Consider the following 576716-nt stretch of genomic DNA (forward strand, 5'->3'; position numbering starts at 1 on the left):
TACAACAGTGAAAATGAATAGCAGCTGTCAGAAAGGATACTTTTTTTTTTTTTTTTTTTTGAGATAGAGTCTTGGTTTGTCGCCCAGGCTGAAGTGCAGTGAGGTGATCTTGATTCACTGTAACCTTGGCCGCCCAGGCTCCAGCAATTCTCATGCCTCATCTACCAAGTAGCTGGGATTACAGGCATGTGCCACCATGCCCAGCTAATTTTGTGTATTTTTAGTAGAGACAGTGTTTCGCCATGTTGGCCAGGCTGGTCTTGAATTCCTGACCTCAAGCAGTCCACCCTCCTCGGCCTCCCAAACTGCTGGGATTACAGGCGTGAGTTACCATGCCCAGCTAGCACGGATAAATCTCACATAAGGTGGGATACTAAAAGCAAGTCATAAAAATACATATGATATAGTTCAATTTGTAGAACAGCTGAAAAATAAGATTCAACTATGGGATATATATTTGCTTAAAGTATAGAGAAAAACAAGGGAACGATAATCACAAAATTCAGGATATGAATGAAAAAAAGGAAAGAAGAGAAAGGGTAAAGGGAGAGATGTCTGATCTGGGAGGCACACACAAAGAGTTTCAACAGAATTGTGATTATTCCATTTCTTAAACAAGAGGGTGTGTTCATGGAGGTTTGTTATTGTATCTTTATTTTAACATCTCTGAAATCAGGATTGTTTTTAAATCACTGCCAGCAAAATGTCAATTGTATGTCACTGTCACTGCCTTAGAAATGCCCTATCCAATTTATTTCACCAATGTTTTCCTTTTTACACACACAGATTTATGACAAAATATTTAAGTCTGAAAGACATATTTCAATAGGTATGAAACAAAAATTCTAAATAACAAAATATTCAGAATATAGAAACATGGAAAATGTTTAAATGTATTAAGAAATAAAATAGTCCAAAACACTATGTACTAACATGATGTAAATTATGTGTTCATGTGGAAGTTAATCCCTAGAATTTAAAAATCACACTACATTAGAAATGTTATTGTAAATTTTAAAAACTTTCATTGTAAAAAAAATTCTTTCCATTAAAAATAAACCCTGTAAAATGAATCCATGAAAAACATTACATTATTAACATCAGATAATAAAAGTTGGATTTGAGAAAAATGATTCTGGGAGCCATGTGTGTTCAGGTAAGTCCAGGAGGGGAGCAACTTCCCAGTCTTTTGAGTCTTTGCTCATTCTCTGCAGCAGTACCTTGGAGGACAGAAGTTGAGTTTCCAGCAAAACTTAGGGACTTTCTCTGAAGACCAAACATGTGTAGTGCAGATGGAGGAGGTGAGAAGCAAGGTATTCTGGGAGGAGTAGAGGCTTGCCAGTATCAGGGGAATCCCTTCTCAGTTGCTCTGGTGGGCGGCTGGAAAAATCTCACCTTGTGACTTTCTTTTTTTTTTTTTTTTTTTGAGACGGAGTTTCGCCCTTGTTACCCACGCTGGAGTGCAATGGCGCGATCTCGGCTCACCGCAACCTCCGCCTCCTGGGGTCAGGCAATTCTCCTGCCTCAGCCTCCTGAGTAGCTGGGATTACAGGCACGCACCACCATGCCCAGCTAATTTTTTGTATTTTTGGTAGAGACGGGGTTTCACCATGTTGACCAGGATGGTCTCGATCTCTTGACCTCGTGATCCACCCGCCACGGCCTCCCAAAGTGCTGGGATTACAGGCTTGAGCCACCGCGCCCGGCACGTGACTTTCAGTAAAAACCATAGAAGCTGAGATTAAGATGTTCTGGGAGTCGACTCTTCCAATAGTGGGTATAGTTAGATATGGAGAGAGGCACACACTCAAAAGTCTGAGAGGGCCTTTGGGAAAGCCACCCAGGAGTGTGACAGGTTGGCAGGTGGGGTAAAGAAGAGAGATAAAACGGAACTCCTGTAAAAGTCTTTGGTCTGGAGTTCCAGATTTACAGCTATGCCAGAGTCTGAATTATCCTAGCTAGAAATGGCTTAATCTCATAATTGTGTAGACTATGGCTTTATCTTTTGTTTTTCTTCTAGTCTTGTTCTATGCACCCTCCCCTGTCTAAAGGGTTTCTTCAGCATGAACATAGTTTATCCACCATGCAGGGTATTAGCTGAGCAGACCTCCAATGTACATGAATGCAACTTAAGTAAAGTAGAGGTGGGGACCTGCCCACCACAGCATGCTCTGCCACATACTTTCTCTGCAATTCCTTTTCTATCTTGATACCTCATCAAGAGAAAGATGCATAAATACCTACGTATTTCAAAGCAACAGGCCTCTTCCTCAGAGGGAAATATCAATTGGGGCATCAAGCCAATACCCCTATCAGATAAACGACAGTATTTTTAACAGCAGTATTTGTCACCATGGTAGCAATTCTGCTGCTGCAAGTGTAATGAGAGAGTAGATGGCTGATTACTAACCAATGTTCCAAACTTAAAGTCTGGCATTACACACATAAGTACAAAGCTGATAGACGGATATTTTGCCAAAAGCAGTATAACATCACTCATGCAGTTGTCATATTAGGGTGGAGTCTTTCAAGCAGAGGAAACCGGTCTACTGTGAGAAGAAACAAGGTGCCTCAAAATGTTGAAGGCAGACCATCATGGCTGGCAGGGCAGGAATGTCTCTACTAAAAACACAAAAATTAGCCGGGCATGGTGGTAGGTGCCTGTAATCCCAGCTGCTCAGGAGGTTGAGGCAGAAGAATGGCTTGAGCCTGGGAAGTGGAGGTTGCAGTGAGCCAAGATCTGTCATTGCACTCCAGCCTGGGCAACAGAGTGAGACTCTGTCTCCAAAAAAAAAAGAAAAAAGAAAAGAAAAAGAAAAACATCCATGTGGGGTATACATGGTGATGCACTATCCAGACCCTCCTTCAGTGAAGGACTTGTGTCCTCAGTGGTTGAGAATGCTGCCCACGGAAAGCTTTCAGCTGGCAGTGAGTTTGGAAATTGTGCCAGCAGCAGAGGACAGACTGTGCAAGGCTTTCAGGTTAACGTATGAAAATTTGACTTCTGTCCTTAGTAATGAGAAGCCACTGAAACATTTTAAGTTGAGGAGTGACTTGGTCAGATTTGCACTTTGTAAAGGTCACTGTGGTTGCTGTGAGAAAAAATCTTTGGGAAAGTAGTTGTTAATACGTGACCTTATGTAATTCCTGTCTTTTGCTGCAAGATCTATAAAACGAGATTAGAGATGTTTTGAAAGACATGTTCCCATTAGAAATACCCATGTAATGGCCGGGTGTGGTGGCTCATGCCTGTAATCCCAGCACTTTGGGAGTCCAACGTGGCGGGATCACCTGAGGTCAGGAGTTCGAGACCAGCCTGGCCAACATGGTAAAACACTGCCTCTACTAAAAATACAAAAATTAGCCAGGCGTGGTGGTATATGTCTGTAATCCCAGCTACTGGGAGACTGAGGCAGGAGAATGGCTTGAGCCCAGGAGGTGAGGTCACAGTCAGCTGCTGCACTCCAGCCTGGGTGACATAGCAAGTCTCTGTCTCAAATAAATAAATAAATAAATAACCATGTGGGGTATACATGGTGATACACTATCCAGACCCTCCTTCAAAGAAGGACTTATGTCCTCAGCAGCTGAGAATGCTGCCCACAGAAAGCTTTCAGCTGGCAGTGAGTTTGGAAATTGTGCCAGCTGCAGAGACCTCTTTCACCCAAGGTGATGCTCTTCCCAGAGCCCACATCACGGACTGAGTGATGTAGTATGAAGATCTGGCTGTCAGCCCAATACAGACCAAGTCTGAAGGGCTATCTAGTTCCAGAGCTTCCTGAGGGGCCTGTATCAAAATTCACCTTCCTTCTCTGTGTCCTGCTACTTCCACCCCTTTCCCTTTCACAGGTGCTGGTCCTAAGGGCACTCCTTAATCAACATCCTTCCCACAAAACTCTTATCTCAAAATCTGCTTCACAGAGAACACAACTTGCAACATTACGTTAGTGTAATGTGCTGGGCTCACTTCCTTGTGACTTCACTAACCTTATAAAAAGTGTTGATGATAGCCAAGAAGAATATAACATAGAATATACAATTTTGAATGTAAATAATTGTAAAATTAGGTATATTTGCTTACTGCCAAATTTATGGGTCTATTTTAGAAAATTCCAAATACGTAGATATAAAAAAGGAAACAAATATTTTATTGGTTGCTTTGATAATTCACTTCTTTTTTTTTTTTTTTTTTTTTTTTTTGAGACGGAGTTTCGCCCTTGTTACCCAGGCTGGAGTGCAATGGCGCGATCTCGGCTCACCGCAACCTCCGCCTCCTGGGTTCAGGCAATTCTCCTGCCTCAGCCTCCTGAGTAGCTGGGATTACAGGCACGCGCCACCATGCCCAGCTAATTTTTTGTATTTTTAGTAGAGACGGGGTTTCACCTTGTTGACCAGGATGGTCTCGATCTCTCGACCTCGTGATCCACCCGCCTCGGCCTCCCAAAGTGCTGGGATTACAGGCTTGAGCCACCGCACCCGGCCGATAATTCACTTCTTAATGCTTCCAGAAAGACGGAGTAGACATGTTTTTCTCTATTTCTCCTGATCAGTACAACTAAAGATCTTGAACACTAAATATAAAACAACAGCAAAAGACTTGAATGGTGGAAAGAAAGCTAGGAACCTCAGGAACTGAGGAACAACACGGTAGTTGTTTCCCTGGGTTTTTTGTTTGTTTGGTTAAGTTCTGCCCAATATATTCCAGACCTGGAACTGAAGAAGCTGGAACCATCCCCACCAAAAAAAAAGTCCCAACAAAAATATGATCAGGGAAAAAAAAAAAAAAAAAAAAAAAAAGACGAGGAAAGGGGTAGCCAAGAAACGCAGAAAACGTTTACACAATTACAAGTCTACTTCAGCCAAACACCACAGGGGAAAAAAAAAAAAAGCTATGACCCCACCCTCACCCATGCCAGCAAAGGCTGAGTTGGAGTTGAGATTAATATCCTCATGAGGCTGTAATGAGGACTCCCATACCCCCAGTGAGTGGTATCAGAGAATGCCAAGGAAGGACTTGGACATTTACTTTCACCTTGATAGATGGTAATGAAGCCCTTCCCTCCTCTTCTCTGTGCTAGTGTTCTCCATATGGGGACCCTTACCCAGTAGTAATGGGAAGTCCACCCTGGGGGCAAAATGGGGAAACTGAACTGTTACAGAAGTAACAAGGTGGCACCTCTTCCCCATCTTCTACTGGAATAGAGTCAGAAAAAGCCTATTAAAAGTAAGTTTAAATAATATTCAGTCTCATACTGCACAAATGTTCAGACTTAAACCAAAAATCACTAGTCATACAAAGAAACAGGAAATTTCAAAATGGAATGAAAAGAGACAACCTATAGGTGACAACATCAAAATGACAGAGAAGTTAATCTCATAAAACTTTTAAAGCATCCATGAAAAGGGAGTTAGGAATGTGCTTGGAACAAATGAAAGAAACAGAAATCCTCAGCAAAGAAAAAATAAAAAAACTTCACCAAAGAAAAAGAAGACGGAAAAGAAGAACCAAATGAAAATTTTAGAACTAAAACTACAGTAGCTGAAGAAAACAGCTCAGTGGTTGGGCTGAACTGCAGAATGGAGGTGAAAAAAAAGAATCAGTGAACTAAAGAGAATAAGAGAAACTACCCAATCTAAACAACACAGAGAATAGTGACTGGAAAAAAAATAAAGCCTCAAGGCCTTGTGGGATTATAACAAAAGAACTAACATTGTGTCACTGGAGTCCCAGAAAGAGAGAAGAAGGGCCAGGTTCAATGGCTCATGCCTATAATCCCAGCACTTTGGGAGTTCAAGGCGGGTGGATCACCAGAGGTCAGGACCAGCCTGACCAACATGGTGAAACCCTGTCTCTACTAAAAATACAAAAATTAGCCCGGCGTGGTAGTGCATGCCTGCAATCTCAGCTACTCAGGAGGATGAGGCAGGAGAATTGCCTGAACCCAGGAGGCAGAGGTTGCAGTGAACCGAGATCATGCCACTGCACTCCAGCCTGAGCGAGAGCAAAAAAAAAAAAAAAAAGGTGGGGGGGTGTAATCAAAGCACAATTAAACTCTAAAAGCAAACAAACAAAAAAATCTTGCCAAGGTGGAACGATGACTTGAGTCCAGGAATTTGAGAACAGCCCGGGCAACATAGGGAGAACTCGTTTCTACAATTTTTTTTTTTTAAAAAATAGCTAGACATGGTGGTTCACACTTGTAGTCCCTGCTATTCAAGAGGCTGAGCTGAAAGGATTGCTTAAGCCTGGGAGGTTGAGGCTGCAGTGAACTGTGATCTTACCACTGCACTCCAGCCTCAGCAACAGAGCAACACCCTATCTCAAAAAAAAAAAAATTTTTTTTTAAGTATCTAAAGAAAAATGATCTAATATCTATGGTGAAAATCAGTTCCAATGACAGTGGATTTCTCAGTAGAGACCATTAGAAACAGAAGAAGTGGCACATTGTTTTTCAGGTGCTGAAAGAAAAGAGTTGAAAACCCAGAATCCCATCCCAGCAAATTAATACTTCAAGTACAATGGGAAAATCAAGACATTGTAAGTTGAAGGAAAACAAAATTTGTCATCAGTAGACCTATCCTATCAGAATGGCTAATGGAAGTTCTGTAAACAGTAAGGAAATGATTTACAAAATGTAGGGAGGGATTTTAGAAGATAAAGAAGAAAGAACATGGTAAGCAAAAATATGAGAAAAACACAATAGATTTTTCTTTTCTTGCATTTTCTAAGTTATGTTTGACAGTTTAAGCTGTCTGATGGGTTTTAAATTTTGTTGAGGAAATATCTAAGACCACTGTATTATAAATGTGGGAGAGTAAAGGGACAGAAAGGGAGATAAGGTTTCTATATCTCACTCGAACTAGCAAAAGGACATGAACAGATTGTAAAAAGTTATGTATGCATAATAGAATACATAGATAAATCATTAAAAAAGCTAAAAAGAAGTTAGACTTGGCCGGGTATGGTGGCTCAGGCCTTGTAATCCCAGCACTTTGGGAGGCCAAGGCAGACGTATCACCTGGGGTCAGGAGTTCAAAACCAGCCTGGCCAACATGGTGAAACCCTGTCTTAAAAAACAAATAAAAGAAGCTATACTCAAAAACAGTATAGACAAACCAGAATATAATTTTAAAAACTATTCAAGTAAACCACAGGAAGTCAGGAAAAATAAAATAGAAACAAAAACACAGAGAACATAAAGCAAAAAATAACATGGCATACATAAGCCCTGACATATTAATTATCACATTAAATGTATATGGTCTAAATACACTAAGTCAAAGACATTGGCAGAATAGACCAAAAAGCATGACCTAACTGTGCTGGCCACGAAAGTTCCCTACAAATATAACAATATAGGCATTTTGAAAGTAAAAGAATGAGGAAAGATATATTATGAAAACATCAATCGAAGTGAATCAGAAAGAGTTACATTAATGTAAGATAAAGTAGACTGCAGAGCAGAAAAAAGTACACAGAGAGGTATAATGATAAAAAGGATATTTAAGAGATCAAGAAGACATAGCAATTCTATTAGTTTTAACCAAATAAAAGAGCTGTAAAATATGTTTAGCAAAAATTGGTAGAAATGAAAGTAATAAACAAATCCACATTTGTAGTTGGAGACCTCCACACCCCTCTCTCAAAAATTTAAAGAACAATTAAAGAATTGGTAAGTATATAAAGATATCAATAACACTACCAACTAACAGGATTTAATCAATATTAATAGAACACTCCACTTAACAACAGCAGAATATACATTCTCATCTAGATACCACAGAACTTATACCAACATCAGGACAATATCCTGGGCCATAAAAGAAACTTCAACAACTTTACAATAATTGAAATAACACAATGTGTTATCTGACCACAGTGGAATCAAACTAGAAATCAGTAACAGAAAGGAATCAAGACAATCTCCAAACACTTATAATTGTGTTGTTAGGATCTAAGAGTTCAAAGAAGGTCAAAGAGGTAGTCTATAGGGAAATAAAAAATACATTGAATTGGCAGGGCATGGTGGCTCATGTCTATAATTCTAGCACTTTGGGAGATTGAGACAAGAGGTTTGCTTGAGCTCAGGAGTTCAAAGTAGCAGTGAGCTATGATTATGCTACTATACTCCAGCCTGGGCAACAGAGTGAGGCTCTAGAAATGAAACAGAAATAAAAATTGTATCAAAACTTGTAAGATACAGGTAAGTAAAGGAACTAGCACTGTATGTATATACTTTCTAGAAAAGACAAAGAAGTTTTTGTTTTGTTTTGTTTTGAGACAGGGCCTTGCTCTGTCGCCCAGGCTGGAGTTCAGCGGCACAATTTCGGCTCACATAAACGTCAACCTCCCAGGCTCAAGCAATCCTCCCACCTCAGCCTTCTGAGTAGCTGAGACTACAAGCATTCACCACCACACCTGGCTAATTTTTGTATTTTTAATAGAGACAGGGTTTCACTGTGTTGCTCAGGTTGGTCTGGAACTCCTGACCTCAAGTGATCTGCCTGCTCCAGCCTCCGAAACTGCTGGGATTACAGGCATGAGCCAGCACACTCAGCGTCAGATAAAGAGTCTTAAATTGGCAATACAAGCCTCTACCTCAAAAACCTAGGGAAAAAAGAGAAAAATAAACCTAAGTCAAGAAAAATAAAACCGGCCGGGCGCGGTGGCTCAAGCCTGTAATCCCAGCACTTTGGGAGGCCGAGGCGGGTGGATCACGAGGTCAAGAGATCGAGACCATCCTGGTCAACATGGTGAAACCCCGTCTCTACTAAAAATACAAAAAAAATTAGCTGGGCATGGTGGCACGTGCCTGTAATCCCAGCTACTCAGGAGGCTGAGGCAGGAGAATTGCCTGAACCCAGGAGGCGGAGGTTGCGGTGAGCCGAGATCGCGCCATTGCACTCCAGCCTGGGTAACAAGAGCGAAACTCCGTCTCAAAAAAAAAAAAAAAAAAAAAGAAAAAGAAAAAGAAAACCAAACCTCAAGAAAGAGAAAATAATAATATAAGAGCAGAAATCAATGAAATTGGAAATAAAGCAATTGAGAAAATAAATGAACAGAATTGGTTCTTTGAAAGGTCATAAAATTAATAAATCTGTAGCAAAATTAACAAAGAAAAAGTAGAGATGAAAATTATTAATGTCATAGATGAAGAACATAGATATCACTACAGACCCTGCAGACATCAAAAAAATAAGAGGCCAGGTGCTGTGGCTCATGCAGATATGACCTTTGGGAGGTCAAGGTGGACGGATCACTTGAGGCCAGGAGTTTGAGACCAACCTGGGCAATGTGGTGAAACCTCGTCTTTACCAAAAAAAAAAAAAAAAAAAATTAGCCAGGTGTGGCAAAATGCACCTGTAGTCCCAGTTACTTGGGAGGCTGAGGTGGGAGCATGGCTTGAGCCCAGGAGGTTGAGGTTGCAGTAAGCCCAGATCGTGCTACTACACTCCAGCCTGGGGGACAGAGTGAGATTCTGTCTCAAAAAAACAAAACGAAAATAATAATACGAGATACCACAACTCTACACGTCAAATTTGACAGCTTTTATTAAATGTACCAACTCCTCAAACAAAACAGACTACCACAGCTGAACCGATATGAAATAGATAATATGAATTGACCTATAACAAACTATTAAAGACACTGATACCATAATTTAAAAATTCCATGTAAAGAAATCTCTGGGCCAACATGGTTGGAGAATTCTACCAATTGTTTAAAGAAGAATTAACACCAATCTACACAAATTTTTTCAGAGGCTAGAATAGACAATATTTCCTTTTTTTTTCTTTTACTACTGGCAGGATCAACCAAGTAAGAGAACATTTCTTAATTCATTTTATGAAACTAATATTATCCTGACACCAAAACCAAAGATGATACAAAAAGCAAGTCAATATCCTTCCTGAATATAGACACACACATTTTTAACAAAATATTAGAAAATAGAATTCACCATTATATAAAAGAATTATACACAATGAAAAAGTAGAGATTATTCTAGAGATTCAAGGCTGATTCAATATTCTAAATCAGTTAATGTAATATACCATATTAAGAGGCTACAGAAGAAAAATCACATAATCATATCAACTGATACAGAAAATGTATGTGACAAAATTCAATACCTGTTCATGATTTAAAAAGAAAAAACTTCTCGGATAAATAGAAACAGAACTTCTTCAATTAGATAAAGAGAATCGACAAAACACAGAGAAAACATTAAACTTTTTTGCCCTAATAGCGATATTCCTTGCTGTTATAGCTAACATTATACTTAAAGATTGATATGGTTTGCCTGTGTCCTCACCCAAATCTCATCTTGAATTGCAGTTCCCATAGTCCCCACGTGTTGTGGGAGAAACCTAGTGGGAGATACATGAATCATGGGGCAGTTACCTCCATGCTGCAGTTCTCATGACAGTGAGTGAGTACACACAAGATCTGATGATTTTATAAGGGGTTTTCCACCCTTTTGCTTGGCACTTCTCCTTCCTGCTGCCATGTGAAAAAGGACATATTTGCTTCTCCTTCTGCAATGATTGTAAGTTTCCTGAGGCCTCCCAAGCCATGCTAAACTGTGAGTCAATTAAACCTTTTTCCTTTCTAAATTACCCAGTCTTGGATATGTCCTTATTAGCACCAAAAAAGATATTTACAATTGCTCAAAAGAGAAATAGTTATGTGTAAATCTAAAAAAGAAAATGTGTATGAGACTTCTATGGTAAAAACTATACAACACTGAGAAAATAATTTTTTTTCTTTGAGGTAGAGTCTCTCTCTGTTGCCCAGGCTAGAGTGCAGTGGTGCAATCTCTGCTAACTGCAACCTCCACCTCCTGGGTTCAAGTGATTCTCCTGCCTCAGCCTCCTGAGTAGCTGGGATTACAGGCACCCACCACGCCTGGCTAATTTTTGTATTTTTTAGTAGAGACGGGTTTTGCTGTGTTGGCCAGACTGGTCTTGAACTCCTGACCTTGGATGATCTGGCTGCCTCAGCCTCCCAAAGTGCTGGGATTACAGGCATGAGCCACCGCACCCAGCCTAGTTTTTCTTTTTTGTTTCTTTTTTTTTTTTTTTGAGGCAGAGTCTCACTCTGTTGCCCAGGCTAGAGTGCAGCAGTGTGATATTGACTCACTGCAACCTCTGCCTTCCGGGTTCAAGCAATTCTCCTGCCTCAGCCTCCCAAGTAGCTGGAACTACAGGCACACACCACTATGCCCAACTAATTTTTCTATTTTCAGTAGAGACTGGGTTTTGTCATGTTGGCCAGGCTGTTCTCAAACTCCTGACCTCAGGTGACCCACCTGCCTTGGTCTCCCAAAGAGGTGGGATCACAGGCATGAGCCACCATCCCTGACCTGAGGAAAGAAATGGAAAAAGATCTAAGTCAATGGAGAAATGTATCAGATTCATGGATTGGGCCTCTAAGCATAGTAAAAATGTCAGTTTCCCTCAAATTAATTTATAGATTTAATATGATTTCTATCAAAATCCTAGTTAAGATATTTCATAGATTTAGATGTGATTATTCTAAAATTTATATGGAATGGGAAGGAAATAAGAATAGAATAGTTGTGAAAAAGGATACAGTGGGAGGAATCAGTCTACCTAATTTTAGGACTAGTTACATAGCTATAGCAATCAAGACTGTAAGTTATGGATGGAGGGATAAAATAGATAGCTAAATGGAACTGAATAGAACACCCAGAAATAGATCTATACAAATATGGCTGATGGGTTTTTAAAAATAAAAGCGCAAGAGTAATTCAAAAGAAAAAAATAGACTTCTGAACATATGGTGCAGAGGCAATTGGACATCCATAGGCAAAAACATTAACCTTGACCTAGGCTCACACCACATTAAAAAAAAAAAAATACTTTACTTTAAAAAACAGGAAACTATAAAACTTTTAGGAAAGAAACATGGGGGCTAATATTTGGGACCTAAGACTAGGAAAAGAGTTATTAAACTCAACACCAAAAGCATAACTAATAAAAGGAAATATTGGTAAACTAGACTTCTTCAAAATTAAAAACTTTCACTCTATGAATGACCCAGGGAAAAGAATAAAGATAAGCTAAAAACTGGAGCAAATATTTGCAAACTAACTACATAGTCCATCAAGGACTAGTATGTATAATATACAACAAACTCTCAAAATTCAATATTTAAAAAAAACAAAGTCCAATTAGAAAATAGGCAAAAGATATCAAGAGAAATTTTTATCAGAGTATATACAGACAGTACATACGCACATGAAAAAACATTCAGCATCATTAGTCATTAGGGAAAGGCACATTAAAACCACAATGGTTTAATACTATCCACATATAGATAATACTATATACATACTAGAATGATTAAAATAAAAATAATGAATAAGGAACAACATCAAATTATGATGTAAAACCAGAGAAACTATATCACCCACACACTGCTAGCGGGGATCTAAAGTAAAAGTTAGTCAATGAGCCAATGAGGAAAACAGTTTGGTAGTTTCTTTTTTTCAGACAGTCTTACTCTGTTCCCCCATATCCCCATATCCTGGTTGTGATACTATACTAAAGTTTTACAAGATGTTACCATTGGGGCAAACTGGGCAAAGTGTACAAGAGATTTATCTGTATTAGTTCGTACAGTTACATGCAAATCTGTAAGTATCTCAAACTAAAAATCTTAATTTACCTACCAAGTTACATTGCGGAAATTTGACAAATTGATTCTAAGGTTTCCATGGAGAAGCAAAAGACCCAGAATAGTCAACATCATACAGAGAGAGAATCAAGTTAGAGAACTGACACTACCAGACTTCAAGACTACAAAGCTATAGAAATTGGAACAGTGTGGTATGGTGAAAGAATAGACAAATGGGTCAGTGGAAGACAATAGAGAGACTAGAAATAGACTTGCACAAATGTAGTCAACTGATCTTTGACAAAGGAGCAAAGGCAGTTCAATGATGAAAGGAGAGTCTTTTCAACCAGTGGTGCTGGACCATATAGACAATTATGTGCAAAAAACTGAATCTAGGGACAGACCTTACACTCGTCCCAAAAATTAACACAAAAATAAATCACAACCTAAATGTAGTGCAAAACTATAAAACATCTAGAAGACAACATAAGAGATAATCTAGATGACTTTGGCTTTGGCAATCGGTTTTTAGGTATAACACCAACGGAATGATCCATGACAAAAAGAATTAATAAGCTGATTTCATTAAAATCAGAAATACTGCTTGAACCGTCTCATGTTCTTCATAAAACAAAGCACAAGAGGATGAGAAGACAAGCTACAGGCTAGAAGAAAATATTTACAAAAGACACATCTGATAAAAGTCTATTGTCCAAAATATACAAATAACTCTTAAAACTCAACCATGAGAAAATGAACAACATGATTAATATATGGTCAAAAGATTTCAATAGACACCTGACCAAAGAAGATTATACAGATGGCAGATAAGCATGTGAAAAGATGTTCAAGATCATAGGCTATTAAGAAATTACAACAATGAAGCGTCTCCGGACTTCTGGCTTCAGGTGATTCTCCTGCCTCGACCTCCCTAAGTGTTGGGATTACAGGCATGAGCCACCATGCCTAGCACAATGAGATATCATGCATAACTATCAGAACCACTAACATACAAAAAAAAGCTGTTGAGGATATAGAACAACAAGAAGTCCCATTCATTGCTGATGAGAGTGCAAAATGGTACATCCATGTTGGAAGACAGTTTGGTAGTGTCTTACAAAACCAAACATACTCTCACCATGTGCTCTAACAATCCGGCTCCTCGGTATTTACACAAATGTGTCAATAACTTCGATCTAAACAAAAACTTACACATAGTTTATAGCAGTTGTATTCATAATTGTCAAAACTTGGAATCAACCAAGTCCTTCAGTAGGTGAATAAACTTTAGTAATCCCAACAATGAAAGTGTGTTAAGTAATAAAAGAAAATTAGTCAGAAAAGGCTATATATTGTATGATTTTGGATAAAATAGGCAAAATGATGGGGACAATAAAAAGTCAGCTGGGTGTATGGCTCACACCCAGCACTATAATATTGGCACTTCAGGAGGCCAAGGCAGGAGGGTCCCTTCCTTGAGCCCAGGAGTTCGAGACCATCCTAGGCAACATGGTGACACCTCATCTGTTGGGAAAAAAAAAAGCTGGACATGGTGGTGCATGCCTGCTGTGGTCCCAGCTATTCAGGAAGCTGAGGTGGGAGGATCGTCTGAGCCCGGGAGGTTGGGGCTGCAATGAGCCATGCTCACACCACCACACCTCAGCCTGGGTAACAGAGTGAGACCCTGTCTCAAAAAATAATAATAATGATTTTAAAGTTATCCATGAATGACGACGTGCACCTGTAGTCCCAGTTGCCCAGGAGAAGGAGGTGGGAGAATGCTTGAGCCCAAGAGTTTGAGGCTGCAGTGAACTATGACTGTGCCACTGCCAGGGCAACAGAGTTAGAATGTGAATCTAAAAAATGAAATAAAACAAACCAAAAAAAACACCAAACAAACAAACAAAAGATAATGATTTCCAGGGGTTTGGTGAGAGGGAGGACTAGCCAGAGTACAGGAGATTTTTAGGGCAGTGAAACTGTCGTCTATGATACTATAATGGTGAATACATGTCATTATATACTGTCAAACCCATAGAGTACAACACCAAGAGTGAATCCCAGTGTGAACTATGGATTTTAGGTACTAATGATGCGTCAATGTCAGTTCATCAAAATCAAATGTACCACTCTGGTGCAGGATGTCAATGATAGCAGAGGCTGTGAGTGTGTTGGGGAGTGGGTATATGGGAATTCTTCATACTTTCCACTCAACTTTGCTGTTAACCTAAAACTGCTATAAAAAACTGTCTATTAAAAAAGTAAAGTAGACTGGTTGGCCAGGTGCAGTGGCTCACGCCTGTAATCCCAGCCCTTTGGGAGGCTGCGGTGGGCAGATCACGAGATCAGGAGACCAAGCGCATCCTGGCCAACATGGTGCAACTCCATCTCAACTAAAAATACAAAAATTAGCTGGGCATGGTGGCACATTCCTGTACCCCAAGCTCAGGAGGCTGAGATTGCAGTGAGCCAAGATGGCACCACTGCACTCCAGCCTGGTGACAGAGCAAGACTCTGTCTCAAAATATATATATATATATATATATATAAATATAAATAAATATATATATCATAATATATAAATATATTTTTTAAATATATATTATAAATCTATAGCAAAGTATATAATATATGATATATAATATATATATTTTGGGGGTGAATGAATGTATTTATTAGAAAATACACTCATCATTAAACTTTAAAATCCTGTCTAAGAACACTACTACTCATATCCTCAGGAAAATACTTCTGGCCTTTTACAGTTGCATGAAAAACCTGTCCTCTTTAAATGGTGGTATGTTAATACTAATCCTGTCTTTAATTAAAATTGTAATATTTTGTATATCATGAGTTTTTCTCTCAATTTTTTATTTAAAATATTGCAGTATGATATTATTTATCTTGATTACTGAGTTTGTTCCCTCTTAATTTTGTACATGAGGCATGTGCCTTACACACTTCTACCTAGTCTTGATCCTGATGTGAAGCTACACTGAAAGCAGGTAGCTCACATATACACACAACATTCAGGAAATTTTTTCTTCTTTCTTTTACTTTTGTCAAATCCGTCTTTGAACAAAAATATATTCAGCATTGGCCATGTGTGAGGTAATTCCTGGGTTGGTTAAGGGGATGCCCTTAACCAACTACAGGTGCACACCCGGATAAGTCAGGAACTTAGCTACAGCCATAGAAATAAAGCAGGCACATAATTACAACTTTAGCTAGAAAAGTGCTGTAAGAAGTAAAGGAAAGAGACTTTGAGTGGGTGAGAGGTAACTTCTATTTGGACGAACTCAGAGAAACCTTTTGGAGAAGATCACATTTAAGATGGATCTTAAAGAGGGACCTTAAATGAACTGGATGGAGCCCAGATCCTTTGGGGAGCGTATAGTAAAATGTTTTTGATGGGCGAGGTGGCATGTGCCTGTAGTCCCAGCTACTTGGGAGACAGAAGTGGGAGAATTGCTTGAGTCCAGGAATTTTGGACTGTAGTTTGCTATGCCCATTGGGTGTCCGTACTAAGTTTGGCATCGATATGATGAACTACCAGGAGCGCGGGACCACCAGATTGCCTAAGGAGGGGTGAACCAGCCCAGGTTGGAAATGGAGCAGGTCAAAATTCCCGTGCTGATCAGCAGTGGGATGGCACCTGTGAATAGCCACTGCACTCCAGCCTGGGCAACATAGTGAGACCCCACCTCAAAAAACGAATTATTTTAAAAATTTTGTGGTTTTTTGTGTTTTTTTTTGAGATGGTGTCTTGATCTGTCTCCCAGGTTGTAGCACAGTGGTCCAATCTCAGGTTACTGCAACCTCCACTTCCCAGGTTCAAGCAATTCTTTGGCCTCAGCCTCCCAAGGAGCTGAGACTCCAGGTGCAATTTCTGTACTTTTAGTAGAGACAGGATTTCATCATGTTAGCCAGGATGGTCTAGATCTCCTGACCTCGTCATCCACTACCTTGGCCTCCAAAAGTGTTGGGATTACAGGCGTGAGCCACCGTGCCCAGCCTGTTTTTTGTTTTTTGTTGTTGTTTTTTGAGATGGTGTCTTGCTCTGTTGCTCAGGCTAGAGCTGGAGTGCAGTGGTGCGGTCTCAGCTCACTGCAACCTCCACCTCCTGGGTTCAAGCAATTCTCCTGCCTCAGCCTTCTGAGTAGTTGGAATTACAGGCGCACACCATCACACCTGGCTAATTTTTGTATTTTTAGTAGAGACAGTGTTTCGCCATGTTGGTCATGCTGGTCTCAAACTCCTGACCGTAGGTGATTCACCTGCCTCCTCCTCCCAAAGTGCTGGGATTACAAGTGTGAACCACTGTGCCTGGCCATAATGCATGTATTTTGTGATAATTCAAAGAACAGGTATGATGATGGGATGGCTATTTTGTTCCTCTGGTGAAATTCCATATAATGTAAATGTAGATTTTAACAATAACAGCTACAACAAATAATTCAAAAGGGCTTATCTGCCTTTTTGTAGAATTACAAATTCATTTTAAGTTCTTCAGCCTGTATGTGATAACTGACAATGTCTCTCATCAGGACCCATTACGTGAGACACAAATCTTTCTGAAGGGGAAGTTTAAACTGGGGATTATTTCCAAATGCCAGGGTTGCTGCTTCCCTCTGCTGGTAAGAAAAAAAATGTTGAAGTCAAAGCAAACCACAAGCACTCTTCCCACTGCGCACAGATCTGGACTGTTGATACTGTTAGTGATAAGGTCATTAGCACCCGTGAAGCAGCAACAACAACAACAAAACAGTCATTAGGAATTGAAACTATACTGCAGAATACAGGGGGGAAAATACATTAGCAATGACTCTCACCCAAAGTGCATCGTTAAGGACAGGTGCGGTGGCTCACGCCTGTAATCCCAACACTTTGGGAGGCCGAGGTGGGTGGATCACCTGAAGTGAGGAGTTTGGCCTGGCCAACGTGGTGAAACCTCGTTCTCTACAAAAATACAAAAACTAGCTGGGCGTGGCGGCGTGCATCTATAGTCCTACTCAGGGGGCTGAGGCAGGAGAATCACTTGAACCTGAGAGGCAGAGGCTGCAGTGAGCTCATACCGCTGCACTCCAGCCTGCGTGACAGAGTGAGACTCTGTCTCAAAAAACAGAACAGAACAAAACAAAACAAAACCATATAAAGTTTATGAGCTGCTAAAAATCACATGACAGGAAGAAGCAGGGGCTGGAGATAAAATTTTTCTTTTCTTTTTCTTTTTTTTTGAGGTGAAGTTTTGTTCTTGTTACCCAGGTTGGAATGCAATGACATGATCTAGGCTCACTGCAACCTGTCTCCCAGTTTCAAGTGATTCTCCTGCCTCAGCCTCCCGAGTAGCTGGGATTACAGGCACGTACCACCAAGCCCAGCTAATTTTGTATTTTTAGTAGAGACAGGGTTTCACTATGTTGGCCAGGCTGGTCTTGAACTCCTGACCTCAGGTGATCTGCCAGCCTTGACCTCCCACTGTGCCTGGCCCTTTATTTTTTTTAGGCAAAGTTTCATTCTGTTGCTCAGGTTGGAGTAGTGGAGTGGCGCTATCATGGCTCAAGGAATCCTCCCAGCTTAGCCTCCCAAGCAGCTGGTGCCCCAGGTGTATACCACCATGCCCAGCTTAGAGATAAAAATTTTTACTTGCTATCTTCCAATTATTCTGCCTGGGCTGATCAGTAAGCCAAAGATACAATGTAACTGATTAACAGAGGCTCAGAGATTATTGTTTATGAATCTGTTTACCAATGACAGAGGTAGTAAGGCCAACAAAACTAACAAGTTGCTATAACAATTGGACTTCCATAAGCATAAACAAATAAAAGGAATTTTGACCCTTACAGGTCATCAAATACAAAAATTAACCTCCAAAGGATCATAGACCTAAATGTAAAACTTAAAATTAGAAAATTCGTAGAAGAAAATAGGAAGAATCTTTGTGACTTTGAGTCAGGCAAAGATTCTTGGAAAGGACACAAAAACTATAAGCCATAAAATAAAATAATCAATAAACCAGATATCATCAAAATGAAAACACTCTGCTTGCTGAAAGACACTTCAGAAAATGAAATGAATAACCACAGGCAAGGAGAAAATATTTGTAAAAGACATATCTGATCAAGGACTTATATCCTGTGTGCATGTGCGTGTGTGTATGTTTGCCCTTACAATTCAATAGCAAAAAAAAAAAAAAAAAAAAAAAAAAAATGCCAATTTTAAAAATGGGTAAAAATTTTGAAGACAGTTCACTAAAGAAAAGATACATATTGCCAGTAAACACATGAAAGATACCTAATACCACAGAAATGCAAATTAAAACCACTATACAGATATTAGAATAGTGAAAAGTAAAATTAAAAGGATAATACCAACTGCAGAATGAGGGCAACTATACCTCCTCTAGATTGCTGAGAAATAAAAAATAAGCAGCCTCTTTAGAACACTGCTTGGTAGTTTCTCATATAGTTAAACATGTAATTATTATTAGGTCCAGAAATTTTATCACTGTGTTGTTATCCAAAAGAAATAAAAACAGGCCGGGTGTGGTGGCTCATGCCTGCAATCCCAGCACTTTGGGATTACAAAAGAAAAAAACAAGAAATGAAAACTTATGTCCATACAATTGACTTGCATTGGAATGTTTATAGCAGCTTTATTAATACTCACCTCAAACTGAAATAACCCAAATGTCCATGAACCAGTGAATGGATAAATGAATTATAATATATTCATATAATGGAATATTCTTCATCTGTGAAAAGGAACAAAGGATTATACATTGAACAATGCTGATGGACTTCAAAAGTATTATGCTAAGTGAAAAGAACCAGACACCAAAGACTATATACTTCCTAATTACATTTATATGACATTCTAGAAAAGGTAAAACTATGTGAACAGAAATCAGATCAGTGGTTACTAGAGGATGGAAATAAAGGGAAGGAATTGAAACAAAAAAAAGTTGTTTGGGATGATGAAATATTCTCCATTTTAATCAGGGTGGTAGTGGTTTTATGCCAGTATGTTATTTATCAAAACTCATCTAACTATTCACCCAGAGTGAATTTTATCCTATGTAAAATTACCTTAAGAAACCTAAACTTAAAAAAATTAATACGGTGGAAACGAAATATTTCTGCTTGTCATTTAGGTTCAAATGACAGCAATGTTTCTGAAAATGTGCCAAGATCCTAAGGGAAGCAAGAAGTCAGTTACCATGTATCTTTGCCCATTTCTACCCATTCATCTCCCCAACTCTCTCTCCTTTGCTCCCTAGTATGGAGAACACAGGCTCCCTTCCCGTCTTTAACTCAGAAAGATCATGGCAGTCCCAAGCTCTTTGCACGTGTTGCCTCCCAGATCTCTGCACAATTCACTCCTTCATTTCTTGTTTCCAAAGTTAACCATCTGTGAGAGGCTACCCTGATCACTCTGTGTAAAGTAGCTATCCCCTAACCCACGTCACTATCACATTAATCAGTATTATATTTTCCCTACAGCCCTTATCACTATTTTAAGTTTTTAATTGTTCGCATACTTCTTGTCTGTGTCTCTCTTGAACACATTATAAAGAGAACACTTTCTTAAAAATCCCTACCAGCTTTTATATGTCTTTTTAACCTTCTAGACCAGGGCTAGCACAACAGACACACAATGCAGATTTACTGACCAAGCATATTCCTTGTTAAGTGATAGTAGGCATCTTTAAGTAACAAGCTTTCAGTTGAGATTCTGCAAATATAGTCACACAATTAAATGCTTATCACACATTATATTGTCACTAGTCCTTCTCATGATATGGACTTCATAGCCATTATTTATTTGAAGTTTATATGAAGAAACACTAGACTGAGAGTCAAGAGTCCAAAATTCTAGCCGTGATTCTGCTACTAACTGTAAGACACTGCACATTTGGGTCCAGTAATTTTGTTTCTAGAAATTTATTTCAAAGAAAAAATTGGACCCATGCACAAACATATATGCACTGGCATGCTTATCACCCTGTGTACTTATTGGGCAAAAATTGGGAGAAAAATAATTTAACACAAGGAGGCTTTGGCTGAAGAGACTGTGGTATAGTCAACAAAGTCACACCATGAATTTATTTGAAAGTGATGATTGTATTCATTTTGTTACTTATTCAATAAATGCTCATTGAGTATTTGCCAATTTCAGGCATTGTTGTATGTAGTTTCAAAGAATATAGCAGTGAATGAAACAAAGGTCCCATGCTCATAAACCTGATATTTTTGAAGGATAAGAAAGGCAATAAAATACATAAAAATAGAATATAAGATGACTTCAGATGATGAGAGGTTCTATGAAAAAAAAGATACTACATAGTAAGGGTTTCAGGGGCATCTCCCAAGACAAAGACTGAGGATATGATATTTTGTATAGAGTAGTGTAACCCCAGAAGAACTCTTGGAGGTCACATTTGACCAGAAACCTGAATGAAATGAGGAAATGAGATGTGTGAATACCTATGGAAAGAGTTCCAGGCAAATGCATTGGCCCCAAGGCCAGACTGTACTTTTGTAAGGCCTATTATACAGGCCAGGGGGAAGATATCAGATTTTATTCTAAAAGTAATAGAAAGCCTTGGAGGATTTTGAACAGAGGAGTGATAAGACCGGTCTTACATTTTAAGACGGTGCGGTAAATAGACCAAGGAAGGACAAAAATCAAAGCTACTGCAGAAGTCCAGGTGAGAGACAACGGCAGCGTGGAATAGGGCCACAGCAGTAAGGACCGTGGTCAGTCATATTTGGAACTTTATTTACTTATTTTTATTATTTATTTATTATTTTTTTGAGATGGAATTTCACTCTTGTTGCCCAGGCTGGAGTGAAATGGCCTGATCTTGGCTCACTGCAACCTCCACCTCGCAGGTTCAAGCGATTCTCCTGCCTGAGCCTCCCGAGTAGCTGGGATTACAGTCATGAGCCACTACACCTGGCTAATTTTTTGTATTTTTAATAGAGACGGGGTTTCTCCATGTCGGTCAGGTGGGTCTCGATCTCCTGACCTCAGGTGATTCCCCTGCCTCAGCCTCCCAAACTGCTGGGATTACAGGCATGAGCCATCGCGTCCGGCCTATTTATTTATTTTTAAATGGAGTTAATGCAGAAGGCTGGTATGGTAGTTTCCGTGGAGTATGGAAGAAAGGAGAAAATGATGATTCCTTAGATTGAACATTTGCAATCGAGTGAAGTGCAACCGGGTACAGAAGTCCTGTCACCACAGGATGTGAGGGTTTGGAGTGCAGAGGAAACAGTGTTCCAGGGCCTGCATGTAATCATCTGGAGATATTCGACTGAGAAATGGTTTGAGAACTGAGTCCTGGAGCAATCCAAATAATCAAGTGTGCCAAACGCTGCTGACAGATGCAGTAACATGAGGGCTGAGAACGAACATTGGAAGTCACTGGCGCAGGACATACTGGGGTCAGTGGTGAGAAGAAAAGCTGGATTGGGGTATGCCCAATGTGCATGGATTTCTTCAACAAATAAATTGATATGCGAACGGGGTGGTGGGGGTGGTGGATTAAGATGGGAGAGGCGGGGCGCGGTGGTTCACGCCTATAATCCCAGCAGTTTGGGAGGCCAAGGCGGGCAGATCACTTGAGGTCAGGAGTTCGAGACCAGTCTGGCCAATATGGTGTAACCATGTCTCTATTGGGTGGCTCAAGTCTGTAATCCTAGCACTTTGGGAGGCCAAAGCGGGTGGATCACGAGGTCAAGAGATCGAGACCATCCTGGTCAACATGGTGAAACCCCGTCTCTACTAAAAATACAAAAAAGGTAGCTGGGCGTGGTGGTGCGTGCCTGTAATCCCAGCTACTCAGGAGGCTGAGGCAGGAGAATTGCCTGAACACAGGAGGCGGAGGTTGCGGTGAGCCAAGATTGTGCCATTGCACTCCAGCCTGGGTAACAAGAGCAAAACTCCGTCTCAAAATAAATACATAAAATAAAAATAGAATAAAATAATAAAAATAAAATTAGCTGGATGTGGTGGTATACACCCGTAATCCTAGATGCTTGGGAGGCTGAGGCACGAGACTCACTTGAACCCCGGAGACTGAGGTTGCGGTGAGCCGAAATCGCGCCCTTGCATTACAGCCTGGGCGACGGAGCAAGACTCCATCTAAAAGAAAGAAACAACAAAAAACCTGCATACCTATATTTCCGAATTTCTATGTAAGATGTCTTAAGTGTATGCGTTAAATTTAAAAAGAAGGAATAGAACTACCAGCTGCGACTAAGTCAGTAAGCTGGTGGGGGACGGGGCGGGGGGACATAACGCAGGCGCAATAGCAAGCGTTTTTTTGGAGGTCCTTTTCGTTTCATAAATTCCTAAATTCATGGACGTCTTACAAGAGCATATTACACATTAAAATATAAGACTGTTCCTGGTCAATAAGGGGTCGATGAAAAATAAAGCAATAGGGTGTCCTGTTAAATTTTATGCCTTAAATTTAAAAAGAAACGAAGAAACAAGCATACCCAGCAACTGCGACTTTTCAAACGCGTCGGGTGGGGAGGAGTAGGATACAAGCAAGCGCAGGAGCAAGCGCCCGGTCTGAGGCGGTTCTAGAATCTCGTTAAAAGACAGCTCTTGTAGCCAATCAAGAACAGAGTCGGTGGCTTCTTCCGGAACGAGGCCGGAAGTTGGTTTCGGCTGCAGAGGCGAAGGCGGCTACCAGTGTAAAGCCAGAGCTGAGGTGAGTGGGCGGCTACGGCTTGAGGCCCCCGCCTGTCTGCGTTTTTTTCTTCCGGACCCCGCGGCTTCGTATGTGCTGGGCTGGGAACTGGGAAGGTATGGCGGAGTTCTGCCTCCGAAGGCGCTCTCTCGCCTTGCTCTTCCGAGTCTCCCCGAGAGCGTGGCCTCCCCGTCACTTGTGGGGGCCTCGGGGTGGACATCCTGGAGAAGGGGGCTCTGAACGCGGCCAGCTCGGGGCTTCTTCCACGTGGGGACGCCGAGCCGGAGTGGAGGTTGAGAGACCCGGTGTCTAGTCCCCGCGCCGCTGTTTTTCTAAGCTGTGTGGACTTGGACGAGTCTTTTGCCCTCTCTGGCCCTTTGTAACATGAGAATAGCCCTCCCTGCCTTTCCTTTTTCTGGTAGCAATTGTGAAACAGCTGATACATGGGGGCAGGCGAGGGCGGTAGATCCCAAGCCTAGTCAGGGCTATCTGGAGAAGTTTTTAAAGCGGCGTTCCGGGGCCCATTCGCAGTAGACAGAATGAATCAAGTCTCTGGGGCTGAGACCCTTGAATACCTGTCGACTTCTGGTGAAGCTTCTCGCTCAGTAGAACAAACACGAAGTGGATCTTGAGTCAGAACCGGCTACGATGCTTGGCTCTGGTTTTATTAAAATAAGTGAATTTATTTGAAAAGTTCCATCTAGAGAGACAGTAGAGAAATATAATTTTTGTAATATGCAAGTTCTTATTGTGTAGATACTTCACGGCTTAGGGATATAAGAGCTTGCCCTTTGGAACTAAAGGGACCTGGGATAAGAATTCCTGTTGTATCATTTATTAACCTTTTGATCTGGGGCAACACTTCCCCTCATTGAGACTTGGGATACTCACCTCTAAAATGAAGTTGATAATAGAACTTAATTCATGGCACCGTATGGTGGCATACGCCTGTAATCCCAGCACTTAGAGAGGCCAAGGTGGGCGGATCACTTGAGGTCAGGAGTTCCAGGCCGGCGTGGCCAACACGGTGAAACTTGTCTTTACTGAGAAATACGAAAAGCTAGGCGTGATGGCGCACACTTGTAGTCTCCAGCTACTCCGGAGGCTCAGGCAAGAGAATCCCTTGAACCGGGGAGCCAGAGGTTGCCGTGAGCCTTGATCTTACCGCTGCACTACAGCATGAGAGACAGATTGAGACCCCGTCTCAAAACAAAAGCAAAAAACCACCCCAAAAAAAACCTTAATTCATGGAATTGTGAAGATTATGTTAGGCCACAAAACGTGTAGTTGGCCTAAGGAAAAGGGCAACTGAAATACAGGAATGCACGTGGTGTAGCAAAGTACAGAGCAGCGCTCCCCACCTAAAACGGTTTGAGTGGGATGAAACGTGAGCTGTCAAAAATCGTATTTTGAAGTACCAGATCAGTGTTAATTCCTTGATTTTGGTAATCGTGCTGTGGTTAGAAGAAAACATTCTTGTTAAGAGAAAACACACAAGTATTTAGGGGTAGAGGAATGAGAAACCAATAAAGCAAATGAAGATAAATGTTAACATTTGGAGAATCTGAGTGAAGAATATGAAGTGTTCTTTGTATATTCATGTACTTTTTCCGTAATCTGAATTTAGGTTAAAAGCTTTTAAATATTGGCCAGGCGTGGTGGTTGACGCCTGTAATCCTAGCACTTTGGGAGGCCAAGGCAGGCAGATCACCTGAGGTCAGGAGTTAGTGACCAGCCTGGCCAACGTGGTGAAACTCTGTCTCTACTAGAAATACAAAAATTAGCTGGGCATGGTGGTGCATTTCTGAAATCCCAGCTACTCTGGAGGCTGAGGCAGGATAATTGTTTCAACCCAGGAGTTGGAGGTTGCAGTGAGCTGAGATGGCACCACTGCAGTCCAGCCTGAACAACAGAGCAAGACTCCATCTCAAAAAAAAAAAAAACAAAAACCAAAAGTTAATGTGTCCATATAAAATTGCATAGTGAGCCTTGATCACACTGTGACAAAAAGGATATGGAACTGAATCATCATAACTTTGGATCATACCAGGTTTAGGATTTAGCAATGTTAATTTTGTCAGAGTGTGAGAGATACAAGTAAGTGTTTGCTATTAAAAATTAATCTGTAACAGAGCAAAAGTGATTATGACCTGAGATTGGGAGACAACATGTGTAGTTTGGTTACGGAGGAGTAGAGAAATGGGCCATAAGTGGTAAGGGGTGTGGAATCGAGAAGATTTTCTTTAGAGATGAAAAGATATTTTTTTTTTTAAGCTGATGAAATTATTAAGGAGAGAATGGAAAATATGCGAATGGTTGAGAATATAATGCCTATTTAGAAAAGATGGCAGACTTTCCCTATCATAAATGTTAGTTTTGGAAATCAAGGAGATCAGCTGGGTGCGGTGGCTCAAGCCTGTAATCCCAGCACTTTGGGAGGCCGAGGCGGGTGGATCATGAGGTCAAGAGATCGAGACCATCCTGGTCAACATGGTGAAACCACGTCTCTACTAAAAATACAAAAAAATTAGCTGGGCATGGTGGCGCGTGCCTGTAATCCCAGCTACTCAGGAGGCTGAGGCAGGAGAATTGCCTGAACCCAGGAGGCGGAGGTTGCGGTGAGCCGAGATCGCGCCATTGCACTCCAGCCTGGGTAACAAGAGTGAAACTCTGTCTCAAAAAAAAAAAAAAAAACAAAAAACAACGAGATCTTCTTGTCTTGGGCCCCAAACAACTGGAAGAAAAGGAAGAAAATATTCTTTCTCTAGTTACGAAATGTAACAGGTTCGTTTCTTGGCTCTACTCTAATAAATCTTTGGTCTGTGTCTGTAGGTTCTTGATAGTCCACAATGGGTGAACCACAGCAAGTGAGTGCACTCCCACCACCTCCAATGCAATATATCAAAGAATATACAGATGAAAATATTCAAGAAGGCTTAGCTCCCAAGCCTCCCCCTCCAATAAAAGACAGTTATATGATGTTTGGCAATCAGTTCCAATGTGATGATCTTATCATCCGCCCTTTGGAAAGTCAGGGCATCGAACGGCTTCATCCTATGCAGTTTGATCACAAGAAAGAACTGAGAAAACTTAATATGTCTATCCTTATTAATTTCTTGGACCTTTTAGATATATTAATAAGAAGCCCTGGGAGTATAAAACGAGAAGAGAAACTAGAAGATCTTAAGCTGCTTTTTGTACATGTGCATCATCTTATAAATGAATACCGACCCCACCAAGCAAGAGAGACCTTGAGAGTCATGATGGAGGTCCAGAAACGTCAACGGCTTGAAACAGCTGAGAGGTTTCAAAAGCACCTGGAACGAGTAATTGAAATGATTCAGAATTGCTTGGCTTCTTTGCCTGATGATTTGCCTCATTCAGAAGCAGGAATGAGAGTAAAAACTGAACCAATGGATGCTGATGATAGCAACAATTGTACTGGACAGAATGAACAAGAAAGAGAAAATTTAGGTCATAGGAGAGATCAGATTATAGAGAAAGATGCTGCCTTGTGTGTCCTAATTGATGAAATGAATGAAAGACCATGAAAGATGTTTCTCTTTTCTTTTTTACTTTTGATAAATAGCATCATATATTATTTTCTTTTGGACAGTCTTAAGAGAGGTTTCACTAAAAATGTAAACAGCTTTAATCTTGACTCCAATTTTTTCAGTTATGAGATGTCATAGGCAGTAATTTTGCTGTATAACAAGCATAGGCAAATGAGTACCCCTGCACTAAGAATAATCTCTTTAGAAAGCAAAGTGTTAGCTGCTGTTGTACAGGACATTCCTATGTTTTGGAGTTGCAGTAAAACTTTGATGATAACCTCAATAATAGCAGTTTTCATCCTTGAAAAGGGGATTTATCATTTGCTTTAAGAATGACCGATAAGTAATAGACATCAAGCTCTGTAAATGTAAAACTGAGATCTTTAGACTTAATCAATTAAAAATTTTGCTTAAGCTCCAGAAAGTAGTATAACATGTTAATAGAGAGGAACCCAGTAGAGTTATAAAACAGAAACTTTTTTTTTCCCTCATAACTGTTCCTGTAAACCCACTATCTCAGTCTTTTCTCTCTATCCTGAATGGACTCTTCCAGGGAAGTCCCATGGGTTGTTTTTTTCTCTAGTCACTCAGGTAATAAGTCCTTTGGTCGCTTTAAGTTACAGACATTAGTTTTAGTAATTAAGATGTCTTTGTTATTAGCTACACATTTTCTTTAAAGCTAAAGTCACACTTGCTTATGTCCACAATGGAATAGGGGTTTGGTGGCAGACTGCTAGGTGTCTACTAAAGATTCTTTGAAGATAAGTTGCTGAGATATAGCAACCCAGCCAGGGACATTTCCCTGCTTTCCCAGCATCTCTGTGAGAACATGTGAATAAGTTCTAGGGAGCGAAATGTGGGCATAAGAATCCAGGCTTGCCCCATAAACATTTCTTGCATGATCCTTCATTCTCTTCTATCTGCTGGTTGGATGGCCATATCCGGGATAAGTCTGGAAGCCACTGAAGATGGCAACAATTGTCAGTCTGAGTCTTTGAATGACTGTGAGGACTAAGTCCCTTTCATTAACTCCACACTACCCCTAGCTAATCAGATTTTATATGAGCACTTTCTTCTCTTCTTCCTCCCATTGCCCATCACCTCCTCCACCAAGGTATAAGTAGAGTTGACTGTGTATCTGAGGTTCTCTCCCTGCCATTTTTTTAAATGTAGGCCAATGCTTCTCAAAGTGTATGGTCCTAGACTAGCAGCATTGGTATTATCTGAAGACTTCCTAGAAATAAAAAGTTCCAGTATAATCCATAAGTTCAGAAAAATAAAAAAGTTATCTGGCTCCATCCGAGACCTTTGAACCAGAAAGTTCTAGGTGTAGGTTCCAGCAAGCTGTATTTTAAGAAGCCTATGTGATTATACATTCTCAAGATTAAGAGCCATTGAGGCCAGGCGCAGTGGCTCACGCCTGTCATCCCAATACTTTGGGAGGCCTGAGGGTGGGAGCGTGGATCACGAGGTCAGGAGTTCAAGACCAGCCTGGCCAAGCTGTTGAAACCCCATCTCTACTAAAAATACAAAAATTAGCCGGATGTAGTGGCATGCTCATGCAATCCCAGCTACTCGGGAGGTTGAGGCAGAGAATTGCTTGAACCCAGGAGGCAGAGGTTGCAGTGAGCTGATACTGCACCACTGTACTCCAGCCTGGGTGACAGAGCGAGACTGCATCTCAAAAAAAAAAATCACATAAGAGCCACAACACTACTTACGTAAGAATGTGTGTGTGTGTTAGGTAGGGTGGGGTCGGGGGGGGGTCGGCATTGAGGTATTAAAATGCCACTGGGGCCCAGGCACAGTGGCTCATGCTTGTAACCCTAGCACTTTGGGAGGCCGAGGTGGGAGGATGTCTTTAGGCCAGGAGTTTGAGACCAGCCTGGGCAACATAGTGAGACTGTGTCTCTACAACAACAACAACAACAAAATGCCACTGGGGAGGATCTGGTCTTGCAGATCTGTGAGTGGGACCTGACATAAATTCCTAAAGGGTTCTGATATGAACTGTTGCTATTAGACTGGAATGAAGAAGCTCTAGTGGTCTGATGGTTGACACAAGTTTAAAAGCATAATGTAAGGTCTTTTAATCTTGTGTTAGAATATATCTCTGCACATCTGCTTATAATGAATATTCTCAAAAGATTGATGTACTGAAGTGAAATGTCTGGAAGGATCACCTTTTAAGCAGCTTTTGAAATGACTAATGCCCAGACCCCACACTGCAGAGATTCTGATTTCATTTTTTTGAACTGTAGTGGTAGCATTAGTTTTAAGAAATCTGGCCGGGCATGATGGCTCACGCCTGTAATCCAAGCACTTTGGAGGCCAAGGTGGGCAGATCACCTGAGGTTGCGAGTTCAAGACCAGCCTGACCAACATGGTGAAACCCCGTCTTTAAAAAATAAGTAAAGAAAATAAATAAATAAATAAATAAAAGAAATCTGAAGATGATTCTCTTGTGCAGTATTTACAGAATGTTGCATTAATCAGTGCTTTGTTACTGTTGACAAAACCCTACTTGAACTAGTTTAAGCAAAAGATGAATTTATGAAAAGGATATGGGGTATGGGCCGGCTGTGGTGGCTCACACTTGTAATTCTAGCACTTTGGAAGGCCGAGGTGAGAGGATCACTTAAGCTCAGGAGTCTGAGACCAACTGGGGCAACATAGTGAGACCTCCTCTCTATTACAACTTAATTTAAAAAAGAAAGGACACAGGTATGTTAACTGAAGGATAAGTTGAATATGTAAATCATGAGGAGGACAGAAGTGTCTGGATAGAGTTTTGAGTTAGTAGACCTGGAGACCATCCTTCCTGTTAGCGTCATTCTTTTTTTTTTTTTTTTTTTGAGACGGAGTTTCGCTCTTGTTACCCAGGCTGGAGTGCAATGGCGCGATCTCGGCTCACCGCAACCTCCGCCTCCTGGGTTCAGGCAATTCTCCTGCCTCAGCCTCCTGAGTAGCTGGGATTACAGGCACGCGCCACCATGCCCAGCTAATTTTTTGTATTTTTAGTAGAGACGGGGTTTCACCATGTTGACCAGGATGGTCTCGATCTCTTGACCTCATGATCCACCCGCCTCGGCCTCCCAAAGTGCTGGGATTACAGGCTTGAGCCACCACGCCTGGCTAGCGTCATTCTTTTTTACAGATGAACTTCTTCAATGATGTAGGTAGAGGACATGGTGGCTAACAGTTCCCAAGTATTAAGTATTTCTGTGTGTACCACTATCTGGCATTTTCTTTTCTCTCAAATACAAACTTTAAAAAAAATGAGGGGAGGTTAATTAATCAGCTAGACATAAGGAATGAGGAGTTGCATACCTGATTCCAACTGGGCAAATCAACTGGGACTTGAATCCCTTAAGAATTTGACAGTCCCCACTCTGTATGTCCATGAAGAGTCAGTCTGTCTCTCAGAGGAAGGGATCATCATTAGCTGAGCTAATGATCATCAACTGTCCATTACAAATTAGGCGCATGTAAACGTTTTTTCTTTTTTGAGATGGAGTCTTACTCTGTTGCTCAGGCCGGAGTGGCTGGAGTGCTGTGGTCCAATTTTAGCTCATTGCAACCTCTGCCTCCTGGGTTCAAGCAGTTCTCCTGCCTCAGCCTCCTGAGTAGCTGGGATTACAGGCATGCATCACCACACCTGGCTAATTTTTGTATTTTTAGTAGAGATGGGGATGGGGTTTCACTATGTCAGCCAGGATGGTCTCCATCTCTTGACCTTGTGATCCACCCGCCTCGGCCTCCCAAAGTGCTGGGATTACAGGCGCGAGCCACAGCACCTGGTCACACGTGTAAACTTAATAGCAAAGATAAACATATTGTACAAATTTGTATTCCCTTATGCGAGTAGTTTTCCTCCAGCTATTCATTTATTTATGGTATTCATTTGATGAGTACTTAACTGTGGTCCTCTCCATGCCTGATACTAGTTTAAGTGTTGGATGTGTGTAAAGGGGAAGGAAAATGTAAGAAAGATAAGAAGACAAATTAATTGTTGAAGATGATAAGTTTGTATCTTAACCACTCAGCCATTACAGCACCTTCAGAAGAATCTTGCTTCCAATTTTGTTCCTATTGCCTGTTCAAAGCACCTTGTCCACATTATCTTCTCTTTTCAAGGTATGTGTATGTGTTCACATATTTTTTTTTTAGACGAAGTTTCGCTCTTGTTGTCCAAGCTGGAGTGCAATCGCACAATCTCTGCTCACCACAACCTCTGCCACTTGGGTTCAAGTGATTCTCCTGCCTCAGCCTCCCTCCCAAGTAGCTGGGATTACAGGCATGCACCAGCATGCCTGGCTAACTTTGTATTTTTAGTAAAAGATGGGGTTTCTCCATGTTGGTCAGGCTGGTCTCAAACTCCCAACCTCTGGGGATCTGCCCGCCTTGGCCTCCTAAAGTGCTGGAATTACAGGTATGAGTCACCAAATTTTTTTTTTTTTTAAGTAGAATCGAGGCCTCACTCTGTTGCCCAGATTGGTTTCAAACTCCTGAGTGCGAATAATCCTCCAGCCTCTCAAAGTGGTGGGATTACAGGCATGAACCACCATGCCTAACCTACATATTTGTTAAGAAAGGCAATTTGTTTAGAAGACAATTTTGCAGGTGTGGTGACTCATGCCTGTGATCCCACCACTGAGAGACTGAGGCAGGAGGATCACTTGGGTCCAGGAGTTCGAGACTAGCCTGGGCAACATAGGGAGATCCCTGTCTCAACAAAAAAAATTTTTTTTTTTGAGACAGAGTTTTGCTTTTGTCACCCAGGCTGGAGTGCAATGGTGCAATCTCAGCTCACTGTAACCTTCGGTTCACTGCAACCTCCACCTCCTGGGTTCAAGTGATTCTCCTGCCTCAGCCTCCTGAGTAGTTGGGATTACAGGTGCCAGCCACCATGCCCGGCTAATTTTTTGTATTTTTAGTAGACATGGGGTTTCACCGTGTTGTTAGGGCTGGTCTTGAACTTCTAATCTCAGGTAATCCACCAACATGCTGGGATTACAGGTGTGAGCCACCTCACCTGGCCCCTGCAAAAAAATTTTTTTAATTAGCTGGAAATGATGGCACACACCTGTGGTTCCAGCTATTCTAGAGGCTGAAGTAGGAGGGTCACTGTAGTCCGGGAGGTTGAGGCTGCAATGAGCTATGGTCATGCCACTGCACTCCTGCTTGGGTGACAGAGTGAGACCCTGTGTCAAAAACATAAAAGAAGGCAGCTTCAGCTCATGCATTGAGCCCTGAGGTTACTGGGAATAGCAGGTGCAAATATCTCATGAGGAGATACACAAGTTGGCATAATTTGGATGAGAAAGGCTGTTATGGTTGCAATATAGTGAGGAAGGAGGTTGGAGCTTAAGAAACAGATGGAGAACAGATGTACATGATCTAGAGTGCAAAGGGAAGGCGTTGAGTTTTTATCTGCAATCTGATGAGAAATTATGTTTGTGGTTGATTTCTCATCAGATTTTACTAAAATACGGAGAATCGGTAGGAAGGGTAGTAGCTGTCCTTTGATAGCTTTCTAAGTACCACAAATTGTGCTGAGGGCTTTGTAGCCATTCTCTTATTTTATCCTTAGAGTAATCCCATGAAGACCCTTCTAAATCTGGTCGGATTTATGGCTGCAAGTTCCTGGCAATGTTTTAATCACTTTGTTTAAATAAACTACTGAATGAAATCAGTATTCTTTTTACACTCATATTTCAAATGAGGAAGTGGAGGCTCGTTATGTATTTATTTTGAGACGGAGTTTTGCTCTTGTTACCCAGGCTGGAGTGCAATGGCACGATCTCGGCTCACCGCAACCTCCGCCTCCTGGGGTCAGGCAATTCTCCTGCCTCAGCCTCCTGAGTAGCTGGGATTACAGGCACGCGCCACCATGCCCAGCTAGTTTTTTTGTATTTTTAGTAGAGACAGGGTTTCACTATGTTGACCAGGATGGTCTCGAACTCTCGACCTTGTGATCCACCCGCCTCGGCCTCCCAAAGTGCTGGGATTACAGGCTTGAGCCACCGCGCCCGGCTGGATTTCAATTATTTTCACATGTGAAATATTCTGTGGGTTTTTTTTTTTTTTAACTATTAAGCATGTGCAATCATTCTTAGATGTGAGAGTACAAAATCAGACAACAGGCTGGATTTGGTTGGTGGGTGATTGGATTCTAAACTGGATTGTTTTCACAGAGCTACTAATAAAAATCACAGAAATAAAAATTACAGAAACTTATTTATAGGATTGTTCTAAGGATTAAACAGAATGACTACAAAGCACTTAAGCTTTATCTTATTTTTAATTGACAAATTATTTATTTATTCGTGGGGTATAATGTGATGTTTTAATATATGTATGCCCTACTGAGCCTTTTGTCTTTTGCATACCACTGGCACAGAATTATATTTGTGAGTGGGTTCCAAGTTGCATTGTAATAAGGCTACCAGTAAGTGGCACTCTTACCTCAGGTTTAAGAACTGTAGCTGGTTGGCCGGGCGCAGTGGCTCAGGCCTGTAATCCCAGCACTTTGGGAGGCCGAGACGGGTGGATCACGAGGTCAAGAGATCAAGACCATCCTGGTCAACATGGTGAAACCCCGTCTCTACTAAAAATACAAAAATTAGCTGGGCGTGGTGGTGCGTGCCTGTAGTCCCAGCTTCTCGGGAGGCTGAGGCAGGAGAATTGCCTGAACCCAGGAGGCGGAGGTTGCGGTGAGCCGAGATTGCGCCATTGCACTCCAGCCTGGGTAACAAGAGCGAAACTCCGCCTCAAAAAAAAAAAAGAGGCCGGGCACGGTGGCTCAAGCCTGTAATCCCAGCACTTTGGGAGGCCGAGGCGGGTGGATCACAAGGTCAAGAGATCGAGACCATCCTGGTCAACATGGTGAAACCCCGTCTCTACTAAAAATACAAAAAATTAGCTGGGCATGGTGGCACGTGCCTGTAATCCCAGCTACTCAGGAGGCTGAGGCAGGAGAATTGCTTGAACCCAGGATGCGGAGGTTGCGGTGAGCCGAGATCGCGCCATTGCACTCCAGCCTGGGTAACAAGAGCGAAACTCCGTCTCAAAAAAAAAAAAAAAAAAAGAACTGTAGCTGGTTGTAGAGGAGACTAAAGTGAAGAAACCCAGAGGTACTGCCCTAACTGACCCTAACTCTGGGGAGTTAGAATCAGAATTAAATTGAATCATTAGATATGTACTTTGTTCTGTTGAATTAGAGAAGTGGTTGGTGTTGGAAAACACCCTAGAATCCTAGAATGTGGGCTCTACTGTTTAATCAGCTGTGTATCTTGGTTTGGTATATTAACTTCCATAAAACCCAACTTCCTTAATTATGGTAAACATAATCCACATCTCCCCATAGCACAGGTAGCATCTAATGGTGAGAATGAAAGAGAAGACCCACCCTAATTCTTTCTGAAACTTATTTGCCTCCAAGCAACACACTCGGGGCCTACTAAACACCTGTGCAGAAGCATCTGCTCTGGAAGGGCAGCAGGAGTGCCCTAGAGGCGTAACTGGTGCTTGAGTCTGGGGCTTTGAGTCACTACTAGTTGCAGGGCAGAGTGATGAAGAAAAAAAAAAGTGGAAGGCACAAATAACAGCAGAAATGAAAGGGGGCATTATTATAGTTATTATAGTAAAAAATAAAATATGGATTTTTAAAATAAGTTAGAAAATTTAGCCAAAATGGGCAAATTCTTAGAAAATTGACAATACAGATTGAGGAACAGGAAACCAGAATAATTCTCTAACAGTTAAAATAAAATACATCAATAGTCAAAATCTTCTCACAAAGAAAACTTCAAAGTTCAAACAGCTATACTGGTGAATCTTAAGGTCGGCTGATTAGCAAAAACAAATAAGCAAACAAAAACACAAAACCAACCAAACAAAAAATAGCTTTGCTGGCAAGTGTGCCAAACATTGCCAGAAAAAATATGCAGAGAGAGAGAGAGAGAGAGAAAGAAGAAAGAGAGAGAAGGAAAGAAAAGAAAGAGAAAAAAAGGAAGAGGAAGGGAGGGAGGGAAGGAAGGAAGGAAGGAAGATTCTAAAGCCGGGCACAGTGGCTCATGCCTGTAATCCCAGCACTTTGGGAGGCTGAGGCGGGTGGATCATGAGGTCAGGAGTTCAAGACCAGCCTGGCCAACTTAGTGAAACCCCATCTCTACTAAAAATACAAAAAGATTAGCTGGGTGTGGTGGCAGGCACCTGTAACCTCAGCTATTATGGAGGCTGAGGCAGAGAATTCCTTGAACCTGGGAGGTGGAGGTTGCAGTGAGCTGAGATTGTACCACTGCACTCCAGCCTGGGTGACACAGTGAGACTCCCTCTCAAAAAAAAAAAAATTACTTAATTTTATTTATTTTATTTTAATTTTGTATTTTTTAGAGATGATGTTTCTCCGTGCTGGTCAGGCTGGTTTTGAACTCCCAACTTCAGGTGATCTGCCTGCCTCAGCCTCCCAAAGTGCTGGGCTTACAGGCATGAGCCACCATGCCTGGTCTAAGATTCTGGTCTCTCTCTCTTTTTTTTTTTTTTTTTTAAATAGAGACGGGGTTTCTCCATGTTAGCCAGGCTGGTCTCCAACTCCTGACTTCAGGTGATCCACCCGACTTGGCCACCCAAAGTGCTGGGATTACAGGTGTGAGCTACCACGCCCAGCCAGATTCTGGTCTCACACAGACTTTTTCAGAGAACAGAAAAACAGGAAATATGTCCCAGCACTTTTTATGAGGTTAGTACTAAATATTAGCAAATTGAAACCAATAATATGTAAAAATAAAAGGTAATGTATTATGGTTAATCTGTGCTTATCTCAGGAATGTAGAATAGATAAATAATAGGTCACAACAATATAAATTGAAGAAAAATCACTTGGTCATCTCAAAAGATAGGCAAAAAGCAATTATAAAATTAGCATCAGGTGGGTGTAGTGGCTCATGCCTGTAATCCCAGCGTTTTGGGGATTGAGGTGAGTGGATCACTTGAGGTCAGGAGTTCAAGACCAGCCTAGCCAACATGGTGAAACTCTGTCTCTCCTAAAAATATTTCCAAAAAAATATAATTAGCTGAGCATGGTAGCCCACAGCTGTAGTCCCAGCAACTTGGGAGGCTAAGGCAGGAGAATTGGTTCAACCAGGAAGCTGGAGGTTGCAGTGAGCTGAGATCTCACCACATACTCCAGCCTGGGAACAGAGCAAGCTCTGTCTCAAAAAAAAAAAAAAAGAAAGAAAAAATAGCATCTATTCATGAAAAAGAAACTTCAGGATATTCAAAGACTTCTGTAACGTAATAAATAGTAGCTCCTTAAAACCTATAGCATGGGCCGGGTGCAGTGGCTCACGCCTGTAATTCCAGCACTCTGGAAGACCGAGGTGGGCGAATCACCTGAGGTCAGGAGTTTGAGACCAGCCTGGCCAACATGGTGAAAGCCCATCTGTACTGAAAATATAAAAATTAGCTGGGCATGGTAGCGCATGCCTGTAATTCCTGGTACTCAGGAGATTGAGGCAGGAGAATCATTAGAACCTGAGAGGTGGAGGTCGTGCTGAGCCGAGACTGAGCCACTGCACTGTAGCCTGAGAGACATAGCAAGACTGTGTCTCAAAATAAATAAAGTAGAATGAACAAACAATTTGAGGTATATTAATTCCCAGGAAAACTGTTTAGTAAAAATACATAAACAACCTACAGGGATACAAAATAGCATGAATAGATTTCACAAATACACTGTTGAGTTAAATAAAATGCAAAAGACCATAGACAATATGATTTTATTCACATAATGTTCAAAACCCAAGAAAAACTATGCATATAATTTTGGTAAGCACACATAGCTGGTAAAGCTATAAAAAAGGCTATTACTGCAAAATTCAGGGCGATTACCTGTAGGACAGAAGGAAGATTTTTATAAATATATTTTTTTTGTAGAGATGGGATCTCACTCTGCTGTCTAGGTCTTGAACTCCTGGCCTCAAGCAATCCTCTCACTTTGGCTTCCCAAAGTGCTGAGATTACAGGTGTGAGCCATTGCACCTAGCTACTCTGTTTTGAAGAGACTGTCTTGCCATATTGCCCAGGCTGGCCTTGAACTCCTGGCTTCAAGCAATCCTCCCACCTCAGCCTCCCAGGCATGAGCCTCTGTGCCTAGCTGGGAAGAATCTGTGATCAGGAAGAAGTACATGATCTTGGCGTGGGGAACGGAAGGGACTTTTGAAGACTAGTAGTGTTTTATTTTTGTTGGAGTCCTCCTTGAGTTTTTGCTTTATAAGTATTTACAAACTATACATTTATGTTTATGTCATGCTCTATACTCTGTTATATTTTCCATTAAACAGTAGTTTGGCCTTAAAGCCATATTGTGACATCATTACATCCCCTTGATTAGGAAAAAATGAAAAAGCCTGATGGTATTTATATTGGCAGCAACATGGAACATCAGAAGAGTTCACACTGTCGGTGAGAATGTGACCTTTTGAAAGTTGCTCAACATTCCCCTGTAAGGTGGATACCTATGAGAAGAGAACAACAAGAATGGGTGGAGGGGAATAGTAAAGTGGAAAAAAGACAAGCAAGGGACCTCAAGGGACTGATGATGAGTATGTCTACGTATTAAGAGTATAATAAGCTTAGCTATCTGAACCTGGAGTAAACGGCTAATAACCAGCAAACAGAAAAAAAGGAGACAGCCAGATCAGTGGCTCATGCCTGTCATCCTAGCACTTTGAAAGGTTGAGGTGGGCAGATTACCTGAGGTCAGGAGTTTGAGACCAACCTGACCAACATGGAGAAACCCTGTTTCTACTAAAAATACAAAATTAGCCGGACATGGTAGCATAAGCCTGTAATCCCAGCTACTCGGGAAGCTGAGGCAGGAGAGTCACTTGAACCCAGGAGGCGGAGGTTGCGATGAGCCAAGATCACGCCATTGCACTCTAGACCGGGCAACAAGAGCGAAACTCTGTCTCAGACAAAAAAAAAAAAAAAAAAAAAAAAAAAAAAAAAAGGTGAGATGTCACACTGGAGAACATGCTCAGAATGAGAGACCACTCATGCTGCCCCCCAACCAGTGCACCAGTCGGGCCTCTGTAGGAGGTTGTGGTACCTCCACTTTCAAGATGAGACTGCAGAAGATAAGATTTCCCAGGGTGACTCACATAGTCCAGCTGAATTTTTTCAGTGAGGAACCCCTTTTCATTCTGTTCAGTTTTGTCACTGGGAGCCTAGCTGAGCTATTAAGGGTGTAGTGTTTCTACATCCTCTCCATTTCCTCTACTGTAAAGACATTTACTCAGGCAGGAGCAGCATCTACTTCCTCAGAAATTACTTGATGGATAAAGCTGGGTGCGGGGGCTCATGCGTGTAATCCCAGAACTTTGGGAGGCTGAGGTGGGAGGATTGCTTGAATCTTGGAGTGAAAGATCAGGTTGGGCAACAAAGGGAGACCTTTTCTCTACAAAAATAAAAATGACAAACAGGGTGTAGGTAGCTCATGCTGGTGAGGAGGCTGAATTGGGAAGATCAGTATTTCTCTTGCTCCATGCCACTTCCAGTATTAGTACCATCAGATTTTTTCATTTTGTCCAAAACAATGGATATGTAGATGCCACGATATGGCTTTAAGGTTAAACTATTGTTTAATGGAAAATTATAACAGAATAAAGAACATTATATAACAAATTTATAGTGTGTAAGTACTTAGAAACTATAAATATTGAGCTTAAGCGCTGAAGTTTGAGGCTACAGTGAGTAATGGATTGCACCACTGCACTTTAGCATGGGCAACAGAGACAGACCCTGTCTCTAAAATAACTTTTTAAAAATTACTTGCTGGATAAGTGTTGTGATAGCTCAGAATGCTGACTTGTCCTTCCTGGGCCACTGTTTTCTATATTGGAGGGGGCTCTAAGCTGGCCTTTGCTCACTTGAGTGTGACCTCAAGCTTAATCTCTCCGGCATCCATCCATGGTTACTAAATAAAAAACTCTTTATAAACACAAGAGCCCTATCTCTTCAGGGTTGTGAAGAGCATGTCCTTGTAACTTAAAAAAAAAACACTGCATTAGTAAAATGTCATTTTTAGGTAAGAAAAAGAACCATATATTCGTATCCAAGTCACAGCACCAAAAAAAAATATATAATAATAATTTAAAAAAAAAAAAAAAAAGAAGCCGGGCGCGGTGGCTCAAGCCTGTAATCCCAGCACTTTGGGAGGCCGAGGCGGGTGGATCACGAGGTCGAGAGATCGAGACCATCCTGGTCAACATGGTGAAACCCCGTCTCTACTAAAAATACAAAAAACTAGCTGGGCATGGTGGCACGTGCCTGTAATCCCAGCTACTTAGGAGGCTGAGGCAGGAGAATTGCCTGAGCCCAGGAGGCGGAGGTTGCGGTGAGCCGAGATCGCGCCATTGCACTCCAGCCTGGGTAACAAGAGCAAAACTCCGTCTCAAAAAAAAAAAAAAAAAAAAAAAAAAAAAGAACCATATATACTTGGAAGAGAAAGTTTCTTTTTCCATCTCCTGCCTCATTCCTTTTTGTATAAGGGGTCTCTAATGGATATTTGGTTTTGTTGTCCAATATCTATCTCTCCTCCTGAAAGGCACTGCAGTTTTTATGTGCAGGAATCACTCTTCTCTTACTTTCAGAACATGAAGTGTTGGGAGGTCACCCAAGCCTAAGCCTATTAATGCTTTTTGACCCTTTCGGCACAGTGATTTTTCAAGAATGGGTCTGTGGCTCAGACCCAGACTTGGGCCTCTGGAAGAGCGTAAATCCTTTGACCCACAGGGGAGTGACCCACACAGATGTGTGCTCTGTGGGTGCAAGAGAGGACACTGTGTAGAATATGAGAAAAGAGCAGCCCTGGAGGCAACTGAATGTTAACATCAGCCAGAAACTAGGTTATTGATGACCTCTCTGAGAGTCACTGAGTCAAGCCTTGCGTGAACCTGGATTTTCCCATAATTTCAGTTAATAAGTTCACTGTATAGTTGAAGCCAGCTGGAAATAGGTTTTCTGTCATTGGCAGCATAATAAAGTACTGGGTCTTTGGTAAGACAATTTTGTTGGCATATGAGCACATCAAAATCAGTAGAACACACCATAGTCATGCTGTGAGAGGCAGTCAATAGCAAAGGAGAAATTTATTTAGCTTTGTAAATATATTACCTGGGATCTTGGTGGTCTGACGTAGCCCTCTTAGTGACGGAACCTGGTGAGGGGGGCAAAAGTGTTGAAAGTTGGCTTAAGCTAGGTCCAGCGGCTCACACCTATAATCCCAGCACTTTGGGAGGCTGAGATGGGCAGATCCCTTGATCCCAGGAGTTCAAGATCAGTTTGGGCAACATAGTAAGATTCCCATCTCTACAAAAAAAATAGAAATAAATTAGCCAGGGCCAAGGATGGTGGCTCACACGTGTAATCCCAGCACTTTGGGAGGCTGAGGCCGGCAGATCACTTGAGCTCAGGAGTTTGAGACAAGATTGACTGACAACATGGTGAAACCCCATGTTTAAAAACAAACAAACAAAAAATCAGCCAGACATGATGACACGTGCCTGTAGTCCCAGCTACCCAGGAGGCTGAGGTGGGAGAACCACTTGAGCCTGGCAAGCAGAGGCTGCAGAGAGCCGTGATTGTGTCATTGCACTTCAGCCTGGGTGACAGAGTGAGACACTGTCCCAAATAAAAAAATTAAAAAGAAAAGTCAAGTTAATTTGACGCAAATGAGAGGACTTAAGACCACAAAAATAAAAGTGCTTCCATTTGAGGTATGGCCCATGAGCTGGTGGGTGATTTAATTAAGAATGTAAATAAATGTTTTGTACCTTCTCCTGGGTCCCATGTATGTTCATGATGTTCATGGTTTTCCAGGAGTGAAACCTTTTTTTCTGGTTATGTACCCATGGGATGTACTGATATTAACAAGGAGTTACATGTTTGTGTGTATGTAGGGGTATATAGAAAAACATCTGAAAGGCCAGGCACGGTGGCTGATGCCTGTAATCCCAACACTTTGGGAGGCTAAGGTGGGCGTATCACCCTAGGTCAGGAGTTTGAGATCAGCCTGACCAACATAGTGAAACCCTGTCTCTAATAAATGCAAAAAATTAGTCAGGCATGGTGGTGCATGCCTGTAATCCCAGCTACTTGGGAAGCTGAGGTAGGAGAATCACTTGAACCAGAGGTGGAGGTTGCAGTGAGCTGAGATCACACCACTGCACTGCAGCCTGTGCAACAAGAGGGAAAACTCCGTCTCAAAAAAAAAAAAAAAAAAAAAAAATCCATCTGAGAAAGGATTCCTTATGTTGAAAGTGGCTATTTCAAGGTACTGGAATTATGGCATTTGTTTTATTTATTTCTTCTTTAATTCGTAGTTTCCAAAATTTTCTACAGTTAATGTGACATACAATTTTTTAAAAAGGTTTTTAAAGTACTATACAAACACACAAGGTGACAATACTCTGCATGGGAAGTTACATGCCTAGTTACAATCTGGAAGTCAGAACAACTAGCTCACAATTGCTTAATTTAACCTCTTACTTTTTTTTTTTTTATTTTTTATTTTTAGAGACAGGGTTTCACCGTATTGTCCAGACTGGTCTCGAACTTCTGACCTCAGATGATCCACCTGCCTCGGCCTCCCAAAGTGCTGGGATTATAGGCACGAGCCACCGTGCCCAGCCAACCTCTTACTTTTAATATGCAACCTCACCTTCTTCCTTTGCAAAATTTTGAACTAATCTCAGGTCTATGTAGTGTAACCAAGATGTAATTTAACTAAGTTAATTATCAACCCAAATTAAGTACATATAGGGTCCCCTCCTTAAGTGGTTATTGTGGTTACTCCCCAATATCTACTCCACTGCACTTCCCAATTGTGTAGGGAAGATCCTATTGGCCTGAGATTTTCCAGGTACTGCCATCTAAATCACCCAGGTTTTTCTGTCTCCTGATCTGGTTCTAACTTCCACTTTATGAATTTTGTCAAGTAGCCCTTTAGTTATCTATAAAGGTGTAACTCTAATTTTGCATAATTAGAGTTACACTCTGTGCACACTGTGCCTGACCCAGTGTGTTCATCTGATGGAATCTACATAGTTGTAATAAAGAATAAGTAATAAAGAAGGCTGGGTGCAATGGCTCATGCCTGTAATCCCAGCACTTTGGGAGGCCAAGGTGGGCAGATCACCTGAGGTTGGGAATTCGAGACCAGCCTGACCAACATGGAGAAACCCTGTCTCTACTAAAAATACAAAATTAGCTAGGCGTGGTGGCTCACAGCTGTAATCCCAGATACTTGGGGGGCTGAGGCAGGAGAATGGCTTGAACCTGGGAGGCAGAGGTTGTGGTGAGCTGAGATTGCACCATTGCACTCCAGCCTGGGCAACTAGAGCGAAATTCTGTCTAAAAAAAAGAAGAAGAAGAAGAATGAGGACATTCTACGTGAGCTGAAACAAAAGATTTTAAGCGGGGTGCTGTGGCTCATGCCTGTAATCCCAGCACTTTGGGAGGCTGAGGTAGGCATATCACTTGAGGTTAGGAGTTTGAGATCAGCCTGGCCAACATGGCAAAACCCCATCTCTACTAAAAATACAAAAATCAGCAGGGCATTGTAGCTTGTGCCTGTAATTCCAGCTACTCAGGAGGCTGAGGCAGGAGAATCACTTGAATACGGGAGGCAGAGTTTGCAGTAAGCTGAGATCACACCATTGCACTCCAGTTTGGGTGACCAAGTAAGACTTTTTCTCAAAAAAAAAAAAAAGATTTAAAAAACACATTTAAAAAAGAAAGTTGCAGGCTGTGGAGCAACCAGACAATTGTAATGAAATGTGACGCACAGGGCACCAGCTGTGACTTTTTTTGCCAAAAAGTCAAACCAGGTTCCAACTAAACCTCTAGAGCAAAGTTTCATTTGCAGGAAATTCAAAGAAAAGAGGAATAATGTAAATGGCCCCGCAGGGAAACAGACAAAGCCTGAATGTGGAGCATTTCACAGGACAAAACTAGTTTGTATAACCAGTCAATGGCAAGGGGGTAAAGGGAAGACTGTCTTCCATTAAAAGAGAATTGAGAGACACAGCAATCAAATGCAATGCAAGGACTTGTTTGGGTCTAGATTTAAACAAAATGACTGAAAAAAGACATTTTTGAGATAATCAGGGAGATCTGGTTATAAACTGAAGTACTAGGTGTTGCTAAGGCATCATCACATTTTTTATGTGTAGCCAGGTGCTGTGGCTCACGCCTATAATCCCAACACTTTGAGGGGCTGACGTGAGCAGATTATCTGAGGTCAGGAGTTTGAGACCAGCCTGACCAACATGGAGTAACCCCGTCTCTACTAAAAATACAAAATTAGCCGAATGTGGTGGCATACACCTGTGATCCCAGCTACTCGGAAGGCTGAGGCAGGAGAATCGCTTGAACCTGGGAGGCGGAGGTTGCGATGAGCCAAGATACACTTCGAGCCTGGGCAACAAGAGCAACTCTGTCTCAAAAAAAAAAAAAATTGTTATGTGTGTAATGGTATTCTGATTATATAGCAGAATGTCCATTTTTGTTTGTTTTTGAGATGCAGTTTTGCTCTTACTGCCCAGGCTGGAGTGCAGTGGTGCTATCTTGGCTCAGTGCAACCTCTGCCTCCCAGGTTCAAGCCATTCTCCTGCCTCAGACTCCTGAGTAGCTGGGATTACAGGCACCCACCACCATGCCCGGCTAATTTTTGTATTTTTAGTAGAGACATGGTCTCATCATGTTGGCCAGGCTGGTCTCGAACTCCTGACCTCAGGTGGTTCATCTGCCTCTGCCTCCCAAAGTTCTGGGACTACAGGCATGAGCCACTGCACTCGGCCTCAGAATGCCCTTTTTTTTTTTTTTTTTTAAGGAAGACTGCACACTAAATAATGTAAAAGTGAAGTAACATGCTGTCTGGAATTTGTTTTAAAATATTTCAGCAGGGCCGGGTGCAGTGGCTCATGCCTAAAATTCCAGCACTTTGGGAGGCCGAGGCAGGTGGATCACAAGGTCAAGAGATCGAGACCATCCTGGTCAACATGGTGAAACCCTGTCTCTACAAAAAATACAAAAAAAAAAAAAAGAAAAAAGAAAAAAAAAATATTTCAGCAGACTGGGCATGGTGGCTCACACCTGTAATCCTAGCACTTTGGGAGGCTGAGGCAGGAGGATCCCTTGAGCCCAGGAGTTAGAGACCAGCCTGAGTAACCTAGTGAGACCCTTGTCTCTAAAAATACATTTAAAAAAAAATTTTTTTTAATTTAAAGGGCCTGGTGCCCGGCGCGGTGGCTCAAGCCTGTAATCCCAGCACTTTGGGAGGCCGAGGCGGGTGGATCACAAGGTCAAGAGATCAAGGCCATCCTGGTCAACATGGTGAAACCCCGTCTCTACTAAAAATACAAAAAATTAGCTGGGCATGGTGGCGCGTGCCTGTAGTCCCAGCTACTCAGGAGGCTGAGGCAGGAGAATTGCCTGAACCTAGGAGGCGGAGGTTGCGGTGAGCCGAGATCGCGCCATTGCACTCCAGCCTGGGAAACAAGAGTGAAACTCCATCTCAAAAAAAAAAAGAAGAAGAAGGATGAGAGGTAGAGAGGTAGGCTCACGATGGGAGTTGCAATGGTCTCTTAATGTGAGGATAAGGAACATGCCATTCACTGTCATGTTCTACCTCCTAGTCCAGTGCCTGGTGTAAAGTGGGGGCTTCATAAACATTGGTCACAGGCCTGATGGTGGAACTGATCTGAGTGAGTGAGTGCATGGATGGTGCCTCTGTAGTTTGTGTTCCCTGCTAATCAGATGAACTCATACATGCTTCATTGCAGGGCTATCTCATCTGAGATATTATGTTAGAGAGTTCTCTCTACGTGCCATGACCGAGTAGCGTTTTCTTCCTCTGAAGTATTGCTTCCTCTTTGTTGGTATCACACGACAAACATCAGAACACTTACAGGATGTGTGTAGTGCGGCACGATAGAGAACTTGGGTTTCCTTTAATGTGACTGTAGACCTGGCAGTGTTAATATAAGAATCATTAATCAGACACCCTAGACACCCTGGTGTGCTGAGCTAGCACTCAGTGGGTGCGGCCACCGCTCATGTGATTGTGGAGTAACAGTTGGAAGAAGTGCCCAGTTCATTTGGAGAGTTAAAACCGCGCCCGTTCAGCTGTATCTTTAAATTTTAAAAAAGAAAAAGAAAAAAAACCGCACCTACCAGAGCTATCCTCTGACTTTTCTTCTACAAGCCCCATGTTTTCACATCTTCCTTTTGACTGTGTCCTCCTGCTGCTGCTGCTACTTACAAGTAAGTCTGGGCATGGATATTGACAGTGAGATAATGGTGCTGTCCAGAGGACAAGGATGGCCATTGTAATGTTATTTGTAATAGCAAAGGTTTGGAAGCAACCTAAATGTCCATCAGTGAGTGAGTGGGTAAATAAATGTGATATAATGTGTTATAAACAGTGAGGCTGACTAAACACAGTGGTATAGAATGTCTCAAAGTTATAATGTTATTTAAAAAAAGAAAGGTGCAGAATAATGCATATATTAGGCTTCTATTTGTGTGTGCGCATTATTGGGGAGCAGGAACATGTGGACATTTCTTAAAGTATAGGCTCTAGGAAAAGGAACCAGGGAGTGGTAAGGAGTTGGGAGAGTGAAGCATATTTTTCTTTTTTTTTTTTTTTTTTGAGATGGAGTCTCACTCTATCACTCAGGCTGGAGTGCAGTGGCACGGTCTCGGTTCACTGCAATCTACACCTCCCAGGTTCAAGCGATTCTCCTGCCTCAGGCACCTGAGTAGCTGGGATTACAGGCACGCACCACTATGCCTTGCTAATATTTTTAATTTTTTCTTTTTTTCTTTTTTTTTGAGACGTAGTTTCGCTCTTTTTACCCAGGCTGGAGTGCAATGGCGCGATCTCGGCTCACCACAACCTCCGCCTCCTGGGTTCAAGCAATTCTCCTGCGTCAGCCTCTCGAGAAGCTGGGACTACAGGTGTGCACCACCATGCCCAGCTAATTTTTGTATTTTTAGTAGAGACAAGGTTTCACTGTGTTGACCAGATGGTCTCGATCTCTTGACCTCATGATCCACCCATCTCAGCCTCCCAAAGTGCTGGGATTATAGGCGTGAGCCACCGCGCCCAGCCTAATATTTTCAATTTTTAATAGAGATGGGGTTTTATCATGTTGGCCGGGCTGGTCTTGAACTCCTGGCCTTAAGTGATTTGCCTGTCTCAGCCTCCAAAGTGCTGGGATTACAGGCGTGACCCACCAGGCCAGGCAACTTTTTCATATACCTTTGATAGTGTTTGAATGTTTTTTTGTTTATTTTTTTTTTTGAGATGGAGTCTCACTCTGTTGCCCAAGCTGGAGTGCAGTGGTGCCAACTCAGCTCACTGCAACCTCAGCCTCCCAGGTTCAAGCAATTCTTCTGCCTCAGCCTCCTGAGTAGCTGGGATTACAGGCACCCATGACCACACCCGGCTAATTTTTTATATTTTTAGTAGAGACGGGATTTCACTATGTTAGCCAGGGTGGTCTCGATCTCTTGACCTCATGATCCAGCCGCCTTGGCCTCCCAAAGTGCTGTGATTACGGGTGTAAGCCACCGTACCCAGCGTGTTTGAATGTTTTTACTGTAGTTGAATCATATGAAAACCAAGGGGAAGGAAAAAAATCAAAAGAAAATATATAATGTATGTTTTATCATATGTAAAATATGTATATACAGTTTTTTTTTTTTAAGGAATTAACTTTGTCAATTGAGGAAAATGATAAGACAAGTCTCAATCATTTTAGAAGATTTATTTGCCAAAGTTAAGGAGGCACTTGGGAGAAAGGTCTATGCCTTTCTCAGAAGACGATTTTGAGCACTCCAAATTTAAAGGGGACAAGGTGGGATATTGAGAAGCACTCAGTTTTCACAGAAAGAAAGGGGGCAGAAGAAAAATGTGGGAAATCAGCATTTTCTATAAGATAGCATATGGCCGAGGTGACTGCACCTGTAAAGATAAGCTATCAGTTTGCACTGCACAGCTGACCAGGAATTTCCTTGTGTGCAAAATATGGGGGAGGCCTGTAGCCTTTCATCTTGCAGCCATCTTATTTAGGAATCAAAAGGAGGAGGCAGGTTTCCATGACCCCATTCCCAGCTTGACTTTTTCCTCTGGCTAAATGAGTCTGGAGTCTAGAGTACCAAAATTGAATTTCTTTTTTTTTTTTTTTGGAGATGGAATTTCACTCTTGTTACCCAGGCTGGAGTGCAATGGTGCTATCTCGGCTCACCGCAACCTCCGCCTCCCGGGTTCAGGCAATTCTCCTGCCTCAGCCTCCTGAGTAGCTAGGATTACAGGCACGTGCCACCATGCCCAGCTAATTTTTTTGTATTTTTAGTAGAGACAGGGTTTCACCATGTTGACCAGGATGGTCTCGATCTCTTGACCTCGTGATCCACCCGCCTCGGCCTCCCAAAGTGCTGGGATTACAGGCTTGAGCCACTGTGCCCGGCCAAAATTTAGTTTCTTTTCATAACTTCAAACCTTAAAGCAACTCCGTGAGTAGTTTCAAAGACACAAGATTCATATTTAACCAAGGGTTTTTATTTGCTGTGCACTTGCTGCTTAAAAAGAGATTTATGTCAGGAGAGCCTCCCTTTGTTGATGAAGTAGCCCAGATGGATGGGCCATTTCCTGGCTGACCATGACCCATTTTCTGATTGTCTATTTCCATCAGCTCTGTTTTCCTGTGCTCACAGAATTGGGCCACAGTTCTTTCCTAGGGCAGTGTTTCTGAAAGTGAAGTTCTGGGACCAGCCACTTCAAGAATACTTGAGAACTTGTTAGAAATAGAAGTTCTCAGGCTCCTCCACAGACCAGCTGAGTCAGGAACTCTAGCAGTTCAGCCCAGCAATCTGTGTTTTCACCAGGCTTCCCAGTATTCTGATGGCCTTCACGTGAATCATCCTCCAGACAGGACTGAAGTAGTGGCTTCCTCTTTATAAGGGCATTGCTTGCAGTTTTCCTGAAATTGAGTAATCTCACTGACTGCCTGAGTCTTGGCTCTCCTTCTCTCTCTATTCAGGGTCTTCGGAAGAGGAATACATAGTGGATGTGGGTCAGAATGCTTATCTGCCCTGCTTCTACACTCTGGACACTCCAGGAAACCTTGTGCCTGTCTGCTGGGGCAAAGGAGCCTGTCCTGTGTTTGAGTGTGGCAACGTGGTGCTCAGGACTGATGAAAGGGATGTGAGTTATCAGACATCCAGCAGATACTGGCTAAAGGGGGATTTCCACAAAGGAAATGTAACCCTGGCCATAGATAATGTGACTCTAGAAGACAGTGGAATCTACTGCTGCCGGATCCAATTCCCAGGCATATTGAATGATGAGAAATTTAACCTGAAGTTGGTCATCAAACCAGGTGAGTGGACCTTTGCATGCCTTCTTTATGAATAAGATTTATCTGTGGGTCATACTAAAGGTACTTCTCACCTCTGACCTCCCTAATAGCCCTGAAGGTGGGTCCCCTAAACCTAGGGTTTAACAGGCCCCATCAGTGATGCTCAGTGATATTTAACACCTTCCATCTGTTTTTTTTGTTTGTTTTTTTTTTTTTTTTTGAGACGGAGTTTCACTCTTGTTACCCAGGCTGGAGTGCAATGGCATGATCTCGGCTCACTGCAACCTCTGCCTCCTGGGTTCAGGCAATTCTCCTGCCTCAGCCTCCTGAGTAGCTGGGATTACAGGCACGTGCCACCATGCCCAGCTGATTTTTTGTATTTTTAGTAGAGACGGGGTTTCACCATGTTGACCAGGATGGTCTCGATCTCTTGACCTTGTGATCCACACGCCTCGGCCTCCCAAAGTGCTGGGATTACAGGCTTGGGCCACCGCGCCCGGCATTCCTTCCATCTCTTTTAAAACTCATGGGTGGCTGGGCGCGGTGGCCCACACCTGTAATCCCAGCACTTTGGGAGGCTGAAGCAGGCAGATCACGAGGTCAGCAGTTCAAGACCATCCTGGCCAACATGGGGAAACCCCATCTCTACTAAAAATACAAAAATTAGCTGGATGTGGTGGCATGTGCCTGTAGTCTCAGCTACTTGGGAGGGGTACATTTCACTCATGGAAATCCCCCTTTAGTAGTTCAAGGAGATTTGTTTGAACCTGGGAGGCAGAGATGGCAGTAAGCCAAGATTACGTCACTGCATTTCAGCCTGGCACAGAGTAAGACTCTTAAAACAAAAACAAAAACAAAAGTAATGGGTGCAGCTGGGCATGGTGGCTCATGCCCGTAATCCCAGAAATTTGGGAGGCCAAGGCAGGCAGTTCATGAAGTCAGAAGTTCAAGACTAGCCTGGCCAACATAGTGATACCCTGTCTTTACTAAAAATACAAAAAATTAGCTGGGTGTCATGGTGGGCACCTGTAATTCCAGCTACTCAGGAGGCTGAGGCAGGAGAATCACTTGAACCTGGGAGGCAGAGGTTGTAGTGAGCCAAGATGACGCCATTGCAGTCCAGCCAGGGTGACAAGAGTGAATCTCCATCTTAAAAAAAAAAAAAAAAGACAAAAAAGCCTCATGGGTGAAATTTTAGAAGGGAAAAAAGGCCTAGATCAGTGGTTAGAGACTGTGACTGCTCATTAGAATCACATGAAGAGTTTTTAAACAGCTATAGATGCCAGGTGTGGTGGCTCATGCCTATAATCCCAACACTTTGAAAGGCTGAAGCAGGAGGATCACTTGAGGCCAGGAGTTTGAGACCAGCCTGGCCACTATAGTGTGACTAACCCATCTCTTAAAAAGAAGAAGAATAAGAAAAAAAAGCCACTACCAAAAACCAGAGAAATCAGCATCTCTGGAGGTAGATCCTAAGCATTAGCTTTTTACAGAGTCTATCCCAGGTGATTCTACCCCATGTGCAGCCAGCATGGTGAACCACTGGGTTGTGTGTATATGCTGGGAGGGGAACAAGACTTGTGTGTTTTAAGATTTCTATATCATCTACTTTGTGCCCAGAGAGAGCTGAGTTTAAATCTAACTCTGCCTCTTACTTGTTATATAATCCTGGGTAAGTTATTGAAATGATGTGACCTCCTTCTCTGTAAAATATGGCGATAATACCTATCATGTGGGCCATTAGAAGGATTTTATGTGTTAATATTTTATGAAAAGCATTTATAGGTTGGGCATCCCAAATCTGAAAATCTAAAATCTGAAATGCTTTAAAATCCAAAACTTTTTGGACACTGACGTGACATTCAAAGGAAATACTCTGCTCGTTGCAGCACTCTGCTCATTGGAGTATAAGTATAGTGCAGATACTAAAACATCCAAAAAATGTCTGGGCGCGGTGGCCTCACACCTGTAATCCCAGCACTTTGGGAGGCCAAGGTGGATAAATCACCTTAGGTTGGGAGTTTGAGAACAGCCTAACCAACATGAAGAAACCTCATCTCTACTAAAAGTACAAAATTAACTGGGTGTGGTGGTGCACGCCTGTAAGTCCAGCTACTCGGAAGGCTGAGGCAGAATTCCTTGAACTCAGGAGGCAGAGGTTGCGGTGAGATGATATTACACCAGCCTGGGCAACAAGAGCGAAACTTCATCTCAAAAAAAAAAAAAAAAATCCAATAAAACTCAAAATCAGAATGTAACCATGATGACTGAATCTTACCTTTGTCAGACATTTGAAGTGTATGAAACATTCTCAATGTAGGTATCTAAGCAGGTTTGAAAACTGAAGTTGTATCTCTCTTTCTTCCTTGTCTTTGACATTTTTTTCCTGCTGCCCCTTTGATTCCCTGAAATAAGCTTTCTGCTCTCAGATAATTTTCATCTTTATGTCGGTTTGTAACATTAGCCAAGGTCACCCCTGCACCGACTCTGCCGAGAGACTCTACTGCAGCCTTTCCAAGGATGCTGACCACTGGGGATCATGGCCCAGGTAACTATGCATGGGGCGGAGGCGGAAATCTTTAGCTGGCTCTGAATTCAGAGGATTTTGAATGTGGGAAAAAAGATGAGAAAACAGTGTGAGAATGGAGGCAAGGATGTTTCTGTGCACCTGAAACAGTGTTTGAGAAGAGGGGAGTGGTGAAGACACCCCTGTGCTGGGAAAAAGATGCTCTGGATTAGGATTACTTAAAATTTTAATTTTAAAAAATTTTAACTTTATAGTCTTTTATTTTACTTAAATATTAACTAAATTTAATGAAATAGTCATTACAGTGTCTGCACTTTCTGATATACTCTGTGCTGGTGATGTTTCATCGTGAATTGGTGCCAGTCTGCGTTTGGGAACTGATACATTGGATTAGGTGATTTCTAGTATGCCTTCTAGCTAGAATAAAGCCCATAAGCTTCCCTGGATTTTAACTTCAGAAGGCATAGCTAAATTCTTTTTGTAATTCAGCAAGGACATACCCAGGGTGCTCCAGAAGAGAACACTGGGCAGAAAGCAGAAGTCAGGTCACAACGATCATGGAGGTTCATTTAAAGCGATTTCCCATCAGTGTCCTGGTCTCGCCTAATCTCTCTGGAGCTCCATTTTTTTTTTTAATCTCCTGTAAAATAAGGTTAATAGGTGAGTCCCACCTCATAATATCATAAATCTCATAAATCACACCTTAGGAGATTTTTATTTTTATTTTCTTTTTCTTTTTTTGAGACGGAGTTTTGTTCTTGTTACCCAGGCTGGAGTGCAATGGCGCGATCTCGGCTCACCGCAACCTCCGCCTCCTGGGTTCAGGCAATTCTCCTGCCTCAGCCTCCCGAGTAGCTGAGACTACAGGCGTGAGCCACCATGCCCAGCTAATTTTTGTACTTTTAGAGACAGGGTTTCACCATGTTGACCAAGATGGTCTCGATCTCTTGACCTCATGATCCACTGGCCTCGGCCTCCCAAAGTGCTGGGATTATAGGTGTGAGCCACTGCACCCGGCCACCTTATGAGATTTAAAAAAGAAAATGTCCAAAACATTTAGCCTAATGTCTGACCACAATGTGTGCTCAGTACATGTTAGTTGTTGTTGTTAATATCATAAGATCAGGAGGCAGAATGAGACTGTGGTTAATGTACTTCAGGGACAGATGGAATGGGGTTTTAATTTCAGCTCTTCTTGCTAGCTCTGTGACCTAAGTCAAGTTGCTCAAAATCTTTGAAGCTTAGTTTCCTCATTTCTTCAATGAGGAGAATTCCACTGCCCATGTCGTGAGGTTGTTGTAATGTACAAACAGGATAATGTATGTAAAATGCTCAGCATAGTACCTGGCCCGTAGAAAGCACTCAGATGTTTGTTATTACTATAGTTACTAGTTTTAGCTCTCCAAAGGTTCAGTCTCTAGTTATTCTTTAGTAATTGTTAGCCAACATCTCTTAGGCAATTAGAGAGAAAATTAAATACGGTGGGGACAGATGATAACCACATTGTTGACTAATCAAGTCATATCAGATACTTATTGTATACCATTATTTTATATATATATATATATTTTTTTTTTTTTTTTTTTTTTTTACTTTGAGACAGAATCTTGCTCTGTCGCCTAGGCTGGAGTGCAGTGGTGTGACCTTGGCTCACTTCAACCTCTGCCTCCTGGGTTCAAGTGAGTCTCTTGCCTCAGCCTCCTGAGTAGCTGGGACTACAGGCATCTGCCACCATACCCGGCTATTTTTTTGTATTTTTAGTAGAGACGGGGTTTCACCTTGTTAGCCAGTGTGGTCTTGAACTCATGACCTCAGGCAATCCATCTGCCTCTGCCTCCCAAAGTGCTGGGATTATAGGCATGAGCCACTGTGCCCAGCTGCCACTGTTATATTTTAAAGAATCCTACAACCATAGACCTAGAAGGGACTTCAAGGGTCATTTAATCTCACTTTCCCATCCTGTGCTTCAGTACTTTTTACATCACCACTGAGTGGGCATTTGCTGTAGAAGGAGTTCACTCCCTGTCAAGGTGATGCATTTCCTTATACTTGTCTCCACCACAGATGGATATCTTCTTCCCTTTAGTTTTTCTTTTTTGTTTGTTTGTTTGAGACAGAGTCTCACTCTGTGACTAGGCTGGAGTGCTGTGGTGTGATCTCGGCCCACTGCAACCTCCACCTTCCAGGTTCAAGCAGTTCTCCTGCCTCAGCCTCCTGAGTAGCTGAGATTACAGACTCCCGCCATCATGCCCAGCTAATTTTTGTATTTTTAGTAGAAACGGGGTTTCACCATGTTGGCCAGGCTGGTCTCAAACTTCTGACCTCAGGTGATCTGCCTGCAGGTGATCTGTTCCCAAATTGCTGGGATTATAGGCGTGAGCCACCACGCCCAGCTCTCCCTTTAGCTTTTGCTTGTTAGTTCATTCCCTCTAGGGCAACAAAAATGGGAATATAGGCACAATACCTTGAATTTCTGAGCTTCTCAAGGGCCTGAGAAAAAATATTGAAACATCCGAAAGTAGGGCAGTACTCCAAAATAGGAAAATAAAATAAAAAATCGAAATCAATGAATATTACCTGGCTTGTCTATAATATGTAACATTATGTAAATTGGCTGCTGGCAAACCAACTCTAAATGTGGGATGTGGGAGCATTTAATATAAAAATGAGGCTGGGCGCAGTGGCTCACACCTGTAATCCCAGCACAATGGGAGGCCAAAGCAGGCAGATCACTTGAGCTCAGGAGTTTGAAACCAGCCTGGGCAACGTGGCAAAACCCCATCTCTACTAAGAATACAAAAAGTTAGACGGGGCACAGTGGCTCATGCCTGTAATTCCAGCACTTTTGGAGGCCAAGGCAGGCAGATCACCTGAGGTCAGGAGTTCAAGACCAGCCTGGTCAACATGGTGAAACACAATCTTTACTAAAAGCACAAAAATTAACTGGGCATTTTGGTACATTCCTGTAATTCCAGCTACTAGGGAGGCTGAGGCAGGAGAATCATCTGAGCCTGGGGGGTGGAGGTTGTAGTGAGCCAAGATGTCACCGTTGTACTCAAGTCTGAACAACAGAGTGAGACTGTCTTAAAAAAAAAAAAAAAAGCCAGGCATGGTGGCATGTGCCTGTACTCCCAGCTACTTGGCGGGGGTCTGAGGCAGGAGGATTTCTGGAACCCAAAAGGTTGAGGATTCACTGAGCTGAGATGGTGCCACTATACTCCAAGCCTGAGCAACAGAGCAAGACTCTTTCTCAGAGGGGGGAGAAAAAATGGAGTGGAGCCTTTAAAAATAAGAGATCTAAGGGGTTGGAATTTGAACACAGAAGAGATGCGCCTTCTCTTCTACCTGAAGGAGGAAGGACTGGGTCACAAGTGAAGCCTCAGCTCTGCTGCAGACCTGCTTTAAATCCTAGCTTTCCCAATTAATAGCTGTGTGATCTTGGGTAAAGTGGCTCTCTCAGAGTCAGTATCTTCATCTGAAAAATGGGAAAAAATAGTAGTACCTACTTATTTTGGTGAGGATTAAATGAAATTCTATGTGTGCAGTGCTGAGCACCATGTCTGGCACATAATAAGTACCGAATAAATGGTAACTGCTAAATTTATTATTTTTCTTTTTTTTCTTTAATTTTGATAACTACTAAATTTATACACTGTTAAGGCTGTCACATCTCACCTCCACTGCCACCTGCCCACCCCCAACCCCCACCCCACCCAGGCAAATCTTGGGTTCTCCAGAAAGAACACTGCCACTCCCTCCAACTGTCCTATCCATCTTGGTTGGTGGCCAAATCTGTGTGAAAAAAAAAAAGCTGTAATGACACAACCATGCTTGATTTTAGTGATCATTTTCATAGCAAAATGCAGTTGAAAAAAAGTTACTTTTACCATTTTTATCAAGAAAAATAATTATAGGGAAGCTGAACCTGGATTTACATTTGAAAATCTTATGTGCAGTTCAGATTCATGTTTACTTAGCAGTTGTACTAATGTGGTTTTATTCTTTAAATTTTTTTCTGGTAATTAGGGCAAAGTAAGTGGAACATCATCTTTTTTTCTTCAATAATTTTAGGCTGAGGGTATGCCTTTATAATATTTAAATTATAGTTTGTTAAACCAGCATTTAGTCAAACCCTTTATACACAGGAAAGGGTTTAGACTTTTAGGCTTCCAGAAGGTGTCTGTGACATTTGAGGATTTTCGACATCTCTGACTCAGCCAAAAAAATGAGTAAGCATGCTTAGTTTCCTCAAAGCTGGCAATGTACTTATTTTTAGAATTCAGGGTTCATGAGGTCAGGGCCTGTGCCCCTCTTGTTCCCTGCTCTGTGCCCTGTACCTAGAGTAAGGGCGTAGTGCATATTCATAGAAAGGATGAGCAGATGAAGAAAGAAATGAACAGAAAGGCAAGATGGTGAGCAGGTGGCTGGGCAGTGTGGCCCTCTTCATGATGACAGCACTGAGGTAAAGCCTGTTGAAGGCCGTATAGTTAAGAATGTGCATTTAAAGCTATGCAGACCTCAATTGGAAGGCCATGTTGTCATTTGCTAAGTTGTGTGACCTTGGGTTAGTCACTTCACTTCCCTAATTTTAAGTTCTTCATGTGTGCGATGGGACTAATAGTCCCTACTTTAGAAGAGTGGTTTTGAATGAGATACTTTACTAAAAGAGTTTAGCACAAGGCCTGGCTCCTATTACATTGTGGCCACGGTGATTATTTTCATTTGTAGGCAACCAAATATCCTGTCTCCCTTCTAATGAGTAAATGCAAAACTTATTTAAGGAAACGGAGGCCAGGTACAGCATGGTGGCTCACGCCTGTAATCCCAGCATTTTAGGAGGCCGAGGAGGGTGGATCACTTGAGGTCAGGAGTTTGAAACCAGCTTGGCCAACATGGCAAAACCTGTCTCTACTAAAATACAAAAATTAGCTGGGTGTGGTGGTGTGCCCCTCTAGTCCCAGAAACTCGGGAGGCTGAGACAGGAGAATTGCTTGAATTCAGGAGGCAGAGGTTGCAGTGAGCTGAGATTGTGCCACAGCACTCCAGCTTGGGTGATAGAGCAAGACACCGTGTCAATAAATAAATAAATAATGCCCGAATGTTATCAATATTGCTGGATTTTGTAGAACCCAGTAGGATCTTGTAGACAAAACCAACCACATATTTAATGTAAAACTTCCTGCAGAAGTCTCTATTTCATGAAACAGTAGGTTTATTATCTAGATGAAAAAATGTGACCATCCTAATGTTGATTCCTGGGTGTTCAGTAAATTTTGTTGGTCTCCCAGTTAATTATTGTGAAGAGGATGGAGTAGAATTTGTTTCAAATAGGATCACAGGCATCTTTAAGATGAAAAAAAACCTTAGATAAAGGAAAACATTCTTAACTATTCTATTGGCTATTCTCTCTCTCTCTGTCTGTCTCTCTCTCTCTCTCTCTCTCTCTCTCTCTCTCTCTCTCTCTCTCTTTTATAGCAGAGACACAGACACTGGAGACCCTCGATGATAAAAATCTCACAGTAAGTAACTTTTTGTGAGCTATGCTGTGCTCAACTTGGAAGGGAAAAGTATGGCTTTAGGGACGGGCACAGTGGCTCACACCTATAATCCTAGCACTTTGGGAGCCCAGGTGAGTGGATTGCCTGAGGTCAGGAGTTCAAGACTAGCCTGACCAACATGGTGAAACCCTGTCTCTACCAAAAATACAAAATTAGCTGGGTGTTGAGGAGCGTGCCTGTAGTCCCACCTACTCGGGAGGCTGAGGCAGGAGAACCACTGGAACCCGGGAGGCAGAGGTTGCAGTGAGCTGAGATCACACACTGCACTCCAGCCTGAGCAGCAAGAGTAAAATTCTGTCTCAAAAAAAAAAAAAAAAAGTATGGCTTTAGACTTCCTTCATGCCCAGCCTTTTCTTGGGGTAAAAAGCCTTAAGTTCCCTTAGCTTTAGATTCCTAGGCTGTAACATGTGGATGAAGTTCTAACCTCATAGGCTTGTTGTAATGAAGGACTGAGGTGGTGCATGTAAAGTGCCTAACACACAGTAAAAGCTTGAAAACCACAAGAAGAAACATTAGCATTCTGTCCCTCTTATTCTTCAGTTTCACAGCTGTCTACCCTGTGGAAGGTTCAAAGATTCTTCATCTCCCTAGAATACCTTTCTTCTTGATTCCTTTGCAGTCCTAATGGGAAAGATTATTTAAATTTACTTCTTTATGTATGATAAGACACCAATCAGAAATATTCAAAGCCGAGAGTTTATATATTTAACTATAAATAAAGCCATACCTTAATTAATCTTAATTTTACTGTCCCTGCTACCTTATTAAAATAAAATAAAAACCGGCAGGGCACAGTGGCTCATGCCTGTAATCCCAGCACTTTGGGAGGTGGAGAAAGGTGGATCACCTGAGATCAGGAGTTTGAGACCAGCCTGGCCAACGTGGTGAAACCTCATCTCTACTAAAAATACAAAAAATTAGCCTGGTGTGGTAATGTGTGCCTGTAGTCCCAGCTATTCCAGAGGCTGAGGCAGGAGAATCAATTGAACCCAGGAGGTGGAGGCTGCAGTGAGCCAAGGCTGTGCCACTGCATGCCAGCCTGGGCAACAAGAGTGAAACTTTGTCTCAAAAAAAAAAAAAAAAGAGTAAAAGAAATACCACTAGAAAGCAAACTTATGGCAGTGACTTAAAAATTCTTTGAGGAGGCCAGGCACAGTGTCTCATGCCTGTAATCCCAGCACCTTAGGAGGCCAAGGTGGAAGGATTGCTTGAGACCAGGAATTTGAGACCAGCCTAAGTCACATAGTGACTCCCTGTCTCTACAAACAATTTTTAAAAATTGGCCAGGTGTGGTGTCACACACCTATAGTCTCAGCTACTTGGGAGGCTGAGGCAGGAGAATCGCTTGAGCCCAGGAAGTCAAGGCTACAATGAGCTGTGATCATGCCACTGCACTCCATCCTAGGTGACAAGGTGAGACCTTGTCTCAAAAAAAAAAAATTGCTTGAGAACATATCCAGGAGTCCGCATTCATTTGACTCAGCTTCTTTTTTTTATTTTAACTTTTTTCTCTTTTTTCTTTTTTTCCTGAGAATAGTTTAAGTAATGACTCAGTTTCTTGCTTGTGTATTCACAACTGAAGCTTAGCAACTTGTCTTTGCTCCGTCTCTCTTTGCAATCAAACAGTGCTTTTTAAGGACCTCTATATGCCCACAATGCTTAATGCCCAATACCTTGCATATAGGACTCCTGTTATTGCAGGAGTAATGTGTATTGAATAAATGGAAGATTTAACTTCCTTAAATCATTGTTTTAAAAATGTTTATAGTTGTGTGTGTGTGTGTGTGTGTGTGTGTGTGTGTGTGTGTGTGTGTCGTATAAATAGGGTCTCAATATGTTGCCCAGGCTGGTCCTTAACTCCTGGCCTCAAGTGATCCTCTTATCTCAGCCTCTCAACTTGCTGGGATTGCAGGCATGAGCCTGGCCTGTAATGACTGTTCATTGTTTATTTACTTATTTATTTTTGAGATGGAGTTTCCCTCTTGTCACTCAGGCTGGAATGCAGTGGTGGGCTATTTGCCAGGCTGGAGTGCTATTTGCTGCTTATATTTTCTGTCACCTAGTTTTCCTGATAACTCTACAGGATTTTTAGTGACAGAGCTGGGATTTTTTTTTTTTTTTTTTTTTTTTAAAGACAGGGTTTCACCATGTTGGTCAGGCTGGTCTTGAACTCCTGACCTCAGGTGATCCGCCCACCTTGGCCTCCAAAGTGTTTGGATTACAGGCGGGTGAGCCACCACGCCCAGCCTGGGATTTGTTTTTGTTTTGTTTTGTTCAGGCCAGCATGCAGTGGCATGATCTCAGCTCACTGCAATCTCTGCCTCCTGGGTTCAAGGGATTCTCCTGCTTACAGTCTCCCCAGTAGCTAGGATTACAGGCACATGTCACCACACCTCTCTAAGTTTCGTATTTTTAGTAGAGATGGGATTTCACCATGTTGACCAGGCTGGTCTCAAACTCCTGATGTCAAGTGATCCGCCCACCTCGTCCTCCCAAAGTGCTGGGATTACAGGTGTGAGCCACTGTGCCTGACCTCAGAGCTGGGATTTGAATTCAGGGCTGTCTGGCTATAAAGTCTTGGCTACTGAATCAGTGTCTTTTTGTGAAAATTAGGGGTTTCACAGTAAGACACCAAGTGTGGACTACTGTAAAACTCTCTGGGGAATATTAGGGGATCTTGAACCAAAAAGACTTCACACTAGGGGCAGGGAAAGGGTCTGTTTACTAAGAGCTCCTTCTCCACCCACAACACAGAAGGGCACATTTTGTTTCCTTGCTAACTCCAAAGGTTAAGCGAATCCTTTCCTTGGGTTGGCTTGAGTCTTGGCTACACGATGACAGATCAAGGGTGATTTCAAGGACGCTGTGATCCTGTGATGTTGTAAAAGGGATGGTCCAATTCACAAATCATGAGACTGAGTGCACAAGCGATTTCTGGCTATTTGCTGCTTAAATCCTGTTTGTGTTTCTATAGCAACTATCCACACTGGCCAAGGAGTTACAGGACGCTGGAGCAACCATCAGAATAGGCGTCTACATCGGAGCAGGGATCTCTGCTGGGCTGGCTCTGGCTCTTATTTTTGGCACTTTAATTTTCAAATGTAAGTCTTTTTGTTTTTCTCTCCCTCTGATAACAAATTCTTAAATGGGAGCCATTAAAAACCTAGATAGAAATGCAAATTCATGTTTATACTTAAAGACGATTAGACTAGCACCGGGCTCAAGCCTGTAATCTGGGAGGCCGAGGCAGGTGGATCATGAGGTCAAGAGATCGAGACCATCCTGGCCAACATAGTGAAACCCCGTCTCTACTAAAAATACAAAAAATTAGCTGGGCATGGTGGCGCGTGCCTGTAATCCCAGCTACTCAGGAGGCTGAGGCAGGAGAATTGCCTGAACCCAGGAGGCAGAGGTTGCGGTGAGCCGAGATCGCGCCATTGCACTCCAGCCTGGGTAACAAGAGCGAAACTCCGTCTCAAAAAAAAAAAAAAAAAAAAAAAAAAAAAGATGATTAGACTAAAAACCCTTTTGTCCATCCAAACTCTAACAATAATGGCTAATTTTTATTTACTATTTACTGTGTGTCAGGTAGGCTCTGGGTTAAATGTTTTACATACATTTTATCATCATTACTCTCTTACACGAGATAAGGAGTAGTAGCATCCCCATTTTACAGCGGAGGGAAGTCGAGCTTCTCAAGGTTCCCACATCAGTACCTGGCAGAACCGGAATTCAAATCCAGGCAGGCTGATTCCAGTACCTGTTCTCTTATTTTTGGTTAAGAAAACTAATCTCTTTAACTCATTTAATATGTCTAGGTTTGTTAGGGAACAGGGCAACAAAAAGACACTTCCTGATGTGTACTTGTCTGTTACTGGTTTCTCAGGCTTTGCTCTTTGGGAGTAGATTTCAAGTCTCTTTAACACTGGGTCATGATTGGTGTTACAGAATGTTTTCCTCCATCCTGGTACTTAGCACATAGCTTTTTTTTTTATCCTTTAAAAAAGGAAACAAAACAAAACAAAAAAACAGGCCAGGCTCAGTATCTCACGCCTGTTATCTCAGCACTTTGGGAGGCTGAGGCGGGTGGATCATTTGAGGTCAGGAGTTCGAGACCAGCTTGGCCAACATGATGAGACCCCCATTTTTACTAAAATTACAAATTAGCCAGGCATGGTGGCTCATGCCTGTAATCCCAGCTACTCCGGAGGCTGAGGCAGAAGAATCGCTTGAACCCGGGAGGTGTAGGTTGCAGTGAACCAAGATCACACCATTGTACTCCAGCCTGGGCAACAAGAGCAAAACTCGGTCTCAAAAACGAAACAAAACAACCCAACGAAAAAGACTAAAGGGTGTTCCTAAGATATTTGGGACTTCCAGGGCTAAAACTGGAACAGTCCAAGAAAAACAGGATGAGTTGATCACCCCACTAACTGTAGACTGAAGCTGCCAGGTGCTTTATGTGCATTAAATTCTCATAACTGTCCTATGAGATAGGTACTAAAATGTTTCTAATGGAGAATCAGCATGCTAAAAGGTTAAGTCACTTGTCTGCATTTATACAGTTAATTGATAGATACAGGATTTGAACCCAAGGCTCTCCTGCTCCTCACCATTATGGTTTCAGCCATTATTGTTAAATGGATTATTCAGAAAAAGAAACTACCCCACCCACACTTACCTGGATTTATTCAGAGATAGCCATGGATTTTTTTAATTGATCACATGAATGTGTGTGTGTGTGTGTGTGTGTGTGTGTGTGTGTGTGTGTATTTATTATTATTATTGAGACAGAGTCTTATTCTGTGACCCAGTTGCTGGAGTACAATGATGCAGTCTTGGCTCACTGCAGCCTCTGCCTCCTGGGTTCAAGCAATTCTTGTGCCTCAGCTCCTGAGTAACTGTGATTACAGGCATGGGCCACCACATATGGCTAGGTTTTGTTTGTTTTTTTGTTAGAGTTGGGGTTTTGCCATGTTGCCTAGGTTGGTCTCAAACTCCTGAGCTCAAGTGATCCTCCTACTTCAGCTTCCCAAAGTGCTGGAATTACAGGCATGATGAATATATACATATTTAAAAATACAGATGGGGTCTTGCCATGTTGTCCAGGCTGGCCTGGAACTCCTGGCCTCAAGAAATCCTCCCACCTCAGCCTGCCAAAATGCTGGGATTATAGGCATAAGCCATTGCGCCCAGCCTCCCATGAGTATTTTGAAAACGGCCTAGGGAATGTTAAGGGGCAGTGATAACATCCACTACTTTTTTGAGTTCTGCCAAGGCTCAAAGTAAAACTTTGAGCTTTACTATTATATATATTAGAGACCACTTTATATATATATAGTAGGGACCATGATTTATACACATTAGCAATTATTCTAATTTGGATAAAGAGTAACGGAGCATGAAGTAAATCTGATGCTTTGTACACATACATGTATGCCACTCCAAAAAACATGGTGACTGAGAAGAACAGGTAAGAAAGTCCTGTTTAGCTTCCAACCGTTTCCCTGGAAATTGCTGGAGAAAATATGAAAATCAGGGTGATAGCTTTTTAAGTCATGAACTCACAAAAACAAATCGGCACCCAATAGTGCCCCACATCTTCCATCTTTCTAGTACACTCTCTTAGATGACCATCCTTACTTCACTGCTGCTCAAACCTTCTTTGCCCCTCTCCCTAACTGAGGAAATACCAAAGGGCTGTTCTTCTCCATTGCCGAGGCCAAGGCTTCATCCTCCTTTTTATCCCTTTCTTTTGAGTCATCTCTATCCTTTCGTATTCATGTTCTAGTCCATGCATTCCTCTCCAGCTGCTCCCATGTCTCAACTCTTTATCACAGCTGTATTTTTCAAAGTAGTTGTCCCTACTTTTTATCTGTCTGCACTCCTTGACCAACCGTCATCTAGTTTCTACTCCAAAACACCATGAAAATAATCAAGGTCACACCAATGACCTTCATTTTTCTAAATTAAATATTAACAGACACTGTTATCTTTTTTTTTTTTTTTTTTTTTTTTTTTTCTTGAGATGGAGTTTCACTCTTGTTGCCTAGGCTGGAGTACAATGATGCAATCTTGGCTCACTGCAACCTTCGCCTCCCGGGTTCAAGCAATTCTGCAGCCTCAGCCTCCTAAATAGCTGAGATTATAGGCAGGCACCACCATAACTGGCTAATTTTTGTATTTTTAGTAGAAACAGTGTTTCACCATGTTCACTAGGCTGGTCTCAAACTCTTGACTTCGGGTTATCCTCCCACCTTGGCCTCCCAAAGAGCTAGGATTACAGGCATGAGCCACTGCGCCCGGCCTGATACCTTTATCTTTATTATAGTCAACCTTTTAAGTTGATCACTTATTCTAGAAAGTCTTCCTTCTGTTGGCTTCTAAGATGGCATTCTCCTATTTGTTTGGCCCTTGCTTTTCAGTGCTTCTTTTGCCTGATCCTTAGATGTTGAGATTCCTTAGGGCTGGGTATGGTGGTACACGCCTGTAGTCCCAGCTACTCAAGAGTCTGAGGCAGAAGGATCACTTGAGCCCAAGAGTTTGAGGCTGTGAACTATGATCTTGCCACTGCATTCCGGCCTGGGTGACACAGGGAGACTGTCTCAAAGAAAAACAGCAACAAAAAAGATTCCTACAGTCTTTCTCCAAAATATATCTAAAGTCTTTTCATTATTCTGCATCTCTTTTGGCCGTTATCTTACTCCAAGGCACCATTTTCTCTACTTAATTTATCTTCTCATTTCTTTATTCCTCCTTCGAATCCAATATTAAAACCCAAATCAATGTCTGGGCACAATGGCTCATGCCTATAACCCTAACACTTTGGGAGGCCAAGACAGGAGAGTCACTTGAGGTCAGGAGTTTGAGGCCAGTCTGGGCAACATACTGAGATTCTTAAAAAAAAAAAAAAAAAAAGTAAAAATAATTAAAATAATTTTTTTTTGAGACAGTCTGGGTCTGTTGCCCAGGCTGGAGTGCAGTGGTGCAATCATGGCTCACTGCAACCTCTGCCTCCCGAGTTTAAGCAGTCCTCCTGGCTCAGCCTCCAAGTAGTTGGAACCACAGGCACGTGCTACCACACCTGGCAAATTTTTGTATTTTTAGTAGAAGTGGGGTTTTGCCACATTTCCCAAGCTGGTCTTGAACTCCCAAGCTCAAGAAATTCGCCTGCCTTGGCCTCCCAAAGTGCTGGGATTACAGGCATGAGCTACTGTGTCTGGCCCAAAAAGATTTTTAAAAATTATCCAGCAGCCCAGGCTTGGTGGCTCACACCTGTAATCCCAGCACTTTGGGAGGCCAAAGTGGATGGATCTTGAGGTCAGGAGATCAAGACTATCGTGACCAACATTGGTGAAACCCAGTCTCTACTAAAAATACAAAAAAAATAGCTGGGCATGGTGGCACACACCTGTAGTCCCAACTACTTGGGAGGCTGAGGTGGGAGAATTGCTTGAACCCAGGAGGCAGAGGTTGCGGTGAGCCGAGATCATGCCACTGCACTCTAGCCTGGAGACAAAGTGAGACTCTGTCTCAAAAAAAAAAAAAAAAAAAATTATTCAGCTGTGCTGGTGTGCACCTATAATTTCTAGCTACTCAGGAAGTTGAGATGGGTAGATCCATTGAGCCCAGGAGTTCAAGGTTGCAATCAGATATGATCTTGCCACTGCATTCCAGCCTGGCCAACAGAGCAAGAACATGTCTCAAAAAAAGAAGAAAGGAAAAATTTTAAGTTTCAGATTTTTGAAACTGCATCCCCAGAAGACACCTTGAAAGACGTCATGAAAGACCTTGATCCAGAGGTACCCAGTAAGCCACACCCGGACTCCTGACCACAGCACAGAAATGATGAGATAACAAATACTGTTTTCAGCTGCTAAAAAGAAACCCCAAACCAATAAGGATCATATCTCTGCCCTTAAAGGAAATAAGATTTTCTACAGGTTCCACAATAAAATCGAAACTCCTGATTATGGCTGGCTAAAGGTCTTATTGTACCTAGCCTCAGTTTACCTTTCAGACCTAATCTTGGGTCAGTCCCTTAGTCCAGTCATGTTTTCCATTTCAGACACTCACCAAGATCTTTACCAGGGGCTGTCTCATCCTGGAATGCTCCTTCTGCTTTTTACTTGGCTAACTCATTTCAGAAATGAGCTTAAAGGTCATCTTTGGGGGTTTTTCCCTGACCAACCTCTATATTACCTGTTTCAGTATGATGTTGGTTTCCTTTATAATACATCATAATTTGAAATTATTTTTTTCTATTTACGGTTTTCTTTTTTTTTTTTTTGAGTCAGAGTCTTACTCTGGCTCCCAGGCTGGTGTGCAATGGCACGATCTCGACTCACTGCTACCTCCGCCTCCTGGCTTCAAGCGATTCTCCTGCCTCTGTCTCCTGAGTAGCTGGGATTAAAGGCATGTGTGGCAGTATACTCAGCTACATTTGCATTTTTAGTAGAGACGGGGTTTCTCCATGTTGGTTAGGCTGGTCTCAGGTCGGGAGTACTGTTTTCTTTTATTTCTTTGGTCTCCTGAGGGAGAACGCAAGTCATGAAATTAGGGCTCACAATCCACTTTTATGTTCTTGTGTTCCTGTGCCTAGCAAACTGCCAGACACATAGTAGAGGCCTCATCATATTTGTTAAATAAGAAAAATGCATTTTTATTATTATTTTCTAGCACAGTCCATGTAATTATCTAAGGCACACACTGAGAGTTTCATTTAATTCAATCTAAGGTGAGACCAGATTTCCCTAAACAATGCATGCGTCCGGTTAGCCTATTTGATTGCTTGACCCACTTATTTTATGAAGGCATTTTTATTGACTTTTCTTTCCCCGTTACCTAGGGTATTCTCATAGCAAGGCGAAGTTACAGAATTTAAGGTAAGAATAATGGAATGGAGTTGGGGAAAGGGGACAATCTTGGAGGTCCCTACTCTGATGTGTCTGATGTTTATCTGGGGAATCCTGCCCTGGGGCTTTGGGATCTGAGCTTATACTTCCTTTTTTCTCTAGATCTAATTATGAAGTGAAAATGTAATATGCTGCTGTGTTTACTTCCTGATACCTCTAGCTTCTTTAGTTCTAAAGTTAAGGTATAGAATTTGTCTCCCTAATAATACAACATGCTTATTTATCTCGATATTAATGGTTTTTTTCAGTGAACTGAACCTTCAGCGGATTGAAATCTTATTATATCCAGGGTCTAGGCTGGACTTTGGCATTACAGAAGTGAGCAGGAAACCCAGCATCTGTTCTCAGCGTTTCTGTAAACCAGCCCAGGCATTTTCAACTTAGTGGGGTTTTACCATGTTGGCCAGGCTGGCCTCAAACTCTGACCTTAGGTGATCCACCCACCACAGCCCCCCAAAGTGCTGGGATTACAGGAGTTAACCACCAGGCCTTGCCAAGAAGCGTTTCAGATGTCAGATTTTGGAATATTTTCATTATATATACTTAGGAGCTGAGCATCCCTAATTCAAAAATCCAAAATGCAAAATGCTCCAATGAGCATTTCTTTTTGGTGTCATGTCAGTACTCAGAAAGTTTCAGATTTTAGGCTGGGCGCAGTGGCTAACACGTGTAATCCAGCACTTTGGGAGAACGAGGCAGGCAGATCACAAAGTCAAGAGATGGAGACCATCTTGGCCAACATGGTGAAACCCCATCTCCATCTCTACTAAAAATACAAAAATTAGCCAGGTGTGGTGATGCATGCCTGTAATCCCAGCTACTTGGGAGGCTGAGACAGGGAATCGCTTGAACCCTGGAGGCGGAGGTTGCAGTGAGCTGAGATCTCACCACTGCACTCCAGGCACTGAAGTGTACTAATGCAGGGCCAACCCCCAGAGGAACTGAATCAGAATCTCTGGGGATGAGGCCTAAGCACAGGTATTGTTTTAAAAGCTCTCCAGGTGATTCGAGTGAAAAATCAGGGCTGAGAACTCTAGTCTATTATAGACTCCTGGCTTAACCTTAATTACTGAGTACACACACACACATCCACATACACACACACACACACACACACATCCATTTCAAATAGATATAGCTTACAGAACTTACTAGCTTTTAGACTTTTTTTTTTTTTTTTTTTTTTAATAGAGACGGGGTTTCATTATGTTGGTCAGGCTGGTCTCGAACCCCCGACCTCGTGATCTGCCCGCCTTGGCCTCCCAAAGCGCTGGGATTACAGGCGTGAGCCACCGCGCCCGGCCTAGCTTTTAGACTTTTAGTGATATTTGGCACATGAATGGAATGCAATATGTTTGGATTTAAAAAACGACTCTGGGCTAGGTGCTGTGGTTTACCCGTAATCCCAGCACTTCAGGAGGCTGAGGTGGGAGGATCACATGAGCCCAGGAGTTTGAGACCAGCATGGACAACGTGAGACCTCTCTCTCTCTCTCTCTCTCTCTCTCTCTCTCTCTCTCTCACTCTCTTTTGAGATGGAGTCTCACTCTGTAGCCCAGGCTGGAGTGCAGTGGTGGGATCTCGGCTCACTGCAACCTCCGCCTCCAGGGTTCAAGCGATTCCCTGTCTCAGCCTCCCAAGTAGCTGGGATTACAGGCATGCATCACCACACCTGGCTAATTTTTGTATTTTTAGTAGAGATGGAGATGGGGTTTCACCATGTTGGCCAGGATGGTCTCCATCTCTTGACTTTGTGATCTGCCTGCCTCGTTCTCCCAAAGTGCTGGATTACACATGTTAGCCACTGCGCCCAGCCTAAAATCTGAAACTTTCTGAGTACTGACATGACACTAAAAAGAAATGTTCATTGGAGCATTTTGCATTTTGGATTTTTGAATTAGGGATGCTCAGCTCCTAAGTATATATAATGAAAATATTCCAAAATCTGACATCTGAAACGCTTCTTGGCAAGGCCTGGTGGTTAACTCCTGTAATCCCAGCACTTTGGGGGGCTGTGGTGGGTGGATCACCTAAGGTCAGAGTTTGAGGCCAGCCTGGCCAACATGATAAAACTCTATCTCTACTAAACATACAAAAATTAACTAGGCGTGGTGGTGTGTGCCTGTAATCCCAGCTACTTGAGAGGTTGAGGCAGGATAATTGCTTGAACCGGGGAGGCAGAGGTTGCAGTAAACCGAGATGGCACCACTGCACTCCAGCCTGAGCAACAAACAGAGTGAGACTCTCTCTCAACAACAACAACAAAAAAGAAACACTTCTGGCCGTGAGCATTTCAGATAAGGAAGAATCAACTTGCACATGGAATAACAGTACTCTTCATCTTAACTCTTCATTTGACATTTTGACACTTTTGCTTTACCTATTTCTCTATATGCATAATTCTTTTCTGAACCATTTTTAAGAATGTTGGAGACTTTTTTTTTTGAGATGGCCTAGGCTGGAGTGCAGTGTCATAATCTCAGCTCACTGCAACCTCTGCCTCCTGGTCTCAAGCAATTCTTCTGCCTCAGTCTCCTGAGTAGCTGGGATTACAGGAATGTGCCACCACACCTGGCTAATTTTTTCTATCTTTAGTAGAGATGGGGTTTCATCATATTGGCCAGGCTGGTCTCAAACTCCTGACCTGTGATCTGCCTGCCTCAGCCTCCCAAAGTGCTGGGATTACAGACGTTAGTCACTATGCCCAGCCCATTTTTAAAAAATCTAAATAATGTGTACATAATTGCAGACATCTTGACACTTCACATAAACTTCAGCCTGCAAATCCTAGAAATAAAGATATTCTTTCAGATATCACAATGCTGTTACTATAACTAAGAAAATTAAAATTAATGGAAGTTTTCTCAGTTGCTTCCCCATAGTATTTTATTGCTATTTCTTGGCTTTTCCCCTTGTTCAGCATTTGATCAACGATCACACACTGTATTTAGTTGCTTTCTCTTTGGGAAAGCTTAGTCTCTTACCTCTATTCCATGTAACCTGGGAAATGTTTAACTCAACTGTGACACTTTATTTCCACAGCCTCATCACTTTGGCCAACCTCCCTCCCTCAGGGTTGGCAAATGCAGCAGCAGAGGGGATTCGCTCAGAAGAGAATATCTATACCATTGAGGAGAACGTATATGAAATGGAGGAGCCCAGTGAGTATTACTGCTCTGTCAGCAGCGGGCAGCAACCCTCACAACCTTTGGGTTGCCACTTTGCAATGCCATAGATCCAACCATTTTATTTTTGAGCTTGGTATTGCCTTTTTCAAAAACTATAAGCTGTGTCAGCTGACTGGTTTTAGAGATTCTGTCCACTGCCACGGAGCAGAGTTTTCCCATTTTCGGAAAATGACTCACATGATAATTCAACTGTGACCTACACGGAATTTAAACAGGCATGTCATTATCTCTGTATCTAAGCCAACAGAGTTACCCAACTCAGAGACTGTCCATCATGGATGTTAGAGCTCAAACAGGCTTTTATATATACTGGGAATTATTGACATGGAGTCTCTGGCGCTCCAGGAAATTCGGGCACATCATATATCCATGAAACTTCAGATAAACTAGGGAAAACTGGGTGCCGAGATGAATGCGTACCTTTTTTGGCACAGAAAGTCTAAAGGGGCTACTGATTTTCGAAGAGATCTGTGATTCTTTTTTTTGAGACAGAGTCTTGATCTGTCACCCAGGCTGGGGTGCAGTAGCATGATCTCAGCTCACTGCAGCCTCCGCCTCCTGGGTTCAACTGATTCTCCTGCCTCAGCCTCCTGAGTAGCTGGGATTACAGGTGTGCACCACCGCACCCAGCTAATATTTGTATTTTAGGTAGAAACCAGGTTCTGCCATGTCGGCCAGGCTGGTCTCGAACTGCTGACCTCGCGATCTGCCTTTTAAAACTTTTTTTTTTTTGGCCGGGCATAGTGGCTCACGCCTGTAATCCAAGCACTTTGGAGGCCAAGGTGGGCGTATCACCTGAGGTCAAGAGTTCAAGACCAGCCTGACCAACATGGTGAAACCCCATCTTAAAAAAAAATAGAAAGAAAAAAGAAGGCCGGGCGCGGTGGCTCAAGCCTGTAATCCCAGCACTTTGGGAGGCCGAGGCGGGTGGATCACGAGGTCGAAAGATCAAGACCATCCTGGTCAACATGGTGAAACCCCGTCTCTACTAAAAATACAAAAAAACTAGCTGGGCATGGTGGCGCATGCCTGTAATCCCAGCTACTTAGGAGGCTGAGGCAGGAGAATTGCCTGAGCCCAGGAGGCGGAGGTTGCGGTGAGCCGAGATCGCGCCATTGCACTCCAGCCTGGGTAACAAGAGCGAAACTCCGTCTCAAAAAAAAAAAAAAAAAAGAAAAAAAAAGAAAAAAGAAAAAAATTTTTTTTTGAGACAGAGTTTCACTCTGTTGCCCAGGCTGCAGTGCAGTGGCATGGTCTCGGCTCACTGCAACCTCTGCCTCCTGGGTTCAAGTGATTCTCCTGCCGCAGCCTCCTGAGTAGCTGGGATGGCTGGTCTCGAACTCCTGACCTTGTGATCCTCCTGCCTCGGCCTCCCAAAGCACTGAGATTACAGGCATGAGCCACCGCACCTGGCCAGGGATCCTTAAATGATGAAGAGATGACTGGACCGGGTCTGCCTTGATCTTGAGTATTCCCTCAAAATGCTGAGCTTTAGGCTTCTTTGACCATTACCTGTCCAACCGTAAGTGCCAGCACACAGCTCTCTTTTGCCTCTCTTTCGAAGACTGACCTGCGAGCCTGAGATGTGGTAGGAGCTCCCGGAGAAAAAGGAACTGCGTTCAATCCGTGCGTATTGCCACATTTTGCTTGTGGTGCACTAGAAAGAAAATATCTCTGACCAACTTCTCTCTTCATGGACCAAACTGAAGTTGTATTTTTTATAGAAGCGGCAGCAGTGACTGGGACACAAATTCTGTTTCCTGCTGGAAAGAAGACAAAGGCTTTTAGCAATCTATATTGCCAGCGTTGGATCCTTACATGGAAAGTGATCCCTAAACTTCAGTTTCGAGGTGGTGAAGACTTGGTCTGTCTTGCTTATTGTTGCCCCCAGTGCCTGGCACAACTCTGACACACAATTGAAACTTACTAAATTATTTTTTTTACCCTTTTTTTGTTTGGTTTTTGAGACAGAATCTCACTCTGTTGCCCAGGCTGCAGTGCAGTGGCCTGATCTAGGCTCACTGTGGCCTTGATGTCCCGGGCACAATTTATCCTTCCACTTCAGCCTCCCCAGCAGCTGGGACAATAGGCATGCACCACCGTGCCAGGCTAATTTGTATGTTTTTAGTCGAGGTAAGGTTTCACCATGTTGGCCAGGCTGGCCTCAAACTCCTGGATTCAAGCGATCCCCCCTGCCTTGACCTCCCAAAGTGCTGGAATTTTAGGTGTGAGCCGCCGCACCCCGCCTAAATATTTTTTGGAGCGAAAAAAATAATAAGCAGAAAGGTAGCTTCCTGGAAGACTTTCGTTACAGAGCTCAGATAAGAGTGTGACTCTGCAAGTTCACTTCTTGGAGAACTCACACATACCTGGAAGCTCCTGTATTCACTCTTATCCAGGCCAGAGTGGCCCGTATTTCTCAACGTCATTCAGCTCAGGCCTTTGTTGGTGTCTTACTCTTTTGTCTATTTCCCTCCCTTCTGAGCCATCCTCAGTGCATAGGAATAAATTAACAACAGGGACCTATCACCACCTAAAAACTGCTCCTCCCCAGGTGATGACCAAGCTGTGACAGTGCCGCATGTAGAAGATGCTGGCCAACAAGGCTGTCGGCAGCCTGTCTGTTTCTAGAAGTCTTTCTGACAGTCTTGTGTGAATGAGAGTGTTTGGGCTGCATCTAGATAGTTTTGGGAGGCACTGGCATTCTACAGGGAGGTATGTAAGGGAGATCATTTCGCAAAATTAATTATAGGCAGCAGCTCTCATACAGGCTGAAAAAATTAATCTTTTTTTTTTTTTTTTTTTTTTTTTGAGATGGAGTTTCGCTCTTGTTACCCAGGCTGGAGTGCAATGGCGCGATCTCGGCTCACCGCAACCTCCGCCTCCTGGGTTCAGGCAATTCTCCTGCCTCAGCCTCCTGAGTAGCTGGGATTACAGGCACGTGCCACCATGCCCAGCTAATTTTTTGTATTTTTAGTAGAGACAGGGTTTCACCATGTTGACCAGGATGGTCTCGATCTCTTGACCTCGTGATCCACCTGCCTCGGTGTCCCAAAGTGCTGGGATTACAGGCTTGAGCCACCATGCCCGGCTGAAAAAGTTAAGTGTCTTTTTAAAATTTTTTTGAGACAGAGTCTCACTCTGTCACCCAGGCTAGAGTGCAGTGGCTCGATCTTGGCTCACTGCAACCTCTGCCTCCTGAGTTCAAGCGATTCTCCTGTCTCAGCCTCCCAAGTAGCTATGATTACAGGTGCACATCACCACACCCAGATGTTTTTTTGTATTTTTAGTAGAGATGGGGTTTCGCCATGTTGGCCAAGCTGGTCTCAAGCTCCTGACCTCATGTGACCCACCCACCTCAGCCTTCCAAAGTGCTGGGATTACAGGCGTGAGCTACCGCACCCAGCCCATAAGTGTCTTAAAGTCATGAAATTCTAGTAAGAAGAAACTTCAGGACACATTTGAAGCAGATCAGTCGTCCTCATCAAAAGAGATTCTTATCCTACCCAAATCTTTAAACAAGGGTATATGTACAAGGCTGATCATTGCAATGGTGTTTGCAGAGATTTTTTACAATCAGTAACGGAATGGATGATTATAGTGTTATGCCAATACACGGCTGCGAGTAAAAAGAATCATGACCAAAACACCAAAAGCATTGGCACCAAAAGCCAAAACAGACCAATGGGACCTAATCAAACTCCACAGCTTCTGCAAGGCAAAAGAAGCAGTCATTAGAGTAAATCGGCAACCAAAAGAATGGGAAAAAAATTTTGCAGTTTACCCATCTGACAAAGGGCTGATATCCAGGATTTACAAAGAACTAAAACAGATTTACAAGAAAAAAACAAGCCCATTCAAAAGTGGGCGAAGGATGTGAATAGACACTTTACAAAAGAAGGCATACATGAGGCCAACAAACATATGAAAAAATGCTCATCATCACTGGCCATGAGAGAAATGCAGATTAAAACTACATTGAGATACCATCTCACGCCAGTTCGAATGGCGATCATTAAAAAATCTGGAGCCAACAGATGCTGGAGAGAATGTGGAGAAATAGGAACACTTTTACACTGTTGGTGGGAGTGTAAATTAGTTCAACCATTGTGGAAGACAGTGTGGCGATTCCTCAAGGAGCTAGAAATAGAAATTCCATTTGACCCAGCAATCCCATTACTGGGTATATATCCGAAGGATTATAAATCGTTCTACTATAAGGACACATGCACACGAATGTTCACTGCAGCACAGTTTACAATAGCAAAGACCTGGAACCAACCCAAATGCCCATCACTGATAGACTGGACAGGGAAAATGTGGCACATATACACCATGGAATATTACGCAGCCATCAAAAACGATGAGTTCGTGTCCTTTGTAGGGACATAGATGAACCTGGAAACCATTCTCAGCAGACTGACACAAGAACAGAAAATCAAACACTGCATGTTCTCACTCATAGGCGGGTGTTGAACAGTGAGAACACATGGACACAGGGAGGGGAGCACTACACACTGGGGTATGTTGGGGGGAAACGGGAGGGACAGCAGGGGTTGGGGAGTTGGGGAGAGATAGCATGGGGAGAAATGCCAGATATAGGTGAAGGGGAGGAAGGCAGCAAATCACACTGCCGTGTGTGTACCTATGCAACTATCTTGCATGTTCTTCACATGTACCCCAAAACCTAAAATGCAATAATAAAAAAAAAAAGATTTAGGCGGTTTTATCATTAAGCTTTTTTGCTAATTCAACAAATACTAATTAAGTGTTTACTGTGTGCCAGATACTTTCTTTGGTGCTGGGATCACAGAAGGGGACCAAATAGACACATCCTTGGCTCCATGGAACTCCTAGTTGATCTGACAGGAAGGAGGATTCATGTCCTTTTGTTTATTCAGTGAAAAAAAAAAGTGTGTGTGTGTGTGTGTGTGTACTTTTTCTTTTTCTTTTTTTTTTTTTTTTTTGAGACAGAGTCTTACTCTGTTGCTCAGGCTGGAGTGCAGTGGCACAGTCTTGGCTCACTGCAGCCTCTGCCTCCAGGGTTTAAGCACTTCTCCTGTCCAGATACTCACTGGAGTAGCTGGAATTACAGGTGTGCACCACCATGCCGGGCTAATTTTTGTATTTTTAACAGAGACGGTTCCACCATGTTGTTCAGGCTGGTCTTGAACTCCTGGCCTCAAGTGATCTGCCCTCCTTGGCCTCCCAAAGTGCTATGATTATAGTCATGAGCCACCATGCCCAGCCCATTCAGTGAATATTTATTGGCACCTACTTTGTGCCAAACACTATTCTAGTCTCCAGAAAGATAGCAATGAATGATGTGGTCAAAATCCTTGCTGTCATGGAGCTTACATTACTTATCAGAGGAGAATGCTATGTAGTTAAGTTCAAAGTGGGGGGAGGGGGAAGGGTTCCATAATAGTTTATACAACTGATGAATGTTTTTACCTTAAAAATATGGAAGAATATACCCAAATGAGTATGATTACTGATGGAGACAAAGGGTGAAGAAAGACTCACTTTTTCCTTTTTCATGTTTCTGCTATATTTTCTCCATTTTGTTTCGTAATAAAAAGTAAATTCAAAAAAAATTAAAAAAATAAATAAATAAATAAATAAAAAGTAAATTCAAGCATTATAGCAGTGCTCTTCTGTCTGCCCTCCACATCAAAGAAATAAATGAAGACAAGATCAAGGTCAAGATTGAGGGCAGTAGTAGAGTATGGCAGCAAGCCGGGACTGGAACCCTGGTTTTCAAGGTGCAATCTGACTCTACACCAAGTACTTGGAATGGGAAGGATGGATACAGAAAAACAAAAAAGGCAGGGAATTACTACAAAGGGCCCAGGAGATGGCAATTGGTTACTCAGAGACTTAAAAACAGTGCAGTAAGATTAAATGTGTGGTTTGCTTTTAGAAATGACTTAGGATTTTTCTTCCCAAGCTGCCCACAGAACTCCCACAGGTTCTGAAAAAGGGGAGAGTCTCTGAAATTTTTAGACTGAAAAAAGTAAGGTCTATTGTGTTTTATCTGCTCATCACTTCTAGATTTAAAATTCCCAAGGCAGAAATTCCAAGCAGTTCAGTTGCTCACTAATTGATTCAAACAACATTAACTCAATTTATATAATTGGAAATTGTTGGGCTGGGTGCAGTGGCTCAAGCCTGTAATCCCAGCACTTTGGGAGGCCGAGGCGGGTGGATCACAAGGTCAAGAGATCGAGACCATCCTGGTCAACATGGTGAAACCCCGTCTCTACTAAAAATACAAAACATTAGCTGGGCATGGTGGCACGTGCCTGTAATCCCAGCTACTCAGGAGGCTGAGGCAGGAGAATTGCCTGAACCCAGGAGGTGGAGGTTGCGGTGAGCCGAGATCGTGCCATTGCACTCCAGCCTGGGTAAGGAGTGAAACTCCGTCTCAAAAAAAAAAAAAAGAAAAGAAAATTGTTTTTTCCCTTTTTTTTTATTGTTATAAGAGAGTGTATATATGGAAATTGCTTATTGAATTTTTATTATTAACTTTTTTCATTCTTTAGTCATGTGGATAAATTTTTAAACAGGTATAATTTACATACAATAAAATGCTCTGTCTTTTTTTGTTATTTGAGACAGAGTTTCCTTCTGTCTCCCAGTCTAAGATGCAGGTGCACCATCTTACTCACTGTAACCTCTGCCTCCCAGGCTCAAGCTAATCTCATGCCTCAGGTATGAGTTTAGCTCCCAAGTAGCTGGGATTACAGGGATGCACCATCATGCCCAGCTAATTTTTGTATTTAGTATATACAGGGTTTTGCCATGTTGGCCAGGTTAGTCTCAAACTCCTGGCCTCAGGTGATCTGGCCACCTCGGCCTCCCAAAGTGCTGGGATTACAGGTGTGAGCCATCGCACCCAGCCACATTTGTGTATTTTCCAGGTATGGAGTTCTAGATACAGGATTGCTTTGTCAAAGGGTATGATCCTGATGGGAGTATTATGACTATAAAACAACAAGATATATTTTAAACCAAGATGCCGGCAAGTGTATAGCTAAATACATACCATCTGTTTCAAGTCAATCATTTTAGAAAACCATATTTTTATTCCAGCATGTTCCTTCACTAAAAATACTTTGGTTTTACTTTTTGAAATGTGACTTAAAAACCAGTTTAAGCTAAAAAATCTAGGTCAAGTAACTTTCATGAAGCTTGCTGTTTTGTAATCAGAGTTATTTTTATTTTTTGAGACAGGGTCTCTCACTCTGTCACTCATGCCGGAGTGCAGTGGCTTGATCATGGCATTGCAATCTCTGCCTTCTGGGCTCAAGCAATCCTCCAGCCTCAGCCTCCTAAGTAGTTGAGACTACAGGTGCTTGCTACTACAGCCCGCTAATTTTTGTATTTTTTGTAAAGACAGGGTTTTGCCATGACAGGGTTTTGGTTTTCTTGAACTCCTAAACTCAAGTGATCCAACTGCCTTGGCTTCCCAAAGTGCTGGGATTACAGGCTGAGCTACTGGGGCCCAACCTGTAATCAGAGTTATTTTTATCATTCATTCATCTGTTTATTCCTTTCCTCCCTTCTCTTTCCTTCCTTCCTTCCATCCATGTGTCCATGCATCCAACCAAGAAATGGCTTCCTAATGGTAGCCACCTAGTCCACTTTTGCTCTTCTGGTAGTTCATTCTCCTCACACAGTAGCCTAGGTATTTTCTCTTTCCTTTCCTTCCCTCCCTTTCTTCCTTCCTTCCTCCCTTCTTCCCTCCCTCCCTTCCTTCCTTTTTTGAGATGGAGTCTCGCTCTGTTGCCCAGGCTGGAGTGTAGCGGCACAATCTCAGCTCACTGGAACCTCTGCCTCCCAGGTTCAAGCAATTCTCCTGCCTCAGCCTCCTGTGTAGCTGGGATTACAGGCACACACCTCCATGCTCAGCTAGTTTTTCTATTTTTAGTAGAGATGGGATTTCACTGTGTTGACCAGGCTGGTCTCAAACCCCTGACCTTGTGATCCACCCACCTCACCCTCCCAAAGTGCTGGGATTACAGATGTGAGCCACCATACCTGGTTATTAACTGAATTCAATCACTCTTATTTAAAACCTTTCAATAGCTTGCATTGAAATTTTGCTGACCTCACCAACGTCTCCTTATTCTCTGTGTTTCAGCCACACTGATGTTTCTATTTCTAGAACAGCCCAACTTCTTCCTGATTCCAGCCCCTTTTCGATGCCCATTTCCTCTCTTCAGAATACTTCTCTCAGACTGTTTGTAGAACGCTTCCCCTTTCTCATCTTTTGGTTTCCAGTTTAAATTTCTTTTTTTTAATTTCTGTTTTTAATTATACTTATTTATTTTTGAGACTGAGTCTTGCTCTGTCACCCACTGGAGTGTAGTGGCGCGGTCTCAGCTCACTGCAACCTTTGCCTCTTCGGTTCAACTGATTCTCTGCCTCAGCCTCCCGAGTAGCTGGGACTACAAGCGCCTACCACCACACCCAGCTAATTTTTTGGTATTTTTTAATAGTAAGAGGATTTCACCATGTTGCCCAGGCTGGTCTCAAATTCCTTGCCTCAAGTGATCTGCCTGCCTCAGCCTCCCAAAGTGCCGGGATTACAGACATGAGCCACTGCACCCAGCTTAAATCTCATCTAAGAGCGTTCCCCCAACCACCCTATCCAAGTAACGATCTTCCCATCTCCAATTCAGTTTATTTCCTGCATAGTTTGTTCCAATCTGAAATTCTCTTGCTTGCATTTTTCTATGTGTGTGATCTATCTACCCCAACCCTCAACTAGAAAGTAAACTATCATTCATGTCTTATCCCAGGAGCCTAGTACAATGCTTGGCTTACAGTGGGTATGAAAGAAGTATTTGTAGACTGACTGGATGAATAAACATATGCCTGCAGTATTGCAAACACAAGCTGTGGCACAGGCACCACAAAAAGGTTTATGTTTTTCTTCAAGGAAGTCAGAATACAGCAAGGCAGCCTGATATTCAAGCAGATAGTTATAATAAAAGGCAATAAGCATACAGCAGACCCACACACTAGATTCTGAATGATACAGAAAAGGGTTTTTTTGTGATGTTGTTAAATAAAAATTTCTGAAAATACAAATCCTTGGCTTTAGCATTTGCTTAACTCTGTAAAACTTGAAATGAGTCTCATAGAATAAGGTTGCCTGGCACATAGCAAGTGCTCAGTAAATATAAATGGGTGAATGCATAAAGTGACACAGGTGATGTCGATTGTAACAGCAGTCCCTCAAATAAATATACAGAGTTGACTCTTGAACAATATGGGGGCTAGGGGCACTGATCCCCTGTGCAGTTGAAAATAAGCATATAACTTTTCTCTCTCTATTTTTTTTATTTTTTTTATTTTTGAGACACTCTCATTCTGTTGCTCAGGCTAAAGTGCAATGGCGTGATCACTGCTTACCAGAGACTTGACTTCTCCAGGCTCAAGCAATTTTCCCACCTCAGCCTCTTTAGAATTTGGAACTATAGGTGTGTGCCATCGTGCCTGCCTAATTTTTGTATTTTTTGTAGAGAAGAGGTTTTGGCATTTTGCCGAGGCTGGTCTTAAACACCTAGGCTCAAGTGATCCTCCTGCCTTAGCCTCCCAAAGTGCTGGGACTATAGGCATGAACCACCTTGCTTGGACTGTGTATAACTCTTCAAAAAAATTAGCCGGGCACAGTGGCTCAAGCCTGTAATCCCAGCACTTTGGGAGGCCGAGGCGGGTGGATCACGAGGTCAAGAGATCGAGACCATCCTGGTCAACATGGTGAAACCCCGTCTCTACTAAAAAAATACAAAAAATTAGCTGGGCATGGTGGTGCGTGCCTATAATCCCAGCTACTCAGGAGGCTGAGGCAGGAGAATTGCCTGAACCCAGGAGGCGGAGGTTGCGGTGAGCCGAGATCGCGCCATTGCACTCCAGCCTGGGTAACAAGAGCGAAACTCCGTCTCAAAAAAAAAAAAAAAAAAAAAATGAAGTCTATTATGTGAATGTCAAAGAACTTGCACTTATGACTGGGTGTGGTAGCTCACACCTGTAATTCCAGCACTTTGGGAGGCCAAGGCAGGAGGATTGCCTGAGCCCAGGAGTTCCAGAACAGCTTGGGCAACATAGTGGGACCTTGTCTCTACAAAATACAAAAAAAAAATTTAGCAGGGTATGGTGGCTGGTGGCATGTTCCTGTAGTTCCAGCTACTCAGGAGACTGAGGTGGGAGAACTGCTTGAGCCCAGGAGGTTGAGACTACAGTAAGCCGTGCTTGTGACACTGCACCCCAGCCTGGGGAACAGAGTAATACCCTGTCTCCCCCCCAACCAAAATAAAGTACTTTACTTTTGCAAGAATGTACAGTTTTGGGATTGTGATTTGTGTTTTGTTGTTGTTGTTAAAACACTTTGCATGCATTATTTTAACAGCATATTGGCACATTCTTGTAAAATAGTCAAATGATACATAAATATCTAGCCTCAAACTGAAAGTCCTCTTGTCTCAGCCTGCTTCCCTACCAGATAGGATCCTCTGACCTGACCTGTTTTGTAGGTTCCTTCCTGTAACTTTTCCATGTAGGCACATGTGCATACATACCAACCTATGCTGTCATTTTGTTGCAGTGTTTTTGCAAAACTGGATTCCTGTAAAATAGGTGGTGGTGGTTGTGGGTGTGTTTTAAATTGTTTTCCTCTCACCTCAGCCTCCCAAGTAGCTGGGACTACAGGCACATGCCACCATACCCCGCTAACTTTTATTTTTCATAGATGCAAGGTCTCACATGCCCAGGTTGGTCTCGGACTCCGGACTCGTGATCTTCCCACCTCAGCCTCCTAAAGTGCTGAGATTATAGGTGTGAGCCACCATGTTGTTTTTTGGATCTAATATTTCTTGTTTGTTTTTGTATTTTTTTGAGACAGGGTCTCCCTCTGTCATCCAGGCTGGAGTACAGTGGTGCAATCATGGTTCACTGAAGTCTTGACCTCTTAGGCTCAAGTGATCTTCCTGCCTTAGCCTCTCCAGTATCTGGGACTACAGACATGTGCCACCATGCCTGGCCTAATTTAATATTTCCCGGAAATATTTCTTTTCTTTTCTTTTTATTTTAAACAGAGTCTCACTCTGTCACCAAGGCTGTAGTGCAGTGATGCAATCTTGGCCCATTGCAACCTCTGTCCCCTGGGTTCAAACAATTCTTGTGCCTCAGCCTCTATAGTAACTAAGATTACAGGCATGTGTCACAACACCTGGCTATTTTTTTTTCTATTTTTTAGTAGAGTAGGAAATACGAAACTACTGGCTGGGCGCAATGGCTCACACCTGTAATTCTAGCACTTTGGGAGGCTGAGGTGGGAGAATCACCTGAGGTTAGGAGTTAGCGACTGGCCTGGGCAACATGGTAAAACCCCGCCTCTACTAAAAATACAAAAATTAGCCGGACGTAGTGGCACCTGTAATCCCAGCTACTTGGGAGGCTGAGGCAGAGAATTGCTTGAACCCAGGAGGCAGAGGTTGCAGTGAGCCAAGATTGGGCCACTCTACTCCAGCCTGGGCAGCAGAGAGACTCCAGCTCAAATAAAGTAAAAATTTTCAAGCCTGGAGTCTGACCTAATATCCAGATCTTGGCTGAATCTTTAAAAATAGCCCAGCAGAGTGCCGTGGCTCCCACCTGTAATCCCAGCACTTTGGGAGATTAAGGTGGGTGGATCACCGGAGTTCAGGAGTTAGAGACCAGCTTGGCCAACATTGTGAAAACCTGACTCTACTGAAAATATGACAATTAGCCAGGCCTGGTAGCAAGTGCCTGTAGTCCCAGCTACTCGAGAGGCTGAGGCCGGAGAATTGCTTGAACCCGGGAGGCAGAGGTTGCAATGAGACGAGATTGCGCCATTGCACTCCGATCTGGGCGACAGAAAAAAGGCAAAAAAAAAAAAAAAGGCCCAGCAGAGAACAAGTACTATTCCAGCCCACTAATAAACTCCCTGTAATCTGTTTAAATTTGTAAGTGGATCAAATCTAGCAAAAAGATCGGCCTACTGGAGAAATGTAATGTTCAAACGTGCTTCCAATTATTCTTATGTAAGGGCGTGGCAAAGAGATAAAGAATGGAATTCTGGGAGAAAGTTGTCTTTATCTACAAAGATCTTTGGAGGAGAGCTACTGACAGACTGGGAGGAGGGAAGAGAAGCTGGAAAATGGCCTCCTAACTAACTGGTAAGTGCAGTTCTCTGGAAACTTATGGCAAAAAGAAAACCAGGATATAGCTGCTTGGACTTTTGCAGTTTTATATGAGATATAAGGACAATAATGATTGAGCCAAGAAATTTAGGGGAAATTTACATAAAACAGAGTTTTTTGGATCGCCTGAGAAATTGACTTTTATTTAAATGGAATCATGGACTTCCATAGTGGCCTAATTTACTTTACCTGGGCAAGTTTAGTGTGAGAAATAGGAGGAAGAAATAAAACTGCAGAAAATTGTGTGGTACCTTTGTGTTGAGCTGTATTTATTCAGGTTGGCTTGAAACTGTGACTTTCGGCTCAACACATACTTTTGCTGAGCTTCTCCTGATCTGTAAAATGGGGATTACATAATAATGTGGAAATGTGTTGAGGGCATAACTCTGTTAGTAGTTTTATGATTTGTAAAGTAAAAATATTTGTAGCTGGGAGTGGTGGCTCATGCCTGTAATCTCAACGCTTTCGGAGGCCAAGGCAGGGGGATTGCTTGAGCCCAGGAATCGGAGTCCAGCCTAGGCAACATAGTGAGAGCCCATTTGCAAAACAATAGAAAACCTTAGCAGGTATGGTGGCACATGCTTGCAGTCCTAGTTACTGGGGAGGCTGAGGCAGGAGGATGGATTGGGCTTGGGAGGCAGAGGATAAAGTGAGTCAAAAAACTTTGTCTCAAAAAACATTATTAAAAAAAAAACTCATATAATGTTCAGTAAATCAAAAGCCTAGTGTTGGCTGCTGACTTTTGTGACCATCTTGCTCTGTCACACAGGTTGGAGTGCAGTGGCTTGATCATAGCTCACTGTAACTTTAAACTCCTGGACTCAAGAGATCCTCCCACCCCCGCCTCCTGAGTAGCTGGAACTATAGGTGTGCATCACCATGCCCGGCTAATTTTTAAAACATTTTTGTAGAGATATGGTTTCACTGTGTTGCCCAGGCTGGTCTTGAACTTCTGGACTCAAGTGATCACCTGCCTTGGCCTCCTAAGGGCCTGAACCTAGGCATGAGCCACAACCTCCACTTCCTGGGTTCAACTGAGTCTCCTGCCTCAACCTCCTGAGTAGCTGGGACTACAGGAGCTTGCCACCATATTTGGCTAATTTTTTGTATTTTTAGTAGAGACAGGGTTTCACCACGTTGGCCAGGCTGGTCTGGAATTCCTGATTTCAATGATCTGTCTGCCTCAGCCTCCAAAAGTGCTGGGATTAGAGGCGTGAGCCACCACACCTGGCTGTTTTGTTTGTTTTGAGAAAGCCTCTTACTCAACGGGGCGGTGACTCATGCCTGTAATTCCAGAACTTTGGGAGTCCTAGGCGGGTGGATCACCTGAGGTCTGGAGATTGAGACCATCCTGGCTAACACGGTGAAACCCCGTCTCGACTAAAAATACAAAAAATTATCTGGGCTTGGTGGCACCTGCCTGTAATCCCAGCTACTCAGGAGGCTGAGGCAGGAGAATCGCTTGAACCCAGGAGGTGATGGTTGCAGTGAGCCGAGATGGCACCATTGCACTCCAGATTGGGCAATAAAAGCAAAACTTCGTCTCCAAAAAAGAAAGAAAGGCTCTTGCTCTGTCGCCCCAGGCTGGAATGCAGTGGTGCAATCATGGCTCCCTGCAGCCTTGACCCAGGCTCAATTGGTCCTCCAACCTCAGCCTTCCAAATAGTTGGGACCACACACTTGTGCAACCACTCACCACTAATTTTTTTTTTTTTTTAAGACTGGGTTTCACCATGTTGGTCAGGCTGGTCTTGTACTTCTGACCTCAGGTGATTCGCCCACCTCGGCTTCCAAAGTGCTTGGATTTCAGGCGTGAGCCACCACATCCGGCCTCACTGCTAATTTTTAAATTTTTTTTTTTTTTTTTTTGTAGAGATGAGGACTCACTCCGCCCAGGCTCGGCTGCTGATTTTTGAAGTTTTGTAGTAGTCTCATGTGTCTGAAATTATCGAGCTTGCAAAGATTAATGAGTATAAGTGATTTGGTTTGTCTGGAACTTTGTGAGGCTTAGAATGATAGGGCGTGACCAGCCTGGGAAGGTGGGCAGCTTTAAGAGTTTGGACTTTGCCTTGAAGGCACTGACAAGCCATTAAATACCTCTAAAGTGGGAGGGATGTTTAGAGAAATACTTGGGAATATAATGAAGTTATCTGCAGATGTGGGTCTTCCTCGTCCCTCATAGCCTGCAGCTGCAGGTAGCTGGAAAGCGTCAACCTCGTGACCTCCTACTTCCAGTGATACGTGAGTGCTGCCAGATGGCAGAACATTGGTCCCTACTTCATTTGCTCTCCTAAAGCTCTCTTCAAATTCCTCAAGCCTCTTCCCCATCCTTACTGCTAACTTTCAACTGTTTCCTACCTCACTGAGGAAGCAATCAACCCGGAGCTTCCCCAGACACATGTGCTCGCTTAGCGTGTGCACCAATAAGATATCCCTGGTTGGGAATTGGAATCTTCTAATCGGGCAGTGGATCACACTTCTCTGTTGACCTGTTGCCCCAGCAAATTTTCCCTTTCTTCCTCTTGATTGTCTCCAGATCATACAAAGATGCTGTTATTTATTTTTTTGGAGACAGGGACACAGTCTGTCACCCAGGCTGGAGTGTAGTAGCGCTACCATATCTCACTGCAGCCTCAAACTCGGGCTCAAGTGCTTCCTCCACCTCCCAAATAGCTGGGACTACAGGCATTCATGCCCAACTAATATTTTTAAATGCAAACTCCTTTAAAGTATTTCCTGTTTTCAATTATCTTCTAATTTTCTTCCTTGTGAACTTTTTTTTACTTGTTTTTTTTTTAAAGAGATGGAGTCTTGCTACATTGCCCAGGCAGGAGTGCAGTGGCTATTCATAGGCGTGATCCCACTAATGACCAGCACAGGAGTTTTGGCCTGCTCCGTTTCTGACCTGGACCAGTTCACCCATCCTTAGGCAACCTGGTGGTCCCCCGATCCCAGGAGGTCACCATATTGATGCCAAACTTAGTGCGGACAGGCAGCATAACGCCCTACAGCCCAGAACTGGGCTCAAGCAATTCTCCCACCTCAGCCTCCCCAGTAGCTGGGACTACAGGCACGTGCCATGGCGCCCAGTTAATTTTTGTATTTTTAGTAGAGACGGGGTTTCACCATGTTGGCCAGGCTGGCCTGGAATTCCTGACCTTAAGTGACGAGCCTGCCCTGGCCTCCCAAAGTGCTGGGATTATAGGTAAGATTCAACATGCCTGGCCTTACTTTAACCTTTTAGTGCTGGAAGGTCCTCGGACCTAGTCCTTAGCATCAGACATTCCTTTGAATCGAATCCTTTGAATTCCTAAGCCATTTCTAAGCAAATAACTCGTAACTGTGTATCTTAACCCAGATCTCTCTCCTGAACTCCAGCAGTCTCCACTTGGGTCTAATACATGTCAAACTCAACATACTTAAAACCCAGAATATTTCCTCCAAAACCTGTGGTCATGCAGCTTGCTTCTTTTTCTTTTTTTTCTCTTTTTTTTTGAGAGGGAGTCTTGCTTCGTTGCCCAGTCTGGAGTGCGGTGGCACCATCTCAACTCACTGCAACCTCTGCCTCCTGGGTTCAAGTAATTCTCCTGCCTCAGCCTCCTGAGTAGCTGGGCTTATAGGCACCAACCACCATGCCCAGCTAATTTTTTTGTATTTTTAGTAGAGATGGGGTTTTGCCATGTTGGCCAGGTTGGTCTTAAACTTCTGACCTCAGGTGAGAGGGTCTTGGCCTTCCTAAGTGTTAGGATTAGAGCTGTGAGCCACTGCACCCAGCCTTTGCAGCTTTCTCTGTCTCAATTGGTTGGCACCTCCAGCTCTTCCAATAGCTCAGGCTGAAATCCTTTGAGTCATCTTAGGCCCTTTCTCCTCATATCCTATGGGAAATCCTATTTGCTCTAACTTCTCCACCTCCTGGGCTCAAGCCATCCTCCTGCCTCAGCCTCCTGAGTAGCTGGGACCACTACTACAAGTGGCATGCCACCATGCCTGGCTAATATATTTTGTAATAGAGACAGGGTCTGGTTATGCTGCCCAGGCTGGTCTGAGCCCCCGGGCTCAAGCAATCCTCCTGCCTTGGCCTCTCGAAGTCCTGGGATTACAGCTGTGAGCCATTTCTATCTGGCTACTCTAGCTTGAGTGAGGAAAGTTCATTGACCACTTGCACAGCTAATCCATCTCTTCTGGAACCTTACCATGGTCTCCTGACAGGTCTCCCTGCTTCTCAGTCTAGCAGCCACAGCGGTCCTTCTCGGAGGAAGTTATGTCCCATTACCCTATGCCCCTTCAGTGGTGCAGCTTTTCATGCGGGGTAAAAGCCTATGTCCTCAAAAAATGGCTCCTAAGCGCCATGTGTCTGTCCTCTGCCCTCACTCCTCTGTGCTCCCTGTCCCTTGCTCTGTTCCAGTCATGCTGGCCTCTCTTGCTCTGTGAACACACCAGGCATCCTCCTGCCTTAAAGGCCTTTGCCCTTCCTGTCTGTCTCCATGGAAAGCTTTTCATGTCTTGGCTAACTTCTTTGTTCTTTGTCTTAGCTCAAATAATCACCTTCTTGGTAAAAGTAGACACTATGCAAACCTGACCACCTGATTTAAAATTGCAACTCAGCACCTCCTCAACCCTTCCCAACCACCTTCACCCTGCTCTGTGTATCCTTTATGCGTTAGCATTCATCATCTCGTAATATGCTGATAAATTACATTTTTGTGATGTTTTAAAAATCTGTGCCGGGCGCGGTGGCTCAAGCCTGTAATCCCAGCACTTTGGGAGGCCGAGGCGGGTGGATCAAGAGGTCAAGAGATCGAGACCATCCTGGTCAACATGGTGAAACCCCGTCTCTACTAAAAATACAAAAAAAACTAGCTGGGCATGGTGGCACGTGCCTGTAATCCCAGCTACTCAGGAGGCTGAGGCAGGAGAATTGCCTGAACCCAGGAGGAGGAGGTTGCGGTGAGCCGAGATCGTGCCATTGCACTCCAGCCTGGGTAACAAGGCGAAACTCCGTCTCAAAAAAAAAAAAAAAAAAAAAAAAATCTGTATATTTATCTTTCAGTTAAATGTAAGTTACGTGAGGCCAGGCACGGTGGCTCATGCCTATAATCCCAGCACTTTGGGAGGCCAAGGTGGGCATCTGAGATTAGGAGTTTGTAAGCAGCCTGACCAACATGGTAAAACCCTGTCTTTACTAAAATTACAAAAATTAGCCGGGTTTGGTGGCAGGCGCCAAAATCCCAGCTACTTGGGAGGCTGAGGCAGGAGAATCACTTGAACCCAGAAGATGGAGGTTGCAATGAGCCAAGATCTTGCCATTGCACTCCAGCCTGGGCAACAAGCTCAAAACTCCATCTCCCAAAAAAAAAAAAGTAAGTTACATGAGACCAGGGGTCTTTGGTTCATTAGTACATTCCAAATGAATAGATCATTTCTAACATATTGCAGATTGTCAACAAATAATTGTTAAACGAGTACACTTCCGGTATTTTAAAATATTCTTTTTTTTTTTGAGACACAGTCTCACTTTGTCACCCAGGCTGGAGTGCAGCAGTGTGATCTCAGCTCACTACAATCTCTACTTCCCACGTTCAAGTGATTCTCTTGCCTTAGCCTCCCTAGTAGGTGGACTTGTAACCATGTGCCACCACGCCCAGCTAATTTTTGTAGTTTTAGTAGAGACAGGGTTTTATCATGTTGGCCGGGCTGGTCTTGAACTCCTGACCTCAAGTGATCCTCCTGCCTCAGCCTCCCAAAATGCTGGGATTACAGGAGTGAGCCACCATGCCTGGCCTTTTATATATTTTCTATGATAAACATAGGTACCTTGTAACTTGTATAATCTTTATAAAAGATATAAAAAACAATATTACTTGTTGTGAAATCAGAGGAGTAAAGGAAAATAACTAGCTTAAGGCAGTGGACAGGGCAGGAAGAGACGTGGAAGGTAGGAAGACAGTTTTGGAGGGAATGGCAGCAGTCTGGGTTATAGAGGCCTAATAGAAAGTGACGGGGATGAGGGAGAGATTGACAGGTACAATGACATGGAGTTGGCGAGTCCCTACTTGTGGAGGGGGACTTGCTGTGGTGAGAGCATGGGGAATATGAGCAGCTGACCTGTTTTGCAGGAGGCTGGAGCTAGAGATAAGATGTGTGCTGAGATAGCAGGGAAGTAAGTGAGTGGGGGTTGCAGGAAAGAACAATGAATTATTTTATTTTATTTTATTTTATTTATTTATTTATTTATTTATTTGAGACAGGGTCTCACTGTCTCCCAGGCTGGAGTACAGTGGTGCGATCTCGGTTTGCTATAACCTCTACCTCTTGGGTTCAAGTGATTCTCCTGCCTCAGCCTCCTGAGTAGCTGGGATTAAGGGTGTGAGCAACAGTGCCCAGCCTAGGTTCTGAATCATTTCAATTCACAGCTGTTAATTTTGCTTTACACCCATGCAGCTCCCTAGTGAGTGACTGGAAATTCAGCTTTGGTGCCCAAGGATTGTCACCTCCAGCCCCACCCGAAGGCTAACCCGCAACTGGGATGCATCCTTCAGGGGGTCATGAAGTTGGCCCTAAAGAGTATGATTCATGGAGGTTGTATAGCTCATAAAGAAAAGAGTCCCCTGTGCTATATTATCTGGGAGTCTTCAGGACACAGGCATCTCTCATGGGAGACAGTCTCGTGTCAGAAGGTTCAATCCTATGGGATTGCACAGTTATGTAGCATCTCAGAGCCTTGGCTCCACATCCCTGTCTTGGCTCTCTCTGGCCCATTATTTCCTCCACTTGAAACACTTTCCACCCATTCTTCTCAAATGTCACTTTTTTAGAAATTCTTCCCACCCCCCACACCCTGTCATCAAAACGAATGGTCTTTTCCTATGGGTTTGTGTTTCCATTTGTGTATCTATTCAATTAATCCTTTTTTTTGGAGACAGAGTCTCGCTCTGTCACCAGGCACCAGGCTGGAGTATAGTGGCGCGATCTCGGCTCACTGCAACCTCCACCTCCCAGGTTCAAGCAATTCTCCTACCTCAGCCTCCCGAATAGCTGGGACTACAGGCGCACACAACCACGCCCAGCAAATTTTTATATTTTTAGTACAGACAGGGTTTCACCATGTTGGCCAGTATGGTCTTGATCTCTTGACCTTGTGATCCACCCACCTCGGCCTCCCAAAGTGCTGGGATTACAGGCATGAGCCACCGCCCCCAGACTCAATTAATACTTTTTTTTTTTTTTTTTTTTTTTTTTTTTGAGACTAAATCTCATTCTGTGGCTGAGGCTGTAGTGCAGTGGAGTGATCTCTGCTCACTGCACCCTCCGCCTCTTGGGTTCAGGCATTTTTCCTGCCTCAGCCTCCCAAGTAGCTGGGATTACAGGCACCCATCACCATGGCTGGCTAATTTTTGCATTTTTAGTAGAGACAGGGTTTCACCATGTTGCCCTGGCTGGTCTGGAACTTCTAACCTCCAGTGATCCTCCCACCTTAGCCTCCTTTGGGAGGATTACAGGTGTGAGCCACTGTGCCTGTCCTCAATTAATACTTAAATTGCCTTTAAGGAGTTTATGGTCTGGAGTTGGGTGCTATGCAACACAATCACTATGTGTGGCAATTTAAATTTTATTTTTATTATTATTTTTTGAGATGGAATTTCGCTCTTGTTGTCCAGGCTGGAGTACAATGGTGCCATCTTGGCTCACTGCAACCTCCAGCTACCGGGTTCAAGCCATTCTCTTACCTCAGCCTCCCAAGTAGCTGGGATTACAGGCATGTACCAACACACCCAGTTAATTTTGGATTTTTAGTAGAGATGGGGTTTCTCCATGTTGGTCAGGCTGGTCTTGAACTCCGAACCTCAGGTGATCCACCTGCCTCAGCCTTCCAAAGTGCTGGGATTCCAGTCGTGAGCCACTGCGCCTTGCCTAAATTTTATTTATTTATTTGGAAGTTCTGTAATCCAGGGCTTGAGTGCAGCCATGTCATCTCAACTCCCTGAAGACTGTCTCCTGGGCTCAAGCAGTCCAAAATTTTAATTAAAATAAAATTAAATAAAAAATTTTAGGCCATGCATGGAGGCTCACACCTGTAACCCCAGCCCTTTAGGAGGTTAAGGTGGGCAGATCATTTGAGGCCAGGAGTTTGAGCCCAGCCTAGACAACATGGTGAAACCTCGTCTTTACTAAAATACAAAAATTAGCCAGGCGTGGTGGCACACGTCTGTAGTCCCAGCTACTCAGGAGACTGGGGTTAGAGAATCACTTTAACCCAGGAGACGGAGGTTGCAGTGAGCCAAGGCTGTGCCACTGTACTCCAGCTTGGGTGACAGAGTGACACTCTGTCTCAGAACAAAACAAAACAAAAAAAATTGCCTTAGTTGGCACTTGCCACATTTAAAGTACTCAATAGTCATATATGGCTAATGGCTACTGTAGTGAACAGCACTCACACAGAATAACTCCGTTACCAAAATTCTATTGGACAGCACTCTACAGGAGGGAATAGAGACAGACACCACATGTATTACACACACAGTTAAAATGGATTAAGGGAAATAAGGTAATAATAGAGAGAGGAACTGCTTGGCTACTTTAGATTGAGGGGCCAGTGAAATGTTCAGGCAGGTAACATTTAAGCCAGGATAAAAATGAAAAGGAAAAAAGTGAAAATAGTGGGATGGGGGAAGCTAGATGGAGAACACAGCCAGGAAAAAGGCCGTCGGGTTGAGGCAGATTGGAAAGAAAGTTCTCATGGCTGGGGCTGAGTGAGCAGGGGAGAGAGTGGTGGAAGAAATCTGTGGGGTAGGTCACAGCCAGATCACTAGGGCTTCAGTAATTTGAGTAAAGATTTAGGACTTTTTTTTTTTTTTTTTTTTTTTCTGAGAGAGGTATGAGAGGGTTGTAAGTGGGGAATGATGTGGTCTGATGATATATTTACCTCGTTCTGATTTCATTAGTTACTTACTTACCCATGTCCCTGCCCGATTGCACAATTCTGGACTTTTCACATCCTTAGTATATTGAGTCATGTCCCATTAGCTCAATGTATTAGTAATAAGTGGTAGAATTGGATTACATCAAATTTTTAAAAAATCTTTTTCTTTTCCCTTAAGAAACAGGGTCTTGCTCCGTCACCCAGGCTAGCATGCAGTGGCATGATCATAGCCTCCAACTTCTAGGGTGAAGCAATCCTCCTGCCTCAGCCTCCTGAGTAGTTGGGACTACAGACATGTACCACCAGGCCTGGCTAACTTTTTTGGTTTTTGCAGAGAGAGCGCCTTGCAAAACCACCAGGCCTGGCTAATTTTTCTGGTTTTTGCAGAGAGAGAGAGTTGCTGTTTTGCCCAGGCTGGTGTAAACTCCTGACCTCAGGTGATCTGCTCACCTCGGCCTCCCAGTGTTGGGATTACAGGCATGAACTGCTGTGCCCAGCAAGAAATGAATTCTTATTTTTTTGAGATGAAGTTTTACTCTTGCTTCCCAGGCTGGAGTGCAGTGGTGTGATCTCTGCTCACTGCAACCTCTGCCTCCCAGGTTCAAGCGATTCTTCTGCCTCAGCATCTCAAGGAGCTGGGATTATAGGCAACTGCTACCACACCCTGCTAATTTTTGTATTTTTAGTAGAGACAGGGTTTTGCCATGTTGGCCAGGCTGGTCTTGAACTCCTGGCCTCAGGTGATCCACCTGCCTTGGCCTCCCAAAGTGCTGGGGTTACAGGCACGAGCCAGTGCACCTGGCCAAGAAATGCATTTTTAAACGCTGCCATACAAAACACTTGCAGGCCAAATTTCGTCTGCGTCACGTTAGTAGCATCAGATATCATGTCAGAGTACAGAGGCTGCAGGAGTCAGGGGTTCCCACTCCTCGGTAGCCTGCGACCCACAGCCACAGTATGCCAAGACTATCCACTTTCCCACGAAGCCTGTCATAAGCTGCAAGATAGAGCACCACTGCCTCCTTGGAAGTTCTGAATTCTTAGACCAGAAGAGGAGTTAATGAAGTACTAGGCAAGCTTACTCATGTTTGTATGGTTTAATGATTAAGAGCAGAATTCAACAGCCAGATTTAATGCGTGTGGATCCTTGACATAGAGCCTGCTATATAATAACTTCTCGGCCGGGCGCGGTGGCTCAAGCCTGTAATCCCAGCACTTTGGGAGGCCGAGGCGGGTGGATCACGAGGTCGAGAGATCGAGACCATCCTGGTCAACATGGTGAAACCCCGTCTCTACTAAAAATACAAAAAATTAGCTGGGCATGGTGGCGTGTGCCTGTAATCCCAGCTACTCAGGAGGCTGAGGCAGGAGAATTGCCTGAACCCAGGAGGCGGAGGTTGCGGTGAGCCAAGATCGCGCCATTGCACTCCAGCCTGGGTAACAAGAGCGAAACTCCGTCTCAAAAAAAAAAAAAAAAAAAAAAAAAAATCTCCAAAATCCTTAGCTAGTGCTATTAGTGCCTATGTAGGTTTAGTTGTCGAAGTTCTTCCATGGTTGCTTTTGCTTATTATACCAATCCCTGGTGGGAGATAGAGGAAGTATTTTTAGTGCTATTTTACAACTGAGGAAATAGGGGTTTGAAGAGGTTCAGGAACTCTCAGGGTCACCCAGCACTGTGAGTGAGAGAGCCTGGATATGAACGTGTTTGCTCCAGTTTCCTGAAGCTGGTTTTCGGAAGCATTCTCTCGAAATCCCTTGGTAAGGTGCAGTCTGAATCGTTGTCCGGAGGATGAAAGGTTAGGTGCAGTGACTCACATTCACTCTTAATTCCTCTTGCTAATGGCAAACTTGGTAATGTGACTGTTAAGACTAGGGATGAGTTGTTGTGGCGACTGAGCAGGAAGAGCCCCGCATCCATCAAAGGCCCAGTTTCCTCGGAAAAGCAAGTGCATCTCTGCCACTGGAAGGCTGGCCTTAGCTCGCGTGCTGCCGTTGAGCCACACGGGTTCTCTGCTTCCAGTTTCCTTTTTGTTCCCCAATTTCCTGTATCAGGACCAGGAGTCAGTTTGGAGGCTCTAAGTGGGGAAGAAGCTGGGAAATCGGGCTGTTTCTGCGGACAGCTTTCCCTGTCCTTTGGAAGGTACAGAGTCTCAGCCACAGAAAACTAACAAACAGAGCTCTGAAGCCGTTTTGTGTGTGGTCTTGTCTCATTCCCAGCAGAGCAGGCTCATATAAATCATCCAGTTGGGTGAAAAGAGAAGTCACAATCTGAGAATTAAGACTTGAACGGATACCATCTGGTGGGGGGTACCAACCAGTCCGTCTGCTCATTTTCCTTCAGGTCAACCTCATAATGCCTCCTCAAGGGGTCGTCTTAAGCCTCATCCTACTTCTAGCAGGTAAATGAGTACACGCCCTCAGTGGGAAGAAGGGAATAAAGGGGGGTTAGAAGCCCAGAGGATGGGGTAGGAGAAGGGGAGGGGACGGTGGTGGCTGAATGTAGATGTTCTTTGGGCACCATTGGATGGCTATGAGTTAACTAGTGAGCAGGACCAGAATAGAGTTTTATGCCAAAGAAATTGCTTAACTGCTATGAATTACAACATTCATTGCTACATGAACACGGCAAGATGCAGCACAGTGTGTCACATGTGGCCATTTGTATTTAACTAAAAAAAGGAATGGCTAGATGTGTATGCATAGACACATGTATATAGGCAATGGTAACTGTGGGTACTGTGGGGTGGGGGTGGAGGATGGGAGGTGGAGGGAGAGTTTACCCTCATTGTATTCTTTGTGCCTTTTGATTTTTTTCAACTACATTCAATTCTTTCTCTCTCTCTCTTCCTCTTTCTCTTTCCTTCCTTCCTCCCTCCCTCTCTCTTTCACTTTCTTCCTCTCTTTCTTTTCTTTTTTTTTTAATGAAGATGGAGTCTCACTCTGTCTCCAGGCTGGAGTGCAGTGGCACAATCTTGGCTCACTGCAATCTCTGACTCCCTAGTTCAAGCGGTTCTCCTGCCTCAACCTCCTGAGTACCTGGGATTATAGGCACATGCCACCATGCCCAGCTAATTTTTGTATTTTTAGTAGAGACAGGGGTTTCATCATGTTGGTCAAGATGATCTGGATCTTCTGACCTCATGATCTGCCCTCCTCAGCCTCCCAAAGTGCTGGGATTACAGGTGTAAGCCACCGTGCCCGGACTTTCTTTCTCTCTTTCTTGATGAGGTCTCACTCTGCCTGGAGTGCCGTTGGGCAATCTTTCTTTCTTTTTCTTTTTTTTAAACAGGGTTTTACCATGTTGGTCAGGCTAGTCTTGAACTCCTGACCTCAGGTGATCCACCCACCTTGGCCTCCAAAGAAGTACTTGGATTACAGGCGTGAGCCCCCGCGCCCAGCTCTTTTTTTTTTTTTTTTTTTTTTTGAGACAGTCTCAAAAAAGATTGGCCCAATCTCGGCTCACTGCAACCTCCACTTCCTGGGTTCAAGCAATTCTCTGCCTCAGTCTCCCTAGTAGCTGGGATTACAGGCTCCCACCACCATGCCTGGCTAATTTTTTTATATTTTCACTATCTTGGCTAGGCTGGTCTTAAAACTCCTGACCTCATGAACCAACCACCTCAGCCTCTCAAAGGGCTGGGATTACAGGCGTGAGCCATATATTGAAACACTGTCTCTACTAAAAATACAAAAATTAGCCTCCCAGCTACTTGGGAGGCTGAGGCATAAGAATTGCTTGAACCTGGGAGGCAGAGGTTGGAGTGAGCCAAGATTGTGCCATTGCATTCCAGCCTGGGCAACAGAGTGAGACTCCGTCTCAAAATAAATAAATAAATAATAAAATGAAGTCAACTTATAGAACAAACTATATAAAGAAAAATTAAAATATACGTTAAAAAGTAAAATAAAAACAGGGTGGCAGTGGCTCATTCCTGTAAGCCTAGCACTTACAGAACAAACTATACAAAGAAAAAAGTTAAAACACAAGTTAAAAAGTAAAATAAAGGTAGGGCGGCAGTGGCTCACTCCTGTAACCCTAGCACTTTGAGAAGCCAAGGCAGGCAGATCACTTGAGGCCAAGAGTTTGAGACCAGCCTGGGCAACAAGGCAAAACTCTGTCTCTACTAAAAATAGAAAAAAATTAGCTGGGCACGGTGGTGTTTGTCTGTAATCCCAGCTACTTGGAAGGCTGATGCATGAGAATTGCTTGAACCCAGGAGACAGAGGTAGCAGTGAGCCAAGATCAGGCCACTGAATTCCAGCCTGGGTGACAGAGTGCGACTCTGTCTCAAAAAAAAAAAAATTAAAAAATGAATATATTTTTTAAAAAGTAAAACAAAAAACCTAAAATAACAAAGTAAAATAAGTAAAAAAAACTAAGATTTTTTTTTTTTTTTTTTTGCATTGGAGAACAGAGTCTTGCTCTGCCAGCCCAGGCAGGAGTGCAGTGGCATAATCTCCGTTTACTGCAACCTCCACCTCCTGAGTTCAAGCAATTCTCCCTGCCTCACCGTCCCAAGTAGCTGGGATTACAGGCACCTACCATCACACCCAGCTAATTTTTATATTTTTTAGTAGAGACCAGGTTTCACTATGTTGGCCAGGCTGCTCTTGAACTCCTGACCTCAGTTGATCCGCCCGCCTTGGCCTCCCAAAGTTCTGGGATTACAGGTATGAGCTGCGGTGCCCAGCCGAGAGGAAATATTGAGGCCTCATTCTCAGTTTGTCTTTTCTTCATTGCAGATGCTGTAATTTCTGCAAGTGTTGGTGCAGTGGCAGGTCGTTCTGTCACGCTACCCTGCAGCTACAGCGGAGCAGTCACACCCATGTGCTGGAAGAGAGGTGGATGTACTTGGCTGTGCACAAATAGCACTGTCTGGACAAATGGAACCCACGTCAACTATTGGAAAAACTCACGCTATCAGCTATTGGGGGACCTTTGAAAAAGGAATGTTTCTTTGACTATACAAAATACAGTTGTGTCTGACAGTGGCTTGTACTGTTGCCATGTTGAGCACAGGGGGATGGTTCAATGACATGAGAATCACCATATCATTGGAGATTATACCACGTAAGTTTTTCTTTGATATTTCTTGCTGGTTAATAGAATTTTCTGTTTGGTAGTAATTTTCTTTTTTCTTAATAGGGAAACAGGAGGTTCCTATAAATCCTGTTTTTTTTTTTTTTTAATTCACCTGGGTGCAGGTGGGCTAAGGCCGAAAAGGGCATTAGCCATAAATCCTGTTTTTTGTTTTTTGTTTTTTGAGACGGAGTTTCACTCTTGTTACCCAGGCTGGAGTGCAATGGCGCGATCTCGGCTCACCGCAACCTCCGCCTCCTGGGTTCAGGCAATTCTCCTGCCTCAGCCTCCTGAGTAGCTGGGATTATAGGCACGCACCACCATGCCCAGCTAATTTTTTGTATTTTTTTAGTAGAGACGGGGTTTCACCATGTTGACCAGGATGGTCTCGATCTCTCGACCGCGTGATCCACCCGCCTTGGCCTCCCAAAGTGCTGGGATTACAGGCTTGAGCCACCGTGCCCAGTCCATAAATCCTGTTTTTAAATAAACTCTTGTTCTTGGGAAATAGAATCACTTTTGTATGGATGAAATTGCAAGGCCAAGCATAACTCAAGGTCAGGCTAAAATCAGCAAACTATCTCCTAAAGCAGTACAACTGTCCCTTGACATCCATGGGAAATTGGTTCCAGGACCCCTTCGACACCAAAATCTGCAGATGCTCAAGTCCCTTATATAAAAGGGTGTAGTATTTGCATGTAAACTGCGCACATAGTCCCATATGCTTTAAATCATCTCCAGATTACTTATAACACCTAATACAATGTAAATACTATGCAATTGGTTGTTATACTGCATTATTAAGGGAATAATGACAAGCAAAAAAAAGTGTATACTTGTTCAGTACAGCAGATAACATATTCTTCTTTTTCCCCCATACATTTTCCAGCCAAAGTCTTGGTTGCATCTATGGATATGGAACCCACAAATATGGAGGACCAAATGTACTTCAAACGTAGTAGTTGGTCCATGAAATAGCATTTACTGTTCCATAGTAAAATGCAGTGAATTTTATTTATTCACCTTAAAGAACTGTCCTGGCCGGGCACAGTGGGTGGCTAACACCTGTAATCCCAGCATTTTGGGAGGCTGAGGCAGGTGGATCACCTGAGATCCAGAGTTCAAGGCCAGCCTGACCACATGGAGAAACCCCATCTCTACTAAAAAATACAAAATTAGCTATGTGTGTGATGGCGAATGCCTGTAATCCCAGCTACTCAGGAGGCTGAGACAGGAAATTGCTTGAACCCAGGAGACAGAGGTCGCAGTGAGCCAAGATCATGCTATTGTACTCCAGCCTGGACAGCAAGAGCAAAATTCCATTTCAAAAAAAAATTTAAAAAATAAGGAACTGTCTTTGTTTGTTTTCTGAGATGGAGTCTTACTCTGTTGCCCAGGCAGCAGGCTAGGCCTCCTAAAGTGCTGGGATTACAGGCGTGAACTACCATACTTGGCCTAGGAACCCTCCTTTTTTTTTTTATGAGAATAATGTTAAAATGTCCCACCCCCCCCCCTTTTTTTTTAACATTTTAAAACTATAATGGAGTTCAAACATAAAAAGTAGGAAATATAAGTTACTGCCTGTAGATACATCAACAGCTTTAACAATTGTCAGCTCAATCTTGCTGACCACATATACTGTATAAGCTTATAGTTTTATCTTCCCAATGGCCCAAACTTGGATTTTTTGAAACATGTCTCACATCATGTCACAAAAATTGCTATTCTGAAAATTAAAGTGACCTTAGATGGAACCATTTCTATTCCAACACCTGTTCACCAGTTGTTTTTAAGAAGTTCATGAAATCCAAAATCTGGGAACATTCTATTTTATCATCTTTATGTGGCCATACTATTTTTTTCTTACCATTTGAGGAAAGAAGTTGGTTCTTGAGGATTTCCTCATTTCTGGTGCTTTTTCTTTTCTTTTTTTTTTTTTTTTTGACATGGAGTTTCATTCTGTCACCCAGACTCGAGTGCAGTAATATGATCTTGACTCACTGCAACCTCCGCCTCTCGGGTTCAAGTGATTTTTCTGCTTCGACTTCTCGAGTAGCTGGGACTGCAGGCATCACCACCATGCATGCTAATTTTTGTAGTTTTAGTAGAGACAAGGTGTCACCACGTTGGCCAGGCTAGTCTCGAACTCCTGATCTGCCAGCCTCGGTCTCCCAAAGTGCTGGAATTACAGGAGTGAACCACTACACCTGGCTGTTGCTTTTTCTTAATGAATCTTCTTCTACTAAGGTCTTACAATGATAATAGAACCCAATACCTATGACCTTAATAAACTTTGTCTCTATTTTCATTTTAATTAAGAGGAACTTTAATTTGCAGTCTATTATTATTATTATTATTATTATTTTTGTCACAAGGCTACAGCCCCAGTCTCCTAGCTTTTTTGACTTGGATTGTTTCCCTTATAAGGGATAAGGGTGAGCAGGATCAGGTTGATTCTTTTTTTTTTTTTTTTTTTTTTTTTTTTAAATTGAGACAGGGTCTTACTTTATTTCCCAGGCTGGAGTGCAGTGGCCTGATCTCAACTCACTGCAACCTCCATCTCTGGGGTTCAATCAATTCTTATGCCACATCTTCCTGAGTAGCTGGGATTGCAGGCATGTGCCACCATACCTGGCTATTTTTTGTAGAGATGGGGTTTTGCTCTGTTGCCCAGGCTGGTCTCGAACTCTGAACTCCTGAGCTGAAGTAATCCACCCACCTTGGTCCCACAAAGTGCTAGGATTACATACATGAGCCACCACACCCAGCCTCTACAAAAAAAGGGTTTTTGTTTCTTTCTTTTAATTAGCCAGGTGTGCTGATGCCTGCATGTAGTCCCAGCTACGTGGAAGGCTGACGCAGGAGGATTGCTTGAACCTGGGAGTTTGAGGCAGCAGTGAGCTGCTGATCATGCCACTGCTGTCCAGTCTGGATGACAGAGTGAGACCCTGACCCAAAAAAAGTGCTCCTATGCAAATATGAGGTGTGTGTTTTTACTTGCTGAATATACACCTTTCAATACATCTGCTCTTCCTTTGGAAGGAGGGGCATGTCTCCAAAGCCCTTCCCTGTCACAGATTCTAGCTGAGCAATGACCAAGATTGAGAGTTCAGGGGAGATAATACCACCTAGGGACAGTCTGTCACTGGTGTGCTAGGGTACAGTTCCAGCCTGACACTCTTGTTTGTTGTTTGACTCACGCGCACTCTCATGTTGATTTCTCACTCCAGCCAGGGTCATGACTACTCCAATTGTCACGACTGTTTCAACTGTTAGAACGAGCACCACTGTTCCAACGACCACAAGTGTTCCAGCGACGAGTGTTCCAACAACGAGTGTTCCAACAACCATGAGCGTTCCGACGACAAGTCTCGGCCATTGCTCCTCCAATGCCATCGCCCACGCAAAACCATGAACCAGGTAAAACAGATGTGTTTGGGAGCCCAGAGGCCTTCTAATGAGGAGCTGCAGCCCATCCAGGGCACTGCATCAAGGCAGAAGGACAGTCTAGAGTGATGGGTGTACCTGGGTTTCATTCAGGGTGTCCTCAGGGTTTGTGATCCTCCTCAGCTCCCAAGTTATAAGCATCTTTTGTACCACTAAGCTTTTTTGGAGAGAGGGGACCCATAGCTTTCTTTGTTTTGTTTTGTTGGTAGAAAATGATTTATTTAGACAGCGAGAGAGAGAAACAGGAGGAGGACAGAGAAAGAAAGAGCTACCTCTCACACTGAGTGAGACAATCCAGAAAGACAGAATCCAGGAGAGGAGAGCAGCTTCCACCCTGAGTGGAAGGGAATAGAGAGAGATGGAGTTTAGGAGGAGAAGACAGGCTTCCACAAGAGAGTGTGGAAGGGGAGCTTTTTATCAGATTCTCAAAGAAATTGATTATTAACCAAAAATAGCTGGACCACTGATGTAGGACATTAATGGGGATAGTGTGGATCTGACTCACTTAGGTATGATGAAAACACAGGGAATGCCAGAGAACCGGGGTCAGATAATGAGATTCTGTCTTCGTGATGAGTTCTGAAGAGATCACTTAGTCCATTCTGAAGGCAGACCTTGATTTTGAAGAAGCTAACATTTACTATTTTCCATGTACTAGGCATCATGCTTTATGCATTTAATTCTTAGGTTAATTATATGCACTGTAGTGTGATTTATAGTTATGAGAACTGAGACAGAGTCTGAAAGTTCATTGTTGGAAGTTATGCAGATAAAGGCTAGGTGCAATGGCTCAGGCCTCTAACTCTAGCCCAGGAGTTCAAAACCAGCCTGGGCAACATAGTGGGACCTTGTCTCTACATGGCAGTGCATGCCTCTAGTCCCAGCTACTTGGGAAACTCAGGTGGAAGAATCGCTTGGGGCTGGGGGGTCAAGGCTGCAGTGAGCCATGAAGGCACCACTGCACTCTAGCCTGTGTAACAGAGTGAACAAGAAAGAAAAGAGAGAATAAAGCAATTTACACAGATAGAAAGTGGCTGGAGTCAGGTTTTGGTCTTTGTTCTCTTGAATCGTAGAGAACCTTATGAAATTAAAAACAGCTTTCAAGTCTATCTCCTTTTTCTCTTAAAAAAAAAAAAATCAGCTCAAACAAAAGCTTGATTTATACTTTTCACAGAGACATTTCCTTAGGTCGGTAAAGCTGGATCCCTGGGGCACTGTGATGGTGCTTTCAGGCAGGATGATGAACCTGCCCCTTTAAAATCACTTGTGTTTAGCAAGAGAAAAGGGCAGCATCAATGAAGGCTTTAGCCCTGATCAAAGCTGCTACAGGTCACCCACGCAGAGTCTGGTGAGGCCGGCAGAATCGGCTCCTGGAAAACAATTCACAGCATTTTGCAGAGCCCGAGAGTCACAGGCAGGCTCGGCGGCTTTTCAGGCTTTGCATGTCTGTACATGTTCCCTGAAACCCCAGGGCTGCTCATCTTTTAGTTGAGCTTCACAAATGGAGGTTTTGGAGAGAACATCAAAGTTTTCTAGCTCTGACGAAACTAGGTTAAGAAATGACTGAAATGAATAAAATGTAATGTCCTATGTGGTGATTACCAGGACAAATTGTGCTGTAGAAGTCTTGGCTCATGCAGGAGATACTCTAAAACAAAGCCCCAGTGGGACCCCCTTGGGAGGGCAGGCTCTGGGGCCTCCAGGTCTGCTGCAGGGCCTCTTCCCGTGACTCCCTCTGTGTCATCACAGGAGGGATCTCCTTGGGAAAGCGAGGCCTCCGCCCGCCACACTTACTGGAGTGGTGCTGAGGGGCTGCCAGCTCCCCGGGCCTGTCCTGTAGGGACACTGAAACTAAGGCACGTGGTCCCAGGCAGGCCTCATCCTTCCTTTGCCCACTAGCCCTCCTTGCCCTCACCCTTTGGGCTCAGGAGAGCCACTTTCTTTGTAGTTTTTCTTGCTGTCCTGTCTCCTCCCCTGTCCTTCCCCAACTCTACCCTGGAGACCTAAGGACTCCACATGGCAAAGCCCTTGGCCTGACACTTCGCATGCGAGACAGCCCTGCATGCCACACGCGTTACAGGGTCTCAAGATGCACTTGTCCATCTCCTGACAGCCTCTGGTCTCAACACCATGCCTCTGCACTCAGCCTCTGTTTACAGAAAAGTGTCAGTGAGGGGCTTCTAACTGCAGAATAAGAACGGAATCTCCAGTGCACACAGAGCAGCAGAAATTTGGAGGTGGAGACAGGCTTTTGGCTGGGTGTGGTGGCTCACGCCTGTAATCCCCGCACTTTGGGAGGCTGAGGTAGGCGGATCACAAGGTCGAGAGATCGGGACCATCCTGGCCAACATGGTGAAACCCTGTCTCTACTAAAAATACAAAAATTAGCCGAGCATATTGGTGCACACCTGTAGTCCCAGCTACTTGGGTGGGAGGCTGAGGCAGGAGAATCACTTGAATCCGGGAGGCGGAGGTTGCAGTGAGCCGAGATCATGCCACTGCACTCTAGCCTGGTGACAAAGTGAGACTCTGTCTCAAAAACAAAAAGTGGCTTTCAAGCTGTCTAGCCCATTCACTACTTGGCACATGAGGGGACTGATGGCCAGAGAAAGGCAGGGCCCTGCTGGGGCATCCCCCGTCAGCTCCGGCCAGAGCAGGGATGAAGCCTCATATGAGGGTGTGGCATCCTACAGTGCCAGGGACTTCTTTACCGAGTGGTTTTGGGCTTTAACAAAGTAGAAAAGGAAATAGTAACAAAGTTTTACTTAGCAAATGAACAAACGAGAGAAATGCTCGCCCAAAGGAGGAAGCTGCCTTGGTCCCAACGGAGCTGAGAGCAGAAAGACAGACAGCAAGGACCTCTACAGTCCCAGGGACAAGGAGCAAGCTGGGCCAAGGGAGGCCCCGTCAGGGGCCTTTCTCGCATAAGGCGATGCTTAGTTCAAGGCAGCTCCAGATGGGACACTCCTCCTTTCTGTCCCAACACAGCCCAGGCTTCCTGGAGGCGGCTACTCTTTGGCTTAGACCTCAGCAGAACAGCTGCCCTCGTGCCATAATCCAAATGAATGAAATTACCAGGAGGAGCTGCCAGGAAGGGTGGCAAGGAGGCGTCCCCGTGTGTGGCTGAAGCTGATCTCCTCTTAGCAGAAGCTGATGTGGTGGTTCTTTTACTGGTAGCGCTAGAAAAAAGAAAACTCCAGCTGATTCTGACTTTAGAGAATACAGACCTCTCTGAGGTTTACAGCAGGGCTCAGCAATTTGCCTGGAGGCAAATATTCCAATAAAAGCAAACACACGTTTAGGCCTGTACCCCAGATGCGCCCAGGATCCTGACACGTCTGGTCGTGAAGAGCCTCAGATACGTATGTCCCCTGTCCATCTCCTCAGTGCCCATGTTGACGTCAGGCCAGTTCGGTTTTATAAAGGGCCTCAGACCTCCCTTCCCTGTCTCCTGTCTGGGTCGGGCAGCTGCCATTCCCAGGGGATGTGGTCACAGGCTGCATGGCCCTCCACGTCCTGGCTGGGGCTCCCTGCCCAGGGATGGGACCCCGACTCAGCTGAATCCATAGCATGTTCCAGGTCACATGGGTTCAGGACCATGAGATGCAGATGCAGCCTGGTAGGGGGAAATGGCCCACTTGAAGTGCTGGTTGGTTGTGCGGCTGTGCCATAGAGGCTGAGAACCAGAGTGTCCATGGTAAGAGGGGCATGAGCCCCACGCGAGGTGAAGCAGAGCGGGTGAGGGAGCGGGGCCGTCTCTTCCCCTTACTGAACTCCCCCTCTGCCCAGGTTCACTTCAAGGGGTTTTCTGCCACCAAGAGAGTCCTAGCGAATCTGCCAAGGAGGCCAGTGGGAAGGCTGCCATCTAGACCCTGCACGAGTCACCTATCATGTGCCATGGCCAACAATGAGATCACATCACAGTTTTCTTTACAAAGGGATGACGTAACAGCACAGCCGAAAGCCAGGCCACAGATGGATGGTGACCTGAGCTCTGTAGTGTCTGAAGCTCCTCGGCTGGTCTCCTCCCAGTAGGGAAGAAGGGACTCTGGAAAGTCCTCTCCCTGAGGATCAGAACTTCCAGTCCACTCCACGTCTGTGGCACGGCAGGGAGTCCTCAGGACATGAGGCCTTTACTCTGGCCCCAAGCTGAGGTCCTGCTGGCAGGCGGCAGGTGCTGCTCCAGTTCCTGTGCCCAGTGCTCTCAGCCCACTGCAGCAGGCAGTGTCCCGTGCAGCGTCTGTGTCCCGCGTCCCTGTGACCCCAACTCACCTGTAGCTGGCCCGGGCCAGGTGTGCCCGAAGAGCGGACTGGATGATGACGATGGCCTCCTGTGCAGGGCTGCCGTCGGCCTGGGCGATGGAGCTCGCAACATGGGGCACGGGAAAGCCCTGTGGTGCAAGGACAGCAGGGAAGATGACCATGTGGCAGCCCCCTACTGGCTCCCAGAACTCAGCCCCCCTTGCACCCTGGGTGTCAGGGAGACAGGAAGAGCTCAGTTTCCCCTTCGGGGGCCCTGCTCCCTGGGAATTGCTGGTCAGTGAGAAACCTCCTGGCGGCAGGTTCTGAAGTTTTAAACAGTAGAGATTCTGAAACAAACACTTGTCCTCCTTACAGAGGAGGGGCCAGCATGGCCTGCGCCTGGCTTTAGTAGTTTTTAGCAACATCTTTATGGAACTACTTGACTCTCGGGCAGTTCAAGGCAATCTGGCCCTAAAGCCACACCCATCCAGGGCCAGTGAAGAGGGGCCTGTATGGCCTGCGTGGCCAGGGATGGAGTGTGGGGGATGCCTGTTGGACAGGCAGGGATGTGGAGGCTGAGCGGTGCCCTGTGCTTTCTCGGTGGATGGAGTGTGAGAGAGGCAGTGCTGGAGACAGCTGGTGGGACGGCCTACGCCCGATGTTACCTGGTCTGGGAGGCCTGGCACACTGGGCGCCTCTGAGCCACGTGCTTTGCTTGCTAAGAGCTTTGTCCGCACCAGATGTCCCCTGAAAGCTGCCTGAAGCACCACAGCCGCCTGTCAGGGAAGGAAGGAGAGAAAAGCAAGTGTGAGTGCCCAGGGCAATGGTGGGTGAGAGGGAGACGCAGAGGGAAGAGCTATGTGGCAGCAGGGAATGCGGTGCCCCTCACTGCAGCATAGCCACAGTCTCCCAAAGAGTTGTCCTCACTCCCACTCACCCCAGTCCGTGGGAAACTAACTAGCGCCCCAGGGAGCACAGGCACCGATGCCTGATACCACGTGAGCAGACTCTGGAAATGGGAAGGAGCCCGCTGCTCAGTGCAGTCCTTTCCAGCTGCTAACAGGAGCTGCTGTTTCATACACAGTTACGTTTTCATGTGGCAGAGTTTATTCTGGGTTGGAACAGTGTATTGGTTTCATCTAGTTTCCATATATATCTTCTAAATCAGGCAGGGGGCAAGAAGATCTCTAAAATGATCCTAAGAGAATTTTTTATCCTTTGAGCTTAATCTTAAGTGATTTTCTTAAGAAATGTGGTTGGGTGCAGCGGTTCATGCCTATAAGCCCAGCACTTTAGGAGGCTTAAGGCCAGGAAATTCAGACCAGCCTGGGCAACATAGCAAGACCTTGTCTGTACAAAATATTAGCTGGGTGTGGCACACACCTGTCATCCAGTGTTTTGGGAGGCTGAGGTGGGAGGATCCATTGAGCCCAGGAGTTTGAGACTAGTCTGGCCAATATGGTAAAACCCCCATCTCTATTAAAAATACAAAAATTAGCCAGGCATGGTGGTACACACCTGTAGTCCCAGCTACTCGGGAGGATGAGGCATGTGAATGGCTTGAATCTGGGAGGCAGAGGTTTCAGTGAGCCGAGATTGTGCCACTGTACTCCAGCCTGGGTGACAGAGTGAGACTCTATCTCAAAAAAAAAAAAATTGAATTAAAAAATAAATATGGGGCTGGGCACGGCGGCTCACATCTGTAATCCCAGCACTTTGGGAGGCCGAGTTGGGTGGATCACGAGGTCAAGAGATGGAGACCATCCTGGTCAACATGGTGAACCCCTGTCTCTACTAAAAATACAAAAATTAGCCAGGCACGGTGGTGCACACCTGTAGTCCCAGCTACTCGGGAGGCTGAGGCAGGAGAATCACTTGAACCCGGGAGGTGGAGGTTGCAGTGAGCCAAGATTGTGTCACTGCACTCCAGCCTGGGCCACAGAGTGAGATTCTGTCTCCAAAAAAAAAAAAAAAAACTTGATGCATCTTTAAATATCCCCTACCTACTTTATAACAAAGTACAAATCCGTTTTTTGAAAATGATGAAATAAACCTTGCTTACCTCATCCAGAACAGCCTTTTTTTTCTGAAATAAGGGAAAAAAATATGAATTACAAGATGAATGTTTCCCCACACAGGGTGTCCTTCCTGGATCCTGCCAACAGGTGTTGATCAAGCCAACAAGAGGCCTGGGTGCCCTGGCTACTCCCTCCCGTGCTGCCTTTGTAAGGAGGACCAAAGTGAGAAAGCCCTCTCATGGTGTCCTCCCTGGATAAGCCCCAGAACTTGGAGGCTGAGGCTGCCTGATGGGGATGTGACAAAGGGGACTTTGGTTCTGGGGTCTGGATCACTGGTCCCAACTTGACTGGTCATCAGAGTCACCATAGGGTATCTTGGGAAGTTTCTCAGGCTGCAGCTGACACACGCCACATCACAGTCAGGAGAGAGAATCCCTCGGAGCATGTGTTCTTATAGATGTTTTCCATAGTAATCGGAGTGCACGGCCCACATCTGTACTACTGTACAAAGGATCTGTCCCTTGGGAGATTAAGGAGGAACTGAGTACAAGGACCAACAGAATATAAAATGGAAGCAGAGAAATATTCACTGAATAAGGCTGGGCAAGGTGGCCTACACCTGTATTCCCAGCACTTTAGGAGCCTGAGGCAGGTGAATCATGAACTCAGGTGTTCAAGACCAGCCTGACTAACATGGTGAAACCTCATCTCTACTAAAAATACAAACTTAGCTGGGCATGGTGGCACATGGCTCTAATCTCAGCTACTCAGGAGGCTGAGGCAGAAGAATCGCTTGAACCCGAGAGGCGGAGGTTGCAGTGAGCCAGGATCACACCATTGCACTCCAGCCTGGGCCACAGAGCGAGACTCTGTCTCAAAAAAAAAAGAAAAAGAAATACACACTGAATAAAAGTGGCGATACAGAGTGCAGCAAAGACAGTCTCAATGAGAGGGACAGACAGTGGCCAGGCTCGGGGGTCGGGGACACTGGAGAATGCACAAAGTCCAAATATAAAGCATGAAGAAGGTGACAGTCGAAGGGAAATGGGGTGGGACTCAAGGAAGCCAGAGACACAGCAATGACGTTGCTTACAGAAATGGAGCCTGAGTCAGAGCATGCGAGACTGAGCTTACGGAGGCAGCGATGGCAAAGGTGGCTCCGGGGCCCTGAGGGCATCCCGGCCTAGTGGAGTGTAGCCCAGGTGCAGATGGCGGCCTGGGAGGGTTGCTGCCCCAGCGCCTCAGTGCCCAACCTGCGCTGCACAAGCCGGGTGGAGGGTGGGGGCGAGCCTTGCTGTGACACTTGGCACATACCTTTTTATCTTTGCCTGAGGTTTATCTTTATAATTATGCAAGGGGAAGAGGAAGTGCACAAATGGCCAGTTGCTTCTAAAAACCCAATGGCTCAAAAATGGCGAAATCCAGGTCTGGGGAGAGGAGAGCACAGGGAGGCCGCACCTTCCTGTGCCAAAAACTGAGGACGCATGCATTGGGACAGCAGCCCAGGGGCAGACCTGAGGGGCCCGGCAGCCAGGTTCTCATGATCTGAGCATTACAACCAGTAACAACTGCAGGTCATTCTAAAAGACTGAATGTGGCCCGGTACGGTGGCTCACCTGAGGTCAGGAGTTCAAGACCAGCCTGGCCAACATGGTGAAACCCTATCTCTACTAAAAATATAAAAATTAGCTGGGCATGGTGGCACATGCCTGTAATCCCGGCTACTTGGGAGGCTGAGGCAGGAGAATCACTTGAACCCAGGAGGCAGAGGTTGCAGTGAGCTTGGATCACCCCGCATGGCACTCCGGCCTGGGCAATAAGAGAGAAACTCCATCTCAAAAAAAAAAAAAAAAGAAAAGAAAGAAAGAAATCTAGGTGTGGTGGCTTACACCTGTAATCCCAGTGCTCTGGGAGGCTGAGGCAGGAGAATGGCTTTAGCTCAGGAGTTCAAGACCAGCCTGAGCAACATAGCAAGACCAGTCTCTACAAAAATTGTCAGGGTGTGGTGGTGCCTGCCTATAGTCCCGGCTACTTGGGGGACTAAGGCTGGAGGACTGCTTGAGCCGGAGAGGTCAAGGCTGCAGTGAGCTGTGATGGTACTCCACTGTACTCCAGTCTGAGTGATGGAGTAAGACCTTGTCTCTATGAAAAAAGAAAAAAAAAGGCTGGGTGTGGTGGCTCATGCCTGTAATCCTAGTGCTTTGGGAAGCCAAGGTGGGTGGATCACTTGAGGCCAGGAGTTCAAGACCAAGTGACATGGTGAAACCATGTCTCTACTAAAAATAAAAAAATTCGCTGGTTATGGTGGTGGGCACGTGTAATCACAGCTGCTTGGGAGGCTGAGGCAGGAGAATTGCTAGAACCTGGGAGGTGGAGCTTGCAGTGACCCAAGATCACACCAATGCACTCCAGCCTGGGCAGTAGAGCAAGACTCTATCTCAAACAAACAAAAATCAGCCGGGATGAAGTGTTGGTTAAAAAAAAGAAAGGAGGCCGGGCGCGGTGGCTCAAGCCTGTAATCCCAGCACTTTGGGAGGCCGAGGCGGGTGGATCATGAGGTCGAGAGATCGAGACCATCCTGGTCAACATGGTGAAACCCTGTCTCTACTAAAAATACAAAAAAATTAGCTGGGCATGGTGGCGCGTGCCTGTAATCCCAGCTACTCAGGAGGCTGAGGCAGGAGAATTGCCTGAACCCAGGAGGCGGAGGTTGCAGTGAGCCGAGATCGCGCCATTGCACTCCAGCCTGGGTAACAAGAGCGAAACTCCGCCTCAAAAAAAAAAAATAAAAAAAAAAAAAAAAGAAAGGAGATGTAACCAACCAACCCCCAGGCTCTGACGGGACATGGGTCGAACACCGCTGTGACCGGCCACTGGCAGGAAATAGACAGCTGCAGGTGGCATCTTGAACATTTGGAGAACGTGAATAGGAAGGGCCATTAGGTGAGGATATGAAACTGCTGTGACCATCCTAGGTGCGATCACAGTGCTGTGGTCAGGTAGGAGAAGACACTTTTTCTTAGAAGACACATGCTGATGTTTTGTAAAGTCTAAAACTTACTTTCGAATGGTTCTGGGAGAAAGCTATATGAAAAGCAATCTGGCTGAGATGTTCACTACTGAACAAAATGCACCCAGAACGGATGAGTCGGTATGTGAATGAGGTTTTTTATTTCAGCATGTTATGGTGCTCGGACACCTGGAGCCCCACTGGCCCTCCAGGCCTCATCATTCCTAGAGAGGGAGTGGCTTGCCTTGGAGCATGAAGACTCAGGGGGAGCAGCCCAGGTCACCTTGGGGAGCCTCACCTTGTGCTTGTACATCTTCCACTGGGCCTGCAGGACCCTGGCAGCAGCGTCTCTTCTCCCATCGGAGCACTGAGAGTGGGGCAGTAGGAGCCCCTCCTTACTGGAATCCAGCGGCCAGTCTTGCTCCAAGCGCCGGGGGCTGGGAATGGGAGCTGGGAGCTCTTGAGCCTGCAGGAAATTGAGGGAGTAAGAGGATGATAAATCCAGGGCAGGGATGATCAGTATCGGGCAGGGGGACAGGATATTAATCGGCATGGTGCGGCCGGACTTATCAGTTGAGACTGATTAATGTGGAAGAGAGATCTGTTCCACACACCCAGGTGCCACACGACGGCGGTCTCTCATACTGCCGAGAAACAGCGTCTCAGCGAGCACATAGGTGTAGGCGCGTTTCTCCTTCAACTCCCTCAACTCCGTCTGACTGCAGAGTCCCAGGAGGGAGAGAGGACGCGTCTTCACACGGCCGTTACACACTCACTACGCCCCGTCGCATTTTGTTCCTGCAAGAACTGTTTTTCTGGGGTTCTTTTTTGTTTTCTAGTTTAACACTCTAAATTATAAAAATGGGATTTCTGGGATTAAAGACAATATATTTCTAGCATGGTTTTTAAGGTAGAAGGAAGCCAAAATTGTTGTAATGACCACTGAAATAACCATAATTTCAGGCTGGGTGCAGTGGCTCACACCTGTAATCCCAACAATCTGGGGGCCCAAGCAATCTGGAGGATCCCTGCAATCCCTCCAATCTGGAGGATCACTTGAGCCCAGGAGTTCAAGACCAGTCTGGCCAATATAGAGACCCCATCTCTATGAAAAAATTTAAGAAATACCCAGGTGTGGTGGTGCGCCTCTGTGGTCTCAGCTATTCAGGAGGCTGAGGCAGGAGGATCGCTTGAACCCAGGGTCAAGACTACAGTGAGCCATGATTGTGCCACTGTAGTCTAGCCTGGGAAACAGAGCGAGACCCTGTCTCTAAAAAAAAGAAAAATTATGATTTCTAACACTGATGGCTCCAAATGTATCATCTACAGGACACTATGCAATACAGATAAAAAGGACTCTCATGTCAAGCCTGCGAGCTCAGTGCAGAGCGCACTGCTGTAGAAAGCCTTCCCCAGAGGCAGATACAAGACTGATGCAAGACGGGGGTCGGGCACAGGTGGCCTGCCACAGACTTGAACAAACACAGAACGATTGGTCTGGCTTTACGTTTTCTGTGTGTTACGATGCTTGGGCATCTGGGGCCTTGCTGCCCCTCTGGGCCTGGCCAATTCCTAGACAGTGAAGGGTTTGCCTTTCGGCACAACCTTCCTATGCAAGCAGCCAATCCAGTGTCCACACTCAGAATCACCTCCTGCGTTGGGCACCATACTCCAGACACACTACTCCTCAGCCTTAATCACCCAGGGCCTGGCGCAGGACAGCTCAGGACCACCCAGTGGCCCAGGTCCTGTTGAAATGTTTTGAGTTTCCTGCCTGCTGGAAAGATTCGAACCCACCAGCCCTAACCAGCTGGCTCACCTTGCCTTGTGTGATCCTTCCCACGATAAAGGGCCTGGCCTGGGTCTTCCATGCACCTCTGCTGCCTCCTGGCTGACTCACCACTCCTGTGTGGCCTTGCATGCCCCGCCTCTTGTTCCTAGGGACCTGGGAGCATAAACTTCCTAGGATGGTCACTTGTGTGTCTGCGCGTCTTAGCATCCCTGACAAAGACACCCCTGGGGACATTCACACAGCCAGCCATTTCCAGATTCCTGTAGCTGTGGCACCAAGTTGCCTGGCACCAGCATTCCGGCCCTGGGCTTCCATATTCCGACTCTGTGACCCTAAGGAGAGCCTCATCTTCCCTTAATCCTGACACATTTTCAGGCCTCTGTTCCGCTACAGTGAGATCATCTGTTAGTATATGGCCGTGTCAGTGTGATCAGAAAGGTAAAATCAGCTCCTCAGAAGACAAATGAACATTTACTCACACAACTACAGACAGCTAAAAAAAAAATCTACATTTTCACATGCTTATCCATTCCTCGAAGCAACTCTTAAACTGACTCTTGTCACTCCATTTAACCTACAATTAATCCTTCCCATGTGACTGCTGTGAGCTGATTCCCCTATTTGGAGCGCTGAACACTCAATTAATCCCACTCTTCCTTTTCTCTAAAATAGAAATGTTTCCTGAGAAGGAAAAAACACAAAGCTAATACATGCTTATTACAAAAAATTCAGACAATACTAAAATAAAATGAAAAAAAAAAAACAAAAAAACAAAAAAACACTTATAACCCCACCACACAGAAGAGGCTATATTACCCCACCACACAGAAGAGGCTATATTTTGGCAGTATTTTCAGACATGTGTCTTTTCTTTCTTTCTTTTCAGACATTTTTCTTTCTCTTTCTTTCTTTCTTTTAGTGAGACAGGGTCCGGCTCTGTGGCCCAGGCTGGAGTGTAGTGGTGCGATCTTGGCTCACTGAAGCCTCGACCTCCGAAACTCGAGCAATCCTCCCCTGCTGCATCCCGAGCAGCTGGGACCACAGGCGGTGGCTTCTCACTGGTTTTATCGCTCCTCTTGGAGCAAAGTGCAGCCTCAGATGGTCACACCAGGTTCCCTGCTCATGCCTGCCCTCTGAAGGATCCTACCCATTGGAAAGGGATTTGTGAGGAGGCCTTCTGCCACCAGAAGTGCAAGCGCAGGCAGCAGCAGCCGATGGCGACCAGAGTGTGGCTGTCACCCCTCCAGGGAGGCAATGGGGAGCCACAGGCACGCTAAGGGAGTGGAGGGGCAGGGAGGGCATCTGCCTAGGCTAACAGTCACTCTGCATTCAGCCAGTGCACAGCTGACTGATGGCAGGAAGGGCACAGGAGGCCAGAGGGCAGTGCCTGCTGAGGTCTTGCCAGCCTCGTGTTCTGGAACTTAAATGAGAGGAGAGGACGCACGCCCAGGTCCAGACAGGAGCCTGGCTGAGCCCTCGTCCTTTTCCCCCGCAGCCTTCCCAAGCCCCTCCTGCCTCTTGGTGACAGCTCCAGCCACATAACTATACCCTCTGAATGGCCGAGCTTTTGGGACACTCTACTCACCAGCCTTAAGACTCATATTAGTTTGAGAAGTCAATTTGCTAAGAGTCAATTAATCCAAAACTCAGGACTTCGATACATACAACATGAATTATAGGAATCAATTGTGATGATAAAAGGGAGTGGGATTTTCAGTGTATGGTCAGAAAAAACTCTGGGCAGGGCAATGGTCGGAACCATCACAACCAGCAAAAGTCTGGCCACGCCTGATGGAGATGAAACCCAACAGTCGCTGTACCTTACGAGGAACTTCCTGGCAAGCCTCCTGCTCTTCTTTCTTTTTTTGCAGTTCTTGGAGCTTGCTGGTAAGTGTCTGAATCTCCTCCCTAAGGTGAAAAGGGAAAAGATGACACCTCACCTGTCACTATGTGATGAAGGCCAGCACAAGGCGGGGTTCATCCATGCTGAGACAAGGGGACACCAGACAGCCCGTAGAGAGCTGGCGGGGTTACATCTCTGAGCCACTGGGCACCAGCTATGACCTGACTATACCAGAAACGCCAATGCAGGGTGGGGCGGGTAGTCCACGCTGAGACAGGGGGACGCCAGACAGCCAGTAGAGAGCTGGCAGGGCCACATCTGCCTAAGCCACTGAGCTCCAGCTATGATCTGACTACCAGAAACCCCAGGGCAGGGCGGGGCTTCCTGCTGTCTCCTGCTCTAGGCTGGAAGCCCCATGAGGCCAGGGCTGAGGACCCCCAGGGCCCAGCATCTCTCCTGAAACACCTAAAACCTAAAAAAAAGAATCTATTGTATGAATAATAAGTAAGTAGGAGGCTGGGCGCTGGGGCTCACCCCTTTAATCCCAGCCTTCTAGGAAGCCAAGACCAGAGAATGGCTTGAGCCCACGCATTTGAGATAAATAAGCAGGAATTGCTGGGCTTTTAGTAAACAGTATGAACGGAAAGCATTGCAATTTATATCTTCATTCCAGGTACTAAAGACAAAAAATAATAATAATAATTCATTTCTGTACATGTGCCCTTTCGGATTTACTTGAATTCTAGCCTCTGATAAAATTCAGTCAGATTTATCCTGAAAATGAAATTTTTGTTTTGTTTTTTTGAGATGGAGTTTCTTGTTGCCCAGGTTGGAGTGCAATGGCACGATCTCGGCTCACTGCAACCTCCACTTCTCAGGTCCAAAACGATTCTCCCGCCTCAGCCTCCTGCGTAGCTGAGACTACAGGCACCTGCCATCGCACCTGGCTGATTTATATAGTTTTTAATTTCACCAACTCAACCGCACTGGTCTTGAACTCCTGATCTCATGATCTACCCATCTCAGCCTCCCAAAGGGCTGAGATTACAGGTGTGAGTCACTGTGCCTGACCAATGTTTTCTTCATTCCTGTAATCTATGTCTTACTAATTATTCCAAGTGCTAAATATGTCTGCTCAGATTTCTAACCTAGTTTTTTGTGCATTTTAAAAAGACTCATCACATAAAATTCCCTATTTTACCGTGTATAATTCAGTGAATTTTCACATATTCACAATGTTGTGCACCTACCACCACTATCTAATTCTGGAACATTTGCATCACCCCAGAAAGGAACCCATGCTCGTCAGCAGTCCCCACTACCCTCCCCGGCCCCTAGCAGCAGCACTTGTCACATGGGTTGCCCGTCCTGGACGTTTCCTGCACGTGGAATCGTGTGCTACTCGACGTTTTGTGTCTGGCTTCCTTTGCTGAGCACCATGTTTTTGAGGATCCCCAGGCCAGGCCTGCTGGAGTGTCCGCCCGCTCTGCGCCTCCACATGGTCGACCTCAGGGTGTTTCTCCACCAGCAGCTGATGGGCCTGGGGGTGGGCACTACGTCCTGGCTCTCGAGAATGGCGTTACTTTGAAGCCGAGGGCGGCCTCTCTAGAGAATGCGGCCCACCCCCGGGTTGCTGTGACCAGAGGCCAGTGAGACGGCTGGTTGGGAAGGGGCAGGCAGTGGCCAGAGCAGAGGACGCCCCTGCGGGGTGGCCACGATGCCGGAGGGCAGGCCTTGTTCAGCACCAAGAGGTTTTTCCTGAGCTGGGGTGACAGAAAACCATGGAAAGACTGCAGGCAGGTGTGGCCTTTCTAAAAAGCTGGCTGGCAGTGAGGCTGAGATGCCGCGGAAGGCCGTGGTGGCGGCCGGAGCGCGGATTTGCCTGGGTCCTCTCTCCAGCTCTGACCCGGGTCACGTACCTCAAAGCCTCCTCTCGCTCTCTCCTCTCCTCCTCGCCCTCCCTGGCACACTCCAGCTCCTTCTCCAGGTCGGCCTTCGTCTGCAGGAGCTGTTTCACTTCCAAACTGCACACACAGAATGGGATGTTTGTCAGCGTTCACAAAAAAACAGAGGTTGTGACAGAGCACGAGGGCGCTTCAGAAAAGTGACAGCGCTCAACGATTCCTTAGGACAGCAGGTGGTGAGGCAGGAGGAGCCCGAAAGGGCCATTTCTAATCATATAGCACCAAGGACCAACCTCAGGGCCCTGCCTCCCCTGAACCCAGCACCTGCTGTGTGAGGGGATCAATAGGACTAAGCCATGTAACGGGGAGTTGCCCCTCCAGCCACCACGTTTCCGCATGGACCTCGCGCCGAGGGAGCTGCAGGCAGGCGCCTGGTCTGTGAATGGGGCAAGGCCGGCCCTGCCTAGACCACGGCTCTTGTCATGTCACTTGACAGCTTCATAGATAATTCCAGAAGTTATTTACCTTTCACAATGACTACCTTAAAGTTTTTTTTATTTTATTTGATGTCTATGAACTCTGTAATGACGAGCTTAACTGGAAAAGCTTGTCGTGAAATACTAATTTTTACAAAGGCATAATCAATTGGTGTAAATGTGCTCTGAGACCTCACATGGGGGGAAAGGACAGTAGTGACAGGTTGGCCTTCTGCTGTTCACAGCAGGCAGCAGCAGAGAACTTAACAGGCTGGGAGGCACTGGCCGAGTTCTCCTCAGACCCTGAGGTGCACACAAATCCCCTGTAGGGCCGGCCACGGTAGCTCACGCCTGTAATCCCAGCACTTTGGGAGGCCAAGGTGGGCAGATCACTTGAGATCAGGAGTTTGAGACTCAGCCTGGCCAACACGGCAAAACCCCATCTCAACAAAAATACAAAAATTAGCCAGGTGTGGTGGTCCATGCCTATAATCCCAGCTACTCAGGAGGCTGAGGCAGAAGAATCGCTTGAACTCGGGAGACGGAGTTTGCAGTGAGCTGAGATTGTGCCACTGCACTCCAGCCTGGAGCGTTTATGCTTTATTTGATATGTATTAATTTATCACATGCCATTAAACATATTACTGAATTAAGACCATGCTGCATAAAATCTAATTACTTTTATAGAAATCACTGAAAGTAAATTCCTCTCTAATAGACAATTTGAAGATCCCTCTGGAATTCAGGGTGGAGAGATTTAAATGTGCTCTCCCATTGTTCGCTACACTATTTTTTTGAGTTGAGGTCTCACTCAGTTGCCTAAGCTAGAGTGCAGTGACACGATCATGGCTCACTGCAGCCTTGAACTCCTGGGTTCAAGGGATCCTCCTACCTTGGCTTCCTAAGTAACTGGAAGGCATGAGCCACCACGCCCAGTTAATTTTTTAAATTTTTTGTAGAGATGGAGTCTTGCTATGTTGCTCAGGCTGGTCTGAAATTCCTGGCCTCAAGCAATCTTCCCACTCTGGCCTCCCAAAGTGCTGGGATTATAGGCATGCCTGGCCCCTCATGCTTTTAATGATGTAATATGGTCAGTTAGTGCCTTTTTTTAAATCACGAAAGCTGCCTTTATGTCACAACCAAAATGTAAGAAGTTTTAGAATCATATAAAAATTTTTTTTTTTTTTTTGAGACGGAGTTTCACTCTTGTTGCCCAGGCTGGAGTGCAATGGCGCGATCTCGGCTCACCGCAACCTCCGCCTCCTGGGTTCAAGCAATTCTCCTGCCTTAGCCTCCTGAGTAGCTGGGATTACAGGCACGTGCCACCATGCCCAGCTAATTTTTAGTATTTTTAGTAGAGATGGGGTTTCACCATGTTGTCCAGGATGGTCTCGATCTCTTGACCTCATGATCCACCCGCCTCGGCCTCCCAAAGTGCTGGGATTACAGGCTTGAGCCACCGCGCCTGGCCTCACATAAAAATATTTATGCAGCGACTATTACGAGCTGAATAGTTTCCCAAATTCACAACTGCTTAACATGGCAACAATCAGTTTCCATAGGGAGTGAGAGCTGCTTCCCTGATGAGGCTGCTGGTGGGGCCTCAGGAGGACCCCCTCTCTCTGCAGCAGCTGCATTTGTGGGGCAGCTGGCAGGGCCTCGGGAGGACTTACTCTCTCTGCAGCAGCTGCTCCTGCAGGGCGGTCCGCTCTTCCTTCAGGTCTCTCACAGCCCCTCGGAGACGCTCGTGGTCCTCGTGGCGGTCCTCTCGTGGCTGTCTGTGCAGTGCAGAGCTGGATGCAGGGCGGGCTGGCAGGTGTGATCTGACTGGCTCTGCGGCGTGTGATTCTGAGCTCTCCATCACACTTAGTTTCTGGAGGCAACACAGGCATGTGTTAGATACTAGTTCTCATTTCTACTTTCTATTTATCAAACCCAGAAATTAGACACTGAACCAGGGTGAACTGAATCTCCAGCAGGGCCACGAGAAAGCTTTGAGGGGACCCGAATTAGCTGGAGACGCCAAAGGGCATGGGGCTGCTGGAAGAGCACGCTCCCTGCTCGGCTCTCTTTAATCAGAAGCAGGGTACCTGCAGACCCCTGCCAAGGCAAGGCACGGGCAGAAGCCAGTAAAAGAGAAGAAGGCACAAGGGGAGAGAAGTCAAACAACTTTGTGATCATCTACCCTCCTGTCCCTCTAGAACTGCCGACATTTTCAACCTTCACGCTCTCCATCTCAAGAAACATTCTGGTGTTGCCAGCAAAGTGCTCCTGAGCCTGTCCCTGCCCTCCATTCCAGCCTCTCAGAGCTCGGATGTGCTGTCCACTGTGCCTCCAGGTGCTTAGACTTCCCAACAAGTTTTATATTTTAAATACTCACAATTTATAGAAACAGTTTTTTTTTTTTTTTTTTTTTTTTTTTAAGAGATAGGGTCTAGCACTGTCACCTAGGCTGAAGGGCAATCACAGCTCACTGCAGCCTTGAACTCCTGGGCTCAAGTGTTCCTCCTGCCTCAGCTTCCCAAGTAGCTGGGGCTACAGGTGTGCACCACCATGCCCAGCTAATTGTTTTTAGTTTTGTAGAGATGGGGTCTTGCAAAAACAAACAAACAAAAAGCCAAACAAATAATAAAAAAAAAAAAAAGAGAGAGATGAGGTCTTGCTATGTTGCCCAGGCTGGCTTCAAACTCCTGGGCTCAGGTGATCCTCCCAGCTCAGCCTCCTCAAGTACTGGGATTACAGGTATGTGCCATTGCGGAGGTTGTAGTGAGCTGAGATTGTACCACTGCACACCAGACTGGGTGACAGAGCAAGACGCCATCTAAAAAAAAAAAAAAAAAAAAAAAAAAAAAAAGAAAAAAAAGAAAACAAAGGTCCAATTTCAGCAGAAGCAGCCTGACTCCTACTTTGCAAAGTCATGTAGGGGATATGGGGAATTATTTATTTTCCAGAATTTCTAATTGGCCAGGTGTAAGTGAAAAGTTTTCTGTGGATTCCAACATGACTTGAGTGGTGGGAAGCAGTGCCTGGTTGTTGGCGGGCAGTGGGCAGCGCACAGCCCACAGCCTGCATGGGCAGACTGGACTGTGAGGGGCTCCGGTGCAAAGCATCTGCCTGCAGCCATACCCAGAAGCTCACAGCCCAGTGACAGGTGTGAGAGCTACCTTCAGCCTTGTCTAGACCGGAGTGAAGCCTCCTTTCGGTCAGTGTGTGGCGCTGCCTGGCAGACAGCCACTGCCATGCTCAGCGCCACCTTCCCCACCCTGTGAGCTGTCCCCACAGCACAAGGCCCGTGGTCGTCAACAACAGTGGCACTGAGATGCCTGCTCACCTTCTCCAACTCCACAATGCGCCTCAGCAGCCGGGGCTTGCTCCACTCCACGTAACCTGATGGAAGCAATGCGGTTTCAAAACGGCTGTCCTGGTGGGCACTGCCGGTAGGGCCACCCTTCTCAGGTACAGCCTGAGGCTCTTCTTCCACAGCTCGAGCAGCCTGAGGGGCCCCAGAGCCACACCAACAGGTCCTGGCCACCCGAGGGTTTCAACAGCACTGATCCAGTTTCTGTCCTCTTGGACCGTGAAGAGTTGTCTGTACTAACGGCCTCCAAGCATCTTGGGGTAATATTCTTTCCCAATTCCACCTCGCCAAGCCATTAAGATGGTTCTCATCAAGATCTCTGATGACTGTCACTCTGCCAAACTAACTGGCGGTTCTCGGCCTGTCCCTGGCCTGCACTTGCTTCCTGGTGTGCACAGCTCCTCGCTGGCTGCTCCTTCCCTCTACCTCGCTGGCTGCCCCTCACCCCCCATACACCACCAGGTTCAGTGCCTGACCCCTGCTCCTCTTACTCCAGTGACCTCACTTGTTCCACCTAAGTGCTGGTGACCTGCAGGCTCAGCTCTCCAGCCCAGGCCTCCACCCCGCACCCGCAAACAGCCACTGCCTGGTCTGCACTCTCATGCACTCAGACCTCTCGTGGCCCTTCCCCCAAACCTGCCCCTCTGCCTTCCCAATCTCAGGAAATAGCAACTCTGTCCTCTCAGATGCTGGGACAAAACGCCTTGGAGCCTGGCTCCTCCCTCTCAGATCCTACACCCTTTCCGCAGTTTCCTTAAGCTCTGGCTTCAAGATACATCCAGACCCTGACCACCTTTCACCACATCCATGGCTCCCCTCATCTGGGCCACCAGCAGCCCCACTAGACAGGTACAGAAGGCTCTGCCTGCCACCATCGCTGTCTCTGCACAGAAGCCAGGGGGCTTCGGACAGCAGCACGGCCCCCTCTACCTTCTAATGCTTTCGTGGCACCCCTAAAGCTCCCACGGCACCCTGCCCCACCCCACCGGGCCTCAGGGGCCACACTCCATGTGTCTCCCAGGCACTCAGCCCTGCCCCACCCATCCTACCCCTGCTGCCATCTTCACGGCTGCCTCGCTCCTCTGGGTCCCACTCAGCTGTCACTGTCTCGGGGGCGCCTTCCTGTCAGCCCTGCTTGCAGCTGCATGCACCACCTGCCTCACCCCAAAATGTGTCCTCCTCCCCTCCTCCATTGCTCTCCATGGCACTTACGGCCATCTGACAGGCATGTGACACCATCTGACCCAGCTCCTCCCTCCCTCCCAGGGAATTGTCTTCTCGAGGGATGTCTGCGAGCTTCTGTTCTCAGCTCCATTCCCAGAGCAGGACACCACGGGGCCTGAGGCAGGTGCTGGCACACAGAATTGGCATCGCCCAATGGTTCACATCTGCCCTCGTGGTGCCTACACTGGGTAGGGCCTACCCCATGGCCGCGCCCCACCCTTCCCTGGCCTCCCTCCTGGAGTAGCTTTTGGGAAGGTACCCTGCGTCCTGGAGATGCTGGGGGAGGTGCTCAGCACTCGGTCCAGGTCCTCCTTCAGGCTCTGGTTCTCCTCCGTGAGCTCCTGGACGCTCCGGGACAAGCTCAGGAGGGTATTGCCCACCTTTTTTTGCCTTTTGGCGCCCGTCTTCTTCTCCCCCAGGGGCCTGGAATAACCAAATCGTGGGCTGAGGTTTGCATTGCTAAGCTGGTTTCATACATGCTTGAAATGAGGGGCAGGTGAATCACAGCTTGCTCTGTTGGTCATGAGCTCAGAGTGGTTTTTGAAGGTGAGTATTTGAAACCAAACAGGAGATAACTCTGAACGCCAAGTAAGCAAAACATTAGCACCCAAAATAGAACCCCATTCTTATGCAAGGTAAACCTGTGTAACAAAACATCGTATTCAAGTATCAATATTCTATTTTCCATGCCATCACTAGAAGGGTTGTGCAAATGTATCCTGTTATACCAGGTGCCTGCAGAACAGCTTGCATTCTGCCTCTCAGCCCACGAGGTCTAAAGCACAGTCGATCCTCATTATCTGCAGATCCCATATTTGTAAATATGCTTGCTGCTAAAATGAATCCATCAGCCCAAAATCAGTACTCATGGGGGTTTTGTGGGAATTCTTGCACGTGCACAGGTGATGAAAAATGCCAGTTGCTGGCACGAATGTTCCCAGCTAGGGCTGAACCAGGTGGCGCTCAGCCTCCTTGCCTCAGCTCATGCAAAAACAAGCGTGCTGCAGCCTACTCTCACATCTCTTTGCCGTTTGCTGGTGACAGTGCTGCCTTGTGTGGCCCGGCCTGGACTGCAGTGCTGAGAGCCATCCAGTGCCTCTAAGCTCAGGAAGGCTATGGAGACGTTTACGTGTGCGCGGGAAGCCTCGTTCAGGCCAGGCGTGAGTTTGATGAGAATCCACAATCGCCATTAAACAGGCTGTCTTTAAACAGAAACACACATTCACCAGGTTATACATTGACTGGCTGATAAAAATGTTGCGACCAGGCTGAGCACAGTGGCTCATACCCGTAATCCCAGCACTTTGGGAGGCTGAGGCGGGTGGATAACCTGAGGTCAGGAGTTTGAGACCAGCCTGGCCAACATGGAGAAACCCCCTCTCTACTAAAAATACAAAAATTATCCGGGCATGGTGGCACGTGCCTGTAGTTCCAACTACTCAGGAGGCTGAGGCAGGAGAATCACTTAAACCCAGAAGGTGGAGGTTACAGTGAGCTAAGATCATGCCACTGCACTCTAGCCTGGGCAACAGAGTGAGATTCTCTCCAAAAAATAAAATTTAAAAAATGCTGTGACCAGAAGCTCCCAGGAGCCCCGTACCTCTCTAAGAGCAGTGGTTTAGTATTTACTCATTCTGTGTTCATGAGACCCTCTGTAAGGCAGATGGGATAACTACTATACTATGGAATCCTACAGGGACTTTTTAACCGTGATAATGAGAATAGACTGTAGTTAATATCTGGCCCTTTACAGTACAAATTTTCCAACCAGTTTTAAGGACTGGGGTAAAGAAACAGAAAGCAGTGCATGACGTCAGCAAGCTGCTGCAGAGACCAGTGACATGGCCAAAGCCACAGTAAAGGATCAGCCACCCAGAACCGGATGGAAGCCCGGGGTTGCATCCTTTGGGAAAGCGATATGGGAGAAAAACCTGAGGTGGCAAAGTCAACTTGTCCTTGTATGAAACATCTTCCTAAAAAGGTGGATCTGCTTTGAAACAGCACTTCCTAGCTCTAAGCTGGAAGGCAGTATATAAAATCTATAATGAACACACGCAGCATTGAACACGCATCAGCTGTCAACACGTGGTCACTATGAGGAGCATCTGTGAACACCGCAAATGGAAAGGTTATCGACTCTAACCCTGAACAGAACAGGGGCGGTGTTGGCACTGCTGCCAAGCTAAGGGCAGTATATGCTGCTCCCACGTGACAGCCACACCGCTCTCAAAGGAGCTTCCACAATGTGACAGCAACACACAAAACACGGCTCCCAAACGGTCATCGTACTTCTTTCCAGTGGTTTCAGAACTTGCCAAGAGAGTCTGGAGACGATGTATCTGTAAATACCAAATTGAAATGCATTAAAAACACAAGGCCAGCACAGACAAGACCTTCCTCTGAAAAGACCATCATCACAGTCCTGACCGCTGCCTATGGCCGGAAGCGGGAATGAAGTGGCTGCACTTCACCTTTTGGTCGGGCTGAAGCAGGAGCAGACTCCGAGAACCCAGCCCTGGGCCACCCAGGTTTGGCCTGCCACCCGGGCCAGGCCTGGTCCCCTCCTGCTCAGTGCCCGCCTTCCGCCCCACCACCCAGCACAGTGTACCTCCTCATAGTACGTCTCCATGGTGATTCGCATCTCTTCCAAGTTGGTTGTCTTCATATCGGTCTGGAGTTTGCTGAAAACCCAAGTTCAGTGTTAACAGGGCCATGCGTGTGTTCCCAGGGGACAGAGCAAGAGGAAGCGGTTCCCAGAACATTCAGAGGAGGAGAGGCTTTGGAAGAGAGCCGGGATGGGAGGGAAAAGCCTGAATGGGCCTTCACTTGGCTTGTGCCTTCAACAAGTGACTCGTTTTGAGCCTGATGGGAAAATTCCTCACACCAGAGAGCACCCTGTATAGACTAGCCGCTTTCCAAGGTGAGTAAACAGCTTCCCTAGAGATATTCTCCTCCAGGTAAGACGTTGTCTTTAAAAGACTAGATTAATGGTGAGGAAAGACCTCGGAGCTTAGAGAGGACAAGCCATCTTTGAGTGGTTAGTTTCCTAAGGAAGAGAGAATCGCCTTTTCCCGGCACTGTCGGGGCTGTCCCCTCGCTCTCAGCAGACTGTAGACTTTAGACAGAGACACTGAGAGAGAATCGAAAGCAAAGTCATGCAGGTTCTGCACTGAAGCAGAAGAACTCAGCAAACTGAAGTTACCAACATTCAGCAGGAAACGAGGGGGGAACTATCTAAGACCAGCAGACATGAGGGACAGGAGGCAATGGACACATGGCCTCTGTTTCCCTTAAAGAAATCGAAACACAGACTAGGAAGACTCCCCCTTCGCACTTGAAAGGCAGGTAAGGAAATGCAAGTAGCCCACCAAAAGCAGCACAAGGATGGTGTGGGACCAGGGCGTAAAACCTTCATCCTGGAAAGATACAGAGGTCCACATAACAAGCAGGGGAGAAAGCATTTCTTAAACACAACAAGAAGTTAAAGGGAAATATTTGGAAGGAACATAGATCATAAAAAAAAAAAAAATGAAAAAGAGGCAGCTAACCTTCACCTTCGGCTTTGGGGTGGGAGTAGGGACACAGGACGGGTGGGGGTGGAACAAAGGCTGGAGTCCGAGCAAGCAAGCAGAGCAGGGGGTCGGGAGGCAGGGGAAGGGGTGCAGCCCCAATCCCAGACCGCGGCCTGCGGCCCTGCGCCTACCTGATAGTGCCATCCTTCTCCTTGCACTGCTGCTCCAGCTTCAGGATCCTCTGCTTCAGCCCATTAATGACCTGCCCGGGGAATGCACCCATCAGGCGGGCTACCCCTGCTCTCCCCAGCTGCTGTCCCCTCCTCCCAGAGCACGTGCACACCTCACTGTCCTTCTTCCCTCCAGCGCTGTCCTCTCTTCTAGACTACGGGCCCAGGAAAAAGGGAGGGTCCCACTGCGCTGTCCTCTTGCTGGGTGAGTGGCAGGGGTGCAACGCCCACTGGAGCAGGAGGTGGCAGCTACAGTGGGCACACTGACCAACTGGCAGCCCTCCCCGAGCACGCCACACACTTGGGGGATAGAGCAGGGTATGCCCTTGGTCATGTTAAATAAAGGAAGCAGCCCCATCACCAGCTGGCCCCAACCCCCTAGGGCTGCCCAGTTTAGTCTTCATGGGGCAGTGAGTGGGGCTGGAAGATAGCATGGCCGTGGGGGGGTCCAAGGAGCTGTGCAACCCACCGTCTGAGTAAGGGAGAACAGTTCCCGCGGCCTCCCCACCTCCTTCTCTGTGAATGTCTTGCTTGCGGGAGGTAAACATCCTATATTCCTTAAAGAACATTCTTTCCTTCTGAATAAACTTTTAAATAGACATGGAGTTTCACTATGTTGCCCAGGCTGGTGTTTTACTCCTGGCTCAAGCAATCTGCCTGCCTTGGCCTCCCAAGTACTAGAATTATAGGTGTGAGCTGCAACACCAGGTTTGAATAGGCAACTTTAAAATTGAATTTTAAAGTTTTTTTTTTTTTTTTTTTTTTTGAGACGGAGTTTCGCTCTTGTTACCCAGGCTGGAGTGCAATGGCGCGATCTCGGCTCACCGCAACCTCCGCCTCCTGGGTTCAGGCAATTCTCCTGCCTCAGCCTCCTGAGTAGCTGGGATTACAGGCACGCGCCACCATGCCCAGCTAATTTTTTGTATTTTTAGTAGACACGGGGTTTCACCATGTTGACCAGGTTGGTCTCGATCTCTCAACCTTGTGATCCACCCACCTCGGCCTCCCAAAGTGCTGGGATTACAGGCTTGAGCCACCGCGCCCGGCCCGAATTTTAAAGTTTTAAATAACATTCAGTGGCTCATGCCTGTAATGCCAGCACTTTGGGAGGCTGAGGCGGGCAGATGACCTGAGGTCAGGAGTTGGAGACCAGCCTGGCCAACATGGTAAAACCCCGCCTCTACTAAAAATACGAAAATTAGTGGGTGTGGTGGTAAGTGCCTGTAGTCCTAGCTACTCAGGAGGCTGAGGCAGGAGAATCACTTGAACCGGGAAGGTGAAGGTTGTAGTGAGCCAAGATCGTACCACCACACTTTAGCCTGGGCAACAGAGGGAAATTCAAAATAAACAAACAAATAAATTACCTTAGTCATATATGAATACATTTTCTTTAAAAAAAATGAATACGTTGGGCCAGGTGCGGTAGCTCACACCTGTAATCCCAGCACTTTGGGAGACCGAGGTGGTTGGATCACCTGAGGTCAGGAGTTTGAGACCAGGCTGGCCAACATAGTGAAGCCCCCGTCTATACTAAAAATACAAAAACTATAGCTAGGTGTGGTGATGGGCACCTGTAATCCCAGCTACTTGGGAGGCTGAGGCAGGAGAATCGCTTGAACCTAGAAGGCGGAGGTTGCAGTGAGCCGAGATCGCGCCATTGCACTCTGGCCTGGGTAACAAGAGTGAAACTCCGTCTCAAAAAAGAAAAAACAAACAAAAAAAAACACCAAACAAACAAACAAACAAACAAAACTGAAGACATTGTAGAAGCTAAGATACTCTGAACTGGCCACCCCCTTCTTTAGCCAACCAAATCCTGTTTCTGCTTGCATGCCCCTTAGCACCTGGTTCTGTGTGGGTGTGCCGGGGGAGTCGGGCCATCTGTTCTCACAGAAACGGGGCTCTGCCATGCACATCCCTCTGCATCTTTTTTTAAAATTTATTATTTTTTTAAAATTAACATTCAACACACCCTCCTAGTGTTCTGTCCCTGCTGGCACCTATGAATCCACACTATTTCCCACAGCAGGAGCATCCCACAGTATCTGTGGGATGCTCTAAAATCTATCACTATAGCCTACTGACACATAGTTAAGTCGTAGCCCATTTTTGTGATTATGATCAATCCCCCAATCAAAATCCTTGGCCAGGCCTCCTCATGCACATCTGCAAATGTTTCTTCAAGGCAGGTAATGACAAGCAGAAATGGCAGACCACAGGGCACAGCCACTCCAACGACAATTTGCCATATTATAATGAATACTGCATATATCCTAGGATCTAGACTTCCTACTTTAAATCAACCTTAATTTTTAAAAAACTGGCCAGGTATGATGGCTCAGGCCTGTAATCCCAACACTTTGGGAGGCCGAGGCAGAAGGACCACATGAGCCTGGCCAACTTCACGAGACCCCCATCTCTACCAAAACTAAAAAAAAAAATTAGCTAGGTGTGGTGGCGTGCGCCTGTAGTCCCAGCTACTCAGGAGGCTGAGGTGAGAGTATCCTCTGAGCCAGGGATCGCCTGAGCTGAATGCTGCAGTGAGCCATAATCCTGCCATTGCACTCGAGCCTGGGCAACAGAGCAAGTCCCTGTCTCAAAAAAACAAAAAACAAACAACAACAACAAGAAAACCAAAAACACAGACACACACACAGCACCAGAACAACAAAAATTGAAGCCCTTTCTTTATAAAAGTATCCATTACTACAGCCCTTTGTTAAGGATTTACTTTGTGCCATCCTAGGTGCAGAAGCAGGCTTTAACCATCTACTTTAAATATGCAATAATTGTACAATCTTTCTATATTCTATATCTACAACATAGTTCAGAGGAGATGGTTTTTTTTCTTTAGAGATTTATAGTTTTTTCTATATTATAAACAGAAAACTTTGTTGTATTGATCCATAATATTCTTCCCCTTCCCCATTATAGTGATTTGGTGGCTGTCTTAGTCCCATGAGTTTTTATTATGTAACTTTTAATTTTATATTGTTGAATCCATTAATCACATCATTATTATTTTATATTTTGTGTTAAATAAACTCAAAATTGTATCCCTTCCAGTTTTCTTCCAGCATTTCCCACTTTAAAAAAGTACTTCCTTGACTCCTAGGAAGTTTATTGTGATATATCTTTCCACACCATTACCCACATAATGGCTCTGTCTTCCCTCCTTTAATTTCATTCAACGTTTTACATATTGTTACACAGTATCCGAGGGGGTCTGGATCTATCTGAAGGACTTTATCCCTGCCCTGGTTCCCTGTTTTACATCTGCCGCACTGGTTTTTTCGTAGTCTAGGCTAGAGTGCAGTGGCGTGATCTCAGCTCACTGCAACCTCCACCATCCAGGTTCGAGCGATTCTCCTGCCTCAGCCTCCCAAGTAACTGGAATTGCAGGAGTGCACTGCCACACCTGGCTTTTTTTTTTTTTTTTTGTATTTTCAGTAGAGATGGGGTTTTACCATGTTGGGCAGGCTGCTCTTGAACTCCTGACCTCAAGTGATCTGCCTGCCTTGGCCTTGAAAGGTGCTGGAAGCACTTGTTAAGCTTAATGTATTTTCTTAGGTGTGAAGCAGGAAGTCGCCCATTGTGACTGGTCCTTCCTATAGTGTCTTGCTTGGCCTCTGTGGTAAGCCTCCTGGCCCCCACCCCGTGGTGTCCCCAGGCGTCAGTGGAGAAGGGTTTGGGGGCCCGCAGCCTCCTCCCCTGCCTGCTACTCTCCACCGTGGGTGCTGCAGGGAAAGGCATCTCTACTGTGGCTGTCCATGGTAACTAGCATCTGGGGAAAGGCTTCATCCTGTGGAGACCATACTCACCCAACTGGCATCGGGCCTTTTCTCTGCCAGAGTCCGAACAAAATCTGTGCCCTGTGGTAAGCAGATTGAGACATGAAGACGGCCTTTGGTATGGCCCCCAGCAGGACTGGCTGGCAGATGCCCCAAGGCAACAGCCCCCCGTGAAGCACCAGGAGCTTACTCGGCTGGGATCCAGAAGCTGCTCTATCTGCCGGTCCTTCCTGCTGTTTTCCTCTTCCAGGCGCCGGAGCTTCGTTCTCATCAGGTCCACGTCACTTTTCTGCACGTGCAATGTCTGAAGAAAAGAAGGCCATGAACAGCCGTGCACATGCCGCTGTGCACACATCACACACATGCCACCATGCACACAGCCACGCATACAGACACACACACACCCATGCACACGCCGCCACGCACACAGCCATGCACATGCCACTGTGTATACAGCCATGCACACGCTGCCACTGTGCACACATCTATGCACACAACCATACACACGCCGCCACCAAGCACACACATGCACACGCCGCTGCACACACAGCCATGGACACACTATCATGCACACAGCCATGTGCAGAGCCATGCACACACTGCCACCACACACACAGCCATGCATACACCACCACCGTGCACACAGCCATGCACACATGCCACACAAACACCACCATGCACAGGCCCAGGGAAACACTGAGCTGGGAGACTTGGAAAGCTGCCTGGCTCCCACTCAGGGTGCTATGTGTGGTGGCTGGGGGGAGATCTGGATGTCACATGAGGGCACCAGAGGGCACGCCTGGCATTTAGTGGGTGGGGACAGGGGAGGCTGGATAGGCAGGAAACCCGCCTTCAGAGAAGAACTCTCCCATCCAAGATACCAACAGCACCCGTGCCGAGAAACCCCGTCCCACAGAATGCACCAGCAAACAAATGGCACCAACCCCAGGGCTGGACGGGTCACACCACACGCTCTCTCCCAGGACCACACGAGAAAGTCCACCGTGGTCGTATTTTAATCAACAAAACTCATCCAAGGCTAATATGCACTTCAAATGCTTATCCTCAACTACGGCTCAGGTGGAAGGCAGTGCTTCCCCATCTTTACCTATGGACAAATTCTTTACCAATTTGTGGTGACCTGAGGGGGACAAAAAAGACTGTAGTTGGGGCTGGGCGTGGCGGCTCATGCCTGTAATCCCAGCACTGTACTTTGAAATTATGTTCTTCCTACTATTTTGGACTTTGGTGGTAGATAAAATCCAGAAAAGAAACAGCGCCTAGGCTGTGCTGTGCTGCACAGAGATTTCAGAAACGAACAGAGACAGTAAGGACGGTCAGGTTACACCCAGCAACAGGCTCAACTGCAGGATGCAGAGGCCAACAGAAAGCAACTGTGAGCTCGAGAGCAGAACCATGAAGTTATCCAGTCTTCACAAGGGGAGACGGGGAAACACTGAACAGAGACCAGGGACCTGAGCAACCGGCACCGAAGAGGGCGAGGCTGAAAAAACATCTCAAGACTGGATGGCTGAAAATGTCCCAGATTTGACAAAAGACAAACCTACAGATTCAAGAGGCTGAGAAAACCCAAACGAGATAATCCCCTCAATCCACACCTGAGTTCATTCAGTGCAGATTTCCGCCCGGAATGAGGGGCCCCTCTGTAATACTCCTGACATGTAGCTGCCACCTTGCTCAACATCTCGAAGGCCAGGGCGCACACTTCCTCAGGGAGCACTGCTGCCGCCAGACAGCTCTCGCAGTTAGAGTGTCCTCACATAGCCTCAAGTCCTGAGTGTTCTCTCTGGCCAACAGAGAAGGCGCTGTCTTTTGTACAGTGGCCTATACCAGGTTCCCCAGTTTCTTCCCGGATCCCCAGGGGAAATGGCTTCCAGACCCCCTTCCAGATACCCCATGCTCTGGGGTGAGACTGCCAATGCCCTATTGCCCTCTGGTGCCCCAACTGAACGCAGTGCTTCGGACACACATCAACTGGTAGAGACAGTAGGTCTGTAAACAGACCAAAATTGTGGAAGGAAATGAACGCAGATAATTTCTCTGGGGGCAGACATTTACAGATATTGAAAGCCAGAGTGATGGTAATGGTGCTGCTGGCAATGACAGTTACAGTATAGCTCAATGCAGTTCATGCTTTCATGAATGGGAGGGGCCATGGAGTAATACAGAGTGTTGGCCTTGGGAGGCAGGTAACGTTGAATCTTGGTTCTGCTATTGGTTAACCTTGCACAGACCACTAACGTCTCTGAGTCTCAAGTTCATCAGCAGATGGTGGTTGTGACAGGTGGCCCTGCCTATCCCATAGAGCTTCTGTAGAGGGCAACTGAGATAGGGCATGCGAGCTGTCTTGATAACACGAAAGCATGACACGCATCGAAGGTTACTGATAACTATACCAGTGACCCTATCACAGCACCCAATCTCAGGACGCAATGGGACTCTGACGTAAATCTAGTCCTCATTCAGTCTCCCCATTATGCTGGAGAAGCAGAGCACATGCAGAACTTGAGCTCTGCTGCCTTTCACGTGCTGGTGCTACAGCCTTCAACCAGGAACACCCAGCTCCTAGGGCACAATGCCATGGCTCAGACTCAGGTTCGATCCTAACGCTCCCGCGCTTCCCACGTGGGCACCTCCCAGCACAGGCACTGACATCCCCATCGATTGTCACAGGAGGCTTTCACTGTTTCAAATCAATAGAGAACAAACCAAAACACTACCTTCTTTAACTCAATAATCTCATCATACATATCTTCTTTCTCCCTGTAGACAGGAGTCCCAGGGACATGACCTAGAGAAAAACAGAAATCTTTTAAAAGACTATCTAAAAAGTAGAAAGAATTCTTGGTTATACTTTAAGGAAAATCTGGAAGTTAATAACATTTCCTTTTAAACAAGAAGAAAATAAAAAAGCAAAAATAATTCCATGTTTGTTAGCCTGATCATGATACTTTCCCAAAAAGCAAGAAAACCAAAAATGGTTTTCTCTATAGAGAGACAAAGCAAAAGGTCAATAAATGAAGATGTGAAGATCAAGTTTAAAGACAGTAAAAGGATGAAAGAAGGGACTCACAGAAGGCGGAGGGACATGTTCAGATTTAAATAGCAAAACAAATGCCAAACACAAAAAATGCACATAGTGTCTCAACACCCATTCCAACATAAAGTCAGGCTTATTTTGGTTTTAATGATACCTAGTATATTAAATATCTAAATGTAAGCCTAAAAGATAACTGCTAACCAGTAAAAGCAAGAAGGTAATCAATTCATGGGGTATAGTGAGGAGGTCTTCAGTACTCCCTGGAAGCTGTTCTTCCTTAAGGAGGATAGGTGGGAAACATGTGGCTAAAGAGAGAGGCCGGGCATGGTGGCTCACACCTATAATCCCAGGACTTTGGGAGGCCAAGGTGGGGGATCACTTGAGTCCAGGAGTTTGAGACCAGCCTGGGCAACATAGCAAGACCCTGTCTCTATTAAAAAAAAAAAAAAAAAGAGAGAGAGAGAGACTAGACAGGAACATAAACACAGAAACAAGCTGACTCGCTTCAGTGCAATTCGGACTTTTTATCATTATTTATTATTATTTGTTCCTACTATCATTTATTCAATGAATAAATTTAAGTAAGCCTCTATGTTTAGGGAGGGAGGCACAAATAACACCTGGCAAGACATCCCTGCACCACGAGGAAAGCCACCTTCTGGGGCAGACGGGCTTTCGTGAGTCACTGTTACCTTGACCTCCCAAAACCTCCCACTGACGGAGCTCACATACAAAGCCAGAAATCCCACTCTGATGAAGGACACCTCCAGGCCAGAGACTGCTTTCCTTTCTGCTCTGCCTTAGCCTCGGCCTCGCCACCATTGGCATGCTCACCCTGGCTGGCAGAGCACCTGAGATGTGGCCTCTTCACTCTTAAGGCATCTGTCAGATAGTCAGAAGTGCTGCCGGGGGTGCTGGTCCACGCATGCTCCCAGGTGAGGTGCGAGTTCAGGGCTGGGGTCAGATTTCCTGGTTTGAATGTGCATGGGTTTAATATGATAGGTACAGCACATGCAGTGGGAAGTTTTGTTTCTAATCAACTTTCCTGGCTTAAAGAAAGCTTCATCGCTGGTAGATACCAGCTGTCAGTGGTGTGCTGGTAAATGGTTAACAACCAGCTCCTAAATAGAAACTAATGAAGTCCTGACTACAGTATTTGCCCGTTTCCACAGTATAAATAATTCTACCATGTCTAATTTCAGGGTGTCAGCATGACACTGGCCAGCCCACAAAACTCCTAAGACTGTAATGGTTGGCTCTGGCAGGACCGTTGCAGCCGGCTCCTGCTCACCACTCCCACGCAGAGGCCACACAAGACCAGGGAAGGCTAAGGCATCACTTGGCCAAACCACATTTGCGCATGACGTAAAACTACGATGTGTATATTCAATGTCATTGAGAACATTAAAGACAATGTAATTCAAGGAATATGAAAAACTCCATCTCAAACCACTCCTCGCTGACATTTCTCAAACTCTTCTCTGAAGCAGGAAGGGCCTCCGGTGCAGCAACCACATACCTGGTTTTGCAGTTCCTGGCCACAGCTTCTGCGGGGTCAGGGACGCTCGACCGCTCAGAGGCATGCTCCCTGTTGTCCTGAGGGACCTCCAGGAGGCCACTTTCCTCGGCTTAGAGAGGTAAGGTGACTCTAGAAAAGCCAAAGCGTGGACTCAGAGGTGCCGGACAGCAACACATGCTCAACACATGAGCTTCAGAAAGGCAGAAATGAGAAAACAAAATGTCCACAAGGGCGAGTGATTCTAGTCAAACACTGGTGAAAATGAAAAATTGTATCAATTCTCAATGTTCTCCATGGAAGGAGAGAAAGGACGTCAAATATTCAAATTGCTAGATGATGTCCTTCTAGTGTTGATATTGATTTGTAACATATAACATGCATTCTTTTCTTTGCAGGAATTTACCTTTCTAATTACGTTTTCCTTGGGCCAGTAGGAAAGTTCGTTTATATTCTGAGTGTGTCATATACATGACTCAATGTTTGAAATACATAAGTATATATAAAATAGACACACATCTAGAGATGACACGGCCAGGGAAGGCCACAGACTTTGGGGTAGCCCAGGAAGGGCAGGGTGACCAAAGCTGCCCTCCTCCCACGGAGGGTGAGGAAGAACAGAACCCTGGTAGCAAAATAAGCCCAGGGCGATCCAAAGGCGGAAAAAAAGGTGAAGTTTACACCCGTCCTGGACCAACTACACCTTCTCAGTAGCTTTGACTCTCAGGAACAAATCCCAGGTCAAAAATCCTTTCTCTCTGGCAGCATTCAGAAGAGGTAAGCACTTTGAGAAAGCAAGAAAAAGAAAACAAAAGGCCTAGAGCAGGCGTCCCCAAACTACGGCGGAATGCGGCCCCCTGAGGCCATTTATCCGGCCCCCCCGCCGCACTTCGGGAAGGGGCACCTCTTTCACTGGTGGTCAGTGAGAGAAGCACAGTATGTGGCGGCCCTCCAACGGTCTGAGGGACAGTGAACTGGCCCCCTGTGTAAAAAGTTTGGGGACGCCTGGCCTAGAGGCACTGTGGAGGGGGGAGACTGGAGGGTGGTGGTGGGAGGAAGCGCTGGTTACTCTGGCACCGGCAGGGCCTCCAGGAGCACGGTGTTCCGGAGACCCCAGCACCAACGGGGGAGACTCCAGCGTGAATGGAGCCAACTGGCTGAGGTGTCAGGTCTCAGCTACCTGAATGTGCAAAGCAAACACCCTCCATTCTCCCCGGGACACCAGGGAGTGTGGGCGTGAGAGGGAAGGCAGGCCCGGCCATACTTACTTGGCGATGTGGGTGGAGGTTTGTGGAAAGCTTTCCTTTTTGCTCTCTAAAAGACAGGAGAAACAGTATAAGCCTTGCTGAGCTTGCTGAGCTCCCACCGGGGCCCCAGTCACAAGACCCTGCCGTGTTCAGAAAGGGTCAGGGGGCGTGTAAGAGCAGAGACAAGACGTGAGCTCACAGGGACGTAAGGAGAGTCAAGGCACAGGACACACAGGGCCTGAGGCAGACCCCAGAAAAACGCACTCGCAGCAGTGCTCGGGGGCTGGGCTCTCAGAGCACAAGTTCCAGTCACAGAAAACAATCGGGCCTGGGCTCCTGACATTCAGACTGAGGATCCCACACTAATGGCGTATCTGCCCCGACCCACACCGTCTGCTCAGGCGGCTCGGGAGCCCCAGGGCACACCTGTCCACTCGGGTGGATGGGGTGAGAGGAAATTCCTGCAGATAAGTCAACTGCAAAGCCCACTAAGGAAAAAGGCCCAGTGAAGGGAGACCCTGTCTGGAAGGTGGTCTTCTGTGACAACCACGATGCCAAACACAGAACGGGGTCCAGAGCTGGTTCCACTGTTTCCTGCAGGGTGAGTGTTCCGTATCCAAAATCCTTGGGACCAAGAGTGTCTCGCATTTTGGAATATTTGCATCCACACAATGAGGTATCTTGGGGATGGGACCCAAGTCTAAACAGAATATTCATTTATGTTTCATATCTACCTTATACACATAGCCCAAAAGGAATTTTATATTGTGTTTTTAATAACTTCGTGAATGAAACAAAGCTTGTGTTAAGTACTTAAGTGTGGAATTTTCCACTTGTGGCCTCATGAGGGTGCTCAAAAAGTTTCCATTTTTGGAGCATTTTGGATTTCGGATCAGGGACACTCAGCCTGTCCTGCCATGGCCTGGGGAAGATGCTGCAATGCTTCCAACTTTAGCTTTCTCTTACCCCGCACTAGACTGAGCAGGTAGAGACCTTGCGGCCAGGGCCTCTCACTTCCCCTCCAGCAGAAAGAGCGAGCCCCAGGTTCTGCATGGGGGAATTTTCCCCAGGGGTTTTTGGATCCCTCCTCCTCTGGGGAGCATCCCCTGCCCTCTGTGACATGGAGGGAAAATCCTTAACTTTGCAGACAGAGGTCCTTGGAGGGAGACAGTGGACCTGTGAGACTCCCCCTTGAGTCCACAGAGCAAATGAAGAACCGAGATCTGCCAGTGCTGGGTTCGTGCTGCTGGCCGCGGTGTGGCTAGATTTGTGCCTGCAGTAAGAAAAGCTGCTTCTGCTGACACATGATAAGAGCAATTAGCACGCTTCCTTTTCTACCCAGCACAGCTTGCCAAACAAACCCAAAGCCCAGGTCCAGGGCCACAGTGTGCCACTCGGCCATCAGACAGTGCTCCGGCCCCTCTCCCTTCTGGTCTGGGAGCCCGGGCCAAGGCTCAGCTTGGGATCGCAGCTGCCCTCGTCTGCTTTCTCCCGTCAGGTCCTTCTGATGGCATCGGCAGGAGATCCTCTCCTCCCCTCAAGTGTCGGGATGGGGGAGGGTGGTATCGGCCAAATCAGCTGCAGGCCAGGGACCAGCAATCAGCCTCACGTGAACCCTGGTCAGGGTTCATGTCTGGATAAAGGTTATAAAGTTATCACCACAGGTATTTAAATCCAACTAAGCGATGGAGACTTTTCAAACACCAAGTAGCATTCAGAATTTGCATTCCAGCTCATCACACAGTATTGTGGAGGACGGCCTATTTCACGCATCCGCATCCGAGTGATGCCGGCAAGGGCAGCGCAACCCGCCCCGGGAGGCACCCAGCAGCACTCACCTTCTCCAAGTCAGAGTCAAAGGTGACTGCAGACAGACTGTCATCTCCCTGAAAGAAGAGATGCAAACACTGTAACTCGAAGGTACCTGCTGAGCTTCCAACAGTCACATTTACAAAAGCGAAACAGCCCATTCACAGCTGCTGAAACAGAAACTTCATAAATCCAGCTCTGAGTTCACTCGCAACACTTCCAGCTGGGCAGTGGCCAGTTCCTTCCATCTCATCAGAAGGAATGGGTGGGAGGGGGCAACAAAACAGAGGCGTGCAAATGCCTGCAAACCTAGTAACACTATTTCCCACAGAATTGTGTCTTGATTAAAAAAAAAACAGGCCGGGCGCGGTGGCTCAAGCCTGTAATCCCAGCACTTTGGGAGGCCGAGGCGGGTGGATCACAAGGTCGAGAGATCGAGACCATCCTGGTCAACATGGTGAAACCCCGTCTCTACTAAAAATACAAAAAATTAGCTGGGCAGGGTGGCACGTGCCTGTAATCCCAGCTACTCAGGAGGCTGAGGCAGGAGAATTGCCTGAACCCAGGAGGCGGAGGTTGCAGTGAGCCAAGATCGCGCCATTGCACTCCAGCCTGGGTAACAAGAGTGAAACTCTGTCTCAAAAAAAAAAAAAAAAAAAAAACAGTTATTGATGAAAGCATTTCATTTTCACATTGTTTAGATAGTCTCATTCTTATTTACCTTTATATCAAAGCACAACAAATCTACAATTGTCTCCTGGTAAGAGCTGGTCAGAGTCATCTTTAAAAAGCATACTCAGCCTGGGCAACACGGCGAGATGCTGTCTCTACAAAAAAATTTTTAACACTTAAAAAATAAGCCAGGCTGTGATTGTACACACCTATAGTCCAGCTACTTGGGAGGCTGAGGTGGAAGGATTGAGCCCAGGAGGTCGAGGATGCAGTGAGCTACGATCACACCACTGCACTCCAGTCTGGGCAACAGAGCAAGAGCCCAGCTCAAAAAAACAAAACAACAACAACAAAAAAAAACCCCAAAGCAACAAAAAACAAAACATATGCATAATAATGAGAAGGCATTTGGGCCTATAATGTTTCTTCCCTTCTTATTCCAGTGACTTTGTCCTGGCCCAAGGAATGAAGTAAAACTTGCACTGTCTGATGTCAGCACTGGGAAGGCAAGGGAAAAACACAACTTTTTGAAAACAAAAATGTTTCTGTATTAACTCACTCTCTCAAACTGAAATCCAAAAAGCATAAAGAGTTTAAGCTCCCTGGGAAGATCGTACGGCTGCTTCTAACACTGGCACTGGAAGTTGGCACCGAATGCCCCTATGATGAACCAATAGCTCTACAGCTCAGGGGTGGAGGTGATGGCATTGCTACCGCCTGTCGCTGGTACACTGAGTCTGTGTAGCATCATAATGGGATGCTGCTGAATTCTGAAAAGCAAACATATTCTCTACAAGGTTAACAGTACATGAAGCGCCAATTTTGCAGGCAGTGTGAAACTGTATTAGAAATACATGGCTGCATGGTAACGAGGATAAGGTGCAGCTGAAACGATCTGGTGCCCCTGAACACAGAGAGGCCCGGTCACAGGTGCAGTGGGACTGCATTTTCAGAGGCAAAGGGAAGAGGGAGCATTGCAAATAAATGGAATCTTAAAAAAAAATCAGCAACTGACTGACATGCTTTATATCATTAAATAGGTGACATTTTAAGGCATAAACAGCATATGACAATTATAGACAGAAGTTTTGCGGGGGATCAGAAAAGCCAAGTCAGTTTGCCCAGGGCATCACACGAATGTCCCTGTAGAGGACAGATGGGAACCTATTGAAAACTGTACAGAAAAGCAGCAGCAACCGTCTTTGCAAACATCTGTCATTATTCCTTGCTGTGAATAAAATCTTGAAGACTTTTTGAATGACCTAAAATTCAACAAAGGAATGCAATTGTATGTGTAATGAACAAAATTCAGCGACCTCATCCATGACCACTGCCCTCTCCCGTCATCGCTCCCTTCCAGCTGTGCTGCCTCCAGCCTGCCTGTCATGATGCAGGGAAGAGGTGAAACACAGTCAGGACCTGAAATCCCACAGCAGCTCCGGGATCCACACCTCCAGTCAGCAGAATACAACCATACACGGCACACACACACATGCACGCACGTACACAACGGCCAATTTGTTCCACCTCCTTCAAGCGTTATCTGAGGCTGCCTCTTATTTCCACACTAGGTTAAGTTCATTCAGCCTGTGTCAGGGTGGCTGTAAGAGAGGAAACGGGGTGGCTTCACACTGAAATTAACTGTCTCCGTTCAGGAGGCTGTTAAGTCCAGAATCAAGGTGTTGGCAGGGCCAGGCTCCTAACAGACAGAGCAGCTAAGGCAGAAGATCAACAAAGAGTCAGAGAGACTTGATCAGCAAGCACTAAAAACTTAACAGACATTTATAGAACACCCCACCCAACAACAGCAGAATACACATCCTTCTCAAGCGTACATTAACATAAACCAGAAGATAGGCCACAAAAAAGCCTCAATGAATTAAAAGAGAAAAATCAAAGTATATTCTTTGACAACAATAGAAATCAGTAATCAACAAAAGAAATGAATTCACAAATGTTTGGATTATTTTGTTTGTTTTTGAGACAGAGTCTCACTCGGTTGCCTCAGCCTCCTGGGTAGCTGGGATTACTGGCACCTGCCACCATGCCCAGCTAATTTTTGTATTTTTAGTAGAAATGAAGTTGCATTCACTATGTTGGCCAGGCTGGTCTCGAACTCCTTACCTCAGCTGATCCGCCTTACCTCAGCATCCCAAAGTGCTAGGACTACAAGTGTGAGCCACTGCGCCTGGCCTGGATAGTAAACAATAAATTCCTAAACAATCAATGGATCCAAGAAGAAATTACAAGGGAAATTTAAAAATAACTTAGATGAGTGAATTTTAAAAACCAAAATTTATGGGATGTACCTAAAGTGGGGCTCAAAGGGAAACATACAGCTGTAAATGTCTGTATTTTTAAAAGATCACATCAAATCAGTAACCTAATCTTTCACTTTAAAAAACAAAAGCAGGGTCGAGTGTGGTGGCTAATGCCTGTAATCCTAGCTCTTTGGGACTCCCAGACCAGGAATTCAAAACCAGCCTGGGCAACATGATGAAACCCTGTATACAAACACACGAACACACACACACACACACACACACACACACACACACACACACACACTACAGAAAATTAGCTGAGCATCATGGCACATGTCTGTGGTCCCAACCACATAGGAGGGTGAGGTGGGCAAATCACCTAGGCCTGGGAAGTTGAGGCTGCAAGTGAGCCATGATCACGCCACTATACTCTAGCCCCAAAGAAACAAAAGCAGGCTGAGCACCAAGGGAGGGTGAGGAAGGAGGACTGCTTGAGACTGCTTGAATGCAGAAGTTTGAGACCAGCCTGGGTGACATAGTGAGACCCAGTGTTTACAAAAAATTTAAAAATTCGCCAGGTATGGTGGCACACACCTGCAGTCCCAGCTACTTGGGAGGCCAAGGCAGGAGGATCGCTCAAGCTCAGGCATTTGAGGCAGCAGGGAGATGTGAATGTGCCACTGCTCTCCAGCATAGACAAGAGAGTGAGGTCCTGTCTCTAAAAACAAAAACAAGCAATCAGAAATACAAAAGAAGTGTTTAGAGAGCAATTTGTAGCTACAAATGCCTATATTAAAAAAGAAGAGGCCGGGCATGGTGGCTCACGGCTGTAATCCCAGCACTTTGGGAGGCCAAGGCAGGTGAAACACTTGAGGTCAGGAGTTCAAAACCAGCCTGACCAACATGGAGAAACCCCATCTCTATGGAAAATACAAAATTAGCTGGGCATGGTGCATTCCTGTAATCCCAGCTACTCGGGAGGCTGAGGCAGGAGAATTGCTTGAACCCAGGAGGTGGAGGTTGCAGTGAGCCGAGATCACACCATTGCATTCCAGCCTGGGCAACAAGAGAAAAACTCCATCTCAAGATAAATAAATAAAAATCTAAAAACAAAAAAGAAGAAAAATCGCAAGTCAATAGATTTTTCCACCTTCAGAACTAGAAAAGAGAAAACTAAACTCAAAGGAAGTAAAAGCAAGGAATAAAAATTAAAGTGAATAAATGAAATAGGGAATAGAAACAACAGAAAACGGAATGAACCCAAAAGTTGGTTCTTCGAAAACATCAACAAAACTGACAAACCTTTAGCCAAGAAAAAAAAAACCAAAGACAAGAAATTACCAAAATAGAGGGAAAAAAAAGAGAGAGAGATGGGCCTCACTACTGACCTTATAGAAATAAAGAAAAACCCAGAACCACATGGTCTAACTGGTGAATTCTATCAAACATTTAAAGATAATTAACACCAATCCTTTACAAACTCTTCTAAAAAACAGAAAAGGGAAGGCTTTGCGGTTCATTCTATGAGACCTATATTACCCTGATACCAAAAGCAGACAAAGAAATAGCACAAGAAAAGAACACTACAGACCAACACTCTTTATGAATACAGGTGTAAAAATCCTCAACAATGCTAGTAAGCATGAAAACGACTGTGTGTGTGCGTGTGTGTGTGTGTGTGTGTATCCTAATTGGTCATAGTATATATTTAGGTACACACACATATCCCCCAAGACCAAGAATGAAAAGATTGATTTAACATACAAAAGTCAGTCAATATAATATACCATATTAATAGAATGAATAACAAGAATCATGATTGTCTCAAAAGATATCGAAGGTACATTTGACAAAATCTAACATTCATGATAAAGATACTTCATAATCTATAAGAGAATTTCCTCAACCTAATAAATGGCATCTACAAAAAATCCAGTGCAACACAATATTTAATGGAGGAAGATGGAATGTTTCCCTTCTAATATCAGCAAGAAGACCAGGCTGTCCTTTCTCATCACTTCAATTCAAATGACACCTGAGTCTCTAGCCAGGAATTTAATGCAAGAAAAGTAAATAAAAAGATATTCAGACTGAAAAGGAAGAAGTAAAACTCTCTCTCTTCACAGACAAGATTTTATACCTAGAAAATCCTAATGAATCTACTAAAGAACTATTAAAAAGAATGAGTTTAGCAAGTTTGCAAGATAAGATTCATATAAAAATATTATTGTAGATACTAGCAGTAAATAAGCTGAAAATTAAGAAAATTCAATATACAATAACATCAAAAAGAATACTTAAGAATACATGTAACAAAAGCATAGGCTTTATACATTGAAAAATATAAACTATTATTGAAAGAAATTAAAGATCTACACAGGGCTGGGTGAGGGGGCTCATTCCTGTAATCACAGCACCTTGGGAGGCCAAGGCGGGCAGATTACATGAGGTCAGGAGTTAGAGACCATCCTGGCCAACATGGTGAAACCCCATCTCTACTAAAAATACAAAAATTAGCTGGGTGTAGTAGCTGATGCCTGTAGTCCCAGCTATAAGGGAGGCTGAGGCACAAGAATCGCTTGAACACAGGAGGTGGAAGTTGCAGCGATCGGAGATGGTACCACTGCACTCCAGCCTGAGTTGACAGAGCGAGACTGCATCCAAAACATCATAATAATAATGCATGCAAATTATTTTTATAATCACAATAAGCAGTTCTTAAAGATGAAGAAGCAGGCAGGCCCTCCAGATGAGACTGGACGTGGTGCCCTGGGGAACAGGCAGGCAACTTCAGCTGCTCCAAATTGGCCAGCAGCACCAAGCCCCCTGACGTGGGTACAGCTGTGCTGAGCCCCGTGGTCTTGTTAGAAGGCAAGGCGAGCACAGTTCCCTCCATGTGAAACCTTCCAAAGGTTTCCTTTGTATCTCCAATAAAATCCAAATTCCCTGTATAGCCAGCAAGGCTCCCCCTCATAATCAAGCCCATGCCCACCTTCCATTCACTCCCCTTGTCCACATCCAAAAAGGCTTTCTTTTTTTTTGAGACAGTGCCTCACTCTGTCGCCCAGGCTGCAGGGCGGTGATATGATCACAGTTCACTGCCTCCACCTCCTGGGCTCAAGCGATCCTCCCACCTCAGCCTCCTGAGTAGCTGGGACTACAGGCAGGCACCACCACATCTAGGCTAATTTCATGGATTTTTTTTTTTTTTTTTTTTTTTTTTTTTTTCTGTAGTGATAGGGTCTTGCTACGTTGCCCAGGGTGATCTGGAACTCCTGGCCTCCAGCGATCCTCCACCTCGGCTTCCCAAAGTGCGGGGACTACCGGTCTGAGCCACGGCTCCCGGCTACATGGGCCTCTTTCATTTTCTGCACAACCCCTCTCACTTTCTGACACCATCTTAATTACCTGTCTATTGCCTTGTCCCTCTACCCTCCATTGGAATGCAGCCGATTCCCGAGTCTCTAACACGCAGTAGGAATTTACCAGACAAAGTAACGAACCGAGGACCCGTGCACCCTAGCCCTGGGAAGAATATAGGGCATCACACTCCTCCAGGAAGCCTCCTTTGACCTAACTGGGTTCCCAGACCCTGGGGCTACATCCCTCCTACCCCAACGGCCTGGGGCCACGCCAGATCCGTCGATCCGGCCTCGGTTCGGGGATGCCCGGAGGCACTTATACCGTGAACTCAGATCATCCGCGGGCCGCAGACTCGCAGGGGCCCAGCGGCGAGGGCGCGGAGTCCCGGAGGGCTTCCTGGAAACGGCGGCCTTTACGAGGGCGGACGATGCTGCCGGCTGCGCGGGGCCTGCAGAGCACTCTTGTGCGGTAACAATGGCAGCTGTCACCCGGCCTTGCGCCTTGTCCTCACGCCCCGGGCTGTCCACCACGAGGGGCCCCGGGGCTGCGGGCGGCAGGGACGAACCCAGGCCTCGCGGACGCAGGCCCATCCGTCCTTACCGTCTCCGAGGCTGGCTCCCCGGTGCTCAGGAACATGGTGGCGGCGCTGCCCAGTCGCCCCTCAGCGCTGTGGGCTCGGGCGTCCGGGTCTGGGGCTCCACGGGCATCCCTGGCAGCCAGCAGCCTCGGGGGCTTCCCACGCGCCAGCCCGCGACCCCGCTGCCATGGCAACCGCGCCGCCGACCCGCGGGGTTCGGTGTGTGACCGGCGTGCCCCGGGGCAGCCATGCGCGTGCGCAGATTTCGCGGGCGCCGGCCGGCCGACCAGAAGCGCTCCCTGAGTTCCCGGGGCTGAGCGCGAGGCTGGCAGGGGAAAAAAACTCTGGGCGGTGTGGCTCACGCTTGCAGTTCTAGCACTTTGCCTGAGGCGGGAGATCCATTTGAACCCAGGAGTTTGAGACCAGCCTGGGCAATGTAGCAAGACCCCGTCTCTCTAAAAATGAAATAAAATAAAAACAAAAGCGAGGCAGTGTGGTGCACGCCTATAGTCCCAGTTCCTCGGGACGCTGAGGTGGGAGGATCGTTTGAGCCCCGGAGGGCGAGGCTGCAGAAAGCCGTGATCGCACCACTGCACTCCAGCCTCGGGAACAAAGCAAGACCCTGTCTCAGTCAAACACACACACATAGAAACTTCCGTTTGCTTTCAGGGTCTCATCCAGGGCGTTTCGCTTTCTCTGCACCCTTGGGCGTCCCAAACTTCTTGCCCTTCTCTTATTTATGGAGCCATCTACGACCTTTTATCTGTGATTCTGAATTCCACAAACTTTCGAAAGCCTTTCATAACTTATTTGAAGGCGAGACCTGTCCTAACCTCAACTCTTCGGGAGGAAAACTCTGAGCTAAGGCTATTTATAATGCTTATTTATCCCATTTGGGGTTTACATGAGTGAGTTTCACTGAATAACTATTAATACCTTTAATTATGGGGTGCTGCATCACACCCTGCTGGGATGGTAATCTCCTATTCAGTGTACATGTGCCATGTCACATTTCTAAAATCTGAACAGTTCTGAATTCTGAAAAAACATTTGTTTCCAAAAGTTTGAGATAAGAAAGTGTGGGGGCGGGGCGCGGTGGTTCATGTCTGTAATCCCAGCACTTTGGGAGGCCGAGGCGGGAGGATCACGAGGTCAGGCGTTCGAGACCAGCCTGACCAACATGGTGAAACCCCGTTTCTACTAAAAATACAAAAATTAGCCAGGGGTGGTGGGTTCTTATAGTCCCAGCCACTCAGGAGGCTGAAACAGGAGAATTGCTTGAACTTGGGAGATGGAGGTTGCAGTGAGCAAAGATCGTACCACTGCACTCCAGCCTGGGCAACAGAGTGAGACTGTGTCTCAAAAACAAAAACAAACAAACAAAAAATCGTATATTTGTACAATACAGTATTCAAATCTGGAGCCAGACTGTTTGGATTCAAATCCAAGCTGTGCCAACCCACTAGCTGTAAGACCTTAGGAGCTAGCCTCTCTGTGCCTCAGTTTCCTCATCTGATGGACTGGTAGTATTCTACATGACAGTTGGTATAGAATCATATGAGTTTACAGTAAGTGAAACACTTAGCACAGTGCTATTCTGAATTTTCTTTTCTCCGCAACTACCTAACCGGGTGGATATTAGTATCTCATTTTACAATGAGGAACCAAATTTCAGGGAAGGTAACCGTGCATTTCAAACCTTTTCACCCATGTAGTTCTAAGGGTGTTATGTGTGTGTGTGTGGCGGGGTGGGGCATGCAAGGGTCACGGAAGTTGCTTGTCCAAGGTTACCCAGCATGGCTGGGTGAGGTGGCTCACGCCTGTAATCCCGGCACTTTGGGAGGCTGAGGTAAGCATGTCAGCTGAAGTGAGGAGTTCAAGACCAGCCTGGCCAACATGGTGAAACCTCGTCTCTACTAAAAATACAAAAATTAATCGGGTGTGGTGGTGGGCGCCTGCAATCCCAGCTACTTCGGAGGCTGAGGCAGGAGAATCGCTTGAACCCAGAAGGCAGAGGTTGCAGTGACTGGAGATCACGCCATTGCACTCCAGCCTGGGCAAAAAGAGTGAAACTCCGTCTCCATAAATAAACAAAACAAGGTGACCTGGCAAAAATCAATGTTTTTAAAGTCCCATTTTAATTTTTCAACTTTTTTTTCTTACACATTGCTACAAAGACGTATCCAACCCATTTTAATTTTAATACCCATAGGAATTCTGCTTTGTTTCCTAATATACTTCTGGTGTTTGCCCCCAACATCTTGCTGTAAAACAATGCTTTAGGAACACGAACCTTCACTATCCACTGGCTTTGAGACTCTCTAGCACACAGTTGTGTTTCGATCCCAATTTTTTTTGGACCCAGTTTTTCTGCCTGCCTTTTTTTTTTTTTTTTTTTTTTTTTTTGAGACAGGGTCTCACTATGTTGCCCAGGCAGGAATGCCGTGGCAGGATCATAGCTCACTGCAGCCTTTAACTTCTAGGCTCAAGTGATCCTCCCGCCTCAGCCTCCAGAGTAGATGGGACCACAGGCATGTGCTACCACGTCTGGCTGATTTTCTTTCTTTCTTTTTTTAATTTTAAGAGATGGGGTCTCTCTTTGTTGCCTAGGCTGTTCTCAACTCCTGGCTTCAAGCAATCCTCCCAACTGGGCCTCCTAAAGGGCTGGGATCTCAGGCAGGAGCCACAGCGCTGCCACCGAGGACCTAGTTTCGGGAACCTGAAGCCAAAGGATCAACGGCTTTGGTGCACGTATCCGGACGCTTCTCGCCGGCGCGTGGTCTCCTCACTCCTTGCAGACGAGACCCGCCCCTCCGGACACAGCCACGCTCCTTCCTCAGAGAGTCCCGCCCCCGGGACGTCCCGCCCACCCACCGGATGCTCGGCATGTACCACCAGGCGCCTGGCGGGGGTGATCGGTCGGAGCGACATGCTTGGAGCCTGCCTGTCCCCAGCCCCTCTCAGTTTGACCTCCTTCCTTCAAGTCTGGCCCTTGAGGCTTCCAGAGCGGCCTCCAGGGGCGCTTAGTTCCCCACGACAGCTGTCTCTATCCTCTGCCTCCTTCAGGCCTGGCAGGTGGCACTGTCCGGGGGCGGAGCCTCGGGTGAAGGGCGGGGCTTGCGGCGGAGGAAGGAACCAAGCGGTGAGGCGCGCGTCGGCGGTGGGGTCGCGGTCGCTGTGGTGGGGCGGACGGGGGCCGAGGCCGGGCGGAGGGCGAGGGCGGGCAGGTGAGCCAAGGAGCCGACCAGCCCGAGGCGTGCGCGACCTGAAGTCGCTTCTCAGCCCGACTGAGGCCACATGGTGTGGCGTCCCTTTCTGGACGCTCGGGCCTGGCGCTCGCGGCCAAAACTGACTGAACTGTGGGGAGGGTTCCTCTTCCCGGGACGCAGCCTCCCTGGGCATGGACAGACGATGCCCCGGCCAGACAGAGCCCTTGACCACCCCACCAACCCTCCAGGCCTGACGCACCGAAGTACACCTCGGTCCAGGGAGGGACAGGCGCCCCTTCCCTTCCGCACCCCGCGCTGGCTGCAGAACGCCAAATGCAGCCACCACTGACCCTGTGAGGGACAGACACATGGATAGGCGCCCCTTCCCCTCCACACCCCCCTGCTGCCTTCAGGACGTCAAATGCAGCCGCCACTGACGCTGGGAGGGACCGACGCTTTCCAGCCCAGACTAGCCCTGGGACATGGATAGATACTCCCCCTGCACACATGGGTGACCCTGGAATTCAAAGATGCCCCTGGCTCTGTCCCACCTGCAGCCTGGGCCAGCACCACGCCGTTGCTCCGACTGCACCAAAGCCCAAGGGTGGCAGACTGAGCTCCAGAGGCCTTATGGTTTCAGCCAGACTCTTAGCTGCCCCTTCCAGCCCTGCCACCAGCGCGCAGGGCCCCACCCAGACCAAATCTTTGCATCTATCCCTGCAGTACGGACCTCTGGTGTGCCGATCATAGTTCTCCTGGCCTGAGAGGAAAGCTCTGGGGCCTCTTCCCAGGCCTGAGCAGGCATGGTGGGCTGCTGTGACTAGGGCGAGCAGGGTCTGGAGTGGGCATTGAGGTTTGGTTCTTACATTGCCTTTGCAGGGACCCCAGCCTCACCATGGACCTGGAATGCTCCCGGCTGCTCCCGGCGCTCTGTGCTGTTCTGGTAGACCCCAGGCAGCCGGTGGCAGATGACACCTGTTTAGAGAAGCTGCTGGACTGGTTTAAAACGGTCACTGAGGGAGGTGAGGAGGTGGTGCTGCTGTTTACTGTCCATCCAGAGACCAGAGGATGCACGCAGAGCCTGGGACCGGGGGCAGGGGCGGGGTGGGGGCTCCTCTGTCCCGGAGGAATGGCAGGAGTTGCCCTTCCGATGTCTTTCCTTCACTTCCAAAAGATTATCTGTGGCAGACTGGGACAAGTCAAGATGAAGCCTGAGAGAACGAGCTGGAGAGTTAGAACTTGAAATTCTTAGCCAGTTTAGCCATGATTGGGGCATCCCAAGGTTCAGTTCTGAAAGCATAAACAGACTTATTTTGTTGTTCTCTTTGTATTTAGTGTGTTTATTTTAAGACATCAGATTTGTTTTCCCTCTGATTATGAAAGTAGGGGCTGGATGCAGTGGCTCACACCTGTAACCCCAGCACTTTGGGAGGCTGAGGTAGATGGATTGCTTAAGTCCCGGAGTTTGAGACCAGCCTGGGCAACATAGCGAGAGTCCATCTCTACAAACAAAATACAAAAATTAGCTGGGCATTGTAGCACGACTGTAGTCCCAGCTGCTTTGGAGGCTGAGGTGGGAGGATCCCTTGATCCCGGGAGGTAGAGGTGGCAGTAACCTATGATTGTGCCGCTGCACTCTGACCTGGGCGATAGAGTGAAACCCTGTCTCAAAAAAAATGTAATACATGTTCTTTAAAACATGAAAAAAAGAGTAAAGAGGAAAATTAAACCATCAATCTTTTAATTTTCTCCCAGTCTTTTTCCTAACATATCATAAGGCTGTATTTTTCTGGGGGAAAAAAGGAAAAAGAGGTCAGCTGTGCGTGGTGGCTCACACCTGTAATCCTAGCACTTTGGGAGGCCAAGACGGGCAGATCACAAAGTCAGGAGTTCAAAACCAGCCTGACCAACATGGTGAAACCCCGTCTACTAAAAATGCAAAAAGTAGCCAGGTGTGGTAGTGTGCAACTGTAATCTCAGCTACTCGGGAGACTGAGGCAGGAGAATTTCTTGAACCTGGAAGGCAGAGGTTGTAGTGAGCCGAGATCTCACCACTGTACTCCAGCCTGGGAGATAGAGACTTGTCTCAAAAAAAAAGGATGAGTGGGGAGAGAACAGGTGCAGTGACTCACACCTGTAATCCCAGCACTTTGGGATGCCGAGATGGGTGGTAATGAGGTCATGAGTTTGAGACCAGCCTGACCAACGTGGTGAAACCCCATCTCTACTAAAAATATAAAAATTAAGGCCGGGCGCGGTGGCTCAAGCCTGTAATCCCAGCACTTTGGGAGGCCGAGGCAGGTGGATCACGAGGTCAAGAGATCGAGACCATCCTGGTCAGCATGGTGAAACCCCGTCTCTACTAAAAATACAAAACATTAGCTGGGCATGGTGGCGCGTGCCTGTAATCCCAGCTACTCAGGAGGCTGAGGCAGGAGAATTGCCTGAGCCCAGGAGGCAGAGGTTGCGGTGAGCCGAGATCACGCCATCGCACTCCAGCCTGGGTAACAAGAGCGAAACTCCGTCTCAAAAAAAAGAGAAAAAAAAGCCAGGTGTGGTGGCACATGCCTGTAATCCCAGCTACTCAGGAGGCTGAGGCAGAGAATTGCTTGCATCCTGGAGGTGGAGATTGCAGCGAGCTGAGATCGTGACACTGCACTCCAGCCTTAGTGACAGAACGAGACTTTGTCTCCAAAAAAAAAAAAAAAGGTCATACCATAAATACAGTTTTGATGTCTTGCTTTCTCTCTTGCCATTATAATCCATAATTCATTTAATCACTTCACTCTTACTATTAGATGCTTATGTTGCTCTCTCTCTCTTTTTTTTTTAATGTTTAAATGTTTTTTCTCATGGTTGATAATTGTGTTGGGATAGATCACATGTTGTTAATTTCTGCTGTTCTTTACTTCGTTTTTTTGTTTTACCTTGTCCTTTTACTCTTTTTAGTCTCACTAAATTGACATCGCTGTTCTTGGACATCTGCCTCTGCTTCCCAAAGTGCCTTTTACCTTCTTTTGAGCTAAATATCTCAGTCTTCCTTGCTTTCTAATATATACATTTAAGGCCAGGCTTGGTGGTTCATGCCTGTAATCCCAGCACTTTGGGAGGTTGAGACAGGCAGATCACTTGAGGTCAGGAGTTGGAGACCAGTCTGGCTAACATGGTGAAACCGTGTCTCTACTAAAAATACAAAAATTAGCCAGACGTAGTGATCCATGCCTGTAATCCCAGGTACTTGGAAGGCTGAGGCAGGAGAATCACTTGAACCCAGGAGGTGGAGGTTGCAGTGAGCTGAGATCGTGTCATTGCGCTCCAGCCTGGGCAATGGAGTGAGACTCTGTCTCAAAAAAAAAAAAATAAAAAATCTATGTATATATTTATATTTATATATTGCTATAAATTTCTCTACAAGTATGACTTTAGTTACATCTTACAAGTTTTACTATGCAGTACTTGAGTTGTAATTTAGTTCTAAATATTTCATGGTTTTCATTACGATTTTTGTTCACTCACAATTTATTTAAAAGAATATCTTTTCATTTCAAAATATGAAACTATTGGGCCGGGCGCGGTGGCTCAAGCCTGTAATCCCAGCACTTTGGGAGGCCGAGGCGGGTGGATCACGAGGTCGAGAGATCGAGACCATCCTGGTCAACATGGTGAAACCCCGTCTATACTAAAAACACAAAAAAGTAGCTGGGCATGGTGGCGCTTGCCTGTAATCCCAGCTACTCAGGAGGCTGAGGCAGGAGAATTGCCTGAACCCAGGAGGCGGAGGTTGCGGTGAGCCGAGATCGTGCCATTGCACTCCAGCCTGGGTAAGGAGCGAAACTCCATCTCAAAAAAAAAAAAAAGAAACTATTTTGATATTTTCAGTATTTTTATTATTGATTTTTAATTTATTTTGTGGAGGTTAGAAAATATAATCTATGTTTTGAATCTTTATGGCTGTTGAGACTTTTATTGAAACATAGGGCCCAGGCAAGTTTTGTTAATGTTCTAGAGATTTCACTGTAGATTTTGATGTTTTGAGGCCGGGCGCGGTGGCTCAAGCCTGTAATCCCAGCACTTTGGGAGGCCGAGGCGGGTGGATCACGAGGTCAAGAGATCGAGACCATCCTGGTCAACATGGTGAAACCCCGTCTCTACTAAAGATACAAAAAATTAGCTGGGCATGGTGGCACGTGCCTGTAATCCCAGCTACTCAGGAGGCTGAGGCAGGAGAATTGCCTGAGCCCAGGAGGCGGAGGTTGCGGTGAGCCGAGATCGCGCCATTGCACTCCAGCCTGGGTAACAAGAGCAAAACTCCGTCTCAAAAAAAAAAAAAGATTTTGATGTTTTGGTATTTAAAGACCTTCTGGACTAGTTTGTAGTCAGTTTTATTTTTCTTTACTTTTCTTTCTCTTTTTTTTTTTTTTGGAGCCAAGGTTTTTCCCTGTCACTCAGGATGGAGTGCAGTGGCATGAACACAGCTCTCTGTAGTAGTAGCCTCGATCTCCTGGGCTCAAGCAATCCTCCTGCCTCATTCTCTCAAGTTGCTGGGATCACAGGTGTGTACCCTGCCCAGCTATGTGGTTTTTTTTAACCATAGAGATGAGGTCTCACCATCTTGCCCAGGCTGGTCTGGAATTCCTGGGCTCAAGCAGTTTTCCTGCCTTGGCTTCCCAAAGTGCTGGGATCACAGAAGCCAACCACCATGCCCTGCCTGTAGTCAAATTTTAGGAAGTATTTTTCAGTAGTTTTATTGAGGTATGATTTGCATACCATGCAATTCACCCATTTAACGTGTACCAAATCCTTTTGCAAATGTGATAATTTTTTTTTTTTTTTCCAGACCAAGTATTGCTCTGTCGCCCAGGCTGGAGTGCAGTGGCACAATTTCGGCTCACTGCAGCCTCTGCCTCTCAGGTTCAAACAGTTATCTGCCTCAGCGTCCTGAGTACCTGGGATTACAGGTGCATGCCACCATACCTGGCTAATTTTTGTATTTTTAGTAGAGATAGAGTTTCACCACTTTGGCCAGGCTGGTCTCAAACTCCTGACTTCAGGTGATCTGCCCACATTGGCCTCCCAAAGTGTTGGAATTATAGGGGAAAGCCACTGCACACAGCCTAAGCATGATAATTGTGTGTTCAGGTGCTCGTGCGAGATGTGGCACCATGGAACCATGGTATGAGGTTGGCACGTGACCTGTCTGACATGAGGAAAGGACAAAATAATAAATAAATGGTACCAATTCAACAGTTCTCAGTAAATTTACATGGCTGTGAAATCATCAGCACAATCTAATTTTGTTCCCCCTAAAGAAACTGAGTCCTGATTTGCAGTGAATCTCTGTTTCCTCCTCCCTCCCAGCCTCTGTCATTTCTCCTGCCTTGTGCTTGATGGAAAGGGTGTAGTTTCCACTCTTTCAGTATTTCTGCCTGTAATCCCAGGTACTCGGGAGGCTGAGGTAGAAGAATCATTTGAACCTGGGAGGCGGAGGTTGCAGTGAGTTGAGATCGCGCCACTGCACTCCAGCCTGGGCAACAGAGCAAGACTTGGTCCCAAAAACAAAAAAATGATCATACTTACAAACTACTAAGGGATCTGGTACATGTTAAATGGGTGAATTGCATGCTATGCAAATTATGTATCAAATTTCCACACTTGTTCATTATTCAAACCTGCTATGTTAATTTGTTTGCTTGTTTCTGAGAGGTTTGTAAAAAGCTTACACCAAGATCATGGATTCAACAGTTTTTCCTTGAAATGCATACTTTTTTGGCTTTACAAATTTTTTTTTTTTTTTTTTTGAAACGGAGTCTCACTCTGTCATCCAGGTTAGAGTGCAGTGGTGTGATCTCGGCTTACTATAGCCTCGACTTCTTGAGCTCAGATGATTCTCCCATCTCAGCCTCCCTAGTAGCTGGAACTACAGGAGCCGACCCTCATGCCTGGCTAATTTTTTGTATTTTTTGTAGTGGCGGGGTTTCACTGTGTTGCCTAGGCTCGTCTCAAACTCCTGGGCTCAAGTAATCTGCCTGCCTTGGCTTCCTAAAACACTGAGATTACAGATGTGAGTCACTGTGCCTGGCATTTTTAGAAGAATTTTTGAGACAGGGTCTCATTCTGTCACCCAGGATAGGGTGCAGTGGCGTGATGACAGCTCACTTTAGCCTCAACCTCCTGGATAGCTGGGACTACAGGCACACACCACCACACCCAGGTAATTTTTTGTGTGTTTTTGTGGAGACAGGGTTTCACCATGTTGCCCAGGCTGCTTTGTATGTTTTGAAGTTAGGTTAGGCACAAATAGACGTAGGAAGGTTGTGCCTTTCTGGAGTTTCTCTCTGTGATCAGTGAAAATTTCTTTTGCATGAATACTGCTTTTTGCACTACTGTCCATTTTGTCTGATATTACTGTTGCTACACCAGCTTTTTTAAAGTTAGAATCTGCCTACTGTATCTTTTTCTCCCCTGCTCCCAGCCTTTCCCATCATGATCATTGCTTCTTAGAAACACTTATTAGAAACATTAAAATAAACACTAAAAGCATTGCCCATTTTTAGTGTTTCATTTAATCTCAGCAACTCTTTTAACAGATAAGTTTGATCTCTTTAATTTGTTGAGGCCTCTGTTAGATTTCAATTCTTTTGTATTTTTTAATTTCCTGTGCCTTATCTTTGTGCCTTTATCCTCCTTTTCTGCCTTCCATCAGATTGATCAGATTGATAAAGCTTTCCTCTTCTGGTTTTTAAGTTATACGTTCTATTTATTTATTTATTTTAGATAAGATCTCACTCTGTTGACCAGGCTGGCCTGCAATGGTGCAATCGCGGCTTATTCCAGCCTTGACCTCCTGGGCTCAGGTGATCTTCCCATCTCAGCTTCCAGTGTGGCACCACGCTCAGGGAATTTTTATAGAGATGGGATCTCCCTATGTTGCCCAGGCTGGTCTTGAACTCCTGGGCTCAAGCAATCTGCCCACCTCTCCCTCTCAAGATGTTGGGACTGCAGACTTATTTATGTTCTTTAGTGGCTACCTTTAGATTTATAACATGAGAACTAGATTTTTTTTAAGTCTGAAGTTAATTAGACTCTGTCCTCTATCCAGACAACTAAAGGATCTCAGAGCCCTTTGACTTCAAGCCATCGCAACCTTCTGTTATTGTTGTTTAGTTGCTTAGTATTTTAATTCTGTTTTGTTTCAAAACCCTTCAGCAGTGATTTTTTAGCTTCTGAACTCAATGGGGTTGTTTGTTTTTTTCCCCTGAGACAGGGTCTTGCTCTGTTGGCCAGGCCAGAGTGCAGTGGTGTCATCTCGGCTCACTGCAACCTCTGCCTCCCGGGTTCAAGTGATTCTTTGCCTCAGCCTTCCAGCTAGCTGGGATTTACAGGCATACATCACCAAGCCCAGCTAATTTTGTATTTTTTTTTTTTTTTTTGTAGCGATGGGGTTTCACTGTGTTGGTCAAGCTGGTCTTGAACTCTTGACCTCATGATCCACCCGCCTCAGCCTCCCAAAATGCTGGGATTACTGGCATGAGCCCCCATGCCCAGCCCTCTTTTTGTTTTTTTCCTTAGAGACAGGGCCTCTGTCGGTCACCTAGTCTGGAGTACAATCATAGCTCACTGCAGCCTTGAACTCCAGGGCTCAAGTGATTCTCCCATCTCTACCTCATGAAGAGCTGGGACTGCAGATGTGCGTCAGGCTTTTTTTTTTTTTTTTTTTGTAGAGATAGGGTCTTGCTATGTTACCCAGGCTGCTCTCGAACTCCTGGGCTCAAGCAATCCTCCTGCCTTGGCCTCCTAAAGTGCTAAGACGACAGGCTTGATGACTTTGCCCAGCCTGCAGTGCTTATTCAGGTAGACTCAGTGCTTTTTGGGTCCTGGCCTGGTTCTCTTTCTCTGCATGCTCCTTACTCACCTCCTTACTGAACCATATTCTTTCCACAAGGGCCTCTCACTGGGAAATTCTTCCAGCCTCTGCCTCAAAAGGTCTTTTTCTCTCACTGGTGCTTTTGAGTGATAGTATAGCTGGGTATAGAAATGTAGGATGCCAGGTCTGCAGAGGAATGCTTGTTCCATTGTACCTCCTTGCACAGAGCACTCTCTGTTTAAGAAAAAGTATTCATTTGAGAGGTGAAAATGCTTTCACTTTCTGTTTTCTTTGTTTTATTGAGATGGAGTCTTGTTCTGTTGCCCAGGCTGGAGTGTGCAATGATGTTGTCTTGGCTTACTGCAACCTCTGCCTCCCAGGTTCCAGCAATTCTCCTGCCTCAGCCTCCCAATTAGCTGGGACTGTTGGCACGAGCCACCACACCTGGCTAATATTTTGTATTTTAAGTAGAGACAAGGCTTCTGTCTCTACTTACCTCTACTCTGTTGGCCAGGCTGGTCTCGAACTCCTGAGCTCAAGCGATCCTCCCACCTTGGCCTCCTAAAGTGTTATGATTACAGATATGAGCCACCATGCTCAGCTAATGTTTTGTATTTTTAGTAGAGATGGGGTTTCACCATGTTGGCCAGGCTGGTCTCGAACTCCTGAGCTCAAGTGACCACTCATCTCAGCCTTGTAAAGTGCTGACATTACAGGCATGAGCCACCACACTTCGCTTTGTCTTTCACTGCAATTTGCATTTACTTCTCATGATCAGTGAGACAGAACATTTTTTAGCATCTTTGGGTATTTGTGTTTCCAGTTCTGCCTTTCACCTGTTGGTAAGGTGTCAGCTTTCTAGTTTTTCTGCCCTTATTGAATTAAAATTATGAGTCATTTGCCATATTTGTTGCAAATAGTTTTTCCCAGTTGGATCCCTAAATCTAACACCCTGCAAGAAAGGGGTCTGGAAATTCCTAGGAGAAGAGCGGTTGCCCAGGGGCACATGTGGTGCTGTGCCCCTGGTGACCCCTGGGCTGGGCCCGTTCCCACAGAGTCTAGTCTCCTGCTGCTGCAGGAGCACCCCTGCCTGGTGGAGCTGCTGTCTCACGTGCTGAAACTCCAGGACCTGAGTCCCGGGGTCCTCTCCTTCTCACTCCGCCTGGCGGGAATCTTCGCAGCCCAGGAAAACTGCTTCCAGTATCTTCAGGTGAGCTTGGGGCTTCCCACCTGAGTGTCCCATGGAGAGGTGGGCAGCCTTCTCCTCTCACAGCCAGGTGGGTTGTTTGTAGCCATCACCATCCCAAGTCCCAGCAGCCTGCCCTGACCCTGTGTCCTCACTAGAACTACACATTTTTTACTCTCTGACTGTAGCCCCCTTTGAAAAATTCAACCGGAGTGATGTTGGGGCTAAGGATTTGAAGTTTTCTGGAATAAGATGACTGGGATTGGCTCCTGGCTCTGACCTGCTAGCTGACCTTCCCTACGGCTGCAAGCCTCAGTTTCTTCCTAGGACCGAGACAGGAGTCATAGCTGTGCCATGGGGTTGTCGTGAGGACCAAACAAGACTGCACATTCTGCACCTCCAGCTACCCAGCCTGCAACTGAATGAATGACTAATGAGAATGTCTTTTTTTTTCTTTTGGCGGGGGTTCTCACCACTATACTAATGAGGAGAGAAAGTCTTTTTAAAAAAAAAAAAAATTAACTAATTTTATATACTTTTATTTTATCAGTATTATTATTTTGAGATGGAGTCTTGCTCTGTCACCTAGGCTGGAGTGAGTGCTATGATCTCGGCTCACTGCAACCTCTGCCTCCCAGGTTCAAACAGTTCTCCTGCCTCAGCCTCCTGAGTATCTGGGATTACAGGAATGGGCCACCATGCCCAGCTAATTTTTATATTTTTAGTAGAGACAGGGTTTTACCATATTGGCCAGGCTGGTCATGAACTTCTGACTTCAAGTGATCCATCCACCTCGGTCTCCCAAAGTGCTGGGATTACAGGTGTGAGCTACCATGTGTGGCCTTTTTTTTTTTTTTTTTTTTTTTTTTTAAATAGAGTCCTGCTTTGTCACCCAGGCTGGAGTGCAGTGTTGTGATCACAGCTCACTGCAGCCTTGACCTCCTGGGCTCAAGCAATTCTCCCGAGTAGCTGGGTCCACAGATGCATGCATCACACCCGGCTACAATTTTTATCTTTGGTAGAGATGGGTCTCACTATGTTGCCCAGGCTGGTCTCAAACAATTATGCTGCCTCAACCTCCTGAGTATCTAGGATTATAGGCATGTGCCACCATGCCCAGCTAATTTTTGTATTTTTAGTAGAGACGGGGTTTCACCACGGTGGCCAGGCTGGTCATGAACTCCTGACCTCAAGTGATCCTCCTACCTTGGCCTCCCAAAGTGCTGGAATACAGGCATGAGCCACTGCACTCAGCCAAGAATTTCTGCACAGCAGCAAGGCATGTGCAGCTCGGACAGCCCTCCAGAGTTGTGTCTTCCAGCTTTAAGAGCCCCAGACAGGCACCTCTGAGTCTGTCAAGTGATGCCTGGTGTGAGCTTCAGGGCCCTTGCCCATCTAACACGATAGCTTTTCTTGGTGCCCCACAGGCCCTTGTCAGGTTGCCCGAAGGCACATCCATTACTATTAGATTGCCATTCATGGTGCCTTCCAATTTAGCACCTACAGGCTCCCTAGCTGCCCAGCCAGGCACCATCTTGCTGCAGGACAGACTTTCCAAGACACCTAGGCCACTGCTGTCCAGTGAATCCGAGGGCCCTTGTCTGTCAGCAGCTGGTATGAAAGTGTCCTCCAGACAGGCGCAGTAGCTCATACCTGTAATCCCAGCACTTTGGGAGGCCGAGGTGGGCAGATAGCTGAGGTCAGGAATTTGAGACCAGCCTGGCTAATGTGGTGAAACCCTGTCTCTACCAAAAATGGAAAAATTAGCTGAGCGTGGTGGGTGCCTGTAATCCCAGCTACTCAGGAGGCTGAGACAGGAGAATTGCTTGAACCCGGGAGGCGGAGGTTGCAGTGAGCAGAGATCATGCCACTGCATTCCAGCCTGAGAAAAAGAGTGAGACTGTGTCTCAAAAAAAGTGTCCTCCGAAAGTGCCTCCTCCAGCCCTGGAAAACTGAAAACCCATCTCTGCTCTACTCCACATCCCCGGAAACCTGCCAGGTCTCCCCGCCTCTTTTTTTGCTTCCCAGCAGGGGGAGCTGCTACCAGAGCTCTTTGGGGAGACAGGCCCCCTTGGCCAAGCAGCCTGGGCTGTGCCCACTGTGCGCAGTGGCTGGATCCAGGGCCTGCGCTCCCTGGCACAGCATCCTAGCGCCCTGCACTTTCTGGCCGATCACGGTGAGTATGCCCACACCCTGCCCCATCTCTTGTCCTGCCTGATGCTGTGTGACCCCAGGGGAGGAGTCACTGCACCTTGCTGAACCTGGGCATCTTATGTGTGTGATGTCACAGGATTGTTGCAATGAATGCGAGTAACAGTAGGGGTTTCAGTGTCCTCTGGTTTGTAGGTCAGGCCCTAGGAGCCAGGGTGGCTTCCTTAGCCACTTACAGATCAGTCGTGAGGACTCAATCTTTGAAACTATTTGTGAGTCAGGCATAGTGGTGCACGCCTGTAGTCCCAGATACTTGAGAGGCTGAAGCAGGAGGATTGCGTGAGCTTATGGGGTCAAGGCTGCAGTGAGCAGTGATTGAGCCACTGCACTCCAGCCTAGGCAACAGAGAAAGACCGTGTCTCAAAAAACATGAAACAAAGTTGGGCATGGTGGCTCACGCCTGTAATCCCAGCACTTTGGGAGGCTAAGGTAGATGGGTCACCTGAGGTCAGGAGTTCAAGACCAGCCTGGCCAATATGGTGAAACCCTTTCGCTACAAAATTTAGCCAGGCATAATGGCAGGTGCCTATAGTCCCAGCTACTCGGGAGGCTGAGGTGGGGTGAGAGATGGGGTGGGAGAATCACTTGAACCTGGGAGGCAGAAATTGCAGTGAGTCAAGATTGTGCCATTGCAGTCCTGCCTGGGTGACTCTGTCTCAAAAAATAAATAAAATGAATTGGGAAGTATCACAAGCTGCATGTGTTTAACGCTCAGAGGGAGGAGGTGCTTGTCTCCAGGGAGCTTCGGTTCCTGTTCTCTTTTGCTTTTGGGTTCAGGGGTGTTTGGGGCCTCTTGGGGTGCCCTCTGCTGTTTGCACCTTCCCCGAGGCCCTGGACCCCTGGATTAAGGTTGTTGTCTGCCACCCCCTTTTTCCTCTCTTCCCCTGCCCCCTGCCCAGGTGCGGTCGACACCATCTTCTCCTTGCAGGGAGACTCCAGCCTGTTTGTGGCCTCGGCGGCCAGTCAGCTCCTGGTGCACATCCTGGCTTTGTCCATGCGAGGTGGAGCCGAGGAGCAGCCCTGCCTGCAGGGGGATGACTGGCCCACGTGTGCCCAGAAGATCATGGGTCACGTTGAAGAGTCCTTGTGCTCCACAGCCACCCCCAAGGTCACTCAGGCCCTGAACGTCCTGACCACAACCTTTGGGCGCTGCCAGAGCCCCTGGACAGAAGCCCTGTGGGTGCGGCTGAGTGCCCGCGTGGCCTGTCTGATCGAGAGAGACCCCATCCCCGCCGCACACTCGCTCGTGGACCTGCTTCTCTGTGTGGCTCGGTCAGGCCCCCGGGATGCAGTTGGGGGGCCTGGGTGGGCAATTGTTTTCCTCGGATGATGCCCAGACATGTCCCATTGGCAGCCAGAGACTCCCTGAGGATGTGGCCTTCAGTGAAGGGATACCCGGGTGACCCTGAAACCCTCATGGGGAAAGACCTGTGTTGGGCTGGGCACCTTCAGCCCCAGGGCCATGATAGTCTCAGCCAGGCCTCGAATGGGGTTTTGGGCGCTGGGAGAATAATTTCTCTTTCTGGGGTCTCCCTGCAGTTCTCCTGTGTTCGGTTCTTCCAACGGCAACCTGTGGGAGATGGTGGCACAGGCTCTGAGCTGCCTGGGCCCCACCCATGTGGGACCCCTGGCTCTAGGCATCCTGAAGCTCGAGCACTGGTATGGGCTGGGATGCGTTTCATGCCAAGGCGGGTGCTGGGAGCCGGGGTAGGCAGGGAGGTTGAGAGCGTGGCCCTCATGCAGGGGAGTTCCAAACACCAGGGACAGTCAGGCGGCCATGTGGGACGTTCCTGGGCTGTGAGTAGGTTATGTGTGGCAGCTGTGCAGGGCGTGACTGGGCTGTGCGTGGGTAACTTGTGGCGGCTGCTGTGCGGGACGTGACTGGGCCATGCATGAGTTATGCGTGGAGGCCATATAGGGTGTGACTGGGCTGTGTTTGGGTTGCGTGTAGCAGCAGCCGTGTGGGGCGTGACTGAGCCGTGCATGAGTTATTTGTGGCAGCTGTGCAGGCAGGTGGCTTCTGCAGGATTTTTAGTGACAGAATAATTGTTTCAGACTAAAACTTTTTGAGATCCCCAGAGGTGAGAAGGATGGTGGAGCTGCTCTGCTCAGAGCGGGATGGTCCTGCCCCTGACCTGCGCTCCTCTGCTCTCCACCACGGCCTTGGTTGGGGGTGCTGAAGCTCCCCAGCATGCACACCATTCGGATGGGCCTGGGGGGCGCTGGAACAGCAGAGCCTGGGGTCAGGACAGGTGGGAAGGCCGTGGATGACTTGCCAGGCTTCTAGGTGGGCTCACATTAGGGGTGGAAGTGACCTCAGGACCCGCTGTCCAAGGGCTCAGGGGTACAGTGAGAGCCCGGCTCTGCACTCCGGGGTCTCCAAATGCTTAGGAAAGAGTGGACTGGAGGAGGATGGAGCAGTAGGCAAGGCGCTGGCAGAATGCACTGTGTGGGCACTACCCCCACCGGGCCCAGACTCGAGGGCAGGTCCTTCCCACAGAGTGGATGCTGTACACACCTAGGGACACCTCGGAGGCTGGGGGCACCTGTCCCTGACCCCCTGAGTGGGCACTGCCCCCGCCTGGGCCCAGACCTGAGGGCAGGTCCCTCCCACAGAGTGGATGCTGTGCATACCTGGTGATGCCTGGGAAGCTGGGGGTGCCCCATCTCTGTCCCTGTGAGCAGGCACTGCCCCTCTGGGCACATGGCCAGGCCTTCCTGGAGGCCCCTTATTGTCTACTCCTAAGGACATCAGCAGTGTCAGGCCCATCTCTTTTGTCAGGCCTGTCCCCCCTTCTCCGTCCCATGGCATCTCCTGGCCAGTGGCTTGCCTAGAAACTTTCTCTGGGGTGTCCCGATCAGACACCCCTGGCTGATTTGCCCCAGGCTTGTTGGGGACGTTAGGAGCACAGCCAGCTTGCCTCATGGCCAAGGAAGCAGCACTCACCGTGTTTGTCTCCAGTCCACAGGCATTGAGAACCCAGGCCTTCCAGGTCCTCCTCCAGCCCCTGGCCTGTGTCCTGAAGGCCACGGTTCAGGCCCCGGGACCCCCAGGTATACTGCTCAGAAAGGACTGGGAGGGCAGAATCTGGGTCCCTGTGGTTGGGGGAAGGGAGATGGAGGTGGGTACCAGGCTCACCACCCTACTTTAATCACACCCAGGCCTCCTACTAAGAGCAAAGGGGACCAGAGCCGTGGCCATCACCCCTGGTGAGCTGCTGCTCTGTACTCAGGTCCTAGCCTCTGCCATGGGTGGTGATCATGGGGTGGTTGGTGATCATGGGGTGGCTGAAGTGCCCTCTCATAGAGCTCTTCCTGGCTTGGCCCCCAGGCTTGCTGGACGGGATGGCAGATGACGCCATGACAGTGGACGCTCTCCTGGCCTCCAAATCCTCCTGCGCAGGCCTCCTGTGCCGCACTCTGGCTCACCTGGAGGAGCTGCAGCCACTGGTAGGTGTGGCCTGGCCCTCATGCAGCCCAGCAGCATCCACGCCAGCAGTGGGTCTGCAGCCTTGGCTGATGCCCCCCACCCTTGAAGCCCAGCACCGCTGTGTCCACGCCAGCAGTGGGATCACAGCCTTGGCTGATGCCCCCCTCCCTCGCAGCCCCAGCGCCCCTGTGTCCATGCCAGCAGTGGGACCACAAACTTGACTGATGCCCCCCACCCCTGTCACAGCCCCGGCTGATGCCCCCCACCCCTCACAGCCCCAGCATCCCTGTGCCCATGCCAGCACTGGGACTGCAACCATGGCTGATGCCCCCCATCCCATGTGCCTTGAGGCCCCAACACCCCTGCGTCCACACTGGCAGTGGGACCGCAACCCTGGCTGATGCCTTCCTCACTCACAGCCCCAGCGCCCCTCGCCGTGGCCCCAGGTGCCCCTGCTTGGGGCTGCGGTGACTGTCCTGCGGCTCTGCGATGGCTCAGCTACTCCCGTCTCCAGTGTGGGGGGCCACCTCTGTCGGACCCTGGCAGGCTGTGTCCGGGTCCAACGAGCAGCTCTTGACTTCCTGGGGATGCTGTCACAGGGGACAAGTGAGTCTGTCCTGCACGGCTTTGGCGTTGGGTGAGCCCCGAGCCCCCAACTCTTTCTTTCTGATTGGAGACGACTGGAAACTGCCGTCTCCCTGTTTCTTCTCTGAGGTGGGGGCTGGGGGTGTAGGGGCCATGCAGGAGGTTTCAGCTGGCGGATGAGGCCTTGTCCTGCTTCTTCCCCGAGTTGACAGGGAGGGTCCTGGGATGGGGATGGGGTGGTTTAACCGCTCACCTCTGTCCCAGGCCCCCAGGAGCTGGTGATGCAGGTGCTTGCTGTCCTCCTGGAGTGCCTTGAGAGCCCTGGCTCCAGCCCCACGGTACAGTGGTGGGGATAGGGAGTGAGGAGAGGAGGGAGGCAGAGGCAGTGGGGTCCACCCCTAACTCCGCCCCGGCCCCATGGAGGCCTCTGGGGATGGGGCCCTCACACAGAGCCACAGAGTCGCTGCTCAAAGAGCTTCAGGACACAGGTGGCTGCATGTGTTGGGCCCAGGGCCTTTTGTTGGTGAAGATTCATTAGTGTGCAGTGGTGTGTGGGGCTGTGGGAGAAAGGGGCGCTGCCAGTGACCTACAGGGAATTCTGGGCAAGGGAATTGAAGTGGCACCAGGACAGCCCTGGGTGTGGGCTCCAGGCCCTCCTAAGCACCACTTATGAACATGCCCACTGCACAGCCCCTTGAGGAGCCAGGCCCTGGCAGGCACAGACCTTGTACCACCTGCTGCTGAGCAGACAGCGGGCAACTTTGGAGGAAGGGCTTGGGGCTTCTTGGGATCTTAAGGAAAAGTGCCTGGATAATTGGTCACGTTTTAATGCAGAAATCCCACTGCCTGGGTAGTAGGTCCCCTGGCGAAGGCTGCCGCCGACTCCTGCTCATACTCTGGGAAGCCAGTTCTGCAGTGGATTCTGCCTTATTAAAGTCAGCCCAGGAGGGGCACAGGGCTCACAGCTGTGATTACAGGGCTTTGGGAGGCCAAGGTGGAAGGATCAATGGAGCCCAGGAATTTGAGGCCAGCCTGGGTAACACAGCAAGATCCCATCCGTACAAAAAAATATAAAAATTAGCCCCAGGGGTATAGTTCACGAGTAGAGCATTTGATTACAAAAATTAGCCGGGCATGGTGATGTGTGCCTCAAGCCCCAGCTACTCATGAGACTGAGGCAAGAGGACTGTTTGAGCCCAGGAAGTGAAGGCTGCAGTGAGCTGTGATTGCTGCACTGTAGTCCAGCCTAGGCAACACAGTGAGACCTTGTCTCTAAGGGAAAAAAAGGAAACCCAGTGTTCCCTTCTTCATCCACCTCCTGTCCCCATCTCTGTCCCTGGAGCCGGGGTAGCACAGGCAAGGGGGACAGGCAGACAGCTTGCCCCTCTGCCTCTTGTGGCCCTACAGCCCACCCTGTCTGTTCCAGGTTCTGAAGAAGGCCTTCCAGGCCACGTTCAGGTGGCTCCTGAGCTCACCCAAGACCCCCAGCTGCTCTGGTCTTGGCCCTCACATCCCGCAGTTCCTCAGAGGTAACTCACTCCTCAAAAGGGTGAATAGAGCTGGAGTCACAGGGGTGGGAGGCAGCAGGGGCTGGATGGGAAGGCTCGGCTGGCCCCGAGGGCAGGATGAACCTGACCTTAAGGTCGTCCTGACGCGCCCCTTCCTGCTTCAGAGCTGTTCCTTGTGCTGCAGAAACGCCTATGCAGCCCCTGCTGGGAGGTGAGGGACTCCGCCCTGGAGTTCCTGACCCAGCTGAGCAGGCACTGGGGAGGTGAGTGCTGGCAGGTGGAAGGGCCGCCTTCCCTTCCTGTTGGGGATTCACCAGCCAGTTACACTGGCAGCCTCTTGCTGGCTCTAGAAACCTGGGCCACATGGGCTACCCACAGTGGGGCAGAGGCAGAGGCTGAGGCCTTAAGACTGGGCCCTCGGTCACAGCTGTGTGGGGGGCGGAGGCAGAGGCTGAGACCGAGAGGCTCAGCCCTCAGTCACAGCTGCATGGGGGGTGGAGGCTGAGGCCGAGGCCATGAGGCTGGGTCCTTGGTCACAGAAGCATGTGGCCACTTCAACCCCCAGGAGAGGCTGACTTCAGCTGCGCTCTCCTGGCTTCAGAAGTACCTGAGCTGGCCTGGCAGCTCCTCCAGGACCCTGAGAGTTACGTCCGAGCGAGTGCAGTGACCGCCACAGGGCAGCTCTCTAGCCGGGGCCTGCACGCCCCTACAAGCCCCCAGCACGCAGTGGCCCGGCAGGTAGGAAGTAGTGGGTTCCTCGGCTGGCAACCCCCACCAGCCGCTAGCATGCAGAGGCCCAGCAGGTAGGAGGCAGCGGCCAGCAGCCCCTGCCTGGCCATCATGTGTGCTTGTCTGCTTGCGGGTGGGCAAGCAGCCAGCATCCAGCGTGGGAGCAGCTGCTGCTGTGGCCAGCACCTGTGGGAGCTACTGCTGAAGCCCTGGGGCTCTGCTGGGTGTGGGGCCCTGTGTTCTTTGCCTTCTGTCTCCCCAGCACCCCTCCACTTAGACATGGTTACCTCCATTTGGCAGACAGATAAACTAAGGATTGGAGGGCAGTGTGCTCACAGCTCAGCACAGGAAGGTGCCAGGGTGGGGTGTGGCCCTAGGCTGCATGGCTGGGGCCGGCCGCCCTAATGCACCCAGGGTCCTATTGTGGAATACCCGTTCCTGCCACCCCAATGACCATCCTCCCCCACCCTCTGTCCCCCAGAGCCTACTCCGGGAGCTCCTGCGCATCCTCTCCACAGACTCCGAGGGCTTCCCACGGAGGGCAGTTATGCAGGTCTTCACCGAGTGGCTACGGGACGGCCATGCTGATGTGGCCCGGGACACAGAGCAGTTTGTGGCCACTGTGCTGCAGCTGGCGAGCCAGGACCTGGACTGGGAGGTCCGCGTCCAGGGCCTGGAGCTGGCTCTGGTGTTCCTGGGCCAGACATTGGGGCCACCGCGCACCCACTGCCCCTACGCCGTGGCCCTACCCGAGGCGGCCCCAGCCCGACCACTCACTGAGGCATTGAGGGCTCTTTGCCACGTGAGGCTCTTTGACTTTGCCTTTCGTGCCTTGTTTGACTGCGACCGCCCTGTGGCCCAGAAGTCCTGTGACCTCCTCCTCTTCCTGAGGGACAAGATTGCTTCATACAACAGCTTGGGGGAGGCCAACCCCAACACCAACTCCGTGGAGGTTTCCCCGTGGAGGCGGTGGGCAGGTGAGCAGACCCAGCCCCAAGAGGACCAGGAGCCTGAGGCTGTGCTGGCCATGCTGAGGTCCCTAGACCTGGAGGGCCTGCAGAGCACGCTGGCCGAGAGCAGTGACCACGTGGAGAAGAGCCCCCAGTCCCTCCTGCAGGACATGCTGGCCACGGGGGGCTTCCTGCAGGGGGATGAGGCCGACTGCTACTGAGCAGAGTTGGAGTCTGCCACTGGGGCCCAGGACCGAGGGAGGCGGTGCCTCATCCTTCTGTGGGACGCTGCTATCTCCAGGGCTCCAGCCGAGCCCAGCTGGCTGAGGGATCCTCCGGGGAAGCCAGGACCAGGAGAAAAGCAAGGTCGAGAAATCCCACATTTTGATGTATTAAAGAAATGAATCATTTCCTACTCAAAATAAATGGCATTGAAGTCTTTAGTCTATTTTGAGTTAATTTAATAATAATAGTCTGAGACAAGGGTCTAGTTTCATTGATTCATATGTGGATATCCAGTTTTCCCAGCACTATTGATTTTATTTTTATTTTTGTTTACTTATTAGATAGAGTCTTGCTCTGTTACCCAGGCTGAAGTGCAGTGATGCAGTCTCAGCTCACTGTAGCCTCTGCATCGCAGGCTCAAGTGATCCTCCCACCTCAGTCTCCCAAGTAGCTAGGACTACAGGCACACACCACTATGCCTGGCTACTTTTTCGGGGGTATTTTTTGTAGAGATAAAGTTTTGCCATGTTGCCCAGGCTGGTCTCAAACTCCTGAGCTCAAGTAATTTGCCTGCCTTAGCCTCCCACAGTACTGAGATGATAGGCATGAGCCACCTCGCCAAGCGGTGTTTTAGTGTTTTGGAGATGTGGCCTTGTTCTGTGGCCCAGGCTAGAGTGTAGTAGCATGATCACAGCTCACAGCTCAACTTCCTGGGCTCAAGTCATCCACCTGCTTCATCCTCCCAAGTAGCTGGGACTATAGGCACTCACCACTATACTCAACAAATTTTTTAATTTTTTGTAGAGATAGTCTCCCTGTGTTGTCCAGGCTGGTCCTCTTTTATTTATTTATTTATTTATTTATTTATTTATTTATTTATTTATTTGAGACAGAGTCTCACTCTGTTGTCCAGGCTGGAGTGCAATGGCTAAATCTCAGCTTATTGCAATCTCTGCCTCCTGGGTTCAACCAATTCTCCTGCCTCAGCATCCTGAGTAGTCTGGTCCTCTTTTATTAAAGGGACTGTCCTTTCCCCACTGTATATTCTTGGTGCCTTTGTCAAAGACTAACTGATCATATATGTAAGGGTTTATTTCTATACTCTCTTTTCTGTTCCATGGGTCTGTTTTTATGCCAGTGCCATACTGTTTTGCTTACCATAACTTTGTAGTATGCTTTGAAGTCAGGTAATGTGATGCCACCAGCTTTGTTCTTTTTCAAAATTGCTTTAGCTCTTAGGGGTCTTTTGTGGTTCCATATGAATTTTAGATATGTTTTTTCAACTTCTGTGGAAAATGCCATTGGAATTTTGATGGAAATTGCCTGAGGCTATAGAGCACTTTCAGTAGTATGGACATTTTAAAAAGATTAGTTAACTGCCGGGCGCGGTGGCTCAAGCCTGTAATCCCAGCACTTTGGGAGGCTGAGGCGGGTGGATCATGAGGTCAAGAGATCGAGACCATCCTGGTCAACATGGTGAAACCCCGTCTCTACTAAAAATACAAAAAAATTAGCTGGGCATGGTGGCACGTGCCTGTAATCCCAGCTACTCAGGAGGCTGAGGCAGGAGAATTGCCTGAACCCGGGAGGCGGAGGTTGCGGTGAGCCGAGATCGCGCCATTGCACTCCAGCCTGGGTGACAAGAGCGAAACTCCGTCTCAAAAAAAAAAAAAATTAATTATTGTCATTCTTGAACATGGGACATCCTTCCATTCATTTGTGTCCTCTTCAGTTTATTTCATCAGTGTCTTACAGTTTCAGTGTACACCTCTTTGGTTAAAGTTATTCCTGGGGGCCAGGCGCAGTGGCTCATGTCTATAATTCCAGCACTTTGGAAGGCCGAGGTAAGTGGATCACATAAGATCAGGAGTTCGATACCAGCCTGGCCTCAAGTGATACGCCCACCTCAGCCTCCCAGAGTGCTGGGATTACAGCCGTGAGCCACCACCACACCACATCCAGCCAAACAATTGTTTTGTAGTGCTTTGAAGTTTTTCAGCACATCCCAGCATCCCCTGACTTTTGTTGCTATGTTCAGGAGTTTGGCTGTCAGTCTAGCATCTGGTCTTTCAAAGTAACCTCTTTTTCCTCTGGCTGCTTTAAGATGTTTTTTGAATTGTTCTTGGTTTTCTGCAATTTTACTATTAGGTGTAGGTGAGAGTTTCGTTTTATTTATTCTTCTTGGAATTCACTGGGATTCTTGAATCTGTGGATCAGTAGTTTTCAGTTCTGGGAAATTCTTAGCCAGTATCCTTTCAAATATTCTCTCCTTTCTCCTCTCATCTTCTCTTCCCCCTTTTTTTTTTTTTTTTTTTTTTTTTTTTTTTTTTTTTTGGAGACAGAGTCTCAATGTATCACCCAGGTTAGAGTGCAGTGGTGCAATCTCAGCATCTCATCTCACTGCAACATCTGCCTCCCAGGTTCAAGTGATTCTCCTGCCTCAGCCTCCCAAGTAGCTGGGATTACAAGTGCACGCCACCATGCCAGGCTAATTTTTGTATTTTTTAGTAGAGATGGAGTTTTGCCATGTTGGTCAGCTGGCCTCAAACTCCTGACCTCAGGTAATCTGCTCATCTCAGCCTCCCAAAGTGCTAGGATTACAGGTGTGAACCACCACACCCGGCCTTCCCTTAACTAACTTCTTTGAGAGGTTATTATGAGCTAGGGATGGAGGTTACTCCTGTCATTATCACGCACATTTCATCATCTAGAATTTTAGCCGTGTGGCCCTGCCCAGCTATGAAAAATTCTGGGGAATCACTTGAACCCAGGAGGCAGAGGTTGCAGTGAGCCAAGATTGCACCACTGCACTCCAGCCTGGGCAACACAGTGAGACTCTGCCTCATGAAATAAAAAAGAGACTGCAAACTCACACCAATCATTACCTGGTAAGTGCATTTAGCTCAGGAATTACAGGTGACTATGGGGAGAAAAACATGAAGATGACGACCAGCTCAGACCCAGCCAGGGCTTGTGGCCATGCCCACCTGCTTCTGTGAGTGTCCAGGGTCTTGGGCAAGTCACCCATCCTCTCCCCCGTTTCCTGTCTGTAAGCTGGGATTAGTGACGCCGCCTTCTCAGTTGTGGGGACCTAGAAGGCAGCGATGGGCCTCTATCCCTAGGTTGCCTCCCAGGGCTGGCACATAGTAGATCTGTGTCCAGCTGCCACACACACTACCTGGTTAGTCTGGGTCCCTGGAAAGTTAACAGGACCACCTGGCCAGTGTCAGTCACAGCACACAACCATCCCAGTGTCTGGCACAGTGCGCGACCGTCCTCATGTCTGAGGCCTGTGCAGGTCACTCATGATGTCTTGTTTCCCTGTGTTCTTGGTCATCTTTAATAGCGGGCTGCTTGTTGGCTTTGAAAAATGTTGATCAAGAGATTCTTTGAGGCCTAGGATGAAGGTGGAGTCCACTAGGGAGGAGTTAAGTTGGGGCAGTACCCACTGGAGGCCACTGCAAACCAAATATACTAGCCTCCTAAAGAGCTGGGCATAGTGGCTCATGCCTGTGATCCCAGCACTTTGGGAGGCCAAGATAGGAGTACTGTTTGAGGCCAGGAGTTTGGGAATCGCCTGGACAACATAGCAAGACCCCATTCTACACTTTTTTTTTTTTTTTGAGACAGAGTTTTGCTCTTGTTGCCTAGGCTGGAGTGCAGTGGTGCAATCTCAATCTCGGCTCACTGCAACCTCCGCCTCCCAGGTTCACGTGATTCTCATGCCTCAGCCACTCCAGTAGCTGGGATTACAGGTGTGCACCACCACACCTGGCTAATTGTTGTATTTTTAGTGGAGACAAGGTCTTACCTTATTGGCCAGGCTGGTGGTCTCAAACCCCTAACCTCAGTTGATCCACCTGCCATGGCCTCCCAAAGTGCTGGGATTACAGGCATGAGCCGCTGCACCCGGCTACTCTTTTTTTCTTTTTGATTAGCTGGGCATGGTGATATGCACTTGAAGTCCCAGCTACGTGGGAAGCTGAGGTGGAAGGATTGCTTGAGCCCAGGAGTTCAAGGCTGCAGTGAGCTGTGATCACACCACTGTGCTCCAGCCTGGGTGATGGAGACCCTATGTCAAAACAAAAGAATACATCTAGTGCTTGCAGTTTTCTGTGTTTCTGGGCCTCAAATCTATGCTGGAGAAGACCGGTAGCTAACTTCTCAATAACTTTTTGCTTCTGTTAGCACCAAGGCAGTCTTTCCTGTGAGGGGAGCAGGGCTAATTCCGATTCATTCTTACCCTTAGAGTATAGCCCTTTAGGTGTTCAGGTTAGGATGGGAAGGGTTTTCTATAATGCTCCCCACTTTGGGGAGGACTGGCCACGACTTCTGCCCCCTGACCCCACAAGGCCAAAGAATGAGAACCCAAGTTTGCTGGTTTTGGCAAATGCCCTCTGACAAAAGGGCACCTCCCAGGCAGCACAGCCGTGGACTGGCTCGCCCCACCGGATGCAGCGGTGACGTCAGCCCTGCCACTGGGCACATGTCCTTTCCCGGTGACAGCAGGCAGGGTGCCTGGATCAGCCGTTTCCCTGAAGACAACGAAATATGCTGGGTGAAATAGCTTAAGGCCATCACTCCAGCAATACTGAACAGCTGACAAGATAGCAGGCAACTAACTGCGAGGCCTCGTGCTGCAGGTAAGTTGGACTCAGATACAAGGTCCTACCACGGGGGTCTGGGAAGCCTGGCTCTCAGCTCTGGTGTGGGAGAGCTCAGAGAGGGAGGGGCTCTTTGGATCAGTTGTCCCCTAGACAGTAACGCTGAACCATGGTACCTGATGAAAAGAGACTGCAGGGCTCAGCGCGGTGGCTCACTCTTGTAATCCCAGCACTTTGGGAGGCCACCGAGGTGGGTGGACGTCTTGAGCTCGGGAGTTCAAGATCAGCCTGGCCAACATGGTAAGAACCCGTCTCTACTAAAAATACAAAAGTTAGCTGGGCATGGTGGTGGGTGCCTGTAATCCTAGCTACTGGAGAGGCTGAGGCAGGAGAATCGCTTGAACCCAGGAGGCAGAGATTGCTGTGAGCCAAGATCGCACCACTGCACTCCAGCCTGGGCAAGAGTGAGACTGTCTCATTTAAAAAAAAATTGCTTATAGCCATTACAGGAGATAGTGAAAATCCAAAAAACAAAAACAAAAAAAAACCCCGCAAACACACCAATCATAACCTTGTAAGTGCAGTTAGCTCAGGAAGTACAATATTTCCCAAAAGACGACTATGGAGAGAAAAACATGAAGAAAACGACCAGCTCGGACCCAGCTGGGGCTTGTGACCATGACTACCTGCTCCTGTGTGTCCCAGGCCTTAGGCAAGTCACCCATCCTTGCCCCGTTTCCTGTTTAAGCTGGGATTAGTGACGCCGTCTTCTCAGTTGTGGGGACCTAGAAGGCAGCGATGGGCTTCTGTCCCTAGGTTGCAGCCTGAAGCTGGCACGTAGTAGGTCTATGTCCAGCTGCCACACACACTACCTTACCAGGTAGCCTCAGGAGGCAGGAAAGGGCAATGGGCCCATTTCACAGGGGGAAGAACTGAGGCAAAGAAAGGCAGTAGAGACTCGTGCTTCTGCTTTAGTAGCTCCTGCCGTGGGCTTGACATGGGAACCCCTCTCACAAGCTCTGCCTCTGCTGCCCTGGGCACTGTTAGCCTGTGGAATCCGGCTCTCCTCTCTGCCTGGTTCTCAGCAACTCTAGGAACTTTTAGAGCCTCTGGCCTATGCTGAGGTTGGGTGGCTGCTAGCCAGAGCCCTAGAGAGAGGGTGTATCAGTTAGTGCTGGGTAACAGCCCCGAATGCATGGCTTCACATTTCCTTAGTATTAAAGGGCCTATGGGCTGGCCAGGCTGTACTGCTCTCAGTGTTGGGCCTGGCATTTCCTGGCTGGGCTCACTCACACATCTGTGGGCAGCTTCCAGCTTGGCTGGGAGCTAGCTAGTCCAGGATGGCCTCAGCTCAGGTGACCCAGGCTCCATACACCCTCTTGCCTTCCTGCAAAGCAGCCCAGCTCGTCGTTCTCATGCTATAGCAGGAGTCAGAGAAAGCAGGCAGAGGCATGCATGTCCCTGGAGGCCTAAGCTTAGAGCCAGCAATGTCACTGCTGTCACCTTTTATTGGCTACAGCAAGTCATAAGACAGGCTCAGATTGAAGGATGGGGAAGTAGACTCCACCGCTAGATAAGAGTTGCGACAAAGTCACAGGGCAAAGGGCATGGTGATTCAGGGAGAAGTGGGGCATCAAGGTCACTTTTGTAATTGATCTACCACAGAGGGGAGCCCCCCTTTGAGAAGGTGAGTGGTTGGGCCTTGGTGCTTAGGGAGCCACGAACCAACCTGCTAGATGGGGCCTTCAGTGGGGTGGCCAGATGTCAGTTTAGCCTCAGGACTCACTCAGCCTCATGCAAGCCCATGTCTTGGGCAACATTGCAGCCCTAGCTGCCAGCACAGAGTGGCTCTTCCAGAAAGTTTGTTGAATGAGTGACCTAAGTCAGCTCCTGTGCCAGGCAGCCCAGAGGGACCATCCCAGAGCCTCCTTCTTGGGGTGCAAGCCCACCTGGGCTTGGGGTGGGGGGTGTCTGCACTTGTGGGAGCCTCCCCATGCCTGCTGGGAACCTGAAGACGCAGAGACCTCCTACCTCACCCCCTCCGTGGGGACCCTTTTCCCCACACTTCTTGGTTCCTGTCGGAGCCAAGATGTGTCGCCATGGAAACTGCTTGGCAAACGCTGGCAGGCAGAGGCGGCCAACAGCAGCTCTCCTGATCGAGCTCCGGGTGCCGGCTGGAGCGACATCGAGGGACAGTGGTGTGAGCAAGCACACCAGGCCGTGTGTGACACGCGTGGGGACAGAGGCCAGGTGGCTGCAGGAGGGCGTGTGGAGAGGTTGGGGCGCCCCGGCGTGCATGCTGCCACGTGTGTGCGTATGTGCATGTGCGTGTGGGTGTGTGCGTGCCTGTGCATGTACCAACAGTGCAGCCGCATTGGGGCGCGTGTGCTCTGAGTGTGATGGCCGCGTGGGCCGGTGCAGGGTGTTTGCGGGCAGGGGGGTGTCTGAGTGTTGCTGTGACCTGCAGCAGCACAGCTGCCTGGATTGAGCACCCACTGTGGGCTGGACATTGACATAGCAGGTGCTGACAGGACTGGCAGAGGTGGCTGCTGCCCTCATCCCCAGCCTGCAGTCCTGGGCGAAGGCCGACGCTGAACAGGTACGTGTAAGAGTTGCCAAAGTGCGTGCCGGGAGGGTCCTGGGAAGAGACGACTGTGGGGCCTGAAGCCTAAATGTGGGGTGAGAGGCATCCAGGCCGGCGGTCCAGGTGGAAGGCATGGCCCAGGCAAGGGCTGGGAGGCCAGGGAGGAAAGGACAGAGTCTGGAGCCCAGGAGAAGCGGCGAGGGGCCATGGCCCTGAAGGAGGATAGGGCTTAATCTGAGTGGAGGAGGCCCAGCTGGGGGTGCAGGGTGCCAGGACAGCAGGGTGCCTTCTAGGCAGAGGGACCCTGGAGGTAGGACTAGGGATGTGAGACCAGGGCAGACAGAGCCAGGGGGATGCAGCTGACAGCTGGAGCTGGTGAGATGTTGTCTTTGAAAGGCTTCCTCTTGGAGGCAAGTGGCTTGGAAAGGGGTGTGTGCAGGCCGAGGAGTCTGCAGCCGGCCTGGGATGGGGGACAGTTAAAAGCTATTTTGGAGGTTGATTAGATGCTCCTTGGTGACAGTGGCACTTGGAGGAGGAGGGTAGGGCTGGGATGATGGGGATTCCTAGGATGGGAGGTGCTGAGGGAGGTCTGGGGGTGCTTGTGGCACCCCCAGAGTTGTCTCACCAGGGGGCTGCTTCCAGAGCTCCCATAACAGGTGCTTGGCTCTCTGGGCACCTGCCTGGGTCTCCGGCCCCACAGGCTCCCTGAGCCCTGCCAAGCTGGGCGGGTGTGCAGCGCACCCAGCAGACGCTGGAGATCCTGGCTTTTGTAGGGCTTCTTTGGGCACCCCTGGGAGCCCAGACGCCCAGCAGCTTCAAGCTGTGAAGCCTCCAGAGGGGGCCAGACATGTCCTTGGCACTCCTGGCTGTTCCTTGCTGCCCAAGGTCCCCTCTGCGGCTGGGGTTGCTGGATACCTCCAAGGAGTAGGGGCTCCCTGCTCATTTTCACCCTGACCCCAGCTCTGGGGGTGTGAGAGGCAGAGGTGATGACTCAGGAAGGTCTTGGCTGTTGCAGGCTGGCTCTGGCTACTTGGGCTATGCTGCAGGGCCGGGGGTTCGGCCACTTCGTGCTGGCCACAGAGCTGGGGCCTCTCATGCATCTCGTAGGCCTGTCCGACGAGGCCCGCGCACTCACTGGGGGCTCCTTCCCTGGGTGCGCCCCCCATGGATGCTGCTGGACTCCCTGGTAACCCTACTGGCCAAGCCTGGGGTTGTTTCCCAGGTCCATGGTGTGGCCTTGGGTGAGCACCCTGGCCAAATCACCAGACACCAGGCCTTTGGGACCCCTGCATCTGCCAAAACGTTGCTGACCCACAGGCACCAGGGAGCGCAGCCTGCAGGTCAGAAACCTTTGGGGACCCTGAGTGCCGGTTGTTTGCATCCCTGCCCACGGATGCCCCCTCGTGGCCAATCCCATCCGTCTTAGAACCCCGTTTCAGAGCTGAGGATGCAGGGCTGAAGGGGGCATGGCTGAGCTAGATGAGACTCAGGCCTGAAAACCCCAAGTTGGCCTGGCCAGTGCGTGCCTGACCATGGGCACCATCAACACAGCTTCTGTTACTCTTTTTTTTTTTTTTGAGACAGGGTCTCACTCTTGCCCAGGCTGGAGTGCAGTGGTGCAATCATGGCTCACTGCAGCCTTGACATCCCCAGACTTAGGTGATCCTCCCACCTCAGCCTCCCAGAGAGCTGGGGCTACAGGCGCATGCCACCATGCCCAGATAACTTTTTATTTATTTTGTAGAGATGGGGGGTGGGTCTTGCTATATTGCCCAAGCTGCTCTTGAACTCCTGGGCTCAAGAGATCCACCTGACTTGGCCTCCTAAAGTGCTGGGATTACAGGTGTGAGCCACCTCACCCAGCCAAGCCTTTGTTATTCTTGTTGTTAGGGTCCCACTGCAGGGCTGTGGGGAGGTTTGCAGGCAACTCAGAGTCAAGACAGACCCTGACAGGAACAGAGGTTGCAGGGAGATGCCATCGGAGATACTCCCATGTGCCTGGCCCGTGTGTGTGTCTTTCCCTGTTGGAGAAGCCACATGTCAGGATTCTCCCAGGGCGCCTCACCACACACAGCACAAGAGGGTAGGAAATGGGGATGGAGGGAGGAGGGAGACGGTGACAGAGAGAGAGATCGAGAGAACAAGGGCCCCAAGACAGACAGAGAGAGATACAAACACAGAGAGACAGACAGAGAGATGGGCAGACGGCCCCTCCCCCGGCCCCCAGACTTAGCTGAGTCCACAGGGAGCCCCAACAGTGGGGGAGGGGTCCTGGGGGAGCGGGTTAAGGGCCCCAGTGTATGTGCTGGGGCTGTGACTTTGCACTGAGTGCCCCCCAGCCCCAGCCACCCTGGCTGTTCTCCGGAGGGAACAAGGGCTTTCAGAGCTGGGGACTCGGCGTGAATACTAATCCAGAAGCTCAAAGGGCGGCCTCACAAGCTGGGCACGGGGAGGCTGGGCCAGGGCCAGGGCCAGCTGAGCCTGTCTGGGAACTTGCCCTACTCGGCCCCCACCCTGCCGTGGGATGCTCCTGGTGTTGGGGGGCTCCTGGTCTCCCCTCAGGTCTGAGATGGTCCCAGCTATCCCAGGACAGGGTGCGGGGGGTACTGTAGCTCCAGCAGTCAGGGGTTTTGGTGTCCAGCACCAATGACACTGGGTGGGCCCCCAGCACACAGTCCCTTGAAGAGTGGCTGCCCGGCAGGTGTCAGGCCGATGGGAGGGTCCTTAGCTTTGCTTTGCGTTCCTACAGTGCTACAATGACAGCTCCGGGAAAGCCCGGGGAAACTGAGGCATGGGCAGGAAGCCCATGTCAGGGAGGCTTTGACTGTGCTCTGTGCAAGGACACCCCAAGTCCCACAGGCAGTGCTGGAGTCAGGCCCTGTGTGCCCTGCCTGGGCCAGAATTCATACCCCTTTGCCTCCCACCTGGACATCACCTGCTGCACCCTGGAGACCCCAGTGCCAGGCCAAGGAAACCCCTGCTATGTTTCAAGCCCCTTCACCCCCAAGCCCCTGGCCCTCAGCCACCCCGTCCCTGGAGGTGGCCTCATCTCTTCTTCAGCTTCTCTGGCGCTGCCCCACTTCCTGCACCCATCTATGCCCAGAGCCCTGCCCCATGACAGGCAGGCCTTCCTTCCACCTGGCACACCCCCATCTCTGCCCTTGACCCGGGCTCATCTTGCTGTGCAGTGAAGCCAGCCTCAGCTCCATCCTCCTCTGTCCCCACAGCGCTATCTGTCCACACCCTTGCCTGCTGGCTTTGGAGCAGGGCCGAGCTGCAGAGAGGCCAACTCCCTGTCTTGCGGCCTAGCGCCCGGCACACGCAAGGGCTCCAGTTTGCTGAGTGAGCAGCTGCAGTTTCGCAGGACTCGGTGTGCCAAGCACCCTGCAAGAGTGCTTCTCATCCTTATAAAACCTGTGCGAAGCATTTTCCTCTTTTCCAATGTGGATGAGTTTCCTGTGGCTGCTGTGACAAATGACCACAATGGCATGCCTTCAAACAGCACACATTTACTGTAAGTTCTGGAGGGCAGAGGTCCAAAGTCAAGGCTGGGGCAGGGCCAAACCTCCCCTGAGGGCTCCAGGGGAGGGTCCTTCCTGCCTCTTCTTGGAGCTTCTGGGGGCTCCAGGTGTCCTTGGCTTGTGGACACTCTCATCTCTACCTGCTTTTTTGTCTCTGTGTCTTCCACTTTCTACCTGTTTTAAAATTTTTTTGGGGGCCGGGCACGGTGGCTCAAGCCTGTAATCCCAGCACTTTGGGAGGCCGAGGCGGGTGGATCACTAGGTCAAGAGATCGAGACCATCCGGGTCAACATGGTGAAACCCCGTCTCTACTAAAAATACAAGAAATTAGCTGGGCATGGTGGCGCATGCCTGTAATTCCAGCTACTCAGGAGGTTGAGGCAGGAGAATTGCCTGAACCCAGGAGGCGGAGGTTGCGGTGAGCCGAGATCGCGCCATTGCACTCTAGCCTGGGTAACAAGAGCGAAACTCTGTCTCAAAAAAAAAAAAATTTTTTTGTAGAGATGGGGGGTCCCACTATGTTGTCCAGGCTGTTAGCCAACTCCTGGGCTCAAGTGATCCTCCTACCTTGGCCTCCCAAAGTGTTGGAGATGACAGGCCTGAGCCACCTCGCCCAGCCTCTTTCTCTCTTTTAAAAAATTGTTGGTTGGGTGTGGTGGCTTATGCCTGTAATCCCAGAACTTTGGGAGGGTGAGGCGGGTGGATCACTTGAGGTCAGGAGTTCAAGACCAGCCTGGCCAACACAGTGAAACGCCATCTCCACTAAAAATACAAAAATTAGCTGGGTGTAGTGGTATGTGCCTGTAATCTCAGCTATTTGGGAGCCTGAGGCAGGAAACTCACTTGAACCTGGAAGGCAGAGGTTGCAGTGAGCCGAAATCACGTGACTGCATTCCAGCCTGGGTGAAAGAGTGAGACTCTGTCTCAAAAAAAAAAAAACCCAAATTGTTATTATTTTTTTACATTATCTTGTTTCTCCAATGGGGAGCCTCTCTCTAACTCTTATAAAGTCACTTGCCATTGGATTTAGGGTCCCCCGACCCAGGATGATCTCTTCTTAACATCCTTACTTTAACTATATCTGCAAAAAATCGGTTTCCAAATAAGGTTCCATTCTGAGCATGCAAGTGGGCACATCTTTTGGGAGCCACTATTTCACCCAGTCTGGGGAAACTGAGGCAGGGGAGGGTGAAGCTGCTTCCCCAGGCCGTACAGCTCTCTTTTGACCCCAGGTCTGCCCTGGTCAGAGGATGGTGATGAGCATGAAGGTGGGAGCAGGCCCCTTTGTCCATCACTGAAAGGACAGGGGTCCCCATATCACTGCCTCCTTATAGAATAGACTCTGATGAGGTGGCTTTAACCAGAGAAGGGTGTGCAGTCTGCTGGCGTGGAGACCAGTGTGTCCCGGGTACAGGGTGGCTGGGCAGACAGGGTGGTGGTGGCTGCCTGAAGCCTTGGCTGGCGGGAGCCGGGTCATCAGCAGGCTGCTTCTGTGTTCCAGGGGTCCTGGCACCGGCCCTGGTACTACCCATCTTGGCCCCTAGGAGGGGCCCTGCTCATTTGGGCTTCCAGTCTCCCAGGTTGACCCAACACACAGAAGAGGAATGGTCACTCCAGGCTCAACACAATTTCTTTTCCAGTGGATCCCACTCCTGTAGCTATTCAGGGAGGGGTGTGGGGTGGATATTCCACAACTACTTTGCTATTGTTGTTGTTGTTGTTGTTGTTGTTTGAGATGAGTCTCACTCTGTCACCCAGGTTGGAGTGCAGTGGTGTGATCTCAGCTTACTACAACCTCCACCTCCCAGGTTCAGGCAATTGTCCTGCCTCAGCCTCCTGAGTAGCTGGGATTACAGGCGTGAGCCACCACGCCCGGCTAATTTTTTTGTATTTTTAGTAGAGATAGGGTTTCACCATGTTGGCCAGGCTGGCCTTGAACTTCTGACCTCAGGTGATCCAGCTGCCTTGGCCTCCCACCACTTCTTTGCAATAAGCAGTTTTAGGACAAAACATTTAGTCCAGGCTCCGTGGCTCATGCCTGTAATCACAGTAATTTGGAAGGCCAAGGTGGGCGGATCAGTTGAGATCAGCAGTTTGAGACCAGCCTGGCCAACATGGTGAAAGCCTGTCCTTCCTAAAAAATACAAAAATTAGCCAGGTATGGTGGCGGGCACCTGTAATCCCAGCTACTCAGGAGGCTGAGGCAGGAGAATCGCTTGAGTCTGGGAGGCGGAGGTTGCAGTGAGCCAAGATCATACCACCTCACTCCAGCCTGGGCAACAGAAAAAAAAAAAAAAGAACATTAATCTTTTATTAGGTTCTGGGTCCTCTGCCCCCAACAGAAATAACCTGTAAAGGCCTGGTGTGGTGGCTCGTGCCTGTAATCCCACCACTCTGGGAGGCCAAGGTGGGTGGATCACAAGGTCAGGAGTTTGAGACCAGCCTGACCAACATGGTGAAACCTCGTCTCTACTAAAAATACAAAAAAATTAGCTGGGCGTGGTGGCTCACGCCTGTAATCCCAGCTACTCAGGAGGCTGAGGCAGGACAATTGCCTGAACCTGGGAGGCGGAGGTTGTAGTGAGTCAAGATCGTGCCACTGCACTCCAGCCTGGGCGACAGAGTGAGACTTCATCTCAAAAAAAAAAAAAAGAAAGAAAAAGAAAAAAGAAATAACCTGTAAAATCCCCATGGCAGCATGTGTCAAAAAGTGCAGCTTTGTGAGCCAGAATCTGTTTGTAGGAATTTATCCTGAGCTGGGGGGGATCCACATACCTGTGCAAAGATCCGTGGAAACAAGATTATTTATCACAGTGATATATGCTAGTGAGACACCGAGAAACCAAAACGTCCCAAACCAGATGACGGAGCCATGACACGGAATCCAGCACAGATCATTGGGGTGGGGGCTGACTTCTGGCCACTGGTGGGTGTAAAGTGTTGGGGCCACCTGTAGAATGCATTATGTGGTGTGAATCCCTTAAAATACATATTCAGGCTGGGCATGGTGGCTCATACCTTTGATCTCAACATTTTGGGAGGCTGAACTGGGATGATCGTTTGAACCCAAGAGTTTGAGAACAGCCTGGGCAACATAGTGAGATCCCATCTCTATATAAAAGTTGCAAAATTAGCCAGGTGTGATGGCGTGTGCCTGTAGTCTCAGCTACTCAGGAGGTTGAGGCAGGAGAATTGCTTGAGCCTAGGAAGTCAAGGCCGCAGTGAGTTGTGTTTGCACCACTGTGTTCCAGCTTGGGCAACATAGCAAGACCCCTCAAAAGAAAATTTTAAAAATACATATTTCAATGTGGAGGAAAAGATGATCAGAAGGATGTCTGACAAGAAGGTAAGAGAGGTTACCTCTTGACAATTGGCTTATGGGGTCTTCTTTTTGTTGTTTTTCATAATTTTTGAAATTCTGTACACTGGACACCTAGTGTTGTTATTTCTTAAGGCTTAACAAGATTCCTCTGCAATGGTGTGGGACGATGGTGACGAATCCCTCAGCCATCTGCGGGGCACTGCTGAGGGCGTGAGGGCATTTCTGTACGGTGAGGCAGAGCTGGTAGGCGGCTGCCTGCCAGCCTGAGGGAAGGGTTTGCAGAGAGTAAAAGGGCAGTTTGAGAAAAAAGCCTCTGGGCTCCATCTGGAGCTCTCCTGCTGGCCTTCACGGCCAGGGCTGGGTTTGGTCATCCTCCCGCACTTTCCATCTCGGGGGCGGTTGGCACAGGGTCGGGGCTGTACTCACAGCTGGCCAGGGCAGAGCAGGGCGCCCATCCTCAGGGCTACTGACCGTGGGGTAACAAGAGGCCGCAATGAGTGCCTGGAACCTCCCTCCTTTGGGCCAGCACCTCCCACCTGCCCAACCCTTGCAGGACTACCTAGTGGGGCTGGACAGAGACCTCCTATCAGGTGGCAGCAGCAGGTGGGTGGACCCCAGGGAAGACTCCTACCTCCCGATCCCTCACCCAGCAAGGACTGATAGCGGGTTAAGGAAGCTCTGCTGGGAGACAACCCCACCCTAGCTAGAGGGGCTTTGGGTAGAGTCCCCCTTGGGTTCCTCCTGACCACCCAGGTGGCCTTGGGGACGGTGTAGGGTCCTTCATGGGCTCACTTGGTCTCCTTATTCCTAACCCGGCGACTGGTGTGCAGCTGGGACCAGTCCTGTCTGAGTTAGTGACCATCTGTCTTGGACACCAGGGTCCAAGACACGGGCTGGCCCCTCAGCAACTGCACAGCTCGCCCACCTCCCGATGATAGTGCAGGGGTGGTGATTCTTCTTTCCACTAAGTGCCTCCTGCTGGGATGTGGCGGACATGGGCACAGGACCAAACTGGGCTATGGATATGCCAGCTCACACTCCATCTCCTAGGCTCAAGCACTCCCCCCGCTTCAGCCTCCCGAAGTGCTGGGATTACAGCTGTGAGCCACCCTGCCCTGGCCCATCTATTCTTTTAAGAAACACTTGCCAGCAAGTGTTTCTTAACTCAGGCGCATCTGGTTTTGCTGTGCAGGTGGGAGGAGACCCCGACGGCCCGAGGCCCTGCCCCAGCCAAGATCCCAGCCCTGCCCTATCTCCCAGTCCTGGCAAAGAGCTGGTGCCTGCAAGCGTCTCTTAAAATAAGTGTCAGAGAAGAGACTCCAGGGCAGAGTGCTGGAGAATGGAGCCACTAGCCTTTCCACTGAGTCGGGCTTATGGCATTTGCAACCCCAAAGGGAGGGAGGGACCAGGGGCACCAGGCCTGCTGTGGCCTGGGCTTGGGGGAGGCCTGGACCCTCTGGAGGCTCTGAGGACCCTAGGAGGTGACCTGACCCCAGAAGGAACACTCCTGGCACTCAGGGCTTGTCCCACAGGAACTTGTGCCAGGACTATCCCCGGGGTCCCCTCCCCAGCTGTGCTGAAGCCCCATAGGTGACGGGGTGGGGGAGAGGCCATTCCAGGACTTACCCTCCTTCCCTCATGCCACCTCCAGCGGGGTCCCTGCAGTGTCCAGGAGGGGAGGGGCCCTGAGGCGAAGCGCAGAGCTATGCCCTAGTCAGGAAAGCCGCTCCCAGCGTCTTAACTCGGGGCGTATCTGGAGTGGGTTTGCTGTGTGGGTGGGAGGAGACCCCGACCAGTCCAGCCCCTGCCCAGCCCAGACCCCAGCCCTGCCCTGTCTCCCAGTCCTGGCACAGAGCTGGTGTTGGCAAGTGTTTCTTTTTTTTTTTTTTTTTGAGACAGAGTTTCGCTCTTGTTACCCAGGCTGGAGTGCAATGGTGCGATCTCAGCTCACCGCAACCTCCGACTCCTGGGTTCAGGCAATTCTCCTGCCTCAGCCTCCTCAGTAGCTGGGACTACAGGCACGTGCCACCATGCCCAGCTAATTTTTTGTATTTTTTTTTTTTTAGTAGAGACGAGGTTTCACCATGTTGACCAGGATGGTCTCGATCTCTTGACCTCGTGATCCACCCGCCTCAGCCTCCCAAAGTGCTGGGATTACAGGCTTGAGCCACCACGCCCAGCTGGCAAGTGTTTCTTAAAAGAATAAATGGGCCAGGGCAGGATGGCTCACACCTGTAATTCCAGCACTTTGGGAGGCTGAGGCCGGAGAATTGCTTGAGCCCAGGAGGTGGAGACCCGCCCAGGAGATGGTGACATGGTGACACCCCATCACTATCAAAAAAAAAAAAAAAAAAAAAAGAGTGCTGAAATGAATCAGTCTTGTAGGGGGTGTGAGATGAAGGGGACTTCCAGGAGGAGTGATGACAGGCCACCAGGGCACACCCCACGTTGCTGGGGTAGCCCTGATGTCAGGGCCTTACCGGGTGGCCTGGTTCACCCCTCTCACCTGGGGCCTTATCTCATAGCCTAGTTGACTCCTCTCACCTGGGGAGTCATTAACTGACCCAGGCTGACTGATATCCCTCACCTGCTTGGCTTTAGAGTCTGAGACCCCCGCCTGGGTGTTTCTGGGAGGCTGGCGTGTCCCACGTGAGCTCCACCGCGGGCGGCTGGAGGGCGTGGGGCAGGACAGTGAGCCCGGGAGGGGTGTGGCTCTCCGTTCCCGCCCGCAGTCTCACACCGACCCCAGTCCCTGCCCCATGCGCTGACGTCATCGGGACCTCCCGATCCTTCGGCCCAGCCCGAGCTGCCCACGCTGCTGCCCGGGGCGCGGTGCCCGACGAGGCCTTTGCCGGCTCCCGAGGGCGCGGGACTGCGAGGTAGGGGCGCGCGGGGAGGACTCGGGGACGCGGGGTCGGGAGGGACCCCCGTGCAGGGGCGGGTGAGCAGGGGCAGCTCCGGGTCCAGCGCGCAAGCCCCGAAGACGCCCAGGCGGCGGCGGCTACGAGCTCGCAGGGACCTCGGAGACGCGAAGGGCGCACTTGGCCGGAGCAGGGGAGCCCGGCCCTATGGAGGGTTTGCTGCTGTGCCGCGCCGGGGTCGGCACAGCCTGGGCCGGTCCCGCAGAGGGAAGGAAGGGCCAGGGAAGGGGCACGCGCCCCCTCCCCGCCATCGACTCCCAGGCCAGGGCGACCTGCGCGCTTCGCGATGGGATCAAACTGGGGCCAGGGCGGGAATCCGGAGCCAGGAACCCCGAAAGAAGGCATTTCCGGAGCGGGGCGAGCCAGGTGGGTGTGGGACGTCCCCGGGGAGCCTCCAGGGTGCAGAGAATCTCATTGCGCCCGGGCTCCCCGCAGCCTGTGTGTGTGCCGGGGAGGGAGAAGGTTCCCTCACCAAGTTGATTGAGAAAGAAGGCGCTGGATATTACCCCTGCGGGAAAGTAAGACAGGTCTCAAAACCAGAAAAGCAAGGGAGGGATGAAGTCGAAACGGCAAACTTTACTAAGGCCACCAGGGTCGGGGAGAGCAGCGAAGTGGGTCCTTTCTGCTCCCATCACGGGAGGGAGACACTTGGGAGAGGAGTCGGGTTCGCAGGTGAGGGGAGATACAGGAAGCCAAGCGCTTGGCCCGGAGGCCACTGCCTCTGTGGTCTAAGCCCTCATTTCCTCTCCTAGCGAATGGAAACCTTCTGAGAGGTATGAAAACCCGAACCCGTTGGTCTCGTTCTGCGTGGGGCTGCCTGAAGGTCTGGGCTGTCAGCTAATGAATAGCTTGATGCAGCTGCTGGGAGGTTTTTGCAAAGCGCATTCAGAATAGCGAGAATTAGAGTGGTTTCTTGCCCGAAGGCTGGGCATCTGCGTGGTCAGATGGGGGAGGAGGAGGGCCCGGAGCTGTGCGTTTTAGGGCAGCCTGACCTTGGATACCTGGTTACTGGGGCAACCTGGTGGTCCCTGTTGCTTAGAGTGGCAGACCCTTCCCAGGCGGGCGGGTGGGGGCAGGACATGGATGTGCCTTTTCTAGTCTTTGGACAAAAAAGACAGGAGGAGAAGCCGCTGAGAAGTCTACCCCACGGTATTCAGAGCAGGCAGGGGCCAGGTGCAGTGGCTCACGTCTGTAATCCCAGCACTTTGGGATCCCAGCTGAGACGGGCGGATCACCTGAGGTCTGGAGTTGGAAAGCAGCCTGCAACCTCTTGCCTTCCAGGTTCAAGCGATTTTCCTGACAAACGTGGAGAAACCCCGTCTCTACTAAAAATACAAAATTAGCTGGGTGTGGTAGTGCACACCTGTAGTTCCAGCTATTTGGGAGACTGAGGCAGGAGAATTGCTTGAACCTGGAAGGCAGAGGTTGCACTGAGCCGAGATTGCACTTCGGCCTGAGCAACAAGAGCAAAACTCTGTCTAAAAAAAAAAAAAAAAAAATAGGGCGGGAACACGGGTGCTTTGGGAGAGGAGATGTCCCACCCTCTGTGCCCCATTGGAACACCTCTGCTCCAGGAGTTAAGGAGCTGGGGTTGCAATGTGAGGCATGGCTTTGAAACCAGGCCCGACTGCCCCCCAGCTGTGTCACCACGGGCAAGTCACATAACATCCCAAGCCTCAGTTTCCCCACCTGAAACACAGCAGTGGCACCTGTGATCCATGTGTGGCTTGGAGGACGCAGACATGGCACCTGTTGGCTGCTGTCGTGACCATAATTAACAGAAGAGGGGGACAGACTGTCAGGGCCCAAAGAACAGAGAGGAACCTCAATTTGGAAGGGTCTCCTTTTTGGGGCACGGATGGGCTGGTGAGTGTCAGAGGGTGCTGGGAAGCTGACCCGCACCAACTGTAGCTCCCTCCCCGTGGGTACCCCTGGGGTTCACATGCAGCTCTGGCTCTATGTGAGGAGTGCTCTCTTGCAGAAATGACCTGGCAGGATGGAAGGACTCAGGTGGTGGCTGCCAGTGGGGACCAGGATTTTCCTGAATGACCCACAAAGACGACTGTGGCCACAAGACTTCTTTAGAGGAAATGCTGTCTGGGCAGACGTCGTGCCCCAGACACCCGAGAGCTGCACCTGTGTTGAGGGACGCAGGGACCTGTGTGTTCGTATGCCCAGCTTGGAACCTGTCACACCACTCTCTGGTCTGCATTGGGAGGTGGCTGTGTTTTCGTGTGTGTGTGTGTGTGACAGACAGGTCTTGCTCTGTCTTCCAGGCTGGAGTGCAGTGATGCAATCATAGCTCACCGCACCCTCGACCTCCAGAGCTAAAGCAGTCTTCCCATCTCAGCCTCCCTAGTAGCTGGAAACACAGACATGTACCACCATGCCCAGCTAATTTTATTTTTTTATTTTTATTTTATTTTATTTTTTTTTTTTGAGATGGAGTCTTGCTCTGTCACCCAGGCTGGAGTGTAGTGTTACTATCTCGGCTCACTGCAACCTCTGCCTCCCAGGTTCAAGCGATTCTCCTGCCTCAGCCTCCCGAGTAGCTGGGATTACAGGCACGTGCCACCACGCCCAGCTAATGTTTTTGTATTCTTAGTAGAGATGGGGTTTCACTATGTTGGTCATGCTGGTCTTGAACTTTTGACTTCGTGGTCTGCCCGCCTCAGCCTCCCAAAGTGCTGGGATTACAGGTGTGAGCCACTGTGCCTGACCTTGCCCAGCTAATTTTTAAAATGTTTTGTAGAGATGGGGTTTCACTGTGTTGTCCAGGCTGGTCTCAAACTCCTGGACTCAAGTGTGGAGTCCCAGGAGGTGGCTATTTTTAGACCTTGCCTCTCACGTCCTGTTGCTCCTCCGGCGGGGTCAGTGTGGAGCTGGCCTGACCACGCCTTCCTAGGCGGCTTAGGGTGGCTGACTCGGTGTTGCGTCTCTGGCTGAGTTTCCCGAGTAGATGCTCTGAGTTACCTGTGTGCCCAGCACGGCTTGCAGGTGTGCAAACGGCTTTCTATGGTCATGGCTCCTCTGCGTACGTGTTCTGATCCCCCGGAAAACTTGCTGCTGGGTCCCTTCCTGTTTCTACATCATTTGGTCCTCCCTGAATGACTTAGATGAGCCTCAGGTTTGCAGTTTGGGCCCAAGTCACACCTGGGACCGATGCAGTAGGGCTTGTGAACTTTTGGTGAAAAGAAGGCATTTCTCAGCCGGGTGCGGTGGCTCATCTCTATAATCCCAGTGCTTTGGGAGGCCGAGGCAGGCAGATCACTTGAGGCCAGGAGTTCGACACCAGCCTGGCCTCAACGTGTTGAAATCCTGTCTCTACTAAAAATACAAAAATTAGCCTGGTATGAGGGCATGCGTCTGTAGTCTCAGCTACTCAGGAGGCAGAGGCATGAGAATAGCTGGAACCCGGGAGAAGAAGGTTGCAGTGAGCTGAGATTGTACCACTGCACTCCAGCCTGGTGACAGGCAAAAAAAGGCATTTCTCATTTCTTGACACTTTGCCTGGGGTGGGAGGGTCTGCTGGCAGGGAAGCCCCTGACCAGGGTCTTTAGGCGGTCGGGGGTGTGGGAGCTGGCAGGAAAGCCTCCTCGAGAGTAGGGGAAAGTCCGTGCATGAGGACCAGAGTTGGAGGGGTCACTGTGTTAGAAGTCAAGATGCCAGTGAGCTGTGTTACTCTGGGCAAGTGGCTTTCCTCTCTGAGCCCCAGTCTCCTGGGCTATGACACGGGTGAATTCTAGGGTGGCCATGGAGGTTGGACAGGTGTCGCATCAGAAAGTGATTTTGGGGCTTTGCAAGGTGGCAGACACAGAAGGGGGAACGGTCCAGGTTGCCTGCAGGGACTGGTATCTGTTTTACCATCTCCTCCTCTGGAAAGCTGGGACACAGACCCTCCTGGGCATCTGGAAGGCCCTGGGCTGCTCCAGAGAAATAATGTATAGGCCCCTCTCCACAGAACAAATCGTTCGGAGCTGGCCACGGCACCAGAGGAATGATTTGGAGGTAACTGGGGGGTGACGGTGCTTGCTCCACACAGTGGCAGTGCTGGTGAGCGGGAGGTCTGGGAGCGAGGAGCCGGTGAGCAGGTTGTGTGACCAGCACCCAGAGACAAAAATAGGCTGGTGAGTCTCGTATGGTATCAGATGCTCAGGGGCTGGCTGAGCACCTCCTGCTCCCGCTTGGGACAGCCGGGCTCTGGGAGGAAGGCAGGTGGGACCATACCCATGTCACTTGGGAGGAAACTGAGGCATGGTGGAGTTAAAAGAGGACCAAGCGTGCTGGGTGCGGTGGCTCACACCTGTAGTCCCAGCACTTTGGAAGGCTGAGGCGGGCAGATCACGAGGTCAGGAGTTCGAGACCAGCTTGGCCAACATGGTGAAACCCTGTCTCTACTAAAAGTACAAAAATTAGCCAGGCGTGGTGGCAGGTACCTCCCTGCTACTCGGGAGGCTGAGGCAGGAGAATTGCTTGAAACTGGGAGGCAGAGGTTGCAATGAGCTGAGACTGAGCCATTGCACTCCAGCCTGGGTGACAGAGCAAGACTCTGTCTCAAAAAAAAAGCTCTTTAAAAAAACAAAAGGGGGCCGGGCGCGGTGGCTCAAGCCTGTAATCCCAGCACTTTGGGAGGCCGAGGCGGGTGGATCACGAGGTCGAGAGATCGAGACCATCCCGGTCAACATAGTGAAACCCTGTCTCTACTAAAAATACAAAAAATTAGCTGGGCATGGTGGCGCGTGCCTGTAATCCCAGCTACTCAGGAGGCTGAGGCAGGAGAATTGCCTGAACCCAGGAGGCGGAGGTTGCGGTGAGCCGAGATCGCGCCATTGCACTCCAGCCTGGGTAACAAGAGCGAAACTCTGTCTCAAAAAAAAAAAACAAAAACAAAAACAAAAAAACAAAAAAAACAAAAGGGGATCAAGCTCATGCCAGAGTCCCCGGGGCTGTCGAGTGCTTTCCAGCTTCAAGGGTTTCTTGGGCACCTCTTCCATGGAGTCCCTGAGGGAACTCTGAGGTCTTGCTGGGGGTGCTGCCTCCACACCCCGACACCCGGCCTGGCTAGGGCAGGAGATGGGCTTTGTGGAGCTCTGCACCCCACCCCTTGCCACAAGCTCAGCCGTGGTTCCCCACCTCACTCAGAGAAAAGGTTAAAGCTCTTCCAACAGCCTCCCGGCTCCTGCGTGACGTGGCACCATCTTCCCCAACCTCGTCCACTGTTCTTTCCCCTAATTCGTTCCAGCCACACTGGCCTCCTCTGGCTGTCCCTGGAGCCCCCAGACATACCTGCCATGGGCCTGTGCACAGCCCCCTCTGTCTGGGACAGTCTGCCCTTCCTCCCCGCTGCCTCCTTGCTCAGAGATCCCACCTCAACAGAGCCCACTCTGATCGCCCTCTCAGAAATGGGAGTGCGGGCCTGGCACACCTCCGCCCCTGCCCCGCTCTTCAGGGAGGTAGTGTTCTTGTTGTGGTTTGACACAGCGTCTTGCTGTCATCTGAGCTGGAGTACAGTGGGGCAATCACAGCTCACTGCAGCCTTGGACTCCTGGGCTGCAGAGTCCTCCCACCTCAGCCTCCCGAGTAGCTGGGACCACAGGTGTGTGCTGCCACACCAAGATACTTTTTCTTTTTGAGACAGAGTCTCACTCCGTCGCCCAGGCTGGAGTGCAGTGGTATGATTTCAGCTCACTGCAACCTCCACCTCCCAGGTTCAAGCGATTCTCTTGCCTCAGCCTCCCGAATAGCTGGGACTACAGGTGTGCACCACCACGCCCGGCTAATGTTTACTTTTTTTTTGGTAGAGACACTATGTCACCCAGGCTGGTCTTGAACTCCTGGGCTCAAGCAGTCCACCCACCTTGGCCCCCAAAAGTGCGGGGATTGTAGGCGTGAGCCACTGCAGTCGGCCAGCCTTTTCTTTTTCCAGTAGGACCTGTCACCTTGTAACCTACCATGTCACGATTTACTTAGCACTTCTGCCATCTGCCTTCCTGCTCTGGATCTAAGCTCCATGGGGCCGGGGACCTCTGTTTCGTCCACTCATGCTGGCGAAGCCCTGGCATGGGGTCCGGCACCCAGGAAGCCCTCGACAACAGATGTCACTGTCACAGATGCATCTAACGGGGCCACAGCATGCCTGATGCAACACTGTCCCTGGGCCTCTCTGTGGGGGTGCTTACGATGAGGTTAGGATTAGGACTGTGGGTTCAAAAAGTGGCCTGCCCTCACCACATGGCTGGGCATCTTCCAGTCCCTCAAGGGGTTGAATAGAACAGACGGCAGAGGGAGGAGGACTCACCCCTCATTTCCTGCCTTGCTGCTGGAGCTGGGACAGCTCATCCTCTCTTGCTCTGGGACTGGATGTCTACCATCGGCTGCCCTGGTTCTCAGGCCTTCGGACTTGAGCTGAGTTTCAGTCACACCTCGGGCTTCCCCGGGTCTCTGGTGTGTAGACAGCATGCTGCCGGCTTTCACAGCCTCCGTGGTCCTGTGAGACAGTTTTCATAATAAATCCTTATTTTATTATGTATTTATTTATTTTGAGATGGAGTCTTGTTCTGTCACCCAGGCTAGAGTGCAGTGGCATGATCTTGGCTCACTGCAACCTCCGACTCCCTGGTTCGAGCAATTCTCCTGCCTCAGCCTCCTGAGTAGCTGGGACTATAGGCACCTGCCACCATGCCCAGTTAATTTGTGTGTGTGTGTGTGTGTGTGTGTGTGTGTGTGTGTGTGTGTATATATATATATATATATATATTTTTTTTTTTTTTTTTTTGAGACGGAGTTTCGCTCTTGTTACCCAGGCTGGAGTGCAATGGCACGATCTCGGCTCACCGCAACCTCCGCCTCCTGGGTTCAGGCAATTCTCGTGCCTCAGCCTCCCGAGAAGCTGGGACTACAGGTGTGCGCCACCATGCCCAGCTAATTTTTGTATTTTTAGTAGAGACAGAGTTTCACCATGTTGACCAGGATGGTCTCGATCTCTTGACCTCATGATCCACCCGTCTCGGCCTCCCAAAGTGCTGGGATTATAAGCATGAGCCACCGCGCCCGGCGTTGTATATATTTTTTAGTAGAAACGGGATTTCACCATGTTGGCCAGGATGGTCTTGATCTTCTGATCTCAAATGATCTGCTCACCTCTGACTCCCAAAGTGTTAGGATTACAGGCGTGAGCCACTGTGCCTGGCTCTTATTTTATTTTTTATTTTATTTATTTATTTATTTATTTATTTTGAGATGGAGTTTTGCTCTTGTTACCCAGGCTGGAGTGCAATGGCGCAATCTCGGCTCACCGCAACCTCCGCCTCCTGGGTTCAGGCAATTCTCCTGCCTCAGCCTCCTGAGTAGCTGGGATTACAGGCACGCGCCACCATGCCCAGCTAATTTTTTGTATATCTAGTAGAGACAGGGTTTCACCATGTTGACCAGGATGGTCTCGATCTCTTGACCTCGTGATCCACCTGCCTCAGCCTCCCAAAGTGCTGGGATTACAGGCTTGAGCCACCGCGCCTGGCTACTTTATTTTTATAGAGTAGGGATGGGGGTCTCTCTATGTTGCCCAGGCTGGCCTTTACCTCCTGGGCTCAGGTGATCTATCTGCCTCCTGAAGTATTGGGATTACAGGCGTGAGCCACTGCACCTGGTCCTAATCTTATATATAATCTTAATATAAGATTATATAGGGCTGGGCACAGTGGCTCACATCTGTGATCCCAGCACTGAGGTGGGTGGATCACCCAAGGTTGGGAGTTTGAGACCAGCCTGACCAACATGGAGAAACCCTATCTCTACTAAAAATACAAAATTAGCCAGGCGTGGTGGTGCGTGCCTGTAATCGCAGCTGCTTGGGAGGCTGAAGCAGAAGAATCGCTTGAACCTGGGATGCGGAGGTTGTGGTGAGCCGAGATCACGCCATTGCACTCCAGCCTGGGCAACAAGAGTGAAACTCCATCTCAAAAAAGAAAAAAAAAAAAGATTTTATATGATATTTAGTGAATATATATTAATATATATTATTTATAACTTATTATTTATTTTTTTAATGTGGAGTCTCACTCTCTTGCCCAGGCTACAGTATAGTGGTGTGATCTCAGCTCACTATAACCTCTGCCATCAGCTTCAAGTGATTCTCCTGCCTTAGTCTCCTAAATAGCTGGGATTATAGGTGTGCACCACTGTGCCCAGCTAATTGTTGTATTTTTAGTAGAGACAGTGTTTTACCAAGTTGGCCAGCCTAGACTTGAACTCCTTACCTCAAGTGATCCACCTGCCTCGGCCTCCCAAAGTGCTGGGATTACAGGTGTGAGCCACCTCGCCCAGCCTACTATTTTATATATATTGGATAAATGAATGAACCCATGTGGGCCTACCCGGGTACCACCCCCCTCCACCGGCCTCTTTCAGAACCACTGATCACGCATCTCTCAACTGCTTCTGGCCGACTTGGGTCTGTTCTCATGGCTCCCCCTTGCTTACTCTCTGGCCCCCTGCGAAACTTACCCACTACGGCCCTTTCCAGGGCCACAGGATCTGGTCCTCTCCATCATCTGTGCATCCGATGACTTTTTCTTCCCCTGCGGTCCAGGAACAACAGTTCCACCCTGGTGTTAACCCACTAGGACCACCCTGTTCACTCCAGGAGTCCAGAAGCAGGAATTCCATCCCAGTATGAACTCGCCAGGACCACCCTGTGCACTCCAGGTGGCACAGGAGTGAGACCCATGCTGAACTCTGGTGGTGGGCATGGAGGTCTGGGCACAGGCTTAGTCTGTGTAGAACCCAAGTGATCCCAGCAAGGTGAGGCCTGGCTTCCCATAGTGATGGGAATCGTGGTGCTTGAAAATCTGTGTGTAGGCCGGCCGTAGTGGCTCACACCTGTAATCCTAGCACTTTGGGAGGCTGAGGTGGGTGGAACCTGAGGTCAGGAGATTGAGACCATCCTGGCCAACAGTGTTGAAACCTCATCTCTACTAAAAATACAAAAATTATCTAGGCATGATGGCACACGCCTCTAGTCCCAGCTACTTGGGAGGCTGAGGCAGGAGAATCGATTGGACCTGGGAGGCAGAGGTTGCAGTGAGTGAGATGGTGCCACTGCATTCCAGCCTGGTGACAGTGCGAGACTCCATCCAAAAAAAAAAAACAAAAAACTGTGTGTTCAGGCTGATGTGGTAACTCAGGCTTATAATCCCAGCACTTTCAGAGGCCAAGAAGGGAGGATTGCTTGAGTCTAGGAGTTCGAGGTCAGCCTGGGCAGCATGGTGAGACCCTTCTCTACAAAAAATAAATTGGCTGGGCATGTTGATGCATGCCTGTAGACTCAGCTACTCAGGAGACTAAGGCAGGAGGATTGCTTGAGCTCAGGAGTTGGAGGTTGCAGTGAGCCATGAGTGTACCACTACACATCAACCTGGCCAACAGAGGAAAATCCTGTTTTATTAAAAAAAAAAAAAAAGCCGAGTGTGGTAGCTCATGCCTATATCCCAGTGCTTTGGGAGGCCAAGGCAGGTGGATCACCTGAGGTTAGGAGTTTGAGACCAGCCTGGCTAACATGATTGAAACCCCGTTTCTCCTAAAAATACAAAATTAGCTGGGTGTGGTGGTGCATGCCTGTAATCTCAGCTACTCAGGAGGCTGAGGCAGGAGAATTGCTTGATCCTGGGAGGTGGAGTTTGCAGTGAGCCGCTTTCCTGCCATTGCAGTCCAGCCTGGGGGACACACTGAGACTCCGCCTCAAAACAAAAAAACTTTTATTATTTTGAGATACGTTCCATCAATACCTAGTTTATTGAGGGTTTTTAGTATAAAGGGCTGTTGAATTTTCTCGAAGGTCTTCTCTGCATCTATTGAGATAATCATGTGGTTTTTGCCTTTGGTTCTGTTTATGTGGTGAATTATGTTTATAGACTTGCATATGTGGAACCAGCCTTGCATCTCCGGGATGAAGCCTGCTTGATCATGGTGGATAAGCTTTTTGATGTGCTGTTGCAATTGGTTTGCCAGTATTTTATTGAAGATTTTTGCATCTGTGTTCATCATGGATACTGGCCCGAAGTTTTCTTTTCTTGAGTCTCTGCCAACTTTTGGTATCAGGATGATGTTGGTCTCATAGAAAGATTTGGGAAGGATTCCCTCTTTTTGGATTGTTTGGAATAGTTTCAGAAGGAGTGGTACCAGCTCCTCTTTGTATGTCTGGTTGAATTCAGCTGTGAATCTGTCTGGACCTGGGCTTTTTTTGGTTGGTAGGCTCTTAATTGCTGCCTCAACTTCAGCCCTTGTTATTGCTCTATTCAGGGTTTCGACTTCTTCCTGGTTTAGGCTTGGGAGGATGCAAGTGTCCAGAAATTTCTCCATTTCTTCCGGGTTTACCGGTTTATGTGCATAGAGTTGTTTGTAGTCATCTCTGATGGTGGTTTGTATTTCTGTGAAATCTGTGGTGATATCCCCTTTATCGTTTTTTATTGCGTCTATTTGATTATTTTTTCTTTTTTATTAATCTGGCTAGTGGTCTATTTTGTTGATCTTTTCAAAAAACCAGCTCCTGGATTTATTGATTTTTTTTGAAGGGTTTTTTGTGTCTTTGTCTCCTTCAGTTCTGCTCCAATCTTAGTTATTTCTTGTCTTCTGCTACTTTTGAGTGTTTTTTATCTTGCTCCTCTAGCTCTTTCAATTTTGACGATAGGGTGTCAATTTTAGATCTTTCCTTGCTTCTCATGTGGGCATTTATTGCTATATATTTCCCTCTAGACAGTGCTTTAAATGCGTCCCAGAGATTCTGGTATGCCGTGTCTTCGTTCTCATTGGTTTCGAAGAACATCTTTATTTCTGCCTTCATTTCATTGTTTATCAACATTCAAGAGCCAGTTGTTCAGTTTCCATAAAGCCGTGAGGTTCTGAGTGAGTTTCTGAATTCTGAGTTCTAACTTGATTGCACTGTGGTGTGAGAGACTGTTATGATTTCTGTCCTTTTGCATTTGCTGAGGAGTGATTTACTTCCAACTATGTGGTCAATTTTAGAATAGGTGTGATGTGGTGCTAAGAAGAATGTATATTCTGTGGATTTGGGGTGGAGAGTTCCGTAAATGAGTTCGCGTCCTTTGTAGGGACATGGATGAACCTGGAAACCATCATTCTCCGCAAACTGACACAAGAACAGAAAATCAAACACCGAATGTTCTCACTCATAGGCGGGTGTTGAACAATGAGAACATATGGACACAGGGAGGGGAGCATCACACACTGGGGTCTGTCGAGGAAATAGGGGAGGGACAGCGGGCGGTGGGGAGTTGGGGAGGGATAGCATGGGGAGGAATACCAGCTATAGGTGATGGGAGGAAGGCAGGGAATCACACTGCCATGTGTGTACCTATGGAACAGTCTTGCATGTTCTTCACATGTACCCCAGAACCTAAAATGCAATTAAAAGAAAAAAACAAAGAAAAACTTTGAGGGCTGGTGGGATTGTAAACTGGTGTGACCTTTCTGCAAAGCAATTTGCAGTACAAATCAAGATGCTTCAAACATCTGCATGCAGAATTTTCCTTTCTGGGAATCTGTCCTGAGGAGATGGAAACATAGACTTCTGTACAAAGATGTTCATCACAGTGTTTCTGTGCAGTGGTTGAAAACAGAATTTTAATTTAAAAAATTTTAAAATTTATTGTTTTTTTGCCAGGCATGGTGGCTCACATGTGAATCCCAGCACTGCGGGAGGCCAAGGCAGGTGGATCATCTGAGGTCAGGAGTTTGAGACCAGCCTGGCCAACATGGTGAAACCCTGTCTCTACTAAATGTACAAAAATTAGGCCGGGTGCGGTGGCTCAAGCCTGTAATCCCAGCACTTTGGGAGGCCGAGGCGGGTGGATCACGAGGTCGAGAGATCAAGACCATCCTGGTCAACGTGGTGAAACCCCGTCTCTACTAAAAATGCAGAAAATTAGCTGGGCATGGTGGCGCGTGCCTGTAATCCCAGCTACTCAGGAGGCTGAGGCAGGAGAATTGCCTGAACCCAGGAGGTGGAGGTTGCAGTGAGCCGAGATCGTGCCATTGCACTCCAGCCTGGGTAACAAGAGCGACACTCTGTCTCAAAAAAAAAAAAAAGTACAAAAATTAGCCGGGCTTGGTGGCAGGCACTTGTAATCCCAGCTACTTGGGAGGCAGAGGCAGGAGAATCGCTTGAACCTTGAACCTGGGAGACGGAGGCTTCAGTGAGTTGAGATTGCGTCACTGCACTGCAGCCTGGGTGACAGACGAGTCTCTGTCTCAAAAAAAAAAAAAAAAAAAAAAAAGTGTTGTTTTTTTTGAGATGGGGTCTCACTGTCTTGTCCAGGCTGGGGTGTGGTGGCACCATCCTGGCTCACTGCAGCCTTCACTTTTTGGGCTCAGGTGATCCTCCCACCTCAGTCTCCTGATTTGCTGGGGCTACAGGTACATGCCACCATGCCCAGCTAATTTTTGGTATTTTTAGTAGACATGAGATTTCACCACATTGCCTGGGCTGGCCTGAAACTCCTGGGCTCAACTGATCCACCTGCCTCAGTCTCCTAACGTGCTCAGATTACAGGCATGAGCTGCTGCAACTCGGCCAAAAATAGCATTTTTGTAGAATGTTTAAGGATTTGGAAAATGCTCATGAAATATTAAACAAAAAGATGTAAGATTATATATGCAGTTGGATCTTAGATTTGTGAAATATGTTTGGAGAAGGAAAATGTAGAAAGCTCTGGGTTGGGAATGATCGCAGTGGAAATTCAGTCCCAGCCCCTCTCCTCATCTAAGCCTGTATGTTCCTCTGGGAAAAACATACCTATGTGTACATTTGTGTGCACACATGTATATACAGTGGTGTCACATTTTCCCAGAAGAAAATGTAAAAATTACATATATAAAATTTCTCTATGAATGAGCACATATACATGTATTTTCCAGACAAATGTGTAAAATTGGAGTTAATGGGTCAGGCATGGTTGTGAGTGCCCGTGCTCCCAACTACTCAGGAGGCTACTGTGAGCCATGATTGTGCCACTGCCCTCCAGCCTGGGCAACAGAGAGAACCATTCTCTTTTTTTTTTTTAAAAAAAAAAAAAAAAAAAAAGGGCCAGGTGCAATGGCTCATGCCTGTAATCCCAGCACTTTGGGAAGCAGAGGCAGGTGGATCACTTGAGGTCAGAAATTTAAGACCAGCCTGGCCAACATGGTGAAACCCCATTTCTACTAAAAATACAAAAATTAGCCAAATGTGTTGGCAGGCATCTGTAATCCCAGCTACTTGGGAGGCTGAGGCAGGAGAATTGCTAGAACCTGGGAGGTGGAGGTTGTAGTGAGCCCAGATCACGACACTGCACTCCAGCCTGGGTGACACAGCAAGACTCCATTAAAAAAAAAAAAAAAAAAAAAAAAAAAAGTGGAGAAGGGTCTGTGTGCAGTGGCTGATGCCTGTAATCCCAGCACTTCAGGAGGTTGAGGAGAGAGGATTGCTTGAGCCTAGGAGTTTGAGACCAGCCTGGGCAACATAGTGAGACCCCATCTCTACAAAAAATAAAAAATAAGCTGGGTATGGTGGCACACATCTGTAGTCCCAACTACTTGGGAGGCTGAAGCAGGAGGATTGCTTGAGCTTAGGAATTGGAGGCTGCAGTGAGCTATGACAAAAATTAGGCAGAAATAAAGATGTTCTTCGAAACCAATGAGAACGAAGACACGGCATACCAGAATCTCTGGGACGCATTTAAAGCACTGTCTAGAGGGAAATATATAGCAATAAATGCCCACATGAGAAGCAAGGAAAGATCTAAAATTGACACCCTATCGTCAAAATTGAAAGAGCTAGAGGAGCAAGATAAAAAACACTCAAAAGTAGCAGAAGACAAGAAATAACTAAGATTGGAGCAGAACTGAAGGAGACAAAGACACAAAAAACCCTTCAAAAAAAATCAATAAATCCAGGAGCTGGTTTTTTGAAAAGATCAACAAAATAGACCACTAGCCAGATTAATAAAAAAGAAAAAATAATCAAATAGACGCAATAAAAAACGATAAAGGGGATATCACCACAGATTTCACAGAAATACAAACCACCATCAGAGATGACTACAAACAACTCTATGCACATAAACCGGTAAACCCGGAAGAAATGGAGAAATTTCTGGACACTTGCATCCTCCCAAGCCTAAACCAGGAAGAAGTCGAAACCCTGAATAGAGCAATAACAAAGGGCTGAAGTTGAGGCAGCAATTAAGAGCCTACCAACCAAAAAAAGCCCAGGTCCAGACAGATTCACAGCTGAATTCAACCAGACATACAAAGAGGAGCTGGTACCACTCCTTCTGAAACTATTCCAAACAATCCAAAAAGAGGGAATCCTTCCCAAATCTTTCTATGAGACCAACATCATCCTGATACCAAAAGTTGGCAGAGACTCAAGAAAAGAAAACTTCGGGCCAGTATCCATGATGAACACAGATGCAAAAATCTTCAATAAAATACTGGCAAACCAATTGCAACAGCACATCAAAAAGCTTATCCACCATGATCAAGCAGGCTTCATCCCGGAGATGCAAGGCTGGTTCCACATATGCAAGTCTATAAACATAATTCACCACATAAACAGAACCAAAGGCAAAAACCACATGATTATCTCAATAGATGCAGAGAAGACCTTCGAGAAAATTCAACAGCCCTTTATACTAAAAACCCTCAATAAACTAGGTATTGATGGAACGTATCTCAAAATAATAAAAGTTTTTTTGTTTTGAGGCGGAGTCTCAGTGTGTCCCCCAGGCTGGACTGCAATGGCAGGAAAGCGGCTCACTGCAAACTCCACCTCCCAGGATCAAGCAATTCTCCTGCCTCAGCCTCCTGAGTAGCTGAGATTACAGGCATGCACCACCACACCCAGCTAATTTTGTATTTTTAGGAGAAACGGGGTTTCAATCATGTTAGCCAGGCTGGTCTCAAACTCCTAACCTCAGGTGATCCACCTGCCTTGGCCTCCCAAAGCACTGGGATATAGGCATGAGCTACCACACTCGGCTTTTTTTTTTTTTTTAATAAAACAGGATTTTCCTCTGTTGGCCAGGTTGATGTGTAGTGGTACACTCATGGCTCACTGCAACCTCCAACTCCTGAGCTCAAGCAATCCTCCTGCCTTAGTCTCCTGAGTAGCTGAGTCTACAGGCATGCATCAACATGCCCAGCCAATTTATTTTTTGTAGAGAAGGGTCTCACCATGCTGCCCAGGCTGACCTCGAACTCCTAGACTCAAGCAATCCTCCCTTCTTGGCCTCTGAAAGTGCTGGGATTATAAGCCTGAGTTACCACATCAGCCTGAACACACAGTTTTTTGTTTTTTTTTTTTTTGGATGGAGTCTCGCACTGTCACCAGGCTGGAATGCAGTGGCACCATCTCACTCACTGCAACCTCTGCCTCCCAGGTCCAATCGATTCTCCTGCCTCAGCCTCCCAAGTAGCTGGGACTAGAGGCGTGTGCCATCATGCCTAGATAATTTTTGTATTTTTAGTAGAGATGAGGTTTCAACACTGTTGGCCAGGATGGTCTCAATCTCCTGACTTCAGGTTCCACCCACCTCAGCCTCCCAAAGTGCTAGGATTACAGGTGTGAGCCACTACGGCCGGCCTACACACAGATTTTCAAGCACCACGATTCCCATCACTACGGGAAGCCAGGCCTCACCTTGCTGGGATCACTTGGGTTCTACACAGACTAAGCCTGTGCCCAGACCTCCATGCCCACCACCAGAGTTCAGCATGGGTCTCACTCCTGTGCCACCTGGAGTGCACAGGGTGGTCCTGGCGAGTTCATACTGGGATGGAATTCCTGCTTCTGGACTCCTGGAGTGAACAGGGTGGTCCTAGTGGGTTAACACCAGGGTGGAACTGTTGTTCCTGGACCGCAGGGGAAGAAAAAGTCATCGGATGCACAGATGATGGAGAGGACCAGATCCTGTGGCCCTGGAAAGGGCCGTAGTGGGTAAGTTTCGCAGGGGGCCAGAGAGTAAGCAAGGGGGAGCCATGAGAACAGACCCAAGTCGGCCAGAAGCAGTTGAGAGATGCGTGATCAGTGGTTCTGAAAGAGGCCGGTGGAGGGGGGTGGTACCCGGGTAGGCCCACATGGGTTCATTCATTTATCCAATATATATAAAATAATAGGCTGGGCGAGGTGGCTCACACCTGTAATCCCAGCACTTTGGGAGGCCGAGGCAGGTGGATCACTTGAGGTAAGGAGTTCAAGTCTAGGCTGGCCAACTTGGTAAAACACTGTCTCTACTAAAAATACAACAATTAGCTGGGCACAGTGGTGCACACCTATAATCCCAGCTATTTGGGAGACTAAGGCAGGAGAATCACTTGAAGCTGATGGCAGAGGTTATAGTGAGCTGAGATCACACCACTATACTGTAGCCTGGGCAAGAGAGTGAGACTCCACATAAAAAAAATAAATAATAAGTTATAAATAATATATATTAATATATATTCACTAAATATCATATAAAATCTTTTTTTTTTTTCTTTTTTGAGATGGAGTTTCACTCTTGTTGCCCAGGCTGGAGTGCAATGGCGTGATCTCGGCTCACCACAACCTCCGCATCCCAGGTTCAAGCGATTCTCCTGCTTCAGCCTCCCAAGCAGCTGCGATTACAGGCACGCACCACCACGCCTGGCTAATTTTGTATTTTTAGTAGAGATAGGGTTTCTCCATGTTGGTCAGGCTGGTCTCAAACTCCCAACCTTGGGTGATCCACCCACCTCAGTGCTGGGATCACAGATGTGAGCCACTGTGCCCAGCCCTATATAATCTTATATTAAGATTATATATAAGATTAGGACCAGGTGCAGTGGCTCACGCCTGTAATCCCAATACTTCAGGAGGCAGATAGATCACCTGAGCCCAGGAGGTAAAGGCCAGCCTGGGCAACATAGAGAGACCCCCATCCCTACTCTATAAAAATAAAGTAGCCAGGCTCTTGAATGTTGATAAACATTCACCGGGCTCGGTGGCTCAAGCCTGTAATCCCAGCACTTTGGGAGGCCAAGGCGGGTGGATCACGAGGTCGAGAGATCGAGACCATCTTGGTCAACATAGTGAAACCCCGTCTCTACTAAAAATACAAAAAACTAGCTGGGCATGGTGGCGCGTGCCTGTAATCCCAGCTACTTAGGAGGCTGAGGCAGGAGAATTGCCTGAGCCCAGGAGGCGGAGGTTGCGGTGAGCCGAGATCGCGCCATTGCACTCCAGCCCGGGTAACGAGAGCGAAACTCCGTCTCAAAAAAAAAAAAAAAAAAAAAAAAAGTACAAAAATTAGCTGGGTGTGGTGGTGGGTGCCTGTAATCCAAGCTGCTCGGGAAGCTGAGGCAGGAGAATTGCTTGAAGCCGGGAGGTGGAGGTTGCAGTGAGCCACTCCAGCCTGGGTGACAGAGCAAGACTTCATCTTAAAAAAAAAAAAAAAAAAAAAAGAGGGGCCGGGCGCGGTGGCTCAAGCCTGTAATCCCAGCACTTTGGGAGGCCGAGGCGGGCGGATCACAAGGTCGAGAGATCGAGACCAACCTGGTCAAGATGGTGAAACCCCGTCTCTACTAAAAATACAAAAAAATTAGCTGGGCATGGTGGCGCGTGCCTGTAATCCCAGCTACTCAGGAGGCTGAGGCAGGAGAATTGCCTGAACCCAGGAGGCGGAGGTTGCGGTGAGCCGAGATCGCGCCATTGCACTCCAGCCTGGGTAACGAGCGAAACTCCGTCTCAAAAAAAAAAAAAAAAAAAGAAAGGCTGGTTTTCCAGCTAGGGCCAGTAGGTCTTGTGACTTGATGGTCTGCAGAGAAGTGGGTTTTGCAGCTCTCTAGAGGAGCCTGGTCTGCGGGCTGCTGATTCATAAGCGTATATTCGTATGTCTTTAGCTGTGGCTGCCTTGCTGCATTATTTGTGCATCTCACTTCTCCGGTTTCTGGTTCATTTCTAGCCTCCCCCGACAACTGCCACTTTGCTTTTACCTGTTCTGTGAGGCTTCCCCTACCAGGCCCGCTCCCCACCTGCCCTTGCAGGTTTCACAGGCTCAGGACTGAGACAGAAGCATTGCCCAGAGCCAAGCATGCAGTGGCAGCTCCCAGACGTGTTCCTGATGAGGACGGGGATGTGCAGCTGCTGCTCTGGGTCGGAGCCTTTGGTTTGCAGGGCTTTGTTGTGGTTCTGCCAGCTCCCCCCACCCACCGCGGGCGCCCGTTGTCTCCTCCCCACCTGGTCTGTCCTGGGCATTAAAATCTGCTCTTGCCTCTCCATCTCCCTGCTTCTAGCTGGTGGGGTTTGGCATGAACACCTGCTCTTACTGCTTTTTCTGGGCCTCAGGACCCTCATGTGTGTCCTGGGGACGTCTGGGTGCTGCTGGGGGTGCCTGGCCCCCCCAACATATGGTTCTGGGTGCACAGGGACCTGTCAGGAAAGCTTGTAATTGGGATAAGAGCTGCCGTGATGAGGGTTTCTAGGTGTTTGGGGGGGGGCCCTAGGTGATGAGGGCCCCAGATGATCACTTTGTGATCATGCCTGGGAGAGAGGCATTTGGTTTTCACCTGGAGGGGCACTTGTAGCTCTGCAGGGGCTCCACACAGAGAGGGGAAGTTATCCTTCGAAGGGCTGCTGACAGAGTTGGCTGCTGAGAGGGAATGGAAAATGGGCTTGGGGGCCTCTCCAAGTGCAAAGTACTTCCCCATACCCAGTTCTGGATAAGGGAAGCTTCTGGAAGAGACTGTGGCCGTCACCTGGGTGGTCCATGGAACCCAATCTGCTAGAGAAGAGGAAGTGGTTGGCGGGGTCCTTCCAAGCTGGCTGGGTGGCAGTGCTGTGTCCTGGAGGGCCAGGGCTCTCTCCAATGCCCTCGTTCTCTGTGGAGCTTCTCCCCAGGCCTGGGCAGAGACCGCTGCATGAGGCCTTGGAGGAGGCAGCCTCACCCCCTGCCTGGGACAGGGGGCTGTGTGTGCCCAGCAGTGAGGGGACACCTGTTCATGTTGCCCACAGAGTGCCGAGGACCCAGAAGTACCCATGCCTGAGGACGTCCAGGACCAGGCAGAGCTGGGCCTTGCGAGCCCTCGGACCAGCGTTCGTCTTCGGGAAGCCGCTGGTAGCTGCTCTGATCAGCCCCAGGGAAGATTCTGGACGAGATCGTGGCCGTCCCCGGGGTGGCCCATGGGCAGCAGCAGGGGATCCCAGGAGTGGCCAGGCCCCGCCCACCCACCATGCTGCAGTGCAGACCGGCACAAGAGTTCAGCTTTGGGCCCCGGGCCTTGAAGGACGCCCTGGTCTCCACCGACGCGGCCCTGCAGCAGCTGTACGCCTCCGTCTTCTCCCCTGTTGAGCGGCTCTTCTTGGCCGAGGCCTACAACCCGCAGAGGACACTCTTCTGCACCCTGCTTATCCGCACAGCCTTTGACTGGCTCCTGAGCCGCCCTGAGCCCCCTGAGGACTTCCAGACCTTCCACGCCTCTCTGCAGCACCGGAGGCCCAGCCTGGCTCGGAAGCACATCTACCTACAGCCAATAGGTACGGGGCACCTGCAGCCAGCAGCACGCTCCCCGGGGACCAGCCTGGATAGAGCACAAGATGGGGGCATCTGTGCATAGCCCCTGGCAGGACGCAAACGAGGGAAGAGGGCCCTGGGTGGTTGGGAGGCCAGGGTGGAGGCAGGAAGGTCCTGGCTGGGCCCAGGCTTCTTTCCTCCCCACCCCCATCATTGACACTGTGGTCAGACAGCCCAGGCTCTGGGACCAGTCTGCGTGCAGGTGTGACCTCATCCAGATGTGCACGGTCCTGGCTAGGCCTCTAGAGCCGTCCCAGGCACTGAGCCACATGCTGTATAAAGATCACTTCCAGGCCAGGCGTGGTGGCTCACGCCTGTAATCCCAGCACTTTGGGAGGCTGAGGCAGGCAGATCACCTGATTTCAGGGGTTTGAGACCAGTCTGGCCTACATGGCGAGACCCCATCTCTACTAAAAATACAAAAATTAGCTGGGTGTGGTGGCATGAACCTGTAATCCCAGCTAGTCGGCAGGCTGAGGCAGGAGAATTGCTTGAACCTGGGAGGCAGAGGTTGCAGTGAGCCGAAATCATGCCACTGCCCCTCCAGCCTGGGTGAAAGAGCGAGTCTCAAAAACAAAAAAATCACTTCCTCATTGGGTGTGCCGAAATTAGGATTAGCCTATTTCACAGGCGGGGAACCTGAGGCTAGGAGTGATCCCTTGACCTGCCTGAGTTGCAGAGCTGGTCACTGCTAGGGACTGGAACACAGGTCTATTTGACCCTGGGGCTGGGCCGCTCATCCTGATGCTGTGCTGGGAGGGGCTGGGCTAAGCAGGGTGGCCCAGAGTGGTCACTCTCCTCAGAGTCTGTGTCTGACAGAGTTTGGGGGACTCAGGGTAGACTGGGGGCAGAGACGACAGGCATCCGTGCTCAGAAGGGAACGGCACAGGCAGGTGTGGCGAGCTCGAGGAGCTGGGCCAGCCTCTGTGCCTCTCACGTGCCAAGGGCAGCCTGGCAGAGACAGCACACAGGACGGGGGCTCTCGGGCTTGGAGAGGAGAAAAGGGCTGGCATTCACATCTGAGGCCAGCACACCACGCCTTTCAGCATCTTGATGGCAATCCCGAGCAGGAACAGACGGCAGCTGGCCCCACCTCATGCAGGCTTGTCACCAGCCCTGGTGGTCCATGCAGCCCCTTTCCCGATACTCGGGACCCAAACCCTGTGGTGTCCATTGGTCTCAGCGTCCACCACCCCATAGCAGCCAATCCAGCAGCTTGGGAGCCACCCGCTTCCCCCACCTCCCTGCTAAGGGTGCAGAGCCTCATGCTTCATGCTCTGATGTGCAGATACTTGGGCATGTTTTTGAGATGTAGGGGCCGGGTCAGGAGGCCTGGGTTGGGCTGGGCTCTGCATTTCCCACTGCCTCGGGTCCCTGCAGCCACTTTCTCACAGGTCTCCTGGCTTCCACCCTTGGTCCTGTCCATCTGTCCTCCTGACATGTGATCTGGTGTGTGTATCCCTTGGGAGGCCCCCGCTGCCTCTCCAGCCTTGAACTGCACCTTGCTATGTCCTGCTCTCTGCCCCAGGCAGCCTGGCTCCGTGTGCCGCCTGCTCAGCCGCAGTGCCTGGCACTAACCCTAGAAGTCCCTGTCCCCAGGTGGGGCCCTGCCCACCCCTTCCCTGACCTTACACACGATCGTCACTGCTGTCCTTTCATCTGGGCATGAACCTTTCTTCTATGTCCCTTGGTGTTTGCCCTTTTGAAAAAGTCATGCTTTCCATCTCTGTTCCAAGCCTTATGCTCTGCTTGATGTCAGGGTAGGTCCACATGGGCCTCCTTCACCCAGCAGGCAGGTAGGTGCCTGCGGGCACTCCCAGGGGAGAGGGTCCCAGGTGGACAGGGGCACCACGGGGCTCACAGCGATGCTCTGCCCCCAGACCTGAGTGAGGAGCCGGTGGGAAGCTCCCTGCTGCACCAGCTGCGCAGCTGCACGGAGGCCTTCTTCCTAGGCCTGCACGTCAAGTGCCTGCCCTCAGTGGCGGCCACATCCATCCGCTGCTCCTCGCGCCCCAGCCGGGACTCTGACAGACTCCAGCTCCACACAGGTAAGTGAGCACGGCAGCCGAGGCTTAGGCCAAGCCAGGCCTCTCCGGAAGGAAGAGGTGGGAGGAAGGTGCCCAGGAGAGGAAAGGAAACTTTTCTTCCTTTTTGGTGGGAAACCTCCATTGCCCAGGTGTTTGGGAAGCAAGACTGAAACCGGGGGTTCCTTTTTCCCACCCAGGAGTGTCTGGGGACGTAACCATACACAGCCAGTGTCCACGGGAAAATGCCAGAGCATGCAGAGCAGGAAAAGCGAGCCCTTCTTGTTTTTTTGAGTTGGAGTCTCACTCTGTCACCCAGGCTGGAGTGCAGTGGCACAATCTCGGCTCACTGCAATATCCCAGGTTCAAGAGATTCTCCTGCCTCAGCCTCCTGAGTAGCTGGGGCTACAGGCGCGAACCACCATACCTGGCTAATTTTTTTTTTCTCGAGACTGAGTTTCACTCTTGTTGCCCAGGCTGGAGTGCAATGATGTGATCTTGGCTCACCACAACCTCTGCCGTCTGGGTTCAAGCGATTCTCCTTCAAGTTCAGCCTCCCGAGTAGCTGGGATTACAGGCATGTGCCACCATACCCGGCTAATGTTGTATTTTTAGTAGAGATGGGGTTTCTCAGGTCAGGCTTGTCTCGAACTCCCAACTTCAGGTAATTGGCCAGCATTGGGCCTCCCAAAGTGCTGGGATACAGGTGTGAGCCACCACGCCTGGCCAATTTTTGTATTTTTAGTAGAGACGGGGTCTCACCATGTTGGCCAGGCTAGTCTTGAACTCCTTATCTGCCTGCCTCAGTCTCACATAGTGCTGGGATTACAGGCGTGAGCCACTGTGACTGGCTTGAAGTGAATCCTTCTCAGTCTGCTCAGCGTCACACCAACCTTCAGTCTTTGCAAAGTACTTTCCATGTGTCTAGAATACCCCAAACCCTCAAGCCCTTGCCCCTTCCCTGTGGGTCACTGGCACCTGGAGAGTATTAGGCCGGGTTGAGAGGCAGAAACGAGGTGAGGGCTCTTAGGTGGATAGGAGACCTTGGCTCAAGTTTAGGGAGGTCCACAGGAAGGGGCCAGGGCTTGAATGACTAGACGGTCAGCTTTCATCAGTTGTGGGATACTCTCAGCAATTGCTTCTTTTGTCAAATATCACCTCTGCCCCATTCTCTTCTCTCCTGGGACTCCAACTGAATGTATATTAATCCATCTTACTCTCTTCTCTGTATCTTTTTTGATTATTCATTCTTTAGTCTGAATTTATTCTCATCCTTCAGCTTACTCTCTCTGGAGTCACATCTAAGGGACTCTTAAACCCATATATTGAGGCCAGATATGGTGGCTCACACCTGTAATCACAGTACTTTGGGAGGCTGAGGTGGGAGGACTGCTTGATGCCAGGTGTTCAAGACCAGCCTGGGCAATTAAGCCAGACCCTGTCTGTGTAACAAATATAAAAATAGCCAGCAGCGGTGGCACACACCTATAGTCCCAGCTACTTGGGAGGCTGAGGTTGGAGGATCACTTGAGGCTGAGTTTGAAAGTCAGCATGGTTTTAGATTGTTTTTTAGACATGCTGGAACTGAAGAGTTAGTATGAAAGGCCATGCAAAAAACTCCTAATTTAAACATTTTTATGTGGGATGCAGTGGCTCATACCTGTACTCCCAGCACTTTGGGAGGCAGAGGCGGGAGGATTGAGACCAGCTTGGCCAACATAGTGAGATCTTGTCTCTAAACACCTAAAACATTAGCTCTCTGTGGTGGCTCATGCCTATAGTCTCAGCTGCTCAGGAGGCTCAGGTGGGAGGATCACCTGAGCTCAGGAGGCCGAGACTGCAGTGAGCTATGATTGTACCACTGCGTTCTGGCCTGGGCGACGGAGTGAAATGTTGTCTCAAAAACACAGAAAAACCTCCTTGCCTATCTGTTCCTTTTAATGGTGGAACTCCTTGGAAAACACTTTCCTCCTCTGCATGTCTATGTGCCCTGAACCCTCTTCGCTGCCGTCAGTTTGAGACCCTCTCTGGGTTTCCTGGGACCGTGGCGGCTGCTCTGCCTCCTTCCCTCCCTAGTTTCCTGGCTTTGACATCATCGTGTCCAGGCTCAGCCCCTGGGCCTCTCCTGTATCTGCCCACACTCATGCTCCTGGGAGCCATGCTAAAAAGTTACACAACTTGCTGGCTCAAAAAACCCACTGTGATCTTAGAGCTCTGTGGGTGAGGAGTGCCCCTGGGCTAAAGTCAAGAGTCGGCAGAGCTGGTTCCTTGTGGAGGCTTCAGGGAGAATCCATTTCTTGCCCTTTCCAGCTTCTAGAGGCACCGCATCCTTGGCTCACGGCCTTTCCCCTTCCTCAGAGCCAGCCCTGCAGCGCCCTCAGGCCTCCAGCACTCACCCAGACCCTCTGCTGCCTCTAATCAGGGTGTTTTTTTTGTTTTGTTTTGTTTTTGAGATGAAGTTTTGCTCTTTTTGCCCAGGCTGGAATGCAGTGGTGCAATCTTGGCTCACTGCAACCTCCACCTCCCGGGTTCAAGCAATTCTCCTACCTCAGCCTCCTGAGTAGCTGGGATTACAGGCACACACCACCATGCCCAGCTCATTTTGTATTTTTAGTAGAGATGGGGTTTTGCCATGTTGGCCAGGCTGGTCTTGAATTCCTGACCTCAGGTGATCTGCCCACCTCTGCCTCCCGAAGTACTGGGATTATAGGTGTGAGCCACCGCGCCTGGGCTCAGGCTTACCTGGTTGATGCAGAATAACCTCCCATCCCAAGATCTTTAATCATCTGCAGTCCCATTTGCCGTGAGGACTCATAGGTCCCTGGGCTGGGACGTGGACATTGCTGGGGCCGTCACTCAGCTGCCACGGTGGCTTATCCTTCCTGGGGCTACAAGCGTGAGTCTTGTTGGCCTGGCTGCCTCTCTAGCATCCTCACTGGGCTGTCGATGGCCTTCTCAGACTTATGTCCTGATCTCCAAATGGTCCCAGCCCTCACTTCACATCATGCAGCTCTGGGCACTGTGTGCCCTCGGGTCAGACCAGAGGCTGCTGGCCTACGCCTGACTTGGGAGGGGACGGGTTCCAGGGAGAGGAAAAGAATGACAAGGTTTGCTGGCCTGGGCCTGGAAGATGGGCGTCTCCAACTGCCTCCTGACCCCATCCCCTGGCCCTCTCCTCACAGATGGCATCCTGTCCTTCTTGAAGAACAACAAGCCTGGAGACGCGCTGTGCGTGCTGGGCCTCACACTGTCTGACCTGTACCCGCATGAGGCCTGGAGCTTCACCTTCAGCAAATTCCTTCCAGGGCACGGTGAGCCAGGGCCCCCTCTGCCTGGGGGGAGCACCCTCTCTGCTCTTGCCTCAAGGACCCTGCTGGTAGAAGTGAACACCCATGCACACGAACAGGTGCCACCTTCCAGGTCTGGAGGAATGGCATAGGAGCTGTTCCTCTGCCCCAGGGCCCATCTTCACATGGACACGTGGGCAGGACAGGGCCGCCCAGGACCAGTGTGTCCTTGGACTGTAGCTGTGTTGCACGAGAGCGTAAGGTGGGTTTCATTGTGGGCCCCCTGGAGCCCAGGCTGACCCCTGAGAGTGCCCTTCTCTCCATCTCTCTCCAGAAGTGGGCGTGTGCAGCTTTGCCCGGTTCTCGGGGGAATTCTCAAAGTCGGGGCCCAGTGCCCCTGATCCGGCCCTGGGAGAGGCGGTGACAGACAGCCCGGAGGCCCCCCTGCAGGACAGAGGCTGGGCCCTGTGCTTCAGCGCCTTGGGGATGGTTCAGTGCTGCAAGGTGGGTGGAGGGGCCTGGGAAGAGGGGACGGGAGGGTGCTGGCTGAGCCTGTGTGGCCTTGCTCTGTCACATTTCCCAATCCTCACTATGAAGAGAAGCAACCCCTAACTTTACAGAATGAGGAAACCAAGGCCACAGAGCTAAAGCAGGGTAGATATTAGAGCCTAAGTCTGTCTGGCTCCCAAGCCCCCGTCCTGTGTGGCTTCCCCTGGGGCCCTGAATGTGGCCATCCTGTGCTGCCTGGGGCAAGGGGGGGGGTGCCCGGACCAACTCCTGGCGGCCAACCTCACCCAGGTCCTAGGGTGCCTGCAGGGGCCTCCTCTCAGCCCTGTTGGGGCTGCCTGGGGACCTGCCCGAGGCAGGGACAAGGCAGTGAGTTAAGGTGGTTGGTGGCCTTTCCCCCAGGTCACGTGCCATGAGCTCTGCCACCTCCTGGGCCTGGGGAACTGCCGCTGGCTTCGCTGCCTCATGCAGGGCGCGCTCAGCCTGGACGAGGCCCTGCGGCGGCCCCTGGACCTCTGTCCCATCTGCCTGCGGAAGCTGCAGCACGTCCTGGGCTTCAGGCTCATCGAGAGGTACCAGGTGAGTCGCGCAGCCCGGCTGCTGGTACCGGCACTCCGGAGGCCCGCGAGCGCCACCTGGAGACCGTGCGGGGCACAGGGACCGCGCACACGCTTTGTCAACTGCCAAGTTCCAGCCCAGCAGAGCCCGGGACCCGCGTTCCAGCTCCACCCGGTCTCACCGGCGGCAGGGCGAGTCCTGCCAGTGCCTGCGTGTGGCGAGTACTTAGGAGGATGCAGCGGGGTTGGACGGGAAGGAGGAGGGGTGGGCAAAGAGCTTTTCTCCGTCAGGAAGAGCTGGGATTGTAGCCCCAGCTGGGAGGGGCCTTCCTGGTGGGGGAGGGGTGGTGGCAGGGTCTTCTTCCCAGGGTGACTTTCTCTTCTCTTTCTCATCACCAACACTTGGGTCACTGACGCTCGAGGTGGCACAGGCCCCCTGGGAAGAGGCGGGAGCTGCCAGAGCAAGGCTGTGTTGGAGGCGGCCTCTGTTCCCAAACCCCCTCTGCTGTGGCTGTGGAGCAAAGGGCTTGTCCCTCTTCATGGGGGAAGATGTGTTTGCAAACTCAGAAGCTTTACTCTGAGTTCAGAGTGCAAAGGCAAATGGTGGCAATTTTTCTTTAAACCCAGCTTTGGATGAAAACAACTTGTAAGATGTCACTGCGCAAAAGCACAAGAGCTGTGGATTAAATGGTGCTAGGAAACCCGCGTCCTCCTCCTAGTCTTGGGCCCAGGAGCTGGTGGCAGGTGGGGGCGTGGTTTGCAGACTGAGCCTGTCAGAATCTCCTGCTGCAGGGCAGGGCAGGCCCTCCTTCCCTCTGGGGCAGAGCGAGGAGCTGCATCTTGCAGGGCTCCCAGGTGATGCTGCTCACCTAGAGACCGGGGTACTTCCAGATTACAGTGCCGCCTCACTGCAGGGACTCAGGCAGTAAAGGGAAGGCGAAGCGGGCACAGAGGCCACGGCTTTCCCAGGTGGAAGGCTGGGAGCCTGTGACTTAGGGTGGAGCCCAGGTGCAGCCGTGGCTGAGGAGAGGAATGTCTCCTGAGGGTGCAGGAAGCGTTATGGTTGATCGGCATCTGGTGATGCCTTGCAAAGGTTGCTGCTGCCAGCTGTGCCCAGTCAAGGGGCAGGTCTTAGTACCCTCGTACCGATAGTGAGGGGCAGCTTGGGCTGCAGAAACAGTTATGAGCTCTCACTTGATGCCATAACTTGGGGTCTTGTGCAACCATCTGACATGGCATAGCCTGGATCTGCCTGGAATCTGAGCTGGAGGGCACAGCTTCTCCTGCCCAGAGCTCTCCCTTCCACGAGCACCATCTCCCATGGCTGTGGAGGGAAGAGGGCTGGGGTGAAGGCACTCCAGGGTGGCCTGGCCCTCCTGGCTGTGGGAGGGAGGGTGGCGGTTCAGATGTGAGGTCACCTGCTGTCCCTGGTCAATGGGCTAGCTCCTGAGGACTCTGGCAGGTGCTGGAGAGCTTACCACAGGCCTGGCCAGAAAAGGTCACTGCTGTCCATCGAGAGCAATTGGTGAAATGCCTCTAGAAGAAAGAGCCCAACCTGTGGTCTCTGCCACTTGCTGTGGTGTAAAGTCTTGCCATGGCTGATATGAGCTCCCAACACAATGTCAGTGAGCACTGAGTCAGGAAGAGGCACTAGGTGGGACCGTGTTAAACTTCATGTCCCCTGGACAGATGCAGGAGAGCAGAGTTAAGAGTGAAATGTAGAAAATATTTAGGAAGTGAGTTTCAAGTATTCCCTTTGCTTTACATTTTCTTTTTCCCTGGGCAACTATGTTGCCCAGGCTGGTCTGGAACTCCTGGGTTCAAGTGATCCTCCTGCCTCTGCCTCCCTGTGGTGGGATTACAGGCGTGAGCCACTGTGCCCAAACCTTTGTTTTAAAATTTAAAATTAAAAAAATTTTAAATTATAAGCTTTCTGGCTGGACACAGTGGCTCACACCTGTAATCCCAGCAATTTGGGAGGCCGAGGCAGGTGGATCACCTGGGGTCAGGAGTTCGAGACCAGCCTGGCCAATATAGTGAAACCCCATTTCTAATAAAAATATAGAAATTAGCTGGGTGTGGTGGCAGGTGCATGTAATCTCAGCTACTTAGGAGGCTGAGGCAGAAGAATTGCTTGAACTTGGAAGGCGAAGGTTGCAGTGAGCCGAGAAAAAAGGATATAGAAAGCTAATTTTTTTTTTTTTTGAGACAGAGTCTCACTCTGTCACCCAGGCTGGAGTGCAATGGCGCAACCTAAGCTCACTGCAACCTCTGCCTCCCAGGTTCAAGCGATTCTCCTGCCTCAGCCTCTGAAGTAGCTGGGATTACAGGCACCCACCACCACGCCCAGCTACTTTTTGTATTTTTAGTAGATGTGGGTTTTCACTATGTTGGCCAGGCTGGTCTCAAACTCCTGATCTTGTGATCTGCCCACCTTGGCCTCCAAAAGTGCTGGGATTACAGGCGTGAACCACCGCGCCCAGCCCAGCATTCTGTTCTTTAACTTTGGACAAGTAGTTGGTGAAGTGCCTGAATGGTGAATGGTGGGCTCTTGGGGGTGGGCACCTCCCACTCTGGCACAGCCTGGACGTGAGTCCTCAAAAGGCCGCTGGTAGGAAGAGCCCTCATGTAACCAGTCTGACTCCTGCGCAACTGAGGACACTGGAGACCCCCTTAGGAGCTGGGTCTCTGGGCAGTTTCCTGTCTAGACAAGGGCTGGCCTGGAGTAAACTTAGCCTGTGTTTCTCCCTCTTAGAGACTCTACACCTGGACTCAGGCGGTAGCAGGGACGTGGCCCAGCCAGGAGGCAGGGGAGTCATCGGTGTGGGAGGACACCCCGCCTGTCAGCGCGGACTCAGGCATGTGCTGTGAGAGTGACTCAGAGCCCGGCACCAGCACGTCGGAGCCCCTCACCCCTGACGCCTGGAGTCATGCCTTATCCTCAGGGCTGGAGCCAGAGGATGGATTGAGCTCCCTGGAGGCCTCCGAGGCTCCGCTTTCACTTGGGGGCCCAGCGGAGGCCATCAAGGAGCACGAACGGTGGCTGGCCATGTGCATCCAGGCCCTGCAGCGGGAAGGGGCGGAGGAGGAGCTGGCGCAGGTGGACAGAGCTGTGGACGCCCTCGACCACTGGGAGATGTTCACTGGCCAGCTCCCGGCCACCAGGCAGGAACTTCCCTGCGGCAGGGACAGTGCAGGGCTGCGTAAGGTCCTCGGGGACAAGTTCTCCTCCCTGAGGAGGAAGCTGAGTGCCCGAAAACTCTCCAGAGCAGAGTCGGCCCCCTGCTCCTGGGACACGGAAGAGAATTAACACCGTGGGGGCCGCCCTGCCTCTCCTTACCTAGGATGCTGGCCAGCACTGTCCAGTAGCTGGGGCCACTTCCCACCTGCCAGGGATTCAGAGGAAGGGTCTAGCTGGGTAGTGGCTCAGGCCTGTCATCCCAGCACTGTGGGAGGCCAGGACTTGAAGACCATCCTGGGCAACACGGTGAGCTTCTGCCTCTACAAAAGACAAATTTTAAAATGAGCTGGATGCAGTGGTTCCTACCTGTGGTCCCAGCTACGCGGGAGGCTGAGGTGGGAGGATAGCTTGAGCCTAGGAGGTCGAGGCTGCAGTGAGCTGTCATCACGCCATTGTGCTCCAGCCTGGGTGACAGAAAAGCCACAGAACACCCGTCATCAGGCAGCTCCAACTCCTGTGTCCCAACCAGTGGTCCTCAAGGGCCTGCACACATGGAGAGGCCTCCCGGCTCCTGGGTACTTCTCGTACAGCACAAGGTGGACTGTACTGGGGGTGGGGCAAAGCCCCCTCACCCGCAGAGGCAGAAGGAAGCAGCGTGCGTCCTGTCTCCTTCCAGGCTGCAGGCCTGCCCCTCAGTTATTTATAGCCGGAAGCTGGAGAGGCCAGCTCAGATGAGTGACCCTGGGGGCAGACGGGCTCCACGTTGCAACCCAGCTTCCAAGGCTCGGTCTCCCCGCTAAAGGGGGAGCGATGGGGATTTGTTTCTTTCTCAAGTGTCAACCACACGCACAGAGAAGGGTCACTTTCTGTGGCACTAATGGCATCTGACCCTTACAGACTTCACATGGGCTCTCTGTGGAAGTTCTGGGGTTTGCCATCTCTTCTGACCAACGCTGCGAGAGCTGATGGGCACTGAGGGCAGGGGCCCCCTCATTCCTGAGGCGGCTGCCACTCACCGTGGGGAAAGCAAACTGTGGTGATGTTTTGCGGAAGTTTCTTGGCAAAGACGTCTGCACTGTCAGTGCCGAGCAGGTGGAGGTGGTGATCAGATGGTTTCTTTCCTTTTTTCTTTTGGTCTAGTTCTTTCCATTGCTGAGAGAGGGGTATGTTTTTCCATAGCCAGGGCCTAGCATTTTCTCTTTTAATTTTGCTGAATTTTGGTTCCTGCATTTTGAAGCTCTTTTATGTCCATGCACATTTGACTGTTGTGTCTTCATGATGAACTGACCCTTTCATCATCGTCAAACATTCCCCCTCAGCCTACAGTGCAGAGTCCCAGGGAGAGACACTTCCGGTTCTGAGAGTAGAATCCCTGCAGAGTGATGAGGGCGGGGTCACAGCGAGATCTCTTTCCTCTGGAAAGAGGCAAGAACAGGGCAGCTTGGACGTTTTGTGGGTGGGTGGCTAATAGGGTTTTGGAGGGCTTCTAAGAAAATCCAAAACACAACACGAAAACTAGAAGGGCTATGCAGGTGAGGAGGGCTGAGGCTTCCCTGTGAATCTGCCATTGGTGGAGCCTGACTACAGGCTCCTGGTCCTGGTCCCAGAAAATGCAAAAGGACAAGTATGTGTGGATGTCAGAGAAGCAAAGATGCAGCTCAAAGTAGCATTAGGACCTTCCTCCATCCCGTTCTCTTTTGTGTAGCTTCTAAGAGGCACGACAGTGACGTGGGAGGTAACTGATAGAATGAAGCGGGGAGAGAAGAGCCAGGCCTTTCAGAAAGTGACCTGGGTTTCCTCACAGTATGGTGGCTGCCTTCCTAAGGTGGACATTCTGAGGGTCAGATGGAAGCTCTGTGGCCTTTCATAACTCGGCCTCACATCACAGAATGTTACCTTTCCTGCACTCTACTGAGGCAGTGACAAGGACCCCACCCTGGGTTCATGGGGAGGGGATGTGGCAGGGACGTGAGACAGCAGAATATTGCTGTGACCATTCGTGAACAGCCCCACTCAGCATTCACTGTGGGGATTTGGCTGGTGCACCTGCTAGGTGACCTTACCTGTTGTCTGATTTCATCTTCTGCAAAAGGCTCACCACTGAAGTGATGTGAGACTGAACAGCGGTGATAGAACAGCCTGGCTTGGGCTGAGGGTGGGAGTGCATCGAGGTTATGACCAAAGCCTCTGCGCTGTCTCTCTGTACTGAAGTCCTTTGACCCTCAACTGCGATGCATGTCCCAAAAAAGCGCTTTGAAGTGGGAAGGAGCAAACCACTAAAAAAAAAACCAAAAAACCTTTTATCCACAGCCTTTACCAAGTTGCAGATGGGAGTGAAATTTTTTAAGACAGCTGTTGGGAGGACTGTTTTGAAATGCAGTTTTGAGGAAGAGAAATCAGGTCTCTGTCCTCTTCCTAGTGTCAGCCCCAGGTTCTGTCTGTTGCCTTCGGTGGACAGGAATTTGGGACCAGGAAGATGCTAAGGCAGAGGAGAGGTAATGAGGAAAGTCACAGCTCACGAGTCTTTCTAACCTCCTTAAGCACTGCCAAAGTTGAACTGACATGAAATTTAGAGATGATGGTTTCCAAGACACACAGGACCATGGTTCTTTCAATTTTTAAAAATGTGCAAAGCCTACCTGATTGCTTTCTTGTCTCCTTATCTGTCCGAAGCCCCTGAATTCACAAGGATGGGTCTTCTAGTGTGGCGATGACTTCTGAGAGCCTCACCTATCTGGGTAGGTCAGGTTAGCAGGGCCTCATGGAGCCAAAAATACTTTCAAGTCATGACATACGTTATCTGTATTGCTGTGTGTGCGATGAGACTGGGGAAGCTACCGTGCCTTCTGCAGTAGCTAGAATACACACTCCCACATCACAGCCACACTTTGATGAAGGGGTGAGAAGCAGTGTCCCCCTGAGAGGCAAATCTCTCTTCAGGCAGCCCCACAGTCCTCGAAACCTCATTCGTTTCCCTCTCTTCCTCTCTCCAAAGCCCAAACTCCTTGTCAGATGAGGGGAGGAGAATCATCCCCACTCCTGCCCAAGGTGTGAACTCTGAGGGCACAGGAAAGTGAGTTGAGTGCTGCTCCCACCCCCACTTCCCGAGCATGGGTAAGGAGGGAGGGGTGCCGACCTGTTAATACTGTTCTGTGGGACATCTACTTCCGACCTTTCCCTGATGAAAGAAATCCCCAAAAGCCTTGAAAAAATAAACATAAGATAGCTTAGTCAAGCACGAGTGATAAAGCTGGGGGTCCAAATTTAGATCCCACCAAGTTCAAAGGGGATGCTAGAACATTCCAGGGAGACACCCACATGTAGAGGGTCTCTGAACAGTGCCAAGGAAGTTGCTCTGCAGACCTAATGGGCAGGGACAGCCAGGGCTCGGAGGGAGGAGGGGACCCACTGCCCTGCCCAGGTCCACTTGAACAGGCACATCTTCCCTCGTCGGTCAACTCCACGTTGTATGGGGTCTCTCCAACGTAACGAATTTTTTTACAACATCATCTTTGTCTCAAAATGACGTGCAAGGCAGATGCCTGCGTCCCCACTGTATGGATGTGGCCGCCGAGATGGGACTGGGAAAGGCGGGAGCCTCAGAAGTGGCAGAGCTGAAGTTGAGGCGCAGTTTGTTCTGGTTTGAACCCCATGTTGTCCCGCTGTCCTGCAGGTTTCTCGGGAAAGCAACTTGGAGAGGTCTGAGCAGGAAGAGAGTAATAGGGTGCACCGACTTGGGAGGCCTGCACCCCGATCCCTGAGCAGCCCCCACACCCCCTTGTTTCCAACTACCAGGAGGCTTTCTGGCCATGGCAGCCCCTTCTCTCTCCAAGGAGCAGCCTGGGTGGGTGGCTGGCACTCTTACGTGAAGGTGCCAACGACAACACACCCGGGGTTGCTGGGACTTCACTGATTTGTTTATAGAAGGAGGGCGAGTCCCAGACAGGAATATTTTTATCCCCCTGAAGACGGAGAGAATCGGGGCTTTGCGACAGGGCTCACAGATCTGACCTGGGCCTGCCTGTGTGTGCTGGGAGCAAACGGCCCACCTTCTAGGCCAGGTTTGCAGGTCCTGCAAGGGTAGAGACTTGAGGGAGCCTGGCTGCCATCCTGGGAGAGGCTTGCCCCACACCCAAGGGCTCTCAGAAGCTCACCCTGCACGCAGACTGCTCTAGAGCTGAAATCTAGCTTCAATCCCTGTGGGCTCAACTGCACACAGAGGCACCCAGTTTCAAGAAAACCCAAGGAAACAGCAAATTTATGGCTCTTGGAACGCCAGGCTGTCAAAGATAAACACTGCAGAGTAATCTAGGAAACACTTCCTGCCTGACTGTAAAGAGCCTCTGCCTGAGCACCGTTAAAAACATGCAGATCGCGGGTGGAGATGCCAGACCAGCCTTCCCTCTCCTGAAATCTTACAGCAGCACCTGATGAGAACGCGGAAGAATGGAGGTTTATGTTTGAACTCAGCTTCTTGGGGTAGGGAGGCAAATGAAAACAGGCTGATGGCAGGGGTTTATTTTAAAAAGCAATTTCCAAGAAGCGTCCTGCGGTCACTATGCATTCAGTCCAACTCTTTCCGCTGCAGTGTTTCCTTGATGATCTGAGGCAATCCAAATATTCACCAGAGTCAAGCGAATGTAGTGGCCCCTGCCCCCATGGCTGCACAGGAACGGCCCTCAGAGAGGGTCAAGGGAGCGAGTCCTGTCCAACCTCCTGCCGTCTCTGAGAGGAACCCGAGCTCTTGCAAGATTAGCCAAAGACGATATCCGCCAGATTCTACCACCGAGGCCTCCCTAAATGCCTGCTCCCTAGGCCTGTTTGAGATGGAGTCTCTCTCTGTTGCCCAGGCTGGAGTGTAGTGGCTCAATCTTGGCTCACTGAAACCTCCACCTTCTGGGTTCAAGTGATTCTTCTGCCTCCACCTCCCAAGTAGCTGGGACTACAGGCGCCCGCCACCACGCCTGGCTAATTTTTGTACTTTTAGTAGACACAGAGTTTCACCATACTGGTCAGGCTGGTCTTGAGCTCCTGACCTTGTGATCCGCCTGCCTCAGCCTCCCAAAGTGCTGGGATTACAGGCCACCATGCCTGCCTTCCCTGGGCTTTTCGAGACGGAGCCTCACTCTGTCACCCATGGTGGAGTGCAGTGGCCCGATCTCAGCTCACTACAACCTCCGCCTCCCGGGTTCAAGTGATTTTCCTGCTTCAGCCTTCCAAGTAGCTGGGATTACAGGTGTGTGCCACCACATCCAGCTAATTTTTGTATTTTTAGTAGAGATGGGGGGGGTTTGCCATGTTGGTCAGGCTGGTCTTGAACTCCTGACCTCTGCTGACCCACCTGCCTCAGCCTCCCAAAGTGCTGGGATTGCAGGTGTGAGCCATGTGCCCGGCTGTCCCTGGGTTTTTAATGAACACAATTCTGTTGTTTGGAAACTGAGCGAGGTCGGGAGTCACGTGGCTCCACCCTGCCAAGAGTTCTGGCTCTCCTGCCTATGGGTCCAGTGGTCATCTTCTCTCAAAGGGTGCTCTGCCTGCCGCAGTGTGCCTGTGTTTTTGGATACAGCATGACTGAACTGTCACTTCTCAGCAAAGGCCAACATGCCTTTGTCCCCCGGCTAGTCTAAGACCATCTTCTGTTCAAAGGCCCTCACCACGCTTGTGAGTCTGCTTCATGGGCCTCCTTCGGTGGTCTGTGACCAGCAGGAATGAACGGGGACGTGTTTTGTTCAGCCCTGACTCTTGCTTGCTGATGGCGTCAGTAGGTGCCCACTCCCCTGGCACGTGGACAAAGGTGATGAGTGCGGCTGACGGCTCCTGAGGGCAGCGTGGGATCCAGTCTGAGGCTGATACCCCTCTGTGGTTAGGCTTTTGACAGCAGAAGGTGGTGGACTTTTCACCATCTCTTCCAACACTGTCTCACGTAGGAGCTCCATTTCCACTGCAGCGCCACTGCCATTCTAACAGGATGGGGCTTGTGGAGCCTGAGGGACCGCTGTAGCCAGGCTTGGTCTGGTGGTCAGGGAGCAGCGGGCAGGCCAGGGCCGAGCTGCGTCTGTCTCTCAGCGGCTTCCTTTCCCTGTGCTCTGTTCACCTGGGGTAGGCCTCTGGGAACAGGGAGTCACAGAAACCATGGGCAGAGGAGTGGGCTGGTGGAAGAGGCAGAGAGCCCTAGAGTAGAGAACGCAGTTTTCTCAGGGTTGCTGAACCCAGGCAGTGGTAAGAGGTAAGCTCTGGCCGCTTATTCCAAATGTATGAGCAGGAAGGAAAGAGATGCAGGGAAGCCACAGGAACAGGTCATTCTTTGTTTCCTTTGAAGAGAACTCAAGCTTCTACCACATTCCACCTGTGCCCCTCTGGGTTGGTGGTGGCTGTCCCCTTGGGCGCCCACTTGTGAGGGCTCGAGGCCTTTTCTGGATGGGCAGGGGGCTGCCACCCCAACTCCTTTGACAGAATGACGGCCTCCTGGGGCTTGCAGGGAGCACCTGTCAGAAAGGGGGATGTCTCCTCTTCATTCCTGCCCTCCTCCAGCTGCCTCTCCTGCCTGGAGCACTTGGAGGCAGTTATTTCAACTGGGCTCTTGATGGCATGACCTGATGTCTGTTACGGACCCCTGAGCAGGAGTGATACCTAAAGGAGGCAAAGGCGAGTGCACCTGGCAGAGCTCCCTCCTCTGCCCGGACAGCAGAGCCCAGAGCACCCCTTGGCCCAACACATCCCATGGCCCTGCAGTAGCCTCTCCGATGGGGACGACTCTGCCCTGGTTAAGTGAGCTTTAATCACCACTTGATCGTATGGCACGGTTATGTTTAAAAGTCCAGTCCAAGTGGAAATACACCTTGGGCATCTTAGTACTGCAGTGATGGATGGACTCCGATATACAAAATAAACTGTTACTGTTTTTTGATAATGCTTACATATTACATTATCAACCTCAAAATTAATAAATGTGATCAACCCCAAATTTTAAAAAGGGCTTAAAGGAAGAGGATGAAATTCTGGAAGTCTAAATGGAAAGGGGAATGTGTTGACTGAGTTTGAGAAGCAATTCCTTCCATTTGAGAATGCAAGGAGCCCACAGGACCCTCCCTACAGGACTGCCACTCACTGCTGCGGGAGCTTTCTGTGAAAGGCGCTGCTCCCCTCCGAGACTTGGCTCCTCTGCTGATGTGGACGGGTTCATCTGCTCATGTGGAAGTCAAGCCACAAAGTCACTGCGAGAGGCCTTTAAAACACCTGTCAAACAGAGTCACTTCATAAACATTCACTCCCCATTTCACATGTCCCCATGTCACAGTATTTTTCATGTGCTGTGGCAAAAAGGAATGGCTAGTGTGTGTTTTATATGGGAGGAGGGGATCATTATTTCTTTTGTTGAATTTTTATTTTATTTATTGAGACAGTCTTGCTCTATTGCCCAGGCTGGAGTGCAGTGGCATGATCTTGGCTCACCGCAACCTCTGCCTCCTGAGTTCAAGCAATTCTCCTGCCTCAGCTTCCTGAGTAGCTGGGATTACAGATGACCACTACCACACCCAGCTAATTTTTGTATTTTTAGTAGAGATGGGATTTCACCATGTTGGCCAGACTGGTCCCGAACTCCTGACCTCAAGTGACCCATCCACCTTGGCCTCCCAAAGTGCTGGGATTATAGGTGTGAGCCACCATGTCCAGCCCATTATTTCTGTTTATACGAACATCACTTACAGCATGTTTCTCATATGCCCCTGTGGGCCACCATCGCTGGCTGCCTGTGCGCGTCCCCTATGCCGATAGGTCTGTCTGGTGGTGGTGACCAGCAGCTGCAAAATGACCGACTCTCGAAGAAACACTGGGTGGCGTGGGAGGTTCCTGCTGACGCTGAGAGGAAGAACAACCCAGGAATGGCAAGGCCAGGGGAGGGTGGAGTTCAGGGGAGGAAGGACAGGGTCTAAGGCCTGAGCTGGGCTCTGTGCTGAGTGCTCACCTCCCTCTCCTGCCACATACCGCAGACACGTGGAAGATGTGAGGAGGCCTTTGCTTCCGGAAAGGTGCCTGCCCTGTGGTGGAATGCACCCCGGAAGCCTGTGGATGCGATGCACATGGCAGAATCTTCTGTTTGAAAGCGGTGGGTGGGTGCCACACTGGGGGGCCCCGTTTCTCAAAGGTGGTGAGGGAGGTAGGGACACAACAGGCCAGGAAGACAGGTGTAATTTAAGGCAAATTTTAATAGATTTATAAAGATCATATATACAAAACGTGTTAAACCACCATGGCTATACATTTTTACACTTTATCGTATCTTAACCTAGCACACTGTATTTCTAAAGTGAGTCTGGTCACAGCAGGACGGCCCGGCACAGATGGTACTGGCATGCAGTGACCGTCGGGGAGGGGCTGCGCAGAGCGCTCGGTTCCTTTCTGTATTTAAGGCCCCAGAAGGCTCAGGTGCTACAGCTAGAAGGCCACCTGACTGGTCCCTCCAGCAGTGTGTCCTCCTGCTGCGTGGGCTGGGAGCCGAGCACAGGAAAGTGGCCATGAGCCATTTTCAGGGGCCACGCACAGGCCCCGAGCTTATGACCACAGAATTTCCTATCGATGCTTGGTCAGCATACAATACTGTGCCCATCGATGTGAGCTGGTTCAAATGGAGTTAAGAAAGAGGACATTTTTGAATGTTTTAAACCAATTTGCCTGACAGGTTAAAAGGTAATTTTTGGAGATGCTAGAGACTGACAGACTCAACAAAGATTTTAAATTTTGCATAAATAGGCTTGTTAAAGAATCCAGACTGGGTGCAGTGGTTCATGCCTGTAATCCCAGCACTTCAGGGAAGCTGAGGTGGGAGGACCACTTGAGGCCAAGAGTTCAACACCAGCCTGGGCAACACAGTTGAGACTCCATCTCTATAAAAAATAGCCAGGTGTGGGTGGTGGCACATGTCTGTAGTCTCAACTACTTGGGAGGCTGAGGTGGGAGGATTGCTTGAGCCCAGGAGTTTCGAGGCTGCAATGAGCTATGATCATACTGCTGAACTCCCAGCCTGGGCCACAGAGTGAGATCCTATATTTTATTTTAGTTTTTGAGACAGAATCTCGTTCTATCACATAGACTAGAGTGCAGTGGTGCGATCTCAGCTTACTGCAACCTCCACCTCCCAGGTTCAAGTGATTCTTCTGCCTCAGCCTCCTGACTAGCTGGGATTACAGGCTTGCACCACACCCAGCTAATTTTTGTATTTTTAGTAGAGACAGGGTTTCATCATGTTGGCCAGACTGGTCTTGAACTCCTAACCTTGTGATCTGCCCACCTCAGCCTCCCAAAGTGCTGGAATTACAGGTGTGAGCCACCACATCTGGCCGAGACCCTTTAAAATAAAATAAAATAAAACAATAAAATAAAAATCAAGAAGGTTCACTCTGTAAAAAAAAAAAAAAAAAAAAAAAAGTAAATTTGAAATGTATTTGCATGGTAGTTGTATACCAGTGAGTAGTGTGGAAATTAACATGACTACATTTTATAAAAGAGGAGAAAAAAAAATCTTAACACGTGGACTCCTAACTGCAAAGTACCACAGAGCACACAGCCCACAGGGCCTGCGGGCGGCGTGGGAGCTCTGCTGCAGACACGTGTTCAGCACCTGTCACCCCCAGCTACATTTCAAGAGCTGCTGGCACCTGTTTGCAGGGGAACGTGGAAACACGCACCCGGGTTCATCCCAACAGCTCGGGTGAATGGCACAGCCACAAAGAACCCACCTCATTCATGTGATTTCCAGATACAAGTCTGGTTCAGTTCTCAACACCCAAGTTTCAAAGTCTCCTACCTGACCCAGTGTCCTTGGCCTAGTTTGTAGTCACTTTTTCTGGGGAGGACAGATGGGAAAGACATTGGTGGCGAAGACCTCCTGCATCACCCCGAGGCTGTGGGAGGTCCCTCGGGAGCCACCTGTGGGATGGAGGAGGAGGAGGGGTGCGTGCCACAGTCTCAAGGGGTTCACACTGCTAGGGGCACTGATAGCCACAGCCCGGCATGCCCCCTTGGTGCTCCCCAAGGTCTCGGGGACAATTCAGATCAGCTTTAACCACAGCTCCAGGGCAGAGGCTGAAGTTGCAGACAGCAACAATTAGGTCTGCCGGTCACACACCTCGGCTCTTCCAGCAGCCATCCTCAGAGCCTCCCTCTGCACGTGGAGCTAGTACCAGAAGGCCCCAGAGCTGGGCGTGGACATTTATATCCTCCTCATAGAGGGCCATGGCTCTCGACCGCCCCTACATCTGTCTGCGGAGATAAAATCTGACCAGAAGTCCAGACGAGGGAAAGTTTAACAGGTGAGCCACCCAGTCCAAGCCAGTTGGGGCTCACACAGTTTGCTGGGCAAGTTGAGAAGATGTGGTCCCCCAGGAAAGCTCTACCTCGATCACGAATTGCTGGGGTTACATTCATTTGGGTAAAATATATCAGCTTTTAAAATCACAGAATAGGCAGGGTGCAGTGGCTCATGCCCATAATCTCAGCACTTTGGGAGGCTGAGGTAGGCAGATCACAAGGTCGGGAGATCAAGACCATCCTGGCTAACATGGTGAAACCTCGTCTCTACTAAAAATACAAAAAATTAGCCAGGCATGCTGGTGCGCACCTGTAATTCCAGCTACTTGGGAGGCTGAGGCAGGAGAATCACTTGAACCTGTGAAGCAGAGGTTGCAGTGGGCTGAGATTGTGCCACTGCACTCCAGCCTGGGCGACAGAGCGAGACTCTGCCCTAAAAAAAAAAAAAAAAAATCACAGAATGAAGTGAATTCATTGTTAATTAAACGGTGCTGAGGTGACAGGCCTGGAACAAGAGCCCTTCATTTTCAGCAACAGGACCAGGCGAGGGAAGGGAAGCCCTTCCACCAGTCACGGCTCTTGGTGCCTCTCCATACCCTGTCTACCCCACTCACTTGAGGGCCAGGCTGTGTCTGCCCAGCAGGAAATTCAGGCTGACGTCCCCCCCGCCACGGCCTCCGGTAACAGGACCCATGTCCTGCTTTGGTTCATGTTACACACACATCCAAAAGGAAACCAACAGGAGAAAATGACTGCCTGGAACCTGCTCAAAAGAAAGCACCTGATTTTCAACACGACTCCCAGCAAATGCACCGTCAGCCAGGTGCTGAGGCTGCTGGACTCATGAGAGTGTCATCTTCCAGGAAGGATTTCCAAATGTCAGGGTTAAGTGTGGGAGCAATTCTCGTCCCCTCCACACCTGGATCTGTCAGGACAGAGAAGCCTGTGCCCAGTGGGTGGTCTGCTTTTCTGGGCAGGAGCACTATGGTCTATTTCAGAGTTCCATCCACTTCCTACCCCTCACCACACATGGACACTGGCTTCTAGCAGTGTCCGCCATGCCAGGGTATCTGGGAACTCACTCCCTTCTAGGAACCTCCTGCTTCCCCCTGCTGGGTTCTGCAAGTATGCCCTTTGAATGGGAATTTCAAATACTGAGAAAAGCTCATCTCCCAGGGACTAGTTCAGCACATGCCAAGCATGGCTGTTCTGAGCCTTTAGGTCCTCCAGGCTCACGGGCTAGAGCCATGGCCATGGCCTGTGGTCAGCAGAACCACACCACGCCGGCATCTCCTTGAAGGGGCTGCCCTGGGCCCGCAGCATCAGACAGACACAGCCACACAAGGGGAGGGGCGAAGGATGCTTCCAGTGAGTGGTGACCTGTCTGTGGTCTAAAGTCAGCTTCCACCCGGACATGGCAATACTGCAGCCCAGAAATCCGATGCATCTATTTCAAAATACTACCCTGAACACCAAAAATAACCCGCCTCCAAGTTCCACAGGGTTCTGGAGGGAAGACAGAGCAGCGAGTAAGGGACAAGGGGAGGTCTTTGTGATCTGAAGACTTTCCTACAGAACAAGTGAGACAGGCCATGAACGTGAGACCTGGAGGCAAGTGCAGCACATCCCCGCCCCATCCAGTTCCAGCTCAGTCACCACCCAAACCGCAGACTCTGTCTCTCCCTGGTAGCCTGTCACCTGCCGTTGAGGCCTGGTCAAAAGGAAGCTTCGGCTCCTTTCTTGGGAAACCTAACACTTTTCCAGGTCCAGTAACAACACCTCACAAAATGAGCATGAGATTGAAAGGCTGACGTCAGTGAACCATCCCCTTCCAGGGCGCGCAGTGCCAGACCCTCTCCTGGTGCTTCTGTATGCAGGCGTCCAGCACACCCGCTGCACTCCCCCGCCAACTCTCAGGCCTGGGCCAGCTCCCCTGAATGCCAAGGCTTCAAGGAAACAACAGGATCCCGTATTTAAGGACCATCTCTCCCTGGGGCTGCTGTGCCAATTAAGTAAGCCTTAAAGTGGTCTGTCCTCTTCAAAGCGAAGTTTCCTTAATTTCAAGCTGCTAAGCATGTGACGCACCTTACAGAGAAATGGCGCCAACAGATTGGGAAAGGCTGCACACACGTGATGAAACACTGACTAGCAAGGATTTCCTCTCTGCCCTTAAATCACAAAAGAAAACCCACCATCCCTGCACTTCTTCTCGAGGCAGGGTGCTAGCCAGTGAGAAGACCTGGTGGCGCATTATATGGTGAAATACAATCCGCACCACGCTAAACATGGATGTCCCTAAACCTGGAAGGAACCTCCCAGCTGGCCCCTTTAGTGGCTGTCAACCGTGGCTGACGTCAGAACCACCTGGGACATGGGGAAACCTGCACTTATGAGCTGGGGTCTCGGGCTTGGTGGCTCAGCACACTACCCGGGTGAGAGCGCCTCGTGATCGACTGTGTCCCCAGGGCAGAAAGCCGCTAGGCCAATCCAGCACGGAAATGTGAGGACATCCAGGCTCCCAGAGCTCAGCCCACAGTCGGAGCACACTGTGTGCTCAGGGCGGGTGTTTTTCTGGCACACTCTCTGCCTTTTCCACTTGTGGTCAGTTCAAGGCCCCACTGGCCACACACGGGCAATGGCGCTGAGCGGCATCCCCACTCCTCTTTCCAGAAAGCTGCTTGTTTGGGAAAGAGGAGATGTGTGCAGTGATGCTTAAGTGCAAGATCCAGTGGAGGCCTGGGCGTGAGAGCTCCAGTCACACCATGCCGAGGACCGGACAGTGCCTATGCTTCCCAGGAGTGGTCTTCTCACTTTCTGGCTGGAACGATAACCACAAAGGTTGCAAGGACAGAACCTCCACCTGCTATCCCCTCGGGTGCCTCTGGTCTCCAGAACACAAGGTCCTTCCCCTCCGAGCTTCCCCATCTTAGAGAGCGGGGCCTCTCACGCTCACATGCGTGTGTTCAGGTATATATGCTGCCACGTCATGCTTTAAAAATAGAGTGTTTTGAATGAAAGCCTCTGGAACACATCTTCATGTATTTTTTTTGAGACAGAGTTTCGCTCTTGTTACCCAGGCTGGAGTGCAATGGCGTGATGTCGGCTCACCGCAATGTCCGCCTCCTGGGTTCAGGCAATTCTCCTGCCTCAGCCTCCTGAGTAGCTGGGATTACAGGCACGCGCCACCATGCCCAGCTAATTTTTTTTTTTTGTATTTTTTTTTAGTAGAGACGGGGTTTCACTATGTTGACCAGGATGGTCTCGATCTCTTGACCTCGTGATCCACCCGCCTCGGCCTCCCAAAGTGCCGGGATTACAGGCTTGAGCCACCGCGCCCGGCATCTTCATGTATTTTTAAGATAGGGTCTTGCTCTCTTGCCCAGGCTAGAGTGGACAGTGTGATCACAGCTCATGTAGCCTCAAGCTCCCAGGCTCAAGCGATTCTCCTGCCTCAGCCTCCCAAGTAGCTGGCACTACAGGCACGCACCACCATGCCCAGCCAATTCTGTTTATCTGTAAAGATGGGGTCTCGCTTTGTGGCCTGGGCTGGTCTCAAACTGCTGGGCTCAAAGCATTTCCACCTTGGCCTCCCAAAGTACTGGAATTATAGGTGTGAGCCACTGCACCCAGCCCCAAATACTATTTACAGTGGTTCTCCTACATGGCAGGCTTTGTTTGGTATGTGTAAATAATAACTGTGATGAATAAATAAACCATGTTCGAATAAAATTAGGATTACAGCCGGGTGCGGTGGCTCATACCTGTAGTCCCAGCACTTCAGGAGGCTGAGGTGGGAAAATCACGAGGTCAAGAGACCAAGACCATCCTGGCCAACATGGTGAAACCCTGCCTCTACTAAAAATACAAAAAATTAGCTGGGTGTGGTAGCAGGCACCTATAGTCCCAGCTACTCGGGAGGCTGAGTTTACAACGAACTGAGATTGCGCCACTGCACTCCAGCCTGGTGACAGAGTGAGACTCCGTTTCGAAAAAAGAAAAAAAAAGGTTAGAGTGATTCGCTCTGAACTTCTGGGACTTAAAAATCAGTTTAGCATTGGTTTTGAATCCTAGCAATATTTTATATTGAGCCAAGAAAGACTAAATTTATTTTAATAAACATCCAGAGGCTAAGGGTGGCCAAATTTTCAAGCCAGACCCTCCCGCTGCTAATACTCTGTGCAAAGCTTACGCCACGAGCAACTGACCTGGACCACTACCATTCCAATGGGAGCCTCCGCCTTACAATACCAGATTAGTAGATCTCTGCTCCCAGAACCCCCAAGTTAGTTCTAACTAATCATCTAAGAGGTTTTTTTTTTTTTTTTAAATATTGGAGTTAAAATAATGACTCATTTTTAACAAAGTAGGAAAATTACAATAGGAATTCTAGAGATCTCTATAAATTACAGACCTATGACTCAAAATCTTTGAAACAATATCTCAACATACAGAAGAGTTTAAAATAGATTTCAGTAAAAACCCTACATGCATTCTTAGGTGTAAACAGTATAGCTATGAGGAACATATCTTATTTTGAGGAAGTTTATTGTTACATTTTTTGCAATAATTGTCGAGGCACAACTACCTCCTGCTTTTCCAACATCTTAATAAAAAAGACAATAAAGATTAACAGTGAAATTAAAATTAAAAAATACAAAAGCCTAATGTTCTGGAGACAAAAATGACTACAGTCTATGTGTAAAAAAGTTGTAAATGATCATAGTTTAGCCTTGCAAAGAGTTACCTTCTCCAATGACAATGAGTTACAGAATTTGGAAGGGGGTATCTTTAAAAACTTCCTAATTCACCCTGGTCATGAGGATGAGGAGGAAGTCCAGCTCAGCAAGGCCAGGGTGGTGGGGTCAGTGGCTGAGCGAGTCAAGAACCTGGGCCGGGGGTCATTCCACCGCGCTTTCTATCAAGTTAAACAGACCTCACAACATCTCCTTACTCTCATGCTTCCGGTTTGAAAGCGATTAGTAAATATGTCAGACTGTTTAAAGGAAAACAAGCACTCACTGACCAGGCTGGACTACTCAGGAAGGTGTTTCAAACAACTCCCCTGCCATGCCAATCATGGTGGTGCTGCCTCCAACAGCGCCACCAAGAGGCAGTCCAAGTTGGTGGAGGACCCGCTTGCACTTCCTCTGGGCTCTGGGTCCTGACAAACATGGGGGATAGTGAAAGCTGACCCAGGCAGCACACAAAGCTCACCACGCTGTGGACCAAGCTGCACTTCACTGCTGCAAACTGAAAATGTGACCCGAGACCATCCCGAGGGACCCACCAAGAGTTTCCTTTCTCCTTTAAAATTGTGGTCATTGGCACTAATCCCTGGTCACATCCTTTAGATCTGTGAAGAGCCAAAGGATGCAGTACAAGAACAGAAACTTCATTATCCAGCCAAATTAAGAACTGTAAGCCCAGCAAACACTGACGCACACCCTTGAGCACCACAAGAGAGAGTCCACACTGTCTCCTAATGAAAACGCTGTGCTGACAGGGTGACCCAGAGGCAGGTCCCCCTCCCTCCTCTTTCTGCTTCTGCATCTGTCCCAGGGCTTCTGTCGATTGGGTTTGCAGGAAAACAAGCCCAGAGAGAGCTGCAGAGGGGCTCGGGGTCAGGGGCAGCATGGCCTCGGGACAGGGCCCTGGGATGTGTGACTGAGCCACAGTAACATTCGGGTGCCAATTAAGAGGAAGCTTTTCATTTGCTTTTAAAGCTGATACATCCCCAAACATACTAGGCAGGATTTCTCAGTAGAGTGATACACAGAGGGGACCAGCTTGGAATGCAATGTATTTTAAACACAGTGAAAGACACATAGCAGGTAGCTGAACGAGTGAGCTGGGCCCAGGATTGGCCAGCTCGCATCAACATTCACAGGCTTCGGGTGGACTCCCCCAGGACAGCGGCATCCGAGAGTGTTTACTTGTTCTGCAAGCAGTCACAGAAGCGAGGGGCCTTGATGAGAATCAGCCTTAGGAGAGCTGAGAACAGGCGTGGTCATTCTTAATGAAACCGAAGGCACTGGTGGAGTGGCTGTGTGGAGAAACCCAGATTCCTCCAGCATTTGTGGGCTTCCTGAAAGGTCAGCTGTTAGCTCGCCAAGCAGCTAGGGCATTAACAAAAGCTCTGCTGGTCGCCTTGCCAGCTTTCTGAAGCCCCAGAAGAGGAATGTTTTTGAAAGAAGGAAGCGCTATGTGCTGCCAACTGCGTGTGAGCAGATGACTTGCTGGATGGGAAAGCCATCTGCAAGGCGACCTGGTTTCTGTCTTTGCCATCAGGTTGGGCGGGGGTGGCTAGGGGTGAAGAGCACCGCTGTGTGTGCAAGGACGAAGCAGCAGTCACCACAGGCATCCTGTCCTACTCCATGTTGTGCTGCTGGGCATCTGGCAGGGCAGGAAGGACTGAGCCCCCTGCAGGGGAGCTGAGGTGAATCCACACCTGCAGAGCCCCCCATCCTGTCCTCAGAGCTGGGAGGGGATCCTAGGCATGGCTCCTCAGCTCTATCTAAAAGGCTGGATGAGGGACTCTTAGGAAAACTGGCATGGGAGTTTGCAAAGGCAACGTGCTCCCTTTGGGAGGTGGCCTTCAGACACTGCGGCTGGGGCTGCAGGGCCGGGCTCAGGCACTGAGTTTAGCAGCATTGGCGTGCACTGGATCTCTACAAGCTACCGTTAGGCAAAGCTCTCAGGTTAGTCTGTCTCAGGAAGACCTGCGAGTTAGAAAAGCCATCTGCAAGGCCAGCTGGTTTTTGTGATTTTGTCATTAAAGACAGAGCGTGTGTGCACCCGTGCGCGCGCGCACACACACAGTCCTCAATTAAATTGTGTCAGAAAAAGAGTAAAATTTCTGTAAAGAAAAGCAAGCAGTGTTATTAGATGTTCCATATTAATAACACAATGATCCCTTGGATTTTCAGTAGTTTTACTCGTCCCCAGGATTCAGTAGCTAACATGACAGTGTCCATGTCCTTTTGCCTGGAGTTCGCTGGCTGGGCTGGGCTGACAGCATTCTGGAGCCAGGTATTTGAGGGCACGGATCCGAGAAACCCACTCAAGGACCACAGAGACGATACACACCACAGGGCCTGAGCCACAGCCTTGGAGGCTGCTGATGGACGCTGGAAACTGGGGCTCTCCCGCTCACTGCAGCATGATGTCCTTCAGGTTCTCCTGCAGGATGGTGTCTTTCACAGCATGGAACACGAAGCGGACGTTCTCGGTGTCGATGGCGGTGGTGAAGTGGTGGAACAGCGGCTTGCTGCGGTTCCGTCTCTTCCTGTCGAAGCACTGGACCAGGTAGCGCTGGACGTCCTCTAGCCGGTGCGGGTCGCCCCTGAAGTCCGGGAAGTGCTTCTTGATGCTCACGGTCTTCACCTTCTCCACCAGGAGGTCCATCTTGTTGAGGAAGAGAATGATGGAGACGTTGAAGAAGAGCTTATTGTTGACGATGGTCTCGAAGATGTTCATGGACTCCACCAGCCGGTTGGTGCGCCTGTCCTCCATGAGGACCTGGTCATACTCACTGGAGGAGACCATGAACAGGATGGACGTGATCCCATCAAAGCACTGGAACCACTTCTGGCGCTGAGACCGCTGGCCGCCCACATCCACCATCTTAAAGGGGATTTTCTTAATAACGAAGTCATGCTCCACAATCCCCTTGGTGGCTTTCCTAGCCAGCAGGATGTCTTGCTTACTAGGAAAGTAATTCTGTAAAACACAGGATGAGGCAGACATTTAGGAGGGCAAGAAGGAACACATGAAAATAAAAAGATGGCAAAAAGATAGGGTGGAAGGAAAGAGATCGACTTTTGCAAGAGGTTGAACCAAATACCAAAAGCAAATTTCATTTATAAAATTATCAACTGGCCGTGAAACAGAAAGTGGAAGAATCAAATACTTTATTTCAAAACGAAAAGAGGCTCACCAGTCTGTGGACGAATGATCAGAACACTCATGGACACGCCCCAGCTGAAAATCACATCCATTTTCTTCTCCAGAGAGAATTTACCAATTTTGTTTGTTTCCATACCAGAGATACCTTTTTATTTATCTAACTTCCAGAGTTACAGCTTCCAAAACTAATTTAGGTGAACTAAATTACTGTGAAATAATTTAGGTTTTGTAATGTGATTTAAATTTGGTCTGCAATGTATTTGTTATTCTTGGAAAATTCTTCAAGTCTTGGGCCTGGCGCGGTGGCTCACGTCTGTAATCTCAGCATTTTGGGAGGCTGAGGCAGGCAGCTCACCTGAGGTCAGGAGTTCGAGACCAGCCTGACCAACATGGTGAAACCCCATCTCTACTAAAAATACAAATATTAAAGATAGATAGCACCACTGTACCCCAGCCTGGGCGACAGAGCGAGACTTTATCTCAAAAAAAAAAAAAAAAGAAAAAAGAAAAAATCTTTAAGTCTTTAGCAACACACAGGCAACCGTAGTCACTCTTCACCCACTTGGACTTAGCACTATTAATAATCCTCCAGGCCAAGCATGGTGGCTTACACCTATAATCCTAGTGCTTTGGGAAGTGGGAGGAATAGCTTGAGCCCAGGAGTTCAAGACCAGTCTGGGAAACATAGTAAAACCCCGTATTTACAAAAAGTAAAAACATTAGCTGGGCATGGTGCCGCATGCTGTAGTTCCAGCTACTTGAGAGGCTGAGGCAGGAGGATGGCTTGAGCCTACGAGGTTGGGGCTACAGCGAGTTATGACTGCACCACTGCACTCCAGCCTGGGTGACAGAGTGAGACCCTGTCTCAAAAACAAAAACAAAAACCAAAAAACCCACCTCTTGTGATGAGTGCATGCACCACTCAGGTAGCTGTCTTGCAAAAAGAGCAACAGGGACAGGATCAAGCCTCGATCCAGAAGTCTGCCCACCACCCACGGGTTATGCAGGGGACAGAGAAACATCTTCAATAACACTACAGGGGTGGAAGGGCAAAGTCCAGATAGTAAGAAACCCTACGGGATAAATAATCCAGTTACTCCAATACATACACTGAAAGAAAAAGGACAGAGACAGACAGATGAAAACTTAAGCGATATTGACCTACTGCAACGCATGGGCCTTATTAGGTTGTTGATTCAAATTGCTAAAATAAAGCAAAATCAACAAGAAAACATTAATGAGACAAGAGGGAAAATCTCCAGACTGACTAGGCTGACATTATGGAATTACTGCTGATTTTTCAGGAGCCATACGGTATTGTGGTTAAGATTTTGAGAGTCATCTTGTAGAGGTACTCTAAAATATTATTGGTGAAACGACATGGCTGTGCATTTGCTCCTGGAGGTAGGGGCAGGGCTGCTGAAACAGGACCAGCAATCAGTGATAATGTTGCACCTGGGGTTTCATTGGACTATTCGTTTTTGTAAATGTTTGAATTTTCTGTAAGATAAACGAAGTCCTCCTTTTTTCACTCAAGAACTCCTCTGTCTGTCTCCTTTACGGTGAAAGGCATTCTCACAGGACAATTTCCTCCCCTTCCCTGCTGAGACGAAGCCCAGATCTAACAGAGAGCATAATGTTATAGTGCTAACGTAATAGAACAAGCTTGGCCTGTAAGTCCAGCTGAGCCCTCACGCTGTGGATTGCTTTGGTCTCTGGACAAACGTTTTCTAATCTTGGAGCCCAGCTTCTTCAGGTGGGGGTGCTTACTCACCAGCTGGCCAATCCGGTCCAAGTTGTCCAGGAAGTACTTCACCGACTCCCCCTGTCAGGAAGGAAGAATATTCACAGCTCAGTCTTGAGAGAGGAAACCTGATGTGGCAAATACAAGAACCTAACAGGGTAAGAGCAGTGGGATTTTGCCTCTGTGTGAACAGGAAAGAGAAGCAAAAGGGCAAAGAGTGTCTGTGTGTTTCCTAAAATAAAAAACCTCTACAATAAAGAAAATTTTTAATGCAGTTTCTTTTTCTTTTTTTTTTTTTTTTGAGATGGAGTTTCGCTGTTGTTACCCAGGCTGGAGTGCAATGGCGTGATCTCGGCTCACTGCAACCTCCGCCCCCTGGGTTCAAGCAATTCTCCTGCCTTAGCCTCCCATGTGGTTGGGATTACAGGCTCTCACCACCATGCCCAGCTAATTTTTGTATTTTTAGTAGAGACGGGGTTTCACCATGTTAACCAAGATGGTCTCGATCTCTTGACCTCGTGATTCACCCGCCTCGGCCTCCCAAAGTGCTGGGATTATAGGCGTGAGCCACCGCGCCCGGCCTTAATGCAGTTTCTTTAGCTCCAACACCCATATTTAAATTCTGGCAGTTTTTTAGTTTTCCCTGATGGGTTTTGGTACGTGGTGGGATGCCGGGCCTCCTGACAGGTGACTCTCTTTCCAGACATGAAAGCTGGCCCACTCCTGGCCGTGCTGCCATGAAGGTGAGACTAGAATAGGATTTTAGATTTCGGCTCCTGGGTCCAGGCTTGCTTCTGTCAAAGACAGCCCAACAGACCCAAGACATTGTCTTTAAAGGAATAATGGACTTTCTGGAAACTGGAAATGTTTTGCACATATGGCAAAACCTATTCCAGTTTCCAGAAGGAGTCCGTTATTCCTTCCCACATTTTTATGACTTGATTTACAGTAGCAAACACAGGGGAATCTTCCATTTGGATTGTTGTGGTGGAATGACAGCCAGTCTTCTCCTGGACCAAACATCAATGCAATTTGATAAGTGTTCCGTGGAGAGAAGGGCCCTGCGGAATCACCCAGGCCCCGTTTCAGCACTGAGCCACCAGATGCGTGGCATGCATGGGGCACGGGAGGAACTGGGAGGGCGTGCAACCCCCAACCACAAACCACACATGAACAGGTATGCACAAGATTGCCTTAAAATGCAGAATGTTAAAAACCAATTCTACCACTTTCTAAAAGATTCTACTTTGAACCCTGCTGTAAAGACAGACACCAGCAGGCGGAGTATAGCCTTCCAGGCTGCCCGGACATCAGGGCTGTGGGAAGAGCAGGCACTTTCTGTGCTCTCATGGAAGTGTACAGGGGCACGGTCATATACACGTGGCGAGCTGACACGGGAGAATTTTAAGGAGGGAAGGCCACCAGAATGGACAAGCTTGTGACATCCAAAGGGATGGAGAAAGGTGGCCAGCATCTGCTCTATCTCTTCCTCCTCTGTCTCAGATAGACTGTGAGGAGAAAGCAGAGAGGAAGCTCCTTTAGTGAGGAGCCTGCCTTCCCACTTTAGAATGAAGGCCTTGATATTTCCAAAGTGACTGAGTGGTTTGGAGGGAGAGAAACACACGTCTCCCCATCCCAGCACTGCCGGTGTAAGCCAGCACACCTCCTACTCCTCCTCTGTGGCAGGATGGGGTGAGCACCGGCACCTCGTGACCACCTGCTCTCCAGAGCCCCAGGCAGAGGCCCAGCTCTGCAGTAGAGAAGGCACCCTGAGCACCCGGCATGACTGACCTCTTGCGCTCGCTCTCGCCCTTCCTCACTAAGCCCCTGCGATGTGGGAAGCTAACGTGAGGCCTGTGTGGCACCCGCCTTTCTGCGGCTGTGGCAAGTCCCCTGCTCCTCTGCACATCTGCCTCCTCTCATACCCAGACAGGAAGCAGCTGGGAGAAGCTGCTGGAAGCACTCACACACCTGATTTATGACAAGTTCCTTCCCCAGCACCTTTCTCTCCTGTCTCCTCCTGCTCTCTTGCCCTCACCCGGGCCTCGGGCCTTGGGAGGTGCCATGCAAGCACAAGAAGCATCAAGACGCCATCCCTACCTCTCCTGTGGCTGTGGGCTCCCCCAAGGAGCTTTGAGTGACAGCAGCTCACAGCCCGGGCCACCCTTGCCTGTTCCTAGGCAGGTGGTGGCACCAGGCATGAGGGAAGCAGAGGCAGTTCTCCTGCGGGGTTCTAGCTGGGCCAGGTGTGGAGAGTCACAGTGGCGCACATGCCCCAGCTGGTGTTTTTATCACCACAGGACGCAAAGCCATGGATGTACATGCTCCACCCAGACAGTGTAGATGCAAGGGGAAAAGCGCCACAGAGGACATAATCAGAATTGCCAGATGGGAAGCAGGAAACAGGAAGGACGTTTCCCCCAGTGTGAATCTAAACATCCCTACTGAGTCTGAAATCAATCACCCAACTGCACTTTACAACACAGCCACCAATAACATTAAGGTATCTTTACTGTTGCTTTCTCTCCAATGACTCTGAATGAGGATGGCTCACTTACCACAGCAGTTTGTTTTTTACTACTTGGAATGGACATAACTTATCTGTGACTCTTGGTCATCTTGCATGGTTGGTGGAAGACAGGAGTCGGATCTAGTTTCATGCCAGGGTGGCCACATCTCGAGAAACAGCCCAGGGTGTCCCTGGGAAAGTGACCACTGAGCTGCAAGGTCCAGGGACTGTGCCACAAGCTCTCTAACAGGGGCCAGAGTGGAGGGAAGAAGGGGACACAGAGCAACCCCGTGCGATCCAGAATGCTGTCACCCATGTCTGCACTCTTTGCTGTCCCTGAGGTTTGGTGCACTGCGGTTTACCACCAGAGACTGGACAATGTACCCACTGATCTGGCACACAGCCCATGGGAAGTTCGTGTGCGACAGACTCCCTCCATTCTCACAGCACCAGCTCATTAAAAGGGCCACGTTTAAAATCCCATGCATTTTCAACCCTGGAGAATTCAGTCATTTCTTCAGAGAAAAAGCATGTGGTAGAAACTGAGATGTCCACATGAAATTAACTGCTTGGGGGGTTTATAAAGAGGCACTGTGCATGCCAAGATGAGCCCACAGTCTTCTCGAGGGCTGCTGCAGTCCTGAGATCTAGCAAACTTGAGGAGATCGAAAGTGGGCTTTCAGGACTCTCCTGGGCATGAAAAACCTACATGGCTCAAGAGTAACACAAACTTGGACTTGTGGATTAGACGAAATGAATTCACTGGGTTGGGACCAGAGGCCACTGAGCACACACCTGACAGAGGCCTGTCCTCTGCCTCAACTGTCCCAGGAACATGCCTGTCTGCTCATGAGCAGCAGAAGGGATGAACCTAAGTAGGCTGGTGGGCAGAGAAAAAGGGGTTGTTTCTTTCAAGCAGCAGCAGCAGGTTGATTTGGGGCCTCGGCACAGCTGGGCAGATGTGACGTCGTGACTTTGGGCAGGACCTGAGCCAACACACAACCATGAAGAGACCACCTTTCTGCAGAGGCCTGAAGCCTTCAGCAGTCTCTGGAAGCACCTGTCACCCACACCTCTGGTGAGAGGATGACACACACTGGGCTCGCTGCCACTCAGAGCTCCATCAGCACCGTCAGGCAGGCTCTGCGGCAGCCTCGCCCATCACCTCTGTCTCTGCACACAGCAAGCTGCCCTTCACAGACCTCTGCTGGCGGCACGCACTTCCTTCAGCTAATTTAGGACCACAAGCAAAGAGCCTCAAATCTTTCAACCCTGCACAAGACCAGCCCCTTGAGATCAGTACACGAGGGGCTGACTTTGGTTCTTTCTTGTCCTCTGCTCCCAACTGAAGCCTTTCTACACACGTGCTTAGTTCAGTTCCTGCCTCTCTGTCAATGTCACAGACTGACAGGGTATGCATGAAAGACAGCCCATGTGAATCCCATGGGGGTGTGAGAGGGAACAAAGGTAACTGTGGATTGGTCTAAGCTGTAAGGGTCAAGGTAAGGAGAGATCAAGGACCAGAGAGTGGTTACAAAGAAATGTAAACACCAACTTCCAGCTCCTCGCCAGAGGGCCTTTTAGTTTAAACCCTATCTGCCCATTCAGGAGCTGTCTCAGTTTCCCTTTTTCTTTTTTTGAGATGGAGTCTCACCCTGTCACCCAGGCTGGAGTGTAGTGGTGTGATCTTGGCTCACTGCAACCTCCTGCTCCTGGTTTCAAGCAATTCTCCTGCCTCAGCCTCCTGAGTAGCTGGGACTACAAGTGTGCACCACCACGCTGGGCTAAGTTTTGTATTTTTAGTAGAGATGGGGTTTCACCAGGTTGACTAGGCTGGTCTTGAACTCCTGACCTCAGCTGACCTGCCTGCCTCGGCCTCCCAGAGTGTGCCCCCAGCCTTGTCTTAGCTTCTGCATTTAGTGAAGTTAACTATAAAATCCTGAAATGGAGTCATTCACATTGACTGAAAACACGGCTTGTCAATGGTGAGCTAGAGGATTCCAAAATCTAGTTCACTCACTTCAACAAATTACAAAGACAAATTTTAAAATTGCTGTATATTAAAAACAACAACAAACTACTCCAAAGGCTAGGTTTCCAATTTCATTACTTAAAATTAGCATTTGATTTCCACTGAATAGAGATGCTAACCAAACAACAGAGAATCTTTCAAAATACTTTAAAAAATATTATATAGTTCCCCAAAAGAAATCCTCATTTTGAACTCAGGCTTTGCTAAGTGAATGCCTATGACATCTCACTGCAGTGGTATGAGATGAAGTGATTATCACAGCTGTGAAAGTGTTCTGGAAAAGAGAGAAAGCATCATATCAATATACATTATAAAAATGAAGCTTTTCAAGTTTTAACTTGGGTATCTATGAATTGTCTGTTGCTAATTTATAATACTAAAATGTTAGGTAAAAGGGCCAGGCGTGGTGGCTGATGGTAATCCCAGCACTTTGAGAAGCCAAGGCGATCACTTGTGGTCATAAGTTTGAGACCAGCCTGGCCAACACGGTGAAACCCCGCCTCTACTAAAAATACAAAAATTAGCCAGGTATGGTGGCATGTGCCTATAATCCCAGCTACTCAGGAGGCTGAAGAATTGCTTGAAACTGGGAGATGGAGGTTGCAGTGAGCTGAGATTGTACCACTGCACTCCAGCCTGGAAAACAGAGTAAGGAAAAAAATGAAAGAAAAAAAGGAAGGAAGGAAAAGAAAAAAAAAGATTCACTGGCAGAAAAACAAAGTGACATAGGCACAAGGCTCACTGCAGTAAATGTGCAGTAAGAGAAGCTAGTTGAATAAATTGTGATCTCCATGCAGTCGAGGGCTGTGGTCCCAGTGAAGGAGTGAGAAGAGCTCCATGGCTGTAGAGAGGTTTCCCACACCCACTGTCAAAGGAAAGGCACAAGGCACAAAACACAACGCAGAGTGTGCTTCCTTTTACGTAAGAAATTGCGGGGAGACTAAAACCCATACTCTATTCGCTTATATTTGGAAAAGGAAACGTGGATACACCAGCAGCAGATAAAAATGATGGCTTCTAGGGAGGGAGGGAATTGGGGATGGGACAGAGAGAGAAGTAGACATCTCTGAGTGTGTTTGACTTTGGAACCATGTAACATCTTTCATAATTAAAAAAAATTATATCAAAACCAACCCTCAAAATTGAACCCAACAAAAGCAAATGAACCTAACAGGATACCAAGGTTAGAGGCAGAACCTAGAATTCTGGCCTCTTTTTTTTTTTTTTTTTTTTTTTTTTTTGCCAGAATGTGAAAATGCAGAGGAGCTGGCCCCTGACTCTGGCCGCACTTTGGCCACCTTGCGCTGTGTGTGGCCTTGTGGCTGTCTCTAAGCCTGGCAAACAGCCACCCCTTGGTCACAGTAGTGAGACCCCAGGAAGGGCTGCACAGCGTCCTTAGCCCTGGAGCAGCATCTACAACTGTAAGCTCAGGCTCCGCGTGGTGTGTTCTTGGCGGGTGCAAAGGTGAAGCCATGGGAGCGCCAGCCACACTGGGTCCCTAAAGCACCAGGCCCCCCTTGCCTGGGTTCTTCCTTTAATTAGGTATGATCTACACAACATAAAACTCACCATTTAGAAGTGAACCATTCATGGCATTTACTACATTAAAAATATTATACAGCTACCACTTCTACAGCATATCAGCCGTCACTCCCACTGCCTCGGCCCAGCCCCGACAACATGAATCTGCTTTTTGTCTCCATGGATTTGCCTGTTCTGGATCTCTCACTGGAGCGCAGTCACGCAGCACGCAGCCCTTTGTGTCTGGTTCTTTCACTTGGCGCAGGATTTCTGAGGTTCACCCACGCTGTAGCACAGGCCAGTGCTTCATGCTTTTCTATGGCAAATAATGTGCCACTGTATGGACATGGGATTTGTTTTTCCATTTGTCAGTTGAGGGGCATTTTGACTTTTTCCAACTTTTGGCCATTGTGAACAGTGCTACAAACAGTTGTGCAGAAATTTTTGCTGGAATATCCGTTTTCATTTCTTTCGAGTATACACCTAGGAGTGAAATTATGGCATCCTATAGTAATTCTTTTTTTTTTTTTCTTGAGACTAAGTCTCACTCTGTTGCCCAGGCTGGAGTGCAGTAGCACGATTTCTACTCACTGTAACCTCCATCTCCTGGGTTCAAGTGAATCTCCTGCCTCAGCCTCCTGAGTAACTGGGACTACAGCTGTGTGCCATCACACCTGGCTAATTTTTGTATTTTTAGTAGAGACAGAGTTTCGCCGTGTTGGCCAGGCTGGTCTCGAACTCCTGACCTCAAATGATCCACCTGCCTTGGCCTTTCAAGTGCTGGGATTATAGGAGTGAGTCAGTATGCCCGGTCGTCCTTTGGTAAATCTGTGCTTAACTTTTTGAAGACCACCAAGCTGTTTACCACAGTGGCTGCACCAGGTTACAGGCCCATGGGCCATGTACAAAACTGCCAGTGTATCCACATCCTTGCCAACATTTGTTATTTTCTGGTCTTTGAAAACTATAGCCATCCGACTAGCTGTGAAGTGATAGCTCACTGTGATGTTTTCTGGCGATTCCTTGTGATCTTTTCTAGGTGGTTCTATTTGTATCATTATCATTATAGACTGCAGGTGTGTATGCTCCCAGAATTCCTGTGTGGAAGCCCTACCTGCAGTGTAATGGTATTTGGAGATGGGGCCTTTGGGAGGTGACTGGCATTAGATGAGGTCATGAAGGTGGGGACCTCATGATACGATAGTGCCTTTAGAAGAGATTGGAAAGCTCTCCCTCTCCCTCCCTCCTGTGTGAGGACACAGTGAGAAGCCAGCTGTCTGCAACTGAGGAAGACAGCCCTCCCTCACCAGAACCTGATGGTGCTGGCACCCTCAACCTCCAATTTCCAATCTCCAGAGCTTCGAGAAAATTAATTTCTGTTGTTTAAGCCACCCAGTCAGAGTATTTTGTTAAGGCAGCTTGAGCTGATAAATACAATTACGAATGTGTGGATTTTCATCTATCAGAGGCAAAAATGGTGAAATGTAAACACATATTAATACTGAGCAGTGGGTTTATGAGTATCTGTTGGGCTCATTCTTAAACAGTTTCGTAAGAAGTTTAATAGTTCAAATTAAAGATTCAGCCCTTAAAACTACATACTTAAATTCTTCATTGGTATCACAGGGATCATTATAGAAAAATTAGCTAGAAAGAAATGTTATAGCATGTTTTAAGACATTCCCTTGCCTCTAGATAAGAAAGCATCTAGGCTAGGTATGGTGGCGTGCACATCTGTGGTCTCAGCTACTTGGGAGGCTAAGGTGGGAGGATCACTTGAGCCCAGGAGGTTGAAGACACAGTCAGCCATGATTGCGCTACTGCACTCCCACCTGGTCAACAGAGTAAGACACTGTCTCTTAAACAAAAACCCAAAAACCTAAATAACGGTGCTGGGGGGTGGGGAGAGCTCACCCAATTTCTAGAGGCTTAAACCACAGAATCCCTAAAACCCAGCATGTGAGGGACTGGGCATGTCATAGTTGAGCTGTCTGTCACCTTTCTACTTTTAGGGAAATTCACAGCAGCATTCCAGCCTTTGTAGTGGCCAGAACACTAATTCCGAGCCTCACTGGGGCTAGGATAGAGATATGTGTGGAAAGTCGCAAGAGCAGTATAAAGCATCCATACAGTCTTTATCTAGATTCACCTGTTAACATCTTCTCTCATCTGCTTTATCCTTTGTTCATTCCCTTTCAATACACAGATGTTTGAAAATCTGTCATCATTTGAGAGCAGGTTGTTTACCCCTAACTACTTCAGTGGATATGTCCTAAGAATGAGGACACCTGCTTCTACAACCACAGCAACTTCAGGCACTGCTTCAGGAAGATGCTACTGGGATAAGAGTATTAATCTAGGATAGCTATCTAATAATTCCCATGCATTAGACATGGGAGTTATCTAATATATATAGATATGGCTATATTAGATCATTTTCCACCTCTAGCACAGAATTTAGGTTATTTACATGTAGTTGTCATGGCTCTTTAGTTTAATTTCATCTGAAACACTGAATTTTTTTTTTTTTTTTTTTTTTTTTTTTTTTTTTGAGATGGAATCTCTCTCTGTCGCCCAGGTTGGAATGTGGTAGTGCGATCTCGGCTCACTGCAACCTCCGCCTCCCAGGTTCAAGTGATTCTCCTGCCTCAGCCTCCTGAGTAGCTGGGATTACAGAAGTGCACCATCACGCCTGGCTAATTTTTCTATTTTTAGTAGAGACAGTGTTGTACCATGTTGGTCAGGCTGGTCTCGAACTTAAGTGATCTGCTTGCCTCAGCCTCCCCAAAGTGCTGGGATTACAGGTGTGAGCCACCACACCCGTCCCACACTGAGATTTCTGAAGAACAGAGCTGCCTCCCACCATCCTTGGAGTTTCTGCAATGTTTCCAGTGTTTTAACATGACAGTTTCGAGATGATTTTCCAATCAGCGCCACTCCACGCTTGATGGTCTGTGGATGACATTCACCAGTCAACAAGAGTCCCCTTCCTCTTGTTTATCTCATCGCTGTCTACAAGGACTCACAGATGCTATTGTTTTCCAGGGGCTGTAATTCACCTCTATCCTAGCTTACTTTGGTGCTCAAAGTGAAGAGAGCATTGAGTCTCGCTGGCCCTTTTCATTTCCATATTAGTTCTCAAGTCAGTTGTCAATTTCTACCCTCCCTGTCCCCCGAAAACATCTGTGGTGTTTTGATTTTGAATGAGGTCCTTAATTTCTCTTGGTAATGCTTATAAATTTTCTGCACACAAGTGTTGCACAATTTTCCTTAGACTTATTCTTAGGTATGTCATCTTTTATGGTGTTTCTTAAATGGTATCTTTAAACATTTTTCCATTTTCTTTTTTTTTTTTTGAGATAGAGTCGCACTCTGTCACCCAGGCTGGAGTGCAGTGGCGCAATCTTGGCTCACTGCAACCTCTGCCTCCCAGATTCAAGCGATTCACATGCCTCAGCCTCCCGAGTAGCTGGGACTACAGGCGTGTGCCACCATGCCCAGCTAATTTTTGTATTTTTAGTAGAGACGGGGTTTCACCATGTTGACCAGGATGGTCTCGATTTCTTGACCTCGTGATCCACCCGTCTTGGCCTCCCAAAGTGCTGGGATTATAGGCGTGAGCCACCGCGCCCCACCCATTTTTCCATTTTCTAATGTGTTGTTGCTAGTGAATAGGAATACAATTGATTTCTGCATATTGGTTTGTGCCTAATGACTCCGCTAAGCTCTGTTCTCATTCTAATAATATACCTGTAGGTTATTCTGAATTTTCCAGGTGCACAATTGCATCACCTGTGAGCCACAGGCATGGTGGCATGTGGCAACAGTAATATTGGGATGGAAAGCCTACCATCCTTTTTGCTAGGAGAACAAGAGGACAGAGAGGGGCAACCAGGACTGCCAAGGGGGTAAGGTGGGAACTCCAGGAAGAAGAGAGGCAGTGGAGGGAGACCTTGAGTTCCGTGCATCAGCTCTGCCCAAGAGCTTGGGTGACGCCTCAACCAGAGGGGTAGACTGAAAGTGGTCTCTGCTGTGATCTGAGCAATCACCAGCACAGGCATGGCCAAGCTGGTAGTTTGGGTCTCACCAAGTTAAGTGTCTGCTAAAGCAAAAATATCAACATTAGTTGGATGAACAGAACACGACTTAGAGTCTTAAAATGACATCCATAATGCCCAGGATACAATCAAATTATTCAACACATGGAAGGTGCTCATCATCAGGGGCAAAAATAATCAGAAGTTATCAACTCAGATAACCCAGATATTGGAATGACTTGACAAAGACTTTAAAGCAGCTATTATAATTAGGCTCATTAGGTTAAAAATGCTCATGATGAAAAAGATAGAAAATCTTAGCAGATGCACAGAAAACAAAGAGAATCAAATGAAAATTTTAGAACTAAAACACACAACATCTGAAATTTAAAAATTTACTGAACCTAATAACAGACTGGGGATGAGAGAGGAAAAAATTAGTGACCACCGAATTTGGATTAATACAGATGACCCAATGATCCAATATCGAAAAAAGAAGAAGAAAAAAAAGAATGAATGAGATGCAGGCATTTTTGGGGCAATTCCTAAAGGCCTCATACACAAGTAGTTGGAATCTCACAGGAGAGAACAAAGAGAGTGGGGCAGAGAATGTTTTTAGAAGCAGAAAGCTTTCCAAATTTGGTGAAAGACATACATTTACAGATTTCGAGAAGCTCCACGAATTCTAAATATGATAAATATGAAGAAACTCATAGAAAGGATACTACATAACATACTTCTGAAGAATCCACAGGTCAAAGAAGTCAGATTCTTCTGGTCTGACAAGTAAAGGGCCTGGAAGTTGTCACTCCCATCTTCACAACAGCAACAACAGCAAGAACAAACTGAAAACCAACAGCTCTGCTTAGACCCATCAGAAAGCTGAGATCACAGGACACACTACTGCCCCCAAACTGGAAAGACAGATAGGCAAATACAGAGAATCACAGTTTACCAGAAACAGAAGATGATGCTAGAGCCTGTAACTGACATGTTATGCCCAGCATATTTTTTTTTTTTTTTTTTTTTTTGAGATGGAGTTTTGCTCTGTTGCCCAGGCTGGAGGGCAATGGTGTGATCTTGGCTCACTACAACCTCCGCCTCCTGAGTTCAAGCAATTCTCCTCCCGAGTAGCTGGGATTACTGATAGGCACCATCATGCCCAGCTAATTTTGTGTTTTTAATAGAGATGGGGTTTCTCCATGTTGGTTAGGCGGGTCTCAAACTCCTGACCTCAGGTGATCCACCTGCCTTGGCCTCCCAAAGTGTTGGGATTACAGACGTGAGCCACCTTGCCTGGCCCCTGTCCAGCTTCTAAAAAAAAAAAAAAAATACTGAATTCCCCTCCTTATCCTCCGGGGACACATTAGAAGACCCTCCGTGGATGCCTGAAGCCTTGAATAATACCCAACCCCATCTATATTGTTTTTCCCTATACACATATACCTATGATAAAGTTTAACTGATAGGTAGAGTAAGATAAACAATAAAAAAAAGAATAATTATAACAATACACTGTAACAAAAGCTATGTGAATGTGGTCTCGCAAAGCATCTCACTGTACTATATTCAACTGCCTTTGGACCACAGTTGACTGTGGGTAACTGAAGCCATGGAAATGAAGCCACAGACCAGGGGGACTACTGTACCACTTGTTAACAGACACAAACACACAGTGTGAAGAGACAAAGTGAGGCCTCAGAACCAGATTCGGATACGACGAAGGTTTTAGAGTTATCAGCTTGGGAATGGAAATAACTATAATTAATTTGAGGGTGCGAATGGAAAGGTGGGCAGCTTTGCAAGGACAGATGGGAACAGAAGCAAGAGATATGCACACACCAGGAGTGCTACCCAGACATGCTAACATCAAGAATTCACAAAGTAAATCAGGAAGTATTTTGAATTTAAAGACAATGTTAAAATACTAACATTTTTATTTTGAGATGTGGCTACTGTGGCACTTATGGCAGGAATCTGTTGCTTTACAAGCTTACATTAGGGCCAGGTACAGGGGAACACGCTTGTAACTCCCAGCACTCTAGGAGGCCGAGGCAGGCAGATTGCTTGAGGCCAGGAATTTAAGACCAGCTTGGGCAATGTGGCAAAACTCTGCCTCCTCAAAAAAATCCAAAAATTAGCCGGGAATGGTGGCATGTGCCTGTAGTCCCAGCTACTTGGCCAGGGTGGGGGTTAAGGTGGGAAGATTGATTGAGCCCAGGAGGCTGAGGAATGCAGTAAGCCAAGACTGCACCACTGCAATCCAGCATGGGCAACAGAGCAAGACCCTGTTTCGAAGAAAAAAAAAAAAAAAAAAAAAGACTTAGAGAAAAGAAAAAAAAATGATCCAAAGTCATTGACCAAAGGTTCTACCTCAAAGAGCTTAATGAAGAGCTCTTTAAACCCAAGGTAAGTAGGAGAAAGAAAAGAACAAAGGTGAGATATCAATAAAATGGAAAATGAATTTTGCAATAGAAAAAATGAACAAGACCAAATGTTGGTTCTTTAAAAATGGTGACAACATTCTGCTCTCAGGCAGTAGAATGGATCTTAAAAAAAAAAAAAAAAAGTCAACAAAATTGATAATCTTCTAACTAAGGAAATTAAGAAAAAAACAAATTTCCAGTATCAGGAATGAAAAAGTTATACTACAGCTCCTTCAAACATCAAAATATATACAGAATGTTACAAACAACTTTATGCTAAGAGATTGAACATTTTAGATGATATGAACAAACTGCTTTAAGAAATTTAATTTCCCAAAACTGATACTGTATGAAATAGAAACTTTGAATAGCCCTTTAAAAAACTGAATTTGTAAAGAAAAAAAATGCAAACAAAAAGAAACAAAAAAAACCCCCTGAATTTGTTATAAAACAACAACAAAACTTCCCCAAAGGAAAACTCCAGGATGAGATGGCTTCACTGGTGAATTCTATCAAACACTTAAGACCTAACACTAACTAACTTACGCAAACTTTTTCAGAAAATCAAACAGGAAGAAATAATTTCCAACTCCTTTTATGAAGCCAGCATAATCCTGGTACCAAAAGCGACAAGATTAGCAGGAAAAAAAAAAAAGTTACAGACCAATCCCCGCTCCCCCACCCTCCCTACCCCCTCCCACCCCCCCTCCCCCACTTGAAAACAGACACAGTATCTTCAACAAAACCTTAGCAATTTAAACCTAACTACATAAAAAATGTCAGTAGGAGACAGACACTATTTTCACAAAGTTAGGAAGAAAAAATACAAATGTTTCAACAGATGCAGAAAAAAAAGCATGTCTAAAAATTCAACACATATTCAGGGCTTTAGAAAAAGACTCTCTCACCAGACTACAAATAAAAAGAAATTTCCTCAGTTTGATACAGGGCATCTATGGAAACCCTGCAACTAACATCCTAAGTCATGGTGGAATACTGAACACTTTCATCCTAACATCTGGTGTAAGGCCAGGATGCCCACTTTTACTGCTTCTGGTCAACACAGAGTTAGAACGCCTAACAGCTTAAAAAGCAAGAAACAAAACATCTGCATATCACCTAACTGTTCAAACACAAAATCCTAAGGAAGCTATAAAAAAGCTAACAACAGAATCAGTGAGTTTAGCACATTCACAACATACAAGATTAATGTACAAAAATCAAGTATATTTTTATATATTGGCAATAAACCAATGGAATATAAATATTTTCAAAGCAATTCCATTTCTAACAGTACTAAGAAACATTAAATTTTTTTTGCCATAACTTTTCATCTTCAAATCATTATAGATGAACAGGAAGTTGCAAAGATTGTATAGAGAGGTATAGGTGGATCTGTCATGCATTTTTCCCAATGGTTACATCTTTAGTACTTATAGTACAATATCGAAACCAAGGAACTGACATTGGTACAATGTGTGTGTGGTTCCATGCACTTTGTCACCTGTCTAGATATGTATAACCACCACCGTAATCAAGAGACAGAACTGTCCCACCACAACGGTCTCCCTTGTGCTTCCAATTTACAGTCACAGCCGCCTTGCGCCTTCTACCATCCCTAATGCCTTGGCAACCACAGACCGGATTTCCATCTCTAGAATGTATAGGCATTGATCTGTTTTCTGTTCCTATAGTTTTACCTTTTCTAGAGTGTAAATTGAAAGCATTTAGCATGTGGCTTTTAATTTTTATTTTTTTAACAAGATGGGGTCTCACTGTGTTGCCCAGGACGGAGTACAGTGGCATGATCATGGCTTACTGCAAACTCTCCTCCCAGGCTCAAATGATCTTCCTGCCTCAGACTCCCAAGTAGCTGGTACATGCCACCACGCTTGGCTAATTTTTTTGTAGAGAAGGGACCTTGCTATGTAGCCCAGACTGGTCTTAAACTCCTGGGATCAAGCTATCCTCCTGCCTTGGCCTCCCAAAGTGCTGGGATTACAGGTGTGAGCCCCTGAACCTGGCAGCACACGGCCTTTGGAAATTGGCTTTTTTTCACTCCCCATAATGTCCTTGGGATTTGCCCACACTGTTGCATTTGTCAGTAGCTTGTTCCTTTCCACTGCTGGTAGAATTCCATGGACTGAACGGGCCACAGTTTATTTAACCATTTACCAATCTAGAGACATTTTGGTTGTTTCTATATTTTAATAGCTTTTACAAATAAAGCTCTAGGAACATTCACGTACAGGTGTGGTATAGATTTAAGGTGCATTTCTCTAGGGTGAAATGTGTTCGACTGCCAGGATGTGTAAGTGCATGTTTAGTTTAGTTTTTTTTTTTTTCTTTAAAGAAACTGCCAAACTCTTTTCCAGAATGGGTTGTACTCTTTTACCTCCCCATCAGTGATGAATGAGAGATCCAGTTTCTCATCCTCACCAGCATTTGTTATTTTCATTTTCTTTTTTTTTGAGATGGAGTTTCACTCTTGTCTCCCAGGCTAGAGTGCAATGGCACCATCTTGTCTCACTGCAACCTCTGTCTTCTAGGTTCAAGCAATTCTCCTGCCTCAGCCTCCCAAGTAGCTGGGATTACAGGTACCTGCCACCATGCCTGGCTAATTTATTTATTTATTTTTGTATTTTTAGTAGAGACAGGGTTCACCAGGTTGGCCAAGCTGGTCTCGAACTCCAGACCTCAGTTGATCCACCCACCTTGGCCTCCCAAAGTGCTTGGGATTACAGGCATGAGCCACTGCGCCTGGCCTATTTTCACTGTTTTTTATTTTATCTGTTCTAATAGGTATGTAGTACCATATCCAGGCAGTCTGAGTTTGCATTTCCCTTCATTTGCAGTCACTCAATGGCTAGAGAGGACGGGTGTCTTCTCACGTGCTTAAGTGCCACTGGCATGTCCTCTTTGCTGAAATCACATCTTTTGCTTATTTTCTACTTGGATTGTTTTCGTACTGTTGAGTTCTGTTTTGAGAGTTCTTTATATTTTCTAGATAATGAGTCTTTTGTCAGATACGTAGTTGGCAAATATTTTTCTCCCAGTCTGCAGCTTGTCTTTTCATGCTCTTATTAAGAGGATCTGGGCAGGGCGTGGTGGCTCACACCTGTAATCACAGCACTTTGGAAGGCCAAGGCAGGAAGATCCCTTAAGCTTTAGAGTTCGAAACCAGCTTGGGCAACACAGTGAGACCTCATCTCTACTTTAAAAAAAACAAAAAACAAAAAAAAACAACTGGATATGGTGTTGCTTTCCTGTAGTCCCAGCTATTAGGGGAGGCTGAGGCAAGAGGACTGGCTTGAACCAAGGAGACCGAGGCTGAAGTGAGCTATGATCACACTACTACACTCCAGTCTGGGCAACAGAGTGAGACCTTATCTTAAAAAAAAAAAAAAAAAGATCATTTCCAATTTTGATGAAACAAAAATTTTCAAAATTTGATTTCTTTTATGGATCACTAAGGTATCATGTCTAAGAATTTTTCACCAAGTTCTAGGCCCCGGGGAGTTTCCACTGTAACCTTCTCTCAAGTGTTAGAGTTCTTCATTTTACATTTAAATCTGTAACTTGGTTTGAATTAATTTTGTGTAAGGTAAGAGATTTAGGTCAAGGTTCACTTTTTCTTCCCTAAGGAGACACAGTTACTTCAGCACCCTTGGCTGAAAGGCTCTCCTTCTTCACTGAGTTGTTTCTGCCCTTGGTTGAAATCAGTCAGGCATGTTGGTGGGGAGTGACCCAAGGGTGTGTCCCAGTGACCTCCGCATCTCTCCCTGCGCTGGCACCACACAGGCCTGAGCACTGCAGGTATACAACAAACCTTGGAATCAGGGAGAGGGCCCCTCCTACTTTATTCTTTTTCAAACATTTTTGGCCATTCCAGCGCCTTTCCAGACAAATTTTAGAATAATCACATCTATATCTACAAAAGATCTTGCTGAGATTTTAACAGGAATTGTGTCAAATCGGTATATCAATTAGGGGAGAACAGACATCTTTACAATGTTGAATTTTCCAATCCATGAACATTACATGTCTCTATTTGTGGAGATCTGATTTCTTTAGTGAGTGTTTTGTGCTTATCAAACAAGTTCTCTAAATGTTTTGTTAAATTTATACCACAGTATTTCAATTTTAAAATGACTGTTAGTGGTATTGCCTCTTAAATTTCTGTTCTCATGTGTCCATTGTTCATTGTTAGTCTACAGAAGTAAAATTTCTATTTTTTATATAGATCTTGTATCCTGTAACCTTGCTAAACTGACTCACTAGTCCAGGCGTCCCCAAACTGCGGCCCCCTGAGGCCATTTATCCGGCCCCCTGCCGCACTTCAGGAAGGGGCACCTCTTTCATTGGTGGTCAGTGAGAGGAGCACAGTATGTGGTGGCCCTCCAACGGTCTGAGGGACAGTGAACTGGCCCCCTGTGTAAAAAGTTTGGGGACGCCTGCACTAGTCTATGACTTTTCTGGCAGATTCCTTGGGATTTTCTGTGCCATCTGTCAACAGAAACAGTCGTATTTCTTCTTCTCTGATATGCCTACCTTGTATTTTCTTTTCTTGCCTTATTGCATCAGCTGAAACAGGAAATTTTTTTAAAATGTGAAAAAATCTCTTTACTGAAAACTGCAGAACACTTGGGCAAAAAAATTGAAACCTAAATAATTAGAGACTTATGTCATATTCATGAACTGGAAGATTCAAAATTGTTGCTTATGCTCCCAAAACTGCTAGATTCAACACCAATCTCAATAAAAATCCCAGCGGGCATTTTTTGGGTAGAAATTGACAAGCTCATTTTAAAATTTATCTCTTCAAAACAACACAGAGTAACAAACCATTTTATAAAAGAACAACCAAGTTTTTATAATACCTAATTTCAACTTGCCAGAAAGTGACAGAGTTTGGCACTGGCAAAACACATATAGATCAACTGAACAGAAGAGATGAGAGTCCAGAAACAGGACCCCCCACCATATGTATGTATGTATGTATGTATGTGTGTGTGTGTATATATATATATATATATATATATATATATATATATATATATGGCCAATTGATTTTTAAAAAATTGTCAAGACAACTCAAATGAGGAAAGGAAAGGTTTTCAACAAATGGTGCTGGAATAACTGGTGACCTTCCCAGAACTTAAAAAAAAAAAAAATCTCTCATTTGGAGGATCAAAAAATTAAAAAAGGACATTGACTCTAATCTTCTCCTATATAAAACTAATTCAAACTGGATCAGTAAAACTGGACTTAAAAAAACACAGGATGTCAAGTGTTGACATTCACTTGGAATACAAAGCCAAAATAAAAACAAAAACTGCCTCACCCAGCAAACCCATAGACAAAAACAAAACAAAACAAAAACCACAAAGCCTAATATTGTAAATAAAAAAATAAAAAGTCAGGTACAGTGGCTCACATTTATAATTCTAAGAGTTCGAGACCAGCCTGGGCAACATAGTGACACTTCATCTCCACAAAAAAATTTTTAAAGAATAGCCAGGTGTGGTGGCATACACCTGCAGTCCCAGCTACTCAGGAGGCTGAGGTAGGAAGATCTCTCAAGCCTGGGAGGTTGAGGCTGCAGTGAGCCATGATCGTGCCACTACACTACAGTCTCAGTGAGACCCTGTCTCAAACAAACAAAAACATATGAGAGGATCTTTGTGATCTTGAATTAGGAAAAGATTTCTGTGCTATCAGAATTCTAAGATGAGCATCAATGACACATGCCCCTGCACAATTTCTTCCCCTGGAGTGTGGAAGGGACCTGAGAATATGATGGGACATCAGTTTTGTGATTTGGTTACTTTAAGTTAGTCAACAAGGAGGTATTCTTGGGCCAGATGTGGTGGCTCATGGCAAGGTGGGAGCCCAGGAATTTGCAGTCAGTCTGAGTAACACAGTGAGACCTCATCTCTATTAAAAATTTAAAAAGTAGCTGGGTGTGGTGGCGCATGCCTGTAGTCCCAGCTACTCAGGAGGCTGAAGTGGAAGGTTCTCTTGAGCTGGGGAGTTCAAGGCTGTAGTGAGCCATGATTGTGCCAGTGGCACTCCAGTTTGGGCAACAGAGCGAGACTCCATCTCAAATGACAAAAAAAAAAAAAAAAAAAAAAAAAAGAGTTAATCTTGGCAGGCCCGATCTAATCAGGTGGGCCTTTTAAAAGAGGTGCTCTCCTGCTGACCTGGAAGAAAGCATACAGCCATGTTGTAAGAAGAGGGGCCACGTGGCAAGGAAGTAAGGGTGCCCCTAGGAGCTGCCAGAAGCCGCAGCTCGCAGCTGGCAAGAAAATGGGATGTCGGTCAAATGACCGCAAGGAAATGAATTCTGCTAGTACCAGTGAGCCTGAAAAAGAACGACAAGACTTAGATGAGAACATGGCCCAGGTACACCAGCCTTCAGCCTCCAGCCTGTGAGGTCCCAAGCAGAGCACCCAGGGAACTCAAGATGCCCAGGTTCCTGATCCACTTGCACTGGTAGATCATTACATCTGTGCTGTTTTAAGTTGCTAAGTGGTGGTAATCTTTTCATCCAGCAACAGAAAACCTTTGGCATTTTTTAGGGCAAAAAAACCATGAAGCATAAAGGAAAATGTCACCTTCCCTGCATAGTGTCAGCTCCAGGGAGCTCTTGCACTTGGTACATACTGAACACTTGTAGAGTAAATGAAGACATGTGTTTTTTCAAAGCTGACTTCTTAAATGGCAGCTTAAATTTTTTTTTTAATAGCTTAGTGATTCTCTGACTCCTGTTCACTGTTCCCACATCAGAATAGCAATAATGAGGAATGATTCTTCCCTCCCCCTACAAATGGAGCTGCCTGGTTAACACAGAACACAAGCTCCACAGACCTAATAAATGTCTGAAAAACCTCTTGCTTGGGCATGAGTCACTCTCTAACTCAAAACGAACAAGATGAGTCAGCAGCTGTTGCATCAGGCTCCTTTATGGAAAGCCCTTCTATTTTTACCACCCTATTCTTAAATAAAACAAAGACGAAAACCCAAAAACTCAATATCTCCTGAACTATCAATGTTTACCGCATTAGAAATGAAAACCCAGAGCATTTAAGAAAACAAGGCTTTAGGGCTGGGCACAGTGGCTCACACTGTAATCCTAGCACTTTAAGAAAACAAGGGTCTGCAAACACTTATCTTGTTTGCCATCTGAGTGATGACATCCTCCCTACGTCATGTGGCCTCTGAAAAGCTCTACTGTAGGCTTGCAAGTGAAAGAAGGTATCAAGGGCAGATACTATCTCAGCAGTTTTATGCTGTATTCTGTGATGTCAGGATTCTAAGATGGGCCTCAATGACACATGCCCTGTGCAATTCCTTCCCCTGCAGCAGAGAAGGGAGCTGGGAGTGTGATGGAATGTCTCTTCTGTGACTGGGCTACTTTCAGCTAAGTCAAAGGAAGGTGATCTTGGTGGGCGTGATCTAATCAAAGGAGCCTTTCAAGGAACCTGGCGGAACCTTAAAAGGGTCTGGGGGCCCCCACAGCACAATTGGAGAACCATTGACTTAAAGAGGTTGGTGCCTGTGCAGCAGCGTGCCTCTAACAGCAGGGTCACAGCCCTAGGCTGGAAGCGACAAGTGCCCGCCTCTTGTTCAGTGGATAATCAAGTGCAGTTTATACATCTAATAGAACACCAAAGAATGGACATGAGAGGGTTATCACTGCATGTATCAACATGATGGATCTCGGCCAGGCACAGTAGCTCATGCCTATAATCCCAGCACTTTGGGAGGCTGAGGTGGGTGGGTCACCTGAGGTCAGGAGTTTTTCAGACCAGCCTGGCCAACATAGTGAAACCCTGTCTTTACTAAAAATACAAAAATCAGCCAGGCGTGGTGGCACATGCCTGTAATCCCAGCTACTTGGGAGGCTGAGGCAAGAGAATCACTTGAACCCGGGAGGTGGAGGCTGCAGTAAGCCGAGATCACACCATTGCACTCCAGCCTGGGCGACAGAGCGAAAAGTCTCAAAAAACAAAAAAACCATGATGGATCAAAATAATGCTGAAGAAATAACTCGTAAAACGGTTATACTGTCCTTATTTACAAGGAAACGCAATGCTAGCTCTAAGAATTCACATACCTAGCACTTACCATGTGCCGGCCCTATTCTGAGGGCTTCCCCCATCAACTCCATTCTCACAGTAATACTTGCAGTGTGTATTACTGTTCTCTCCATCTGACAGACGCTAAGACCGAGAGAGAGTGGTTGAATATCATGCCCAAGTGGTAAGTTACTACTGTTTAGGAATATGTGGTAAAAAGACAAGGAAAGGAGTAACTGGCCAAAAATCAGAACAATGGTGATGCTGGGTGGCGGTAGTGGCGCACACAGGGTTTATGAATGACCATTGATGTTTTTCATCTGAGCGGCAGGTTCAGAGGTGTTTGTTCATTATGTTTCACACTGTGCCTGTGTTTTCAGACCCTCTTCCGTTGTCATACAGGCTAGTGGAGATATGTATATATTTCACAATTTTAAAAAGAGCAAGAGAGAGAAAAAGAGTTAAGGGCATGAAAAAAGCAGTCCTTAGGGCTGGGTGCTCCCTCCAGGCAGTTTCTGCAATGGGAGCAGATGCCATGCAATGTGATTGCCTGCCCCATCTCAGAGCCCCATGGCTGTCTGACGTCCTTCTAAAAGGGCTCTGCTCCCTGCTTTCTGCCACCTGCTCCTGCCAAGCAGGTTGTGTGGGCTGGAAGTCATCAGTGGCTTTGTCACATGACCACAAACGGATAGAAATGACAGGAACACCCAGTTTTAAAAGTATTTTTTTAAAACGTAAAAACACTAAGATGTCAAGGTTGAGGAACTAAAGGTCAAAAGCTCAAAGGCCTCTGTTGGCAATGTGTAGATTGAGTATGTGGACAAAGAGAGCCCCACCTGATGGACATGCACTCTTCCCATTGCCTGCCTCTCCCTGGGGAAGGAGCAGAGAGTGAAGACACTGCACACACGAGGTGTCCCGGAGGAGGGCACACCACAGCACAGGCCCGCCTCTGCCTAGAGAAGGAGTGAAGACATCTGCACACGCAGTGTCCCAGAGGAGGAAATGCCCCAGCATGGGCCTGCCTCTGCCTAGGGAAGGAGTGGAGAGTGAAGACACCCGCACATGCAGTGTACCGGAGGAGGAAACGCCCCAGCACGGGCTGCTCAGGCTCGCCTACCAGCAGTGCTGCCTCCTGAGGTCCACACCTGCTGTGTTCTGCACAGGTTCAATTCCACAGAATGCCTTACCAGCACCCCAGGGGGACACCAAGTCAGAGGATCTGAGCTGGCTCACTGCCAATCACCCAGGAGATCAAAGCGATCAATGTCAGAGGTCTTTCCCGGATGCAACAGGAAGCACCTGAGAAGCACATAGGCCCTCCGCCCATCACATCAACATCATGGCTTCACTTATTTCTGGGTACAGCCTACTCTTCATCCCAAAGACCTAAGATAGCTATGGCACCATGTCACATCAGGGTGTCCCTGATGGGCACTGCACAAGAGCCCGAGAAGCCTTGTCCACACACATCCCTAAAGCAGGACAGACCTGTCACTGTCCCTTTAAGCCTTCCCAACCTCCTCCTTTCAACAAATCCATCCTCCATTTCCTTCTACAGGCAGCTTGTCCAGAGCTAAGTTTAGCTACCACCATTTCTGATCTTTCCCCTAGGGACAGCGTCAAGCTCCCTACTGCTGGGACCGTCCCAGCCACATGGCTTTACCAAGTCACCAGAGGTTTGCTAGTCTGCAAGAGGCTGGTGACACAAGGAACAGAAGCTGTCACATCCTCACAGCAGTGTGGCTCCTTTGGTGGAGAGGTGCGGCTGTGGCTGGCATCTTCCCCACTCCAGCTCTTCCTGTCCTTCCCCCAGTCTTGACGAAGTTGGCTTGCTCTCAGTCCCCACATCCTTTCCCCAGTCTTGATGAAGCCAGCTTGCTCTTAGTCCCCACAGTTCATGGCTTGTTCTGGGACAGTGTGTTGTTTTAGACCCAAAACAACGAAATGTGAACAGAGTCACGAATGTAACACGTACCTTACAGAAAGCACTTCCTACACATTGGATCTCGGCTGTTGGGCTCCTCTTAAGAGTTATGCTGACAGGAGACAACAACAGACACCTCTCTGAGCCACCATGCACAACAGTGGGCACGCAAGCTCCCGGCACAGCAGCCCCCCACTCTGCTACTTCCCAGCTGTAGATGGCACAGCTCCTCTCTGGGCCTCAGTTTCCTCTTCTATGAAGTCACAGCCATAACCCCACACTTGTAGAGCTGTTTGCTGGCTGAGTACAGGGATGACATGGGGAAGGCATGCAAATGGCAGCTGTGATTTCACTGATCCAGACTTGCGTGGTACGCACACTCTCAAGGACGGCTGACTTCATGGCAGAATTTGAGATATTTCAGAAGGCTAGTAAAAATAAAGATGACAGAAACTTTTTTCTGATGCAATTCAGGTCGATTAAAAAGAGCTGAAACTGACAGCATTGCCCTCCAGAATCATCGCTACCTCATCTACTGAATTCCAAGGACAGAAACAGTTCCCGAACCCAAAGATATTTTCACATGATTTCCAATTCACAGCTACTGGTTCTTCTTTGACCAAATCCTTCAACTTGCTTAAACAATGAAGAGTTGAGAAGATGGACTACTAGAAAAGGAAAAGATCATCATCACTGCTGTAATTAAAAAGTGAAGAGGCGGGGTGCGGTGGCCCATGCCTGCAATCCCAGCACTTTGGGAGGCCAAGGTGGGTGGATCACAAGATCAGGAGTTCGAGACCAGTTGGGTCAATATGGTGAAACCCTGTCTCTACTAATAATACAAAAGTTAGCTGGGTGTGGTGGCATGCGCCTGTAGTCCCAGCTACTTGGGAGGCTGAGGCAGGAGAATCGCTCGAACTTAGGAGCCAGAGGTTGCAGTGAGCTGAAATCGCACCACTGCACTCCAGCCTGGGTGACAGAGCGAGACCCTGTCTCCAAAAAAAAAAAAAAAAAAAAAGTGAAAAAGTGAAGAGATGACCAACTAATACTGCTTTCATACTTTGGATAGTGCTGAGTACCAAACAGCTCTTTAGATAACAATTTAAAATTTATTTTCCATCTGTTGCATCCACAAAATGCCCAAATGTAAGGGGAAAATGTGGAGTGTCCAGCCGCCTACCAGTCCAGCCAGCGCCATAGCCTGACTGCACTGAGACCTCCAGCACTCACACACAAAACACTCGCAGAGATCTGAGGTTGATCCGCATTCCTTACCGTAATTACTGTCTACCTCCAGTCCCTTCAGAGAGAAGCTAAAGCAGTAACGAAACCTGTAAAAACAAGACAGGCCAAAAATATTGATTCCAAATACCAAAAGCTCTGACCCTGAGGTGGAGGTGGAGGGGGCAGCATAGGTTTCATTTCTAGAAGTTGTCAGGGCTTCGTAAGGGCTTCGCATTCTGCACTGTTATAAACACCCAAGAGACCTGACTTAGGGTAGTCACAGAAGGTGCACATGGCGGGGCCGGTGTGCACCCCCGACTCATGCCAGGTACTGCGCTAGTGCTGTTGGACAGACACAATCCCACTGAATCCAGACACAGTACGATGGTTTCCACCTTCCACACTGAGGAAACCAAAGCTGAGACATTAACTTGGCCAAAGGCAAAAACGCTACTTCACTCCAAAGTCCAGGTTCTTCTTTCTCCTTTTTTTTTGAGATGGAATTTTGCTCTTGTTGCCCAGGAGTACAACGGCACAATCTTGGCTCACTGCTATCTCTGCCTCCCGGGTTCAAGCAATTCCCTGCCTCAGCTTTCCGAGTAGCTAAGATTACAGATATGTGCCACCACGTCCAGCTAAGTTTTTTGTATTTTCAGTAGAAACAGAGTTTCTCCATGTTGGTCAGGCTGGTCTCGGAACTCCTGACCTCAGGTGATCCGCCCGCCTCTGCCTCGAAAATTGTTGGGTTTACAGGTGTGAGCCACTACACCCAGCCAGTCCAGGCTCTTAACCCACCTGTGTGCAGGGCTTGAGGCGTGAGAAGCCTGACTGTCAACTATAAAAGCGGTTCCACCAAGCTTCTGTTCTGGAGTTAAATCCAATGGCATTTCCTGAAAACTACATTTAAAAATCTGAAAAAGGACAGTAATCCCACTCCTATTAAGACCGCAATGCCACGGAGCACAGAGTGCAGGACAATGAGAGGATCAATCATTTGGAAACCACGCTGCTTGGCTGGAAGAGCACCACAGGGAAGGGGGCCCCATGTCCTCCTTCCAATGGTAAGTACACTAGGCTTGTCTTCCCCACCTAGGCTGAACAAAAGGGAGGAGGGGCACTCAGGGCGGCCTTCCATCTGCCACACACCCAGTCAGTGCAGCTCCGAAGCAGGAGAGGGCCAGCTCTGAGTCCTGCTCACGGAGCCACTGGTACTGTGGCCAGGAGAAGAAGCCACAGCCGGGGACACCCCAGACACTCCTGTGGGGCCCGTGCCAGGGTCTCCTGCTCCTCAGAAAGAGCCCTTGTGCTGCCTCTTGGCTACTGTGGTTTCCGACAGTACTGCCGGCCACAGGCCCAGGACTCAGTGCACTGTCCTTCCAGGACACAGACCAGGGCTCCCCACCAGCTTTGATGACAGACCACAAGCAGCCTCCGAAGTCATCTTCCTCTCTCTCTTCTCAGAAGCATTTCTCAAATATTCTGCTGACAAGGGGTTAGCAGGACTTCACCACACACACACACACACACACACACACACACACACACACACGGTCTCAATGTAGTTCAGAGGACATACTTGCCTCCTCACGGCCTGTGGGAGGAGTGCTGTGAGGTTTAGACACAGCCTGGCTTGCTAACGGCACAAATGCTGGTGTGCGCTCGCCACCGTGTTTGTTTCATCTGGCAGAGAAGGCAGAGTTCCAGCTCGGGGAGCCCACAGGGCAGCTCTTCCTTCAGCCCTGCCAACTGTCTGAGTAAAGGCCTTGTCTAGAAATGCTCCCCAAGCTCCCTCAAGCCTGGCAACAGTGCTGCTCTGTGGCTGAGGATGAAGCTCCGGTCCGTGTCCCAAGCGACGTCTCATTCTCATTGCCCCTACAATCTAAGGCTAGCTCGAAACAAAAAACAATTTATTTTCAGGTCTAAAATACGCCAAAAAAGCTGTAGGGAACACATTTACACCTCCCAAGGACAGAATCTAAGGAAGATCCCTGATTGTCGGCATCCCTTGTGCCTTTGTGCCATCCATTATTGATTATCACTGTTTATCACTAATTGTGCCATCATACTTCAAAATTTGGCATTTTCTCTGACTACTCAGAATTAGCCTAAAAAAAAATCCCATTAGTTAACGTCAGCCATAAAAAAATAAATTATCAAGCCGGGCGCGGTGGCTCAAGCCTGTAATCCCAGCACTTTGGGAGGCCGAGGCGGGTGGATCACGAGGTCGAGAGATCGAGACCATCCTCGTCAACATGGTGAAACCCCGTCTCTACTAAAAATACAAAAAATTAGCTGGGCATGGTGGCACGTGCCTGTAGTCCCAGCTACTCAGGAGGCTGAGGCAGGAGAATTGCCTGAACCCAGGAGGCGGAGGTTGCGGTGAGCCGAGATCGCGCCATTGCACTCCAGCCTGGGTAACAAGAGCGGAACTCCGTCTCAAAAAAAAAAAAATAAAATAAAATAAAATAAAATAAATAAATTATCTACCGAACAAATCAGGCTAAAGCAAATGGTCCTGGTTAGTCACCAAAGGAGAAAACTTGAGTCTAAGAAGAGCCCCGCATAATCACATGGGGATGTGATGGCCCAAGGCAGAAAGTGAAGGGCTCGATGAAATGACTTCTGTGAAACTGACCAAGAAATCAGAGATCAAACATCAACCAGTAACCAAGCTTCCTGATCAATTTCCTCTCTTTTTTCTGTGCATTAGAAAATGGGATGTGTAATAAATATCTGATCAGCTTTCTTCAAGAACTGGTGCCAGCCATGAAGATCTTGGAACAGGGACCTGTGTGTGCAGAATGCCACCTGCAGGCGTTGTCCCTCCTAGAACAGGCTGTGAGCACATGGACACATTTTTGGGAAGCCTCCCTAGAACAACGCTGGGGACTTGCTCAGGAACAGGCAAATCATGCGCGAGCCACGGCAGCACCAGCAGCAGGAGTCCCTCAAGCAAAGGGGACACTTGGAGGGTGCCAATAAACTGCTTCTCCTAGCAGCAGTTTGCCATCTTCTCGGAGAATTTTGCTTGGTATTTCTGAAAATTTTTACAGCTTAGTACTAAAGTGAATTTTGCTTCTGGAAGCTCAGTTCTTAGCTTGTCAGGGAAGATATAATATTTTATGCACCCTACATTAAAATCAGTAAACAAAGTTCTTTTAAAAAGAATATTCGTTGAGAAGCAAAAAGTATAAATTTTAAAAAACCCACCAAAAGCAGTTCCTGGTGACCAGCCTCAGCTGAGTCTGAAATAATGGGAAAAAGAGGAAAATCTCAACATGGTTGAGGAAACTTTACTCTGTGGTCCATTGTTCACCGACTTCATAATTCTATACCAAGTTTACCAAAAGACTCCTCTCCAAAAATGGACTTTTACTAAAATGACCATCAAGCTCATCAACATTAAAATATCTGAATTCTTAATAAAATGTTGGATATGAAGGAAAAGGAAAAAATATTACTTATTGTAAAATCATCCCCAATAGAGCAAAATTCCAGCTCTTGTCAGCACCATTAATGCATTTATCTTTCAAAAGCTGCATAAGAATGTTCACAGAAGCAATGTTTCTAAAAGTCAAAAAGTGGAAACCGACTGGGCATGGTAGCTCACAGCTGTAACCCCAGCACTTTGGGAGGCCAAGGCAGGCAGATTACTTGAGGTCAAGGGTTCAAGACCAGCCTGGCCAATATGGTGAAATCCTGTCTCTACTAAAAATACAAAAATGAGCCAGGTATGGTGGCACATGCCTGTAGTCCCAGCAACCCACGGGGCTGAGGCATGAGAACTGCTTGAATCCAGGAGGCAGAGGTTGCAGTGAGCCGAGATCATGCCACTGCACTTCAGTCTGGGCGACAGAGTAAGAGTCTTGTCTCAAAAATAAAAATTAAAATTAAAAAAAAAAGTGGAAACAACCCAAATGTCCATCACACAACTAGTGAAGAGATAAAACAAAATGTGGCTTATCCATACAACAGAACGCTATTCAGCTACAAAAGGAACAGAACCCTGACACAGGATGAATGCTCCAATGTGAGTGAGCCTCACATCCATTATGCTAAGTGAAAGGCGCCAGGCACAGAAGGCCACATACTGCACAATACCACGTATAGAAAACATCCAGAAGATCCAGCGAGACAGAGAGGAAGAGAGCTGCCAGGGCTGAGGGCAGGAGGGGCCTTCCTGGAGAATGGAGACATTTTAAACTGGTTTATGGCGATAGCTGCAAGACTTGGTAAATTTACTAAAAGTCATGGAATATTCACTTTAAAAACCCAAGTGATTTACTTAAGAATGCCCCTGTTTTGCTCCCACCGATAATTAATCATCTCCCATTTAATAACTCCTAGGTAGTTTAACACTGGGTCAGGTCTAAGATTGTATCAGATGCTCAAACGTTCCAGGATAGGTAAAGCTCCAACTATAAGGCCTGTTCCAGGGCTGTTTTCATCTTGACTAATCATCAATTTAACACAATCGCGGCAGGAAGTTGGGCGGAGCATGAATGGCAAGGGAAAGGAAACCAGAGCACAGCATCCCTCCCAGAGCCAGGGCTTCAGGGCACTTTGCTCCCCAGTAAGTGCAAAGCAGGGTGGACTGGCCCATCCAACGCTGTCAATGTAGAGGAGAAAGTGGACTCTCCTTCCTGTGCTTGCGTGAGTCTGGCCTCAGAGAGCCCCCAGGAAGGAAGGCAGAGCAGGGTCCTGGTGGGGTGTTGGTGCTTGCCTGGGCTTCCCAAAGGGCACCCAGGCACTTCTTTGCTGAGGTCAGGGAGGAAGCAAATCACCTCTCGCTGGAGGCTGACTCCATCCTGCGCTGCTGCCCACTTGGCTATGCAGCTCAGTTTAACTCATTTTTCTCAAATTTATTCACTGTCAAAATCCTTTTCATGTAAGACCAAAACTTCTTTATTCCCTCTTAAGAGTTAGAAAAAAAGCCTCTTTGCAATGAGCCCTTCTGAAGAAAAGGAGGAAAATCATGATTTTTATAATTTATTAGAACATTTGGTGTCTACTGCAAGTATATCAAGATATCCTAAAACTCTGAGGTACAGAGATGGTTAAGGATTAGGAGACATCAGTCAGAAAAACATTATAGAAGAGAGAGAAGGGGAGGAGGACAGAATAAGAGACAAGAGAAAGATGGAGAGAAGGAGAAAGAGAGGCAGAGAGAGGGATAGAGGGAGAGGGAGAAAGAGGGAGAGAAGGAAAGGGAGGGATAGGGAGAAAGGGATAGAAAGGGGGAGAAGGGGGAGAAGGGGGAGAGGGGGATGATGGGAGAGGGAAAGAGAGGGAGAAAGGGGGAGAGGGAGAGAGGGGGAGGGGAAAAGAGGGAGAAGGGGAAGGGGGTAAGAGGGGATAGAGAGGAAGGAGAGAAGAAGAAGTGGGGAGAGGGAGTGGGAGACAGAGGGAGAGAGAAGGGGGAGAGACACAGGTGGAGGGAGAAGCGGGAGAGGAAGGAAGTGGGAAGAGAAGGAGAAAAGAAGGAGGGAGAGGTGGGGGAATGGGGTAGAGGGAGGGGAAGGAAGAGGTAGGAAAAGGAGGAGAGAGGGACAGAGGAGGGAGGGAGGAGGAGAGTGGGCGCACAGGCCAAGGGAGAGGCCGCTGGAGTTCTCAGAACTACTCTGGCAACTTTTCTGTAAGTTTGAAGTATCTCAAGACAAAAAATTTAAAAAATTTGAAGAGTATAATCTGAGACAGTTTGTGTTCAGGGACATGAGTGCAAACATGGCCTGGGGAAGGTGATTAACGAGACTTCCAGAAAGGCCAAAGTTGAATGCCTGCTCAGAGTTTCTTCCATGAGATTCTCTTCCACTAGGTGAGAATGAGAAAGCCCGGGCTTGTACAGGAAACCAAAGCTTCTTCTAAATGTGCCTTCCCAACACAAACTGTCTCCACCACAGGCTCTGCTCTTTCTGTCACCTGGAACAAGAAAGCTCCCTGGGCCAGCCAGGTCGGGTCCTCTGCACCGAGACCCCCTACTCAGTAACCTCCATGACCTGAAAAGAGTGAGGGAGATGGGGAAAGAGGAGGTGAGGGGGAGGGGGGAAGAGAGGAGAGGAGGGGAGGGGAGGGGAGGGGAAGAGAGGAGAGAGAGAGAGAGAGAGAGACAGAGCGCGCACGCGAGCACATGCGTGCTCAGCTGAGCTGCTGCTTTAGTATTGGTTAAAATGCATTAGATTATGCACCCTTCTTTCCCACAGCGACACTACAGGGGCATGAGCACAGGGCTTGCCCCTAAGTATAGTAAAACGGCATGAGGCTTGCCTCTATTTTCTAGAAGTCTCCCTAAGGTTGCTGGGCTGATGTCCTCTGTCTAGTTGAGAATTTTTTATTATTTTGGTTTTGAGACAGGGTCTCACTCTGTTGCCCAGGTTGGAGGGCAGTGGCACAATCATGGCTCACTGCAGTCTTGAACTCAAGTGGGCTCATGTGATCCTCCCGCCTCAGCCTCTTGAGTAGCTGGGACGATGGGCATGTGTCACCCGCCCCCAGCTATTTTTTTTTTTTTTTTTAATACAGATGGGATCTCACTATGTTGCCCAGGCTGGTCTGACACTCCTGGGCTCAAGTGATCCTCCCATCTCAGCCTCCCAAAGTGCCAGGATTACAGGCGTCTGGGCAGTCTGGTTTATTATTCACCGAGAAGTACATCTTATAATGTGGGATTTTGCTGACCAGAGGGGAGTTGAGATTCTGTATGAAGTCTATTCATTCAATTACCTGAACCCTCCAAAACGCCCCAATTGCCCAGTTTTCACAGTGGGTGTGGTTGGGCTCACCGTTTACTTCACAATCCAGACTCGTGGGCGCTGTTTCTCACATGTGAAGGAATTATTTCCTCTGCCATGGCTTAGGGAGCTAGGGCCCGCCAGCGGGTCTAATCAGAGCTGAGGCTGCCCTCGAGGTGGGGTTCTGTGTGAATGCATCCGAGTTTTATTTCTCTCTGAACTGAAGGCAAGCTGGGAAAACCCAGTAACTTCAGCCACAGCTGGGACCTGAGGCAGCATCTGAAGTCCCTTGTGTTCTCCCAGTGTGAGCCGGCAGACCCCGAAGGGAACGCCAAGACTGACCACAGCTGGACTTGCGTCACCCATCCTCTTAGTGACTGAGATCCTCGGAGGCTAAAGCACCGTTAGTTACCCAGAATGCTTTTGTTCAGGCGAATGCACGACGCGTTGAGGTAGGTCAACTGCATTTTGTATGGTGGAAGAGTAATAACCTGGTTGCTTTCTGTATTATGAAGAAAATAAAAACCTTTCCTTAAGGAAAGGAAGCATAATTTCAGAAATCTGCATCCAAGGAATCCCAAATAACTCCCCCAAATTTTAATCTTTGACATTCATCATCACTTACATTAAAATCTAAGGAAAAAAAAAATCACAGGCTGATGGCAAGAGTCAGTATAATAGGAAGACTTTCTTAAATGAATGAGTAGGTAGGGAAGAGCGGGTGCTGTGTAAACTTGAGAGCTCCACTTCAGAATTCTGTGATGCCAACATTTAATTAAAGGTAAAGGAAACTGGCAAGACCAGGTAGGGAGTTCTCTATCCTGTTTTTGTTGTTACTGTTGTTTTGAGACAGTCCTGCTCTGTCGCCCAGGCTGGAGTGCAATAGCGTGATCTTGGCTCACTACAACCTCCGCCTCCCAAGTTTAAGTGATTCTCCTGTCTCAGCCTCCTGAGTAGCTGGGACTATAGGCGTGTAACAACACACCTAGCTAATTTTTGTATTTTCAGCAGAGACGGGGATTTCACCATGTTGGCCAGGCTGGTCTCAAACTCCTGACCTCAGGTAATTCACCCACCTCGGCCTCCCAAAGTGCTGGGATTACAGGCGTGAGCCACCGCACCCAACCTGTATCCTGTTTATCACAACATATCGTGTATGTTCTGTTCCTTATTACAACAATATAATACATATCTAGTTTTTTAAAAACTGTGGGCCGGCCACAGTGGCTCATGCCTATAATCCCAGCACTGTGGGAGGCCGAGGTGGGTGGATTACCTGAGGTCAGGAGTTCGAGACCAGCCTGGCCAACACGATGAAACCCCGTCTCTACTAAAAATACAAAAATTAGCCAGGCGTGGTGCCACATGCCTGTAATCCCAGCTACTTGGCAGGAGAATTGCTTGAGCCCAGGAGACAGAGGTTGCAGTGAATCAAGATCGTGCCACTGCATCTGAGCCTGGCCGACATAGCAAGACTCTGTCTCAAAAAAAAAGAAAAAAAAAAAAAAATTGTGGTAAAAAACATACTAACATAAAATTTACCATCTGAATCATTTAAAAATGTACAGTTCACTGGTGTTAAGCAAATTAACATTGTTGTGAAACAGATCTCCAGAACTTTTTCATCTTGCAAATCTGAAACTTTGCATTCATTAAACAACTCCCTTTTCCACCATCTCCCCAGCCCCTGGTAACCAGCATTCTACTTTTTGTTTCTATGAATTTGATTATTTAGGTTATCATATAAGCAGAATCATACTTCTGCAACTGGCTTATTTCACTTGGCATAACATCCTCAAGGTTAATCTCTGTTGCAGCTAATATGTCAGCTACAGTCGTTCCTTTTTAAGGTTGGCTAATATTCCCTTGTGTATATATATACTACATGCTGTTTACCCATTCATTCACTGATAAACATTTGGGTTGCTTCCGCCTTTTATTGTTTTCTTACAGGAGGCGGAGTCTTGCTCTGTGGTCCAGGTAGGAGTGCAATGGCATGATCTCAGCTTACTGCAACCTCTGCCTCCCAGGTTCAAGCCGTTCTTGTGCCTCAGCCTCCTGAGTAGCTAAGATTACAGGTATGTGCCACCACACCTGGCTAATTTTTGTATTTTTAGTAGAGACAAGGTTTCAACATGTTGGCCAGGCTGGTCTTGAACTCCTAACCTCAAGTGACCTACCTGTCTTGGCCTCCCAAAGTGCTGGGATTATAGGCATGAGCCACTGTGCCCGGCACCTTAGAGATATTTCCATGTGGACCTTCATTCCTTTTAACAGCCATCCGGTTATTCTTCCTAAATAGCATCACTGATAAGCATTTACGGAGTTTTAATTTCTGCTACTACCATCAACGCTGCAGAAACTATTCTCTTGCACACCGCTTCTGGGACATGTATAATTATGTCTGTAAGCTAGATATCTGTAAATAGAACTGCTGGGTCAAAGAATATTCACATTAATTTTTTTCAACAGCTCTGGCCAAATTCTCTCCCAAAAAGGTTGTACCAATTTATATCCTAATGAACAAGGGTTTAAGATACCCATTTCTTTTCTTTTTTTTTTTTTTTTTTGAGATGGAGTTTCGCTCTTGTTACCCAGGCTGGAGTGCAATGGCGCGATCTCGGCTCACGCAACCTCCGCCTCCTGGGTTCAAGCGATTCTCCTGCCTCAGCCTCCTGAGTAGCTGGGATTACAGGCACGCTCCACCATGCCCAGCTAATATTTTGTATTTTTAGTAGACACGGGGTTTCACCACGTTGACCAGGATGGTCTCGATCTCTTGACCTCGTGATCCACCCGCCTCGGCCTCCCAAAGTGCTGGGATTACAGGCTTGAGCCACCGCGCCCGGCCCCAAGATACCCATTTCTTTATACCCTTACCACACTGGATATTATCAATTGAATTTTTTTTCCCAATTTGATGCGTGAAAAGTTGTATGTCATTACATTTTAAGACTAGGTGTTTCTTTTTTTTAAATCATGGGGAGGGAGGCAAGTACTTTTCATATTTACTTTTATAAAATAAAAGATTTATAATAGAAAGTTACAATAAAATAGGCCATGGTGACATGCAGAGATAAGTCTCAATTCAAGCTACAGACTGGCTTGGTACTGTGAGAAAAATAAATTATATTCCCAACATTACTCAACTGCATAGATAGCCACAAATAAACCTACAATGCATGACTTTCCTGATGTTCACTGCCATAATATACTATAAACAGGATAACCATATGCCCCAGTTTGCCCTGGAGGGTCCCAATTTAAGTCAGTCATCTTGGCAAAATTATTTAATAGGGTCTTGTTTTATTTAAAAACATGTACCACTTGGATATTAAATTAAATCATCACACGATTTTAAATTTAGGCTCAAATTGAGGCTCAGTAGCCTCTAGAACCTATCAAGCTCTGAGTTCAATTCTGACATAGTTCAGCTAGGCTTGTGAGAGGGCAACACTGGTCCATCGAAGCTGACATTAGAAGTTAGAGTTAGCCAGGTGTGGTGGTGCACACCTGTAGTCCCAGCTACCCAGGAGGCTGAGGTGGGGGAAACTCTTGAGCCCAGGAGTTTGAGGATGCAATGAGTGAGTGAGTTACAATGAGTGTGTCTGTGAAGAGCTACTGAGCTCCAGCCTGGGCCACACAGTAAGAACCCATCTCAACAACAACAACAACAACAACAACAGTAACAACAACAAAAGAAAGAAAAATAGCAAACAAAAACAAAACAACACGGCGGCTTCACTGGGTCCCAAAGCTAATGGGATTGGGTGCTCTTTACTTTGTATCTCCATTTAGGACCATTACAAATCAGAGTTACTGAAGCTGCCCCTTCACTGTATACCATAGAAACAGTAGCATTACCTGTTTAAGGGCCAGGCCATCATGCAGGATTTTGGCAATGTTTTAAGACTGTCTAAACATGGACCTGTGGGTACTGCAATGCCAGGCTCTGATGATTCCTTGCAGAGCAAATGAACAAGGAACGGACTTAGTAAACCAAATTATTAAAATCAAAGTAAAGGCCAGGAGGAGTGGCTCACACCTGTAATCCCAGCACTTTGGGAGGCTGAGGCAGATGGATCACTTGGGGTCAGGAGTTCAAGACCAGCCTGGCCAACATGGTAAAACCATGTCTCTACTAAAAATACAAAAATTAGACAGGACTGGTGGTGCATGCCTATAATCCCAGCTACTCAGGAGGCCAAGGCAGGAGAATCACTTGAACCTGGGAGGCGGGGGTCGTAGTAAGCTGAGATGGCACAACTACTGCACTCCAGCTCAGACACTGTCTCAAACCCACCCCCCTCCACACACACACACAAAAGAGGCTGATGCACAAAGCTCAGGAACCTGATGGATGCAAATTATGTTCCTTTCAGCTTGCTAGACAAACATACAACAGCATCATCTCCTGTGCCTAAAGGTGCAAAATGACTGGCCTACCATTTAGGGCAGGTAAACTGAATTATGACAAGATGAGGACACTGTTTTATCAGGTACTGTTGCTCTCACCCTCCCTTTTCTCATCTCTTCCTAATGAAATGTCTCTGTCTTCCATGTACACATGGCTTGTCTTCCTTTTCCATAAAAGGCAAAAAAAAAAAAAAAAAAAAAAAAAAAAGTGGGGGAGTGGGGAAGAAGAAAAGGGAGGAAGAAAGGGAAGAAAGAAGAGGTATATAGATAATTAGATTCTTCCAATGGGTACCAAAAGTTCCAACTTTCGCATGATACTATCCCCTTTAAGGATAACAATTCTGTGGCTCTTGTCATATGAAGGAACTTTAATGCAAGTTGCTTGATGAAACAGCTTCAGCAGACTACTCTCACTGACTGGCACAGCCAGGCTTAAGCTTTAAAAGGACAGTATTGGTCAGTCTTCAGAGAATGCCACTACAATGTGCTATTAAACCGAGAGGTACAAACGCTTCTGTGGCCTGGCAGTCACCAGGTTCAATGGGCCTGGGGGACCCTGGGCTGTGTAAAGGGGAGATCCTCAGAACTGACAACTGTGCCTAAGGGAGATGCTTTGTTCCAGGAGCTCTTTAGAGGCTGGCTGTCCTTCCTCTCCCTCATCACCATCAAGTCACACCCCAAGGCTTGCAGGACTCAATATTTAAAACAAGACAGTAACATTCAGAGATGTCTCTTTTCAATGAGTTACCTTTATGTGGTACCAGGAAAACAGTCCATTAAAAATCTGATGCAAGAAATGCTCATAGTGAATTAAGAGCATTAAAAAACAGAAAACAAAAACAAACGATGCTTGAGTATCCAAGATGGCTGAATAGGAACAGTTCTGGATTGCAGTTCCCAGCGAAAACCCAGAGGGTGAGTGATCACTGCCTTTCCAAATGAATTTTACTGCTCACAGACCAGGAGATTCCAGGGCGGAAAAGTGCCACGAGTCTCCAGCACGGCTGTTTCAGCTGGCGCAGCGGGTCTCCGCACAAAAACCCACACAAATCCAGGTGCCATTTCAGCTGGCAACTGGAACGCCTGGGAGACAGAGTTGCCCATTCAACTGAAAAAAAAAAAAAAAAAAAGGGGGCTGAAACAGGGAGCCAGGTGATCTGGCTCGGCTGGTCCCACCCCCACAAAGACCAGCAATCTGAAATGCTCTAGATTGAGAGTTTCACAGCAAGCACAGCTGGACCCAGATGGTCCAGCTCTGTGGGGGGAAGGACAACCACCATTACGGAGGCAGTCGACCACTATTGAGGCAGTCCGCCACTACCGAGGCAGTCCGCCATTACTGAGGCAGTTCTGACTATGTGCCTATAAACAAAACTGCAAGGAAGTGCACATAGCAGCTGGGCAGAGCCCACGGCAGCTCAACAATGCCTCTTCTGGCAGACTGTGACTAGGCTACCTCCTTGCTGGGCAGGGCATCTCTGAAAAAAGACAGCAGAATGACAGGAACTTATAAACAAAGCCCCACCTTCCTGGGACAGAGCACCTGGGAAAAGAAGGCGGTTATGAGTTCCCCTGCAGCAGACTTAAATGTACCTGCCCAGCAGCTCTGAACAGAAGAATGGAGCTCACAGCTCAGCACTTGAGCTCCTGTAAGGGACAGAGTGTCTTCTCAAGCAGCTCCCCAACACCTGTATAACCAGAGACAACTCATAAAGGAGAGGTCAGGCTGACACCTGGCAGGTATCCTTCCGGGACAAAAATAACAGAAGAAGAAACTGGCAGCAACTCTTACTGTTCTGCAGCCGCAGCAGGTGATCCCCAGGCAAGCAGGGTCTGGAGTGGACCTCCAGCAGTCCTACAGCAGGAGGGCCTGACTGTGAGAAGGAAAACTAAGAAACAGAAAGAAATAACTTCATCAGCAACAAAAAGGACGTCCACTCAGATCCTATCTGAAAGTCAACAACCACAAAGACCACAGGTAGATAAATCCACAAAGATGGGAAGAAACCAGCACAAAAAGGATAAAAATACCCCAAACCAGAAGGCCTCTTCTCCTCCCAGGGATCACAACTCCTCACCAGCAAGGGAACAAGGCTAGACGGAGGATGAGTCTGATGAATTGACAGAAACAGGCTTCAGAAGGTGGGTAATAACAAACTTCTCTGAGCTAAAAGATCATGTTCTAACCCAATGCAAAGAAACCAAGAACCTTGAAAAAAAGGTTTGACGAAATGCTAATGAGAACAAACAGCTTAGAGAGGAATATAAATGAATTTATGGAGCTGAAAAACTTAACACAAGAACCTCACGAAGCATACACAAGTTTCAATAGCTGAACTGACCAAGCAGAATAAACGGTATCAGAAGTCAAAGATCAACTCAATGAAATAAAACGAGAAGGCAAGATTAGAGAAAAGAGAGTAAAAAGAAATGAACAAAGTCTCCAAGAAATATTGGATTATGTGAAAAGACCTAATCTACATTTGATAGATGTATCTGAATGTGATGGAGAGAAAGAATCCAGGCAGGAAAACACTCTTCAGGATATTATCCGGGAAAACTTCCCCAATCTAGCAAGGCAGGCCACCATCCAAGTTCAGGAAATACAGAGAACACCACAAAGATATTCCTTAAGAAGAACAACCCCAAGGCACATAATCGTCAGATTCACCAGAGTTGAAATGAAGAAAAAAAATGCTAAGGGCAGACAGAGAGAAAGGTTGGGTTACCCACAAAAAGGGAAGCCCATCAGACTCACAGCGGATCTCTCAGCAGAAACCCTACAAACCAGAAGAGAGTGGAGGCCAATACTCAACATCCTTAAATAAAAGAACTTTCAACCTAGAATTTCATATCCAGCCAAACTAAGCTTCTTAAATAAAAGAACTTTCAACCTAGAATTTCATATCCAGCCAAACTAAGCTTCATAAGCAAAGGAGAAATAAAATCCTTTATGAATAAGCAATTGCTCAGAGATTTCATCACCACCAGGCCTGCTTTACAAGAACTCCTGAAAGAAGCACTAAACATAGAAAGGAACAACCAGTACCAGCCACTCCAAAAACATACCAAATGGTAAAGAGCATCAACAATGAAGAAACTGCATCAACTAATGGGCAAATCAACCAGCTAACATCAAAATGGCAGGGTCAAATTCACACATAACAATATTAACCTTAAAATAAATGGGCTAAATGCCCCAGTCAAAAGACACAGGCAAAAAAGTCAAAACCATTGGTGTGCTGTTATCCAGGAAACCCATCTCACATGCAAGGATACACATAGGCTCAAAATAACGGGTTGGGGGAAGAAGTACAAAGCAAATGGAGAGCAAAAAAAAAAAAAAAAAAAAAAAAAGGAGTTGCAATCCTAGTCTCTGATAAAATAGACTTTTAAACCAACAAAGATCAAAAGAGACAAAGAAGGGCACTACATGATGGTAAAAGGATCAATGCAACAAGAAGAGCTAACAATCCTAAATATATACGCACCCAATAGAGGAACACCGAGATACACAAACCAAGTTCTTAATGACCTACAAAGAGACTTAGACTCCCACACGGTAATAGTGGGAGACTTTAACACTCCACTGTCAATATTAGACAGATCAATGAGACAGAAAATTAACAAGGATATCCAGGACTTGAACTCAGACCTGGACCAAGCAAACCTAATAGACATTTACATAACTCTCCACCCCAAATCCACAGAATATACATTCTTCTCAGCACCACATCACACCTACTCTAAAATTGACCACATAATTGGAAGTAAATCATTCCTCAGCAAATGCAAAAGAATGAAAATCATAACAAACAGTCTCTCAGACCACAGTGCAATCAAGTTAGAACTCAGAATTCAGAAACTAACTCAGAACCGCACAACTTCATAGAAACTGAACAACTGGCATGAATGTTGACTGGATAAAAAATGAAATGAAGGCAGAAATAAAGATGTTCTTCGAAACCAATGAGAACGAAAACAAAACGTACCAGAATCTCTGGGACATATTTAAAGCAGTGTCTAGAGGAAAATTTATAGCAATAAATATCCACATTAGAAGCAAGGAAAGATCTAAAATCAACACCCTATTGTCAAAATTGAAAGAGCTAGAGGAGCAAGATCAAAAGAACTCAAAAGCTAGCAGAAGACAAGAAATAAGTAAGATCAGAGCAGAACTGAAGAAGAAAGAGACACAAACAACCCTTCAAAAAAAATCAATATATCCAGGAGCTGGTTTTTTGAAAAGATCAACAAAACAGACCACTAGCCAGATTAAAATAAAAGAGAGAATAATCAAATAGATGCAATAAAAAACGATAAAGGGGATAACACCACAGATTCCACAGAAATACAAACCACAATCAGAGATGACTACAAACAACTCTATGCACATAAACCAGTAAACTCGGAATAAATAAATTTCTGGACACTTACACCCTCCCAAGCCTAAACCAGGAAGAAGTCGAAACCCTGAAGAGACCAATAACAAGGGCTGAAGTTGAGTCAGCAATTAATAGCCTACCAACCAAAAAAAGCCCAGGTCCAGATGGGTTCACAGCAAAATTCTACCAGACATACAAAGAGGAATTGGTACCACTCCTTCAGAAACTATTCCAAACAATCCAAAAAGAGGGAATACTCCCCAAATCTTTTTTATGAGACCAACATCATCCTGATACCAAAAGCTGGCAGAGACTCAACAAGAAAAGAAAACTTCAGGCCAATATCCATGATAAACACAGTTGCAAAAATTTTCAATAAAATACTGGTAAACTGATTGCAACAGCACATCAAAAAGCTTATCCATCATGATCAAGTTAAGCTTCATCCTGGGGATGCAAGGCTGGTTCAACATATGCAAGTCTATAAACATAATTCACCACATAAACAGAACCAAAGGCAAAAACCAAATGATTATGTCAATAGATGCAGAGAAGGCCTTTGAGAAAATTCAACAGCTCTTTATGCTAAAAACTCTCAATAAACTAGGTATCGATGGAATGTATCTCAAAATATAAAAGCTATTTATGACAAACCCACAGCCAGTATCATACTGAATGGGCAACAACTGGAAGCATTCCCTTTGAAATCTGGCACTAGACAAGGATGCCCTCTCTCACCACTCCTATTGAATAATAAAGTATTGAAAGTTCTAGACAGAGCAATCAGGCAAGAAAAAGAAATAAAGGGTATTCAATTAGGAAAGGAGGAAGTCAAACTGTCTCTATTTGCAGGCGATATAATTGTATATTTAGAAGACCTGATTGTCTCAGCCCCAAATCTCCTTAAACTGATAAGCAACTTCAGCAAAATTGCTGAAGGATACAAAATCAATGTGCAAAATCACAAGCATTCCTATACACCAATAACAGACTTAAAGAGAGCCCAAATCAAGAATGAACTGTCATTCACAACTGCTACAAAGAGAATAAAGTACCTAGGAATACAACTAACAAAGGATGTAAAGGACCTCTTCAAGGAGAACTACAAACAACTGCTCAAGGAAATAAGACACAAACAGATAAACATTCCACGCTCCTGGTTAGGAAGAATCAATATCATGAAAATGGCCATACTGCCCAAAGTAATTTATAGATTCAATGCTATCCCCATCAAGCTACCAATGACTTTCTTCACAAAACTGGAAAAAAACCACCTTAAACTTCATATGGAACCAAAGAGAGCCCACATAGCCAAGTCAATTCTAAGCAAAAAGAACAAAGCTGAAGACATCATGTTACTGGACTTCAAATCATACTACAAGGCTACAGTAATTGAAACAGCATGGTACTGGTACCAAAACAGAGATACAGACCAATGGAACAGAACAGAGGCCTCGGAGGCAATGTCACACATCTACAATCATCTGATCTTTGACAAACCTGACAAAAACAAGCAATGGGGAAAGGATTCTCTGTTTAATAAATGGTGTTGGGTAAACCGACTAGCCAAGTGCAGAAAGCAGAAACTGGACCCCTTCCTAACATCTTACGCTAAAATTAACTCCAAATGGATTAAAGACTTAAACCTAAGACCTAACACCATAAAAAACCTTAGAAGAAAACCCAGGCAAAACCATTCAGGACATAGGCATAGGCAAGGACTTCATGACTAAAATACCAAAAGCATTGGCAACAAAAGCCAATAGACAAATGAGATCTAATGAAACTCCAGAGCTTCTGCACAGCAAAAGAAACCATCATTAGAGTGAAGCAGCAACCAAAAGAATGGGAAAATATTTTTGTAATCTACCCATCTGATCAAGGACTTATATCCAAAATCTACAAAGAACACAGATTTACAAGAAAAAAAATAAGCCCATTCAAAAGTGGGCAAAGGACATGAATAGACACTTTTCAAAAGAAGACATATATGACGACAACAAACATGAAAAATGCTCATCATCACTGCTCATTAGAGAAATGCAAATCAAAACTACACTGAGATACCATCTCATGCCAGTTAGAATGGTGATCATTAAAAAATCTGGAGACAGATGCTGGGGAGGATATGGAGAAATAGGAACACTTTTACACTGTTGGTGGGAATGTAAATTAGTTCAACCATTGTGGAAGACAGTGTGGCGATTCCTCAAGGACCTAGAAACAGAAATTCCGTTTGACCCAGCAATCCCATTACTGGGTATATATCCAAAGGATTATAAATCGTTCTACTATAAGGACACATGCACACATATTTTCACTGCAGCACTGTTTACAATAGCAAAGACTTGGAACCAACCCAAATGCCCATGGTTGACAGACTGGAGAGGGAAAATGTGGCATATATACACCATGGAATACTATGCAGCCATAAAAAACAATGAGTTCGTGTCCTTTGTAGAGACATGGATGAACCTGGAAACCATCATTTTCAGCAAACTGACACAAGAACAGAAAATCAAACACTGCATGTTCTCACTCACAGGAGAGTGTTGAACAATGAGAGCACATGGACACAGGGAGGGGAGCATCACACACTGAGGTCTGTTGGGAGGACTAGTAGAGGGATAGTGTGGGGTAGGCAGTTGGGGAGGGATAACACAGGGAGAAATGCCAGATATAGGTGATGGGGATGGAGGCAGCAAACCACACTGCCATGTATGTACCCATGCAACAATCCTGCATGATCTTCACATGCACCCCAGAACCTAAAATGCAATTAAAAAAAAAAATATATATATATATAAACAAAAGAGCTTTTATATATATGACATACAAGAAACCACACACAGGCTAAATGCAGTGGCTCACACCTATAATCCCAACACTTTGTGAGGCCGGGGCAGTTGGATCATTTGAGGTCAGGAGTTCAAGACCAGCCTGGACAACATGGTGAAATCTTGTCTCTAGCGAAAATACAAAAATTAGCCAGGCGTGGTGGCAGGTGCCTGTAATCCCAGCTACTCAGGAGGCTGAGACAGAAGAATCGCTTGAACCCAGAAGGTGGAGGTTGTGGTGAGCTGAGACTGAGCCATTATACTCCACTCTGGGCAACAGAGCGAGACTCCGTCTCAAAAAAAAAAAAGGAAAGAAAATAAACCACACATAGTGAACTTGCCCAATCTGATGACTTTTGCCATATGCATACAGCTTTGAGACCATCAGGACAACCAAGTTCATGAGCAGATACCCCAATAGCTCCCACTGTTCTGTTATCAGCCTTTCTCCTCCCCTGCATTCTTCCAGGCAACTGGAGTTCTGCATGTTCCAGATTCTCATGTAAGTCAGATCTAGAGGATGCTCCCTTCTTTGTGTGACCTCCTGCACTCGGCATAATTCTTTTGAGACTCACCTGCACACTGCAGGTCACAGTTCGCTCCCTTTCCTGGCTGAACACTACCCCCATGGAAGGGTGTACCCTGGTCTGTTCATCCATCCACATGTTGATGGCCATGTTCCTCATGTTTGGTTGCCATAAACGTGTGTTCAAGTCTTTGTGTGGACAAATATGTTCACTTCTCTTTGGTAAATATCTACATGGGAAAGAGTTAGCTGATGTGCTAAGTGTATGTTTAACTTTTTTTTTGAGACAGAGTCTTGCTCTGTCACCAGGGGCCAGGCTGGTGTGCAGTGGTGCGAGCTCAGCTCACTGCAATCTCTGCCTCCAGGGTTCAAGCAATGCTCCTACTTCAGCCTCCCAAGTAGATGGGACTACAGGTGTGCACCACCACGCCCAGCTAATTTTTGTATGTGTATGTTTAACTTTTTTTTTTTTTTTTTTTTTTGAGACGGAGTTTCGCTCTCGTTACCCAGGCTGGAGTGCAATGGCGCGATCTCGGCTCACCGCAACCTCCGCCTCCTGGGCTCAGGCAATTCTCCTGCCTCAGCCTCCTAAGTAGCTGGGATTACAGGCACGCACCACCATGCCCAGCTAACTTTTTGTATTTTTAGTAGAGACGGGGTTTCACCTTGTTGACCAGGATGGTCTCGATCTCTCGACCTCGTGATCCACCCGCCTCGGCCTCCCAAAGTGCTGGGATTACAGGCTTGAGCCACCGCGCCCGGCCGTGTATGTTTAACTTTTAAGAAAGTGCCCGCTTTTCCAAAGCAGCAGTCCCATTTAACATCTCTGCCAGGGGAGTGTTCCTGAGGGCCTGAGTTCCCCAGCGCCCTCACTGTGCCATGTGTGGTTGCCTTCCAAAGGGCAGCCTCCTAGGAGAGTGTGTGGTGTCTCACCGCGGCGTTCATCTGCACATGCATCATGACTGATGACACTGACTGAGCATCTTTTCATGTGCTGCTTGCTATAGGAATCTCTTCTTTGTTCAAATCTTTTGTCCTCTTAAAAAAAATTGTTTTCTTGAGTTTTGAGAGTTCTTTACATATTCTGGATAATCTTGACAAAGGACTCATATCGAGAATTCCCAAAAAAATGACCAACAACCCAACAGGGCAGAAGATTTGCACAAACCTGTTACAGAAGAGGATATCCCACTGGCCAACAGATGTACACAAGGTGCCAAACTTTAATTAGGAGAGTTCTTACTTAGAAGTGCAAAGTAAAACATCAATGGGATACCTACCAGGAGGCTTAAAACTAGGAGGACAATGCCAAGTGTTGGCTAGAATGTGGACTAATTCCCACACTACTGAAGAGACTATAAACCAGGACGGACAGTGCGGAGAAATATTCAGCATTTCCCTACAAACCCAGCAATCCCGACTCCTAGGTATGTTCCCAAGAGAAATCAGTGCATACATCCATTAAGAGATGTGTACAAGAATATTCAAAGCAGCTTTCCTCATAATAGCCAAAAACGAGAAACAAACACCATGTCTGTGAACAGGAGAAGGAATAGTTAAATTATGGTGCATTCATTTAATGGAAGGCTATACAGAAAAAAAGAACAAAATACCAATATATGTAGCAACACAGATTAATTTCACAGTCATTACATTAACCAAGAAGCCAGATAGAAGACCACACACTAAACAATTCCATTTAAACAAACTTCAAAAACAGGCACAACACTCATCTACAGTCATGGAAGTCAAACCAGCACAATCACCAGGAGTGGTATCCATAGAGAGGCAGTGGGAGGGACTTTGTGGGATGCTGAGATGTTCTTTCTCTTGATGTGGGTGGGGGCTGTGAGTCGATACACAGGTAAATCTCATTGTGTTGTATAAACTGAGATTTGTGCATTTTGCACATGGAAATTATACTTCAATTAAAACAAACAAGGCTGGAGACAGTGACTCACACCTCTAATCCCAGCACTTTGGGAGGCCAAAGTGAGCAGATCACCTGAGATCAGCAGTTCCGGACCAGCCTGTCCAACATGGCGAAACCGCGTCTTTACTAAAAATACAAAAATTAGCTGGGTGTGGTGATGGGCGCTTGTAATCTCAGCTACTTGGGAAGGCTGAGGCAGGAGAATCGCTTGAACCCGGGAGGTGGAGCTTGCGGTGAGCCAAGATCATGCCACTGTACTCCAGCCTGGCGACAGAGCAAGACTTTCTCAAAGACAAACAAGAAAACCAGGACGAGATACTTCTACACAATCACCAGATGGCTACTTGAAAAATAGGACAAGTGTTGGTGGCGAGGTAGAGCAATGGGAACTTGTTCTCTGCTGGTGGGGCACAAATGCAACCACTTTGAAGAATCCACTGAACACAGGTACACCCGGATGCCCCAGAAATTCTACTCTGGATATACCTGTGGGAAATGTCTATATCTCTTCACCAAAAGTTCTCGAATATCTATGGTAACACTTTTGTAATGACTCTGGACTGGTGTCTACCCAGATACCCATCACAAGTGCAGGGAAATAAATTGTGGGACATTCACAAAATGGAATACATTGCAGCAACAAGGACAAAGGTGCCGCACAACAGATGATCAGCACGAAACAAAACGGCGAAGGAAAGGAGACAGTTCCACAGGAATAAATAGCATGTGATGCCACAGATTAAGAAGCAACACAAACAGCCACTCTATGCTGTTCACTGTCAGAACTCGTTACTTCTGGAGGGCAGAAGGTGATGTGCATGAAGATGAAAGGGGTTCTGGGGCTCAGGTCCTTGTTTCCTGAGCTAGCTGCAGGTCACACAATGTACTCAGTTTGTGAAAACCAATTAATATATACGTGCTGTTATTTCTATACATGTATATGTATATATACACATATGCCTGCATATATATATGGGTGTGTATATATGTATTTCTCCAATGAAAACATTTTTTAAATGAAATAGGGAAAGGTAATAGGCAGTGATGGATGGGGTTCTGACTTTAATCAAGATTGCCAGGTAAGATTTCATGAAGATAACAGCTGAGTGAAAACCTTCATGAGATTAAGGAGGAAGTACATTCCAGGCAGAAAGGACGGCAAGTGCAAGGGCCCTGATGGCACCGGGAGGCCCAGACTGTGCAAGTAGCAGCAGGAAGCCTGTGTGCCGGCAGCAGTGATGGAGAAGAAGGGGAATGGGAGATGGGCTTGCCGAGGCAAAGGGGAGTCCAGGCCACTGCTGTGTTGGATGCTTTAATGATGTCAGGGTCAAAAAAGGACAAGGTTTGAGAACCTACAATCAACACTTGTCACTGAATATTTATTCCTTTTAGACTTACAGATTTGTCTTCCTTTTTATGTAACTTCTTTCAAAGGTGAATAAAACCAAGCACATGTAAGAACAAAACTATGTATAAAGCCCAGGCTACTAGTTTTTCTGCCCTTTTAAACACTATCCTACATATTTATGCAGCTATCTGTGTGACTGAGCCACCTTCTTTCCTGGGGTTGGGTTTATTCACGCACAGTGGTTGGCACAGCAGGTAGTCAAGATATAAGAATCAGTAATAATAACATTCTAAGAGAGTATGAATTGCACAATTTACTGACATCCCTTCCAAATTTGGTGGTAACAGACTTGGCTTAAAGAGTTAAACAATTTGAACTTTTCACCATGTTATGAGTTACTTCCCCTCTATATAGATTCCTAACATTTTTAGATTAAAGTTTTTGAATAGACAATATATGCAGAAAATATAAAATTGGTAAGAAGGGAGGAGGATGCTAGAGAAACCAGTGTCTCAGCTCCCCAGTTCTCTCTGTAGGCAGCCGCTGCAGCTAGCTTCCAGGGTGTTTAGGTTTTATTTGAATAGGCTTCAGTTACCCTTTCTGTGGTGCTAGTATGCTGCTTTTTATTTTGCAACCTCATTTAGGGTTAGATACGGTCATATTAAGTTGATGGAATGAGACAGAGCCAGCCTGAATGTCCTGGGTGATGAGAATTGAAGTCATGGGGTCTAAAAAGGTTCTGGAAGATGAAGAGTGGGAAGGAAAAACAGAGTATAGAAAAATCATCTGCAAATAAAGCCTCGATTCCTGATCCCTTCTATCTTAGCCACAGAAGCTCAGGAGGACCGTCGTGCCCAGTGTCTCAAACAGGCCTGGAGCTGACACACTCTGCCAGCTGTATTCATAAACTCAGCAGTAGAACAGAGCTGCCTGGTCTATGGGCATCCGAGAAACCTGGACACTAAATGCCTGGGTCCTACCCAACAGCCTGTTCTAAAGTGGTGAATTTTCTTAGGAGAAGACAGCTGCCATCAAACTCTGCCTACAAATTAAAGTAGAGGGACCAGGCTCCAAATCATATTAGGAGTGGAAGAGACTTCAGAGGCCTGTCAGCAGCTCTCAGAATCACCTAACGAGCCTCCCACACAGAGCTGGCAGAGCCCTCGACCTCCTCCGCTCCCCCCGATCTGGGGGCTAACAATGAGTCTTTTTGATTTTTTTTTTTTTTAGAGACAAAGTTTCACTCTGTCATCCAGGTTGGACAGCTCATGGCAGCCTAGACCTCCTGGGCTTAAGTGATTCTTGCTCAGGTGGGTCTTGAATTCCTGGGCTCAAGTGATCCTCCCATCTCAGCCTCCCAAAGTGCTAGGATTATAGGTGTGAATCACGGTGCCCAGGCAACAAATGGGTTTTAAGCAGAGTGAACCCTGACTCTGGACTGGGCTTTGCTTGCCTGGGTAGAAGAGGCCAGTGCTCAGAGTGCTACAGAAAGAACAGAACAGAAGACACTGTCTGGATCTGGACACTGACCATCATTTCCTCAGATCAGGGGACACACTGTGCATCTCACGGTGTCCAACAACAGGCAGAGAGAGGTGTTCTCCTCGGAGTAAGAGTCTGACAGAGCAGTGGAATGGGAGGTTACAACCCTGCTGTCTAAGACAGGGGAGATGAAAGCATGAAGGGCTGGCCCACATTCAACATGAGTACAGCTACAAGACATCCCCACTCGACATTCCTGTTTTTTGGATCAGGGAAAGAGGGGCTGGGGAGGTTGCTGTGACTACATACTTCTTGCTGAGAGAGAAGCAAGCTGGCAAAAGGATTACCCTTTTTCTTCCTTCCTCGAATTGCCTCCGCTCGGCCACCCTGCTCCCATTTGGTGCAGTGGTCCTAGGACCAGGTCTTGCAACCCCAGTGCTGGAAGCAGACCTGGTTTCTAAGCAAGAAATCGTAACTATTTTTAAACCTTACGTTGGGGCCAGAAGAGGTGGCTTATGCCTGTAATCCTAGGACTTTGGGAGGCTGAGGTGGGAGGATCACTTGAACCTAAAAGTTCAAGGCTGCAGTGAGCCGTGATGGCGCCACTGCACTTCAGCATAAGTGACAGAAGCTCTGTCTCAATAATAAAATAATAATGAACCTTATACTGGAATTCCAAGGACCTGATGGGGATGGGTTGTGCCTTCACCCCATCTGGCAAAACTGGGGTTCACAGTGACTGCAGCTGTACTGCCTGGTGGTAAATACAGTCCCCTAGTCCTGCACCTGTGTAGCCCTGCCCTATCTGAATGGGAGTGCACTGAGGGGAGACAGTGGCTGGGTTATTGCTGCTTGCAATCCAGACCAGCAAAGTGACTGAACGTAATGCTCCTTTCAAAGCTCGGGTATAAATGAAGAGAAGGAGGACTAGTAGCAGAGGGTAAAGGAATGAATAAATGGGCCATATGAGAGAAATCCAATGGTATAGCAATACCTCAAAAGAAGTTTCAGAACAAGAGATGATACTGTCTCTTAGTTCAATTATATCAGATGCCTGAAAGGGCGAAGCTACATGTTTGGAAATGGAAATGAAGACCAAATGCATACTTCACAAAATCACAACACTTATGAATGGAATGCCTGTGTCCTCCCCAAATTCCCACGTTCCATCCCTAATCCCCAGTGGGATGGTATTTGGAGGCAGGGTCTTCGTGAGGTAACTACAATTAGAAGAGATCATGGGAGGGAGCATGACGTGATTAGTGCCCTTATAAGAAAAGGGAGAGACACCAGAGCTTCTCTTTCTCCACCACATGAGGACACAGCAGGAAGGTGGCCATTTGCAAGCCAGGAAGAAAGCCCTCCTTAGGAAGCCCACGGGCCAGCACCTTGATCTTGAGTTCCCAGTCTTTGAACTGTGAACAATAAATGTCTATTATTCAAGACACCCAGTCTGTGGAACTCTGTTATGGCCGCCCCAGCTGAGAGAGAAAACATGATAATACTATTCCTGTGGAATTTGCCCACTCAGATCTGAAAGGCTCATAATTAACAACTCAGCTTTGTTTCTAAACCTTGAACTCATAGACAAAGGAAATTTTAAAAAGATAATTAAAACTTGAGGTGTTCTGGTGATCCTAGCAAAGATGTCTTTTAATTTCAAAAGAGGAAGGCCCTTTCAATCTCTTAACTTATTTACCAAATGGCAAATCACAACTGCATTCACATCACAGGAATGTCTCAAGAGGAAATGCTCACACAAGCTACACAATGCCACCTTAGCCTGAGCTTTTCCCAAGACTCACTGGGACACATGTGTCCAATTAATACTGGTCTGCTACAAGGTTTAGTGAGAAGAGACTTAAAAAAGAAAAAAAAGCATATTTTACCACAATTTTTTTTCAAAAAAAAAAAAAAAAGAAAGAAAGTCTTAACAAGTTAATAAATTAACGATTTCATTTGGCTTAAATGCAAAATTCTCAGAAAAGCTCTCCTAAGAACAGCCAGAATAGGGTAGGCCTTGCTTTTTCACAAGAGCAGCCCGGCTTTCTAATGTCTGATCATGACCTATGGATTGTACGGCTTTCTAATGTCTGATCATGACCTATGGATTGTATCAGCCCATCTGTGCCACCTCCCCACTATCTCTTTTGAGAATTTCATCTATCTTTCAAAACGACCCAGTTCAAGTTTAATTTCCTCCATGACACTCACACCAACAGCTCCCCATTCACATGGGGTTGGAGGCTAAAATCTGATCATCTCTCCACAAGTTGCATAATACAGGCCCTCACTTCAGGAGTTCAGACCCCTGGCTCTCAGGAAGATGAATGGAAGAAAATTGCTCCTTTCTATAGCTCATAGGCACTGCTGAGCACAAAAGAAATTCTCAATCAGGGAGCCAGGTAGGTAGACAAATACTACTTGCTACACATGGTGCTAGGTATGTTCATTTCTCTCAGAGTCAATGTATAAGGAGGATAATAATACTGCCTTCTTTGCTAGATAAGGACTGAAGCTTCAATAACATGTAGTCAAAATGGTGGGAGTCCAGGGCTCTTCCCATTCACTGGGCTTTACTCAGTTCTTGTGGAAGCTGATTACATTTGTTAAAATCTGGTACAAGTGGGTGGGGAATGGGGTTGATAGTACTACCCTGTGAAACTTTCAGATGAATAGTATATTATATTTAACCAGAATTATTTCAACTATAAGCCTTTTTTCAGGAATATTACACAAACTTTACGGGTGGCCGAGGCAGGAGGACTGCTTCAGTCCAAGTCTGAGACCAGCCAGGGCAACACAGTGAGACTGTCTCTACAAAAAGTAAAAATAAATCAGCTGAGGCTGGGCATGACAGCTCTTGCCCATAATGCAAGCATTTTGGGAGGCCGAGGCAGGTGAATCACTCAAGACCAGGAGTTCAAGCCCAGCCTGGGCACCACAGTGAAACCCTGTTTCTGTACACACACACACACACAAAGCCTGGTGTGGTGGCATACATGTAGTCCCTTCCAGTCCAGAGGCTGAAGTGAGAGGATTGCTTGAGCCCAGGAGGTTGCAGTGAAACAAGATCGAGCCACTATAGTCCAGCTTGGGTGACAGAGCCAGATCTTCATAATTAAATTGGTTTCTCATAAATAGATAATTAAATTAGTTGGGCATGGTGGTGTGCACCTGTAGTTCCAGAGGCCGAGGCGGGAGAATTGCTTGAACCTGGGAGTTTGAGGCTGCAGTGAGCTAGGATCATGCTACTACACTCCAGCCTGGGAAACATAGTGAGACCCTGTCTCAAAAAAATAAATTAATTTCCTGTCAACATTAATTTTTATAGTTCACTCACAAATTGTTTTCATGGCCTTTTCTGATTACAAAAGTACTTAATTTTTTAAATTTAAAAATTTTTTTGAGACAGAGTCTTGCTCTGTCACCCAGGTTGGAATGCAGTGGTGTGATCTTGGCTCACTACAACCTCAGCCTCCTGGGTTCAAGTGATTCTCATGCCTCAGCCTACTGAGTAGCTGAATTACAGATATGTACCACCATGCCTGGCTAACTTTTGTATTTTTAGTGAGATGGAATTTTGCTGTGCTGGCCAGGCTAGTCTCGAACTCCTGGCCTCATGTGATCCACCCACAGTGTTGGGATTACAGGAGTGAGCCAGTGCGCTTGGCCAATAATACATGTTTTGACCACAATTAAAAATAAAAATAGGCCGGGCGCGGTGGCTCACGCCTGTAATCCCAGCACTTTGGGAGGCCAAGGCAGGTGGATCACAAGGTCAAGAGATCGAGACCATCCTGGTCAACATGGTGAAACCCCGTCTCTACTAAAAATACAAAAATTAGCTGGGCATGGTGGCGCGTGCCTGTAGTCCCAGCTACTCAGGAGGCTGAGGCAGGAGAATTGCCTGAACCCAGGAGGCGGAGGTTGCGGGAAGCCGAGATCGCGCCATTGCACTCCAGCCTGGGGTAACAAGAGCGAAACTCCATCTCAAAAATAAATAAATAAAAAATAAAAAATAAAAAATAAAAAAAAATAATTCAGAAAGTGAATGTTTTCATAAACATATATAAAAATACGAAAAAGAAATAGAACTGAGATAGCTCAGTGTATGTATCTACACCAGGTATTGACTTTTTATGCATTTATATTTATACACCTGTTTTTCTTTCTAAACAGAAACAGGATATATATTTTGCTATTTAACCGGCTTTTTCACTTGATGTGTCAGGGACTTCTTGCCATGTCAATGTATAGAGTTCTCTCTTAGCATTTCTAACTGCTGGACAATATTCGATCACATGGTCAGTATTCTAATTTAGTCAACCAATCCCTACTGGTGAATAATTAGGTTTCCTTTTTGTTTTCTGCTTTTATAGGCAATACAATTTTAACACCCTTACAAATAATCTTTGGATATTCATCTGATTATTTTCCCTTTAAAATTATTATTGTAAACTATAATACAGAAAAAAATGCATAAAAGATACATGCACTAAGATAAACTAGCAATCATCAAGGTCAAAAAATAGACTGCATCCAGCACCTCAGAAGTGCCCTTATCAAAACACTAACTCCTTCTTCTAGAAGCAACCACTGTCTTGGTGCTGGTGGTACCCTGTCCAGTAGTTTGATCTCCTGTGTGTGTGTTCTTCAACAATGTGGCTGAATTTTCAATGTAATCATACTATGCATGTGCTCATGTATGAATGTAAACACACTATATCTATTCTTTCGTGTCTGATGTCTTTGGTTCAACATCACAAGGTGAGATTCATCATATTGCTGAGCGCTGTCCCATGCTCATTTTTACTGCAGTGCTCAGAAATAAACACAACAATTTACTCACTCATTTTACTGCTGAGGAACATTTGGATTGTTTCCAATTGCATATAATGCTATGAACATTTACCTACATGGCTTTTCATACCTTTGAGTGGGACTGCTGAGCCACAGGGAACACTTTTGTTAACATTAGTAAATAATACCCATGTGTTTTCCAAACTGGAGAAACTTACATTCCCATCAGCACTGCAGTGTATGAGCATTCCTCTTATGCCACATCTTTGCCAATTCTTGGAACTGTCAGATGTTTTAGTTTTTGCAAATCTGTGAGTATATCGTAGTATCATTTTCTTTTCTCAGAAGTGCCCATTGAAAGCCTTAACTCATATTGAATTGCCTATTTCTTGCAGATTTGTGGAAGTTCATTAAATATTCTGGATACTCACACCTCTGTAGGTTACAGATGGCAAACAACTTCACTGTCACGGCTGGTGCCATGTTTGGATATACAGAAGTTATTTTTTGAGATGGAGTCTCACTCTGTCTGGAGTGCAGTGGCACCATCTTGGCTACTGCAACCTCTGCCTCCCGGGTTCAAGCGATTCTCCTGCCTCAGCTTCTGGAGTAGCTGGAACTATAGGCATGCATCACCATGCCTGGCTAATTTTTTTGTATTTTTTAGTAGAGATGGGGTTTCACCATGTGGGCCAGGATGGTCTCAATCTCCTGACCTTGCAATCTGCCTGCCTTGGCCTCCCAAAGTGCTGGGATTACAGGCGTGAGCCACCATGCCCAGCCCAGAAGTTCTTAATTCGATGGGAGTCAAATTAATAATCTTTTCCTCTTAGATTTGTACTTTTAGTTCCTTAATAAATTCTCTCCTATAACAAGATCATGAAGATTCTCATATATATACATATGTTAAATACGTGGTTTTGCCTTTCAAATTTGGTCTCTAATCCATTTGAAATTGTGTGTTTGTGTGTGGTCCATTTTCACTGTTCTCAGTGTGGTTTGCCCACTCTACTTATGTAATTCTACACCAATACCTCCACTGTATTGAAGTTCTTAAAAAGATAAATGTTAATATCTGATAATTAGAGAAAGGGTTAGTAAACTTTTTCAGTAAAGGGCTGAATGATAAATATTTCAGGCTTGTGGGTCTAAAGACATGTAGCTGTCTTTACTGCATATTCTTTTTTCTCAAGCCTTGAAAAATGTAAAAAAAATTCTTATTTCATGGGTGGGAACACACACAAAAAAGCTATGTGAAATTTAGCTTCCAGGCCAAAGTTTTGCTAATCTCTATGATAGAGCAAATCCCTTCCATTTTATTTTTGATCAGTAACAACTTGACATCGTCGCTCCTCAAAGGAATGCAAATTAAAACCACAATGAAGAAAAAAAAAAACAAAGCTCGAAGACTCACACTTGCCACTTTGAAAACTTACTACAAAGCTACGGTAAACAAAGTAGTGTGTTCTTGGCATAAGCATAGACAGAATTTAGAAAACAGAATTCTATTCTAACCAGGGAAAGAAGAGACATTTAACAAATTGTGCTAGAACAACTGACTGTCCACATGTAGAAGAATGGATTTGGACCCCTACCTCAAACCATATACAAAAATCAACTCAAAATGTACCAACAACCTAAATAGAAAATAACTTAAACGAAAGAAAATGTAGGTGTAAATCTTACTGACCTTGGATTTGGCAATGAATTCTTAGCTTTGACACCAAAAGTAAAAACAAAAGAAAAAAGAGATGTTAGTCTTCATATTATTTCTTATGTTTCAAATCTTCATCTGGTATCACTTTCTCCCTGTTTGAAGTATAGTTCCTATGATTCCTGTTGTGAGGATTTGCTACCCATCAACTCTCTGTTTGAAAATGTCTCTGTTCTGCCCTCAGTTTTACAAAATTCTAAACTGAGAGTTAAGCTCTCTTGAAGACAACACCTTGAGGTAATGTCCCACTCTTTGTGGCGTCTGCTGTAGCTTTTGGGAAGAAAGCTGTCAAACTTTCACTCCTTGAAAGTTCACGTCTACCTTTTTCTGTAGCTGCTTTTAACATTTTCTTCCTTGTGTTTGGTTTTCTACAGTTTTGTCTAGTTATATATATATGTGTGTGTGTGTGTGTGTGTGTGTGTACACACACACACACATTTTTAATCTTGCCTAGGATTCACTAGGTGTCTGCACTCTGTGTTTGATGTGATTTGCCAGCCACTATCACTTCAAACATGGTGCTACCCCCAGACTTTTCTTCCTGTGCACTACACCTTCTGACCCATCCTCCATCCTTCTGACCTTTCATATTCTCCTTTTTGTCTCTCAGTTCTACATTCTTGATAATTTCTTCCATTAATTCTTCTAGTTTACTAATACTTTGTTGCCTAACATAGCCATTGAGTTTTTAAATTTTAAATGCTCAATTCTAGAATGTCTAGTTTGTTCTTTTAAACATATGCCATGTCACTTTAAGTAGCGTCCAGTTTTCTAACTTTTCTCTTTAAACAGAGCAGCTGTTTGAAGATCTGTGCCTAAGTCCAGTATCTGAAGTGTGTGGGTCTGACCCCACAGCGTGCTGCAGCCTCTGATTCCAGATGCTGTGCTGTGTCCCTGGGAGTCTGGCTGTCTCTGTGATGTCCCTGCCCTTAAGAAACCATCTGTGGGGAATCTCCATGGATGCGGGTTAAAGTGGCTTTTGCTGGCTTCTACCAGGCCCTTGGGTACGTTACCTGTTTGGTGTCACTTTAAATTTGATCCACCGCACAGGGGTTGCCTGGACTGCCATGATGCTGGGTATGTGAGTGACAGGTCCCCAGGGAGCTGGCCAATGGGTGGGATTTAGTTTGTCTCTTCCCTCTCCCTGCTTTGCTTCTCTGCTGTCCCCTCTTTGTGTGTATCCTTTCCGTTCATTCTCACCCTCTGAGTTCCCTACTCATTATAGGGGAGTCTCCTATCAGATCCCCCAACTTTAACAATCTTAAGCTTCCACCTCCACCTTGAGACCCCAAAAGATCTGTCAGAAACTGCAGCTCAGGCTCTGCTTCTCCCACAAGGCTCTCTTAGCTGTTTCTCCTGGTGATGCTTTACAATCCTGTCAGTACTTAAGAGGCTTTAATACCATTGATTGATTGACTGAATGAGGCAGAGTCTTGCTCTGTCGCCCAGGCTGGAGTGCAGTGGGGCAATATCAGCTCACTGCAACCTCTGCCTTCTGGGTTCAAGCAATTCTCCTGCTTTGGCTTCCAGAGTAGTTGGGATTACAGGCACCCGCCACCATGCCTGGCTAATTTTTTTTTATTTTTAGTAGAGATGGCATATCACCACATTGGCCAGGCTGGTCTCAAACTACTGACCTTAAGCAATCCACCTTTTTCAGCCTCCCAAAGTGCTCTATGATTATAGGCGTGAGCCACCACACCTGGCCTAATAAATTTATTTTTAACATTTTATCTAGCATTTTAAATTATTTTCAGCAGTTATGTATTATTTTAGATAACTAGTCCACTATAACTAGAAGCTGGAAATAATTTTACCTTATTTTATTTTTATCTCATTAAAAACTTTAAATTTATTTTATTATTTTGAGACAGGGTCTTGCTTTGTCACTGAGGCTGAGGTGCAGTGGTGTGATCATTGCTTACTGGAGCCTCAATTTCCCAGGCTCATGGGATCCTTCCACCTCAGCTTCCTGAGTAGGTAGAACTACACACATGTATCATCACACGTGGATAATTTTTTTGTACTCTTCATAGAGAAGGGGTTTCACCCTGTTGTCCAGGCTGATCTTGAACTCTGGGCTCAAGCGATATGCTGGCCTCAGCTACCAAAGGGCTGGGATTACAACTGTGAGCCACCATTGCCAGCCAAGCTGGAAATCCTAAAATTACTGTGTTAGGATAAATTTCTGGGATGATGAATTATTGCCAAAGAATAGAATAACACTTGATGTTTTGACATACTGTGGAATTTCGTCACTGTATATTCCCACCTTTTATGTATGATAGTACCTATTTCCTGACACCCAATCAGCCCGAAGCATAATTCTTTAAAATCACTCGACCTAGCTGACAAAGTTCATTCAGCATGACTTTAATTTGCATTTCCACAATTAGTGGTATGGCTGATGACTCTATTCCTTCTTTCCTCCGCTTTCTCGCTTTCTCTTGGGGATGCATCCCTCGTGTACCGATTTGCAAGCGCTCTCTCACTCCTTTAGCATCCAGAAAACACTCTGTTGTAAGTTGCAGTTTTCTCCTAATTTGTCATTTGACTCTGAATTTTATTTATGTTGACTTTTGCCACAGAAATGTTAAAATCGTTTACGTAATGAAATTCATCATTATTTTCCTTTGGGGTTTCTGGTCTTGCTGCCACGCAAAGTGTTTCATTATTAACTCTGTTACATCACAAATTTCTACCCGGGGCTACCAATGTTAAAAAACTTCACACTTCAATTTTCTTTCCCCTAGAGGAGTAGATTTTTAGAGGTTTATAAGTATATAATACTCTTCATGATTAATGAAACGAAGGGGAAAGGCCAACATCACAGGCAGAAACACATTACGTTTCTCACCAGTGCAGGATCCAAGAATAGCAAATACCTCAGCTTCCTGCTTCTGTGTCCTCGGGCAAGAGCCACCCCAGAGGAAAAGCAAGTGTCCCACCCGCTCCAGAGCTGGGATCAGCACCCAAATAAGCATTAGACTACCCAGGCTACCCTAAGTTCTTCTCACGCCTGTCTGGGTCATTCATTAACTTTGTCACGTCAAAGTCTCAGGCCTCAAATGGTGTCAATACCAAATAGGACTTGGTAAGGGAATTTCTCAGGTCCTTCTGACTTTAATAGTTCTAAGAAAGCTCTGAATCACACTATGGAAGTTAATTTAGTGTGGAAGGTTAAAAAACTCACACATACACACATTACCAAACCAAAACTAAGAAAGTCATTTCTGATGGTTTAATATCTGAAATAACTCTATTTTCTCTAGAAATTATTCACCATTTCTGACATTGTGACTTATCTTACGAGCTAAAAAATGATGCAGTCTTCATGTTTAAGTATGTGTATTGTACCTGTGCATGTGTGTACACATATAAACATATTTTTTAGATAAACAAGCTGTGGTACCTCCATACCTGGGATCACTACTCAGAAATAAAAAGGTACACTGGCTCATGCCTGTAATCCCAGCACTCTGGGAGGCTGAGGTGCAGGATCACCTGAGGTCAGGAGTTCAAGACCAGCCTGGCCAACATGGTGAAACCCTGTCTCTACTAAAAATACCAAAAAAAAAAAAAAAAAAAAAAAAAAAAAAAAAAAAATTAGCCAGGTGTGGTGGTGGGCACCTATAATCCCAGCTACTTGGGAGGCTGAGGCAGAATTGCTTGAACACAGGAGGTGAAGGCTGCAGTGAGCTGAGACTGCACCACTGCACTCCAGCCTGGGCGACAGAGTGACACTTGGTCTAAAATGAAGGTACACTGGAAAGGGGTAGCACGAGGGAGTCCATGAGAGGTGGTTCTGTATTTCAACTGTGGTATTACATGTAATAAAGTGACACAGAACTACAAGCACTCACTCACCGATGTCAGTCTCCTGATTTTCATCCTCTGCTATAATCCTGTAGGATGTAATCACTGGGGGAGACCCGGTGATGCATACAGGGGACTATCTGTGTAACTTCCTGTGAATCAATACTTAGGTCAAAATGAAAAGTTGAAAAAAAAAAGAAAAGGGAGTTGGAAAAAATGGGCACCTATTGATAGAGTGGTATGAATCAAAAGATGCTTATTGTCAGAGAAAAAAGCAGCAAAGAATGTCAATAGCCAACTCACAAGATAATAAATGTAAATGGCCAAAAACATATGAACAGAACCAGTAAGTATGAAAAGTTTTACTTACCAAGCTGGCAAAACTTATAGAAAACTAAACATATAAACTAAACATATTATATATCTCTCTCAATCTATCTGTCTAAGACTAAACATATAGGAGTTTAAAGCCATATGGCTGGGGCATGGGGAAAATCCTCTCATACAGCTGGTAGGGGCTGGTACAATTTGCTGACTTCAGTTTTCACTAATTAAACACTAACTGAACGCTTGAGAAGATGGCTAGTCCCCGACCAGCAGAGACTGGGACTGATGCTGTCCCTGGGGTGGCTGTCTCTGAGCTGCTATAACCTCTCTCTGTTCCACTCAAGATGACGACTCTAGGCATCCCCGACCCAGCACATCCATCTTGACACCTGAAGGAATGAGAGGTGATGGCCTTCATGGGGAGACTGCGGACTATGGGTCTGAAACATGTTTCTTGGCAGAGAGCAAGGCCCCCAGGAAGGAAGACACTAGATGCCATTGTGGGTGACACCATGAGCACGGGCTTCAGCTCTGCATGCTTTGACCCTGAGGGACATGGTCTAGACACACAGAGGCAGCCTGGGCATACACACAAAGACAAGCAATGGACTCCCCAGCAAGCACCCCAAATCTACAGACAGAACACAACAATCCTGGAGCTCACTCTCCCTCAGGGCAGACGCACCAGGAACCCTGAAGCTGTGTAAGCAGTCGGCGAAGTGGCCTGCGAATCCATCCCTGTTCTAGGGTATCCAGAAACTGACCACAGATCATCGCCTCCATCACCACCACTTACATGTACTTCAAGAGTCTCCACGAGTCCCCCACTTTTATTATCAACGTGGCTGCCAAGGCAGTCCTATTTAAGTGTAAGTCAAACCACAGCATGCCTCTGGCCAATTCCTAAGTCCTTCCAGCAGCCCTCAGGGGCCCCTCCACAGGCACCGAGAGCTGTCGCCAGCCACCCACCACTCCGGCCCGCCTCCTCTCGGCCTCCCTGCTGCACTTTGGAGCACGAAGGCTGCTCCCACCTCAGAGCCTCTGCACTTGCCACTCTTCCAGCTAGAAAACTCTTCTCCCTTCTCCCACATACCCACCGCCTGAGCTTTCCGGTAAATGTCACTCTAGAAAGCTACGTTAGTGAGAGCTAAAGCCAAGACACAGAGGCTTGAACAACACAGGCGGAAGGCCACTTCTGCTTGGGTCCACTCTGCTCAGATTCTTGACACTGGCCAGCCACCGGGAAGGGGGAGAGGCTGGGGGTAAGGGTCATTTTGCCTGTAGTGCAAGATCCAGCACTTATTCCCATGGCTATGCTAAACCACAAGAAGACAGAAAATGTCATCTAGATTTGTGGTTATTGGCTCAACTCTGCTACCATGGCAGAGAGAAAAGAAATGCCAGGGCTGGGCGCGGTGACTCATGCCTGTAATCCCAGTGCTTTGGGAAGCCGAGGTAGGCAGATCACCTGAGGTCAGGAGTTCAAGACCAGCCTGGCCAATGTGGTGAAACCCCATGTCTACTAAAAATACAAAAATTAGCTGGCATGGTGGCAGGCACCTGTAATCCCAGCTGCTTGGGGGAGGCTGAGGTTGCAGTAAGTCGAGATTGTGCCACTGTACTCCAGCCTGGGCAACAGGGCAAGTCTCAAAAAAACAAAAACAAAAAAAACACACAATCAAAAAAATGAATACCAGGAGAGCCAAGAATGTGTGGAAGCTGCCTCCCATGGCCGACCCATGGATCCATCCAGGCTCCTCCAAGCTGCTTGACACCTCCTCCCAGGGACAGTTTGCTGGCTGTGAGTCCACACCGCACAGCCTGCCTTGTTGCTGTGGCCAGGTGATTGCGTTCCTGTTCAAGAGACTTCCGAGGACGTGCTGGACGGCACTTCTAGGAAGTCACTCTAAAAGGAAGAGGGGAGCTCTCCCTCCCTACCCTCCGGGGCTGGAATGCAGCCAAGAACAGGAGTGCACACCTGGACTCTGGGAGAAGTCTGGACAGAGCAAGGAAAGACACAACCTATTTTCACAACTTCATTACCACATTTAATTGACTGGCCACAATTTCAAGAGTAAGTTATGAAAAACAAAAAGTAATTCCATTTATTCAGGCAATTCTGTACCTAGTGATGTTACTGGCCTGCTCATAGGCCATGTTTAGAGGAAAGTTAGGTAGTGAGGATTACTAGTAACGAAGAAAGAAGCAAAGAGCTGTGCAGATTAGTCAGGAAGCAACCAGTTAGGGTGAACAGTGGGACATGAGGCTAAGGACCGAGACCACCTCTGCCCTCGACCATCACACTGCCTCTCTGTGGAGCCTGGGAGAGCCCAGCAGCCGGCCTCGCCCTGTCTCATCTTTCTCTCTCTCCCTTTTTTTTTGAGACAGGGTCTTGTTCTATTGCACAGGCTGGAGTGCAGTGGTGCAATCTCTGCTCACTGCAACCTCGGCCCCTGTGCTGAAGCAATTCTCCTGCCTCAGCCTCCAGAATAGCTGGGATTATAGGCACCCACCACTATGCATGGGTAATTTTCGTATTTTTAGTAGAGATGAGGTTTTGCCACGTTGGCCAGGCTGCTCTTGAACTGACCTCAGGTGATCCACCAGCCTTGGCCTCCCAAAGCACTGGGATTACAGGCGTCATCCACCGTGCCCAGTCCCTTTTACATGACTCACAGTAGTTTCGGGAAAAATAACAACTCAGATCTGTGATTGACTGCTCTGACACCTCAGTTGTGCCTCACTGTCACAGGTAAGTTTAAACTGCTTGGTGTGGTACACGTGGCTGCATAGAACGCTGTCTGTGACCTCCAAGACCCGCCTGTACCCAGTGTTCCGACTGGGTGGGAACGTCCCACTCACCACTCTAGTTAGGCGGCCCCCACTTCTCCAGCGGTGAGGACAGGGATGCAGAGTTCATCCACGCCTGAACTGACCACGTGCAGCATCTCCTGGGCCACGTGCCAGGTCCCCTCCTTGCTCCTGGTGGTGACGTGTGCCTGTGAGGCCTTATTCTGCTGCCATCATTTTGCAACCGTAGAGGAGGCCAGGCCCAAAAGGAACCAGCACAGAGAAGCCCAGGAAAGCCCAGGAAAAGGCAGAACAACAGCTCATACTGCACAGAAAGCCCCCACCTGTGTCAGTTTTTGGCTCACAAAGCCCCTTTGGTGAAGCCATTTGAGCTGGGATTTCTGCGCTTGCATACACAAGCATGCCAACTGATGTACACCCTTCTTGTCTAAAGCCTGCCCGACTCTGCAGGGCAGCCCCTGGCTGCACGAGTGTCTGCCCTGCTGGCTGCTTTCCCAGCCTCTGCCTCTCTGTCTGCTCCCTCTGCCACCTCACTCCACTCTGTCTCACTCAGCATGATCAGCCCCTGGGTCGTCCTACCTGCCTTCAGAAGTCTCCTCCAAAGCACCTCTGACCTCCACCTGCCAGGTAGAATTGTCTGCTTTTTTCCTTTATGCTTAATATAGCCTGATTATTTTTCAATTATACTTTTTTTTGGAGACAGGGTCTTGCTTTGTTGCCCAGGCTGCAATCAGTGCAGTGGCACAATCTCAGCTCACTGTAGCCTTGAACCCTGGGCTCCAGCAAACTTCCCACCTCAGCTACCAAACAATTGGGACTACAGGCACATACCACCTCGCCTGGCTTCAATTATATTTCTTATCACATTTATTACAATGATTTGCTTGTATGTCTATGTGTCCTACCTGCTATGTGAGGAAATGAAACCTGACCTCAGAACAGGGATGGCACACAGAAAGGACTCACTGAAAGAATACTCCCCACGTGGAACAGGAGGAGGACTATGACACATAAATCCAGGTCACGAGCTTCACATCAAAGACACTGATGTATCTATGTCACACCATTCTAATTAACAAGATCCTAAAATTAAATGGTACAGTAAGGCTGGGCCTGGTGGCACACACTTGTAATCCCAGCACTTTGGGAGCCCAAGGCAGGAGGATCGCTTGAGCCCAGGAGTTTGAGACCAGGCAGGGCAACATAGATATCAATGCTATGGAAAAAAAAAAAAAAAAGTAAAAATTAGCCAGGTGTGGTGGCGCACGCCTGTAGTCCCAGCTACTCAGGAGGCTGAGGTGGGTGGTTCATATAAGCCCAGGAGTTCGAGGGTGCAGTGAGCTATGGTCACACTATTGCACTCTAGCCTGGGGGACAGAGCAAGACAGCCTTGACCAAAAAAAAAAAAAAAGAAATAAAAGGTATACTTGAAAGCAGTAACTCACAGCAATACCATCCACATACTATAAGCACATTAGTTAATGTGCAAGCTATATTTAAAAATACTAAATTGTATTTTATTAAAAAGGAGGACAGACAAGAAGATAATATCGATATTAGTTACACTGATGGCCAAAGCCTTTCTGATGAGCATCCTACCGCATCTTACTTAACTGTGTTTTAGAAGATAAGGTCTAACGTGTCAAGGTCATCTTCCTTTCCTTTGAACTGAGCCACAGAAGTGATGACCATGGGGTGTCTGCTGCCTGTGACCAGCAGTGGACAGCAGTGGCCATGCATGGCAAGAGGCCAGTAGAAAAGAAGGCCAGGCTGCCTCCTCTTTGGAAAGGGAAGATTTCCACCCCCGCCTGCCCCAACCACTGCCCACCCTGCTCCTCTCAGAGAAGAAAGGGCCGTCACAAGGTAATCACCAGACACAGCCTTTTCCTCCGCTTTTTGTTTCTGTCTCTGACTGGAATGGCAAGAAAAAGCAAGACAGCAGAGGGGACAGGGAGATGCCTAGTACCTGGCCAACAGCAATTCTCAAAGCAGCTGCAGCTCTTCACAGGAGACTGTCATGGGTGTTAGCAGGGAAAGAAAAAAAGCAAAAAACAAGGCCCCTCATGTTTCTGTTTCCTTCTTTGGAAAATTCTCAATTTCTATCCAAGTTCTAAATGAACGAGAATCTTCTTTCCCAGACTCTGTGAGTTTATGGGGAAAAGGTGTAACCTCAATTTCACACTGAGATACTGACATGTATTTCCCAATTGTTTCTTATATCCCTGCTCTTTAGGAGATCAAAATTTCCTTTCTACCACAACTACATCTTTCCCTTTTCTTTGACTTTTCTTCCAAGTCAAAGAAGAGCTTTTGACACTCAGGAAAAAATTCCAAGAGAAACAAGGCTCTACTGAAGGGGTGAGGGAGGGGAGCCCTGGTAACAGTGAACTTAGTATGTGTGTTCTTTAAATTTTGCTGTAATTGTGTATTTTGACAAAAATGACTATTAGGGTCCTACTATCTAGCTATTTTAATAAAATGCTCCATTTTTCTTCTGAATAAAAAGAAGCACAAATGTATAAAATATAATAATAACAGTCATGTACCCATTACCCAATAAACAAGAATTCATCATCTTTGCATTTGGTTATCATAGACTTTACAAATGCATTAATGACTTCAACTGTATATTTTTTGTATCTTCAAAGTCTCATGGTCTGAAGCTTAAGATCAAAACAAAGAGATGACTACTGACCTACCTGTGGCCACTTTACCCTAATCATACACCAAGCTCACGTCTAGATTAAAAGCTCGCACTCTGGGGACAGGCTCATTGGTCTTCTTCACGGCTCTATTCCAGCATGTAGCACAGTGTCTCACACAGTAGGTGCTCCATGAATGCAGAATGAATGAATGAATGAATGAATGAATGAATGAGTGAACAAAGGGAGAAACAAGCAGACGACTTTCAGGCCCAAATTTCTCACCGTGATTATCAAGATGTGGCCTGAGGCACACCATAACCAGTGTGGGCTTATTTCCATGTGGTGACAATACAAGGGCTTGACTTCCTAAATTGGGAGGTCCCTTCCAGCATCGACACCCTGCATGTTAACATTAGGGGGAATTGGGGGAAAAATATAAGGAAACTGAACTGAGAGGACTATTAGCAGACTCTGTAGGACCTCTCAGATGAATGAAGAAAAATAAAAATTACTCTGCAGAACAAAGGTGGGTAAAAGATATGAATAGGGCGGGGCATGGTGCTCATGCCTGTAATTCCAGCACTTTAGAAGGCTGAAGCGGGTGGATCACTTGAGGCCAGGAGTTCAAGATCAGCCTGGCCAACATGGTGAAACCCCATCTGTACTAAAAAAGTGTTAGCCAATGTGGTAGCAGGTGCCTGTAGTCCCATCTACTCAGGAGGCTGACTGAGGTGGGAGAATCACTTGAATCCGCAGGTGGAGGGTGCAATGAACTGAGATGGCATGACTGCACTCCAGCCTGGACAAAAGAGCGAGACTCCATCTCAAAAAAAAAAAAAAAAAAAAAAAGATGTTTTCAATAGCAAAATATGAAAAACAATTAAAAGGTACCTCCATGAAAGAAGGAATGATCCCAGTATCTTTCCACAATGGAACATCAGAGGGCAGTGAAAAGGAAAGAACCACAGCTCTGTGCATCGCCTGAAGAAATTCCAACACGTTGAGTGAAAAAGGTAAGTCACAGAAGCATATATATAGTAAGAAACGATTTATAAATAGTTTAAGAATCAGTAAAACTCAAGACTGTCATGTTTACAAATAATAGTTATGGCAAAATCATAAGAAGGGCAAAGAATTAATGACTTCAACTTGCCTCTGGGTGCTCAGGGGGCAAACGGCTGTGAGAGTCAGAGGCATTTCCAGATATCCTGGGTATATATTAATTTCAGCTGTGCACATTTATGCTGGTTATAGGAAACACTGTACATTTTACTTTATGGTTAATGTTGAAAGGTAGGGAAAAACACAAAAGGCAAACAGGCAAAACCCCCCAAATTTTTTGGTTACAGATTCAGACCCTAAATGAGTCTAAATAACTGGCCTTTGTGAAGTTTTTAACCCTTAAAAAAAAAAAGGGAAGAAATGTGAAGGCAACAACTGGGCGGGGTCGGATTTGCTTCCGAGGTGCTGTTCTGAAAACGTTTGTGATTTGCCCATATCCATAGGTCCAAAGCTGGGAAGCTGTATTGAGTGGGTGTTATTTCCCACCATGAACAAAAGTCTCTAAAAAACTCAAATTCCTTGGGTTGCACCAGTCCTGACTTTTCTAAAGAGAACCCTCGATATTCTCAGAAGAAAGCTATTGATCTTGCCCAAGTGGCTCTTGCTCCCTCTTGAGCCTTTTATATAGCGTCTGCCTCCGTCCTGTGTTTTGGTTATTTATCATTACAACTTACGGTGATTTAGAGCCTGCTCGGACTGCTACACGGTTTTTAAGGAAATTCAACTAAAGGTCCAAAACAGTCGTGTAAAAAACACACCATCAGCTGCCCAGAAAGAGAGCTCATTCACTTACCAGCTGAAACTCGCTCCTCCGGCTAAAAGCCTCCCTGATGCCAGAATCCCTCCAGAGTGCGCTCAGGGCGGGGACGTACAGCTGGAAGGTGGCAGGCTCCACGGGCAGCCCCGCCTTGTTCTCGAAGGCCATCAGGAACATCCCATGCTTCTCATTTTCAGAATACTGCCAAGGAATGCCAAGCTTATCTCGTGCATCGACAAGAACCCTGGAGCCCTAAAAAATAAAAGAAATAAAAGAGGATTTAATTGCATTCCAAAGACTAAACCACAGCAGAAAACCTCAAAATGGGCATCAATTGTCATAATGCAGAAAACTCACAAGCTAGCCAATGTGCAGCCAGAGTTTGTCTCTTGGTTTGTTTGTTTTAGTGTGAAATGCCTTAACTCCTAGGAACACAGCATCACCAAGACAGATAATATGGCCGAAGGCAGTGGCTCACATTGTGATCCCAACACTTTGAGAGGCCAAGGAGGGAGGACTGATTGAGCATAGGAATTTGAGACCAGCCTGGGCAACAGAGCAAGACCCTGCCTCTACAAAAAATTCAAATTACATTAAACACTTAGCTGGGCATGGTTGTGGCTTACCTGTAGTCCCAGCTACTCAGGAGGCTTAGTGGGGAGGATTGCTTGAGCCCAGGCGGTCAAGGCTGCAGTCATCTATGATTGCAGCTCTTGCACGTGCGCTCGCGCGTTCTCTCTCTCCTCCCTCCCTCCCTCCCTCCCTCCCTCCCTCTCTCTCTCTCTCTCTCTCTCTCTCTCTCTCTATATATATATATATATATATATATATATATATATATATTTATTTATTTATTTTGAGACAGAGTTTCACTCTTGTTGCCCAGGCTGGAGTACAATGGCGAGATCTCGGCTCACCGCAACCTCCACCACCTGGGTTTAAGCAATTCTCCTGTCTCAGCCTCCTGAGTAGCTGGAATTACAGACATGCACCACTATACCAGGCTAATTTTGTATTTTTAGTAGAGATGGGGTTTCTCTTTGTTGGTCAGGCTGGTCTCAAACTCCTGACCTCAGGTGATCTGCCCACCTCAGCCTCCCAAAGTGTTGGAATGACAGGTGTGAGCCACAATGTCTGGCCTTTGCAGCACTACATTCTAGCCTGGGCAACAGAGCAAGACCATGTCTCGAAAAAAAAAGAAAGAAAGAAAGAAAAGAAAGAAAGAGAAGAGAAAGAAATAAAGAAAGAAAAGAAAACAGGTGTACATAAGCACCATAGAAAGAAGTCTGCCTTTTACTATCACTCGTTTGCAAAGTTACTGGAAAAGAGACAACTGAGGGAGGAGGTGGTAGCAATAAATTCAGAAAATTTAACTGGACAATGAAGTGTATCAGTAAAAAACAATTTTTTTTTTTTTTTTTTTTTTTTTTTTGAGATGGGAGTTTCACTCTTGTCACCCAGGCTGGAGTGCAATGGCGTTATCTGACTCACCACAACCTCTGTCTCCTGGGTTTAAGTGAATTCTCCTGCCTCAGCCTCCCAAGTAGTGGGGATTATAGGCACCTGCCACCACGCCTGGCTAATTTTTGTCTTTTTAGCTGAGATTACAAGCATCTACCACCATACACAGCTAATTTTTGTATTTTTAGTAGAGATGGGGTTTCACCATGTGGTTCAGGCTGGTCTCGAACTCCTGACCTCAGCTAATCCGCCTGCCTCAGCCTCCCCCGCAAAAAACCAACACTTTAACAACAACTATAGTAAGCCCCACCCTATATCTGGGGCATAGGTTCCAAGACCCTCAGTGGATGTTGAAACCTTGAATGGTACCAAACCCTATCTGTATTGTGTTTAAAGTTTAATTTATAAATCAGGCACAGTAAGAGATTAACAACAGCTCAAAATAAAATACAACAATTATAACAATATACTGTCATGAAAATTATGTAAATGTATCCTCTCCTTCTCTCTCAAATGTGGTACTACTGTCCTCACCTATTTTCTGTTGGTGGCTCCTGCGGATGAGGGGGATTACTGTACTGCTTTGAGTCCTACCCGTGCTACACTGTCATCATCACCGAAATCTGGCAGCTCCTCTATTCCAGAAGATACAAACAGGTGGGAAAACATACAAATCCAGGCAGTCAGCAGTCACGAGACAGGAAAAGACTAAAATACGACAAGCCAAGTAGCCTGCCCACTGAAATGGGAGCCAGGCAATCATGTTCTAGTTTTAACGCCACCATTGTTTGTGATGATGAGAAACTACTTTTCATTCTTTTGCTCATTTCCTCATTGTTAAAAATAAAGTTAATATTTTTCTTCCCTTTCTTACCTCACCGACAGGGTCAAGGGGATGAAGAAATAACCTAAACTAAAATAGTATTAGGGAATGCAGCCAGTGTTTGGAAAATATTGTCTCAGCTAAAAAAGCCCCCACAAGCAGTCAAGAGGTCTATTTTACCATTCTTAGACTAAGGCTTCGAAATCAGCAAGGCAGTGTCTATGAGAACTTCTGCGTTCTTCTGAGGGCTACGCTGCATACTTCCTTGCATGGTCCACATTGGGGTGTGTGCGGAGTGGTCAAGGGCCCTGAGAAGGCGACCAAAGGCAGGTCTGTCCATCTGGAAAAGGCTTCTCGTCTCACAGCAATCTGGGGAAATCAGGCCAGCTGAGAGCGGCACCCTGGCCTCCAGTACAGAGAGCACCAGGGTCAACTGCCCACTAGGCACTTACCTATGTTTTTTTATGTTTTGGAGACAGGGTCTTGGTCTGTTACCCAGGCTGGAGTACAGTGGCAAGAACATGGTTCACTGCAATCTGGATCTCCTGGGCTCAAGTGATACTTGCGTCTCAGCCTCTCAAGGAGCTGGGACCACAGGCATGCCTCACTATGCTCGGCTAATTTTTAAATTTTTGTAAAGTCAGGGTCTTACTATGTTGCCTAGGCTGGTCTCAAACTCCTGGACTCAAATGATCCTCTGGCCTTAGCTATCTAAAGCGCTAGGAATTATAGGTGTAAGACACTGCATCCAGCCTTTTTTTTTTTTTTTTTTTAAGTAACAGTTTTACTGTGCTAATCCATGTGTCATAGAACTCATCCATTTAAAGTATACAACTCACTTATCCTAAAAAGCTTCATTTCTTTTAGTTGGCCCTCATCCTAAAAAGCTTCATTTCTAAGGGCAGAGTAGATGAATCCATTCTGCCTCCGTCATCTCTCTGCTGCAGCATCAATTTGGTGCCTGTAACTTCCACTTCTGCCTTGAGTAACTGAGTCGGTGTAATGATGACCAAAGAGTAGTTAAATCTCTCCCCTCCAGATCCAGCTGACCAGGACAGTCTGGTTAGAGTTGTTCTTAAAATTTCTGCCTCAGGACCTCGTCTGTCTGCCATTGGAGACCGTGCTTAGTTCTACCAATTCACAAATATATGGCAAAACACTGGATCAGGCACTGTGGGGGAAACAAACTTTAAGAAGCAGTATCTGATACCCAGAAACTCAGAGTCTGGCTAGAAAGACAAATATATGGATTAAAAAATACCACCTACTCATGATTTAAAAAAAAAAAAAATCTCAGCAAACTAGGAATAGAGAAATTCTTCCACTTGATAAAGAACACTGACAAAAATCAGACAGCTAACCTCATAATTAATGGTGAAAGATTGAATGCTTTCCCGCCAACATTAGGAAAAGACAAAGACGCCTACTTCTACCACTGCTATCCAACATGGTACTGGAAGTTCTAGCCAGTGTGGTAAGGTAGAAAAATAAAAGATCATACAGCTCAGGAAAAGTAGGGGCGGGGGTAGAAATTACAGATCAGACAGAAAAAAAAAAAAAAGGAAAACGCACAACTAAACCTATTTGCAGATAAAAAGATGATATATGTAGAAAATCCCAAAGTAATCTACCAAAAAAACTCCTAGAATAAACAAATGAATCCAGCATGGTTATAGAATATAAAGTCAACACACAAAATTCAATTGTCTTTCTATTAATCAGCAATGAACATGTGGAAAGCGAAATGAAAAATGCAATACCTTTAACAATCACTAAAATAATGAAACAGGTATAAATCTAACAAAATACATACAGGACTGTGTGCCGAAAACTGCAAAATGTTGATGAAAGAAATTTTCAAAATCTAATAGATATACCATGGTCATGAATTGGAAGACTCAACACATAGCAATATCTTAGCACAATTTCCATAAAATCCCAGCCAGATCTTTTGCAGATATGTTTATTCCAAAATTGATATGAAAAAGCACTGAATTAGCCAAAGCCAGTCTGAAAAAGAAAAGTGGGAACAATCAGTCTATCTAATGTTAAGACTTACTATATCGCTATGATAATCAAGACTGGGTGGTACTGGTGAGGTGACAGACACACAGATCAATGGAACATAACAGAGAACCCAGGGATAGCCCCTGATATAGTTAGCTGACTTTTGTAAAGCTGCAAAAGCAATTAAAAAGAGGAAGACTGGTCTTCAACAAATGCTACTGGAGGAACTGAACTTCCATAGGCAAAGAAAATCAGGGAAAAAAAAAAAGAAAGAAAAAGAAAAGGACCTTGACCTGAACTTCGCAGGTTACACAAAATCAGATCAAACGGCAGAACTGTAACACAGGAGAGTATCTTCAGGATGCAGGCTGTGGTCAAAGTTCTCAGATGTGACTCCAAAGGTATGATTCAGAAGAGAAAAATATCAATAAACTGAACTTTATCAAAACTAAAATCTTTTGCTCTGCCAAAGACCCTCTTAAGTGGCTGAAAGGAAGCTATGAACTGGGAGAAAATATTTGCCAACCACACATCTGCCATATCTGACAAAGGACTCATTTAGAATATATAAAGAACATTCAAAACTCAGCAGGTAGGCCAGATGCAGTGGCTCACACCTGTAATCCTAACACTTTTGGAGGCTAAGGGGAGAGGATCACTTGGGGCCTGAAGGTCGATACCATCCTGGGCAACATAGTGAGACCTTGTCTCTAAGAATAAATAAAAAAATTAGCCAGGCATGGTGGTGCATGACGACAGTTCCAGCTATGCAGGAGGCTGAGACGGGAAGATCACTTGAGCCCAAGAGTTTGAGGTTACAGTCAGCTATGATTGTGTCACTGCACTCCAGCCTGGGTGACAGAGCAAGATCCTGACAAACATATATAAATACATACATACTCAATAGTTTAAAAAGCAAACAATCCAGTTAGAAAATGGGCAAAATTCAGCAGGTCATGGAATGAAATGAATAAAGAGAAAAAAAGAGAAATTTTAAAAAGAAAATGGGCAAAAGACATGATGTGATAGTTTACTGAGAACATACACAAATAGCAAATACCCGAGTGAAAAGATGTTCAAGATCACCAGACGTCAGGAAAAAGCAGATCGAGACTTCAGTAAGATATTGCTCTACATCTATTAAAACAGCTTAAAAACAAAACAAAAAAAACAGCGACACCACCAAATGGAGGCAAATGCAGGTGAGGACGCAGACACACCACACCTCCCATACACTGCTGGTGGGAATGTCAAATGGTACAAACCAGAAAACAGTTGGGTGGATTTATACCCAACTGTATACGGACTGTAGTTAACTATTATAAATTAGTCTTGGGATTACAGGCATGAGCCACTGTCCTGGTCTGTTGAGTTAGTTACTAAAAATGCGACTTCCAAATAGCCTAGCAGATGTACTCTGGGGTATTTATCTCAGAAATATAGAAGCTGAGTCCACATAAAAGCCTGTAATGTTCATAGCAGCTCTATTCATCATAGCTCCAAACTGGAAACAAACTGTGATACACTATACCATGGAATATCACTCAGCAATAAAAAGGAATTCACTGCTGAAATGCAGCAACCCGGATGAAGCTCTAGGACATTATGTTAAACAAAAAGTCAATCTCAAAAGATCACACATTATGTGATTCTGTTTATGTAACATTGTTGAAGTGACAAAATTATAGAGATGAACAGCAGATTCACAGTTGCCAGGGGTTAGTAATGGAAAAGACGGGGAGAAAGGGGCAGCATCTAGAACGAGATCTTTGTGGTCTTAACTGTGGTGGTAGTTACAGAAATCTACATAGGTGATGAAAAGGCGCAGAATCACAAACACACAGTTCCAAAGTCCATTTCCTGACTTCAATATCATACTGAAATTATGTGTGTCCTAACTTTGGGAAAAACTGCATATCTCTCTGCACTATCTTTGCAACCTCCTGTGAACCTATACTTATTTAAAAATAAAATGTTTTTAAAAAGTTAACTAGCAACCACGGCAATATAAGTTCCAACTATGTGATATGGGGAGGGAAGGTTAGCAGAGGCCAAAGGAAAGAGATGAGTAGGAAAAGGTGAAGCTTGCTAAAATCCTAACTGGAGATGGTCTCAAACTGAACTTTCAGAAGTGTGGGTTCATCTGACCAAGTGTCAACGGTGGACTAGAATCTCCTAGTCTCTATTTTCCCTAGAGGGAAAATGTGACTTAAATAAACTCTCCACTTTCCTTTCTCCCACTTTGATTCCTCCTGAGTCTTCCTCACCTCCCCACTTTCTTTGACTACACTACACCAAACTCTTGCCTTTCCAAAATGACAAAACCAAAAAAGGTTCAAGAACCCAAGGAAACAAAGGCAATTTCTCTTTTCCCTACTATGCACAGCAAAAACTTACCCAGCACAGGGATTTTGCAGGGAAGGAGTGGCTAAAGCAGGAGTGCGATCAAGAACCTCTAAGTGCTCTCACCCCAGCTGCTTTCTACAAGGTCTGAGGCAAAGGATCTCAGTGCCTTTGTAAAATCAGAAAAAAGGCTCTTCTCCTTCGTCCAAGCAGATGCAGCTAAGCCTGGCAATGGTGGCTTGGATGGGTTTCAGCCTCCACTGCCCTCCCAATCGGGTCACCAATCCTCCCGCTATCCGGGAAGGCCCTGCTCATCCAACCCAAATACAGAAACTGGGTCTGACTCACCAGGTATCTTCTCAGGGGCTCTTTTTACAAATTAAAAGTTTAGCTTCACAAGGAGTACAACCTTACTCAGAAGTTAAATCAAATCAATAACCCCTAGGAAGTTTCATTTTTATATGTCAAAGACAAAGTCCGGGGACCAAGGGAGACTTGGAAGGCCAAAGGTCATTTATAAAGACTGCAGCACTACGCAAACCAGGCCTTCCCCAACCATCGGGGTGAGCAAAGATAGACTTGGCTTAAAAACACACACAGGCAAAACCAGCCCACGCAACAGTAGTCTGTATTCCCACCGTACAATCTGCCCAAGCAGACTGGAGCTAGTCCAAACAAACTGCTGCACCCAACCATGAGAAAAGACTCCTTATTTCTCCTTTTCAAAACCCAAGAAAGGTGGCTAAACTGCTGATGAGCTTTGAATTACAAGAGTTAACTACAGGTCATTTTCTATATCTTTTTCCCTTCATTTGAAGGAAAAAAGGCATAAAAAGATGTCTCTCTTTTGCCCTTTTACATTTATTCTAGTCAAAAACTGCTCTCTGCCAGCTTTGTTCTGAAAATCCAAATTTGTGTACCAGGGAAGTTTTCTACTTGGGGACATCTGTTTAAATTCTGAGTCCCCCTTTTTTCCTTTTTAGAGATGTAAGCTCTCTGTGGAGTTTAACGCCTATAGCAAAAATGTATTTACCTTACTTCCGTAAAACTGACAGTTACACATTTTGCCATCATTATATAGAGTTGCTAAAGTCTTACAAGTAAAATACTAGGATAGGAGGCATATTGTAATAATAAACCTTGTAGCCTACCCTTTTCTAATAAAAGACCAATTTTCTAAAACACAAAAGCCAAGAAAATCCTAAGACTCACATACACTTAAAAAACAAACAAACAAAAAAAAAAAACCAAGAACGAAGACAACTTAAGTCTCTTTAATGGCTAAGAGAAAAATCCTCTTTCAGTAATGATGTTACTGAAGTATTAATTCTTTGAACAACCATACATTTTACTCGGTTCCCCAAATATAAACAGTTCAAGTCTCAAGCAGTTGGATGACTTCATCTCAATACAATGTCACACTTCAAACTGTTCAGAGAGCACATTTTTAAGACAACTTATAAATCCAGCAATTTAAACTACTAGTCAAAGAATAGATGCCCTGTCTGCTGGGGATGTAGATTTTTGGGGGATGGGGGGGTTCAGGTTTTTTTTTTTTTTGCTGGATGAAGACCAAAAACTGCAAATCCTGTTACCTCATTTCAAAATAGATTATGTTAATTTAGCCCCTAATCAAACTGAATCTTTTAAGATTAGTCATTCCTTAGTGAAATCTTCTCATAATAAATATCAAAGCTAGGATAGACAAAATGCTGTAAGATAATATGAGCCTTTTCTACAAGATGAAACAGTTACATTAAGACAAATGGAAGGTTTTGGATGTTCACTCAGGCAACAGCATGTAGACTTGGAAAGCTCTGTTTTTTAAAAACCCACTCAGCTGAGTTGTTTGCCTTTGGCCACCATCCAAATAAAAGAAAGGCTGCCAGAAGTGTAAACAGGATGCATTTCTTTACATTGATGAATCCAGCGAGAAAGACAAGGCCTCTTAGTTCCTCTGGAAAACTGAAGTGCAGGATACCTTTTAATGTAAAGGTCAGAGAGAAACTGAAGAAGGGAGGCAGGAAGCCGTGGAAGTAGTCATCAGAGCCTCTGCTATTCCACAGCACCGTCCTGGCCCCATCGTAACTCTGCAGGTTTGCCTTTTGGAACAAGTGCACCGTTGTTCCGGGTCAGGCACATTACTTCTCTAAGAAAGCCTACTCTTCGCTCTACCAGTGACTATACTGAGGGCTCACCTCACGCAAAGAAAAGTGCTGGGTAACAAATGCGGAAAAATTCAAAAGGTGGTAAACTTGGCTCCTCCTCTGGGAGAACTTTCGAAACAAGCACAGCAGCATGATAGGGTCCAAGCAGATAAGCGACAGCCTCAGATGCAGAGGCCAGAGGCCAGCCCCATAACCGGAAGGAGAGGACTGTCAGAGGACAGCCAGAATTGCCACTGCTGGTGAGGCCTTGTTCACAGGCTGTGGAGAGCTAAGAAATCTGGAATTTGGGCCAGGCGCGGTGCCTCACGCCTATAATCCCAGCACTCTGGGAGGCCGAGGCAGGTGGGTGACAAGGTCAGGAGATCGAGACTATCCTGGTCAACACGGTGAAACCCCATCTGTACTAAAAAAATACAAAAGTTAGCTGGGCATGGTGGCGCATGCCTGTAGTCCCAGCTACTCGGGAGGCTAAGGCAGGAGAATTGCTTGACCCCAGGAGGCGGAGGTTGCGGTGAGCCGAGATGGCACCATTGCACTCCAGCCTAGGTAACAAGAGTGAAACTCCATCTCAAAAAAAGAAAAAAAAAAAGAAATCTGGAATTTACACTGTAAGAAATAGGACAATCAAAGGCTTTGGAAAAGGAGAAAGGCAAGGTGAGAGGCTGCCTGCAGGTCCCTGGGTGGGTGGGATGGGCAGCAGGGAAGGAGCAGTTAAAGCAGGAGAGTGATCAGGAGTCCCCAAGTGCTCTCACCCCAAGTTCGCTCAACAAAAGATGGCGAGATCCCAAACCAGGAATTCACCAAACCTGCAGAACTGGGAGAGCAGTGAGGGCCCTGTCATGTAAGCGCAATTCCAGCCATTCCCCCCACAACCCTGAGTCAGGTCCACAGGAGGGAATGGCTTGGAAGGGGTGACATTTAGGTAGGTTTTCAACAAATTTAATTTTAATGGGACAGTGGGAAATCCAAGCTAAGCTTTTCAAGAAGAGATGGAACTATAGAGAAAACTCTAGGAAGGGCACAGGAGAAGCAAACTATCATCACTAGCTTTTTTCAGCTGGTTTGAAAAGGTTTTCCTCAAAGTCAATTAAAAAGAAAAAAAAAAAAGAGGAACTCCAAACCAATCCAGATTTCCCCAGATCTCCTAAACTGGAAAGTGAATCCCCAGTCCGTTTCAAAACTCAAGTGCCAATAGGCTGGAAACCTCTGAAATCACCCCCCAACCCCACCTCCCCTGGAGCCATGGCCATGGACAGACCTTCTTCCTTTCCTGTTCTTCCAGGGGTCAGGATAAACCTCAGAATCTTCTTGCACTAAAAATTTCACAGCCGGGTGTGGTGGCTCACGCCCATAATCCTAGCACTTTGGGAGGCCGATGCGGGTGGATTAAAAGGTCAAGAGGTAAGAGACCATCCTGGGCAACATGGTGAAACCCTGTCTCTACTAAAAATACAAAAACTAGCCGGGCGTTTGGCATGCGCCTATAGTCCCAGCTACTTGGGAGGCTGAGGTGGAAGAATCACTTGAATTCGGGAGGCAGAGATTGCAGTGAGCCGAGACTGTGCCACTGTGCTCCAGCTTGGCAACAGAGCAAAACTCAGTCTCAAAAAAAAAAATTTCACTACACGACAAGCACCAGCACAAGGGGAAACAAAATCATCCTGTTAAGTACAGAAAATATTAGCGAAACTTGAGAACAAACACTAAATATCATTCTAAGGCAGGGGAAGCCTGCACACACTACAAACAGGTAACAGCTTCATGTGCTAATTCAGTGTTTTCGAAACTCTAGTCAGGATCTGCACTGTGAAATAATTTAGTAGGCATTTTAAAAAGGAAAATAATATACTGGTAAATAACTAAATAGACTGCAAATAATAAAGGTTAAGTATTCCACAGAATTTGTTTTAGGTAAAATCGATGTCCATATACATGGAAAGACAGCCATATACACGACACACTCTGGGTTTGGTTCCAGTGGGCTATGGTCTGAGTGCCCCTGGGCCAGACCCTTGTAGATGAGCTTGCTACAATACTGGCTTTCCCATGTCCCACCAATTCAAAGCCAATAGGACTGGGCTGAGTGTCAAAAGTCCAAACAGTACCAAGTTGAGTTTTGTGAAGAACTGATAACAGACTGCAAAGAAGCTGTGTGAGGAGGTGTGAGAAAATGGTGAAATCTTTGTCCTTTGGGGCAGTGGCATTAGGTTGGTTTTGATTAAACATATTCTTGGCCCATTTGTTGGGGCCATCTTGGATTGCACCGTGATGTCTGGGAACCACAGAACTACCACTCAACATTTTCCACCACTAAAGAAATACATGGGCCGGGCGCGGTGGCTCAAGCCTGTAATCCCAGCACTTTGGGAGGCCGAGGCGGGTGGATCACAAGGTCAAGAGATCGATACCATCCTGGTCAACATGGTGAAACCCTGTCTCTACTAAAAAATACAAAAAAAATTAGCTGGGCATGGTGGTGCGTGCCTATAATCCCAGCTACTCAGGAGGCTGAGGCAGGAGAATTGCCTGAACCCAGGAGGCGGAGGTTGCGGTGAGCCGAGATTGTGCCATTGCACTCCAGCCTGGATAACATGAGCGAAACTCCGTCTCAAAAAAAAAAAAAAAAAAAAAAAAAAAAGAAACACATGGAAGAGGGCTGCATGTGATGGCTCACGCCTGTAATCCTAGCACTTTGGGAGGCTGAGGCAGGAGGATCCCTTGAGCCCAGGAGTTGGAGACCAGCCTGGGAAACAGAGAGACCCCATCTCTATTAAAACAAATAAATTTTAAAAAGACACTGAAGAGCATACACAGCTAATGTTCATTTTAGAAAGACTGACTTTTGAAGATCAAACATGGGATGTGTGCAGTGCATGGTGGTTGTGGCAACCCCATGCGGTATTCTTTAGAATCGTCCTCCTGATCCAACCCGATCCAGCTGGGGCCTCAGCACACTGTGATAAATAAAGGCTCAGAGCCTTTCCGCAAAGCCTTTAAATACTGACCAAGGTGCCAAATAAATGAGCAGAGGTAGACATGCGTAAAATTCATGCCAGTCTATCAACCAAAAGGCTGCTTCAGAGAAGTCATAACAATATGCATTGTTCACAGGACTAAGCGCCTGCCACATGAAGGATGCTGTGTTAAGTGCTCACTGTCCATTAGCTCATTTAGTCTTTGTAACTCTGCGAGGGACAGTATTATGCCCATTTTACAAATGAGAAAACAAAAGCTAAAAATCACACAGCTATCAAGCTTGACTGAGTTTAAGCTAGAGATTTTTTTTTTTTTTAAATAGAGACAGGGTTACACTGTATCCCCCAGGCTGGAGTGCAGTGGCGCAATCAAAGCTCACTGCAGCCTTGACCTCGTAGGCTCAAGCTAGAGATTTTTCAGCTCTGTTCTATATGCTATGAGAGCATTTGGAGAGATAAGGGAGTGGAGAAATGAGCAGCAGGCAGAAGATGTCTGGGCTGCTGCCTGCTCTCATGCAGCTTACAGCAGGCATGGAGACTAGAGCCAGAATTCAGTTGACCTCTGAGGACCCAACATTTCTGATATTCTCTAGAAGATTTTTTTTTAAAAAATAGTAATTAAAATCTGAAAGTATGGGATATGCTGCTAACCCTGGCTACATTAGAAGAAATTTTGTAAATTCAGACACAACTTGAGTCTAATCTCTCCAGACACTGAAAACATCTCACTCATCTACACTATCTCAGCAGCCCAGCAAGAGAGCATCTAATGGGGGCTCTGTCCTGGCCACAAGGGCTACTGAGCAGTGGACATGTGGCCCGGCTGCATTGAGATGTATTATAAATACATATTGGATCTCAAAGACTTAGCACGAAAAGAACATGTAAACGTCTTCTGTTTATATTGATTAAATGTTGCAATTGTAATATTTGGGATATACTGGATTAAATATATTATTAAAATCAATTTTCTTTCATTCTTTTTCCTTAATGTGGCTACTAGAAAATTTGAAGTGCAGCCGGGCACGGTGGCTCACACCTGTAATCCCAGCACTTTGGGAAGCCAAGGCAGGCGGACCACCTGAGGTCACGAGTTCGAGATCAACCTGGCTAACATGGTAAAACCCCATCTCTACTAAAAATACAAAAATTACCCAGGCATGGTGGTGCACACCTGTAATCACAGCTACTCGGGAGAATGAGGGAAGAGAATTGCTTGAACTCAGGAGGCAGAGGTCGTAGAGAGCTGAGATGGTACCACCGCAGCACTCCAGCCTGGGGGATAGATTGAGACTCTGTCTTCAAAAAAAAAAAAAGAATTTGTTTCTTTCTGATTATAAAAATGTGTATTTTTTAGTGCAGAAAAGAGACAAAGTTTAGAAATGCATAAAGAAAATTAAATCCTTAAAAATATTACTACCTAGAAATAACTTACTAACATCCAGTAATGTTATCTGTCTTATTCTTTACAGAACATTTTATACCACTTAAAAAATTTTCTAGCAATGTATCATAAACATTTTCCTATGTCATTAACTATTTCAAGATTCCAAGATCTGTAATGGCTGCATAGTAGTCCAACCTGTGGGACACACTGAGCTTAAGGTAACCCCTATGGCTGGATGTTGGAATTCTTTCCAGTGTATGGAGAATATAAACAACAATGCAAGGAACTCCTTGATATATCCCTATTTTCACATATATGGCAATTTTCTTGTGACAAATTCCTAGATGTTGAATTATAAAACTGCTATGTCAAAAAACGTATACACACATTTTTGAGGCTTTTGATAAATATTACTAAACTGTTTTCCAGAAAGGTTGTGCCAATTTACACATTTCTGTTTAGTTAATTTTTCCCAAATTGTTTTTTAGTTGATCTATTTGCTTAATGAAAATCGTTCTCCAAAAATATCTAAGCAGTCATATCCTTGAACAACAGTTCAAAGAGAAATCGTGATAACAAACAACTGAAAATGAGGCAAATTTAGTGTATGTATACAGACAACCCAAGGTTGGAAAAAAAATGGAAAATGAATAGACATTTAGCTTACTTTTTTTTTTTTTTGAGATGGAGTCTCGCTCTGTTGCACAGGCTGGAGTGCCGTGCCGTGATCTTGGCTCACTGCAACCTCCACCTCCCTGGTTCAAGCAATTCACCTGCTTCAGCATCCTGAGCAGCTGGGATTACAGGTGCATGCCACCATGTCTCACTATTTTTTGGGTATTTTTAGTAGAGACAGGGTTTCACCATGTTGGCCAGGGTAGTCTCGAACTCCTGACCTCGTGATCTGCATGCCTCAGCCTCCCAAAGTGTTGGGATTACAGGCATAAGCCACTGTACCTGGCCCAAATAAGCTTTTATACTGATTTTTATATTTATTTTCCTGTAAGTCCCATTATAATAAAGTAACGATTAGTAATAAAAATGCTTAAATTTCACAAGTATATTTGAATTTCTAGTCCTCTTGTTTCCAACAAGAAAACCAGGCTCAGTCAACACTTCGAATAAAACTTTTCATATGAAGGTATAAAGAACAATTTAAAACATTTAGCCTGAGTTCTCAGAGGTTTCAAAATCAGAAGAGCCTTGAATCTGATGGTAGATTTACTATTAATTACTGTCTATGTAAACAGAAATATCCTTGAATTAATAAGCATTAAAATAAGGTGTAAGACAGAAAAAAACAAAAAAACTAGCCAGGATAACACAGCAGCCTGCTCACTGTTTTCATCCCATGCCTCTAAAACTATCTGGAGGAAAGTTCAAACTTGGCGATAAGACCAACTGGAAAAAAGCTGAAAGTTAATTTAAGTAGTAAATTACTACCGCAGAAAATAAACTCAGTGGTAATAAACCGAACCAAAAATGCATTTGGACGGGGCAATAAATTAAACATCAGCATCAGGCAGCCTCACTAAATAAGACGCTCTTGAGTTTCAAATTAAGGGGCCAGTCTTAGGCACAAACACAACCAGAAGCGAAGCCTCTGAGCTCATGATAAATTTGTACTAGCAGAAACTGCTCTATGCCCTGTGGAGGAGCTACAATGAATTCTTAGGTGAAAGTACCAACAGCCCTACAATCATTTTGGGCACTTTCTTCACAGGACTCAGGCTGTTGCTTAATGAAGTCCTGCTCTTCAGGCACCCATCTCTTCTATGGACTGGATGGGTAACTATTTAGATAACTAAAAGGAAAATCCCAATTTATGCTTCATTTGCAATTACAGAGTTGGTCTCCGCAATTTTCAGTATCTATTTTGGGAAACTCTGAACATGTTTCCTTCTCACGCATATCCCACTCCCTCCTGTAAACAGTGACCACCACAGGCAGTGCTGACACCCACCTAAAGCAGTGCCTTCAGTGCTTATGGCCTGAGCTTGGGTTAAGCCACAGCTGGCCTACGTGGGCGCTGCTCCCATGCTGCCTGGAAAAGTTGCTTCTGTACCCTGTGCAGATCAGCAAGGGCGGGGGCCGAGCTGACTGTGGCCTTGGAGGCTGTCTGTCCCTGTGGGCTGGCCGCTGACTGTAGTAAGGGAGCGCCCAGGTGCTCTGGGTTACCCTGGACCAGGCTGTGGTCCTGAATTCAGATGGGATGGAGCGGGGCCTGGGCTGGACAGGAGGACCTCACTCCCCACAGGCTGGGAGTGCAGAAGCAGCCTGCAGCTAGGGGAGGTGCACCCTCCTGAGCTCTGTCCTGGCCTGATAGCCAATGCCGTTGCCCCACCTTCCAGAGACAGCTAGAACTTGCCTACTTCCTGCTGTTCCCATGGTTCTCACTTGGGTCCGGCCACCACCCTCTCTCACTGGATTATGGCAAGCCTTCTAATTGGTTCCTTCATGTCCACACTTGCCTATTCTCAAAACCAGGGGCCACGTCAGCCTGCTAAGCCTAGGTTAGCTCTTATTACCTGCTTTGTTCAAAACCCTACAAGGCTCCCATCTCATTCACAAAAAACAGTCCTCAGAGGCGCAGAAGCAGCCTCCTCACTTCTGCCTCGGGCCTTTGCACTTCTGGTTCCTGACAGCTGAAACCCTTTACCCAGATAGCCGCACGGCTCACTTCCTCAATGCTCAGCCAGGACTGGGGCAGGGGAGCTTCTCAGGGAGGGCTGCCCTTGGTCATCTCATTCCAAACTGCACCCCAGGCCCATTCTTCCCACACACTGTCCTTGCTTTACTTCCTTGGCGACTTTCAGCTGGCTACCCGCCTTCGGTCTACTCAGCATCTCTTGTACGCTTCGCTCCCCAGGTGTATACACCGCACGAGGACAGGACTCTGCTCTGTTCACGCCCATGTCCCCAGGGCCGGCACCCAACAGAGGCTTTCCCTGTTACAGGCAGGATGAACTAAGGGACCCCAGGCTCCTCATCTGCAAAGTAAGGGCAACAGTCCTTCTACGTCACAGGCCGCAGTGAAAAAACACTGATGTAGCAGGCATTTTAATATTAGATAATAATTAGATCTGCCTTGTACCAAAGTTGATAAAAAATATACAAATCAAACATTTCAATGTATTTTTCATTGGAAATTCCACCCTATGATGACCCATTATTGAGGTTAATACATAAATATTGGCCCATACTTTATTTGAAAAAAAAAAAAAAATTAGTTGTACAATGGGTCTGAAAATTTCTCTTAAAACTACCTCCTTTTCATATGTCAAAGACCAAATTAAAAAGCTGGCTACGCTGGGTACACTGCCTTTGGGGTAGCCCTGCTCCCTGAGGAGCAGGTAAAATAAAAATGAAAAAGCCTGTTGACAGGAAAAATCAAGCAAAAACACAACAGCTTAATTTACTGTGGCAGGTAAATTAAAACTGCAAGCAACTGACAGAGTTTAATAGAAAAGCAATTTTCACACATCTGTGTATTACTTATTTTTAATTCAGTTCAAAAATTTAATACTTTCTATGTAAATATTACTTAGCAATAAATTCATAGTAAAAATTTCTATGATTAATACAATACAGATACTCCTTTAAAAGCATTACTGAATTTGGAACAGTCTTCTAGCATCATACCTTCTCCCAGTCAACAGTTATTATCATTACAATCACCTTCTTAGAGGAAAATCATTACAAAGGGATCAACTCCAGGAGGGGAGAGGATCACTTATGAGGTACACAGCTGAATTTTTCAGGGTTTGCTGCACGTATCAGTCTGGGCTGCTATCACAAATCCTCACAGATGAGTGGCCTGAACAGCAGAGATTTCTCTTGCACAGTCCCGGAGGCTGGGAAGTCTAAGATGGAGGCCCTGGCAGATGTGGTGTCTGGTGAGGGCCCACTTTCTGGCTTCTAGATGGTGACTTCTCATTGTGTCCTCAGATGGCAGAAGGGGTACACAAGCTCAGTAAGGTCCCTTTTATAAGGACTTTAATCACATTCATGAGGGCTCTGCCCTTGTGACCTCATCACTCCCCAAAGCCCCTACCTCCTAACACCATCACCTTGGGAGTTAGGATTTCAACACAGTAATTTTGGGATGGACACAAGCATTCAGACCACAGCACTGCAAATGAGTAAAATAATAACAGTACTAGTAATACTGCTAATAACCATGCTACATCCTTTAGAAGAAACTTATTCCTTGGGTTTTGTTAATAATATTTTTAAGTTGGATTCCAAATGACAGACCCCACGGTCACTGGCAAGATAATGAGAAAAGGCTGGGCGCAGCAGCTCATGTCTGTAATCCCAGCACTTTGGAAGGCTGAGGCGGGTGGATCACCTCAGGATTTCACATGATGAAATCCTGGCCGGGCGCGGTGGCTCAAGCCTGTAATCCCAGCACTTTGGGAGGCCGAGGCGGGTGGATCACGAGGTCAAGAGATTGAGACCATCCTGGTCAACATGGTGAAACCCCGTCTCTACTAATGGTGCAAAAAATTAGCTGAGCATGGTGGCGCGTGCCTGTAATCCCAGCTACTCCGGAGGCTGAGGCAGGAGAATTGCCTGAACCCAGGAGGCGGAGGTTGCGGTGAGCCGAGATCGCGCCATTGCACTCCAGCCTGGGTAACAAGAGCAGAACTCCGTCTCAAAAAAAAAAAAAAAAAAAGAAATCCTGTCTCTACTAAAAACACAAAATTAGGCAGGTGTGGGCATGGTGGCAGGTGCCTATAATCCCAGCTACTTGGGAGGCTGCGGCTGGAGAACTGCTTGGACCCAGAGGCGACGGTTGCAGTGAGCCAAGATTACACCATTGCACTCTAGCCTGGGTGACAAGAGGAAACTCCACCTCAAAAAAGATAAGAGAAAATCTGTGGAAGGAGGCCCTGAAATGGTCTCATTCAGCAGGGATACCCAGACCTGCAGCTCAGCCTTTGGAGATGGCAAATCCCAAGAATCAGAAAAAACAGATGCTTCCTGAGTCATCAAGTGAGGGGATTTCAACTCCCAACAGCAAAAAGATCAGAATTGGAAAGAAAATACAGACTATAAGAAATCCTGGCCCAGAGCCTCCGGGCTGGGCACAGGTGGGCTCCAGGTTCAAGTCCAGGGAGGATGGCTCAGCCTAACTGCAGGTGCACAGCATCTACACCTGGCTCTCTGCGCACAACCAGAGCTCCCCGCTCCACCGTGTGCCCATAGCACAGTGACTGTGCTGCAAGCAGGGTGAGCTGGCTGATGTCACTGCAACTTGCACAGAAGACAAAGGAGCAACAAAGCTACCAGAATTCTGGTTTCTCAGCCTTGGCACAGAAAGCCCAGGACACCTAGAGTGCTCACATTTCCAGAAGTGTGGAAGAGTAAGTGTGCTGCTGCTTCTTACCCAGATAAACTTTATGTCATGACCAATTAAGTAACTTTTATCACATTTTTGTTTACTATATAGACTTTCTAAAAAATCATTTGAGAAGAGGCCTTGAAGTGAAATCCATTTACTTGAAACCACACTGCACAGATTTCATAAGGTGGCAAAGAAGTAAAGAAGGATTGCAAAACCAGAACAACTTCCACTGACAGGCTCCGTTAAACCCTAGCCACCAACGCTGCCCAAGGGATCTGCTCAGTCTGACCTGCAGCCGTGCTGGCCTCTGATGTAGCCACATTTTCCCTGCGGCACAGACGTTGCCGAAAATGGTGCTCCCTTCAGAGGGATTCTGTTGACAGCTGAAAACACAGTCCGGGCAGGCCATGTAGGAAACCAATATCCACTTCTCAAGAAAGCTCCTCCATTAAGAACCAGGTGAAAAGTCCCGTTTTGCATCCATCTTATAAAATGAAAGGAAATCTGTTTTTTCATGTACAGAGCAGCCCTTATTTGTCTCCCGAGAGAGGCAGCACCACGGCTTCCTCAGGGACAGTGGGAAGGGACTGTGAGTGCTCAACAGAAACTGAGCTTCAGGCTACTCCTCACCAAAACCCTGAAAACCAGCAAGTGAGTCCCTGTGTTACTAATCCCATGAAAAAAACTCAACAGAACCCGCGTTTCAGGCTACTCCTCACCAAAACCCTGAAAACTGGGAAAGTGAGTCCCTGTGTTACTAATTTCACAAAAAACCTCTTTACAGAATCCATTTCAGGCTACTCCTCACCGAAACCCTGAAAACTGGGCAAGTGAGTCCCTGTGTCACTAATTCCATGAAAAAACTAATTTGTTTCAAGAAAGTCCAAATTCTTCCCTTAAGGACTCTCATTTGCTTTTCCTCAGAATTATGGTAAATAACTTGGCATTTTTTCTTGGCTTGCTTTTTATTCTAAAGCTGCTAAGACACGGGCAGAGTCCTAAGGCCTTGGTGCTTTGCTAATATCAGGGGCTTGGTGGGCCGGGCATGGTGGCTCATGCCTGTAATCCCACCACTGTGGGAGACCGAGGTGGGTGGATCACCTGAGGTCAGGAGTTCAAGACCAGCCTAACATGATGAAACCCCATCTCTACTAAAAATACAAAATTAGCTGGGCATGGTGGCACGTGCCTGTAATCCCAGCTACTTGGTAAGCTAAGGTGGGACAATCACTTGAACCCAAGAGGCAGAGGTTGCAGTGAGCTGAGATTGCGCCACTGCATTCTAGCCTGGGCAACAAGGCGAAACCCCATCTCACAAATAAATAAAATCAGAGGGTTTGTGCTCCTATCGGTCACAGCCATTTTATTTTTAGACAGAGTCTCAATCTGTCGCCCAGGCTGGAGTGCAATGGCGCGATCTGGGCTCACCCAGGTTCAAGCGATTTCCCTGCTTCCGCCTCCCCTGTAATTGGGACTACAGGCATGTGCCACCACGCCCAGCTAACATATATATATTTGTATTTTTAGTACAGATGAGATGAGGTTTCCCCGTGTTAGCCAGCATGGTCTCAATCTTCTGACTTCATGATCCGCCCACCTTGGCCTCCCAAAATGCTGGGATTATAGGCATGAGCCACTGCGCCTGGCCCACATGAAGGTGCAGACGTTTATCAGACTCAGCATCTGTCTAGATGCCTAGGAAACCCTACCTCTAATGAGAAAATTGGTAAACAAAGCATATTTGGACTTTTCTGACGGGTTTAAGGATAAACACATATATAAAATCAAAATAATCCAGAGACCTTTACTTTTTAATTTTTAAAAAAATTTTATTTTTAGAGACAGAGTCTTGCTCTGTTGCCCAGGCTGGAGTGCTGTGGTGTGATCATGGCTCACTGTAGCCTCAAATTCCCAGGCTCAGCCTCCTGAGTAGCTGGGAGCTACCAGCATCCACCACCACACCTAGCTCATTTTATTTTTTGTAGAGACAGGGTCTTGCTATGTTGCCCAGGCTGGTCTTGAACTCCTGGCCTCAAGTGATCTTCCTGCCTGGCCTCCCCAAGAATCCAGCAACCTTTGAAAGGTAATTGCTTCCCCTTCTATAATAAGAGGTTACAGTTTATGTTTTCAAGCTCTAAGATGAAACAAAGTTTCCAACTGTAAACATTTTTGAGCTTTGAGGAAACTGAATGGCTTTCTCCACAGTCATGTTTTCCTTTTTTAGATTATTTTAAAAAATAGATGAATTCATGCCCATAGTAGAAGTTTCACAGGGTATTAAGGGTATCCAGGAAAGAGTCTCCTCCTACCTTCCCTTCCCCAGAGGGAACAAATGTTCCCAGTCAGTGGAGTTTGTGTAAGGGGCTATCACCGAGTGATGCCAGCACAGCACTCCTTGCAGGAAGGTACTACAATATCTGCTATACCTCCAGGGGGAGAGGCTGGGGACAAAGCGACAGTCATTTGGGAAAAAAACAAAACATGCCGGATAATGAGCAAACCAATCTGTGAAGGAAATGAAGATGGAAATGGAGGTAATCGCCCCATGTGAGCTGCCAGGGTGCAGCTGGAGAAGCAGGAAACAGCGCATATGTTACAAGATATGGAAATCTGGGGCCATGCCTCCGTCTGCCCATCTGCAAGGACCCCTTGTCCAGAAGGTGTTGGAACAGAGATTGTGATGTTAATTTCATGTTAATTTCACTTAACTGGGCCACAGTGTGCCTGATGCAACACTGTTCCTGGGCCTCTCTGTGGGGGTGCTCGTGATGAGGTTAGGATTAGGACTGTGGGTTCAAAAGGTGGCCTGCCTACCCCAAGTGGCTTGGCATCTTCCAGTCCCTCAAGGGGCTAAACAGAATGGCAGAGGGAGAAGGACTCACCCCTCATTTCCTGCCTCACTGCTGAAGCTGGGACAGCTCATCCTCTCTTGCTCTGGGACTGGATGTCTACCATCAGCTGCCCTGGTTCTCAGGCCTTCGGACTTGAGCTGAGTTTTAATCACACCTCGGGCTTCCCCGGGTCTCTGGCTTGCCACACAGATCGTGGGACTTCTCAGCCTCCAGAATCACGTGAATGAAATTCCCCATCATAAATCTCCTTTTATACATCTATATATCCTGTTGGCTGCGCTTCCTTGGAGAACCCTGACTGAGATCAAGGAGACCTGTGGCTGAGGCGCTGAACTGAGTAAGACTCACCCTGGACCCATGGCATGCAATGAGTATGTGCTCAAAATGGCAGCACTTTCAGTTTCCATCTGGTATGCTTCCCAAACTCTGCAAGTCAACATTTAAGAATTCCTATTCCAGTTAAAGACATCGGAATAAAGCCCTTCTCAAGCTCCTGCAAGCTCACAAAATCAAAGGCACAACCCAAGACTTTTAGGAAATTTATTTTGTACCCATAAAGTCTTTACTTGAAAGACTTCTCAATGCAGCCTTACCAAACCATCCTATTTAAAACTGCAACCCCCACCAAAAAATTCCTTATTTCCTTTTCCTGGTTTTTTTTTTTTTTTTTTTTTTTCCCCCGTGGCACAGAATCTCAGAACTGGAAGGAACTCTAAAAGGTTGGGCCACTAACCCTCTAGATGTGAACTCCTTGTATATAATAGCCTTCCACAGAAGTTTATCAGCCTGTCTGACACACGTCCTAGGAAGGGTTCCCGGACTGGCCCCGCACTGCTCCCAAGCACCCTTCCCGTGCTCCCAACAGCACCAGGTGTCCACCACTCCCCTCCACAGCACTGAAACAACTGCCAGGCATCCTTGCTAGGCATGGCCTGGGACACATTCTCTGTTTCATTCTAGTGGCTAAAACATAGTAGGCGCGGCTCACTCAGTGAGGCCAACAAGAAAATCATCATATCTATGTCTAGTCTTGCCCCTTCAACCCAATCCAGTCCCTCTGTCAAAGCCACCACGTGCCTGGCACTGTGGCAGGCTCCAAGAACACAACAGAGAACCAGACAGACGAGGCTGTGCCCCCGTGAGGCTTCCACGTTCACTGGGGAAGGAGCAATACAAAAAGCAAGTTGACAGGCAAATCAGCGAAGTGTCTGCAGTGCAGCACTGTGTCTGTGCTCTCAAGAAGGAAGCCAGTCAGCAGACCAACAGTAAAGGGGGTTGCTTCCGTGAGGGCTGCTGGGGAAGGCAGCTCAGGAGGTAGCATTAAGGAGGGGCCGACTGCACAGCAGGGGCAGGAGGAGCTTTCCTGGTGGAAGGAATCTCATGCTAGAAGGCCCTAAGCTTCACATTTTTGAAACACTAAAGAAAACAGGAGAGAGGCTGGAGCGTGTGGGTAAGGTGACTCTTGGCGCAGCTTGGAATGCATGACTATATTGGGGGCCCAGGCTCCACGCTGCAGGCAGCCATATGCCTCTGCCAACCACCTCGGGGCCAAGCACTGGACAACCAGGGACCACCCTGATAGCCCATAGCCTGGGGAAATTATTCAAACCAGCCAATTCTAAACCACAGATGCTGCCTTGTCCATTTCTTTTCAGAACTACAATCAAGGCTCTTGCCCACCAGTCCATTTCCCTCTGTCTCCTGACCCAGCCTGGGCCCCATCGGGCCCCGTGTGCTGTGCCTCCTGTTTCTAGGAATCTGTGAGCACTAGCTCCTTCCTCACAACAGTCACCTGATGACGTCAAATCCCAGAAACATTTCCCATTACTCCTCTGTCCCTCTCCATCTACACAGTCAATTTTTCATCCACCTGAAAATAAGGGAGATAGTTTTTGAGTTAATTTAATAGCCTTGCTAACCGAGACTTTCCATGAGAAGTAAGAGTTGACAGCCCCTGGCAAAAATGGACCTGTGTGGAACTGACCCAGAGACTCCACATCTAAGTACACATCCCGGAGAGACCCTGGCTGCCGCACATGGAGGCGTGGACATAAACACACAGTGCAGCACTGTTGGCCGCAGAGAAAATGGTAAACAACCTAAATATGCATTCGCAGGGAACGGATCAGCAGTTATGGTAAGTGATCTGACAGTGGAAAGGAGTAAACTAGATCTTCACGTACCCACATGGACAGCACACACATGTGCTGCTCAGCAAATCCATTTTTGTTTTTTTTGTTTGTTTGTTTTTTTGAGATGGAGTCTTGATCTTGCCACCTAGGCTGCAGTGGTGCAATGGCCCAGTCTCGGTCACTACAACCTCCAGTTCCCTAGTTCAAACAATTCTCCTGCCTCAGCCTCCCGAGTAGCTGGGATTACAGGTGCCTGCCACCATGCCTGGCTAATTTTCGTATTTTTTAGTAGAGACAGGGTTTCATCATGTTAGCCAGGCTGGTCTTGAACTCCTGACCTTAGGTAATCCACCAATCTTGGCCTCCCAAAGTTCTGGGATTACAAGTGTGAGCCACTGTGCCCAGCCTAGCAAATCCATTTTTTAAATGATACATTCAAAATGGTATCATTTCTTATAAATTATTAAAAACAAGTAAAATATGTATTGATTATGGACTCAAAACATTCACAGACCATGAACTGAATACATACATATCCAGCTCACGCCAGGGTTTCTTCAGCAGGAATGGCAGCAGCAGCAGTGACAGTGAGAATGATATTGAGGCTAATATTCACTGAAGACCTCCTCTGTCCAGGCACAAGTCTAGCACACATTAACTCTTTCAATTCTTAAGGCAGCCAGAAGATAAGACATGATTACTGTCCCCATTTCACAGATGAGAAAACTCAGGCTAAAGAAATGATCGAGAAAGCGCAATGCACCCCAGTACTTCTTACCATCTCCTTGGCCCCCACCGAGTCAGTCTGGTCTTTGCCACTCTCCACTGATGCCCCTGCTCTCATTTTTGCCCACTTCCACCTCCTAACCCTGAAGGAGGTCTACACTTTGGGCTACAGTCCCCACTTAGCACACAGTGGTCCTTTTAAAAACACAGTCGGGTCAGTTCACCTCTCTACTTAAACCTTCCAATGGCTTCCTATCATACTCCACTATTTTTGTTTATTTATTTATTTTTGAGATGGAGTCTTGCTCTGTTGCCCAGGCTGGAGCACAATGGTGTGACCTCGGCTCACTACAACCTCTGCCTCCCAGGTTCAAGCGATTCTCCTGCCTCAGCCTCTTGGTAGCAGGGATTATAGGTACCCACCACCATGCCCAGCTCATTTTTTGTAATTTTAATAGAGACAGGGTTTTACCATGTTGGCCAGGCTGGTCTTGAACCTGACTTCAGATGATCCGCCTGCCTCGGCCTTCCAAAGTGCTAGGATTACAGGCATGAGCCACCATACCTAGCCCATACTTCACTTTAAATGAGAAGTCCTTACACAGCCTGCAAGACTGTATATCCTCCCCTACCCTGGCCATCGCATGTCCACCTGCTCTCTCGCCCTCGCTCACTCTGCTCTGCCCACACCGGCCGCTCTACTGTCTCTGCGGATACGTTATATATTTCTTCACTTATTCATTATTTGTCCCTAACCTGACCATCACACAGACAACAAGGATCTCCGTCTGTTTTGGCCACTGCTGTTATTCTCAGTACTGAAAAGAACACCTTGGCACTCAGATGTGGAACAAATGGATGAAAGCAGCTGATCCAAGGTCACTGAGCCAGGAAGGGTGAAGTCAGGATTCCAGTCCAAGCAGTCTGGTTCCAGTATTAGGACTGGGGAGGAAAACGGAATATAGAAGAAATATCTAAAGTATGACAAATGTCCTATTCATTGTGAATAAGGAATACTTTGTTGTTAATTATCTCTTCCTTCCCACCTTTTTCCCTCCTTTCTCTCCCTCCCTTCCTTTCTTTAGTTTTATTTATTTATTTATTTCTGAGATGGAGTCTCACTCTGTCACCTAGGCTGGAGTGCAGTGGCGTGATCTGGGCTCACTGCAACCTCCGCCTCCTGGGTTCAAGGGATGCTTCTGGCTTCAGTCTCCCAAGTGGCTAGGACTACAGGCGTGCACCACCATGTCTGGCTAATTTTTTTTTTTTTTTTGTATTTTTAGTAGAGATGGGGTTTCACCATATTGGCTAGGCTGGTTTCGAACTCCTGACCTCGTGATCTGCCCACCTCAGCCTCCCAAGTGCTGGGATTACAGGTGTGAGCCACGACACCCAGCCTCTTTAGTTTTGTTTTTAAGTCTCCATACGTACACTGTACATTAATTAGTTTCAAATGTACTAGAACACCTGCTTTTGTAGTTAGGAAACTAAACTACGAAAACTAAAAAAAAAAGTACTAGAACACAGTAAGATTGCTCTTAATGTTTCAAATGGGACTATAGTTCACTATAACATATTAAAATTAATTCAATGAACACAGAATGACTCTCTACACAGCTATCATTAAGAACATCAATTATTTACATAATAGTGTAATTCTGCCGTTAAAAAACTGGCCATCTGACATAGAACAAAGCTTCTTTACCTCATCAGTACTGACCTCTGGGGCTGGGGAATTGCATCTCGTGCACTGCAGGATGGTCAGCAGCATCTCTACCCATCGATGCTGGCAGCGCCCATCAGTGTCACAACCAAACACGTCTGCAGGTGCTGCTAAAAGTCCCCCTGGGGAGCACAGTCTCTCCAGCTGAGAACCACTATTAGAGGCTAGACCAGGCGTCCCCAAACTTTTTACACAGGGGGCCAGTTCACCGTCCCTCAAACCGTTGGAGGGCCGCCACATACTGTGCTCTTTTCACTGACCACCAATGAAAGAGGTGCCCCTTCCTGAAGTGTGGTGCGGGGCCGGATAAATGGCCTCAGGGGGCCGCATACAGCCCGTGGGCCGTAGTTTGGGGACGCCTGGGCTAGACAAACTACAGCTTGTAATAAAGAAAATACAACTTATAATAAAGAAAGAACAAGAGGCCTCGCACAGTGGCTCACGCCTGTAATCCCAGCACTGTGGGAGGCCAAGGTAGGCAGATTGCCTGAGGTCAGGAGTTCGACATCAGCCTGGGCAACATGTTGAAACCCCGTCTCTACTAAAAACACAAAAATTATCTGGACATGGTGGCGCACCCCTGCAGTCCCAGCTCCTCAGGTGGCTGAGGTGTAAGAATCACTTGAACCCAGAGGTAGAGGCTGCAGTAAGCCGAGACCTCACTTGAGTGTGGGTGACAGAGACCTTGTCTCACAAAGAAAAGAAAAGGATGAGCGAATAAAAGGGAGGTGGATCAAACTGGTCTTTCCTACAGGTTTCATTTTCTGTTTCCACTTGTTCTTTCTGATCAGCCTCACAACTCTTTTGTGGTCCCCTGTAACTGGAAGGCTGTAAGGAGGGCCACAAGCCCCTGGGATGGGCAGAATTCTAAAGATGGCCCTGGGTATTCATCAGTCAGAAATCTAGGTGAAAGGCTTTTGCAGAGGTAATTAAGGTTACCAATCAGCTGACCTTAAAATGGGGAGATTCTCCTGGATTACCCCATGGGCCTGATGGAGTCACCAGTCCTTACAAGCAGACGTGGGAAGTGGAAAAGTCTGGCAGGTTCCTAGTGACCTGCTGCCAGTTCTGAGATGCAGGGGCTGCAAGCAAGATCAGAGGGAGGCCTCTAGGAGCCGAGGGAGGCCAGAAAGGAAACCAGACCTCAGTCCTACAGCTGCAAGGACCTGAACTCAGCCACAACCTGAATGACCTTGGATGCCGATGCATTCCCAGAGCCTCCAAAAAGGAACATGGTCTGGCTGGCACCTTCCTGTCAGTCTCACGACACTCAGAGCAACCAGCTGAGCCATGCTGTGCCCAGAGCAACTAGGAGCCATGCTCTGACCCAAGCAACTAGTAGCTAACAAACAAATGTTTTGAGGCCCTAAGCTTGTGGTAATTTGTTACAGCAGCAATAGAAAACCAAAACAGCTTGTGAAGGTGTTACGTGCCTCATTACTGAAAGGTGAGTTTTCAAGTGAGAAACACAATAATCAAAAGCAGTCCCCTGAAGAAATTCCCTAGTCTGCATGATAAAACACAAATGAGCTGGACGCGGTGGCTCACATCTATAATCCCAGCACTTTGGGAGGCCGAGGCAAGTGGATCACGAGGTCAGGAGATTGAGACCATCCTGGTCAACATGGTGAAACCCCGTCTCTACTAAAAATACAAAAAATTAGCTGGGCATGGTGGTGCGTGCCTGTAATCCCAGTTACTCAGGAGGCTGAGGCAGGAGAACTGCCTGAACCCAGGAGGTGGAGGTTGCAGTGAGCCGAGATCGTGCCATTGCACTCCAGCCTGGGTAACAAGAGCAAAACTCCGTCTCAAAAAAACAAAACAAAACAAAACAAAAAATACCACAAATGATCCAAATAAACAAATGGGCAAAGTATCTTTATAGCCATATCTCCAAAGAAGATATACCCATTGGTCCATAAGCCCATGAAAAGATGCTATACCTCATTAGCCATCAAGGAAATGCAAATCGAAACTAGGATGGCTGGAATCCAAAGGAGAGAGAAACACAAGCGCTGTTCGACCCCACAGACATTATTGGTGCAAACAGAAATGGTCTGGCCAATTCAGAAAACACTTGGGTAGCTTGTCAAAATGTTGAACACACAATAACCATTTGACCCAGCAATTCCACTCCTAGGTATATACTCAAGAGAAATGAAAACATGTTCGCACAAAAACTTGCACACAGATGTTTATAGCAACATCATAACAGACAAAAGACGGAAAGAACCTAGATGTCCACTGACTGAGGCGCAGATAAACAAAAGCATGGGTGAACCTTGAAGAAACTATGCTAAGTCAGTCAGTCACAAAAGACACCTTACTATATGATTCCATTTACACAAAATGTTTGGAAAAGGCAAAACACTGGCATGGAGAGTAGGCTGGTGGTCGCCTGGGGCTGGGGAAGGAAGCGAGTGGAAAAAGTGCAGTGCCTGCCAGTGGATGCAGGGTTTCTTTTTGGGGTGATGAAAATGCTTTAAAATTAACTGTGGTGATGGTTGCACAACTCTGTAAATAGACTATAATCCACTGAATTGTAGGCTTTAAATGAGTATTATGCCTTTAAAATTTTTTCACTTTAGAAACAGAATCACTCTGTCACCAGGCTGGAGTGCAGTGGTGCAATCATAGCTCTCTGCAGCCTCAAGCCATTCTCTTGCCTCAGCCTCCCACATAGCTGGGATTACAGGCGTGCACCACCATGCCCAGCTAATTTTAAAAAATTTTTAGTAGAGATGGGATCCCACTATGTTGCTCAGGCTGGTCTTCAATTGCTGGCCTCAGGAAACCTCCTGCCTTGGACACCCAAAGTGCCAGGATTACAGGCACAAGCCACCACACCCAGCCTGCATCCATGTTTTCATCGACACGGACAAAACTCCACAGGAATCACTCTCATTTTGCAAAAATGTTGTCTAGGTGAAAGATGCCAATCAATTATTCTCTGGTTAATGTTCTGCTTATTCTTGGCTTAACAATCTGTGTGATAATGCTTAGATTACAGATGTACTGCACGACAGGCTGAGAAACAGAATCATTCCAATCACTCCCACTGCATCCTAAAAGGAGACTCCCTGCTTCTTTAACAGTGGGGATGTGCTGCCTCCTGGGACAAGGTGACTGTCTTGCTGCTGACCCAGGCAGAAAGACGAGAATGAATTAACCAACCAGGGTTCCCTTCCATCATAAATAGAGATAGTGTGAGAAAATGTATGTCAGTCTGCAGCTGACCGCAGAGAAATCATACCCAGGTGTTGGCACTTACAGAGAAGAATGAATACAGAACTGCTTTAATCATCTACTCAGGAAACTCCCAAATTCTATCAATGACTCTATATAAGGAAACAAGGTTTGCAACTCCAAACTAACTCACTGGGTGGCCCCAAACAAAACAATTCACCCCAAACGGTGTCCAGTTACTCTATTTTCTCAGCTCCCTGCTCCTCGTTTCCCTCCACCTTAGCAAGACAGTGATGAACAATGCTAGGTAAGCTCCTTAGATTCCTGTGGTAAGGTAAGTCTAGCAGTGAATGGCTAATTGCCAAGAAACAGGAAGTTACACTATATGCCTGCTCAGTGGAATCCTGACCTTCATATTACTAAAACATGAAAAATATTTTGTTGACAAGAGCATCAATATTAAAATTTGGCTTTCAAGTTCTCTAAGACCTTTTTCCTGTATTTATTACAAGAATTTATTTATACATCCAACAATATTCAAGTGTCTACTATGTGCTGGTGTGGTGCCAGGCCCTAGGGACACGGGGGAGGGGGGGAACTGGACCAGGCCCCTGCATGCCCGCCTAGGCTGACATTCCAGGATGTGATGACTAGAACTATGTAAATGTGATATCCACATAAACAAGGGTGATTCAGATTAACACCAACATTTCTTAACAAATCCAGCTAAAAAATGTTAGAATGTATTTTACTCGGCCTTCCCATTCTGTCTTTTAACTTTTTACCTACATCTACAATTCTGAAGTTTCTATTGGAAGCTGTGCTTCCTTTGAGATGTTCTTCTTCACAGATTTTTCAACCATACAGCCATAGTAATTGGAATGCTATCGCTGTATGGTTGAAAAACCTATGAATCAGGTTTCACTGGGGCAATTTCTTTGGAATTCAGAGATCCACCTACTGGAACTAGTATCTGTAAACTGTCCAGTAACCAAGAGTGGTAGTTCTGAGTTATGTGGACCTGAGACCTGGCACACTCTTGCCTCCCCAATCCAAGATATATCTTATGGAAGTCTCTTTCTTAAACTCTTAAAGATTGAACGGCCAAGAACGGTGGCTCTCACTTGCAATCCCAGCACTATGGAAGGCCAAGGTGGGAGGACTGCTTTAGCTCAAGAGTGTGAGACCAGCCTCAATCAATCAATCAAAATAAAAAGAAAAAAGACGGAAAGGCCAAGGCAGGAGGATTGCATTAGCCCAGGAGTTTGAGACCAGGCTGGACAATATAGTGAGTTCCGGTTGCTCCAAAAACTTAGCTGGGCGTAGTGATATGTGCCTGTGTTCCCAGCTACTCAGGAGGCTGAATTGAGAGGATCACTTGAGCCCAGAAAGTCAAGGCTGCAGCAATCTATGATCACACCACTGCACTCCAGCTTGAGTGGCAGAGTGAGACTCTGTTTACAAAAGAAAGATTTAAAGACAATGAGTTGCAAAGGTGTCAAATGAGATAATACTCAACTTCCCCAGTCCCTGAGAGTGTCTGCTAAGCCCACTCCTAAATGTGATAAAAAGGTGCACCATGGAATCACTATCAGAGTCCTGTGCCCATTCCCTGGCCTCCCGTTACTGGAATTCAACATGGTTTAAGAGATTAAAGACGTCAAGTCTTTCAGGGACACTATCAGTTACCAACCACTCTGATAGCCTTGAAAAAAGTAACTTAATTATCAGTAACTATTCGTACATTATTTGTAACCAAAAACGTGGGGTCCGAGCCATCTATGGCAGGCTTTGTTGGAGGGCCTTTTTCACACTTCCTGGTGTAGTCCAGAGACAGCCTCATGCTCTTAAGACCCTCCTCTCAGCTTCATCCAGCACACACACAAACCCGAGGGACCTGCTTTCCTCAGCTCCACAGAAACAAGAGGGAAGGAACTATTTATATAAAAGGCTACTTATCTGCCTGAAGACGGATAGCAGTAAGGGCAAAACTGTGTTCTGACACTCTAACTTCTACTGCAGCCCCAATTCAGAACTTTATGATGGCCTGCAGGAAGAATGCTTGGGGAAGGTAACAGGAACAGACAGTATAAAGTAGAAGAAACGAGAACCCTCAAGAATTAGACGATCATTCTTTGGTCTTTCAAGCATGCTAATTATAACCCTCTGCAGATTTAGCAAAATAAAACTGTTTTGGAAGAGGCCAGTCATTACTTAAAAGAATTAGAACAATTCGTTCAATAAGCACTTAGGAAGAGTCTGTTACAAGCTGGAAAAAAGGAAAAAAAATGTAATCCTCAACGTCAAAGGATCTTGCATTCCAGTTGGCTAGGCAAACAAAACTAACTAAAAACAATTAAAAATTAAAAAAGTATGTTTAGACATAATAAAGCACAAACTACACATTAGTATCTATAAAACCCAATGCAAATGAGTAATCTTCATGGAATAAAGAACATGCAGTAAAATTACATAGAGAAAGAAAGAAGCAGAGTTTAAGACTCTTTTTCTTGTAAAAATAATGTGCATTCTAGGACACAGAGATAAGGGTAATAAAAACAAATCCCCTTTACAGAGAAATGCTCATCACATGTTAGTATCATTACCATACGCCACCACCATCATTTTTTTGCTCACATTCAAAACATGGTTCCTAAAAGACTGTTCATTCCTTTTTCAGTTAAACGTATCACACCCACATCCACCTGTCTGAAAAATGGTATTTTCAACCTCAGCGCTTTCAAAACATTTCCAGGATCTGACCGCTTCCCAGCATCTCCACTCCTAACACACTGGTCCCATAGATCACTGATGGCCTCTCACCGTCCCCATGTCCACCTGGTCTCCCTCAGCAGGCAATGGCCAGAGCCACCCTGTGAATGTCCAAATCAGATCCTGCCACTCCTCTGCAGAAATCCTCAGGGACAAAGAGCCCCCATACACAGTCAAGGCCCACAGGGTCTGTACCAGCCTCTTCCGTTCGGGGGGGGTCTCCTTCCTCACTGCACAGCCACCACACTGGCTCTTTCAGGTCTGCCGAGGCCTTTGCACTTGGGGCGCTCCCACCAATAACTCTGCAGGTGACTCCCCACCACCCCTGACATGGACACACTCTCATCCTGCTTTCTCCTGCGCCTGGCACTCGTTGCCTTCTAATATTTCCTAAGATGTGCCTGTTTACCCTATGGGTGTTTCCCACACTAGAATGTAAGCTCTATGCAGCAAGGATTTGTTTCTAATGTGTTCTGGGCACCTGACACAGAGAAGGTGCTCAATAAATACAATTGATTTACTGACTTCTTAAAAGCTGTGTAGTGTCTGTCACACACCACCATTCAATCAGTTATCCCCGACAGTTGACAATTGGGTTGTTCCAGAATTTTAACAATGCAAACCAAACTGCAGTAAAAATCCCCGCTGCTCAAAGTGTGGCTAAGGACCAACAGCAGCATGGCCATCACCTAGGAGCTTACAGACTGGCAGCCCTGCAGGCCCTATCCCAGGTCTGCTGAATAGAACCTGCATTTCAACAAGACAGCAAGTCCAAGAAGCACTTTCCGACGAAGGACAAGCAAGAAGGCCCCTCTCCCTCAGGCCCTGTGAGGGTGAGGTCTGCACCTGCGGGTGGACAGACACCTGACTTGCCTCCTCCTAGACCTCGTCCTGGGCAGTACTCGAGACTCCATGACCATCTCTAAACATCGGACTGCCCCCAGAAGAGAGGTTACGACAATCTACACCCTAAATCCAGGTACCCAACAGGAAACAAATAGTACACTCAAATTAGGAACTATTCACAAAGGTGTGGGGGAAGCACAAGAAAGAGGGGAGGGGAGGGGGGGTACTGAACCTCACTCTCTTCCCTCCCTCCCTCCGAGCTCTATGCTAGGACTCCCCACTGGCCAACCAGAAGCCAGAAAGCACAGCACGTGCTGCTACAATCTGCACAGGTCAGCCCCAAGGACGGGCCGGGAGAGGGCGGAAAGGGGCAGAGAGCAGCTCTCCAGCATGTGCGCCCCCAGCAGTATATGAAGATGCTTTCTCTCTTCCCAAAAGGGGTGTGTTTTCATTTGACAGGATAATATTAAGATGCCATGTAGGAAATGTAAACTAGGGAAAGGCATACTGGAGAAAGGGAGCTATCTTAGAAAGGAGGAGAAGTGCCAGCATACAGCTGCTGTGGTCGTTTCTGGCTGAGAAGGTATTTGAGCTGACGGGAGGCTGAGGGCTGCTATAATTTTGTAAACAGGAAAGCAGCCTTACGAAAAATGCCTGAGAAAGCGTGTGTTGGCGTTTGTGTCCAGGACACTGAAGAAAGAAGTATGCAGGGCAGAGAAGCCGGGGAAATGGCTGTGGTGGGACTGCAGACACAAAGCAATTGCGGCAGTTAAAAAGAACAAGTCTTTAGAACATGTTCGTTCCTATGTTCATCCTGATATTCCCACCACCAAGGTGACAATAAGCATATAAAAAGATGTTCCACACCATGTATCACGAGGGCACTGCTAATTAACACAATGAGATGCCATTCCTCACCTCTTGGAGTGGCTAAAATCCAAAACAGACAATGCCACATGGTAGCAAGGATGTGAAGCAACAGGAACTCTCATTCCCTGCTCTGGGAATCAAACTCCGAAGACAGTTGGGCAGTTTATTATAACACTAAACATACTCAGGCTGGGCACAGTGGCTCATGCCTGTAATCCTAGTACTTTGGGAGGCTGAGGTGGGCGGATCACTTAAGGTCAGGAGTTCGAAACCAGCCTGGCCAAATGGTGAAACCTCATTTCTACTAAAAATACAAAAAATTAGCCAGGTGTGGTATGGTGAACACCTGTAATCCCAGCTAGCTACTCAGGAGGCCGACACAGGAGAATCGCTTGAACCCGGGAGGCAGAGGTTGCAGTGAGCTGAGATTGTGCCATTGCACTCCAGCCTGGGTGACAGAGCAAGACGGTCTCAAAAAAACAAACAAAATAAAAAACAAACATACTTGTACCATATGGTTCAGCAATTCACTGCATTTCGAATGAGTTGAAAACATGTCTACACAAAAGCCTGCACACAGGTGTTTACCACAGCTTTATTTATAATTGCCAAAACTTAGAAGCCACCAAAATATCCTTCGGCAGGTAAACGGATAAACAAAGTATGGTACATCCAGACAAAGGTATACAACTCCATAATGAAAATAAAATAGCATGCCATGAAAAGACACAGAGACCTTGAAAATGTACTGCTAAGTGAAAGAAGCCAGTGTGAAAGGCTACACATTGCCCGATTTCAACTCCAGGACATTCTGGAAAAGGAAAAACGATGGATATAGTAAATGCTCAGTGGTTGTCAGGGGCTGAGGGGAGACAGGGAAGGAGTGATGAACTGGTAGAACATGGGAGATTTTTAGGGGCAGTGAAACTATTTTGAATGATGCTAATTAAAATTAGAGACATTTGTCAAAACTCATAGAACTCTATGACACAATGAGTCAACTCTAATGCAAACTATGGACTTTAGTTAATAATATATTAATATTTACTCACAATTTTCAGAAGTGTACCACACTAATGCAAGATGTACTCATAGGGGAAAGTGGGTGTGGAGGAGATGGAGTATGTGAGAAATCTGTGTTTTCTGCTCAGTTTTTCTGTAAACCTAAAATTACTCTAAATGATAAAGTATATCAATTTAAAATAAATGAAAGAAGCCAGACACATAAGATCACATTATAAGATTCAGTTTATATGAAATATTCAGAATAGGTAAATCCATAGAGACAGAAAGCAGATGAGTGGCTGCCAGGGACTGAGACAGGAAGGGAATGGCGAGTGACTGCTTCTGTGTCCAGATCTCCTTCTGGGGTGATGAGACTGTTTTGGAACTTGATAGAGATGGTGGGTGAACGACACAGTGCATATACGAAATGCTACTGAATGTACACTTCAAAATCATTAATGTTGTGGTATGTGAATTTTACCTCAATTATTTTAAAAAGCAGAGTGAAAAAAAGGTCACATTAATGAAACTACCACTGGTCAGGTGAAGCTTGTAATGTCTCATAGGAATTCAAACACTGTGGGCCAGACTGATGGCACCTAAACTGAGGGAATAACAACCAAACCAACTGCCATGAGGGAACCACAGGGGCTTCTGCATAACCAGGAGGGGACAGTGCGGCTGGGCTGGCCGGTCAGCAGTGCAAAGGAGAGAAGACGACTCCCGACTGCAGTGATACCAGGACTAGACTTAGAACAGGGCAGATGGTAGGATCAATGTCAAAACCACTCAGAGAAGGAGTTATAATGAAGGAAACAACCTATTATAAAAAAAAAAAAAAAAAAAAAAACCAAAGAAAATAAATATCCATGTATATCTATCATGAGGTATTGTTAATTAACTACAAAAACATCGGGCACATTTTTGTAGAAGACTCAAGACTGAAATCTTTTAACCTACTTCAAAAACACCTACATTTAAAACATTCTCCCTACCCCCAATATTCTTTGTTTGCTTGGCTTTTTTTTTTTTTTTTTGAGATGGAGTCTTGCTCTGTTGCCCAGGCTGGAGTGCAGTGACGTGATCTCAGCTCACTCTAACCTCTGCCTCCTGGGTTCAAACGATTCTCCTGCCTCAGCCTCCTGAGTAGCTGGGACTACAGGCACCTGCCACCACGCCCAGCTAATTTTTGTAATTTTAGTAGAGACAGGGTTTCACCATGTTAGTCAGGCTGCTCTCGAACTCCTGATCTCATGATCCTCCGCCTCAAACTCTTAAAGTACTAGGATTCCAGGCATGAGCCACCGCGCCCGGCCTGTTAATTTTTTTAATTCATGAAAGACTAGATAGGGCATCTTACTTTGCCAGAAGAGTTCTATTTTGCTCCAGATAACAGGAAAGAACTCAGGCAAGCTGGTGGCTCTTTTCCTGAAGTTGCCAAAAATGAAGAAACAAGACAAGTTTCCAATTAAAAAAGAAAATGCCGAAGATATTGTGGCCTCCTTGGCAGATAGTTACACATTCTAAAAATATTCAAGATTACAAAAATGTTAAAGCAAGATTCAAACCAGAAATTCAGTTAAAATACCTGCAATTCAAAATGAAAACTTCCTGAAAACTGCAGAGGAATTCATACAGGGAGAAAAGGCTTTAAATAATCACTACTGGAGAGCTAAATTATATTCCTAAGGATTTGTACTATAATATCACTATCACCGATGCAGTTTCTAAACTAATGTTTGCTGCAGAAAATATATTTATTTATATTTTTTTAGAGATAGGGTGTCACTTTGTCGCCCAGGCTGGAGTGCCGTGGCACGATCATAGCTTACTATAATCTTGAACTGCTGCAGTCAAACAATCCTCCTTCCTAAACTTCCCAAACTGCTGGGATTACAGGTGTGAGCCTTCACATCCAGCCCCAGTGTTGTAATATGGTACAGGGAGGCAGCTGGAGAAAGATCAAAGTGTTGCCTACCAAGCTGGTTGTAGGTGCCTACATTACCTGAATGAGCTACATTCAACACCAGGAAAACAAACAAAAGGATTCCTGCTCTAGGGACTTCAGTTTAGCAGGTGGCCAAAGAAATAAACTTCCCTCTACTCCAAAGGAGTCTTCTTTAGTGGATACACCCACAGGAAAATGGCCCGCTTGACCAGGCATGGTGGCTCATGCCTGTAATCTGAGCATTTTGGGAGGCTGAGGTGGGTGGGTTGCTTGAGCTCAGGAGTTTGAGAACAGCCTGGGCAACATGGCAAAATCTACAAAAATCTTAATTTTTCTCTACAAAAAGTTTTTAAAAGTTAGCCAGATGTGGTGGTGTGTTTGTAGTCCCAGCTACTTGGGAGGCTGAGGTGAGAGGATGGCTTGGGCCCAGGAAGTAGAGGTTGCAGTGAGCCAAGATCACATCACTGCACTCCAGCCTGGGCAACAGAGCCAGATCCTGTCTCAAAAAAAGAAAAGAAAAGAAAAAAGAAAATGGTCTGCTCCTTATATGAAGTACAAAGGGCTCACCACAGTGACAGCAGAGAGGCTATTTGTACAAGAGGCCCTTTGCAGCCATCGGCCCTGACAAACAGGTCCCTGCCCCAAGCAGTTTAAAATCAGGGACTGGAGAGGAGAAAGTCTTAGAACTGGGAAATATTCCACCTTTATTCCCTTTGCCGGGATAGATAAGAAACACTAAGGCTTCTTTGAACACTGATGTTTAGGTACATGTGTTTTGGGCAAATGCCTGAAGGAGTCCAGTGTCTCTCTAACTCCCAACTTTACAGTAGTGGAGGGCTTGCAGGGGATGCTGACAGTGGGCAGGATTCGGACATGTTCCCAGGCATCGTTGTTAATTACTATTCGGTTCCTTTCTGTCTCCCACGTACTTAGGAGACCTATGGTGATGCTATCTGAGTTTTCCATTTATCTCATCAACTCTGCCATTTCCCTCTGCATCTCCTCTTAATGCTTTCTCATATCCTGGAGCTCTTGTTTTATATAATCTACATGCTTATTACTCTTATACAACATAAATCACTCTTGGGCAGGCTACTTCTCTGTCATAGTGCCCCTTCTCCTGTTTTTCATCTGTCTTTTGGTGCTATTTTTCCTCCCACCCTCTTTTCTTTTGGGACACAGTGCTTCAGAGCTGCCATGTCGTCCCTTTCCCGGGTCCCCGTGCTAGCCCTCCACCAGCCTGATCTCAGATGAGCTGGAGGCCAACTTTCCCCGATTCTATTTCTACCTTCTTTGTCTTCTCAGACCAAAGCTAGAGTTTAACAGATGGACGCTGCTTTCCATCCTTGTCTGAGGAAAGGAAGGTGATGACAGCTGGGAACTTGGTCTGGGGCTAGTGGATTTTCTCCTGCTAGCTAGTAAGTGCCCCGACCTCCAGCGGACTCCCACCTTGAGCTGTGGTCATCACAGAGCTCTGGATGCCTCCACACTTCCTGCCTCCACCAAGGGCCCTTTCTAGTGTTCTCCTGGAACTTTTCCCTGGGCTTCTATTCCCAACTCTGGGTCTGTTTCTCTACAGATGGGAAGGTATCAGAATGTTTAGGGCTGCAACAGCTCTTTCTTTCCTCCATACTACTTTTAGGGGCTGGGGCTGAGGTCAGGAAATGCACTACACACCCTAGAATCTTCTTTTTGCCTTGGCTGCTGTATTCATGCTTATACAAGTCACAGTGTTTCTTCCTGTGCTCCCAAGTCTAGAATCTATTTGGAAATCAAAACAGGAGTCAGGTAGATAGAGATGAAAATACTGGCCTTCTGACTAAAGAGTTTGGTTTTGGGTTTGCAGCCAAGAAGGCTCTTGACCACTGCCACAGTGGGACAAACGCGAGGGAGGTAACCCCTACAGCTCTGGCAGGAGGAAGGTATGCTCCCTGTGGGCAGGGCAGCTTCCAAAGATGGAGGGATCTACAGGGCGTAAGCCCTGCCTGCTTACTACCTTCTCCAAAACCCACCATTCTCCAAAACCGACCAGTCAAACAAGTCACTCCTTCCCCAAGCAAAGGGCGATAAGGGATGGTAGGAGAATACAAGAGAATCATGGTAGCTGAGATCTCTCTGCAAGGAAACATGAGGCTAGGAAAGTGAGAATCCCTCCCATCAGAGTAAATCCCACCCTGACTTTGCAGGCTTACTCAGAGGATCAAAGACATAACAGATAAGGTGCTTCAAAAACACAAGCCAGGCGGGATGTGGCGGTGTTCACCTGTGTCCTAGCTACCCAGGAGGCTGAGGTCAGAAGATCACTTGAGCCCAGGAGGTCCAAGCTGCAGTGAGCTGTGATTGCGCCACCGCACTTTAGCCTAAGTGACAGAGCAAGATGCTGTCTAAAAAAATAAAAAAAATTAAATAAAAAACCCCAATGAAACAAAAACCAAAAGCTCCCAATGCTCGGAGAAAGTATCACTCCTTTCAGGTTGACAGTCTTCTCATCTCCTCAGCTTCCACACTGCCTAGCACACAAACACCCACTTAAGAGGCATTTGTTGACTTGGTGTCCCAAGATGATTACTTTTAATGAGACATCTACTCTAACTAGTACATTCTGGTAGTCCTAGCATGTTAAAAACAGTCTCACTGTGTTACAGTCATACCAAATAAGTACTGATAAGAAGTTAAATGACTAGTTCTCGATTTCTCAATTCTGACCAGCTCATCTCCTAGGGAGTTTCGCCTCCTGTTCCACATCACTCCATACTTTTAACAGAGTTTTCGATCTGTATCTAATCAAGTCATCAGAACCTTAGGGAAAAAGTTCCTCTCCCCACCCTAAAACTAAAATTATGGAACTTCATTTTCTTAAAAAAAAAACAAGTGGTCACAAAAGTATAAATAGTTATTAGTTATCTCATGTGCACAAAGGATTGTAGATATAAAACTGAGTATGAGTGGAAAACACAGATGAAAAGTCCTGTTAACAAGTATTATACAAATAAACATCTGAACCAGCTATTCCCTCTTACTTGTGATGGAAACCGGAAGGCAGGTGAGATTTTAAGTAATGACTCCCTTCCTTCCCTGGTTTATCTCAAGGGTTTGGCTTGGAATACTGTGTATCTTGTCTACAAAGATGTACAAAATGTTACCTTGAAAATGAATGCAATTTGCATCCCATGGAGTTGTCAGTGACTGCCAGTATCTCATCTTGATTGAGCATTGAACTGCTTTCTTACAAATTCCTCCACAGCCTCAATCACTGATTTTGGCCCCGGGAAATGGCTACACTAGTCCAGATGGATGTCTTCATATATCTTAAAGACAGTTGAATGGTCTCTTCCACTAGACAAGGGCTTCCCTGTCCTCCAAGTGACTTTCCCAGTGATGTTCCAGCTCACGCCCTGTCCTCCTGTTCGTTGTGTTTCCTTTCCCCAGAGAAGCCAACTAGGATTCAGCCCCACAAGGCCAGGACTGTCTCTTCTATTCACTACCATACACACACAGCACAGCACAAAGCCTAGCTCTGAACGAAGAGCAGGTCCTCTTGTGGACCTGGCATCTAGCCTGGCCTTTTCCAGGTGCGACCAGGGAACCCCCACTGATTGTCCCAAACAGGAACTCTAGGGCTGTGAGGAGTCCATACCAAGCACTGTCACTGGAATGCTCCACCACGGTGACAGGAGAATTAACACAGATTCTTTGGGTCTCAGTGTTCCTTGGGCTTAGTTTCTGCTCAGCTCAGGTCAAGTGGAGATTTGATTACTAGGGCCTAGTGTACTACCACCAGCGAATACCCATTAAGGCTGCTGGTTCTCTGCTGCCAGGGTCTGATGTAACAGGACCATGTGCCAAAGTTGGTGCTGTGGATTTCAGACTAGACAGGAAAAAAGAGGCTGACGTTTACAGAAAGTTGCCATCTACGTGACCTCTGCTTCTTTAAGCAAGCAGGGATCAGGGACGTTTTCTTCCTCTTAACATCCAGAGTGGCCAGATGTGCTGCTCTCCAGCACCTTTCTATCTGCTTGCGAGCACTCCCAAGGGTAACCATTGCTGCTTCTCTGTCCTCCGGATGCTGCATTTCCAAACCTGAAGTTTCAAACGCATTTCGCCAACTGAACCAACTAGAAGTATGGGCTTCTCTAATGGATATGCTAACACAGGATACAAGTCATGTTTCCCATTTTGCAAAGCCTGGACACACCTGAACACTTATGCTAACACAGAGAAAGATCAACCCATCACATCTTCAGCAACTAATATTCTTACTCAGCTTTTAGGATTAAAAGACAAGCTGGTGGTGCTGAGCAGCTGCTCTGCCCAGCCCACTTGAAGCCTCCATTTCTTTTATGAACAAACCATAATAGTTACAGCATGAAATGAGCCGGCCTGTCCTTACGGGATGGCTCTGTCCTTCAGGTGATGCAAGTCAAGCTTTAGGTCCATTACACAACAACAGCGCCTTTGGTTTGAACCTCACCCTATAATTACATCTCTAGATAAGCCCGAAGTTTAAATTTTCAGTTCCATTTAAAACCAATACAGTCCACGAACCCTCTCTCAACCGAGTAAGAACAGAAAATAATTATGAGCTGTCAACAGAACATTATCTCGCATCAAGCACAGCTAGACTCCAAATCTCTCATGGCAGATGACTGAAGGTCAAACCCTGCTCCCCCAATTGCTTTGGTTAAAATGATCAACAAGTAAACTTGAAAGCTGGGGGACAAGACCAATCATTCATGTGCTCTGAATCCCCCAAAATGGCCAGAGGGGTCTCTCTGGATTTATTTAGCTGATGAAAAAATATGTTTTTGCATTTGTTTTTTGGTATTACAAAAGGACCAACTCCGTATGTCCAACTGTAAGGTAAACTTGTTAAATGTAATTTAAATAAAAATCCAACTGTGTTTCCAGATCCCAAAAGCAAACATATGCTTCCAGCGTCACGCAAACCCATTGTGGCATCAAGCCCAAAGAGGTGCTTCTGAACCCCCGAAACAGAAACTCAAAGGCCAGAACAGCAGTGGAGGCTTCTTCAAAGTTGCTACCTTGGCAAAAAGTACATGTGATACAGCAAACAATTCTTTTAAAAAAAAAATTAATTTCCAAAATTTTTACGTTATCTTAGATATTCTACAATAACAGTTGTTAATCTGCAGTCCACGGGCCACTAGTAGGCCCACTCTTGGGATTTAGGATATCCAAAAAACCTCCCTGAAACTATATGCAGATATATAAATTTTGTGGAGAGAAGACCCGCAGCCTTCAGCTAGAGTGCTATGACCGCAGTCCAGAGTAAGCCACCACATTACGACCACTCCTGTGGACAAGAGTTCCAGCTAGCTCCTGATTTTTTAAAATATCTCTACCAATAAAATGTTCTGTCTTAGCTGACTGATAAACACAGAGGCATTAAGATGGTTCTCATTTGTGTATTCTCCGCTTGCTGAAATCCTACTGAGTCTTCAAAGGCCAGCTGTAATCACAATTTGACAAGGCTTTTTCAGATACCTCAGCCAGAACTCATCTTCCCTACTGCCCTACTGCATCCTCCCTACCTCCACAGTGGCGTTTAACACGGTATCCATTCACGTTGTATATTAAAGTCACTCGTGCCACTGTCTCCCCAGCTTGAGAGTGTGAGTAGAGAACAGGGACTGTGCAGTACTCACTGAATAGCCCTTCTGCACCAGCGTCTAGCACAATGCCTTGGATATTTTGTTGAACTTGATCTTTCTGTTTCAGTGGCAACAAGAGGCTACCCATTCTAATCATCTAATTCTTCAAAAAGTTTCTAAACTCAGCAAAATAGTCCCGCACCGCATGATGTTTTGGTAAAAGAGGAACCGCATAGACGACAGTGGTCTCATAAGATTATAACACCTGATTTTTACTGCACATTTTCTATGTTTTATGGGCCATGTGCTACAATGGTCCATAGCAGGCGTCCCCGAACTATGGCCCGCGGGCCGCATGCGGCCCCCTGAGGCCATTTATCCGGCCCCCCACCGCACTTCAGGAAGGGGCACCTCTTTCATTGGTGGTCAGTGAGAGGAGCACAGTATGTGGTGGCCCTCCAACGGTCTGAGGGACAGTGAACTGGCCCGCTGTGTAAAAAGTTTGGGGACACCTGGTCCATAGTATTCAGCATAGTAACAAGCTCTACAGGTTTGCAGTCTGGGAGCAATAGGCCTAGGTGTACAGTCGGCTGTATTATCTAGGTTTGAATAGGTCCACTCCAGGATGTTTGCATAAGGATCTCACCTAACGATGTGATTCTCGAATGCATCCCAGTCTTTAAGCGATGCGTGACTATGCATTTATGTAAAAGGCAAGTCTACCTTGGGGCTGCTTAAGTCTACACCAATGCTATTATGTGGATGGTTAGGACTTCTAGTCCATGTAACGAGGAAACTTCAGACAGCTAACATTTTATTCACTCCTAACTGGATGTGAAATTTAGTAATTAAAATGCTCTTGGATTGATGCATTAGTGGTTCCATTCCCTGATGCATGTATGATACACACCACCACCAGAGGCATTATTAGCCAACTTCGGAAACACCAAGTACATAAACTTTAAGGACAGCCCTTAAAGTTTTCAGGAAGCAAGGGGACATCATCTGTAGAATTAGAAAAATAAAAAGAATAAACTAGGCTGTTCACCACAGCCTCGTTTGTGTCAGCCCAAGGGGGTTGCCTGTCCCTTTAACTGGCATGTACCAAGTCCTTCCAGATGACACTTTCTCCCTGCGTCCCAGCTTTTAGGGATCACTGGACACAGGTCCAAGGGGAGGGAATGCAGAGACAGGGTTATATTTGCCGGGGAATTCTGGGCTGACAGGGAGCGAGAGCGTGCTCAGGGGCAAAGTGCACCATTGCCTCATGCTGTACTCCAGTCCCAAGATGGCAGTCACCATGAAGACGGTGGCTGCAGAATATGTCAATGTTACTTTTGAAGATCAACAAAAGAAAGTAAGTTTGCACAGAACACAAGCAGAATCACAGAGCTGAAGGAAGAAACAGGGGTAAAAAGAAACAACTCCAAAACTCAGAAGATGCTTATGATGATAGCATGGTTGCAGATGATGACTACTTAAAGATGCCTTACCAAATTGGTGATGTCTCCATTAGCCATTCTCAAGAAGAAACACAGGAAATGTTAGAAGCACAAATAAAAATTTGCAAGAAAAAACTGACACCTTAGAATCCAAAGGGGAAGCAATTCAGTGGGTGTTACCAGATTTGAAAGTTCAGTTGTATCAAAATTTGGGAGCAACATAACCCTTGAGGCTGATGAAAGTTAAACATTTTATAATACTTGAAAAAATTTGTTTAACAGACTTGAATATTGTTTAAGAAAAAAGAATAAACTAGAAAGTCTTGCTGGCAATCTTTACAGGGAATCAAAGCAGCTAGTAGATTCAAATCATAAGCTACAGAGGATAGTGTGAGGCAACGAAATCACAGAAATCCTATGTTCAAATTCAGGCACAACTGAGATCAAGAGGGAAAAGCGCCAGACACTGAGGGAAAAGACCAGGATGATGGAGACTTCCATGAGGTAACAGCTCCGCCCCTCTCAGGTCAGCCCCTCACAGCTGAAAAGAAAGCTCTGAATGTAACACAACTATCAAGCGTAGAAAGAAGGTGGAAAGAAGGCAGGCTACCTAGCACCCTCAGGACTTGAGGAATGACAAGGCAGTGAATTCCCTGGGTGTCTTTATTGCCTCCTACCTATCCGGGCTGGGTGCTGCAGAAGCCTACAAGCTGGAACCGCCACAAGCTACAAAGAAAAACAGCTCCAAGAAGAGGCTGTTCTCGGCCAAAGGACCCGGAAGAGGATGATCTTACAATAGCAGACCTTTTTGGCAATGCCCACCCTATTCCAAATAACATGAGAAAGCTGGGTGCGGTGGCTCATGCCTGTAATCCCAGCACTTTGGGAGGCCAAGGTGGGTGGATTGCCTGAAGTCAGGAGTTCAAGACCAGCCTGGCCAACATGGTGAGACCCTGTCTCTACTAAAAATACAAATATTAGCTGGGAGTCGTGGTGCATGCCTGTAATCCCAGCTACTCAGCAGGCTGGGGCAGGAGAATTGCTTGAACCCGGGTAGCGGAGGTTGTAGTGAGCCGCAATTGCACCGTAGCATTCCAGCCTGGGCAACAAGAGCAAAACTCCGTCTCAAACAAACACACACAAGGGAAAACATCAGCAGAGAAACTGCATATACCACCCACTGAGGTTTCAGTGGGGTTGAGGGGGAAATTATTCTTCTACCCCCTTCCTGCCCTCAAGGAACCAGGTGACATGCTCCAAGTGGCGCCTCTAGCAGTGCTTGGCTGGGCCAAGCAGGGACCTCGCCTCCCATTCTCTGCCTGGAAGAAACAGGAATCTCACCTCCCATTCTCAGCCTGGAAGAAGCAGGACCTCGCCTCCCATGTTCTGCCTGGAAGCAGCAGGAGGTGCTCCAATTCCCTCACGGGGGAGGTGTCAGTAGGGCCCAGCAGGGAAGTGCGCTCCCACGACGAGGCAGAAAGAAGGGTGGGAGGATGGGAGGCTAGACTAATTGTTGCTTTGCTACCCCCTCCCATTCCCTAAAATAAGCAAGGCCCAGAGGGGAGTTGATGTTACAACCCCACACAACAAGGCAACAGGGAATCAGGGACCCCAAGGTCATTAACAAGTGATCAGAGTCCCAGAAGGAGAAGAGAGGAGAGGGACTGAAACAGTCATTTAAGAAGTAATGGCTGAAAACTTCCCAAATTTGGCAAGAGACATAAATGTACAGATTCAACAAGCTAAGCAAACCCCAAATATAATAAACTGAATGAAGCCTATGCCAAGACAAATCATAATTCAACTTCTGAAAACTAAAAACAAAGAATCTTCAAAGCAGCCAGACAGAAGCAATGCATTCACTTGGAGAGGAAGACCAATTCAAACGACAGATTTCTCTTCTGAAACAATGTGAAGACGTCCTTCAAGAAGGAAGAGGAAATAGATGTTCTCGGACAAAAGAAAGCAAAGAGAATCTGAGCAAGCAAATTGATCCTTGAAGAATGGCTAAAGAAAGGTCTCCCAACAGAAAGGAAATGATAACAGAAGAAGGCTTAGAACTTCAGAAAGAAAAGAAGACCATCGGAATAGGTAAAAAGAGGGACAATTTTATTCAGTAAAAAGAGGAAAAGATGATATAAATATAATATCCTACTTCTAACGAGTTTTTAAAATCACCATTGATGACTGAAGTAAAGCACCTGATGTGGCATTCAAAGTCTGTTAGAAATGCTAAGGCATTTATAATTAAGTGGGGAGGGTAAATGGACCTAAGTGGAAGTCAAGTTTCTACACTTCACTTAAAGTTGCAAAACACCAGGGCCAGTAGACTGGGATAAGTTACATATGTACACTGTAAACCTAAGGCAACTACCAAGAAAATAATACAAAGCATTATACTAAAAAACCAAAACAAATCAATCAGCCAGGGATAACTGTTCATGTCTGTAATCTTGGCACTTTGAGAGGCTGAGGCAGGAGGATTGCCAAGGCCGGTAGTTCAAGAGCAGCCTGAGCAACATAGTGGGACCCTGTCTCTACAGAAAATAAAAAGAGATTAAAAATTAGCTGGGTGTGGCGGTGCACATCTTTAGTCCCAGCTACTAGGGAGGCTGAGGGAGGATGGCTTGAGTCCAGGAGGTCAAGGCTACAGTGAGCCATGATCATGCCACTGTACTCCAGACTAGGCAACAGTGTAAGACCCTGTCTTGAAGATAATAACAGTTAACAATGATAATAATGACTTTACCTTAAATGTAGAGTGGATTAACAAATATGATGCAACAATATGCTGTCTACATGAAACTCACTTCAAAACAAGGATATTAAAAGAATGGAAAAATATATACTATGAAAGCATTAATAAAAACAAGTGGCTGTATTAAAACATCTGATAAAGGAGACTTCAGAGCAAAGAAAATTGCTGGAAAAAAAAAGGACATTACATAATTTAAAAAGGTTAATCTATCAAGATGATATAATAATCCTAAACATTTATGCACCACACAACAGAACCTCAAAATATATGAAGCAAAAACTGATAGAGCTCAAGGAGAAACAGACAAATCCACAATTACAGTTGAGGACTCTTAACTGACATAACCACTGAACAATCAGCAAAGATACAGAACTCAACACCACTATCAATCAACAAGATCTGACATACGTGGAACATTCCAAACAAGAGAATAATGCGTTTTTCATGTACTTATGGAACACTCATCAACACAAGACCATAGAGCATCTGCCAAAAAGACTATATCCTAGGCCACAAAACCAACAAATTTAAAAGAAATGAAATCATATACAGTATATCTCTGTCCATAGTGGAGTCAAACCAGAAATCAACAAAAGAAAGGTAAAAGGAAAATCTTTGCTTTTTCTTTTTTTTTTTTTTTTTTAGACGGAGTTTCGCTCTTGTTACCCAGGCTGGAGTGCAATGGTGCGATCTCGGCTCACCGCAACCTCCACCTCCTGGGCTCAGGCAATTCTCCTGCCTCAGCCTCCTGAGTAGCTGGGATTACAGGCACGTGCAACCATGCCCAGCTAATTTTTTGCACTTTTAGTAGAGACGGGGTTTCACCATGTTGACCAGGATGGTCTCGATCTCTCGACCTCGTGATCCACCCGCCTCGGCCTCCCAAAGTGCTGGGATTACAGGCTTGAGCCACCGCGCCCGGCTGCTTTTTCTTTTTGAGGAGGGGTCTCACTCTGCTGCCCAGGCTGAAGTGCAGTGGCACAATGTTGGCTCAGCGCAACCTCTGCATCCCAGGTTCAAGTGTGCACCACCAAACCTGGCTAATTTTTTGTTTGTGAACTGGAGTCTTGCTCTGTCGCCCAGGCTGGAGTGCAGTGGCACAATCTCTGCTCACTGCAATCTCAGCCTCCTAGGTTCAAGTGATTCTCTAGCCCCAGATTCCTGAGTAGCTGGGATTACAGGCACCTGACACTGCACCTGGCCAATTTTTGTATTTCTTGAGGAGACAGGGTTTCACCATGTTGCCCACGTTGGTCTTGAACTCCTGGGCTCAAGCAATCTGCTGCCTTGGCCTCCCAAAGTGCTGGAATTACAGGCATGAGCCATTGTGTCAGGCCATATGACATTCTTAAAATGACAAAATTATAGAATTAAAGAATATTCATTGCCAGGGTCTGGGACAGGAGGGGAGAGAGTGGCTATAAAAGAGCAGCTTGAGGGAACCTTCTGATGGAAATGCTCTGTATCTTGACCGCACTGACATCAATATCCTGGTTGTAAGATTGTGCTATAGTTTTGCAGGACATTACCATTGAGAGAAAGCTGGCAGAGGGTGCGTGGGATCTCTAGTATTTCTTGGAACTGCATAGGACCCTATAATTATCTCAAAATCCAAAAGTTTAATTTTTTAAAAAAGCATATTTAGTTCCTAGCTCTGCCATCTTCTAACTAGGTAGCTGACCTTGAAGAGATTTTAAACTCTCTATCCTCAATTTCCTCATTCACTAAATGAAGTAATACCATCTGAAGCACTATGAAAATTAAACACCATAGGCCGGGCGCGGTGGCTCAAGCCTGTAATCCCAGCACTTTGGGAGAGACGGGTGGATCACAAGGTCGAGAGATCGAGACCAACCTGGTCAACATGGTGAAACCCCGTCTCTACTAAAAATACAAAAAATTAGGTGGGCATGGTGGCGCGTGCCTATAATCCCAGCTACTCAGGAGGCTGAGGCAGGAGAATTGCCTGAACCCAGGAGGCGGAGGTTGCAGTGAGCCGAGATCGTGCCATTGCACTCTAGCCTGGGTAACAAGAGCGAAACTCTGTCTCAAAAAAAAAAAGAAAACTAAACACCGTATCTGAAAGGGTCAGGCACAATGTGCATAACACACAGTCGGTGTTTTAAAATGGGCCTGTCAACACTAAACCTCTACATAGACACAAATATTATTCTAAACAGCATCATTCAAATCTCCAGTACTAAAACCACTGCAGAGCAATCTATTTAAAGTCTCTTCCCTGGCCGGGTGTAGGGATTCACACCTGTAATCCCAGCACTTTGGTAGGCTGAGGCAGGTGGATTGCTTGAGTCCAAGAGCTTAAGACCAGCCTGGGCAACCTAGTGAGACCCCCATCTCTACAAAAATTAGCTGGGTATGGTGGTGCATATCTGCAGTCCCAGCTACTCAGGAGGCTGAGGTGGGAAGATTGCTTGAGTCCACAAGGCAAGACTACAGTGAGCCATGATTGTGCCACTGCACTCCAGCCTGGGTGACAGAATGAGATCCTGTCTTAAAAAATAAAAGTTAAAAAAATAAAAGTCTCTTTCCAAAGTGATCTGTTCAAGTTCAAATAAAAATGCGTGGGAGGGGGGTGAAGAGGAGGAAAGGATTTTTGAAAGATGAATTTCTAACTTGTTTTTTAAATGGTCACAACAAAGTGAATTTAATATGGAACTATAATCAGTAAAAAAACGAAGTTGGAAAGGAAGATCACATTTTGTTGTAAGAAAGTCAGTGAAAGTTAATCTTTCTATGCCTCAGGAGAAGGTTAAGGTTGAATTTTCTTTTCTTTTCTTTTTTTTGAGATGGAGTCTCCCACTGTCGCTCCGACTGGAGTGCAGTGGTGAGATCTTGGCTCACTGGAACATCCACCTCCCGGGTTCAAGTGATTCTCCAGCCTCAGCTAATTTTTTGCATTTTTAGTAGAGATGGGGTTTCATCATGTTGGCCAGGCTGGTCTTGAACTCCTGACGAAGGTTGAGATTACAGGCGTGAGCCACCACACCCGACCAGGTTGAGTTTTCTAAAATGCACTTCATACGCTGATTTACACTGAAGATTCTATGTTTCTAAATACTTTCTCCACCTTCTGAGTTGAAAGAAACTAGAGATAGCCAAACTGCTATACTTTTATGCTTGCCTGGTTTTGAGGTCTGGGCAATCAGCAAAAATAAAATCAGGATCTTTAAGAGAGAAACTAAAGGGCAGGACCTGAGACAACCAAATGCACTTTGTCACAGACGCTGCGGGGAATTTTTAAACAATCGATCCCAGTGAGCTACGCTGGGCACCTAGTCTTTCAATTTCAGGAAGTATCTGACCAGAGCTCTGACTCACCAAGGCTTTGCAAAGAGGTAATATGAAAAAGAGTGTCTTATCAAATTATTTTCTTCCCTTCACAATCCTAAAGGAGCTATTTCTATTAAAATGAAATATTTCCATGAGAATCCGTCAAGTGGGAATGCTAGGCTGGAAGTCTGGACTCCAGCACAGAGACCCAGTAAGCAGTCACTTCATCTCTAGGGCTGAGGCAGGGGTCCTTACGGGTGAAGTGAGAGAAACGTACCAAATAGGTTTCCACAGGGCTTTGCTAAATTTAAAATCTCCCAGGCACCAGAAAACCTAGTCTCCAGGTAACTTTTGTGGTATGGCAAACTTCTCTCCGCCTCTGCTTTGAGATAATTTTCTTTGCCTCTAACTTGGGCTTGGGGAAAAATCGGTGAGGGGATAAGGAAAGGGTAGAGAGGGAGGGGAGAAAGAAAAAAAAGGAAGAAAAGAAGGGAAGAAAGAAGGGAAAAGAAGAAAGGGAAGGAAGAGAAGGAAGGAAGAAGAGAAAGGAAGGGAGGAAGAAAAAAGGGAGGGAAGAAGAAGAAAAGATGCTACAGTATTTAGGTGTAAGCAAGGTTCCACTATTCCCTCATCATCTGTTTTCTCCAGATTTCCTTCTTTGGGGCCCTTTAACACAGGGTGACAGTACTCAGAGACTAGAACGCTGACTTTATCAACACTATAGTTCTTTATTTTTTCACTGTCACTCAGGCTGGAGTGCAGTGGCCCAAACATGGCTCACTGTAGGCTTGACCTCCCAGGCTCAAGCGATTCTCCTGCCTCAGTTCTCAAGTAGCTGGGACTACAGGTGCACTCCACCATGCCCAATTAATGTGTTCATTTTTGTGGCACTGGGGTCTCACTATGTTGCCCAGGCTGGTCTCATACTTCTGGCCTCAAGTGATTCTCCTGCCTCAGCTTCCCAAAGCGCAGGGATTATAGGCATAAGCCATGACACCTGGTTGACTTCTACCATTTCTTTCACAAATATGGCAACGAGAAAAAAGGAAGCAAGAGATACAAGGAGAATCTGGAGATTACAATCTGTATCAATTCAAACAAAACAATTATTCCACAGTGGAGGAATTTTGAACACTGGATATCCGGTGATATTGAGCTATTACTAATTTTTGGTTTGCTAATGGTACTGCAGTTTCCTGATGCAATTACACAAAGTTGGATTTGCTTGGAGACCACGGGGGAGGGCACAGGTGAACAGGATTGGCACAGAATTGATAACTGCTTTAGCTGGGGGATGGGTACTTCACAGTCATTCTGTTTTCTCTGCTTTTGCAAATGTTTGAAGTTTTCCTACTAGAAACGGTGGCTCACACCTGTTATCTAAGCACTTTGGGAGGCTGAGGTGGGTGGATCGCTTGAGCCCATGAGCTTGAGACCTGCCTGGGCAACAGTGAGAGCCTTTCTTAAAAACAAACAAAAACTAACTGGTTCCCCGTCCAGTCTCCACTGCTCTTATTCAAAGCTCAGCTGGAGGGCAGGGCAAGCTGCACTCCTACCCCAGAAAGCTTCCAGTGGGAAACCGGCAGACGCCATTCTGCTAGGGCACATCCAGGAGGGGGCTAAATGCCAAGCCCCCCACGCCCCAATCCCAGAAGCTGGCCCGAGATCCCACTCCCGCAGTGCACAGGCACCGTAGAGAGGGCAGAGGTAGGCCGCGTGCCATGACTCGTGCCTGTAATCTCAGCACTTGGGGGAGGCCAAAGCAGGAGGATCACTTGAGGCCAGGAGACCCACACCAACCTCGACAACACAGCAAGACCCCATTTCTACAAAAAATCTTAAAAATTAGCTGGGCTGCTGGTGCACGCCTGTAATCCCATTACTATGGGAGGCTGAGGAGGGCTTGGGCCCAGGAGGTCGAAGCTGCAGAGCCGTGCTCGCGCCACTGCACTCCAGCCTAGGCAACACAGGGAGAGACCCCTATCTCAAAAAAGGCTGGCGGGGGTGGGGCAGAGGCGACGCCAGCAGGCCCCGGGGAATGGGCGGGGAAGTGAGGTGCAGGCGGGGCTGGATCCAGCATCCTCGCCCCGGGGGTCCCCGACCGGGCGCCGGCCCGGAACACGGAGGGGCCCGGGCAGGGGTTAGCGCCCCGGCACACCTGGGTGCAGGTGCCGGGGGGCGGGGGGGGGGCGCGCGTCACCTTGAGAATGTTGTCGAAGATGGTGTCGCGGAACTCCAGCAGCGCCTTCTGATCGAACTCGCGGCCGTGGATGATGCGCATCTGCTTGAGGAACGTGGACTTGCCGCTCTCGCCAGCGCCCAGCAGCAGAATTTTCACTAGGCGCCGCACTGCGCGCCGCTCGCGAGCCAGCAGCGCGTCGATGTCGCGGCTGCGCCTCCGGGCCTCTCGCTCCGCGTCGCGCGCGCCGCCGCCCGCCCTGCGCTCGCGGGCCCCGCCGGCCTCGGCCGGCAGCAGGCAGCGGCTGAGGGTCCGCACCACCCCGGACATGGCCCCTCAGGCCGCGGCCGCGCCCCGCCGGCGCCCGGGGGCCATGGACGCTCCCGCCGGCGAGGGCGAGCCCGGGCCGAGGCGCCGCCCCACGCCCCGCCGCTCGCCTCAGGCCGCGTCTGCCGCCGCCGCCACCGCCGCAGCCGCCGTTGCAGTCGCTCCGAGGCCCGCACTCGTCGCCCGGCCGCCACTCGGGCCCGGCGGAGGGGCGGGGCAGCGCCGCGTGAGACCCGGCGGATTGGGCCGGCTGCCGTCCATCCGGCCATGAGAGCCCTCCGATTGGCTCATCCTGCCAAGGGAGGCGGGCGGCCTTTCCGGCCTCGGGGCGGGGTCGACGCCGAAAGAGGCGGGATCTTTGAGGTGAAGGCGCTTCTCATTGGATGCCCAGGCCGAGGTTCTTTCTTTCAGAATGAAAGGGAGGCGGGGTAACCCGGGAGGCGGAGCGGCCGTCCGCCATGGTCGATTATAATTGCTCTGAGTGGACGTCAATCACGATCTACTGGGGTGGGATTGGGTGTTCTCAGAACGGGGCGTGACCAGAAGTGCCAGGTGTACAGAAAGAGGCTCGCTTGGTTCCCAGATTGGGTCCGCCTGTGAGACCAGGACCTTGTGGAGTTCCCCGAGGGCTGGGAAATACTGATAAGAGGTTCAGCTGCTCATCGGATTCTCTCCGATGGTCTTCCAGAAACAGCGGAGGGGGATGGGCCACAAATTCCAATCACATGCACCCTTTGATAGTTGCATGGGCCTCTAGGAGACTTTCCCAAAAGCTAACTTGACTAATCACCGAAATCACCAGAAGCTGCCCCAAAAGTCTTATGCTGCCCAGTGATTGAGGTAGTGGGGTCTGGAGTTGCTGGGCCTGAGTTGGAATCTCCAGTCGACCACTTACTAGATTGTACTAGTTGCATAACTTTTTTAGCAGCTTTCCCCACCTTTTTGATGTTCCCAGCTTCAATTTCCTCACCTGTAAAACAGGGGTGTTAATAACGACATTGGTTAGGCTTAGCATTGCTCAAATCGTCATGAAGGTATAAACTGAAAACATGAACTTGCAAAACAGCATGTGAGGCAGCCCCAAATCAGCTCTTGATAAAGATCACCAGATTACACACTCTTGCCTGTCCCATATCTACTGAATCAGAACCTCCTAGAAGGACCTCAGGTATCCCTTAAGAGCTCCAACTGATTGGCCAGATTGAAGAATCATGGTTTTAAGGATTATCCTGCCCCAAGTTCCCTTGCCACCATCTACAGGTGGATACAATGAAGACTAGCAGAAAAACACCACCACCCAAGGGCCAACCAGAATCCTGCTCTTTTACTATATCCTCCTTCTAACTAGCAAGGGCTACTACACTCAATAGAAAAAGTGATTAGTGAATGTGATTCCATTCAATTACATACATCATTTTTGCATAATCATTAAAACGCCAGTCACGTGGGATTTCTGGCGAGGAATTCGAAGATGGAAAAGCTGCAAACTTTGCATCAAGAAACTTACATATTAGGGGGCCAGACTGCTCAAATCACTGGGCAAAGTGGAGATGAAATACTTCTTACTAAACACTTGTTTTCTGCCATAGAACCACGGTATTCAAGGATTTATTTATTTTTATTTTTTATTTCAATAGGTTTTTGGGGAACAGATGGTGTTTGGTTACATGAAAAAGATCTTTAGTGGTGATTTCTGCGACTTACGTGCACCCATCACCCAAGCAGTGTACATTGAAACCAATATATAGTCTTTTCTCTGTTACCACCCCCGACCTTTTCTGGAGTCCTCTAAGTCCAGTGTATCATTATTATGTCTTTGTGTTCTCATAGCTTAGCTCCCACTTACGAGTGAGAACATAGGATGTTTGGTTTTCCATTCCCGAGTTACTTCATTTACAATAATGGTCTCCAGTTCCATCCAGGTTGCTGTGAATGTCATTATTTCATTCCTTTTTATGGCTGAATAGTATTCTATGGTCTCTCTCTATATATAATAGAATTTTCTTTTTCCACTTATTGACTGTTGGGCATTTGGGCTGATTCCATCTTTTTGCAATTGCAAACTGTGCTGCTATAAACATGTGTGTGCAAGTATCTTTTTCATATAACGACTTCTTATCCTCTGGGTAGAAATCTAGTAGTGGGATTGCTGGATCAAATGGTAGATCTACTTTTAGTTCTTTAAGGAATCTCCACTTTAAGGAATCTCACCAACAGCGTAAAAGTGTTCCCAGCCAGGTGCGGTGGCTCATGCTTGTAATCCCAGCATTGTGGGAGGCCGAGGCGGGTGAGGGAGGTGGAAGTTACAGTGAGCTGAGATCATGCAACTGCATTCCAGCCTGTGCAACAAGAGTGAAACTTTAAAAAAAAAAAAAAAAAAAAAAAAAGTGTTCCTTTTCACCACATTCACAGCAACATCTTTTTTTTTTTTTTTTTTTAATTTTTTGATTATGGCCATTCTTGCAGGAGAGAAGTGGTATTGTATGGTGATTTTGATTTGCATTTCCCTGATAATTAGTGATGTTGAACATTTTTTCCGTATGCTTTTTGTCCATTTGTATATCTTCTTTTGAGAATTGTATATTTATGTCCTTAGCCTGCTTTTTGATAAGATTGTTTGTTTTCTTGCTGATTTCTTTGAGTTCTTTGTAGATTCTGGATACTAGTCCTTTGTCGGATGTACAGATTGTGAAGGTTTTTCTTCCACTCTGTGTGGTGTCTGTTAACTCTGCTGATTATTTCTTTTGCTGTGCAAAAGCTTTCTAGTTTAATTAAGTCCCATCTATTTTTCTTTGTTTTTGTTGCCTTTATTTTTGGGTTCTTGATCACGAAGTTTTTGCGTAAGCCAATGTCTAGAAGGGTTTTTCCGATGTTATCTTCTAGAATGTTTATGGTTTCAGGTGGTAGATTCAAGTCTGAATTTTGCTGAGTTGATTTTTGTATAAGGTGAGAGATGAGGACCTAGTTTAGGTCTGCTACATGTGACTTGCCAATTATCTCAGCACTATTTGTTGAATAGGCTGTCCTTTCCCCGCTTTATGTTTTAGTGTGCTTTGTTGAAGATCAGTTGGCTGTATTTGGCTTTATTTCTGGGTTCTCTATTCTGTTCCATTGGTCTATGTGCCTATTTTTATACTAGTACCATGCTGTTTGGGTGACGAGAGCCTTATAGCATAGTTTGAAGTCACGTAATGTGATACCTTCAGATTTGTTCTTTTTGCTGAATCACATATCTAAGCTCCCTGCAAGGCTGGGCACAGTGGCTCACACCTACAATCCCAGCACTTTGGGAGGCTGAGGTGGGAGGATCACTTGAGCCCAGGAGGTCAAAGTTGCAGTGAGTTATAATCATACCATTGTCCTCTAGCCTAGGCAACAGAGCAAGACCCTGCTTCAAAAACAAAACAGAACAAAATAAAACAAAAACCAACTTCCTGGGGACCTTGAATGCACATAATATGTATCACTTGTCATTTGCTACAAACACTACAAATCATGGCATGAATTTGTATTACTTATAAGTCAAGACTTCGTAATCCTTGAAAAATGATTAGAAAGTCTTGCTTGTTTGTGGAAATGACCTCCCACAGAAGGCCAAATATGGCTGGATTTGGTGGCTCATGCCTGTAATCCCAGCCCTTTGGGAGGCTGAGGCAGGCACATTACCTGAGGTCAGGAGTTCAGGACCAGCCTGTCGAACATGGTAAAAACCCATCTCTACTAAAAAATACAAAAATTAGCCAGGCGTGGTGGCGGCTGCCTGTAATCCCAGCTACTCGGGAAGCTGAGACAAGAGAACTGCTTGAACCCGGGAGGTGGAGGTTGCAGTGAGCTGAGATCACGCCATTGCACTCCGGCCTGAGTGACAAGAGTGAAACTCTGTCTCAAAACAAGAAAAAAACAGGGCCAAATACTAGGCCTGGCATGGTAACTCACACCTGTAATCCTAGCACTTTGGGAGGCTGAGGTAGGTGGATCACTTGAGGCCAGGAGTTTGAGACCAGCCTGGCCAACATGGTGAAACCTCTATCTTTATTAAAAATACCAAAATAAGACAGGTGTGGTGGTGGGCGCCTATAATTCCAGTTACTTGAGAGGATGAGGCATGATAATTGCTTGAACCCGGGAGGCTGAGATGGCAGTGAGCTGAGACCACACTGCTGCATTCCAGCCTGGGCAACAGAGCGAGACTCTGTCTCAAAAAGGAAAGAAAAAAGAAAAAAGAAAAAGGCTAAATACTAGTATTGAAATAGAAGTGAGGAGAAATTGGAGAATCCAAAGAAAACAATGTTTCTGTGACAGAAATAGGGAATTTTGAACCACTGAAGAGTGGACTGGTTCATTCAGTTCATTCCTCATTCAGTTTCAAGAAGTTTGAAGAAACGGATTCACAAAACAGTTTCAGCAAGTGCTCCAGACAACATTCCCACATAACTTTAAATCCTTATAAATAAGCCATGCATGGTGGGAAGCTGCGGTGGGAGGGCTGAGTCCAGGAGTTTGAGGCTGCAGTGAGCTCTGATTGTACCACTGCATACCAGCTTCAATGACAGAGCAATACTGTTTCTGTTTTTTAAAAAAATCATTATAAATGACTTTAAGCGCTGTGTTTACATATTCATTAAACACATTAAAAACATTTTAAAGAGTTATTTAGTTTTTTTAAATTTGTTTTTGAGATGGAGTCTCACTGTCTTGCCCAGGCTGGAGTGCAGTGGTGTGATCTTGGCTCACTACAACCTCTGCTTCCCAGGTTCGAGCAATTCTCCTGCCTCAGCCTGCCAAGTAGCTGGGATTACAGGTGCATGCCACCATGCCCAAGTAATTTTTGTATTTTAGTAGAGATGGGATTTCACCATGTTGGCTGGGCTGGTCTCAAACTCCTAACCTCAAGTGATCCACCTGTCTTAGCTTCCCAAAGTGCCTGTGCCCGGCCAAGAGTTAGTTACATTTTTAAATGACACAATATGGTATTTTATGGGAGAAATTATTGTGCCGTTAGCAATATTTGATTTGAGGATTTGACCTCTGGACATCTCCACATGTGGGCTAAGGTGCCTGAAATAAACAAGGTTATCTGCATACTCTGCAATATCCCTTAAGTTTGTATGGCATGCTAAAAGTTTTAAAGTGCTTACACATACAATATCTCATTTGTCCTCTCTGCTGGGAGAGAGGTAAAGCAGAGGTGACTGTCATAGAAGTATCTGAATCCAGGCAGCTAAACTCGCTTGGTGAGGGAAGTATGGTTACTACATTGCAAATCCCAAACTGGAAGCCTGACACAGGGCATTCTCTGTATAATGAGATGGAGAAAAACATGAGAACTTTGATGTTTGGCTCCATCGCCTACCAGCTGTGTGAACATGAACAAGTCATTTAGTATCTCTGAGACTTAGTTTCTTTGTCTGTAAAATCAGGATGAAAATAAGGCTGTACAACACATTAAATATGTTAATACCTATAAGGTCCTAGCACTAGGCCTTAGCACATAACAGGCACAACAGTAATATTGTTATTATTATTATTGTGGAGCTTTGGGAATCAGGTGTTACAAAGTAAGAATAATAAGTATCTGGTTAAATAAATTAAGGTACATCCATATAGGTGCAATAACATATTATTCCTGGTCAGTCATGGTGGCTCAGGCCTGTAATCCTAGCACTTTGGGAGGCCAAGGTGGGCAGATCACCTGAGGTCAGGAGTTCGAGACGACCCAGGTCAACATAGTGAAACCCTGTCTCCACTAAAAATACAAAAATTAGCCAGGCATGGTGGCACATGCTACTTGGGAGACTGAGGCAGGAGAATTGCTTGAACCCAGGATGCAGAAGTTGCAGTGAGCTGAGATTGCACCACTGCACTCCAGCCTGAGCAACAGAGCAAGACTCTGTCTCAAAAAACAAACAAAATAGCATATTATTCCTTAAAAAAAAAATGCAAGATTAAAATATGTAAACAGATGGCCCACAGACTTGCTTTCTTGGTCTACCAGCTGTTAAAAAATTGGTAGGGAGAAGGAGGAGTAGACTGAAAGTTCCTCCCAGCTTGTGTTTAGTCCCACCTCCTAAGCTAAGCAGCAGCCAGGAAGAGGGAGTCTGATGGCAGGGCCTGAAACATTTATGTGACACAGTGAGCTCCCCTGAAATCCCTAGGAAAGGAAACAGCCACAGGGACTCTCGCTCTCCTGCGGGGTGGCAGTGAGGGATTCAGAAACTCAGATGCTCAGTATAGGGCCCAGGACTCTGGGATTCCCTAGAGGGACAGGATCTCCTTGGGTCCCATGCATGAGGTCTCCTTATGAGGTCCTAGTAGGGCTTCTCTGGCCTGGGGAGAATGTAGGTGATATGGTTAGGCTGTGTCCCCACCCAAGTCTCATCTTGAATTGTAGCTCCCATAATTCCCTTGTATTGTGGGAGGGACCCAGTGGGAGATAATTGAATCATGGGGGTGATTTCCCCCATGATTCCCCCAGACTGTTCTTGTGGTAGTGAATAAGTCTCATGAGATCTGATGGTTTTATCAGGGGAAACCCCTTTCACTTGGCTCTCATTCTCTTGTCTGCCACCATGTAAGAAGTGCCTTTCACCTTCCACCATGATTGCGAGGCCTCTCCAGCCAAGTAGAACTGTGAGCCCATTAAACCTCTTTCTTTTGTAAATTGCCCAGTCTCAGGAATGTCTTTATCAGCAGCATGAAAATGGACTAATACAGTGTGAGCGCTCTGGGGGGTGAGAGGACTGGGAGATTTCCCCCATCCCTGAACATGGGAGCTGCCAACAACTTCAGCTCTGACACCTGGAGATTTCCTTTTGGTGCTCATCACAGCAATAGCATCCTGTCTATTACCTTATCTTTCTCCACTGCATAGGAGACCCTGAAGGCTTCCCCTGAAAGCCAAAGAGCTATGAGTGAGAAAAAGAAAATGTCAATATACTTAAGGAAACTGAGGTGCTGTGATTGTGTCACTGTACTCCAGTCTGGGAGACAGAGCAAGACCCTATCGGAAGAAACAAACAAACAAACAAACAAAAAAATAAGAAAGAAAAATTTAATGCCAAAAAATAAGAGAACATCAAGGAGAAACTGAGGAATTCATCCTTATACTCATTGCTGGAGTATAAGTGTGGGTTAAGTATACCTCTTCTAATAATTAATAGTTCAAACAGTTGAAAAATATAATTGTAGCAGTCTATTATATTAGTAGTCCCCAAATGAACCACTTCTCCTGGTATCCATTCCCTTGAGTAGCCCATCTACTTAAATCTGGATTGGTCTGGAATTTGTTTTGACAAACAGAATGTGTTAGAGGTAATATTCTACCAGTTCCAAGTCTAAGGCTTAAGAAAGCCCGAGAGCTTCCATTTTTGTGTTCCTGGAGCCCTGTAAGCCATGTAGGAAGTTCAGCTACCCTTTTGGAGAGATCATGGGAAAAGGTAAAGGGCCTGAGAGTACTTGGACAAGGAGAGAGTCCTACCCATCCCAGTGTCCCAGCTGAGCCAAGCCTTCATTCAATCTGCTAGCTGAATATAGTCATATGAAAGACTAGCAGAACTGCCCAGCTGAGCGCAGTCCAGGGTGCAGATTCAGGACAAAATAAAATGTTTTAAGCCACTAAAATTTGTAGTGGTTTGTTACGCACCAATGGATAACTGAAGCAACAGTGAACAATTTTGGCCTAATAAATACATTTTGAAATGTGTGTCTGATATGGTTTGGCTGCATCTCCAGCCAAATCTCATCTTGAATTATAGCTCCCATGATTCCCATGTATTATGGGAGGGACCCAGTGCGAGGTAATTTAATCATGGAGGTGAGTCTTTCCTATGATGTTCTCATGATAGTGAATAAGTCTCACTAGATCTACGGTTTAGTTTATGAAGAGGAGTTTCCTTGTGCAAGTTCTTCTTGCCTGCCACCATATAAAATGTCCCTTCCTCTCTCATCATGATTGTGAGGCCTCCCAAGTCATGTGGAACTGTGAATCAATTAAACCTCTTTCCTTTATAAATTACCCAGTCTCAGTATGTCTCTATTAGCAGTGTGAGAACAGACTAATACAGTATCCAAGAATTAGAGAATACATGTTCTGTTCAAATACAAGAAATGTTTTCAAAAACTGACCAAATACTAGGACATGAAGCAAGTTTCAATACATTTTAAAGGAATGGCATCATAAAGCCCACATTCTCTATGTTGCAATTACATCTGAAACCATTAACAAAAAGATATCTTCTAAAAACTCCACAGACACAGAAATTAAAAATACACCTCTAAATAAATTCATCAAGCAAAAATGAAATGTAAAGACAATTTGATGTATTCAAGAAGGAATGACAATGAAATTGCTATATATCAAAACGTGCATGACGCAGCTAAAGTTGAAATTAGTGGGAAATTCATAGGCTTACAGATTTATATTATAAAAGAAGAAAGGTTGCATATTATTGAGCTCAGCATGCAAAATAAGGAGTTAAGTTGGACAAGGTGGTGTATGCCTATAGTCTCAGCTACTTGGGAGGCTGAGGTGTGAGGATTGATTGAGCTGGGGAGGTTGAAGCTGAAGTGAGCTATGATCATGCCACTGCACTCCAGCCTGGGTGACAGAGTGAGATAGTCTCAAGAAAAAAAAACAAAACAAAACAAAACAAAAAAACAGCAAAACAGACCAGGCACGGTGGCTCACACTTGTAATCTCAGCACTTTGGGAGGCTGAGGCAGGTGGGTCACCTGAGGTTGTAAGTATGAGACTAGGCTGCCCCACCTGCAGAAACCCCATCTCTACTAAAAACACAAAAAATTAGCCAGGTGTGGTGATGCATGCCTGTAATCTCAGCTTTGGGAGGCTGAGGCAGGAGAACTGCTTGAACCTAGGAGGCGGAGGTTGCAGCGAGCCTAGATCGCACCACTGCACTCCAGCCTGGGCCACAAGAGCAAAACTCTGTCTCGGAAAAAGAAAAAAGAAAAGAACAGCAAAACAAACCTTATGAAGAAAAACGGCTAACAGGGTACAAGAGGCTCAGGAGTACCCAGTGAGTAAGATGTGAGATCTCTAAAGATGTCAACACCAGGTAGGTGCAAACCAAACCCTTTGCAGGGTGTTGGCCAACGCTAGGACTAACTAAGGGCAAGCAGAAGAACTCATGGAAGCTGAGCTATGTTCCTAGCCTGCCAACTCCATGAGTGGATGGCTGGCCCCCTTTTTGCTTGGCTAGCCCAGCTCTGGAATTATCCTTAATAATCTTATTTTATTTTTTCAGATGGAGTCTTGCTCTGCTGCCCAGGCTGGAGTGCAGTGGCACAGTCAGCTCCCTGCAACCTCTGCCTCCTGGGTTCAAACAATTATCCTGCCTCAGCCTCTCAAGTAGCTGGGACTACAGGTGTGAGCCACCACACTGGCTAATTTTTTGTATTTTTAGAAGAGATGGGGTTTCACTGTGTTAGCCAGGATGGTCTTGATCTCCTGACCTTGTGATCCGCCTGCCTCAGCCTCCCAAAGTGTTGGGATTACAGGTGTGATGTGAGCCACCACGCCCAGCCTGATGAATACAAAACCTATCACCTGATTTCGTTGCAATTGTAGTTCTAGGATAAAAGGGCTTTCCTTGTGTTCAAGGTGGCAGCCCAGGAGCTGCTTTGTTATCTAGCCTGTCTGGGGAATGGGATGTTGTTTTGAATCAAATACCCTGGTGTTGCCTGCATTCTCCCTGGATTCACAGGTTGCAAGAATAAACAAGGTCCTGTTGACTTTACCTCCTGATTTTTGTTGCCATGGAAACCAGCACCTGGATAATTGAGGGGCCTCAGCCCCTGCAAGGTGCACTCAGGATAGCTAAGCGTCTCCAGGGAGACTGTGCTCACTGCTAGCCAGGCCCCTTGCTGATATCTGCTGTGTTCCATGGATATTTGCAGCGTCCCCCAACTGTCTGTGTACCCTGTGTGTTTGCCACTGTGGCTCGTCATCCCTGTGCACTGCCTCTGTCTGGTTCATTCCAAAGCCAAAAAAGCCCCTAGAGGCCGGGCGTGGTGACTCACACCTGTAATCCCAGCATGTGGGAGGCCCAGGTGGGTGGATCACCTGAGGTCAGGACTTTGAGACCAGCCTGGCCAACATGGTGAAACCCCTTCTCTACTAAAAATACAAAAATTAGCTGGCCATGGTGATAGGGGCCTGTAATCCTAGCTACTTGGGAGGCTGAGGCAGGAGAATCACTTGAACCCAGGAGGCGGAGGTTGCAGTGAGCTGAGATCACGCCATTGCACTCCAACCTGTGTGACAAGAGCAAGACTCCGTTTCAAAAAAAACTGCAAAAAACCAAAACAACAACAACAACAACAAAAAACTCCAAAGAATAAATGCTGCACCCCTTCAAAGCCCTTTGTCAGAAACAGAGCCTCAGTTTGGTCATCTGTAATATGCAAAGCCCTTGAATCTCTTGTAAGTGCCAGATTTGCGTTCAGTCGCTTTAAAAGGCACATGCATTAGTGCACAGCGGAGCGGCATGGGGACAGGCAGGGGACAGGAACATCTCAGTAGCACTCCACTATCCCCAGCAGATGCCCCTCAACAAATACCTGCTTCAGCCATGAAGGAAAGAAGTATGAAGAGGAGCCTATTAACTGAGAAGGAGATGCCAAGGGGGCCGGTCCCACCTGTCATGCTCATGGCCAGTGTTTTAGTCCATTTGTGCAGCTACAAAAAGATACCCAAGATGGGAATTCATAATGAATAGAAATACATTTCCTCACAGTTCTGGAGGCCGCGAAGTCCAAGATTAAAACGCCAGTATCTGACTGGGCATGATGATTCCCACCTATAATCCCAGTGCTTTGGGAGGCTGAAGCAAGAGGATTCCTTGAGGCCAGGAATTTCAAGGCCAGCCTAGCCAACGTAGTGAGACCCAGTCTCTACAAAAAATTAAACAAACAAACAAACAACAAGAACAAAAAACAGGGATGGTAGCATGTGCCCGGAGTCCCAGCTACTCAGGGGGCTGAGGCTGGAGGATTGCTTAAAGCCAACAGCTTGAGGCTGCAATGAGCTATGATCATATCACTGCATTCCAGCCTGGACAACAGAGTGAGACCCAGTTTCTAAAAAAACAAAAATAAAGTCCAGGCACAGTGGCTCACGCCTGTAATCCCAGCACTTTGGGAGGCCGAGGCAGGTGGATCACGAGGTCAGGAGTTAGAGACCATCCTGGCCCCAAAATGGTGAAACCCCATCTCTACCAAAAATACAAAAAATTAGCCAGGTGTGGTGGCGCTTGCCTGCAGTCCCAGCTACTCAGGAGGCAGAGGCAGGGGAATCGCTTGAACCTGGATGGCGGAGGATGCCGTGAGCCAAGATTGTGCAACTGCACTACAGCCTGGGTGACAGAGCAAGACTCTGTCTCAAAAAAAAAAAAAAAAAAAAAAAAAAAAAAAAAAAAAGAAAAGAAAAAAAAAAGAAAAAGAAAAAACGGGCCGGGTGTGGTGGCTCATGCCTCTAATCCCAGCACTTTGGGAGGCCGAGGCAGGTGGATCACAAAGTTAAGAGATCGAGACCATCCTGGCTAACATGGTGAAACTCCGTCTCTACTAAAAATACAAAAAATTAGTTGAGTGTGGTAGCATGTGTCTGTAGTCTCACCTACGTGTGAGGCTGAGGCAGGATAATTTCTTGAACCCAGGAGGCGGAGGTTGCAGTGAGATTGTGCCACTGCACTCCAGCCTGTGTGACAGAGCGAGATTCTATCTCACAAAAAATAAAATAAAATAAAATACCAGCATCTGGCAGGGGACTTCTTGCTGGAACCTCCCATGGTAGAGGGACAAAGAGAGTCAGAAGGAGCTGAACTCACCCTTTTATAATCCCACCTGTGGGGTAGAGCCTTCTGGCTCAATCACCTCATAGATATATGTATTTAGAGACAGAATCTTGCTGTATCGCCCAGGCTGGAGTGCAGTGGTACAATCTTGGCTTACTGCAACGTCCATCTCCCGGGGTTCAAGAGATTCTCCTGCCTCAGTTCCCCAAGTGGCTGGGATTACAGGGACCCACCACCACCTCTGGCTAATTTTTGTATTTTTAGTCGAGATGGGGTTTCACCATGTGGGCCAGGCTGGTCTCGAACTCCTGACCTCAGGAGATCTACCCACTTCAGCCTCCCGAAGTGCTGGGATTACAGGTGTGAGCCACTGCATCCGATGGAATGTGTGATTTTGAGCGAGAGATTTCATGTTGCTGTGTCATTTGTATCTCATGTGATATGAAGATCATAATAGTGATAATAATTAACATCTTTCAAGAGCTTACTTTGTGCCAGGTATTCTCCTTAGGATTTTATGGGAATTATTTCCTTGGATCTTGGTTTTAGTCCTTTCATGCTATTGTATGTACTATTATTGTTCCCATTTTAAAGATGAGGAGGTTAAGAAATTTGCTTAGGATCATATAGCCAGTTTTGGGCAGAGCTGGGATTCAAAGACAGACAGGCAGCGCTGAGCCCATGCTCTGAACTGTGATACTCTGTGCCACGTGGGAGTGGTGTGAGTAAGATCAGCTAAGTGGTGACGAAGGAGGGAGCTGCCTTTCATGGCTTTTTTTTTTTTTTTTCCCAGAGACAGAGTCTTGCTGTGTTGCCCAGGCTAGAGTGTAGTGGCACAATCTCAGCTTACTGCAGCCTCTGCCTCCCGGGTTCAAGTGATTCTCTTGCCTCAGTCTCCTGAGTAGCTGGGATTTCAGGTGCCCCTCCATCACGCCAGCTAATTTTTTAGTATTTTTAGTAGAGATAAGGTCTTACCATGTTGCCCAAGCTAGTCTGGAACTCCTGACCTCAAGTGATCCGCCAGCCTCGGCCTCCTAAACTGCTGGGATTGCAGACATGAGCCATCGCATCTGACCCTTTTCATGGCTTTGAACATTCAAGATTTATTTCTGGTTTGGGGACTCTCTTCCATGTCATCTCACCCTAGGATCCAGGCTGACACAGCAGCTACTGTCATAAATGTCATTAGCCACTGAGCTGAGGGAAGGAAAGAGCTCAGGAAGGTTTTGCATGGACAGGTGCACGGTCTGCAAGTGACATTTGAGTTCCACACCCAGTGTACTGGACAGAGTGGAGCTGAGTAATTTCGTGTGTCTGCTTGGCTAGGCCCTCCTACTCAATTATTTAATCACACACCAATCGAGGCATTGTGCTGAAGGTGTCTGCGAGGGGTGGTTAATATCCACAATCACTTGACTTTATGTAAAGAACGTTGCCCTCAATAACGTGGGTGGGCCTTATCTGGTTCGTCAAAAGGTCTTGAGAGCAAACACTAAGGCTTACTGGAGAAGAAATTTTGCCTCCAGATCAAGACTGTGGTGCCAGCTCCTCCCTGGGTGTCTAGCTTGCCATCCAACCCTGCAGACTACAGACTGGCCTGCCTGCAAGATGGTGTAAACCAATTTCTCAATTTCTTGTCTTTTTTTTGAGATGGAGTTTCGCTCTTGTTGTCCAGGCTAGAGTGCAGTGGAGTGATTTCGGCTCACTGCAACCTCCACCTCCTGGGTTCAAGTGATTCTCCTGCCTCAGCCTCCTGAGTACCTGGGATTATAGGCATGCACCACCATGCCTGGCTAATTTTGGATTTTTAGTAGAGAAGGGGTTTCTCCATGTTGGTCAGGCTGCTGGTCTCTAACTCCTGATCGCGGGTGATCTGCCTGCCTTGGCCTCCCAAAGTGCTGGGATTACAGGCGTGAGCCACCATGCCCGGCCGAGCCAATTTCTTAAAATAAATCCCTCTACATGTGTATAAATATATAATATCATTAACATATTAGGTATTATATGTTATAGAATAATAATTATTATTATTATTATTTTTTTGAGACGGAGTTTCACTCTTGTTACCTAGGCTGGAGTGCAATGGCAAGATCTCGGCTCACCGAAACCTCCACCTCCTGGGTTCAGGCAATTCTCCTGTGCCTCAGCCTCCTGAGTAGCTGGGATTACAGGCACGCGCCACCATGCCCAGCTAATTTTTTGTATTTTTAGTAGAGATGGGGTTTCACTATGTTGACCAGGATGGTCTCGATCTCTTGACCGTGTGATCCACCCGCCTCGGCCTCCCAAAGTGCTGGGATTACAGGCTTGAGCCACCACGCCCGGCCCAAGAATAATTATAAATACATTACAGTCATCCCTTAGTATTTATGGGAAATTGGTTCCAGAACGCCCCATGGGTACCAAAATCCCTGGATGCTCATGTTCCTAATATAAAATGGTGTAGTATTTGCATATAACCTATGCACATCCTCCTATACACTTTATATCATCTCTTGATCACTTATAATACCCAATACAATGTAAATGCTGTTGGAGGCCAGCCTGAGCAACATAGTTAGACCCCTCCATCTCCACTAAAGAAAAATATACAAAATAACAAAAAGATAACAGCAGCTGGGTGCGGTGGCTCATGCCTGTAATTCCAGCATTTTGGGAGGCCAAGGCAGGCGGATCACTTGAGATCAGGAGTTTGAGATCGGCCTGGCCAATGTGGCGAAACCTTGTTTTTAATAAAAACACAAATGCAAAATAATAGGCTGGGTGTGGTGGCACATGCCACCACAGAGCAATACCCTGTCTTAAAAAAGAAAGAAAGAAAGAAAGAAAGAAAGAAAAAAATGGAGCCAGTTGTGGTGATGCTTACCTATATTCCAGCTACTTGGGAAGCTGAGGTGGGAGGATCGCTTGAACCCAGGAGGTGGAGCCTGTAGTGAGCTGAGATCGCACCAATGTACTCCAGCCTGGGCAACAGAGGGAGACTCTGTCTAGAAAATAAATCAATAACTATAGTTGTTAAACTGTATTTGTAAGGTGTTTATTTTTTATTGTTGTATTGTTATTTTAAGAAATATTTTCCATCCCTGGTCGATTGAATCTGTAGGTGTAGAACTTACAGCTATGAGGGGCTAAGAGTGTGTGTGTGTGTGTGTGTGTGTGTATACATAACTTATTAATTATATATATAAAATACCTTGGGTCGGGCATGGTGGCTCATGCCTGAATCCCAGCAGTTTGGGAGGCTGAGGCGGGCAGATGATGAGGTCAGGATATCGAGACCACCCTGGCCATGGTGAAACCCTGTCTCTACTAAAATACAAAAAATTAGCCAGGTGTGGTTGCACGTGAGTAGTCCCAGCTACTCAGGAGGCTGAGGCAGGAAAATCTCTTGAATCCGGGAGATGGAGGTTGCAGTGAGCTGAGATCCTGCCACTGCACTCTAGCCTGGCAAAACAGCAAGACTCAGTTTCAAGAAAAAAAAAAAATCTCCTACTGGTTTCGTTTCTTCGGAAAACCCCAACCCCAACTATGCAGTACTAGTTGTGCCTCTCCCAACTAAGGCCCCAGGAAGTACCATCCTACCACTTACCCTGAAGACAACCCAGATATTTGATCAGTGCTAATAAGTGCTGTAGGGTTATTGGATAGATTAATGTATGGAGAACAGACAGGGCACAAAGTGCATCCTGGGTAGACCCTGGCTATGCCAAGCACTAGCTCTGTAGGCTCTTGGACAACTTCCTTACCTCTCTGTGCCTCGGTATTTTTTTTTTTTTTTTTTCCTGAGACAGTCTCACTCTGTCATCCAGGCTAGAGCACAGTGAAGGGATCTTGGCTCACCACAATCTCACCTCCCAGGTTCAAGCAGTTCTCTTACCTCGGCCTCCCGAGTAGCTGGTTTTACAGGCACCCGCCATCACGCCCGGCTGATTTTTGTATTTCTAGTAAAGATGAGGTTTCACTATGTTGGCCAGGCTGGTCTCGAACTCCTGATCTCATGATCTGCCCTCCTCGGCCACCCAAAGTTCTGGGATCATAGACGTGAGCCACTACACCCACCCCTTGGGTTTTCTATTCTGTAAAATGAAAGCTAACAAGTGGAGCCTAGAATTTCCATGAAGATAAAGAGGTAAATGCACAGAAGGAACTCAGAGTGTGCCAGGCACCTTGGCAGTGCTCGCTAAGTGCTTGCATTTTTTCCCTCCCTAGCTACTGGCCCACCAGGGAACTTGCATTTATTGCTGCTGGATGACAGATCTGTCTCCCTCCCTGCTGAGGTGGCTGTCTGGTAGGTTTCCCCACTTCCTGCAGGCTTCTCTGCCCTAGGGGACCAGTAACCATGTTCCTGCCCCCAACAAGAATCCTCCGTACCCTGTCCTGGCTCCCGAGAGCCCTCTTCTGGTGGTCTGCACAGGCCATGGCACTCAGGGTGCAGCAGTGGCAAAGTGGGCAGGGGTGGCCTGTGTCCCGGGGAAGGAGGAGGCTGAGGGCGCCCCCCTTTAGAGACCCCCGAAGGTACTTGTGGGGCACAGAGTACGGGAGTCCTGGAGTTGGCTCCATTTGCTGGTTGTGACCTTGCAAAGTAAGAATGATTCCGCGACTGGCTGCATAACTTGCACAAAATGAAAATGGGTGGCCTCTTGTCCAAAAAGTATTACGACTTTCAAAACGGCCACAGGAGAGCATCACTCCGAGCAAGACCCTGAGCCTCCTGAGAGCGTGAGTGCTGGGGGAATCTGGGGGAAGAGGCCAAGAGGTCCCTCCCTGGGGACCGTGTCTGGGGCCCACAGACTCTCCAGGCAGAGGGCAGAGCCAGTCCTCTAGAGACACTGGGCACCCAGCCTCCTCCAGACCTGGGAACCAGGCTGTAGCTGTCTGCAGAGGGCTCTGACCGCTGTGGGAACACACAGGAAGTGGTTCATTTTCTCCCCGTCAGTGACTCACTCCTGTCAGCCCTGCCCTTTCCAATCTCTGCTTCCTGTCCCTTAGCCACACTTTTGGGCAATAGAAAGGCCAGTTTGGTTGAGTCTAAAACTTCCGTCTCACATGCAATTTCACACTCATTTTGTCTACCGCTGTAGGGCTGGCTGAGCCTTGGCCAGAGAGCCCTGGGTAAGGAGGGGCTGTAGGGGAACTGGCTGCGATCCTTCCTCTTTCTTCCTCGATTCTGGGGTGCAGAGTGGGGAAGAGAAGGAGGAGGAGGAGGAGAAGAAGGGCTGGAATATTGGAACAATAGTAATATCAATACCAATAGCAGCTAATATTTACTGTGAGTGGTTCTGTATGAAGATGCTCCCAGCACTTTTCTGACATTATGGTATTAAGTGTTGTAAGTAGGAGGTAGGTCCTGCTGTAATTCACATTTTTCTCTGTTGAGGAAACAGACTGAGACAAGCTCGGTGAGGTGCCCAAGGCCACAAAATTAGGAGGTGGCCGAGTCAGGATTGGAACCCAGAGTCTTCCTGATTCCACATCCATCATCCATAGTCACACTCCACCTCCTCACTTTCGTAAGAGTCCATATAAAGTACCTGAGGCTGGGGCCTAGGACCTGTGGCAAGGAGAGTGTCTAGAGATTCAGCTGAGATGAGGCTTACAGGTTTTGTTTTGTTTTGTTTTGATGGAGTCTTACTCTGTCACCCAGCTGGAGTGCAGTGGAGTGATCTCAGTTCACTGCAACCTCCGCCTCCCCGGTTCAAGCGATTCTCCTGCCTCAGCCTCGAGTAGCTGGGATTATAGGTGCCTGCCACCACACTCAGCTATATATATTTTTTTGTATCTTTAGTAGAGATAGGGTTTCGCTATGCTGGCCAGGCTGCTCTCGAATTCCTGACCTCAAGTGATCTGCCTGCCTAGGCCTCCAAAGTGCTGGGATTACAGGCATGAGACACTGTGCCTGTTTTCTTTTATTTTTTTTGAGACAGGGTCTCACTCTGTCACCCAGGATGGAGTGCAGCAGCAAGATCTCAGCTCCCTGCAACCTCTACCTCCTAGGTTCAAATGATTCTCTCACCTCAGCCGAGTAGTTGGGACTATAGACATACGTCACCACCCCTGGCTGATTTTTGTATTTTTTGGTAGAGACAGGGTTTCACTGTTGACCACGCTGGTCTCATACTCCTGACCTCAAGTGATCAGCCCACCTCGACCTCCTAAAGTGCTGGGATTACAGGTGTGAGCCACTGTGCTGGGTTGAGATGAGGCTTATTGAGCATGCTGAGAAAGATTCTGGACTCAATTTCTTAACTTTGTGAATGCTCACAGCACTTAACAGTGAGGAATTATCTGATATTTACACGCTTGTTATCTGCCTTCCCCATTAGGATGCAACCTTCACAAAACCATTTTGTTCATCTCTCCCTAATACCTGGTATGCACTCACTAAATGCCTGGGGAAATGAATGAATGAATGAATGAAACACCTTCTGTCTGGAAGCTGTCGCTCCCATATCTCTATACCTCCTTGCTGCAGCCAAGTCTCAGGTGCACCCTGAGCTCAGCGGTGATCTTGCCTTTGCCCAGAGTGGGCTGGGGTCCAGGTGGGCTGTCCCAAGCAGTCTGAAGAACATGACTTGAAATTCCCACCTGGTACCACCAGGTGTCGCTCACGCCACACAAGGAAACCCATGGATGTGCTTTGCTGAATTAGGGGCGCAGGGGTGGGGAAATCTCATCTGTGACCACAAATGAGTTCTCCAGGCTGCCATTTGTTCTCATTAGACTCTGGATTTCCTCCCACCAAACCAGACAGATGTGAGCAGCATTGTGGGCCGAAGGCCCCCCGACCCCCACATGGGCAGCTGTAGGGTGTCGGGGAGGGGACGCTGGGGCTGAGGCCCTGGATTCCATCCAGCTGCAGCCTTGTCACGGCCACTCCTCTTGCCGCCCCCCACCTTTGGCCTTGGCTGCCCAGGTAAGGCTGGCTGGCATAGCCATTCTTCCGGGTCAGCCACCAGACGCCCCTCCCAGGTCACCCATCCTCCAGGAACACTCACAGGACCCCAGCAGCAAACTCAGCTTCCTGCCTGCACTGCATGGGGATCTGCCCTACTCCTTTTGCCAGGGTCTAAGTTTGGGGTGCATGCTTCCAGCCCCAGGGGCCCTCTCAATATCACACTGAGGTTGACATGGCCCTTCCTGCCTTCAGCTTTCATAAATGGGTTCTAGAAGCTTCCTGACCTCTGTGGGAGGGTCACTCAGCCAGTGGGCACACATTTCTTACTCCATGTACTTGGGTGAAGCAAAACCAGGACGGTATTTTTTTTTTTTTTGAAACCGAGTCTCACTCTGTCACCTGGGCTGGAGATAACAGGCACCTGCCACCACGCTCAGCTAATTTTTGTATTTTTAGTAGAGACAAGGTTTCACCATATTGGCCAGGATGGTCTTGAACTCCTGACCTCAAGTGATCCACACACTTTGTTGCCCAGTGCAGTGGTGCGATTACAGCTCACTGCAGCTTCAATCTCCAGGGCTCAAGTGATCCTCTCACCTCAGCCTCTTGAGTAGCTGGGACCACAGGCACACGCCACCATGCTCAGCTTATTAATTTTTTGTGTTTTTTTTTTGGTAGAGACAGGGTTTTGCCATATTGCTCAGGCTAGTCTTGAACTCCTGAGCTCAAAGGATCCTCCTACCTTAGCCTCCCAGATTGCTGGGATTACAGGTGTGAGCCACTGTGCCCGGCCAGGACTGTTTTTCTTTTTTCTGTTTTTTTTTTTTTTGAGACGGAGTTTCACTCTGCTACCCAGGCAGAAGTGCAGTGGCATGAGCTTGGCTCGCTGCAACCTCTGCCTCCTGTGTTCAAGTGATTATCCTGCCTCAGCCTCCCAAATAGCTGGGATTACAGGCCCACACCACCACACCCAGCTAATTTTTGTATTTTTAGTAGAGACAGGGTTTCGCCATGTTGGTCAGGCTGGTCTCAAACTCCTCATGATCCACCCAGCTTGCCCCTCCAAAGTGTTGGGATTACGGGTGTGAGCCACTGTGCCCAGCCAGGACTGTGTTTTTCTGTAACTCAACCTAACCGCTATTTCTAGCTCCTTTTCTGACTGATGGCAGAAAGTATCATCTTGGCCAATTCCAGGTGAACTTGGTCATTTAAGCTCAATTCAGAGCGTTCCTTTGCTCACCTGAGGTGGCAGGTATACTCTAGGGGGTGGGATAAACTTATGGCTCTAGGGAGGCTCCAGTTTCCCCTCTGACACCTGCGTCTCTTGGAGGGACATTGTCACATGCCGTCCCCCACCCTCCATGCTGGTTGTCCCAGAGATGCCTGGTTCTCTGTAGAGGGCATTGTCTCTGCAACCTGAGAGCAGTCCCTGACTAATTTCCCTGCCTTTCATCCTCCCGTGCTCCTCTGGGGGCTGTGGGAAATTTGGGGACTGTCCTCCCTGGCCCCGCTGTTAGGTGCCTCCTGTGTTAGTGAGAGGTGCCCTTGACTTACCATTTCCCAGGGTGCCGTCTGTGTTAGTTTGTTCTTGCATTGCTATAAAGGAGTACCTGAGACTGGGTAATTGATAAACAAAAGGGGTTTAATTGGCTCACGATTCTACAGGCTGTACGGGAAGTGCTGTGCTGCCCTCTGCCTCTGGTGAGGTCTCCGAATGCTTCCAATCATGGTGGGAGGTACAGGGGGCAGAAGAGAGAGAAAAGGGAGACCTCAGACTCTTTTTTTGTTGTTGTTTTTTGAGACAGAGTCTTGCTCTGTCACCCAGGCTGGAGTGCAGTGGCACAATCTCGGCTCGCTGCAACCTCCGCCTTCCAGGTTCAAGCAATTCTCTTGCCTCTGCCTCCTGAGTAGCTGGGACTACAGGCAAGCGCCACCACACCAAGCTAATGTTCCTATTTTTTAGTAGAAACAGGGTTTCATTATATTGGACAGGCTGGTGTCAAACTCCTGACCTCATGATCTGCCTGCCTCGGCCTCCCAAAGAGCTGGGATTACAAGCATGAGCAACTGCACCTGGCCGAGGCCCTAGACCAGGCGTCCCCAAACTACGGCCCACGGGCCGCATGCGGCCCCCTGAGGCCATTTATCCAGCCCCCCGCTGCACTTCAGGAAGGGGCACCTCTTTCATTGGTGGTCAGTGAGAGGAGCACAGTATGTGGCGGCCCTCCAACGGTCTGAGGGACAGTGAACTGGCCTCCTATGTAAAAAGTTTGGGGACGCCTGCCCTAGACTCTTAAACAACCAGATCTCATGTAAACTAACTGAGCAAGAACTCACTCATCACCAAGGGGATGCCACCAAGCCACCCATGAGGGGTCTACCCCCCCATGATCCAACACCTCCCACCAGGCCCTGCCTCCAATGCCAGGGATCACATTTCAACATGAGATTTGGAGGGGACATACATCCAAACCATATCACCACCTGTCCCCAGAGCTCCAGCCCTTGTGGGCTTCTTCCACCCACCTTCAAGCCCTCCTTAGCACCAGTGCCTCCTGCCTGTCCCCTCTCTTATCCTCCACTTGGAAGGAAGGACAGACGGTTTTCCAGACCTCATTTTCTTCCTAAATCTTTCTGGAACCACATTTTCTTTTTTAACATAGTGGTCACAATTTTGCATTCTTTTTCTTCCTGTTAAATGCCTCTCCCTCCCTCCCTCTCTCTCTCTCTCTCTCTCTCTCTCTGTGTGTGTGTGTATATGCATATTTATTTTTAAAATTATTTATTTATTTATTTTTTGAGGTAGGGTCTTGCTCCGTTGCCTAGGCTGGAGTGCAGTGGCACGATCTCAGCTCACTGAAACCTCCGACTCCTTGGTTCAAATGATTCTCCTGCCTCAGCCTCCCGAGTAGCTGGGATTACAGGTGAGTGCCACCACACCCAGCTAATTTTTGTATTTTTAGTAGAGACGGGGTTTCACCATGTTGGCCAGGCTGGTCTTGAACTCCTGAGCTCAGGTGATCCACCCGACTCAGCCTCCGAAAGTGCTGGGATTACAAATGTCAGCCACTTGCCCGGCCTCTCTCTCTCTATACACACGCAACCCCCCCAACATGTATATATATATATACGCACATATGCATATATGTATATATATTGTACATGTATACATGTATTTTATATATACAGATACATTAAAATTGTGTGTGTATATATTTATATATGTGTGTATACATGTATATAGGTACAGATATGCATGTATTTTATATATACATATATTAAAAATTTGTTAAAAATTTAAAATATATGTGTATGTATGTGTATATAGATATATACACATACACACACATACACACACACACACACACACACACACACACTTTTTTTTTCTTGAGACAGAATCTTACTGTGTTGCTCAGGCTGGAGTGCAGTGGTGTTATCTCAGCTCACTGCAACCTCTGCTTTCTGGGTTCAAGTGATTCTCCTGCCTCAGCCTCATGAGTACCTAGGATTACAGCCATGCACCACCATGCCCCACTAATTTTTGTATTTTTAGTAAAGGAGGGATTTCACCATGTTGGCCAGGCTGGTCTTCAACACCTGACCTCAGGTGATCCACCTGCCACAGCCTCCCACAGTGCTGGGATTACAGGTGTGAGCCACTGTACCTGACTTATTTATATTTTTAATTAAAAAATTTTTTGAAAGAGGATCTCACTCTGTCACCCAGGCTGGAGTACAGTGGGGCAGCCATAGCTCACTGAAGCCTCCAACTCCTGGGCTCAAGTGATCCTCCCACCTCAGCCTCCCTAGTGGCTGGGACTATGGGTGTGCATCACCGCACCTGGCTATTTTTTTTTTTATTTGAAACAGAGTTTTACTCTTGTTGCCCAGGATGGAGTGCAATGGTACAATCTCAGTTCACTGCAACCTTCGCCTCCTGGGTTCAAGCTATTCTCCTGGTCTAGCCTCCCAAGTAGGTGGGATTACAGGCATGCACCACCATGCCTGGCTAATTTTGTATTTTTGTAGAGATAGGGTTTCTCCATGTTGATCAGGCTGGTCTCAAACTCCTGACCTCAGGTGATCTGCTCGCCCCAGCCTCCCAAAGTGCTGGGATTACAGGTGTGAGCCACTGTGCCCGGCCTTGTTTTTTTTATTCTTTTGTAGAGATGGAGTCTCACTATGTTGCCCAGGTTGATGTCGCTCTACTGGGCTCCAGTGATCTTCCTGCCTTGGCTTCCTGAAGTGTTGTGATTACAGGTGTGACCCACTGTGTCCAGCTATTTATATTATTTCAAATGGACAAATAACAATTGATATGTTTACCACGTATAACATGTTTTGAAATATGCATATCTTGTGGAATGGTTCAATCAACTGAATTAGCATATGCATTCCTCCCATGCTTATTATTTTTTGTGGTGAGAATACTTAAAATCTACTCTCCACATGGTGAAACCCCATCTCTACTAAAAATACAATACTCGATTGCATTTTCAAAATACAAGATGTCTCAATCTAAATAAGGGTTAAATTTTGTTTTCTCCACATTATTTCCTAGTTCACTAGCAAATGCTGCATTTGTTAATTAATTTTGGGCAAGTCTTTCAGTAATTGACAAATAATAATTATGCCTATTTATGGGGTACTGTGTGATGCTTTGATCCATGTATACATTGTAGAATGATTAAACACATATGAATTAACATATCCTAGGCCGGGCGCGGTGGCTCAAGCCTGTAATCCCAGCACTTTGGGAGGCCGAGGCGGGCGGATCACGAGGTCAAGAGATCGAGACCATCCTGGTCAACATGGTGAAATCCCGTCTCTACTAAAAATACAAAAAATTAGCTGGGCATGGTGGCGCGTGCCTGTAATCCCAGCTACTCAGGAGGCTGAGGCAGGAGAATTGCCTGAACCCAGGAGGTGGAGGTTGCGGTGAGCCGAGATGGTGCCATTGCACTCCAGCCTGGGTAACAAGAGCGAAACTCCATTTCAAAAAAAAAAAAAAAAAAAAAAAAACATATCCTAAGTCTTTTTTTTTTTTTTTTTTTTGAGACAGAGTCTCTGTAGCCATGCTGGAGTGCAGTGGCACAATATCGGCTCACTGCAACCTCCAACTTCCGTGTTCAAACAATTCTCCTGCCTCAGTCTCCTGAGTAGCTAGGATTACAGCTATGTGCTACCATGCCCAGCTAATTTTTGTATTTTTAGTAGAGACGGGATTTCACCATATTGGCCAGGATGGTCTTGATCTCCTGACCTCTTGATCTGCCTGCCTCGGCCTCCCAAAGTGCTGGGATTACAGGCATGAGCTACCGCGCCTGGCCAACATATCATAACTCTTAAAGCAGAGGCTTCCAATTTCCTTTAGGGAATTCCCCATGCCCTGTTCCAGTTCTGGTGGGGCCTTTTGAAGCCATACACAAATATGTACATACACACGGATGTACCACACAGAGTCACACATGCACATGTGAGTACACACACATAGACACACACACACAGTGGTGTGGTCCTGTAACCTGGACCTCTTCACATCTTTGGCAACAGTAATGTGGCTCAAAGGGTAGGTCTGTTAGTCCACTTTCACCATGCTATAAAGAACTGCCCAAGACTGGGTAATTTATAAAGGAAAGAGGTTTAAGTGACACCATTCAGCATGGCTGGGGGAGCCTCAGGAAACTTACAATCATGGCAGAAGGCGAAGGACTTCTTCACGAAGTGGCAGGAATGTGAAGTGCTGAGCGGAGGGGAAGAGCCTCTTATAAAACCATCAGATCTCATGAAAACTCAGTCACTGTCAGGAGAACAGCATGGGGAAAACTACTGCCATGACTCAGCTATCTCCACCTTGTCTCTCCCTTGATGCGTGGGGATTATGGGGATCATGATTCAAGATGAGATTTGGGACCAGGAGGGGTGGCTCATGCCTGTAATCCCAGCACTCTGAGAGGCCGAGGTGGGGAGATCACTTGAGGTCAGGAGTTCGAGACTTGCCTGGCCAACATGGCGAAAACTCATTGTTACTAAAAATATAAAAATTAGCCAGAAGTGGTGATGTATGCCTGTAATCCCTGCTACTTGGAAGGCGGAGGCAGGAGACTCTCTTGAACTGGGGAGGCGGAGGCTGTAGTGAGCTGAGATAACACCACTGCACTCCAGCCTGGGCAACAGAGCCAGACTCAGTCTCAAATAAAGAAGAGATGATATTTGGGTGAGGCACAAGTCCTCACCATACTGGTCTTCACCCAGGAGAGTCCACCCTGCCTGGAGTAGAAAGAGGATGCTGGGCTGTGGAAATCCTATGTGTCCCAGTGGAGGCGCCCGGTTGCCTGCCCCCCTGCACCCACCCACCACCCCCAACTGCACCCTACCTGCCCACCCCCAACAGAGGGCTACAGCTTCAGCAGAGGCAAGGTGGAACTTGGACCCAGGGAGAGCTGAGTGCCTGGTCTGGGCCTGTTGGGCTCAGTGAGCCACTCAATGGCTTTTATTTTTCTTTTTTGAGCCGGAGTTTTGCTCTTGTTGCCTAGGCTGGAATGCAAATGGTGTGATCTCAGCTCGCTGCAACCCCCTTCTCCCAGGTTCAAACAATTCTCCTGCCCCAGCCTTCCGAGTAGTTGAGACTACAGGCATGCACCACCATGCCGGTTTTTGTTTTTGTTTTTGTTTTTGTTTTAAGTAGAGATGGGGTTTCTCTGTGCTGGTCAGGCTGATCTCAAACTCCCGACCTCAGGTGATCCGCCTGCCTTGGCCTCCCAAAGTGCTGGTATTACAGGCATGAGCCACCATGCCTGGCCCAATCCATGGCTTTTAGCAATATTTAAGCCAGCAGACCTTACCTCTGTGAGCCAGGAGTGCTTTGCGGGTTCCGATGCTGTTCGCATCCTGTGTCCTCCAGTCCTCTCTGGGCCCCCCTTTCTCTCGTGCACAGGGAGTGGCTGGTGGTCTCCCAGGACTCCCCCAGCACCCCTTACACTCTCTGCTTCAACTCTGCAAAGGCAGCAGCACCCCTTCCCCAGAGTGTGAGACTGTCCTTGCCTGCCCCTCTCTGCCTGGGTGGGACAGGACGCTATGGAGCACCTGCGAGGCTCTCCCAGGTGCCTGGAGTCAGTGATGAGTGAGAGATGCAGGGCCTGCCTTTGTGGAGCAGGCAGCCCTTGGAGGCGGAGGACTTGAGGGAGCTCATTAGAGACTCATTTTGTTACTTATGTCAGTTTGGTCATCTGGGAAGCAGACATGGAGACAGAGGAAATGTGCAAGAGACTGATGAAACACAATGCTGGGGCAGGATACAGGGAGAGGGTGGAGGGTGGGCGGGGACCCCCTTCAGACTGCAATGCAGGCCTGGTGTCTGCAAGAGGAGAAGGGGAAGGAAGGAGGGTTAAGAGAGGGGCCCCAGGCTGCAGTGCAGCTGTGAGAAAGTCCTCTCCAGGCCCACGGGGAGCTCTAGCAAGGCCTTGGGTGGGGCAGGTGCTGCCAGGCCCCAGGTGCTACTGCATTCCCATGGAGAGTGATTCTCAGAGGGAAAGTAGAGCTGTGCATTGCCAGGGCCACCCCGACGGTGTCACAAAGGCTGATGTGGCACATGCATCAAAGAACTCACCAAGGTGCCGGGCGCGGTGGCTCATGCCTGTAATCCCAGCACTTTGGGAGGCTAAGGTGGGTGAATCACCTGAGGTCAGGAGTTTGAGACCAGCCTGGCCAACATGGTGCTTTGTGGGTTCTGATGCTGTTCGCACACTGCATCTTCCCATCCTCTCTTGGCCACCCTTTACCATGTGCACAAGGAGTGGCTGACGGTCTCCCAGGACTTCCCCACTGCCCCCTACACACTCCGCTTCAACTCTGCAAAGGCAGCAGCACCCCTTCCCCAGAGTGCTTTGTGGGTTCTGATGCTGTTCTCTAGTAAAAATACAAAAATTAGCCAGGCTTGGTGGCTCATGCCTGTAATCCCAGCAATTTGGGAGGCTGAGGTGGGTGGATCACCTGAGGTCAGGAGTTCGAGACCAGCCTGGCCGACATGGTGAAACCCCATCTCTACTAGAAATACAAACATTAGCCAGGTGTGGTGGTGGGTGCCTACAGTCCCAGCTACTTGGGAGGCTGAGGCAGGAGAATCACTTGAACCTGGGAGGCAGAGGTTGCAGTGAGCTGAGATCACACCACTGCATGCCAGCCTGGACTACAGAGTGAAACTCCACCAAAAAAGAAAATAAAAGCACTGACCAGGGGCCTTCCCTGAGAGGGGCTGACACCTGAGACACTCTCAGGGAAAAGGAGATAGGGTCTGAGTGTAAGAGGGCAGGGCTTACACAGGGGCCTCGAGGCTGATCATTTCTCGGGGACTGGACGAGGGCAGTGTCCCAGAGCAAGTTGAGGGCAAGAGTCGTGGCTTGCGGGAGCAGTGGCACGGGCCAGGCTGGAGAACCTGAGGGATGTATGTGGGATTTTGGCCCTGTGTACCAGCCTACTTTGATTCCAGCTCAAAGCAAACCCCTGCCACTGACAGCACACAACTGGGCCCTGGGTCTACCACCTGCCTTAAGAATGCTGCATGAGCTCCTTCTGGCATTCTGTTGACTCCTGCCACATACAACGTGACCCGTGCCTTTGTTCTAGCACTGATGTTTGCTCCTGCATGGAGAGCAGGCTCCCCTGTCTCCACGGTTAGGCTGAGGCCATGGTGGGAGGGGCCCGGTTATTCATTGCCTGATTATTCATTATGAGGTCTCAGGGAATGGGTGCCTGCCCCAGGATGAGGTTGAAGAACCTTCTCTCCAGTGCAAAGTTTCCAGGTCCCAGTCTGGAGTAAACTATAAGCCAGCAGCAGCACCTCAGAGCTTATTAGAAACACAGATACTCAGGCCTCAAGCCAGGACCTGTAGACTCAAAATATATCTGGAGGTAGAGTCCAAGAATCCACCTGTTAGGAGCTTTCCCAGTTATTCTTACATGCACCCAAGTTTGAGAAACACCACTGGTCTAGTGCAATCTCTTCATTCCACATGGGTGGGGACTTGGGATGAGGCTCACTCTGAGTCCCACACCCAAAAAGTAGCTGAATGGGGACAGAGAGCATATCAGGCCTCTGGGCTGTGAGGAATGTGGCCAGAGCCTTCAGTAAAATTGCATCTGGGGTACTCAACTTATGATTTGTGAAAAAACACCTGGGTGAAATAGAGCTCATCATGAAATAGAGCTCATCATGAAATAGAGCTCATCCTTCTGGAAAAACAATCCACCCATCTGTTTGCAGTCAGATGAGGATGCTCATGTAACACCAGATGCTGTGCTGGGTGCCATGGTAACGGCATGTTTCCGGCAAGATGGTCCTGCCCTGCACACAGTTCCTGAAACAGACAAAAAAAAACAAAAACCAAAAACCAAAAAACAAAAACCCCAAAACGCCGTATAAGTTGTCCATGCCCAGGCCTTCTCGTTGCTTTCCCCAGGATGTATCCTTCCTCTCCTGTTTGTCAGACTCCTATTCACCCTTTGATACCCAGCCCAAATGTCCTCTCCTTTCTATTTTGTGTGCATCAACGTCCTTACCCCATCCTTAAGGGTACAGGACACTTGGCCTGTCCTCGTTCTGGTGCTCATTTTTGTTTCTGTATGGATGGCAGGATTCACCTGTCTCCCCAGGTAGGCTGTAGCCATGGTGGGAAGAGGTCTGATTATTTATCACCTGATTATTCATTGAGAGGTCTAGTATAGTGAGGTTCTCAGGATATGTCATCAGGGACTGGGGCTGAGAGACGCTGATCATCATGACATCAGGGATGATGACCTCCATTATCCTGGCAAGAAGCCAGACTGGAGTGACACTTTTGTAGAGAGAAGCCAGGCTTTCTTCCTGCAACGTCAGTCATGTCTCGTCTCAACTGCTGCAAACTCAGTCAGCAAGTTTATTCTTTGATGAGAACTGGAACACCAAATTCTGTGATGTGCATATGTTGTGGGGAGTGGCAGGTGGTTTTATCACTCATGACTATTCTCTTCCCTGTGCCTTGAGTTTGGGCTGCTAACAGACTTGCTTTGGGCAGTGGGCTGTTAAGGGGAACGTAGCAGGAGCAGAGGCTTGACATGCACTTTTTAGTGGGGCTTGCCTCCTTGCCCACTTCTTTTTTGCCACGAGAAGAATGTCCCTGGGCTAGCCTGCCAGGCCACAGGTCTGAGCTTCACCTGCAGTTTGGAGCCAATCCCAGGGAGTTCAGTCTAAATCACCAGGATACAAGAAATACATATTGTTTTCTGCAGCTGAGGTTTTTGCAGCTGTTTTGTTATGCAGCCAAAGCTGACTGATGTGCAGGGTCTTGACTGGCCTATGGACTTAGAAAATCCTTTCTGTCGTTTTCTTGTTTGCTCCTCCTGCCTTTAGCCACATCTCTCTGATTTGCATATGTCCCAGGAGTCTCCAGAAAAGAAGTTTAATCCACATGTTCAAACAGGGCTTTAAATATATGCAGATGTGTCAGATAGGGTAGAGAGGTACGGGCAATGGAAGACAAATGTAGAGAGGAGCAAAAGGCCCTCAAGGAAAAAAAAAAGGTAAGTCACCATAGCTAATAGAAGAGTTGGGTATCATGGGAAAACTCAGGAAGTATTTTGCAGGAGATGGAACAATGACTTTGACGATGACAGTAGGCTAAACTGAGACTTTCTTTTCTATCCTTGTTTTGCTTTTCTATCTGTGAGAGTGAAGTACGGGACATTCGCGAGTGACACAGCTACCTGGCCAAGGCTGTTCAAGTCCCCTGTCTGTAGAAGGACACCGCCAAGGGCCATCCGAGGTCAAGGGCAGGCCAATGGCAATGTTGGGTGGGGACTTGTGAGGTGCATATGGCAGTCATCCTTTAGGGACTCAGAGGACCACAGGAGAAGGGAGGGTCAAGGTCACTTGGCTGTGTGAGCATTTGATGCAAGCTTTGCTGGGACAGGCTATCAACACACTTGCATGTCTGTTCAGGCCACAACACTTTCATTCACAGTGACCTTTTTTGTTTTTTTAATTTTGTTTTGTTTTTTAAGCCAGTCTCATTCTGACACCCAGGCTGGAGTGCAGTGGCATCATTGTGGCTCACTGCAGCCTCGAACTCCTGGGCTCAAATGATCCTCCCGCCTCAGCCTCCCAAGTAGCTGGGACCACAAGCTCACACCAGCACTCCTGTCTAATTTTTTGTTGTTGTTGTTTGAGATGATACCTTGCTCTGTTGTCCAGGCTAGAGTGCAGCAGTGTGATCTTGGCTCACTGCAACCTCCAGCTCTGGTGCTCAAGCGATTCTCCTGCCTCAGCCTCCCGAGTAGCTGGGATTACTGGCTCCTGACACCAAGCCCGGATAATTTTTTTGTATTTTTAGTAGAGACGTGGTTTCACCATGTTGTCCAGGCTGGTCTCAAACTCCTGACCTCAAGCAATCCACCCGCCTCGGCCTCCCAAAGAGCTGGGATTACAGGCGTGAGCCACTGTGCCTGGCCACCCCTATCTAATTTTTAAAGTTTTGTAGAGATGGGGTTTCCCTGTGTTGTCCAGTTGGTCTCAAATTCCTGGCCTCAAGTGATCCTCCCACTTTGGCCCAAAGTGCTGGATTACAGGCGTGAGCCACTGCACCCCCCAACACAGCGACCTCATGCTGGTGTCCTTAATGTCCCACTTACAGATGATGAGGTCGGGGTGAGGTGTGGTGGGTGATTTGCCCATGGTGCCACACACACCTGGGCTTGGTGAGGCTGGACTTGTAGCAGGACTTTCAGATTTTGAGTCCAGTGTGCTCCTTGACTCCCCAGACAAGGACACAGGTGCAGGTGCTTTGTTTGGGAGGTGGACCCCAGGAACACCATGAAGGCGTGAGAGCTGAGGCAGGGCCGGAGGAAGGCTATTAAGGGTAATACATGGAAGGCATGTGAGCTTCCTTTTACTGCTGTTACAAATCAAAACGGAGTGGCTGCAAACAACCATAGTTTGTTTTTTTACGGTTCTAGAGGCCAGAAGCCCAAACTCAAGGTGTCTGCAGGCCCCTGTCCTCCTGGAAGCTCTAGGGGAGATCTGTCCTGCCTCTTCCTGCTTCTGGCAGCCCCCAACATTCCTGGCTTGAGAATGCTTCACTCCAGTCTCTGCCCCTGTCAACATGTGGCCGTTTACCCCGTGCATGGGTGTGTCTATGTCTTCACAGGGCATTCTCTTTGTGTGTCTGGGTCTACATTTTCTTCTTCTTCTTCTTCTTTTTGAGACACAATCTTAATACTCTGTCACCCAGGTTGGAGTGCAGTGGTGCAATCTTAGCTCACTGCAACCTCAGATCAAGCGATTCTCCTGCCTCAGCCTCCTGAGCAGCTGGAACTGTAGGCGCCTGCCAACACGGAGCTAATCTACCCTGTATTAGCCAGACAGACTCCATTTTGCTGAGAGCCAGATAGACTCCATCTTGACCTCTGCCTCACCCCTCCTGCCACTCCTCCCTTAAGTGCATACCTGGGTCTTGCTACTGTGCTGGGTCATGCTGTTCTTAGAACTATAGAAACATACAACGTTTGTAACCATAGCCTGCTTGGCAAGCCCACTTTCCATTGTGAATGCCCCTCCCTACCCCGACTGATTATATGACAAGTACTGAATACCCCCCCTTGGTAACCAGCAATCATGGGAACTGCTTGGGTATACCATCCTTAAAACATCAACAATCGTGAGAACCTGCTGCCTGCTAGTTACCAGCCTCCTTATCTAACTTGCTTGTTCTGCTTCTATACACTCTGCTCCAGCTAGGTTCCCCCTTCCCTACCTTAAGCAAGGTATAAAAAGGAATCCAGCCTCTTCCTCAGCGCCAAGAGGATTTTAAGCATCAGCTGTCTCTTGGTTGCTGGCTAATTAATAAAGGACTCGTGATTCAAACTCAGAGCGTGGTGCTGTTCTGTCTAACTTGCTTGGGTGTAACACCACACCTGGCTAATTTTTGTATTTTTTGTATTTTAGTTTCACCATGTTTTTCAGGCTGGTCTTGAACTCCTGGTCTCAAGTGATCCACCCTCCTGGGCCTCCCAAAGTGCTGGGATTACAGGCGTGAGCCACCACACCCAGCCAATTGCCTTCTTCTGATAAGGACTCCAGTCATAGGGCCAGGGCCCTCCCTACTCCAGTGTAAACTCATCTTAACTAATTACACCTGCAATGACCCTATTTCCAGATAAAGTCATGTTCGCTGTTACCAGGGGTTAGGAGTTGTGCATATCTTTTGGGGAACATAATTCAACTCACAAGAGAGGGTTGTAGCTGCAGGCACTTGGGGCTCAGTCTTGGTGGCACCCTTCCCTCCGAGAGGCTGTGTGGAGCGTGCCTGAGAATCGCCCCCGTGAGGAGTGAGGCGCTGCAGCATGACCCACCCTCTCCTGCTCAGCGGTGTCCCGGATCCGTGGGGTTCTCCTCCCTATGTGGCATTCGCTGTCATCACATCGCTGCCTGGCTATCAGCCATGGTGGGAGTATTCACACCACAGACATCGGTGGATGTTACGAATCAGGCTTCATTCTCCACGTGAATCAGTCTCCCGTGGTGTGGGAGCAGTAGAGTGAGTCGATTCATGTGAGGAAAGATGGATCTGGCCTGCCTTGTGAACGGGCTGTGTGTGGTTCTGGTCTGAGGACACCCCGGCAGGGTCATGTGGGGACTGCCTGCAGGTCCAGACCTGCCTGCAGGTCTGGGCTTTGCTGAGCACCAAGAGCCTGGGCCTCAGGGGACCAGGCAGGTGGATGCCTCGGTGCAGCTGCTGGCTTCCCAGCGCGGGGGGTCCTGCCTGAGGCCCGCTTTGCCCATAGAAGCCAGCAGTTGGCTGTGGCCCGGCAAGAGTCCCAAGCTGTGCTGATAGGTGTGGCCAAAGGGCAAAGGGTGTTATTATAAAAGAGAGCTTATGTGATTTACCGCAGTGGCAGCTTGGGCTGGCCGAGCCTGTGGGCAGCAGAGAATGGAGTGGGGCTGGCGGGATGCTGGCAGGATGAAGGATCTGCATTTCATTGAGACAGTGGGTTGGAGTCCACGCGGCTGAGATTAAATAGCCCATCCCCGGAATGCAGAGAGCCAGAAATAAATCAGCCTTTACTGCAAGTGGGGTGGCAGGGAGTTAATTAGGAAAGAAAAAAAAAATACATTTCAACTCACAAAGAAGCCCAGTGAGCTAGCAGAGAGCAGAGAATAGCCCGGCCCCTCCAGGGGGCACCCTCAGGGAGAGGCTGCCATCCCTGGTCCCACCAAAGGGCACACAGGACTGGGAAGGATGTCACCTTGGAAGTGCCAGGGCCCAGTGCAAGAGGGTGAGACTGCTGGCTGCCCCGTGGAGCTGAGCCTGATCTGTGTCCTGGCTGGTCATGGCCTGGGCCCTGCCAGTGCAGTGAGGTGGGTCCTGAACTTCCAGGCTGGGGACCAGGTCCTGGGATTGCATCCTGATGCAGGAGTAGGCATCGCGGGTCACATTCAACGAGTGCTCAGAAATACTCATGGAGGGCTGGGAGCAGTGGCTCACGCCTGTAATCCCAGCACTATGGGAAGCTGAGGCAGGCAAATTATTTGAGGTCAGGAGTTTGAGACCAGCCTGACCAACATGGTGAAACCCCATCTCTACAAAAATACAAAGATTAACCAGGGCTGGGTGTGATGGCTCACGTCTGTAACCTCAGCACTTTGGGAGGCCGAGGTGGGCAGATCACTTGAGGTCAGGAGTTTGAGACCAGCCTGGCCAACATGGTGAAAGCCCATCTCTACTGAAAACACAAAAATTAGCTGGGCATGGTGGCAGATGCCTGTAATCCCAGCTACTCAGTAGGCTGAGGCAGGAGGAGCTCTTGAACCCAGGAGGTGGAGGTTGCAGTGAGCTAAGATTGTACCACTGCACTCCAGCCTGGGAGATAGTGAGACTCTGTCTCAATTAAAAAAAAAAAAAAAAAAAAAAGAAAGAAAAAAATACTCATGAAGCAAGGACCTTTGCCCTAAGTCCCCCAGGCTCACCTCTTGCATGCCCCACCCTGCCAGGTGGTCCCCAGCACCTTCCTTCTTTGTCTCTTCTCTGGCTCTTGCCTTTGCTTGTGAGGGGATCTCTGTATAGACACTTTCTCCCAGCCATTGTTCAAAGTCCAGTTCTATCTATTTCCCTTTCTTCCTTCCTTCCTTTTTTCCTCCCTCCCTCCCTCCCTTCCTTCCTTCCTTTCCTCCCTTCCTTTTTTCCTTCCTTTTCTCCCTCCCTCCCCCCTTCTTCCTCCCTCCTCTTCCCTCCACCCTTCCTTCCTTCCAAGACAGGGTCTTGCTCTGTTGCCCAGGCTGGACTGTAGTGGTGCAATCATAGCTCACAGTAGCCTGGAATTCCTGAGATCAAGTGATCCTCCCACCTCAGCCTCTTGAGTAGCTGGGACTACAGGCACATGCCACCATGCCCGCCAGGATAATCTTTTTTTTTCTGAGACACCGCAACATGCTCTGTTGCTCATGCTGGAGTGCAATGGTGCGATCTCGGCTCACTGCAACCTCTGCCTCCCAGGTTCAAGTGATTCTCCTGCATCAGCCTCCCAAGTAGCTGGGATTACAGGCACACACCACCACGCCTGGCTAATTTTTAAATTTTTAGTAGAGACAGGGCTTTACTATGTTGGCCAGGCTTGTCTTGAACTCCTGACCGCAAGTGACCCACCCACCTTGGTCTCCCAAAGTACTGGGATTGCAGGCGTGAGCCACCACACCCAGCCCCAGCTAATCTTTTTGTGTTTTTGTAGAGATGGAGTTTCATCATGTTGGCCAGGCTGGTCTCAAACTCTTGGCCTCAGGCGATCCTCCCACCTCGGCCTCCCAGAGTGCTGGGATTACAGGCATAAGCCACTGTGCATTCATTCCACATCACTTACTGAACTCCTCCTCCCTGCTGGGCCCTGCCAGAGGTTCTATATCCAACAAGACTAGCCTCTGCTCTTCATGAATTTACAGCTTAGTGCTGTCCAGGGTGGAAGTGCGGATGTGTCAGCAGGTGGTCCTAGGATGAGAGGGGGAGGTTGCTCATGCGGTTTGGGGCACAAGAGGATGGTGATCTAGCCTTTTTTTTGTGGTGGGGGTGGGCACAGTAAAAAATGCTCTGAAGTCAAAGTCTCTTAGAACGCCAAAGCTTCATTTCTTGGCCACACAGCCTGGCTGTGGGCCCGCGCAAAGCCCTGGGGCCCCTGTCCTTCGGTTTTTAGTGCCCCTTCTTGGTGTGGACCAGTCTGTGAAAGGGGAGCCAGCACTGGAGGGTCCCTCATGGCCAATTCCACCTTGATCTGGCATGTGTGCATCCGTGTGACTTGAGTGTGTGCACATGTGCATGTGTGGCTGTGTGCATGTTGGTGTGTAGCACATGTGTATAGTACATGTATATGTGAGTGCCTGGGAGTGTGCACGTATCTGTGGGTGACTTGGGTGCATTAGCACATGCATGTGCATATGTGTGAATGTGCGTGCATGTGGACATATGTGACCATGTGCATGGGTGCATGTCTGTGAGCAGCACATATGTGTATAGGCACATGTATGTGAGTGTATGTGTCTGTGCATGATGAGTGCATTTGCATGTGGATCATGCATATGTGTGTGTGCATGCTGTGGGAAGTAGAAAAGTTTGTCTTCAAAATTTCCTTCCTTGTAAAAGAATAAATCCTTCTTGCTTTTTGCTAATAATTTTTTGTTAGGCCCTATCCTATGTAGCTGTTAGACATGCTTACAGGCACATATACATTCTATGTCTTTGTACCTTAAGATACCTGTGCTACACGTGTTCACAGACATGTCCCAGCTAGCAGCCCGTGTCCCTTCCTTATTTGGACTTCTCTGTTGCTTTTACCTGTTTAGAAAAGTTTTAAGTTGTTAGCCAATCAGGTCTTAGTTTAAATTGTGAGGTCTGGCTCCAACCAATGGAGATCAGACACAGCAGTAAGGACAACCCCAAATGCATAAGGGATAAATATGTTTGCGTTTCCTTTGTTTGTTGTATTCTTGTGGCAAGATGGCTAGCAAGGGCACCCTTCCTGCAGGAAGTAAAAATTGCTTTGCCAAGAGATCCTTTGTCTCAGTGCTAATTTTTCTTTGCAGCACTGAGCATGTTTCCAACACATGTGGACATATGTGACCATGTGCATATGTGACTGTATCTGTATGTGGGTTGAGTGCATTAGCACATGCATATGCATGTGAATGTGTGTGCATGTGGACATATGTGGCCATCTGCATGTGTGCATCCCTGTGTGCAGCACATATGTGTATATGCACATGTATGTGAGTGTGCTTGTATCTGTGCATGACTTGAGTGCATTTGCATGTGCATGTGTGTGTACATGTGGACATATATGACCATGTGCATGTGTGCATGTATACGTGTGAAATTTGAGTGCATTTGTACATGCATGTGCATGTGTGTGCATGTGGACATATGTGACCATGTCCATGTGTGCATGTATCCATGTGTGACTTGAGTGCATTTGCACTTGCATAGGCATATGTGTGTGAATGTGTGTGCATCTGGGCCTATGTGACTATGTGCACGTGTGCATGCTGGTGTGCAGCATGTATGTGTATATGCACATGTGTGTAAATGTGCATGTTTCTGTGCATGACTCGAGTGCATTTGCACATGGTTGATGCATATGTGTGGATGTGTCTGCATGTGGACATATGTGACCATGTGCATGTGCACATGTATCCGTGTGACTTGAGTGCATTTGCACGTGCATAGGCATATGTGACCATGTGCCTGTGTGCAGCACACAGGTGTACTTGTACATGTCTATGTGAGCTTGTGAGTGTACATGTGTGCATCTGCACGAGTGCATTTGCACATGTGCATGTTTGCATGCATTTGCATATGCATATGCATCTGTGAATGTGTGCACACGTGTATTTGTACATGTATATGTGAGTGTGAGCACATGTACGCATGTGTGTGCATGCATGCATTTGTGTGTGTGTAGGGATAAGGTGGTAAAGCCAGCACAGGAAGCAGAGACCAGACTCTGCAGAGCATTGGAAACCAGGCTACAGAGGGCAGCAGGGAGTGCTGGAAGTTTCCTGCCCACATTTACATATAGCAAGACCCCTCTGGGAACAGAGGGGAGAGTGGGTTGGAGGGATCCAGAGTGGACAGGTGGAGACCCAGGCTATATCCAGTGGGAGGTGATCGTGGCCTGGACTTGGGGGTGGGGTGATGATGGAGAGAAAGGGGCTATGAGGTGCATCCAGACAGGAGGCTGGCCAGGGTCCCCCCCAAGTCACCACTGTCCCTCGGGCTCCTGGGCTGGGCCTCTGGCTAGGCTGGCATGAGCTTGCCCTGGGTCCCCGTCGGACTCTCCCACACATGTTGATCCTGCTTCTCTTCCAAGCCCATGAGGCATGGATGGTGTCTGAAAATTGCTTGTAGGCCTTGGGGATACCAAAGAGGCTTGAAATGATACCAGTAGTCAACAAAGAAAAAAATGTAAATGGGAGGGAACTGCCTTCTATTGATCCTTATAGGGGGAAGATACTTAGTTCAGCCCCATGTCATGGAGGCTGCAGGCAACAGTGGAGGCCCAGCCCCACCAGCCAGAGCCAGAAATGGCTCAGGATCCACAGTGGCTCTGAAAGAGGGTGGGAGGTGCTGCCTTGGGGCGGCACTTGGGACGAGTACCAGCTTCTCTTGGCCGTGCCCTTCTCTCCACCCCGCAGCTCCTCCCACAAGGCTGCCAAGGAGGTCAGAGGTTGAGGAGTCTGGGCTGGCTGCCCCAGTCGGTGTGGGAGGTCAGACCCTGCATGAAGCTGGGAGTGGCAGGCGGACAGCTAATCCTCCTACCCCCAGACCAGAGGTAAACATCTGATGCCCAGATGGAGGTGCAGAAACTTCTAGATGCAGCCAGCTGCTCTGCAGTGGAGAGAAATATGGGTCTTGAAAAAAAAATTGTTATGGTTCCCAGAAGTAGCAGCGTGGACTCCACATTTACAGGCGTTTCTGTGCACACTCAGCCTGTGCAGTTACCGTCTGAGTTTCCCACGTGGACCGCTCATACTGTTACACTCAGCTGCCTCCTCGAGCCACTGACTCAGGGCTGCTTTGCTGTTTTCCATGAGCCCAGAATTCTGTGGGTTCCATATCCTGTTGCTCTGTGACGTACTGGTGGTCATTTGTCTTTTTTTTTTTTTTTTTTTTGAGACAGAGTCTTTCTCTGTCGCCCAGGCTGGAGTGCAACCTCCGCCTCCTGGGTTCAAGCAATTCTTTGCCTCAGCCTCCTGAGTAGCTGGGATTATAGGCACCCGCCACCATGCCCAGCTAATTTTTGTATTTTTAGGAGAGACAGGGCTTCACCATGTTGCTCAGGATGGTCTTGAACTCCTGACCTCGTGATCCACCCGCCTCAGCCTCCCAAAGTCCTGGGATTACAGGTGTGAGCCACTGCACCTGGCCTTTTTTTTTTTTTTTGAGATGGAGTTTAGCTCTGTTGCCCAGGCTGGAGTGCAGTGGTGTGGTCTCAGCCTATCGCAACCTCCACCTTCCAGTTTCAAGCGATTCTCCTGCCTCAGCCTTCCAAGTAAGTAGTTGAGGCCTGGCACCATGCCCGGCTTATTTTTGTATTTTAACTGGAGACAGGGTTTCGCCATGTTGGCCAGGCTGGTCTCAAACTCCTGACCATAAGTGATCCACCTGCCTCGGCCTCCCAAAGTGCTGGGATTACAGGCTTGAGCCACCACACCCAGCCTGTCCTTTTTTTTCTGATGTTGGGCTATTACAAGGCACACTGCAGGGGGTACCTGGGGCACCATCGCTGAGCCCCTGGGGGAGGATTTCTAGGTGCAGAGGCTTAGAGTCACTTGCTGGGTCTTGAGATGACCCCTCTGTGTCTCCGTTTGCTGATCTGTGATATGGATTCCAGTTCTTCCTCCTTTGTAGGATCAAAGGAGATAGAGTGTTGGTGAGATGTGGGTTGAGTTCTCTGATTTTGATGTCCCGCCTGGGTGTGGGTGGCTCAGGGCATGAGCCCAGAACCCGGCCTCCACATCCCAGCCTGGCCAACCAGAGGACAATGCCCGGCTCGGGAGAACAACAGGCCCTTCCCGGGCTGTCAAGGCGTGAGGATTAGATGCAGAATAATGCAGTCCCCGATCAAACCTGCAGCTGTAACTCAGGCCCCAGACGCTGCCAGTGCCATAAATTTGGGCGGAAAGTGCAGCTCTAGCAGTTTGCGAACAAGAGCGGGGAGGCCGAGTGAATTACAGCCCGAGAGAAAGCGGAGGCCCCCTGCCTGGCATTGTTAGCCCCAGCCAGGGATTGATTGCTTACTGCCTTTAATGAAATTGAATTTTAATTTATATCTCAATCCAAGGTGGGGGGCAAGGGTGTGCCCAAGCAGAGGTGGGCTCAGCCCCAGCATGGGGGCTCCTTCTGCAAGAGGGGTTTCCAGCCAAGTCCTACAGGAGGGAAGGCTGGGCACCCAGAGGGGCATCTGCACCCTGGAGTTTCGAGGTCCTGGCAGTGTGGGCTCTGGTCAGGGTGCAGCCCCCGTCTGGTTATTCCTGCCCTGCTCCAGTGCAAGCTCCTACGGTGCTCAGTGAAGGGGAGTCCCCGGCTCTTCCTTGTGGGTCTGGGAGATCTGACAGGTTGGGGGAGGGTGGGGAGAGGGGGTGCGTAATGATTTGTGGGGTTCATTGGGAGCCCCCAGCTACTTCACCTCTCCAAGGTTCCCAGATGACACATGAAAACCTGCTGCACCCGATTTCCACTTTTTTCTTTTTCTTTTTTTTTTTCTTTTTTTTTTTTTGTGACGGAGTTTTGCTCCTGTCGCCCAGGCTGGAGTGCAATGGCGTGATCTCAGCTCACTGCAACCTCTGCCTCCCGAATTCAAGCGATTCTCCTGCCTCAGCCTCCCAAGTAGCTGGGACCACATGTGCATACTACCACGCTCAGCTCACTTTGTATTTTTAGTAGAGATGGGGTTTCTCCATGTTGGTCAGGCTGGTCTTGAATTCCTGACCTCAGGTGATCCACCCGCCTTGGCCTCCCAAAGTGCTGGGATTATAGGCATGAGCCACTGTGCCCAGCCCCGATTTCCACACATAGCATGGGGCTTTCAAGGACTTGCCAAGTGCCGGGTGATGCTCCATGGGCATCTGTGTGGTCTTTGCCTCCTGTCTTTGTGCACCTGCTCTGGGTGGTCACAGAGGGGCCACGGCTCAGGGGTGGGCTGGCCCGGCTGCCAATCCCAGCTGCACATTTCCTGGCCTTAAAAAGCCACTTCCCATCTCTGAGCCTCAGTTTCTGCATCTGCAAGCTGGAGAGGAGGAGCACACCTTCGCCCAGAGCATCTGAAGGGGGACAGGAAGTTTGCAGGAGCCGAGGTTCTGCAGTGGTGCTTTTCCAGACCCTGCTCTGAGCTCATGGTGCAACGGGCTGGGGGCCAGCTAGGGCTGCGGGTGATGGCTACCAGGACACCACGCCCGTGGCCATGGCAGAACAGTGGTCTCCTTTGGGCCCAGTGAGGAGGAGGCCTCACAGAGGGGCCGGGTGGCATGAGGGCATCCTGGGAGCAGGGTTCCTGTGCAAGGGTTGTGCCTGCCGGTGCAGGGGCTGGGAGGGCCAGGGTCTCCCTTGCGGCTGAATGGAGGGGCCGAGGAGGCAGGCAAGGAGTGTGCTGCAGACCTCCCCCAACTTGCCTGGGAGACTGGGAACAATATCTAGGGCTTGTTCTCTGCCTTCCCCGCTGTGGTGGCCCCAGCAGGGCCCCTGGACATGCCTCTGGACCCTCTCGTGCCTTCCTGTGTGACCCTGGACGCCTGGTGTCATCTGAGGGCTGTAGGTCCCCCGTTAGTAAAGTGGGGGGTTGTTCTGGCTCCTGAGGGCCTGTGGACCCCTCCCCACCCCATGCTGTGCCCATTGTGCCACCCACAAGCCTTGGCATCCAGGGCCTCCCAGCCAGTGCTGCTCCCAGCCCTGCCCATGTGCACCCTGGAGGGCCTGCTGTGGGGCTGGAAGGCAGCTGCCTCCCTCAGTGACTTAGGACAGGTTGATCAGGCTGCGGCTGATGGGCAAGGCATAAATCCATCGGCTGCTGGGGGAGATTGTTTTCTGCTGGCGGATCTGTCAAGTGAATCCATCAGTTTAGATGCAGGTTGTGTGAGCAGGAGAGAGACTGGGGGAAAGAGAGACTCCCAGACTGACTATGCCGGGGGTGCCTTTAGAACCCGTGAGAAATCACTCCTACCTTTCAATTTCCAGGTGGAGAGACTACCCCGGCCCAGAAAGGGACAGGCATTTGGTTAAGGTCACACAGCAAGGGAGTGGGAGAGTTGGAAGGAGGAGGATATGGAAGATGCAGGTTGCTCCTGGGTCCTCAGAAAGGAGGTTGGGTGTCCGGCCATCCTTCTCTTCTTTCTTAGACTTCAAACTCTACCCTTACGGTTTTTAGAGAGCAGGCGGTGCCTCTGTGCATGGAAAAAGATGCCCCATCCTCTGGGTGGCCTGATCCAGCACTAGGGCATATGGACAGTGAGCAGGCACAGGCCGGGCTTAGCCCACTGGGACCCTTGGCTATGTACAAAGAGCCCTGACTGGCACCAAATGTGCCATTCCTGACCCCACCTTAAACAAACAGATTGTAAAAGGAAATTTTATGGCCATGATTTATGGGCAGCCAGCACTGCTTGCCAAACATAGATAACACAAAAATAAGTATGTCTCCAATACATTTTGTCCACCCCCGCCACCCCCGCGAGAGATAGGGTCTCTCCCGTGGCCCAGGCTGGAATCTACTGGTGCAGTCATAACTCTCTCCCACTCCTGGGCTCAAGCGATCCTCCTATGTCAGCCTCCTGAGTAGCTGAGACTACAGGCATGCACCACCAGGCACCACCGTGCCACACTGGTCTTTTTGTGTTTTTGTAGAGAGGGGGTTTCATGGGCTGGTCTTGAACTCCTGGGCTCAAGTGATTCTCCCACCCAGGCCTCCCAAAGTCCTGGGATTATGGGTGTGAGCCGCCATGCCCAGCCCCATCTTATATTATTATATTATAACATTTATGACATAAATATGCATAATGTATATGCATATTTGAATATACATACTTTATATTTGTGTAACATTATTGTAAAAGGTTTGCGATCCCAGCACTTTGGGAGGTCAAGGAGGGAGGATTGCTTGAGACCAGCCTGGGCAACATAGACCCTGTCTCAAAAAAAAAAAAAAAAAAAAAAAAAAAAGTGCAAGCCTGAAGAGCAAGCAAACCCGCTCATGAGGATTAACTGATCAGGTTGCTCTCCTGAGATTTGGAGAAGGCATGGAGGATAGCTGAGTTCTGATGGTGACTGTGGCTGGGGGTCAGGGCTGGGCAGGTGCCACAAGGTGGGGTGCTGGCAGCAGGTGGCAGGGATGGGGCGGAACGAGCTCTGGCTGAGCACCAGGCACTGAGCTCAACGCCCTGCAAGAATTTTTTAATTTTTATTTTTTGGAGACAGGGTCTTACTCTGTCATCCAGGCTGGAATGCAGTGGCTTGATCTCTTCTCACTGTAACCTCCGACTTCCAGGCTGGAGCCATTCTCCTGCCTCAGCCTCCCGAATAGCTGGGATTACAGGTGCCCGCCATCATGCCTGACTAATTCTTAGTAGAGACGGGGTCTCACCATGTTGCCCAGGCTGATCTTGAATTCTTGACCTCAGGTGATCCACCTGTCTCGGCCTCCTAAAGTGCTGGGATTACAGGTATGAGCCACTGAGCCCAGCTGTATCTTCTTCTTATAAAATAATTTAAACATACAGAACACTGCAGAGTAGCAGAATGAATCTTCCAGGTACCTGCCTTCCAGCCCCATCCAGTCCCAGTATGCAGGTACTTTCTTGGTATCTCATGAAGAAACACACCATGACAGATGTTACTGAAGCCGCACTCCCCACACGCTCCAGCCCAGTCCTTTCCCCATCCCTCCCTCCTGAAGAGGAACCACGTTCTCAGTTGATTATTCATTTTTCCATTGCATGAATTTATACTGTTATTGCGTATGTACATAACCATAAATAACATACGCAGTATTGTTTTTCAACTTCCTAGATCCGTGCCCATTTTGTAGTTGGAAACCCTACAGCCCAGGGCGCTGAGCCACTTGCTCAAGTGCATTGGTTGTATTTGGCAGAGCTGGGCTCAGACCCTGGGATCCTCCCTCTGAAGTCCCTGTCATGGGGGAATTCAGTGACCGTGGGTGGTGGTGCCCTGGCGATTCATTCCTTCTCCACAAAGGCTGCCCTGAGTCAGGGATAAGGACAGTTGGATTTATCGGAATGACTTTTAGGGCCTGGGGACCTGCTGGATGGTTCCAGGACTGAGGGGGCCAGGGTCACATGGGGCGGGAGGGGAGAATGTGCAGTGAGCCTGCCCCTTGACTCCCTGTTCTTTTGCAGAAAGGAAATCAATACCTTCCTGCTCCAGCAGGCTGGGGCATGACGCTATGGCCCATGAGGTGACTGGGGCAGGGTTGGGGGTGGGGGGAGGGCACCTTCTCTGCAGAGCAGGGAATGGCTTAAACCTGGGAGACTAATGTCACCAAGGATCACAGAACTATAGGTGAGGAAAAGGAGGTCCTGGTCACCCCTCCTTGTTGCTCTGGCTGAAAGGTGGGGTAATGGGCATGAGAGGGAGGGTCTGCCATGGGGCTGGGTTTGCCCAACTGGCTTTAGGCCTGTCTAGGGGGATGTGAAGAGGGTGATGGGGTACAGCTGGAGGACAGCTGGCTGTCCCAGCCTGCAGGGAGCAAGGCCACCAGTGGGGTCAGGGTGGGGAGGACAGTCAGGGGTGTGGTCTCCGTGCAAGTGCGTGGGACCACAGTGAGGATCCTGCACTCATGTGTGCCTTACCACGGGCCTGACACCCCCCACCCCACTGTGCACAGACATATGCATGTGCATACACACGTGTGTACACCTCTCCACATGTATCACACACGCACACAAGCGGACACACACGTGCTCACACGGAGAGACAGGGGAGCCCTTCCCACCGCTAGAGGGTGCTAGAAGTCTTCCCAGCAGAAATTCACTGGCTGAAACGGATGGACACACTCAGAGGGGAAAAAAAAAAAAAAAAAAGGGAAGAAAGGCAAATACCTAGAAAAATACGGCCCTTGATGGTAAGTCAAGTTGACGGCACCCATGAATCCTGGAGGCTGATAACAATAATAACAAAATACGAACAGAACGGAGCCAGATTAACCGAGATATTGCCTCCCGGATCAATAAGCCACACTGAGATTTTTTCCCGACATTCGCACCCCAAGCAGGTCTCTGCTGTAGGTTTGTGGGTATCGTGTTCACCCCTGTTCCAACTCTTCTTCTTTTTTTTTTTTTTTTTGAGACGGAGTCTTACTCTGTTGCCCAGGCTGGAGTACAGTGGCATGATCTCAGCTCACTGCAACCTCAGCCTCCTGGGTTCAAGTGCTTCTCGTACCTCAGCCTCCTGAGTAGCTGGGGTTGCAGGCGAGCACCACCACACCCAGGTAATTACAGGCATGTGCCACCTCGCCCAGCTGATTTTTGTATTTTTAGTAGAGATGGGGTTTCACCATGTTGGCCAGGCTGGTCTTAAACTCCTGACCTCAAGTGATCTACCTGCCTCGGCCTCCAAAAGTGCTGGGATTATGGGTGTGAACCACTGCATCTGGCCTCCAAACCCCTCTTCTAACTTCTCTCTGCACCACTAAGAGCTGCATGGGGGCGGGGCGGGGGGAGAAATTACATTTCTGACGGTGACGCCCTGGATCTTAGCTGTCCCAGGTTCTCTAATGGTGACCCGAACTGCAGCAGGGAATTGGGCCTGCCAGGGTCTCTTTCTGCTAGGTCAGGAGCCCCACTGGTATCCCAGCCATGGCTGGGCTGCTGCCCTCTCCCTTCCTTGGGATCTGCTGCTCAGCCCCAGCAGGGACAGTTGCAACAAGGGACCCCACCCTATACCCCCAAACTTTGCTCATGGGGAGCCAGGACCAGCACCAGCTGACTTCGGTTGGCTCCTGTTTGCAAGGTAGCTTCCTTTGTTCTCATTCACGGCCCGTGGCAAATGTGTGTGTCTGTGCAGCTATTTTTTGCTGTCAGGGTCTCCAAGGACAGGAAAAGATGGGCTTTTAAATTTTAACTTTTAAAAGTTATTTTAGGTCAGGTGAGGTGGCTCATGCCTGTAATCCCAGCACTTTGGGAGGCTGAGGCAGGTGGATCACCTGAGGTCAGAAGGTCAAGACCAGCCTGACTAATATGGTGAAACCCCATCTCCACTCAAAATACAAAAAAATTAGCTGGACAGGGTGGTGCACATCTGTAATCCCAGCTACTTGGGAGGCTGAGGCAGCAGAATCACTTGAACCTGTGAGGCGGAGGTTGCAATGAACTGAGATCCCACCACTGTACTCCAGCCTGGGTGACAGAGGGAGACTCATCTGAAAAGAAAATTTAGGCTAGGTGTGGTGGCTCATGCCTGTAATCCCAGCACTTTGGGAGGCCAAGGCAGGTGGATCACCTGAGGTCAGGAGTTCAACACTAGCCTGGCCAACATGGTGAAATCCCGTCTCTAATAAAAATATATAGAATTAGCTGGGTGTGGTGGTGCGCACCTGTAATCCCAGCTACTTGGGAGGCTGAGGCAGCAGAATTGCTTGAACCCACAAGGCGAAGGTTGCAGTGAGCCAAGATCACACCATTGCACTCCAGCCTAGGTGACAGAGCGAGACTCATTTGAAAAAAATTTTTAGATTCAGGGGGCCTACGTCCAGGTTTGTATGATGCTGAGGTTTGGGGTCCTACTGAAACCATCACACAAACAGTGAACATTGTACCTAACAGGTAGTTTTTCCACCCTTCCCCCACTCCCTTCCTCCTCGCCTCTGGAATCCCAGTATCTATTGTTTCCGTTTGTGTCTGTGTGTACCCACTGTTGAGCTCCCACTTATAAGGGAGAACATTTGCTTTTCTGTTTTGGCATTAATTCACTTAGGATAAAGACCTCCAGCTGCATCCAAGCTGCTGCAAAGGACACGATTTCATTTATTTTCATGGCTACATAGTATTCCATGGTGCATATGCACCCCATTTTCTTTATCCAATCCACTATTGATGGGAGCTTAGGTTGACTCCGAGTCTTAGCTATTGTGAATAGTGCTGCAATAAACATACAATTGCAGGTACTGTTTTTTTGTTTTTTTGTTTTTGTTCTTGTTTTTTTTTGATTGAACAATTTCTTTTCCCTTTGGCATAGACGCCCAATACTGGGATTGCTGTGTTGAATTATAGATTTATTTTTATTTTTTGTATTTTTAGTAGAGATGGGTTTTGCCATGCTGGCCAGGCTGGTCTCCAAGTCCTGACCTCCCGCCTCGCCTTCCCAAAATGCTGGGATTACAGCCTGATGCACTGTGTCTGGTCGATCTATTTTTATTTCCTTGAGAAATCCCCAAACTGTTTTCCATAGGGGCTGAACTGATTTGCATCCCACCCCCGCCCCACCCCCGTGTATAAGTGTTCCTTTTTCTCCCAAGCCTTGCCTGCAACTGCATTTTAACTTTTTAGTAATGGCCATTCTGACTGGTCAGACGCTACCTCATTGCAGTTTTGATTCACATTTTTCTGATGATTAGTGATGTTGAGCATTTTCTCATATGATTCTTGCTGCTTTTATGTCTTCTTTGGAGAAGTATCTGTTCATTTCCTTTGCTCACTTTTTAATGGAGTTTTTCTTTTTTCTTTTTTCTTTTTTTCCGAGACAGAGTCTCACTCTGTAACCCAAGCTGGAGTGCGGTGGTGCCATCTTGGTTCACTGCAACCTCCACCTCCTGGGTTCAAGTGAAGCTGTAGCTGGGGTTATAGTTGCCCGCCACCACGCCTGGCTCATTTTTGTATTTTTAGTAGAGATAGGGTTTCACCGTGTTGGCCAGGCTGGTCTCAAACTCCTGGTCTCGAGCAGTCCACCTGCCTTGGCCTCCCAAAGTGCTGGGATTACATGTGTGAGCCACCGTACCCGGCCTTGTTTTATTTTCTTATTAAGTTTCTTACAGATCCTGGATATTAGTCACCTCCACAACAAGCCGATCTGGAGAAAGTATTTGCAAGCTATGCCAGATGGGCTTGTTTTGGAGGTGACTTCTGGGCCAGACTGCCCAGGCCTAGTTTTGTTTGAGGGTCCTTGTTCCTCACTACCCTGGCTCTGGTGCAGCCTGTATCCGGCCATTCTCAAGGTCAGGGCTGCCTTTGAGATAGCTGGAGGGGACGCTGCCATGGAACCCTCAGTTGTCACCAGGCCTCGTATCCAGAGCATGTCCACGTTAGGTCCTCGCTGCTCAGGGCTTTTCCCGCACTAGGCCCTGATCCTATTGTCTATGGTAGAGGCAGGGCGGGGCTTTCTGGCCTCATTGTCTGCCCATCCAGGACCCTGTATCTGCAACATTCTTTGATCAAGCACTTCCTACACCCTCCTGTTTCTGTGGATGCAAGAGATTCAGAAGGGGGTTCCGACGGAGTCGGGGGCCGCTAAGACTACCTTACCTGCAGACACCAGTAATGAGGTGGACAGAGCGACTAGCAGTGGTCAGCACTGAGGCCCAGGAAGAGACAATGCTTCATGCCTGGACACAGGTTTGCAGTTTTGAGACCACATTCATTCTTTCAACAACACTTATTAGGCACCAACTGGGTACCAGGCCTGTGTATAGCAGTTCCTAGGAAGACAGGGCCCCTGCTCTCTGACGTTTACCTTCTGGTAGGAGTTCCCCGTGACTGCCATAAGCAATCACTGAAAACCATGTGGCTTAAACAACAGATGTGTATTTCCTCACAGTTTCGGAAGCCAGGAGGCTGAGGGCAAGGTGTCTACCGGTCCTCATTCCCTTCAAAGGCTCCAGGGAGGGTCCCTCCTGCCTCTTCCAGCCTCTGGTGGCTCCTGGCGCTGCTTGGTTCCTGGCTGTATCACTCCAGCCTCTGCCTCGATCTTCAGCCCTTTGGCCTTCTCTGTGTCTCTGTATCTAAATCTCCCTCCTCTGTTTTTTTTTTGAGACTTGTGGCTCAAGCCTGTAATCCCAGCACTTATGGGTCTTGCTCCATTGCCCAGGTTGGAGTGCAGTGGTGTGATAACAGCTCACTGACCCCTCTAACTCCTGGGCTTAAGTAATCCTCCTGCCTCAGCCTCCTGAGTAGCTGGGAGCACAGGTAGACACCATCACGCCCAGCTAATTTTTGTATTTTTTGTAGAGATGGGGTCTTGCTATATTGCCCAGGCTGGTCTTGAACTCTTGGCCTCAATCTATCCTCCTGTCTTGGCCTCCAAAAGTGCTGGGATTACAGAAGTGAGCCACTGCGCCCCACTCCTTCCTCTTTCTCTTATGTGGACATCATCACTGGATTTGGGGCCCACCAGAATCCTTTATGACCTCATCTTAACCTGATCATGTCAGCAAAGACCCTATTTCCAGATAAGGCCAGAGTCGCAGGCACTGGGGACTTGAGCACATCTCTCAGGGGGATATAGACCAGTCAGTCCAAGAAAACCACGCAGCAGCAGAAAAGGGAGAAAATGCACAGACCGAGGCGGGCCTGAGCTCCCTACATGGGGGGAGGGAAGCGGGAGAGGGGCTGAGAAGGGGGTGGGCAAGGGAAGGGGCAGCAGAGGGAATGCCACCATAAAGGCCTTGCACAGAAAGAGTTTTGGGGACCAACAGGGGGCCAGTGTGGCTGAATGTAGCCAGTAGGAGGAAGAAGGCTCTGGAAGGGGCAAGGCCATGTGGGCAGGGCAAATATTGTTCTCATTTATTTCAAACAGCAGGGGATCAGATGCTATGGCTCTTGCCTCTTATCTCTCCTTTGGGAGGCCCAGGTAGGAGGGTTACCTGAGCTTAGGAGTTCAAGACTAGCCTGGGCAACATAGCGAGACCTCCTCTCCACGAAATAAATAAATAAGTAGCAATTCCAGGCTAGGCATGGTGGCTCACGCCTGTAATCCCAGCACTTTGGGAGGCTGAGGTGGGTAGATCACTTGAGGTCAGGAGTTTGAGACCACCAGCCTGGCCAACATGGTGAAACCCCATCTCTACTAAAAAAAAACACAAAAATTCGCCAGGCATGGTGGTATTAGCCTGTAATTCCAGCTACTCAGGTAGCTGAGGCATGGGACTCGCTAGAACCTGGGAGGCAGAGGTTGCAGTGAGCTGAGGTGGCGCCAGTGCACTCCAGCCTGGGTGACAGAGCAAGACTCCATCTAAAAAAAAAAAGCAGCTTCCAATGGGAAGGTCTCAATTATCAGAGTGACGTTCCAATTTGTGTTCCAGAAAGATCCCTTCTTCAGGATGTTCGTCACTCGAATCCATGGATAGAGAATTCAGAGAATCTGTGAATGTTGAATGGGGAAAAAAAGGGCATCTTTATTTTCCTTACTCCCTAATGGAAAGTGAGCATTTCATTGCATTATGAATGGATGGAAGAAAAACAAAAACAAAAACGGCAATGACAGACTCAAAGAGAGCCAAGTCAGGAACGAACTGCCATGCACAATTGCTACCAAGAGAATAAAATACCTAGGAATACAACAAACAAGGAACGTAAAGGAACTACGAGCCACTGCTCAACGAAATAAGAGAGGACACAAACAGATGGAGAAACATTCCATGTTCATGGTTAGGAAAACTCAATATCGTGAAAATGGCCATACTGCCCAAAGTAATTTACAGATTCAACGCTATCCCCATCAAGCTACCAATGACCTTCTTCACAGAACTGGAAAAAAAACACCTTAAACTTCATATGGAACCAAAAGAGAGCCCTCATAGCCAAGTCAATTCTAAGCAAAAAGAACAAAGTGGGAGGCATCACACTACTGGACTTCAAACTATACTACAAGGCTACAGTAATCAAAACAGCATGGTACTGGTACCGAAACAGAGATATAGACCAATGGAACAGAACAGAGGTCTTGGAGGCAACGCAACATATCTACAACCATCTGATCTTTGACAAACCTGACAAAAACAAGCAATGGGGAAAGGATTCCCTGTTTAATAAATGGTGTTGGGAAAACTGGCTAGCCATGTGCAGAAAGCAGAAACTGGACCCCTTCCTGACACCTTACACTAAAATTAACTCCAGATGGATTAAAGACTTAAACCTAAGACCTAACACCGTAAAAACCCTAGAAGAAAATCTAGGCAAAACCATTCAGGACATAGGCGTAAGCAAGGACTTCATGACCAAAACACCAAAAGCATTGGCAACAAAAGCCAATAGACAAAGGAGACCTAATCAAACTCCACAGCTTCTGCACGGCAAAAGAACAGTCATTAGAGTGAATCAGCAACTAACAGAATGGGAAAAAATTTTTGCAGTCTACCCATCTGACAAAGGGCTGATATCCAGAATTTACAAAGAACTAAAACAGATTTACAAGAAAAAAACAAACCCATTCAAAAGTGGGAGAAGGATACGAACAGACACTTTTCAAAAGAAGACATACATGAGGCCAACAAACAAATGAAAAAATGCTCATCATCACTGGTCATTAGAGAAATGCAAATCGAAACTACATTGAGATACCATCTCACACCAGCTAGAATGGCGATCATTAAAAATTCTGGAGACAACAGATGCTGGAGAGGGTGTGGAGAAATAGGAACACTTTTACACTGTTGGTGGGAGTGTAAATTAGTTCAACCATTGTGGAAGACAGTGTGGCAATTCCTCAAGGACCTAGAAATAGAAATTCCATGTGACCCAGCAATCCCATTACTGGGCATATATCCAAAGGATTATAAATCATTCTACTACAAGGACACATGCACACGAATGTTCATTGCAGCACAGTTTACAATAGCAAAGACCTGGAACCAACCCAAACGCCCATCGAAGATAGACTGGACAGGGAAAATGTGGCACATATACACCATGGAATATTATGCAGCCATCAAAAACGACGAGTTTGTGTCCTTTGTAGGGACATGGATGAACCTGGAAACCATCATTCTCAGCAAACTGACACAACAGCAGAAGAATCAAACACCGCATGTTCTCACTCATAGGCGGGTGTTGAACAATGAAAACACATGGACACAGGGAGGGGAGAACTACACACTGGGGTCTGTTGTGGGGAAATAGGGGAGGGACAGTGGGGGGTGGGGAGTTGGGAAGAGATAGCATGGGGAGAAATGACAGATATAGGTGATGGGGAGGAAGGCAGCAAATCACACTGCCGTGTGTGTACCTATGCAACAATCTTGCATGTTCTTCACATGTACTCCCAAACCTAAAATGCAATAAAAAAAAAAAAAAAAAGAAACAAAAAAACGGCAGGGGTGTGGCGCGGCGCTGGGACGGGTTCACCGGTAGAAACACGGGGGTCTTCCTATCCCGCGGTAGCTGCCGCAGGTAGTGAAGCACCACGCATGCCTGTCAGGACTCCGGAATAATGAAACTGTTGGCTCCGCCACCAGAGCTTGTTACTCAAGCCTGTGATTTAATGCATTCACACACACACACACAAAAGCACGCAAATTACCGGATTACTCATTTGCTCTTTAAATATTTTGATAAGAAAGCCAAAATATTCTGGCTTCCTTTGCAATCCTGTGTGTTTGATTTTATGCATTCGAAAATGTTATTTTGAGAAGGGGGTCTCTGGGCTTTCAGAGAGGGGGTTCATGGTTCAGATGGGGCAGAGGGTGGGGCTGGAGAAAAGGAGGGGATTTGAGATGTCTGTTGGGGTTCAGCTGGGAACCGGGGCTGAGACTTGGGCTTCTAGCCTGAGTGACCAGTGGGTGGGGATGCCATTGGCAAATGGGGAAGATGAACAGGCTTCCTTTTTCCAGGGAGAAAGTGTTGGATTTGTTGGTTTTTGAGATGGAGTCTCCCTCTGTCACCCAGGCTGGAGTGCAGTGGTACTATCTTGGCTAACTATGACCTCTGCCTCTCGGGTTCAAGCGATTCTCCTGCCTCAGCCTCTCCAAGTAGCTGGGATTACAGATGCCCACCACCACACCTGGCTAATTTTTTTTTTTTTCTTTTTGTATTTTTAGTAGAGATGGGCTTTGGCCATGTTGGCCAAGCTGGTCTCAAACTCCTGACCTCAGGTGATCTGCCCACCTTGGCCTCCCAAACTGCTGGGATTACAGGTGTGAGTCACTGCGCCCAGCTGGTTTGTTTGAATTTGGACACTGACTTTGGGGAAATCCGAGCGGATAAGCCAAAGGGGCCTGTCTTTACTAGGCTGGCTGTTTAACAGGTGGGCTGGAGGGGCCTAGGTGGGGGTCCCCTGGCATGGCCTCATTGGGTCCTCACAGCGACTTTGTGTGACTCATCACTCATGCTTTCTGTCTCGTTACCTCCCTGGGGTTACAGAAAGGGAGCTCAGATGTGCCCATTTCCACTCCTGGGGCTCCACATTATCCCACGTCACAGGGATCTCCCAGCCCACAGACACCCTAGGACTCCTCCCGGTGAAATTACACAGGACAGCACAGCTGGGGGCTCCATTATTCTGCCACCAAGACCCCAGGCCAGGCACAGTGGCTCATGCCTGTCATCCCAGCACTTTGAGAGGCCAAGGTGGGGGATCGCTTGAGTCCAGAAGTTTGAGACCAGCTTGGGCAACATAGTGAGACCCTATTTCTTAAAAAAAAAAAAAAAAAAAAAAGAAAAGAAAAGAAAAGAAAAGAAAAGAAAAAAGAAAATTAGTGGGGCATGATTGTGGATGTGTGTGGTTCCAGCTACTCAGGAAGCTGAGGCAGGAGACTGAGCCCAGGAGGTCAAGCTTGCAGTAAGCTGTGATGTCACCAGCCTGGGTGATAGAGCAAGACCTTGTCTCAAAAAAAAAAAAAAAAAAAAAAAAAAAGAAAGAAAGAAAAAAGAAAAAAACAAGACACCTAATGTCCACTCCGTGCTAGGCCTGGGCTGGTAATAGCCAAGCAGCTAGTGGGTCTCAAAGCCTCTGCATGAGTGTTTCTTTCTATTTCTCTTTTTCTCTCTATTCTGTTTCCCCTCTTCTGTCTCTCCCTCTCTCTCCGCTCCCTACCTCCTCGTCTTCTCTCTCCTTTCCTTCCTCCTTCCTTTCTCTCTGTGTCTCCTTCTTCTTCCCTTCTCCATCCCTTCCTCCCTCCCTCCCCCCTCCTCTTTCTCTCCGCCTCACACACACAAAAGCAAATGCAATTTTACAGCCTCATACCTACGTTCATATCCCACCCATCAGACGAGCTAGGGGAGGCACACAGCGTCAATCAAAACAAGATCAGAACCGAATGTGACATGTGATTAAAACAGACATTCCTGTATCAGAGACTCATTTCCAGTCACCCCAAGCTGCGTGGAAACTTTCAATACAATTTTTAGCCAGGCACCTGGGGTTTCAAAGCAGACCATGCTGAGAGGAGACGGTGTGAGCCTTTGGCCCCCTGTTCACAAACAGCCAAACAAACCAGAGAGTCCCCAGTCCTCTCTCTCTCTCTCCTCCACGCCCCCTCCTCACCCACCCGCTCCCAGACGCAGCTGCAGCTCCTGCCCACGCTGTGAGCCCCAGCTTCCTGCCAAGGGCCCCGGCCATCTTGCTGTTTGGCTGCTGGGGAAGGACGAGGCTGGGGAGTTCAGGGACCCAGGCTGGGGTGCTCCTGTGGACAGAGGGCCTTATTGGCACCAGGGGCCTTGTTGACCCCAGGGGCAATGCAGGAAGTGGGCCATGCTAGGGACCCTCAGCCAGGACCAACCTCTCCATACCTGGGTCTGCAGGGAAGAGGCACTGGGACTTCGAGCCAAGCCCCTGCCTATGACCCAATATTGGTGGTCCACCGCTCTCATTTTTTTTTTTTTTTTTTGAGACAGAGTCTCCCTCTGTCGCCCAGGTTGGAGTGCAGTGGCCTGATCTCTGCTCACTGCAACTTCCACCTCCCAGGTTCAATTGATTCTTCTGCTTCAGCCTCCTCAGTAGCTGGGACTACAGGTACCCGCCACCATGCCCAGCTAGTATTTGTATTTTTAGTAGAGATGGGGTTTTACCATATTGGCCAGGCTGGTCTTGAACTCCTGACCTCATGATCCGCCCTCCTCAGCCTCTCAAAGTGTTGGGATTACAGGCGTGAGCTACCAAGCCCGACCTTCATTCTTTAAAAAAAATTTTTTTTAACTTTTTTTTAAAATAAATTTTTTTTTTTTTTTTTTTTTTTTTTGAGACAGAGTCTCACTCCGTCACCCAGGCTGGAGTGTAGTGGCAAGCTCACTGTAATCTCTGCCTCCCAGGTTCAAGCGATTCTCCTGCCTCAGCCTCCCGAGTAACCGGGACTACAGGCGCCCACCACCACACTGGGCTAATTTTTTGTATTTTAAGTAGAGACACGGTTTCACTATGCAGGCTGGTCTCAAACTCCGAACCTCAGGTATCTGCCTGAGACCCCCACCCCCTCTCATTCTTCAGCATTGCCTCCTGAGCCTCCGGGCACTCCAGTCTTCCTGAATTTTGCCTGACCTTGACCTCTGTCCTTGGACCTGATGCATACCCTACGCCTGTACCAAGTAAGCCCCGAGGCGGCCGTGAGAAGCCCTTGAACCCCTGTTCATTATTATAATTATTATTATTTTCAGAGACAGTATCTCACTCTGTCACTCAGGCTGGATTGTACGATCATGGCTTATTGCAGCCTAGAACTCCCGTGCTTGTGATCCCCTCACCTCAGCCTCCTGAGTAGCAGGGACTACAGGTGTGTGTCACCATGCTGGCTAATTATTTTTTTGTAGAGACAGGGTCTTATATATATATGTGTGTGTGTGTGTGTGTGTGTGTGTGTGTGTGTGTTTTATTGCACTTTAGGTTCTGGGATATCTGTGAAGAACATGCAGGACTGTTGTATAGGTACATATGTGGCGATGTGGTTTGCTGCCTCCATCCCCATCACCTATAACTGGCGTTTCTCCCCATGTTATCCCTCCCCAACTCCCTACCCGCCCCCGCTGTCCCTCCCCTAGTCCCCCCAGTAGACCCCAGTGTGTGGTGCTCCCCTCCCAAGATAGGGTCTTACTATGTTGCCTAAGTGATCTTCCCACCTTGGTCTCCCAAAGTGCTGGAATGACAGGTGTGAGCCACCGTGCCCGGCTGGAGGTTTCCCTCCTCAAATCTCAGCTCTGTTCCCAGATATGAGACCTCTCTGAGCTTCAGTTCCCCACCTGTAAAGTGGTAGTGATCATCACCAGGGCAGCACGACCATGCTGGGTTTGGAAATACCAGGTATAAATGGGCTGGGCGCACAGTAGGTACCCCCGTCTGCTGGAGGAGACAGTTCTCTTGGCCTAGTTTGGAGGTCACCTTTAAGGTTAGAAGACCCAGGGGTCTCAAGCAAAAGGAGCTGCAATCCCCACTCCGCTCCCCTGAAGCAGGCACTCAGAGGCATGCGCAAAGCAGTGACGGTAATGAGATGTGATGGGAGATCAATGGGAACACGGGCAGCTGCCTGCTCAGGGCTGTGGTTGCCCCAGCCGTAGGGTTGCTGCTCTGACTCATAAACAGAGATCTGATAACAAGAGGCCAGGCCAAGTGCTGGGGGGAGAGGGGAGCTGCCGATGGCAAAGGATCCAGGCCCGTGGGGAGGGGAGGTCCTCTGACCTCTTAGGTGAAGCACCACTAGACCCACCTCCCCAGAGGCTCCCATGAGCTGGTCATGAGCAAAAGTGAGCTCTGCTTTCAGTTTCTGATTATTATTACTCTTTTTTTTTTGAGACGAAGTTTCGCTCTTGTTACTCAGTTGGGAGTGTAGTGGTGCGATCTTTGCTCACTGCAACCTCTGCCTCCCGCGTTCAAGCGATTCTCCTGCCTCAGCCTCCTGAATAGCTGGGATTACAGGCACGTGCCACCATGCCAGGCTAATGTTCATATGTTTAGTAGAGACAGGATTTCACCATGTTGGCCAGGCTGGTCTCGAACTCTGGACCTCAGGTGATCCACCTGCCTCGGCCTCCCAAAGTGCTGGGATTAGAGGCGTGAGCCACCATACCTGGCCAATTATTTTTAATGCATACAAATTCAGCGAAATCCTTGGATCGGGAGAAGAGTTAGGTATGGCCGGAGGCAGGGCTGCCCAGGGAACTGCCCACAGTCTTCTTGGCCTCTCCTCTGTCTCCGAATTGTGTCTTCAACCTACCTGAAGGTCCCTATGAGCCCTCTGGTGTTTCTCAAGTTTGATTTTGTTTTCCTCCTCAGCATACTGGTCAGTAGAGGCTTGAGGGGGATGAAATGGGTCTTGAGAAAAGCCTGGATCAGAGCCGGTAGGCCTTGTGGGCTCTCGGGAGTGGGTGTCCCTCCCCGAGAGTGTGCCCCCCACTGGTGACCTCTTTCCTGGGGATGTCCAGTCCCCACAACCCAGCTGAACGCACAGGTCTGGGCAGCCACCTGTCTGCCATGTGACCCTGCCTGGGCTGCAGTGGGTCAAGCTGGAAGCCAGCTGGTCCAATCAGATTCCTCCTGCAGTACTGGGTTGGAAGCCACGTGGATATGGATACGGGGGCCGAATATAAAAACAGTCCCTTGAAGCCAACTCAGAGAGGAGGAGAGAGGGATCCCATTGTGCGAAAGGCAGAGATGAAAAGAAACAGGTGTCCCCTGTCTGGGAGACAGGTGGAGACAGATGTGCCAGTAAAGGTTCCCTGCTCTCCCAGGAAGCATCCCGATTCATGGCTTTTGCCAAGTCCCTGGTGTAAACACCCCCATCACGTCAATATCAAGCTGTCCCTGTAAAGTCACTGAATAGGGATTTGGGAGAGGTGCCCACAATTGGCTCTTGCTGGTCTGGGCTGGGTGTGGTCCAGAGTTCTGATGGTTTCACCGTCCTCCTGGGGCCTGGCAGCTGTCCACTTTCTAGCCATAATTTTTTAAATATAATTTTTAATGTGAGATGTTGTGTATTTATGTATGTATTTATTATTTATGGCAACTATTTACCATTGGATATATGATGTAAACATGTGACTGAATTATTTTATTATAAAAATTTAATATTTATAACAATTGAAAAGTATATATTAACTACATAAACTTTTGATATAAGCTTTTGGATGTTGATTTACAAAAAATAAATGAGGGAATACATGATTTGTCATATTTTTTGGGGAGGGAGTCAAGTCAGCAACACCATGGCACACTTCCTGTTCTGGATCCAAAGCCAAGATCAGAAAGGAGGTGAAGATTAAGGCCACTGTGAAGTCATGACCGAGATGACGTACCTCCATGGGTATTTTTGCATTCACTCACTCACTCACTCACTCAACCACCTGTATGTATTAAGTACCATTTGTTATCACGTGCCACTTTGCTAAGGGCTAGGAATATATAGGTGACTAATCCAAGGTCCCAGCCCTCCAGGAGAGCATCTGTTCCCAAGAAACCATCAGCAACATCACCATTCTGTGGAGTGCCTGGGTCTGTTCCTGCGCTGTGGCCTTGGTTGCTGTAATGGGTCGGTGGGTGAGGATGTGTGGAGCTGTCATACTGTAGACCTAGACCAATGGTCTGTATGGCCCCAACCTGCACTCACCTTCTATAGTTACTCCAATCCACAGCACATCATCGTGTGAATTTGTTCATACAGTAACAGGAATAACAGGGCACAAACTCTACTGACAAGCAAATTATAGGCAGCCAGTTTTGGCACATAAGTTCGGCTGGGCGGAACGTGGACTGAGGAAGGGGCCCGTTAGAGAGGCTGTATGCAAGGAACTTGATTCAGAGTGAGAAACCCTAGCAAAGCACAAAGAGTGCCTGGGACTTGGGAGTTATCTGTAGAACCCAGCCAGAAGGGACTTAGCAGCTAGAGTCCTCAGCAGAAAGAGATCTTATAAATAATCTATCTCACCCCTCTCTTTTGCAGATGAAGATACTGGGGCTTAGAAAAGGGAAGTCTCATTTAAAGTGACATGGGACTGGGCATGGTGGCTCACACCTATAATCCCAGCTGCTCAGGAGGCTGAGGCAGTTGGATGGCTTGAGCCCAGGAGATCGAAACTGCAGTGAGCTATGATCCTGCCACTGCACTCCAGCCTGCGTGACAGAGTGAGACCCTGTCTCAAAAACAAATAAAATAGAAATGACACAGGGCTGCAGCTAGGACCAGAACCTGGTCCACCTGGTTCACACCAAGCCCTTCCCACTCTACCACACTGCCTGTCTTTCGTCCTCAAGAATCAGTGGCTGCTGCAGGGAGAAGTCTGGCTGGCCTGAGGTGAAGAAGTTCTGGCTGTGTATCTTATCTGCCCCTCCAAAGATGTGACCCAAGGCCAGTCTCTCAGAAGTGTCTGAAGCTAAGAAACACAGCCCAGCAACCAAGAAAAGGAACTCTAAGACTTTTGCTTCTTGGCCAGTCATTGTGGCACATACCAGTAAGCCCAGCACTTTGGGAGGCCAGGGCAGGAGGATCATTTGAGGCCAGGAGTTTGAGACCAGCTTGGGCAGCATAGTGAGAATCTGTAGAAAATATTTTTTTAAAAATTAGCCAGGTGTCGTAGCAGGTGCCTGTAGTCCCAGCTACTCTGGAAACTGAGGTGGGAGGACCGCTTGAGCCCAGGAGTTAGAGCCTGCAGTGAGCCGTGATTGTGCCACTGCACTCCAGCCTGGGTGATAGAGTAAGACCTTGTCTCTGAAAAGCTACCTGAGGAGGAAGTCATCCATTTTTGCTTTGGGCACCAGCATGTGAAGATGTGATATTTGGATTGGTGGCAGCTATTTTGTGATATGAGGCAACCTACCTGACAAAGAAAACCAACAGTTTTCTTGAACAATCAGTTCTAGCCAGAAAGAGCCTGCTTCCTGCGTGGCACCAAGCAATTGAGGCTGAGTACCAGCTGCCCTGGTTTAGCTGGATCATGTGCTCTCCAATTTGCCATAGTCCCCCTGTCCCTGTTGCATTACTCTGGTCCATTTCACTCATTTACATTCTTGCTGGCACCTGGGCAACTCCAGTGACAATTGTAATAACTTGTTTAATTGCATGCCTATCCCAACAAGCTGCCGGCACCTTGAGAACAAGGACTGGGGCTGATAGGTCTCTGGGCTCTTGGACTCATCCCTGTGGTTCCAGGTACATGGCAGGAACTCAGCAACTGTCCAAGGCAGGGCAGGCTCATAGAACTATCTGCAGTGATGGAAATGTTCTGTAATCTGCTCTGCCCTGTATAGTAGCCATTAGCCCCATGAGGCTCTTCAACATTTGAGATGTGGCTCATGTGACTGAGGAATTGGATTTTTATTGACTTTTAATTGATTTAAATTTAAATGCCATTTGTGGCTAATGGCTACCATTAGTGTGGTAGAGAACCAAGTCAATCTCTCTGTAGCTTCCAGAGCTGTTTCCTGATCCTGTTTTCAGAGCTGTTTGGTTGATGAGGTGGTGGATAGACATGATTCTAGACATCTAGGGTGTTTTCTCTTCCCTCCTCCTCTGGCCTTTATGAGCAAAAGGAGACCTCTTGTCATCCAGGTAAAATTTTACCCTGAGCAACTAGAGCAGGGGCCAGGGAGAGGTTTGTAGAGGACATTCTGTTGGCTCTGTAACTGGCTGAGGACATTTACTGTTGTTTTAGCTATGAGTTCCCAGAGTATGGGGTCTGGGGATGAGGCTGCAAATTCTTTGGGACTCCTCCACTACAGGCAGAATTGATTTCCCTTTTTCTTGAATCTGGGCTGGCTGGTCTTCATGACTCACTTATGAATATGTTCTGGGTCTCCCAAAGCTAGGTCATAAGTAGCTTCTTGGGACACCGTTTCTGGAAGCCTGAGTTGTCATGTGAGAAATCCAGTACCCTGAAGCCACAATGCTGGAGAGACCATTTATGTGTACCTCCATCCACAGCCCCCACTGAGCCCAGCCTGTTAGTCATCCCCACGATAGCACCATAGAGAACCACCCAGTGACCTCTGCAGACACAAGAAACAGAAGAGTCACCCAGCTGAGCCCTGCCTGCATACCTGACCTACTGAATAGGGAGATTTAATAAAATGGATGCTGTTTTAGGCCACTAGCTTTGGGGGTAGTTTGTTTTGCAGTGTATTAGTTTGTTCTCATGCTGCTAATGAAGATATACCTGAAACTGGGTAATTTATAAAGGAAAGAGACTTAATTGACTCAGTTCCACATAGCTGGGGAGGCCTCACAATCATGTTAGAAGATGAATAAGGGACAAAGTGATGTCTTACATAGCAGCAGGCAAGAGAGTGTGGCAGGGGAACTCCCATTTATAAAACCATCAGATCTTGTAACACTTATTCACTACCATGAGAACAGTATGGGGGAAATGGCCCACATGATTCAATTATCTCCACCTGGTGCTTCCCTTGACATGTGGGGATTATTATGATTCAAGGTGAGATTTGGGTGGGGACACAGCCAAACCATATCATGCAGCAACTGATAACCAGACAGGGCTCACGTGGCACCTCCCCCATACCCTCTGCTCACAGCTGACTCACAGCTGGACACACTCAAATTGCAGGTTACCCCACAGAGACACTTATAGGCAATTGATCAGGTTGTTTCTGGGGCGACGTTCAGAACATTTCTTTTTCTTTCTCTTTTTTTTTTCCATGCTATTCTCGGTCAACAATATAACAGAACATTTATAACAGGTTCCTACCAGGCTTCTGTCGGTCAGAAGGGACACTTGCCAGGGTTTCACCCTTCAGTTGCTGGATTGTGGGAGGTGCAAAGCTGAAATCATCCCTGTAGGGTTGACAAGAATTGCATGCTGGGTTCTGGGGAGAAATAGAGATATAATTAAGTAACCATCAGGCTGAACTCTGACCCATTTCCTTGCTGCTAAAGGTCACGTGCCACTAAATCCTGACCATTGCATCCCCAGTGATCCTACAGATGGAGTCTCTGACATCAGGATCATAGACTGTTTAAGAATTGACTTGCATCCCCATTGTTCCCATAGGCAGGATTTGTGACATTTGAATCAGAAGGCTTTTGTTTAACAATTGCCTAAGACAGCTGGGTGCGGTGTTTCATGCGTGTAATCCTAGCACTTTGGGAGGCCAAGGTGGGTAGATCATATGAGGTGTTCAAGACCAGCCTGGCCAACATGGTGAAATCCTGTCTTTATTAAAAATACAAAAAGTAGCCAGGTGGGGTGGCAGGTGCCTGTAGTCCCAGCTACTCAGGAAGCTGAGGCAGGGAGCGTTGCTTGAACTGGGGAGGTGGAGGTTGCAGTAAGCTGAGATCATGCCATTATACTCCATCCTGGGCGATGAAATAAGACTTAAATTGTTTAAGATTTATTTTTCTTTTTTAAGACAGTTTTGCTCTTGTTGCCCAGGCTAGAGTGCAATGGCACGATCTTGCCTCACTGCAACCTTCGCCTCCCAGGTTCAAGCGATTCTCCTGCCTCAGACTTCCTAGTAGCTGAGATTACAGACATGTGCCACCATGCCTGGCTAATTTTGTATTTTTAGTAGAGATGGGATTTCACCATGTTGGTTAGGCTGGTCCTGAACTCTCAGCCTTGGGTGATCCACCCGCCTTGTCCTCCCAAAGTGCTGGGATTACAGATGTGAGCCACCACATCCAGCAAGATGTTTTTAAGACCCTGAATTCCAGCAACCAGCCTGGAGGCCACCACAAGGGCTGGGATCAGCAATGAGAATATAGCTTCTTCCTCTCCCCATCCCAGGACTTCACCCTGCACTCCCCAACCAATCAGTGATCTCCACATTTCAGCCTACTCCCAAACCCTTAAAAACCCAAACCCCAAATTCCTCTGGGAGCTGGATTTGACATTGGGCGACCCTGTGACTTAACCCCTTTCTCTGCTGTGACCTGGTGTCTCTGTATATTGACCTGCTGTGTGCGTCAGGCCACAAACCTATTAGGGTTACAGAGCCAGGGAGGCAGACAGTGGGGCCTGAAAGAATCCAGTATTTTTCCCAATGAATCAGCTCTGCCAAGGCCGTGAGCAGCTGAATCCCTGGCTGGTCCCTGACCACCCTCTCCAGGCGTCACACCTCAGCTTCTGCTTTTCCTCTACCCACAGAGTCTGTGAGAACACACTCAGCTAGAACCAACTCAGCCTTCAGGCCTCGCCTTTGGCCCTCCCGCTTTGATCCCCTGGCAGAATTGATCGTTCCTCTCCTACACTTTCACCAGAACCCCTTTTCATGGGGCATGTCCACCCTGAGGATGCCCTGAAATTGGTTGTTGAGTGAATGTTAGAGAAAGCGAAGGAAAGTTCGTAGGGGCCCTGCAGGCTGCCCCTCTGACAGCCTTCTACCTCCTGCAGCCAGCAGGAGAGGAAAGATTCGCTCTTGCTCATGCTTTTTCTTTTTTTCGAAAGTTGTGCAAAAATACGCATATCATCAACTGGACCATTTTAGCCATTTTAAAGGGTACAACACAGTACATGTACATACACAATGCTGTGCAGTCACTATCACTGTCTGGTTCCAATACAATTTCATCACCCTAGAAAGAGACTCCACACTTCTTTTAATTAATTAGTTAATTATTTTGAGACAGAGTGTCGCTCTGTCTTCCAGGCTGGAGTGCAGTGGCGCTATCTCGGCTCACTGCAAACTCCGCCTCCTGGGTTCAAGTGATTCTCGTGCCTCGGCCTCCTGAGTAGCTGGGACTATAGGCGCCCACCACCATGCCCAGCTAATTTTTGTATTATTAGTAGAGACAGGGTTTCACCATGTTGGTCAGGCTATTCTTGAACTCCTGACCTCAGGTGATCCACCCGCTTCGGCCCCTCAAAGTGCTCAGATTACAGGTGTTAGCCACCGCGCCTGGCCGGACCCCAAATTTCTTACGCACTCATTCCCCATTCCTCCCTCCCCAACTCCTGCTAACTGATAATCTTGTTTTTTTTTTTTTTCCTTTTTGTCTCTAGGGATTTGCCTATTCCGGATATTTCATATAAATGAAATCCTACAATGTTTGTTTTTTGTGGCTGGCTTCACTGAACGCTGTGTTTTCAAGGTTCATCTAGGTTCATCTAGGTTGCAGTGTGTATCAGTGTTTCATTCCCTTTTTTTTTTTTTTTTTTTAAGACAGGATCTGTTGCCCAGACTGGAGTGCAGTGACACACAATTATAGCTCACTGCATCCTTGAACTCCTAGGCTCAAGCTATCCTCCTGCCTCAGCCTCCCAGTTGCTGGAACTATAGGCATCCAGCCCCATGCCCAGTTAGATTTATTTTTATTTTTGAGATGTAGTGTCACCCAGGCTGGAGTGCAATGGTGTGATCTCGGCTCACTACAACCTCTGCCTCCTGGGTTCAAGCTATTCTCCTGCCTCAGCCTCCTGAGTAGCTAGGATTACAGGCATGCGCAATCACACCCAGCTAATTTTTGTATTTTTAGTAGAGACAGGGTTTTACCATGTTGGCCAGGTTGGTCTCAAACTCCTGACCTCAGGTGATCTGCCTGCCTCAGCCTCCCAAAGTACTGGATTACAGGTGTGAGCTACTGTGTCCTGCCTGTTATTTTTAGTAGAGATGGGGTCTTGTTATTAATGCCTGGGCCCAAGTGATGCCCCATCTTGGTTTTCCAAAGCATTGAGATTACAGGCATGAGTTACCATGCCCAGCCTCATTCCTTTTCATGGCTGAGTAGTATTCCATTATATGGATGGACTATAATTTGTGTATCCATCCACCACTTGATGGACACTTGGCTGTTGTGAATAGTGCTGCTGTGAATGTGTGTGTACAGTTGCCTGCACAGACTGAGAGGAGAGGGGAGGGGACAGAGAGAACGCCTGTGTTACCCAGGTTTCTGGCTGAGTGACTGAGTTAGGGGTGGGGTGGGGAGGAGAGGAGCTGGTGTGGGGGTAACAGGGTGAATGGGTTTTAGGCCTGTGTTGACTGGACCAGTATCTCCCATAGGATGGAGGGTGGGGATCCGTCTGTCTCTAGCAGGGGTAGTGGCGTCCCAGCACCAAACGTCTCCCAGATCATCCCTGGGGAGAACCACCATGGTTCACAAGCCACATGCACTGCTCTGCAGTAAAGAACCTTTACAGTGGCCCTAGGGCCAGGTTCCCAGAGCTGTAACGGAGACAGGTGAGTCCACCATCCACATGGACCCCGTCCCTGTGGTCGGACGGGCTGACATGGAAATGTCCCATGGCAGGGCCGCGAGCCTGCTGTAGCCGTCACAAAGCCCCCGTCTGTGCACATGCACCCTCAGGAGAGGGCTGTGGGGCTCCCTTCAAGGAAATCCGTGCATGGCCCCTCTTGGGGTTTATCGCGCAGAGAACTGGGCAAAATGATGCTCAGTAGTGACACCCTGGAATCGACTGGCTGTCTACCAGCAAGGACTGGTGACAGGACAGGGCAGCACTGGCAGAGCATCACAAGGCCGTCAAAAGGAATTCGAGAGGCTGTGCAGTGGCTCGCACCTGGAATCTCAGCACTTTGGGAGTCCTAGACGGGAGGATCACTTAGGTCAGGAGTTCCAGACCAGCCTAGCCAATGTAGTGAGACCTCATCTCTTAAAAGAATGTTTAAAAATTAGCTGAGCATGGTGACGCGTGCCTGTAGTCCTAGCTACAAGCGAGGCTGAGGCTGGAGGATTGAGCCCAGGAGGTTGAGGCTGCAGTGGGCCATGTTCATACCACTGTGCTCCAGCCAGGGTGTTAGCTCAAGTGATATGCTTGGCCTCCCAAATTGCTGGAATTACAGGTGTGAGCCACCACACCCAGCCTGTGATGGCTTCTGAGAACAGAATGGTGGCATGATGCTGGGACTCAAAGACATCTCTCTCCTCCATTCAGTCTCTCCCCAAAGCGGCCCTCTTCCTGGGTTGGGTGAGAAAGCCAGCATTTCCCAGAATTGTGACCTGGTTAGGTAGAAGCCAAGGGCAGCTGGGCCAGCACTACCAGGGGTGAGCGGATGGCTTCTTCCAAGAGAAGAAATTCTGTAATCCCAGCACTTTGCGAGGCCGAGGCAGGTGGATCAACCGAGGTCAGCAGTTTGAGACCAGCCTGGCCAACATGGCGAAATCCTGTCTCTACTGAAAATATAAAAGTTAGTCAGGCATGGTGGTGGTGCGTACCTATAATCCCAGCTACTCAGAAGGCCAAGGCATGAGAATCATGGGAGGCGGAAGTTGCAGTGAGCCAAGACCATGCCACTGCACTGCAGCCTTGACAGAATGAGAATCTGTCTTAAAAAAAAAAAAGAAAATCACCCAAACAAAAAAACCACAAACAAGAGGGGAAATTCACATCCTCTCAATGTGGTCATTGTGTCACCCAGCCACTCAGCCCCCAGGCAGCCACTGCTCGGGACACCAACCACTTCCTTGGTTCCTAGAAGAGCAGAGGGGACACATAACCAAAGGTACCAGGACCCCAAACAGCACCTCGGAATTGGAAAATCCAGCCCAGAGCTTGCAGCTGCAAATGACCAGACCTGGGTGAAGTTCCAGTTTACCAGCTGTGTGACCTTGGACAAGTCACTTAACTGAGCCTCAATTTTCTCCTGTATAACATGGAGAAGAGTTTGGGGATAAGTAAAATCACATTTACAAGGTGCTTGGCACAGAGCAGAAGCTCAAAAAGCATTTGCTCATATTTGCAGAATCCCAGAGCAATGGTTCTTCACCTTTTTGGGATTGCAGAACCCTTTGGGAATCTGAGAAAGCCCAGATTTTCTCCCCAGAAAGGTGTGCGTCTACACATGTGACACGATTTCCGGTGGCTCTGGGCGATGTGGCTGGTGCCCGTGGTGTGAACCAAGCATTGCTGTGGCCTTATCAGCCTGGCATGGGCTTCCAGAGCCTTGGGCTCCGGGTTTTGCTGTGCAGGGAGCTTCCTTGAGCCCTGGGCTGGCTCTGCAATCAAAACTCAGTTTGCAGACCCTTGTACAATAAATACTTGGAGCTGTAGCCAGATGGGGCAGGGAGCTCCGTGCTGCCCATACCCGGCCTCCCAGGCCCCACTCGGCTCTCCAGGCAGACACAGGGGTTGGTAGCAGCTGAAGGCAGGACCCGGGGGCTGAAGCTGATGATGCCGGGGGTCTCCTTGGAAATCCTCACGTGGACCAGTCCTCAGGGTGCCAACCCCATTCCCCTGCTGACTTCCCCGTTTCATCAGAGAAGGGACGGGAACAGAACTTCACTCCAGTCCTCGGCCGGCCCCGTCTCCTCTCACCAGCTTATTAGCAAGTATCTACCCCGCAGCCCTGCAGTCTAGAACCTGCTTAAAATCACTCGGGCATGGAAAGGGGGAAAAGAAACCCCACCACAAATTCTTTTCAGGTTCCTTTCCTCAGGCTCTGCCTACCTTCACCCCACTTGCCCTCCCAAAGTGTATGCAAGCCAAACAAACGTTTGCTTACCCTGCTCAGCCCCCGGAGAGTTCTGAAGTCAAATAACTAGATATAAACCAATCAACTGGCCTTTTATCCGAGACTCCTTCCCGGTCACGTCTGTGCACTCAGCACAGGGTGCTTTACAAGGAAGCACAGCTTCCAGGCGGAAACACGAAGGCCTCGGCTTGGGGGAAATTTACAGTTTAGTTTAAGGCTTTCACAAGATGGAAGCAGGAGGCCTTCCGGCCAGAGCATTGCCTCCCGTGCTGGTTTATTGGGCCCTAAGTAACGGCAGCTGCACCTCGGCTCTCTAAACCCGGCGCATCTAGCTTGTTTCTGGAGCTGTCTTGGAAAAAGCAGCATTGCTCACAGGCTCTTGGAGGGAGACACTCTGTTTTTCAAGGTGTCATACTCCCTGACAGACCCAGAGCTGGTGGTGCAGAGATGGACTGTCAGGGAGGAGGCGAGAACAAGGCGTCCTCCTAGGATCCCCATCCATCCACTCGCACCTCCCAGAGATTTCTGGTGCTAATTTGTGTTCTGTGGGTCAAAATGCCAGAAAACGCTACAGGCCACACAGTATTTTTTGTTTTTTTGTTTTTTGTTTTTGTTTTTGTTTTTTGAAGATATCTTTATTAATAGATTTCTTTTATTAATAATTCATACCTTGTCTGGGTGGGAAAGCCTAGCAGAGGATCAACCCATGCCCATGGTATTTGAAACTACAAAGAATAAAGTTTTTTTCCCCTGTATCTGTTAGGAATTGCTCTTGGCTGCAAGGAACAGAGAATTGAAATAACAGTCATTTAACACAAGATACGAATTTCTTTCTGTCTCATGTAAAAGAAACCCAAGGAGTACTCTTAGGCCCCCAAGTGTCATTAGTGACTGTGGCTCCTTCTCTCTTTCTGCTCTACGAACCTCCGAGTGGGGTTTCCATCCTCATGGTCACCTCAAGATGCAAGAATACTGTTGGTGCTCCAGCCATTGTGTCTGCATCCCAGCAGAAAACTGGAGGAAGCACCATTTGTCTCTCCCCAAACTTCCCCTTACATTTCCCTGATTGCAAGGGAGGCTGGGACATGTGGTCTTTGAGTTGTACATGTAGATTCCCAGGATAGGTCAGGATGCTCTTAGGAAGGAAGGAAGTCTGAATATTAGGCTGTCAACGAGCAGTTGCTCCCAGAGTTCCCAAAGACAGACGCCTGGGTTTGAATCTGAGCCTGCCACCCAGCAGCTTCCTGCACATGCGCCGTGGTGCCCTGCCAAGGGTGCTACCTGGCCTGGTTTGGCTGTCGGGTCCATACTTGGCAAGTTTGCAACAAGAGGGTGAAGGAGAAGAATGGTTCTAGAACTCCTAGGGCCTTTGCTCCCTGCTGGGGAGTGGGAATGGCTTTCTTGCACCCCCAAACTCCTGGGCAGTGAGATATGAACCCCCCAGAGGGCTATACCCCACATGCTTGCTCTTGACCTGCAGGAGGAAGTCAGGCTGCCCTCTAAGGACATTGAATGTACTGCGGCAGGGGTAGTGACATGCAGGGAAGAGCTGAGTGACGGGGGCCTGGCCTCAGGGCTGGAGTTACGGGGCAGCCCAGGTACAGACTGCAAGGGTCCCCGGGGTCTGTGAGAGGATGGGCCCTTCCCAAGGTGACAAGACAATTTATTGGTCTTCCAAATCAGGATGCATTTGAGTCCATGGGGTACGATTAGCAAGTGTCACTCTAATCCCAGGGATAAATCAGGCCTGTCCTGGGACCCTGGGGTGTGTGTGTCACCCTACCTTCACCCTACACAGGAACATGGGGCCTGAGTCCCCAGCTAAGCTTGTTGGGCGTGGTTTTCAGGTTAGGAAGGTGGCAAGAGCTGAAACCCTTGCAAGCTGTTAACAAAGAAAAAGGGTTGAAACAAAGAAATAATAATACATTTTAATGCAAGAGAAATCATAGCCTGGCACACACTTGCTTCCCCGATCTGTCCTGCTTGGGAGTGTGTTTAGGGTGAGTGTGTCCCCAGGATTGGCGGACGCCTGGCTATCAGGGTCCCTGCTCTACTGGTGGCCGCACACCTGTCCCACACATTACATTCAGCTGCTGCCTTGGTTCTCCAGAGGCCGCTGGCCCCGGGGCTCTGGCTTGGTGTCCTTTGCTCGACCCTGTCTCCCTGCGAAGGCCGGCAGGGCCAAACCGCTGGGCCAGGTCAGCCAGGGCTGGGGGAATGGACTGTGCCCTGCTCCTCCCTGGGCACGTCTGTCCCCCCAGGCTCCATCACTGCGAGGGGCAGAGCATCCACTGGGGCAGCTCTGTGGGCTGCAGGATGCCCCCGCACCCACCGCATCTCTCTGCTCGGGGTGCCCGCCTCACGGGATGACCCAGGCCCACCGCGTCTCTGCCAGGGGTGCCCGCCTCACAGCTGGTCCTCATCCACCCAGATGGTCTTGCGCTGCTCCTCGCCGATCTTGTCCTTGACCACGCGGAGCAGCTCCTCCACGCTGCCCCACATGTCAGGTTCCACCGTGGCGTACAGGCACGGCAGCGCCTCCAGCTCCTTCTCCTTCAGCCGGCACACACGCAGGAACTCCTCCTCCGTCTCAGGCCTGGGCAGCAGCTTTCTGGGAGGAGACGTGCAGGGGCTGTGGGGAGGCTGCCTTGGCACTGGTGTGGCACCACCTGCCTGGCCACCCCTCACTGCAGCGGTCCCCATTCCTTCCCTACCTTGCTTCTCCCTCATATCATCTGTGCCTCTTAATGCTAGGGGCCATGCCCCTTCATGCTGTTCACTGGAAATTCCAAACCCATCCTTTTTATTTTTATTTTGAGATGGAGTCTTGCTCTGTTGCCCAGGCTGGAGTGCAGTGGCATGATCTCAGCTCACTGCGGCCTCCGTCTCCCAGGTCCAAGCAATTCTCCTGTCTTTAGCCTCCTGAGTACCTGGGACTATAGGCATGCACCACCATGCCTGGCTAATTTTTGTATTTTTAGTAGAGATGGGGTTTCACCATGTTGCCAGGCTGGTCTCGAACTACTGACCTCAAATAATTCACCTGCCTCAGCCTCCCAAACTTGGAATTACAGGCATGAGCCACCGTGCCTGGCCACATCCTTTTAATTTTTAATCATGCTAAGATATGCATAAAATAAAATCGACCATTTTACCTATTCTTCAAGTGAATAGTTCCGTAGCATTAGGTATACACTGCTGTGCAACAAATCTCCGGACTTCTCATCTTCCCAAACTGCAACTCTGGACCAATAAAATACTCACTCTCCATCTTCCCTCCCGCAGTCTCTGGGAACCACCCTTCTACTTCCTGTCTCCAGGAATCTGACTGCTCTAGAGACCTTATATAAGCGGAATCGGATACAGCATGTGTGTTTTGTGACTGACTTATTTAACTGGGAATAACGTCCTCAAGGTTCATCCATGTTGATGTGGGTGTCAGAATCTCCTTCCTTTTGAAGGCTGAATAATATTCCACTGTATGGGCTGGGCATGGTGGCTCATGTCTGTAATCCTAGCACTCTGGGAGACTGAGGGGGGAGGATCCCTTGAAGTCAAGAGTTCAAGACCAGCCCGGGCAACATGGTGAAATAGTAACTGGGCACCTGTTATCCCAGCTACTTGGGAGGCTAAAGACAGGAGAATCACTTGAACCTGGGAGGCGGAGGCTGCAGTGAGCTGAGATGGCACCACTGCACTCCAGCCTGGGTGACAGAGCAAGACTTCATCTCAAAAAAAAAAAAAAAAAACCCAAAAAATCATACAGCATTTTTGGTGTAGTACATACTGCACCACAAACACATTTTCAGGCAGGACGAGTGGGGAAGTGGGTATGTACCAGGCTATGATTTCTCTTACATTAACATGTATTATGATTTCTTTGTTTCAACTCTTTTTGGTTAACAGTTTGCAAGGTTTTCAGCTCTTACCACTTTCCCAACCTGTGTGGACGGGCCCCATGGTGTGTATTTGCTCCCCACTGACGGACCCTTAGGTGACTTCCAGGTTTTGGCTATTGGGAGTGATGCTGGTGTGAATGCCGGCATGGAAATATCTCTTAGAGACTCTGCTTTCAATTCTCTCTGGGGTATGCCCACAGGTGGGGTTGATGGATCCTGTGGTCATCTGTTTCTAATTTTTGAGGAACCGCCATGCCGTCCTCCACAGGGGCCGCTCTATTTTGCACTTGCGGCTGCAGTGCACTGGGTTCTGACATCTAACCTCCTCTCCAACACTTGTCAGTTTCTGCATGTTCTCTCTTGGCCAGCCTAAAGGGTGTGAGGTATCGAGCAGGGATGTCTGTCTCTTTTGCTCACTGCTGGGTTCCCCAGAGCCTAACCCTTCACAGGAGCTCAGTAAGAATCTTGTGAAAAGGAATGAAGGGGCCTAACCCCTCCCAGTCTCTGTTATTCCCTCCGTAAAGTGGCAGCAGGATATTTATTTTGCAGGTGTGTGAGGAGGGGCGGGGATCCAAGATGAAGCCGCTGGAGGGCCAGTCTGTCCTCATCACTCAGCCTCCAAACCTCAGCACCATCCTTTTTTTTTTGAGATGGAGTCTCTCTCTGTTGCCTAGGCTGGAGTGCAGTGGTGCAACCTCAGCTCACAGCAACCTCCACCTCCCACGTTCAGGTGATTCTCCTGCCTCAGCCTCCTACATAGGTGGGACTTCAGGTGTGCACCACCACATCCAGCTAATTTTTGTATTTTTTTTTCTAGATAAGAGTCTCATTCTGCCACCCAGGCTGGAGTGCAGTGGCACAATCTTGGCTCACTGCAACCTCCACCTCCTGGATTCAAGTGTAGATGGGATTATAGGCGTGTGCCACCACACCTGGCTTATTTTTGTATTTTTCAGTAGAGACACAGTTTCACCATGTTGGCCAGGTTGGTCTCAAACTTCTGACCTCATGATCCACCTGTACCGGTCTCCCAGAGTGCTGGGATTACAGGTGTGAGCCACGGTGCCTGGCTTAATTTTTGTATTTTTGGTAGAGATGGGGTTTCGCCATGCTGGCCACGCTTGTCTCAAATTCCCAACTTCAGCTGATCCACCCACCTTGGCCTTCCAAAGTGTGGGATGACAGGTGTGAGCCACTGCGCCCGGCCTCTCATTCTTTGGAATCCCAGAGTGAACCCTTTCCTGAATCCTGCAGGCTCGGTCCTGAACACAGGTCCAGAGTCGGACTGCCTCTCGCCTCCCAGACAGGATCCTCACTCACTGCTGTGGGTCTGCTGATGTGTCCCGAAGGCCTTCCCCGACCACCCTGGGTGATGTGCACTCCACCCCATCCCTCCTATTTCTTGTCTCCCATGATGTGTCCCATGTGTGCGAGTCACCACCTCAGCCGCAGCCCTCGGTGTCAGCTCTGCAAGGACGGTCCCAGACTTGGTGAGGGTTTACTAAGGGGTACATGAGGTGGGGCACACAGGCATCCTGCCCTCCATAGAGGCTTGGTGGGGCGCTAGGGACAGGAGGGGCAGCCCCCAGGGGGCTCGGAGCCCTACCTGAACCTCTTGATGTTCTTCTCACACACCCGGATGAAGAGCACGATGGGGTAGACGTTGGCCTTGATCAAGGCTCTCGCACAGCTGATACCGGCCTCCAGCAGGCAGTGCTTGTTCTGCGGGCACAGTGGCTTCAGTCAGCAGCAGCCCACCCACCTCCTGTGAAGGTGCCTGCGGCAGGGCCTGGATGCAGGGTTGGGGTCAATAGTGGGGTGGGAGCCCTGAAAGCCACCTGCCACTGATCCAGGAGATAAGACTCCCCATGAGTCTGGATTCTCCAGGACTCTGCTGACCACAGTGCTGTTCATGGGCAGAGACGAGGCCCCGGCTGGGGTGAACCAGGTGGCATGAATGAGTTTGAATGAAACACCTGCTACCAGTCTGGCATGGTGGCTCATGCCTGTGATCCTTACACTTTGGGAGACTGAGACGAGCTGATCACTTGGGGTCAGGAGTTCGAGACCAGCCTGGTCAACATGGCAAAACCCCGTCTTTATTGAAAGTACAAAAATTAGGCAGGCGTGGTGGCGTGCACCTGTAATCCCAGCTAGTCAGGAGGCTGAGGCACAATGATCTCTTGAACCCAGGAGGCAGAGGTTACAATGAGCCGAGATGGTGCCACTGCACTCCAACCTGGGTGACAGAGCAAGACTCTGTCTCAAACACACACACACACACACACACACACACACACACACACACACACACACAGACACGAAACCCCCTAAAGACCTGCTACCCTAGCCAGCCTTCAAGTAAGAGTGTAGGGAACATATGGGTGAGGCAGCCAGGCTGGCCAGTCCCAAGAGTATCTGCAAGGGTCCTCAACCAGGAGCTCGTCATTTTGAGAAAGGACCATCTACGTTTTGCTGAAGGCATTGCTTAAAAAAAAAGTTCCACAAAACGTTGGCCGGGCACAATGGTTCATGCCAGCAATCCCAGCACTTTGGGAGGTGGGAGGATTGCTTGACACTAGGAGTTTGAGACTGGGCAATATAACAAGACCCTATCTCTAAAAAAATTAAAAAATCATTAGCTGGGTATGGTGGTACATAACAGTAGTTCTAGCTGCTCGGGAGGCAGAGGTGGGAGGGTTGCTTCAGTCTATGAAGTCGTGGCTGCAGTAAGCTGTAATCGTGCCACTGCACTCCAGCCTGGACAACAGAGCAAGACTGTCTCCAAATCAATAAAACATGAAACTTTGCATTGGAATGGAACATAAATAGAGCATTCTAAGTTGGCAGCTCAATGAATTTCGTACACTGAACACAGCCTGGAACTAGCACCCGTGTCTGGAGGTGGGAATGGCCAGCCCAGAGCCCGGCTGAGCCTCCTGCAGACCACTGCTCTCCATTCCCTACCAGCAGGACCACGGCCTACATTTCTAACAGCACAGATCTGTGGGACAGCCGTCGGATCTTCTTTTTGGCTAAAAACAATCTCGGCTCCAGCCCTGCTCACTTGCTTTTTATCCACTCCAGCTGTCAGAATTTCCTAAGCTGCTGTGGCCCAGACTTTAAAAAACAAAACACCACCACCTGCTCTCAGTGTCCCCAAGGTCAGCGTCCACCATGGAGCCAGTCCCTGGCAGCTGGGGGAGAATGCCACTGATGAAGAGTGACAGCCCTTCCTTCATTCGGCGGTGGGATGAGGAAGAACTCAATGCTTAGGTCACGTTGTCTACCTCAAAGACTCTACAATGCACACAGACAATCTCTGTATCATCGCTAATAACCCTTGTGACGGCCCATTTCCCCCTTATTTGGTGAATGGGATACCTGTCACCTTCACGTTCGTTCTGCCTCTTGCCCTGATGAACTCGTTCTCTATCTCTGGCCCTTGTTATCACAACGAGACACATGCACACCCCTAAACAATGCGAACACACACCAGCTCAGGAAGCCACCACAAATAGAAAGCAGCTCCAAAATAAAAACTCACATTGGAGTCCAGGGGACAAGGGGGCGGAGAGGGACTTGACACAGGGCAGCTGCAGGGACAAGGAGGAAAGGTCTGGCCACGGGGAGGTGAAAGTGGCTCTTCATCCCACCCCTGTCCTTGGCCCAGGTGGTCTCATGAGGATCATCATGGAGGGACCCGGCCCCGTCCAACCTCCCATCCATAGCCTCACCTTGGCAGCCACAGCTTCGATGTTGGCAGGGGAAATGCATTCGAACGTGTTGGGGTTCTTCTCTCGGGAATAGATGATGGTCTCCGTCTTCTGCTTTCTGAGGAACTCATCTCTTGTGACGATATCTGCAGAGAGAGGAGCCAGTTCTGAGGGCAGTATGGGTGGCCTTGAGTTGGCCATCCCATCCAGGCCCTGCCTGCCACCTTCTGATCTCTACAGAACTCAATGTCTATCCATCCACTCAACCATCCATCCACCTACTCAACTGTTCACCCACCTACTTGTCTACTCAATCACTTACCTACTCATCCATCCACCCATCCATCTACTATCCACCCACTCACCCATTCATCCATCTATCCACCAATCCATCCACCCACCCATCCATCCACCCACCCACCCATCCACCCACACACTGATCCACACATCCACTCTTCCATCCATCCATCCACCTATCCATCCATCCATCTACTCATCCATCCACCCACCCACTCATCTGTTCACCCACCTACTTATCTACCCAACCACCTATCCACTCATCCATCCACCCATCCATCTACTATCTACCCACTCACTCGCTCATTCATCCTTCTATCCATCCACCCACTCACCCATCCACCCACACACTGATCCACACACCCACTCATCCATCCACCCATCCACCCATCCTTCTACTCATCCTTCCACCCACCCACTCATCTGTTCACCCACCTACTTATCTACCCAACCACCTATCCACTCATCCATCCACCCATCCATCTACTACACTCACCCACTCATCCATCCATCCATCCACCAGTCCATCCACCCACCCACCCATCCACTGATCCACACACCCACTCTTCCATCCATCCATCCACTCATCCATCCACCACCCACTCATCCATCCACTCACCTACTCATCTACCCACTCAACTATCCACTCATTCATCCACCATCCACCCACTCACCTACTCATCTGTCCATCCATCCATCAATCCATCGATCCACTCACTCATCCACCAATCCACTCATCCATCTACCTACCCACCCACTCATCCATCCATTGACCTACCATCCACCCACTCACTCATCCACCTACCCACCCATCTACATATCCATCCATCCATCCATCCATCCATCCATCCACTCACCCACCCACTCATTCATCTACCCATCCATCCATCCACCTACCCACCCATCTATCCATCAATCTGTTCACCAACCCATTCACCCATCAACCATTCATCTACCCATCCAGGGGGAGGAGGAGAGATAGGGAGGAGGGAGGAGGAGGAGAAGGAGAGAAGAGAGGGAGTGGAGGATGAGGAGGAAGAAAAGGAGGGGAGGATGGAAGTGAGGAGGCAGAGGGAGGAGTGGGAAGGTGGAGGGAGAAGAAAAGAGGGAGAAGGGAGGAGGAAGGAAAGAGGGAAGAGGGGGAAAGGGAGGAGGGAAGAGAAGAGGGGAAGTCATCCTTGTCCATGGCTCCAGTGAGGCGGCTCACCGCTCACCTGACTTGCAGATCGTGAACTCCATGGCGCCCCCCGAGTTGAGCAGCCTCTGCACCAGTGTCTTGGCCAGTGCGGTGGGCGTGAAGAGCACGGGCCGGCGGCGCTCGCAGTAGAAGGCACGCACCAGGCTGTAGGGGATGAGGCTGAGGTTCTTGCCCAGCTCACTCTCAGGGTCCAGCTCTGGCAGGGGCAGGAGAGGGCGGTAGTCAGAGCCCTGGGGCTCTGAAGGCATTCCAGGGAGGCTGGGACCCCTGGACTGGGTCCTAGAGGCCACCGTCAGTGTGGAGGCCTGGCTGCCGCCCCAGGCATCGGTTTCTGAGGTCACCTCAGGCTGGCACTGCTTGGGGCTCATGTGCCGGGGAGGGGAGGCATGGGGGAGGCAGGCAGAGTGTGTGGCAAATGCACGAACCTTGGCTGGGCTGTGGAGGGAAAGGTCGCCTTGGCAGATGATCAAGGAGGGCTTCTCAGAGGAAGGGCATGGACTGGGTACAACCCAGCAGAGCAGAGGGCAAGGGCAAGGAAAGCAAATGCTGGCAGGTGCCCACAAGGCAGCAGGGTCAGTGGGCAAGGCCCTGGGCACCTCCCAGGAGCACTGGGAAGGATGACTTGGCCTCAGTTCTGCCTTCTTAGTCCCTCTCTGGCTGGGGTCGGGGAGCGACACAGAAGCCTGGGGTTCTGATGAAGCCACCCCCAGGCAGCTTGAGGAAACACTTCCCAGAAACGGGCAGCCTGTCCCTTGTCCCATGTGCCTTTTATCATCCCCTGTCCTGACTGTTCCAACTCCCAAAGGGCCAGCCTGGGGAGCTGCCCCGGGGCCTCCTCTGAGATCTAGTCCAGGCTGTGGCCTCCCTTTTCCTCAGCAGGGCCAGCTGGGGCCAGTGGGGTGGGGGACGGCAGCCCCTTGCCGGCTTGATAAATGGCAAGAGGCACTCAGTGGGAAGAGAAATCAATAAAATGAACACTTCACAGCAAACAGCCCCAATTAACATGGGCACCCAGGCGTGAAGCAACCACAACGAGCGTCGTTAGCAGGCGAGCTTGGTAGGGTGTCACCCTGAGGCAGTCTGGTCCTCACAGCCAAGGCCAGGCTCCCTCACCCTTTTAATCTAATTTTGGCTTTCATTTTTATTTTTAGAGCTAGGGGTCTTGCTATATGGCCCAGACCAGAGTGACTCTGCAGTGATGTGATCTCGACTCACTGCAGCCTCAACCTCCTGCTCAAGTGATCCTCCCACCTCAGCCTTCTGAGTAGCTGGGACCACAGGCACATGACAGCATGTATATTTATTTATTTATACATTTAAAAATTTATTTTTAATCTCTTAATATATTTTATAGTTACGTTTCTCATAGAGATGGGGTCTTACTATGTTGCCCAGGCTGGTCTTGAACTCCTGGCCTCAAGCGATCCTCCTGCCTAGGCCTCCCAAAGCACTGGGATTACAGGCGTGAGCCACTCGTGTCCACCCTCCTCTTCCTTTTGAGGACTTCCAGGACCCCTCACGAGGACTGATGTGCCCCCAGGTGAGAGTCAGGCATGTGTGACTGTAGCCGGGGGTGGTGGGAGGGTCCGGGCGGTCCCCACGTACCTTCCTGCTTCTCAGTCAAGAGCTTGGTGGCGTCCAGCGAGGACCGTGCGAGGCTCCCCAGCGGGCTCCCTGAGATGATGCGGACCCGCTCGTTGCTGTTCATCCGCTTGTACTTGTTCTCGGATCTACTGACAAACTGGAGGAGCAGAGGGAGGGTCGGGGAGGACTGTGCCGCTTCCTCTTCGTTTATTTTGAGATGGAGTCCTGCTCTGTTGCCCAGCTCAATGCAACCTCTACCTCCCCAGTTCAAGCGATTCTCCTGCTTCAGCCTCCTGAGTAGCTGGGACTATAGGCACAAGCCACCACGCTCGGCTAATTTTTTGTATTTTTTAGTAGAGACAGGGCCAATTCACCATATTGGCCAGGATGGTATTGAACTCCTGATCTCATGATCCACCCATTTTGGCCTCCCAAAGTGTTGAGATTACAGGTGTGAGCCACTGCGCCCAGCCCTGCTTCCACTTCTAAACAGACCGGGTGCTGCCTTCGACCCACGCAAAGCCAGATTTTTGTTCAACCCACTCTGTCCCTGGGGGTTCCTGGGCCCGTCACTTCCCCTACAAAAGCAGGAGACTCCTAGCAGGTGGCTCGAGCCCTTTAGCCACTGGAGAGAAGTCCTGAGTCGGGAGATGAGTGAATCAATGGCCAGGCTGTCTTCCCAGGCCAGGCCCTGGATGAGTCTCAGGTCAAGCCCATCTGCAGCCCCACGGGAGCCTCAGGCACAGCTCTGTGGGCACTGTGGGACCTGAGCTGCCCTGGCCGTGAAGACCCCTGACTGGAAGACCCTGTGGGCAGCGAAAGCCCACAGACTACCCCCCGGTGGGCATGTGCTGGTCAATGCCACCTCCCTCTGACACCGTGCTCATCATGACTTTCTGCCTCAGTATCTCCGAGTTTTCTGGGGGACACCCACTTTTTCTGCAATTCAGAGGTGGGTCTTGAAGGGCAGAAATGGATGCCCCAGCAGTGGGCACAGAAGCAGGTTCATGCCATATTCTATGGGCTACTTTGAGCCTCTCCAACACCCTTCCTTCTGTAGGAAGGAAAATGCATGGCATCTGGGCAGTCAGCCGGCTCACTGTTAACTGGCTGTGGGCTTTGGATTTCACTTTTTTTTTTTTTTTTTTGAGATAGAGTCTTGCTTTGTGGCCCAGGCTGGAGTGCAGTGCGGAGGTTGGCTCACTGCAACCTCCGCCTCCGGGTTCAAGCGATTCTCCTGCCTCAGCCCCCTGAGTAGCTGGGATTACAGGTGCCTGCCACTGCACCTGGCTAATTTTTGTATTTTTAGTGGAGACGAGGTTTCACCACGTTGATCAGGCTGGTCTCAAACTCCTGACCTCAGGCGATCCGCCCACCTCAGCCTCCCAAGGTGCTGGGATTACTGGCATGAGCCACCGTGTCTGGCCCCAAGATTTCATGCTTACATGACACTTGGGTGTAAAAATACATCATCTCAAATGGTCCTGCCTTCGCCGACCCCTCAGACTTTGCCAGGGCTCCTTTCCACCTGGGTGTCTCTCTGCTGCTTGTTTGTGTCTACCTGGATTTTAGGGTCACGCTGCTCACAGTTTCTCTGGCTTTCCCTGTTCCACCATCAAGATAGAGCAGCGGATTATAACATTGTCTCCACTGGGGTCTGGCGAGTGAGGCAGCTACACAGGAACACGCCCATGGTGCTACATTTTCATACAACTCTCTTGGTTTTTGTCGACTGGTGATGCAACAAATGATCACAAAGTGTGCTTCTGCATTTATGAGAAATCATTTCTGAAGATACCACACACAATGCTAGTCAATGTTCTTTGTACAATGATCCATGCAAAAAAAAAAAAAAAAAAATCCCCTTTAGAATTAAGTAGAAAAGTCCTTTCTGGTCCTGATGGCTAAAATGTTTCTTAAGACTGATAAGATTGAAAGAATCTGCTGGGTTCCCTTTTTCCGTTGGCTGCTGGGATGCTCAGATAAGTTGAATGCTCAATTAATGAGGACCTAAACTGGTCTAGACATTTAGGATGTTTTGTTTTCATCTCCTGATACACTGCTCACTGCTTCTGATCTTTCTATTAGTATCTAAACAGCTAACTTAAGTTTCTTTTCATCATAAGGTTCCTCAATCTTTAATGAAAGTGGGATTTGTTTCCCACAGGCACAGACTGTCTTCTAGCCTGTCACTGAGAGGATGAAACGGGACAGGAGAGGTGAGGCACTGGGAAGAGTTCCAAGTGGTGTACAAACACAAAGCATGGTTATTTTGATTCTCAGTGGGGAGAGGGCAGGGCCGCAGCGGAATATGATTGAAAAGTCAGCAGGCACTCCGGAGAGCCTTACCTGAAGGAGCTGGCCAAAAAGGAAGCTTGCTCGAGAGAGACGGGGACTGACCCGGGGGTCGCTGGTTGAAAGTGCCTCTTCTGGCTGCAGGGTGTTCTGAAATGGATTTATCAATCAGTCAGGCCTGCTGGACTTGGCAGGAGGCGAGAACACAGTGATGCTGGTGCGAACTGGAGACCTGTCCTCAAGCCCCCTCTGTGCTAACACTTCCGTAGGGAAATCAAAGGGCTGCAGGCGAGGGGCAAGGCGGGGTAGGGGAGAGGAGTCCTGGAGACTTGGGAGATCGGTGACTTGCTTCAACAGAGACCAGGAACGGCAGAGCAAAGGGCGACAGTCCAGTCAGAGCCAGAAACCTAGGCTCACCCTCCTTTTTGTTTTTTTGAGACAGGGTCTTGCTGTCTGCAGTGCAAAGGCATGATCTCGGCTCACTGCAATCTCTGCCTCCTGGGTTCAAGCGATTCTCCTGCCTCAGCCTCCTGAGGAGGTGGGATTACAGGTGCTCACCACCACATCTGGTTAATTTTTGTATTTTTAGTAGAGACAAGGTTTCAACATGATAGCCAGGCTGGTCTCGAATGCCTGACCTCAAGTGATCTGCCCACTTTGGTCTCCCAAAGTGCTGCGATTTCAGGCATGAGCCACCATGCCCGGCCAGACACCAACCCCTCGTCCTGGAAACTCAGGACCTGTGGGAGAGCATGAGAGGTCAGGGCTCCTATAGGCAGCATTCCATTCCTAAGGAAACAAGTCCCTAGCATTCATCAGCCCAGTACAGATGGCTCGCATTTGTTACCGCCTCTAAAAAAGACCCAGGAGTGAGGTTTGAAGCTGGCGAGGTCCCTGCCCCTGCTACCACCACAGGGAGCTTGGCAGACCTACCCGGAGTGCCCGCAGGGTGTGGTGGGTGCCGTCCACCTCCTCCCGGCTGCCCCGGTGCATCAGGCGCTGCAGTTTGACCAGGAGAAGCTGCTGGGCTCTGGGGAGCGAAGAGAGGAGCCTCAGGGGCTGAAATTCAAAGGCCAAGCACCAGGAAGCCAGCAGGGCCGCAGCACCACACCGGCATGGGTCGGGTGTGGGTCCGACTCTGCGTAAGGATGGCCCTGTGGCTGGTGTGAGCTCTGAGCCCAAGGGGCACCTGGGGAGAAGATGTGGCTCCTCATATCTGTGTTTGGATCCTACCTCCAGCACTGGCTCACTGTGAGGCTGCAGCAAAGTGGGTGAACCTCTCTAAGCCTCGGTCTCTTCCCCTGTAAATCTGGTGTGATGATGCGCTCCTGGGAGGAGTGGCCTGAGGTGGGGTGTTACGGTCTTACAGATGTCACGGTATGGACATGTAATTTCAGTCTTACAGATGCTGTGGATGCCTGTTGTGTGCCTGACACACTCCCTGTGCCCAGTCCTCGGGGGCTGGCGCTGTTATAATGACAATGGTGCTGTCGGGATGGGGTCTATGGAAAAGGAATGACGAGTGAACCCAGCAAGAGGGCACAGAATTGAGTGCCAAGTGGTCTGGTCTCTACCAGACAGAAGAGGATTCAAGGGATTCTCATGAAGGTCGAGAGAAAGGTCCCTGGGGAGACAGGAAGGGCTTCCCGGAGGAGGAGGGCCTGGTGGACCTCGCCGTGAGACAGAGAACACAGTGGCCTTCTTTGGCCTGGGCTTCTCTACAAGCCCCTCTGCTGATGTTCATGGCATCTGCGCCCCCCCCGCCCCCACCGCCTGGTCCGTCATAGAGTCAGGGAAACGGAAACCCCACTCTGGTTCTGGCCTCACCGGCTGTAGCTGGGTATGGTGCCCATGTCCAGGTCATGGTCTGTGAAAGGGTCGACCCGTGCACACAGCCACTCGTGCCTGTCCTGGTACATGGTGTCACGGACGTGCACAACATCGTCACACTTCAGGGACATGGTACAGGCATCCAGCTGGCTCGAGATGTTCAGGTTCAGCCGGATGTAGAACGAGTCCCCTGATGTGATCAGGCCATCCTCCATGTCCTTCAGTAGCTTCCGGTACCCTGCGGAGGGATAGATGCACCAGCTGCCCACTGGCGTGGGGCCACCCCGACCATCAGAGCACCTCCTAGAGTACCTTACCTCACCACCAATGTGCCTGTGCAATACGCTCCTCTTAGAGCTCACACCGAGGGGAAAGCTCTACCTTCCCAGTGAAAGGTAACCATGTCGTTTACCAGTTTCCCTCTTTGCCTTGGCTGCCAGGAAGCTTAGAGCTAAAATTTTTGCCAAGTTGCAATGATCACCTTTACTAGCATTCCCGCTACAATCTTCGTATTTCCCCACCATTACACGGCTCTTGTTTTTTATTTTTCCACTAATGCATAACTCACATATAGTAAACTGCACACATTCTTAAGTACTCAGCTCAGTGAATTTTCACAAATGTGTATTTGTGGGCAGCAACAACCAGAGGCCTCTTTGTCAGTACCTTTCCCAAGGGGAACCATCATCCTAACTGAATTGCTGTAAATGAGCCAAAGCTCACTTCATGTAAATGGAACCAAGCAGTATGGGCTCTCTTCACTTCTGGCTTCCACTGTTCCACATTATGCCTGTGAGATTTGTCTGTGATGCTGCAATGTAACAGGAGGGCGCTCCTTTTCACTGCTGTATAGTATTCCATGGTTTGTGGCTATATCCATTCTCCCACATGCAATCTGCATTGTTTGCAGTTTTGGGCTACTATGAACAACTCTGCTATGAGTTATTTGTATACATTACTTTCTGTGGATATATGTGCTCATTTCTCTTGGGTATATACATGTAAGTGGAATTACTTGGCCATAGAATATCTATCTATCTATCTATCTATCTATCTATCTATCTATCTATCTATCTATCATCTATTATCTATACACCTATTATCTATCTATCTGTGGACATATGTGCTCATTTCTCTTGGGTACATACACAGAAGTGGAATTACTTGGTCACATCATATCTATGTATCCACGTATCTATCTAAATTTTTGTCTATCTTCTATCTACTTATCATCCATCCATTATAATTTATCTATCTTCTATCTATTCATCTATGATCTATCTACCTATCACCGATCAATCATCTATCCATCTATCAATCAATCATCTATTGATCTGTGGATATATGTGCTCATTTCTCTTGGGTGCATACACAGAAGTGGAATTACTTGGTCATAGAATATCTATCTATCTATCTATCATCTGTCTACTTATCATCCATCCATCATCCATCTATCAATTATCTATCATCTCCTCTATCAATTTTCTTTCTCTCTCTTTCTTTCCTTTCCTTTCCTGCCAAATGGTTTCCCAGAGAGACCATGGTACATGTCGTTTTAACCTTATTTAAATGTCGTCATCCTCCCAAGCAGAGTTTTGCAAATACTTTGTGAGGGAGTGGGGTATGAACCATAAACACAATAAATGCAGCAAGCTCTGCTATGACATAAAACCATAACATACACCCTCAGATCAGCTCCACATGCTGCGGCCTGTATAATACTGCGGAAGCTAAAATGGTTCTCACAGCCAGAGCAGCTCGTCAAATGTCCACACCACATTCCAGGGCCATACCAGCCAGCTGGATTACCTGATGAATGTTCCCACCCACTGTGCATGGAGAAACAGGGATTCCATGCTGGGTCCATCCGGGGGATCCTGGCCATCTACCTGGCCAGGGGCTGTTGTGATCACCATCTGAGTTCTCTGCCTCCTATAAAAACAGAACCTGCACGCACAGGACCCTGCTGGAATGAACTTCTTTCCCTGGAATTCCAGACTGCAGGGTTGTGCTGCTGCACAACTCTGGGGGGCGCTGCTCACATCCTATTCTGTGGACCCACAGATTTCCTGCTGGGCTGGGAGATCAGGGTGCAGGACTGGGGAGGAGCCTGTCCTGCAAGTAGGAATGGAGCATCGTTACTGTCTTTGCACAGGCAGGGCACTGCCGGGAAGGAGCTCGAGCAGGCAGCTCTGGAGAGCAGATAGAGAGAAACTGGCTATTTATGCTCTGCTGAAACATTCATGAGCCCTGGAGGTTAAAAATAAGATCTAGCCACAGGGATAATCATGCAGAAAAACCCAGAGGTGAGAACGAGAACTCAGACTCCTTCAGAGCAGAAAACAAAGCTCAGAGCTCACTGCCCAGGCGTCTCAGTGGAGAAGGAGGAGATCCCATTCAAAGGATGCTGTGGGCCTGGTGCGAAGGGAGGGTGAGGCCCGCCTGCCCCGCAGCTGGGGATCACAGAGCAAGAAGCCTGGGGCCCGGAGTGTGGTTCCGTGGTCTTGCTCCTGGGTGGAGAAATCTCTGGGCCCCTGGCCAGCAGTGGCACAGAATATGGTGTGAGCAGCGCCCCCCAGAGTTGTACAGCAGCACAGACAGCCCTGCAGTCTGGAATTCCAGGGAAAGAACGTTCACTCTGGCACGGGGTCCTGTTTGTAGGAGGCAGGGAGCTCAGGTAGCCATTGCTAGGGTCCCTGGCCTGGTGGGTGGGCAGGCTTCTGAGACGGGCTCAGCAAAGCCAGGGATCCCCCAGCAGGACCTGACAGGGAACCTCTGTTTCTCCACGCCCAGTCCGTGGGAAGACTGATGCCAGAGCTACTGTCTATGTACATCAGGGACGGGAAGCCTGAGAGAGGAAGCAACTTCCACCTGCCAGGGAAAGGGCTGAGCTGGGCCTGTCCAGGCTCCAATAGGTGTGCTGGGGGCTGGGGATGCCGTCCGGTGGCTGAGGCACCTGGGCAGGTGCGTGCAGATGTGGCCAAGGCGCCAGTGTGAGACAGCAAAGCCCTGCTCACGGTGGTTGCCATCCCCGTCTGCTCTCCCAGACCTGCCCTCTGCACCTCGTGATGCTGCCGGGAGGGGCCCATGCCTTCCACTGAACATATGAGCAAGTGGAGGCTTTAGGTCACTTGTCCAGGTCAGGGACTTGCCTCCCTGGCCAGGGGTTGCTCCAAGACAGCCGAGGGTGGTCTCACCTTCGTGGTTGACCTTGTAGTGCAGCGTGACGGGGCCGCTGCACCTCTGGATGGTCCAGCGGGCTTCCTCTTTGGTGCACGTGTCCAAGGGGACACTCTGCCTCTCGCCTCGGATGCAGCCTTCTAGCTGGAGAGCAGAGACAGCGTTCATCTCCCGGCTCCACGGGCAGCAGAGCCGCAGGGGCGAGACCGCCCTCTCTACATTGGGAAAAAAGCATCTCTCCCCAAACAAAGACTAGCTCAGTGGCGACGTGGGGAGAAAGCATCTCACTTAGGGGTGAACCTGCCTCCTGCCTGCACCCTGGGAGCTTGCAGGAGTCAGTGCCTGTGCACAGGCTGCAGAAACATGGGTGGGGAGCTGGGGAGAGAAGGGCCCCCAAGATGCTGACAGCCTGACCACCTTCCAGCTCCCTCCTCCTGCCCAGGGATCTGTGGCTGAATGCAAGGCTTAGGGGCTCCTAAATGTCACCTCTGACACTACAATTGCAGCCACCTCCCCTGCTGCCAGCCCCTCACCAGCAGCAGCTGGTGGCCCTCTCGGAGGCCGGCTTTCTCGGCCAGGGAGCCAGGCTTGACTGAGTGCACGAAGCTCCCTCGCGCATTGCCCCCCACCAGGGTGAGCTGGGAGATGAGGCTGTCGCCGTTCAGCGTCGTGTGCTGCACTGAGGGCCCTGGGCCCCTCACGTGCCCCACGGAGGTGACGGAAGGCCGGAAGGGTCTGCAGTGGGAGACAGAATGGCAGTTAGGCAGCTGGGCTGAAAAGAGAAAAGCCCTACCAGGACACACCGGGGGCTGGTGGCACATGTGGGGACCCCAGTGGCTTGGCCTTCTGTGGTCGTCAGGCGCCTGGGTGTCCTGGCTCCAAGAATGACCCTTAATGGCTAAGGGAAGTGAAAGCTCACAAGCAGCGAGGAGAGGAGCGGAGGTGCCCTCCCTGGCCTGCCGCGGCTGTGCTAGGACTGGTGAGGGCCATGTTAAAAGGGGCTCCTTGAGCACGGCCCACCAGGCTCCAGTGTCATGGACGGGGCCTCCTGGGTATCTGAGTCCTGTTTCTTTCTGTTTCTTTGCCTCTGCTGCGAGGGCAAGCCCCTCCCTCTGTGGGCCTTGATTTTTGCACCTGAACAGTTAGAGGGTCAGAGAGAGTGATTTCGTTTTTTTCTTTTTTTTGAGATGGGGTCTTGCTCCGGCATCCAGGCTGGAGTGCGGTGGTGTAATCATAGCTCACTGCAGCCTCAACCTCTTGGGCTCAAGTGATCCTCCTGCCTCAGCCTCCTGAGTAGCTGAGGCTACAGGTATGTGCCACCATGCCCAGCTAATATTTAAATTATTTTGTAGAGATGGGGTCTTGCATGTTGCCCAGGCTGGTCTGGAACTCCTGGGTTCAAGCAACCCTCCTGCCTCAGCCTCCCAAAGTGCTGGAATTATAGGTGTGAGCAACACGCCCAGTCAGGAAGCGACTGCTGACTGAGAAATGCCAGATCGTGGGACCAGCTCCAGGAGAACAGGGGAGCGAAGGGGCGAGGAGGCAAGGGGTCTGTATCTCATCCCACCTTCAACCCCGGCTTTCCCTTCACCAGGGTACCTTTCCAGAGAGAACTTCCTGAACATGAGGTTGACCTGCTCCAGGTCGTAGGCATCCAGGCCCTCAGACTGGTGGGAGGAGGAGGAGGAGTGAACAGACGGGGGTCCAAAGGAGTAGCGTTCGTGACTGTCATCTGCAGAGGCATGAGGGCCCGTAAGTACCAGGGGTGATGGGGAGTTCCAGAGATAGTCCCAAGACCTGCTGGGGTGGCCCCGGCACTGGGGGCAGGCTCACAGCCCTCCTGCCCTGCTTCTCCCGGCCAGCCTCCCAGGAGATGAGTCTCTGAGGTTGCCTGGCGCAGATGGCTGAGTCCCTGCACTGAATGTCTCCAACACAGACGTCCCCCAGCCTCCAGCAGTTTCCTCGTAGTAGGAAGCCTTATCAGGTATCTGGTTTTTAAGATTCCTGTTTCTTTTTTTGTTTGTTTGTTTTTCTGTATCTGGAAAGGGGAGCTTTCCATTAGCAGTTACTTGTTCTAGTTTTTTTGTTTTTTGAAAGAGGGTCTTGGTCTGTTGCCCAGGCTGGAGTGCGGTGGTGTGATCATAGCTCACTGTAGCTTCAACCTCCTGGGCTCAAGTGATCCTCCCACCTCAGCTTCTGGAGTAGCTAGGACTACAGGTGTGCACCACCATATCTGGATTATTAAAAAAAATTTTTTTTAAATAGAGACAGGGTCTCACTATGCTGTCCAGGCTGGTTTTTAACTTCTGGGCTCAAGCCATCCTCCTGTCTTGGCTTCCCGAGGAGCTGGGACTACAGGCGTGTGCCACCATGCCTGGCTCATTTTTTTTTTTGCGAGGGTCTTGCTATGTCTCCCCTCCTGGCCTCAAGTGATCCAACTGCCTCAGCCTCTCAAAGTGCTGGGATTACAGGCATGAGGCACTATGGCCAGCCTCATTCTGTTTTTGAATTGGACCCCCAGATTTTCATTTTGGGACCCTAACATTTCACCATCATCCATCAGCTTCCCAGCCTGCAGGGGCCTGAAGCAGGGTTGGGAGAGGAGGGTCTGGCACCAGTAAGAGGCCCCTCCCTATCTTTCACCCCAGGTGGACCCAAAACACGACGTGGCTGGGACGGGGGGAACTGCAAACACTGCTGGGGGCTGATAACAAAGGCTTCTCTGCAAAGCGGATTTTTCCCGACACTGCAAAATACTTTGGACGGTTGCCCAGGATTCTCTCCCCTTTCCAAAACTCTTTCAATTCTTCTCATTACCCAGCCTCGATTAGGTGCTAACCTCTCTTTAACACTTGATAGCTCTGACGGTGCCCCATTAAGGAGGACCACTCACCTTTAGTTTCATCAGCTGGCAGCCTTAGCTGGCAAGGGCTGGGGGAGCCCTGGAATAGAGGGGGCTGGCAGGGCACACCTGGAGGGTTCTGAGCCACAGTCTCCACTGCTGCCAGCTCTGTTGGGGCCAGGATATGCTGCCATGCTCCCATGGTGCTGAGACAGGCTCACAGCCAGTGATCCTGCAAGCGCGCCTTCACCCTCCCTATTTCTCCCCCTCCTGTCTTGCCCCTCCAATGCCGGCCTCTCCATCTGCATTCTGTACTCCTTTTGCACAAGCTGGTTAACAGCTTAGCACATGAATTTCTTATGAGAACTCCCTGCTCCCAGCCTACTCTGCCCTCCTGTTTGTTCCCATCTCTGAGGCTCCTTCCTTCATCTATAAAACGAGGGTAACAGTAACATTTCTGAGAGTGGTTGCTGACATTCAACTGGATCAGGTATGCAGGTTGAACCCCTCCACGTGCCTGGCTGCAGTACGTGAGAGCTACTCTTTTTAAAAGCCCAGACCTGGGCTCTCTGCACATTGGGTGGATAGACCCCCATTACCTACAGGTTAAAGAACAAGCTTGCAGGGTGTTTCTTGGCCATGGGCAAGCCCACCAGGGACAGAGGCTTATCTTCCATGCTCAAGAGCGACTCTGAGTCCATTCCACAAAGTAGGTCTTAAGGACCTACTATGTACAAGGCTGTTGGTCAGAGGCATGTGTGCCATGGCCCTGTTCTCACAGAACGGCACCTGTGACCCTCCTCCTGTGGCCCTCTGTGACCTGGCCTACACACGACTCTCCCGGATCTGAGATGCACGTACCGTCCAGGTCTAAGGCGTCAAACCCGCCACTGTCATTGTCTTCTTCGACTGTGCTGCAAGATACAAGGGAGGGATGGGGAAAGCATGCATGTGAGCACGACTGTGTGTGTGTGTGTGTGTGTGTGTGTGTGTGTGTGCGTGTGTGCAGGCAGAGGAGGGGGAAGCTTCCGGAAGGTTCTGGGTTTCCAAACGGCCTTGCCTCTGAGAGGGCAGTGTGGGTGGAGGAGGTTGGGACAAGGAGGGGTGGAGGAGGCAGGAGGCTCCCGGGGAGGGTGGGCGGCCCAGAGGTCTTGGAGGTTGCGTCCTCCAGCAGGGGAGGAGGAAAGCTGGGGCAGGCGAAGAGAGGCCCCTTGGGGGCCATTCACTTCTCTCTCACTCTTCTCTGACACAGTGCAGGACGGAGATCCATCTGCCCTGTGTGATGGTCTGGGAGCTAGCACCCCTCAGCTGGAGTGGTCGGCAATTGTCTGCGTGTGCTTCTTGCAGGAGTGCTTCAAGGCAGAGGTGGCTTTGGTGCAGACGCCACATATGGTTTCCAAAAGCTGCTTTCAACACCTGTCCTCAGCTGGCCAGAGGGAGTCCCCCCAAAACAGCTGCTGGTGGAAGGGCTGGCATGGGTTTTTTTTTTTGAGATGGAGTTTCGCTCCTGTCACCTAGGCTGGAATGCAATGGTGTGATCTTGGCTCACTGCAACTTCCACCTCCCGGTTCAAGCAATTCTCCTGCCTCAGCCTCCCCAGTACCTAGGATTACAGGTGCGTGCCACCATGCCCAGCTAATTATTTATTTTTCTATTTTTAGTAGAGATGGAATTTTGCCTTGCTGGCCAGTCTGGTCTTGAACTCCTGACCTCAGGTGATCTGCCCACCTCAACCTCTCAAAGTATTGGGATTACAGGTGTGACCCACTGCGGGTGTGACCCACTGTGCCTGGCCTGGCGTGGGTCTTTGCTGCTGATTTCTGCAATCAGCCAGGGAAGGCCATACAGAGAAACCCAAACCCAGGCCCCAGAGGGACTAGGGGTGTGAATCCAGCCTCCTGGGCCACCGCTTGCTCTATGCCCTTCTGGAAACTGCCCAACAACCTCTGACTCTGTAGGTGACGTGCCAAACCCTGGCAGACTGGAAACGACTGTAGCCTAGGCATACCTCTACTGTGGTTCTCCTTGTGAGGACGCTAATGGTTTTCGGGAAGCAAGGAAAGTGGGAGAGGAGAGTGGAGAAGCCATTCATGAGTTTATTTTGTTTTTCGTTTTTTTGGAGACAGAGTCTTGCTCTGTTACCCAGGCTGGAGTGCAGTGGCGCAATCTCAGCTCACTGCAATTTCCGCCTCCCAGGTTCAAATAATTCTCCTGCCTCAGCCTCCCGAGTAGCTGGGATTGCAAGTGCATGCCACCATGTCTGGCTAATTTTTTGTAATTTTAGTAGAGATGAGGTTTCACCATATTGGTCAGGCTGATCTCAAACTCCTGACCTCAGGTGATCCTCCTGTCTCAGCCTCCCAAACTGCTGGGATTATAGGTGTGAGCCACTGTGCTTGGCCATGAGTTTCTTATTTTTTGGCAGAAAAAGCCAAGCTCTGGGGCTGTGGGGCCTGGGAACCTGATTTCTGGGCGGCATGGGGCCACGGGTCATGGGTTTTGTCCTTGTATAGGTAGCTTGTGAACCTGGGGAGGCCACTTCCCTCCTCCGAGCTTCAGCCTCTCATCTGTACAGTGAGCAGCACCCTGCCTTTCAAGGTTGCTTTGAGGATGGCTGAGTCGGCATGCTTGAACTGGCTCAGAGACAGGGTAAAGAGGCTGACGGGATGGGGCAGATGCCCAGTCCTCCCTCACCTGCCACCCACCTTCGATGGGGTGCGTCCTCCTTGTAGCGTCTGACGATGGAGTCATTTCCTGGGGGCTCGGCAGTGATTGACATGATGCTGCTGCGGCTCCGGGGGGGCTGCTGCAGAGAGAGACACACGCACACACACACGTTACGGGTGCATAAATATTACACATGCAGGGACTACATTAAACGCAAAATCATGCCCGCCTCCTGCTCAGGCAGCGTGGAGGCAGCGAGCCGGCTCTCAGTGGCGACCTTGGTTGGAGCAGGCTCATGCTCAGCCTGGAGCGGCCGCAGCCACTGAGTTTGGAGCACATCTGTTCCCACATCTGCTCACAGGGAGGACGTGGGCGGGAGCCGGCCGGCTGGGGGACTGGGGCGCTGCTTTGCCATGGTGCACAGGCTGAGCTAGAGGCCTCCAGGCTCCACCTGCTGTGGGCACCTGCTCTGGACATGGTGAACAGTGTGGGCCTGGGGTGTGGGGAGGGCAACGGTGTCCCTGGATGGCACAGCTGCTGGAGGGTGACCTTTGAAACCAGGCCTGCTGGCTCTTGGCCAGGGCTGCCCTTAATAAGAGCCTGGGATTCTGAGCTGCCATCAGACAGGAATCATTCATTATAAAATCTCTGCCTCCCACAGGGCCTGATTCTGGAAGCTGAGCTGATAAGCTTCCTGGGACTTCCCCTGGGGTTAGAATTTCTAATCCTGGGCCTTCTGCAGCCTGGCGGGAGGTGGGCAGCTCTGGATGGAGTGGCTGGGACCCTGCCCAGCTCTGCTCCAGTGGGGGTTCTGGGCTGGGGGTGGCCTGAGCTTCAGTTTTGCAGCGGCCCCAGTTGCTCACCGTGCCCTGCCCTGCCTGCCACCCTCTCCCCAGGCTGCAGGAGTTGCCAGGGGCTGAGAAGTTGCGGCAGAATTTTCACCGCCTATGCCATGTGCGCCACAGCCCCTGGGAGGCCCAGTTCCTCCTCCCACCAAGTGTTAAATTGGGAAAGGAGGTGGCAGGAAGGTGTAAATACATTGTGAGGCTGTGGAAACCGCTCTAAATAAACATAAAGGAGGCTGAGGCTGCAGCTCAGAGCAGGCAGCAGTGCTGCTCAGAGGCTGGGACTGGGGGAGGAAGGTGAGGTGGGTTGGGGCTGGTGGGGTGGACAAGGCTGGGCCCGGGACAGTGTTCTGCAGTGGGAGAGGGTGGTGGGGACTAGCTGGCGCCCTGCACGGCATTCTGTGGGGAGAGAGAGTGGTGGGGATGAGCCGGGGGCCCTGGGACAGCACTTTCGAGGGAGACTGGGTGGTGAGGATGAGCTGGGGTCCCAGATGGCGTTCTGCAGGGGGACTGGGTGGTGGGGACCATCTGGGGCCCTGGATGGCGTATCCTGGACCAAGCAATCCTCTTGCCTTGGCCTCCCAAATTCTCCTGTCCAAGTCTCTGCCATCAAAAATGAACAAAAAAATCCAGGGGACAGCTGGGGCCCTGGATGGCGTTCTGCAGGGGGACTGGGTGGTGGTGATGAGCTGTGGGGTCCTGAGATGACACTCTGGAGGGAGGGCAGGTGGTTGGGATGAGCTAGGGCCCGGATGCTGTCCTGCAGGGGAGACAATGGAGGGGACCCCAGGTCGGGCAGAGGCCGCAGCTCACCATCTTGGTGAAGGAGCTGGTGACAGGCAGAGAACCGCAGGAGCTGGGGCTGGCGTCCGCGCCTTCTTCCTCGTGTCCTTTGGCTGTTCCCACGGGAGACGAGGCAGGAGACACAGAGAAAGAAGAAGGGAGCCAGGGAGGGTTTGAGGTGGAAGAGAGAGAGAGGAGGGATCGAAAAGGGGGAAAAGTGAAGTCAGAGCCCTGTGGCCAACAGGCGTATGGGGCTTTCTGTAGGGCATCTCCCAAACCTCCTCCGAACAAGGTGGGTATGGGGCCTCTTCTCTCCCTTGGGGCTCGCTCTCCTCCCTGTGGCATCTGCTGGAGAAAGAACCCTCAAAAACCTCCTCTTGTTTTTTGTTAAATTTAGTTTTTTATAGAGATGGTGTCTTGCTATATTGCCAGGCTGGTCTTGAACTCCCGGCCTCAAGCAATCCTCCTGCCTTGGCCTCCCAAAGTGCTGGTATCACAGGCATAAAATTATCTCTTCTTTTCCCATCTCCCCCCACCACAGTAGGCTCCTGGGAGGTGGATCTCATTTGCCAACATATCTCAGCTCCCAGTGAGGGTCAACCCCTGGGCAGCCTGCGTCAAAGCTGGACAATGTCATGTGTCTCTGAGGACTTGCGTGGGGTCACTGGCTGGCATTTTCTGTGAACCATGGACAACCGGGCATAAGTCTTCCTGTCCAGTTCTCTGCCATCAAAGTGGATTCTGCCTCTCCCTGACAAGAAGGGCTGGCTGACGGGGATAAAGGCAAGCTGGGGGCCTAGTCTGCCACCTCCTCAGTGAAGAAGAATGAGGTATCCCTTGGTATCTCCGCCCCAAGCCCTGGCTCTGTTGTGGGTTGCCTGGGGACCGTGTGCTCATCCTCTCAGCCCTGGTATGATGGTTTTGCTGTCCGTGTCCCCTCCTTGCTCCCACCCTTGCTTTGTGTGCCCGTGTTGTGTGCACAGACAGCTATGCGTACATGCACCCCCATCAGTGCACGCCTTTCAGGGAGGAACCATATGCTGTTCCTCCCTGGGCCCCCAGCACCTGGCCCTGGGCAGCCTGCGAAGGTCTGATGAGGAGCAAGGAAACCCCATGGCCACTAAGTCCTTTCCCTTCCCTTTGGTGCAACCCCCTTCTCTGCTTCCTGCAGGCCCCAGGCCCGTTGCACCTCCCTTCTGATAAAGAAGGCCATTGACACAACAGATGTGGCCACGAGGGAGCTGGATGTCCCTGCCCCCTGCCGCCCTGGCCTCCCTCCCGTTCCCTCTGTGACCAGAGAGAACAGCCTTAAGCATGGGTCTGCACTCTTCACTCTCCTGCCCTCCCCAAAGCCACCTGCGGGAGGCTTCATCCTTGCCATGCAGGATTTAGTCCATGTCTTCGGCAAGCACCCGGTGTCTCAGCCCAGGGCTCTCCTGCTCTGCGCTTTGGGGCACCAGCGCAGCTTCCATACTGTGCACCTCCTGGTCTCCACACCTGTGTTATGGGCCCTTCTCTGACCTGAGGAGTCCGTCTGGACAGTGTGTCCCTCTACCAAAAGGCTCCCGTTTCTAGCTCCAGTTTAAATGTCACCCCCCACACACTTTTAAATTTTGAGACAAGGTCTCACTTTGTGACTCGGGCTGGCATGCAGTGGTGCGATCTTGGCTCACTGCAACCTCCGTCTCCCAGGCTCAAGTGATTCTCCTGGCTCAGCTTCTTGAGTAGCTGGGATTACAGGCAGCCACCACCATGCCAGGCAAATTTTTGTATTTTTAGTAGAGATAGGGTTTCACCATGTTGGCCAGGCTGGTCTTGAACTCCTGACCTCAGGTGATCCACCTACCTTGGCCTCCCAGAGAGCTGGGATTATAGGATTGAGCCACCACACCCAGGAAATGTGCCCTTCTTGATGGATCCTTCTCCAACCACTCTTGGGATTCATGCACTTTCTACCTCCTGTTTATGGCCCTGCCTGAGTGTGTGGTCTCCATGGGTGTCTACTTGGCCTTCCAGCACTTGGCACATAGTAGGTGCTTGATTTGCTTAGGCAAACCCTACTAGCTGATCTGTCACTTCCAGAGACATGGTGAGGACCAAAGAGAAGATTCTGAAGGCAGTGTGTCTCGGACAGCCAGCCTCCCGTGAGGTCCTGTGGGGGACCACCTGGCTAAAAGTCTTGGAAGAGGATCAAACAGTCCTCTCACTGAGAAGCCATGGGCACAACGTTCAGCCAATGTACCAGAGGTTCTGGACAGACCCACTGGGAAAGGCAGGGAAGCGTGGAAGGAACCACAGAAGGGACATTTCAGCGGTCGGGGCTCCTGCCCGCTTTGAATGACAATGAACGTTAACTGCTGTATGGATGGACCCCCACCACCCCGAGACCCCTGAGGCCCCTCCACGTTTACCCCGCAGGATTGATCAATACAGTGGGAGAAACAGATGGACCGAGAGAGACAGAGTGACAGATGAGACAGGCCGAGAGAGATCCGGGCGTCTCACTAACCTTGAAAATCTGATGCTCGCTTCAGGCTGATGGGGGATTTGGCTCTCTGCAGCTAACAGGGAGGGGAGGGGAAGAAACAAGACAGGACACAAATCAAACAAGGCCCTAGACACATGTCACCGGAGCTTAGAAAAAAATAAAGCGAGGCCAACCATCCTGCCCCCCGTCACACAGCCGCCTGGGTTGGCCCGGAGCGCACATGGACCGACGCACATCTCCCTCGGCCGGGACTACAAGACACAGCAGCTCCCCTGGGCTCAAAGCAGGCAGCTGCTGGTACAGACAAGCTCTCCTCCCAGGGTGGCCATGCAATATGGCTCTTGGCAGAAGACAGGACAGAAGCCAAGAGCGGCAGAGGGGACTGCGTGATGCGCGGGGAGTGTGAGGCTGAGCGGAGCTGGGTACATGATACAGAGGGAGTTTCAGAAGAGGGTGAGGCTGCTTGGGCAGGTGCCTCGGCCCAGGGTGCTAACGGGGGCCCAGTCAGCTCAGATGTGCTGCTTCAGGCCTTCAGGCTCAGCGCGTGCAAGGCTGGGAGAGGCAGAGGCACTGTCAGGCTCTGCTGCACTGTCTCATTCATTTACTCCTTCACTCACTTCATTCATTCACCCATTCTCTCACTTCATTCATTCACCCATTCACTCCCCATCGAGAGCTGTCATGGGCTTCGGGTTGCATGAGATTCTGAGCAAAGTAACAGGATTACTGCTAGCTCCAGCTCCCAGGATGATGCCTGGCATGTGATGGGCATGTGATTGGTACTCAGTACATATGTGATGAATAAATAAATTGGTGTTTTTTTTTTTTTTTTTTTTTTTGAGATGGAGTCTTGCTCTATTACCCAGGCTGGAGTGCTGTGATATGATCTTGGCTCACTGCAACCTCCAACTCCCTAGGTTCAAGTGATTCTCCTGCCTCAGCCTCCTGAGTAGCTGGGACTATAGGTGCTCACCACCACGCCTGGCGAATTTTTGTATTTTTAGTAGAGATGATATTTTGCCATGTTGGCCAGGCTGGTATCAAATTCCTGACTTCAGGTGATCCATCCACTTTAGCCTCCCAAAGTGCTGGGATTACAGGCATGAGCCACTGCACCCAGCCTGAATTTTGAAATAATGCTTATTTCATTCTCTCTCTATCTATTTCTCTTTCGTTACTGAGACAGGGTCTTGCTCTGTTGCCCAAACTGGAGTGCAGTAGTGTGATCATAGCTCACTACAGCCTCTAACTCTTGGGCTCATGATCCTCCTGCCTCAGCCTCCTGAGTAGCTGGGACTACAGGTGTGTACCACTATGCCTGGCTAATTTTTTCCTTTATTTATTTTTTTGAGACACTGGGTCTATGTTGCCCAGGCTGGTCTAGAACTCCTGACCTCAAGCAATCCTCCTGCGTTGACCTCTTAAAGTGCTGGGATTACAGGTGTGAGCCACCATGCCCAGCCTCTCTTTGTTTCTCTCTCTTTTAACTTGTATTACATTTATAAGAGAGAGGAAATCAGTAACAACGTACACATGAGTGAGTGGGCAGGATTTCCAACTTCCAGCGTTGAAATAGGTTGAGTCACAGTCTGGGCACCCAAGACCTACCCAGAAGTGGGCGTGGCCGTGCTACCCTGTTGCCGCCTGCAGGGGCACCCGGCTCCCAGTCCTCCTGTCCTGCACCTGCACCCCTCCCTCCACACCTATGCACCTGGATGCCCTTCAGGTTCATCCTGCGCTGGGGCGGGTGGTAGGGCAGGAAGTACTTGCTGTCTTCGGGTGACTCCTCCGAGGTGGAAGAATCGTCAGCTTCTTGACCATTGGCCCTGGGGCTGGCGTCCCCAAAGTTCTGAGAGATGATGGTTACTGGCAGGTTCCTGGGCAGACTCTGGGGACAGAGAGAAGCCGGCGTTAGTGACGACGCTTGGTGACAAGCCACCAGTGGGCAGGATGGCTGGGCTGATGGCGCCATCATTCCGTCGGCCATTCGAGCTTGAAGCTCACTTCGGCCATTCTTCTTTCCCGACCCTGACCATACCCCCAGACACTGAGGCCCATCATTCCAGCCTAACGATGCCTCCTCCTCACAGGCTTCTGGGCCAGTCTCCTAAGCAAGCCCTGGTCTTCTTGTACCATGGTAAAGGCATTGCCTCCTAACGAGTCTCAACCCCTTACATCTCATCTGCTATCATTACATTTCCAATTTCTAGCCCTGTGCCTGAGCTAAAAGTAGAAAAAATATTCAGAATGACTAGATGATGCTAAAAAAAAAACCCACAGTGCTAGGTACTGTCTGGAGTGCTTCATAGCCGCCACCTCATTGAAACCTTCCTGACAAGTACAGATGGTTGTTGATAATCGCCTTTTACAAAATAGGAAGCGGAGTGCTGTGGCACGATGGAGCTTCTCTGTGGCCCACAAAGCCACACAGTACCCCCATGCTGTGCTGCCTCCAAACCCGAAGCTTCTTGTCCCACTCCCAGTGCAAATCCCCATCCTTCAGGGGCTCAAACAACAGGAGAGCTCATTGGTGTGCACAGCCCACCTTGGCGTGCCCCGTTACCCCCCCGCCGCTGCTCCTTGACTCTCATTCTGTGGGTGGGTGGAAGTGCCAGGCATGGCCTGCTGGTAGGCTGCATGCCAGGCCATGGTCATGCTGTAACTGCGGTTGGGAATATGGATCCTCCCAAAGTGCTGGGATTACACGCGTGAGCCAAGGTGCCCGGTCAGGGTCCTTTCCTTTGTAAATGAGGACACTAAGCATGCTTTCCTTGCAGGACAGTTCTGTGGGGTCAATGAGGAAATGCACAGAGGACTCGTTGCACCTGCCTGTGACAGCAGTCGGTAAACCCAGAGCTACCATAGTGATAAGATCTACCTTGGCGGCAGCATTCCTTCACCTCTCACTGCCTGGGGCCCTGCTGGGAAACACACTCTGCAATTCACACGGTCATCTTAAACCCAGTGAAGGTTGAGGTGTGCAGGGAACCCCAGTCAGAGGCCAGCAGCTGTGTGTGGTCAGCTGAGAGGGTGCTGAGGATCCTAAGTGGGAGGCTGCCCAGCGAGGAAGTGGCCGGGTCAGGCTTGATCCTAAATCTTCTCATTTACACTTTTAATTTTAATTTTTTAAATTAAAAAAAATTTCACTCTGTTGCCCAGACTGGTCTTAAACTCTTATCCTGAAGTGATCCTCCCACCTCAGCCTCCCAAAATGATGAGATTACAGGCAAGAGCCACTGGGCTCAGCCCTACCAACTTCAGAATTGAGTGGTTTCTACACATCATTAACCAGACACAAACACAAGGCTGAATGATGTGGATCATTCTGGGTGTGGGAGGGAACTTCTGGCTTTAAGTAGATGAAGAGCTGACCGGGCACAGTGGCTTACGCCTGTAATTCCAGCACTTTGGGAGGCCAAGGTGGGAGGATTGCTTAAGGATAGAGTTCGAGACCAGCCCGAAAAATAGTGAGACCCTGTCTGTACAAAAAAATTACAAAACTAGCCAGGCATGGTGGTGTGTGCCCTTAGTCCTGCTACCTAGGAGGCTGAGGGGGGAAGATCTCTTGAGCACAGGAGTTTGAGGCTGCAGTGAGCTGTGATGGTGCCACTGCACTCCAGCCTGGGTGACAGAGCAAGACCCTAACTCAAAAAAAGACAAACAAACAAACAAACAAACAAAAAACAAAAAACAAGGCCAGACATGGTGGCTCATGCCTATAATCCCAGCACTTTGGGAGGCTGAGGCAGGCAGACCATGAGGTCAAGAAATCAAAATCATCCTGGCCAACGTGGTGAAACCCCATCTCTACTAAAAATACAAAAATTAGCTGGGCATGGTGGCTCGTGACTGTAGTCCCAGCTACTCGGGAGGCTGAGGCAGAAGAATTGCCTGAACCTGGGAGGTGAAGGATGCAGCGAGCTGAGATGGCGCCACTGTACTCCGACCTGGTAAGAGTGATACTCTGTCTCAAAAAAAAAAAAAAAAAAAAAAAAAAAGGACAGGGAGCCATTCATTTCAGGTGGAGGCGGCAACTGGCCAGAGACCTCAGCCGGCGCCAAGGGACACCTGACTTCAGGCGCGGCCCTGCCCGTCCTGCCCCACCTGGTCCAGGTTGCTGCTGTCCTTGGAGAGGCGCCGGAGCTTGCTCTCCAGGTTGACGATGCAGGCCTCCCGCCGCACCATCTCGATCCTCATCTCGTCGTTCTTCTCCTCCAGCTCGCGGATCTGCTTCCTGTACTTGTCTTTTTCAATTAAGCACTGCGAGTACTGTGTCTGGGCTTCGTCTCGGGAGTGGAAAGCCTGCCAGGGAGAAGCGGAACGAAGGCTGCTTTGAGGCTGTACCTCGGCCAAATCCAGTTGGGCCCAGGGACAGGCATCGTCCCCATCCCAGGGGCCAGCCATGTCACCTGAGGCTCTAGTCTGGCGCCTGACTCCTGGGCGTGTCAGTCACTACCACCGTCATTAACATGGTCACAGAGCCGTTGGTCCAACCCTTGCTAGTGGCAGGCTCTGTGTTGAGAACTTTGATGCGGTATCCCTTGAAGGCCGCAGCCTGCCCCTGTGAGGTGGCGCTACTGTAATTATTTCCATCTTACAGGTGAGGGCACTGAAGTCCCACAGGGGTGGCAGTTTGCCTATGGGCATACATCTTACGAATGACAGGGCTGGATCTGAACCCCTCCCTCTCACCCGAGAGACCAGACAACATTTAAGAACCATGCTTGGTTGTGGGAGCAGCTGGAGCCCAGCTCAGAGGTCCCCAATACCCAAATGTCTGCGGGATAGAACTCATCTTTGGAACAGAAATGGGAACGATGGATTCGGGAGTAATCCCTGCGTCATCAGTGACGTTGCACTGGACAAAACTCTCCGAAAGACCCAGTGGTCTGGGGCGTGGGCCCCACGGTGCAGCCTGGCCGCCTGCACACTGCAGGTGGTGCCTGTACCTGGTCCCGCTCCCGCTCCACCTCCTCCAGCTGCAGCATGACCGTGTTCATGCGGTGCTTGTACATTTCACAGTCCTTCCCCAGGGTCGAGCACTTGAGCTCGAGGTCCTCCTTCTCCTCCAGGTACTGTGAGCAACACAGAGAAATCAATACATGCATCAAGCAATCAATAGGTCAGGGCTGACAGCTGTTCTCTGCTCATGCCTTCCCGCCGGCTGGCTGGAGCTGGCCTGTCCCTCCCTAAGCTGGCATGGTCAGGACATGGCCTGTCCGTCTGAGAACTGGCTATCTGACCACAAGGGCTCAAGGTAGGAGACCAATCAACCCAGCATTGTCGTGAAACCACTACGCACCAGGAAACATAGGGGAGGACAGTGTGGCCTCAATCAGGAAGGGGACACAGGTGCTAAGCTGGTGCAATAGCTCGTAAATGCCCAAGGGTAGCCTGCACATCCGGGATCCTGCAGTCTGCAAGGTGTGGGTGAGGCTCTGAGACTCACACCTTGGCAGGTATGTCGGTTTCCCCAATCCCAAGCCCACATCCTCCCCTCTGCCACACTGCCCCGCCCCCAGGCCCTCACCTGGTTGGTACACTGTAGCTCCTGCAAGGGGCTGAATACTGGAAGTACAGGGGATCTGTGCCAGGGGTCTGATCTAGTCCCCCGAAAGGAGTGTGGGGTCAGGGAGTTCCTGCTGACACATACCACTGCCCCCTGGTATGAAGGGGACCCGCTCCCACCTTGTCCCGCAGCTCCTCTGCCTGGCGGGCCTCCTCCTGCAAATTGTAGATCCTGTTGACTAGCTCCTGCCGGTCCTCCAGGGCCTCTTTGCGGTCGTGTTCCAGAATGTCCAGGATGGCTTTGTCTGAGTCCGGCAGGCTGCGCTTCCCGGCCTGGGTGGAAGGGAGAGGCTTTAACAGGGTCGGGGTGGGGGCGGGGAGCCAGGTAGTCCGGGAAGGCAGGGGACAGAAGAGCCAGCAACAGACACGGACAGAGAAGAAGGTTTTGTGCCTGGAAGATAGAGGCAAGAAGAGACCTATGTCCCTTGGGGTCTCTAAGAAGCTTACCATTTAAGAAGTTTATCGCCTGGAAAGACGCGTAAAACTGGCCTCTCCTTGGGAGGATCCTGGGCCTTCTGTTCTCCCTGGCGCTTATCAGAGCCCAGAGAAGCAACTGCTGGACCCTAAACACTTCACAGGTGACAGCAAAGGGATGGTGGATGTGCTTTTTTAGGTACTGCCCCTGAAATACCCAGGAATGTGTTGTGGTGAAGCTGGGTTAATCCTCTGCTCTGAAACAGCCTTAAACACCAGGCAGCCGCTCCTGGAGGGGGGGAATTGTTCTGGAGAGAGGAGGAGGATGGTTTTTTTTTTCTTGCCCTGCAGATATGTTTTGGGATGTCACTCCTCAGCAACTTCCTCCTCCGTGCCCACAAATGATTCCATGATGACCAGTGCTGGGAGGCATCTGAGGTTGCAAGTGGCGTGAAGCTTAGAGTTGAGGTTCTTGGAATCTTTAAGGGCACGTAGGTTTCCTGGATATCCTTTTCTCGTCCCACAGTGCCCAGGGCGTTGATTTCCTCGTGGATGGTGATTTTCCCGGAGTGCTTCAAATAAGGACATGTCTTCTCAAGTATTATTCCATATGGCTGACATATGGGTAGTGAGGGTCACCGCTTTACAGAGGAGGAGGCACAGGTGCCCAAGGGGGGCACGCATATCTATGATCCTGCAGTCGGCACTGTGTAGGCGAGGCTCTGGGACTCACACCCCTGCAGATGCTTCTGTCTCCGCAACCCCAAGCCCTCATCCTCCTGCTGCCCACGCTGTCCCCGCCCCCAGGCCCTCACCTGGATGATGGACTGCAGCTCCTGGTTTTTGGTCTTCAGCATCTCATTCTCCCGCTCCAGCTCCAGGACCTGCTCCTTCTTGGGCCGATTTTCAATGTCATTCTTCAGTTTCAGAGACTGATTTCTCTCCAGCTTACATTCCTCCTCCATCTTATTCAACCGGTGCTTCAGCTGATCGATCTGAAACACCCCAAGGGTGCCGAGGGGAGAAGGCAGGTGGTAAGAAACACTCAGAAAAGGCAACACTTCCCTGGAGCCCACTGGGCTTGCAGCGTAACCTGAGGTATGCCCGTCTCTCCTTCCAGGGGCAGAGAAGGGCTCCAGGAAGCCTTCTCCAGTGAAACAAACCGTTATCTCCCTGTTGATGGAGAGTCTATTAGAATAGCTTTAAAGCTATTAGTCTATTTAGAGTAGCTTTAAAGGGGCTACGGGCCTCAGAGAAAATTCCCTCAACCCTTTTCAGGTGGAACAGGTTACAGATTAGGATAAAAGAGATCCAAGCTGGTGTTTTCCACTTCAATGCCCTTGTCTGATGGGTTTCAAATTCTGACCCTCAGAACCAAGGATTCCCCTGAAGAATCCTGGGGTTATCCAGGGGGAAGGAGGAGATGGTTGAGAAATCGGGGCTCTGGGTGTCCACCCTGACTTCACATCCCAGAACAGCTCTGCTTGTATGGTTTGTTCTCTTGGCTTTCACACAAGATTTTATTTGGATAACCAGCACTATTGCTAAAAAGGAAGAGGAAGAGGAGGAAGAGGAAAAAGAAGAAAAAGCAGGAGAAGAAAGAGAAGAAGAAAAGAAGGGGAAGAAGCGGAAGGAGAGGAAGGGAAAGAAGAGAAAGGGAAAGAAGAAGAAAAGGAAGAAGAGGAGGAGGAGGAAGGAGAAGGAGAAGGAGAAGGAGAGGAAGATAAAGAAGAGGAAAAAGAGGAAGAAGGAGGAAGGGAAGAAGAAAGGAGACCAGGAGGAAGAGGAGGAGAAAGAAGGAGAAGAAGAGGAGTGGAAAAGATGGAGGAAGAAGAAGGAGGAGAAGGGGAAGGGGAATGAGAAGGAGCGAAGAGGAAAAAGAACAAGAAGTGGAGGAGGAGAAGAGGAGGAAGAAGAAGGAGAGGGAGAGAGAGGAAGATAAAGAGGGAGAAGAGGAAGAAGGAGGAGGAGGAAGAGAAGAAAATAAGCAGAAAAAGGAGGAAAAGAGGAGAAGAAAGAAGGAGAAGAAGAGAAAGGAGGAGGGGGAGGAGGAGAAAGAAGCAGAAGAGGAAGGAGGAGGAGGAGGAGGAAGAGGAGGAGAAGGAAGAAGAAAAAGAAGAGGAAGGAGGAGGAGAAGATAAAAAAGACAGCCTGAAAGCCACTGAACTGTAATTTCACAGGATCTTTGGCTTAAAGAACTTCCCTGGACTTAGTTGCAAAAAGAGTGGCTTCTTGGAGGAGGCAGCTATTGCATCTGGAAAAGGGACAAGTAGGGATGTGCTGATCTTCACTCTCAAGAGTTTAGTGTCAGGAACTGCGACCAATGGAAGACTTCTTCAACCTGTGTGGCTAAGCCTGTGCACTTCCCCAAACACACTGGCCTTGCTAAAATTTCCCAAGCAAGAAGGTTACATTCAAGGGCTATAAAGAAAGGAGTCACCAGAGGGGAGGGTGTCATTTTCAAATCTTAGTCTTGGAGGGAGAACTGTCTCAAGAAATCTGGCAGGTGTTTCTCCTAATGCTATCCCTCCCCTAGTGCCCCACCCCCCAAAAGGCCCTTGTGTATGATGTTCCCCGCCCTAATGCAGATGACGGGGCGATAGACTCAGCAAACCACCATGGCACGTGTATACCTAGGTAACAAACCTGCATGTTCTGCACATGTACCCCAGAACTTAAAGCATAATAATAATTTAAAAAAGAAATCTGGGCCAGGCGTGGTGGCTCACGCCTGCAGTCCCAGCACTTTGGGAGGCCGAGGCGGGTAGATCACGAGGTCAGGAGATCGAGACCATCCTGGTCAACATGGTGAAACCCTGTCTCTACTGAAAATACAAAAAAATTAGCTGGGCATGGTGGTGCGTGCCTGTAGTCCCAGCTACTCGGGAGGCTGAGGCAGGAGAATTGACTGAACCCAGGAGGCGGAGGTTGCAGTGAGCTGAGACCGTGCCATTGCACTCCAGCCTGGGTAACAAGAGCAAAACTCCGTCTCAAAAAAAATTAAAAAAAAAAAAATCTGGCAGGTAGAGCACAGCGGCTTTAGCAAGAAAAGAATGGCTGCTGCACCCAGGTGATTAGCCTGAGACAATGAAGAAATGGGCACGCAGGAAACAGCCTGAAGCCAAGAAAACCAGCCAGGGACTCTGCTGGCCAGATGTTCTTACAAATTCTACTTACACTTTCTCACTGTTCATATATCTCCAGGGAAACATAACACAGGAGAAAGTTCCAGGAGAGAAACTTGTAAGTCCCTGTCACAGGGTAACTTCTCCAAATCCTAGGTAAAAACAGCATAGAAACCTCTCTTCTTGCTCATTAAAAAAAAAAAAAAAATGCTCCTCAGCATTTCAAAGCTCAACCCAAGCGTCCAGTCCCGTGCTAATTCCTGAGTTCCACATGAGCAGGCATAGGGTGCTAGCATGGCGGGGTGCTTACTGGGTCAGCCACTCTGCCCAAGACTTACGGTTCAGTATCCCAGCAATCCTGGGGCATAGGTATTACTTTCATTAATGTCATCTGCAAAGGAGGAAACTGAGGCCAATAGCTAAGTAAGTAGTAAAGCAAAAAGCCAGAATTTCAACTCCAAACTACAGGACTTAAAAAGTTCATGCCCTTAACCAAAACACTGCTGCCTGCTATGCCACTGACTCAATTCACTTGAACTCCGGTGGATTGTTTACAGATCTGTCTGCTTCACTAAATTGTAAGTGACCTGAGCACAGCTCACGTTATTTATCCCCGTGTCTCCCACAGTGCTTAGCACAGTGCCTCACACGTGGCAGGTGCTTAATAAATATTCTGAGAGTCTACTTTCCACCCAGCAGCCAGAGTGATCCTTCTTAGATATAAATCAATTGTCACTCCTCAGCTCTCAATCCTTCAGAGGCTTCCCATCACAGCTAGAATAAATCCCAAAGTTCTTACCAGGACCCCAGGATCTGGACCCCGGCCATCCCTTCCACTTCTTCTGCACCAGTTGCTTATTTGGCTCTGGTCCCACTGACTCTCCTGCCATTTCTTTTCTCTTTCTTTTCTTTTCCTCTCCCTACCCCTCCTCTTCCTCTCCCTTTCCCTTCCCTTCCTCTCTTTCTTTTCTTCTCTCTCTCTCTCATCAGGCATGGCTCACTGCAGCCTCAACCTCCTGGGCTCAGGCGATCTTCCTGCCTTATCCTCCCAAGCAGCTGGGACTACAGGCTCATATCACCAAGCCCAGCCAATTTTTGTAGCGATGGGGTTTTGCCATGTTGCCCATGCTGGTCTCAAACTCCTGGACTAAAGCGATCCTCCTGCCTTGGCCTCACAAAGTGCTGGGATTAAAAGGTGTGAGCCATTGAGCCCAGCTTTCCTGCTATTTCTTCAAAAACAAAACCAAAACATGCCTATACTTGTGGCCTTTGGGTTTTCCCCCTGAGACTGGCATGGTTGGTTCCTTCCATCTCTTCAGATCTCTGTTCACGTGTCTCCTTCTCAGAGATCTTTCCTGGCCATCCTAGTTAAAGTAGCACCCCTCAGGTTCTGTTCTTACACTCTGTCTTCTCTTCTTGATAGTACTCATTACTATTAACTATTTATGCATTTGTTTTCTGATTACAATGTTAGCTCCACGACAGTAGGGTTTTACTATTGAGCTATGTATCCCTGGAAAAGAGCCTGGGGGCCAGGTGTGGTGGCTTACACCTGCAATCCCAACATTTTGGGAGGCCAAGGTGGGCAGATCACCTGAGCCCAGGAGGTCTTGAACTTGAAAAAGAAAGATGCAAATATCCTTAACTCATTTGCAGAGTGAGCCTTTCTGGGAGCCCTACTGGGTCTACATGTGTCCGGGCAACATGTCTCAACTAAAAATAGAAAAAGGAGTGGGAGGTAGGAAAAAATAGAAAAAATAGCTGGCATGGCATGTACCTGTGGTCCCAGCTACTTGGGAGGCTGAAGTGGGAGGATCACCTGAGCCTGCAAGGCCAAAGCTACAGTGAGCTGTGATCGCACCACTGCACTCCAGCCTGGGTGACAGACTGAGACTCTGTCAAAAAAAAAAAAAAAAAGACTGGTGCATGGTGGCACTCAGTAAACAGAAAGAACGAATAAGGCCGGGTGCAGTGGCTCATACCTGTAATCTCACCATTTTGGGAGGCCAAGCCAGGCGGATCGCTTGAGCCCAAGAGTTCCAGCCAGCCTGGGCAAAATAGCGAGACCCCTTTTCTACAAAAAAATTAAAAGAATAGCCTGGTACCTGCAGTCCCAGTGACTCTGGAGACTGAGACAGGAGAATAGCTTGAGTCTAGGAGGTCAAGGCTGCAGTAAGCCATGACTGCACCACTGCCGCCTGGGCAGTGGAAGGCCCTGTCTCGAAAAAAATAGAAAGAAAAGAAAGGAAGGAAGGAAGAAAGGAGGAAGGAAAAGAGAGAGGAAGGGAGGAAGGAGGCAAGAAAAGGGAGCGAGGAAGGAAGGAAAAGATATGAAGGAAGGAGGGAGGAAGGAACGGAGGGAGGGAGGGAAAGAAAAGGAAAGAAAGAGAATAGAAAGGAAAAGAAAAGAGAAAAATGAAAAAAGAAAGATGCAGCTCTCTTTAACTCATTGGTGGTGCCCTACCGGGTCTGCCTGCGCATGGCAAGGTCGGTCCGGGCCCGAGCGGGTGGTGGAACGCGGCACTGGGTCAGTCCTTGTGCGCATGTCTGCGCACGCGCAAAGGGGAGGTAGGCAGCCGAAACGGTAGCGCTAAGCACTATGGGTACGTGGAAAGGCGCATGGCGGACCTAGGACTCCCAGAGGCCGTGTGTTCTTCATTCCCTCTCACCTGGCGGGGCACGGAGCTCTGGCAGACCGTGTGCACGTGCCTGCATCTGCTTTATGGGGGACTTAAGCCCCGGTGACGTTTGTTTTCCCCTGGCTCACCCTGGCAGAGCAACCCTTGGACACCCCTCACCTCGAGTTGGAGGTCTCGGCTCCTCATGACCGCCATGTTCTTCTCCTCACTGAGCTGTGCGTAACGCATGGCTAAGTTGTAATTGTCGTCTTTGACCTTGACCAGCTCGTCATTGTAGCTGTCTCGCTCTTCCTTCATCTTGTAGTACCGCTCCTGGAAGGTCAGCAGCTCCATGCGTGTCAGCGTCATCTGCTTCTTTTCATCCTCCAGCTGCCGTAACCTGGCCAGCAGCTCGCATCGCTGCAGGTCCTTAGCCTTCATCTGCTGCTGCAGCTTGATGACTTCGTTCATCAGGAAGTGCGTGAGGCCCTCGTGGCCCTCCTCCACTGTGGAGAGGGGGCACCCAGTCAGGCCGGAGGACTGGGAAGGGGAAAAAGGAGGTTCCAGACACAGGGCAGGTGCCATTCATTCACTCACTCACTCACTCACTCACCAACGTTGTACTGAGCTCTTACTCACTCTCCCCACGAGGCACTGGAGATTCAGAGGGAGCAAGACTCACAGCCTTGGCCCTGGGAGAGCTTATGGTGTAATAAGACAAAGGCATTAAAAAAAAAACCAAACGATTATCAGAAACAGAATTACAGACCATGATAATTTCACAAAGTAAAGGTAGATGGGGCTATGAGAGTGTGTAGCAGGGGCCCAGATGCAGCCTCATGGGTGGGAGGGGTTGGAGAAGGCTCCTGACGGTTGAGCTGAAATGTTAAGTTCAGGAGGGAAAAGGCATTCTAGGAAAGAACAGCATTGCCAAGGCCATATGGGGAGGCGGGAGGAACTTGGCATATTTCAGGAACTGAAGGAAGACCAAGGTGGCTGAAGGAGAGAGAGAGAAGAGAAAGGCAATACCGGAGGTGTCAGCAAGGACTGGACCATGCAGGGTCCTGGGTCTTGGCCGGGTGCAGTGGCTCACGTCTGTAATCCCAGCCCTTTGGCAGGCCAACGTGAGTGGATCACGAGGTCAGGAGGTGGAGACCATCCTGGCCAACATGGTGAAATTCCACCTCTACTAAAAATACAAAAAGTTAGCTGGACATGGTGGTGCGCACCTGTAGTCCCAGCTACTTGGGAGGCTGAGGCAGGAGAATCACTTAAACCTGGGAGGCAGAGGTTGCATTGAGCCGAGACTGCACAACTGTACTCCAGTCTGGCGACAGAGCAAGACTTTCTGTCTCAAAAAAATTAAAAAAAAATTTTTTTGAGACAGGGGCTCGCTCTGTCACCCAGGCTGGAGTTGTACAGTGGCATGATCATAGCTTATTGCAGCCTTGAACTCCTGGGCCCAAGCAATTCTATGGCTGCAGTTTCCAAAAGCATTAGAATTTCAGGCATGAGCCACTGTGCTTGGCCAAGATCTGGGTGTTTACAAAGAAACAATGAAAAACCACCAAAGGGTTTTAAATAGGGGAGGAAGAATGGAGAAAGCACTGACTGATACAGATCGGGAATGGATATAGGGAGTTGACGGGGTTGTGGGAGTCTGGGCTGTAGGAAGTGTTAGAGAGGGAGAGAAGACTGATTCAAGAATATTTAGAAAGGAAGATGAAGAAGGCAAGATGCTCAAGGGTTCTGGTCCATGAGACACTTGAAAGAATGCAGCCAAGGCAGGGACAAGATCTACAGGGTCCGGGAACTTCTGTTCCACCCCGGCGCCATTAATGGGTGATGATCCGTGAACACCCACTTCTCTTGGCTCCTGCTTCACTTTACCCCCTGTCACCTGTCTTTCATCATCAAGCAAAGTAAGTTGTTGACAGTTGACAGATCCCAGTTCTACATGTCATGGATTCACAGTGTTAGAACCATGCCACTACACACACACACCCTCCTGTTAGCGTCCAGATGTTCCCAATGGCAAAAGCACTTACCCACAATGGTGGAGAATCTCCGGGTGGGCTCTTTCCCAGTCACCAGTTTGTACAGCTCTGGGTAATAAAATTCCAGGCTCTCCAAGAAGACCACATAGCCCCTTTGCCCCTTGGTATGCAGAATGTCCAACAACCGGCCTGGGGAAAGACCAGATCACTCTGTGAGAATACATATCTGATGGAATGCAATTCTCTGTGGCTGGTCTCATCCTAGACTTGTGTCCCTCAATCAACTCTAAGAAAACAGTGTCCCCACATTCTATCACATCTGAGTTGTATCTTGGAGCCCAGAAGACGTAAATTGAAGTGCCAGGCCCTCTGCAGGGATTCGGCGAGCATTCGTTTTCTTTTTTTAATAAATTGGTAGAACCAAGATAAATGGAATTGCTACCTCAGTTTTGAAGAGCTTCCCAACTGACCAGGGCCAAAATGAACCATGTAGGCACCAGCTCTTCTGTGACTGAGGGAGGTTGGAAGCATGATAAAAATTATGGAATAATATATGGTTATCCGGGAGTGTGAGCAGGAAGACATATTTGGGTGAAGGGCTAGGAAAATAGGAAGCAGGAATAGTTCTTAAGTTTTTCTTTGGGATTACTACACAACTTGGAAACATCTTTAACCTGAATGTAATTCTTCCAGCAGGTTCCACTTTAGTACCAATTCCACTTATTGCTTACATTGTTGGGTCCTTTCTTAAACATTTTATTTTCAGATATTTCTTCAGAAATATAGAAGAAGAAAGGTAGGTCTTAAACCTCTACGTTTTCCCTAGGACAGACTGAAGAAATAAAAATTATGATATGTCAACCCTGATTGTTTGGTGAAGCTGTCTGGAGCACTATTTTGGGAAACATTCCATAGTTACATCCAGGCTCAGTGGGAAAGCGTGCTGATTAGTGATGTCTGCCATGGATGCCAGAGAGTCGCAGCTGATGAGCTACTTACCACCAGCCACACTGGGATACAGCGATTCTTAAGCCTTTTAAACTAATCCATAGAAAGAAAAAATTTAACATTGTGGCCTAGTCACCATCAACAAAGATAAGTCTACAAATACACGTGTACACACATGTACATGATATAAAATTAAAACAAGCTTCACAAACCATATTTATTACCTTTACTGAATATGATAAAGTATCATACCCACCACCCTCCACCCCCAAAGTCAGGCTAGAAAATCCTGTGGACCCCTACTCAGAATAATTTTTTTTTTTTTTTGAGATGGAGTTTCACTCTTGTTACCCAGGCTGGAGTGCAATGGCGTGATCTTGGCTCACCGCAAACTCCGCCTCCTGGGTTCAGGCAATTCTCCTGTCTCAGCTTCCTGAGTAGCTGGGATTACAGGCACGCATAACCACGCCCAGCTAATTTTTGTATTTTTAGTAGAGACGGGGTTTCACCTTGTTGAGCAGGATGGTCTCGATTTCTTGACCTCGTGATCCACCCGCCTCGGCCTCCCAAAGTGCTGGGATTACAGGTGTGAGCCACCGCACCCGGCCAGAATAATATTTTTAAACAGATAAAGTACATCAGATTACAAAAGAAGCCAATTGTAATTAAATCCAGTTGTCAAATGTTAAATAAATTTGTGTTTCAGTAATAAACATACTTCTTTATCAATGCATTAAATAACAAGACCCCCTTGGCAGGTCTAATTAGCACTGTAATTTTCAAAGAGATATGAGTGTAAATAGTATTTTGAGAGATCTGCAATAGCCGTAGTGATATGGAGAGATCTGTAATTTTCATTGTTGCCTAAGTCAGAGGAATTACTAATCATAAATGTAATTTGTGGCTTCCTGACATTTGCAGTTGAAGGCAATGCTAAATTGCAGTTGAGGCTGGTAAAATAAAGACGTCATTTCTTTATTTTCCTCCCAGTTTATGGATACTTTGAGTCATAAACAGAGACAGTTTGAGTTCTATACACAGTTGGGTGGGTCTGTGGACCTCAGTTGAAAAATCCCTGACCTAGAATAGCTACCAAAGGGTATGTCTGGAAGTTGCCATGTGTGGTAGCCCTCCCACTCCCACAAAGAGGTCCTAAGTTTACCTGCCCGGTTGATCTTGGAAGGCAGCATGGGAGCATTAAGCACTTCATCTTCATCCTGCTCATCAATGACCTTACACTGACGCAGGTAGGGCGTGAGCTTGGCGGGGTTGATGTAGCGGCTGAGCATGTGCCGGTTACACTCCACATTCTCCCACAAGGCGTCCTCCTCATCCTTCAGTGTTTCCATGTAGTCATCCATCTCTGGCCCTCCTCCTTTTAGACATAAACCCCAACAAGCTTAATAAAAGAGTCTCACCGGAACAGTTCTATAAACTCCTCTGGAGTGATCTCCAGAATATATTGTTAAGTTAAAAAAAAGTCCTGGACAGTAAAGTATATATGGCATTTTACCTTTTATCTAAGACAGGGGGTATGAATATAAAAATACGTATTTTCTTATATACTAAACATAAACAATGGAAGTTTAAGCCATAAAATTTTTAAAAGATTATTTATAGGGCATAGAGGGAAAATCCTGCAGTTGGAGTCTACCCTTTCCATCCAAGTTTTTATGTCCTACTAAAAATGTAGTTCCCTAAACAATATATACTATTGGTTTTTGTTTTAAAAGTTCACATAAATGGGGGTCCTGCTGTATGTTTCCTTTTTCAACTTGCTTGTTCTACCACAATTTTTTTTTTGAGATTTATTTATGTGGATACATGTAGATCTAACTCATTCATTTTTTAAAAACAGCTTTATTGTGATATAATTCACGTACCATACAAGTTATGTTTTTAATGTGTACAATTCAATGATTTTAGTATATTCACAGAGTTGTGCAGCCATCACCACCATCAATTTAAAAATATTTCCATCATTTCAAAAAGAAGTTTCTCACCCTTTATTAGCCACTCTCAATTTCCCTCTAATACCTGCCCCTCCGGCCCTGTACAACCACTTATCTACCTTCTGTCTGTATAGATCTGCCTTTTCTGTGCATTTTAGACAAGTGAACTACTACAATTTTGATGGTCTTTCATGGCTGGCTTCTTTCACTTAGCAAGTTTTCAAAGTTTTTCCTGTTGTAACATGTATCAGAACTTCATTTATTTTAAATTGCTCAATGATTTTTCATTGCATGGACACACCACATTTTGCTTGTCTGTTTATTCACTGATAAATGGACATTTGCATTGTTTCTACTTTTTGTCTATTAAGAATGATGCTGCTATGAACATTCATATACCAGTTTTTTGTGTGACTGTATGTTTTTATTTCCCTTGGGTAGATATGTAGGAGTGGAATTGCTAGGCCATATGGCAACTCTATATTTAACATTTTGAGGAACTGCCAAACTGTTTTCCAAAGCAGCTGCATCATTTTACATTGCCACCAGCAAGCCATGAGGATTTTAATTTCTCCATATTCTTGCTAACACTTGTTATTGTCTGTCTTTTTTATTACCACTCTCCTACTGAGTGTGAAGTAGCATCTCATTGTGGTTTTGATTTGCATTTCCCTAATGACAAACGATGTTGAGCATCTTTTCATGTGCATATTGGCCATTTGTGTATTGAGAGATGTCTATTCAAATCCTTTGCCCATTTCAAAATTATGTTGTTTGTTTTTTTATTATTGAGTTGTAGGATTTTGTTATGTATTCTGGATGAAAGCCGCACATCAGATATATGACTTGCAAATATTTTCTCCCATTCTGTCAGGTGTCTTTTCACTTTCTTAAAGGCATTGTTTGTAGCACAAAAGCTTTAAATTTTGAGGTAGTCTAATTTATTTATTTTTTCTTCCTTTTCATTTGTGCTCATGGCATGTGTCTAAAACACCATTGTCTACTTCAAGATGATGAAGACTTACTCCTGTTTTTTGCCTTTGAATATTATACCTTAGCTCTTACATTGAGGATTATGATCCATTTTGAGTTAATTCTTGTGTATGGTGTGAGGTAGGGGTCCAACTGCATTCTTTCATGTCTGGATGTCCAGTTGTCCAAGCACAGTTTGTTTGAAAAGATTATTCTTTTCCCCATTGGATGATCTTGCTACCCTTGTTGACAATCAACTGACCATAAATGTAAACATTTGGTTTGCACTATGAATTCTATTTCATTGATCTATATGTCTGTCCTCATGCTGGTACTACACTGTCTTGATTACTGAAGATTTGTAGATTTGTAGTAGTCTTGAAATTGGGAAGTATGAGTCTCCCAACCTTATTCTTTTTCAAGATTGTTTTGGCTATTAGGTGCCTTTTACAATTCTTATGAATTTTAGGATTAGGCTGTGAATTTCTGCAAAAAAGGCAGTTGGTATTTTCGTAGTGAATCTGCTGAATATATAGATCAATTTGGGGAGTACTGCTACCTAACAATATTAAATCTTCTGATCTATGAATATAGGGATGTCTTTCTTTAAATCTTCTTTAATTTCTTCCAGCAATGTTTCATAGCTCTCATTGTATAAGTCTTACACTTATTTTGTTAAATATATTCCTAAGTATTTCATTATTTTTGATGACATTATAAATGGGAATTGTTTTCTTAAGTTCATCTGTGGAATATTCATTGCTGGTCTATAGATACATAATTTATTTTTGTGTATTGATCTTGTGCAACCTTGTGAAATCATTTATTAGTTCTGATAGTTTATTAGTAGATATCTTATTATATCCTAGATATAAGATCATGTCATTTGCAGATGAAGATAGTTTTACTTCTGTCTTTCCAATCTGGGCGCCTTTTATTTCTCTTCCTTGTCTAACTGCTCTTGCTAAAACCTCCAGTACAATGTTGGATAGAAATGTTGACAGCAGGAATCCTTGTTTTGTTACTGATGTTAGTGGAAAGCATCCAATCTTTCACTGTCAAGTATGACATTAACGATAGGCTTTTGCTTTTGTTTGTAAAATAGATGTCCTTTATCAGGTTGAGGAAGTTTTCTTACCTTCTTGGTTTATTAAATGTTTTTGTCCTGAAGGGGTTCTTGATTTTGTCAGATGCTTTTCCTGCATTTGTTGAGGCTGCCATGTGGTTTTTGGTTTTTATTCTGTTGATATGGTTACATTATCTGACTTTCAGATGTTAAACCAACCTTGTATTCCTGGCATAAATCCCACATAGTCATGGTGTATAATTCTTTTGATATGTTGCTGGATTCAATTAGCTAGTTTTTAAAAACAGGATTTTTGCATTCATATTCATAAGAGGTATTGGTCTGGAGTTTTGTTTTCCTGTGATGTCATTGTCTGGTTTTGCTATCAGGGTATATCATGGTATTTCTTTTCCTGTAATGTCATTGTCTGGTTTTAATATTGCCTTCATAGAACGAATTAGGAAGTATTTCTTCCCCTTCTGCTTTTTGGAAGAGGCTTTTAAGAATTGGTATTTTTCATTTGTTTGGTGGAACTTACAAGTGAAAACCCCACCCACATCTGGGTGTGGGTTTTCTTTGTGGATTATTATTTTTACAAATTCAGTCTTATTACAGGTCTGTTCATATTTTTCTGTCAGTCTTGAGCCAGTTGCAGTAGTTTATCTGTTTCCAGGAACTTGTCCATTATATCATTATATCTAAGTTATCCTAATTTATTGGCAATTGCTCATAGTTCCCCTCATAGTTCTTTTTATATCTGTAAGTTCAGTTATAATTTCCCCTCTTTCATTTCTGATTCTAGTAATTGGCATCATCTCTCTTATTTTGTTGCTATATCAAAGAACCAACTTTTGGTTTCATTAATTTTCTGTATTCCTTTTCTCAGGTTCATTTGCTTCTGCTCTAGTCTTGATTATTCCTTTCTTTTCCTTTCTTTAGGTTTATTTAGCTCTTCTTTTTCTACATTTGTAAGGGAGTAGGTAAAATTATATCTCCTCCCTTTTTTGATATATTTGCAAAATATATAATTTGCAAAAATTATAACAGAAAATTCTGACAGTGAAAGAAATCTGACCTAACCAACTCCATCTTGCTTCTAACCTCCAGGCTGTCCTTGTTCATTCCTGGGCAGAGGCCAAACTAACTTGGGGAGGAACGTAGTTCATAGATTAATGTATTATTCTGCTGCTATCAGATGGCGTGTACTACAGATGTCCGTTAGGTCTAGTGTGTGTGTGTGTGTGTGTGTGTGTGTGTGTGTGTGTGTGTGTGTGTTTGAGACAGAGCCTCCCTCTGTCGCCCAGGCTGGAGTGTAGTGGTGCGATCTTGGCTCACTGCAACTTCCACTTCCTGGAATCCAGCAAGCATGTCTGGCTAATTTTTGTATTTTTAGTAGAGACAGGGTTTCACCATGTTGGTCAGGCTGGTCTCAAATTCCTGATCTCAAGTGATCTGCCTGCCTCGGCCCCCCAAAGTGCTGGAATTATAGGTGTGAGCCACTGTACCCAGTCAGGTCTGGTTTGTTTATAGTGCTATGCGAGTCTCTTTTTTGTTGATCTTCTGCCTAGTTGTTCTATCCATTATTGAAAGTAGAGTAATAATGTCTTCAGCTCTTATTGTTGAATTGTCTATCCCTCCAGTTCTGTCCGTCTTTGCTTCATGTATCCGGGGCTCTGCTAGGTGCATATGCTTATAACTCTTATAGCTTCCCAGTGGATTGACCATTTTATTATTATGAGATGTTCTTCTTTAGCCACAGACAAATTCCTGGACCTGGAGATTTCATATATGGTGAGATGGGTGAGTGTGCTGGGGGCAATTGAGCTAAAATGTGGCACTGATGTAACCACGGATGTTGGAGCTGAGCCAGGGTGACGAGACGTGCAGGCAGGTCAAGACTATCAGGGCAGAGAAGAAATAAGCAAGCAGAGGAAGCTGGTCTGCTCAGCGGCACCATGGCGAGACCATGAGGTTCCATGAGAAGTGGATGGCCAGGGTCACCTCTCTTGGTGCATCACTCTGTTCCCATCCCCATGAGGCTTGGGCTTCTGCGGTGTGCGGTCCTTGTTGTAGGCTTTCAACATACCTCCACCTCCCCCATTAATTTGAGCTATTAAAAATTTTTTTTTGAAAATTATTATTTTAGAGACAAGGTTTCGCTCTGCCACCCACGCTGGGATGCAGGGCGGCAATCATAGCTCACGGTAGCCTCAAACTCCTTGGCTCAAGCAGTCCTCCCACCTCAGCCTCCTGAGTGGCTAGGACTACAGATGTGTGCCTCCATGCCTGGCTATTTTTAACATTTTTTATAGAGACAGGGTCTCACTACAGGCATGTGCCACCATGCTGTAGTTTGCCTAGGCTAGTTTCAAACTCCTGGCCTCAAATGATCTTCCCACCTCAGCCTCTCAAAGAGCTGGGATTACAGGCATGAGCCACCATGCCTAGCCAGTTTGAGGTATTTTAAGTGGGATTTGGTTCCCTGAAACCAAAGTGCCTTGAGTAAAAATACCTATTTGCTGTTATGAGCAAAACTGGATTTAAAGTAATCAAAAATGAGGATTCGGTCTCCATTCAATCCAATGAACTTTGCATAGATGACAACCTCTTTGCTTCACTGCCTTAAGTCCTGACCTCTACGAGTCTTTTGCTAACACATGGCACTAGCTACCTGAGTCACAGCCAGCAACACCAGAGACATGCCATGACAACGGCTCGTTCTGACAACATGACCACGTGATCATTTGCATTCACAAAGAAAAATGTACTTTTCTTATTTTCAAGAAGTGGACAGCCTAAGAATTTTATTCAATGAATTATTTACTGACTAGGTGGCAGGCATTGCTGGTGTCTCTCCACACTGCCCCCTGACTTCCTGCTAACAGAATCCTTCCCTACCCTGCCCCCGCAGGAACCAGTCAGTCTGATGCTTCGGCGAGGCTGCATATCTTTTGAGCTGCAAAGAGCAGCCCTCGTTTGGTCTGTACCAGTGGCCTAGGAACAAGCACGTCAAGTGCTTTTGGCCATGCAACCTGCAGACACGCACTGGGGGTGGCTCTGGAGGTTTTCCTTGATCTTTAACAGGAACCCCAGGAAGGGACTCCTTGTCCTTTGGCTTTTAGTTGTGAGTGCGTAAAGGTGGATGTGATGCTTTGGGTCACCGCACCTCAACCTGTACTTCTCCGGTGACATTAAACACTGAAGGTCTTTCCAGCTCTCTGCTCTGCCATCCTGAGGATTCACCCTCAAGATATAAAACTCTTTGTCTCAAGCCTTCTGAAGTTGGGTCTACTGTGATTTGCAGCCCGAAGCCTCCTAACTAATGAAAGCATCTGCTTAGTACAAAGACTTGCTCGCACCGTGAATGCACAAGACAGCTGAAAGTCAGGTGTTAAGGAGCTTATACCTTTTGGCGGGGGGTGGGGGGGGGAGGTCAGAAGGCACGTGCCTAGGAATTAAACAGCAGCTCAAGGCAGGAAGATAGGCAGCTCTGGATGGAACAAGAAGCACTTCTTACCAGCCTTCATGGACAAGGAGGTTGTAGTTGGCACATGCCAACCACCTGTTACAAGAGTGCTCAGGGACATAGACTTTCTCCAGGGACTAGGGTGACCCGGTGCAGCCACCTCAGCAGCCTGTCAGCTAAGCAGGAAATAACTGGGCAAAATCTTCTTTCCAAAGCAGAGATGAAAGGGGCCCTCCTACCTCACTCTAGCTCTCTGCAGCCTTGACCTCCCAGGCTACAGCGATCCTCCCACCTCAGTCTCCTAAGCAGCTGGGACTACAGGCCCACACCTCCGTGCCTGGCTAAGGGACCCTCCTACCTCAGATGCAACAAAATCACAGATCCTGGATCTTGTTGAAACCTGCCCCATCATTAATGCCCCTGTGCAGCACAGTTGCTTAGCAACCAGAGGTGAAGGTGAACTTGGGAATGTGGACCAGTGAGTGAGTGCCTGGAGTGAAAGAGCCTCTTCATCCTCAGCTGACTTGGGTGAGAACTGGCTCTGTGCTGAGCACTGTGCTGGATACAGAGGGTGCAAAGACATTTCCCACACAGCCCTGAGCGAGCTGCTCAAAGTTTGGTGGTAAGAGTCAGCCGCCCACACAAGCCCCGGTGGGAGGAACAGCATCCTCTGGAACCCTGCAGAGAGGGCAGCCACACACCCTGCTGCAGAACAGGAAGTGCTTCCCCTCTGCTTCTCTGGGCTGCTGCGCCAGGCACTGTGCCGGACTCTTTATGGGAATTATCTCATTTGGCTGGGTGTGGTGATTATGCCTGTAATCCCAGCACTTTGGGAGGCAGAGGCAGGCAGATCACTTGAGGTCAAGAGTTCGAGACCAGCCTGGCCAACATGGTGAAACCCGTCTCTACTAAAAATACAAAACATCAGCTGAGCATGGTGGTGGGCATCTGTAGTCCCAGCTACTTGGGAGGCAGAGGCAGGAGAATCGCTTGAACCCAGGAGGCAGAGCTTGCAGTGAGCCCCGATCGTACTACTGCACTCCAGCCCTGGCAACAGAGCAAGACTCTGTTTCCAAAAAACAAAAGAAATCATCTCATTTAACGATCACAGTGGCTCTGAGAGGTGGACATGCTCACTGTTGTTTTGTAGACAAGGAAACCAAGAAGCACAGAGCCCTAGCAACTTGGTGAGGGCCACACAGCAAGTCAGGAATTCTAGCCCAGGCCTCCTCCACGTAAATAATGGGAATTAGCTTTGCAGAGGTAGAGGCAAGATATAGCAGCCAGGTGAAGGGTGAGTTCATATTACAAAGATCCAAAGCCATGATCCGGGAGCATCTATTCTCACTTGGATGGACAGAATAAGGATGCTATTGCACCTCTGTCCCCAGCAGGGGCTCACCTGCAGACATCTGTTACAGGATGAAAAGAACACAAGAACTGGAAAACAAGTTGGCTTCACCTAGTAGGGTTGAACACGCAGACCACACAAGCCAGGAGTCCCTTCTAGATAAGATCCCTAGAGAAATTCTACCTGTGTGCATCCAGACACCTGTGCAAGAATGTTCAACAGCAGCACCATATATCCAAAACCAGAAACCGCACACAGATCTAGTGCAACAGCATGGGTAAATAACCTGTGTATTCAATGCTGGCACACTCCACAGCTGTGAAAATGGAAAGAAATATGACCATGTGCATTAGCACAGGTGGACCTCAGGAATATGATGTTGAATGAAAAAGCAAGCTACAGAAGATGCATGATATAAAACTGTCTATAGGCCGGGCGTGGTGGCTCACACCTGTAATCCCAGCACTTTGGGAGGCCGAGGCAGGTGGATCACGAGGTCAAGAGATTGAGACCTTCCTGGCCAACATGGTGAAACCCCATCTCTTAAAAACAAACAAACAAACAAACAAACAAAAAACAACAAAAAAAAACCTGTCTATAAATACTTTAAAAACAGGCCGGGCACTGTGGCTCATGCCTATAATCTCAGCACTTTGGGAGGCCCACGTGGGAGGATTGCCTGAGGCCAGACGTTTGAGACCAGCCTGGAAAACACAGCAAAACCCCATCTCTACAAAAAATCAAAACAAATTAGCTGGGCATGGTGGCACATGCCTGTAGTCCCAGCTACTCATGAGGCGGGAGGATCACTTAAGCCTAGGAGGTCAAGGAGGCAATGAACTATGATGGCGCCACTGTACTCCAGCCTAGGAAACAGCGAGACCCAGTCTCTAAAAAATTTTTAAAAGGCTGGGCGCAGTGGCTCACACCTGTAATCGCAGCACTTTGGGAGGCCAAGGTGGGCAGATCACCTGAGGTCAGGAGTTCAAGACCAACCTGGTCAACATGGTGAAACCCTGTCTCTACTATAAATACAAAAAATTAGTTGGGCATGGTGGCGGGTGCCTGTAATCCCAGCTACTTGGGAGTCTGAGGCAGGAGAAACATTTGAACCCAGTAGGTGGAGGTTACAGTGAGCCAAGATTGTGCCATTGCACTCCAGCCTGGGCAACAAGAGCAAAACTCTGTCTCAAAAAAAAAAATTAATAATAATAAATAAAACAAGGCTAATGAGAAGGCTCATGCCTGAAATTCCAGCACTCTGGGAGGCCAAGATGGGAAACTGGGAGTTTGAGGCCAGCCTGGGCAATATAGCGAGACCCCGTCCCTACAAAAAATAAAAACTTAGCTGGGTGTGGGGTTGTGTGCTTGTAGTCCTTGATACCCAGAAGGCTGAGGTGGAAGGATTGCTTAAGACAAGGAGGTCAAGGCTGCAGGGAGTTGTGATCATACCACTGCATTCCAGCCTGGGAGACAGAGTAAAACCCTGGCTCAAAAAAAATTTTTTTTTAAAACATAGGAAATGAAACTCTACTGTTAAGAATATACGGCAAAACTATACTAAGAAGCAAGGAACTGGTAAAGGTCAGATTGGTAGCTTCTCCTGGGGAGGGGCAGCCAGACAGATATGACCTTGGAAGGTCCCCTGGGGACACTGGTGATACAGGGAATTATGTTTCAACTGAGGACATGAGTGTCTGTTTCATTGTTCTCTGTCTCACAGATACACATTATATATAGGTATTTATATACATGAAATAATTCATGGAAAAAATCTAAGGAGAGTGTAGCTAGCCTCAAAAGGAAAAAAAAGTCTCAGACACGATTCAAAATGTATTTTCCCTTCTAACACTTCCCTGTAACTCAGCCTGACTCAGCCCTGTCACTGGGGTTGAATCCAGTTGCTGTGGCAAGCTCTAGGTAGTTTCTTTGAAAGCAGTTTTCTCAGAGATGTGCCTGGAGACCTCGAGGCTCTGAACTTTTAACAGGCTTGCAGATTGGATCATCCCTCCCTACCTGTCTTACCTGGAGCTTGTCTCAACCTGGACCCAACCTTTGGTAGGGTTTGACTTCCAGTGTGTGGCAGGTCCTGGGCCACACCAGTTTCTCTGCAAATGGCTGAAAACAAGTGCCAGGCCCTATGCTAGGCTCTACAGGAGTGCTATGTTGCTCACCTTTCCTGGGAAGCAAAGGACCAGGAGATGACCCACCTGAGGATAAGTTCCATGAGAGCTGCCGGCTTCATGTCCCTACTCACTCATTCAAGACCTCTAGTGTGGCTTCCTCTTGCTGTTATCATAAAGTTCCAACTTTTTTTTTTTTTTTTTTTTTTTTTTTTTTTTTTTTTTTTTGAGATAGAGCCTTGCTCTGCTGCCCAGGCTGGAATGCAGTGGCCTGATCTCAGCTTACTGCAGCCTCTGCCTCCCGAGCTCAGGCAATTCTGCCTGCCTCTGCCTACTGAATAGCTGGGACCACAGGCACACACCACCATGCCCAACTAATATTTTAAAAGTTATTTTTGTAAAGATGGGGTCTTGCTATGTTGCCCAGGCTGGTCTCAAACTCCTGGGCTCTAGTGATTTTCTCATCTTGGACTCTCAAAGTATTGGGATTATAGGCATGACCACCATACCAAGCCATGGTCAATGTTTTTTTTTGTTTGTTTGTTTTGAGACAGTCTTGCTCTTTTGCACAGGCTGGAGTGCAGTGGCATGATCTCAGCTTACTGCAGCCTCTGCCTCCTAGGTCCAAGCGATTCTCCTGCCTCAGCCTCCTGAGTAGCTGGGGTTACAGATGCCCACTACCACACCTGGCTAATTTTTATATTTTTTGTAAAGATGGAGTTTCGCCATGTTGGCCAGCCTAGTCTCAAACTCCAAAACTCAGATGATCCGCCCACCTTGGCCTCCCAAAATATTGGGATTTGCAGGTGTGAGCCACCATGCCTGGCCCATGTTCAACATCTTGATCTTGATCTTCAGGCCCTGTGAGATTTGTCTTCTGCCAGTCCCACAATCTTATCACAACTGTATCCCAGGCCCACCAGCGTTTTCTCTGAATATCTCCCAAGCTCTAACTGGTGTCAGCCTGATCCTTGCTCTTCCCTCCCCTCCCACCCTCACCCCTCCACCAAGTCTCAGTTCACCGTCATTTGCTTTTTTCCCCAATATAAAGGAATGGCCAGGTACAGTGTCTCATGCCTGTAATCTCAGGGCTTTGGGCGGTGGAGGTAGGGGGACTGCTTGAGCCCAGGAATTTGAGACCAGTCTGGGCAACATAGCAAGACCCTGTCTCTACAAAGAAATTGAAAATTCACCAGATGCGGTTGTGTATGCCTGTGGTCCCAGCTACTTGTGAGGCTAAATTGGGAGGATCACTTGAGCCAAGGAGGTGGAGGCTGCAGTGAGTTATGATCACATCACTGCCCTCCAGCCCAGGTGACAGAACAAGACCCTGTCTCTACATAATATATAGAGAAGTACAGAAGGGTAACAGATGCCAAGTACCCGGCATGGAGGAGTGCTCACGACAGGGGCTGCTATCCCGTCATTGGGATGTGACTTTTATGCTTTCCAGCTGGATCTTTTCTTCCCTCGAGCCAGGCTCCCGTTGCATCTGGACTTGCAATGCCTGGAACCTGAAAAGGAAAAGATAATCAGCCTTGGAGCAGGAGGCGGAGGTTGGAAAGGGAATCGTTCTGGGATCAAAGGGATGCTCTGCTTTGGAAGGAAAGGCCACAAAGTCCTGAGGGGCGTGTCACCCTAGATGACATTGGCAGAGTGGACCACACCAGGGGCCTGCAGGGGGAGAAGGGTTTCTATTCCACCCAGTGGAGCGGACAGCCTGGGAAGCCACTGACACGGGTCCTGAGACCCCTGAGGATGGTGGGGAGGAGAGAAGACGGCAGCCTTGGGCTTGCTCGTGGTCAGTGTGGAAGATCTTTGATGGAAAAGGCTTTGATGGCAACCTCTGTGGACTGGAGCTGCTCTAATCAGCTGCTAATTCATTAGGTCAAAAGCAGTAAACCCTGTTCCCAAACCCCAAAGAGTTCCCTTCACTATGAATTATGTCTTTGGCCTCCAGCCTGCCATGGGTTTGGGCAGGAACACGCCACAGCCTATACACGTTGTGATTTCCCAAGGGCGGTATTCCTTATGGTAACTGACAAGGCCACCGCTGATGCCCTGCTCAGCCATGCAGGAGTCCAGCCAGGGGTTTCCATTTTTGGGGGAAGGGTCAGTTCTCCTTCAGGAGAAAAGAGACCAGGATCTCACTCTGTTGCCCAGGCTACAGTGAGGTGGCACAATCATGGTAAGAGGGAAAGGTGGGGTTTAAACCCTGGTATGGTGGATGGAGCCTTACGCCTGTCCTCAAAGATGCTTGGAACCTGGTGGAGGAGCCTCAGGCTGCTGCTCTAGGACGGCTCCATTCAGGAGTGACAGGGACCCTGGGACACTGATGTTTAATCAGGGGCTTACTTGGTTTTGGCTTTAAAGACTAATCACAGGTGACATGAGGTCTCCCGGGGCTGCTAGAAGCTGTTCCTGTCGGGCATCACCTGGGGTTGGAGTGAACTGTCAGAGGCCCTCAGCCCGAGGGAGGCGGTGCCAACAGGCATCTCCGGAGGACAACATCTCCTTGGTCCTCTCATGGGCTCCCTGCTTTGTGGCTGGGACAGGGCCGTGGGCTGGGGCTGGGTAGGGAGGGGAATCACAGAGCAAAGGGCCTCTGCAAAGGCAGCAGAGCCGTCCACAGGCTAGTCAGCAAACACAAAGGGAAATTATACCATCTGCATTTTTTAAAAAAGAGAATGTGTCTATCATCAGAAAAAAAAAGGCTTTAAAAAAATTGTAAGGGGCCAGGCGCAGTGGCTCACGCCTGTAATCCCAGCACTCTGGGAGGCCGAGGTGGGCAGATCACAAGGTCAAGAGATCGAGACCATCCTGGCCAACATGGTGAAACCCCATCTCTACTAAAAATACAAAAATTAGCTGGGCGTGGTGGCATGCGCCTGTGGTCCTAGCTACTCAGGAGGCTGAGGCGGAAGAATCGCTTGAACCCAGGAGGTGGAGGTTGCAGTGAGCCGAGATTGCGCTACTGCACTCCAGTCTGGCGACAGAGCAAAACTCTGACTCAAAAAAAAAAAAAAAAAGTAAGGAAGGTTTTAATTGTGGCTAGGCATGGTAGCTCATGCCTGTAATCCCAGCACTTTCAGAAGCTGAGATGGGAAGATCACTTGAGACCAGGAGTTCAAGACCAGCTTGGGGCAACATACAAAAAATAATCTCTACAAAAAATAATAAAAAAATTATCTGGGCCTGGTAGCATATACCTGTAGTCTCAGCTACTCAAGAGGCTGAGGTGGGAGGATGGCTGGAGCCCAGGAGGTTGAGGCTGCAGTGAACTATGATTGCACCACTGCACTCCAGCCTGGATGACAGAGAAAGACCCTGTCTCCAAGAGAAAGAAAAGATTTTAATTATAGGAAAGGAGAAACAGGCTTGGACAACTACTCTTGTTCTTCCACCCCACCCTCCACTCACTATGTCAATGTAGGTTGGGAAAACTGAGGCACAAGAAAACCAATACTGAGGCTGGGCTATTTCTGCCCTTAGAATTTTGATGACAGCATTTGGGAACTTGGTCCTCAGGTCAGGGAAGATTTCTAGGATTAAAAGTCAATTTCTTGACCACTTGCAAGACTGGCTCATAGGTATAACATGCAACTGACTAAACATCAACCCTCCTGCTTACAGACTATCCGCTGTGTGCCAGACACTTTGTTAGGCGCTACTGAGGAACCTTCAGAACTCTTTGAGGTAGGTGGTATCATCATCATCATCATCATCATCATCATCATCATCATCATCACCACCACTACCACCACCTTACAACCAAGAAAACATAAGCTTAGAGAGGGCTGGGCGTGGTGGCTCATGCCTGTAATGCCAGCACTTTGGGAGGCTGAGGCCGGCGGATCACTTGAGCACAGGAGCTCAAGATCAGCCTGGGCAATATGATGAAACTCTGCCTTTATCAAAAATACAAAAAAGTAGCCAGGCGTGGTAGCACATGCCTGTGGTCCCAGCTACTTGGGAGACTGAGGCAGGAGGATCACTTAAGCTTGGGATGTCAACGCTAAGACAAAGTTGTACCACTTTACTCCAACCTGGGTGATAGAGGGAGATCCTGTCTCAAAAAAAAAGTTTAAGAGGAAGCTCAAGTTCACATAACTACTATGAAGGTAGGATTTGGACCCAAGGTTTTCTGACTTCCTGTTGATTGCTACTATATAGCATCTTTTTCAAGTTTACCTTTTTAAAGAGCTGTAACCAGAAAGTATATGTGCAAAAGCTCCCTGAAATGTCATTTAACATACCAGCTTAAGACAGAGTGAAAACTGCGCTCTAAGTTGGCAGACATTGGCTCAAGGTTAAAAAGAACAACTATTGCTTCTCAAAAGAGGAATCAATTGCGTAGTGCACTGTAGACGCCTCATGTTGATGTTTTCCAAGCACAATCAATGCCCATTCACCCCACAATGAAGCCCGTTAGTTGACAAACAAAATGCTAGTTTTTTTTGCAGGTGGAGCCTTGCTTATGTTGCCCAGGCTGGAGTGCAGTGGCATGATCTCAGCTCACTGCAACCTCTTCGCCTGCCGGGTTCAAGTGATTCCCCTGCCTCAGCCTCCCAAGTAGCTGGGACTACAGGCATGTGCTACTATGCCTGGCTAGTTTTTTGTATTTTAGCAGAGACGGGGTTTTATCATGCTAGCCAGGATGGTCTCCTGACCTTGTGATCTACCCACCTTGGCCTCCCAAAGTGCTGGGATTACAGGTGTGAGCCACAGAGCCTGGCCATTTTTCGTTTTTGTTTTTTTTTCTTGAGATGGAGTCTTGCTCTTGTTGCCCAGGCTGGAGTGCAGTGGTGTGATCTCAGCTCACTGCAACCTCTGCCTCCTAGGTTCAAGTGATTCTCCTGCCTCAGCCTCCTGAGTAGGTTTAATATCCAATAAATAAAAATCCTAAAAAGAGATTACAAAGACTGTGTCTTCTTGTTATATATTTTCTGGGGATAGAATATAAACCAAGGGATGAAATTATCAGAGAAACTAATATTAGAGAATTCTCTGAAAGTAAGAACATGACACTTCAGACTTAATTGGCCCTCTGAATATTAGTACAATCAGTGGAAAAGAACCTTCTCATTGCACATTGTTTCAAAAACTCTGGTGACCAGGGAATAAGAAAAAACTCTACAAACTTCCAGAGAGAAAACCTCAGGCCATGTGAAGAGGAATGGAAGCATATGTGGCACCAAACTTCTCAAATAAAAACTGGAAGCTGGGAGAAAATGAAGCAGTGCCTTCACATTTTTTATGCAAAATACTTTTTTTTTTTTTTTTTTACCTAGGATCCTATATCCACCCAAATTATTATGTGTGAAAATAGAATAAAACTATTTTCAGAAAAGCAAGAACTCTGAATATTTGTCTCCTATGCACCTTTTCATTGGAAGCTACTAGGGGATATGATCCAGCAAAATGAGGGAATAAGCAATAAAGAGGAAGGTACGTAGTTCATGAAGCAAGAAATCTACTTGGGGAAGCAGCAAGGAAAGTCCCAGGATGAAGGCAAAGTGGCCAGGAGCAATTGCCTAAGATTGCAGCAAGGTTATGGAGGGTCCACAAGTGAGAGGTTGCCAGGGCAAAAACAGAATAATATTCTGATATATTTGATAATTTAGGAAATCACATTGTTGGGCAAATAACAGATCTGAGAGTCAGATGGGAGAAAAATTAAGAATAGGTACATTTAAAAGAAATCCTGAGCAAGTGCAAAGAAAAAAAATAGAGGCAATATTAACTACAGGAAAAAACAAAAGCACAGACAAGAAAGAAAATCACAGCACACAACTTGCCTTAATGTTAACAATATTTACCTAGTTATAATAATATAACCACCACAGATGAGTCAACACAACAGATTGTGACCTCATGTAATGAGAGAATAGAGGAAGGGGAAGTACTTTGAATGGGTTATTAGTAAAAGAGAGCTAAATTCTCATCTACCTAACAATATGTGAATCAATGATGTCTTAAAACTAATGTATCAACAAATAGCAAGGCAAACATTATTTAGGCCTAGTGGGTAAACAACAGAAGAAATAATAGAAGAAAACAATACTGATTTTTTTTTTTTTTTTAGACAGTCTTGCACTGTTGCCCAGGCTAGAGTGCAGTGGCACAATCTTGGCTCACTGCAACCTCTGCCTCCCAGGTTCAAATGATTCTTATGCCTCAGCTTCCCAAGTAGCTGGGATTATAGGCTCCTGCAACCATGCCCAGCTAATTTTTGTATTTTTAGTAGAGATGGGTTTTCACTATGTTGGCCAGGCTGGTCTTGAACTCCTGATCTCGTGATCTGCTCACCTTGACCTCCCAAAGTGCTGGGATTACAGGTGTGAGCCACCGTGCCTGGCTTTTTTTGTTTTTGTTTTTGTTTTTTTTTTGAGATGAAATCTCACTCATTCTATTGCCCAGGCTGAAGTACAGTGGCATGATTTTGGCTCACTGCAACCTCCACCTCCCAGGTTCAAGCAATTCTCCTGCCTTAGCCTCCCGAGTAGCTGAAATCACAAGTGTGTGCCATGTGTGGCTAATTTCTGTATTTTTAGTAGAGATGGGGTTTCACCATATTGGCCAGGCTGGTCTCAAACTCCTGACCTTAAGTGATCTATCCACCCACCTGGGCCTCCCAAAGTGCTGGGATTATAGGTGTGAGCCACTGCGTTTGGCCTGAAGAAGGGTTTAAAGTGATTGTCCTCTGGGGATCAGGATAGGGGATGATGTTGGCTGGGCTGGGGACTAATGTTTTCCTTACAAGCCCATTTTGCTTTCTTATTTTTAATTTTTTATTAAAAAATAGAATAGAGATGGACTTTTGTCATGTTGCCCAGGCTGGTCTTGAATTCCTGACTCAAGTGATCTACCTGCCTTGACCTCCCAAAGTGCTGGAATTGCATGCCTGGCAATGTATTTTGCTCCTTTGCATGACTCATGTATTACTTTGATTAAAAAATAAAACAGATTTAAAAAACACAGTCAGTCATTGGAAATACGGGTAATGCATTTCAGTATGAAGAACAAAATAGTTATCTTTAGTCTTTGCACACACACTATGTTCCATCCTTTGCAATGCTTGTGAGTCAGCTCATCCCTTCCTAAACTGAAACTGCTGACTGTGTACCTGCTTCGTCACAGACATCACCTTGATTAATCTTCACAGAAGCTCAGTTAGGTGGGTTTTATTACTCCCATTTTACGGATGAGAAGGTAGAATCAGAGAGTTCAATAACAGGGTGAGAACTCACAGCCAATAAGTGGAAGAGCAGAGATTCCTACTCAGCTCCCTGAACTCAACATTGTCTGATCTTAATTAAACTAGCAGTCATCCCAGCTAATGTTTATTAAGCATAGCATCTAATGGAACCAATTATATTCCTTGCTTCTTGAGCTCCAAATCTTCCTCTTTATTACTGTGTGTGTGTGTGTGCGTGTGCGTGTGTGTGTGTGTGTGTGTGTGTGTGTGTGTGTGTAGAGACAGGGTCTTACTATGTTACTCAGCCTGGTCTCAAACTCCTGGCCTCAAGTGATCTTCCTGCTGTAGCCTCCCAAAGTGCTGGGATTACAGATGTGAGCCACTGTGCCCAGCCTCTTTATTAATTTAAGCCCTCATTTTGCTGGAACATATACTTGAATAGCTGCCTCTGAAAAGGCATATGGAGTAGCTATTTGCCAGATACCTTGCTAAATGCTCCATGTGGATTATCTCATTTAATACACAAAACAACTCTATGAGGTAGATACTCCTACACTCATTTTATAGAATAGGAAAGTGAGGCACTCACAGAGAGTTCCAGCAACTAGCCACATGTCTATCTCATCTTTGTATCCCTAGTAGGACTTAGGATGCAGCTAACACTCTTAGTAGGTGTTCAATACATACATTTGTTGAGCGGACAAATACAAATAAATATCAAATCTTGAATAAAATAAACATTAAGGTTTCCATTGCTTCAAACCCAGGGAGCCCTCTGGAAATGAGCTGTCTTTGGGGGGCAGACACCTCTTTTTTCCAAGAGCTGCCCCAGTGCAAAAGCTCTGGGACCAGGAGGTGATAAACAGTCAGTTAGATAAATGCATCTCTGGTTAATTGATTTGTCTGCATGATTGGAGTGAATGGCTTGATATGCAGGGTTTAATTATTCCAATGAAACCTCCACTTAATTGAAAGGGCTTCTAGCAAAAAAAGGGAAAGAGATTATTTAAAAGGACGATCTACTGCACATGAGAAAAGACTAAGGAGACATGGATACATGCCCGGACTACAGCCATCCTCAATGTTTACAGCCCCGAAATGAAAGCTTGATGGAAAAGAGCCAGAACCATCCCTTCATATACCATCTGCCCCATCCCCTTCATTCCTACAAAGAGGGCACTGGCAGAAGCAGATAGAAAATTCCTCCTGCAAGACTACTGCCTGGTATCCCAGTTAACTTTTTAACCTCTGTATATCTCAGCTTGTTCAACTGAAATTGTGAGATAATATTTCCCATCAATTAACATGTGTAGAGCAATCAGCAGAGCTTCACCGATACATATTTTGAAAGTAACAATTACCATTTTAAATTCGCAGTAGAGTGGCAGACGCTGCCAGCTGCCAGCCCAATAGCCATTCTCTCTTACTTATTGACAGATCACCAGTTTTGTTTGGGGGCATTACCGTGCCCATCCAAAAACCAGTATTTCCAGCATCCCTTCTAGGTGGCTACATGACATCACTCTGGCTAATGAGATGTAGGTGGAAGTTTCCAGATGAGACATCTAGGAAGGCTCTTTAAAAGGAGGCGGATTTGGATGAGAAGAATCTTTTACTTGTCCTTCTCTTCCCACCTGGAATGTGGGTGTGATGCCTGGAGGCATAGCAGCTATTTTGTGACTGTGAAGACAAGACACAGCCATACTCTAATAATGACTCACTAGGATGCTACAAGAAGCTAGGTCATTGATGGCAGCCCTGGACAGCTAACCTTTGAGTTCTTGGTCCACGAGAAGAGTCAAATCCCTAGTACGTAAGATATCTGATTCTATTTCTATTATTTGCAGCTGGAAACAGTCCTAACAGAGACAAGTACCACATCCAACCAACACTTTCTAAGTCCTATCGGTTATGGCCACAGACCCCTGGGCCCTAAAATCAGAGCAACTCTCTTATTGATCTATTCCTTCCCATTCCTTTCTCCTAGAGACAAAACTAGAGTTGGCAAGTGGTCAGTAAGGACTACGTGTTTAGTACTAGCCATGTCTACAGTGCTTCCGCAGATAGAAACAAGCGGCATGGCTCTGAGGAGTGGGCAGTACCACAAGGAGATAAGGATCGCCCAGGAAATTGTAACTCATGGACGACACCCTCATCTATTGGTTTAGCCGTTTCAGGCTTTCGGTGCGTAGGCAGGACGATTTACCTCACCTGCCTGCTGTGCCCCGCTTCAAATCCCCAGCATGCTCCTCACTGTGCAGTCAATGGCGTCACTTCTCCAGCCTCTGCCTTGTCCCCTGGTCTGCATTTCTCCTTGCATCAACTCTCTTTCATATGCACCCAATCTTCTCCCCACATCACATCACAGCTGAGCTTCCTGGCCACCGTCCCCAGCAAGGCCTAGCCCCTCAGTCCACAGCACTGCCGCCACTCCAAGCATCCCTTCGGGTACCAGCCTGCCTCTAATATTCATACCTGAAACTCCCCAAGAGGCAATATCATTTTTAGCTGACGCAAGCAACGGGTCAGTGGCTCCTGAAGATATAAATGTCTATGCTTGCCAGGCACGGTGGCGCATGCCTGTAATCCCAGCACTTTGGGAAGCTGAGGAAGGTAGATCATGAGGTCAGGAGTTCGAGACCAGCCTGACCAACATGGGGAAACCCTGTCTCTACTAAAAATGCAAAAAAGTTAGCTGGGCGTGGTGGTACACACCTGTAATCCCAGTTACTCAAGAGGCTGAGGCAGGAGAATTGCTTAAACCTGGGAGGTAAGGGTTGCAGTGAGCTGAGATAGTGCCACTGCACTCCCGCCTGGGTGATAGAGCAAGACTCCATCTCAAAAAAAAAAAAAAAAAAAAAAAAAGTCTCAGTTTGATACCTTTTAGGAAAGGCGAGAGCATCAGTAGGAAGTTAGGAGGGGCTGGTGTTTCCTGAACCCAGGGGCCAAGAGCACCACCCAACATCAGGCTCCCAGAATAAATCCATACTTATTCTGCAGTGGCTTCAGATTTGTACCAAGACAGTGAAGCGTGGAAGGGCATGGAACCCTTGTATTACCAGAGGACACTGCTTCCCAGGTCTCCTTTTTTCTAACACTACTGCAGAAAAGCTTTTGATAAAAGCCCAATTAGAAGTGACAGATTCAAATGGTTCTGAAATGCACATCAATTCATCACATCCACTTTTTATGAGCATTGGCCCCATCTGGATTTTAGGTTTATGCACAGGACTGATTGACAGCTCTGATGGCCACCAGGAGCCATGACGGGACCCACTCAGTCAGACCCAAATCCCAGAGCGAGGTCACCCTCGTGGATGCCTGTCAAGTCAGACTTACTACAGGACTGGCTAGGGAGATACTCTGACCTTGATAAGGAAATACTCTTCTTTCCTGCTGTTGCATTCGAAGCCTGGTCAGCAAATCTGCCTTCCCCACAGGAGATTGATAAGTAATTGAGAACACCAGCTGATTCCAACTCAAGACGTCTCTGTGCTTTCAAAGATGTGCTCTTGGCTTCATCTGTGCACTGGATGGAATTTTTTTTCACTGTTGTGTACTTCAGTGTTTTGGCTGTCATTTCACTGTCTGGGTTGGAAGCAACTTGATGTGTCCATTGTCCCTCTTTAGGTTCTCTATGTCAGTGTCGTGACTTGTTAGGGCCACACTATCTGGCATGGGGTGAGTTTTTAATAAATATTTGCTAAATTGAGTGCTCTGATGTTTTGTGATAAAAACATTCTGTTGGCTGGGCGTGGTGGCTCACTCCTGTAATCCCAGCATTTTGGGAGGCTGAGGTGGGCGAATCACAAGGTCAGGAGATTGAGACCATCCTGGCCAACATGGTGAAACCTCATCCCTACTAAAATACAAAAAATTAGCCGGACATGGTGGCATGCACCTGTAGGCCCAGCTACTCAGGAGTCTGAGGCAGGGGACGTAGCTTGAACCTGGGAGGCGAAGGTTGCAGTGAGCTGAGATCGTGCCTCTGTACTCCAGCCTGGTGACAGAGCAAGACTCCATCTCAAAAACAAACAAAACAAAAACATTCCCTCATCACAGAATTACATTCAATATCAGTCCACCAAGAAGAACGTAGTGAGCTTAAGTGCTGTGATGGGCCTGGGATGGCCACTCTGCAGTTTCGGCTGACTCCAGTGGAGAAAGGACCCTCCCTTCGTGCCACCTGTGTGCTGTGCTGGGCACAGGTCAAACTTTTGTACTACTTCTTTTTGAAAATTTTTAATTTTTTTACAGATGGAGTCTTGCTCTGTCAGCCAGGCTGGAGTGCAGTGGTGTGATCATAGCTCACTGCAGCCTCCAACTCCTGGGCTCAAGTGATTGTTCCACCACAGCCTCCCAGAGTGCTGGTGTTACAGGTGCACACCACTAAGAGATGGGGGTCTCGCTGTGTTGCCCAGGCTGGCCTTGAACTCCTGGCTTCAAGGGATGCTTCTGTCTTGGCCTCCTGAAGTGCTGGGGTTTCAGGCACAAGGCAGCCTGCTGGGCCTGGTTTGTGCTTCTTACCCTCTTTGCCATTGCTTGTTCCTACAACCTGCTGTGAATTCCTTGCAAGAGGCCTCACATGTACCATCGGCGCCTTCCAGCACAGCGCCTGGCCCTCCTTTGTCGAGTGACTGAATAAACAAGTCTCCTTCCAGCGTCTAGCGTGGAGATTTGACACAAAAGCAGCTGCAAGGTGGGATGTAGAACATGTGTTTTTGTGCATACATTAAATTCAGGAAGAAGAGAAGTGGGAGGAAATTGTGTTACTCTTTGGTTTTGGGAATTTAAGAGACAGTTTGGAAGGTGCAAAATCAGATACGGGACAGGCATTGCCCGAGACCTGGACATTAGCAAGCAGAATCCTGCCCCTGGGGAGCCCTTAGGGCTGGCACGTGAATGTGTGGGGTGGGCCCAGCAGCCCCGAGAATCTTCTCAGTGAAAGAGACAGGCCCTTGAGTTTTGTAGAAAAGGTCACCAGTTATCATCAAATGAGTCCTGCTCTGAGAATGGCCAAGAACCAGAGGTGGAAGACTCTGTGGGAGCCACAGTCAGACCTTAAATCTTCCTCATTATCTTCTCATCTCACTCGCTGGCACTAGAATCCCCAGGGAGCCTGCGACAGGGTTAGGCCGGGTCGGGGCCGGATGCCTTTGGATGTCAACCTCGGGGAAAGTCCGCAAAGTGTGGTAATGAGGATATTCTAGAGAGACTGCGGGGAGGGGCACCCCACTCACTCACTTGCACATTCACTCACTCCTGAATTCATTCCCTCTCACTCATTCATTTACTAACTCACTCACTCATTTACTCACTCGCCCATTCACTCACTCATCCGCTCACTCACTCATTCACTCACTTATCCACTCACTCACTCATTCACTCACTTATCCACTCACTCACTCATTCACTTATTCACTCATCCACTCGTTCACTCACTCATGCCTTCACTCACACATTCACTCATTCATTTACTCACTCGTTTACTCACTCATGCACCCATTCACTCACTCATCCACTCACTCACTCACTCATTCATTTACTCATCCACTCGCCTACTCATCCATGCACTCACTCATTCACCCATTCATTCATCCACACGTCCACTCACTTGCACATTCACTCACTCTGTCATTCACTTATTCACTCACTCACTCGTGCATCCACTCATTCATTCATCTATTCACTAACTCACTCATCCATCCACTCACTCATTCACTCACTCATGCATATACTTACTCATCCACTCACTCACTCTTTCATTCATTCATTCACTCACTCATCTGCTCATTCACTCATTCATTCACTAATTCATTTCTTCATTCATTCATTTCGTCACTCACTCACTGATTCACTCATTGGATTCAAAAATCATTCCTAAATGCAGAAGGCAAAAGGTAAGAGAGAAGAAACTTTGACTATGACAAGATTCAGGGAATAAAAAAATGACAAGTAAGAATACACCACACGAGACAAATATGGGAGGTTCAGAGCTGAGAAAAAGAGGCAGAGAAAGAGAGACTTGGAGGAAAGATGGTCAAAGAGCCCCCAGACTCACTGGAAGAGGAAAGAAGCAGCAAGAAAGACTGGTGCTGAGGAGCAGTGAGAAGGAGACAGGAGGGAAGAAGGAAGCCTGGATCCCAGCCCAGTCTGGTCCATATTTTAAAGTCGAGCATTAGCTCAGAGAATGCAAATCAGAGCTATAGCAGAGCGATTTACCCAGGGAATGCAACGTGATCACTCAGGTCACCACCTGCAGCTCAAATGAAGTTATATCCAGGGCCCAGAGCTGGCCCTGGCCACATCACAAGCTTCCTTTGAGGAGTCAACAGGCAGCAGGACACACACCAGGCACCCGTTGCTGCCTTCTGCATTTATAAGACACACTGGAAATACACTTAGAATTGATGCAGTGATCAAGTTAAAATGCATTTCTAGTTGTGGGGCCATCTATTTTACGAAATACCCTGAAAAAAGGAAAAATGCAGCCAGACTTGGAAACGCATTTCCAGGTGTTTGAAAGTAACTCTGCCAACTTTTCCCATCAGCTAGAAGGTTAGCATTTTTTAAAAAAATTCAGATTTCAGGTTTTCTTCCATGGTGATGGGGATGTGGTTGGGGAGGCTTCTGCCTCCAGCTTTCTAACTCTCATTCTCATCCCAGGCTCCACCACGATGTGCAGTCAGGGAAAGTCACCTCAACCACAGCAGAGGAGCCCAAGGAGGCGTCTGTGTGTCTTTCCCTGGAGCTTCATGGGGCTCCCAGCTCTTCCTTCTAGAAAGGCCTTCAGTTCTGGTCAACCTGAGGGTTCAGTAAGCAGCATTTTTTTTGGCCTGGCGTGGTGGCTGACACCTGTAATCCTAGCACTTTGGGAAGCCAAGGTGGGTGGATCACATGAGGTTAGGAGTTCGAGACCAGCCTGGCCAACATGGTGAAAACTCTGTTTCTACTAAAAATACAAAAATTAGCTGGGCATGGTGGTATGCGCCTGTAGTCCCAGCTACTAGGGAAGCTGAGGCAGGAGAGTCGCTTGAACCCAGGAGGTAGAGGTTGCAGTGAATCGAGATCACACCATTTTATTCCAGCCTGGGCAACAAGAGAGAAACTCCATCTCAAAACAACCAACCAACCAACCACCCACCCACCCACCCACTTTGTGTGTGTGTGTGTGTGTGTGTGTGTGTGTGTGTGTATGTCTGCACGTGACAATGTCTTACTTTGCACTCAGGCTGGAATGCAGTGGTACAATCAGAGCTCACTGCAGCCTTGACCTCCTGGGGCCAAGTGCTACTCCCACCTGAAGCCTCCCCAGAAGCTGGGACTAAAGGTGTATACCACTACACCAAGCTACTTTAAAAATTTTTAGTTTTTAAAGATGGGGGTCACACTACATTGTCCAGGCTCGTTTTGAACTCCTGGTCTTGAGCCTCAGCTTCCCCAAATGCTGGGACTACAGGTGTGAGCCACCATGCCCTGCCAGATCTGGGTTTTATTTAGGTCTCGGACTTCCTTATTTTAACCCAAGGTGTTCAAGCCTTGAGGTCAACACTGCATTTTCTCATGTATCAGGTTCAGTGGGGAGATTTCCAGGCAGCAGAAGAAAAAGAAGTGGGGTGGTTTTTGAGGGCTAGGCTTGAGTGACTTTGTTAAAATGAGCAGGCTCTGAGGATGCCTTCTATTGTAGATTTAGAGATTTGGGTGGCCGAGGTTTCACGGGCAGGGCTCCTACAAATAAGGAAGCCATAACTCCTGAACTCAGGAGGTTAACATATTGTAAGTTGTGCTTGTTGGCATGAAGTGACGTTATTCCCTCCAAAAAGGGCAGGGGGTGTAGGGAAAAGAATTGCAGGAATTCTGATCAAACGAAAAGTCAAACAAACAAACAAAACAATTTGCATAAAGAGATAAAAATGGCAGTTCCCCTCTGTGGTCTAGTGGGAAGGATGTGGTCCAGCCATTAGAGAGCCCTGGGTTTAAACTTCAGTTTGCCATTTGTTGCTGTGTGGCCTTGGGCATGTGGCTTACCCTCTCTGAACCCCTTTTTATTGGACGAATAGCATTAACATTTTTTTTTTTTTTGAGATGGAGTCTGGTTCTGTTGCCCAGGCTGGAGTGCAGTGGCACTATCTTGGCTCACTGTAACCTTCACCTCATGAGCTCAAGGGATCCTCCCACTTCAGCCTCCAGAGTAGCTGGGATGACAGGCATGTGCCACCATGCCTGGTTCATTTTTCTTTGTTTTGTATTTCTAGTAGAGATGGGGTTTTTTCATGATGGCCAGGCTGGTCTCAAACCCCTGACTGCAAATGATCCACTGGTTTCGACTTCCTAAAAGGCTGGGATTCCAGGCGTGAGCCACTGCGCCCAACCACACACAGCGGTAACATTTTAAGGCCACTGTGGCACGTACAGTGGGCAAATGCTACGTAGCTACTCAGCCTACCCCCATCAGAAGCTAGCAGCAGACTCAGGAGAGAAACAAGTCACTTCCTCCTCTTCCTGTATAATTACCTCCATACCAAGCAGAATTGAGAGAAAACCTTCAACGATTTACCCTCAACCCCTCCGTCTGGAAGGGTTGGAAACTCACCCAGCTGGTGGTGTTGGCATCTTTCTGTGTCTGCCATGTACCTCTGGGCAGGGAGATACTTCATATTTCCTTGTATACCCTGACTTAATAAGTATCTTCCATAAATCAGCATTTCATATTTACCAAGTGATTGATTTCCAATGGCTGAATGCTGGCTTTCTCCCTTCCTTTAGCCCATCAGACCCTTACCTCTCCTTGTGTGGGGAGAGTTTTCACCGTGACTGCTTTCCGGCGCCTGCTGTCCCCACCTAGATGGTTCCGCTGTGCCTGAGGTTTGGAGGCCCACTCCAATCCATTTTGCACTTTCAATTTTCATGGGTTAGAAACATAGAATAGATGGCCGTCTGATTTCTGACCTCCAAGGCACAAACTGTCTACCGGGTGAGATGCAGACAGGCCAGCTGGCCCTACGTCCCACCAGGAGAGCTCTTCGTTTGCCAGTGTCCCCAAACATCAGTATTATGGCAGCAACGAACATATTTGCCACCTGTTCCCACCCTGGGCAACTTCCAGAATCTGAAGGGTCTTCTTCCCCATCAAAGCAAGTCTATTCTGCCAGGCACTGTGGCTCACGCCCGTAACTCCAGCACTTTGGGAGGCTGAGGTGGGAGGATTGCTTGAACCCAGGAGTTTGAGACCAGCTTGGACAATATAGTGAGAACTTGTCTCTACAGAAAAATTTAAAAAGTATTTGGGAGGCCGAGGTGGATAAATCACCTGAGGTCAGGAGTTTAAGACCAGCCTGGCCAATATGAAACCTAGTTTCTACTAAAAATACAAGAATTAGCTGGGTGTGGTGGCGGACGCCTGTAATCCCAGCTACTCAGGAGGCTGAGGCAGGAGAATCGCTTGAACCTGGGAGGCGGAGGTTGCAGTGAGCCGAGATCACACCACTGCACTCCAGCCTAGGCAACAAGAGCAAATTTCCGTCTCAATAAATAAACAAAATAAAATAAATAAAAAAGTAGGCAGGCATGGTGGCATGTACCTGTGGTCTCAGCTACTCAGGAGGCTGAGGTAGGAGGATCACTTGAGCCCAGGAGGTAGAGGCTGCAGTGAGCCACGATTTCACCACTGCAATCCAGCCTGGGTAACAGAGCGAGATCCTGTCCCCAAAACAATGAAGTCCATTCTGTCCACTGGGGTGTGTCTGGAGTTCAGCTATGTTTGTGGGATACTGAGAACCCCAGACCAGCCATCACTTTTGGGATGATACTCAACACATCACTCTCATTGTGTAAGGGAATGAGGGGTATAACTTCTTCACCGGGTGACTTTCGGAGGACATATTACCAGACAACCAGGACGCAATTTCTCTGTGCAGTGGGTGTCTGCACACAGTGGGCACTCAGTCAACTTCGTAGCAAGAGAACAGAATGTCTCAGTAACCACACCCACTTGACAGGCACACAGGTGGACACTCACAGCCTCTAAGAGGAGACTGTCATCCTGCAGAAAGCTGGGAAGCCCCCGTCCTGTGTTCTGGATGGTCCTGCTTGGGCTGTCTGTGACCTCACTAGGATTACTCTAGGCCATGGCTGGGCTTCCAGGAAGGAAAATGAATAATTAAGATGCTGAAGATGGAAGGCTTCAGGACACAACAGATTTTAAGTTTTTAACTAGTCAGGAAAATAAATGTCTCAGGCCAGGCAAGGTGGCTAACACCTACAATCCCAGCACTTTGGGAGGCCAAGGTGGGCACAGAGCTTAAGTCCGGGAATTTTGAGACCAGCCTGAGCAACATAGGGAGACCTCGTTCCTACAAAAAGTACAAAAATAAGCCGGGTGTGGTGGTGCACACCTGTAGTCCCAGCTCCTTGAGGAGGCTGAGGTGAGAGGATTACTTGAGCCCAGGAGGTTGAGGCTGTAGTGAGCTGTGATTGCACCACTGTACTCCAGCTGGGTGACAAAGTGAGATCCTGTCTCAAATAAAAGAAAATAAATATAAAATAAAAGCAGCATCTCAATATTTAAGCACATTTGCCCATTTAGGAAAGGGCTCTCAAGAGACCTCAAACAGTAACCCCACCATCTCACTATCCCCAGGGGACCCAGCGGGGCCGGTCCCAGATTCCTGATTTGTCCAATTTCGGCTCCTGCTGCTTTTTTTTTTTTTTTGAGACAGAGTCTTGCTCTGTCACCCAGGCTGGAGTGCAGTGGCACGATCTCGGCTCACTGCAACCTCAATTTCCTGGGTTCAAGTGATTCTCCTGCCTCAGCCTCCCAAGTGCTGGGATTACAGGTACCTGCCACCACATCTGGCTAATTTTTGTATTTTTAGTAGAGATGGGGTTTCACCATGTTGGCCAGGCTGGTCTCGATCTCCTGATCTCAGGATCCGCCTGCCTTGGCCTTCCAAAGTGCAGGGATTATAAGCGTGAGCCACGGCAACCAGCCTCTGCTGTGTGTCTTATGATAACATCACCATTTACAGGAGGAGACATTTCTAGAAGAATAAAGCATGAAGCCTACATCCGGCGCTCTTATTACTACGATTATTATAACAATGAGTGTCTCCATCTGAGGCTAGGCGGGCACAGAAATGGAATTCAAACCACTCGGATTTTCTATCTCAGAGCATTCTGCCAAAGAGATGCCAGGGGAGCCTGGGAGTTAAAATGCATTAATTGAGCACCACTATGCTAGGAGCAAAATAGGTTTGTGCATCCAATTAAATGTGGGGCATCTGAGAGGGAGAAAGACAGAGAGGGGGGATTACAAAACAGTCTTTTTACTTATAATTAACTACAAAATAAACTGCTCTGTCATGGAACGGGGCCCTCTCTGTTTCTGCCACCCCTGTGGCCCATGTTTCAATTAGCTCTGTTATTCGGGTCCCCTATTACTCCAGATAACCCAGGACTGGCTGTAATTAATTGTTATAATGTACTCAGGAGCAGAGCCAAGCTGCAGCTCGGGAAGGCTGGTTGAAGCTACTGCATTCCTCTAACTGGCCTCCTGGAAGGGCTGGCTTGGAGCTCAGTCTTCATCAGTAAGACAGAGCTGCTCTGCGGGAGGATAAGGGAGAGGGGCTGAGATACTTGGAGTCTGCTTTTTCTGCCGCATTTGGTGCTGAGCAAGGCATCTCCTTCTCTCTCTGCCCTGCTCCCTTCACTAGTCCCTGAAGCTCTGAACCCTTCCTGCCAGTGACATTTAAAATAAAGATGTCAGGCTGGGCGTGGTGGCTCATGCCTGTAATCCCAGAACTTTGGGAGGGGGAAGTGGGTGTATCACCTGAGGTCAGGAGTTTGAGAACAGCTTGGCCAACATGGTGAAACCCTGTCTTTATGAAAAGTACAAAAATTAGCTGGGTGTGATAGAGCACTCCTGTAATCCCAGTTACTCGGGAGGCTGAAGTAGGAGAGTTGCTTGAACCCGGGAGGTGGAAGTTGCTGTGAGCTGAGATTGCACCACTGCACTCCAGCCTAGCGACAAGAGCAAGACTCCATCTCAAACAAAGAAACAACCACAAAAATTAGCCGGGTGTGGTGATGCACACCTGTAATCCCAGTTACTTGGGAGGCTGAGGCAGGAGAATTGCTTGAACCTGGGAGGTGGAAGTTGTAGTGAGCTGAGATTGCACCATTGCACTCCAGTCTGGGTGACAGAGTAAAACTGTGTCTCACACACACACACACAAGACATCTTATCCACAGAATGGAATATTATTCATCCATACAGAGGGATGAGGCAGGGCGGGCATACACTATGGCACGGATGAGCCTTGCAAACACTATGCTCAGTGCAAGAAGCCAGACACAAAAGGCCACACTTTTTGTGTGGTATTTTACGTAGAATGCCATTTAGATGAAATGCTCAGAATAGGCAAATCCATAGAGATAGAAGGCAGGCTGGTGGGTGCCAGGGGCTGGGGGGAGAGAAGAATGGAGGAGGGGATGAGTGGTAATGGGGACGAGGTTTCCTTCTGGGGTGATGAAAGTGTCTTGGAAGCAGATAGAGGTGGTGGCTGCACAGCATTGTGAATGTACTAGATGCCACCAGATTATTGATTTTAAAATGGTGACTTTTATGTTATGTGAACTTTATCTCAATAAATAGAAATAGGCAGGTGCAGTGGCTCATGCCTGTAGTCCCAGCACTTTGGGAGGCTGAGGCAGGAGGATCACTTGAATCCAAGAGTCTGAGAGCAGTCTGGGCAACATAGCAAGACCCTATCTCGGCAAAAATAAAAAGATTGGGCAGGTGTAGTGGAGTGTGTTATAGTCTTAGCTACTCAGGAGGTTGAAGCGGGAGGATTGCTTGGCTCAGGAGTTTGAGGCTGCAGTGAGCTGTGATTGCACCACACACTCTAGTATGGGCGACAGAGCAAGACCCTGTCTCAAACCTAAACTAAACTAAACCAAAAACAGCTATAATTTCTTGAGCTGAGTTGAGCAGGGACCAGGCCCCAAACCCTCAGTGACTCCAAGCCCCAAACAGCCTGGATAGGAAGCGATGATCATCTCTGGTGAAGACCTGAGGCTTCCCAGTCTTGGAGAGGGGACATCAAGGGATGAGACAGGTTTTGGGGAAGCTGGGACTTGAGCCCTGGAGGGGAGGCTGTGTACTTGTCATGGGAGGTGACAGTCCACATGGGAATTGCAGGAATGACTTTTTTTTTTTTTTTTTTTTTTTTTTTTTTTTTTTTAGATGGACAGTTGCTCTGTCGCTAGGCTGGAGTGCAGTGGTGCCATCTCGGCTCACTGAAACCTCTGCCTCCCAGGATCAGGTGATTCTCCCTCCTCGGCCTCCTGAGTAGCTGAGATTACAGGTGCAAGCCACCATACCTGGCTAATTTTTGTATTTTTAGTAGAGACAGAGTTTTACCATGTTGATCAGGATGGTCTCGAACTCCTGACCTTGTGACCTGCCCTATGGGACGCCAGGTGGAGGAAAAGACCGGATAGAAGTAGAGGGGGAGAAAGAGGGTAGGGTGAGTGGGAGAAGAGAGGACAGCAGGACAGGGGCCTTGTGACAGAAAAGGGAACAAGAACTCAGGGTTTTACGTTGTACCCACAGGTGCAGAGCTGAGAAAAAGAAAGAGAAATGAAGAATGGCAACTAGGAGGAGGTGTGGGGGAGTGGTGTGGGCACAGGGTGCAGGGTGAGAAAGTGAGAAGGCAGTCTGGCCGGGGGTGGGCGGGGGGGGGGGCTGTTACCTTCTCGGGTCACACCCCTTCTCCTGAGAGCTCCCGGGACTGCAAGCAACTTGTTCAGGAACTTGACTAATTTCCCGGAGGCTGGCTCACCTGTTTCCAACCCATCAGTGATCTTGAAACTTAAAAATACTGACTCACACTTTGCCTATCCGTGCAAGGTAAGAGGAGCCAAACACATCTCAAAATGCACTGGCTTTTCTTCTTCTAAGTGGGCAGGCTTCCATGGTATGCCTCCACCCTCTCTTTTAATGCCTCTATTGTGTAAAAATGTCTTTAAATGAACTTGTTGGGCTCGGTGGCTGGATTGCGCATTTCTTTTCACTTTCTCTATGAAAACGCAAGACTTGCAAACAAGAGGCCGCGTTTTTCTAATGTTTATCTCTCTCCCAGCATGGTGGTGATGGAAACCCATTCCCCAGCAACAGCAAGAAGACCATGGGATTCTTCAGGCACAGAGATCATCTCTACCTTCCTGCCGTGTAAGTGGGAGATGATAAACGAGATGGAAACAGGGAAGTCTTTTTAACGTTTGTGCCAAATGATACAATCACTACTAATGAAATAAGGCAGCCGTCAAAACTACACCCAGAAACTGTCCATCAGTCTGGACGTGAGGTTGTTAGAAGGCATTTTCGCAGCAGCACAGAGGCGGTGACTGGCTGCTCTCTGATCATCTGTCTCTTCTTCCCTGTATGCAGGGAGCTCTGGAGAAGCCCACTTAGGAAGCCAGGCTTCGAGGTAACAGAATGTGTTGCAGGTGGGGCTCCACCCACCCCCTGAAATCGCTGCACCCAGGGATGTTACACACTGCATGAACGTGAGACACCAAGAGCCTATCATTCTGTTTCTCATTTTAAAGGAGGCCTCTGAGGTCTGGCTGACATTTGCAAACCACTGAATCAGTGATGCCCCATAAAAGGCCGTAGTCTCTCACAAGCAGAAGTTCCCAAGGGGCCGCAGAAGTTCTTCAAGCCCGTGGCTTAAGGAATGAGTTTCAACAGGAATGAGGAACCTACTCAGATGCCTTTAAGGGATCCCAGGGGGAGAGGAACATCCCTTTTGGGGTCCCCAGTCCTACTGTCTCCTTCGGAAGTTCCTTACCCCATAGTCACGTTTGTGGGCAGGGGCTGGGCCTTGGGTGCCCTGGTAGACACCAGCAAGCCACAGGCTCATTCTTTGGCATTTGTAATCTCAAGAGATCCCAGAGGAACCAGTTGAAAGGTGCTTGTGGCATTGAAGGGTGGGGAACCCGAAGCCTTCCCAGAACCAGAGACTCCAGTGGCTTGGAAACAGACCCCGTACACACTTCCTCTCCACCCAGCTGGGGGCCACAGGCATCAGAGACCTTGAGACACACTCTGTGCACTGAGCCCCACTGCCCAGCCCCTGGCACTGTCCCAGTCAGAAGAAAATAAAACCCAGCACTACAGGACAGCGGGAGCATCCCGGCCTGTGTGGGTCACCCGGCACGTATAGAGAGTGTCTGCTGCCGGATGCAGGGAGCTCTGTGCAATCCAAGCCACGGCATCAGCTACTGCTACTGGGACGCCACATCTGGTTTAGGAAATTAGGAGATGCAAAGGGGCGTGCATGAAGCTGTGAGAACACACGGGCATGGACAGGACAAGGGAGCCAGGTGCTGGGGAGAGGGGGTCCCACGGCAGCACCCTGGGACAGGGCTTCACCAGCTCTGCACCTGCGGGCCTCCGTCAGGGCTCTGGCCTGTTGGGAAACGTACTCACGCGGTGGTGAGCCCGCTAGGTCCTGGGGGTCTCTTGCGTCCCTCTCAAATTCTCTCTCCTCCTGTTGGTTCCCCAGAAAATACCACGGCTGCGGGAGAGCAGCCACCTTCCCCGGAAGCCCCCGCTGACGCCCCACTCAGAGGCTGCTTCTTCTATTTTTAGCAGGGGCAGAAGTGGGGGCTGGGGGTGGGCTGCCTTACTTCCCTCTTTTTTTTTGTTGTTGTTCTGAGCAGAATCTGTGGGTGACTTTCCACTCACGAGAGGGGGAGGCTGAGAGCAGAAAGGGACCCATGCTGTGCAGCGCAGGCAGGAACCACAGGGAAAGGGGTGCGTCTGTCATCAGGGCCAGGAGAGTGGGTGGGGGGGCACAGGGGGGAGCCTGGCATCATCAGTCACTGTGCGCACCTCTGCTCTGCTCTGCTCTCCCCACTGGGCCCCAGGCCATGCCAGACATTACTTAGGGGGCCTCTCTGGCTTCCTCTGCACCTTCCAGATGGTTCCTCTGGGATCTGTTGAGATTGTAAATGCTCAAACATGAGCCTGTGGGCTTGCTGGTGTCCACCAGGGCACCCAAGGCCCAGCCCCTGCCCACAAACAGGTGATTGTGGGGCAAGGAGATTTCCAAGGAGACAGTAGGACTGGGGACCCCAAAGGGGACGTTTCTTCCCCCACCTGGGATCCCTTAAAGGCATCTGAGAAGGTCCTCAGTTCCACAGAGGAGGAAGACTGGCCATCAAGAAGTGTGGGGCCTCGGACATTGCAGGAATACTCCTCTATGAGCGTGCATCACATGATACATACCCTTTTCTCCTCTGTCTCTTTGAAGTTTGTTAGTGGGTGTGGACCCAAAGTGCTTTGGACACCCCCACCCATCTGCTGCCCCTACCCGGGATCTACCTTGAACCCTAACCCACCCTGACAACCTGTGTCTTCTCTTTGTGTCTTTGCCTGGAATTCTGATGGCCTCATTTCCCTGGGAGGTCCTGTGGTGTAGACGCCTGGAGGGGCAGATGGGCTGGAACATTGTGTCTTCACCAGTGAATGGGAGCAACCAGAGTTGTGGGAATGAATGGAGGCAATGCATGAAAACCGGCCACCTCAGTGCCCCGTGCATGCAGGTGAGTGCTTCCTGCCCCAAAGCTGTCAACATGCCCTCCGCTCCTGTACAAGTAAACTCCAGTTTCTCGGCCCTTGCTTCCTGGCCCTGGGCAATAGCACCCAAATCTACTTACTATCTTAGCTTCCTCCTTATTTCCCTTGACTGGGCTAAGGGATGCCTAGATAGCTGAAAAAACTTTTCTGGGTGTGTCCATGAGGTTGTTTCTCAGCATTTGAATCAGTGCATTGTCAAGAATACCCACCCTCCCCAGCGTGGGTGGGCGCCATCCAATCTGCCCCTGATAGAACCAAAAGTCGGAGGAAGGAAGAATTCTCCCTCTTGACTTGGGACATCCTCTTCTTTAGGGTCTGGTTCCTGCCACACATCGTTTCGAGGCTGGTGTCAGTCACGTGGTCCTGTCTGTTACTGGGCCGTATCCCATTGATGTGTACCCCACATTTTCTTGACTTGTGCGTCTGTTGCTGGACATGTGGGTTGTTTCCTGTTTGACTGGGACCTTCCTGTACAGGTCTTCATGTGGACGTCTTGTCATTTCTTTTGAGTAAACATCCCGGAGTAGGACTGTCTGGGGGAGGAAGACACGGTGCCCCCAGCCCAGGGCCACCATGGAGAATTAGGAGGGCAGCAGGGACTGATGCTGATCTCCTCACACCTGTGCTCCAATCATTTCAGCACTAGCACTGTCTCCTCTTACCCCCGGGAGAACCCATCCTTTCTGGCTTAGACGAGAGAGGCAGTGATGGTGACATCCGGAGGCTGAAACCCATCAGAAAGAAGCAGAAGGCAGCTGATTCAACCCGGGGCTGGCAATCTCAGGGAAGAAAGATGTCAACACCTTCAAAGGTGGGGACAGACTCCCTGGAGGTAAGTCCCTTCCAACTTTGGATTCTGAAACACATCCCATTGGAGAGACAAAAAACATGGCTGGTGGAATTCAGGCTCAATTCCGATCTCTCTGTGAGAGGGTGAGAAGATTCCTGCTGGGCTGTCCAGGGAGGGTGGCAAGGATCACCAGCGCCAGGGTGGAAGGAGATGAGTCCTCTCATGGGCAGCATGGAGAAGAGGGGTCACCTGAGGCCACAGAGGAGAGGAACTCCTTGGAGGAGGTGGCAGTAACTAAGTCACACACAAAAAGGAAGTGGCATCTGAGAGCTTCCAGCACGCATGCCCAGGGAGGTACGAGCCTGAGCTTGTGGGTGAGGAGTGATTTTTCTAGCATCGCAAGAAACATGAAATACAAAACAGCTGGTTCTGCAATAAGCCAGCCCCAGAAGAGCCTGGCAACCCTGGAGACGGGGCAGACACATGTGGACTTAGAGGCTGTGGGGTTTGAGCCCTAGCCTGGACTCCTGAGTCTCAACTAAGAGGCTGGGAGGCAGCCCTCTTTCCTTTTTTTTTGAGATGACAGAGTCTCATTGTGTTGCCCAGGCTGGAATGTAGTGGTACAACCTTGGCTCACTGCAACCTCTGCCTCCCAGATTCAAGCAATTTCTCCCACCTCAGCCTCCTGAGTAGCTGGGATTACAAGGGTGCACCATCACGCTCAGCTAATTTTTGAATTTTTATAGAGACAAGGTTTTATCATGTTGGCCAGGCTGGTCTTGCACTCCCAACCTCAGATGATCTACCCACCTTGGCCTCCCAAAATGCTGGGAATACAGGTGTGAGCTGCCGTGCCCCGCCAGGAGCCCTCTTTCCTAATGCTACTCCTCCAGTGAAGCCAGGCCTGTCCTCCTGAGGCCCCCAGACCAGTTCAGGCCTAGGCCCATCTAAGCACTTGGGAGCCCACCTCCTCCCTGGCACTATTTTTTTTCTTTATCTCTGCCTTGAAGCTGTAGCACCAAACAGGCAGGCCCTTGCCTGCTGATTCAGCTGCCAGAGCCAAAACTCATAAAATCCTATTTCAAAAAGGTCCAATGATTTTATTTTCTGATCATAAATATGAAATTTAATTAGCAGCCTGCTGCTAATGAAGTCACTGTGGAAGCCAGCCTGGAGAGGCAGAGGGAACTGAGCACCTGCAGACAGTGGGATCCACTGCCCCCTTAACCCTTCCTCTCTCGCTGCCCCTCACTGATCCCTTCCCAGGCCACATGGGCCCAGCTGTAGAGGGGTAGAGGATCACTTGAGCCTGGGAGGTCGAGGCTACAGTGAGCTGTGACGGTGCCACTGCACTGCAGCCTGGGCAATAGAGCAAGACCCTGTCTCTAAAAAAAGAAAGCCCAGACACCATGCTGTGAGGAAGTTCAAGCAGCCTGTGCAGAGGCCACATGGACAAAAATCAAGGTTCTCAGTCCTCCCTGGCTGGGATCCCAGCCAATAGCCAGCAGAACTTTGCAGTCCTGTGAAAGCGGAAGTGGATCCCATAGCCCCACCTGAGCTGCCCTAGTTGACCCCACATAGGGCAGTGACCAGCTTTCCCTGCTAGGCTCTGCCCGAACTGCAGAATCCATGAGCTCAATACATTGTTGCTATTTGAAGTCATTAAGTTTTGGGGTGGCTTTTACACAACACACAGCCAGAACACCCTCTCTGTGGCCTGGGGCAAATGCTTCACCTCTCTGGGACTCAGTTTCCTCATCTGTTAAAGGGAGCAGGATTTAAACCCTTCCAAAGTGCACTTCAGGATATGAGGGCGACCTGGTTGTGACAGCTGTCACCTCACTGATTGCCAGGGTTGATTCAGCTGATCTGGCTGGCTAGGAAGGTGTCCCCTTCCTCTCTAACTACTCCATGTGCGTCCCTCCTGAGGCCGTGTTTGGTCAAAGAGGACAACCATCCCCAAGAGAGGAGGACTGGTCTTCCATCAAGGGCACACAGGTAGGCATGCTTCCCTGCTACAACCTCCAAACTCTCAAGGTGCAAAATGCATTTCAGCTCAAATAGTCAATGCATTCTTTCAACATTAGTGAATCATTTTCCTGGTTTGATGGTAACATGTAAGGCCATTTCTGTAGTTTATCAAAAAATTCCCTAAAAGGACAAGAACACTTTGTCAGCCCTTCTTAAACATCTATGTCTACATGACTCAGCTGGAGATCCTGTTCGATGCAGATTCTAATGCAGGAGGTGAGAGGCGGGGCCTGGAAATCTGCATTTTAATGTGATTTTTCTTCTTTCTTTGACTTAGGACAGAGTCTCATTCTGTTGCCCAGGCTAGAGTGCTGCAGTGGTGCTGCCACAGCTCACTGCAGCCTCAACCTCCCTGGGCTCAAGTGACTCTCACTTCAGACCCTGAGAAGCTGGGACGACAGGCTCACACCTACCACACCTAGCTAATTAAAACAAATTATTTGTGGAGACAAGGTCTCGCTATGCTACTCAGGCTGTTCTTGAACTCCTGGGCTCAAGCAGTCTTCTTGCCTCAGCCTCTGAAAGTTCTGGGATTACGGGTGTGATCCAGCCCGGGATTACGGGTGTGATCCAGCCCAGGATTACTGGTGGTGTGAGCCACCAGCACAGAGTTTTTGTTTTTCTAACTAGATGGGGTCTCGCTTGTCTAGGCTGGAGTGTAGTGGTGCAATCGTATCTTACCGTAGCCTCAAACACCTGAGCTCAAGTGATCGTCCTGCCTCAGGCTCCTAAGCAGCTAGGACTACAGGTGTATACCGCCACACCAGCTAATGTTTCTGTTGTTGTTACCCAGGCTGGTCCTGAACTGGACTCAAGTGATCCTTCTGCCTTGGCCTCTGAAGTGCTGGGATTCCAGACATGAGCTACTGCATCCAGTCACTGATCATATTTTTCTTTCAATTTTCTGAGACAGAGTCTCACACTTTCCCACAGGCTGAGTGCAGTGGTGCTCTCTCAGCTCACTGCCACCTCTGCCACCAAGGTTCAAGCAATTCTCCTGCCTCAGCCTCCTAAGTGGCACTGATAGCATTTTGAGTAGCAAAGCCTCTTTGTTTGTCTGTTACCAACAGCCACCCTTACCCACAGGATTAAACATGTAAAGGCAGTATCTTTTTTTTTTTTTTTTTGACAGGGTCTCACTCTGTCACCCAGGCTGGAGTCAGTGGTGCAATAATTGCTCACTGCAGCCTCAACCTCCCGGGTTCAAGTGATCCTCCTGCCTTGGCCTCCTGAGTAACTAGGACTACAGTTGTGCACCACCATGCCTGCCTAGCTAATTTTTTGTATTTTTAGCAGAGATGGGGTTTCACCATGTTGCCCATGCTGGTCTCGAACTCCTGAGCTTGCTCAAGTGATCCCCCCACCTTGGCCTCCCAAGGTGCTGGGACTACAGGTGTGAACCACTGTGCCTGGCTGGCGGTATCTCATTTAATCCTAGAACAACTCTCCAGGAAGGCTCTAGAATCACATGCACTTTACAGATTGGAGACACAGCATCTGGAGAGGTCCAGGATTGTACCCGTGGCCATAGCTGGTGAGTGTAATGGCCAGGATTTCCATGGAAGTCAGTGCCTCCACGTTCAATCCCCTGCTGCCCTCTTCTGAGCACTAGATGATGTAGATCAACCATATTTTAAAAAATCTCACCCCTTCATGCCTGCAGCGAGGCAGCTGGGGATGAAAATCTATCACAGGACAGAAATGGGGACTCAGTTACACACAGGAAACAAGACAGAGTTAACAATGATAGAGGTGACTTTTTCAGGTTCCCCAGCTCCAGCAGTGATTAATTTACAGCTTTTTACATGCTAATGTTTTCCTGCCTTCTGCCCGTAATAAATAACCAATATGCTTTAATACCTAGTTATTATTCATTCCTTTCAGATACTTGGATTTTGATTCTTCACTGCAGCTCAATTACATTGAATTTCCTTAACCAGGACAGCTCCATTAAGAGTCCCTTGCAAGGACACCCTGGCGGGGCGGTGACAGTAACAGATAACGGGTGAAGAGAGAGTGAGGAGCTGCCACACGAAATATTGGCAGCCATGGGGAAAGAAAGGGGAGGCTGTAATAAAAAAACACCACCAAACTACATTTAAGTAACGCCGAGGTTATGACACAGACCAATAAAACCAGGGAACGCACAGTGAAGGCTAACACGCCATCCTTAATGCGCCTTCCCGGCTTGTTTCTGCAATAGAAATTCGCATCTATTTGATCACCTTTCTGACATCAAGCGCTCCCTTCTTACACTGGGGTAAGAATGGCTCGTCACGCCTCCCACTCCCTCCACCCCCCAGGCTGTGTATTTCAGAAAGTTCCTTGGAACTTTCTCCATCTTCTCTCCCTCCCAGTGTTTTTCAAGTGGAGAAGGGGCCAGCTTACCACGAGAAATTTGGGCTAACAGAATTCCTTCCTTCTCCTGCAGTCCAAGAACTCTCTGGCCATCCTGTTCCCCAGGATGCATTTTTAGTAGAGACAGGGTTTCACCATGTTGGCCAGGCTGGTCTCGAACTCTTAACCTCAAGTAATCCACCTGCCTCGGCCTCCGAAAGTGCTGGGATTACAGGTGTGAGCCACCGTACCCAGCCTATATGTGATTTTATGTATGTTCCTCCCCAGGGCGACTCACGTTCCTCCAGGTCCATTGAGGACTGAACATGACCATCCTCGTCCTGCTCTGTGGCTGCCCTGAGAACAGCAGCATCACTCCTGGGGCCTCTGGGCAGCCACCTCCCTTGGCCACCTGGACTCCCATGGGTCAGTCCTCTGCCTCCCAGGCTGGGCCACTCATTCTGCTTCAGGAACCACCCAGGGTGTTTCCAGCATAGCAAGTCCTTTCTCAGGGGCAGCACTTTGTAACTTTCTTGAACTCATCTGGGACTGCTTCCAGAATAAAGTGGTATTTTTATTTTTAAGAGATGGCGTCTTGCTACCTTGCCCAGGGTAAAGTGCACTGGCTAGTCATAAGCATGATCATATTACACTATAGTCTCAAATTCCTAGGCTCAAACAATCCTCCTGCCTCAGCCTCCTGAATAACTGGGACAATGGGTGTATGCCACTGTGCCCAGCTCAGAATAATGTTTTAAAATACATAAAATCACATATAGGCTGGGTACGGTGGCTCACGCCTGTAATCCCAGCACTTTGGGAGGCTGATGCAGGTGGATTACTTGAGGTTAAGAGTTCGAGACCAACCTGGCCAACATGGTGAAACCCTGTCTCTACTAAAAATGCAAAAATTAGCCAGGCATGATGGCACAGTCCTGTAGTCCCAGTTACTCAGGAGGCTGAGGCAGGAGAATCCCTTGAACCCAGGAGGTGGAGGTTGCAGTGAGCTAATGACATTGCATTACAGCCTGGCAACAAGAGTGGAACTCCATCTCAAAAAAGAAAAAAAAAAAAGCGTTTGTGGAGGCCTCAGGAGACTTAGAACCATGGTGGAAGGGCGAAGGGGAAGCCAGCCCATTTATGTCAGGAGCAGGAGGAAGAGACAGAAGGGGAAGGTGCCACATACTTTTACACAAGCAGATCTTGTGAGAGCTCACTCACTCTCAGGAAACAGCAAGGGGGATGTCCACCCCCACGGTCCAGTCGCCTTCCACCAGGCCCCTCCTCCAGCACTGACAGTCACAACTCCACCTGAGATTTGGGTGGAGAAACAGCACCAAACCATATCACTTGGCCTCCCAAAATAACGTGAGCCACGATGCCTCACAAATCAGGTCATTCTTATCACACCCACCTAAAACAGAGTTGAGAGGCCAGGAGGTAAAAAGCACCCAGGACACATAACATGGCTCTGAAAAATGTAATTCTCTGCAAGCCTGAAAGCGGTTTTCTCTCTCTCTGGTTTTTTTTTTTTTTTTTTTTTTGAGATGGAGTCTTGCTCTGTTGACAGGTTGGAGTACAGTGGCTTGATCTCGGCTCAATGCAACCTCCGCCTCCCAGGTTCAAGTGATTCTCCTGCCTCAGCTTCCTGAGTAGCTGGGACTACAGGTGCACACCACCATGCCTAGCTAATTTTTTTGTATTTTAGTAGAGATGGGGTTTCACCATGTTGGCCAGGACGGTTGGGATCCCCTGACCTCATGATCTGCCTGCCTCGGCCTCCCAAAGTGCTGGGATTATAGGCGTGAGCCACCGTGCCCGGCCCAGATTTCTCTAATAGCTACTGAAACAACCTGCTATGTCTCTAAGACTAGTTTTACCCACCACTATCACCAGCAATTGGAGCTTGCCAGCTCCCCGAAACTTTACTGTTGACAACGAACTTAAAGAATGATATGTAACACTTTGGTTTTTAAAATAAAACCTCTAACCTTTGTTCTTTGGACATAATGAAGACCATCTCGGTCTGTGTGTATGTCCAAAATTGCAATTCTTTTTTTTTTTTTGAGGGGTCTTGCTGTGTTGCTCAGGCTGGAGTGCAGTTGCCTCATCATAGCTCACTGCAGCCTTGACCTCCCAGGCTCAAGAGCGCCTCCCACCTAAACCCCCCAAGTAGCTGGGACCACAGGTGTGTGCCACCACACCTGGCTAATTAAATTTATTTATTTTTTAAGAGATAGGATCTCACTATGTTGCCCAGGCTGGTCTCAAACTTCCAGGATCAAGCAATCCTCCCTGCTTGGTCTCCCAAAGTGCTGGGGTTACAGGTGTGAGCCACCATGCCCAGCCCGAATTGCAGTTCTTACTTCCCAAACAAAACTTCGCATCTCTATAATTTATTTGACGTCGACAACTCTTATATTCCCAGTGGCTGGCCCAGAGCTCAATAAAAAACCACCAGCTGGGTGGAGGAGTCTGGTATGATTCTAACCCCATGGTAAAGGAGCCACCCACAGTCATTTGGAAACCATGAACACTGAAGCAGATGGCATAAGGTGGTCTGCTAGTTTCCTGCCTAGCTAATCATCACAGCCTGGCCTATTAAGAACAATTCCTTGCCAGAAGGGCCTCTCTCTAGCCTTACTCCATGGCTGCATCAGCTTACTGGGGGGTTTTGGCAAGAACCCAAAGTCAAGAAGGGCACGGGAATGATGTCTCCATGTCTGATCAGCCCCAGAAGGTGCTGCTGTGACCTCTTCTTCCCCGCTCCCCGAATCACTTGTTCCCTGCCTGGACTTACTCCATGAGAGGTGATGGTATTTGAGGACTGCGATATGCTCCACGCCAGGCCCCCATCCATCACCAGCTTCCTGTCAGTTACCAGGGAGATAGAATGTGGGGTCCCCACTGGGATGTGACAGAGTCCCTGGGTGAGGGAGCATTCGTGAGCAAAGGGAGGCTGTGAGACCCAGGACCACCCAGAGTGGGGCCACACACAGGTCCACGCAGTCTGGGAAGGAAATCGCAAGAGAGGCCAAGGGGAAAGGAGGCAGCTGAGAAAAACTGCTGGACGTGCACAGAACTAAGGGAAGCATCTTTGAGCATTTGGAGGACCAGACCAACAGCAGAACTCCAGTGAGCTAAAGAAACCAGACCTTGACTAGGACACAGAGGTCTGGGTCAGCCAAGAGGTCACCAGCTCCTAAGTCCACAGCCCACTGTGAAGACCCCACATGCCTTCCTGGGTAGGGACAGGTCGGATAACCTCAATAGTCACTTCTGCAGCTATCTAAGACATGCCTTCATATATATATGATAATATATTATATATACTATATCTATATAATTGTCATGATATATATCTATACATTACATACATCTATATATTATATATAGTCATGTTATATTGTATATCATGTGTATATATATATATAACATGACAATATATAAACTTCATAGGATTGCTTCAAGGAGCAAATGATAGCATGCATAGGAAAGCTTAGTGTAGGGCCTGCCACATAGAAACTCAATATATATAATATTGATATATATCATAACATTGACATATATCAATATTATGTAAATATATATTTAATTTATTATTATTTTATTATGAGACAGGGTCTCGCTGTGTTACCCAGGCTGGTCTTGAACTCCTGGGCTCAAGCAGTCTTCCTGCCTCAGCCTCCTGAGTAGCTGGGATTACAGGAAGGCACCACCACATTTGGCTTAACGTAGGACTCTAATGAACCTAGCAGCATGCTGGATTTCTTTTGCCAACAGAGGATGGCCATAGGAAGGTAAGTAAAGTGTCCAGGAACCTGGCTGCACCTTAGTGGGGTCACCCTACACTCAGGATATGGGGCTCAGTTTTGCAAGCTCAAGGAATTTACTACTTCCTCCTTCATTCTGGTCACTGAATGCTTAAGGGGGTGACTCATAAACCATAACGCTTATTTATTTGAGACAGGGTCTTGCTCTATCACCCAAGCTGGAGTGCAGTGGCACAATCATGGCTCGTTGCAGCCTTGACCTCCTGAGCTCAAGCAATCCTCCTACCTCAGCCTCCTGAGTAGCTAGGACTACAGGTGGTTGCCACCATGCCTGGGTAATTTAAAACAATTATTACTTATTTTTCTAGAGATGATGTCATACTATATTACCTAGGCTGCTCTTGAACTCCTGGGCACAAGTGATCCTCCCGCCTCGGTGTCAAAGCACTGGGATTACAGGCATAAGCCACTGCACCTGGCCCTAATTTACTTGTTTATTATAAGTGGTCATTGTCTTCTGGGGAAGCATGATAAAATGGACTTTGGAGGGAGGCAGGCCTGGGTCTGAACGTGGCTTTACCACTTACTGGCTGAGTGAGGAGGGAAAGTGACTTGAACGCTCTAAGCCTTGAATGCTCTACCTGTCGAATGGGAATGATGACAATATATAAACTTCATAGGGTTGCTTTAAGGAGCAAATGAAATCATGCATAAGAAAGCTTAGTTCAGGGCTTGCCACATAGAAAATAAATATATCCTGTTAACTATACAGAACTCTGTCCCTAGGAGACATTGTGTTTAGACAAAAAATAGTGAGGAGTGGGGTGTGTGGTGTGGCCAAATAGATTGGTAAGCCCGGGGGGAGGTCTCAGAGCCTTAGCACATGAATCTCACCAAGGGAGGTACAGCATGCAGCATTTCCCAGCTTATCTGACCACGGCACCCTTGGTTCAGGGAGCAACTCACGAACTAGTGTTATGTGACACACACTTTGAGAAACATCATCACAGGCCATGTGTCCATCATCCTGGAGAAGACAGGTAAACTCATGTGCACTCTGGGGATGCATCTGTTCAGAGAATGAGGACTGGTTGGTAACATCAGGCCATTCCCTCCCCAGCAGAATGGAGGTAAAAACACATGCACAAGTCTTACTCTTGGACAAGAACAGCCCCTTCAGTCATGGTGCCAATATCCGTGACGGATAAGCTCAATGAATGAGATCGCTTTGCATTCAGTTACATTCTGGCTTGGAGTCTACTGATGAGGCTTGGGAAGGACCCAATCACTGCAGAAACTCAGCTCAGTTCATCTTTTAGGGCAAGTGATCCCTTCTGGGAATTGCTTGTTCATTTCTCTTCAATTCCCATCAGGTGGAATTTCAGGGGATGGCATTTTCTGAGCCTGCTACCAAATTCTAAAAGAGGAAGGGAGTGGGTGGAAGCGCAGAGGGCTTGGGGTGAGACAGTCAAACAAGCTCTATCTCAACCAGCAGGGTGGCCTGGCCTAGAGCACAATGAACCATCAAGCCATTTCCCTGCCTATAAAATCAAAACCATAACAGCTCCTCCACTGTGGGTGGTGAGTTAATATTTAAATATTATATAGATTTATTTTCGAAGGGGAAACTGAGGAACTCTCCTAGAATCCAGAGGAAAAATTTGATGGTGGGAGGAACTGGACAGGATGAAAGAAAAGTTAAGAGAAGTAGAAGATAGATGAAGAATTTGCAGTGGTTGTCTCACGGGTAATACAGACGGAGACAATGACAAGAATGGAGAGATAGATACATTCAAAGATACTCTAGAAAAAAATTCCCAGAATTGAAAAATATATGAGTGCTGAGTGCAAATAATGCCATGGTTTCCATGTCAGTGAGTGCATGTGCATAATAGGTACGTGGTAAGTCCTCAAACGGCATTGCCCACTGGTTCTTGGAAACTGCAGCTTAGCAAAACGACCGGTAAGGAAACCAATTTTACCATAGGCTAATGAATGCAAACAGGAATTAAGTTCCTACTCACAAAAACATTGCCAAACTTCTTTTTTGTTGTTGTTGTTTTTTGAGACAGGGTCTCACTGTTACACAAGCTGGAATGCAGTGGTACAATCATCGCTCACTCACTGTAGCTTCGACCTCCCAGGCTCAAGTGATCCTCCTGCCTTAGCCTCCCAATGTGCTGGGATTTCAGGCATCAGCCATTGCACCTGGCCTGCCAAACTTCTGAAGACAAAAACACTTCTAGTATTAAACATGGAAATCCATGTGCATTATACATGCAATGAATGTGAGCCTAAGAAAGATTCATTAAAAACAGTAAGTAATGATTTACCCATTTATTGCAGTTCAGGGTCTTCGGTGGCTAGAGCCCATCCCAGCAGCTCAAGACACAAGATGGGCACCAGCCCAGGATAGGACACCATCACAGGGCAACTCTCACACCCCACACTCACTCAGACAGGAACCATATAAACACACGAATGAACCTAATTGTCCACTTTTGGGATATGAGAGGAAATCGCAATACCCAGAGAAAACCCACACAGACATAGGGAGACTTGCAGACTCCATACAGGCAGTGGTCCCAGCCAGGAATCAACTTTTTTTTCTCATTGACGTTTAACAAAACAACACTGAATGAAATGATATTGATACCCCCCTCTGAAACACTCATACTTGGGCTTGGAAGACAAACCAATACACCAGAGAATTATAAAATAAGATAATCGTACATCTTGATTTTAGCTTCTGGCCAATTTTCTATGACAACCTTGAGAACAAGATGGTAGAATTGGGACTGACTGGTTTTCCTGATGGGTGAACTCACAGGTGGTTGAACAGCATTACCTAAATAGTATTGATAATAGTGTTATCTTTGTGATGAATACATTTTTAAAACCTTGGAGAAAGTCTAAGGGGTTAGACCAAAGAGCTCATTTCTGGACCCTGTTTTGTTCAACACCTTTGGCAATGATGTGTGTGATGACATAAAGGAGAACTTATCAGATTTGCAGGTCACATAAAGTTGGGGAAAATGGTTAAAATGATAAATGCACTCGTCAATATTAAAAAACACTTGACAGGCAAGAAGATAGGGCCCAAACCACAAGATGGAATTCAACAGAAATAAATGTAAAGTGCTAAATTTTGCCTTAAAATTTTGCCCAAGGACAGGATTAGGGAGAATTGGCATGGCAAAGGCCTGGGAGGCAAGGAAGGAAGGAAGGAAAAAAGGGAGGGAGGGAGGGAGGGAGGGAGGGATAGAGGGAGGGAGGGAGGGAAGGAAGGAAGGACCAACTTTATCAGATTTACAGGTCACACAAAATTGGGAAGGATGGTTAATATAATAAAGAAGGAAGGAAAACAGGAAGGAAAAGAAAGAATAAGGAAGGAAGGAAAGGGAAGAAAAAGAAATGTTTTAATTAACTAAATGTTTAATTAATTAGCTTTTAATTAACTAAATGTTCAATGTGACCTGGTAATGTAATAGCGACACTTAAACCATAAGGTGAGATTATATGAAGAAGGCAAACTGTAGATGCCGTAATTTCTTCCCTCTCTCCCACTCCCAACCCAGTGGATTCAAAATTATGAGAAATAATTTTATCACTAGCAGACAGGATCAAGTTGAGAGAGAAAACCCAAGTCCAGGAGGCTGCAGGAAAGACAAACTTCAAGACTGGAAATGCCAGAAAAAAAGGATAGCTCTAGGGTGACGAGTTAGAGCTCTGCCTGAGACAGGGACAGCCACCCAGGTTGAACCTTCTACAAACTCCCCTCTATTCCAGGGCCAGGCAGCACCCCAGGGAGATGTCTTCCCTCCTGAAGACAGACTGTGAGCCTGGTGGTCAGAAAGGCAGGACAGTGCTGGTGGGGAGGGCTGGGCTATGCAGGTGAGACCCAGGAGGAACAGGAAGCCTCAGAAACTGGAAAAGGAGTCTCTGAAGCATCGCTCCCTACAACACAGCAGGGATCATCTCATGCTCACAAAAGGGCTGCAGGCACAAATGCAGTCAGAGCAAATCAGTTAAAGAAGATGTCCAATGTGAACATGGTCCTCTCACCAGGAAACACTAGACACTGGAGGAAAGTCAATGCCGTAAGAGAAACAATCAAGTGCAGTCAAGGGAGGTGTTCACAGAGCCAGCAGAACAAGGCATTAGAATGTGCATGCTTCATGTTCTCAGAAAGATGCAAGAGAGCATTGGTTCCACTAATAGAAATTAAAACAAGAATTCACCAAAACAGCAACAACAAAACCAACAGTAGATGGACTGAATTTACAGAATGGACGTAGCTCATAACGAAATCACTGAGCTAGAAGATAGATTTGAGGAATTCTCCCACAATCAAGAGAAAAAAACGCAATGGGGGTGGCCTGGACAGGATAAAAGAAAAGTTAAGAGACATGGAAGATAGATCCAGGAGTTCCCACAGTTGTCTTACAGGTGACTCAGCAGGAGAAAATGAAAAGAACAGAGAGGAAAATAAACTGAAAACAACAACAACAATAACTCTAGAAGTAAAGCTCTCAGAATTGAAAAAAGATATGAATCCTGAGCTCAAAAAGATGCATAAAGTACCTGGAAGAAGGAGGGGGAAAAAACTGCAGTGATTCACATGATGCTGAAGTCTAAAGACACCAGGCTTGCAAGAAAAAAATCTTGAAAGCTTGCAGGCATCTGTTACCTGCAAAGCTGCAGAATAAGATGGATCAACTGGCGATACCAGGTCCAAGAAGACAATATCCTTAACATTCTAAGGAAAAACAATTTTGGAAATAGAATTCTATATTGAGCTTGACAATGACTTCAAGTATAAACATAGAAAAACAATTTCACACATTCAGGGACTGAAAAAGTTTCCCATCCATAGATGTTTAATGAAACAATCATCAAAAGTGTACATCAGGAAGGAGGAAGAAAGACTCTAAGGAGAAAAAAATAGGACATAAGGAACAACGGTAGTTGCCTGTTACGGGCTGCACAGCATCCCCCCAAAATCTTTGGTTGAAGTCCTAACCTTCCATTCCTCAGAATGTGACTGTCTTTGGAGATAAGGCCTCTAAAGAGGTGACTAAGCTAAAATGAGAGTTAAGTGGGGGTCCTAATCCAATATTCCTGCTGCCCTTCTATGAGAATATATTAGGTTGGTGCAAAAGTAATTTCGATTTTTTCCATTAAAGTAATGGTAAGAACCACAATTACTTTTGCACCAACCTAACAGAATTTGAGGGAAAAAAGCAAGAAAAGTTAACAAGTAAGATTTTTATGCTATTTTTGAGACAAGGTCTTGCTCTGTTGCCTAGGCTGAAGTGTAGTGGTACAACCATGGCTCACTGCAGCCTTGACCTCCTGGGTTCAAGCAATCCTCCTGCCTCAGCCTCCTGAGTAGCTGGGACTACAGGTGTGCACCATCATGCCCAGCTAATTGTTTAATCTTTTGTAGAGACAGGGTCTTACTGTGTTGCCCAGGCTGGTCTCAAATTCCTGGGCTTAAGCAATCCTCCCGCCTCAGCTTCCCAAACTGCTGGGATAACAAGTGTGAGCCACTATGCCTGGCCACTTCTCATGCTATTAAGGGGATCCTATTAACAACCATGAACGCTTGCATGCCTCACAATCTGTCTTTGAAGCACATAAAGCAAAACTAATAGAAATGCAGGAAGAACTCGGTAAGATATTGTCACAGTAAAGAGACTTTCTGCAGTCCCCTGAGACAGGGATGGCAAGTACAGGGAAGAAATGATTAAAATAATTAATATGTTTGCTCTAATAGAGCTACAGAACTCTGTACCCAACACATAGGAGAAAAAAAACACATGGAAATTCTATAAAAATTCAACATGGATTAGCTACAGAGGAAATTTCAAGCAAAAACGAAAAGCAAAAATAATACATGGTATATTTGCTTACAAAGATATAATAACATTTTTAACATGACCAAAGAATAGCACCTCTAATCTATAAACCAGAATATTTAAAATTATGTAAAAATGAACCATAATGAGAGCAGAAACTGCTAGAACCAACAAGAGAGTGCAATAAGGTGGCTAAATCCAAGGTCAACTTATATCTCTCCAGATAGGAAAACATGTTATGAGACTACAGACCATAGTGGTACAGAAACAGATAAATAGATCATGAACAAAAGTCTAGCAGACAACTGGTGTAAGTGTAAAAATTTAGTGTATGATTAGGGTGACATTTCAAACCAAGGTAGAAAATAGGAGGATTCAAGAGCTGATGGATAATTTGCTAACAATTCAGAAAAAATTAGATAGGAACATAATTTTTTCTTCCCTTTTGCATAATTTGCAGATAGATGAATGACTTACAAATGAAATGATAAATTCCAAAGTATTAGAAAAAAAATTGTTAAATACGCCAATAACCTTGGGATAGAAGATAACCTTCCTAAAGAAGGCATTGTATGCTAATGTCATTTAGGAAAAGATTGATGCCTTTGTGTACATTGTAATTTATAAGTTCTATGTGTTGAAAAATAGCACAACGAAGTTAAAATGTAAGTTATGGTCCAGGAAAACATTTGTAATATATGATACAGAGATTAATGTGCAGACTGTCAATAAGAGAGAGACAAGGCATCTGGTGGGAAAGAAAAGAAGGAAACTGAGCAGGAATTCACAGAACTTTACATGACCATTAAACATGACAGTGATAATTAGACTCACTAATAAGGAAAAGAATTGGAATATTGAATATTCTGCACTAGAGTTGCAGCTGCGAAACAGGAGTGATAAAAGAGCTCCACCAAGCACAGGGGCTCATGCCTGTAATCCCAGCACTTTGGGAGGCTGAGGCAGAGGATTGCTGGAGCCCAGGAGTTTGAGACCAGCTTGGGCAACATAGGGGGACCCCCATCTCCACCAAAAAAAAAAAAAAAAAGCCAAAGAATGAAATGAGAAGATGGCTTGAGCCTGGGAGGTTGAGGCAGTAATGAGCAGTGATCGTGCCATTGTACTCTAGCCTGCCTGGGCAATGGAAGTGAGACCCTGTCTCAAAATTAAAAAAAAAAAATTCATTTCACAGGGTTGTGTGAATAAGTGAATGACAGGATCGATAGCCAGTAAGCCATAGGTAGTTGCTGTCATTATCATCAGCATGTTTTCACCATCTGAGTGGCAAACGTTTTCAAGTTTTGGCAAGGATGCAGAGGAAAAAAAGTACTCTCTCACTGTCTTGGGGGGAATCTAAATGGGTCCAGCAGTATTTGAGGGCAATTTGGCAATATCCACGAACACATGCCACCACACATCTGACACCGGGTGCTGCTGTGTGGTTGTGTCTCCCCAAAATCTTATTTTGAGATCCTAACCCCAAGGAGGTGGTCTTAGGAGATGAGGTAGAGTTCCTCACCTTTGGGAGTCGATTAGGTCCGGGGAGCCGAACCCTCAGGAATGGGATTAGAACACTTATAAGAGAGGTCCCAGAGAGGCATCCTAGAGAGTCCCCTTGCCCATTTCACCATGGGAGGACACGGCCAGAAGGCACAGTCTATGATGAAGTGAGCTCTCATCAGACACTAAATCTACTGGCACCTTGATCTTGGACTTCTCGTCCTCTAGGACCATAAGAAATAAATGTGAGTTGTTTGTAAGCTGCCTGGTCTATAATATTCTGTTATAGCAGCCTGAATGGACTAAGATGCCTGGCAATTGCTATTTGGCGCCCAACCTAGAGCAACATTCACCCCTCTGTACTCCCGTGGACATACAAAGCACAGCAAAAGGTCGGGAGCCATCTTAAACACCCATCATAGGAGACACAGCACTTTTCTTTTTCTTTGGAGATGGGGTCTCACTCTGTCGCCCAGGCTGAAGTGCAGTGGCCCAATCTTGGCTCACTGCAGCCTCTGCCTCCTGAGTTCCAGTGATTCTCCTGCCTCAGCACCACAAGTAGCTGGGATTACAGGCACGTGCCATCATGCCCGGCTAATTTTTGTATTTTATTTTATTTTTTTGAGACAGAGCTCACTCTGTCACCCAGGCTGGAGTGCAATGGTATGGGCTCTGCTCACTGCAACCTCCACCTCCTAGGTTCAAGCGATTCTCCTGCCTCAGCCTCCTGAGTAGCTGGGACTACAGGTGTGCACCACCATACCCGGCTAATTTTTGTAGTTTTAGTAGAGATGGGGTTTCACTATGTTGGCCAGGCTGGTCTTGAAACCCGGACCTTGTGATCCACCTGCCACGGCCCCCCAAAGTGCTCAGATTACAGGTGTGAACCACTGTGCCTGGCCTAATTTTTGTATTTTTAATAGACCCAGGGTTTCACCATGTTGGCCAGCCTGGTCTCAAACTCTTGACCTCAGGTAGTCCACCTGCCTCGACCTCCCAAAGTGCTGGGATTACAGGTATGAGACACCATGCCTGGCCTCATATGGTAATTTTGTGTTTAACTTTTGCCGAAACTGACCAGCTATTTTCCATGGCAACCGAACCATATTACATTCATATCATGATTTTTTCTTCAATCACAAAATGCAAGAGAAATTCCAGGAAGGGAGCAGGAATGCCAGAGGAAGCAGCCAGGAAAGGAAAAGTTTGTCGGGTGTCAGTGAGAGTGCAGGAGGGTGGAATCCGCCGGGGTCGAGAGGAAGGCAGGCAGGTCAGTGGTCAGACAGCAGCAGAGCCAGGCAGGACCTGGGGAGGGCATGGGCCGACCCATGTCTGGGCAAAGAGCTGGGCTTGAGTGCATAAAGTCATGAGGAAGTCTACTTAATGGCGGCCAGGGAGGGGTGTTGAATTCCTTTATGCAGAGGCCAGCCTCAGGCACCGGCCCAGCCCACCATCTGGTCACCTGCAGAAGGACCTCATGCCCCTTCCCTTTAGGGTGCATCCTGGAATCTGCTGAAAAACACAGGAGGGTGAGAGGCCAGGTAATGAGGTTGCTGGTCACTCTGACCCTGCAGTGCAGAGGCAAGGTGCCCAGAACTGCCATCATCTGCTTCCAACGGTCATAAAAGAGATGTGGTGAGTGGGGAGGATATCAAACTAGGTTTCACATGCAATTGAACCAGGGACTCAGCCGGCTCCTGCGTCTTCTCTCTGACTTTAAAACGAACTCTCGGAAGCTCCCGCGGTGGGTCGGGCAGAGCCAATTTAAAAAAAATTAACTCAGTACTGTGCCCACAGAGGAGCTCAATAATAAGGGGGATGACAGCGGCGGTGGTGAGGGCACAGGATGGAACAGCAGGCCCTTCTGTGCTGCCCTGGAGACCCGCCAGCTGCACACACATCAGAAACATCTCTGCTGAGCCCCCGAAGCCTGCACTGCAGCAAGCGGGAAAACGGAACTTTGCAACAGCACTTCTGGTGGCCAGTGACAGGGTCTGCTTCCCATCCTCTGGACTCACACAGATGTGGAGGCAGGAGTCACTCCAGAGCAAGGAGGGACCAGCAAGCCTCTAGATGAGTTTCCTGGGTTTCATCTGTTAGTAATAAAGTGCCATAGACAGGGCGGCTTCAACAACAGACATTGATCATCTCAGGGTCCGGCAGGCTGGTGTCCAAGATCAAAGAGGCAGCAGAGTAGGCTTCTCAGGAGGCCCCTCTCCTGGGCCTGGAGACAGCATCTTCTCCCTATAACCTCACAGGGCTGCTGTTCTGAGAGCATCTCTCTCTGATCTTTTTTTTTTTTTTTTCTTTTTTGAGACAGAGTATTGCTCTGTCACCCAGGCTGGAGCACAATGGTGTGATCTTGGCTCACTGCAGCCTCTGCCTCCCAGGTTCCAGTGATTCTCCTGACTCAGCCTCCCAAGTAGCTGGGATTACAGGCACGTGCCACGACACCTGGCTAATTTTTGTATTTTTAGTAGAAATGAGGTTTCATCATGTTGGCCAGGCTGGTCTCTATACAGACGAGGTTTCACCATGTTGGTCAGGCTGATCTCAAACTCCTGACCTCAGGTGATCCACCCGCCTTGGCCTCCCAAAGTGCTGGGATTACAGGCCTAATTTTCTCTTCTTATAAGAACACCAGTCCCATGGGATTAGGGTTCACCCCCATGACCTCATTTAAAGACTCTTGTCTTCAATTACAGTCATATGGTGAGGTCCTGGGTGTTAGGTCTGCAACACATGGATCTGGGGAGACACCAGCCCATGACACCCCCATAGGGGCTTTGGCACTGGAGTGGCCCCAGGCCTGCCTTCTCACCTGGCTGCACCAGGTAACTCTGGCTGGCAGCACTTCCAGACTCTCGTTCCAGAACCATGCCAGGGAAATAACAGAATGTGTTGAGACTCTTACTTGTGATAGCAGCCGGCTATGTGTGGTGGCTCATGCTTGTGAACTTTGGGAGGCTGAGGCAGGAGGATCACCTAGGCCAGAAGTTCGAGACCAGCTTGGGCAACAAAGTGAGACCTCATCTCTGCCAAAAATTTTAAAATTAGCCAGGTATGGTGGCACACACCTGTGGGCCCAGCTACTCAGGAGGCTGAGGTGGGAGGATCACTTGAGCCCAGGAATCTGAGGCTACATGGGCTGTGATATAGCCACTGTGCTCCAGCCTAGGTGTCAGAGTAAGACCCTGTCTCGAATACAAGGAAAGATAGCAGCATAGGCACTTGATGCTTCCCCTGGGGCTGTGTCCAGGAATCTCAAACTATCAGAGGCATTTGAACCAGAACAACTCCATCTTGAATAGGAGCTGCATAAAGTAAGACTGAAACCTACTGGGCTGCATTCCCAGGTGGTTAGGCATTCTAAGTCACAGGATGAGATAGGAGGTTGGCAATAAAGACCTTGCTGATAAAACAGCTTGCAGTAAAGAGGGTGGCTAAAACCCACCAAAGCCAACATGGTGATGAGAGTCACTTCCGGTCATCCTCATTGCTACACCCCCCACCACACTCTGTCTATGGAGGTAGCTGTTCTTTTACCACTTTACTTAATAAACTTGATTTTGCTTTGCACTGTGGACTCACCCTGAATTCTTTCTTGCATGAGATCCTCCCGCCTCATGACAGTTTACGAATGCTATGGCAACACCAAGAAGTCACCCTATACGGTGTAAAAAGGAGAGGCGTGAATAATCCACCCCTTGTTTAGCATATCATCAAGAAATAACCATAAAAATGGGCACGCAGTAGCCCTTGGGGCTGCTCTGTCTATGGAGTAGTCATTGTTTTATTCCTCAACTTTGTTTTTGAGACAGAGTTTCACTCTTGTTGCCCAGGTCAGAGTGCAGTGGCATGATCTCGGCTCACTGCAACCTCTGCCTCCTGGGTTCAAGCACTCTCCTGCCTCAGCCTCCTGAGTAGCTGGGATTACAGGCACCCGCCACCACGCCTAATTTTTTTGTTTTTTCAGTAGAGACAGAGTTTCACCATGTTGGCCAGGCTGATCTCGAACTCCTGACCTCAAGTGATCCACCCGCCTTGGCCTCCCAAAGTGCTGGGATTACAGGCATGAGCCACTGCGCTGGCCTATTCCTCTGTTTTCTTAATAAACTTACTTTAGCTTTATTCTATGGACTCACCCTGAATTCTTTCTTGCACAAGATCCAAAAAACCTCCTTTGAAGTCTGGATCTGGATTCCTTTTTGGAAACAAAACCACCCTCTCTGCACCCTCCATGAAATCTCACAGCATCTCAGTGGAAATTTAGGTGAGCATCCAATTAGCAGGCCAGAAATGGTCCTGGAGAACCAGACTCCGAGCACCCCCCATCTTCTACCTCTTTACTGGATGCCACAGGGTTCGTCGAAAAAGGTAGAAATTGGATGCAAAGCCAGCAGGATGGGTGGGCAGTGGAGTCCTGCTTTATCTCCGAGGGAGACTGGCCACCTGGCTCAGGTTGCCCAGGATGTGGACAACCTGGACCCTGTAGATTAAACCGGACGCCCGAAGTGCCAAGCCATGAGTGCCCAGGAGAAACATCAGGAGAAAACAGTGCTCTTATGTTTCTTCCCACATCAGTCCTGGGTCCCACTAAGGCTCCTGGAATGATTGATTTTGGTTTGACAGTATTGTTGTCTGAGGTGTTCGAACCACAGCAACTCCATCTTGAGTGAGGCCAAGGAAAATGAAGCTGGGACTTGCTTAGCTGCATTCCCAGAAACTGAGGCGTTCCTAGCTTCTAGATGTTTACGGTTAAGAGAACATAGTGATAAGGTTTGCTAAACAGACCCAGACTTGGGAGTGTCCTGATATTCTGAGATATCTATCTAGCTATCATCTATCTATCTACGTATTTTTTTTCTGAGATGGAGTCTAGCTCTGTCGCCCAATCTGGAGTGCAGTGATGCAATCCTGGCTCACTGCAACCTCTGCCTCCAGGATTCAAGTGATTCTCCTGCCTCAGCCTCCTGAGTAGCTGGGATTATAGCACCCCCCCCACCCCAGGCCTAGCTAATATTTTTGTATCTTTAGTAGAGACAGGGTTTCACTGTGTTGGCCAGGTTGATCTCGAACTCCTGACTTCATGATCCACCCGTCTCAGCCTCTCAAAGTGCTGTTATTACAAGCGTAAGCCACTGTGCCTGGCCCACTGATATATTTTTACTTATTTTTTGAGACATAGTCTCACTCTGTTGCCCAGGCTGGAGTGCAGTGGAGCAATCTCAGCTCACTGCAACCTCCACCTCCCAGATTCAATCGATTCTTCTGCCTCAACCTCCGAAGTAGCTGATACTACAGCATATGCTACCATATCTGGCTAATTTTCATGCGTTTAGTAGATACGGAGTTTTGCCATGTTGGCCAGGCTGGTCTTGATCTCCTGGGCTCAGGTGATCCTCCTGCCTCGGCCTCCCAAAGTGCTGGGATTACAGGCTTGAGCCACTGCACCTGGCTCTGATATCTTGAGAACAGAAGTATCCCTAATTTTGCTTTAAATATAATAAGATTGATTCTTGCAAAAGATAGTAATTAAGAAAATTAATCATTTATTACAAACTTCTGTAGCAGAGCACATTTCTCCATGATTTTTTTTTTTTATTCTAGATATAAACAAGTATTGCACCTAGGCGGATGCATCCCTCCTCTTAATTTCGGGACCTCCCTACTCTGTCTATGGAGGTAGCTGTTCTTTCACCACTTTACTTCATAAACTTGATTGTGCTTTGCACTGTGGACTCACTCTGAATTCTTTCTTGCGTGAGATCCAAGAACCCTCTCTTGGGATCTGGATCGGGACTCCTTTCCTGTAACATCATCAGCTTGCCAGTGAGGATGGCGGTGTGGGAGGAAATGGATATGTGTGACCAGGGCAGGCTCCTGGGTGAGAACACAGCACGGCCCTCCTCAGACACTGTGACACAGGTGCACACGAAACGCAGGGGGAGAACCCGTGGGGGGCACAGGAGAGACCCTTCCTCTCTGAGCACCATGAAGTTGCATCAAACCTGGAAACTTATGGCAACCCATCAGGTGCCCCAAAACATAGAGAGCTTGAGCTGAACCCAGGAAAACAAGGTTCTGGGACTTTTACCAGAAGTCCAAGTATTTGAATGCAAAAGAATTCTGCGTGGCCAGGTGCACTGGCTCACACCTGTAATCCCAGAACTTTGCGAGGCCAAGGCAGGTGGATCATCTGAGATTAGGAGTTTGAGAACAGCCTAGCCAATGTGGTGAAACCCTGTCTCTACTACAAATACAAAAATTAGCGAGGCGTGATGGTGTGCATCTGTAGTCCCAGCTACTTGGGAGGCTGAGGCAGGAGAATCGCTTGAACCCAAGAGGTGGAGGTTGCAGTAAACTGAGATCTCTCCACTGCACTCCAGCCTGGGCAACAAGAGTGAAACTCTTATCTCAAAAAAAGAAAGAATTTCTGTGTTCCTGGAACTACAAGTCATTTATGGTAAATGTGCAGAAATCTGTTCTTTGCCCTAAAGGGCTGTTCCTGATCTCCAGAATGTTTTTCCACATTCAAGCTGGTACCTTTTTAAGAGCAGAGCCTGTTTTGTGCAATCTTTGCATCTCCTTGGCATGTCTTAGACACTTGCGGAGCCTTTAAAAATCCATTGCCCCAGATAATAAAGCAATTAGTTGTGGTAGGGCCCAGGCAATGGCAATTTTAAAAGAGGATTCTGACCAGCAGGCAGGGCTGGAAACCACCCCACCAGATCCCCTGGCTTTAACAAGGACCCACATGAAGGGTGAGAGGAGAGGCAGCGGAGGTGAAAGGGGGCCTAGGTGAAGCTTGTGGATTGAGCAGAGCTTCTCCAGGTTTACTGTGTGTAGGTACCTTTTGGACTCTTGTTGAAGTCATTCGCAAGGTCTCGGGTGGGGCCTGAGGGGGTCTGCATTTCCGATGCTTGCTCAAGAGGCATCAGTGCTGCTGGTCTGAGGATCACACTTTGAAGAGTAAGAGAAAGGGACACCAGGAGAAAATGCTTCTAGCTGGATTTCCAATGAAATGCATATACATTTATATCTGCTCCCTCCTGAAAATGTAGCAATTCACCAGTTAAGAAACAAAATGTGTGTGTGTTTTCATATGAACATAAAGAACAGAAAAGACTACAGTAGATGAGCTATGTTGACAAAACTTTGGAAGATGGAAAACAGAGACTACCATTTCTGGGGAGACTACTGCTGTGGTCTCAATGTCTGTGTCTTCCCCCAAATCCATATGCTTGAATTCCTCTCCCTCAAGGCGATGGTGTTAGGTGAAGAGGCCTTTGGGAGGTGATTAGTTCATGAGCGTGGGGCCCTTACAAACGAGATTCGTGCCTTTATAGAAGGTATTCCAGAGAGTTCTTCCACCCCTTCCACCATGTGAGGACATGGTTCTGAAACTCAGGCCCATTAAAATAATTAAATGTAATCACAGATTATAGAACATTTCCCCTCCCCCACACTTTACCACTACACTGAGAGGGCTCCAGTATAATAACAGTGGATTAGTGCTGAAAGAGCTGCAAATCACAGACTTGCTCTAAGGAGACATATACATGGAAGCCTGAAGTCAAGAGACTAGACAAAATCAAGGACATTTGAGAAGTCTGAAGTTCCTAGCACCTTGAAATACAACAAACATTAAACAGAACCTCAATCTTAGCAAGATTAACAGAATCCTGAGACTAATGGCTCATTTTTCTCAGATCATATTACCCGATATGGCATGTATGGCTGCCAACAAAAAATTACGAGGTATACCAAAAGGTAACAGACCACACTCTGAAAAGACAAATTGATGATTAGAACCAGACTCAGACAGGACACAGATAGGGAATTTAAAATAAGTATGACTAACATGTTGAAGGCTCAAATGGAAAAAAATTAGTATATAAGAACAGATGGATAAAGTAAGCAGACAAATGGAAACTCTATGAAGGAATCAGAAGGACATGCTAGAAATAAAAATCACAGAATAGAAATAAAGGATGCCTTCAATAAGTTCATCAGTAGACTACATATGACCAAGGAATCAGTGAGCTTGAATACAGATCCATATAATGTCCCAAACTGAAATGCAAAGAGAAAAAAGAATTAAAAAAACAAAAACAAACAAACAAAAAAAACCAGAATCCAGAATCTACAAGGAACTCAAACAAATTTACAAGAAAAAAAAAAAAAAAAAAAACCCCATTAAAAAGTGGGCAAAGGACATGAACAGACACTTCCCCAAAGAAGACATTCATGCAGCCAACAAACATGAAACAAAGCTCAACATCACTGATCATTAGAGAAGTGCAAATCAAAACCACAGTGAGATACCATCTCATGTCAGTCAGAATGGCTATTATTAAAAAGTCAGGAAACAACAGATGCTGGTGAGGTTGTGGAGAAATAGGAACACTTTTACACTGTTGGTAAGAATGTAAATTAGTTTAACCATTGTGGAGACAGTGTGGTGATTCCTCAAAGACATAGAATCAGAATACCATTTGACCCAGGAATCCAATTACTGGGTATACCCAAAGGAATGTAAATTATTCTATTACAAAGATGTATACGCACATATGTTCATTTCAGCACTGTTCACAACAGCAAAGACATGGAATCAACCCAAATGCCCATCAATGTTAGACTGGATTAAGAAAATGTGGTACATATACACCATGGAATATTATGCAGCCATAAAAAAGAATGAGATCATATCCTTTGCAGGGCTATGGATGAAGATGGAAGCCATTATTCTCGGCAAACTAATATAGGAACAGAAAACCAAACACTGCATATTTTCACCCATAAGTGGGAGTTGAACAATGAAAACACATGGACACAGGGAGGGGAACAACACACACTGGGGCCTGTTGGGTGGTAGGGTAAGTGGAGGCAGAGCATTAGGAAAAATAGCTGATGCATGCCAGGCTTAATACCTAGGTGATGGATTGATAGGTGCAGCAAACCACTGTGGCACATGTTTACCTATGGAACAAACCTGCACATTCTGCACATGTACCCTAGAACTTAAAAAAAAAAAATCAGAGCAGAACATCCAAGAAATAGTGGATAATATAAAAAATGTGTAAGGGATACTTGGATAAGAAGAGAGAGAAGAAAAGAGAAGAAAGCAAAAGAAATATTTCAAGTAGTAACGACGGAGAATTTTGCAAAACGAATGACACAAATCCAGGAAGTTCAGAGAACAACAAACAGGATAGAAAACAAAACACCTTGAGGCATATCCTGTCCAGCTGCAGAAAACCAAAGATAAGGAGAAAAATCTCAGAAGGAGTCAAAGAGGGAAAATACCCTACCTTATCTGCAAGTGAATAATGATAAGAATTACTGCAGACATCTCATCAGAAACCATATGAGCAAGAAGGAAGTGGAGTAAAATATTGGCAGAAAAAAACCACTGACTTAGAATAGAATTCTGTGAAGTCGTCCTCAAACATGAAGGAGAAATAAAGACTTTCTAAGATAAGCAAAAATGGAGAGAATTCATAGCAGACTTGCTCTGCAAGAAATGTTAAAAGGTCTTTAGCAGAAGAAAAATGATATAAAGAAAGGAAGAACAATGGAGAAATCAGTAAGAGTAAAATAAGATCTTTTTTAAAATTCTTAACTGGTCTAAAAGATAACTGTTTTTAAAATAGTAACAGGTAATTATAGCATACGGATCAGTGAAGTGATTGGCAGCCATCTCAGAGTCAGGAAGGAGGAATTGGGAATTCTGTTACAAGGTATCTTAACTACAGTAAAACAGTAAAGTGTTATTTGATGGTGAACTTGGATTAGCTAAAAATGCATTTTCTAAGTTCTAGGATAACCACTGAAAATATTTAAACAGAAATATAGTTGATATGCTGAGAGAGAACATAAAATACTCACTTAAAACCTGAGAAGTTGGCTGGGTCAGTAGCTCACACCTGTAATCCCAACATTTTAGAAGGCTGAGGCTGAAGGATCCCTTGAGACCAGGAGTTTGAGAGCAGCCTGGTAACATATTGAGACTGTGTCTCTACAAAAAATACAAAAATTAGGCCAGGTGTGGTGGCTCATGCCTGTAATCCTAGCACTTTGGGAGGCTGAGGCGGGTAGATCACCTGAAGTCAGGAGTTCGAGACCAGCCTGATTAACATGGAGATTTCCCATTTCTACTAAAAATACAAAACTAGCTGGGTGTGGTGGCATATGCCTGTAATTCAGCTACTTGGGAGGCTGAGGCAGGAGAATCACTTGAACCCGGGAGGCAGAGGTTGAGGTGGGCTGAGATTGTGGCACTGCACTCCAACCTGGGCAACAAGAGTGAAACTCTGTCTCAAAAAACATAAATAAGTAAAAAATTAAAAAATTAGGCAGGTTAGATGTTGTGTGCCTGTAGTCCTAGCTACTCGGGAGGCTAAGGTGGGAGGATGGCTTGAGTCCAGGAGGTTGAGGCTGCAGTGAGTTATGATGGCACCAATGCACTCCAATCTGGGTGACAGAGTGAGACCCTGTCTCAAAAAATAAACAAAGAAAGAAAAGGAAAGAAAAAAGAACAAAAACCTGAGAGGGTACAAAACGAGGCTGGGGGAAGATAGCTTTGTATTTTTTCAGAGAAGGACAAGTAGATCTACAGAACAAAACAGATCTTGGGTTCAGATCTCAAATCATGATTATTTGGAAATGTTGATACATAAGAAACCTGGCATTGCAGATCAGTGGGAAAAAGATCAGCTATAAAAACAACTGGATATTTCTTTGGAAATAAATTTAACTGGATTTCTCCCATAAGCCATTCACATAAATAAATACCTATACTTTAATGTGAAATCTTATTGCTGGAATTTCCTATGATGTATTGATCTATATACAGATCATCCCAAATTTATGATGACTCGACCTACAATTCTTTGACTTTACAATGGTACAAAGTGATAGGCATTTAGTAAAAACTCTCTTGAGTACCCAAATAACCATTTTGTTTTTCACTTTCAGTATGGCTGGTATCCAATAAATGCCAAGGGATATTCAACACTTTATTAGAAAATAGGTTTCCTGTGAGAAGATTTTGCCCAACTGCAGGCTAATGTAAATGTTTTGAGCATGTTTAAGGTATGACAGGCTACTCTGGGATGTTCAGCAGGTGTACTAAATGCATTTTTTTTTGAGGCAGAGTTTTGTTCTTTTTGCCCGGGCTGGAGTGCAATGATATGATCTCAGCCCACTGCAGCCTCCACCTCCCGGGTTCAAGCAATTCTCCTGTCTCAGCCTCTCAAATAGCTGGGATTACAGGTGGCTGCCACCATGCTTGGCTAATTTTTGTATTTTTTAGTAGAGACAGGGTTTCACCATGTTGGCCAGGCTGGGGGTCCTGAACTCCTGACCTCAGGTGATGCACCCACCTCACCCTCCCAAAGTGCCTGGTAACAGGTGTGAGCCACCATGCCCGGCCTACTAAATGCATTTTTGACTCACATATTTTCAACTTATATGTGGAAATGTGTGAGTTCATCAGGATATAACCCTATCATAAGTCAAGGAGTATCTGTATATATATTTGTCTGAAATTTTCAAGAAATCTAATTTATAATTTAAAAACATTTACAGACTTAACATTACAGAAGGATGAAACCTGAGTGCCTAATGGTAGAAGAGCTGAGAAGGAGAGAGACAGTTTTCTCTGCAGAATCCCAGAAGGGCTCAGTAAATGGAAGCATTTTGTATTGCAGGAGGTGGTGTACAGGGCAGGGCTGAGGCCAGCAGATGAGTGGAGGAAATGTAAAAGGAGCAGGTGAGCCACCTGATTCCCTCCCCAACCCTGATAGGAGAAGGTAGGTTTACTCACCAGAAAATTATAGGGACAACAGGTGTGGGGATAAGATGCCATCTGGAAGGGTAGGTGATTAAAATGTTGGAAGAACGGGATTCAGAAGTAGGGAGGAACAGGCTGGAAGACTACTATTTTTTATTTTAAGCCATGTGATAGTATTTGATGTTTTATTTCTATTTTCTAGACCTTATTTTTAGACAAGGTCTCACTCTGTTGCTTAGGCTAGAGTACAGTAGCATGATCATGGCTCACTATAGCCTCGAATTCCCAGGCTCAGGTGATCCTCTCACCTCAGCCTCCTGAGTAACTGGGACTACAGGTGTGTGCCACCACACATGGCTAATTTTTCGTACTTTTTTGGTAGAAACAGGGTTTTGCCATGTTGCCCAGGCTGGTCTCGAACTCCTGAGCTCAGGTGATCCAACCGTCTTGGCCTCCCGAAGTGCTGGGATTACAGGCAGGAGCCACCACACCTAGCTGTGTATGACTTTTGTAAACCAAGTATACATATTGTTTAGATAAAAATATGAAGCAAACTTAAAGAAAACCACCGCAACCTAAAATTAAGTGTCTTCTGGATGTGGTCACTGAAATGGCTTTCTACATCGTGGTCCAGAACGAAGACTAGGAAGCAGCTTCCCTGGGAGCCCGTAGTCTCTCCAGGGGAAAGTCTTGTCCCTCAAATCTGCAGGTGTCACACCCTGCCATGTCAGTGGGGCCAGGCCTCAGGGAGAATAGGTGTTTGGTCCAGGGAATAAAGGGTATTCCCCTTGTAATGATGTCAATATTTCTCCTCAACTTAGTTCTTCTCTCATTTTCCCCCCAAATGCAATCATCTATCATTTACCTTGGACTTGCTTCAGGCTACACTGTTTATAACAATGGAAGCAGCATTTTTGGCTTGTCACCTTTCTCCAAAGGAGCACAGATTGTCTCTTAATCTTTAGTGTGCATACTGTGTACCTGGGAACGTAGTTAAAATGCTAGGTCTGGGGTGGGGCTGCAGCAGGGGAGCTACTGCAAGGAGAGTCTAATGCTGGTCCCTGGAATATACTCTGAGTAGCAAAAGGACATGAGGCAACTTTGTGAGGGTGATGGAAATGCTCTAAATCTTGATTGTGGTTACGTGGAATATATACATTGATCAAAACTCAATGAGTTTATTGTATGTAAATTATACCTCAATAAAGTTGAGTTTAAAGGAAAAAACCCATTCTAGATGAATTATAGACGTAAACGTGAAAGATGAAACAATAAGACTTTTAGAAGGAAATGTAAGCCTTGGGATGGGTGAATGCTTCTTAAACAGGACTCAAAACAAATTAACTATAAGAAAAAAATACCCACATGAATTGGACTGCATTAAAATTAAGAACTTCTGTTCATCAGCAGATTATTAAGAGAGCAAAAAGGTGAGTCATAAACTGAAAAAAAAAACTACAATACATATATCTGACAAAGAATTCATGTCTATCATACATAAAGAACTACTACAATTCAATAAGAAAAAGACAACCCAATAGAAAAATGGGCAAAACACTTAAACAGGCACTTTGCAAAGGAGGCTAACTGAAATGGTCAATAAACACATGAAAATACACCCTAATTAGTCATAAGCAAAATGCAAATTAAAGCCACAAAATTATTCGTTTTGACTAAACGCCTTCCAGAATGGCTAAAATTAAGAGACAGATAATACTGTGTGTGAGTTAAGAGTGAGGAACAACTTGAACTGTCATCTATTACTAATGGGAGTGTAGATTGAAACAATGTCCTTGAAAAACTATTTGGTAGTATTTATTAGAGCAGAATATAAACATATTCTAAGATCCAGCAAATTCACTCTTGAATGGCCAAACACACGTTTCCAAAAGACACATAAGAATGAATGCTTGGCTGGGCATGGTGGCTAATGCCTTTAATCTTAGCACTATGGGAGGTCAAGGCAGGAGGATCACCTGAACCCAGGAGGTTGAGAACAGCCTGGGCAACATAATAAGACCCTCCCATTCCAAACTCTATCCAAAAGAAAAAAGAAGAAGAATGAATGAATGAATAAATGTTTATGGCAGCATTATTCATTGTAGCCAAAAACTGGAAACAACTCAAATATCCATCAATAGTAGTATAAATAAAATGTTATACTACTTATTGGCAATAAAAAATGAATTATTGGCAATAAAAAATGAAGGCACTACTGCTGCAGGCAACAACATGGATTAAGCTAGGGTTGCCAGAAGAAATAGAGGATAATCAATTACATTTAAATTTTGAATTAAAAACAAATGATTTTTTAAAATTTGAGACAGAGTCTCACTCAGTTGCCCAAGCCAGACTGGAGTGAAGTGACACAATCTCCGCTCACTGCAACTTCTACCTTGCAGGTTCAATCGATTCTCCTGCCTCGGTCTCCCGAGTAGCTGGAATTACAGGCACTCACCACCATGCCAGGCTTTTTTTATTTTTAGTAGAGACAGGGTTTCACCACGTTGGCCAGGCTGGTCTTGAACACCCAACCTCATGTGATCAGCGCTCCTAAGATGCAGCACATCCACTCTTGAGTGGCCGAACACATGTTTCCAAAATACACAAAAGAATGCATGCTTGGCTGGGTATGGCGGCTCATGCCTTTAGTCTCAGCACTTTGGGAGGCCAAGGCAGGAGGATCATCTGAGCCCAGGAGGTCGAGACCAACCTGGGCAACATAGTGAGACCCCCACACACACAAAAAAAAAAAGAAGAAGAAGAAGAATGAATGAATGAATGCTTGTGGCAGCACTATTCATTGTAGCTAAAAATTGGAAACAATTCAACTTGTTGTTGGGATTACGTGAGCCATCGTGCCCAGCACAAATAATTTTTTTTTTTTTTTAGCACAAGAATGTCTTATCCAATATTTAGGATGTACTTATACTAAAAAATTCTTATGCTATTCAATGTTATTATTATATTACAATATCATGTTTTAGCTGGTCATGTTCTGTTCCTTGAGCTGGGTGTCACTGGGGGACACGGGTGTGTTCACTTTGTGAAAATCCACTGAGCTACACACTGAGGATGTGTGTGCGTCTCTTGCGTGCACACGATACTTCAATACAAAGTTTGTCTAAAATTACAATGAAACTATTCCTGGTCCATGTCCCATTAAAGGAGGGCCTGCCTCTTGCCTTGAGGGTCCCATCTGTTGTGGTCTCTGCTGCCTGTGATCTCTGTAATTTGTGATCCATCCTGCTTGCAGCCGCTGCTCAGAACACCCTGGCGGTGCACCCTTGCCCACAGGACAGCATCTGCCCTCCTTGGCACAGCACCCCAGGGCTCCTGTGGCCTCCCCTGCCCCATTTCCACATCCTCACATCTTTTTTTCCAGCGCTGACAGTAACCACACCACCACAGCTCTGTGCCTGCCGCTTCGCCAACTGCCCTGCCAGGCAAAAACCTATTTATTTTTCCAGTCTCATTTCAGCTTCTGTCAGCTCTGGGAGGTCTTTTCTGACTCCTTCAGGCAGACCTGTCTGTTCCTCTCCCCAAAGTCTGTCTTCACTTCAAGCAACCGTTATAGCAACTCCATTACTTCACAACTGACTATATGTCTGTCTCCTCCTCAGACGATAGGCTTGCTGGGATGGGGACCCTGTCTTTCTTTTTATCCCTAGCAACTCACAGAGTGTCTGCGCATGGTAGACTCTGCGTAGGTGTTAAGTGGGTCATGACAGTGATGGGTGTTAATGAATGGAGACTAGAAGAGAAGTTTAAGGGCTTTGTAAAGGGTTCACACTTAATTTTAGAATTGGAGATGGCAAAAACCCTGTCTCTACAAACAAAACAAAAACCAAAAATTAGCTGGACATGGTGGTGCATGTCTGTAGTCCCAGTTACTCAGGAGGCTGTATTGAGAGGATCACCTGAGCCTGGGAGGTGGAGGCTGCAGGGAGCCATGATCCTGTCTTTGCATTCCAGGCTGGGAGATAGAGCGAGCCTCCATCTAACAAAATTAAAAAAAAAAAATTTTTTTTAAAGGCCTGGTGCAGTGGCTCACACCTGTAATCCCAGTACTTTGGGAGGCCGAGGCAGGTAGATCACCTGAGGTCAGGAGTTTGAGACCAGCCTGGCTAACATGGTGAACCCCATTTCTACTAAAAATACAAAAAGTTAGCTGGGCCTGGTGGCGCACACCTGTAATCCCAGGTACTCGGGAGGCTGAGGCAGGAGGATCACTTGAAACCGAGAGGTGGAGGTTGCAGTGAGCCAAGATGGTGCCATTGCACTCCAACTTGGACAACAAGAGTGAAAGTCCATCTCAACAACAACAACAAAAAAAAAAAAAAAAAAAAAAGGAAAAAAGAAAGAATTGGAAAGGATGTTCTAAGTCACTCTGCTAATGAGTGGCCAGTGTATTATTTAATTTCCCAGGAGAAGGGTGCTGGTCCTATCCTCATGTCACGGATAGGAAGAGAAGTGCTGAGCAACTCAATGGTTCCTCCAAGGCCACACGGCCAGCAAGTAGCAGATTACACACTCATGGCACTGGCTGTTCTGTGAATCACAGCAGATACTGAATCACTAAAATACCCTCCTGGGACAGCAAGTCAACAGAGGAAGTGCCCACTCTGCCCCAGGCTACCTTTTGACTCACGCAATCTTTCTGGTACCTGTCAAATCAGTCTGTGTGGGTGGACACCCCTTCTCCCATGGAATGGCCTGTCGGGATCAGGGTAACACCTCAGATACCTAAACACAGTGTTCAGCTCCGTCCAGAGACTCTCAACTCCTGCCTGAGATTTTCAGGTTTTAAACAAAACAAAAATCTGATTCACTGTTTCCAGTCCTACAGGAAACTCAAGTCCTTTATTTATCTGCCACTAAAAAAAGAAGAAGAAAAAAATCATCAAACCAGAAAAAAAGAGCCCTTTATGTCTTACAAGGGTTTTGAATGCCTCTCAATTCATACAGCATCAAACACTGTTCACGACAGAGGCTCCAGGATGAAGCCCAGACTAAAAGACAGAGGGAAATGAAACGCATTACAATAAAACACACACACTAATAAATAAGGGCCTGGGTAATGAATCCAGCTCGGAATATACCACTGGCAAGAAGAAATGCCCCAAAGCTTTGCTTAAACCAAATAATAGAACAACAGATGGCTCCTCTGGGTCTCTGGGAAAAGTTAATACATACAGGAGGCTGCAGAGAGAGGCTCTGTTTGGGATTTCGTCAGAAAACACAGGGCATTAACAACATTCAAGGTGAAAGACAGAGGGCTTGTAGATTTAGGGACAAGGACATTTTCATCAGATAACAAAAAGAGATATGTCTGGATATCTCCTCTGGGCTCTCACAGGCTTCGGGGCATGTCCCCACTCCAGAAATTAACCAGGGCTGCAATCTGCAGCATGCCAGGGAGACCGACTGCTCCTAGCTGCCCAACTGGAGAATTAATTTAACTCCAGAGATTTGGATAACAAGAAGGAACCCTTAGGGGAGTTAAAAATTTACTTTGGGAAGATTTTTGTCCCTACTCGTTGTACAGAAGTGGTGGGAACAGTAGGTGGGAACTTGAAGCTCTGGGTTCTGTGGTGCAAGTCCCTCTGGTCACTGATTAGCTGAGTCACCCTGAAGAAACCCTCCAGGCTGCCACCTGCCTGGGGGTGTTAAGAATGCTGGGATCTTGGACACAGGGAGGGGAACATCACACATCGGGGCCTGTTTCAGGGTGGAGCAAAAGGGAAGAGAGAGCATTAGGATACACACCTAATGCATGCAGGGCTTAAAACCTAGATGACAGGGCTGGGTGGGGTGGCTCACACCTGTAATCCCAGCACTTTTGGAGGCTGAGGCGGGTGGATCATGAGGTCAGGAGATCAAGACCATCATGGCCAACATGGTGAATCCCCATCTCTACTAAAAATACAAAAAAATTAGCTGGGCATGGTGGCAGGTGCCTGTAATCCCAGCTACTCGGGGTGCTGAGGCAGGAGAATCACTTAAAACAGGGAATTGGAGGTTGCAGTGAGCCAAGAATCCGCCACTGCACTCCAGCCTGAGGATAGAGCAAGACTCAGTCTCAAAAAACAAAAACAAGACAAAATGAAAAACTAGATGATGGGTTGATGGGTGCAGCAAACCACCATGGCACATGGATGCCTATATAACAAACCTGCACGTTCTGCACATGTATCCTAGAACTTAAAGTAAAAGAAAAAAAAAAAAAAAGAATGCTGAGATCTTCCAAGCATGGAAGGATCACATCCCGCACCCCATATCCATATCAACCCCTTTCTCCTCTGCACTAGGGAAATCCAACTGACATTGTCTTGCCAGAGTGGGGAATGGAATACATTAACAGGGAAAGCAAGGGCTTTCAACCCACCCAATCAGATGGCTCAGAAGAGCGCATGACCAATAGGAATCCACAGCTAGAGAGGTCAATTAATAAAAATAAAACTTCCTCTTTATATAGCGATGCATATAAACCTCTAGTGCCATTTTTCATCTCCTCTCATCGTCCTGAGAGCGATTCTGGGTAGTGGCAAGACAGGGATTATTTATCTCCATCTTATTCATGAAGAAGCAAAATCTTGGGACAATGAAGCAATTTGCTCAAGGTCATGAGGTCATCACGGATTTTTTTTTTTTTTTGCTTTTATTTTAGGTTCTGGGGTATACCTGCAGGTTTGCTGTATAGGTAAACTATTGTCATAGGGGGTTGTTGTACAGATTATTTCATCAGCCAGGTACTAAGCCTAGTACCCAATAGTTAGTTTTTTGGTTTTTTTTCTGAGATGGAGTCTCACTCTGTTATCCAGGCTGGAGTGCAGTGGCACAATCTTGGCTCATTGCAGCCTCCACCTACCGGGTTCAAGTGATTCTTCTGCCTCAGCCTCCTGAGTAGCTGGGATTACAGGTGCCTGCCACTACACCCAGCTAAATTTGTATTTCTAGTAGAGATGGGATTTTGCCATGGTGGCCAGGCTGGTCTTCAACTCCTGACCTCAAGTGATCCGCCCACCTTGGCCTCCCAAAGTGCTAGGATTACAGGTTTGAATCACTGTGCCTAGCCCCCAATAGTTACTTTTTTTCTGATCCTCTCCCTCTTCCCAACTTCCACCCTCAAGGAGGCCCCAGTGTGTATTGTTCCTTTCTTTGTGTCCATGTGCTCTCATCATTTAGCTCCAACTTGTAAGTGAGAACATGCGGTATTTGTTTTTCTGTATCTGCATTAATTCACTTAGGATAATGGACTCCAGCTGTATCCATGATCCTGCAAAAGACATGATCTCATTCTTTTTTATGGCTGCATAGTATTCCATGGTGTACATCTATACCATACTTTCTATATCCAATCTGTCATCGATGGGCATTTAGGTTGATTCCAGATCTTTTCTATGGTGAATAATGAGTGCTATAATGAACATTCTCGTGCATGTGTCTTTATAGCATGGATTTTCAAGGCTGGAAGGGCTCTTGGTCATGCTGAGCAAGTGCAGATGACTGATGGGGCAGCCTGGCTTCCACATTCAGATTCACACCCATGGCAAACATTGGTGGTCGACCACTGAGCTTGTGTCCTCAACGCGGTACTCCAGCAAGCCATTACTAGTTAATTGGAATTGGCCTGCCAGATACAACCTATTTACCACACCAATCCCTGTCCATCTTCTCAATTGACTTACGAGAAAACCGAGCCCCAGAGGTGAAAGAGAACTTGTCCCAGACTGCCCAGTGAGTCAGTGGTCTGAAACCCAAATCCCATCTTTCTGAGCCCAGTGGTCTCTCCAGTGCACTGTGTGGTGCCCCATCTGCTGCAGAAAGAAGTCCCCCATCAAGGCGGGGCAAGGTGGCTCACGCCTATAATCCTGGCACTTTGGAAGGGCGAGGTGGGCAGATCCCTTGAATCCAGGAGTTTGAGACCAGTCTGGGTGACATGACAAAATTCTGTCTCTATAAAAAGTACAAAAATTAGCTGGGCATGGTGGTGTACGTCTATAGTCTCAGCTACTCGGGAGGCTGAGGCAGGAGGATCGCTTGAGCCCAGGAGGTGGAAGCTGCCATGAGCCAAGACCATGCTGCTATACTCCAGCCTGGGCAAGAATGAGATGTGTCTCAAAAAAAAAAAAAAAAAAAGATTTCCCTATCAAAAGATGCATGAGGATGGCATTCTTCATGACCCAGCCACAGCCAATTTTCTTTTCTGTGCCCAGCAAGCGGACAAAGTACCAAGAGCAAAGTGAAAGACAGTTCCAAGGATCTTCAGCCCGAGCCTCAGGCAGGATGGAAGAAAGAGTTTGGAAAATCACAAGTTTGATTTTGGATTCACTCCATGTCCAGTCAGACATGTCAAGACAGTTGGATATTAATGTCTAAAGTTCAAGAGGAGAGCTGGGCAGAAGATATAAACTTGGGAGTCATTGGCATATAGATGACTTTTAAAGCGAGAGGTGGGAGGAGACCACCCAGGGGAAGAGGCCCATGGACTGAGCTCCGGGCAGTTTGACCTCAGAGGTGAAGGAGACAGTAAAGAGGGAAAGAAACCAAGGAGGAGAGGCCCCAAAGCCAAAGGAACGTGTGTTTCAAAGAGAAGAATGGGCCTTATGCCATGCTGCGAGGTCAAGATCTATAAGGACTGAGAATGGACTATCAGATAAAAGCATTGGTGACGTTGTGTTTTTGTTTTATTTATTTATTTATTTATTTATTTATTTTGAGACAGGGTCTTACTCTGTCACCCAGGCTGGAATGCAGTCTTGTAATCATAGCTCACTACAGCCTCAGCCTCCTGGGTTCAAGTGATCCTCCCACCTCAGCCTCCCAAAGTGCTGAGATTACATTCAAAGCTCCACTTTAGTTTTATCACCTCTTTAAAGACCCTGCCTTCAAATACAGTCTCATTCTGTGGTCCTGGATGTTAGAATGTCCACATAGGAATTTGGGGGGACAGGATTCAGCCCAAATACCAAATGGTATTTGAAGACAGGGTATTTAAAGAGGTGATGAAATTAAAGTGGAGTTATTGGAGTAGGCTCTAACCCAATCTGACCTGTGTCTTATTTTTTTTTTAGAGATGGAGTCTCACTTTTTCACCAGGCTGGAGTGCAGTGGTGCGATCTCAGCTCACTGCAACCTCCACCTCCCAGGTCAAGCCATCCTCCTACCTCAGCCTCCTGAGTAGCTGGGACTACAGGTACGTGCCACCACCTGTAGTCCCAGGTGGCCAGGATGATCTGGATCTCTTGACCTCATGATCCGCCTGCCTTGGCCTCCCAAAGTGCTGGGATTACAGGCCTGAGCTATCTCGCCTGGCCGTGACCTGTGTCTTTATACAAAGAGGAAATTGGAGGCACAGAGACCCCGTGGACACACACCCAAGAGAAAAAGCCAGGCAAGGACGCAGGGAGAAGACATCACCTGTGAGTTGTGCAGAGAGGCCTCAGAAGAAACTGGCCCAGCCAGTACCTTGATCTCGGACTTCCAGCCTCCAGAAATGCAAGGCAATAAATGTATGTGGCTGCAGCTGCCCAGTCTGTGGGATTTTGTTACGACAGCCCCAGCAAATTAATACAAAGTGGGTGCAGAGAAACACCATGATGGCTGCAGGGGAATGTAAAATCGAGCCAGGGTTGTTTGTTTGAAAGTGGGTGAAATTGCGGTAGACCAGCAGCCCTCTGATAGGAATGGTTCCCGTAGAGAGGGAACGCAGAATGGATGATGCAGTAGAGAGAGAAGACAGTTGCTGGATAAGCATCTTTGACTGGAGAGAGGTGGGCACTGGTGCCTGTGCAGAGTGGGCCTGGGCAGGTGGGCAGGTCATCATCTCAGGCACAGGGCAGGGGGAGGTGCCAGGCGCAGGGGCAGGAGGCACCAGGCAGGTGGGAGGAGGAAGTGGGGCCACCAGGGCAGGGCGAGGAGGGCCTCTGAGGCCCATTAGTCTGACTCTGTCTGGATTTTAAAATATATTTTAAAATTACTGCTGGGCATGGTGGCTGACACCTGTCATCCCAGCACTTTGGGAGGCTGAAGCAGGCAGATTACCTGAGGTCAGGAGTTCAAGACCAGCTTGGCCAACATGGTGACACCCCGTCTTTACTAAAAATACAAAATTAGCCATGGGTGGTGGCACACACCTGTAATTCCAGCTACTCAGGAGGCTGAGGCAGGAGAATTGCCTGAACCCAGGAGGTGGAAGTTGCAGTGAGCTGAGATCATGCCACTGCACTCCAGCCTGGGCAACAAGAATGAGACTCTGTCTCAAAACAAAAAGTATGTATATAGAATTATTAAATTATATATATAAATTATATAATTATTATTGTATTGTAAATTGTATAATTATATTTGTATATATAATTATACATAATTACATGTAAATACATAATTATATATAAATATATAATTATACATATAATTATATATATACAATTAAAAAAATTATATGTATATATGTATAAATTATTTAAGAAAGATACAGGGCTGGGCACAGTGGCTCATGTCTGTAAGCTCAAAACTTTGAGATGCCGAGGCAGGAGGATAGTTTGAGCCTAGGAATTCGAGACCAGCCTGGGCAACATAGCAAGATCCTCACCTCTACAAGAAATTAAAAAATTAGCTGGTCATGATGTCATGTATTGTAGTCCCAGCTACTTGGGAGGCTGAGGCAGGAGAATCTCTTGAATCCAGGAGGGGGTGGTTGCAGTGAACTGAGATCATGCCCCTGCTCTCCAGCCTGACAGCAGAGCTAGACTCCGTCTCAATAGAAAAAAAAAATGAGTGAGGAGACCGGGTGATCCATCCCAGCACAACCTTCTGCTTGTACCGTAGCTGGGTCACTTCCCTTCTAGGTCATATTCTTCGCCAATCTAAGACCTCCCTAAGTTCAGAACACTTGGAACAGGGCCCTGTAAAAGAATATCCTTTAAGAAGAAGGGGAGAAATATTTTTCAAAGATCAAGAACTTTCCTATGAAGAGCCAGGAACCTCCACATGCCTCAGGGTAGCAAACTGAGATCACGGTGCCTGTTCATCAGCAAACAGGGATGACTGAGTCAGCTCCCAGATGCGCTCCGCAGGTTAACAAGTTGCCTTTTCAAATGCGTCTGAGAATGGAAGTCAGGAGGATTGGAAAGCGGTATGACGTATCATTATTTTTCTGCTGAGCGTTTCCCCCTGAACCCACCATACTTGAATCCCTTTAAAAATAGGCCATTTCTTCTTATAAGACTTCAACGAATCACATCATCCTTATGCAGAAACAGGCAATGAAGCATTAATGTCAACAACATGCAGTTTTACTTCACACCAACATTTATCCACTGACATAGCAATTTACTAAACCGCAAACCATGCTAGCCCAGGCTTGTTATATTTCAGAGACAAGGTCTCTCTCTGTCGCCCAGGCTGGAGTGCAGTGGTGCAATCACAGCTCACTGCAGCCTCAACTTCCTGAGCTTAAATGATCCTCCCACCTCAGCCTCCCCAGTAGCTAGGCCCACAGGCATGGCCACTACACCTGGCTAATTTTTACATTTTTTGTAGACATGGTGTCTTGCTATGTTGCCCAGGTTGGTCTCAAACACCTAGGCTCAAGTGATCCTCCTGCCTCAGCCTCCCAAAATACTGGGATGATAGGCAGGAATCATTGTGCCCAGACTGCCTCCAGATTTCTTTCTTTCTTTTTTTTTTTTTTTAAAAGCATCACTACCAGGACATGTGTAAGAACTAAGAAGAAAGATAAAACGATTGCCACAGTGTTTCATCGTAACAGCCCTGAACTGCAAGCAACAGAAAGGTTTATCAATGGTCTGCTGAGTAAGTAAATTGCAGTTTTTGTTTTGTTGTTGTTTTTTTTTGAGACAGTTCTCACTCTGTCACCCAGGCTGGAGTGCAGGGGCATCATCCTGGCTCACTGTAACCTCTGCTTTTCTGGGCTCAAGCAAGTCTCCAGCCTTAGCCTCCCGAGTAGCTGGGATTATAGGAGCAAGCCACCAATGCTAGGCTAATTGTTTGAATTTTTGTAGAGACGATATCACCATGTTGCCCAGCCTGGTCTCAAACCCCTGAGCTCAAAGCGATCTGCCTGCGTTGGCCTTCCAAAATGCTGGGATTATAGGCATGAGCCATAGCAACCAGCCCCATTGCAGTAAATTTGTACCATGCAATACTGTGTAGCAATGAAAAAGAAACATTGAATGTGACTCTGTCTATGTGAAGTTCAAGGACAGGGATGGTGATAGAGGTTGGAAGGGTCTTCACTTAGGGGATAGGGGAGGGGTAATGATTGGAAGGGGATATGAGACTTTCTTAGAACCTAGAAAGGACCCAAATCTTGATCTGGGTAATTGGCTCCAGAGGTGCAGGTAAAAGCCCATCACACCGTATGTATGCTTAAGCTGTGTGTGTGTTATGCCTTACTTTTAAACAATTATTATTATTATTTTTACTGATGGGCAATCAGTTTTGCCTTTCTTTTTATTTTATTTTATTTTATTTTATTTTTAGAGATGGGGTCTTGCTCTGCTGCCCAGGCTGGAGTGCAGTGCTGCAATCATAGCTCACTGCAGCCTCGAACTCCTAGGCTCAAGTGATCCTCCCATCTTAGCCTCTGGAGGAGCTGGGGCTACAGCAGGTGCTTGTTACCATGCCTGGATAATTTTTAAAATTTTTTTGGTACAGGTGGGGGTCTCACTATGTTGCCCAGGCTGGTCTCGAACTCCTAGGCTGAAATGATCCTCCCACCTGGACTTCTGAAAGTGTTGGGATCACAGGTGAGAGTTGCCATGCCTAGCCTATCAAACTTTTTGATGTTTGGCAGTCTGACAGGTGAAAAACATTATGTCCCTGTTATATTAACTTCACATTTATTTAATTACAAACGAAGCATGTTGACTGACCTGTTCATATTCAGTGTGTTTGTACCGTTTCACTGTTTTTTCCATTGTGTTGAATTCTCTAATTCTGGGGTCTGGAAACTCCCACTGAGGGTCCAGTCCTGTATCATCCCCTGTGCCAAAGGTGGCCACGCTCACTGCCACCTGCAGCTGCCTCTACCCAACAATGACAGAGCTGGTAGCTTTGACAGAGACTCTCTGGCTCACAAGGCCTAAAATATTTACTATTTGGAGCTTTCAAGAAAAAGTGTGCCAGTTCCTATGTCTAACTGGGTTACAAGAGTTCTTAGTAAATTAAGGAAATAGCTCTTTGCCACATACAATCTGTTTTGCATTTAACTCATCTCTCTCTGTTCTCCCTCCTGCCCTCTGAATAACCAAGTCAGAAGTAAAACTTAAAAGCAGAAGCTCGAAGAACCCCTTGACACATTTGGTGTGTTCAGAAACACTTTGGTCTGTGCTAATCTAGGGGTGGTATTGTGTGTGTGTGTGTGTGTGTGTGTGTGTGTGTGTTTGTGTGTTTGTGATGGAGTCTTGCTCTGTCACCCAGGCTGGAGTGCAGTGGCTCAATCTCGGCTCATTGCAAACTCCGCCTCCCAGGTCAAGAGATTCTCCTGCCTCAGCCTCCTGAGTAGCTGGGACTACAGGTACCTGCCACCACGCCCGGCGAATTTTTGTATTTTTAGTAGAGACAGGATTTCACCATGTTGGCCAGGCTGGCCTTGAACCCCTGACCTTAGGTGATCCGCCCACCTTGGCCTCCCAAAGTGCTGGGATTACAGGTGTGAGCCACCATATCCGGCTAGGGGTGGTAATTTTATACCCATTTTACACGTGTGGCAGTTGAGGCTCAAAGTCATCAGATGACTTTGTTGGCGTCACAGAGATTGCAGGCAGTGGAGCCAGGATGGACGCCCTGTCTGCAGGGCTCTAAATCTGTAGATCTTTCCTGAAAGCAGCTTTGCCTTTTTTTTTTTTTTGAGACGGGGTCTTACTCGGTTGCCCATCCTGGAGTACAGTGGCACAATCACAGCTCACTGCAGCCTCAACCTCCTGGGCTCCAGCAATCCTCCCACCTCAGCTTCCTGAGTAGCTGGAAACACAGGTGCATACCACCATACCCGGATAATTTTTGTATTTTTTATAGAGATGGGGTCTTGCTATGTTGCTAAGGCTGGTTTCCAACTCCTGAGTTTAAGCGATCCTCCTGCTTTGGCCTCCCAACGTGCCGGAGTGCTGGGATTACAGGTGTGAGCCCCTGTGCCTGGCTTTTTTTTTTTTTTTTTTTTTTTCATCTTGCCTCTTAATGAATGAGGCCAGTCGCAGGAGACGGCAGCAATTGTAACCAGCACTGTCCTGGCAGGTGTTGCCTTTGACAGCACCAGGATCGAGGATGTGGCATGGGACAGCCCCTACCCTGCTGCTATCAGACTTGGGTACAAAGAGAGCAAATTCCTGAGTCTCAGAGGGGCAGGGAGGAAGATGACTTGCTAGAACACCAAGGAGGATGGAGCCCTGTTTGTGGGTATGGACACTGCACACGACCCTTTCTGGCTCCCACACTTGCAAGGAATAATGCCCACGGAGGAATGGCCCCGGCTGAGCCAGGAGGAACCCAGCACTTTGGAGGAACAAAAGTGTGCTTGGAGGAGCAGGAGAGGGGAAGAAGTGACAGCCACATGGGCAGGGCTGGGAGGACTTTTATCACCCTCTGGCTCTCGGCCACCAACACCCATTACACAAATGTGACAGCGACCATTATAATCTCTGAGCCCTTGAACAAATCACAACCCGAAAGGTTACCCTCCCGAAAATAATCACCCCATTAAAACCACTGACCCAGAGAGCGGCAGTCCCTCAAGGAGAGAGTGGGGACAAGGACAGGGTGTTTTCTTTGTATGTAGCATGCAGTGCCCTGGTCGTGCTCATCTTGGGTGGCCTGCCACAGGATGAGGCTGGCATCTGGAATCTGTGCCTTGTAATTTTTCTTTAGCAGAAGACCATATTTAAGGGGCTTCCTTGAAGTTGCCTTTTCCTTCTCTTTTTGTTTCTGTATTTTGATCCGTCAATCAAAATATTTTCTTTTTGTTTCGTTTTGTTTTGTTTGAGACAGGGTCTTGCTCTGTCGCCCAAGCTGGAGCACAGTGGCACGATCTCAGCTCTCTGCAGCTTCTGTATCCCTGGCTCAAATGATCCTCCTGCCTCAGCCTCCCAAGTAAGAAGGGACCACTATGCCTGCCTAATTTTTTTAGTTTTTTTTTTTTTTTTTTTTTTCTCACCATGTTGCCAAGGCTGGCTAGTCTAGAACTTCTGGGCTCAAGGGATCTACCCACCTTGGTCTCCCAAAGTACTGGGATTACAGGCAGAAGCCACCGTGCCTGGCCAATCAAGGTATTTTCTAGACTGACTGGGTACTGCAACCACCAAGAGTGAGGGTTTTTCTACAGGGTAGATTGATGGAGCATCAGCTCGGTCTATGATTTCCTTGGGCCTCATAATTTGCTGGTAAGATTGGGATTACAGACAAGGAATCTGACACTGTACCAGAAAAAAGTAATGAGGTCTACCCATCTGGTCTTTGTTGGGAGGCTGGCCCTGCAGCCCTGAGTCTGGACTCCAGAGTCCAACCTCTGATCTGCCCCAGATATCAGTCATCACGACAAAGGTAATCCTATGTCATATGCTGTATTTTCTCATGTTATGCTTGGTGTAACTGACAATACTGAAAATAATCAGTATTGATACCCTGATTTCATTAGAGAAATGACTCTCAGAGAGCTTCAGTGACGGGAAGCCTGTCCAAGGTCACACGGCTAGCACAGATCAGTAGCCATGCCTCAAACCCATGCCTTCAAGGGCACCAACTCAAAAGATGGAATGCCACTGGGAGCACTGCCTGCTAAGCAGAGAGTGCAGGCACTGGGCAAGAGGGAACGGAAGGCATTTTTTTTTTTTTTTTTTTTTTGGAGATGGAGTCTCACTCTGTTGTCCAGACTGGAGTGCAGTGGCTCAATCTCGGCTCACTGCAACCTCTGGTTGGATTCAAGCAATTGTCCTGCCTCAGCCTCTCGAGTAGCTGGGATCACAGGGGCCTATCACCATGCCCAGCTAATTTTTGTATTTTTAGTAGAAGCAGGGTTTCACCATATTGCCCAGGCTGGTCTTGAACTCCTGGACTCCTAGAACCTGGGCCCCTCCTGTGACTCGCCACCCTCTTCCTAGTAGAGTGTCCACTGTGGGGGTGTCCTGTCTCATCTCACAGCTCCGCAACCCCTTTTGGTGGGGCTGCCCTTCTTCCCTGAGATTTTTAGCACCATCTCAGCCTGGAACCTTCCAGGAATCCCTGGGCCTTCTGAGTCCTCCTCTTCCAACCTCACTCCCTGCTGCCCTACTGCTCCTCCTGATGCTTTTCCTTCTCACGTGCATCTCAGCAACACTCTGAACACAGACTGTGTGATGAACCTATTTGGGGTGGAGCACTGTTTCTCACATCCGTCCTTCGTCCCCTGTGGCACCAAGTACAAAGTCACCCACACACGCCCACTGATGGATTCAAACAAGTGTCGTCATCTTTAAAGAGTTAGGTTTAGAAGCCTTTTTTTTTTCTTTTTTTTTGAGATGGAGTCTTACTCTGTGGCCCAGGTTGGAGTGCAGTGGCACCATCTCAGCTCACTGCAACTTCCACCTCCAGGGTTCAAAGCAATTCTCCTGCCTCAGCCTCCCAAGTAATTGGGACCTCAGGTGCACACCACCACACCCAGTTATTTTTGTGTGTGTATTTTTAGTAGAGATAGGGTGTCACCACTTTGGTCAGCCTGCTCTCGAACTCCTGACCTCAGGTGACCCGCCCGCCTTGGCCTCCCAAAGTGCTGGGATTACAGGCGTGAGCCACCGCTCCTGGCCAGAAGTCACTTTTTAAAATCATATAAAGGATGAGCAGATACACAAAATATGGTCTATTTGCACAATAGACCATTATTCATCCTGAAAAAGGAAGGAGATTCGGTCACAAGCTACAACACAGATGAACCTTGAGGACACAAGGCTCAGAGAAATAAGCCAAGCACAGGAAGGACATAAATTGTATGAGCCCACTTAGATGGGCTTCCGAGAGTCACTGGATTCCTAGAGGCAGAATGTAGAAGGGTGGCTGCCAGGGGGCTGAGGAGGGAGGCAGGGGGTTGTTGTTTAACGGGGAACACAGTTTCAGTTTGGAATGAGAAAGTTCTGGAGCTGGATGGTGGTGACAGCCGAAAGACAAGGTGAATGTGCTTGATGACACTCAGCTGTGCACTTCAAAAGGGTTCAGTGAGCTAATTTTATGTCATGTGTATTTCACCACGATTTTAAAAAAATCACATAAAGGATCATTCATGCATGAACCGAAGCCTGGTGGGGCCAGTAGAGCCACAGCCTGCCTGATACCCAGGCAAGTAAAATCTCCACGGGTCCAAGCATTCTCTGGCCTTGATTGACTACACTGAGTCCTGGTCACTGATACCCTCAGGGCACCTCTGGCCTGAGGCAGGGCTATCATCTCTTTACAGATGCCTTGCTGAAGAGAGAACTGGAGTTTCAGGGAAAGCACAGAAATGGACACTTGCGGAGAAATTCCTGTCCTCACATTAATTCCGAGCTCCCGGGATTTCCGGGACGCATTAGGCACAGGCTGAGCACTCAATAAACGTGGAATGACCGATCGACTATTTTTCTCCCCTTTCTGGTAGGTTGGTAACCTTATACCTTCAAGAGGAGTCATGAATGCCAGGAGAAAATTTTTTGAACTGCAAATCAAAGGCTCTGCGAGCAGGTAGGGCAGAGAGAGGTCAGTTAGGTCCAAGACCAAGTTTGTGTGGGTGGCCCCGAAGCTCTCAGTGAGATCACTGTCCATGAACCTGGGTCCCCATGACAGCCTCCATCAGTGCTCAGAGCCCCCCAGGGACAGAAATGCCCTCTCTGCCCCTCTCTGCAGAGGGGGTTCAGCAGAAGGCCTGGTGGCCCCATCGGGCCGGGGGGACCTTCTGGGGAAGGTGGCTCTCAGGGGCCTGCTCCAGGCTTCAGTGGGGAACCTGGGCCCCCTCCTGTCCCCCTGCCATCCGCTTCCTAGTAGAATCCCCGCGGGGGGCTGTCCTCTCCCAGCTCCCCACCCCCTTTTGGTGGGGTTGCCGTTCCTCCCTGAGCCAGGCCCCACCTTCCCAGGAGCCTCTGAGTCAGGCTGGGCTGTGGTCTGCAAACTTCCGGGCCTGTCAGGTGTCAGAACAGTTTCTCTTCCTCCCTCTGGGGCAGGTGCACCGAGGGGCACCCTCCGGGTCTCCAGCCTCCTGACCCCGATTCTGTCCTGTCCAGTAGGAGGAGGTGGGGGCTTTGATCGGCGGTGGCACTCGGAGACGCTCAGAGAGACACGGAGGAGAGGTACCCGAGGTGGGAAGTGAGGAAGAAAAAGGGTTGGAAGGGAAAAGGGGGAGAGGAGAGCGAGAGAGAGAAGGGGGACAGGGGGACAGAGATGGAGAGGGAAGGGTGCCCCCAGCATCCCATCTTGGGGCCAACAGGAGCCACTACCATCCCCGAACGCCCCCTCCACTCTGTCGTCTCACTGATGCCCCCCATCTCCTCCCCGTGTCCTCCTCTCTTCCCCCAACTCCCCCCCTCGTGCTCCCCCCCGCCAGCCCCCCATCCGCGCTGTGCCTACCTGGGGCGCTCATGCTCTGCCAGCTGCGCGGGGCATCTCCTCCATGCAGGCCTCTGGCTTCCTCCAGGCGACCGGGCCCTCCGTCCCCCGCGGGCCCAGACCCGTCCGCTGAGGGGCGCCGCCCGCCCAGGGGCTGCAGGGCAGGAGGGAGCTGCGGGTGGCGCGAGCAGGAGTCCGAAGGCCAGAGAAGACAGGAGAGAAAAAAGCAGAGAAAGTATGTCATAGGCTGGGAGGGGCGAGGGAGGGAAATGCAAAACCCGACAGGAAATGAGACTAAAAAATGCGAAAGGTTAGAAAAAGATAAGGAAGAGAAGGAGGGGGCGGAGTCCGTGCTTCAGGGAGGAGGGAGGTCAGGAGGTGGGGGTGGGAGTGGGGACAGGGCCTGGGGTGGAGGTGCTTGGGGACAGATCAGGGGGCCCTGGATGGGGAGACCAAGGCCAGTCTCAGGGGGCCAAGCCACCCGCATCCCTCTAGGTGAGGGTGGACCAGCCTGGGCATCAGTCACTACCCAGATTCTGGGTCAGCAGACAGAATCGAGGTGGGGCCTTGGGAGGGGCTATCCCCTTTCTAGGTTCTCCAGGGCTCTGGCTCCAGAGGTCTAGGCGAATTTCTGAAGAAATTCCAGGCCCTGTCACTGCAATGCGGGGACGGGGTGCCCCGCATCAAATCCTGCAGCCTCCTACAGCCCAGGCTTCTTTCTTCCCTCAGCCCTTGTTCTGGAAGCTTCCTGGGCATCCCGGTGGTCAGCACCCCTGCAAAAGGCTTCTTCACTCCCCCAGCTTTGGGCCCCAAGACACCCACAATCAGCTTGTGTGCTCAAATTCCAGTGAACTATACTTGTAAGAGAAACTGTGATTTGGATGTCATCATTTTACTTTGTTTTTATTTTGCTTTGTCGCCCAGGCTGGAGTGCAGTGGCGCAATCTCAGCTCACTGCAAACTTCACTTCCCGGGTTCAAGGGATTCTCCAATCTCAGCTTCCTGAGTAGCTGGGACTACAGGCGTGCACCACCAAACCTGGCTAATTTTCGTATTTTTAGTAGAAATGGAGTTTCACCATGATGGCAGGCTCGCCTTGAACTCCTGACCTTAAGTGATCCGCCAATGTCAGCCTCCCAAAGTGCTAGGATTACAGGCATGAGCCACCGTGCCCAGCTGGATGTCATCATTTTAATAATTTACCCCAAAAGGTCATCATGGTAGGTGGGATGGTCCCAGGGTTTACATGGTTTGTGGACTCAAAAATCATGATGAAAGAAAATGTGACACACACACACCCACCCACCATGGAATACTACTCAGCCATAAAAAGGAACAAAATAATGTTTTTTGCAGTAACTTGGATGGAACTGAAGGCCATTATCCTAAGTAAGGTAATTCAGGAGTGGAAAATCAAATACCAGCTATTCTTACTTAAAAGTGGGAGCTAAGCTATGGGTATGCAAAGGCAGGCAGAGTGGGATAATGGACACTGGAGACTCAGAAGCGAAAGATTAGGAGGGGTTAAGGGATGAAAAATCACCTATTAGGTACAACCTACACTGTGCAGTGTACACTATTTTGGTGATGCGTGCACTAAAGCCCAGACTTCACCACTATACAATTCATCCGTGTAACCCAAAACTGCATGAACCCCAAAGCTACAGAAAAAAAAAATCTGGATGAATCGTGCATATCCTGAAAACCTTAGTTTCTCTGTTCTTGCTGCAATTGACCACTGCCTCCTGCTCCCCGCCCCATTTCCTCAGCCTCTGCACCTTCCATTCAACACTGCCTCAGTTTACCACCCTCCTCTCATCTCTCTCCCTCTCTTTTGATCCCCTCATTACAGCTAGAGAATGAATGCTTCTGTTTCAGGTTTAAAGTGTTCTGAGAAAAGTTCCTTGAGCTGCTAGAAGAAAAGGCCTTCAATAAATTAAACTTTCAGTAAGATAATAAATAAAAAATGGGATTTTGGTCCAAGCACGCGAGAACCCACTAGTGAGGAGTATGTTTGCACTGGCGCACATGCACTGGGGATGAAGGAAGACACGAGTTTTGCTTCCTGCAAAGTGTATTCAGAAATGCAAGTAAGGGTCGTAAAGAGAGAAAGCTTCTAAAATAAACACCAAGACCCACAGCCTTCTAGGCCTTGGTCCCTAATGACACATCTCACTGCGTACCCAGGACCAGGGAAGCATGCTGCTTGTACTCTATGAAACCTCTAAATCAGGCAGTGGCATTTTATTTTATTTTATTATGTTATTTTTGAGACAGGGTCTTGCTCTGCTGCCCAGGCTGGAGTGCAGTGGCTTGATCATGGCTCACTGCAGCTTTGACCTCCTGGGCTCAAGCCATCCTCCCGCTCTGGATTCCTGAGAAGCTGAGACCACGAGTGCTCACCACCATGCCTGGCTGATTTTTTAATCTTTTGTAGAGACAAGGTCTCACTACGTTGCTCAGGCTGGTCTTGAACTCCTGTCCTCAAGTAATCCTCTTGCTCAGGCCTCCCAAAGTGTTGGGATTTACAGACATGGGCCATGGCATTTGGCCTGCCATTTTAAAGAAGAGCTGGGTGGGGCTCAGTGGCTCATGCCTGTAATCCCAGCACTTTGGGAGGCTTAGGTGGGCATATCATGAGGTTAGGAGATTAAGACCATCCTGCTTAACACAGTGAAACCCCATCGCTACTAAAAATACAAAAAATTAGCTGGACGTGGTGGCACACACCCGTAGTCGAAGATACTCGGGAAGCTGAGGCAGGTGAATCACTTGAACCCGGGAGGCAGAGGTTGCAGTGAGCCAAGATTGTGCCACTGCACTCTAGCCTGGGTGACAGAGTGAGACTCTGTCTGAAAGAAAGACAGAAGGAAGGAAGGTAGGAAGGAAGGAAGGGAACACACGGACACAGGGAGGGGAGCACTACACACTGGGGTCTGTTGGGGGGAAATAGGGGAGGGACAGCGGGGGGTAGGGAGTCGGGGGGATATCATGGGGAGAAATGTCAGCTATAGGTGATGGGGAGGAAGGCAGCAAATCACACTGCCACGTGTGTACCTATGCAACAATCTTGCATGTTCTTCACATGTACCCCAAAACCTAAAATGCAATAAAAAGAAAGAAAGAGAAAGAAAGAAAGAAAGAAAGAGCTCAGACTTCCCTCCTGCAAGATATGAAATGTGGGCAATGCCTCAAAAAAACAAAACATGTCCATTGAGATATGTATGCAGTAAAGTACACAAATCCGGCAAAGTCTGATGAATTTTTGCAGCAACTTGGAAGGAACTGGAGGCCATTATCCTAAGAGTGAGTGTAACCCACACCCACACTTCATGCTATCAAAACATGGAACTTCATCTGCTACCCAGAAAGCGCCTTTGGTTTTCGTCCCAGTCACCCCCCGACCAAGGGTAGCCACATTCCTGCCTCTGACAGCATCAGTCAATTTGCCTGTTTTTGAACTGTATGTAATGGTAGCATGTATGGGTTCTTTGCGGAGCCTGGTCCCTTTCACTCAGCATTATGTTTCCGAGTTCTATGGGATTGCATGAGGGTCTAGTTCATTAAGACAAGCCGCTTCTTCAACATCTTATTAAAAATTTCAAATGTTCAGAAAAGTTAGAAGAATCATCTAATGACGATCTGCATATACCCCATCACTTGATTCTACAAAGAGCATTTTGCTATATTGGCTTTATCACAGATCTGTCCATCTATCTCCCCATCAATCCTCCTGTCTTTTTTGGGGGGAGTGTATTTCAAAGTTGCAGACATCATCAGTATATGTCACTGTTAAACATTCCATCATGCGTCTCATTAACTAAAGAGGTTTGTTTAGGTGAAATTTACAAACAGATTTTAACCATATGATGCAATGAAGCTGGGCTCGGTGGCAGGTACTTGTAGTCTCAGTTGCTCCTGAGGCTGAGGCTAGAGGATCACTTGAGCCCAAGAGTTCATGGCTGCAGTGATTGCACCACTGCACTCCAGCCTGGGTGACAGAGTAAAACCCCATCTCAAATAAATACATACACACATAAATAAATGATTTAAAAATTATATGATGCGCTGGGCGCGGTGGCTCAAGCCTGTAATCCCAGCACTTTGGGAGGCCGAGGCGGGTGGATCACGAGGTCGAGAGATCGAGACCATCCTGGTCAACGTGGTGAAACCCCGTCTCTACTAAAAATACAAAAAATTAGCTGGGCATGGTGGCGCGTGCCTGTAGTCCCAGCTACTCAGGAGGCTGAGGCAGGAGAATTGCCTGAACCCAGGAGGCGGAGGTTGCGGTGAGCCGAGATTGCGCCATTGCACTCCAGCCTGGGTAACAAGAGCGACACTCTGTCTCAAAAAAAAAAAAAAAAAAAAAAAAAAATTATATGATGCAATGAGTTTTGACAAATGTACATGTTGTGTAACCCAAACCCTTATGAGGACATAGAACTGTGTGGTCCAGTGTGACAGCTGCTAGCCACATTCAACTGTTGAGCACTTTGACAGGAGGCTGGAGAGAATAGGAAGTAAGATTTAAATTCTCTTCCATTATTATTATTATTATTATTATTATCATTATTATTATTATTTGAGATGGAGTCTCACTCTGTTGCCCAGGCTGGAGTGCAGTGGTGCAATCTCGGCTCACTGCAACCTCCACCTCCCAGGTTCAAGGGATTCTCCTGCCTCAGCCTCCTGAGTAGCTGAGATTAATTCCCTCCTGGGATTACAGGCACCCGCCACCATGCCTTGCTAATTTTTGTATTTTTAATAGAGACGGTGTTTTACTATGATGGCCAGTCTGGTCTCGAACTCCTGATGTCAAGTGATCCCCCCGCCTCGGCCTCCCGAAGTGCTGGGATTACAGGTATAAGCCACCGTGCCTGGCTAGTTTTAATTATTTTTACTCTAAATCCAAAAGCTAACACTTGATTCTGTTATTGAAAAGCTTTTAAGTACATCTGGAGGAATTTGAGTATGTTCATCTACTTTTTCAACTGTAAAGTTAATGAAATCTAAATACAGGTCAAGTATTTCCGAGGAAAATGTAATGTCTGCATTGATGTGCTGAGAGAGTAAAGGAAACCAGATTTTGAAGACTTCATATGTAAAAAAGAATGCAAAATGTCTCATTAACAATTTTTATATTGATTGCATGCTGAAATAATAATTTTGATAAGTTGGGTTAAATGAAATATATTATTAACATGCATTTCACTGGTTTCTTCTTCGTATCACCAGTAGGAAATTTAAAATTACACATTTTATTTCTATTGGGCGGAGCTGGTATGATATAGAACATTATCATTACCCCATTGAGTTCCTTTATGCCTAGACACGGTTTGTATCTTGATTCCTCTGTGATCTCAGAGAGAAGTTGATTCCAAAGTTCTTGAATCACAGATACAAAGACAGGAGCAAGAGCCCAGGCACGGTGGCTCATGCCTGTAATCCAAGCACTTTGGGAGGCCGAGGTGGGAGAACCTCTTGAGCCCAGGATTTAGAGGCCAGCCTGGGCAGCATAGCAAGACCCCATCTCCATAACAAATTTTAAAAAATTAGCTGGGTGTGGTGGCATGTGCCTGTGGTTCCAGCTACTCAGGAGGCTGAGGTGGGAGGATCACTTGAGCCTAGGAGTTAGAGGCCAGCCTGGGCAACATAGCAAGACCCCCTCTCTACAAAAATATAAAAAAATTAGCTTGATATGGTGGCACATACCTGTGGTTCCAGCTACTCAGGAGGCTGAGGGTGGGGAATCGCTTGAGCCCAGGAAGTTGAGGCTGCAGTGAGTCGTGATCACACCATTGTACTCCAGCCTAGGCAACAAGAATGAGATCCTATCTTAAAAAAAAAAAAATCATACGTACACCATAAAAACATAAAATATTATGTATCAATTTTTGAAAAGCTGCTCAGAGGGGCAAGTGCTCTTAGAATGGGGGCATAGGCCCAAAAAGCCCTTCCTCATGTAGTAGCAGAGGGGCAGCCAGGATAGCCCCTCCCTGCCTGGGTTCCCAAAAGCAGGGCTTCTGGAACCATCTGCAGTGAAAGACACCCTCACTCCTACCTGCCTTTAAAAAAAAAAATTCTAATCTGTTACGGACTGATACTTTTGTGAAATACAATAAAAATTAATTACTAGAAAATAGAATTTTAAAAAAGATACTCAAGACACAAGCTGGCTGATCACGGTTAGTTATCATGTCAATGTCAAAATTGCTATAAAAGTTTCTAAATGCTTAGTCTCAATTTCTGCTCTTATCTCAGTACGGACTGGTGCAGTGAAGGATGCGGAATTTCCCAGAGCATAGCCTCACGGGCAATGCTGCCTGTTGACACAACATGCCTGCCCCCAATGTCCCAGCTGGCCACTCCTCCATACAGAGGTTGGAAAAGGCAAGAGAAACTTCACGTGAGTCAACATGGACCTTCCCAAACATGGACGGAGATCAGTCGCTTGAAAACATGGGACTTAGATGAACAAATTGGACAATCATCTCCCAAGGGTAGGAAGGGAACAATGAAGAGAAGGGAATGAAACATAATGATCCAAAAAGATCCTCTAATGAGAATCCTCAGAGAGATTCAAGCAGGGATCACATCCACAAAATAAGAACAAATTACTATGAAACAGGCTGCCTGAATAAAGGAACATGTCATGGAAATTAAATATATGGTTGTCTGAATAATAAAATAAAACTTAATTTCAAAAGAAGGGCTTGAAAGTGAGAACAAAATAAAATCCAAAAGGAAATAAAAAGTTTCAGAAAAAAGTTGAGACATAAATGATCAATTCAGAAAGACCAATGTCCACTTAGTAAGAGTTCCGGCAGGAAGAGAAAGTGGAGGACGGAATGAGATGACAATAATATTTGTCAGAGCTGAAGAATGACATGATTCTTCATGAGGAGAGAGACCACAGAGGGCCAAGCAGGATCAATGAAAAAGATCTGTACCTGGATATAGCCTCATGAAATTTCAGGAAAGAAAAAAAAAATGATGGATAATAAGAAAGGTCTAAAATCTTTTAGAGAGAAAAATCATGCACATTGATGCCAAGTTCCCAGTGGGATTCAGAATTCTCATCAGCAACATTGTCTGCTAAAAGACAAGGAAGTCATGCATCTGTGTTCTCAGGGACATTTACTTTAAACTTGGAATTCTGTATTCAACCAAATTATCAATTAAGTGTGAGAGCAAAATAAACACATTCCTGGACACGTGGGGAACTTTGGAAAGTTACTTCCCAAGCACTCCTCAAGAAAAATGTTCCTTGAGAATGGGCAACAATATAATGAAAAAGAAATCTAGGGGCCAAGTACAGTGGCTGATGCCTGTAATCCCAGAACTTTGGGAGGCTAAGGCAAGAGGATCAATTGCTTGAGGCCAGGAGTTCAAGAGCAGACTGGGAAACAACAAAACCCTCTCTAAAAAACAAACCAACAAACCTAAAAATTAGCTGTGTACACAACTATGGTCCCAACTACTCATGAGGCTGAGGTGTGAGGATTCCTTGAGCCCTGGAGTTGGAGGCTGCCATGAGCCATGATTGAACCACTGCACTCCAGCTTAAGAAACAGAGCAAGATCTCTCTCCCTCAAAAAAAAAAAAACAACCCCCCCCCCCAAAAAAAAAATCCCACAAAAAACCGCTAGGAAAAAGGATCTACAAAGACAAAAATAAATGAAAATAATTCTTCTAAATAAATAAATAGGACAATCTAAAACAGTAATTGTACAAGATATCTACAAAAATGTCAGTATACAAGACTAAAAAATTCATTGAGAAATAAAATGAAAAGATAAAAATAAAAAACCATAAATGTTATTCCCAACATAAGCTCCGTCAAGGTCAACACTTTTGAAAGTTATGATACCAGCCACTGAGTTCATATCTAAAGAGCTGAGGGTCCTTGGAATTTCATCATGCCAATGCAGTCTTTTTTTGTTTTATTAACTGAAGGATAATGGATACCTTTTCAGACTTTTTTTTAATATTAGGAAACTAAGAGAAATCAGAAATCAAATCAGGACTGTACAGTGGATGCCTGATGATTTCCCACTGAGACTCTCACAAAATTGTCCTTGTTTGATGAGAGGAATGAGCAGGAGCATTGCCATGGAGGAGGAGGACTGTCTGATGAAGTCTTCCCCAGCAATTTTCTGCTAAAGCTCTGGGTAACTTTCTCAAAATACTCTTGCAATAAGCAGATGTTATTGTTCTTCGGCCCTCCAGAAATAGAACAAGCAAAATGCTTGAGCATCCTCCAAACTGTTGCCATGGCCTATGCTCTTGACTTGTTCACTCTTGCTTTGCTTTGATGGACCCCTTCTACCGCTTGGTAGCCATTACTTTGATTGTGCCTTGTCTTCAGGATAGTATCAGTGAAGCCACGTTCCATCTTCTGTTACCGTCATTTGAAAATACGCTTCAGGATCTTGATCCCACTTGTTTAAAATCTCCACTGAAAGCTCTGCTCTTGTCTGTAGCTGATCTGGGTGCAATGGTTTTGGCACCCATCGAGTAGAAAGTTGGATCAATTTTAATTTTTCAGCCAGAATGGTGTGAGCTGAACCAGTTGAGATGTCTGTGCTGCTGGCCCTTGTTTCTTCTGTTAATCATCAGTCCTCTCCAATTAGGGTGTGAACAGGATTAGTTTCTTCCTCGTGACTTGATGTGGGGGGCTTAATCTTCAGCATTGTCTTGCCCCTTCTCAAAATGAATTGTCCATTTGTAAACTGTTGGTTTCTTTGGGGGCACTGTCCCCACAAACCTTTTGCAAAGCATCAATGATTTCACCATTCTCCCACTCAAGTTTCACCATAAGTTTGATGTTGGTTCTTGCTTTAAGTTTAGCAGAATTCATGTTACTCCAATACGGGCTTTTTACAAACTGATGCCTTAGCCTTCTTAGTGCTTCAAACTGGATCCCGATCAGAAGCATTATAACCAGTTCACATGAGTCTATTTTGGTGCAAAAAAAATTTAAATCCATGCATGTTTTTTCAAAATATGCATTTTCCATGAACTTTTTGAAATCCCTTCTTATATCTGAGCTTTCAGTAAAGACCCTGGCTAGCTAGTGGAAAGATGCTAGCTGCTAAAAGAACTGTTGAAGTACTGGATGGAACTAATTTTTAAGACAGATCCATCTGGAAGTCTTATTTGGTAAAAAATGGTTATTTCTAAGGAGCTCAACTAGGAAGGGAGTGAGCAGGGGCTACATGGGTGTGCTTAATTTTCAATGTGTGCCCCTCTATTCTGGCAAATGTCTATTTCCACCACCATGTAATTCTTTCATAATAAACATAAAATCATTTCTACAAGAAGTATGTGCATGTGCATACGGGTGTGTGCATGTGCATGTGTGTGCATGTGTGTGCATATGCATGTGCATGTGTGTGCATTTGTGTGCGTGTCTGCATGTGTGTGCGCACGTGTGTGCATGCATGTGTGTGTGCATGTGCATGTGTCTGTGCACATGTGTGTGCATGCATGTGTGTGCACCATTGAACAATAAATATCAGGGCAGAGCTGATCAATTCTGTTACCACTGTGCATTCAAGTAGTCGAGCGATCATAGCATGAAACTGCAGTGTGGTCCCAGGTCACACACTCAAACCCCTCAGGTTTACAGAAAAACCCCTCTTTTATCTGGAAAGCATCTTGTTTTTCTTCTGGGCCCCTACTTCATGACAGTAGGAAAAGTAAAACTTTTAGCTCTCTCTGGCTTAAAATTTAGTCCAATTCAGTAATTGATGAGTCCTTTTAGATATGCTCAGTCTTTCTGGATTAAAATGTTGAGTCTCTCTTACAGCTGTCTCCTCCCTCAGCTTTCCCCCCTCAGACGATTCCTGAGTGTGCAGGAGGAGAGTGGCTCATACGGCCTGGAGGGCCCAGAGGACGCCTTGGGGTCCCAAGCCTCTGTCCTCTGGATCCTGGGTCTCTAGGACAATGCCCCTTCCTTGCCTGATTATGCTGGCCCTGCTGGAATTCATGCTGATTTCCAGCTTGGGTATAACTCACAGTCTGCTTTCTCTCAGCTCGGCTGAGTGTCTGGCATATTCCTATCCAGCCTGGAAGTCCACCTGCTATCTCTGAGAAGGGATCACATCGCAGCATCTCAGCTTACTGTCATTGCACCGGGAACTTAAAAGCAGCTTGGGAAAGCCTGTGTTTCAGACCTCTGTGCAGAACATGAAGTGGCACTCAGTGTTTGCAAGGCCGCCCAAGACGCATGTCTGGCCCTGCCCCGCCATCCCGTCTCTGTCTGCTCCGTGCACCCACTGGGAGGAGTCCAGTACACCCACCTCTCCTCTAGGGGAACCTGAGAAAGGAAGGTGGTATCTGTCCCTGGTGCATACATCCATGGGCGGACAGACATGCGCACGGTTTTTGCATCTGAACAGACAACTGGAATAGCCCCTGAGATGGGGATTCTCTTGTGAGTGGTTTATTGAGGGGTGCTCCCAGGAGCAGGAAAGTGACGGGAGGGGAAGAGCAGAGAGGGACAGCTGGACTGGGATCTCCAGAGTGTGAATTGCCTGTTGGGTTGATGGGCTCCACCATCAGAGCTGTGGGCTGCCTGGAGGCGGTGTGTGTAAAATCCTCTCCAAACAGGGTCACTTGGAGCTGAGATCATCTTAGACACAGGGACAGCAGCAGCAGGGGTCCGTGCTGCTGCTGCAGGATCAGATGCGGTTCGTTAAATCAGTTCAATTTTTGGAATTGTCAGCTTGGCTTGCTTCACTGCCCTTTCCTCACTATTGTCCCCCATATGCCTCCCAGCGCTCTCCATCTTCCATGGTTCTTCTCCCTACTAACTCTAGCCTTTTATAGTAGCTTAAGGGTTGCCTGCATCCCCGCAAGAGATCAAAAAATGGGGAAGAAAGAAGGCCGAGGTCGTACCTTGGTCTCTATGCTGTGTTAGAAGCCATTGCTGGATTGCATAGAGAGTGAAATGGAATGAGAGAGGGAACCCAGGGGAGGACATAGTTCTGTCTCTTAAATGACCCCTCCTTCACTAGAGCAGTCCCCCTCCCTTCCCTCCCCTCCAGAGAGCAATCTCAGCCAGTGGCAGCTGCCTTTAACTCTGGGAAAATCGTTCCTTATCAGTGAAACAGTCACACACTTGGGACGGCAAGAAAGCATTTCACAAACTATTGATCTGAGAATTAATATATTGCTTTTTTCCCAGATGCCACACCTCACTGCTGTGGTATATATTAATACCCCCCAAAATAGCATCAAGAGCAAAACAGAACCTTACAGGCCTTTAATTAGGTTTTATGTACTTTATACTTTTACGTGGTTATCGCTCTCTCTGCCTCTGCAAGCTCATGCCTCTTAATTTCAGATTGTTTCCACGCCATCTCCCTATGCAGAGATGATTCCAGAAAGGCATCAGTGTGTCTACATTATCCAACACCGATAAAAAATAGTCTACTGAGAAGTCCCATTTACTTTCCTGTCTGCTGAATACCTTCAATGACTCCTGACTCGTTGGTTGTTTTTTTATTTAAAAAAATCTTACAGAAAGCATGGCTTATATCCAAGAGGAAAATACTTTCCATCTGTAGGCTTAAGGTAATATACATTCAACAGTTTTCAATTGCTTGAGCTATGAAATATGATGATAGCCATCTATATCTCATGGGGGAAAAAGATACCTCGAAATTCACTCCACCACGGAGCTGGTGTGGAGGCGTTTCTGCCTGAAATGTGTAAAACGATCATACACTCATGAGAATACCACGACTAAAACGAAACTTAGGGCTTTTCATCTAAGCCTTGAGGACAGCTCCAGGTGGTCCCATACAGACAGGTTTCTACACAAGGCAGACGGACGTTGAGGGGATCGTAGCAGCACTGACTGCTGTATGCTGTCTGTATTTCCTTTCCAAGGGGAGAGAGGACAGTCTCCGAAACTTGACTACCATTTTCTTTCCCAGTTAATCAACATTAGGGTAATTGACACATTACATCCATTTACAGTGTGGTGTATGGGCTTGTGGCTGTCTATAAATAATGAAAAAAATCACAGTAATGACCAGAAATGTGTGTGAGACATCATGGCACACGTATAATGGATGCTTTGCCTTCGGGGACTGTGTTACCAGCATGTAACTGATTAGGCTTTAAAAGGCTCTAGGTTACCTGAGGCCTGGAAGGTGCTCCATCACGTCTGCGTCACGTCTGCGTCTGTTCCCCTCCGCTGGGAACTTAACAGTGGTCCAGTATTTGCTTTCGGTTCCCCCTGTTTAAAGATGGAAACTATTTAGCCCTGCTCATCAATCACCACGCCTGCCAATTGCTTTTTCTCCTCCCTTCGCTTTTTGAGGAAGAAACTGGAAACGCTCACGCTGTATAAACAGCTTTGAGTTATGTCTGTTTTTAGCACACAGTGTTTGAGCACGAAAGTCAGGGCTCATTAAAAATACGAATTTTGCAGCTTATAGAATTGGCCACTTTAAACACAGTCGTCTACACACCAGTGGTTCTCAAACTGTTTTATAGTAGTCTGGGTTTGTTTATGAGGCATCTCTCAGGATCTACGTGTATAACACACTCCAGTGTATTTCCCTAAGGTGCTGCTGGGCACAGCAGTACTCACACAATCACTCCAGCCAAGGAAGAAGTAAGCATCCCATGATTAAAGTGAAAGCCAACTGTCACTTTATCAGTGTGGACACCAATATGTGACGGTTACGTTACAACTATTTAGAAGAATTTCATGAATCTCTGAGCTCGCACACACTTACGCTTTTTAACTTTAGTCTTAGACTATTTTGTATCCTGTAAAATCAAATACTTTGTTAGCTGCTTGCACCCAAATGGTGCATAGCATGGTTGAAAATCGACGTGTTTCTGACCTTTTATTTTCTCAATCAAAGAATTGTGTCTGTTTAAAATGTTTGTGCTAAAATGGCTGAGATCAGAGTGTAAGAACACAGAGAGAAATGGCAGGTCTGCCAGGAAAGGATTAGCTGAGGGCGTAAACAGGAGGAAGGGAAACTTTACATGAAGGTCAGACAGGTCGCGCTGGGGAAAGAAAAGAATGATTAGAAGTGAGAGGAATGGCTGGCCATGGTGGCTCATGCCTGTAATCCCAACACTTTGGGAGGCTGAGGCAGGTGGATGGATCACTTGAGGCCAGGAGTTCGAGACCAACCTGGCCAACATGGTAAAACCCCATCTCTGCTAAAAATGCAAAATATTTAGCCGGGCATGGTGGTGTGCACCTGCAATTCCAGCTACTTAGGAGGCTGAGACATGAGAATTACTTGAACCCAGGAGGTGGAGGTTGCAGTGAGCTGACGTGACATCACTGTACTCCAGACTGGCTGACAGAGTAAGACTCCAACTCAAAAAAAAAAAAAAAAAGCTGGACACGGTGGCTCATGCCTGTAATCCAAGCACTTTGGGAGGCTGAGGTGGGTGGACCACAAGGTCAGGAGTTCGAGACCAGCCTGGCCAACATGGTGAAACCTACTAAAGATACCAAAAAAAAAAAAAAAAAAAATTAGCTAGGTGTGGTGGCGGGTGCCTATAATCCCAGCTACTCAGGAGGCTGAGGCAGGAGAATTACCTGAACCTGGGAGGGAGAGATTGCAGTGAGCCGATTGTGCCACTGCACTCCAGCCTGGGTGACAGAGTGAGACTCTGTCTCAAAAAAAAAAAAAAAAAAAAAAAAAAAGTGAGAGAACAAATTGCTCTGATCAGAAGTCCACACTGGAAACATCAATAAGGTTCAATAATATTAATCATGAAATACAAGAGGCAAATACACTGAATAAACACACAAACCACCATGGAGGTGGAAGGGTTTCATTGTCAAACAGTCCAAGACCCCTATCCTGTGCACTGCCAACAGGGGGACACACAGAGCAAAATTAAAACAAGAACAACCAAACACACCCTCCCTCTCTCTCTCTCTCTCTCACACACACACACACACAGACACACACAGACACACACACCCCTCATTGGTGTAGAAAGTAAGAAGTTCCTCTTCAAAGTTTCCCTTCTTGTTAAAGAATAATAATAATAAATGTTAGAAATAATAGTTTCTTTTAAAGACTAAGTTTCTTCAAAGCCTTCTTGCTTTTTGTGAGTAACTCTTACGTTAAGTCCTATCCTATGTAGCTGTCAGACATAAGGGAATAAATATATTCTATGTCCTTGTACTTTAACCAAGATATTTGTGCTGGATGTGCTCACAGGCATGTCCCAACTTGCAGTCTATGCCCCTTCCTTATTTAGGAATGTTATTAGTTTTCTAAGTCCTTTCTCAAGCAACATCCTCTTTTCCTTTTTTCTCTATTACCTTGACCTATTTAGGAAAGTTTTAAGTTCAGTTTAGATTGTGAGGTCTGGCTCCAACCAATGGAGATTGGACACAGCAATAAGGACCCAATGTATAAGGGATATATATGCCTGCCTTTCCTTTGTTCATTGTGCTTTTGTGGCAAGATTGCTGACGGACAGTACCCTTTCTGCAGAAAGTAAAATTGCCTTGCTGAGAAAACTTTTTGTCTGAATGTTAATTTTTCCTTTCAGTACTGAAAAACAAGCATTTTACTTAAAACGATTGGTTTTCAGCACCAGATTTTCTATCAGAGAATGCCGAAATGAAATTACTGCATGGAAATGGCCCATACAATTTTAAAGCACTTGACTAGATAAATGAAATATATCAATATTTTATTAATAACTCTCAAGATCACTGGGCCCACATACATGACTGTGGATATAGCTAGTTCCTTTATAGCATGATGTTCCACACCTTCATGACCTGGCCTGTCCTGGTAGCACCACTGCATATTTGATGCCAAGAACAGAGCATTCTGAACAACTTCCTTTGTATTTCAAAATTATTTTTAGTCATAATTATATAATAATCTGTAATAATCATTTTTATCTGTTCTATGGCTTTAAAACAATGATCAGTTATAAAAAGAACGGATGTTTTAATTTTATTTTATTAATTTATTTAGAGACAGAGTCTTGCTCTGTTGCCCAGGCTGGAGTTGCAGTGGTACAATCATTGCTCACTGCTGCCTTAACCTCCTGGGCTCAAGCAATCCTCCTGCCTTAGCCTTTGGAGTAGCTAGGACTACAGGGGAGTGGCACCATGCCAAGCTACTTTTTTGTGTGTTTTTATAGAGCTGGGGTCTCACTATGTTGCCCAGGTTGGTCTTGAACTCCTGAGCTCAAGTGATTCTCTTGTCTCCTTATCTCAAAGTGCTGGGCTTATAGGCATGCGCCACTGTACCCAGCTGATTTTTCAGTTTTAAAGGTGTTATGCAAATTCAGGAAAAGATGGGTAAATACTGAAATTTGTACCTAACCAACAAAAATAATTGCAATTTGGGAGTTACCATCTGTTTCAGTGTTTTAAGTGTTAAACATAAACTGCAAGTGATCACAAAAATGGCAGAAATTAAGTAACTCAAGCCTTTTTTTTTTTTTTTCTTGCTCTGTCACCAGGCTGGAGTGCAGTGGCACAACCTTGGCTCATGACAACCTCCACTTCCTGGGTTCAAGCAATTCTTCTGCCTTAGCCTCCCAAGTAGCTGGGACTATAGGAGTGTGCCCTATACCTGGCTAATTTTTTGTGTCTTTTTCTTAGTAGAGGCGGGGCTTCATTGTGTTAGCCAGGATGGTCTCAATCTCCTGACTGTATGATCTGTGCGCCTCAGCCTCTTAAGTGCTGGGATTACAGGCGTGAGCGACCACACCTGGCACAAGCTCTGTTTTATTGTCCTTCTCATCGTTATTCTAGTCTCATTTATTTGGAATCTACCTTTTAAGCATAGGAACCTGTAGCACCACAGAGGCTGGAGACAAGAATCAGCCAGAAATGAACCCAAACAATCCTGAACCTTTAGGAACCTACACATTTATTTACAAGAGTTTATTGAGATATCATTTACATACTATTTAAAGTGTCCAATTCAGGCCAGACACAGTGCTGCCTGCTAGTCCAAGCTACTTGGGAGGCTCAGGCGGGAGGATGGCTTGAGCCTAGGAGGTGGAGGCTGCAGTGAGCCATGATTGTGTTACTGCACCCTACCCTGGGTGACACAGCATGACACTGTCTTAAAACAGAATAAAGCAAGGTGCAATTCAATGGTTTTTAGTTTATCTACAGAGCTGGTATCACTCCAGCCAAGGAAGAAGTAAATATCCTATGACTAAAGTGAAAACCACCTGTCACTTTTTTTAGGGGTGGGGGGCGGACACAGTCTTCCTCTGTTGCCCAGGCTGGAGTACAGTGGTGCAATCTTGGCTCACTACAACATCTGCCTCCCAGGTTCAAGTGATTTTCCTGCCTCAACCTTCCGAGTAGTTGGGATTACAGGCTCCCACCACTGTGCTTGGCTAATTTTTATATTTTTAGTAGAGGCAGAGTTTCATCATGTTGGCCAAGCCGATCTCAAACTCCTGACCTCAGGTGATCCGCCCACTTTGGCCTGCCAGAGTACTGGGATTACAGCCATGAGCCACTGCACCTGGCCACACCTGTCACCTTATCAATGTGGACACTAACATGTGACAGTTACGCTACAACTATTTAGAAGAATCACATGAATCTCTGAGCCCGCACACACTTAGGCTTTTCAGCTTTAGACTCAGAATATTTTGCATCCTCTTACCTAATTTTAGAACATTTTCATCATTCTCCCAAACTTTGTACCTGTCAGCAGTCATTTTCCCTTTTTCCAACCACTCTCCCCAAATCTTCTCCATCACCCCTCTCTACCCCTAGCCAACGATCTCTCTTCTCCTTCTTTCTATGGAGTTACCTGTCCTGGGCATCTTCTATAAATGGAATCACACAGTAGTCAGACTTAGGTGTCTGGCTTCTTTCACTTAATGTAATGTTTTCCAAATTCACCCACGTGGTAGTAGGTGTCCTATTTCTTTCCTTTTGTTGCCAAATATTTGTTTCTAGAAATAGATGACAGCTTGTTTATCTGTTTATGAGCTTACATTGTTTCCACTTGTTGGCTGTTATGCATAACACTATGACCACTGATGCACAGGCTTTGTGTAGACAGATGTTTTCGTTACTCTTGGGTAGATACCTAAGAGTGGAATTGCTGGGTCATATGGTAACTGTGCGTTTAACGTTCTCAGGAGCTGCTAAACTATTTTCCAAAGCAGCTGCACCATTTTACATCCACTCCAACAGTGCTTGAGCATTCTAATTTCCCCAGCACTCGTTACTCTTTTCTTTATGGTAGTCATATAAATGCTGTAAGATGGGATCTCATTGTGGTTTTGACTTGCATTTGCCTAATGACTAATGATGTTGAGAACCTTTTTATGTGTTTACCAGCCATTTGTATATCTTCTTTAGAGAAATGTGTGTTCAAATCCTTTGCCCATTTAAAAAATAGGGTTGTCTTTTTGTTATTGAGTTAGAAGAGTTCTTTAGATGTTCTGACTAAAGTCCCATATCAGATTTGTGATTTGCATATGTTTTCCCCCACTCTGTGGGCTTTTTCACTTTCTAGATGGTATTGTTTGTAACACAGAAGTTTTAATTTTTTTTAATCGTTTGTGCATTAGGTGAAATAGTTAAGAAATCATTGATGAATCCAAAGTCACAAATATTTATTCCCATGTTTTCTTCTGAGATTTTGCAGTTTTAACCTTTACATTTAGGTCTATGATCCACTTTTTTTTTTCTTTTTTAGACAGTCTCACTCTGTTGCTCAGGCTGGAGTGCAGTGGTGTGATCTCGGCTCACTGCAACCTTCACCTCCTGAGTTCAAGCAATTTTTACACCTTGGCCTCCCAAGTAGCTGGGATTACAGATGCCCACCACTATGCTTGGCTAATCGTGTTTCACCATGTTGGCCAGGCTGGTCCTGAACTCCTGATCTCAAATGATCCACCTGCCTTGGTCTCCCAAAGTTCTGGGATTACAGGCATGAGCCACTTTGCCCAGCCACTATGATCCACTTTGATAGAATATCTATGGTGTGAGGTAGAGATCCAAATTCATTCTTTTGCATGTATATATCCATGAGTTCCTCATCCATCCATTATTATCTATCACCATAATTGAAACAATTATTTCCTCATTGAAGTGTCTTAACATGTTTGTCAAAAATCCGTTATTTTTGGACTCTCAGTGTTATCCAATTTTTTCTGTGTCTATCCTTATGCTAGTACCACACTATCTTGATTACTGTCATTTTGTAATAAGTTTTGGAATGAGGAGATGTGAGTCCTTCAACTTTATTATTCATTTTCAAGACTATCTTGAATATTCTGAGGTCCTTGAATTTCCATATGAATTTTAGGATCAGCTTGTTCAATGTCTGCAAATTAAAAAAAACAACTGGGAGTTTGATAGGAAATTTTGTTAAACCTGTAGATCAACTTGAGGAATATGAACATGGGATGTCTTCCTATTTATTTAGATCCTCTTTAATTGCTTTCAACAATGTGTCGTAGTTTTTAGTGTACAAGTCTTGTACTTCTTAAAGTTATCCCTGACTATCTTATTCTTTTTGATGCTATTTTACATGAATTATTTTCTTAATTTTATTTTTGAATGGTTTACTGCTATTGTCCAGAAACACAATTGATTTTTGCATATTGATTTTGTATCGTTCAACTTTGCAGAACTCATATTTAGCTTCAACAGTTTTTAGTGGGTTCCTTGAGATTTTCTACAAAATCATGTCATCTGAGAATAAGGACTGTTTTATCTCTTCTTTTCCCATCTGGTAGCCTTTCATTTCTTTTTCTTTCCTAATTGCCCTGGCTAGAGGCTCCAGCAGTGGCCAGAGTGGACAACCTTGTCTTGTTGCCATGGGAACTCACTCCTGGGGAGCAGCTGAGTTGGAGTGTGTTGGAGGCCGACTGTAGGACCAGGAGTTCTTGGAATTAACTCCCAGGTGGTATACAATATGTATTAAAGCTCGAGTAATAAAAACTGTGCTAATCCAAAGTGCACATACCTATTATCAAAACCCAACAGTCACCACAGGAATTGTTTAGAACTTAGACCAAACAAAGATTTATTTTCTTTTTCGATGAGGAATAGCTGATTATGGGCATTGTGTAGAATTGCTGGTGCATGGTGATAATAGGAACAGTCCGATTCTTCATTGGTTTTATTGTTAATTTTAAATTCTCTGCAGACAATGGACCCTTTTTTGCAGAAGCCTGGAGCAGATGGCTTCCAGTGTGCTCCACCCTTGGGGTACCAATGCCCACCCTACTTTTCTAACCCCCTCTGAATTCTACTCAGACAAAAATCTCTGATGTGCATACCAGTTCAGCCATGGGCATGGTCCAGGTCTTACCCATTCCCGCCTCCCTCCCAACACTGCACACGTGCTTCAGAGTGGAATTAAGATGGCCTGGGCCCCATTGAGTGGCACTGTCTGCTCTACCCCAGAACTGCTCCTGGGGGCCCCTGTGCAGACAGCCCAGGGTGGCAATCACAGAGCTGCAGAGTTTCAGTCCAAAAACCTTCAGGCAGAACAAACACAGCCTAGAAGGACCCAGTCTGAGTCACTTAGTTCCACTGTGAGTGCATAGTGGGATCTGGAGCCCACGGTGCAGCTCTTTCAGTTTCTCTTCTGTGAAATGAGGACAGTGGTGCAGCCTCGACCTGCTGTCACCACCTCAGCCTCCTCCCCTTTTTCTTCCACCTCCTTCCCTGCCCACCTCAGAGTGGAAAGTTCTGTTAAGGTGGCTGTATCACTGAGCCTTTGGGAGGAGTGAGGCTTCAGGAATGAAAAGGGGGAGAAACAGCCTGTTTACATCATTCCTGTCCCCAGGGGCTCACCTCCTCCTCCACCTCCTCCTTCTCCTCCTCCTTCTCCTCCTCCTCCCCCTCCTTCTTCTCTGGCAGGGTCTTGCTCTGCTGCCTAGGCTGGAGTGCAGGGATGTGATCCTAGCTCACTGCAGACTCGAACTCCTGGGCTCAAGCATTCCTCCTGCCTGGGCCTCCTGAGCAGCAGGACTACAGGTGTGCTGTGATTTTTAAATTTTTACTTGTGTAGAGATGAGGTATTGCTACATTGCCCATGCTGGTTTCAAACTCCTGAGAGCAGGCAATTCTCTCATCACAGGCTCCCAAAGTGCTAGGATTACAGGCATGAGCCACCACACCTAGCTGGGGCTCACATTCTTAAGCCTGTGACATACGTATTTTAAAATGTGCTTTGTTTTTTACAAGGATTGGGGGAAGTGGAGAGGATATGGCTTTCTTACATAAGCCCACTAACTGAGATCAGCAATTTCTAGAAGAGACAGTGAATTGTTTTAAATGAGAAAGCATGTGCCCCTGAGGGAGCTTTCAAGGACATAAGGGGCATCCTGCCAGTCTCTACCAAAGGCCCCCTGTGCTTATCACTTCTGGGTGCAAAGGCCCTACCTGTGCCAGTTGTAACCACCTGGGACTTTCTGCCTGAAGGTGTTCTCTGTTTTATATGAGCGGCCCTGGGAGCAGCTCTCAGCCTGTAACTGGTGGAGGTGGAGGATGGATAACCCAGTTCTCTCACCTCTCTGGTAGGGTAACTACAAAGTGTGTTCTGTCCTGTCTCCTGGAGTATGGGAGTTCAGTCAGGGTGGTGGCAAAAATATTAAGGGAAAACTATTAGAGAAAACTATAAAATATAGTCTCAATCCCTTTTGGAAGGCCTAAGGGTTTTTTCTATAGTTCTTGGTTGAAGGCAGCCGGAGTCTCTTTGCAGGAGCCAGAGAGATTAGGGCGCAAATACAAAGGAATGTGAGGAGTTTACCTAACTAACTTGTTTACTTATGTGGTTCTAAAATTAACCTTTGATTATTCTGGATGGCTCTCTTGGGGGGAGGTTGACCAGGGATATTACCCACTAATGGTGTCTGCTTTGGGCATTGGAACTTGTCCTTTAATCTTTAACCTCTAGTGATGTTGGCTCAAGCTTTGCCAATTAAACTTTCCTGAATAAATGGGAGTCTCACCGGCTGGTGAGGGCTGGTGGCTGCTATCTCTTTATAGCACTCTCCCGAGAGTCTGTAAGTAGCCACAGACACTCAGTCAAACTGGCAAAGCATAATATCTGTGAGTCAGTGTACTTTATTCATCCATCATTGAGTCAGGGTCTGCAGGACAGACCCCAACAAGTGATCACCCCAACACTGGAGGGTCCCAGCAGGACCATGTTCTGGTTGCCTACCATGAGGACTAGATCCAGAATGAACACATTATTGTTTGCCTTCCTTTTCCTGTCTCACTTCCATACTTCCCTGCCAGGGATTTCTGGAACCACCTCCCATAAACATGACTTGCCCTTGAATCTTTGTCTAGGGATCTACTTCTGGGTTTCCTGACCCCAAAAAGAATAAAAGCCAAAAGGAAGAGGTCTGAGAGAGGATCTCTTGGGAATCACAGGAGCCAGGGACACCTCTTTTTTTAAATATATATATTTTTCAGAGATGGGGTCTTGCTATGTTGTCTAGGCTGGTCTGAAACTCCTGGGCTCCAGTGCTCCTCCAGTTTCAGCCTCTCCAGTAGCTGGAATTACAGGCTCACACCACCATGCCTGGCTAATTTTACTTAATGTTATTTTAGTTTTTGTAGAGACGGGGTCTTACCATGTTGCCCAGCTTGGTCTCAAACTCCTGGGCTCAAGCAATCCTCCTATCTCAGCCTCCTAAGGGGTTGGATTACAGGCATGAGCCACCCCCACTGGCCTCCACCTTCGTCTTTTTAAGGTCCTTACAATTCTTAACACGGGACAATATGCCAATAATAGTTACAATGCTGCATATATTGAAAGTATTTTCCTGAGATAATTTATTCTTTTAATACACAATGCAGTATAATTGTGCTTTTCACAAGTTGATTAGAGGATTTATTTATTTATTTATTTATTTATTTTTTTTTATTTTTTTTTTTTTAGACGGAGTTTCGCTCTTGTTGCCCAGGCTGGAGTGCAATGGCGCGATCTCGGCTCACCGCAACCTCCGCCTCCTGGGTTCAGGCAATTCTCCTGCCTCAGCCTCCTGAGTAGCTGGGATTACAGGCACACGCCACCATGCCCAGCTAATTTTCAGTATTTTTAGTAGAGACGGGGTTTCACCATGTTGACCAGGATGGTCTCGATCTCTTGACCTCGTGATCCACCCGCCTCGGCCTCCCAAAGTGCTGGGATTACAGGCTTGAGCCACCGCGCCCGGCCGAGGATTTATTTTTTAAATGCTTTGATTCATTTTGCAGGATGGGTGGCATGGGCCAACACGAAGACATCATCTACAGTTGCATGAAGAGTTATCTCCTTCCAAAATTGTCAGAGTAGCTCTGCGACCGTGTGCATGACCTCATTTGGAGATAATATCATAAATCCACATGGGAAACCCTTTGGGAATGTTGGGTGTGGATCAAATTGCATTGAGAAACCAGGAAATTAACTTTTCAGCTCATTTCCGTATCTGTAAAGTGGGAGTTTGCTGTGAGAAGTCAATGAAACAATATTGGTAAAATGCTTAACTCAGAACTTGGCACTGGGGGTGGTGAGCGTGTGTGTGTGTGTGTGTGTGTGTGTGTGCACGCGCTCGCGCGCTCGCGCACCATTTCCTCCCCACCCTGACACTTGCCTTTGAGATTAGAAGAGTTTGTGTGGCTTCTTTAAAGTTCCCAGATGCTGGTGAGTGTCAGATCAGTGTCTCGCGAAAGGCAGCTTGTAAATATAAAATGCTGCTTTGATTGCAATAAAACTTTGTGCACAAAGTGAGCGAAATAACAGGAACAAAAATAAAGAAAAAAGTTTAAGCTAGGTGAACAGATCCACGTTTCCTATCCTAACTGTGGGCTGTAGGATGGGTTGTGGCAGACAGACCTTGAGGCAGAGAGGACCACAGAGTTAGGGACCAGGGCCACAGGGCTTGAGGAATTAAATCTATTCCCGCTGGAGCTGGGGAGTTCAGGAGAGCAAACATTCCCGTTCCTTGTTGATGACTGGCCAACTCTTCGACTCCTCTGGCTGCTCTTCTTCCTGTCCCCAGGTGGCGCTCTTTCCTCCTTCCTTCCCACCCCTCCTGTGGTGACTTAATCCACCATCGTGGTGTCATCCCAGCTTCTACCTGGACAACTCCCACCTCTCCCTCGCAGGCCAGTCTCAATGACGTCTCCATGAAGCCCTCCTAAGTTCCACCCATGCAGAGGTGGAAATGCACAATCGCGTTTTTTTAAGGAGGCTCACTGTGTGTCACCGCTGTGCCGAGTCCCTGATAGAGAATCTCAGTTGTTTCTCAAGAAATCTTCCCATGCAAGTGGTTTGTTTGGAAAATGATCCCAGGAAACACTGGTAGGGGAGACAGGAAGTGAGACAGGAAGGGGAGGCGGCCCGCAACGGGGCATGGATGGACGAGAAGGTCAAAGAATGTTTGGAGAGACATGACTTAGGAAGGAAATTCATTTGAATTTCTTTGACTTTGGGCCTGTGCTTTCAAATGTCTTCTCTCTTACCTGGCACAGTGGTTCATGCCTGTAATCCTAGCACTTCGTAAGGCTGTGCAGGAGAAGTATTTGAGGCCAGGAGTTTGAGATCAGCCTGGGCAACACAGTAAGATCCTGCCTCTACCAAAAAAAAAAAAAAAAAAAAAAATTACTGGGGCATGGTGGTGTGCCCCTATAATCCCAGCTACTTGGGAGGCTGAGGAGGGAGGATTGCTTGAGTGCAGGAGTTTGAGGCTGCAGTGAGCTATGATTGTACCACTGTATGCCAGCCTGGGCCACAGAGCAAGACTCTCTCTAAAAAAGAGAGAGAGAGAGGGAAAGAAAGAGAGAGAGAGAAAGAGAGAGAGAGAGACAGAAGAAAAGGAAGGAAGAAGGAAGGGAGGGAGAGAGGAAGGAAAGAAAGGAAGGAAGGAAGGAAGGAAAGAGAAAAGAAAGAGAAAGGAAAAAGAAAGAGTGAGTTCACTGTTAAAGATTGATACGGATAAAATAATGAAAAATCCCAGTGGGATGAACCTGCCAGCCCAGTCTGTGCTGAAAAAAGATATTTAAAAGCACAGGTCCATCATGAAAAGAGATTAAAATGAATTTCATTCTTAAGCTATGTATTATCAAACAGATTCCAGAGAATCCATTTTAAGCCCTCCTGGACATTTACTGAAACCCCCTTCCTTCTGTCTCCAACCCCAGAAGCTCCAAAGGACCTCACTTCCTGCTCCCTTCCCAAACCCCAGCTCTCAGGCTCCTTTTCCCTCTTCCCTGTCTGTCCCATAAGTTTGATCCCATAAAGCAAGAACCCCTTCTTTTTGAGACAGAGTCTCACTCTGTTGCCCAGGCTGGAGTGCAATGGCACAGTCTTGCTCGCTGTGACCTCCACCCACTGGGTTCAAGTGATTCTCCTGCCTCAGCCCCCTGCGAAGCTGGGATCACAGGCACACACCACCATGCCCAGCTAGTTTTTGTATTTTTAGTAGAGTTGGGATTTCACTGGGTTGGCCAGCCTGGTCTCACAATCCTGATCTCAGGTGATCTACCCGCCTTGGCCTCCCAAAGTGCTGGATTACAGGCCTGAGTCACCACACCCGGCCAAGAATTCCTTCTTTTTATGAGCTAGAGAGCTTACCCAGTGACAGAAGCCTTTATTAACAGGAAAAGAGAGAGGATACTTAATTAATTTCAGTCCTATGTGTTGTATGTATGTGTGTTCTATAATAAATCATTTGTCTGACTCTTGTTTCTGGTTCCTAGGAGGAAGTTTCTAAATACCTTGGATTTCCTGAGTGATGGGATTGTCTATGTTATTTATGGTGGACCCCTCAGTCTACCCTTGAGTTTATGCTAACAAGGTGACTTAGGATGGTGGCCAGCCATACCAGAAAGACCAACCGTGTAATTAGAGGGTTGGGACGTTGAGCCAGTGGCATCAGCCTGATGTTTGGGGAGTGGAGGAGTTACTAGAGATTGAGTTCAATCACGTGGCCAATTATTCAGTCAATCATGTCTACATAATGAAACCACAATAAAAACTCTGAACGCTGAGGCTCAGTTGAGCTTCCCGCATTGGGAGTCATACGTCTGTGTGCTCAGAGGTTTTCATGTCCTGAGGACACACAGAAGCTTTGTGAATGGGGCCCTCCCTGTGGGTTTTATGGAGGGGTTGCTCTTTATTTGGATCCTTTATAATAAACAATTATAGAAAGCACAGTGCTTTTTTAGTGCTTTGAGCTTGTCTGTGAGTTATTGAACCTGAGAGAGTGATGGAAGCCCCCAAATTTGTAGCCAGTTAGTCAGAAGTGTGGGTGGCCTGAGGGCCCTGGGGCTTGCAGTGGTGCCTGAAGGGAGGACAGTCTTGTGGAAGACCATGCCCTTAACCTGAGAAATTTAACCTAAGTCCAGATGACTGGTGTCAAAATTGCATCGCAACATGTTTATGCCTTATACTGTAGCTCACACCATATGAGAGAGATGAGCATTTGCCATTTCCGTTTGGATAAATCAGTTTTTGGGGTGTGACTAATTTTTGCTCTGGGGCCCAGATTTCACCCCCCACTAGAGTTGAGAGTTCTGCCCTTGTGTTTTATATTGTGCTTTTGGCTAAAGATGTGAATGAAGGAGGGAAAAAATGTGAATTGCCTGGGATTGAAAACCAGGCCACAGGGAAGTGGGACCTGCGAAGCCAAAAGTCTTGTCTGTATTTTCCTCTTATAGGGAGATTGGCAGGTGGGGTCAGAGGCTATGTTCATAAAGAATCTCAATTTTCCTCCACAGTTTGTGCTACTTAATGGCCCTGCATAAATACTTCTACAGGAGCCAACAAATTAATGACTCATAAGACTCTTTAAAGGCTTGCAAGCAGCAAAAAACGAAAAAGGAAGCCTAATTTGTTTGGTTCAGAGTTACTGGTATCAAGCTGGGTTTGGCGTCTTTTGTTTACTCATTTGTTTCCAAAAATAAATTTTGGAAAAACAGACCATTTAGGATAAAAGATGCTCAAGTGTACTTGAAACTGTTTGAGAAACAGGTAAAGGGCAATAAAATATAAAATTTATTGTGGCTGAGGGTTTTTTCTAGTGCCAAGCACAACAGCAGTAGACAGAAGCACAAACTGTGGACAATTGACCTTGGCTGGATCACGCCTTCCTCCCAATTTCCCAGGGCAGAATGTCCCATTATGTAGAAATAAAAGAGAAATGCGTCATTTGTGTCTAGGGCCTGGAGTTTGGGGTCCTCTGGGAATATTCATTTCAGTTACACAACACATACTTCTTAAGCCTAGATTGTGCCTAGTCTACCTTGAGCTACTTTTATTAGAAGCCTTCTCTCAGAGGCTTTAAATATCTCTACAACCCACATATAGCAGCTCCCCACGCTTTGATGTCATACAAAATTAGGCCAGAGTCATACTTCTGTCACCCACCAGCTCTGTGACCACAGGCAACCTCAGCTTCCTCATTTGTAAAAATGAATTGTAGTGGGTTAAACAGTACCTCCAAAATTCTTGTCTACTGGAAACTCAGAATATGAGTTTATTTGGAAATAGGGTCTTTGCAGATAAAATTAGTTTAGGATCTCAAGGTAAAATCATTCTGGATTTAGGGTTGGTTGTAAATCTAATGATGGGTTTCCATATAAGAAGGGGAGAGGATATAGAGAGATACACAGAGAGAAAGACTACGTGAAGATGGAGGCAGAGATTGCAGTGATGCATCTACAAGTCCGTGAACATCAAGGATGGCCAATGACCATCAGGAGCTAGAAGAGAGGCATGGAACAGATTCTCCTTCAGAACCAGAAGGAACCAATCCTCCTAATACCTAGATCTGAGACTTCTGGCCTCCAGAATGGTGCAAGAATACATTTCTGTTTTTTTGTTTTTGTTTTTTTACAGCAGCCCTAGGAAACAAATGCACTATTCCAAATAGAATTATGGCATAATATAGGAAAAGATGGATGCAAGTATTTGACTGATGCAGGCATTCAACCAGTGCTAATTCTTCTCTCCTTTCTAGGCTGATTTAATAGGTAACACTGGAGCTATAGGTTAGTTTTCAGCCTCATCTATCATCTTCCTGATTTATTCATTGAAAAAGGTTTTAATGTAGTAGGCTCAATCTTTCTGCCCCAGTTTGGGTATCTGCTTTTGAGCTTTTCCATTTATTTTTGGGTGTGTAGCAGACATCATCAGGGCCCTGCCCACATGCCCTCAGGACTCCTCATTTTTATGCACACAGACTCTAGTGGTGTAACTGCAGCAGCTGTAACTCTTCCTAAGAGCTCTCTCTGCCTGTTGGTACCTGCTTGGCTCACACATAGAACAGAAAATTGAACACCCCCTCCTTCCACAGGAACACCCTTAAACCAATGACTGATGGGAGTCAGTGCATACATTTCCTAGCTCCCTTGCTCCCAGCTGGGATGAGTCTGAGACATGTTTCACACTGCTTTCCAGCATCCCTAGCAGGACTGAGCTCCACTCTCCCACAGCAGTGAGCTGCTTGCTAACACACACATTAATAGTTTTCTTCCTGAATTAGCTTCCTGTGGCTGCCATAATGTATGACCACAAACTTGGTGGCTTGAAACAGTAGACATTATTCCCTCGTCATTCTGGGGTCCAAAATCAATACTGCTGAGCTGAAATGAAGTATCTACAGGACCATGCTCCCTAATAGGCTCTAGGGGAGAAGCCATTCCTGGCCTTTCCCAGTTTCTGGAGGCTGTTGGCTAATCTTTGGAATTCCTTGGTGTGTGGTTGCATCACTCCAGTCTCTGCCTCCTTCTTCCCATTGCCTTCTCTTCTGTTACACAACAAATACTTATTAATTCTAGATTGTGCCTGGCCTACCTTGAGCTACTTTTGTTAGTTCAAGCGATCCTCCTGCCCCAGCCTCCCAAAGTGCTGGGGTTACAGGTGTGAGCCACCACACCTGGCCCCCTGGTAAGTCCTTCAACAAGGTGGAGAAGGGTGAAGATTTCTGTAGTCAAATCTCTATTTCTGTTTTATAAGGATACATGTCATTATATTAAGGACTCATTCAGATAATCCAGGATAATCTCCCTGTCCCAAGGACTTGAATTTAACCACATCTGCAAATTCCCCTTTTTTTCCACATAAGATGTATTAGGCCATTCTTGTATTGCTATGAAGAAATACCTGACACTGAGTAATTTATAAGAAAAGAGGTTTAATTGGTTCATGATTCTGCAGACTATACAGGAAGCATGATGTCATCTGCTTTTGGGGAGGCCTCAGGAAGCTTCCAATCATGGTGGAAGGTGAAGGGGGAGCAGGCGTCTCACATGGTGAAAGCAAAAGAGAGTTGGGGGAGGTGCCACCCACTTTTAAATGACCAGATCTCATGAAAACCCACTCACTATGTATATTAGTCTGTTCTCATGATGCTGATAAAGATATACCCAAGACTAGGTAATTTATGAAGAAAGAGAGGTTTAATGAACTCACAGTTCCACAGGGCTGGGGAGGCCTCACAATCACGGGGAAGCAAGAGACATCTTACACGGCGGCAGGCAAGAGAGTGTGTGCAAGGGAACTCCCCTGTATAAAACCATCAGGTCTCATGAAACTTATTCACTATCACAAGAACAGCGTGGGAAAGATCCACCCCCATGAGTCCATTACCTCCACTGGGTCCCTCCCATGACACATGGGAATTATGGGAACTAGAGTTGAAGATGAGATTTGGGTGGGGACACAGCCAAGCCATATCACTATGGTAAAGACTATACCAAGAGGATGGTGCTAACCCATTCATGAGAAAGCCACTCCTGTGATTCAATCACCTCCCACCAGGCCTCACCTCCAATACTGGGGATTACATTTCAACCTGAGATTTGGGCAGGGACAAATACCCGAACTATATCATAAGGTAAAACATTCATAGCTTTCAGGAATTAAGAACTGACCCATCACACTTCCCTTTCTCTCTTTACCTCCCATTCATCTATCAGTGTTTCCTGGGATCAATTTCCCAATAAACTCCTTACTCTCAACTCTTTGCCCTCAGCATGTGCATCTTTAGGGACCTCACCTCTGACTGTATCATTCATAGAGAATGAGAGCCAGCCTTTCAAGGAATCATTTATTAATTTGTTGCATTCACATTCCACTAGCAATGGTACTTACGTGAGGCTGAACAAGTCTGTCAGATTCTATGAGGGTTGTCTATTAGCTCACAACCATAATGCCAAGTTGGAGGAGGGGATTGGCTTGAACACGCTTTTGTGTGATAATAACCCAAGAAAAAGAAATGAGGGAGAAGCCTACTGGGGACTCTCACTGCTACTTGAAACATCTCTCAGCTTCACTCTGTGATTTGTGATTTGATAGATCTAGTGAGAGAGAAGTTGGGGTGGGAGAGTCACAGGCCAGAGAGAGTCCCAACCCTCATAACTGTGGATGATCATTTGCAATGGTTTGGGAGGGTAGGTGGTGAAATCTTAGGAACAGCTGATGCAAGTAAGCTCTTCTTGGCAAGTAATTTTTGTTTTTCTGTTTTTTTTCTTTAAGAGATAGGGTCTTCCTGTTTCCCAAGCTGGAGTACAGTGGTGCAATCATAGCTCCCTGCAGCCTCTACCTCCTGGGCTCAAGTAATCCTCCTGTCTCAGCCTCCTGAGTAGCAGGAACTACAGGTGCACACCACCATGCCTGGCTAATTTTTTGTATTTTTAGACATGGGGTCTCACTATATTGACCTGGCTTATCTTGAAATCCTGGGCTCAAGCGATCATCCCACCTCAGCCTCCCAAAGTGCTGGGATTATAGGCATGAGCCACTGTGCCCTGCCCCCTTGCAGGTCCTTCATCAGGGTGGAGGAGAATGAGAGCACCTCCAGTTTCCTGGAGCTCTGTAATCTCTGCACCAACATCAAGGTCAAGACACCCTGGTTAAGGCTTTCAACTTTCACTGGAGGGGCTGAAAGACAACGCACTGTGCTTGGAGATATTTACTTGTTTATTCACTTGCTTGTTCATGCACTGATTCATTCATTCATTCCTTTTCCCTTCTGTTGAATGAGTACCTATTGAATGTCTGCCATGTACCCAGCAGTGGGGTTCCTGTAGATCAGAGGAGAGAGAACCAGGGAAGGCTGTCCTGAGGAAGTGACATTTCAGTAGAGACTACAAGGGTGGGTGGGAGTGAATTAGCCAGACCAGGAGCAGAGGGAGCCAGAGAGCATCTCCCAGCAGAAGACCTCCATGAAATGCCCCGAGGCAGAAGAGGAAAGACCTGGGAGGGCTCCAGGGGGAAAAACAAAGTGTGCAGTTGTCTTGAGCTCCATGATGACTGGAGGTCAGAGCTGGACAGCCAGGCAAGGGCTAGCTCTGGAGCTCTGTTGAGGGGTTTGTATCATTCAAAACTCAGTGGAAAGTCACAGGAGATCTCGGAGAGAAAGAGCTGAGGGATGTTTTAAGAACATCACTCACTCTGGCCAGTACTTCCTGAGTGCTCCAGGAAGGGTGAGGGCAGGAACCGGTGAGGCAGCTGTGGGCATCTGGGTGTGATGTGGTTGGAGTGGGATGGATGGCACTTTGGCTTCATTCTCTGGGATGGTTTGAATAGTGTCCCCTACAAATTCCCCTGCTGAAGTCCTCTCAGTACCACAGAATATGACTGCATTTGGAGGTAGGCTATTTAAAGAGGGAATTAAGGTAAAATGAGGTCATTGGGGTGGGCTTTAATCCAATCTGCCTGGTGTCCTTATTATGAGAAGAGGAGATTAATAGCCATTTATGCCTAGTGTTCCATTATTGGAACGCTAAGCGTGTGGGAGTTATTTATATCCTACTGCTCAAGGTCATTGCAGGGGTCTGATTGCAAAAATTCAAAAAATTGCAGCCTCAGGCATAAATGGGTTAAGACACAGACACACACAGAGGGATGCCCATGGGAGGATGCAGGGAGAAGACGGCTGTCTGCAAACCAGGGAAGGAGGCCTCAGGAGAAACCAACCCTACCAATCAAGACCTTGATCCTGGATTTCCAGCCTTCAGAACTGTGAGAAAATAAACGTTTGTTGTTGAAACCGCCCTGTTCGTGGTGCTTATTAGGGGAGCCCAAGCTGACTCATGCAACCTGTGTGAGCTAAAATCGGGCCAGCCCAGGTGGTCCAGCCTCTCTCCTTCTCCTCCTGCTTCGTCCAAATGCCCCACCACCTCTCTGCTGTTCACAGCAGCCTCTTAGCCATAAAGGCCGTGTCTCCCATGGACTTGCCTGCAGGAGCATCTTCCCACCAGCAGACAAGTCTTGGCCTCTGGAAAGCCTGTTGGCTCTGTGTCCTCTGCCGCTTGCATCCCAGAATTATTATGCATTGACTCCTTCCAGATGAATTCACTGAACTACCCCTCTGCTGCCCCAAGTCGCCTACACACTTACAGCAATTCCCCAACCAAACGAATGCCACTTTTACATTATACCGACAGACCAAATTAGTATTTAGCAGAGAAAGGGGCTGCTGCTTCTTTTTTTTTTGGAAATCATATAACTCTAAATTACCTTCAATTTCCTAAATGGAATTTGGCTGAGATTCACTCTGGTATGGAGTAGTCTGTAATGAGATTATATTATGTTTGGGGGAAAACATTCAAATGACCAAGATAATTAATTTTGCATAACAACCAATATATAGTGAGATTCAGAGCTGGAACTCAAAGCCCGCAACCTGCAGGGGCCCCTGGGGGTGATCATGCTTCTTTCAAAATACAGCAACAAAGGACATTCTGGGGACCTGTGCAATGGCCTGGTTTTAAAGCTGGAAATGTCGGGTTCTCTCTCTTCTGGCTACGTCTCTATGTTTTCTCAAGCAGCTGTCATTTGCTGTAGGAGCTGCCCTGGGTTTGGAAAGACAAAAGAAGCCCCGTGGCTCAATAGAGCATCCTGGAAGAGCTTTACTGGGAGGAATGTTTTGAGAGCTGTTCCTAAGGTTTCAAAACATTTGGCGCTGTTTCAGGGTCCAGCTGATGGTAGGGTGTGTGTGTGTGTGTGTGTTTATCTTGAAAAGGAAAGAATAAGATCAAATGCTCTTCTCATCTTTGAATCCTCATTGTCAGGTGGCTTTATTTGCATGATATTAGACTTGCCTGAACATCTGGGAAGAATCTGACACAGCAGCAATTTTGTGGTTCTGATTCATTGTGCAAATCATCTTGGAAATAGCCAGGACCTGGCATCTGCCCACCTCCACCCCTTGTACCTCTTAGCTGTGTCTAATTCTAACACAGTCTAGAATATGCATCAGCTTGGGAGCCAGAGAACCTACATTTTAGAGTCTACCTCTAGCTGCCTGCATGATCTTAAAGATAAATTCTTGCACCCAAACACATTCTTGTCCACAAATGTTCACAGCAGCACTATTTGCAATAACCAAAAGGTGAAGCAACCCCAATGGCCACCGATGAATAAGTGGATAAATAACTGTGCAGTATCCGTACAATGGAATATTACTCAGCCATCAAAAGGAGAGCTGCACTGACACATGCTACAATGTGGATAAAACTTGAGGACATGATGCAGAGTGAAAGACACCAGATACAAAAGATCACATACTGTATAATTCCATCTATATGAAATACTTAGAACAGGTAAATCCATAGAGATAGAAAACAGGTTGGTGTGTGCCACAAGCTGCAGAGAGAGTGCAGAGTGGTGGCTTAAATGAATGTGGGCTTTCTTTTGTGGTGCTGAAATGTTTTAGAACTAGATAGTGGTGTTGGTTGCACCACAAGGTGAATGTACTAAGTGTACCGAGTTGTACACTTTAAATTTGAAAGTGAATTGTGCAATTAAAATGCTTACTTTTATGTTATCTAAATTTCATCTCAATTTTAAAAAATTCCTCTCATCCCCTATCTCCCACTTGATCTTGGTGTCTTCATCTGGAAAAATTAGGGTGTTGGACCAGAAATGCAGATTGCAAACTCTTAGCATGTACAACATATTTGGCCAGCAGATATTTAATTAGGCCTTAACAGTATTTTTAAACACATTCTAAATCTGAATTCCTTTTTCTGATAGTCAGTTTCCAAAGATGAGCCTCCCACTCCAGTGAGCTACCCCTCCTGGTATCCATGCAATGGGGTGGTCACCTACAACACTGAATCCAGGCTGGCCTTTTGACCAACAGAATGCAGCAGGAGTGACACTGGATAATTCCAAAGATGGACCTGAAGGTATCTGCAGCTTCTGCCTTTATCTCATGGGGTGCTCCCTCTCTGAACCCAGACACCATGCTATGAGCAAGCCCTCACTGCATGGGGAACCATGTGGAGAAGCCCCCATGCAGCAGTCCATGCCAACTACTTGCCATGTCAGTGAGCAATCTTGGACATTACAGCCCAGCTGAGCCTCCCATTGACGCAGCCCTAGCTGATACGTATTCACAGACAGAGAGAGCAGAAGAACCACCTGGCTAAGCCCAACCAACACACAGAATCGTAAGAAATAATACAAGGATTATTGTTTAAGCCACGAAGCTTTGGGGTGGTTTCTCACACAGCAACAGATGACAAGAACAGCTTTGACTCCTTCTTTAACTGGTCACGGTGCTCATCTTATCTCCTACACCTGCCCACTTCATACATCTGAGCTACCTGCCTGGCCCCTGCAGGCAACTGGCTCTGCAGCCCCAGATGCGATGATGATCTCTAGGTTCCCATCCAGTTTTGTCACGTGCATACTCTCCATGTTCCAACCTGAGCACATTGAGAGCTCATGGCCAAGGTCTTTTAGGGGGTGGATAAGTCTGGATTCTCCAAGGACACAGGACCAACATGATATACATATGCATGTGTGTATGTGTGTGTATATACGTAGATGTAGATGTATGCATGTGTAAGATGCATTATGTGAGAGAGACAGACACATACACACACAGAGTGAAAGACAGTAAGATTTATTTTAGGAAACTGCTCATGCAATTGTGGAGACTGGTATGCTTAAAGTCTGCAGGGCAGGCCGGCAAGCTTGAGGCCCAGGGAAGAGGTGATGTTGCATCAATAGACTGGACAGTTTGAAGAGCATCTATAGGCAGAACTCTCTTTTCCCTGGGGAATGTCAGTCTTTTTCTTCTCCTTTTTTTTTTTTTTGAGACAGAGTCTTGCTCTCTTGCCTAGGATGGAATGCAGTGGCACGATCTCGGCTCACTGCAACCTCTGCCTCCCAGGTTCAAGCGATTCTTGTGCCTCAGCCTTCCCAGTAGCTGGGAGCACAGGCATGTGCCACCAAGCCTGGCTAATTTTTTATTTTTAGTGGAGACAGAGTTTCACCACGTTGGCCAGGCTGGACTTGAACTCCTGGCCTGAAGTGATCTGCATACCTCGGTCTCCCAATTTGCTGGGATCACAGGTATGAGCCACCCTGCCGGACCTCTTTTTTCTCTTAAAACCTTCAGTTGGTAGGATGAGCCCCCACCCGCATTACGGGGTGGGGTGGTTATCTGCTTGACTCAAAGTCTACTGACTTAAATATTCATCTCATCTAAAAATTGTCTTCATAGCCACAGCTAGGCTGGTGTTTACCTGCATATCTGGGTACCATGGCCTCGCCCAGCTAACATATAAAATTAACCACACTGGGGGCGGGTAATGAACCAACTCATTGACTCCCATTTGGCCTGCGGGTTCCCAAATTACACTTCTCCCTGAGGCCCCGTGGATCCCTTCTGCATTTCCCGGTGTGTCTCTCCCAGCTTTAGCGTGCTTTGGCCCCCAGTGGGCCTGCACCTCACCTCTCCCTTGGGCTCCGGGAGATAATGGCCTGGAAGGCACAGGTGGCTGGAGTACTCGAGGGTTGCTGTTCTCTGGAGGGATACTTGGCCAGTGAGCAAAGAGGTTGGGGATGGGAGATCAGCTCCCTGCCTTGGGTTAGGGCAACTCAGATCCCTAATTCTCCCTCCAATGCTCCCTCTCCATGGGACCAGGCTGAAGTCACCCTCCAGGGCTCCTCCTCAGACTTCACAGCCTTGCTGGGCTCCCTCCCCTTCCCTGCCAGGTCCCTACTCTCCCTCCCTCCCTCCCCCATTTCTCCTGGGATGCTCCAATCCTCTTCTTAGATTCATGTCTGCAGAACACAACCCAGGACAGACTCTAATGTAAGAGATGGACATCATTCATTAAGAAAAAAAATCACCGAAAAACTTGTTTTGTGCCAAGTATTATCTCTATACCCTGGAGACAGCGCGGGGAACCAGGCGACAAAAATCCCTGAACTCCTGCACCTCACATTCTTCCCTTCGGCTGGGACTCGGAGGTTTTTCCAAGCGAGGGGAAGAATTTATGCTTCCATGCTGAGAGTGCTGGCCTTACTTTGTTATTGTCAGTCCAGTCTTATTCCCACAAGGCCTTGGTGGGAAGGCGACCCTCCGTTCCAACTTGATTTGTGTGTTTTGTGTCTCCTCGCTACCATTTCAGCTTCTTGCTCTTAGAAATAAAGGAATAAAGTGCTCATTACATCATGCAGCCACCAGCCCCATGTGGGTCTCACTTTTTTTTTTTTTTTTTTTTTTTTAGTTGGAGTGTCACTCTTGTCACCCAGGCTGGAGTGCGGTTGGTGTGATCTCAGCTCACAGCAACCTCCAACTCCTGGGTTCAAGCAATTCTTCTACCACAGCCTCCCAAGTAGCTGGGATTACAGACATCGGCCCCCATGCCCCGTTAATTTTGTATTTTTAACAGAGAAACACAGTTTCTCCATGTTGGTCAGGCTGGTCTCGAACTCCTGACGCCTCAGCCTCCCAAAGTGTTGGGATTACAGGCGTAAGCCATTGCTGGGTCTCACTCTTTCTGCAACATGACCAAGCCCCAAAGGCTGTCTGTGCTCTCCGAGCTGCTGGAGAGGGCGGATTTGTGGCTGCCAGATTGCCCAGATCTCCCCCTCCTCACCTGCAGCCCCACCCCAATCCCACCAAAGCAAGATCAAAACACAGATCACTCCCAATGTGGGCCTCACTGTTCCTTCCCATGATCAGAAGTCATGTGTGACCCAGAACAACACGCACTGTGATGGCTGATGTTACAGACACACACGTAGAGGTGGGTTGGTGTTTGGTGACAAAAACGGAAATTCAATAAAAGGCAAGTTAATTAAAACAGAACAAGCTGTGGCATGGGGCAGGGAAATGTAACAGCTGATTGTGTGACAGAGAGTTCAGCTACAAGGGGAGTGGGACATTTTCTCTCTTTCTTCCCGTGTTTCTTTGGGGTCTGTTTGGTAAAGGCAGATTCTGAGTTTGAGGGGTAGGGAGTAAAGGTTCCAGGCTGGGATGCATGTGTGTAGTGCACACGTGTGTGGCTGGTCCCAGGGCGGGTTCCAGGTGAAGAAGCACTCACAGCCCATGAGCTCCTTGAACACCAGGAGGACATCCATGATTTGTCCTTGCTTAGAATCCCAGTGCAGATGCAGTGTCTGGCACTGACTAAGAATATTTCTTACTCATGGCAACAGTGATGCCCTGAAACAAAACACCCTAGTATGGACTGAATTGTGTCTCGCCTTTTCCCAGTTCATACGTTGACATCCTAACCCCTAGCACCTCAGAATATGACTATATTTGGAATGGGGTCTTTGCAGAGGTAATTAAGGTGAAGTGAGGTCATGTGGTTGGGTCCTAACCCAATAGGACTGGTGTGTGCTTATAAGAAGAGAAGCTCAGGCCTCGTGTGGGGGCTCACATCTGTAATCCCAGCACTTTGGGAGGCCGAAGTGGGTGGATCACTTGAGGTCAGGAGTTTGAGACCAGCCTAGGCAATATGGTGAAACCCTGTCTCTACTGAAAATAAAAAAATTAGCCAGGTGTTGTTGCACAAGCCTGTAGTACCAGTTACTCAGGAGGGTAAGGGAGGAAAAGCACTTGAATCCAGGAGGCGGAGGTCATGGTGAGCTGAGATCACACCACGGTACTCCACCCTGGGCAACAGAGTAAGATTCCATCTCAAAAAAAAAAAGAAAAAAGAAAAGAAAAAAAAGCATAAGAAGAGAAGATCAGGCTGGGTGGCTCATGCCTATAATCCCAGCACTTTGGGAGGCTGAGGAAAGACAATTACTCAAGGCCAAGAGTTCGAGACCAGCCTAGGTAATATAGCAAAACTTCTCTAATAAAAATAAAATCAATTAGCCGGGCATGGTGCCATCTACATGTAGCCCCAGCTACTCAAGAGGCTGAGGTTGGAGGATAGTTTGAGCTCAAGAGGTTGAGGCTGCAGTGAGCTATGATCATGCCACTGCACTCCAGTCTGGGCAATAGCACATGACTCAAAAAATAAAAAAAAAAGGAGATCAGGACACAGACGCACACAGAGGGACAACCATGTAAGAACACAGGGAGAAGATGGCTGTTGACAAGCCAAGGAGAGAGGGCTCAGGAGAAGCCAACCCTGCCAACACTGTGATCTTGGACTTAGAAAATGCATTGACATTGTTTAAGCTGCCCTGTCTGTGGTACGTTGTTTTGATGGCCCTAGCAGATGTATATATACCCCAACCACTTGTCATTGCTCAGGGGTCTGTGGGCAGGCTGGGTGGCTCTGCTGAACTGGTCTGAGCTCATGTATGCCAGAGCCTTGGTGGCTGTTGGTAGGTCCTTGATAAGCTCTGATCCACAGTCTCCCATGCTCCAGCAAAGAGCCTGGGCTTGTTGTCACGGCAACAGCAGGGTGGTAAGACAGAAGGCACTAATGCATAGACTTCCTGAGACTTAGACTCCCAATGGGGATGTCATAACTTCTGCTGCCTCCTCTTGGCCGAAGCAAATCACATGATGAGCTTAGATTCAAGAGGTGGGAAACAGATCCCACCTGTTGGTGGGGGATGCTACAGAGTCAGAAAGCAAAGGGGTTTAGAAGGCATGGATTTAGAGAAGGGACTAGAGAAACAGGGTTATGTTTGCCATCAGTCTAGAAGGTTACTGAATACTTCCCTTTGAATGTAAAAATCTGAACTTAAAAAGTCTGAGTAATCTGGAAGCCAATTACCCGCACTAAAAAATTATCCACATTAATCAGGAAGCCAATTATCCACATTAAAAACTTAAAAATTCTCACTGGAGCCCAGGAGTTCAAGGCTGCAGTGAGCTGTGATTGCAGCATTGCATTCTAGCCTGGGTGCCAGAGCAAGACCCTGTCCCCCCAAAAATCAATAAATAATGATTCTTGGCTTTACAGAAGGATTCACCATAGGACCTCCCAGTTCCAGAAGCATCCCAGAGTGTCTAAGGGATCAGTGGCAGGGTATTCACTCCCAGCTGGGATCAAGGAGATTGGAGGTACTTAAGAGGGACCGAAATGCTTAGAAACAGAGTTAGGAGGCCCTGCCAAGAAGCCATCAATCAGAGGGGAAGATACAGCTCCCTGAAATTAAGTCCAAAGGAAAACCCAGAATCGACCCACAACAACTTTTCCAGTGACAGGGTTTTTAAGGTTTATGGTGTATCCCAGGAAATCTATACATGTTAAATAACAGAGGTGGAGATTAGCCCTGGTGGGAGGCCAATAGGAAAAGCTCTATCTCCGCTGGAAGAGTCAATATTTCAGGCCAGTTACAGTGGCTCACACCTGTCATCCCAGTTCTTTAGGAGGCTGAGGTGTGAGGATGGCTTAAGCCCAGGAGTTCAAGATGAGCCTGGACAACATAGTGAGATCCTATCTCTACAAAAAAAATTTAAAATGAGCTTGGTGTGTTAGCAGACACCTGTGGTCAAAGCTACCTGGGAGGCTGAAGCAAGAGGACTTGCTTGAGCCTAGGAGTCCAGGGCTACAGTGAGCTATGATTGCACCCCTGCACTCCAGCCAGAGCAATACAATAAAAAATAAATGTGACTCTGTCTCTACAAAATAAAAAAAATATTTTAGGCTGCAGCTGTAATGTCCCTTTCTCCCCAAAGCCCTTGTTTGGGTCTTAAGCCAAAAGCAGGTGGCCATGCTCTGGTTTCTCAGAGTCCTGAATCCTTCCCCGAAGTAGCGCTTCTCACACGTGGTCACTGCACGTGTCCCTCTGGGCTTCACTGTTTGCTGAATTGCAAACTGCATGAGGGCAGGAAGCTTACTGGGATCATTTTCCCGGCATGTGGGAAGCCCACCAAAGACATCTGTCCAGTGACTTCCCCGCGTGCTCTTCCCCACAGTAGAGAGCTTTACTGCTTTTGGGGAAGCAACTGAGAATAACTGCATTGAGCAAAGTACAACATCCCTCCTTGGCAGCCCCATTCCTTTAGGAAAGCCTTGGAAAGAAGCAGAGATTTATTTACAAGGAAATAAAAAGGTTTGCATTTCTAATGGGCTAGGGACCATTAAGTGGATACTGTCCTCAGCCCGCCTGCCAGGGATGTGGGAGAGGCAGATGGTGAAACTGTGATTGGCTGTGGAAGCTAAAACTAATACAACACTCCCCATCCACCCCAGCAGTCCAGGTGCAGCACCAAGGAACTCACTCCCTTGAGGGGAGGTCCTAAAACAAACCCCGGTTTGGTTTATAGCTCTGTTTGAATTTGGTTTTGTCCAGCCAAATGTTTCTCAACAGCTCTGAAATATGGGAGCACATTTCTTGAACGCCGGTAATTTAGCCCCAATTGCTGCTTGCTGGTGGAGCACAGCAACCGAAAATAAACAAGATTCATACTTATTTTCAAGCACGTTACAATACGAACAAAATTAACTTTGGTAAGTAAGACCTTCCTTAAGAAAGATTGAGTTGGTAGAAACTGCTCTGTACCCTGAAAACTAATTCTGAGGCTGAAAAGACTCAGTAATCAAAGGCAAGAATAGCAATTTTCAGGATGGTAATACAGTGGGCAGATCGGACCCGGGCTTGGGAGCTCGCCACTCTCTCAGGAGTACAATACAATATGATGCAATTAATTTTTCTCCACCATCTTTCATGTAGAAGTTTAACAAAATGCTCTGCAGCTAATTACCAACTTCCTATGCAAATATAAGCAGAGTGTGTAGTTTGCAATTCATCAAACGGATGCAGTCAGAAGACACCCTAGAAGATACATAGATGGGGAGATGGCCCAAGGAGAGTGTTGATGGTGCTATTAACCAGGAGCTGTTGGTCTCCTGGAGGTGGGCAATGTAGGAACCAGGGGGTGGGGGGTCTGGGTGTCACCAGGGAGCTGAGCACAGACAGACCAGGACGCCCTGGTGAGAATGAGGAATCAGGCATGTCACGGACACAGGGAAGGGATCAGAAGCAATGAAGAGATGCCAGTCCTGGTAGGGGGTGTGTGAGATGCTGAGCTAGTTCTGGAGGGGGCTGACTGAAATTCTGATGTTGATAGGACTCCACCAAGGTTTGTGGTGACAGCAGATGGAGTAGGCATTCGTGTCTGGCTAAAGATGGAGGTGAATCGGTGTGGGTGTCCTTGGATAGGGGGCCCACCATGGGACACTGCAGAGAGAGGGGACAATGGTGGGCTCTAGAGATGTTGCAGAGAGTCCCTGGAAGTAGTGATATGGATGTGGGGGCAGGGAAGTGCTGGGTAGAGAAGGGCGGGTCCTTCACAAAAGCTCCGCCCTTGGGCCTGTGCCCATGACCTGAGTGAGGACAGGTATTTCTGTTTTCACACGCAAAAAGTTGCCTTTTAGCCCACCACACTCCCCATCCTGTGCCCATAAAAACCCAGACCCTAGCAGGCACAGACACAAGTGGCTGGATGTTAAGAGAAGCAGCAAACTGACAGACACCAGTAGACGCTGGCAGCCAGCGATGGTGGAATGACGCTGATGCCAAAGGGAATTTGGCCTGGGGTGGCTGGAGGAGAATCTAGCCACTTGGTGGCCCAACTCTGGAGAAGACCACCTTCCCACCCCATCCCCTTTCTCTTTCCCCATCCACCTTGCTAGGAGCCACCTCCACCATTCAGACATTCAAAACCTTGCACCCATTCTCCAAGCCCATGGGTGATCCAATTTTTCTGGTACACTAGGGCAAGAACCTAGGATACAGAAAATAGCCCTCTGTCCTTGGAATAAGGCATAGGGTCTTATTGAGCTGAAGACCCCAAGCCGCCTGCTGACAGCAAAGCTGAAAGAGTACAGTGTAACATGCACCCACTGGGGATCTGGAAACCGTAAGCCCTCAACACTAGATGCTGCTGTGGGGTTGGAGCCCCAAAATGCTCCCCACCAACTGTCCATCTGTATGCTCTCCACAGGGGTTTAAGCAGCAAGGCACCAAAGAAGCAAGCCACACCCCTGTCACACACACTGTGAGGGGAATAAATGAGGTTTTCCCATTTCAGTGTCATCAGTGACCCTGTCCCATAAAACGCCCCTTCACGTTGCTGACATCAGAGGAAGACACAATCCTGGAGTGGGAGAAGAGGACCAAGACTGAAGTGGGAGTTTAGGTGACAACATTTTAATGACATGTCAGGGGTGACAATGGTGGGATCCTGAAGTCACCAAGTGATAAGTGGGAACAGTGAC

General features: G+C 47.3%; 7 protein-coding genes, 1 non-coding gene and 1 pseudogene across 36 annotated transcripts; 6 read left to right on the forward strand and 3 right to left on the reverse strand.

Moving 5' to 3' along the window:
* Positions 1-23280: 23280 nt before the first annotated feature.
* On the forward strand, positions 23281-33173 carry MED7 (mediator complex subunit 7). The gene is made up of 2 exons (XM_039460307.2): positions 23281-23369; positions 26181-33173. The coding sequence occupies exon 2, from the start codon at positions 26198-26200 to the stop codon at positions 26897-26899; it is 702 nt and encodes a 233-aa protein (XP_039316241.1). The 5' UTR covers positions 23281-23369; positions 26181-26197; the 3' UTR covers positions 26900-33173.
* Positions 33174-40044: 6871 nt separating this feature from the next.
* Positions 40045-140369, reverse strand: IQCE (IQ motif containing E). 9 transcript variants are annotated; one of them, XM_074390612.1, is made up of 24 exons: positions 140130-140369; positions 133260-133307; positions 132562-132694; positions 131443-131488; positions 130178-130306; positions 129493-129627; positions 128339-128409; positions 125788-125901; positions 125628-125678; positions 121768-121838; positions 120673-120745; positions 120354-120403; positions 118324-118487; positions 116814-116869; positions 115156-115355; positions 113022-113126; positions 111080-111167; positions 107766-107933; positions 104502-104525; positions 103105-103215; positions 102470-102588; positions 101273-101376; positions 70091-70283; positions 40045-40124 (listed from the first exon to the last, which is right to left on the reverse strand). In XM_074390612.1, the coding sequence occupies exons 2-24, from the start codon at positions 133301-133303 to the stop codon at positions 40112-40114; spliced, it is 2262 nt and encodes a 753-aa protein (XP_074246713.1). In that variant the 5' UTR covers positions 133304-133307; positions 140130-140369; the 3' UTR covers positions 40045-40111. The 9 variants fall into 9 exon arrangements, with proteins under 9 accessions (XP_074246713.1, XP_074246709.1, XP_074246708.1 ...); XM_074390608.1 differs by lacking the exon at positions 40045-40124 and adding an exon at positions 40183-40276 and having other exon boundaries at positions 70091-70280; XM_074390607.1 differs by lacking the exon at positions 40045-40124 and adding an exon at positions 40183-40276.
* On the forward strand, positions 40274-94500 carry HAVCR2 (hepatitis A virus cellular receptor 2). 4 transcript variants are annotated; one of them, XR_012515335.1, is made up of 10 exons: positions 40274-45232; positions 48016-48354; positions 50798-50881; positions 56336-56379; positions 59393-59519; positions 65267-65303; positions 68375-68493; positions 80597-80726; positions 92012-92069; positions 94414-94500. XR_012515335.1 is itself a non-coding variant. In XM_074390616.1 (8 exons), the coding sequence occupies exons 1-8, from the start codon at positions 45178-45180 to the stop codon at positions 80674-80676; spliced, it is 885 nt and encodes a 294-aa protein (XP_074246717.1). In that variant the 5' UTR covers positions 40274-45177; the 3' UTR covers positions 80677-82610. The 4 variants fall into 4 exon arrangements, 2 of the variants coding, with proteins under 2 accessions (XP_074246717.1, XP_010343658.3); XR_012515336.1 differs by lacking the exons at positions 92012-92069; positions 94414-94500 and adding an exon at positions 82624-83091; XM_074390616.1 differs by lacking the exons at positions 92012-92069; positions 94414-94500 and having other exon boundaries at positions 80597-82610.
* A 2829-nt stretch (positions 140370-143198) lies between the features above and the next one.
* BRAT1 (BRCA1 associated ATM activator 1) lies at positions 143199-162226 on the forward strand. 7 transcript variants are annotated; one of them, XM_010345344.3, is made up of 15 exons: positions 143199-143248; positions 144195-144337; positions 152235-152389; positions 154394-154541; positions 155476-155848; positions 156116-156235; positions 157539-157630; positions 157739-157786; positions 157908-158026; positions 158426-158612; positions 158856-158929; positions 160018-160120; positions 160264-160362; positions 160665-160837; positions 161310-162226. In XM_010345344.3, exons 2-15 carry the CDS (start codon positions 144211-144213, stop codon positions 161997-161999), a joined length of 2508 nt encoding a protein of 835 aa, XP_010343646.2. In that variant the 5' UTR covers positions 143199-143248; positions 144195-144210; the 3' UTR covers positions 162000-162226. The 7 variants fall into 7 exon arrangements, with proteins under 7 accessions (XP_010343646.2, XP_010343647.2, XP_003934828.2 ...); XM_010345345.3 differs by having other exon boundaries at positions 160701-160837; XM_010345348.3 differs by lacking the exon at positions 143199-143248 and adding an exon at positions 143255-143333.
* LOC120360450 (small nucleolar RNA U13) lies at positions 148414-148518 on the forward strand. The gene has a single exon (XR_005576946.1). It is a non-coding gene; the product is annotated as a small nucleolar RNA U13 (small nucleolar RNA).
* Positions 162227-166506: 4280 nt separating the features above from the next.
* On the forward strand, positions 166507-210732 carry AMZ1 (archaelysin family metallopeptidase 1). 6 transcript variants are annotated; one of them, XM_074390344.1, is made up of 9 exons: positions 166661-168857; positions 169129-169206; positions 172419-172705; positions 197980-198501; positions 200419-200586; positions 203745-203873; positions 204184-204353; positions 204759-204935; positions 207669-210732. In XM_074390344.1, the coding sequence occupies exons 4-9, from the start codon at positions 198198-198200 to the stop codon at positions 208221-208223; spliced, it is 1503 nt and encodes a 500-aa protein (XP_074246445.1). In that variant the 5' UTR covers positions 166661-168857; positions 169129-169206; positions 172419-172705; positions 197980-198197; the 3' UTR covers positions 208224-210732. The 6 variants fall into 6 exon arrangements, with proteins under 6 accessions (XP_074246446.1, XP_074246445.1, XP_039316418.1 ...); XM_039460484.2 differs by having other exon boundaries at positions 166661-169206; XM_074390345.1 differs by lacking the exons at positions 166661-168857; positions 169129-169206; positions 172419-172705 and adding an exon at positions 166507-166646.
* An 865-nt stretch (positions 210733-211597) lies between these two features.
* Positions 211598-345782, reverse strand: GNA12 (G protein subunit alpha 12). 2 transcript variants are annotated; one of them, XM_039460488.2, is made up of 4 exons: positions 345276-345774; positions 293435-293650; positions 228082-228132; positions 211598-226121 (listed from the first exon to the last, which is right to left on the reverse strand). In XM_039460488.2, the coding sequence occupies exons 1-4, from the start codon at positions 345582-345584 to the stop codon at positions 225552-225554; spliced, it is 1146 nt and encodes a 381-aa protein (XP_039316422.1). In that variant the 5' UTR covers positions 345585-345774; the 3' UTR covers positions 211598-225551. The 2 variants fall into 2 exon arrangements, with proteins under 2 accessions (XP_039316422.1, XP_074246448.1); XM_074390347.1 differs by lacking the exon at positions 211598-226121 and adding an exon at positions 226137-227380 and having other exon boundaries at positions 345276-345782.
* On the forward strand, positions 336873-337273 carry LOC120360378 (prefoldin subunit 4 pseudogene; annotated as a pseudogene).
* A 62519-nt stretch (positions 345783-408301) lies between the features above and the next one.
* On the reverse strand, positions 408302-535559 carry CARD11 (caspase recruitment domain family member 11). Of its 6 annotated transcripts, XM_074390562.1 has the most exons (26): positions 469503-479130; positions 468026-468143; positions 466200-466330; positions 455049-455261; positions 452990-453127; positions 451122-451447; positions 446014-446193; positions 444905-445057; positions 444166-444291; positions 443321-443518; positions 440928-441104; positions 439238-439289; positions 436759-436841; positions 435139-435239; positions 433295-433347; positions 431191-431323; positions 430125-430326; positions 429609-429735; positions 426409-426649; positions 425515-425611; positions 424636-424731; positions 422308-422443; positions 420719-420898; positions 419229-419353; positions 417098-417213; positions 408302-414203 (listed from the first exon to the last, which is right to left on the reverse strand). In XM_074390562.1, the coding sequence occupies exons 3-26, from the start codon at positions 466204-466206 to the stop codon at positions 413999-414001; spliced, it is 3465 nt and encodes a 1154-aa protein (XP_074246663.1). In that variant the 5' UTR covers positions 466207-466330; positions 468026-468143; positions 469503-479130; the 3' UTR covers positions 408302-413998. The 6 variants fall into 6 exon arrangements, with proteins under 6 accessions (XP_074246663.1, XP_074246665.1, XP_003934833.1 ...); XM_074390564.1 differs by lacking the exons at positions 468026-468143; positions 469503-479130 and adding an exon at positions 535337-535559 and having other exon boundaries at positions 439238-439283; XM_003934784.4 differs by lacking the exons at positions 468026-468143; positions 469503-479130 and adding an exon at positions 535337-535559.
* Between the last annotated feature and the right edge of the window lie 41157 nt (positions 535560-576716).

The sequence above is a fragment of the Saimiri boliviensis genome, chromosome 20 (assembly GCF_048565385.1).
Source record: "Saimiri boliviensis isolate mSaiBol1 chromosome 20, mSaiBol1.pri, whole genome shotgun sequence".
NCBI lineage: Eukaryota > Metazoa > Chordata > Mammalia > Primates > Cebidae > Saimiri > Saimiri boliviensis.

Coding starts and splice junctions, on each gene's coding strand:
- MED7 (XM_039460307.2), top strand. CDS start 26,198: ATGGGTGAACCACAGCAAGTGAGTGCACTCCCACCACCTCCAATGCAA.
- HAVCR2 (XM_074390616.1), top strand. CDS start 45,178: ATGTTTTCACATCTTCCTTTTGACTGTGTCCTCCTGCTGCTGCTGCTA. Junction 50,882..56,335: donor CACTGGGGATCATGGCCCAG/GTAACTATGCAT, acceptor TCTCTTTTATAG/CAGAGACACAGACACTGGAG. Junction 65,304..68,374: donor GCGAAGTTACAGAATTTAAG/GTAAGAATAATG, acceptor TTATTTCCACAG/CCTCATCACTTTGGCCAACC.
- IQCE (XM_074390607.1), bottom strand. CDS start 133,303: ATGACAGTCTGTCTGCAGTCACCTTTGACTCTGACTTGGAGAAG. Junction 125,902..128,338: donor AGATTATTGAGTTAAAGAAG/GTAGTGTTTTGG, acceptor TCTTTTCTTCAG/ACATTGCACGTGCAGAAAAG. Junction 113,127..115,155: donor GAGCAGCTGCTGCAGAGAGA/GTAAGTCCTCCC, acceptor CTGTGTGTGCAG/TTTGGAAGTGAAACAGCTCC.
- BRAT1 (XM_010345344.3), top strand. CDS start 144,211: ATGGACCTGGAATGCTCCCGGCTGCTCCCGGCGCTCTGTGCTGTTCTG. Junction 155,849..156,115: donor CTGCTTCTCTGTGTGGCTCG/GTCAGGCCCCCG, acceptor GTCTCCCTGCAG/TTCTCCTGTGTTCGGTTCTT. Junction 156,236..157,538: donor ATCCTGAAGCTCGAGCACTG/GTATGGGCTGGG, acceptor GTTTGTCTCCAG/TCCACAGGCATTGAGAACCC.
- AMZ1 (XM_074390345.1), top strand. CDS start 198,198: ATGCTGCAGTGCAGACCGGCACAAGAGTTCAGCTTTGGGCCCCGGGCC. Junction 198,502..200,418: donor CATCTACCTACAGCCAATAG/GTACGGGGCACC, acceptor CTCTGCCCCCAG/ACCTGAGTGAGGAGCCGGTG. Junction 203,874..204,183: donor CAAATTCCTTCCAGGGCACG/GTGAGCCAGGGC, acceptor ATCTCTCTCCAG/AAGTGGGCGTGTGCAGCTTT.
- GNA12 (XM_039460488.2), bottom strand. CDS start 345,584: ATGTCCGGGGTGGTGCGGACCCTCAGCCGCTGCCTGCTGCCGGCCGAG. Junction 293,651..345,275: donor TCTTCGACAACATTCTCAAG/GTGACGCGCGCC, acceptor TTTATTTTTTAG/GGCTCCAGGGTTCTTGTCGA. Junction 226,122..228,081: donor TGGACCGGATTGGCCAGCTG/GTGAGTAAGCAC, acceptor TGTGTTTTACAG/AATTACTTTCCTAGTAAGCA.
- CARD11 (XM_003934784.4), bottom strand. Junction 436,842..439,237: donor GCGAGCATCAGATTTTCAAG/GTTAGTGAGACG, acceptor CCGTGGGAACAG/CCAAAGGACACGAGGAAGAA. Junction 435,240..436,758: donor CCAGCTCCTTCACCAAGATG/GTGAGCTGCGGC, acceptor CTCTCTCTGCAG/CAGCCCCCCCGGAGCCGCAG.